The sequence below is a fragment of the Lynx rufus genome, unplaced genomic scaffold (genome assembly GCF_022079265.1).
Source record: "Lynx rufus isolate CCGP_SWC_20201006 ecotype Redwood Valley unplaced genomic scaffold, mLynRuf1.p SCAF_3, whole genome shotgun sequence".
Taxonomy (NCBI): domain Eukaryota; kingdom Metazoa; phylum Chordata; class Mammalia; order Carnivora; family Felidae; genus Lynx; species Lynx rufus.
This window is the reverse complement of record NW_025814845.1, coordinates 82,014,564-82,550,000: the sequence shown is the minus strand read 5'-3', so window position 1 is coordinate 82,550,000 and position 535,437 is coordinate 82,014,564. Positions and strand designations below refer to the sequence as shown.

The window sequence follows — 535,437 nt, the reverse complement described above, 5'->3', positions numbered from 1 at the left end:
TTCTTTCTCTCTCTCAAAATAAATAAATAAAAATTGAAAAAAAAAGTGAAAAGAGAGCCCACAGAATAGGAGAAAATATTCACAAAATATTTGATAATGGATTAATATTGCAACTATATAAAGAACACCTACAACTCAACAACAACAAAAAAATCAATTAGGGGGGCCTGGGTGGCTCAGTTGGTTAAACGTCTGACTTTGGCTCAGGTCATGATCTCACAGTTAGTGGGTTTGAGCCCCGCGTGGGGCTCTGGGCTGACAGCTCAGAGCCTGGAGTTTGCTTTGGATTCTGTGTCTCCCTCTCTATCTGCCCCTACCCCACTTGCACTCTGTTTCTCTCTGTCTCTTGAAAATAAATAAATGTTAAAAAAATAAAAAAAACAATTAAAAAATGGACAAAGGACTTGAATGTTATTCAACCCAATGAAGACATACAAATGGACTATAGGACATGAAGAGGTAGTCAACATCATTAGTCATCAAGGCAATGCAAATCAAAACCACCATGAAGTACCATTTCACACTCACAAGAATGAATATAATCTCTAAAAATGGATAATAAGTTTGGTGATCTTGTGGAGAAATTGGAACTCACACATTGCTGGTGGGATTGTAAAATGCTGCAACCTTTGTGGAAAACAGTTTGCTGTTCTTCAACAAGTTACATATAGATTCACCATAAGATCCAGCATTCAACTTTTAGGTATAGAGCCAAAGAACTAGGGACAAGGGGCTCAGATGCTTATAAGATATCTTAAAATAAAAATAATATATGTCTAAGTCTCATGAAGTGGGCTTTGATATATCGTTCCTCCCCTTCTTACTAACTTTAAATTTCTTTCTTTCTTTTTTTTACATTTCTTTTAATGTTTACAGAGCCCACTGTGGGGCTCAAACTCATGAACTGTGAGATCATGACATGAGCCGAAGTTGGATGCTTAACTGACTGAGCCTCCCAGGCACCCCTAAATTTCAAAAAGATGGTACCAGGCATATAATGGATACTATGGAAAAGATGCAGAAGAATCAGTCGTTCCTGGTGAAAACATGTAGTGTCTATGAAATTACAATGCAGCTATAAGTCTAGGTTTTTTCCCTGAATGCCAGCTATACCTCTCTCTCACAGCTTACTTGAGTCACTGCCCAGAACCAATGGATGAATGGGAAATGCAGCAAGATGTGAAGCAGAGTGTTAATTAGTAGCAATGAATGAAAACTCATGATTTGTGAAGAAATCAGAAGCAGAACTGACTGTAGGAATTCCTGTGATTCATATAAAACATCCTGACTTTCTGAGCTATAAAATCCTTTCTTGGTTAATTTGAGTTTTATTTCTCTTGCCATTAGTAAATTATATATAATATGCCATATGGTCTGGAACTAAAATTAATTCAGCTTCAAGAATTTTGTATCATTCTTTGGTATAAATATCTGAGACCTTGAGTGGAAGGAAAAATTCTTCCTCTATCCTTCAAGGTCTTCCAGCTGGACTAAGAATTAAATTGACATAAGAAAGATTAACAAGAAAAACTCAGAGTTTTATTAAGGGCATACAGAGGCCCAATAATGAAATTGAATAATAAATTGATCAAGGCAGGCAGTTTTTAATACTTTTTAGACAAAGGAGACAAAGACAAAGATAATAAATCTGTGAGGAATTGACAGCACAAAAGAAACTTAACGTTGGAAGCTTCAGTTAGTAAGGAATTGTAAACAAAATTTGGGCTGGGGTATTACACTAGTAAAAAGTAACAAGAGTTGTTTGTTATATATCCTTACATATCCTTATATCCTTCTTGGCTCTAAATTTTCCATCTCTGGTGATTGGGACATCTCTTTTCCTCCTGGTACAGGGAGTGTACCTATCACATGGATTTATTTCCTGCTTTCCAGAGGACAGAGGAGGAACTGAGTGTCCTTCTGCACAGGCTGTCTTTTAAGTAACTTTTATTTAAAATAATCAATATGGGGGTTCCTGGGGGGCTCAGTCAGTTAAGCGTCTGACTCTTGATTTTGGCTCAGGTCATGATCTCAAGGTTGTGAGATTGAACCCTGTGTTGGGTTCTGCCCTGGGCACGGAGCCTGCTTAACATTCTCCTGTTCCCTCTTCCTCTGTCCCCACTGTCTCATTTTCTCTCTCTCTCTCAAAAATAAAATAAAACAAAATAAAATAAATCAGCATGCCAAAGTGGACCATCTTGGAGCATCCTGCCCTTGGCCCGTACAATCTCAAAAGTTCGAGATTGAGAATGTTTTCCTTTGAGTTGCATTTAGCATAGTAATGGTAGGAATAAACTTAGAAAGTATGTCAGCTTAAATCATACCATAGAGACTTTTATACCGTAGAATAAAGGAGGGGGTTGGAAACAGTGAGGTATTTAAAAAAATATATATACCTCACTGTCTTATAAAGGGAAACACCAATATATTCAGCAATTAACTCTCCAAAATTCACATCCAGCAGGCAGGGGTAATAATCATGACTCCGCACTTCTAAGAAAGAATGAGAAATACTCAAACTGACTTTTGTCAAGATTAACTGGAGAAATTTCTTAACTGAGTTGGAAAGCTTTTCATGATGGCTAATTCAGACTTCTTGATTTGACTCTTAAACTCCTGCTTCCCCTGGGTATTTAGGCCACAATGGCTGACTAGTCTCACCTTACAACATCGAGATGCCCCCTGGGGCTGCTGGCAGCCACATCACCATGCTCAAGTCCATTTCCTCCCTGGCTCCTAGACCACACACAGTTCTCAGCCTGTGCCTCTTCGGAAACCTCCAAAACCCTTTATCTTCTTCTAGATGAGCGTGTTTCCTGTTTTCCTGAGAAAAACAGAGAACTTCCATAAGGTGCCACGACCACTTCTATACAGCTGTATGCATCTTCTTTCTCTTCTGATGTTATAGATGTTACCAAAGAAAAAAATTCTAATGCCTCCCCTTGTCTATTCCGACTGCTCAACAATTCTTCCCTCCTGTTCTTTGTAATCAAATTGGTCCTTTCTACCTGAATATTCTAAGACTGTAAATATACCTTTAAAAAAAGTGTATTTATTTTGAGAGAGAGAGAGAGAGGCCAGAAGCAGGGGAGGGGCAGAGAGAGAGAGAGAGAGAGAAACAGATAGCGAGAGAGAGAATCTCAAACAGGCCCCAGTCTGTCAGTGCAGAGTCCAATGTGGGGTTTGAACACACAAACCTCAAGATCATGACCTGAGCCGAAACCAAGAGTGGGCCATTGAACCAACTGAGCCACCCAGGTGCCCCGACTGTAAATTTGCTTAAAATGTCATATATATTAAAAAAAAAAAAAAAAAAAAAGGAAAAAAGAAAAGAAAGGAAGGAAAATAAAGTCACTTCTGATGACCTCTCATTTCCTTCCATTTTCATACCATTTCTCACCTCCTATTTAGAGCTAAGGTTTTGAAATGAAATTTTGATATTGTTTCTCTCCAATTCTTCTTCTATTCTGTCTGGAATTCAATAAAATCGGGATTTTGATCCCACCAGTACATGTAGCTGCCCTTGTGAAGACCATCATTCACCTCCACGTTGCTAAATAAAATTGTCAATTTCCAACTCTCATGCTGCTGACTTTGAAGCATTTGTTATCTTGTTCATTCCCACTCTTTGAAATGTGCTCATCACTTGGCTTTAAGGACACTCCACTTTTCTGTCTTTTCCGATTACCTCCCTGGCCACTCCTCAGTCTCTTTGAAGATTCCTACTCAGACCCTGATCTTTAAATATTGAGGTACTCCAGTATTTAGACATTGAGCTTCTCTTTTCTTTAAAAAAATTTTTTTTAACATTTATTCATTTTTGAGAGACAGAGGGAAATAGTGTGTGAGAGGAGGAGGGACAGAGAAAGAGGGAGACACAGAATCTGAAGCAGGCTCCAGGCTCTGAGCTGTCAGCACAGAACCCAATGCAGGGCCCAAATCCATGGACCACAAGATGATGACCTGAACTGAAGTTGGGTGCTCAACACACTGAGCCACATAGGTGCCCCCCTAGCTTCTCTTTTCTATTTACACTCACTTCTTAGGAAACAGCACCCAGACTGCTGATTCACAGTTTTTTGTCTCCAGACCAGATATCTCTCCTGAATTTCAGACTCATAGACCCAACTGCCTCTACTGGACAATGCTACCTGGGTATCTAACGGATGATTTAATATTAATGTCCCCAAACCTGCTTCTCCTACTCTTCCACATCCATCTTTCCAATTTCTTGGATAAAAAGTCATGAGTCTTCTCTTTCTTGATCCCACATCTGATTCTTCCACAAATTCTTTTGGCTCGGCCTTTAAATTTTTTTCTAGAATCTTACCATTTCTCACAACCATCACAACTGCCAGTCTAATCTTATCCAACATTGTTTCACAATGAAGTACTGGAATACATTCTACCTGGTATCCCTTTTTCTGTTCCTGTGTCTCTGGTAGTCTCAATTCAGATGCTGGAATGATCTTTTTATTTATTAAAAAAATTTTTTATTAAATGTCCATTCATTTTTGAGAGAGAAAATGAGAGCATGTGCAAGCAGGGTAGAGGCAGAGAGAAACAGGGGGACAGAGGATCTGAAGTGGGCTCTGTGCTGACAGCTGAGAGTGTGATGCGGGGCTCGAACTCATGAACTGCAAGATCATGACCTAAGCTGAAGTCGCAGGCTCAACTGACTGAGCCATTCAGGCACGCCCAGAATGGTCCTTTTAGATGTAAGTCAGTTCATGTAATTCTCTGTGCAAAATTTTCTTATAGTTTCTTCCCATCTCATTTGGAATAAAAGTCAAAGGTCATGTTATGTGCCACCCATGCTGGAATTATTATGTGTCACCTCATCTATTTTCTCCCTCATTCACTTCCTTCTAGCACAGTAGACTCAGATGTTCCTCTGACAGGCCAAGTATGTTTCTGCGTCCAGCTTTTGCAGTTGGTGTTTCCCCTGCTTTGAACATTCTTTTCCCCAATATTTGTAAGGCTTGCTCCCTCATCATGTTCAGATTTTTATTTAAATGTCATTTTTAAAGGCCTTCTCATATCAGTTATTAAAAGTTCTGCCACCTCAGGGCACCTGGGTGGCTCAGTTGGTTAAGTGCCCAACTCTTGATTTCGGCTCAGGTCATGATCCCAGGGTCATGGGATCGAGCCTAGCGTTGAGCTCAGCACTGAAGGTGGAGCCTATTTAAGATTCTCTCTCTCTCCCTCTGCCCTTCTCCCGTGCTCGTGCTCTTTCTGTCTCTAAAAACAAAACAAAACAAAACAACCCAAAAACAAAAAAACTGCAACCATCTTATGCCTTGCTTTATATTTTTCCATGGCACTTTTAACCACCTGACCTGGTAACTATTTTACTTAATTGTTTGTTGCCTGTCTCTCTTCTAAAATGTAAGCTCTGTCATGGTAGGGGTTTTGACTTCTTTGAACCCAGCACATAGAGCAGTGCCTGGCACTTAATAGGTGCTTAGTAAATATTTGAATATATGAATGTATGAATAAAATTGGATGGTCATCTAAATGTGACCTGTACAATTTTCCAGGAGATATGAACTAAGTTAGTGTTGTAGAGCATTAGGTTTCTGTTCTTTAACATAGGAATTCTATCTTATAAAAGTAAAAGGTATTCTTCACATTGATTAGATAGACATTATTATAACTGGTGAGCCAATATAGGGAATTAAATAAAATTAGTCAAGCCAAAGGTTACAGTTTTCATTGTTCATTTATAACTCTTTTTCCAAAATAGATTTTTGTTCCCTGTCACTTCAGTGGTTTTGAATGCTTCCCTATATTTTTTGGCTCAAAAATGGATTATCTCTGTAGGTCATCTGTAGAAAAGTGCAATTTGTCACATTTATAAATGATCTTTTGAATGCCAACACAGATAGCAGAGTAGAGGAAAGTTAGCTAAAGTTAGGTTTTTGAGTAATTCTCCAGGTCTGAGTGGTTTCAAACTGTAGGGTGCATAGGAACCCCCTGGGGCTGGTCGTTCAATACAACTTCCCTGGCTCCACTCCAGACTTGCTCTTCTAGAATTTCTGACAACCGGCCCTGGGAATCTGCACAATGCCCCCAGGGATTCTGATGTAGGAGCTCCTGGACTTGGCTTTGAGATATGCAGCTTTGATCATTCAAAAGATGTCTAGTGTCTTTCCTAGAAATCAAGCAAAGGTTCATGGTAAGAAGAAAAGTATCATAAATTTCATACCTGTGGAGACCAATTATCTTGCTATGAATGGTGGCTTGTCTGCAAACTGTCCCCAATCCCCAGGGTGCCATCTTACATATGTGCTGTGGTGTACAAGGGGAAAGCAGTAATTTCAACTAAGCTCTGCTTGATCAATAGTAACCTATCACCTTTACTGAAAAAATAATTCTGAGGAAATGTCACATAACTGTAGGTGGTTAGAATCACCTCCTGGCCGTGTTTGCTGACTTATCATGATCTACTCCACAAATGACTGCATTTTTTTGGTCCTAGGGTTTTGTCTCCTTGCTCTTTCTTTGTCCTAAGGGAATCAGGTGATGAAAGGGGTCAGAGTATGACACACTGTTACCATGGAGACCAGAAGCTACTCAGCTCCTGTGTGGGTTGTTTCACCACCCACCCCCCCCTTTCCAACCAGCTGTTATTTCACCAGAGTAAAAGGTTTTTACCAAGTAGATATACGAGCCTTTGAAACCTTTTCCTTTAGCTGTAGCTTGAGCGAGAGAGGAACGCCATAGATCACTTTTCATTATTTTGAGACAAAGTGCCAAGAAAATGTTGGGTTTGGGGTGGTGAAATTTCCTGTCATCATGGTGTTTGGTTTCTGGACTTGTAGTTATTTTGTTTTAAGCTTTTGGTTAGCATATTATAATCATGAGTGGGAAGACGTGGAGTGCTTTTAAGCACTCACCTCCTGCTATGAGAGAAGGAAATGGCTATGTTCATAATTGCAAATTATTTGATAAAATTCTATCACCCCTTTGAGGACTTACTATATCCAGGCACCCTTCTAAGTACTTAACATGTATTATTTCATTTAACCCTACCTCAGACTATGAGGTGAATTTTATTATGTCCATTTTATAGGTGAGGAAGCTGAAACACATGGAGTTTAAGGGACTTGTGCATGCAGACTTTCTAGTGAGGAAACCAGGAGAAGAGTAAGGGACACAGAGGATCCACACGTGGATGAGGATCACTGCTCCGGAGAAGCTACTGCTGAATCCATTGTGTGTATTGTGATAGTGCTGCTCTATAACTGTAACCAAGGTCATGTTCGTGTTAGATATGAATGTGTAAGTCACAAGGCTAAATCAATCGTTATTCCAGCAAGTTGTGAAATATCCTGGACTTCTGGTATAGCTGACACCCTGGTGCCTGGACCACAGCCTCTGGGCCCAGCTCTCATTTCAGTGGTAGTTGTGGTGGGCAGGTCTGCTGTAGCTTAGTCTCACCTCAACCCAGCCAACCACCACCTGGAACCCAGTTATGGGTCTTTCTGTGCTTTATCCTATGTTCTTCTCTGACTCTAGGGGCTTCTTTTTTTTTTTTTAATTTTTTTTCCAACGTTTTTATTTATTTTTGGGACAGAGAGAGACAGAGCATGAACGGGCGAGGGGCAGAGAGAGAGGGAGACACAGAATCGGAAACAGGCTCCAGGCTCTGAGCCATCAGCCCAGAGCCCGACGCGGGGCTCGAACTCCTGGACCGCGAGATCGTGACCTGGCTGAAGTTGGACGCTTAACCGACTGCGCCACCCAGGCGCCCCTAGGGGCTTCTTATGTTGTGCACAAGAGCATCCAGATATTGCAGGAGAGTTCATGTGCTTAGGAACAACTCTTAGACAATGGGGGTGGAGGTGGGAGATTAGTGCATAAATGCTCCAGCCTCCTATTGACAGCTGGGTAATTCCACAAGGCATTTTATATGCTTCTCCAAGGTCCTGGTAGAGACAAGAATCCATCCTTGAGGACTCCATCTGTGACCTTGAAAAGACAACTTACAATAATTTTTCTATCTCCTGTCTCACTCTCTCCACTTATTTGCTCCTGTTTCCTGGGATCAGTTCCTAAATCAACTATGTACAGCCAAGTCTTTGTCTCCGGTTCTGATTTCTGGAAGGAACCCAAACAAAGAAACAGAGTCATTTATCAGTGTTCAAAATTGTGATGATTATGCTATAGGGAGAGTATAGAACCAAAGTATGATCAAGTCCATGTGCTCAAGTCACACTTGTATGTGTGTTTGGATTCTTGCTCTGTCACTATATACTTCATAACACTGTCAATCAGATATTTTGAGCCTCAGTAACCTCAAATGAAAAACTGGGAAAAAAACTACTACCTTGTAGAATTGTTGTGAGCTTGCTCAGAACCCTGACAGACCAGTCTTGGTGTGGCTGTTACCCTGTCCCACCTGTGGACTCCCACCCCTCATGACCAGGTATTAGGTGATGCTAAGCTGGGAAGGAGGGAGAGCGTGAGATAGTCATGAAGATGTGCGTGTGACAAATAAGCACTCAGAACATGCATTTTGTTTTTTTGGGAGAATAAGGAGAACTAAATGCTGGCTAGTGATCTCTGTTTATAAAATATGGCAGAGGATTTGTGAGTCTATGTTGTCTCAACATTCTTATAAGGAATTTTATAAAAAGTATCTGCTTTCTTCCATTCTTCTTAGACAAAAGATCTCTGAGTCTACTGTAACATACAGAGAACTCTAGAGACTCCCAAAATGCCAAGAGCTTCTATGTAAATTACACCTCCATTTATTAAAATGCTTCTACTTTATTAAACTTTCTGTCTCTTGCTGTTAAAGAGATGTTACAGTGAATGGGAACAAAAGTGGGTGAGTGTGAAATGGATCTAAAGTTGCCATGGAAACAGGTGGTAAAACCAATCAGTGAAGAGATATGTGTTCATCCAGGAAGTCTTCAAATTGCCCCCAAAGGCCATCTGACTATAAGTGAGCTGCATAACCATAGCTGATGCCCTGTGCCCACTGTGCAGCCCTAAATCTAGGTAAGGGTAAGAGAAAGCTTATCTTTCACAGACAGCTATATGACTGTGAAGATAATAGAAGTCATCTATGCATCGATTCCCTCCTCTGCCTTTGCAAATAACAGGAGACGTAGTGAGGAAGGCAATAATAATGACTTACATGTGAATTGCTCTTTCCGTATTTCCAAGGGGTTTTGTGTTCACTGACCCATTTGATTCTATAAGACAGGTGGTCTTGGCCATACGACACCAGTATCACAAAGAGCACAGAGGCACAGACAAATTTGTTTAAGGTCATACAAATAGTAAGCAATTAAAATGGAACTAGATTCCTGAACTCTTGTTTGTGCAACTTGTTTTTTTTTTTTTTTCTGCTAAGACATAGCCCAGAGATATATTGGAAGAGAATAGAAGACTTGGGTGTCAGTTCCTCTGCCACTGGGAAGAAATCCTAATGGTGCTGTTGGGAGCTCAGGTTGGAGTGCTAAACATGGGTCCTCTTCCTCTCCTTTCTGTCCTCCATTTCTACCCTTATCCAAACCTCAATGTTTTTTTCCCCCTGCAGCAGTTTTTCCTCCATAAAAGTTTTCTGAAGTTAAATTATAGCCACATATATATCCTTCTCAGAGTAACTCAGATGGTAGTGAAATATTGTGATTTATAAGAAATATATATTTGTCATTCAGATGACCAAATCATCCAAAGTTCCTGGCTTAAAAGTTCCCCAAACTCTTGGAATTTCTTGAGTGATACAAATAACAGAAACATAGTATTAGGTCTCGGGCCCTCAGTTTCTGAAAGTGCATAGAGCCATAAAGGTGAAATGGGTATTAAAGGAGTTAAAACCAAAGCAAACCACCACCACTTTATACAGGTAAAGGTCATACACACTGCAATATGCTTTCTTACTCTAGTCCTTCTCTATACTTAGGGTAGGTGAACTGCTATCACAAATACACTCTCAAATGAGTAATGGCTTAAGCACAATAAAAGAATATTCCTGACTCATGCCATAGGCCTCAAAGGGTCGATAGGTCAGAGATGCTGTTCTCCACTTATCCTTAGGCTTGAGGCTAATGGAAATCCTACCTTCTTCAAGGAGTGGCTTCCAAGTTCATCCTGAGGGTGTTTCTATTTCAGTAAGCCAGAAGAGGAGAGGCTTAGCTTGTCTTTATGGGCCAGGCTTGGATCACGGGCATTCATATTCAGTGGCTTCACCTAATTGGAGGGGAGTGGGAAATCCAGTCTGGGTGCCTAGGAAGAAGAAGAGACTATGGACTCTGGAGCATAGCTTCCAATCTGGGATAACTTTCCCCTTCATCACCCCAATAACCTATGTTTCACTGTAAATAGAGTGTTACATGGAGATACCAATAAAAGCAAAGAAAAGCAAACTTATGAATGCTTTCTTTATTCCCAAACAGTTTATCTTTGGAGGTATCAACCAGTAATCTTGTGGTCTCTTTACTCCCCTCCTCCCTTCAGCTGCAAAATGTTCTTGGGGGAAAAATAAACTGTCACAGAGACTCTGCCTAAAGACAAACAAAAGAAGGGGGAGATACTGGCTCACCAAGGAAGGTTTGTAATATTCAAGATTTTCAGACTTGGGTGGACAGTACATCTCATCTCAAGTTTGTTTGCATATTCATTTCCCCGGTGACTGGTTCTAAGGGAGAAAGCCTGAGGCTTTTGCAATTGAAGGGGAGGAGGACCAGAACAGTTAAGGGGCTCTGGGAAAGGAGACATTCTCAGGGCTTGGTTTGGAGTGGGGACTTATGAATCGTCCCGTAAGGGGTGTGACTTGTCAGGTTCCTTTGAAATCACTGATGCCACATAGTCCAACACTTCTTTGTACTTCCTTATTAGGTTGATGGCACCACTGCATCTTTTGCCCACCATGCTGGGTTTTATTTTAATTTTTACTTCTGTCTCACAAATGAACTCCCTTCCTTCCTTCCGTCCTTCCTTCCTTCCTTCCTTCTTTCCTCTTCTTTCTTTCTTTCTTTCTTTCTTTCTTTCTTTCTTTCTTTCTTCTTTCTTTCCTTATTTGTTGTTACATAAATTAACCCATTTATTGTAGGCTAGCAATGTTTCAAATGGTGGAGCTTCTACTGCCCTTTCAATTCCTTCAGCCTTCAGATGGCAGATTTTCCTGTGACAGCAGAAGTGATGTTATAGGCTCAGGCACCACCAGCTATACCCTAGTGTCAGACCCCCACAGCTCATATTTTCATTTTGGTTTTGCCACAGAAGGAGAAAGTGTGCTCTGTATGCTGGGTTATTTCAGTTTTCTTCACCATTTTTTTTCTGAAGGAGGAACCATAGTGGGTCCTGTATTTGCCTACAATTCCTAGTTTCTTGGTGCATTTAGCCATGTCACTGGAAACCAGTTCTGAGCCCAGAGAGACAAATGAACTCCTTTAAAAGCAGCTCTTGGTTTCCTCTTCTCATTACGTGTCTTTCAGAAATGCCTCTTACAACTTTCTGCAGAGTGTCGTGTGTATAATTTCCTTATATTAGGAAACCATAAACTGGAAGGTAAATAACAAATATAACCAGTATAAGACCACAAACACAGGTAATGTGTAAAAATTGTGATAAAATATATGTGCTTGGAGAAATGTTAACAAATCATTAGCTGTAAATCAGGGATGAGATTACACATATTATTTCTTTTATATTTACAACAAGGTATGAAGCAGATCCTATCCCATTTTTTAATACTTTTTTAATACAAGGGAAAATTGGGACATAGAAATTATTTAGTCATCTTTCCAAGGTCAAATGGCTAGGTTATATAAAGGATTTGAACTCAGCTTTCACTCCAAATCCTGTGGATTTAATCATTATACAAGATTATTTCAACCTGGGGATTCATACACTAAAATATTTTCCATTTGCTTTTAGCTACTACTTGAAAGTATAAAATAGGGAGTTGGGTACTTGATGGAAATGATTGAAAATGATTATCTTCAAAGTAACTTCTTAAGTTCACATCTGTGCATCGTATTGGACAAGGTGTTAGGAAAAAATCCTGCCTCTAGAAGCTTATGCTTGAAAACACCAATACTTGTCAGAGCTGTGTTTTAATTGTATGTCAGTGTTAACATTTGATTGCTGGCTTATCCTTTGAGATTCACTTTGGATACTACCACTTGCAAGAATCTTTTCCTAGGTATTCTCAGAAGAAAATTTCTTCCTTTTTTTATACTCTAAATATTTTGTCAATATTTTACGTATGCCATGGAGTTCTTACACACGACTCTTTCTCTCACACAAGGGTTTTTGGGAAGCAGGGCCATATATTGTACATATTTTTACCCTTCATGGTGCCCTTGCCTGGAGTTTTATACATGATAATTGTACTATAAACGTTTGTTGAAATGAGACTGAATATCTTCCTTTAGCTGAAATATGACCCCTTTTTTAGTTTTACCTTTTAATGGAGAAAATTATATCCTGAATTTAGGTTTTCTTCAACCTATCTTTCTCCAAGGAGTCTTAGGAAAGAAACACTTGAACATAAAAGTGGTATATAGGAGAAAATTTGATTGATTGGATAATTTAATCTTTCCAGGTTTTTCCAATTTGTGTCATCAAATTTTTTTGGCTTTGATAGTAGATCGGACTGGATATTTATTAAAGTCATAACTTCTAATGCTTAGATTTTACTCGTGTAGGAGATACACAGCTATGTAGACACTGATTCTAGTGTCATTAAAAGCAGTGCATTATCACATTGTAAAAATTGAATTATGTTTTGTGAAAAATAAGTAGACTCCCAGGCCCAGAAGAGAGAGTGTTAATTCACTGGATTCATGTATTTGTTTCTCTAAGACCATTTTAGAAAGAAGATGATCGGATTCCATTTCAAAGAATTTGAGGGTTAAAGATTTTACATCTTGTAAGCAATGACAAGAATATTGATCTTCTTAATACTAGTGTGCTAAAAATAAGGAAAAACTTCTCCTTGCTCTAGAATTAGAATTAATGTTTCTTTGTTCATTCATTCATTAAATTTTTTCTTTTTTTTTTTTAAATTTTTTTTCAACGTTTATTTATTTTTTTTGGGACAGAGAGAGACAGAGCATGAACGGGGGAGGGGCAGAGAGAGAGGGAGACACAGAATCGGAAACAGGCTCCAGGCTCTGAGCCATCAGCCCAGAGCCTGACGCGGGGCTCGAACTCACGGACCGCGAGATCGTGACCTGGCTGAAGTCGGACGCTTAACCGACTGCGCCACCCAGGCGCCCCAAATTTTTTTTTTCTTTATTTATTCCCTGACTTTTGCTTCAAGGGAGCTTTGAATTTCTAAGGTAGTTTCTCTTCCAAATTGGTTAGAATCAATTCAATGCTTTAAGAAATAATTGGTCTCTATTACATGGATCTTTTGATTATTTCCCCAAAGTCTTTCTTTTGGAGAGGGAATGACAATGATATTCCTTCCACACAAAGAAATCATATTCATTGGTGTGCAGTTACATGGGTGAGTAACTGTAATGACATACACTCTCCATAAAACTATAATAAATGTCTCACTCAAGTTATCACATTATAAGTAGGACAAATGTAAATTTGGAGAATTTATAAAAATGTGAATATTTATTATTTTGTAATTAAAGTGTTTATTTATTTTTGAGACAGAGAAAGACAGAGCATGAACAGGGGAGGGTCAGAGAGAGAGGGAGACACAGAATCTGAAACAGACTCCAGGCTCTGAGCTGTCAGCACAGAGCCTGACATGGGGCTCAGACTCACAGACCATGAGATCATGACCTGAGCCGAAGTCAGACACCCAACCAACTGAACCACCCAGGCACCCCAATATTTTGTAATTAAAATGGATAATAATGTGGTATGTTTTCTAAAAAGTGCTTGTGCCCATCTTAGAGGAATCTTGAATCCTTTAAGTTTCCATGTTTCTAAGATGCCTTTTACATTTCAAATATAAGGCTTCATTTTGTTGACCTATCGATTGGTCATCCTCATTACTGGGCGTGTTGGCAGAGTTAGAGGTGCTCTGCACTGTGATGATGCACTGTTGTTTGCTGTCTTCTGGCAAACACCAAAAAAGAAGGAAACATAAAGTGGATCAAAGTATCTTTGATAGAAGCTTCTAGCAGGGCCAATTGGGGATGAGACAGTATGTCATTTTTCTGAGTATGTACAACTTCAAGTGACTTATTGAAAATTACATACTTATACCTAAGTTCTTACAAGGGAGTGTGGGGAGAGGTTTTTAACAGTAGGTCAAGGAGAGAAAAGGATTTTATGGGTCTCTGGGAGAACTAGACAGGAATAAGAAATCACTTAATTAGCATTTAATCCACATGTATTCTGACGCCTGAAAGCAGTGTTCTGTTTTAGAATGAAATGTGTCCCCGTTTACCTTCCACAAGTTTGAAAAGATAAAGAATTACATTTTTAGAGAATAGGTTGATTGATTTCCTGTTGGCTTCCCCTCCCTCATCTTCCATGTCCCTGGGGTGGCCCTCTCCTTAGGGTGATAGGAAAGCCTGGGAAGGGAGCACAAGTTCAGCAGTGAACTTACTTACTGATTGCTCTGAATCCCTGCTCAAAGTGCCTCTGGGCTTCCCGAGCATCTGGTAATTCCTTCCAAGAAGTCTGGATTAGACCAGACGTGACATTGAAAGTGTGAATTTACATGACTTAACCCCACTGATTCTTTGTTTCTTTGTTTATTTTTGAGAGAGAGAGAGAGAGAGAGAGCATGCACACATGAGAGAAAGCAGGGGAGGGAGGGGCAGAGAGAGAGAGAGAGAGAGAGAGAAAGAATCACAAGCAGGCTCAGCTGTCAGCACAAAGCCTAATGTGGGGCTTGAACTCACAAACTGTGAGATCATGACCTGAGCCGAAACCGAGTTGGATGTTCAACCGACTGGGCCTCCCAGGCGCCCCAACCCCACTGATTCTGATGGCAGTCAGCATGAGAGGCTAGAGGACCAAAGAGCTTCTTTCTCTTTATTTTTTTATTGAAAAATTAAAAAAATATATATTTACTTTTGAGACAGAGACAGAGCATGAGCAGAGAAGAGGCAAAGAGAGAGGGAAACACAGCATCAGAAGCAGGCTCCAAGCTCTGAGTTGTCAGGACAGAGCCTGACGTGGGGCTTGAACTCACAAACCATGAGATCATGACCTGAGCTGAAGTCACACACTTAACCAACTGAGCCACCAAGGCACCCCTAGCTTCTTCCTCTTTAATTGACAGGCTCAAGTTGTCACTTGTAAGTACAGTGAGTCATGAGACCATGACCTGAGCTGAGATCAAGAGTTGGATGCTTGGGGCGCCTGGGTGGCGCAGTCGGTTAAGCGTCCGACTTCAACCAGGTCACGATCTCACGGTCCGTGAGTTCGAGCCCCGCGTCGGGCTCTGGGCTGATGGCTCAGAGCCTGGAGCCTGTTTCCGATTCTGTGTCTCCCTCTCTCTCTGCCCCTCCCCCGTTCATGCTCTGTCTCTCTCTGTCCCAAAAATAAATAAACGTTGAAAAAAAAAAAAAAAAAAGAGTTGGATGCTTAACTAACTGAGCCACCCAGGTGTCCCAAAACTCCATACTTTTTAGAATGAAGGTAAAGAATTTTTGTTTCATATTTTTGTTTGTACTCCAGTAATTTTATTTGTTTATTTATTTTCTTTTCGAATTTTTATTTAAATTCTAGTTAGTTAACATACAGTGTAATATAAGTTTCAGGATCAGAATTCAGTGATTCATCACTTATATGCAATACCCAGTGCTCATCATAACAAGTGTCCTCCTTAATACCTATCACCCATCTAGCTCACCCCCCACTCACTTCCCTTTGTCAACTGTCAGTTGGTAAAACGTTTTTAAAAATGCATTTCATGTCTACCATATTAAGTATTTAGAATATTTAAAAAATTATTATTATTATTATTTTTGAGAGAGGGAGAGAGAGAATGAATGGGGGGGAGAGGGGCAGAGGGAGATAGAGAGAGAGAATCCTAAGCAGTCTCCATGCTTAGTACAAAGACCCCCCCAGGGTTTGATCTCACAAACCGTGAGATCATGACCTGACCCAAAATCAAGAGTTGGAAGCTTCACCAAACACCCCACCCAGGTGCCCATTAAGTATTTAGAATCTAATTCAGCTATTCCCTGCTCTTCAAAAGTTTGCATTATGCCACTACGCTTTTATGAAAGACCTACATTAGTACCTGTTTTCACTGAAAAAAATCCAAAGAGGATTTCTCCTTTTACAAAGAAAGGTGAAAAGTGAAAAATAGCCTTCAGTGTTATATTTGCAGCGAGCGGTTATAGAGGCAGCCCTCACCCAGAGCAGCAAGAGTGGCCCCACCTAGCCCCTTCCCCAGGAACTGCACTCAGTATCTCAGCTTTAAGCTGCCATAGCTTTGAACTGTGTCGTGAGCATCTGTGCTTTATTTCAATTTATTTTGTGCATCCTTTAGCAAAACGTGTCCTATCAGAAAATCCTAAGATAATTTATTTTTGGGGTCTGAGGATGCTTGAATATTTTTTTCATATAAATTAATGGTAATTGCTTCTGTGCCTAATGCCATTTCAGCTTATGAAAATTTTCATAGGAATTCTCTCCTTTCAGATAGTGGGGGAAACTTGTATGAAATATGTTTTTGCCTCAAAGATGTAATAATTTTGAATAGAATCTGAATAATTCTAAAATGACTTGCACACTAGTAAAAGCAAATTGAAAGGGTCTAAGAAAATGAAAATCAAAAGATGGCTATTATACTCTATATTATGTATTGACTCATGTAGTTTTTCTTGTTTTCCTTTTATGTCTACTATTGAATATAGGTAAATCACTTTATTTTGTTTTACTATTTTCAAATCACAAAGCTAATACTATTTGACATGGAGAAGAATAGGTTATGATATATTATTTCTATCTTGGTGACACTTACATTTATTTTTATATAAAGTTATTCTTAAAATGATGTAGTAAGAAGCACTTCCAGAAAATTGGACCAAAAATGGATCTCCAAAAATGCATTCCTCCGTAAAAGCAACAAGAGCAAACTCTTTCTTTGCCTGATAAACAAGAGCAGTGCAAAAATTATCAAGATCTACTTTTTCAGAACTCTGAAAATTAACTAAAAGCTTGCCACAATCTAAAGAGGATTTATTCAAGTATTTTTTCAATAGAAGCTTGGTAAGAACCGTGAACTTGGTGGATTTAAAATTTTCCCTGTCCCATCACTGTCTAACTTTCTCTAAGATTGGAATGTTGCTGGTTTTCAACAACTCCAGAGAGTTAACTATGTAACGTGTCTTTAGCTTGCTTGCTGCTAATGACAGCATTACCAATGGATAGGTGAAGAACACCAAGCTGGGGTGGAAAGAAACAGATGCAGACACCCTCTAAGGAATCCTCCCAATTTTCTCTTTTCTAAGAAGAAGGTGACACGATTTTGACTGGGAGAAACCACTATTGCAAAGGAACAGTGTCAGGACAGAAATGTAGTCCTTAACACCAGAGGCTTTCCATTCTGAGGGGGTATCTTTCCCCTCTCCATTAAGTAAAGACCCTGGGCTCACACCCTCCTTGGAGGAATCCATCATTAGCTGAGCTCTCCAACACTGCTCCCTTCCAGGCAGAAAATAAGACACTTTAAGTCTGACATTGTTTAAAAACACCATGAAGTTAAAAAAAAAAAGTATACTAGATAAACAGATACATGAACCAAAGAATTTAGAATAAGCAAATAAAATCTCAGAGAAATGAGGATTGTGGCAGACAGTGAAGGTTGGCTCATTCAATGTTCTTGCCAACCAGCTTTTGCTTTGTCTTCATCTACTATAAGAGTGTGGGAATTCAAAACCTACCATCAAGATGGCCTTGCAGAACTTTGGTTGGATATGTGACACAATGGTAGATCATGAGATATAAGAAGTCTGTTAAGGATTTCTGGGAAACTCTTTGTTTGCCTATAAATGTATTGCTTCTTTTCTTCTTCCTTGTTTTTGCCCTCCCTTCTTCTTACTACCAGCTGCAAGATGGCTGGAGGGCATTCACCACATACCTTCCATAAGGGAAAGATAAGGGGAGGAGAGACTTTGCCCCTAACACTTTGAACTGCCAGTAACCACTTCTGAATCTTTTGCTGTTTGAGAAAGGTGAGCAGTTTAATTTGTTTAAGACACTATTACTTAGATTTTCTGTTACTTAAATGTATAAGTAATGCAGATAGGAAATTGGACATAAGAAAAAAATTAGTCGTGAGATAATTCATTGGTAATATTTAGTATGAAAAATACAGCTTAAATAAAGAACTTAATGGATACAATGGAAATAAACTAAAGAGCTAGAAGAGGAGGTCCAAGAACTTTCTCAAGAAGCATCAGAAAGAGATAAAGATATGGACCATATGACAAAAATTTAAGAATTATGGAAAATAAGGTATTTCAGATGGCAAGACAAGCAATAAATAGAGAGAAAAAATAATTGAAAACATAATGAGTAAGATTATTTAATCTAACAAAACATGTTCCTGCAATGAATTGACAGATTTCATGTGGTGTGAAAAAAAATAGGTAAATGATAACTTATACATCTGCATATTATGATGCCATGTAAGAACATCTAAGTGTAAAAGAAAAATTCCAATAGCTTCCAGAGATTAAAAGCTGATTGCCTCAATCTAACAGGAATTTCATTGTTATCAGTTTGTGCAATTGCAATGTTGGATAATGGAACACTATTTTTAGAATACTGAATAAAAAGATATTTGAATCTAGAATTTTTTCCAGCTGTATTATCATTTAAATGTGTGGAAAAAAAAAAGCCTCATGTGCACAATGCTTCAAAAGACTCACCACATAATGACCCTTTTTGAAAACACTCTAGGACAAGAGTCAGAAACCATGGACCATAGGCCCAAACTGGTCCACCACATATTTTTGTAAATAATGTTTTATTGGAACACAGTTCTGCTCCTTCTTGTATGTAGTATCTGTGGCTTCTTTTCAGCTATGATGGCAGAGTTGAGTGGTTGCAAGAGTCTGTATAATCCGCAAACCAAAGCTATTTGCTTTCTGGTCCTTTGCTGAAAAAGGTTTGTCAACTCTTGCTCTAGGACAAAGTACTCAAGCAAGGAGAGAAACAAATCTAGGCTGCTTCAAAATAGAGAAGTTAGGATGAGTAATTAACTTGGTTGGGTTCACTGTTTAAATAACAAAGGATGGAAGCAAGCCAAAATAGATCCCAAACAATCCAGAACTGAAGTGTTTTATCTGATGATCACACTGTTGTGGAAAGGCCAGAGAAGGCAAGTTGATGTTAAAGTATTTGGCTTGTTCAGGCAGCACTGTAGCAAAAGGGTCCTCAGGTTTGTGTTCCACGATGGCATCACACCTAAGGAGGCATCATTTACATTATAGGTACATCTAGAGAGATCATTAAGACTTGAATTCCGGCCCTCACATTCCTACCTTTCTTGCTGAAGGGTGGAGTGGGGGTGAGGCCAGAAGTATATGAGTTGCCAAACTGTGATGCCTGAGATATTGAGAGGGCAGCACCTGTGGGCATACAGCTAGTGGGGCTGCTTCCTGGAAGGCTCTAGAAAATCCTCCTGACTAATTAAAAATGATTTTTTTCTTTGAGGAAGTGTTGTCTTTCCTTAACTCATACAAATTTGCCTCTGAGCTAACAGTTGGTGTTTTAAAAGGGAAAAATCTAGCTATGAATAGGCTTAAAAATAATAGGAGAAAGTAAATGGATATATGCTATAAATAAATTAGTGATACCCACCAGAAGCATGGAAATAGACCAGCAGAAGAATAGTCTATCCATCCAATGGAAGATAGAAAATGAGGGGGAACCAGAAAGTATGGTAAATAGAAATGCAAAATAGTCTGTAAGAAATACATCCAAATGTAACTATAATTACAATAAATATAAATGCAAAAAACTGATCCAAAGACACAGATACTCAGATCAGATTTTAAAATGGCAATTGTTAGGCAAGAGAATCAAATGACTGTATCTCCATGGAAACACAGACATGACATGGTAGTTGTCAAGTGATCATTATTACTGTGCTTTTTCTGTATTGAGTTAATTATTCAGAATCAAAGCAATATCTGATATCCTGGAGTCAAAGGTAGACATCCTAAGGTTTTACTTTCCAATTAATTATCTGTTCCAGCAGTGACTCTGCTTAGTAAAGTCTTAACATGACTTAGTGATCAGAAAGAAAACTTTTAGGATAATTCTCAAGAGAACCTTTTACATGGAAAAACTTCTGCCTTACTAAAAATAAAACTTAATGAAACAATACTAAATATCATAATTTTGACAATTTTGGTTAACTTACTCGGAACCAAATTTGTCAGAAAAGAACGGTCAGCTGTGATAAAAAGGGTGATTAAAATGTGTACAGCGTCACAAAGAAATTCACAGTCTCACATATTTTGCATAAAAGTTTACTAGGTCATTATGAAGAACAGAAAAACTATAATTCAATGAGCTTTTTTATTACACGACTACTTGTTTAAAGTACTGGTGGATTTCTTCTGTAAACTTGACTGTTTTGTTTAACTTTGGGTCATTAAGTTGCAAACTACTGAATATGATGTAGTTTTGTTCCAGATGGTAGGAAGTGAAATTTTCTCCTGTTTCTATGATTAAAAATCACACAAAAGAAGTGAAACCCACAATGGGTAATATGAGACTGGAGAAGAATTACTAATTTTCACAAACAATAAGCACCTACTCCAAAAATGCATCTTAGTGACAAAACGTAAAGTCATACACATGGTACATTCTATTTTTTTGGAGTTGGTGAAACAAAAATCATTCTAAACAATATTACTGAGATTGATCACCACTGTGGTCCTTCACAATGTTGTTTAATATCTAAGAATGTTTACACTGCAGAATTGCAAAATTTCCAATGCTTTGCTGCACCTCGACTGGTAATGGGAGAGAATGATAACATTCAGGGAATAGTCGTATTGTAATAGTAACCATTTCAGTATCTTGTTCACCTACAAATGTTTTCTACAACAAAATTGTTAAACCTCCAAATATTCCAATGTCATGAAAATTTATAGCTAGAGAAATGGGAGGAAATTAGTTGTGGTGGCTTTACAAAGGACATTAAACTAGAAGCTGGATAGAGCTATTCCTTTTGGCTAATGCACTAAAAATGCCAGAAGAAAGACATACTATCTGTGTCTGCTTAGAAGAATTTGGAAGCCAAATATGTTAGATTCAGCTATATAGTCAATATCTTGTGTCCAATAGTGAGTTAGAACCCAGGGCAATGGGAAGGACTGAAGAGAGGAAACAGATTGGCTGGTGAAGGCAGAGCATCTAGTGAGTTAAACCTTAAGGAAAATAGGAAGGAGGAGAGCAATAATGAGGTCCTCTTTGTTCTACTACTGGCATTTTAGCATTGTTTACCCAGGACACAGCAGGAAACCTTGTGATTACTGGTAATATTGCTGAGACTTATTTGAAAAATGGTAGCTTTAAGTGCAGCACACTTACTTGACATTAGGCTGCTCATAAGTAACTACAAAATTTCTAACAGCTCTGGCTTCCTAATTAGGCTAAATTTTGGTTGCCTCTTTCTAGTAAACAATATCATCGTTAAATCAGAGATGAAAACAATTAGAGCAAGTTCTATATCTTCTTTCTTTACATACATATGTAATATATTTTTTGTCATTTAAGAAGTATTTATTAAAAACCTAGTATATGTCAGGCATTTTGCTTGGTGCATTAGTTAACTCTGGTTAGAATAAAGTCCAGTCATTCAAGGAGTTAACATTTTAGTGTGAAGACAGGGAAATGAATAAGATATTACAATACGGCATATGGTTCTAAGATGTTTTGGGAGCCCATAGGAGTGTCACTTGACCCAATTGCAGCTACCAAGGATGGCTGCTTGGAAAAGTGCAATTGTTAGCTGAAATCCAAAGCATGCAAAGATTAGCCAAAGCATCCAAAGCATGAAGGCTGGTGGGGGTAGGTAGCAGGTGTGGAAGTGTATTCCAGGCAGAGAAAACAGCCTGTGCAAGGTTCAGTTGCTAGAAACACTGTGGTTCATCCAAGCAACTATAAGGAATTCATTATAATTCAGGAATAGAGCAGCAGGTTGGAGGAAGGGGAGAAAAGAGATATCATTAAGAACTACTCTGTAATCCAAGGTAGGGAGTTTGAACTTCATGAAAAAGGCTCCAGAAGCCAGTGGAGGGGTTAACAAGGGATATAAGGTTATTTGCACTTTAAGAAGGTCATTTTGGAAGAAGTTTGAAGAATGGCCTGGAAAGGAGGAACCTGGGGGGCCAGACCAGAAATTGGGATACTATAGTGTAAACCAGGTAAGAAATAGAGGTGGTTCAATTCATAGAAGTAGATGAGTGAATGGAGACATAGAGGGAGAAGGGATGATTGGAGTTGATGACTGGTCAGACATAAGGGAAGAAAGAGAAGTTAAAGCTGATTGCCAGAATTTGTGATTTGGGCAACTGGTGGTTGATGATATTCTTGGAGACAGAGAAAATCAAAAAGAGCCTTTCATCTCACGAGAGGTTTTAAACAGCATTGTATGCTTGCTGTTGTGCCTGAGCTGCCTTCTATTTCAGGGATTCTTACTGTTCCTCCTTCACATTCCACAGTTTAGTTCTCATTACAAGACTTCCCCCATTATTTTGTCTATTTTCCCTGTCTCTCATTGGGATATGTTTTCACTTGCATTGCTGCAATGTAATGTAATGTAATGTAATTCAATTTAGTTTAATTTTAGAAGGGGGGAGGGGAAGAGAGACAGAGAGAGAGAGAGAGAAAGAGAGAGAGAGAATCCTAAGCAGGCTCTACGCTCAGTGTGGAGCCCCATATGGGGCTCGATCCCACAACCCTGGGATCATGATCTAAGCCGAAATCAAGAATTGGATGCTCAACAGATTGAGCCACCCAGGTGACTCTTATTGGGATATGTTTTGTTTTTACTTCATTAAAGGATATTGCTGGTCAAAATTTTTGTTGTCAGCCCCAACTCTGTAAGTTTTCAGATGCCCCAGGAGCATGAGAAAACTGTTACCAACGGCTCCCTCAGTGCTCTCTCTCAGATCTCTACTTTAAATTTGCATTTCTAATCCATTTAGGACTTTGAGGTACTTAGCAATAATTGTCTTCTTATTGAGCTCTTTATTGCCATGATGCATCAGTTGCTTGAAAATTTGTTTTTAGATTGATTGTGAAAGATTAGCATCAGCTACACTCAACCACAAATACTCTTGTCATTTACTTGTGACAACATTGAGGCCTTAAAGGTTGAAAACTGAGTGAAAGCCTTGACACAATTACCAATTTATTGTGTTAGTTTCCTATTGCTACTTTAACAAATCACCACAAATTTAGAGGCTTAAAACAACGTAAGTTTATTGTTTTATAGTTTTTTTTCCTTTTCAAGCTTCTAGAAACTACCTTTCTTTCTTTCTTTCTTTCTTTCTTTCTTTCTTTCTTTCTTTTTCTTTCTTCTATTTTTCTAATGTTCATTTATTTTTGAAAGAGAAGGAGAGCATGAGCAGGAGAGGGGCAGAGAGAGAGGGAGACAGAGAATCTGAAGCAGGCTCCACGCTGTCAGCACAAAGCCCAACGTGGGGTTCAAACCCATGAACCGTGAGTTCATGACCTGGGCCTAGATCAAGAGTTGGACACTCAACCAACTGAGACACCTGTATTTCTTGACTCAGGTCCCCTTCTTCTATCTTCAAAGCCATCAGTTGTGGGCCAAGTCCACTGTATAACTCTGACCTCTTCTACTTTCTCCTCTTCCCATTTTTGCAGACTCTTGTGATTACATCGGGCCTAGTTGAATAGTCTATGATAACCTCTCTATTTTAAGGTCAGATTAAGTATTAGTAACCTTAATTCCATTTGCAACCTTAATTCCCATTTGCCACTTACATAACACACTCAGATTCCAGGGATTAGGGCATGGGTGTCTTGGGTGTGTGGGTGGATCATTATTCTGAATACCAGGCTTATGAAATCCCATTAAGCAGCATTTTAATTGTCAAGGTTTTTCTTCTGTTTTTTTTTTTTAATTTTTAACGTTTTTAAAAAATTTTTTTAATGTTTATATTTGAGAGAAAGAGAAAGAATGTGAATTGTGGGAAGGACAGAGAGAGAGGGACACACAGAATCCAAAGCAGGCTCCAGGTTCTGAGCGGTCAGCACTGAGCCTGACATGGGGCTTGAACTCACAAACTGTGAGATTATGACCTGAGCCCAAGTCCGATGCTTAACCGACTGAGCCACCCAGGTGCTCCTCTTACATTTTCAAATGTAATTGCATCAAGGTAATTAATAACTTTCATGAGGCAAAGTACAATGGAGAGTTCTCAGTTTGCAACTTAACCTTTGATTCATGAATGATTTACTTCTCTCTAATGCCCATTCTTCACCTGGCTTCCAGGGCATTACACCCTCACAGCTGTCCCTCTGTCTCATGGACTACTTCTAAGTCTCCCTTGCTGGGTGTCCCCATTTTCTCTGAGCACATAATGATAGAGTGCCCCAAAGAGTTCTTTGTCCACTGCTTTTCAGTATTTATACTCACTTCCTTGGCAACCTCACGGACTCTTAAGGCTTTAATATCACTCATAAGCTGACAATTTTCATACTTTTATCGCTATATTTAGACCTCTCAAATTCCAGACTTCTGTATTCAGCTACTTCTTCTACATCTTTATGTGAAAGTCTAACAAACATTTCAAAGCCAACATACTCATAACTGAATTCCTGGTCTTCCCATTGAAACCTGTCCCATTTGTGATTTGCTTTATCTCAGCTGATGTCAACTGTATCATCCCAGGATCTTAGAATAAAAATCTTATAGTTTTCCTTGAGTTCTTCTTTTCTTCATACCCCATATCCCTTCTGTTGGAAAATCTTGTGGCTGTGCCTTTAAAATATATTCAGAATTCATCACTTCTCAATACCTTAACTGCTATCACTTTGGTCTATAAACTATTTTCAGGACCTCAAGACCTACATAACACTGGTGGAGGTTGTCTTGTAATAAGGAACACTGTACTCAGAAGCATGGTGTACAAAATTGAAGAATCTGCTATTTTACATGCAGGCAAAATCTTCATACTTTTATCATATGCTTTATATACCTTATAGATTCCTGGATACATGCACTATCAAGTACAAACTTTCTTCAATCCTAGTTTCTAAGCTGTTTCATTTTTTTTTTTTAAATTTTTTTTTTTCAACGTTTATTTATTTTTGGGACAGAGAGAGACAGAGCATGAACGGGGGAGGGGCAGAGAGAGAGGGAGACACAGAATCGGAAACAGGCTCCAGGCTCTGAGCCATCAGCCCAGAGCCTGACGGGGCTCGAACTCACGGACCGCGAGATCGTGACCTGGCTGAAGTCGGACGCTTAACCGACTGCGCCACCCAGGCGCCCCAGATGTTTCATTTTTTAAGAAGAAAGGAAAAGTCATCTGGCTTTAAAAATTATAGCAGCATTTCAAATTGCTTTCCATGACTGGCCAAATACAAAAATGTTCTGAATATGTTTCTGGTCAAGGTAGATGCAGATATACTTGGATTTAGATTATACTCACTTTATCAAACTGTATTAACACTTACTTTTAGTGGTTTGAATAAGAGCCTGGGAGCACTACATCTTGATTATGTAGGCAGGCAGACATCAACCCACAAATATTTTATGCATTCCTTTATATACATCCCAAATACCTGATAGTTCCTGACCAGAGTAATAGCACTAGGCTAAATTTGATACACTAAAATAATTTTTAATTACAGAGAAGACTGCTTTTGATTAAATTGTCAATTTGATCTCCAATAAAAATGAAGGAGAAAAGTAAAATTTGTAGCCTGGGTAGAGATAACGTCAAACTTCCTGCATCAACTGATATGGTGATTTTGCATTAGTATCTTGAATGCTTCTTTATTACTAAAAAAGTTTGTGTTTCTAGTTGCTGGTTCTGATTAATTTCTTCCTCCTTGTTGCACCCTGTTGGGGATGTTTGTTTGAGATAAATATTCTAGAAAAAATTTCCTTGCTATTCTTTAGCTATCTTTGCAAAGTTTTCTTCATGGTGTTCGTTTTTTTTTTTTAACAGAAATATTCAAAATGAATTGGTATGGCAGCTTGCACTCTGGAACTTCCCAAATCAATCATAATGTTTCTTAGAATATTGATGAGAACACACTGTCTGCCCCCAATGATGGCCCTTAACTATTTTTTATCTCTTCTCCAAAGAGATCTATCAAAGGAGAGAAAGAAGATGACGTGGGCCCTCTGAAATAAAACACCACTGAGAAAACCTTCAGGAATAGAAACAATAATAAACAAACAAACAAACAAACAAACAAACAAAGGCAAAGTACAGAAGATCCTAAAATTTAGGAAATGAATTTGAAGGAACAGTTAGGAGGGAGAGAGAAAAAGGACTCCTATTAGGCACATCAGTTACTCTTCCTCCATTTTAGAAGACTTTCTACATTAAGCATATAGGCCCGAAGGACTCACAGAAAAGGCAGGAATTATGACCTCTGCTCTTACATTTATGCATCCCAGTGGCTATCTTGCTGACTTAGCACAGGCTGCAACATTCTCTTTTCATTTGGGGTCTGATTCTCCAGCTCAAGAGCATCTTTGGAGACCTACCTGGCATTAAAGACAGAGCAATTGCTTAGCCAGATTTAGCGTCTCCATAAAACAAGTGACAATAATTTTCTCGATACTTACGTAAAGTGGCAGGTAGCATTTCCCAAAGATGATTTCCATAGCTGCTCTCAGCCCATCTTTTAAAATACTAAAGGTATAGGTCCTAATTGGCCTCTGGTGCACATTTCTCCTGTGAGTGATGCTAGGGTGAACGTAGACATTAAGTGTGACATCTCTGGGGCTAAACTATCTGGGTTTAGCTGTAAGTCACCGGTCACTGGTTGTACAACCTTGGACACATTAGATAATTTATGCTTCTCAGTTTTATTATTTATACTATGGGAATGGTGATAGTAATAATACCTGCCTCATAAGATTGTTGACAGGATTAGATTAACGCTTTCAAATGCTGGTCAATATCATTGGGATGAGTGGTTCAAATTTTAGCAATGAGAATTTTTCTTAAAGGTTTAAGCCAGATTATTTAGTCTAAAATAAGAAGGAGACATTCTGAGGGAAGTGGACTCTTTTAACCCCCAGAGTTCTGAAGAATACAGGATTGAAAATTTTTACCAATATTGAAATAAATTGTATTGTAAGAAGGTACCCTGATGATCAGAAATAGATGCCTGAGACTTTAGTAAGGTAATCACAGTATTTTTACCTGGAAGAGTAAGTTCTAAATCTCAAAACACTAGAGTTGGTTTTGTATAAGTCTATCAAACAATACTGATACCCAAGAGCTTGGCGTTCTTAATTGCCAGGAACTATCTAAAAATTAGATAATGTTATTTTGAATCTGTCCTCCTATTACTAATAAGAAATTGGGATAGTTTAACATACTACATATGTGTTTGTTTATATATAAACTATAATATTGTTGATGAACAAAAACAAACAACCAAACAATTATCTGCCTTTTTAATTCTTCCGGCTATTAAAAACTGCAAGCCTTTGCTTGGATTCCCATGAGTTTCCCTAGAAACTCAATTTCCAGGTTGCCCTCACCTCACTATCCAGGGACTATGTGCCCAAGGAAAGGAAACTGTAGGTAAGCTTGTTTCAACTGAATTCAATTCAAAAGGTTATTAAGTGGCTACTATGTGCAAAGTTACTGTCAAGGAGTGAGAAGAAATATCAAGGGAAGACAAATACAGAGGCAAATAAATTCATTAACAAATATTTGTTCAGAGCTGCAAGAAACTTAGTCTATGCAGTGCATAATATGATAATATGGCACACTTAATATTATAGCAATATGTTATACCTGATGGTCAATGATGCTAGTGAATCTGAGATATTCTGTTGTTTTTTAAGTACTATCACGTGGAGACTGTTTTACTGTTCTTGGCCCTCTCCTCCAACCTAAAATTCTCTGAAATCCAAAAGCAATTTACTTTTTCCTCACTTAACTCATCAAAGCCTACGATTTTTTTAGTTACTTATTTTACAAGATTAAATTGTATTTAATGTAGTTATTAATTGTATTTAATGTGGTAATTAATTAACTAATGCATTGATGTGGTTATTGCTACATCAATATCTGATATCAGATATCAGAATTACTAGAAACATTCTCAGCTAAAACACTTACTGTGTAACCTTGAGCAAATCCTCTAACCATTTTGCGTGTGAGTTTCCTTCTGTTTAAAATGGAAGGTAATAACAGCACTTATCTCACAGGACTATAAGGATTTAAGTTATTAATAACATGTAAGTATACTCAGGAAAGTGCCCTTATCTTGTAATCATTCATTATACAGGTTGAATTAGACCTGAAAAGTGTTTTTGTTACTCTTTTTTGAATCACACTGAAAACTAAAAATAATCGTACATTTAACTGACACAAACTGACATAAACCATGTCACTAAATAACGCACATAACATTATCTTGAAAAGCTGGAAATGAAACGATATTGGAGAAGACTGTAAGGGAGATTCTTATAATTTGCTAACGTTGCATGTATGACCATTGATTTTATTTTCAACTTGATTTTCATAAAGTGTAACTTGCAAACTTGCCTACAAGAAAACAATTAGAAATTATGATTAAGGTATAATTGACAGGGGTGCCTGGGTGGTTCAGTTGGTTGAATGTTTGACTCTTGGTTTTGGCTCAGGTCATGATCCCAGTGTCGTGGGATAGAGCACCATGTCAGGCTCCATGCTGAGTGTGGAGCCTGCATGAGATTCTTTCTTTCTCTGTCTCTCTTTCCTTCTGCCCCTCCCACCTTTGCGTGTTCTCTCTCTCTCTCTCTAAAATAAATAAAAATTAAAAAAAAAACAGTGAGGGTACAATAAACATTCTTTTGAATGTATAGCTGAATTTATAGGAAATTTAGTGATACCCACATGACCAAAACAAAGAATGAACTAATATACAGCTAATTTCGTGGTGCCAAAGCGACTAAAAGAGCCGGACTCAATGGTCACATGAGGCAGGGAATTAGACTTGGACCTTACCAGCACAGAGAGTAGGAACTGAGACCTCTCTACTGCATCCCTACTCAAGTATGAACAAGAAAAAAAAAAAGCTGCTTACAAAGGGTGGAGGTAATGAGGATGTTTATTTCTATTTAGTTCCTTTTTTTTTAATATATGAAATTTATTGTGAAATTTGTTTCCATACAACACCCAGAGCTCATCCCAAAAGATGCCCTCTTTAATACACATCATCTACCCTCCCCTCCCTCCCACCCCCCATCAACCCTCAGTTCGTTCTCAGTTTTTAAGAGTCTCTTATGCTTTGGCTCTCTCTCCCACTCTAACCTCTTTTTTTTTCCCTTCCCCTCCCCCATGGGTTTCTGTTAAGTTTCTCAGGATCCACATAAGAGTGAAAACATATGGTATCTGTCTTTCTCTGTATGGCTTATTTCACTTAGCATCACACTCTCCAGTTCCATCCACGTTGCTACAAAGGGCCATATTTCATTCTTTCTCATTGCCATGTAGTACTTCATTGTGTATATAAACCACAATTTCTTTATCCATTCATCAGTTGATGGACATTTAGGCTCTTTCCATAATTTGGCTATTGTTGAGAGTGCTGCTATAAACATTGGGGTACAAGTGTCCCTATGCATCAGTACTCCTATATCTCTTGGGTAAATTCCTAGCAGTGCTACTGCTGGGTCATAGGGTAGGTCTATTTTTAATTTTTTGAGGAACCTCCACACTGCTTTCCAGAGTGGCTGCACCAGTTTGCATTCCCACCAACAGTGCAAGAGGATTCCCATTTCTCCACATCCTCTCCAGCGTCTATAGTCTCTTGATTTGTTCATTTTGGCCACTCTGACTGGAGTGAGGGGATATCTGAATGTGGTTTTGATTTCTATTTCCCTGATGAGGAGCGATGTTGAGCATCTTTTCATGTGCCTGTTGGCCATCTGGATGTCTTCTTTAGAGAAGTGTCTATTCATGTTTTCTGTCCATTTCTTCACTGGATTATTTGTTTTTTGGGTGTGGAGTTTGGTGAGCTCTTTATAGATTTTGGATACTAGCCCTTTATCCGATATGTCTATTTAGTTCCTTGAGTGGAAAAAACTCTCTTAATAACTTGTAATCATGTTTCCGCCACTTATGTGTGAGGTTTGCGTTTATACAAACTGCATTATGTATAAAACCAAGCTGAGAAGTTTTGCATAAAAAAATGCTCAGCTAGTCTGAGAGTGGCTGGCAGAAGTAAATGTGTACTCTTTCGAATAGCTGAACCCTAAACTTAGTCTGCACAAGATGGTCACAGATAGAGCCCCTCACAATCCAAAACTCAAAATAAACAAGGAAAATCTACTTGTGGTTAGTATCAACAGACAGACAAACAGTAGGATCAGATGCTTAAGGGCTTTACATATAAGAATTATTAGCAGACACTATGAGCTATAGTTTCAGCATATAAAGATGAATTAAAATCAGAACAAAAGAGAGCATTATGAATAAAAAGTATGTTTAAAAGGAAAATAATGAAATTGCAGAAATGAAAAGAAAAAAACTATTAAAAGTACAATGGAGACGCTAAATAGATATAGCTGAAGAGTGAACTAGAAAATAGAAACATAGATCTGAGGAAATTAGCCAGAGGCAAAACAAGGGTTAAAGCGACAGAAGATATGAAAGATAAGTTGAGCAATATGCCAGATATTACAAAAATATCAAAAATACTTTAATAGGACCTTAGAAAATTGAGAGAATGAGTGAGAAGGGTTAAACAAATACTGAAAGCCTCCTCTGTACAAGTATTATTCTAGGTACTTGGGATACATCAGTGAAGAAAGCAAATAAGGATACTTACACTCATGTTGTTCACATTCTAGCACAGATGACAGAAAATTAAATATATATCTATGGGTATAATACATACATACATACATACATACATACATCATAGAATACAGTAAATAGCAAATGTGCTACAGAAGGAATAAAGAATAAAATAGGATAGGGGTGCCTGGGTGGCGCAGTCGGTTAAGCGTCCGACCTCAGCCAGGTCACGATCTCGCGGTCCGTGAGTTTGAGCCCCGCGTCAGGCTCTGGGCTGATGGCTCAGAGCCTGGAGCCTGTTTCCGATTCTGTGTCTCCCTCTCTCTCTGCCCCTCCCCCGTTCATGCTCTGTCTCTCTCTGTCCCCAAAATAAATAAACGTTGAAAAAAAAAATTAAAAAAAAAAAAGAATAAAATAGGATAAGGTATAAGGAGTATGTATGTGTGTGGGAGGGGGATAAGGTTGCAATTTACAATAGTGTGGAAAAAGTAGACTTTGTTGACAAAATGACATTTGAGCCAAGATTTGAAGGAGATGAGGAATTAGCCATTCAGATTCCCCTGGGGACTTTTCCATTTAAATAGTTTAAAAGCCCTAAGATAAGAGTCCATCTGGGGTGTTAAAGGTTTTTTTGTTTATTGTTGTTTCCCCAGCACAATGAATATTAACTGAGATATAATAGCAGATCAATAAATATTTTTTGAATCAGTGAATGCGGTATATATATCCTTGTTTATTTCTATTGTAGAGTGTCTCTTATCCTTTACTTGACTTCCCTATTTTCTTCCTGAACTTTGTCTCAATAATCTGTATAGACTTGTCTTTTATGACATAATAGACTTTGTCTATTATGATTTTGATGCCGCACTATCAATGTGGTACATGTAGACAAGGTACAGGTACATGGGGATTTTGTGGTGGAAGTTTGTGGAAATTCTTTTTCTCATGGTTTCCAATTTTTTTTAATTAAATGGGAAACACAGCCATTACCAGAGAGTGAAGAAAATGGAAATGGTGGTAGAGTTTGAGGAGAATAGAAAGTATAAAATAGTTACCTGGGAGACTAGAAGACTGAGTTAGAAAGAGAAATATGATTGGATTCTAGAAAGTTCTAAGAAATATTTGTGGTTAGTATTCAAGTGGTATAGTGAGTCCAGTCATAACACCAAGTCTAGCATGTCTAGCATACCAGGTACAGGGCGTGCAGGGAATTGTATTTATCCTGTGCTGGGTCATGGTCAGTCATAAACAAGGGAATGTGAGAAGAACAAGAAAGTTATGGCTTATGCAGAAGAGTTAGTATAATGATGGGCACGGAGTTCCAGGTAAAAATGGAGGCAAGTGAGGATATGAGGAGGTGAGTTTAAGTTAAAGGTGGCCAGGGGAGAGGGAATTAAGATAGTGGAAGAGCATGGAGACTCTCAGGTTGTCTTGTCCCTTAAACATAACTAGATCAGGACCAAACCATTTTGCATACCTAGGAAATTGATCTGAGGATTAACACAACAATCTACATAACTTGAACAACAGAACTCAAGAGGTATGCAGTACAGAGAGTGAACTTGGGGAGAAAAAAGCTACACAGGGTAGGGAGGTATTTTTGCGGAGAGAGGTCGGAGAAATGGGAGAGTGTGACAAATTGGGAGAGTGAAGGAAAAACACACCCCCAAAAGTTGCTGGAGAGAAAGAATGAAAACACTCACAGGGGACTGAACAAGAAATTTGTTCCCCAAAACCACTGATGGGAAGAAAGGAGAGGGTTTTCAATACTACCAGGATTCTATAAACAGTGGAGTACAGAGTCTGAAGTTCTGGAGCTCAGTGCCTGGAAGTGCTCTGGTGAGGAAGTAGGTGAGTCCCTGAGAGCAGGCAGAGGGGTCTGAGGGGTCTTTGTACCACACAGGGAGAAGCAGTTCCCCTGCATGGAGTGCATTAGGTAGAGGCCATACAGCCTTCCCACAGCAAAGGTCCCAGTGGAACCCAGGAGCAGCCACGTTTGCTGGTATTGGTACAAAGGCACCAAAGGGCTTTGAAACCTGGCTCTGGCTGTGTGTTGTGACTTGCCATAATCTCTGAACCTCTGCCACTGCATGATTGCATGAATGTTTTCTGGGGTAAGTTGGTGTGAGAAATAAGCCCACTGACCCAATCAAAGGAGAGACGTGAAGACTTGGAACATGGTGAAGCAAGGCTTTAATCAATGTTCTTGCAAGAGCAGGTGTCTGATGGACAGGCACACTCGAGACTGTTACAGCAGACAATTTATCTCCTAGAGTGGAAGTCTCTCTCTGATTCCTCATTGGCTGAGTACTACAGAGGTTACAGCCTTACCTGGAAAGTCACCTATGCCGATGTAAGGCAAAAAGTAGTCTGATTAGAAAAAATATACATTCCTTGAGGTGATGCAGAGAATTAGTTCTTTGATGCATGCTTATTGCAAAGCTTGCAAAAAATAAGCCTGAGAAATGGAGAGAGATAGAAGAACCAGGAAGTGAAGTGTCTAAGGGTTTGGGACTCCATTGTGGGAAGTGAGGGGTGTCGAACATATTTTCAATCGGTTGTAAAACTATTGTTAACTAAACAGCACAGCTTTTTTTTTTTTTAATTTTTTTTTCAACGTTTATTTATTTTTGGGACAGACAGAGACAGAGCATGAACGGGGGAGGGGCAGAGAGAGAGGGAGACACAGAATCGGAAACAGGCTCCAGGCTCTGAGCCATCAGCCCAGAGCCGGACGCGGGGCTCGAACCCACGGACCGTGAGATCGTGACCTGGCTGAAGTCGGACACTTAACCGACTGCGCCACCTAGGCGCCCCTAGACAGCACAGCTTTTATTTGGTATTTCTGAAAATGAATCATCTTACTCTCACAGCCAGCATATGGCCATTGCCCAGCAAGACCCTCTCCCAAAGAGTCTGCATGGGTTTAAGCTGCAGGGGTCTCTGAAGTTTGGGGTTTGAAACACAACCCCATCTGAGATAAAATTTTAGAAAGAGGTGCCGCCTGGCAAGCGGTCAGCTTGGACATGGAGAGGGTAGAGGTGGAGAGTGGATGGAGACCTGAGACGAAGGAGGGTTTCTTGATCACTGGTCGGTGAGAGTGCGAAGTTCCTGTGCCAGAGACTAGGGAGCTGGGTGAAGCCATTTCCATCTCTCAGGCACACGCACACCACATTGATCCATCCCAGTGGCTAACAGACACATGAAAAAATGCTCAACATCACTCATTAGCAGGAAAACACAGATCAAAACCACAATGAGATACCACCTCACACCTGTCAGGATTGCTAACATTAACAACTCAGGCAACAACAGATTTTGGTGAGGACGTGGAGAAAGAGGAACTCTTTTGCACTGCTGGTGGGAATGCAAACTGGTGTAGCCACTCTGGAAAACAATATGGAGGTTCCTCAAAAAATCAAAAATAGAACTACCCTATAACCCAGCAATTGTACTACTAGGTATTTATCCAAAGGATACAGGAGTGCTGATTCAAAGGGGCACAAGCATCACCATGTTTAAGGCAGCACTACCGACAATAGCCAAAGTATGGAAAGACCCCAAATGTCCATCCACCGATGAATGGATAAAGAGGATGTGTGTATATATATATAATGGAATACTACTTGGTGATCAAAAAGAATGAAATCTTGCCATTTGCAACAACATGGATGGAACTAGAGTGTATTATGCTAAGCCAAAGAAGTCAGTCAGAGAAAGACAAATACCACATGATTTCACTCATATGTGGAATTTAAGATACAAGACAGACGAACATAAAGGAAAGGAAGCAAAAATAATATAAAAACAGGGAGGGAGACAAACCATAATAGACTCTTCAAATACAAAGAACAAACTGAGGGATGTCGGAGGGATGTCAGGTTGGGGGATGGGCTACATGGGCAAGGGGCATTAAGAAGGACACTTGCTGGGATGAGCACTGGGTGTTATATGTAAGTGATGAATCACTAAATTCTATTCCTGAAATCATTATAACTTGGATTTAAATTAAAAAAAGAAAGAAAAAAAAAGGTGGCCAGTGGGTGAAGCTAAAGGGAGATGAGAGAATATTTGGAAAAGGAATAGCAGAAGGAGTTGCATGCTTAAAATTGACACTATGGAGGACTGAAGGTATCGGTAAATTTTATTGTATAACCATGGGAGTGGGTGGCTGGAGTGAACTGGGGGACATGATATCTGGAGGAGGGCAGATTAGGAACAGGGAGTTCAGAGTAGAGGGGATGGTCAACTTCAGTGATTCTCAATCCTGGGTGCTCACTAAAATCACCTGAATAATTAAAAAAAAAGTATGAAATCTAGGTTCCATATCAAACCAATAACACCAGAATTTCTGGGAGTAGAATTTTTCAAAGTTCCTTGCGAGGGATGCCTGGGTGGCTCAGTAGGTGAAGCGTCCTACTCTTGATTTTGGCTCAGGTCATGACCTCAGGGTCATGAAATCAAGCACCCTGTCGAGCTCCCTGCTGCACGTTGAGTCTGCTTAAGATTTTCTCTCTTTCTGCCCCTCTCCACCTTGCCCCCTCTCTAAAATAATAATTAAAAAAAGTTAAAGGTTTCTCATGAGATTTGGTTTGTAGCCAGAATTGAGAATCACTGGTAGCATGGAGAGAAAAGAATGATGGAGAAAGAGAAAATGCGTCAGAAGGTAAAACCCTCAAAGAATGGAGTAAGGGAGGTGGTGACCAACTGCTACATACATTTGTGCAACAGTAGTAGTGCCTAGATGTGAAACATCTTGATTCAGTCTATAAGAATGCTTGAGGAATGTTTGGATTGCCAAGCCCCTAGAAATAGCCCAGTTTTGGAAATGATGAAAGAACCCCCTCCTTTGGTTCTGTCTTTAGAGAATCCTTCTGGTATTTTGATTCTTTTTTAGCAACCCTAGTTGCACTTAATTCTGCAACTGTGGTATGTAGAATAAAACTGACTTTCAAAATCAAAATTTTCTATACAATGCAGAATGGAGAAAAGAATGGTGAAAAATGAATTAAATACATATTTCTAATGCAGGATATAAATGATCTGGAAATCTGCAGCTCCCCAAACAAACTAGATTAATTTACATTAAAAAAAACACAAATCTAATAGTTAATGCTCACCTTGAATACTCTGCTTTAATTATTCAGGAAGCTTTGCTGGTGTTCTGATCTGCTGAGGTAAAGTCTCCCACAAGTTTTATGTTAAAAGATGTGAAATCAGCCCTTACTGGGTTGAAATTTAAATTTCCTTTTGTCCTTGCAATTTCTCTTGATTCAATTTTGCAATTCTCAGCAAAGCTGGCTGGGCCGCCAGACCTTTTCACAAATTATCATCGTGGGTACTTCTCCCAGTAATGACTTGGTCTTCTATTATATGTTGAAAAGATAGAGCATAAACCTATCTCTGTGCTCTTCATGGTTATGCATTGTTGTTATCATACGAACACGTTTAAGGATATTGATCTAAATCATGCATCTTTTAAAAAGATAATGGAAGTAGACTTTTGATATTTATATGTAAAACTGTAGTTGGCAGGGATTATTGCATTTGAGAGAGTAGAGAAGGAGGTAATAGCCCTATTTTTCCTTTATACTCTGAGAAAATTGTGTACTGGATATGCCGTTGTGTTCTCCCATTCCTCTAGCCACAATAAGAAGAGTCATCTTTATGAGTAGATGGGAAGGCAGCACTTGTGTACCTGTAATTTAAAGCCCTGTGATGTTTTTGTCACATGGCCTGAGAGCCAAATGTATTTGGAGGTCTAATACTTTTCAGTTCTGAATTTGATTATTCCTTAAGAGCTCACAATTCAAATGTCAGTAACACTAGGAATCTATATCATATAACTTCAGAAGGCTGAAGACTTCATTTAGCTGAGCACAGAGACGTACATAAAGAAGATATAGTGTTTTTTTGGTAGGAAGTCAGAACGAGTGTGTGAGGCAGGCAGGGAAGGTGGGAGAAAATCAAGTAGGGGTACAGACAAGGAGTGGTGGGAGCTCGATAATTATACTGGGGTTTTGCTTTTTGCCAGGCTTGTCTCCAATGGGGGTATGCAGAGTGGAGGGTTAAAGAGACCATATTTATTTGTGAATTAAAAAAATTTTTTTGCATGTGTTCGGGTGTGTGGGGACATGAGTTCATATTATAAACAAATTCCTACAAAGGAATGTTTGATGTGAGGAGATCAGTGAATCATCAAGAAGAGAAATTGGTTTCTCCTTAATAAAGTGTCAATTGCAGGTGAAATTACCAAAGATGGGAAGTTATAAGAATATGAAACCTTTTTTAAAATCAGTCTTTAATAAAATAGAAGCCAGGTAATGAATAAGGGTTTCACATTAGAAGCTATTTAACAAAGAGACATCAGAAGAGGCTGATAAAAATCTTTCCTGGCAGTCATCATCTTGGAATTCTACTTCATATAATTAAACTGAGTCAGGGAAAAGAAAGAAAAATAACATATAATATGGAATCTTTTGACCTCGGTTCTAATTTGATTGATTCATACTGGCAGAAATGCATCCTAATGTCTACGTTATTGTAATGGAACAACCTTTTATTATTTTTATGTTAATTCAAGATTATGGTATCAGTTTATTCATTTCTTCAAAAACTTTATCATAGAAATATAAATGTACTATTTCAAAGTAAAAAGCAAGGGCCTTGATTTTACACATATATACACACGTGTGCTCCTACACACTATATATATATATTTGCATACACATACCATACATACATATCTATACATACACACTTAAACATATACAAATACCTACAGGCACACACGTACACATGTATACTGTATACGTATTTGTGCATGCATAATACACATTTATGTCTGTGCGTACACACACACACACACACACACACACACACACACTAGGGTGACCTGGATGAGCTTAAGGCTTCAGGGGAGATTAGACATGTGAGATCCTGTATCCCCTTGCCCCCACCCCCAAGATAATCATTTGAGTAAGTTGAATGCATACAGACGTTTGTATATTTGGCTGAAGGAGAAAGGATGCTGATAGAAGGGCAACTGGGACAGAGAAAAGACAGAAGGAACAAATATTGGAGGGATAATATGGTGGCTTGGTACTATGTCAATTTAGCTAAGCTGGAACTCTATTCCCTAGAATTCCTCTCCTGTATAACTCAGAGTTAGGGCTGGTGGCAAGAGAAACTTGAGAGGGATATGTTAGAAACGTTGGTATAGGAAAACAGATGATGTTCACACACCTTGTGGCTCATCTAGTCACCCATTTGGGGGCATCGGCGGGGAGTCTGACTCCTGAGGTGCTCCTCCTTCAGCTTCTCCAAGTCCTGGGCCAAGTGCCTGTACATCTCAAGGGTGAAGGATACCAACTTTTCCTGCAGACTACCAAGGCCATCAAGGATAGAGACAGTGACAGACACAGAATTCTGTTTATCCTGTGTGTTCTTGTGGGGTCTGGTTTGTCATTAATCTTTTCCCCATAATGTCTAGCTTTTCTTCTGGGAGCTGAGTTTTCTGAAAATCAGGCCCAAAATCTAATTATAAGGGTGGCTGTACTATATCATTTTATCATATTATGTATTGTATATTATGTATATATGCACATTGAATTTCTAACCTTAAAGTTTCTCTTGTGTAAAAGTTGGAGCATTGTTTGGGAAAGAGTAGAATCCTGAAAATTGGGATGGAGAAATATGGACAGGTTCTGATGAAGCCATATATTTCAACAAGCCTGCTTTTCAGTAGAAGCAACCTTTCTTCTCCTCTCCTTTCCTGCCTCCATGGAGATAGCTGCATTGTAAGAGATTGCTGATACTCCTCAAGACCTACTTTTAACATCTGTTACTGCTTCTAGAACCATAATCATTAAGTTCAAGAATATCCAAGAGGGTGAGGGACAGAGAGTTTTCCATGAGGAGTTATACACTAAAATAATGGTAGAATTTTGCCAATTCATAATGATAGAAACCTGAGAATATCAGAATAGAGCCTCAGGAAACAGATCAGACTGAATTCACTGATATGGATACATTGAGCAGAGATTCTCAATTCAATATATTAACATGAGCAGCTAAGAGTAGCTCTAAGATTTTTTTTTTAATTAGTTGACTAAAACCTGAATCCAAGATGCCCTACATGAAATTGAAGTTAACATGTCAGAACTTCCATGAAATACTGATGAGAAAGCCTTTGGATAAAGGCTCAACCGGGTTAAAATGTTAGAGTGGATTTATCCTGTAGAATATGCTCATTCACTCCCTAATTAGTTTCCTAAGACAGTGTAGAGGACACTTGTTTCACCAGATTTGTGAGAAATGTATTTATGAGGAATACCTCAGTAGCGTCACAGAGGAACTCTGTGGTATCTGTTCTCTCTAGGCCAAGAATGACAGTGGTGATTCTGCCATTGGAATGAGCTCCCTCAAGTCAATGGGAAATGGAGTTCTGAGGTGGCAGGGAGTTAATGATGGCATTTAATTGGCAGAGGCAATATGGGAATGATTACTATAAAGGACAAAGGAGCCAAAACAGTTACCAGAATAGTCTGATTTACAGATATCTTTGTCATGGATAATTGATCATGGTGCCATTAATCTCCTTCATCTCCTTCACTTTTCCATAAACCACTGTGGTCCTTTGACCTTTAACTGACCCTCTGGGAACTTAGTACAGTTATGAACTCCACTAGGCCTGGAAAATGGGCAGTAAAGAACAGAGCAAAGCTATTTTACACCTGGCACACTGACACGCTCCTCTTAAGGAGGCTCTCTCAATCACATGTAGGGCAATAGACCCCTGGGATCATATCAAACTTTTATCATTAGAACTAATATAGGTTCTCCGATAGTGTTATCTTCAGTCTTTGATGTTAAGAGTGTATTCTCTTATTGAGTATTTTTGCGTCCCAAAATAATTTCTCCTCTGCTGTTTATAACAATCACCTGAAAGGCCAAATGCATAACAGAAGGCACTTGATGAGAGAGGAAATGGTGTAGACGTGAATAAAAGTCTTCATTCAGTCAATTTCCATCAGTTGATTCCAGTTCATGGTTTTTGGATGGTAAAATTATCTCTCAGGGCAACATATTCATGGGTCCTAGGTGTTAGGATATGAATAACTTTGAGGGACATTAATTTAGCTTACTACTCAATGCTTTTGACTTTAAGGCAGCATGACAGAGATTCTTCAGTAGTAAGAGAGGTGACACATGTTGTTGACTAGGATTTTTCCTGCCGTCTTAGACTTTCAACTGAGGTCAGGAACCTGAGAAAGGTAACTGCACTCGCATTTTAAAGAGATGCCAAACACATCCATAACTAAATTACTAAATGATAACAGAACCTCTATGGGAACAATCAGCTAAGCTGCCAATTGACATAAAAGAACACAAACTTTAAAGAGTGATTGGAGACAGTAGTTAAAATAGGTGTGCAACCAAATTAATTAAGAGTACTAAGGGATTCTCTGATCCCTCATAAGTAAATAAATAAGAATAGAATTCTGGCACTTACCATAAAACACATGATGGGTCTCCAAGAGACTGAGCATACCGGGAATTTGGAGAGTGTAGACTCTTATTTCCTGGCTGGATTACTTATGTAGCTTCAGAAACTTAATAAGCTTGCCTAGTGTTCCCACCAGAGTGAAGTCTGGCAGGAAAATTCTTCAGAGATCTTGACAGGTCCCCTAGAACAGAGACACATACATAAACAGAGAAACTGGTCCTTGCTTCCTCTCTGCTTCCAGCCTAGAGAATTCTCAACCCATGAAGCTGGCTGGACCAGCTTGCTGTGGCAAGAAAAGTAGAGAAGACAAAGCCCTAACCAATGGTATTCTACCATTGGTGGGTTAAGAATACACAACCTCCCATGGTTCAAGTAGCTGCCATGGAAGGCCACCTGTCTCAATGAACTCTTAGGCAAGAAAGAAACCTTCTGGGGAGAGGGGAACTCCTGGTAAGAGGCCAAGAGGTACATTAAAGAGGGCAAGAAACTGAGGACAGTTGGAACAAGTCAACTGGATATGCATCACTCTTACATGGGAAACTTATAGGCTGGAGATCCCTTAGTGGGGCTCCCAAAGAGAGCACAAATGTGCTGTATGAATCACAGTTACTTAGATGAAAATTGTTTTTGATACTGGAAGAGACTGGAAAGGTATGGAATATGCCTGGGATATTTTCTTGGAGCAGAGAAGGTAGTTTGCAGCAGACAGTACTGGTTGGCAGTGGTTGGAGAAAAAAAGTAAAGAAGTTTACTCCTTTTGACAAACTGTTGTATAGGTAAGAATGTGTCAAGAAATAAAGAATTAAAATGTGACTCTGGCAGCCATATGGAGTAGTAGATCCACTACTAAGAATATTTTGAAGTTAAGAGAACACTCAACATTAGGATAAATCTCTAGGTCTCTTAAAAACAAAACAAGTAATAAACAAAACCAAAAATGATCAATCTAACCAAATGCTATTTTTCATTGAAAATTTGGATAACTTGGTTATTCATTGATAGTTTGCAACTTTAAACTTTACTAAAATGGTTTTGCAATTTTAAAAAGACTTTTTTTTTTTTTGCAATAAGTCATTAAGTATAGGATGACATTTCTGAATTAGGGGGAAAATCATATTCCACGCTTTTTTTCTTACCCCAAGACATGACTCAAATGAAGAGGAGGCATTCATAGAAGGAAGAGCAAGAATACTGAATGCGTAGTGTCCATGGCATTTTCCTGTTCGTTTTATCTAACACAAATGTTAAAATAAGTCTTTCATGTGACAGATTAGGTAACAGCGACCTAGAAGATCTTTTTTCACAGCTGGCTTTTACTGTGCCATTTACTTTCATTTCCCATAAATGTGTTTGGCCCACAGACCTCCCATTAGTTTTAAAGAGATTCAGTGTCTAAATATACACTAGAACATGAAAATGTGTCCTACTAAGGAAAAAGCTCTGTTGCCTCATGTAATAGTGCTTCGGGGGAATCCTGAAAGATTAGCCATTAATTCCACTTCCTGTCCCAGTCACTGATTAGATAAGGAAATAATGTAGCTTTAAAATGAATCAACTACATGGAGGACATTAATTGAACCACTAACTTTAGAAAATAATGAAAGATTTTTTTTCTTCCTAAATCTAAGTGTAAAGAGTCAAAGTGAAGGAGGAGGCTTTGTTGAAATGCAAAGGTAAAGCAGAATTGGTGTATTAAATGATGAAGACTGTGTATCTATTAAAAACATGAATGTGTACATTAATTCATTCAACTCATGATTTTTTGGCTACTGCTAGGGACTGTTGTAGGTGCTGGGAATATGAAGAAAATGTACAAAAAAGTCTGTATTCATGTAGTTTACATTCTAAAGTGCTGAGATAGATAATACATATAATAAATTATATGCATATGTGAATTTTTTGTAGACACACAGTGATGAGTTCTATGGAGTACATATAACCAGGAAATGGAGGGCAGGAAAAAGAAAGCTATTTTCAATAGGATAGTCCTGGAATTCCTCATCAACTAGGTAACTGAATAAATATCTGCAGGAAGTGAAGGTGCTAGACATGGCAATAACTGGTAGAAGAGGTTTCTACACAGAAGGAGAAGCAAGTGCATGTTTTGGTCGGTAGTTATTAAAGAGACCAGTATGGCTAGAGGAGACAAAGAAAGAAAGTGGTAATAAATGAGGACAGAAAGGTTGCAAGGATGCAGATTACATAAGACCTTAAGGGCCATGGCAATGAATGAGGCTTTTACTCTGAGTAGAATGAAAACCACTGGAAGATACTGAGTAGTTGCATGATGTGAACTTCACTCTAGTTTTGAAGGGATCACTCTGGTTTCTGGATTGAGGCCAGACTACCTATGAGATAAAAGAAGACCAGTTAGGGGTCCATGGCAATCAATAATCCTGATAAAAGATGATGATGGCTCTGAGCACAGTGGTAGTGGTTAGGGTAATGTGAGTGGATATATTTTAAAGATGGATCCAATAAGATTTCCAAATGCATTGGACATGGAATCAGAAAAAGAGGACTTAAGGATGACTCTAAGGGTTTTGGTCTGAAGAACAGGAAGGATGGAAGTGCCCTTTACTGAAATTGGGCAGGCAGTGGGAGGGGCAGGTTAAAAGGAAGTTCTGCTTTGGATGTGTTAAGTACGAGCAGCCTATCAGACATTCAGGTGGATCTGTCCAGCACGAAGTTGATGTGTGAATCTGGAGTTCTGGAGACAGATTTTGGCTATTAATACAAATTTGGGGACCAGAAACATATGTATATGTATATATATCCTGGAAGTGAACAGGGATCATAAGGGACTCTAACATTTAGATTTGGGGGCTATGCCTGAACCAGAAAAGATAAGAAGTGAACAGTGAAGCTGGAGAAAAATCAGGAGAGTGTGTTATTCCAGAAACCAAGGATGGACGTTTTCCAAGGGAGCATGGCTGACTGGTCAAGTTGTTGACTAGTGATTTGGTTGGTGACTTTAATAAGAGGAGTTTTGAGTGGAGTGGTGGGAGAGGGTAAAAGCCTTATATTTTAGTGGGTTCCAAAAAAATGGGAATGTATTGAAGATAGCAGGTATAAGCAAATTTTAAAGGGGTTTTGTAGGAATATAGATGCAGATACATGAGAAATAATTGGAAGGAGATGTGAGGTCAAGGAGAGATTTTTTTTTCATGGTTTTTAGATGGTAGAAATTATAGCCATTTTTGTTTGTACACTGGCAGGAATGTCACAGTGGAAAGTAGAAAATTAATGATGGAAGAAAAAAAGATGGAGGCATTGCTGAACTGATGAGTTTGTGTAGGCGAGAGGCAATGGGATCCAGTGCACAAGAGGGATTGCCTTTAGACAGGAGCAGGGATAATCCATCTGAAGTAATGGGTGCGAAGGCAGACCATGTGGGGGCAGAAGCCGGTACAGGAATAAATGTGGTGTGGGCGCATCTGGAAATTCTTTTCTGGTTAATTTTCTCAGTGAAATAGGAAACACATTCTTCAGCTGAGAGTGAGGAGTGGGGAGGAGGTATTGGAGGCTTGAGAGAGAGGAGACGGTGGCATGTAGTTTTCCAGGAGGCTGCAAGAGTGAGTGGGCTACAGAAATATGGGAAGCTAACTAGTCTGCACTAAGGGCTGACCACTTGCTTGCTGTTTTCTAATCTGTCACATGGAGTTTTATCATTTTTTTTTTTTTAGATAATTTAAAGTGAAGCAAGTCAGCATTTTAAAAATGTTTTTTATTTATTCACTGTCTGTGTGAGAGAGACAGAAAGAGAGAGAATACCAAGCAAGTTTCATGCTCAGCAGGGGAGAGGCAGAGAGAATGGGAGAGAGAGAATCCCAAGTTGGTTCCACACTCAGTGCAGAGTCCAACATGGGGCTCGATCTCACAATCATGAAATCATTACCTGAGCCAAAATCAAGAGTCAGTCCACTCAATCCACTAAGATGCCCAGGTGCCCCAAGTTAGCATTTTTAAAATACATTTCCCCAATATATATTAAGTACATGGGGCAGGCACAGTATGAAGAAAATATGGCTGTTGTGAGGTTTGGGGTTTTGCCAGTTGAGTATGATAAAGTGAGACATGAGTGAGAGAGAAACAGATCTAAGCAAGGGAGGCTATAATGATAATGATAGTTTATAAGCAGGTAAGGAAGTAGACATGAAGGAGAAGGACAGTATATGATGGGTTTGATTCATGACTTTTAGATCTTGGTGAAGTCAGGAAGTGTTGGATATAGGTGTGATGGCCGGAAAGCGTGATACTTGGTACTGGTCAGGACAAGTTGTACTCTAAGGCATGATAGTGGGAGAGAGCCTTCCTAACACCGGGCTAGGAAGATGTGGTCATTGGAAGAGAGGAGGAGCGAGGCAGGGTGTTGGAAGGTTCATACACATTGATACTGGCATCTCCAAAACTTATGACTGAATTGTGCTGGAGAAACAGAAGCTAAAAACTTCAAGGACTCAGTGAGAGTAATAGAATGATTCATTAAGATGAAACAAAACAATGATATGAATGTATATTCCAGAACATCCAGTGAAGTCTTGTCTCGAAGAGCAAAAAAGAAGAGCCAATCTAAACATCCTTCAATAAGTGAATGATTAAATAAATTATGGCATATCCATTCAATGGAATGCTATGCAGCCTTAAAAAATTAGGTTAATAAACATATACTAACCAGGAAATACATTTAAGATGTATTATTTTTTAATGAAGAGATTGTCACATATTAATAGTAAGTGAAGAGATTATCATGTATTAGCATGAATAGTAAAATTTATTTTAAAAGTTAAAAAGCTGTGATGTACACAGAGATACGTGTATGTACATGCATAGGAAGAGAAGTACCCAACACAAGTTCTTAGGGGTTGGAATTGGCAAGGTTGAACTTTCATTTCTCTAGGTAAAAAGAAAGTTGCATTTCTTTTCATAGCTATATAAGTTTCTTGAACCTTTTTCTTGTAAAATATAATCTATAAATAAAAGTGAACAAACCTTGAAGTAGAGATTGATCAGATCCCAAACCAGCATGAGACCAACTCTTGGATCAGGAAGTACAAAGGGCATCTAGTGGATTAAGCTCTGACTTTGGCTCAGGTCATGAACTCACTGCTCGTGAGTTCGAACCCCACGTTGGGCTCTGTGCTGACAGCTCAGAGCCTGGAGCCTGTTCTGATTCTGTGTCTCCCTCTCTCTGCCTCTCCCCGTGCTCATGTTCTTTCTCTCAAAAATAAATAGACGTAAAAAAGAAAAGAAATACAAAATTGTCAGTAGCCTAGGCGGATACCGGGGCGAGGGTGCACTCCTACCTCCTACTTCCCTCCTACTTCCTATTTTAACTGATCCAAAGTTAAAAACTGTTCTGACTTTTGTGGTCACTGCATTCTTGCTTTTCTGTCAAGTTTACAAACAGAGCCTGCATTTTTACACACTGTAGTATAGTCCTGCCCGTTTGGGAACATCATATAAATTGAATTATCCAATATAAATTGTGTTGTGTTGACTTCTTTGCTTCACTATTACGTATAAAAAAATCCATCCATATTGCAGGGTGCACAGCTTATATTATCCCTCTCTATCCCTGCCTTTGTGTGTGTGTGTGTGTGTGTGTGTGTGTGTGTGAGAGAGAGAGAGAGAGAGAGAACATTTAAGTTCTACTCCCTTAGCAATTTCAATTATATAACACATATAATGTAGTTAATTATATAATTAACTGTACTCACCATGTTATGCGTTAGATCCTCAGATCTTACTTATCTTGTACACCATCAAACTGTAAGGTAGCAATTTATTTTTATATTCTATTCTATGTATGAATGTACCACAATTCATTTTTCCATCCTACTATTAATGGACTTTGGTTTCTTTCCAGTTATGGGCTGTCATGAATAACACTGCTATAAATTCTTGTACATAGTTCTTGGTGCCCACGTGCATGCATTTCTGCTGAGCACACCTCTGGTAGCAGACTTGCTGAGTAATAGGGGTTGGGTAGTTTCAGGTTAAGTAGACGATGAGAAAATGTCTGACTCCCACACACAGTAGAATCCCTTTTGCGGCTCAGTCTTTCCAACACTTGGTATTGTCATTTAAATTTTTTTCCAAGATGTGTTAATGGGAGTGTGGGGATATCACTTTGTGCTTTAAAAAAATTTTTTTTAAATGTTTATTTATTTTCAAGAGAAAGAGACACAGTGTGAGCAAGGGCAGAGGAGGGGGGGAGAGAGAGATTGAGGGAGAGACACAGAACTCGAAGTGGGCTCCAGGCTCTATGCTGTCAGCACAGAGCCTGACGTGGGGCTTGAACTCATGAACTGTGAGATCATGACTGTGGAAATAATTTTTATTTCCATCATTATCCGTGATGTTGTTTATTTGCAATTTGAATAACCTCTGGTTCAGCCTGCCTATTCAAACTCAAGAGCATTTTTTTTCCATTGGATTGTTTGCTTTTCTCTTCTGATTCTTAGAATTTTTTTTAAAATATAAATTCAATTAAAAAACGTTGAAAAAAAATTAAAAAAAAATAAAATATAAATTCAAGATGTGAATCTTCTTCTGGCTCAGTGTGTTGCAAATACTTTTTTCTCATTCTGCAGTTTGCTTTTTTACTCTGTTAGCAGTTCGTTTGACAGCAAACTTTAATATAGTCAGATCCATCAATATTTTCTGGTGGTTGAAACTTTTTATGTCCTGTTTAAGAAGTCTTGTCCTCCTTTAAGGGCATAAAGATATTCTCCTTTATTACTTTGTAGAAAATTTCCTGTCTTTTGTCCTTTGCATTTGGCTAAGTAATCTACCTGTGGTTGATTTTCGTGTTTGGTAAGAGGTTCATTTTTGTCCCTATCGGTATCCATATAGCTATCTGATTGTTCCAGACCATTTTTTGAAAAAAAGTATTCTTTCTCTACTGCTCTGCAGTGCTATATTTGCAGTAAGTCGTGTGTTCATCTCTGCATGAGTTTATTTCTTGTATTTCTCTTACATTCTTTTGAGCTATTTCTATTCTTGTGCCAGCACTTTACTGTTTTAATTACTGTACCTTTATAACAACAACCAATATTCAGTGGAGCAAATTCTTCCATCCATTTCTTTTTCTTAGCCCTTCACATTTGTACCTTTCCATATATATTTTAGTACTGGCTTGTCAAGTCCTATTTACACACATATACAACATTTGAATTGTTATTAGGATTATATCAAATCTATAGATCAAACTGGGGCGATCTGATGTCTTTGTAACATCCGGCCTCAATTGATATTTATGGTATATTTTCTCATTTATTGTTTTCTTTCAGTAACATTGTATAGCTTTCTGCATTGAGAGCTTTCACATGTTTTGTTAGACTTATGATGTTAATGGCACATACCTTGGGTAGTGGGTGCCACGGTACACCCCCAGCTCCTTCTTCTGGGACTAGAGAGAGCACTTGCTCCCTTATCTTCTGGGAGTGTCGAAGTTCACGGTGCTCCGCTGAGTCTCCATGGAACCTGCCCTACATTCCAGGATTGTGCGGTATAAGAGATTAAATGCCTGGTAGCCCCCCAAACAAAATTGCACATGTTTCTCTCTGTGTTAGTTATCTATTGCTGTGTAACAAGTAAGTCCCAAACATAGTATTTTAAAACAACCACATTTATTTTCTCACAGTTTCTGTGGATCAACAAAGGCTTAGCTGGGTCCTCTGGCTTTCAGACTGTCATAGGTCTGCCATCATGTAAGATTTGGCTGGGAAAGATCCGCTTTAGGTTCACTCACAAATTGTTGGCAAGATTCAGTGCCTTGCTGGTTGTTGGATTAAGGCTTCATTTTCTCATAAGCTGCTGGCCCAAGACCACTCTCAATTCCTTGTTATGGGAGCCTCTCCATAGGGCAACTCACAATGAAACAGCTGGCTTCATCCAAGTGAATAAGGAAGGAGAGAGTGCCAGACAGAGAAAGACTGCTGGCAAAACAGAAGCCACAGTTTTTGGTGAGTAATCTTGGAATTGATAGCCCATCATTTTACTATATTTTGCTCATTAGAAGCAAGTCACTTGGTTCAATACATACTCAAGGGAAGGGGATTACACAAAGCAAGGATTCCAGGAGGGAGGGATTGTTGCGAATCATTTCAGAAGCTTCCTAAAACACCATCCATTTCTATTCTTTGGAAAATTGTGTAAGATTTCTGTTATTTTTTCCCCTGTATTTCAAGTTATTTGGTACAATAGAGTTTAATGTTAATGTTTTTAAATTGTGGGGCAATTTGGATTCAGCATCTTTAATAGTTAATTAATAGTTAAGGGAATATAACTTCTTTTTTGGAGGGGGGAATGTTGGTAAGTTATGTTTTCAAGAAACTTGACCTATGTACATTTTGAATTTATTAGCCTAAAGTTGTTTACAGTATCCTCCCTTGATATTGATTGCAAGATCTCTAGTGATGTCTACTTTTTCATTGTGTTCTTTTCGGTGTTTGCATCATATATCTTGTTTTTCATCCTTTTCATTTTGAACCTCCTGTAGATTATGTTTTAGATATATCTTTCATAAACCTCATATAACAAAGAATTTTACAAAAAAATTTGGGTTTAATCTACAACATATTTTTTCCTTTCTCTTTTCCTTCTTTTACTTGCCTTTGTTAACTTCAAGATTTTTTTTTTTAAGTAAGGTTTGTAGAGACAAAAGTTATATAAGGCAAAACTGTACAATTTTAAATGCAGAGTTTGGTGTCTTTTGATGAATGAATACATTCATATAACTGCCACAATTCACATATAAGACATTTCCATCATAGTTAAAAGATGCTTTGTTGTGTCTCACTGCGGTCAATCTCTTCTCCAGCCCTTTAGACTCTGGTAACTACTTACCTGATTTATGACTTTGCATTTTTCTGAATGTCGTGTAACTTTGCATTTTTCTGAATGTCGTGTACATGGAATCATATAGAATGTAGCCTTTTGTTTCTGGCTCCCCTCATTTACCATAATGCTTTCAAGATTCACCCATATTGTTACATATATCAAGAATTAGTTCTTTTTTATCACTGAGTAGTATTGCTTTGTATGGATATATCACAATGTTTTTATCTTTTCTTCAATTGATGGGCATTTGGGGTTTTGTCAGTTCTGGGCTATATGAATAAAGTGGCTATAAACATTAGCACACAGGTCATTTGTTGGCATATTCTTTTAGTAATCTTAGAGAAATACCCATAAATAGAATTTGCACATCAAACAGTAAGTGTAAATTTAGTTCGGTAAGATATTGCCAAACTGTTTTCCAAAAGCAATACCATTTATAACCCCACCAGCAGTGTAGGAGAATTCCAGTTGTTCTGCATTCTTGGTATCATTTGATATTGTCATTTTTTCAAAAAAAATTTTTTTTTACCAATCTAGAAGATGTGAAGTATCTGTCTCATTGTGGTTTCAATTTGCGTTTCCCCAGTGACTAAGAAGCCCTTTACGGCTAAGTCCCCGGAAGAGAGATTGGAGCCCAGTCAGTGTCCCTAGTGTCCTCTGTTCTATCGGCAAGCTGTACCATGAGACATATGCCACAGGCTTCCCCTGGAGGATCAAATCGGACTCCATATGTCTAGCAGCACACTGAGAAATGCTCCCCAAGCTGGGATAATGGGGGCATGGACCATGCTGTTACACGTACATTATTTTACTTAATTCTCTGACAAGATCAGTATTCCCGTTTTACAGATGAGGAAGTTGGGGCTCCTCAACTTTACACAATTTGCTCAAACCCATAGAGCTGGTAAGCAGAGGTGCCAGAATTGAGCTCAGGTTTTTGTGGCTCTAAAGCTCATTCTCGAAATTACCCTCAAATTTACAGCTGATAAATATCCCTTCAGGGTCCTTTTTTCCAGACTGAATAACATCTCCTTTTAAATCCTTATTTTTTAAAACTTTCATCAAATTCAAGGTTTTACTGGATCTTTTTTTCTCCCCAAACTCCCTATGTCACTCTGGTTTCTACACTACGGTGTTGAATAAATAAATCCAAATCTGCTCCTTGGGTGACAATTACTGTCACCATTCTGTCGAGCTATTCTGATTGAGTCTATTGACTCTGGGTAAATGGAACATGGCACTGTTGGCAGGGGTTGGCACAGGCTGTTATGATGTGGCTTAATGCACCCCGAGGGTTCATGGATGGATAAGCTGCCCCTAAGCAAGCCAACCACACTTTATGGCCTGTCCTTTCTAAAAGAGATACTGAACATGTTTATTTCGATAATGCACTTTCTGTAATAATTTAACATTTAGCACCCACGAGTTGCTGTTTGACCTTCAGTGTTCTAAACAACATGATTTGATTTAGAGTGCTGCTGTTATAGATGGTCAATCCATACTCTTGCAAATTAATAGTTGTGGTCAATATGTGGTTATGGTCACTGCCCACCACAATTCACTCCTGAGTTTTCAGTTATATTAAAAATATGGGGATTCATGGGGCGCCTCGGTGGCTCAGTCAGTTAAGTGTCCAACTTCGTCTCAGGCCATGATTCATGGTCCGTGAGTTCGAGCCCCATATCGGGCTCTGTGTTGACGGCTCAGAGCTTGGATCCTGCTTCAGATTCTGTGTCTCCCTCTCTCTCTGCCCCTCCCCTGCTCATGCTCTGTCTGTCTCTCTCTCTCAAAAATAAACACTGATTTTTTTTTAAATATAGGGATTCTTTACTGTTCCCTTTCTATTTCATACCACAAGTAATTATCCTTACTGCTTTTAGCAAAAGTTAAATCGTCATATTATAGGCTACCTGTTGAGGTATTTTGCTATCCTATGACAATTTGTCCAGAATAGATCACTTCTAATGAACTTTATTTAATCATACAGAGACAATATCTTGGGGGGAAAAGTAAGAGATAGTTTGTAACATATGCATGTTTTGGCATGTATTACTGGCAACAGATGAAGTTGTATTTTATACAAATATATATATATATATATATATATATATATATATATATATATATATAAATTTTATACAAATGCCCAAATGGGTAGGGCAGAGAAATTGAACATAATTCTGATTATTTGGTTAGCTCTTCCAGTAGAGAAGGCAAGGCTGGGAATATAAATAAAAGGGAATAACATTTAAAATTTTTACTGTGCTATTCTTTTTTGCCTTCCAAGACCTCTGATCTAATTTGCGTGGGCATCTAACTGGAGGGTGGGAGTGGGGAGGTGGGCAGAGATTATAATTTGTTAGGGAAGGAATACCAGGAAGAGACCAAGAAAATGTTCAGCCTTTATCATTCTATCACTCGATCATGTAGCAGGGTCACAGTGCTAGCCTTCTGCCTTGAGAGAGACTTTTCCAATTTTCTTGATCTCCTTCCTCAGTAGACCCACAACCAAGTATGGAGGGTTCAGCTAATGGAGCTTTTCTGTGGGAGAGTGGAGATGTAGCAGCCTGACATTAAAAATTGGCTGGAGTTGCGAAGGAGATATTAGTAAGGAAGGGAATAAAAACATTCCTCTTTTTCTATCCCAAGAAGCTTGTAAGAAGGAAAAGTATTAACTTATTGAATACCTTCTATGCATTTGGCTGCTGTAGGTGCTTATAGGTATATAAATATGTATTAACTCGTTTTATCCTCACGACGACACTACGAGGTAAATTCTTATTTTCTGCAGTTCTGGGAATTGGGGCACAGGGCCAGTAAAAACTCATCTGAGATCATGTGTCTACTGAGTAGCAGAGCAGCACTGGGCTGTTTTGCTCCACTTGCTCCAGAAGAGATGAGTTAGTGAGGGTAATGTGGAAAGCAAAGAGGGCAGGCACTTTTTGTTGCTGCTACTTATTTAGGACTAGGAAATCGCCTCTGAGCCTCATCTTGCACCACCTTCAGGCACCGCCAAGGCAATGTAGCTATCCAGTGTGGTCAGAAGAGGGGGCTCTTACAGTCTGGCCTTCCTGAGCTGCTTTCAGGGCCCTACATGAGAAGCTAAATAGAGCCAGTGACCCATCAGGTGCATACAGAGTCCACACACACCAGGCTCATGGACTGGAAGGAGGTTCTGGCTATCACTCAGTGATCTGTGGCCAGTAGGCACAGAAGACAGATCGACAGGGTCAACTGGGATATAGTACTAGATGACAACAGAGCCAGGAGACTGAAACCCAAGTCCCACTGACATAGAGTGAAACTGTGCAGCACAACAGCAGGACAAACAGTACCCAGGAGCCAGGGGTGTTGCCATGGAGACCTGGGGAAGCAGAGTACATTGCATGAAAGACTCTGACTCTTTATTTCTCCAGGAGGACTCAAAAGCCTTATTCCCCACTCCAACTGCCATGCACCGTATGTCATGATGGGGAGAAGGGCCAGCTCGGGGACCTCCATAGGGGAAGTTAGCACTATGGGATGAGACTAAGTTAACTTCATTAGGTTGATTTGTTAATGAGTGGGCAAGAGTCTAAACAGAGGACCAGATTAAGTAGAGAACCATAAAGTACTTTCATTCTCTCCTCTTCACATCTGAGTTAAAGTGGGAGTTAAATTTTATGAACCTGCTACAAAATATGGCTAGTCAGAAAAAAATAAAACAAATATATTTTATCAACCATATGGACAACCGGAAATTCACAAGTGAAATAAAAAAAAATCAACGGAGGAAGTGGAATTACAGAAAGAGGACAATGAGATAATGACAGCTTTATTGATGGCAGCCAGTTATATTAGAACCTAATTTAATAAAGAAGAATTTGCAATGCATTCAATGTCAATTCTTGCTTTCTGTAACAGAAATGTATATGGTTGTAAGAAAAAGACAAAAACAAAAACAAATACCTAAATACTGTGAGTAGGATGGAAAAAATATAAATTATAGGGAGAGACTAACCATTCCAGTTTCAATAGGTAGCTCCAAGGCCACCCACACCTTTATTTGTCAGACTGTACTGTTTTTCCTCCCCATTGCGCTTCTGGGTCTGGGCCAGAGGGTGGTGGGCGGAGAGAGAACAGTAGCTTTGCACCATCCTCCGTAGCTTATAACCACCTCGTCTCATTTCACCCTTGTCTGTCTGCACCCACTGCTCCATGTTGTTCACGCCCTCATTTGCTTTTACTTGGGCCACTGTGAAGGCTTCATAATAGAATTTACCTCCTATAGTCTCTCTTCCTTTAATCCATCCTATATGACTTTGCCAGATTCATTTTACTGAAGTATGGGTTTTACTGCATCACTCTCCACAACATCTACAGAAATCCTTTCAAATAGTTTTCATTTGGAGACTAAATTGGATAAAAACTCCTCTCACCAGACTGCAAGATGCTTCACAAGACCATGAAACTTTGCTACTGAAGGTCCCAGTATTCCTATTCCCGGAAGTGTTACAGTCACTACAGGGCTTGGTGCTTTGGGTCCAGAGGTTCTGTAGTTTTGATCATTCAGTAATTCTAAGCACACAGATGATGAAACAAACAGGTGGAGGAAGAAAAAGAATTGCAGAATTAACCATGTGATCAGGTTAGTTGGAAGAAAGTGGGACCTCAGAAGAAGAATCAGAATAGAGAAGAGGTCTCTTAGGGTTAATAGAAGAGACCCAGCTGAGACTCTAGCTCTTCACAGGATTTCCTGAAATGGAGGGTATGCTATTCAGGCTCCACCTCTGGTAATACAAATGGGACTATTGGGTTGTGAGTACATTTTTGCAAACTCCCACTTCTCCCACTTCTGGTATCCTTGGCCACTTTTTTGTTTGTTTGTTTTGGTTCTATAAGAGGTCTATCTCTATCTATCTCTATCTATCTATCTCTCTATCTATCTATCGTCTATCTATCCATCATAATCTGTCATCTCTTTGTATCTGGCTATTTCTTTTCAGTTTTATTGAAATATAACTTATATACAATAACATTTTTCAGTACTAGTTGTATAGTTTAATTTTAATGTTCATAAATGAACTCAATTGGGTAATTACCGGCACAATCATGACAGAACATTTACACCTCCAAAACGGCCCTCCTGCCTCTTTGCAGATAACCCCGTCTCTGATCCCTCTCTCCATGATCACTATCTGCATGCTATCACTCTAGTTTTACTTTTCCTTGACTTTTATATATGTAGAGTCATATTATGTACTTTCTTTTATGTCGGGCCTCTTTAACTTAGCATAATGCCTTTGAGACCAGAGAACCTATTTTTATACAAATCAATAGCATCTGGGACAAGGACTGTGAAAAAACAAGAGCTCTGGACTCAGAAGGCAATGATTTGATTCCTACATTTGATACTTACTATCTGTGTGGCTGTGGGCAAGTTAACCAACTTCTTGGAACACTGATCTCTTAACCATTAAATGAGGCAAAATATTGACTTCATACAGGTGTTTTGAGAATTAATGTTATAAAGATATTTAATACATTAATAAGCAAAAAGCCAAGAGAATACTACATGGCTGACACATTTTTGGTTTTCAAACATGTTAGCCAGTATTATTAACAGTAGCAGAGACTACTTGCTGTGCCTTAATATCTGATCTCCCTAGGGTGACCATATGTCCCCGTCTTTACGTGTTGTCCTGACATACTTATTAATGTGTGCCTGCAGCTCAATAGAGTTTCAGTGTGGAAGATAATTTCATGGTCACCCGAGATCTCCTCTTCTTTCTCAGTGATGAAATTCCCAAATTTTGATTGGCATGTGGCGAACCAGAATGAAGATTATTTTTATGGTTTCTTTTGTAGCCCAGTGGTCATTTGACTAAATTTTGGCCAACGACACATAAGTGAGACTGCTGGGAAAATTTTGGGAAGTTTCTTTCTTTCTTTTTGTTTTTAAAGTCGTAGTATTTTATTTATTTATTTACTTTCACTTCTGTTTTTTGATATAATTTTAAATTTCAAGAAAGTTTGTAAGAACAGTACAAAGAACTCCTGTATATTCTACGCAGAATCCTACTCAAATGTTAACACTGTACCACATTCTTTCTCTCATTCTCACTCTCCAATACTCATTTACTGTCCATTGTTTTGCTTGTAGCTATCTAAGTGTGTGTGATGTGGTATTGCATAGTGGTTTTGATCGCATTTCTCTGATGGCTAATGATGTTGCTCATCTTTTCTCCTGTTTATTGATAAGAAACTGTTTGCTGTATCAAAAGATTTGGATTCAAATCTCTTCTCAGTTTTTAGTTGTATTATTTGCTTCTTGATAGTTGGATTGTAAGATTTCTTTATATGTTCTGGATACTAGACCACTATCATATATCTGATTTGAAAGTATTTTCTCCCATTCTATGGGTTATGTTTTCACTTTTTTGATAGTTTATTTTGAAGCATGAAAGCTTTTTAAAAAATTTTTTTAAAGAATTATTTTTTTTAATGTTTATTTTTGAGAGGGAGACAGAGCATGAATGGGGGAGGGGCAGAGAGCGAGGAAGACAGAATCCGAAGCAGGCTTCAGGCTCTGAGCTGTCAGCACAGAGCCTGATGCAGGGCTCAAACCCATGAATTATGAGATCGTGACCTGTGCCAAAGTTGGACTAAGCCACCCAGGCTTTTAAAACACAAAAGCTTTTAATTTTAAGGAAGTATAGACCCATATTTCTTTCTTTTTCTTTCTTTTTAAATTTAGGCATAATGGACATATACCATTATACTATTTTCAGCTGTACAACATAATGATTTGATATTTGTATATATTGTGAAATATTCACCACAAGAAGTCCTAGTTAATATACATCACCATATATAGTTATAAAAAGGTTTTTTTTCTTGTGATAAAAAATTTTAAGTGTTCTTGTGGGTGAAGGTATGGCTTTCTCTTTCTTTTTTCTTACCAGTCTTTACTGGAAAAGTAGGGAGGGGGAGACATGGCGGCTGGGGCTGGAGTAGCCATTTTGGACATGAGGTGAATTTGACAATGGAAACTATGCCAAGTAGGCCACAAAAGAGAAGGATCTTATTGTATTTTATTTGAGGGATAAATAAACTTCTCTTTGTTTTTAATACTATTCTAACAGCTAATACTATCCTACATTTTTTGTTATTCACAGACAAACCTATTTCTAATTAATACATTAATCCTTTCTCACATGCTACTCTCAAACCTTGAAACCCTAACTGGGCAAAGTGCCTCAAAACTAAGTGCTACTAGAAGGTAATCTCTCCTTTTGTTGTCCGTGAAATATGGCAAAAGATAAATATCCTTCATCAGATTTCTGTTCTTCAACTAACTTATTTGCCAGTTGTGGCAATTTTATTTAGTTCAACCACTTGGTTGAATTAATATTCGTGTAGACTCCAAATTCCCCTCTATTTTTCTTATCATTGTGTGGAGCAACACTCAGAGAAATCATCTAATTAAGACATTAGGATTGAATAATGAGGGTTTTCCACAAAGGAAGCCCCAGAGCTTCCTTATTTGTCTTTTATTTGTACATGTGCTCTTTCTTATCTTTCAGCTGACCAGTCATTCAGTTTTGTGGCCAACATTATTGTCTCTCAAACATATTACTTACTCTTTATGCCAGTTGCCAAAGGCTATATTGTAAAAATCAATGTTTATTTAGATATCACTGGGCCTTAGACTTTTAGAGCTGGAAGGTATGTTAGCAATCATCTGGTTCAAAGACTTATTGCATATGTGTTTTAATTGTTTTTCTTCTTTTACTCTTTATTACAAACAAAGATTCTTCTATCTTTGTAATACCTAGTCAGCTTGGCACAAGTTAACTGCAAGAGAAAAATTTTAAGTTGTCAAAGTATAATTCATAAGAAGTAAATAGTAAGCAGAAAATATAATTAAGAGCACTGAGGAAGTGAGATCTTAATTCAGAAGACACTTTATCAATATGCTCATCTAAAGCTGGTGATGAGTTAAGTATGGACTGATAATTGGGGAGGTACAGTGATTGAATACTTGGCTTGTACTTAATTATAGAGGGGACATTAATCTCCATCAAAATAAGTATTTAAGCTTCATAAAAATTCAGAGAAAGAAACTCCTTCCCAATGGCCCATGACTATTATCTTAAATATGGATGCCTATATTCTTGTATGCAGGCAGGCTCTCACTCTGTAAAATGGAAGCAATATAACAGAGACACAATGGCTTCTTTGGCATTTAAGTGTGCACAGAGAAGTATGACTATCCAATTCCTTCCTTCCTTCCTTCCTTGCTTCCTTCCTTCCTTCAAATGATGAACCAAAATAGGACCAAATAAAGATCCTCTCCTCTTTTTCTCAGCTGTTGGAGACTGATGTGGGGAATGAATCATGACTAGAATTTTAAACCAGTTGGAATTTCATAGTCGAAGAACATGTTTTTGTGTAATTTTGAGAGAGCCCATTAAGTAATGGCCTTTTTATTAGTTTCAACTAGTTCTGAGAGGTTGACAAAACAGAGTAGGGGATGAAGGAAAGGAATAAACACTCTTATGCATATTAACATGAAGTACTAAAGTACTGATTCTGTTGTTACAATTTGTGTCTTTCCAAATTAGAGGGGATTCTGAAAAACATTTCTATTGTCTTCATGGGTTTATTTATTCTGTCTCTCAGAGTTATTTCTTTAGAAGGGGTGTGTGTGTGTGTGTGTGTGTGTGTACTTGTATATATTCTGAGTTCAGAATTTCTTGATGGGTAATCAAGAGAATAAGCAGCCCCACATCTTGTGCTGCTGGAATATCTGGGAGGAGAATAGATTTAGAAGGTCTATGCCCAGACTGGACCACCATTTTGCAGGATTTTGAATGTCAGCGGGCAAAATTTTCCATCCTACTGACCCGTCCTGCTCCCCTTCTCTTGTTGTTAATTTAGGCCTGTGGTTCTTAAACCTACACATGCATCAGAATCACCTGGAAATCTTGTTAAGACACAGGTTGCTGGATTCTACTCTGGGTAAGTTCCTAGGTAATGCTGATGTTTCTTGTCTGGTGATCACATTTTGAGAACTGATCTAGACTAATTTAGACATGTGAAATTACTTTTTGGAGAGAGAAGCCTGGATCCTAGGAAAAAATAATCTCTCTTGGTATGGGGGATGGAAAGGCTAGAAGATAACTGGTGTTTTATAGATATTACATCATTTAAGCAATGGTTTAATTCTACAGGTGAGGTTTTAGAGGGATGGCATGACTTTGTGGGTCACTCAAAATAAACCTACAGAAGAAGCTGTTCTTTCTTGAAGGGCAGATCTTGAGAAGAATGTTTTTTATGTGATTCTAGACATAATGACAGAGGTCATGCAGTGTGGATGTGTTGCTCTGCTGCTGGAGACCCGAGCACTGATTTGACCAGTACCATCAGATATATCCTGGTAAGATTATTTTTTTAATAGAGACCTCCCAGATTTTACTCCCAGTTATGTAACCTAATATGCTTGGAATGGGGCCAAGAGTATATTTGTATATATTTTAAAGGATCCCCAAATAATTTTGTTGAATAGACCTATCAAGTACTGAATTGGTGTAACCTCCCACCCAGTGTATGCAGGCTCATTCAAATATCTGCACGGGGAGGAAATGCATTCTTTCTAGGACCACCAACTTATTGGAATAACCATAATGCTCAAAAACTCATAAGTTGTGTTGAGTCAGATTTAAACCTTTTTAAATTTGACACTTTTATAACCAAGTTTTGGTTCTAGTTCTGCTTTTTATATAGTAACTAGTAAAACAAATCCATAGATTTTTCCTCACAACAATTTTTTGCAGTTTTTACTACATTGTTTTCCTAAAAGTTAGCTATCCATGATTTGGTTAAATGTTTATTTAAAACATGATTTATAGACTTTCTATATCCATATCATACTCATATTTGTCAAAGTTAAATTTTAATTTCTGGAATTCAGAATTGAAGATTATGGTTTATTCCAGTTTAGAAATCTGGCTATTGAACATTTCTTCGTGGAAACTGAGAGTTTATTGACTTTTTTTTTTAAAGAACATACCACATTGTTGGATCATATAAAACTTTTTTTAAAAGATTTTTTAAATATTTACTTATTTTTGAGAGAGCGAGAGAGAGTGTTCAGGGGAGGGGCACAGAGAAAGAGACACAGAATCCAAAGCAGGCTTCAGGCTCTGAGCTGTCAGCACGGAGCCTGACACAGGACTTGAACTCATGAATCACGAGATCATGACCTGAGCCCAAGTCAGATGCTTAACAGACTGAGCCACCCAGACACCCCATAAAACTTTTAATTAGCTAATTTCCCCAAACCTTGTGCATGTGTGTGTGTGTGTGTGTGTGTGTATACGTGTATACAGTTTTAAAACAGGAACACAAGGAAGTTGGTAATTCCAAGATAGGAATCACAACTTCATATAGCTACACGAGGCTAGCAGGTGAAAGATAAATGTGTGAATTAGGCAGTTGTAAACAATTGGTAGTGGTAGAGTCCATTGCAGGCTGCAGAGATCATATTGTATCTGAGGGCTTTAAAATTCAAAAACTGTAGGGACACCTGGGTAGCTCAGTCTGTTAAGCATCTGACTTCGACCCAGGTCATGATCTTATGGGTTCGTAGGTTCCAGCTCTGCATCAGGCTCTCTGCTGTCAGTGTGGATCCCGCCTCAGATCCTCTGCCTCCCCCCCCTTCTCTGCCCCTCTTCTGTTCTCTCTCTCAAAAACAAATAAGCATTAAATAAATAAATAAACAAATAAATAAATACAATAAAAAAATTAAAAACAGCACTCTACCAAAATTGAACACAAACTTCCATATCAGAACCTTACCAATGGGCCAAATGTAGTCAAAATGAAGTGATTTCAACTCCTTTTCTTGGGTCAAAGAATTAAGAGTCTTGGATATGTTTGCATAGATTCTTATGTTGTTGATTTAAATAGAGATCTTTAGGAATAAGAAAGTGCTGTTTTACCATATGTCCTTTCAGATCTCCAACTTTTGAAGACATGTTAATGACTTGAGTTTGTCGTCTATAGTCAGAATATGTCATACGAACACATCATTATGACACTCATCTTCCTCTCAGTTATACAAATAAGGTTGCTACATAAAACCAAGAGTGAAAAAGACAGCTTCCACTGTAAAGGATTTCTCCAGTAGGCATCAACCTAGAGTCTAATTGAAAATGTTAGAACAAACTGAGAGTTGATGGAGGGAGGTGAGTGGGAAATGGGTTAGTTGGGTGATTGGTTTTAAGAAGGGCAATTGTTGTGATGAGCACTGGATGCTGCATGTGAGTGATGAATCACCAAATTCTACTCCTGAAAAAAAAATTGTAAATGCGAAAGAAAAAAAGAAAATGTTTACATGTTTCCAGCACTTGTGGGCTTGTGTTTATTTTTATATGTATTCTTCCCTTATTTCCCAACCCATAAACTGAAATTTCTTTTAGGCAAGTGACCTTTTTTATTACTTTGTAGTCTTCCCATAATATATCACAAGCTGTTACATTACAGTGAGCAATGTTCTTTGCTTTACTGAGTTCTAAATAGATTTGTGAAATCTATGATAATGGGCTTTACAGCCCCATCTTTCCATTAGAATAAAAGTATTCCAACCCTAGAACTTTGCTTCAGCCATACATCTGCTTTAATCTGCTCCTTCCTGTACATCGTGTGCATGTCATACTTGGGATGGATTACAGAACGTTGAAAGACTTCTTTCAGGCTGCTTGTTGAAGTGTTCCTAACTGCACCTGTCTTCTTGTTTAATGCCACCATTTCTCACCTAACTGGCCATTTCCAGTGTTGAATTTAGCCTTAAAAAGATTTCTGAGGGGCGCCTGGGTGGCGCAGTCGGTTAAGCGTCCGACTTCAGCCAGGTCACGATCTCACGGTCCGTGAGTTCGAGCCCCGCGTCGGGCTCTGGGCTGATGGCTCAGAGCCTGGAGCCTGTTTCCGATTCTGTGTCTCCCTCTCTCTCTGCCCCTCTCCCGTTCATGCTCTGTCTCTCTCTGTCCCAAAAATAAATAAACGTTGAAAAAAAAAAATTTTAAAAAAGATTTCTGAGTAAATTGTGATTAAGGCCCTCACCATTATTTACTTTTATACCCTTTGACCTTAACTTTTAGCTTTAGGGTCTAAAGGTGAGTTTTGAGCTTGTTAAATTATTATATCCTTCTACTAGAAAGGAAACCTTGTTGGATTAGTTGTTATAGTAACCATGGCTTTCTAAATTGTTTTTTCTTTTACAAAGCCATTGTCTTTGGCCAAAGAAGCCAAGAGGAGAAATAAGACAAGAGTGTTACCAGCCAGAGGAAGCACACAGCTTATATTAGCAGAGTGGTTGATGCACTTTCTCATCTTAGCTGTGGCAGTAATTACAGCAAGACTGCCTTTGATTTAAGACAAAGCTTTAATTCAAACCTTTCTCTTCTTGGGCTGTGGGTAACTGCAGGAGTTTATTTATGTTGGTATCTGTTGCAGAGGATTTGGGACTACATAGAGCTTGATGAAATCTGCTTTTAAAACCTTAGAAAAACAAGGTGAAAGCAACCTGATGATTTTGTGTGTGAGAAGCCAGAAGAATAGCTCCATACTGGGCCTTTTTACTCCACTCATCAGTATAGTAACAGGAGCATGATAAGTAACTTTCAAAACTCTCCTCTAAACTCTCTTTGCATGCTTCAAAAAAAAAAAAAGACACAATTGTCTCAATTACTTTTTTTTTTTTGCTGCAGTCAAGGACTAATTGTAATCATTTGGATTTTGGGGGGAGCATCTTTTATCCTGGAATATCAAATCATGAAGTCAAAACTAAAAGAGAGGCTTGTGGGTGGTTGTCTACAAAACATCTACAATTTATTTTTATTAAAATTGGAAAAGGGGACCAGAATATTCATTTTTCTTCATATCAATTCATCTAAGTGAGTATCTGTGATTAATATCTCTTGAGAAAGCTGCTATGATTTCTAATGTAAGTGAGTTTCAAGAACCCCCAAGGGTGGGAATTTAACTAGCAGCTTTAACATATAAGCTCTTTGATTTGGGCAGGTTTCTTGGGCTGGCTCTGTACAATGGAGGGCCAGTCTGAATTGGAGGCAGCAGTGAGAAAGGGAAGTGATTAGTTGTAACATAGTCCCAATTATATCACTGTCCATCTATGTGATCTTGGGCAAATCACATAGCTCTATGGGTTTCATGGTTTGGAATGATGAGATAATGAGTGTAGAATTAGATTATACCTAAACTAAGTTTCTTTATAGAGATAGTGTTATCAAATGCAGATGCCCTACTGAAATTAAGAGCTTAATATTATGAGAGGCATTAAAGAGCATTTCAGAAAACTCAGAAGTATCACTCACTCTTTACACTAACAAAGAGACACTCCTCTCACTGACTGGAAAAAAACTCCAAACTAGTTATGGTATGAGAGAGATAGCTAGTTATGATGTAAGGGTTGATTGGACAAGATGATTTATTCCACCAATAGTTTTCCAGCTACTAATAGCCATTGTGAAAGAGGTATGCTTTAACTGTCAAATTCATCAATTAAAAAGAAAGCTGTGACTTCTCAGCCAGCATTTGCAATTTATTGGAATTGTGGATGGAAAGATCAGACCGTAGAGACATCATAAATTGGAGAGTCTATAGTATGTTTATTCAACTACAGTTGTTCGTTAACTGATTTCTTACTGAGACTAAATCAACCCATCCACTGACTCATTCAACAAAAAACATGGGCACCTACTATGAGTCAGGCACTTATGTTGCTCTGGTTTTTAAGCCAAAGCACACTTCTCTATTTCATATCTTCTTGCAACTGGTTACACATTTTCATTGGTGAATGTGTTTGTTTTTTTCCAAGCCTCCACTTTAATTATAAAATGTTGAATCTCTTTTTCTACTGAGTGGTGGGTTTTTTATTGGCATCTTGGAATGTAATTCTTTAGTTATTTTTAGTTATTGACACTCAGTCCACCCACATATCTTGATGCAAACTTCTGTCCTTCTGCTTCTTCTCGGCTTCCTTCACTGTGCTAGAGTGGGAAGAAGGAAGAAGTAACAGGGCAAGCATCTCATTACTTAACTTTCTCCATTTTGTGGCTCTCTCCTAGTTGGTTGTCATTGCTTCTGCGATTAACACTACCCAACATTAGTGCCCTCGGTGGAGTAAAGGTTCAAAGCCTGCCTCAGTCACGGGGCACAGTCATGGAGCTTTTCCCTGTGTACAATTCTTGGCATGGGGAATCCAGGTCTGGCCAACCTCTTCCACCCTCTCCATAAATGGTCTCCCTCACAGCTTCCTGCTGCTGAGATCACCACAGTTGGGCCTCCTTGGATGAAGCCCCAGTAAGACTTTTAAAGCCCAGCTATCCTTTCCAGAACTCAAGGGGAGGTACAAGCTGCTCTGTGGCTGCCTCTCTTTCTGACTCTTTCCCTTTGGGTAGATTCAGGGGTAAATCAGTGAGTCATACTGCCTTAGCAGACAGCCAACAGAGGAATGAGGTGACAATTTTACTCTGATGGAATCACTCAGAGTCTTTGCAGTTTCAGCCTTAGGGAGGAGGAGGAAGCTCCTGGGGAAGAAAGGAATTTTTTTCTCACCTGGCAACAGAACCTTCAGGCCTCTGAGGACCCCAAGGCATGCTTCTCCTTTTCCGGGCCTTCTAATTTTATTGATTTAGTGGTGGAGGGTTGAAGTGTTAGGTGACTATACTTGGTTGCACTATCTCTTAGAAAATCCTGAGGGGAGCTCTCTGGCCTCAGTTTTGGTGGTTCTCTTCAGAAAATGTAGTGTACTGCACCCTATTTTCAGTTCTAGGACTTAGTTACAATTCAAGGACAGAATAGAGATATCCTGTCATGATCCCACTACATCTCTTATATTAAAACCATCTGTCTACATAAGGAGTGAGTTTCTTCAGATTTTTTTTGTTAATCCAGAGAGAAACTCAGATGATAGTTTTAGCTATCAAAGTACTTAATGGTGAAAATTCCTTGAGCAGGTAAAGTTAATGGGAAGTCTGAAAATTCTCCCAAAGCTTAAACCCAGTTGGTTCATCCCTTGCAAATTTACCTGTGACTTTGACAGATTATTTCCTGGTAGAATCCAGGGACCAAGTGAGTAGGAAAAAAAATTTTTTTTCCAATAGTCTCATAATTCTTCAGCATTTTGGAGCATGTGACTTTCTGCTTATAAACTTAAGGTTTATAAATTTAGAGTTATTTTGCACCTTTGATCTGTCCGAGACTTCAAAGTTTCCCACAGCACATGTCATGGAGAGAGAAAGAATACACGGCCAGGTTGTTACAGGATGTTTCTAAATGAATATTATGCTATAAATTTACGTGATTAATGACTGTTGGGAAGAAAACACTCCTATTTCATTAAAAAAAATTTTTTTTAACATTTATTTATTTTTGAGACAGAGAGAGACAGAGCATGAACGGGGGAGGGGCAGAGAGAGAGGGAGACACAGAATCGGAAGCAGGCTCCAGGCTCTGAGCCATCAGCCCAGAGCCTGATGTGGGGCTCGAACTCACGGACCACGAGATCGTGACCTGAGCCGAAGTCGGACGCTCAACCGACTGAGCCACCCAGGTGCCCCAAAACACTCCTATTTCAAATCACTCCCTCCAATACACCATATCTCTTTCTCTTTTACTTTTTTCCTTAGGAATTATACTCATCTAGCATACTGTGTTTTTTGCTTATTTATCTTATTATTTTCTGTCTTTCCCCATTAGAATGTACACTTCATGAAGCCAAAGAATTAGTTTTATCCACTGTGGTACCATACCCCTAGAGCAGTGTCTGGCACTTAGAAGGGATTAAGAATTAATGAATGAATAAATGAATGAATGAATAACACATCTTTTATAGCCCACATTTCCAAATGTCCACAAAACACACATATGTTCTTACTGCCAAGTATAAGAAGCACATCAGAGCATTTTAGCCAAGTTATCACAATCTGTGTCAGATTGCTTTTAATATAGACTATTTTGATATCAGAAAAAAAAGTTTTTAAATTAAGTGTTTATCATTATTTTCACCTGATTTTAATCAAGGTCTTCAACTCCTCCCTGACTTTTATGGAAGCTAAGCAAGAATTAGAATATCTTAATTTTCAGTTTTTAATGATGTCAGTAGTAAAAAAAAGAGTATGAAACTATCTTATTTTTTAAAAATATTTATTTATTTATTTCTGAGAGTGAGTGTGAGTGGGGAGGGGCAGAGATAGGGAGAGAGAATCCCAAGCAGCCTGTGAGCTCAGTGAGGGGCTTGATCCCACGACCATGAGATCATAATCTGAGCCGAAACCAAGAGTTGGCCACTCAACCAACTGAGCCACCCAGGTGCCCCAAAACTGTCTTATTTTAAAAAAAGTATTAATTAAAAAAATATGTATATATTTTGACATTTCCAGAGGACAGAGGCTCAGCATACAGGGTTGGGGGTGTGGTGTTCACTCCTTACTTTTCTGTCATTCAGAAATCTGAGCTAAGAGACATGCTAGAGACTCAAAGTTAATGGGGTTGCTGACCTTGAAAGGCCAGCGTGGCTGTGATGAGGGGTGCAGCCATGAGGAGGTGTCAACCAACTGGTCCAGGAGTCAACCAATTAAGTGGGCTGAGGAAGCTAACCACTAGAGAGACACCAGGACTGAAATGCAATCTGAAAATATCTCCCCAGTACTATATTAGGATGAGAGTCCATACCTTGGACCCAACAACACCTTCATTTTAAAATGCAAGAGTAAAAAGATTGGTCATGTCTAGTGATCTTTATTGGGCATTAATCTTATTTGTTTTAATAATTGCTTGATCATTCCTGAATCTGAGCATTCCTGATTCAATTCCTGAATCCGTTGGTAAAGGAAATTTTCAACATTTAACGCTTTGGGGCCTGATCCTGGGCTCCCAGGGAGGCTATACTTGTATCAGGGTCAGAATGACTTCACCAAACTTCAGAGCATGGGCTCTATTTCTGCCTGAACACACAATGTACATCTGCTTCATTACCAAATAAGCTAAAAGAAACATTTCAAACTAGACATAAGAGTAAAAATCCCCGTAAGTTCTGATCCCATACCTCTGAAGTCTGCACCCTTGCACATACTAACAGCATAAGATAGAGTTTATAATTTTCTGAAATGTCCTTCATCATGATTTGTAACCCTTGATTTTACAAAAAATCTCATATCTAACATTCCTCCTCAGGAGCACGATCTTCTTTGTGCAGATTGTGTGTCCAGGCAGCGCTCCTCAATTGGGCTCGAATAAAACTCTCTTCCTTTTTTTATTTTATTTATTTTATTTTATTATTTTATTTATTTATTTTTGAAAGACAGAGCACAGTGGGGGAGGAGCAGAGAGAGAATGAGACACAGGATCTGAAGCAGGCTCCAGGCTGAGATGTCAGCACAGAGCCTGATGCGGGGCTTGAACCCACAAACCGTGAGATCATGACCTGAGCCAAAGTCAGACGCTTAACCGACTGAGCCACCCAGGTGCCCCCCTCCCACCTTTTTTTCAAGAAATTCTAAAAAGTTTGTTCATTTTGCATTGACAACAATAGGCAACAGTGAAAATGTTGGTAGCTATGGCACACATTTCTTTTCTGGATGGTGTTGGCATTTCTGCTCTTGTGAATAGTTCTTGACAGGCTCAGGCTCAGCTAGGAAAGGGATAGAGCTGAATTAATGTGGATTTCTACACTCACAACATATGATTAACAAAATTCAGATGTGACTACCCGTGGTTATACTGTTAGTTTATTGATTATGAAAATGAAATTTTGGCAGAACTACAGATTGCGCAGTCAAGAAATGAAAGCTGGGGGGTGTCCGAATGTTCTAGTGACCAGGCACATAGAGGAAGGATTTAGTTGGGTAGAAACTTGGCCTCACTTGTTAAAAGAATAATGCACTTTCCTTTATATTGCAGCTTTGATGAAAACACTTCTGAATAAGAAAATTATACATCAGGGTACTGTTATGTGGGAACCTGTTCAATTTACCTAAATAACCCTTCTTCCTCTAATTCGGTCCCTTTCTGCTTGCTTACTTCTAGTTTGGTCTGTAGCTTTCACTTATTGTCAGACTCTGCTGCCTGGCGTTTACTTGTGTTTGAGAGGCAGAGTTGAAAAAGCCCTTAATCATTTTCCATTCTCTATACCAAAGGTAAAATAATAGAGCCATGAAGGTTTCCACTGAGCCTCTTTCCTTCATCCTCTGCTCAGCTTGCCCTATCCCTTTTGTTAAAGAAAACAATTGTGTTTATTTTATTTCTTGAAACTGTTTATTATTTTTTTTCATTTCTTTTTATTGTTGTAAGCACACTTAATTGGCTCAAGGCATAGAGAAAGCCACTTAGGGTTTGGCCTCCAGCTGATAAAAGTTTTATGAACTGGGAGAGTTTCTGCTACTTGTTTTATATCTGATCAGTTGTAGAAGTAAGTTTAATCAGAAAAAAAATCCAATATAAGGGTTTTATATTTCCATCCTCTTTTAACCGTAGTATAACTTAATACAATTAAATACTTAAACAACTTTCGTTTTGGTGGTTGGCAGTGTGGAGCAGTGCACCGGATACTGGTCTTGGAGGGCAGCAGTCCTGAGTTTCAATTCTGAGCACACTTCTCAGTAGTTCTCTAGGATATGTCACTGTTCCAAGCCTCAGGGTCCTCATCAGAAAAATAGTCCTGTGGGGTGTTTGGGAGTGTGGACTCTGATCTTGGATTGCCTGCAATCACAACCCAGGGTTGTCACTTAACTGAGCCATCTTGGGCAAATTAGTTAGTTGTTTCGTGACTCAGTGTTATCAGCCATAAATGGGATAGTAATAGAACTACTGCACAGAGGCGTGCCTGGGTGGCTCAGTCAGTTAAGTGTCCAGCTTCAGGTCAGGTCATGATCTCATGGTTCATGAGTTTGAACCCCACATCGGGTTCTCCGCTGTCCATGAAGAGCCCACTTCAGATCTCTGTCCCCTTCTCTCTCTGCCCTTCCCCGCTTGTGCACATGCTTTCTCTCTCTCTCAAAAAATAAATAAACTTAAAAAAAAAGAACTATTGCACAGAGTTGTGGAAACCAAGTGACTGCCTTTTAAAAGACTTAATGATAATAAAGCACTTAATATAGCCATCTGGCACACAGTAAACTGTCGGTAAGTGTTAACTATTACTACACATGGGACTGATGCAATGATTACGTGAGATACTTTACATGAAAATCCTGAAGGCATTCAACAACCACCAGTTCCTTTTCTTAATTCCTTCAATCTTTACCAAATTATTTTTTATTTTATTTAATTCTTTTATTTGTTTGCTTAAGTCCAGATCTTTGCTAACCTGGCTTCTATATCATAAACTGTTGGCATCTGTGTTGCAGCCTGTATCCTACTTGTAATCATTGTTATTAGCATCATAACAGTCTTGCTATGATATTCCAGAGTCGGATGGTTGGCTTTTTGTGAAAAGCATAATTTTCCTTCAGTGCCTACTAAATGGCACACACTGTACCAAACTCACAGACATCTAAAGCATCTGTGCCCTTGGGAGCTTAGTTACCTGACTTACCATTTGAGGGGCAGCAAAACTCAGAAAGAGAAAGAAGCTAAAGAATGAATTAATCTGGAGACAAACAGGCAAGGGGAAATGCTAGCTTAGGGTTAGCTTAGGGACAGCAAACGTGTGCCCTGTGCTTCCTGCAGCCCCTGGTAGTCATTGCTGGGCTCAGACACAGCCCTATTCTCTCTTTATGAGTCTGCAGCCATCAAGGGCATCCTAGTTATTAGCCATTTGTCAGAGATAAAATAGTGTGGTCAGTTTTGCTTGTCTGGATTGGAGGAATGTCACCGTTTGGAACACTAATTCGTTCTTTAAGTATCTCCAGTCCTTTCTGAACATTGAAACAACTGTTATTTCTTTCTTTTTTTTTTTTTTTAAATTCCCAAATTCCAAAGATGGTCCTTTTGAGCTAGATGTTTATTTTCCTTAGGAATATTTTAAAGGTTTTATGGGCAAAGGAATGATTTAGGCAAACAACATGTAAATATCAGTCAATGAATTCATTATTTTTGGATGTTCCCCTGACATATAAACCTGCCAAACTATCTTATTTTTGTGAGAAATGAAGAATCCTTCCTTTTATGCTAACACTAGTTTTTAATTAGTAATTTTGGGTATGTCTGTACTTCTTCATATGGTGGAGTTTTAATAAGGGTCATATGTAGTGAGGCCCATAAAACCTTGGTACAAATAAATTAGAAATAAATTATTTTATCACTCTTTTCAGATAATGTTGTGCTTTAGAAACTTGGATCAGATAGACTAGTAACTCACAAGAAGGAATTAATTTCTGCTTTATAATGCATCTCACTATTTTTACCAGAACTTGGTGGGACAAAAGTCACTTACAATGACTGAACCCTATTTAAATACTTTTTATTTTATTTTTTACCTTTCTCCTAAGAAATATTTCATGGCTTACTGTCACTGCTGTGTCAGTGTTTCATAGGCCACTGGAAAGTAAAAGGACAGATCACTCTTACCACCAAATACACACAGACCATCAATAGCTCTAGAGGGTCTCTTCACTTGGATGACTTTGTTTTGTCATTTGCTTTCATTTTCAACAATAATTTAGGTGGTGATGGCCAGAGGATGAGCTTTATTGTAATGGGAAGCCCCGATGCCAATGCAGGAACAGACGGGTAGAGGCTTAAGTGTGAGGAATGCCGTAGAAGAGATATATCATGCAAGATTCAAAGAGTTGAGCAACAAACATTCTGTCTGTGCTCCTCAACCATGGGGCCACCAACCTTCACTTTCTAACAGCCACCACAGATGATCTAGTGTCCATGTTGCTTGTCTACAATTCATTTCCCCTTTGCTTATTGTCCAACTTCTGCCCATCTTTCATCTCAGCTCACAGCATTTCCTTTAAGAAGTCATTCATGGACTTCCCATCATTTTCCAGGAGAAATAAATTCTACGGTTTTGACTCCTATAGCACCTTGCACATGATGCCACTATCTTGTGGTAGACAAAGATCTGTCTCCATCATTAGGATTTGAAGTCATCTTTGTAACCCTAGGGCTAGTGATGTTTAGTACACAGTCCTTCCACAATAAAGTTTGTGAGTGGAGATTACATACTTCATTGTCAACTCTACATAAAAATGCAGGAGTTTTTCTAGAGACATGAGTGAGGTAGGGAGGTGAGGTTGTGGACCTGTGCACACAACTATTGTAGACTTGTGTACTGTAATTACTAATAAACTTGCCTTGGAAAACAACCATTCTGCTCCATTCCAGTAACACATTCTCTGTGATTTGTCCTTCTTTTCCTAGCACAGCACTCTTGGCAACAACAATGGCGTAATGCAGATACCGTGGCTTTAGGAGGTGTGGTTGGTAATGGATGGACTTGGATTTGGAACTGTCTCAAAGATTTACTTTGGGTCCTCTGTGATGTTTCAAGCCCTTCGTTTTGGCAAGCCTGTCATTTGCCAGTTGTCAAATAGGTTGAGTCATTAGTCTGGCCTTGTCATCTGGGAGCCTCCAAATGATTGATATGGTTCTGCTACACTTCCCAACGGGATAATTAAGTGTCCACTCAGCTCTGTCTACCTGTTTTTATGAAAAGTAAAATGAAATAAAAAATTACGTTATTTTTTTTTCTACCTGTGAAAGCAGCAAGCTGGGAAAATGCATTTGAACAAGCTGTTTATTCTAATATTTAGTCCCTGAAGGACAAATTTCTTATTGGAAAAACCAAACCTTGCAAATCTTTTTAGGGTAACAAAATAATCCTCTCCATTTGTCTACCTTGCATAGTGATTTTGTGTACATTTTCCTTTCTTCTTTGCAACAACCCTATGTAGTAGAAAGAACAAACATTATTATCTTCATATTGTCGATAAATATCTTGAAACTCAGAAATCATTTTAACATCATATTTGGTTCCTCTGACTATTGCATTAATCTCCTGCCATACTGTGCTATCAACATCTTCTTGTATAAAAGGGATGTCTGAATATTGCATATCTGTGTTATTCTCCCATTCAGGATCTTTCTTTTTTTCTTTCTTTCTTTCTTCCTTTCTTTTTAAATTTTATTTATTTTTAGAGAGACAGAGACAGTGTGAGTGGGGGAAGGGCAGAGAGAGAGGGAGAGACAGAATCCTAAGCAGGCCCCACACTTTTAGGACAGAGACTAATGTGGGGCTTGAAACCAGGAACTGCAAGATCATGACCTGAGCTGAAACCAGGAGTCGGACGCTTAACTGACTGAGCCACCCAGTGCCCCCCATTCCACCAGGATCTCTTTCTAAAGTGTATAGGTTTTGACAAATTTGTTTGCCAAGATACTGGGATTGCTTAGGTGAACATGTGGGGGAGGAGAGCAAGCAAGATAGGGTCATCCCATCCCAGAGTAGAGGATTTGTCCCCAAGGTACTACAACCAACAGTCCAAATGGCAGTGTGTGATGGAAAGTGATAGCTCAATCCCAGAACTAAAGAGAAATCTGTGAGACATTCCCTTCTTGCCTACACAGATGATTCCTTTCAAAGACCAGGTGCTTATTATCTCCAGTATAATGTGGCTTTTGGATACTCTCCAGTCAGCAAAGTAGAAACTCCTATTTGGCAAGGTGAACCCAGCCATGGTTTCCTAGTGTGCTGAATCAATAGGAAATGACTTTGGAAAAATACAGCAATGGCAGCAACAAATGGTTTTGAACGTTTTCAGCCAAACACTGTATAAAGTGAACTGCCAAGAGTTTCCCTTGTGATATCCCTTTTTGGATGATAACATATGACTTCGAACTTTTGCTCCTTACATACTATGTGACTTCACTCTTCAGACATGATTAAACCCAAATTCTTTCTACAGCTGAACATTTGTTCCTCTAAGGACCTTAAGTTTTCTTCATTCTTGCCTAGTGAGGTCCCATCTCCTGATGATATGCTCAGCTTCTTGGCTCCCATTCTCATTACTATATATTTTATATACTTCTGTTTTCTTTCTGTTTTGAATGTCAAGTAAAAAAAAAAAAAGGCCCTGTGATTCCTCACTGATCTGGGCAGCCGGTCTGTGAGAGAGGAGGAGTGGGTGGGATGGAGGAGGAGGAAAGTCTGATTGAACAAAGTCTGAGCAGGACTCCAGGTTGGTGGAGAGGAGCTCTGGGGGCTGGAATGTCATTCTGTGGAAATTGGTGATGTGGGGTGGGGGTGGGGTGCAGTGAGCAGGGGTCAGTTTATTGTTCATGGTGGTTTCCTTTTCCATTTGTTTTGCCGTTTTGAAAGTGCCATTGTTAAGTGGTAATATTTTGATTTTGTGATAATTTTATAATGGAAAACATTTTGAGTATGAAAATATAGACCATTCTTAGCAATATGTGGGATTGGCTTCTTGTGTACATGCAAACTGATATGTCTAAGGACTAGCTTTCTTTTTGTTGCTTTGATACTTCTGGACAATTCTGGGGACGATTTCTAAGGCACAGGAAAACTTCTGATGGACTTTGCTCCATTTGGGGTTATAAAGGTTAAGATGTCAGACAAAACTAAGCTGAATACATCAAGATCAAGACATTCTCACCCTTTCTCTCCTTTTTTTTTTTTTTTTTGGTCTCTCTCTTTTTTTTAACCAGTTATATGAATATGAGTCTTTTAAAACTTCATCCAGACTCTGTTAGAAACAAGTAATACTGAAGTGTCTTGCCAATCAAGATTTCATACTTCCTCAATGCTGAAGACGATGAAGACGGAAAATATTTATTAAGCAATAAAATATTTATTGAGCACTTACTATCTGGCAGGCAGAAAGGGCAATCTGTTACATAAATGTACTGCATACATTATTTCATTTGCTGCTGTCAACAATCTGGGTGTAACAATTACTCCCAATTTAAAAATGAAAGACTTGAGTTTTAGGAAGAGTAACTTGCCTAATAGTATCCTGCGCTATTTAGCAGTAGAGCTAGGATTGAACTCTGGTCGGTTATTTCAAAGCTCATGATCTCAGTCTGTATGCAATGTTACACCGGAAGTGTTTTTTGTTATTGTTGTTTTTCTTTTTCCTGAAGGATGTCACCAGTAAAACAATGTTCCACAAAAAGTAGAGTTATCCATGTATTAGGCAGCTTTATCCAAACTCTGAGGTGACTGCTCATGAGCAAAGTAGGACTTCAAGAGTTGGGGTCAGAACCCATTTCTACACAAGCTGCGGACAGGTCCTCCAATTCTCAAATATAATGCAGGCTGACCACTGTATTTCTTATTTTATTCCAAGATTATCCATCCATCTTGGCTGATTGAGGTGGTCATAATTGCCTGTCTACCACTATTAATATGTTTCATTTGCCTACTATGGTTTGAAAACAAGGTCCAAAGGGCTCCATGAGTAATTCTTGATGTTTGAAAGAATCAAAATAAAGATAGCATCACACACTGAGTGCCTAGTGCACCAGACCCTCCACTAAGGGCTTTATATGCCTTCTCATTGTAATCCTCACTAAGATTATGTAGAGCATTTGGTATTATTTTAACATTACCCATAGAGAAACTGAGGCTCAGAGAAGTTAAATAACTTGGACAAGACCTTTTAGCAAGTTGTGCAGGTAGACTTAAAACCTGCTCAACACAACCCATTTGACAAATTCCATAAATGTTTATTAAACATCAGTTCTGTGCCAGGCACAGAGCTGTGAACAGGGATTTAGCAGGGGCACAAGACCAACGTGGCTTTGTTATCTAATGAGCCAAGACGGTTGGACTCTGCTGTGTGTTGCATGCCTGTAGCAATGACAGATCACTGTCTATGTATGTAATTGTATTTCTATCCTTTGAGCATATCATTTATAATCCCTGTAATGGAAAAAGCACACCTATTAAGTAGTACTTTGATCATGTTACTGCACTGACCTCAACATGGTATTCTTGATATAATTATGGGCTTTCTGATAGAACATAACTTACTGTGGACAAGACAGGATAGAGGTAGATGGCTTTTCCTTACAACAACATCAACAACAACAACAACAACAAAATAAAAAAGCAAACATAACAACAACAAAACAGAACAAATGCCAGAGTGAATGTAAGCAAAACTTTCCTTAAACATGTTTTCAACTGCAAGTCCTGACATAAAATATTTTATTTTTTTGAAGGGCATGATAGTTTATTTAAAAAAATTGTGCCACACTCATCATAATGACCAGCATACACATCATGATGGCTTTTTTCTTGGGTAGTAACTTTGCAGTATTTTTATATACTGAAATGTTTCGATAGGACCAAGAATGTTAGGGAAACAAAGATCTTAGATGAAAATGAACACAAATAATTCTGGTGTCCCACCCCAAAGAATTCATTTAAACCCCTCATGAATCAGTGGCATGATAATGTTATGTATTTATGAAGAACCTAACTTCTCTCTTTTTTTTTTTTTAAGTTTATTTATTTGGAGAGAGAGAGAGCGAACACAAGCAAGGCAGGGGCAGAGAGAGAGGGAAGGAGAGAATCCCAGACGGGTCCCACACTGTCAACATGGAGCCTGATGCAGGGTTTGATCTCAGGAACCGTGAGATCATGACCTGAGCTGAAATCAAGAGTCAGACACTTAACCGACTGAGCCACCCAGGGGCCCCTAACTTCTCTAAGGAGGCAGCGCGAACTTACACTTCCTTGTACTTTAATCTTATTTTTTTGTCATTTAAGCTATGTGCACCCTGGCTAAAGCACAACCATGCAAGACAGCTCAGATAATTTCCATGCCAGTATCGTACAAGTTTAGTGATTGTACTTAGGAAAAAAAAAAATCAAACCCCCATCAAAATAAAGGGACAAATAAAACTGATTTTCAAATCATTTGAAAAGCATAGTGCTTCTCTGTCTAATATAGATTCAAATTGAAATTGAATTCTATAATTTTAATCTCCAAACTTCTTCACTGAAATTAACATACATATGTGGTGTGTGTGTGTGTGTGTGTGTGTGTATGTGTATATGTATATATATACACATATATATCTCCAACATAACATTTTAAACAACCGATCAGTAAGCTGATCCTTAGAAAGTGCATTTCTGTTCCTTGAATATTGATAGAAAAAAAGATGTTATGTCAGGGGTAAATCCTCCAACTTGGCAGAAAATGCCAAAAGGAATTTCACTTTGACCTTCCTTGAGGCTGTCATTTTAAATTGCTGTCTTTGTTATATGCTTCTTCCCATTTCTAAATTTAAGCTTAAATTCTATGTTAAGAAGCTACCATTTTTATCACATGATAAAAAATTGTCTCTTTAAATCTTGAAAAAGGAGCTTGAAGATTTCCGGAACTGTGAGCATGGACATACACTTCAAAATCTGCATTTCTTTGGATTTCTCTCCCCATGGAGAATTCTATTTCTCTGTTCACCCTACTTTTACCTTCCATTTTGTACGTTTTTGTTTTAACCAAGACTCCATGTAACTTGTTGCTGTTGGTTGAAACCAGAGAATAGATACTGTTATGAAATTAAAAAGCATAAACCTGCCAAATGACCTTCCTTGAGGAAAATTTAAAGCAGGTCCAGGCATTTATAGTAACCCTTAAAATTTAGGACTTAAATGAACACTGCTTACAAAGAAATACATTTAAGTCCAACTTTAGTTCTTTTTTAATGATATTGCTATCAAAATAACTACCACTTACTCTAGCGTATGTCAGCTACCCTGCTAAATGCTTTCCATATATTACCTTCTAATGCTCACCTGTGCATCAACTCTGTGTGTTATCTTATAGGAGAGGGGACTAATCGCGGTCAAGGTCACACAATTTTTAAGTGTCAGAGGGGACAAAGACAGATTTGCCCAGCCTTCTTCTCCTATTAACACTGAATGTTCCAGTTATTTATTGAGCACTTGCTATGTGTAAGGCTGAAAAACGGGGCTTGACCTTCGAGCTCTTAGAGCATTCAGGTCATCTGGGGGAAACTGTATGAATAGGCGGTAAAAAGTACCCTATGGAGGTGTTTAGTTGAGACCAAAGGGACAAGTTGGGCAGAGCCGGGAGGTTGGGGAGTGGAGACGGCAACTGCAGGCAGACGTAAGAGCAAGCATGGACACCCACACACAAGAGAGCCTGTGTCATAAGAAGCGCAGGTGGCTCCGTGGGGTGTTGAGGGGCGAGAAGGACTGCAGATGCTCTGCTGGGAGCCGGGATTGTCTTGATGTCAGGGAGGGTTTCTCTGGCTGTAAAGCAGTCATTGCGGCCGTAACTGATGGGATCTTTTGCGTCACTGCATCTCCTCACTCTCCCCACAGGGACAGTTAGAACTGCCTGAACAGGGGGACAGAGCTCCATCCTCCACCGAAAGCATTTATTCTCCCTCGCTGCCCTTTCATTCTGTCTGTTGCTTGCGCTCCTCTTTGTAAACACATGCTTCTCTTTGGTATCACCTCATTCACAAGAGTGAAATGGGGAACACTTGGCCCTGGGGACCCTGAATGCCTAAGGGTCGTGTTTTTTGAATGTCAGTGTGGGTGTAATAATGTTGTGAAGTCTTGGCACAGCCCTCCTGCACACTTTTCAGTGCCTGCTTCCACTCCCTCTGGCACCCCTCTCCAACTACACATTTTACAAAAACCCAGGAAACATCATAAATACAGGCTGTTGGGAAAATCACTAAACGAGATCAAGCTGGATTATGTTGCTTAATTTCCATGATGCCTGGTGGCTATTCAAATAAGTACAGTTTTTTTCCCCCATGATATGTACTGTTTAGCAAATGGATACATTTGTGTCAATATAATTTCTTTTTTTTTATTGCTTATTTATTTTTGAGAGAGAGAGAGAGAGAGAGCAGGGGAGGGGCAGAGAGAGAGGGAGACACAGAATCTGAAGCAGGCTCCAGGCTCTGAGCTGTCAGCACAGAGCCTGACTTGGGGCTCAAAGTCACAAACTGAGATCATGACTGAGATCATGACCTCTTCCTTTTATACATTAAAAAAACCCCCAAAAAACAAAAAAACAAAAAAGAAACAAACCTGAAGTTGGCTGCTTAACTGACTGAGCCAATCAGGTGTCCCATGTTTCAATACAATTTCTTCTTCTTCTTTTTTTTAATGTTTATTCATTTTTTGAGAGACACAGAGAGACAGGGCATGAGCAGGGGAGGGGCAGAGAGAGACACACACAGAATCCCAAGCAGGTTCTAGACTCTGAGGTGTCAGCACAGAGCCTGACATGGGGCTCGAACTCACAGACCACGAGATCATGACCTGTGGCGAAGTCGGACGCTTAACTGACTGAGCCACCCAGACACCTCTCAATATAATTTCTAAGAGTCTTACTCTATTTTCTCCTGGGTGAATCCCCAAGGATGGAAAGGCTATCACCCAAGACATTAGCAGCTGATGGCTACAAGTAGGAATGATCAAATTGACCCATGAGAGAAGAACAAAAAATCCATGATTTTTGATGTTATTTGCTGGTGGAGCTACTCAGATGATAACTTTTCAATATGCAATCCTTTTGACCTGAGAGTGCACCGGGAATTCTGCCAAACCCCTGTTCCACCACAATTTGTCTCTTAAAACAAGCATTTGTACAGCACCGTCATCTTCATTAATCCCTTCAGGAGTTGTGCTGGGAAACGAGAATTGTTATTCCCATTTTACAGATACTGAAAGCGAGAGACGAGAAGGGAAGTAACTTGTTATAAATATTTTAGCACATTATTAGGCCTTAAAGTTTCCGGTTTGTCATTAAGCTTATTGAATTTTCCTATTGACCGGGTTGTGCTGTCTCTTTCTAAATGAGCATAGCAAATTCTAATGGGGGCAGGGTATTTAGAATTTTGGGTTACCATTTCTGCTATCCGTTAACCCCAGCAAAGCCCTCTCCTTGCGTATTTGGTGTTCTTTTGTCTTTTTGGTTTTGGAGATTATATTCTCAAGGCTAAAAAAGAATAGAATATTTCTGACTCCAGTTCCTTTGTTAAGTAAAGAAGAAACAGTTCTCCTTTCCCCCACCTCTTCCTTTTATACATGAACAAAACAAAACAAAACAAGACAAAAAACCAAACCAGACTCATACGTAAGGACAATTCCCTACGTGGGAAAAATGAATAGTAGCTAGTGCTCATGCTAAAGGATTCTGGAGTTGCAAGGAAGCTGCAATGCACAAATAGCTATACATTAAGATAATATTAACAATTGCCTGAATTTATTGAGTGCTCACTGCTTTTCAGGCACTTTACATACATGATTTCATTTAATCTTTACATTAGACCATTGAGGGAGGTGGTATTATTAACCTTATCATGTGTATGAGAAAGCCAAGGCTTAAGGAGTTTGAACAATTTTCCTGAAGACATACAACCAGGAAAACAGAGCCAGGTTTCAAAATCCTATGCTCTGATTCCTGAACCAATGAATCCTCCTCTCTTTCTTTTCAAAATTGTTTAGCTATTCACCGGCCAGTAAGTTTTAGAACCAATTGGTCAATCTGTATAAAACATCTGCTTATGTTTTATTTACAATGCAATGTCTTTAAAGATTAATTGGGGGAAATAAGACATCTTCACAGTAATAAGTTTTTTCATCCAAGACCGATGGAGTGGCTGTCCATTTGTTCTTCTATGTTGCTTAATATTTGCAACAAAATATAGTTGCTTTTTCTTCATAACAACCTTGTGCATTCTTTGTTAGGTAACTTCTGGTCACTTTATAAGCTTTGTTGCTATTTAAATGGTTTTTTACTCCGGTTTTGTTCCCTGTTTTGTTATTGCTGGTAAAAAGAAATGTTTTCTAAGTTGACCTTGAACCTAACAACCTTGTTTATCAATTTTAAACTACCTCTAGCAGTTTTGGCTTTTGTTTGCTTTTCTTTATAGATGGTCAAATCATCTTCAAATAGTGACAGTTTTTCTCTCCTTTCCAATTCTAATGCTTCTTTTTACTTTTTCTCCAAGCTAATGTTGAACAGTAGAGATAAGAGTGAGAATTCTTGTTTTCTGAACTTAAAAGAAATAAATATCAAATAAATATTTTACCTGATTTTTTTTGGACAGGACTAATCGAGTTCAGGATCAATTCCTAGTTTTATATCTTTGTTGTTATTGTTGTTTTTAATCATAGAACATTTCTGGGTGCCTCTGTGGCTCAGTCGGTTAAGCATCCAACTCAGGTTGTGATCTCATGATACCTGAGATCAAGCCCCATGACAGGCTCCCTATGGACAGCGACCTTGAGATTTCTCCCTCCCTCCCTGCCCCTCCCCTGCTCACTCTCTCTCTCTCTCTCTCAAAATAAATAAATAAACATTAAAAAAAATCATACAACATTTCTGATCATTTGTTAATTATGTGATTTTTCTCCTTTTGGAGATGTGATGACTCTACTGATGGATTTTCTGTTGTTAAATTATATTTACATATGATTTAAATATGCAGATGAAAATAGAACAGTTTGGGATAAGCCTTATTTGTTTACAGTTCTTTCCATTTTATTAGAATCCATTTGACATTTCTATCTACCAATTTTGTATCAATATTAATAAGCAATTTAGATGCATATTACTTTTTTCATATAGATTCTCATTTGGTTCTGGAATCAAAGTTGAATTAGCCTTTTAATTTTTTTTAAATGTGTATTTATTTTTGATAGAGAGAGAGAGAGAGAGAGAGAGAGCAGGGAAGGGGCAGAGAGCGAGGGAGACACAGAATCTGAAGCAGGCTCCAGGCTCTGAGCTGTCAGCACAGAGCCCAACGCAGGACTTGAACTCACTAATGGTGAGATCATGACCTGAGCCGAAGTCAGATACTTAACACACAGAGCCACCCAGGAGCCCCACTGAATTGGCCTTTTAAATGGATGGGCAGCTTTCCTTCTTTTTCTGCTTGGTGGAGCAACTTGAATGGGATAAGAATTTTTTTTAATTTTATTTATTTATTTTGAGTGAGAGAGAGAGAGAGAGAGAGAGACAGAGAGACAGAGAGAAAGTGGGGGAGGGGCAGAGAGAGAGAGAGAGAGAATCCCAAGCAGGCTCTGTATTTCCAGCATAGAGCCCAATGTGGAGCTTGAACTCACAAACCATGAGATCATCATCTGAGCCAAAATCAAGAGTAGGATGCTTAACTGACTGAACCACCCAGGAGCCCTGGGATAAGAATTTTGGGGTTCTGTTTTGAATTTCCAAAATATTACCAGACAGCCTGTCATAAAAAACAAAAAACAACAAAAACAACAAAAAACCCCCCTAAGGTTATCTGAACTTGCTGTGGTAAGGGAGAAAATGCCATTTTGACAGAGTCTTGGTGTTTCATAGGTGAAGTCAGGGGTGGGATATTTATAGGGTTTAGGGGTCTGGGCTGAAGCAGTTTAAGATGGGTCTTTCAAAGAGGGAGACTGGTTGAGATTGGACAAAGTTTGTTATGTGATTTAGGTTTGATGAACACAGTGAGGCAAAGGTCTTGAAGTGAATATTGATAAGGAAACTGTGGTTTGAGGAGTAAGGAATTCACTCTGGTGAGTGCAGTGTTTTCTTCAATAAATTGATCTGTAAGAATTCCCTGAGGCAAAATGGCTCACTGGAGGATGACATTTGGGCAAAGACCAGAAGAACACAAAGATATATGGGTACCTAATGGAAAGTCATTCCAGGCAAAGGGAACAGCAAATGCAGAGGTCCTGAACCACGAGGGATGTGTTCAGAAGAACAAAAAAGCCAGTGTGGTAATAGTCAAAATCAGAGCAAGAAATAAGAGAATTGAATTCCAGAGAACATTGTAAGGACATTGAGGTTTACTTTCAGAGATATAGGAAACTATTGGGGATTTTTGAGGGGGAAGAGTAACATGATCTAACTTAGATTTTAAAAGGATTTCTGTGGCCATTATGGTGAGAGTAGATTTTAGGGGAGTAAGTTAGAGTGCTATTACAATACTTGAGGTGAGAGATGATGTGATGGCTTCTTTTTTTTTCAATGTTTATTTATTTTTGAGAGACACAGAGAGACAGAGCATGAGTAGGGAAGGGGCAGAGAGAGAGGGGGACACAGAATTCAAAGCAGGCTCCAGTCTCTGCGCTGTCAGCATGGAGCCCGACTTGGGGCTCAAACCCACAAACCGTGAGATCATGACCTGGGCCGAAGTCGGACCCCAACCGACTGAGCCACCCAGGTGCCCCAATGTGATGGTTTCTTAGATGAGAACAGGAGTGAGTGGAATCAGGATCTGTTGTGAAGGTGAGGCAAACAGATTGTGCAGGTATAAGGAGAGTGTGTTGGGAGAGGAAGAGAAGAGTAAAGGAAGCGGCAAGAGTTTGGGCCTGAGCTACTGGAAGAATATAGAAGTTGACATTGATGGGGAAGGGGAAAGCTCTTGGAGGAGCAGGTTTTGCAGCTGTAGATAAGGAATTTAATTTGGGCCAAGTTGATGAGATGCAAGTGGAGATTCCATGGAGGCAGTCAGATGTAGAAGTCTGGAGCTCCAGGGAGAGGTCTGCGGTAGAAATAGGAATCTGAAGTTCTTAGCAAACACTGGTACTTATAGTCAGGAGACCAGATGAAATCACCTCAGGAACTAGGGTAGAAAAGAAAGCCAAGGCAGTGAGCCCTAGGCTTTCCAATGTTTAGCTAATAGAGGGAAGAAGAGGAACCAGCAAAGGATACTGAGAAAAGACCACTCAGGGCAGTGGAAAGAAAACTAGGAGAAAGAGCAGTGCCCTGGAAGCCAAGGGACATAACTGTTATAAGGAGGAAAGAGTGACCAACTTTGGCCAAATATGAGGGTGGATCCTATTTGGATCACCTGACATGTCACTAGGAAGGTAATTGGGGACCTGGGAAAGGACTGTTTGGCTGAGAGTTGAGGGTAAATTCGATTGGAGAAGGCTCAAGAGTGATTCAAAGAAAGAGTTGGGAGGCAGGGAGTGTGGAACCCCTTTTTGCTGTAAATGGGAGAAGAGAGAAGCTAAAGAGGAAAGTGGCATCAAGAGGTTTTGTAACGTGGGCGCCTGGGTGGCTCAGTCGGTTAAGCATCTGACTTCAGCTCGGGTCATGATCTCACGGTTCCTGAGTTTGAGCCCTATGTCAGGCTCTGTGCTGACAACTCTGAGCCTGGAGCCTGCTTCGGACTCTGAGTCTCTCTCTGTGTCTCTTTCTCTGCCCCTCCCCCACTTGCACTCTCTTTCAAAATAAATAAATAACTTAAAAAAAAAAAGAGATTTTGTAACATAATGGGGATGATTCAGTAGACAGAGAATAAATTATGGTGTTAGACAGAAAGAAGAGGATTGTGTAAGTGATAATTAGCCTATTTCTCCCCATAATTGTATCTGCTGTTGCTGGCCTGTTTCTAACACACATACATATATGTCTAGAACTATTATAAATATATTATCAGTATAATATAGAATTATAAGTATATAGTACATAACAATATAGTATAGAGTATGTATTATATAATATATATAAAATTTTAAATTTCCTTTTCCAGTATATTATAATTTTTGTGGTGCTGTTTGCTTTTCATGTCTTCTGTTTTTTGTTTTGTTTTTTAATTTTGGAGAAAGAGAGAGGACGCAAGGGGAGCCTGATGTGAGGCTCGATCCCATGACCCTGGGATCATGACCTGAACTGAAAATGAGTGGGATGCTCAACCGATGGAGCCACCCAGCCAGTCCATATGTCTTGTTTTTAATATTCCTACCACAGCTGTCTTTTGGTTCAAATTTGGTTCAAATTTGCTTAGATATCTTCATTAATCCCTTAATTTTAAACCTTTCTGTATTCTTCTACATTTAAATTTGTATCATATAGATAATACATTGCTGCTTCTTACTTTTTTAGCCTACTTTGAGTGTCACAATTTTAAGTGGTAAATTTAGTTCACTTATATTAATTTTACATTAGTTCTTATTTCTGACATCTTATTTGATAATTGTTTATTTGTCATATATATTTTTTCTCAACATTTCCTTGAATAGGTGAATTTTTCTTTTTTTTTAAAAATTTTTTTTTTCAACATTTATTTATTTTTGCGACAGAGAGAGACAGAGCATGAACGGGGGAGGGGCAGAGAGAGAGGGAGACACAGAATCGGAAACAGGCTCCAGGCTCTGAGCCATCAGCCCAGAGCCCGACGCGGGGCTCGAACTCACGGACCGCGAGATCGTGACCTGGCTGAAGTCGGACGCTTAACCGACTGCGCCACCCAGGCGCCCCTAGGTGAATTTTTCTTATGTAAGTTGAAAGTTGCATACTCTGTGTTTATTCTTTGACTGGTTTTCTCTAAGTTAGTAAGGACAATACACAAGCTTATTTTTTCCCCCCAAAGAAGGCATATCATTGCATGTCCTTACTGCCTTTGTTCTGTTTCCATACTCAGGTACATTTTTTTGATGCTGTTATCCTTTAGACTTTGATTTGCTGGATTTTATGGCTATTTCCTCTACTTTTAAAATCTATCTTTTGGTCTTCTGCTTCTTGTTTGCTAATTGCTTATTTACATTACACTCCAAAAAGGTATTACATTGTTTTTTCATCCTTCTCTTATCTCATGAAAGTATTTTTATGTTGATTTCTCTTTTTTCCTGAGTACTTCCTTCAAGAACATTTGAAAAGTGAACTCACTGTGGAGCGTGCTTGGGATTCTCTCTCTCCCCCTCTCTTTTCCCCTTTCCTGCTTATGCTCTCTCTCAAAAATAAATAAATAAACATTAAAAAAGTAAAAATTGATATTTTAGCAGAATATATTCTAAGTTCAAATACCTACTCTTTTCACAGTGTGAATATATTACTTCCTTGTCTTGCATCCAGGGCCCCTGACACGTGATATCAATTTATTATTGTTCTTTTTTAGGTTGTCTGTTCTTTCGCTCTAGGACATAGCTTATAGAATTTTCACTATGTTTTTGATGCCCTTGTAATTTATGATAATGTACTTGGATATGGATTTTTTTATTATTGATTTTCTTTGGCACACTTTATTTTAGATATTGGGGAAATAATACAAGATATGGTTTGGCTGCATAAACATAATACCAAATATATTAACCTGCATGAATGATTTTTCATATCTGCCTATTTACCATGCAGGAAATAATGATTACATATAATTAACAATGATATCTACCCATTTATTGGTTGTTATTATGTTAGACTCTGTGCAAAGGTTTGTTTTTTTTTTATGTCTTGAGTTTTTATTTAAATTCTGGTTAGTTAACATATAGTGTAATATTGGTTTCAGGAGTAGAATTTGTGATTCATCACTTACATATAACACCCAGTGCTCATCACAAGTGTCCAACTGTATGCAGAAGAATGAAACCGGACCACTTTCTTACACCATACACAAAAATAAATTCAAAATGGATGGAAGACCTTAATGTGAGACAGGAGGAAACCGTCAAAATCCTAGAGGAGAACACAGGCAGCAACCTCTGTGCAAAGAATTTTACATGCATTATATTTTAGGCATTTCAACGGCTTTATGAAATAGATAATATTGTTGTTTCCATTTTTAGGAGATGAAGGAATTGAAGTTTAAGACACTTATATGACTAACCCAAGATCACTTAGCTAACAAACAATGAAACCAAGGCAGGATCTAATTCCAGTTGTTTTTTTTTTAACTCAAGATCTTTCTCATATCACTTTGTTACCCTGCACCTCTAGTTGCATATACATTGTGACAACTTCTTTGTATTTAATTGATCAGTAGTCTAAACATGTATGCTTTAGTTTAGTTTTTGTTGTTGTTGTTGTTGTTGTTGTTGTTCAAGGGGGAATCTTATTTACCTACAACTTAAAAAATTACATACATGTATTCATAAGTGTGTGTGGAGACAGAGAGACACGGAGGGGGCCAACAGAGGGAGTTTCATGCAAACTGCTTTGAGAATAAGATAATAACGTGGTACAATTGTGAAGATAAGGCAATGTCTGGAGAACGGCTGTGCAGAAGAAGTAGTTCAGAGGTACTATGTGCTCATTACTCTTTCCCTGCAAACTGTCATTTCCTGGTTCCTGCTGAAATACTCTCTATTAGTAAAACAAATGTAAGATCCACATTTGAAACAAGGAAGATTGCTAACTAAGAGCTGTGGGCAGGGTTATAGGTCTCCCTGTCTTTATCAATAGGAAGATGCATCTGTCACCCGTGTGTCCTGTTAACAGCTTTCCAGTCCTGCTCCTCAATGTCTGGGTCTGGCGACAGGCTAGTGTCAGAATCAAAAGGGTAAAAATGGTGGGAACACATTAAATGTTAATCTGAGCATTACTTTCTTTCTAGATAATTTCTCTGAGGTCAGATGATACTCTCCAAAAAATGCATATGATTTGGATTTCAAATAAAAACAAGTGTTCTTTGATTAGCCAGTCACTTTTCCCATTACTTTCTTTAACTTCTTATAATTCTGTATTGAGTTTGAGAGAGTTTTAATGCTGGGAAAAGGAATTTTGATGATAACAAATAAAACTCGTGGATGGGGGATTTTATTTACAGATGCTCATTTATTGGAAAGAGGTTCTTGAGTCCTAAACTTAAAAGTGACTTGATGGGATTCAAATGGCACTGGCTGTTGGGACTATAAGTCTTCAGGTTACGTCTGTCATAATAATATTAAATACTGTTTATTGAGATGCACCAAGAATTTGGAACACATTATTTATTGTCCTCTCAGCAATGTGTGAGGTAGATTCTATATACTCACTTTACAGATGAGCAAACTAAAGGAAATCTCCCAAGGGCACCTAGCTATAAACGTCAGAGCAAGGATTCAAATTGAGACCTACCTTAAATGGCTATACCCCTGTTACATCCTTGCCTGTTAATCCATCACCTCACCCCCAAAATAACGCGTTTTTACCTATCTCTCCTGTGCTGATTCATTGCCTTTATTGAGGTCCCTTTGGTCTTTTTCTTTTGGTACCATGTCAGTCAGTGCCTTGGTTATGAGTAGTTTACATGTTGAAATCCTGGGCCGATGACCTGCGTTTCTATTTTCAGAGAACATTTAACATTCAGCAGCTCCCTAAATAAAACATTTTTTTGCTCAATAACTTCGAGTGAGTACAGACTTGCGTCAATTTACTATTATATTGGAGGTGGGACGGCAGGAATTATGTGCAAAATAAAGACTATTTACTTTTGTATATTCTAGGTTCTTTTTCCTTAACATAGCTGAATCCAGGAAAGGAATTATGCCTTCAATACTATATAACCCAATGATGGATTGATGGATTGAGACCAGAAGACATCTATAGATTCTATCCAGATAGGAGGCTGCCTTTGATCCTGGTGAATCATCTGATGCATTTTCTTCCCTGGTATTACACAGTACCTATAATGATTAGTTCCCTGGGATTTCTACAGTTCAAAGGCTAATTTTTAACTAAATCAGGTAATATGATTATAGCACCAAGGATGTCTTTTGATTCATGCACTGTCTAATGTGGTGGTCGCATGCCACAGGAGTCTATTTAAATTAAAATTAAAATTTGTTAAAATGAAATTAAGTTAAAAATTAATTTTTCAGGGCGCCTGGGTGGTTCAGTTGGCTTCGTGTCTAACATTGGCTCAAGTCGTGATCTCATGGTTCGGTTCATGACTTCGAGCTTCGCGCATCTGGCTGTCTGCTGTCAGCTCAGAGCCTGCCCCTCCCAGCTCTCACTTGCTCTCTTGCTCTCTCAAAAATAAATAAACATTAAAAAAGTTAATTTTTCTGTCACTTAAGCCACACTTCAAGTGCTTAGTAGACACAAGTGGCTAGTGGCTACTGTATTGGACAGTGAAACTATAGGTTATGTCCATCATCACAGAAATTTCGACTGGACAATGCTAACTATAAAGAAGACAGAAATGAGCTTAAGAATAATTACTTCACAGAATGTGCTGGTCAGCATCACCTGAGTTATAGAATGAAATGAAAATTGCTGCATTTGCAATTCCCTCTCTATTTGTCTTCCTAGATATCTATTGGGAGGAAGGGATTCAGTCTTGTACATACAGTATCTCTGTCATATAGCGTAGTTGCTGACCCCTAGGGACTCAGTAAATATTGCTCGATGTTGCATGAGTGAGAATCAAAAAACCCAAGATGAATAGAGGAGAATTCTTGCACGTTTATAGAACAGAGCGGATATTTGGGCGGTATAAGCAAAACAGCTGTTTTCTTTCCAACCTGAATTACGTCAGGCTTCAAAATGGAATGGTTGATCAAAGTGTTTCAATGTAGAAGAGACGACAGTTGTCCAGACTTCAAGGCCTAAAGCCACTTGTCACCAGAAAAGAAAAAAGAAGCCAGAGCTTAATAGGATTGTCAAGTTTAGTTGACTCTGATTTGGAGAGGGAGGCTGTCAAGTCATGGTGAACATTTTGCTTCTGCAAGTGGAGTGAGACTCTGAAAAGGAAAATCATCTTTTTATTCCCCTTAATTTATTTCCCCTTCTAGAGCTAAGTCAAAAATAAGATTGGAGAAGTTATTGGAAAGTCAGTTACAGGAGGTTTTATTTTTGGGGTGATGAGAAAACCATGATAAGGGATCACTTATGCCTTTGAAAAATAAAGCTGTTTTATTTATTTTTTATTTTTATTTATTTTTTTATTTTTTTAAAGCTATTTTAGATTACAGCAAAATATGGTGTTGCTCTGTTTTTGTTTTCATATCTTGCATGTTTAGTAAGCATATTATATGTAAATAAAAAGAGAGTTACAATTGTGGTTGCTATAACAGAACAAAATTATTATTATCATATATTTTGTGTGTGGTTGGCACAGCTGCTGAGGTCTGGGAGATGGAATCACAACACTCCTTTTAGCACTGTAGAAGAAGCTGGAACTTGGGATTTAGTCGACATTTATTTGCCTATGACTCACAAAATATTTTGTGGCAGGCCATGTTTCATATGGTCACTTATAAAAACATAACTAAAACATAAATAAAAATGAACCTCACAACGTAATTGTGTGATTTTTGTGTTCTCTGGGTTGTATTCTTCTCAGGGGCTAAGTCATTCTGTGGTTGTCACAACACACTTGCCTCTTTGCCAAGAGCTGCATCTTCTTTTTTTATTTTTTAAAAAAAAATTTTTTTTCAACGTTTATTTATTTTTGGGACAGAGAGAGACAGAGCATGAACGGGGGAGGGGCAGAGAGAGAGGGAGACACAGGATCGGAAACAGGCTCCAGGCTCTGAGCCATCAGCCCAGAGCCTGACGCGGGGCTCGAACTCACGGACCGCGAGATCGTGACCTGGCTGAAGTCGGACGCTTAACCGACTGCGCCACCCAGGCGCCCCATGCATCTTCTTTTTTTAAAGATTTTTAGTGTTTATTTATTTTTGGGAGAGAGAGACAGACTGTGAGTGGGGGAGGGGCAGAGAGAAAGGGAGACACAGAATCCGAAGCAGGCTCCAGGCTCTGAACTGTCAGCACAGAGCCCAACACAGGGCTCGAATCCATGGACTGCGAGATCATGACCTGAGCTGAAGTCAGACGCTTAACCGACTGAGCCACTCAGTTTTTTTTTAATTTTTTAAATGTTTATTTATTTTTGAGAGAGAGAGAGAGAGAGAGACAGGCTGTGAGTGGGGGAGGGGCAGAGAGAGAAGGAGAAGAGCTGCATCTTTTGACCCAAGTCTTTGGGCACGCCCTGAAGTTGTTTTTCCACTGAGAGTGGACGACCTTTGTGCATCCACCCAGATCCTCTCATCTGGTCCTCACTTTGCCTGGACAAGCACTTTTGAGTTAGCAACCTACAGTTATAGTACAGAACAGGGACACCTGATCTCAACATGGATTGGACTTGACTTCCAATCTTCATTTCATTCACTGGATGCTCTCAACAACTGAAACATGGGGGGAATAAAGTCACGTCCTCGGGCTTTGATAATATGACTTTTGCTTGTGAGTGTGGCCTGGGAAGATGGCCCAAGATGAGAACGTAGTCATATTGTTTTGGTATGATCTCCAGCAATCCTAAAGATGGATTTAGAAACTAGGGAAGCATTGGCTCCAGATTTCCTCAAATTCTCCTCCTCCAAATATAGTGCCACACAAGAAAGGAAAATGGAAAACTTGGGGAAATGAATCGGCCAATTACTTTCAAAAATAATTTATGATTGTAGTTTTTACTTATCTAAGTACCTTATCTAGGAATTTGGGGGAAAAGTAAATCTTTTGATACAGTAGGAACACTGTTTAATGTCAAGCTGAGTGGAAGGAAATGGTTGGATATTCATCTGAATACATACATTAGAATAGTGACAAAGTGCTTTTTACCATTTCGTTCTCCCTTATTCCTTTACATGCTTTCCTCCCCTTTCTTTTACTACAACAAATAAGATTTCTCCTTACAACTGTGCCCCACCATTCATATAAAATAAGAGACTCCAGGGGTGCCTGAGTGGCTCAGTCGGGTGACTATCTAACTCTTGGTTTAGGCTCAAGTCATGATCTCATGGTTCATGGATTCGAGCTCTACATCCATGCTAATGGCGTGGAGTCTGTTTGGGATTCTCTTTCTCCCTCTCTTTCCCTCTCCTTTTGTTCTCTTTGCTCCTTCCCCACTCATGCTCTCTCTCTCTCTCAAAAATAAATAAATAAACTTAAAAAAAAAAAGACTCTAAAGCAGATTCAGTTCTGTGGCAGTTGGCAAAAATAGCGAACTGGAAAACAGCCTGTCCTGCCATCCTACACAAGGTAGGGAAAATTCTGAGTTAGCATCTGTGGGAACTCACACAAAATCAAAAGATGTATTTTCCCTTTGTCTTAAGAGGAAATAGGTATTAATCTGTGAGTGGGAGGGAATACGTCAAGCTGTTGAGTTATAAAAAATTCTAAGGAATAACTTTAGATTATTGAATCCAATTTAGGAAAGCTTTGGCCGCATGCCTGACTAGGTATGTCAGAGATGGGCAAGAGAACAGTTTCTCTCCTGAACTTCTGGCAATGCACCATACATTCTCTTCCCATGGAGGCTACATCATTAAGAGATCCAAGTGAGTCCTGAGGATGTTAGCTGAGATTGACTCTGGCAGGCAGCCCCAGAAAACTTAGCTTGAAAGCTCTTTTTCAGAAAGGACCTTAAAGTGTTTGTGACATGGCTGGAATATGTTAAACTCCACCATAGACATGGAGGTCTGGCAGTAGTGACTATTTAAACTTCACTGTCACACTCAGAGAGATGCCTTTCTAGACAAGGTAATTCGCTTCTCCTGACAGGTGTGAAGAGGAACTTGCTACTCTCAGAACAGCACTAACCCCCCATTTTAAACCAGGTAGCCATTTATGGACTCTGTAGTGATTACTTTCTTTCTAATATATTTAAATCTATACATTCTGATAGCAAAAGAGTTCAAGGGGCATGTGAAGAGATGCATGAGTACAACAGGTCAATGATGTCAGCTCTGAGATATAAAATCAGCTGCTGTCAGAAAGCATGAGTCTCTACACCTTTGGGTCTTCCCTTCAGTCAACAATACAGGACACTGTAAGCTGTTTCAGGTAAAGTCAATTATTTCTTCAATTGCCAAAAGGAGTTTTCAGGGATCTTGATAAATTTGATGCTCTCCATAGGATGCTAAAACTATTTTGAAAGAAAAATGTAAATAGGAAAAAAAAATGAAAGAGATTTGTCCCGTTGGAGAAATACTCTCAGAGCTACGACAATAGCTGAGAGATTTCCTTAGTGCAGTTATAAACAATTTTCACAAGTATGTTTCGGAACCAATTCACTTTGAGCCCTTCTCTTTAGTCTTGACAGTTGTCTGCAGTCACAGGTCTGTTAAAAATTGAGGTACCTTAGGGTTTGATTTTTCACTGCTTCTAGAACCAGCCATGTTAAAGAACCTCCTTCCCCCATCCCCTACCTTGAAAGAAGCTGCATTTCTCAACTCTGAACTCATAATGTTTAGATGCCAGCTGAGTGGTTGCTGAAAGGATCCTGCACCCTGATAATATTGTTAATCTAGTTATTCTTGCCCACGGATGATTTTACTCCTTAGGAAGAATTTTAGCAATATCCAGAAATATTTTTGATTATCAGAACGAGGGCGAGGGGTGCTACTGACATCTAGTAGATAGAGGCCAGCTAAGGATGATGCTAAATCTCTGAAAATGCACAGTACAGCCCCCACCACAAAGAATTACCTAGCTCATAATGTCAGTGGTGCTGAGGTTGAGAAACCTTGGGCTACTCTGTATGATGAAAGGCCCTTTGGTCAATTCCTCTGCCCAGATAATCCATTCACATGGAAACCAGAAGCACAAAGACCCATTCACTGCAGAAACTCAGCCAATGAGGGAAGTGAGCACTTGAAAGATCAGCTATCCTGTGAAGAGTCTTCCTGAGTCTTGCCTCATGGTCTAGAATGTTTCAACCTTGGGAGAATGTGCTCAAGAAGAGCTATATCTCTCTCCCCACACACTATCAATTAACACATGAGTGGCTATCCAGTATGCCTCCCTTTACTGCAAGGATAATTTACTATGCACTTTCTATTTTATATTAGCTACAATTATTTAATTTGTTTAAAAAAATTTTTTTTTAACATTTATTTATTTTTGAGACAGAGAGAGACAGAGCATGAACGGGGGAGGGTCAGAGAGAGAGAGGGAGACACAGAATCTGAAACAGGCTCCAGGCTCTGAGCTGTCAGCACAGAGCCCGACGTGGGGCTTGAACTCATGGACCGCGAGATCATGACCTGAGCCGAAGTCGGCCGCTTAACCGACTGAGCCATCCAGGCACCCCTACAATTGTTTAATTTGTATCCGGCACATGCTAAGTGCTTTACAGAGGTTAATTTATTTCAATTTTCCAGAATAAATTGATATTGTCATTATGACCCTCATTTGTGTAGATGAGGAAATGGAGACATAGAGAACAGGTCACAGTGTTTGTAAATATTGAACTAGGATGTGAAGTTGGGTGGAGTTTGACAATAAAACATATGCCAACTTAAGCCAACTGCTAAATTAGTGGGTATCCAACTAGGTACTACAGAGAACATTAAGACACGCGTAGCTGCTTGATGATATTTTGCCACGTATGAGTTGTTGATATTTGGGCATAAACACCAGGAAAAAAAGAACCAGACTTTGATATAGTCATCTGGACCAAAAGTCAGGAAGAGAGCTACTGTGCAAGTATGCTAGAACATAAGCTCTAAGAAAGCTTGTAATTGTTTTGTCTGGTTTTCCTCTCTATCTTCAGTACTTGAAATAGTGTTTGGTACACACTAGGTGCTAGATTCACATTGTTGAATCAATGAGCGATATTACCAGAGCCAAAGATTTCCATGGCTTTTCCATGTTGACATTATCTGCCAACGTTTTGTTGCTTCGAATCACAAGAATTCCTTTCAGAATTACTTCAGTAAACACAAATTAAATTAAAACAAGAATTCTATAGTATTTGATGAAATACAAAGAAATATTAAAGTATAAGGCCACAGGAAGAATTCGGCATAGTTCTGGGAGGCTCTTTCACTTTCATTCTAATACTGGGCCTATCTCCCAGCTCTGCCTGGGTCTCAGTTCAATGATCTGAAGAGGTTCCAACTGGCTTTTGTTGAGTCAATAATTAATTTCTCTTGGGTCAGGTGATACTTTGGTCCAATAAATTTTAGACAGAGATGGAACAGGGTCATGCAGTGCAAACATAACCAATGTAAGCATTCACTGTCTGTGGGAGAGCCACTTTCAGAGCAGAAATATATGTCCAGGATGGGCACCTCCCAAAATGTTTGAAATGCTGACATTGCTGGCTTGAGAATGTGCCTATGATCCACATGGCCTGATGTTATTATCTCCTGACTTAGCATAATCACAACAGAGTAGATTTCATTAGCTCTTACAATTATTTGTGCATTTGGAACTTGGTTTAGGGAGAGTACTCTCCAAAGAAAGTGCATTATTAAAGGGGTTAGATATTTATACTTGATCACTGGTAAACATCTGTTGCTGGCCAACGAACATTGGTTTCAGCTGATGTACTAGCTTTCTCAATCATCTGGGCAAATCAGTGGTCTTAGGCTTCTTTTTCAATTTAATATATGTAATGGACCAGGTATGGAACAAATTCTTATTTTCCATTAGCAAAAGCCCATATTTTAAGTACTTTGTAGATGACATTTCTCGGTCACTGGTGAAGTGTGTGTTATTGTAGTTCATGTGCATTTAATGTTGTCACTGAGGTTTTCCACGGTAGATTTATGAGGAAGATGATTTTGTGATCCAAATTAGATTGAGAAGCAGTGGTCACCTGCAGAAGAAAGGACCAGAGCCTGAGAAGTATTGTAGAGTAAGGAACCACATTTTCTTCTCCCTCATTCAGCCTGGATTCTAAATCATTATCTGAACTCATCATGTAAGAAGGGGATTTCACTGCACTTGTTACTTTAACCAATGGCATATTTCTGGCACCATTATGACGTGGTTGTCTGTAGTATGCAGAAATGAAATACTGATTAGGAATACAGAACTGGTGATTTCAACCTGTGCTGAGTAGATTTGTAAAATTCTGTTGAGAGAGAGGACCAGTTTGCTAGCTTAGTAGAAAAAGCCCCAGAGGACTGAACTCAGTAAGACAAGATTCCAGCATGTAGGGAAAATGTGTCAGCCTCTCCCAATAATGAGGTAAACACACCTTTCCTAATAATGAAAGCAGTTACTTGTCACAGCAGTGAGGAAGATGTATTCTACCATGAGTCCAAACATGTTCCTTCTCCTGACCTTTCCCTTCCCTTGAAGTACTCTTGAAGTACATGGACCATTGATCACCATAGCAGCCAAAGGTGCCAATGGACATTTGCTTTGTGTGGCCTTCTTCTAAAACATATAGCCTTAATTATTATGTTATTCCTCATATCATGGCTTCTAGGATTCTTGCTAATTTGCTTTTTGGATGTGTCTCTGACAACTTTTCTACACTCAACCCCTCACTCACATCACTTCAAGCATACTTGATGTTCTTACATACATAGCTCTTACATCCATTTGGCATAAAGTTTTTAAGTAGGTATTCTTTTATTATCTGTCTCCTCCTAGGAGAATGTAAAGATTGGTAAAGGCAAGGGATTTGTCAGTTTGTTCCACTACTGTGTACAAAATCCTAGAATAGTGCCTGGCACACAGTAGCTTCTCAATAAACACATATTGAATACATAAATAAATAGGCAAAATAAAATTCTAGACATATTTCACACTTGCATCAGGAAATGCACTACATTTGCTTTACCTGAGTAGCATATTTTATGCACAAATGTAGGATATTAGACTAGTAGTCAATTCCAATTGAATTACTTAATGAATAGAATAATTTAAAGTTGACTTCTATCAGGTATCTATTTAACAAACCTGCCAATATTGTTTTTTGTAATTTATCACCTTGAGTTTATAGTAAGGATTCTGGACTCAATATATCAACCTGTCTTATGAATGTGTCACAATTCCTATTTTGTTTTCAGGTCACCAATTATGAAAACATAGGAGGAAGAGGAAAAGTACATTCTATTCTCATATTCAAAGTTTCAGCTCCATTAAAATCAAGAATAAAACCTTTTTACTTTTCAGTCTAGAGACTCCTTAAACAAAAGGTCGAAAGTACAAAGTGGTTCTAGAACAGCAGGTCTTGGAAAAATATACTTGAAGCACTTGACTTTTGACTTTACTCCCTTCCTTCCTTCCTCCCTCCCTCCCTTCCTTCCTTCCTTTCTTTTTTTTGAAACACTTGACTTTATAACAAGTGATGAACATGGAAGATTCTCCAGGGAACAAGAGTGAAGCAGAAATGTGAAGTGGACATGGCTTGTCTTTAAGATTCTTTCTGTACTTAGGTTTTGTTCATGCATCAAATGTCCCAATTTTGGTGATCTGTTTCTCAAGGTGCATGGTTGTGTATCATTCTTGTCCCCACCATTCTTGATACTTCTTTGCTGAAACCTCTTTCGTTTGGAATATAGAGAATTGGGGATGATAAATTACAACTGCTAATAATGTTGTTAATGATTATCAAATAATTCAGGTAATTATTAGTTAATAATTGTTTGGATAATTCAAATGATTAACAATTACTTTGACAAATCAATTTTTGCTCTTGGGCCATGGTAATTTGGAAAAGGGTCCGAGGTCTGCAATCTAGTTAACATAAATGTGTCCTTCCAGTCTTCTGTTGATGGTTGGTATATTTGGCATCACTGGTGCTTAAAATTATTTATTGAATGCTTGATAATGACTCTTGTGGTACTCGCAAATTCAGATCTCTTTAAGGATGTAACCACAACTTACATCAAAGGAGAATTTGACCAGGTTATAGGTAGTAAGAGTTAGGGCTTAATGAAGAAGGTGGGAAGATCCCATATGACTGACCAAACTATGCCTTTAATTCTCCCCAGTGGAAAATGATTGTTCACCATCTTATCCTGCATTATTTTCCTAGAAAGCAGCCCATTTTATTGTCAACAAGCATAGAGTCAAGTTTGGTGAACAGGATAGTTTTTACCTTTGATATGCTTATATTTAGAAAAAAACAAACAATGGCAACAATGATTCCTATAGGACTCTTAGCTTTGCATCAATATTCATCTCTGTACTTAGGTTACAGAGATCTTAGCTGGAAACTAACTGTATCCACTGCTGATGTCCAAATAGAGCTAATGAATAGGAGGGACAGCTACCAGGAGCCAATTTGCATGAAGGGTTGAGGCAATACACTGGGCAAAACTGCTCTATTAACAAAGTAGCTTATGATTGTCACTAATGTTTGTCTCTCTATTCAGTCATCCTATTGCTATGTTCGAGTCTAACAAGAGGTAGTTCTGAGTCCTTCTTGGCAGATCTGCTGTTGACTCAGAATAAGGACTTAACACACTGACTTTATTTCTGGATCTTCCCCACTGCCCCCAAGATGAAGATACTACCTTTCTGGTATATGTTTTAACAATCTCCTGAAGAAATAAAAACTAGGTCACATAATGATCAAAATAAAGGTAGGTAGTTTAAAATTTTCAAATCACAGATAAATATGTTATAGATTGTTAGAATGGCAGATTCATTTCATAAGTAATGTAGTTACTCCACATGGTCTAAATGTGTTTTTATGTCATTCTGGCAGTAGAAAACAAGTGTGGATTTTACTTACACAAATTTTCCATTCCTATATCCTTTCTTCCTCTTCCCACCCCCACTTTCTTCTATCCATTTCCTTCAGGCTTTTCATTTACCTGCTAGTGATGCCCTGCCCACTTTAGAGTCAGAAAAAGTGGGATTTCTCATCTCAACTCCAGACAGTGTCTTGCCTTTTCTCCTCTTTTCCAGGGTAAAGAAGGTGACTTGCCTTCTTGCATCTAATTTAAGGTGTTGATTTTGCAAAGAAACTCGAAAGCAGTAATTTCTACTTCTGATGCTGAGTTTCAGAGGTTGATTGCGTATCTATTTTTGTTAGTTTGTAAAGGGAGGTAAGTCTCTGAACAGATTGGGAATTAGAGATTATATGGGCTTTAAAAAAGAAAAACTCTCTCATTTTTGCTAGAGGAGTTAGTAGCTGATTTTAAAACTTAAAATGAGCCTCATATTTCTGTTCCTATGGGGCTTATTCTGCATCTTCTAATGACCAATATGTGCAGTCTTAAAGTGAGTTCCATGTTTTTCTCAGTTTTAGTATTTCTTCCTCACACAGCTGTCAGTGGTGCAGTGTGTGGGCTCATCTGTGGGCAGAAGTGCTCTCCGGGTGGGCACTGTCTGTGCCCTCGAATGCAGATGGCACTCAGGGGATGGAGCAGGCACTTTCTTTTCTCTCTCTTCTCCCACTCTGCCCTCTAATAAAAATCCATTCGCAGTTTCTACAGCATCATGGGGAGATTGATTAGCTTACAGGTTCCATTCTCTCTGTTTACAAAGAAAATAAGAGTTTGTATGAAAGTGATGCAAATGGATAATTTAGAGTCATGAACCATACAGGAAAGGGAGGTTGGTGATGTAGACAAACCTGGAATGAATGGAAACTTGAAAAATCATTCCTAAAGAACTATGGAACTGTCTCCAGAAGTTCTTTCCTGTAGCAAATTTACAATCTTGGGTGAGTCTTAATGCTGATTTTATTTGATAGTTGTGATCAAATGAATTGTAAGCTTTGGGGCATTACATACTCCTGAAACCAAGGCTATTTAGGTTAAATTGGCTTTAAAATGTGCACTTACCTCACTTACCAGGTACTGAAAAACAGAAAGCATGACAGTTTAGACTTATGAGTATCTAGTGTGAATAGCTATTCTTGAGGAATACCTATTCTTGGACAATGCCAAAGTCCATTAGAAAAAGCCTATTTGCTCCCTATCCATGTAACTTCTGTATCAATATCAATAGAACATATTTTACTTTGAACTAGACAGAAATATGGGGCAATGGATACTATAGGAAAAGCAGGAAAAGTAAAGATTCTATTTGAAATAGTTATGGAAAAAAGCAACACTACAAAAGAAGTTAGACTTTGGAAATGGTATGCTTCAGTAGAGGAGAGAGGAGGTGATTTGTTCTCTCCATGGTTAGCATTCTGTTACATTTTCATCTCCCAGCAAGATAAACCAGAACTGTACTAATTTGCATAGTTGTTGGCCTCAGTTCAGGTCTCTGGTAAGTGGATGGTGTGAAATTTAATAAAAGGAAGCCTTACTTAAAATAGAGTTGAGAGGCCAGCAGGGAGAACTCTCACACCCTACCCCTCATTGTCAGCAGCAGATCCCAACAAGAAGAGACCACCCCAGCAGTTTTTCTCCTCTCTCAGCAACAGTCCAGCCAATGAGAGACTGTCACAACTCAGCCAATGAAAAGTCACCATACTTTGAACTTCCAGTTTACTCCAATGGACTTTGTGTTTATAACAGCTCCTCCCGGCCTTCCCTTTTCCTCTATAAAATAGCTATCCTCTCATTTGTTCCCTAGGGTGCCTTTCGTTTTGCCCTAGCTTGCTTGTCCTGCATTGCAATTCCCTGCTATTCCCAAATAACCCCCCCCCCTTTTTTTTGCTGCTAAAATAGCTGACAGTTTTATTTTTACGGTTAACAATACTGTGATAAAATTAGAAATGCAAGAGATTTACCGGTGCTGGGGGAGGGTGCTATGAAAGATAAAGAGGTAGGAGAGGATTTAGAATGTACTGCATACCCCACCCAGGTGGAAAGAGAGGAAGAAGGAAGAATGAGTAGGTTGGGAAGAGTCAAAGACTGCAGTGTCACTCCCAGAAAGTCTCAGTGAGGTTGATGGGCCACCCAAAGCAGAAGTTGTCCTTTACAGCAGTCCTGCGTTGGGCAGAAATCGCTGGTCCAGTTTGCCCGCCAGGCTCAGCAATTGGCTGGGAGCAGCCAGGAGGGGCGGGGCCTACGAGTGCGGAAGTGGCTCCTGCAGAGGGCAGATCTGATGTTGTCAGCTCATCAGCTCTTTGCAGCCGGTTCTCTTGAAGGGCCACCTGAGCAGTGCACCTCTGTGCCTGTCACACTGTCACTATGTTTTATATGTCCTGCGTTTTGGCTAGATGTCCTGCGTTTTGGCTAGTTTTAGACTAAGTTCTTCCACTGAGGCCTGAGAGTTTTAGCAAATATTTCATTAAACCTCATCCATTTATTTTTCTGAAATTGGCATCTGTACCCAAATCGCTCTGCTCATTTGGGCTGTCTGTTTCCATAAGATGTGTGACTTAAGCAAAATGTGTCTGAGAGTCGTGACTGATCTCCGCCCCACAGCTGAGGCTGTGCAAAATAAGTGCTATTTCTGACATATATATATATATATATATATATATATATTTTTTTTTTTTTTTGCTAGCATATTTCCTAAATCTTTTCCTCACAGTGTGTCACACACTGTTTACCAAGTAAGTCCATCCTTTTCTCTAAGATCAAGAAGAGTTTTTTAGGAAGTGCACCCCCCCCCCCCCAACCTCCAGCCTATTTGAAAGGACAGAAGGGTGTGAAAGCTGGCTCTGGGTAGGAAGAAGATAGATAGCTTTTCTCTCCATAAGCCTGGTTCTCCTTCCCAAGATGGTAATAGCAACATTCCAATTCTAATATATTCCCATCAGGAGGAAGCATCTGAGATCTCTGACTCAGCTCTAAACCCAAGCACACCATAGGGCCAGCATGTCTGAGAGGGATGCTCAGCCTGCAGACACCTGCAGCATTTCGTCTGCTTCTAAAAAGTGGTGAATTGGTAAACCAATTGGCAAGGCAGAAATAAATTGCCCTGAAGTGACTCCTGGGTTTTGCTCACTTCTTCCTCTCAGCGCTCATCAGGACAGAATATTTTCATTTTGAGAGGGAAGAACTGTGAAGAGGTATCAGGAAAACAGCTTTTAGCATTGAAATGACACCTTTCTAGATTAAAAAAAAAAGATGCATATTATAGGTGGTTTGAAGACTAGAGATTAAAAAGCTGACTTTGAGGTGGCTGCTTTGAAAATGGCTCCCATCCAATGCAGTTCCTCTAGAGTTTCATCTCGTGTCCACAAAAGCCAGGCCTTCCATCCTTTATCCTGGAATCAAATCTGGATGTGCTTGTGTGCACCCTTGGCTAAGGGGTTCTTTCAAATGACCTGGCCTGTCCCTTCCACAGAGGTAAAGCTGCTTTCCAAAGGTGAAAATTTTGGGGTTAAAATAAATTATTGTGAATGTTTAAGATGATTAGTGGCCTTACAATTCGTATAAGAGAGAGTACAGCTAATAAAATTTCTTGAGAGTCAGTTCTAAAAAGCAGTTGGTTATTCTATTTTGGGGTACAGATCAGAAAATTAGTTGTGGCTACTACTAATTTTTGTTCATATTGTTCCAGTTAGGCTATCACTAAGCCTATTAGACACAAATCATACCTATCTGTTCTCTACACAGCTCCAGTGAAACTCTTGCCAAAGAATTGTGTCAAGATGGTGCCCAGGGCAAATGTTTACCATTGTAACAATTCTACAAGAGCAAGTTTTGGGACCAGCACATTGCCTGAAAAATCACTGATGGACATCTGCTCAATATAGGACTGTGAGTCTGGGTCTCTGTGCTAGGGTTTACTCAGATACTTGGCTAATAGGAAGAAACCTGATACGGTGCTATTTCCCTATGGGGCAGTACTTGAGTCCTTGTTCTGATTAGGACCTCAGGCAGCCACTTATCAGGTTTCTTAGTTGGCCATCTGGCCTTAAAAATATGCTATTTCTATTACAAAAAAGGGGAGATTCTGCAGTGGAAAAGTTTGAATATTTCTGGAACTCAGTAGATTTAATACTGGAAGTATTACCATTGAGTTAATTGCCCAATAGTTTTAGGTGAACCTAAGTTTTTCATTTGAAATTGCACTCCCTAATGGAGTTAATGAAATTATAATGCTGGAGAAAGTAAGTTGATCCTTTATAACAGCAGGTATAAAACTAGGTCTTCATTTTAGTTCCTTACCAAATCTTTAAATTGAGGCCATATTTTGCTCTATTTAGTTTGCTATTCTTCTTTTGGCACTTTGGTGAAATAGTACATATTTAAAGATTGGTATTTTGGAACTCTGCAAACCACATAAGTGTTTTTGCTGGGAGAAGTTATTTCTGTTAGTTGCCTTCTTTACTTACAAGTTGACTGTAAAACATCATGAAGTTTATGCCCTATATAAATTGCTTTAATTATGTTGGGTTTATGTAACTTCTTGTTTGTATAGGGTAAATGGGCGGATGAATTTTGTTCTAAAGAACTGGAGAAGCTTGTTCAATGTTACAGTAAATAAATACAACCACATTTAAATGAAAGTATTTAGTTTTACTGGTTGTACTTGAGTCTCGATCACCAAGATCATTGTCTTTGCATGACAATACTTCATTTTGGTAATTAAGTGGAAAGAACAGGCCAGTATTCTCATCAAAGCAGTCCCAGATGGCAAGTGTAATTCTTAGACTTCCAGTTTACCAACATAAGAATTCTTCCTACCCTCTCCTGTGTCCTACAGAAACAAACATGGCCCAGATGCTGTGATAAATGTGTGGGATTCATCCTATATTCTTGTAGGAACATTTGTCATGGCCAACTCTAATTTAAGACCAAAAAATGCTTTCAGCTGCTTTTATCCGGTTTCTAAATCAAATAACAGTATCAGAAAGAAATTCGAGGAATTTTGAAATGACCAAGGAGCTAATATATAATGAAAATCCTGGTATCAAAAACGCCAACATAATACCTATAACACTCACTTTTGTTTGCTTAGTATTCTGCAGGCAAATTGGACGTTGTCAAATAAAGTATAACAAAGCTTCAAAAAAGTTTGAAAATCTAGTCATTGCCCACTTTAATTATAGTATTGTCTGGTCAACTGGTAAGATAGTTGCACTTAGTATTTAAGCTCCTTCTGGACATCCTCATTTTAGCAATTATCCCTATGTCCTTTCTGTTGTAATATGCTTCCATTTTACTGGTCTTAATCATTCACAGTATGCTGAATACGAATAGTAATGAAGAAATGTCAAACCTGCTTTCCTTATTTATATATGTTTCAGGGTTGGTGATAGTGTTGTCGTGATGACAATCTAGATCTCCTAAAACTCCTGTGTTACTATATGGTATCTAACTCTTGGCTTGTCAAGGACTTGAGTTATTTTCTTTTGGTAAATATGTATAAAGTATTCAGAAAGTGTCCCGGTTTATGATATGCGTCCCACATTTTATTTGTGAGTAGGTAACAAGATGAGAAAAGTGTTGAGGAGAGGAGGATAAAACAGAAGATACTTAAGTTCTTAGGGTAATCCTGCTCTTCCTAATGCCTTCTGTTCATTTGCATGTAGTATATTAATTGGATTCTTCTTTTATATGCTTATTATCTGCAAAATTTGGGGTTGGGTAAGTGAAAAACATTATATGACCAGTTATCCAGGAAAGGACTTCTGTGTCACAGATAGACAATGAGTTTCTTGAGCAAACAGTATAACTAATGGTGTATAATTGTCATTAGTAAGAATTTAAATTATGCATTTTCTAGGCCTGCTGTAACAAAGTACCACAAACTGGGGGCTTAAAAAAGACAGAAATGTACTGTATCATAATTCTGAAGCCAAGAAGTATGAAATCAGGATGTTTCCAGGGCCATGCTCCCTCTGAAATCTCGAGGGGAGACCCTTCCTTGGCTCTGCCTATCCTAGGCGTCCCTCGGTTTGCAGCCACAGCACTTCAGTGACACTCTTCTCTCATGTGTCTGTGTCTTTCCATGGTTTTCTCTCCTTGTGTGTGTCTCTCTCCTTTTCTATAAGGACACAATGCATATTGGACTAAGGGCCTGCCCTACTCCAGTATGACTTCATCTTGTCTTGATGACTCCAAAGACCCTTTTCAAATAAAGTCACATTCACAGGTACTAGGAGTTAGGACTTCATACCTTTTAGGGGGATACATTCAATCCAGAAACCTCAGTGTTTTGATTTCTCCAATCTAGAGTATTAGTTAAAATACAGAAACAACCCTGGGAATTTATTGTGAAGATATTGGGGAGTGACATAATAAATGGGAAACTGGCGGACTGAGCTAGGAGAATGGACGGGAATCAGCGGTCTTCTGGGGGAGGATCAGGCAGAATTGCAGCCAAGGTCATGCCACAGGAAGGTCTGACCTCTAGTCTGCCCCACACCATGATTAATTGGACTTCAACCATTGAATCAGCATCGCAGGAATGAATGTCTGATGATTGAGTTTAGAAAACTGTGCCAGAATGAAGTGAGGAAGAATCTGCCACCCTCAGCTTAGGACGTGGGAGGCTGCGGTGGGAGTAAGTTGGAATCGCTTTCTTGTTAAAACTATAGTCAACTGGGAATTTTCTCAAAAGAATGATGGCAGTGCCAATAGGAAGAGGGAAGGGGGATTCAGATACTGGCACCAAATATGACAAATGTTTGCTGCAGGAAGGTACAGTCTATGGCACCAAATTAAAATAATCAACTTCTCAGGGATTAAAAAGAGGCTCAAACTCATAAAAAAGCAAGATTGGGCTTTGTCTTCTAAGTTACCCATCAGCTTATCAGTACTAGAAGGAATACCAGTGACAAACACATGTAAGCTTAAAACAAGGAATTAGAAGATACAGATTTTGAGAGGAAAAAATGGTAACAGGGCATCCACCTACGTGAGGACGATGGAAGGAAAAGGGTGGTATCTGACTCCCTAAGGGACTTGGTTTTTCATAGCAGTTGAAGTTACCATGTTTATAAAAATCATGGGAAAACCTTACATAAAAATAGAGAATCTTCTGGTTTCAGGTGATCAAAAGCTACATGAAATTGGAGCAAGGGCATCTTCTTATATCCCCATGAAATTCTGGCTGAGAATCAAGTGGGTCACCTGTGGGTGGCAGTCATCTTAGGAGGAGCAGTGTCTTCACAAAGCCACTAGCAGCAGGCACAGCAGAAGCACATGCAATATATTATCATGAGTGTCCCCCAAATAACTAGAGAGATGCTTTAGGAGGGGTGAATGCTATCATGAAGATGGGATTGCCGGCTAAGGAAGAAGAATGAACACATTTTAAAGGTGAAAGTTCAGTGTATTTCTAATAAAGGATGCTGAACACACGGCCCAATATAATCCTTCCCCTGTCTGTGGAAAGCAAAGATGTAAAAATGTTGTACCAAATGATTCGTGTCTACTTTTCTTGTAACCCTTTCCTCGGGGGGTAACCCATGCCCTTTCCTCAGGGGACATCAAGCCATGGTGCTCAGCCACTGCCAGGTAACTAGCATCATTTCAAGAAGAGCTTATTCTCAGCTGTCTATTGTTTCTTCAGCAAACCTATAATGGCCCTTGGTCTTAAGAAAACTTTAGTGTCTAATTCCAAGATGAACAGAATAGGTCAGAAGGCTGTCTTGAGCTTCCTCCGGGGGCCACCACATCCAATAGACAAGACTCTGTCCTAAGGGCTGGTGTCAGGCTGGTGCTTTATTCTGCTCAGCCTCACAATCTAGGAAGGAAATAGATCTGAGCAAATGATACTGGTACGCAAACTAACTGGGTTGCCCATCAGTAGTGTTCAATTCATCAACTCCTCCCATTTGTTTCCTTCTGTGTATCCACTATATTTCAAAACTGAGAAAGCTACAGATCTGATAAATGTTTCACATGGTACCAGTGTTCTAAAGTTTGTTTTTCTGCAATCTGGACCTTTAAAGTATGGTTAAGTCAGATTATAAGATTATTAACAATGAGGGTGGAACATATTTAAAGAGGAAATAATCATATTCAACATAATTTAAAATTTTTATTTGAAGAAGAGAACTAACAAAAGAAGAATTAATGAATAATTTAATGCTGGTGCCTTGATTATAGATGTAAGTGAAAGTCTTCCTGAATTTGTAATTTGGTATTTTTAGGTTTTGATGAAAAATGAGTTTAATGAGGGTCATTTTATTTAACTAAATATTGTTGAAGAACAACTTAAAGAGAATCTAAATTCTCTAAGTAGGTACTCCATGAATAAAGCTTTGGTTGCACCTGTGGTAATACTGACATTTAAGTTACCTAAAATAATGCTGTGTTATTATGTCTATGCTTAGATCATAATAAGCTCAAAAGGATTTTATATTGATTATAGATCTATGAGGAATTTGATGAATCTTGTATTAGATTGGCTGGAAAGTTGGACTTTTGCCAGGAGGAATGTTATTATTTTATGAATCGGGTAACCCAGAAGGTGACCTGATAACATTTATTCATTTAAAAACATTAAATAAGCACGTGAAGTGTGAACTGGGTGTTTGAAATTAGAATTGAGAAGCTAGGTAAATAGATTAAAATATTTTGGTTAAGAAAGACGTTATCAGATAAACTTCTTATTAGAAAAAAACTGAGTTAAAGTAGATTCTTGATAAGACTCAATGTACCAGTCAGAGATGCATAATGGTTCCAGTCAGGAACCATTCTAGATAGTTCAGTCAAAAAGAAATTTAATACAGGGAATTAAAAGTTCATAAGATCTTTCAGAGAGCTAAGAGAAGTTGGTTCTGGTTAACATGACTGTAGCTAAAATCTGGTGGTCAGGAAGCAGCTTGTGCCCAGTACCATCACTGATGCCACTATACCTGCCTCAGGCTCCCGGAGCTGGTGACCAGAGCCTCAGATGAGGATCCTGCTGGCCACAGACACCAACATGAATCTACTCTACCAGCCAGCCTCCACAGCAGGAGGAGGAGCACTCTCTCTCACCTCCATCTTCCAGATCTCGCAAGACACCATCTCATTGGTGGAATGTATATCACACGTAGCCCCTTCTTGCTGGGGAGCCTGATAAATGCGTGGTTTGCCTTCCAGCTCCCTTAATATAGGGGTATTCATAGAAGGGGATGAAAAGGGATGCTAAGTCCACATCTAGCACACTTAGTCTATTTTGAAGATTCATGATAGCCTCCTTTAGTTTTTTAGGAAGGTAACAAAAACCTTCTTCAAACTATTCTACATTCACAGGCAACTTCACAAGTGTCTAAAGTTTAACTTCGTCAGAATATGACACAGGTCCCCATGGATTAAAGGGCTTTAGACATATAATCTGAAATTTATTTTTAAATAAAATATTATCTTCTGTATATATTACCACCTCGATTATAATGTCCTTGGTGACACTGAATCCAATTTTTCCTAATTGCTTGTTGCATTTCAAGATAACTGACTAAGGATGCTGCTAGTGCTGCTAATTCAATGTTTATCGAGTATTTACTAAGTTTTAGGTGTTCCATAAGCATAATTTTTTAATTTTCACAACTACCCAATGAAACAGCATTACTATTTGCTCCATATTACCCATGAGAAACTCAGAATTAGGTTAATTACCTTGTCCAATGTCATACAACCCATCAAATCTATCCTTCTGTCTTCTCCATCGTGGCAAATACTTTCCTCTACCAAATTGTTCAAGCCAAAAATTCAGGCATTCCCCATAGGGGTAATTTGATGTAGGGGTAAGATAATGTACCCCTACATCAAACCCATCTGCAAGTGTTGTTGACTCTATCACCAAAATATGTCTAAAATCTGCCTCCTCTCTCACCTCAGTTATCGCTCTAGTCCAAGCCACCATCATCTTGTGAATCCCTCACAACCCCCCTGCCTGGTCACCTTGTCAATACTCTTGCCTCTCTGCAACCCATTGTCTGTTTTGCAGAGTGAATTTTTCTGCTTAAAACATTTGAATGGCTTCTCAGTGTACTTAGAATAAAATTCAAACTTCTTTCATGATGTTTCTCCTACTTACCTCTACAAACTCATTCTCTCACCCTTATCCACTACACCCCGACCACACTGACTCTATTAATTTGCCAGGGCTTCCATAACAAAGTGTACAGATTGGATGGCTTAAATGATAGAAATGTATTTTCTCACAGTTATGGAGGCTACAAATTGGAGATTAAGTTGCCCAGCAAGGTTGGTTTCTTCCGAATGCCTTCAGGAAAAGATCTGTTCCAGGCCTCTCTCCTTGGCTTGTTAGATGGTCATCATCTCCCCACGTCTTCACATCATTTTTCATCTGTACATGTCTGTGTCCGAATTTCGTCTTCTTAAAAGAACACTAGTCATATTGGTTTAGGACCTCATTTTAACCTAAATACTTCTACAAAGACACTATCTTCAAATGTGGTCACATTCTGAAGTACTGGGGATTAAGATGTCGACATGAATTTTTGGGGGAACACAATTCAGAACATAGAAGTGATATTTCCATTTTCAGAAAATGTGCGGTTCATTCTGATCTTGGGGTCTTTGCATGAGGTATGTTCTTTATCTTGAATGCTATTCTTGCTTCTCATGTTAAGTGTTCTTACCAAAATAAAATAAAATAAAATAAAATAAAATAAAATAAAAACATCATAGTCAAGGTACCACAGTAGCTAGAAGCCAGGGTGAGGAGAACATATGGTGATCGTGAGTAAGATTCCTATGTCCTTCAATGTCAATGTTAGCGACAGGTTATCTGCTGGGATTTCCCAAATCTGCTGACACAGAGGACCTGTGAAGTACTGGGCATGACTTGCCATGTCTGAATTATAAAAGGCCTCATTGTTCAACATTGTGACAAATTGTCAATGTTTTGTGAGGATCCTTAAGGCTCCTTAGTGTAACTGTAGGTGCTTTCAGTAAGTGCCAGGCATGAATGCGAAAGCAGCATCGGTTCATACTTCCTGGAATCTCTGTGTCTGTTTTGCTCAAATAAAGAAAAGAGAAAGTGCTGGGGGCAAAAGTTTATCACCTTTATCATAGTTGGTATAGCATGTCCATCCACACCCCGAGAAATGAAGGAGACCATCCATAAGAGATTGTTGGTTCATTTGCTGAGAGCTAATTTCTCTCTCTCAGGGTCACTTATTGCTAAACAGGGCAAAAAGGCTCTCTGAGCAAAACTATCCCACTAGTTTCCATGGACACAGATATTGCTTCAGTGTTTGCTACATTTAAATGCACAACATCTCCAAATGGCCTTGCGCCAATTCTTTGTGGAACCAAGCTTGATGTTGATTTGAAGACATGCAAAGAATTATGCAGCAATTACAGTGTTCTACTCAGAGACATGTCTACTAACTCATTCCTTTAAAGACAAGTGATCTTCATTCTGACTGAAATTGACTTTTGTCACTTGAAGATGTCAGAATGTAATATTTTGCTTTATGCTATCCAAATGCAAATCCTGAATGCCAAGGAAGTATCACACATGCCACCACTCTCCTCACCACCCCCCTCCAATACCATTATCCATGGCAAACATCATTAATTGATCTTGATCTTTCCCATTAAACCCAAGTTTCAGGCTCCATCTAAACACATCATTGTAGGCATCTGTCAGCCAGTTTTTCTTTCCCATTATGTGGAAAATGAGGCCAGCTTACATCTACATAAAATGTAAGTCAGTATTTTTCAAACTATATAGATTTTATTGCAGGATTACTTAGTCTTCAGTACTTGGATGTCTAATAGTCTAATATGCTATTCTAAAAAGGACTAAAATACACAGAACTTTCTAATGTCACTTGGTCACAGAGCCCCTTTTTAATGCAGTATCCCTGAGTTCTTTTTAATACAACTTGGGAAACACTGCTGTAGTATTTTACAGGATTTTGAAGGATTTTTCCACCTCAAGGCTTTTGATCTTTCTGGGTGATCCAGGTGGTCATTCCACACTTTGTAGTCACTGGTTTTTTAAATAATGATATAGATTTTAGTCATATGCTGGAAGAATATGCTTAATAACAAGCCAGCCTAGTGTATCACACAGTATTCACATTTCACAGAGGATTATTTTCTTGCAAGCCATTTTCACTGATTATTTACTCCTAGCCAAAATGTTCTAAACATTTACATCTCATTTAAGTAGACTGCCCACATATTCCAGTGTATGCTTGGAGTAGACCCAGTTTATACCTGCTTTTCTATCGTAATCATTAATGCCACTCCATTTTGCCATCAAAACTGCCCTCTTGGATGATAAATTAATTAAATGATCTCCTTCCATTTAATTTTCAGACAATCTGTGCTAACATTGGTATTATAACCTCCACTTACCAATGATTAAATGGGTCTCAAGAGACTGAAAACTGGCTTGGTTTTGCATAGGTAGGACATAGCTCAGCCAATATTCAAACTAGGTCAGTCTTCCCTCAAAGCCCATGCTCTTGAATGAAGTACTGCACTGCTTATATAAATATCTGATGTCATTTAATAACCAGGAAATTATATTAGAAGCATTGTCTGCATTTTGAAGATAAAAATGTTGAGAAAATCATATGCTGCAATTTATAAATTTGAGGTCAATTATATTGAGAATCTTACCTTTTTATATGGTAGTCCCTGCCTTTAAAGGTCAGCCCCACAAAATAAGGTAGGCCAACAAGATGGCTGGCAAGTACAGCTACACAAAGAGCTACAAGTAAGGCCTTATACCAGCTCTGAGCCAATCAGCTGGGACCTAGTAGATCAGGTCATGGTGCTGACCTCTCTCCTAAATATTTACCCATTTAGAAAAGCAAGAGGCAGTAAAATTCAGGTAGGTCCAAATTGTTAAACTCAGACCCCATAGCATTATAGGAAACAAGAAGGAATTCAGATGAGCAAATACTTAGTGTACAAATAGGATATAATAATGACTCAAATTACAAGGTTATACTTACTAGAACAATACCGAGAATAGTCTCATTTTCTAAAAATTGGAGTCTCTATTATTTAATTGAATGTTTGATTTATGAAATTATATTAGAGTCATCCATTCTTTAGAGTATTTAATTATCCATTTAAGCTTAAGGCATATGCACTTCAAAACAAAGACATTCATTTGTACTATCGTAGGGGCTTCTAATTTCAGAATTTTCAGAAAATTCTGTATAAAGCTAAATTTTTATTTTAACAACACTCTTTTAAGTGTTAATCCTATTTTACTGTCTAGTCTAGATCAGGGATCCTCAACCTTGGTGCTACTGATATTTTGGACTGGATATTCTTTGCCTCGGGTATTATAGGATGTTAATTAGCATCACTTGTCTCTATACACCAGATGCCAGAAGCACCTTCTCCATAGCCATGACAATAAAAAATGTTGCCAGATTTGCCAAAAGTCTGGGGCAAGGGAAGCAAAATTGCCCAGTTAAGAACCATTGTTCTACATGCTTCCTCTTTGTTATCCTAGAGATTGACTAGGTAGAAAATAAGGGAATTAATATTAAACATAAAACTCTGATTATATTCAGTGCCAGTTCAAATTTCTTTAGAAGACAGAGTTCTGGTAAATTTAAGAACCTGAGGAAGGGACTGGGTTTTGGCAAAAGTTAGGAGTAATGGCTTGGAAACCAACCCGATGTAAGAAAGGGATGATGGGAAAGATAAGGTATATTAGCTACTGGCTGCTCAGGCTTCCAGAATCAGCACACAATCTTCAAAAGATCTCTCCTGTAGGTCTTCCCCTTCTAGCAGTGGTTAGGGCTCTCTGAGAAATGCCCCCAAATCTCCAAGGAAAGTTCACATCTTCCTAGTCTATTCCCCTGCTCCTTTGTCTTGTCCTCTGATCTCTTCTATCATGAATGCAAAGCTTCTATTGTGCGGCTCATAGTGAATGGACACTATTCTACATATTAGGGATGGAGTCCAGAGATGAAAAAACACTGCTTCCATGGGGCATTTTCGGTTGGGGGCTTTCCTAAATTTGGATTAGTCTTCCTCCACCCTTGAATTCTACTTTTCATCTCTTCCTCCAGTGTGACAGGTAATGATATGGATTCCTCCAGATCCCCCAACTCCAACCTTCTCTAACCATCTTCCAAATCAGTCAAGGATGGAAGGAGCCATGGTAGAGGCAACATGAGGAAGCCCTCAGTTATTTTTAGGGTTCTATTTTCCATGTCTGTTTGTGATGACAAAGTGGTAAGATTTCAAGGGCAGAGTTTCTTGGGAAAGAGGTTATTAAGGGGGCTTTTTGCATGGTTTTATTCTAAGTTAGTCCAGTTCATAAGGGTAGTATTTGGAGGCCCTGATTTTAGATTTCTGTCTATGTTAAAGACCTGAATAATATTCAAGCCTCGTCTTCCTCTTACACCCTTAACTGGCTGTCAGGTAAGAGACAATCTAATTGTTTTATAATTAGAAAAGTTGACATTTTACCTGTCACTGGATTTTACATTTTAATAACAATAAAGCCAATGGTGAAACTATTAGGTATCAGTCACAGGCCTATATAGATGTTCTTACTTTAGAGATAATACGTATATTTGAATTTAGAGATGGGGAAAATTATATAAAAGCAGTCAGTTTTCCTACTGCTTTCCTTAACTCTTTGGGTGGGACAGTCCACACAAATGGGAGCTCAGTGTGTGGAACACCATGCCATTTCTTGAAAGCTTGCACGTGAAACTATGGACTAGATTTCAAAATGTCATGATGAAAGCATCTTCTATTAGGGATGAATCAAATGTATGTATTATTTTTTAAACCTTGAGCTTATTTGAGAATGTTAATAGTCATGAGAAACCTGTGATCAATATTTTGCAGAATCATTTAAAATAGATATTCCCAGGGGCGCCTGGGTGGCGCAGTCAGTTAAGTGTCCTACTTCAGCCAGGTCACGATCTCACGGTCCGTGAGTTCGAGCCCCGCGTCAGGCTCTGGGCTGATGGCTCGGAGCCTGGAGCCTGTTTCCGATTCTGTGTCTCCCTCTCTCTCTGCCCCTCCCCCGTTCATGCTCTGTCTCTCTCTGTCCCAAAAATAAATAAAAAACGTTGAAAAAAAATTAAAAAAAATAAAATAGATATTCCCATCAATGTTGAGAAGCTAGACAAAATCGTTTGTGTGTTTACTTTATGGGGACTACACAGTGAAATTAAATGAGTTTAAAAATTTTTTTCAGAAGGCTTCCTTCTGAAAACTGGTAAGCAGAAGAATTTAGGGGTTAATTATTATGCATTTATTTTGGAAAGTCAGACACAGTTTTAAACATTCATTTTATTTGCAGGAATCGTGCATGGGAATCACAGAATGGTAACACTGCATTCTATTCTACACTAGTAAGTTGTTTTTAAGAAATAGGTTGCTGAAATTGTAAGCCTTTTAAAGAATGTAGGTTGTGGAAATGTATATTAATTTGAGTTATAGAATGTTAAGAAATAATATTCTCAAGGTTACATGCAAATAGGCACTAAGTAAGAGAAGGTTTCTCAAAACATAGCAATAATAATTAGAGATTTGAATGTCAGAAATTCAGAAAATGGACCAGCAACTTAAAAAGCATATATATCTATGACAAATGTGTATTTTCATGGTCATTCTAAAGACAGTAGGTAAGGAGTAAGGAGTAAACTGTTCAGGTGAGTGCTTCAAACAGGCACAATATCTTTGCTACAGAGAAGTTTTCACCTCTCTGTTTTTGTTTTCCCTTAATTTTCAAAATGGGGAACAGCTGCTTCAGTGGCAAAATGCATTGTAAAATGCAAGAACTGTCAAAGAATGCAATCACTCTATGGCATTCAATTTGAATCTTGATGTACCTATCTGAAGCAGGTTAATGCCAATAAATCGTGGCAATGACAAATTCTGAAATCCAGAGGTTTGCCTCTGCTTTTGTAGTATAGTATTTTCCCTGAAGACAGCAGGCAATCCAAATGCAAGCATGCTTCACCCAGAAAGCACAGTGTCTGCAGATTTTTGGGTTTCATTATAATAACCTGAAAGTGAGATCACAGGAAATGTATTAGTGAATAATGGGTCCTCAATTGAAATTGATTAGCTAGCATAAAATCACCCCTATACATAAATCTTTCTAAGGAACAATCACCTTTAGCTTGAAAAATACACATGTTTATCCTTTCAGGAGAAGACAATGAAATATTTAAAGTATTCTGTTTGCTAGACAAATGATTCCTTCAAGTCCCTAATAAGCCTGCCTTAAGCTTTCTGAAAAATATAGCTGAAAAAAAATATATAGCTGATATTTTACCTTCTTTAGTAATCTTTCCTGCAACAGAAACCAAATTCCTTTTCAGCTTGGAGTCGAGTAGGAAGCTAAGAAAAAAAAGACAAAAAAAGATACAGAGCTAGCATTTCTCCATTTTAAGGCCAAAGGAACATGATAAAGTCATGGTTGCCTTTCACAGGAAAATAGCTTTATAGAGGCAACTGGGGAAACAGTCCTCTATCTTAAAAGGAAAGAACTGTAAAACTCAACTACAGCAAAGTCCTTGAGTTCAAGTTGTATTTTATTTGGAGGGAGAATAGCCTAAGGGCTAGGAATTTGTATTCTTTTCCTCTTACCCCAAATATTGTTCTAAAAAATATGCCATGGTTGCATAGTCCTTCAGATGTTGTAGAAGGATCTTTGTTTGACAGGTATATTTTCATAAACTCAGAGGCCTAGGTAGTATCCCATGATTCTGCTACAGCCCAGTGAGTCTACTGAGTCTGTACCCTGGAGACTCATTAGATGTGCAGCTCACTGGTGGGCCACAGGATGATCCAGAAATGCAAACACTCGATCAGTTCTTAAGGGTAAATGACTTTGGTGATTCCTTATGATTTATTTAAAACATAGGAGAGCTTAAAGGGTTATTGAGATTTGGTCAACTAAAATTGGTTCATTGTGAGAAATGACCAAGGGTTCTAATTCTGGAGTGTAACAAGGACTCCAGCAGCCACATGACCCTGGGTAACAATGAACATTTCCGACATCACATATGTAGATAGTTAGAAGACACGCTTTATTTTTGAAGAAAAATTGGTGGTCAGGATGTTATCATTATTGTCTTGAACTAGTTTTTCAATTGCTGCTCTCTTTGCTTAGCGTTATTTTTAGCAATTCATTTTCAGTTAACTCTACATGTGAAGTGATGCATATTTACAGGAATGATGTTTTGGGTTTGCATTTTTTCCTACAGCTAGACTTTAAGGACTGTATACATTGTGGTTCAAATAGACTTACCATATTATTATTGCTAAAAAAGATGTATCCGTGATTCCTCTAAGATTTATTTGGTCTGTACATGTTGAATTCAGCCATACTTTGGCTTTGGTGCCTTTTTCCTTTGAGTTCCTTCTTTGCTTTTTTCTAAATAGTTAATTCTTTTAAATTACTGTTCATACAGTAATTTGCACACAAACGCTTATGTAACCTATTTTGTTCATATTTGTTGAAACGTTTCAAAGCATAGTCAGGATAGAAGGCTCATATTCTTTCTCAACAAAGAAGTTATTTTTTTTTTTTGCATTTTATAGAAATTAACATAAATACAACCTACCTTATTGCGGAAAGGTGTGTTATATAACATATTTTCATTGCGGGCACTCTCGTTACCTAGAAATATAAACTCTGTTACTATTTCTTCAGCTGTTCACATATTTAATGATTCATTTATTCGGTACTTTAAAAAATAATATATGCTATGAGTAGCATATATTGGGTAAGGAGAAGCCACTGAAGAGATAAAAAGGGAATATTGAAAAGGCACCCTTGGCAAGGATGCTATTAATTTCTCCTGCCCAGATAGTTGACTACAGGACACAGAGAGGAGTTGCTTCAGCTCAGAAACAATCCAACACCTTTGAATAACAACCCTCACTAAATGATGCCTTCTTCTTTTTTGTTTTTCTCCATTGACCACGATCAGTCAATCACCAGGTATGCCATCTTATGAAAACTTGTTCCTACTACTCCCCATTGGCCACAGCTCCTCCTGCCTTTACCACAGGCTTTCCAGTTTCCACCCGTCAGCCACGTGGCTCAGTTCTATTGCTCTTCTCCATTCCCACAGTCACTGCTCTGGTTCAGAATGTAGACAATTGCTTCTAGATTAGTCAGAGCTCCCCAGTTGGCCTCTGGCTCTTCTTGATCTTGCCAACCTTCTGCATACATTCCTACTTACCACACTGACATGAATCACCCTTTGAAGTGTTACTCCAATTCCATTTACTCTGTCAATAACTCCCGCTTATCAAGCATCAGCTCCCATTTGCACATATTATCATCTGCCTTTATAGAAACTCCCCATGGCAGATTTCTTACATGGGGAAACTGAGGCCTAAAGAGCTTAAGTGATTTCCCAAAGGCCATAATGGTAAGTTGTGAAGGGCCAGGTCAATCAGAGTTCAAAGCACATGGCTTCTTGTATTGTCTAACAATGCCTCTACATTGCTCTTCTAGAATCATCTCAAATTTATTTTGGATGTCAAGTGGTTTTGTATATACATATAAAATCTATATGAGTTTTTGCACTGGCCTGCCTAATTATTTTAGGTTTACATTAACACTGAAACTCATTTACCATGTGCTTTGTTGTAGTCTGAAATTCTTCAGTAAATGCCAAAAACTTACCATTTGGATGGTGCACAATGGTGAGTTTATCTAGAAGACAGAAAAAGCACATTCTACTGAGTTTTGCTCAATATTTATCTTAAACTTTTTTCTTTCTATTGTTTGACAACTTCTTGTCTTTGAGATAACTATGAAATCTCACAGTTTGATTAAACAAATACTGATCTCCAACTACAAAGTGTGAAACCACGTCTCTGACTACGTTTGTCTATTTTCCTTTTGATGTCTGGTATTATGATTTTAGGTATGTTAGACACTTAATAAAAGTGTTGCTACTATGCTTTGATAGTTTTTTTGCCTGAGCTACTCCACTCTTTTTTCAGATTAACAATATTCAGTATATATAGTACAAATTACTTTTTTTGATGACTTTTGACAAATCTATACACCCATGTACCCATCACCTGGTTAGGATAGAGAACATTTCATCTCTACAGAAAATCCCCTTGTGCCTCCAACATCAATCCTCATCCCACCATTATCTCTAGTGACCCTGATCTGATTTCTATTGATATAGATTAGTTTTATCTATAATTTCAGATTAATGGAATCTTATACAATGTATTCCTTTGTGTTTCATTATCTTTCATTTAGCATAGCATCCGTGAGATTCATTCATGATGTTGTGTGTAATACTAGGTATTTCTTTCTATTGTTGAGTAATATTCCACTGTATGAATATACTAGAGTATAATTATGTCTTCTTCCCTCAGACATTAGGATTGTTTATGATTTAGCTATTATAAACTGCTATAAATTTTGTGAATAAGTCTGGATACACATAATGTTTTCAATTTTTTTTTTTTTTTGGAAAAATACCTAAGAGTGGCTTGTCTAGGCCATAAGGTAGGTGCACATTTAACTGTTCCAAAGTCATCACACCACATTCTACTTCCATTAACAATGTATGAAATGCATATCCAGTTTTGCCATGTCCTAATCACTTTATTGTAACAATATCTAAAAATTGTTGTGTATTGATACTTGTTGTGTATTGATATTTAGTTTAATTTGCATTTTCCTAACTAATGGTGTTGAGCATATTTTCACATGTTTACTGGCCATTTGCTTTTGTAAACTAGGATCTAGATGCTACAGGTGCTCATTGGTGCTGGGCTGTCATCGCTTCTAGGCCTTTTCAGCAGATAGGGCTAAAGAAATGTATATGTTCATATATACAACTATATTTCTATATCTATTTGTAATATATCTATTCGTAACCAGGAGTTATTTTTACCTCCAATTCCAATTTAGAAGCATAGAATTCATTCCAACCTTCCTTTTTTCTTTAGTAGTTACCCCTTTCTTTGATAATAGGAAATCTGATTCTTACTATCCATAGTACATTTATTTACTCAGTCTTAGAATATACAACTGGCAGTTTTGAAATTGCTACCCTATACTCCTATAGAGAAATAAGCCTACTTACTAGAGTACAGAATACATTTTTATGTATTGATTTTTTTCTTTTATTTTTATCCTTGGAATATACTATTTTCTATATTTATGTTAGTTTTTCTTCTGTCTCCTTTCAGTGTGGATGTTTTTTATTTGGAATATGTGTAGGTTCATTTTCTTCTGCTCTTATTCCATTTTGCCCCCTTTCCAGAATCATTTTTGTTGAATATGTAAAATATTAACAAAGTTCTGAAAGTACGTTCTGAAAGATATGTTCAGAGAAGTGTAATTCTTTTTAGTTTTGTAAGTGTTGTTTTTTAATTAATTTGTTCTTTTTGCCTAAGTTGTTAAATGTATTGGCATTTAAAAAGTTAATTAGGGGCGCCTGGGTGGCTTGGTCGGTTAAGCGTCCGACTTCGGCTCAGGTCATGATCTCACGGTCCGTGAGTTCGAGCCCTGCGTCGGGCTCTGTGCTGACCACTCAGAGCCTGGAGCCTGTTTCAGATTCTGTGTCTCCCTCTCTCTCTGCCCCTCCCCTGTTCATGCTCTGTCTCTCTCTGTCTCAAAAATAAATAAAGGTTAAAAAAAAATTAAAAAAATTAAAAAAAATAAAAAGTTAATTATATTTCATTAGTATCTTTTTAATGTCTGTAGGATCTGTTGTGATAGCCGCATTTCACTTTCCCAATATGGTTACTCTCGCGTTCCCTTTTTTCCAGTTCATTTTTGTCACAGTTTTATCAATTTTAGTTATGTTTTCAAATAACTAATTTTTGGTTTTGTTAATTTTTTTCTATCGTTCAACTCCTTCATTTTTTATTGATTTTTGATCTGAGCTTTACAGTTTTTCCTCTTACCTCTGCTTTCCACTTTCCAGTTTCCTGAAGTGGAAACCCATGTCACTGATCTTCAGCTTTTCTTCTTTTCTACTGTTATATTTATAGCCATAAATTTACCTCTAAGTACTATTTTAGCTACATTGCACACATTTTGATATGTTGTATTTTCATAATTCATTCAGGTTGAAATATTTTCTTGTGATTTCTTATTTGACCTATGGGTTATTTTGAAATGTACTTAATTCCTAACTATTTTGAGAGGTATTTTTAATTTCTTAAATTCTAATTTCTTTTTGTTGTAGTAAGAGAATATAAGATTTCAAAAGGCTGAAATTGTTCAGAGAACATACTCTGAAGATTTCAAATGTTTTGAAACTTATTGAAACTTTTAAAATAGCCCAACATATGTTCTATTTTGGTATACCTTCCATGTACACCTTAAACAAACATGTACTCTAATTTTTTTCCATGTCATGTCCTATAAATGTCAATAGATTCCCTATTTATTCACTCCTTAACAACATATTTTTTTTTATTAATTTAACTATGTTTATAAGAGTTGCTTCGAAGTCTTTGTTTGTTAAGATCAACAATAGGACCATTTCAGTTTTTATTGAGAGTTTTCTTTTTCTATGAATAACATTTTCTTAATCTTTGTATGTCTTCCATTTTTTTTTAAGGAAAAGTATTTTTAGGAAACACTGAATACTGGAAATTATAGACAATCAGCTGTATATTCTGGATTCTGTAATATTCCTTTAATAAGTAAGAAGTGTAAGTTCTTATTTTAGCAGGCAGTTTGATTATTGGCATGAACTTGTATGGGCCTGGTTTTATGCTGTTTTCAGTGTTGTCCTATAGACAGCCCAAGGTGTTTTCTAAAGCCTGCAGTGGGCCTGAGCCTACAAACTACCTTCCATGTGTATCTTGTAGGGGTTTGGTTTTAGGTTTGTTAGTGCAGGTCTAGAGGAGATCTCACTCTAAGTCATGGTCTTTAACCATTATATCTCTTGGATGTCACAGCAGGATACCAGGTGTTTTAACAAAGTTGTTAGGGAGATTTTTCCACTCTGGCGGGGCAAAATCTCCAACATCCCCAGTCTGGCTTTTCCCTGGTTCTGCTCAAACTCTAGTGTCTCTGTTCTGCTTTCAGTGTCCAGAAGCTGTTATCTTGTATGCATGAGTGGTCTTGCTCATCTCTTGGCCGCAGACTTGTGGAGTCCCTCACTCCCTCTGAAGCTACTTCTCTACAGAGTTACCTCCTCTTCAGTGACCCACACAGACATTCCAGAAGCTTTGGTTGCCCTGGATTCTGCTCATGTCTCCTCACTTCAACAGGATTGCCTTGCTTTGTACGACCGTGTAAATTTTGTCACTAGAATTACAGTCTTAGACTGCTAACTGCCCACTCCCTGAAAATCAACTGCCTCATATTTTTGCCTAGCATTAGTGCTGTGTATGGTGGGAGGGTTTGTCTGGTACTACTTATCCCATTTTGGTTAGAAGGGGAACTAGCTGATTCCTAATTAAGACACCAGTGTTTAAAAGCATTGACTTTGGATTAAAAAAGAATTAGGCTGTAGTTTCTAATCTGTGCATTTTGGGGCTTTTAGGTCTTTCTTTCTTTCTTTCTTTCTTTCTTTCTTTCTTTCTTTCTTTTTTCAGAGAGGGCACAAGTGAGTGAGAAGCAGAGAGAGAGAATCCTAGGAGGGAGAGAGGGAATGAGAGAGGGAGAGAGAGACAGAGAGAGAGAGAGAGAGAGAGAGAGAAAGTGGGGCTTGTGTTCTCCCAAAGCATTGCTGGTGCTCACCTGATGTAGGACTCGAACTCATGAACTGTGAGATCATGACCTGATTTGAAGTCAGATGCTTAATGACTGAGCCACCCAGGCACCCAGGGCTTCTTAGTTTCTTACAGTCTCAGTTTCCTTATTTATAAATTGGTAATAATGTCTACCTCAAAGGGTTATTATAAGAAATTAAAAAGATAATACTCAATGTATGGTAGATAGTCAAATATTAGCTGCTGCTACTACTACTTAATATTCCTTAGTCAAAGTATGTATACATATTTTTTACTATATAATTTTTTACATTGTTAAAATTTTAACCTTTTTCCACATTACAACAGAGATCTGTAGATCTCAGTTATCTGTAAATTAGCCCTGTGTTTATAAGCTTAATTATTTTAGAACGTGTATTTCTGTTTTTAGAAACCATTTATAAGATAGCTTAAAGAATTTTCTAGGAAAGAGTAGAAAACAATTTAATAATATGAAAATAATTTTTTTCTGGTAAGTTTCAACATGAAGCACTAGCTAAAATCTACGCAATCTTATTGAAAATGGAAAAGATGGAAATTTCAAGCTTTGCTAGTGGTTGTTAGTTTTTAATTATCTGTGCAGGGGTAAGGACTTGGGGAAGGAGTGGTCTGCTAGTGACAACATAATTTATTTTCAATTTTGGAATGTGATATTTATCTTTGGAGAAGATTTACCATCTTAATAATGTTTGGTTTGTGTTAGCATTAAAACGAGTGTTTTTTCCCCTCCAGTGAGAGTGACTGTAAATTATTAGCAAGGGGAATCTGCATTGCCAAGAAGCATGCTAGCTGCAGGGGAAAGCAACCTGAGATTTACAATTTAAAATGATCCACATGTGCACAATTGTGTGAACTGACTATATTGAGAATGTTCAACCTTATTAAAAAAGTATGACTCCTTAATAATTCAGTAATCTGTATAATGGTGTGTGTGTGTGTGTGTATATATATATATATATATACACACATATATATGTAAACTGGAATGGAATTATTTGCAATTTTCATAGAAATCAAAGGAAAGAACGTAGCATTTATGGAAGGTTCATTCTGGGTCAATGAAAACGTTCTACATGTTAACTTACACAACCCCTTCCAGATATATCTATAATCACTCCTGTTTTGCAGACAGGAACCTGAGTACCAGGCATTAAGACGCTCTCCAGTCCTGCAGCTGGGAAGTGATGGCGTGCAGATTTGACTTCAGGCCTGGTTGACTCCACTCTATCATTTTTGAATAACAAAGCTTACTTACCAGAGACATTTTCTTCTTCTGGCCTTTTCCCAATGATGCAATCTCGTAGCTGGCGTAGTTTTTCCTTGATGAGGGAATGACCAGAAAATAGAAGTGAAGAGTCACGAGTTTGTCATAGATGAAGATGAAAAACATCAACTACCGTTACCAGAACCATCATGACTATGTTGCACTAATTTGGTACTCAGAGCATCCCGATCAGCCATCTTGGGTACTTTAAATGCGTTATGTTACTTAATTTTCACAACTTCATGAAGTATATATGCCATCATCTCAGTTTACATAAATAGAAGCTGAGATTCGGAGAGGTTAAGTAACTTTTCCAAATCACAGAGTTGTTAAGTGGTAGAGTCAGCCCCGGGACCCAAAGCCCAATTCTTATGGGAGCCGCTTTCCCAATCTAACACCAGAGGGCGCTACATTGGCTATGCTGTGTGCAAAAGCAAATGACACAATGGTGATTTGCTACCGCCTGAGCCCATCTCTAGCCTCTGTGGGGCACAACCTTTCTTACATATTTCTCTTAAGGACCAGGCACTTGGAAGCAAATGAGACATAACTGGATTCCCTTTCTTAGCTCGTCTGTGATCTTTCCTTGCTTTCCAAAACATTCTAGGTTGAACATTTATTATCATTTTATCTAAAATGTAAAACAACATTAAAAAAAATCTTTTAGAAGAGAATCTAAGAATAGCCCTTTCTCCTAAGGGTTTCCTTTGAAACCTAGAAACCATGTTTCCTAAAAAGAGAGTTATTTTCATTGCCTTAAAGATCTTCTTCTATGAGTGGAGTAAATATTCTTCTTTAGGCATTCACTGGTTATAACAGGAGTGAGGAGAGTAAAAGGCAGTTTTTACCTTCTCACCCAGCTCACCTTCAACTCCAGGGGTTCTACATGGGTCTTAATTATTCTAGAAACTCTTCTGTTATTAACTCTATGGTTGTGCCACTTTTCCTCTTATTTTCTTAGGATAATACCTCTATCAATAATAATGACATAACATTACAGTTACCCCTGACAGATTTATGTTCAGCGTACAAATGAATGTTTTTGCAAGCTACAGGAGTAATATTTAAAAGTGTGTGAAGGGGCACCTGGGTGGCTCAGTCAGTTGAGCATCTGACTTCAGTTCAGGTCGTGATCTCGAGGTTTGTGATTTCAAGCCCCACTGGGCTTGCTGCTGTCAGCGCAGAGCCCGCTTTGGATCCCTACCCCCGCTTGCACTCTCCCAAAAATAAATAATTTTTTTAAAAGAAAAGTGTGTGAAAATGAGTGTGTACGTATATTGGGAAAATGAGGAGAACATCTATTTTTTTGTTATTCCGACTGTTGTCCAGCCCCTTATGTTAAGGACTAAGAAAACATAGGGAAAAAAACTCCTTGCAGTTGGTCTTGGCAATAGTTTTTTGGATATGACACCCCAAAACACAAGCAAAAGAAGCAAAATTGGGCAAGTAGGACTACATCAACCTGAAAAGTGTCTACACAGGAAAAGAAATGATCAAGAAAATGAAAAGGCTACCTACAGAATGGGAGAAAATATTTGCAAATCATATATCTGATAAGGGGTTAATATCCAAAATACATTAAGAATTCAAATAACTCAATAGTGAGGCGCCTGTGTGACTCAGGCTGTTAGGTGTCTGACTTCGGCTCAGGTCACAGTCTTAACGGTTCATGGGTTTGAGTCCCGTGGAGGGCTCTGTGCTGATAGCTTGGAGGCAAGAGCCCGCTTTGGATTCTGTGCCTCCTGTCTCTGTCCCTCCCCTGCTCCTTCTCTGTCTCTGTCTCTCAAAAATAAAAAAAAAATGTTAAAAATTAAAAAAAAAATAACCCCCACCGCCCCAAATAACTTAGTAGCAAAAATCAAATAACCCAGTTAACAAATGGCCAGAGAAAAAAAATGAGCAGAGGGACTAAATAAAGCATTTTTCAAAAATGACATACAAATGGTCAACAGGTATATGAGAAGGTGTTCAATATCACTAATCAATAGGAAAATGCAAATGAAAACCACATTGAGGTATCATCACCTGACACCTGTTAGAATGGTTATCATCAAAAAGACAAGCAATAACAAGTGTTGGCAGGATGTGGAGAAAAGGGAAACCTTGTTCATTGTTGGTGGGAATGTAAATTGGTGCAGCCACTATGGAAAACAGTATGTAGGTTTCTTAAAAAATTAAAAATAGAGCTACATATGATCCAGTAATTCTGCTCTTCGGTGTATATCTGAAGAAAATGAAAATAGGATATTGAAGACATAACTGCACCCTCATGTTCACTGCAGGATTATTCGCAGTAGCCAAGATACAGAAACAACCTAAGCTTCTGTCAATGGATGAATGGACAAAGAGGATGTGATTACATACATAAGCCATGAAAAAGAAGGAAATTCTGCAATTTGCAACATGAATAGACCCTGAGGGCATTATGCTAGGTAAAAAAAGTCCGAGAGAGAAAGAAAAACATGGTATGATACTGTTTATATGCAGAAGCTAAAAAAGCTGCACTCAGTGAGTAAAGTGGTGGTTACCAGTGACCTGGAAGTGGAGGGAAAGAGGTTGATTAAAGGGTAGATACTTCCAGTTGTAAGATAAATACGTTCTGGCGATTCAATGCACAACACAGTGATTATACTAAACAATACTGTATTATGTACTTGAAGTTGATAAGAGGGTAGATATTCAATGTTCTCACCCAAAAGAAGAAATGATAATTTTTTGATATGATGGAGATGTTAGGTAACACTCCGGTGGTAATCATTTTGCAATATGTAAGTGTGTGAAATCGACAAGGCGGTACACCTTAAGTTTATCCAATGATATCTCATTAAAGCTGGAAACATAAAAAAAAGAAAAGGACTGATTCACTAAACAGTATTCAGTCAAAGTTACTGAACTTTTGGCTTTTATGGAAAGCAGGCTGAGTGCTTGTTCCTTGGCTTTACAGGTTAAATTTTGTTTTGTTTTGCGTAAACAGTAACTATATTCATTATCCCATTCTCCCTATATATTGGATAAGTCAGATCAGTCTAAAAGTAGTTAACAGACCGCCTTAACTTCTTTCTAAAAGAATATTAAATATAAACACACACACAAATTAAAAACAACCAAGCCTTTCATAAAACAACTAGTGAGATAATTTTCAAGAAGGTATTTCAGTTGGATTCCTCTAAATTGTAAGCTTTATTATGATCTGAGGAGGGTGAAGTACAACGGGCTTATTTTCAGCAGAACTTGCAAGCTAACAAGGCTAGGAGAGTGGGTGTGTAGGTTGGCACTAAGGCACATTTTATCTGTTTCAGGCTAAGAGAGCTGTTTGACGGCGATGGCATTGGCCCAGACTGAGAAGCAGCACTGTCATTCTGATCATGAACTAAGATCAGTTGCAGAACTGCACAATCAGCATGTTTTTGCATCTGTTTGGTGAAACAGGCCCAGGTGCAGCCACCACCCACACAACCAGAGCTGCCCTTCGAGATCGGTGGCTTCTGAGAAGAAGTGATCTCAGATGAGCTGGGAAAGTCCCTTGCCTAAACTACCTTCTGCCTAGATGCCACATTTGTTTGGAGTTTCATCATTGGGATTCATTTTGCTGTTCTTTAAAAATGTTTTCCTACGCATTGTTTTTCAACAAAAATGATCCCTTGGGAAAGGTAGCATATTAAGCTATTAATGATTATTTGTACTTCGGCCTAAACTAGCTAATTAAATGTGTTTTATCAAACAGTTCCTGAGAACTGGTTTCTATGGCACTGGGGTTTTCTGTGATGAGAAGGAAAAACTGTTGGACTATTTAGGGAGTAGGAAAGCCTGTGGGATAAAACAGAATACAGTCCTCATACCCCTCACCGAGGAATGTCATGGGATGTGTATGGTATATTTTGTTTTCAGTCTCATCTCAGAACCACCTACTCTAAAACCCTCTCAAGATATACATTCTATTTATAGAAGACAAGCTTATCTGAAGTTAATATGCTTGGCAGCTATCTCTATAAATCCTGACTTTATATGGGCTTTTCCCCCCCAAAAGTTAAGGGGAAGAGGAGAGAAAACTTGTTATATTTTGTTGAGGAATATTGCCTGACATGATTTAAATCATTTTCTTCTTCCCTTTAAGTCTGGTCCACATAACACACTCTTCAGAATGTTGAGCACGTGTTAATGTAAAGATGCTTCACCTTAATATCAGCAACGAGATTCATAAAATATTCACTATACTAAGAACAGCCTAATAAGGTGATTAGGTGTTAGCTCTGATATAGTGGGTCCCAGCATTGAGTTCACCAATGGTTTGTAAACATGGAATATGGATGTTTGCAGCCATTTAATTGGTAGTTTGAAAACATTTTTTTTTTTTGTGGGTAGTTAAAATCAAACAAATAGTTACCTGTGTTTCTTGTAAAAAGACTATGTATTTACAGACAGGCGCTGCCAGTGAGGTGAATGTTCCAGAAAGGACTGGGGTTATTATTACCTGCTGAATCATTTCCAGTTCAGTCTTTCCCATCTGCCAATGTTTAAATTTCTCTAGGGCTTCATCCACAGATAGTTTCCCATTCTTGACTTTCTCTTGAAGAAGGATGAGCTCTTCCTGCCCAGCAGCAAGGCAGTTCACAGTGGAAAAGGCCTGACTCTCCAGCCGAGCTCTGTCTACAATATGAGGGGAAGATGTTTTAACAAGAAGATTATATATGTCAATTGGGGGAAAAAACACTCTAAAAACAAATCAGTTGAGTTTCTTATTCCTGCCAGTCTACAAGCAGTCACTGAATAAATCAGTACAAAATTTTTAATGCATTTCGAAGGATTGTTGTGTCTGTCACCTAGGGTTATGGTAAAAAGAATGTGTGTCATCACTAGGAAACAGAAAAAGGGACAGGTAGAGAAAGAACAGTAGCAAAGTTCTGCATTTTACTAGCTGTGGGCAGTACCAATTTCACTTTCTTTTTGTGAGGATTATTTTTTTAAGGTTATTTATTTATTTTGAGAAATAGAGAGAGTGGGGGAGGGGAAGACAGAGAAAGGGAGGGAAAGAGAGAATCCCAATCAGGCTCTGTGCTGTCAGCACAGAGCCTGACATGGGGCTTGAACTCACAAACAGTGAGATCATGACCTGAGCCGGAATCAGGAGTCAGATGCTTAACTGACTGAGCTGCCCAGACACACCAGTGAGGATTATTTTTAATAATGTGCACAAAGTTCTTAGCATAGTTCCTGTCAAATGGTAAGCTAAATAAATATTAGCATTATTATCAATAATAAATATTTGTGGAATAAATGTGGAATAAACATAATCTCTAGCTTTTGGAAAAGAGATCTCAACCAACATCCAAGTGTTATAAAGTTTTAGGAGCATTTGCGACTTTATTCCTGAAAGATTTAAAATAGGCAATTGCCGCTCTTTTTGTAATGAACTGCTTTCTTTCCAAAAGAGTTTATTTTGCTCAGAACAGTCAGAACATTGGGTGGTCCAACTTTCCATGTGTGGCTGCTAATGCCACACCATACATCAGCCTGAGCCACAGACCATGGGTGAAGTCAGTGCTTTATTTGTCCCACATGATGTTTAAAGACATAAGAGAAGCTACATGCCTTTAAGGATGCTATGTGCTCTCCAGACTATCCCAATCCTTATCCCTCTTTATGGTCACTGGGTGGCATCACACTTGTGTTATCTGCATGTCTGCAGAACTTAGTTGAGCTTGTACCTTCTTATTTATACATTTCTAATAAGTCCGACCTATTTCTTGTATTGTCTCAAGAAGGACCGGGTAACTCCTTAGCAGTCTATGTCTCATGCACTATCAAATCGAAATATGTTCACAGAGTCTAGGAGAGAATAGACAATCTAGCTGTGTACTGGTGAACTGTCCCTGAAGAATCACTCATTCCCCGGAGCCCATCTTCAAGAAAGAAATAGGTTAACTAGACTGTCACTAGACCAGACAGACAAGGACTTAGAAATGGAAGGGCATTCAAATCCTATAGTACTAAGGATTTGGTGATAGTGTTTGGATTGGTTAGTCTGGAAAACAGACTTTTCAAGTACTTGAGAGCAGGTTTTAAGTATTTCAAGGGAACTTGAACCTTGGGGTTGTCCTGGAATGACCTTTAGTAGCATCCTCAGTTTTGAGAAGGATTCTAGCAGGAAATCTTGAAATGGGGACACAGAGACTGTTCCTTTCTGAAAAGATTCGCATACACATAAAACTGCTCCACGGCCAATCATTTTGATTCCTACGGGGGCTTTCTTGGCTGTCTTTTCTTTCAGAAGTCCTCTTCCCCCAGAACTAACAAGATGTCAACAGATTCTACACTCTAACTCTTTTCCTTCAGGGATGACGGAGCATGAAATCCCAGGAGAATTGGAGAAGCACAAGTCAGCCAGAGGGCTCACTGGTTCAGTAGCCAAAAGCACAGAAAACAATTGAGATCTTGCTTCTTATACCATTTGCTTTTGATAGGCCTCTGCAATCCACTCCAATTCATAAGGTACAGTTTGCAAACGAATTCTATGTGCCATTCCTGCCAGAGTATGGGCGTTTAGAGCCATCATTTAATAGCTAAGACATTTAACTAGCACCTCACTCCTGTCATCCCTTTGACTAAGTGTGAATGCATTTTTTTCTCAAGTAACCCATGCAGCTGGATTTTCTCTTTTGTTGAAGTTATCTCAAGGAAAGTCTTCCTGGAAAACTGTACCAGCTTGTTTTGCTATATGTGCAGGTATAACTAAATTCAAAAACTACTGAATCGTCTTAACAATATTCATTTCAGGGGCGCCTGGGTGGCTCAGTTGGTTAAGCGTCCGACTTGCGCTCAGGTCACGATCTCGCGGTTTGTGTGTTCGAGCCCCACATCGGGCTCTGTGCTGACAGCTTGGAGCCTGGAGCCTGCTTCAGATTCTGTGTCTCCCTCTCTCTCTGCCCCTCCCCTACTTGTGCTCTGTCTCTATCAAAAATAAATAAAAAATAAACAACAACAACAACCAATATTCATTTCAATTACCCTTCACCTTTCAAATTTTCACTAACTAAAAAATAAGTAAGATGACTTTTGGGGGGGCAGAGTTCAGTCTTGTGTGGTTGTGCAGAGAGAACAAAAGAATGAAAGTTAAGAGTGTCAGTTCTAGACAGATGAAGTTCTGGAAGTGAGCTGTTTATAATTAGACCAAGTTTACATACTTCAGCTTTTACTTACTACCCTCCCCCTTCTCCCCCCCCCCCGCCATTAGCTATGACAAGTTGCAAAACAAAATGATTTAGGCACTTAAATCATCTTTCTTCCCAAGGGCAGACTAGTTAAACCAAAATGTGCAACCTGTAATTTTTAGTAGGGTGTGCAAAATTGCTTTAATGCACTTAGATCACTGTTTTATGGGGGATGGAAGGTTTTTTTCTTTCCTCCTCCATTTTATATTTATTATTAGTTTATCTTCAGAAAAGTTAGTATGAGGTTAATGTAATTTTTGTTGAAACGTGTTTGCCAGATTGCTAACTGTACATATTGCAGACTTTTGGTCTCGTAGTGTAAAAACTTCAAGATAAACTACAGTTTCTAGAGTTTTAGTTCCTCTTGGATCAGTTCCTCTTTACAAGATTTTCTATTTAATCAAGTATCACTCATATAAACATCAAATAACACCGTTCTGGTGAGTGTATGAATCTTCAGATTAGGTAAGAGAGTAAATTGAGCTTTTCATTAACATTATTTCTATTACTGAGTGACTGGCTAGAAGAACATTTTTTTACTGAAAATTTGAAAGGAAACAACTTGATTGCCCAACAACAAAGAATTTAAAGTATGAAATATTTACTTAACAAATACTAAGTAATCATTAAAATAATAACAATAATTAAAAAGATCATGTGGCAATATAGAAAGTGCTTATCCTATCACAGTAAGTACAAAAGCAGGATATTAATTTGTATATACAGTAAAATGTTAATGATATAAATGTTTTTCATAAGATAAAGCATGGAAGGAAATTATCTTAAGATGAGACAAGTTGTTCTATTGTGATGGTATCAGAGATTACTTTTTTCTGGAATTTCTGTGATTCTTAACTTCCAGCTTTCTGCGATGATACATGATATGGTTTTTGCAGTAAGAAACTCTCTCCCATTCTGCTAATAGGCTTTCCCATGGGATACATACCATTCCAAGCCATGGCAGATACACTATACCAATGCCATAGCATACTGTACCATCTTGCCATATTATTTTGTGAGTAATTGGAAAGAATCTGTCGGTAATGAAACTGAGACACCCAGCGACCAAGATTTAAATCTGAAGTTATTTTTTGTTCTACAGCTAGGGGACTGGCAAGTAAATTAACTCTGGGGCACATGGGTAAATTAGGAGAGACCTGGAGTGTTGAATTATTTGTAAGTTCCAAGCAAAGTATCCACATCTCTTGAAATTAGGGCTGCATATTGACAGAGCTCCTCCCTTGACTTAACTTGAGTTAGGCTCCTCTGAGACCTCTTTCCAATGAGGCTTCACCTTTTGTACTTGCCTGTCTGTCTTCCTATTGCTCAATTTTCATAAGAATCTGCTAAGTTTGTTTAGTCAGGGTCCCCCACCCTTGATACCGGATTACCTTCAGTATCTGATTGGGTTCCTTGACCTTCCATCGCCCCCTGGGTGATATCTGATCACCTTGCCCTGCCTTCAGCAAGAGCCCTGTTAGGCCAACTTAGCCAGAATTCCTCTTACCCCTGTGTTTCCTCTTAATAATTTTCCACATACTAAAAATACTTGTTTCTGACTTTCGTTACAAAGACTACAGATACATATGTGTGTCTATCTATCTATCTATCTATATCTGTATATATACACATATATCTATACACACACATGTAATATTAAGTGATTTGGAAAGTACATATTTTCTTTTAAAATAAATTTCAGAGATATAATTTATCTTATATATTTTTGGTTACTAAGTCATGAAGAAAAGGGCATGATTTTAGTTTTGTATTTTCTTCTAGTTCCTAGACCATTTTATATTATTTGAGCATCGAATTCAGGTTATGATTTGTTGCATTACATATTTTTTATCACCAACATTTTACATTCACATTTTTTAAGTATATTTACAGGAATTATTTAAATTTTTATTTATTTTTGAGAGAGAGAGAGAGAGAGCACGTGTGTGAGAGAGAGTGGGGATGGAGCAGAGAGTGAGGGAAACAGGATCCCAAGCGGTTCTGCGTTGAAAGCAGAGAGCCTGATGAGGGCCTCGAACTCATGAACAGTGAGATCATGACCTGAGCCGAAGTCAGATGCTCACCTGACTGAGCCACCCAGGCAACCCTACAGTAATTATTTAAATGCAATTCCATGTTTTATTGAATTCATTATTCACCACAAATTCTTTAATACCATAAATTCTCTTTAAGCTTTTTATTTTGCTTAGTCCCTTATTTATTCATAACATATTTCGGGTAATACTTTCATGACATAGAAATTCTAATTTTTCTAAAACCTTGGTTATCCAAAAGCTGCATTTGTTTTCTCCTTACAGGCATGAAATACCACACTAAAGATAAACTTCTTAAGCTGCAATATTTTCCTAATAAACTGTGTAATCCGTTATCTCATATTTTTGTTACACAGATTCTCTGTTTTTTAAAACTGATTTTGATTTAAAAAAGTTTTTTTAATGTTTATACTTATTTTTGAGACAGAGAGAGACAGAGCATGAGTGGGGGGAGTGGCAGAGAGAGAGGGAGACACAGAATCCGAAGCAGGCTCCAGGCTCTGAGCTGTCAGCACAGAGTCTGATGCTGGGCCCAAACTGGTCAACCATGAGATCATGACCTGGGCCGAAGTTGGACGCTCAACTGACTGAGCCACCCAGGCGCCCCTGATTTTGATTCTTTTTAAATAGAAAATCTAAGTTAACATATCTTCTCAATACTTTAGGATTGTTTCTTCATCTTTATAATTAAAAAGATTTGCGAGGGTGCTTTTAAATTTCCTTATTGTTTTCTGGGTCACAGTTAACCTATATTGAGCCCCACATTCCTGTTCTATAAAGCTTTGTTTAGCTATGTCATTGACTGCATTCTGTATTCTATTTAAAACAAGCAAATCTATTATACGTGAGTTGGATCTCTCTTCTCCATTTCTTCTGATTGTTTCTAGTCTATCTATGTATTGAGAACAAACCCTTCTCCAATTATGTTCTCAACTTCAATAACTTGATTTTTATCCACCATCAGGTCTTTTTGTTGTGACCAATGTGGATTTTAACTTGCTGCTGAAATTTTAGCTTCTAAGCTTATTTTATTTTTACCATACTTCCTTTTGTCACTAGATCCCTTTTCTGCATGTCATATATTTCATATCATCCTGCCCTCTCACCTAAAATGTCTTTCATATATTTTGCTTTCGTCTTAGCCTGGCCTTCATCCCAGACTTTCTACTGCTGTTTCTTCTCTATATTTTCAATTTGTGTGTGAGTTCACACTTTTCTGAAAAATTCTTTATTGACAGGTGTCAGGTACTGAACCTGAAAGTTGAATAGTTTAGCTTAAATTTAATAAATGAAAATTCAAAATAATCCATACTTCTTTACAGTTACTACCTTAAAGCAATTTTCTACACAGTTAAAATATTTGTAAAAACTTCAGATTAAAAGAATTACAAATTGTGAGTTGAAATGTTCTGTGTGTGTGTGTGTGTGTGTGTGTGTGTGTGTGTGTATTTCCCATTATCTACGTTTTGATGGCATGGTGCTTTGTGAGAAGATATATGACAATCTTACTAATGAAACAAATCACTTACAGAAGTATAATTATCCTGAGTCTTCCATGAATAAATTATCTTGCCTTTTCCTTGGAGTGGTTTTTGAAGTTCTCATATTATTTGTTCTCTTCCTCAGTCCTTCTTGAAAGAGAACATATCTATAGAATCATGTTCACCAGGAGATTTAGTGTTTATTTATCCTTTGCTTCTATTCCTTGTGTTCACTCAGATTTTGTTCTCTGCTCTAGGTTGCAGAGGACATTGGTAACTGCAGTTCACAACTCAGGATCCCAGGGTTTAGCACATTTGTTAGGGCAGCTTTGTCACACACAGGTGAAACATAATTCCTTAGCGCTGTGTACTGATAGGTCTGTAAGCAACTAACTCCCGGCATCAACTACCATAAGAATTCTTCTTGCCCATGCCATCCTTCCATCACAGAACTTTATTTGGTGGTCTCAGGATGCAAAGTGTAACATTAAATCCCTCCTCCTCACTCTTTACTGTGGGCTATTGACACATCACCAAAAGCAGGCAAGAACTCAGCTATTATACAAGTTTTTCCAGGTCTGACTTCAACAACAACAACAAAATTTTTATGAAAATGGAAATGTAAGTTATACTGAAAAAGATAACTGAGGCCATTATTCTTTTACGGAGTACAAATGACCACATTTTGATAATCCTCTGTCTTTCCTTTTTACTATGTTCAATGCTAGCAAAAACAGCCTGATGAAAATTCCTCAGAGACCAGCATTCTCGTTTCCCCCACGTTAAGGGCAATATCACCATTTCTCCAGGTCTCCTACTTACAGAAAGTTTGGGTATTTCATACTTATCAGACTGTTTCAGCACTGGGCATTTGGAGAACACAAACAAGATGTGTTCCCTGACTATATCTTTCCCATGAGCATCACACTCCCTGAAAAGGCCAGCCAATAATGACTTTTCAGTCTGTATTGAAGAATCAGTGGGCAGACAGAGACTATACCAGGGGCTAGGCAGATAGTTACTGAGCAGAGAAGATTTAGTGCCTGAGTATTAAACACATGTGAATAGTTTTCATTATGAAAAATAAATATGCTTTCTTCCATGTTTTTATTGACATGATTCTCTTGATATACCTTTTATTTTTTCACTTTTTATAGAATTATGAGTCTACAGGGATGTGTCTCAAATATAAGAAAACATGGAAAGCATGATAATAAATGGTAACAGCAAAAGTCGTCTTGTAGCAAATGATACAGGAATATACTAGGGAGTGGTTGGAGTTTTTACCTGAAACTTGAATTTAAGCATGGTTTAAACATGGCAAAAATTAAAATTATATTGTGCAGATGATTTCTGAAATATAACACACTTAGTGGCCAAATTTGACCACAATGTGGCCTTCAGAAAAGTTTCTTTTGGTTATATTTTCTCTTTGGCATGTTGGTTTTAAGATTATTGCTCATTACTATTCTCATGTGTTCCATTTTTAGCCATGTCTAAAGTAGGACTTAGGCAACCAAATTTTAGAAGCTCCACAAATGATTCTTAGGCTCATCAAGGGTTGGGAGTCACTGAAAATAGGCAGGTGGTTAGCATGGACATGTTCCCCCTACCTCCCATCTGACCCCATCTTCCAAAGAAATGGTTTGCCTTCCCAGAGTGACAGCAATAGCACACTCTTGATGAGATTCATTATTTAACTGTGTGACTGAGGAGATCTGTGTATGTGACCCACAGTCACAGGAAGGCAGTTCAGAATGTTAGGAGTGCTAAACCTCATTAGCTGCTACGTATCATATTTGAGGTAGGACTACACTAATGATATGCGGATGATTCTGGTGAGGATAGAAAAGGCCCCTTGGCATAGTCCAAGAAAAAGATATAACAGAGGTAAAAGAAAGGGTGTAACAGATCTGGGAGATGTGAGCATCCTAGACTATTATATGATTTTTAAGGCCGGGAAAATTAACCAGATATTTCCATGTCTTTGAAGAAGCAGCCCTTACATTCCTCCAGCCCTCTTTGACTTGATCGCGTTCCCTAGTGGTCTTCTAATTACTAATACTATTTCATAGAAACTTTACTCTTTGGTAGAGGCCTAATGAATCCAAGCATTCCAGTCACTGGGAAGGAAACTTCCCCTAGTATAGATTTAATAAATTGAAAGTAAGGGTTATCAATCAGTCCTCTATGAGTGTCATTAACATGACACAGCCTTCAAAACTCTGATCAACTTCAAACCCACTGACAAAATTCAGTTCTCTGGCTTGCATGTTTTTTTTTTTAATTTTTTAAAATGTTTATTCAGTTTTGAGAGAGAGAGAGAGAGAGAGACTGCATGAGTGGGGGAGGGGCAGAGAGAGAGATAGACACAGAATCTGAAGCAGGCTCCAGGCTCTGAGCTGTTAGCACAGAGCTCAACGCAGGGCTCGAACCCACGAACTGTGAGATCATGACCTGAGCTGAAGTTGACCTAAGCTGAGCTTAAACTAATGAGCCACCCAGGTGCCTCTCTGAAAAAACCCTTGACCACTCTGAGAAGTTCAGTTTTGAGAGAGGGGGAATGTGCTAGCAGCATATTCTGTGATACCACTCTGGCATTTTTCTAATTTCAAAACCAACACAGGAATATGGATTTTAAGACTGTATTTTGATGGAAACTTTTATCTGTGATCCAAAATCCTCACCATTTTCCTTATATTTTTTCAGGATGTGAAAATTGAGTTGAAGAAATCTGTTAAGTTTCCATGGAAATGGTGCCAATTAATTTTTTCTGTTCCTCAGGAAAATTCCTTGACTTAGCAATAATGTAACTTCCTGGCAATCCCTTGGCAGTGTTGAATGTAGGGCATCTGAAACACTTATAATTTCAGAGGGAAAATAGTTGGCTCTTGTAATCCCTTTTTCTTCCAGCATATAGTGAAAGAATTAAATAATTTCTTTATCCTTCCTTAGAGAACCTGTTTAGTCCCTTTAGAAAATCTTGATTCTGACAAACATTTCAGAAAAGGGCCTTTTGTTTTTTGTTTTGTTTTGTTCTGTTTGGCGAAGCAGGTACTGCTCTTCTTATTATACCATGAAATCCCAGGATAGTTAAAGAGTAATCACTAATTCACTAACTAGCAGTTTTGATCACCTAGTATGTCCCATGGCCTGGATGGTCATAAATATCTGAAACGGTTTAGAGAAAAATGGTTGGACAGAGTAAACCCTTTGGGGTACTTAATTCTTTAATTTTAAAATCTTCCCAATTATTCTTAATTATCTCTTCTCCTACTAGATTCTGATTTCCCTGAAGACTGCAGTAATCAGGGAGGTTTTCCAACATTCTATGAGGTTTAATGTTCCTCTTCTCCTTGCAATAGAACAATATTCTTTTCTGTTCTGCAGAATTACTGATGTCCTCGGTTGGAGGGATCTAGGGAAACTGGTCTCAGGTGACTAATCTCAAATATTATCAATAAGTTGGATTTAAATATCTAGAGAGAAAAAATTCATACCAAATTTCATTAAAATTTCAGCATCCTCGCCCTAAAATCATTTAAAAAAAATCTAGTGATTGTTGACCTTGATGAAACCAATTAGGTAACAAGAGATGGGCAGAATTTGATCCAATAAAATATTTTACAATTAGGTTCTTGTTTCCTTTCACTGTCCCCTTTTTTTCTGGTACAGAAGAGACTAGTTTTCTGTTCATACAATAGAAGAATGATTGGTCTCTTTTAGGCTTCATGGACACTACAGCTTTTCCTTAGGCTGCTCTCTGGGGGAAAGCCAGAGGACAACTGGTAAGAGCAGGAATTCCAAGGATCTTTTATTATTTTTGCTATTTGTCAGCTTCCTTCATCTCTGGTGGCCTTCTTCACGTTTCCCCCTTCATTCCAACAGCGTTTAATTAAAACATGAAAATGGAATAATTTATTTAAAAATGCTTCAGGGAAATATTCTCCTAAAGAGCTCAAAGCACCCTTTCTCTTTATTCTTTCCCAAATGCTGTGAGGTATGTGGGGGAGTCCTGATAGGAATAATCTCTACTTTGTTAATCCTGCAGGAACTGTTTGATTCTCCTTGTACAATGATCTCATATGGAGTTCTGCACTTATTTCTTGAGACAGGTATAAAGGTCCAGTGGAAGGATAATGGTAACCTTAAAAAGAATAATCTTTTCCCTCATATTAGTGAATCACTAGAAATGGAAAGTGTCAAATAGAGGGGTTTTTTTGGCATATAAATTTGTTAGCAGTATATCTATGGGTTCAGGGAGGACCAGAAATTCTGCTTTATTATGTGCTGCATTCAAGCATCATGTACTTAATTGGGAGAATGATCTAAGTACAACCTTGCTGCCATTGGAAATGCCACTTGAAGTGATGGATGAAGATCTCTCATTTAAGGACACACCTTTGTTTGGAAGACAATCCATGGCTGTCTTAGAAGCAGGTCCACTGAGGTTGTGTATTTTTTTTTTAATGTTTATTAAATGTTTAAAGTTTATTAAAGTTTATTAAATTTTAATGTTTATTTATTTTTAATGTTTATTTAGTTTTGAGACATGGGGGAGAGGGGGCAGAGACAGAGGGAGCCAGAGGATCTGAAACGGGCTCTGTGTTGACAGCCCAGAGCCCAATGCGGAGCCTGAACTCATGAGCCATGAGATCATGACCTGAGCAGAGGTAACAACACACTTAACCGACTGAGCCACCCAGACAGTCCAAGGTGGTGTATTTACCAGCTTGGTGGTGTTAGAAGTTGGTGCAGTCATTGCCTAGCCATCTCTATGATGGCACAAAAGGAAACTGGCTAGGGGGGTGTTTAGTGGCTGCTGTGAGATAACCTCTTGATTTTATTTTAATGTCTCTCTCAATAATTCACTGGTAGCAATTTCAAGGCAATGCTATTTGGACTGAAGTTATTTTCAGATATTTATGACCATCCAGTCCATGGGACATACTAGCTGATCAAAACTGCTTATTACTGAATTAGTGATTACTCTTTAACTGGGATTTCATGGTATAATAAGAAAATATCTGAAAAGGTTTAGAGAAAAATGGTTGGACAGAGGGTAAAAGCATCAGCACGTGCTCACTGGTGATCAGAGCCAGCCCCCTACATCTGTCACCTTTTACATTTCTCACTTTTGAACTTTAACCAAGCCCTTATTATCGGGGGGTGGGGGGGGAGAGGATCACAATAAATAACCCACTAGAGTTTCTCTTTTCAATAGGAACCACGGATGTCAGGGTAAACCGGAGGCAGCTGCCTCTTTGTAGAGCAAGAGGAAAATTTTTCCACTGTGTGTGATGTCTCTATAGCTTCAGTATTCAGCTCTTTTCTGCATGACAAGTACGTGTTCTCCAAAATGCTGGATCAAGTACTGAAGGCAAGAGAATAGTGAGAAAAGGGCACAGTCTTTGAATGGAGTTCAGTGCAGAGTACAGACATCCCACGCTGGTTCCCTTCATTGCGGAATCAATCATCTGTCCGCCACTGCCCCCAATTTACGTTCCAGAGGCTACTCTCTCTAAAGGCCTATAAAAGCATGGTCTCCACGCATGTTAGAGGATTTGTCTTACTTGACCTTCCTAGAGCCCTGCTAACAACATCATCAACATCGCCACAAACATTCTCACAAGGCTGTTTCTTGCCTGTATAAATTACAATAATTTTCTTGTATTAATCTTATTATGGCAAAATTATATTTGGGCAAGACACTAATTTAAGAGTAAAACTCATCAGGCACACAGTTATTATTATTATTGTTTGTTTTACAATTATTTACTTCTATCCTCGGAGACTTTATTCAATATTCATAAGGCTTCTTTAGATCTTATTTAGAGATTATTAAATAAACTGAAGCTCATGTGAATACCTTGTCTCTTAGGACCGTGGAACCTGTCGCCATCAGATTGTTTTCTGGCTGTCTTTTGTTGAAACACTGTAAAAAAAAAATAGCACATAATATTTATAGAACATAAACATAAAAAAGAACACGTGGAATTCTCCAGGAAACCAGAACACGATACATCATTTTCCTTAGCAGCAATTCTTGGATTGTATTATTTTGAGTAGGAGGATTATTAAATTTACAATTTTCTCATTTGTGCAGCTTATCAGTCATTTCAGAAAGCATTTTCTTTAGGCAGAATAGTGCAATGCTGATGGAACACCTCGTTAAACTACTTAAATCAAGACATGATTCCATTTTGATATCAGGTAAAGATAAAAGGTGCGGTGTGCTAAAAATGATAAATGTTAAAATCACATGAGAAATCCCATTTGCACAGAAATTACTCATGCTGACTTTTGGTGATAAGCAAGGATAATGACTGTTTCTTCTTAAACAGATGAAAAGACTGCTGTATCTCACAGATGTAATAATAAAAAAAGACACTTTATTCTTGCATCACCTAGCTAGACCTCAGATATTAAAGCGGCTTATTCGAATTACTTCATTTTCTGAAAAGTGCTTTGTTCTCGTTTATTATTTCTCACACGAAATTCCATGAGACAAGTCAGCATTACTCACCTCATTTTGCAGAGAAAGATAAAATTGATTGTTTAATATTTATTGAGCACCCACAAAGTTCCGTATAACTCTGGCATTTGTTAGTGAAAAAGCCTATACCCTTTACAACTTGACTTTAGAAAATTGAACATCCCAGGGTTCGTTCCATTTATTTTTTATGGGGAGTCTGAATTACAGGGTCTGGGAACTGCAAGAGGACTTGGAAATTTACACCAACCTCATATGTTTAAAGATGAGGGAAGGGGAAGTTTTACTAACTCGTAAAAGGGCTAAGTAATTTTACAATAATCCCAGAACTGTTGTTAGTAGAAATGTGATTTAGAGCCTCAAGCCTTTAACTGCAATCTATTGCTTGGTTCTCCATAGCACTGCTGTCTCTTCTCTTCCATAACTATTTCCCTTTAAAGATAAAGAAGGAGCTGGAGGGAGGGGATTCAAAGGAACCTTTGAGCATTTCCAGCACACTGTGTCTCTCATTCTTATTAGCAGCTCATCAGGATTTCCTGGGACAATGGAGCTGAGGCAAGTGACAGTGGGAGTGGTCCAGCTGGACAGTGCTTGACCACTCTGGTTGGAAGATGCATCCCAGGAGTTGTTTTATATCCTTATCTTTTTTTTAAATTTTTAATGTTTATTTTTGAGAGAGAGACACACACAGAGTGCGAGTGGGGGTGGGGCACAGAGAGAGAGGGAGACACAGAATCTGAAGCAGGTTCCAGGCTCTGAGCTGTCAGCACAGAGCTGGATGCAGGGCTCGAACCCATGAACTGTGAGATCATGACATAAGCGGAAGTTGGCGCTTAACCAACTGAGCCACCCAGGTGCCCCGGTTTTAATATTCTTTAAGCCAATCTATTCTCAAGGTCATACCTACATTTAATCCACACCAAAATTCATACCACACCAAAAAGCATTTTTTAAGCATATATCGTTTGTCAGCTATTGTCAAGAAAAAGACTATTTGGCTCTACTATCCTCTTTCAAAGAGGAAAAGCAAATATATTTTCAAAGCATGATGTGTTTAAGAAAAATTATACACATATAATAACATTTCTGGTTGAAAACCAATTTTCTGCCTTGTTAGGATTTGGAAAACATGCTAAGTATAACTTAATGGCAAGTTCTGGGTTTGTGGTTTATATTTTTCCTTAAATATAATGATGGATATATGGTGTGTGAATATATTTTAGGATATTAGAAAGATTTTTACAAGTGATGCTTGATTTTTTTCCCATTGGCTAGTTCTAAAAAGTCTTGCAAAAATGAAACACTTTTGAAATTTTAATAACAGGCAGAGTCTTTGTGATTTTTTTAGCCAATATTGTGAAGATAACTAAAACTGTCTAAGACAAAGGAGCTGTAGTATGGCATCATTAATATGGAAAATAATCTGAATCCAAGGATAAGTTCAGACAACAAATTCTTCAAATAAAAAGTACATTAATTGATCAGTTTTAACAATTCTGCTGAATTTTAGAGCTACAGAGTACTTGGACATGGAATTCGTTTTTCCAGAGTTTTGGCATTAATTGTTACATCCTCTATGTTGTTCTGCTGACAACAGATGCCTGGCATTTGTGAACTATCATAAACGTTACACTCTCCCTGAGTTTCTAGTCTAAGAATTATAAAGAGCATATTTATTTATTGTTGAGATTTCACCAGGGCTTACAGTTGGGAGAGCCAGGGATCTGAGGGAAGATTGGAAGGGGAGTAGGGTGTCTGAGCAGGATGGTTATCAAAGTGCTGATAACAGAACTTTTTAAAAGCAGGGTATATGTCACACCCCACAGTACAAAGGCTCTTTCTACCTGGATAATCTCCTTTGCAATTCCCTTTTAAGTCACCTCCAGCTGCACCCATTTCAACTGGTCCCTTCCTACCACCTACAGACAAGCCTCAGTTCCTTACAGAGACTCACTTAGCAATTAGCACTTTGCCAAACACACCATTTTCTCATTGCTGTGGAAGATAGGAGGTGTTTTTGAATATGAGGTCATCTTGGAAAAAGGCCTACATTAACTCGTTTCTTGAAGAGAGAGCTAGTCCGTCAAAACGATCACTGACTCAAACATGCATCACAAGGAAACATACTCTGTTAGTTTAAGGACAAGAATTCGTGAACCTTTCTTTTTTTACAGTTAATATTAGCTAAAACATTCTAAATTTACCAGTAAAGCCTTTGTTCTAAAAAGCTTTACACGTTTTTTGTTTACCATGTTCACTCACGCAAACCTTTATTTATAAGAGGTAAATACACAATCCGTGGTATCGTGAGAATTGAACATTGGGTCATGGGTCACTCAGCGTTCTATATGAAAGTACATATTTTTGTACAAGATTTGTGGTGAATAACACGAGAGTCTGTCGTAAATATACAGAAACTGAAAAACAAAAAACAAAAACAACATCCCGTATGCCAGAATGTTAACCAATTTGACACAGTGAAAGGGGCATAGTTTTGTCTTAATGCTAATAATATGTGTGACATGGGGAAATGGCTTTCTCCTCCTGAGCCTTTATTTCATTGCTGATAAAGGCAGAGTTCAGACAGATGATCTCTGATGTCTCACTCAACTCTGACATTCTAAGATGCTACCAATTCTTCTTTCCCAAATCATTCTAGGCCCATTCGTCCTGAATAAATTCTTAAGTATGAATTTAAATAGGAGGCTCTGTTTTGAGGAAGAGATTATGTGTCTCAAGGGCTTAGAGTAATAGAAAACCTAGACAGTTAAATCACAGACCAAGGCTATTTTTTAAATAATATATGGAGGTGATCCTGTCCTTATGTGTTTGAATGCTTAGAGGGTACATTTTTTTTTACCATATCTTACTGCATCAATGTTCAAAAAAATGCTATTAAGGCAATTATGACATACATCAACTTTGATGACTCTACTCCAGTGAAATCTTATTTTTCTTTCCTACCTAAAATTGGAACTTGAGAAGAAAGGAAAATGACTACATTATTAGTAGTTGTCACCACCTTTAAACATTAAAAAAAGTTCATAGAGAAAGAAAAACAATTTTTGAGGTTCAAAATAATCTCAAACAATGCAAATGTCCCAAATACCACCTCCATTTATTTTAAATATTGGAGGAACAACTTCTATAAAATTTTCTCAAGAATAGAAATGACACTAAATGGAGAAAATTAGCATAGTATTAAATATTCAAAACATTAAGCAAAGTAGAACTATCAGAAGAACAGAGGAGGAGGAGAAGGTGAAATATAACGAATTCATTGGCACTATTTGTCTTCCCAGGTTGCTTCTGTAAGAACATTCTTCATGTCAACTTCATTTGTGGCCTGTTTCAAACAAAGGGACCCTTCCAAAGCCACTCTCCTAAAACATCTGACAAAACTTATTTGGAATTACTTTGTAAGTGGCTAAGGTAATGCAAAGTCTGTGCAATAGCCAAACGCGTTCATAAAGATGTGACTTACGAACAACAAACCCCTTGATATTCCATGCCTGTTAGTGCAACATAAAATGTTTAGAGCTATCACTGAAGATTATTCCTGAAACTAGAGACTTGATATAAAAAAATATGCAGACTTGTATTGTGCTCTGGGTTCTCAGGGAATGTCACTACACAGGTAGCAGCAGTGTGTTTATTATTCATTCAACAACGTTTCAACAGGTTGCTACTGTGTAATCAACTACAGTGCTAGGTCCTGAAGATGCAAAGGCAAATAAGATCCAGTCATAGTTTCTATACTGTCCTCCATTTTGATGTATTCATTTAAGCAAAGGTCAAAGGTGTCATCAGTACCTACTGAGGAGAGGGGATAGAAATGAGAATCAAGGAGGTCAGTGAGGGTGGTCATTTGACCCCCTTAGCCTTACTCTTCCCACCTTGTTACCTCAACTTTACACCCTGGGAAAGTTAATCACAAAAAGGTAGAATGACTATAAACAACCCCCTTGTCTAACCAGCAAAAACAAGTTAGCAGAACGTTCTAATCCAATAAGTAGTCACGTTGGCTAATCAAACTGAAGCTCAGACGAGAGATATAGCTTCTTTGCAAATTGATCAAGATGGATTGAGCACTCCAATTGGCTTAAAACCACCATTTCATTCAGCTAGCAATAGCTACAGGTTATTAATTTGAACAAATTTATCAAACACAGGTCACTACATTTGACTAGGCACATTAGGGTGGGAATGGCTACAGAGAGTCACATCAGCCACATACTATGAAGGTCTTCCACACAAAAGCAGTTTATGGCCTGGGAGATGTATATAGTCAGGAGTTGTGACCTGTTTTAACAGGAGAATCTGCAAATGGTCAACCAGCACACAGGAGGTCACTGAGGTCAACCAGCACACAGGAGGCTTACTTCTGAGATTGGTAGAGAAGGAAAGTTGGAAATCACATAACTATCAGATGGAAGATGGCATAAATATTCTAATTCAATGGCAATATCAATTTTCTCCTAAGGAGAAAGCATGAATTGTCTTTCCAATTTGTAATGGAAACTAAGTCTAATAGGCATGTTCCCATAAAAATCTTCTCCCAAACTAGGAAATATTACTATAAATTATTTTTTTTCTATTTCTAAGGAATTTAATTTTTACTAGAGTTGAAGGCAAACTGTTTTTATTTGCATATTTATTCCTTTTGATGCAAATCAGATAATTTCTATTCTAGAAATGTTTCTTATCCAGGAAGTTGAGACATTCAGAGGAAGAGAGAGCAGTTGGTTTGTGGAATTCTGTGTAATTAGAGCTTGAGGCCATTGCAATGAGTTTATTAGCAAGATCTCCAACCCACCACCGAGCAAGCAGATCCTTCTTCCTCCTGTTACCAGGCTGCTTGCATAGCACTAATCTGGGGGTTTGTCTCCTCCCATATGATTTCATTTGGGTTCACTGCCTAATTTTTTTTTTGACCATTTGTATTCAATAATGATACAAGTGAAGACATTACTCTAGTAACATCCTTAGTAATTTATCTTTGTTTTGCAGAGAAGTGCTTTGGGTTGTTGAGAAGCCACTGTAATACTTTAGAAATTATGATGAGTTCACCTTTTGGTTCAAGCTTGGTGATTGCCAGAAATAACTTCTCTGGCCTCTCTTTTTATACCTATATGAGGAAATGTTGCTATCTTAGGAGGTAACCAATAGGATCTGGTCACACTCACTTTGAACAGGCATTAAATGCTAATTCCGCTCTTAAGACTCAGACTAGAGAAATGCAGACTGAAAATTCTAAGAGGATGGGGCTGTCCCATTTGTGCAATGTGGTGTTCATTATGGATAGTTAATAAATAACTTGGAAAAGTCATGCAAGATGAGATATTGGCATATGAAACCCAAGGTAAAAAGCCAAAGGTATATTCTCAGTTTTTAACAGTCTCTTATGCTTTGGCTCTCTCCCACTCTAACGTCCTTTTTTTTTTTTTTTTTTTTTTTTTTACCTTCCCCTCCCCCATGGGTATTGAGGAGGGCACCTTTTGGGATGAGCACTGGGTGTTGTATGGAAACCAATTTGTCAATAAACTTCATATAAAAAAAAAAGAAAAAAGAAAAAAGAAAAAAAAATAAATAAACGTTAAAAAAAAATTAAAAAAAAAAAAAGAAAAAAAAAAAAAAAGCCAAAGGTATATCACCTGCAAAGAGCTGACCCTGTCTCACCTCTGTGTCTACAGAATACCCTTCATCACAGCGATTACCATTTTTGCATCCTACTTTGTGCTGGCTACTATACATGTGTCGTTTCAATTCCCATGAAAACTCTATGAAGGAGGTTTTAGCATTCTTTTTTTTTTTTTTTCACCAAATGAAACAAGGTGATGTAACTTGCACAAAGTCACACAGCTTTTAAGTGGCTAAGTCCTGATTCTACTTCTGTTTCATCTAGTTTCACAATCTTCATGAATTTCACTCTACCATGCTTCTGGTCCCTCAGAGGATGCTCTTCTCAGTGTGCCAATTTTCTCATTTTTTCTCCACCTACTACACATTTAGAGGGAAAAAGATGCACACACTCAAAATGCTGATGAAAAATATTGTGCATTTATGAAATCTAAAGTAAGAAAAAAAGACAATTTGTGTGGATAGCTATTCGGCATCTATGATTTTATGTTCAAACGGCCCTTCCCTGAAGTATTCCGATGTTTACTTTGTCTCAACAATGGAAACAATCCATTACATGGTTTCTCAACCTTGGCACCGTGGACATTTTGGACTAATTCTTTGTGATGGGGCCTTTCCTGTGTTCTATAAGTATTAGGTATAGTGGCATCTCTGGCCTTTACCCACTAGTCATTAGTACTGTCCCAGGGGTGACAACTGAAAATGTACCTAAACACTGCCAAATGTCTTCTGGGAGGCAAATCGCCACCAGTTACAAACTACTCTTCTAGGTCAATTAAACTTCTTACTAAAGAGATATTTAACAGAGTCTCTATAAGCATCAAAAGTAAGGGGAAAAAGGCCAGATTTCATCCTGCTGTTGAATGAAAATCTAAGTGCTTGACAATATTTGCATTTTTTTTCACATGTAATATAAACCTTTTCATGTCAATTCACACCGTAGTTGATTTCTGCCTCTTTCTCCATTCACTAACATACAGGAATTGAATTTCTGAAGAGGAGGCTGGAAGAGCGCCTCATTATTATGCCAACACTCTTAGATGTTTAGCAAAGCCCTTCTTAGGTTTCATTCAATGTTTCTGTGATGCGTCACTGTGAGAAGGATGGAAAGAACAAATCAAAACACCTGGGTTACACAGGCAGGCTCAATTCCCTCTGAAGGACAGTGTGAGCACAGGTTTGAACAACTGTTCCTTTGCAGAGCTCTATCAGCACCCTGTCAAGGAAAGGGGAGAGGCAGAGAATCACAGGGGCATACAGGGGCACTGGGCTTACAAACAGAATGATAAATATGTCCCCACAGAGTGCCTGTGATATACATATGAAGTCCTGGAGCTAAATGGCTTGGACAAGGTCACCAAGCCAGTGAGTAGGATCCAAGGCACTTTACGTAAGGCCTACTTTAATCCACTTGACCACATTTCTTCACTGATGAGAACAGAGACCATTCTGTTCTCTCACATACACAATGAATGATATGGATTAATTTTCCTAAGAGAGTCTACAAGGTCTTTTTTTCTGTTTGCATTTCAATTACATTGTATGTGATCAATTTCAAGTACAAATGAATTGCAAGTGGAAAATTTCTGAGAGCAACTGAGTTGCACTTGACATTTTGGGGTCCCAGTAGCTGAGTAGCTCTCAAAAAGGTCATATACAACTTTGTTGCTCTGCAAAATGCCAAGGGCAACTCAGTGGCAATTGAAAACTGAAAGGGAAATTACATTCTACCCCAAATCAGCAGCATAGACTCTGAAGAAGGATCTTGGTTCTATGAACTGTGTGATGGGAAAATGGGAAATTGTCCATTGATGTTGAAAAATTTTCCCCAAAAGGCAGTCATCTCTTTGCATGATTTATAGATATAGTTTTACTACCAATCTATATACACTATGCACAGCGTTCATTTTATTTCCTTGATTAGTCTTAAATCAAGAATTCTGTCATTAAGGAGGACTGTGAATCCATATTAATTCCTCCATATTCTCGAAGCTTAATGAACCTGATCCTCTGCCATATTATGTGGAGAAAAAGATGGAGAGAATGCAGATCTGAGCACACAGATTTCAAAAACTTCTCATTTAAGAAAAATGAGTTAGTCTTTTTGTGGTTGTTCACACAAAGTAGGTTTAGTATAACAGTCATGGAATGGAAAAAATCAGAAACATATCTCTTAATAAAATGAACCACGGGTTCGGTTTTGCATTAATAAGTTACATTTCCAGGGGCAGGAGACGGTGGTGATGGTTGAAATAGAGCTTCTCTCTGACACGTTATGCTGTGTGAAGCGGTTAGAATGCTTAGTTCTAAATAGGAGAACTTCACAGCCGTAGTATTTCAAACATAGGATGGTTCAACTGTCAAGACAAATATAGTATGATTTCATTCATATGTGGAATCTAAAAAAAAATGAATAAACAAACAAACAAAAAGCAGAATCAGACCTATAAACACAGAGAACAAACTGATGGTTGCCAGAGGGAGGAGGTGTGTGGGGAGGGGCAAAATGGGTGAAGGGGAGAGGGAGACACCAGCTTCCAGTTATGGATGAATAAGTCATGGGGACGAAAGACACAGCATGGGGAATACGGTCAATGGTATTGTAATAGCACTGCATCGTGACAAATGGTGAACACAACATAATGTATAAAGAAGCTGAATCACTATGTTGTACACCTGAAACTAACATAGCCTTGAGTGTCCACTACACTAAAGCAAACAAAACAAAACAAAAACAAACCATAAGATGGTTTAAAACAAGAGAAATTCTGGAATTAGTAGATTGATATATTATGCTGACCATCCTCCAGAGTGTTAATAAAGTGTCCTAATGAACCACACTGATGTGGTTTTGGTCACTTTTATCATTTATTCATCTTTGTTTTTATTCAATTAATATTCATCAATTATTCATAGTTTCTACTATGAATTCAGCACTAAGCTTGGCACCAAAGATACAAGGATGGGCAAAACCAGAAAAGATTGGTCTTTCTTCATGGATCTTATGGGTCAGAAGGAGGAAATAAATATTAACAAATAATCCAGAAATAAATCGATCAGTAAAGGAAATTTGTGGTGTCCTGTGAACAGGCATGGGGACCAGGCTGATTTGGGTCCAAATCCTACATCTTCTTCTTCCTAATTTTATTATCATGGGCAAGACACTGGAACTCACCAAACATCAGTTTCGTCATCTATAAAATGAGGCTATTAATGCCAACCATGTAGGATTGTCCCGTGAATTAGAAATTATCATGAAGGTTGTCTAATAATAATTGTTACAATGAGTAGACTGAGCCAATTTATCCCTTTAGAGGACAGGATAACTCCCCTCAGCCCCCCTTCTCTGTCTCTAATAGATTTCTTACCCTCTGATTCTACCAGAATCCAGGAAGCACACACTTTTCCTATAATTTAAAGTTAGTTTATCAAAGTCATTGTCTGCCCAGAAAGAAACTGAGGGAAGACAAAGTAGAATTGCTTTTAATTATGATCTATTGAGTGTATGTCACATACCAAATATTGTGTTGGGTAATTATTGTTAATTTTATCTCCCTTAAAGATTACAACAATCTTTGAGGTAGATATTATTTTTACCCCAAACTTACAATGAGGAAATTGAATCTCAGATATATGACATTATTTGTTTAGATAATATCGGCTGAATCTCAATACTTTCTGCAAAGGTGTAATGGGGAAACTCAGTTTTCCTCCTGTGTCTTTTATGTGTGTCTTCTTTTCTTTCACACTTCTGCCACACTCATAACACTCAACTTCATTTATGGTCACCAAACATGTGGAGTTTTTCCCCCATCAAGGAATTTATGACACCAGTTGAGTGTCCTACAATTTAACTCAATTCTGATACTATCCACCTGGTGATAGTGTCAGATCTCACAGTATGAGGGCTCAGTTCCACAAGACTGCTTCTACTCTACTTCAGATGCCAATCATTAGTAGTAGATTCCTAGGTTATCCATAGCTTCTGTCTAATTTGGCTACAAATTGGAGATTCCCATGATTCCCTCTTCAGGTTCAATTAATTTGTTAGGGTGGCTCACAGACTTCATAAAAACATTTACTTACATTTTCCAATATATTAAAGGATATGATAAAGGGTACAGGTGAATAGCTAGATGAAAAAATCCATAGGGAAAAGTCTGGGAGGGTCCCAAGTATAGGAGCTTCTGTTCCCATCAAGTAGGGATGTATCACCCTTCCTGTGTGGATTTGTTTGCCAACATGGAGTCTCTGGGAATCTCCTACTAGTAGGATTTTATGGAGACTTCCTCACATAGGCACAATTGATCAAGAAGTCGATTTTCAGCCCTTCGCCCTTCTCCAGAAAATGGGGGACTGGGGCTGAAGATTCCTTGCTGCTAATCATGACTTGGTGTATTTAATGCCTAGCCCTCATCCAGGAGCCCATTCAGGGTTTCCTCTGTAGAGCAAAAAACACTCCTGCCATCCAGGAAATAACTTGAGGAAATTACAAGGTTTCAGGAGTCCTGTGCCAGGAATTGGAGGGTGGACATAAACATACATATTTTCTATTATCTCACAAAAGCCAACATAATTTTACTGTATCTCTCTGGTTTATCTGCCTAGTTTCCTTGCTAGTACTTTCTTGAATTTCTGAAATAGTAAGTTGGGATTGTGCATCCTGAATTCTTCTTCCATCTCCTATTCTACACCCTTCTCTTTGGCTATGTTAACACACTCTGTATGTGCCAACATTCTGCTACTACTTCTGTGCTCTGGCAAGAATTGGGGTAAATTAATGTTCTTCTAATTGAATGGGTGGCTTTCTGAGAAATGATGGCAATTTTATTTAATAGAGCTGCCTGAGCTATGGAAAAAAAAAAGCAAAGATGTGATTAAAGACTCTTACCCTGTGAAATGCAAAGAACATCAAGAAAGAATTAGCTGATGAGGCAATGTTTTCCTAACGTGGGAACAGAATGATCAACAATCAATAGCATAAAAGGAAGAGGCAAGCAAGTGTGTCTCAGTGAAAAAGGAAAGGAAGAAATAATGGAAAGGAACTGTGGTGATCTCATTTACAGTTCATATTTTGCTACTGATTTGGGATATGGGGTAAAAACCATATATGCTTTTATATACTTAAGTGCAAAAAAATATGAAAACCAAAACCCCACATATTGTAAGCCTGGTACCTGTCTTCATAAAACTCAAATAGAGTGACAACAAACCACATTGTATAATTGAAGTAGAGAGATTTCTTATAAAGATTGAAGGGTGTCAAACTTGCAATAGGTGAGATAAATAGTTTCAAAAATTTCTTAGAAACTCAAGATGTCTAAGATTCTTTAAAGTTTCTGTGTGTGTGTGTGTGTGGGTATGTGTGTGTGTGTATGACAAATTGTACCATTGTCTTGTAGGGAATTAATTAATACACAAAGATTTTATCATCTGGTACTCAATACATCTTTATGTAATTAATGAATAAATGAACCAGGAGAAAAATCATCTCAGTTCTCTTATTTAATGTGGGATAAACTAAAGGTTTAAGCAATCATAGCTCCAAAGTCCTTCTCCAATGAACTGAGGCAATCATCCATGATGGAAGGTTTATTCTTTGGAGAAACCGAACAAAAGTAGTTCTGGCCATGGACACGAGGCACAGTGGGTCACAAGAGTTACACACTGGGCTGAACACAGGGAGAACAAGTTGAATTATGCATTATAAATAGTGAAATTTCCCAGTTTCCTTCCCACACTTCATCTCAGACTTCTGGCAACCAGACATATAAAGTAGGTTGGAGTTTTGGACTTTATTCTAGGAAAACTGAAAAGGATAGAAAAAATAGATCTATATAAACTAACATTGTGGGGTAGGTAATTCAATGAAAAAGTTGTTTATCTCCCCTTCTAATGCAGTCCACAAATTAATAAGTAGAGTTTCCATTTAGGTTTTTGGAGCTTCATAAAAGCACAGTTAAGATATTTGATGGATGTATCAAGCATTCCAGATAGCACAAAAAGCAAACAAAGGTAATAGAGATAATATGAAAACTACAGAACAATTAAAATCACAAAAATTTTAAAAATCAAATCAGAACAAAATAAAAGAAAACAATAACAAAGGTATTGAATTCCACTGCCCTCACCACTTCCAAAGAAAGAGAAAATAAATATACAAAAATAACAAATTGAGAACAAGAAATGCATGTTCATACGAGGTACTGATACACAGAGGTCATCTCTCAGACACTATGGAGTTGTGCAGTACACCCAACCAAACAGAAAATGAGAATATGACAGCCAAGAAAAGAATGGGAAGATAAAATGCAAAAAGTAGAACATCGCAACATGGGAGTCTCTACCTGTGGTCCTGAGAACACCCCAAGGAATGGGATATAGAAGACGATGTACCTCTTCAGAAACTTCTAGAATAAAACTAAATTCTTGTGTTGACCTGTATCTATTTTCTTTCTTTAAAAAAATATTTAGTGGTGGGGCACCTGGGAGGCTCAGTCAGTTGGGCATCCGACTTCGGCTCAGGTCATGATCTCACAGCTTGTGAGTTCACAGCTCAGAGCCTGGAGCCTGCTTCAGATTCTGTGTCTCCCTCTCTCTCTGCCCCTCCCCCACTCGTGCTCTGTCTCTCTCTCCCCTTCAAAAAAAAAATAAACATTAAAAAAAATTTTTTTTTAAATTTTTATTGGGAGGTAGTGTCCTTGTCTAAGGCCTAGTAATATTCTAGAGATCACTATATTCGACAATCTAAGAATTTCTAATTGCACCTACTCCCTGACATAATAATTTAGATGATTGTTCCAGCTGACATTTTATTTTAGCTGACACATTTATTAATTTGTTATTTTCTAATTTGTAATAGTTTCTTGAACATTGTCAGCAGATCACTGTTGAGTAAGTACATTGTACACTCGTAATTAACTTTACACGTACTTGATAAATTTTCTTATACAAATTATATATTTCCCAATACATAATGCATAAGCAATGGAGTGGTTTTTTTGGAACATATTAAGCATAGATGAGTAACTTGTGCTTCTTTTCTGTAGGTTTGCGGTATATATATATTTATTTTTTTTTTTAATTTTTTTTCAACGTTTATTTATTTTTGGGACAGAGAGAGACAGAGCATGAACGGGGGAGGGGCAGAGAGAGAGGGAGACACAGAATCGGAAACAGGCTCCAGGCTTGAGCCATCAGCCCAGAGCCTGACGCGGGGCTCGAACTCCCGGACCGCGAGATCGTGACCTGGCTGAAATCGGACGCTTAACCGACTGCGCCACCCAGGCGCCCCTGCGGTATATATTTAAATGTTCTGTTGGAGTACTTGGTTCGAATTGTTTGAATATATAATCTATTGCTTCTCAGCTTTAGTTATCCCTCAAACATTTTGTTTGTGTTCCATTCTGTTCAAAAATCTGTAATAAAGTGTCACATTGTACTCTAGGTATGTATTTGCATATCTGCCACTTAGGGACTCTTCAAGGATGAAGAAATTGTTTTATGCCATTTTCTCAGTCCCTAGGATGGTATTTTAGCCCAAAAAGGCACTCCAATCCATGTGCATACAATGAGCTGATAAATAAAAGTCATCTTGCAGACACTATGGATTCATGGAGTACATCCAACCAAACAGTATAGAAGAGTGCTGGAAAATAACAATAGAGTATACTTTGCTGAGCCTATAGATATACAAAAGCTCAACAATTTTTTAGTTTTTTTTTTTTTTAATTTAGATTCAACTCAGTAGAAAATGAGGAAGAAGAATTGGAGTCTAAAATGCAGTAGAAATTCTACAGCAGATAGTTGGGGTAAAAAATTAAGAGAGTAATTGGAGTTGCATATCTGAGATTCTAGTATTCACAACTTTTTCAGTTTTTAAAGTTGTTTTCAGTGGAATTAGGAGCAAAAAGTAAAGTTGTGGTAAGAAGTACTTCCCTCTTTTTCGTGTATTGCACATTATTCATAGGAGGTGAGCTTTCCTCTTGTAGAATTATAGAAAAAGTTTCAAATAGAATTTCTGCACATAAGCTGTGGTTTCATGTCTTTGGGTAATCTGTCAAAACTACTCTTCTTAATGAAGAACTAGAAACCAGAACCCTATCGTTATTCTTATTCTCTTTATTCATTGTGTTTCTATATTTAAAAATGTGCCAGTAAAATTCACCTATGACTTGAAAAGAATATTTCATCCATGGGGTTTTTGACTCCACCAAAAAATAGGACAACTCCTCCCACCCTCAAAGCATTCACACACACACACAAACAACAAAAAACATTACCTTGAGCTATGTAAGGTGTGGTTTCCTCTTTTGGAGGGATATTTGTGGGTCGAGGTGTAGGGGCAGGAGGTCTGTTTATTATAAAAGACCAACTCCCATTTTTTTTCTTTGTACTCATATTGGCCAATATCATGTCATAATCACTGTCTTCAATCTCAGCAAATGTATATGGGTCTTCCTCTTTCTCCTCTTCATTTTCTCTCCTTTCTTCTTTGGTCTCACCTCCTGTTTCCTGTCTTGCTCCGAGATCATACCAGTTTTGACTTCTTTCCATTTGGCCTTCCACCATTTTCCCTGCTTATGAAATATTTAGGTGGTGGTTACTCTTCTCTTACATGCAATATTACTGATGTCCTTCTGTCACTTTCTTGAAACTTCCCCCCTGAATAATTTGTATATTATCCTACAGATCTCTTTTCTTTTTTTTTTTTAATGTTTATTTATTTTTGAGACAGAGAGAGACAGAGCATGAACAGGGGAGGGGCAGAGAGAGAGGGAGACACAGAATCCGAAACAGGCTCCAGGCTCTGAGCTGTCAGCACAGAGCCCGACGTGGGGCTCGAACTCATGGACCGTGAGATCATGACCTGAGCCGAAGTCGGACACTTAACTGACCAAGCCACCCAAGCGCCCCTATCCTATAGATGTCAAAAAGAAGAGTGTCAAAAAGAAGTGTCAAAAAGAAGAGTATAATTTACTACCATTCTCCTGCAGTTTGTAATTGTTACCTTTGTTTAAAAAAAAAAAGTTTGTTAGAGGTGCCTGGCTGGCTCAGTCAGTAGAGCATGTGACTCTTGGTATCAGGGCTGTAAGGTCGAGCCCCACACTGGGTGTAGAGATTACTTAAAAATAAAATCTTACACCGTGTGAACTAATTGGAAGTAAAATAACAACTTAAAAAAATAAAACATTTCACAACTAGAAAAAAAATCTTAAAAAAAGTGTTTAAAACACATATTTCTTTGAAAACATATAAATAAGCATATAAATATATGCTAAATATAAGCACATAGTTTACAAGGGATTTAATACCAGAAAATTGAAGGACAAAACTAAGCCTCCAGTTCCAAATGCTTTGAAAACTTATTTTTCAAGCAGAATATGCTAAGATTTTTTTTTTTCCATTTGAAGTCATTTTACCATTCATAGGGCTTGCACTGGGTATTTTGCCTAACATTCAATTTCTCTGAAAATGACAGGGGGGAATAGCCAAACGTGCCATTACTCGCTTTCTTACAGTAAGTCTCACAGTGGTTTGACAAACTGAGTTTCAAAAACGTAACTCTTGATTTCTATAAACCAGCATGAACCTCATTCTTAGATAAAGGACATTGAAAGTAGGGTTTGTGACATGATGGCATGGATAATCAAAGGCTTAAAGATTAATTCATATGAAAAGACTAATCTTTTATGGTTTTAAAACTCAGCAAAATCTTTACATATATTTTAAAGAATGTATTAAAATATTTTAGTAGCAGTTATTTACAAGACAAAGTATCACATTCTTTGGTTAATGAGTATGAAAATTTTTATTAAAATACTTAAAATTTTTTAATGTTTATTTTTGAGAGAAAGAGAGAGAGAAAGAGAGAGAGAGAGAAAATGGAGGAGGGGCAGAGACAGAGGGACACAGAATCTGAAGCAGGCTCCAGGCTCTGAGCTGTCAGCACAGAGCCTGACATGGGTCTTGAACTCACGGACTGCGAGATCATAATTTGAGCCGAGATGCTCAACTGACTGAGCCACCCAGGTGCCCCAAACATTAGACTATTGACAAATGTTTTGCTTAAAGCATTAATGAAAACAATAAAATGGAAAGAATTAAAGTTATTGACTTAAAAATCATTGCTTTTCTGGGTTGTTCTGAGAGATCATGCATGTGACCTAAGGGAGAACTACTCTCCTTCCTCTTTGGTGACAATCTGACCAAATGATTTCTGGGTTACTTATGGCTATTTTAGTGGAAAGATGTGGAAGCTAAGGAGAATGACAAGTTATAGAACAAATAAAAATATATTATTTTCAGTAGTTCAGCAATTGTATGGGTAGGCTCATGAGGAGAGGCCAAGATCCTTCCCCAACCAGTCTTAGATCCGATTGTTTCAATTAGTTTAAGCCAAGAAGTAATGCCTAATTGCCTACCACCAACTTCCAAATCTGCATGATTTTCCTTTCTCCTTATGAATAATATGGTACTGAGATTTTGACTTCATGACTTCTGTTTCACTGACAGCATAACAGGTGAAACCAGATTAAGTGTGTGGGAAACATTTTTACAGTGTTTCATTTTTAGCGGAATGTGTCAACTATCTTACTTTTATCAACCCATTTCCTGAGCTGTTAAACTCTTTGTTTCTCCACCCACCCTCCTTCCCAACTCTTTCTAAAGTTGGGCTTGTAGCAGAAATAATACATTTTTCTTTTTTATTTCCCAATGTATCCGATTCTACTTTTCATGTCAGAGCGGGGCCGTAGCATTCTCAATTCAAGTTGTGCATCAGGAAATAAAGATGAAACAAAATCACTCCTATCATTCTAATTTTTGAAAAAAAACAATAGTAGCAGACTGTGTAACAAAGAGAAGAATCTTAAAAGCTGAGGAAACTGGTTTATAGAAGTATTTGATACAGTTTAATTACAGGCTTTATGGTCTTGGGTCTGAGTCAAAGAGGAATAATAGCGATTGTTGCCTTGCAAGTGTGTTCTGGAGAGAAAGAGGGACAATGTGTTCTTCATAAACTGACAAGTGTTCTATAGTGTTTTATATTATTTTTTTTTCCTCCAGCGAATATGTCCATAAATCCATCCTGGGGAATCTGATGCTTAGGATATGGAGAGGTGGCCCTTCCTCTTTCGGTAATTTGAGGGCATAAGGAAACTCATCCCAGAAAACAATTCTGAAGGTATCACTAGCTAAAATCAAAGACTCCACACAAATTCCCTGGCAGAAAGAAAGAAAGAAAGAAAGAAAGAAAGAAAGAAAGAAAGAAAGAAAAAAAGAAAAAGTGGTAGCTTCCAGTATTATTTTCAAAGGCTGTAATCAAAGAACTTTAAGAAAAAATATTGACATGTTATTTTCCATTACTTCCAATATTAGCCCGATGAAAACATGTGGTTAAAACTAACACTGCATATCAAATGTAAAAGTATAAGGTTTTAAAATAAAAAGTTGTGGATTTTGTTTTTTTGCTTCTTGTATTTGGTACTTTTCAGAAGATATACTTGCCAACATTACACTTCTGGTATTAGAAATCTGGTGATTGCTCTCTGTAGTTTTAGGCCTTCTAACCAACATACAGCATATAAAAATTTACATTAGGGAAAACACAATTTATTATTAGCTCCTTTAAGAGATTTAACTTGATGGAAGACAAGTTTGTCTTCTTTACAATTTATGTTAATAATTACATAAAATTATTCATATCTGTAAAAAGTGAGAAAATATACAAGAATTTTATTGACAGGGTACTGCTTACTTATGTCTCTCTCCCCACCCCCAGTATTGATACACCTACCTCCCTGATCTATCACAACGGTCTCTCAGAGACCATTGGCACGTAGTAGGTAATCAACACATATTTGTTGAATGAATGAAAGAATCAGAGGAGTGCCCATTAGGTTTTCCATACTTTCCATTAAGCAGGACTTTTCATCTCTGAGTACAGTGCATGACCTTAGTAAAGGTTTATGTTCATCAACTTGAACCTTTAGAGAGACAGGACCTTCAAGGATATAAATGCTAAATTTCATGGCTTCCAATTCACTTTTTGAAACAGTGTTTATTATACTTTATAGCCCTCTAGGATTCAACAGCTAAAGTACAATGGCAAACAGAGTTTTAATAATAGATATTTCTTTCACCTTATTAAAAGTTCATTGTAAGAACATTGTTTGAATTTGGAAAGTACGTGTAAAATAGTAATCAATAATGTCGGTGATCATTAGTGACTGTAAGAGTGAGCCTGGAGATAGAAGTCTGTTAGGCTGTTGAACATTCCAGCCAGAAAGCCCGATATGGAAGCTCCTGTCGATACTACCCACACCACCCCCGTCCGCCCCCTGACTCCTGCCCCCATTACACGTGGTAAATCTTGTATCTGGGAACAAATGCAATCACAGCCATTTAACTGTTCTTCCACGTTAGCAATATATTTAGTGTTCTTACGCTTTGGTCTCAGTGCAGTGTGAGAAACCCTTTACCACTTGCTTCCCCTGCAGCTACCAACTGAGTGACATGCCCAAGGTCATTTTCAAATCTGTAAAACGTTAGCCTTTTCCTTTGCCAGATGACTTTTTTTTTTTAAAGGAAAGTTGTCATTTAGTTTTCCACATGATGCTTGAGGTTCATGTTACATGAAGGAGTACAGACTCCTTCCAAGTTTTATTTCTCTACTTGAAGCTTTGTAATGAGACTGCTCTGAAAGAAAGGAAGGGAGGGAAGGAGGAAGGAAAGGTGGTAGGAAAGGGAAAGAAAGGGAGGATAGAGAGAGAGAAAGAAAGAAAGAAAGAAAGAAAGAAAGAAAAAGAGACAGAGGGACAGAGGAAGGAAGGAAGAAAAGAAAAGAAGGAAAGAAGGAAGGAAGAAAAGAAAAGAAGGAAAGAAGAAGAAAGAAAGAAAGAGAGAGAGAGGGAGGGAGGGAGGGAGGGGGGAGGAAGAAAGGGAAAATGAATGAATGGCAGGTATCTATCGCCTAATTTCTGAGGCGTTAAAGGAACAGCAAGAAAGTTGTTCTTGGGTTTAAAAGCTGATCTTCCCTGTACAGATTTGCCACTGCACTATATGCTATGGAAGCCCGTCAAACTTTTGTTGTTGTTGTTTTAACCCTTAAACTTACCCTGCAATGTGCAGTGAGGTTTTTCCAGTGGGAAGGCAGCAGCTACAGGTCGTGGAGGGGGGGAAGGTGGTCTGTTGCTGACGAGTGGCTCTCGTGAAGTATGTTCTGGATTGTCTCCAGGAAGGAACACATAGAAGTCATCATCATACTGGTTCGCAGAAGTGCCAACCCCAACCTCTGCTAGGCTGTGCTCAGCCTCTGTGCTCGATTCACCCTCTTTATCTTCCTTTGCCAGTTCATCTGCCTCAGCTCCTTCTGCCCACTGCCTGTATGTCTGTCCACCTTCAGGATGAAATGCTGGGGTCTGTATGGCTGTTTATGACGAAGACAGTAGATTTCATTTAAACACACCATCTGGAGGCATTTCATATTTTCTAATTTCATACAGAAGTGATCGTACTGCTAATAAAACTTTTATGATCTGATACAGTGGAAAGCTGACAAATGCATAATTTTAGCGAACAGTCATTCTTGGGCTTTTAAAATACCAAACGAACAGTTAAAGCTTCCTTATATCTTGCTACCTCACAATACGACGCACTCATACATACAATCACACTTGGATTCTCTAGAGTTATTGTTTGAGCAGATTCATATATGACTGCATGACCGCATTTTTATTAGAAAACAGCATAACTGACCTAAGAAGTGATAAGTGAGTTATGGAAAAGCTAAATTCAAGGAAAAATGATAAACCTTAATTGGCTTGTAAATAATGCAATAAAAGTGACTCTGTCCTCTTACTTAGTGACTATTTTAATATATAATTATCACCAGATTGTATCTTAACTCTTGAAAACATTACTTGAGGAAAGTGTTATTTTTTGGTGGAGAAGCATCCAAATCACCAATGGTAGGTAAATCTTTCTAAGATTCAGTTCCATCATCTATGAAATGCATCCTATCCTGAAACTTAACCAAATAATCCAAATTCCCTCCATCCTAAGAATCATGATTCCGTCATTTGTTTTTATAATGTACACAATAAATACCCAGGAAGAAAACTGAAAAAAGATACTATGATGCAGTAACTTCAAATCTTAAGATTTTGTTGTTTAAATTTTCATAAAAATTCCGCTTTAAATAAAGGATTCACAAAACTTTAAAACAACCTTGGTGGGGCGCCTGGGTGGCGCAGTCGGTTAAGCGTCCGACTTCAGCCAGGTCACGATCTCGTGGTCCGTGAGTTCGAGCCCCGCATCGGGCTCTGGGCTGATGGCTCAGAGCCTGGAGCCTGCTTCCCATTCTGTGTCTCCCTTTCTCTCTGCCCCTCCCCCGTTCATGCTCTGTCTCTCTCTGTCCCAAAAATGAATAAACGTTGAAAAAAAAATAAAAAAAAAATAAAACAACCTTGGAATCTCTAGATTGGAAGGAATATGTGAATTACTGTCATTGTCAGTGCAATAGACAAGCAAATGACTGTTGTTTTAGTATTGCTAAGCTGAAATACAGCTAAAGAAGCCAATTGGCAGAGTATGGAGAAAAAGGCCTTTTTTTTTTTTTTTTAAACAACAAAGAGTTATGCTGTAGAAACTTTTCAGTTATGGGAGAAAATCAGTCACGAAGAAAAATCGTGCCCATGATGGTACCCCATATTTCTATGTGGAATTTTATTTTTTATTGTTCTTTCTTTCTACATGAGAAAGAAGAAAGATACAGCTTCCGTATTAGAACTACAGACCAAGACTCTTTAATTAGTAGGTTGGGCAGAGCAACCAGCCATTCATTCTTGCACAGATCTCATTCATCTTTCTACCTCTAACACCAAACACCGAGCCCAAAATAAAGTAGTTTCTAGAAATACTGATGGAGTAGACAATGCAGTGACTGGAAAGAAATTACTGCTCAGGCTAGCAAAGGGACTTCACTATTTCCATCTGGGCAAATCGATCATCAACTATAGGAAATTACTTGTAGCCACCCTCATGTTTATGTATTCAGTATTTATGTTTTATGTTTACACTGTCTAAGCAACAGAGTCTCCTTGGTCCCTGTCAAAAATGCCCAAACCTGGGGGCGCCTGGGTGGCTCAGTCGGTTGGGCGGCCGACTTCAGCTCAGGTCATGATCTCGCGGTCCGTGGGTTCAAGCCCCACGTCGGGCTCTGTACTGACAGCTCAGAGCCCGGAGCCTGTTTCGGATTCTGTGTCTCCCTCTCTCTCTCTGACCCTCCCCCATTCATGCTCTGTTTCTCTCTGTCTCAAAAATAAATAAACGTTAAAAAAAAAAAATGCCCAAACCTGGAATCCAGCCCTGGGCGGGGGGTTGGATGTAGCAGGTCAGTGAGTTTTGGCAACTTCACAGTGATCGTGATACTAATGGAAATCTGCTTAGGTGTGCCATGCTCCCTGAATCCAGTCACACAGAATTTCCTAAACAAGAAAATTCCAGGTCCAAACGGTCTTTACAAATGAGGTTGTTCTCTATAAATAATTGAAATCATGTTTTTCTCTTTATAGGAAGTTCTTCTGAGGATTAAATTTCATAATAAATAAATGGTCATTATCAATGATGGCCTTTATCATCCGTTTTATTACTGTCAAAAATAAAAATAAAATGTATGGCTTTAAAACTCAGTGCATTAATTCATCACTTTAGCATTATTTTGTGTTATGCCATAACCCTTGAGGTTGTTTCCTGATTTGCCAAAGTATGCTAGTTAGGACATTATATTTAATTTTATCTGATTTGCAGATCAGCCTACCATTTGAAAAACTAGTGGTCAATAATGGTTACTGAGCATCAACTGTGCAGTGTTCAAAGGGCAATGCCCCAGGGTAAGAGCATGCTTGATATGTGAGATGTCACTGTGGCTGTGAACAAACAAGACAGGGGTCAGAGATGGGACCAAAAAGGTTATCCAGGGATAATCTTCAGATGATGATAAAGATTATAAGCATGATGAGAAAGTAAAGAGAAATTTGGAACAGAAAAGTGATTAGTTCCTTCACGAAGCATAGAGTATTAGGAGTAGCAAATGTGGAAGCTGCTATTTCAGGGTTTCTTAACAGCAGTGCTGCTGAGATTTCGGACTAGATAATCCTGTGTTGCGTGTGGTCTGCGTCCTATGCATCATGGGTCATTTAGCAGAATGGCTGGTGTCCACCCCCTAAATGCCAGTTTGGGAAGCTCCCTTCTCAAATCATGATAATAAAACAGCTTCTGTCCATTGACAAATATCGCCGGTTTTGAGTGGAAAATAGTCCTTCATTGACAACCACTGTGCCACTGCAATAATCCAAGGAAGAGCTGATGGCAGCATAGACTAGGGTAAATAATGAAAGATTGAGGAACCGCTGAATGCTGGCTACGCTGTGAAGGTGGAGTCAACATTATTATTATCCGACAGACTGGATGTGGGGTGAGAGAGGAAGTAAAAAAGCCAAAGGACTTCCAGGTTTTTGGACGGAATGAAACAAGGAAAGAATCTGCACTTACTGAAATGGGAAAGTCAGCAGGTGGTGTAGGTTTGAAAGCACCAAGCATTAGGGATTTTGGATTTGGAAATGCTGCGTGAGGGATGCCTTTCAGATGTGCTGGTGAAGGAAGTTATTGTATACCAGCGGAATCTGGCATAATGGGTAGTTATATACACGTAGGGAGACTGAATTAGCCCTCAGACATTAGAATATAGAACCACATCCTATGACAGCCAGGAAGGACCTTAGAGAGAGACCTAGTCCAAGCTTCTCATTTCCTAGCAGAGAAAACTAAGGTCTGAAAAGAATGTGACTTTGTTTTAAAAAATACTGAAAAAGCAGAGTTGTCAAATAGTCAAAATATTTGCATCAATCTGACTTGTGTATTCTCTCTGGGTAGGAAAAACTGGGGTTTGATTATTCAACACTGAACTTAATAGAAGTATTTCAATTGGCAAGATAATGTAGTAACATCTCTACTGTATTATAAATGAGAGGACATTTAGTTAATTAAATGCCTTTCCATGCTCTCCATGCACTCTTCAGTCTTACTTGACCAGTTACAGGTACCTTAATATAAATGTTACATATATACATGTATTCATAACATACAGGAATACTTACTAGAAGAATATGCAAATAATGAAGTAAAATCATCTTCATAGTCATTTTCTTGATCATTTCTGCTAACTTCTGGGATCTGAAAAAAAATGAATGTTTTTAATAATACCCATTCATCTTAAAAAAATTTTTTTTAATGTTTATTTTTTTGAAAGAGAGAGAGAGCATGAGTGGGGAGGGGCAGAGTGAGAGGGAGACAGACAGAATCTGAAGCAGGCTCCAGGCTCTGAGCTGTCAGCACAGAGTCGAATGTGGGGCTCAAACCCACAAACCATGAGATCATGACCTGAGCTGAAGTTGGACGCTTAACTGACTGAGCCACCCAGGGGCCCCTATCCATTCATCTTAATGCATCTGTATCATTACATATATCAAATGGAAAGTTAATATCTGTGGAAATAAGAAATCGTCTTAGTATTTCTTTAAGTACTTTGTTTATACTACATATCTCAGCTATTATATTCGTGCCAGCTACAATACAATTGTTCAATGACATAAAGTATTAAAAGTATACTGCGGCAATTAGACATTTCCAATAAATAATAAGTTGATTGAAAATGAAGCTTACTGCAATTACTTTAAGATTCAAAGCAATGGTCATGAAATTTAGGTGCAATAAATAAGATCTGAAAATTGAACACAACTATTTCTCTTAAAAACCACGCTCTTTCCTTTCTTTTAACATTTCTGGGGTGCCTGGATGGCTCAGTTGGTTGACAGCCTGACACTTGGTTTTGGTTCAGGACATGATCTCATGGTTAATGGGTTCCAGGCCTGTTTTGAGACTCGACAGCACAGAGCCTGTTTGGGATTCTCTCTGTCCCTCTCTCTCTGTTCCTCCCCTGCTCAGGCTCTCTCTTTCTTTATCTCAAAATAAATAAGTAAACTTAAAAAAATATTTCTGTATCTTTTACCAGTTCAAAAGACTTCTTAATTACATCAAGTATAATAATACAGTGAAAGCCAGTGAAACTGCAAAATGGCTTATTTTCCATCTTTTAAAAAGAAAAAAAGAAACAGACTAAGGGGATTTACGTTTGTTTTTCTGAAGTCCGTTCCACTACACTTAGAAGGGGGAATTACTGAGAAAAGACAGAAACCTGTTATCTCTGAATTGCTAGTCTTTGTTTATAATCTCTGAAGGAGACATGGGATGTACAGTAGTGGAACATATTGGTGCTCCTAGAGAAAGGTAAGTAATACTAGTGACAGTTGTATTTGTGCAAAAGCATCGAGAGAAAAAGATGGAGGTTGGATGCATCAATATAGGTCACATTTTGTTACCATGAACCTCAGGTGATTATTCAAATGATTTATGCTTTTGTTCTTACTACAACTTAAATGATTAGTCCATTTGCTCTGCATTTTAAATGTCCCTTTGTTTGTTTGTTTATTTGTTTATCTATTTAAATTGTTTTATTTTTGCGAGGGGAGGGCAGAGAGAGAGGAGGACAGGATCCGAAGTGGGCTCTGCGCTGACAGCAGGGAGTCTGATATGGGGCTCCAATTCACGAACTGTGAGATCATGACCTGAGCCGAAGGTCAATGCTCAACCGACTGAGCCACTCAGGGGCCTCTAGAACGTTCCTTTAAAAATTAGAAACATCCAGGGGCGCCTGGGTGGCGCAGTCGGTTAAGCGTCCGACTTCAGCCAGGTCATGATCTCGCGGTCCGTGAGTTCGAGCCCCGCATCAGGCTCTGGACTGATGGCTCGGAGCCTGGAGCCTGTTTCCAATTCTGTGTCTCCCTCTCTCTCTGCCCCTCCCCCGTTCATGCTCTGTCTCTCTCTGTCCCAAAAATAAAATAAACGTTGAAAAAATTTAAAAAAAAAATTAGAAACATCCATATTGAAACATTATTAAATTTTTAATAGCCTTGGTATGCAAGGGTATTTGAGCTATATATGGATGTCATCAATTTGATTGGTCAGTCACACTGGCCAATGGGAGCCCAATGGAATTTATTCTTCCTTCCTTCCTTCCTTCCTCTTTCTCTCTCCCTCCTTTTCTTTTCTTTTCTTTTCTTTTCTTTTCTTTTCTTTCTTTCTCTTTCTTTCTTTCTTTGTTTCTTTCTTTGTTTCTTTCTTTCTCTTTCTTCCTCTTTCTTTCTTTCTTTCTTTCTTTCCTTCCTTCTTTCCTTCCTTCCTTCCTTCCTTCTATTAATGCTATCCAGAGAAGCAACATGGTCTTTGATTTCCAGTGGAACCTTGAAAGTAAAAGTGTCTTTATTATTATTATTATTATTATTATTATTAGTTAACCTGGTGCAGAAGCTCATTTCATATTTAAATCATATTTTCCCCTTGGTGGACTCAATAAAATGCTAATATGAAAAGTCATATAACTTTGACATGTTGATTGATACTTGTATGCTTTGCTATTAAATGCATTGTTTAATACAGACATTCTTTGTTTCCAATTAGCCTCACCTCTTTATTTCATAAGATAGATCAAGAATATGTTTAAAAATCCATAATACTTTTAAAATCATATCCAGGAAGCTTTTACTAGAATAACAGGGATTGTTTTCAAAGATTTCAGAAATTATGTAAAAATTTTCTACATACTATATTCACAAGCCTAGACATTATGAGCACAAAATCTGTGAACGAATAATGAGACTGTGGGCAAGCATGTAGATGTATGTGTATGTACTGAGGTTAAAATCTAATGGAATCATTTTTATGTTATAAGCTATATGACATTTGTATTAGTAAACAAGCAAGCCCAAAAATGTACTGAAGGAAGAAGCTTTCCAAATTTAAAAAGGAGCTAAGTTTGACAGGTTTTGAGCACTTTTATAACTATCATGCAAAATTGACATTTTGTATATTGGGCTATGCAGAGATTAGTCGTTTTCTCAGGAATGAAAGATCTTTAGAAATGTTTAAATGACAAAATAGTTGTTTCTTACCTGAATTCCTTATGCTTATAATCATATTTATTTTCAAAAATATGTTAGATTGGTGACATATTAATAACTGTTGAAGGAAATTGATGATGGTTTGAAAGACAAGTGTGCTGGCCATCTGACTTTAGTATTTGGCTGTGTGGTACAGTGGGCAGAGCATGGCTTGTGAAGTCAAACTAAGAACAAACCACAGCTCTAGGATTTATTAGCTGTGTTATATTGGGCAACTCTATATCTCAATATTCTATGCTGCCAAATGTGAATAGTATTATCTATGCCATCAGTTTGCTGAGAGGGCTAAATGAGAATAATGTAAGCAAAACACATAGTACCTGTAACCACATAGTAATTGCTCAATGAATGTAACCTGCACATGTTAGATTTTCCTTCATCCTACAAAATGTAATTCTACATTTAATAAAGTACAGTAATCACATCGATTTGATGGGGGAAATCATCAGGAATGAACCAATAGTTATTTAGCTTATTTCTTCTCAGTTGTGTGCCTCTAGAAGTTTTGCTGACAGAAAAAGAACTAGAATATAAACTTCGTATCTGATTGAAGTGTGGCAGTATGATTTTGTTATTAAAAATACTTTGATAATTTATAAGATAATAGAGACAGGCATGAAAAAGCAGTAATTCTTTAATAAGTTCCTTTTTCTAAAGCTAAAGTCTGACTTTATTCATTAATTTGTTAAATAAATATGCAGGCCTACTATGTGCTAACTACTCTGTTAGCAATTAAGGAAAATAAGTTAAAAATAAGAGACATAATTCCCATTCTCACAACTCTCATATTTTTTATAGAAGAGAAGACAAAATAATAAAATGATCAGAATACAATATTTTACTTACTTCACTACACAAATTCAGTCCTTAGAGGTGAAAAGGAGAATTAAGGAAGAATCAGATAATCAGCGCCAAATTTTATTAAGTTGCTTTCTGTATGAGGAGTTTGGATGAAAAAATTATCTTGATGCTTGCCATGAGTCCTACTTCTCTAAATGAAAAATTCAGCTTAAATAATGTAATCTATTAGCTGAATATGCTCAGTGTAATATTCCAGCCCACAGACAATGTTTAATGAAATTAAAATCATTCATTATCAAAGATAAACTAAGAAGAGAACGTGTTGACTAAGGTTTATAAAGCTCCACATGGCTTGGCATCCAGCACTGTACAAATTGATCATAATATTCTGATTTTGAGGGAGTGAATAAAAACAATCTTCACATGGCAGTTGGTTTCCAAATCTTGTTATGAGACTCTGAAGATATTATAATTAGCTTAACTCTTGCCCAACTTTCCACAGTGTTGACTTTAAACGATTTTGCCAGCTGTAAAGCACATGGCAGTCTGTGGAATGAGAGTAAGAAGACATATATGTTCGAAGAATAACAAATTGGCCTGTAACATTTTATATTTTACCCAAAATGTATGTACTAAGCTGCAGAATCCGAGATAATATTCCAATGGAAATAATAAAGAGTATACTTACTAAATGTTAAGAATAATGAACAATGTTTTACTAAAGCCATGAATAAGAGTCTCAAAAAAGTTTTTTTGAAGATGAATTGTAGGAGTATGCTATCTTAGCTCTCACTACATCTTTTAAGAGGATTTGTTTCTCCTTAGGCCATCTAGGAATATGGTCTAAAAGCAGAATCTTCTAATTTCTTATGAAAATTCTCTCTTTTTTGTTTAAAGTTTATTTATTTTGAGAGAGAGAGAGAGAGAGAGAGAGAGAGAGAGAGAGAAGAGAGCATGTGCATGCATGTGGGAAGGGGAAGAGAGAGAGGGAGAGAAGGAATCCCAAGCAGGATCCGCTCTGTCACCACGGAGCCCGACACGAGACTCAATCCTACGAACCATGAGATCATGACATGAGCTGAAATCAAGAGTCAGATGCTTAACCTACTGAGCCACCCAAGTGCCCCACAAAGTTCTCTTTATATAATAGGAATTGGAATCCGGAGTGTAAAAATTAAATAGGAAGTCCACCCATGATTGGGAGAAGAAAAAGGAGAATAAAATAGATGCAGAGCTGTGAGGGGGGAAAAGTGGACATTTTCCTTAGTACGGACCAAAATTTCGTTAGAATAGCCTGAGGAAATATGTTTCAGGTTTAGACAAGTTTTGACCTTAATCTCTGCCCATGATGCAGCTCTGACAACTGCCATAAACTTTAGGCTTGGCTCCTGACCCTGTCACCACATTCTCGCTCTATTTTGGTAGTGTTTGTTTCAAACCCACCGCAGTTGTGGCTTCATCGATCAGGCACTTGCACTGTTATTGGACCATATACTTGGTTTGACTTCAGCCATCTCTGTCACTAAAGTGGGAATGGTAAAATTAAAACTCATTCCTTTGTTAGGATTGTAGTTGTAAATGTAAAAAATAGTTAATCTTCATTTAAAATTATAGGATCCAAAGTCTGAAAGGAGCTTGTGGATAATTGGTTTATTCTCTTGTTCACACACTGATATAATATTAAAACAATGTGTCACAATGAAAATGTAAGGATTTAGATATTTTTCCGACTAAAAGTTGTTTTTCTATGTAGTCTATAGTCTGCACTGCCCCACCCTCTTTACAAGTTGGCTTTTCCTGGGTTCCATGCTTGTCTGTTCTCACAGAATGCATTTTCTTTAGGTGATCTTATTCACTCTGCTGTCTTTACTTTATATCTATATCATGATGATTCTTGGATATATCATTTGCTTCAAACTATTCTAAGGTCTGTTGTCTACGATTCAGTCAAGGATATTAGAATGAACAGTCATAAAAGCAAAGGGGAAAACCTAGAGGGAGAGATACCAGAAAAATCAGGAGAGAGAATGGTTGTGTCTACCCCAAAATTCATATGTTGAAATTCTCTCAAAGAAAATTTGTATGTTGAAATTCTCTCAAAGTGATGGCGTTAGGCATGGGGGCCTCTGGGAGGTGATTAGGTCACAAGGAAGGGTCCTCATGAATGGGATTAGTGCATTATAAAAGTAACCCTACAGAAATCCTTTATCCATTCTACTGTATGAGGCTACAGTGAAAAGGTGGCTATCTATGAACCAGGAAGAGTGCCCTCATCAGATATTGAATCTGCTGGGACCATGTTCTGGGAATTCTCAGTTTCCAGAAGTGTGAGAAACGAGAGTTATTTATAAGAACAACTTATACAGTTTTTGTTATGGCAACCTGAATGGACTAAGAGGATTTCAAGTAAATCTCAATATTACACGATTCAGAAGAGTGAAAAAGAACAACTATGAAAACAGTTCATAATATTTTTCAGTCAAGGTCACTGGTGAGGGAATTATAATGGAACTGGGTAAATTCATACTGGATTGAAGAATCTTAAAGAGTAAAGTGGAAGTGAAGAATGGAAGGCAACATGTATAGAGTTTCAAGAACAATGATGTGCATAGGGAAACTCTGCTTAAAATTTTTCAAAAAATGAATTAGACATGTCAGCAAACATGTTTTATTTCAGGCAAGGGCTATGAAGATAGTAGGTAATAACACCCAAAGCACACATGCACAAAACATGGTACTTGCAAGAGTGGGATATGCAAATATGAAAATTGCATGATCCAAAACCTCAAGCATTTTACAACTGTGGGTAAGAGAAGGAATATAGATAAGGCAAAACAAAATAAGCTTTTAAAATATACGTATATGTGAAAAATGCAACAAGACACAGAGAAACAGAATCATTTTGATTAAGAGGATGGAACAGCGAATATTTCAGGGTAGGTGGTGTTGAAAAGTATTGAAACTGAGTTTTAAAGGGTAAGTATGGTTTTAATCTGTAAAGAAAGGGAGGAAGCAAATTCTTGGCTGGCTGGCAAAAGTGACTGAAACAGCAGGACGACTTGGTGAATGGTTCCTAGTTGGTTTGATTAAGTTGCAAGGAAGGATATATTTGAAATGCCAAGATGTGTTGGTACATTAAGATTTTATTTTATAAGCTTTTAAAAGTTCTTGAGTAAGTAATTATTTCCCAAGAAGTGGGAAGTAGCATATTCCTGCCTATATTTGAGAAAAATAATTCTTATGACAGTGGGTAAGAGGAAAGGGTACTATTTTAATAACCAAGGTGAAGAATATTGAGGACTAAAGAAAATACTTAATGAAGAAGGCAGATCTAATAAATATCAAGGAGATGAGACGAACAAGATTTTTTACAGTTTTGATGCCAAAGCCCAGTTGAAAAGGGGTCAAATATGGCAATGTAAATTTCTGTTCAGCTCAATGCTATCTGGTACCCTCTAGAGAACTCTTGTCATTTAGAGATGAAGGCACTGATAAAAAAACATCTTTTCTATGAAATATGAGGTCAGAGTCTAAGGTCAAGATATTTACCAACACCTTAGATAAGCTTTGCATTATTTCATGCAACATATAAAAATATATCTGGAATGGGTACATGGCCATTAAATGATGATTCTTCCCATTTCTTTATGAAGTTAAGAAGCTTACCAATTTGGGAAAACAGAAAGCACAAATATGGTGGTCAAATAAACTTTCAATTTGGTCAGCAAGACTCTTTTTTATTTTTTATTTATTTTTTTATTTAAATTTTTTTAATGTTTATTTATTTTTGAGAGAGAGAGAGAGAGAGAGAGAGAGAGAGAGAGATGGAGCATGAGCGGGGGAGGGGCAGAGAGAGAGGGAGACACAGAATCCAAAACAGGCTCCAGGCTCTGAACTGTCATCACATAGCCCGACACGGGGCTTGAACTCATAGACCACGAGATCATGACCTGAGCCGAAGTCGGACACTCAACCGACTGAGCCACCCAGGCGCTCCAAGACTCTTAACTATGAAACAGGCTGACAGAACTTAACTGAAGAATAAGTACAAAATCCAAATTAAGTTATAAAGATACCAAAAGAAGTGCTTAGATACAAAAATTGAACAACAAACTATAAATTATACTCAATCAAATCTTACTATATTTTTTTCTTGGAAATGAAAAAAATTAAAGACTTGCCATGAAATTATATGGGTTGATTGGGTATTGGGGGCTTCTGAACAATACACTGAAAACAAGAACCATGTAGTTGCACCCCTCATTCAGAAACGAAGTTAAATGCAACAGAGACATCCAGAAAGAAAGGGTTTAGTAATAAAAGAGAGAAGAACACAGAGAGAAAAATGTCAGAGACAGTCAGAAGGAGGACGTAATCACAGAAGTCAATGGTCAAATCTAAGAGAATCATTCTTAATGAAAATTTCTTGATTTCAGAATGGTATTCAGAACTCAACTAAAGCATCTTGAAGAAGAATGACTTTTTGGTACAGGAAATTTGATCAAAACATGCGAAATGCAGGGAAATTCATAGTATGTGTCTATACATTCCATCTAACATTTTCAAGCATTACAATTGACACCAACCTTGGTTAATCAGCCAACAGATATTTACTGAATATTTGCTATGTGCATAATACTGCAACACTATGAAAATTTTCCAGGGAGTATACAAAATTTGTTACACATAATATGTCGCCAGGATGCTGAACATTTAGCTAGGAAAATGAAAGTGAAATGTATAAAACAATTGCAGTCTCTGAAGTGTTTGGTTTTACTAAAGAGTGCAATAGAAGGTAAGAAGAATCAAATCATTCTAGGTTGGGATAACTAGAGCTGGAATTTGAAAAATGGGTAGAATTTGAGAGTTAAATCTTGAATCTAGTCCCAAGAGCTAATGGATGAATAAACTATAGATGAATTGGTGGAATAAGAAAGAATGTGGGTATTCTTGGTAAGGAGAATGGTGTAAGTGAAGAACCTGTGAATTTTGATACAGTGAGTGGAGTTCACATTTGTTTATTATGTCTGAATTGTGGAATATTGGAAATATTTGTGGATTATGGTGATGATGGTGATTGATATTGCTATTAAACATCCCATCTATAAATACATGTTATACAGGTTAAGAGTTTGAGTCCAGAAGTAATGTCAGACAAATCTGGATTCAAATCTGACACCTCTATTTAGTACCTATGTCAGCTTCAGCATATTCCTCACTCTTAGCTTCTCTGGGTGTAAAAAACAGCATAAATATACCTCATGTCACAGGATTATTGCAAATTTTAAATAAGAAAGTATTTATTAAGCATTCAGCATAGAACTTGCCACATAGCACTAAACGACTGTTATCTCTATTATCTTCATTAAGATCATTATTTTATTACAGAATGACCTTTTATTCATATTTTCATATTTATGAAAATAAATGTGCCCTGTTTTTTCATATTTAAGCTGTGTTTATGTCAAAATTTATATTCATTTATAAGATTGAGTAAAGATCAGTTCTACTCAAGTTGGAATATAGAGAAAAAAAAATAAAGACCTCCAAATAGTAGGGATTTTTTTTGTAGTTTACAATTAAACAAAGTGCTTATTTTGGAGTGTGAGGAATTATAAAAGATGTGATGGTGATCAATATTGGACCAATTAAATGAATGGAAATTAAGCAGGGGTCCTTGGTATGATCATGTAGGCTATACATGGAATTTCTCCTGGGGTACTTTTCCCATGGACTATGATATATAGAGCACCCTAAGAACCGGATGTTAGCAGACTTGAGGAAAGGGCCTCTCCAGTGATTCTTACAGTATGGAATTCACAAATAAGTTATATTTGATTTTATGATGTTGATACCACAGCAAGGACTTGTATAGTCCTAGAATATCTTCTAGCTTAAATGACTGATGTAAGGGAACACAGGTGGTAGCTCAGAAGGGTATTTCTTAATGGGTTTGCCAAGAGCATGGAAGAGTAAATTGGACATGGATGAGGCTCAAAGCACACAGATGAGTAGTTAAGAAGAGACTAAAGAATTTGGTTTTAATAAACCATGAGCCTGTAATTGCTGCATTCATTACCTTAACTCTGTTTTTCTATTCCTATAAGAAGAACAAAAGCACATATGTGACAGCAGCAGGAAGCTTTGCTATTCACAATTCTAAAATCTTGAAATAAGTTTTAGTTTCAAAAGCCTAAGCTAAAAAAAAAGGTAAAGTTCTGTAGAGGAAATGCAAAATACCGTGAGGTCAAAAGTATAAGTCATTATAGGTTGTTTTGAATGCTCCAATAAACTCAAATTAAAAAAAAAACATGCTTTTGTTTTGAGGAAAACTAGATAGACACTAAATAATGGATGGGTTTACATGTTTCCAAGCTGCGTTTAGGTTGGTCATTACTACAAGTCACTTTTTCTTTTTTTTCTAAGGCTTGGATAATCTGAGTGAGGGTCGGGGAGAACCAATGGAAAAAACCAAGCTGAATTTAACAAAAGGCTAGCATTGTCATCTCCACAGTTGCTGGACATATCATTTATCTGAAAACAGAGGAGCAGGTGGTTTCTGAAATCCAAGCCAGAAACAAACACTAAATATCACTTAGAGGCCCAGCAGTTTCCAACAAAGATTATACTCTTCAGTTGTTAAATAATAAGTATTATTGGACATGTGAAACAAAAGATCCTTTAAGTTTACATTATTACTATCAGAAAATAAGTGTTTTTGACAAATTAAACAGAACGATTCTTAAAGCTTATATTGTTGCAAATTTATTCGAAGTAGGTGTTTATGTGGCTGGAATAGTCCCTTGCTTCCAAACACAGAATTAGAAGAGTCAATTCTTATTGATCAGAGCATTTAAAACATGGAAGATAAACAGAAAAGGTGAATCATAAATTAATGAAGACATGGTGGGAATGTAAATACAATTTCTAGCCTCCAGCTTCAATTTGAAGGCAGGTGACAATTCAGAAGAGGCTGTTCCCACAGAAAAAGTCACTACAATAAAAATACACAAAAAATACACATTTTATATATGTGGATTCAATTTTTTCTATATACTGAAACGCACCATAGTACTCTGCATTTCCTCTCACTTTACAATGTTATATTTAAATTGTGGAGTTTAACTAGTTACACTCTCAAAACCATTCAGTAGCAAAGCACTGTCTCATAATCAGAAAAACCTCAACGAATAATTCACTTTATTAAAAGCCACCATTTTCGGGGCGCCTGGGTGGCGCAGTCGGCTAAAGCGTCCGACTTCAGCCAGGTCACGATCTCGCGGTCCGTGAGTTCGAGCCCCGCGTCGGGCTCTGGGCTGATGGCTCAGAGCCTGGAGCCTGTTTCCGATTCTGTGTCTCCCTCTCTCTCTGCCCCTCCCCCGTTCATGCTCTGTCTCTCTCTGTCCCCAAAATAAATAAACGTTGAAAAAAAAAATTAAAAAAAAAAAAAAGCCACCATTTTCACCCCATCTCAATTTCCCAGGTTCCCTTCAAATCAGTTATCGGAAGACCTTTCCCATTCTCATTAACTTTGTTGAGTACATTGGCAGGACGTTAGATGTTACCTAAATAGGAATCTATTTAAGGAACATTACAAAAATGCATTTTATGTCTTCCAAACAACTAAAAATGGTAGTAGAATAAATTTGGTAAGTTGATAACAAAACTTGTTGAAAGAAATTTTCAGTCCATTTAAGGTAAAATAAAATGGAAAACCTTTGTGGCAGAAGAAACAGCATTGTCATATGTTAAAGAAATATACTTCCCATATACCCACACGTAAAATCAAAATAGAAGAGAATCAATAAAACCAATAAGCTCTCTTTGGAAGAAAAATGCCATTTTCTTTAGCTCAGAAATCTGAAAGCTTTTAACTTGTAACAATGAAATAAATTTTATCTTGTGGGGGCCCCAATCAAGACACTCAGGGTACTGTTCACAGTCTATCATTATGGTCAAATGAGCCTCATCCCACTTCCTTCCATCACTGAGAATTGCAAACAGTCTTGTTGTGAGAGGGTAGCTTAGCATTTTTAAACTGCAGGTGATTTATTTACCAGATTTCACTTGTGAAAATAATTCCTAATTTTCACATTCATAACCTAAAAGAAATCAGGACTGGCGCTCCTGGGGGGCTCAACTGGTTGAGCGTCCGACTTCAGCTCAGGTTCTTAACTCTCTCGGTTTTGTGAGTTCGGGCCCCACGTCAGGTCCTGCACTGACAGTGCTGGGGAGGCTGCTTGGGATTCTCTTTCTCCCTCTCTCTCTGCCCCTCCCCCACTCATGCTGTTTCTGTTTCTCTCAAAATAAATAAATTTAGAAATTTTTTAAAAAGAGAAAGAAATCAGGACTAGTGTAATGGAAATCAAGGTGTATCTTAATATGCATTTTCATCTGGAAGTAACTCCATGAGTGTGTAACCTAACATGAAGTTTAAATAAATTTACCTAATGCGGTTCACCTTTGGTTTTCCTTTTACATATCCTCTGAGCGGGATTTCTGGTTTTAAATGTAGACAGCTATTTTTTTCCAAATAGCTAACCATGGCAGTTGACTGAAAAATTGCTTCACAATAAGATATATATATAGTTTAAAATAGTCTGTTGAAATTTTCTTTAATGTTTATGTATTTTTGAAGGAGAGAGACAGAGCGTGAGCAGGGGAGGGGTGGAGAGAGAGGGAGACACAGCATCCGAAGCAGGCTCCAGGCTCTGAACTGTCAGCACAGAGCCCAATGTGGGGCTCAAACTCATGAACCGTGAGATCATGACCTGAGCCAAAGTCAGATGCCCAACTGACTGAGCCACCAAGGCGTCCCTAAAATAGTCTTTTTAAATTAAAAATAATTTCCTCTATAAATATGGCCAATTCATCTTTGACATAGCAACAAAGACAATACAATGGTGGACAGTCTCTTCAACAAATGGTTCTGGAAGAACCGGGCATCCACATGCAAAAAATGAATCTAGACACAGACCTGACACCCTTCACAAAAGTTAACTCAATAGGGATCATAGACATAGATATAAGATGCAAAACTATAAAACTCCTAGAGGATAGCCTAGGAAAAGCCAAGATGACCTTGGGTATGGTAATGCTTTTTTGGATGAGAACCAAAACAGTCCATGAAAGAAATAATTACTAAGCTGGACTTCATTAAAATTAAAAACTTCTGCTTTGTAGAAGACAACATCAAGAAAGTTAGAAGATAAGCCACAGACTGAAGGAATATATTTGAAAAAGATACACCTGATAATGGATTATTATCCAAAATACACAAAGAACTCTTAAAACTCAACAATAAGAAAACAAGTGACAGTTTAAAAAATGAACTAAAGACCTTGACAGATATGTCGCCAAAGAAGATAATACATACAGATGGCAAATAAACATCATAGGCCATCAGGGAAATGCAAATTAAAACAACAAAATATCACTATATACCTATTAGGATGGCCAAAAATCAGGACATTGACAACACCAAATGCTGGTGAGGATATGGAGTGATAGGAACTCTCATCCATTGCTGGTGGGAATGCAAAATGGTATACCTATTTTGGAAGACAAGTTGGAAGTTTCTTACAAAATTAAACTACGCTGTTGCCATACAGCATAACAATCTCACTCTGTGGTATTTACCCAAAGGAGTTGAAAACAGGTATACACATGCACATGGATATTTATAGCAGCTTTATTCACAACTGCAAAAACTTAGAAGCAACCAAGATGTCCTGTAGTGCATGAATGGATAAGTTGTGGTACCTCTAAATACTGGGATATTATGCAGTGCTAAAAAATCACGAGATATTAAGCTATAAAAAACATGGAGGAATCATAAATGGCTACTACTAAGTGATAAAAGCTAATGTGAAAAGGCTACATACTGTATGATTCTGACTATATGACATTCTGGAAAAGGCAAAACTCTGCAGACAGTAGAAAGATCAGTGGTTCCCAGGGGTTGGGGTCGGGGGGCGGGGAGAGATGAACAGGCAGAGCACAGAGGATTTTTAGGGCAATGAAATATTCTGTATGCTATTATAATGTTGGATATATAGCATTATACTGTTGTCCAAACCCACAGAATGTACAACACCAGGAGTGAATGCTAAGGTTAACTATGGACTTTGGGGGATTATGATGTGTCAATGTAGGTTCATCCTTGGTAAAAAATGTACCATTCTGGTGAGTGATACTGATGGTGGGGGAGGCTGCTATGTATGTGTAGAAATATGGGAAATCCCTTTACCTTCCTTTCAATTTTGCTGCCAGTCTAAAATTTCTTTAACAAAATAAAATCTATAAAAATTTAAAAGAAATTCCTATGCCACTAGACAGTAAATTTAATGTTATTCATTTTGTCTGGATGTGTCTCTGAAACTTTATACGGTAAAACTCTATAGAAATCAACAATGGCTTAGCATATATAAATATGATTACTAAATCACTAGGTCATCTAACTTTCTAGATTAATATTAACATTCTGTCTAGATATTTGAACCACTTTGCATTGTTATAGATCATGAAATTGAAACAGTAAGATAAGGACTGAACTACTTTACCTGGGATTTGCATTTATTAACAGTTGAATTAAGTGAATGAATAAAAATTTAAATATTATGCCCTATGTTTGAGGACATTTTGAAATTTACAAAGATATGTGCCTTACTAAATAGTTGAGTTGCTCATCATACTAAAGGTTGTCTCTAAAGAACTACAACAATGGCGGGGCACCTGGGTGGCGCAGTCGGTTAAGCGTCTGACTTCAGCCAGGTCACGATCTCGCGGTCCGTGAGTTCGAGCCCTGCGTCAGGCTCTGGGCTGATGGCTCAGAGCCTGGAGCCTGTTTCCGATTCTGTGTCTCCTTCTCTCTCTGCCCCTCCCCCGTTCATGCTCTGTCTCTCTCTGTCCCAAAAATAAATAAATGTTGAAAAAAAATTTAAAAAGAATTACAACAATGGCAAAGAAACTTCACTTTTTAAATTTACTTATTTAAAAACAGTTATTAATAACCTAACAAATAGCAGAAAATATACCAGGAGATAAAATTGTAAGAAAGCATAAATTTCTCTTAAAAACACAGACATCCAGGGGTGCCTGGGTGGCTCAGTCGGTTAAGCGTCCGACTTCGGCTCAGGTCACGATCTCACAGTTCGTGAGTTCGAGCCCCGCATCGGGCTCTGTGCTGACAGCTCAGAGCCTGGAGCCTGTTTCAGATTCTGTGTCTCCCTCTCTCTCTGACCCTCCCCCGTTCATGCTCTGTCTCTCTCTGTCTCAAAAATAAATAAACGTTTAAAAAAAAAAAACACAGACATCCACATAGATGCTTATAATACATATGAGAGGTGTAACAATGTGATTACAAAAAATAGTAACTTACATAACTATGTACCAGACACAGGTCTAAGTTCTGTACTTACATTAACTTATTTAATCCTCAAAACAATTTTATGAAGTAAGTTTGATATTGCAAGCCTCACTTAATGAATGAAAAAATAGGCACAGTGGGGTTAAATGACTTGTCCAAGTTTACACAGGTAATGCCTCTTATTAGAGGGCCTGAACAATAATGAAAATAAGTAAATAAGCATACACAAGGAAGAACATGAAAAGTCATCTAAAGGTGCTATGAATCAAGAGTTGCAGGGATTCACAGGAGAAAGAGCTGACAAAAATTTGCAAGAAACCCACAAGTCTCAGGGCGATAGCTGGCATTTGACCCATCTCTGAGAGCGTTTAAAAGCAGGGATAGAGGCAGGGGTTGGGCATCCTGGGCTGTCAAAGCAACATAATCAAATGTGGACATGGAAGACCAGAGGTTGTGTTCACACAGTGGGTTGTCCAGCTTGACTAAAGGGTAGGGCAACTGACGTCTGTCTGTGTATGGGGTGCAGGCAAACCCTAGTGGCACAGTCCTTCCTGTCTCCTCTGTGCTTCCAGCCTTCAGGTCGGGTACCTGGGAGTCAGCTGTGTGTCAGTGCAGGCTGTAGGGCACAGGCTAAGAGGAGTACTGTCTTAGCTATTATCTGAGTTAGAAGGAAACAGAGGTGCGCTCTTAGTCCCCAAAGAAGAGATGGGCGGAACAGCAATAATGACATTTGAAAGCACAAGCAAGACATCACAAAACCTTATCTGAGCTTTGCAGATGCCAATGGAGGAGAACTAATGGAGGCACTGGGTCCAGAGGCCAAAGCGAAGAGGACTCCAGACTTCCCTGTTTATTTTCCTCTGCTACCCCTGCTTGCAAAGGAGCTAGGTGCTTTTTGAGAAGCAGGAGTCAGCTACGTTTTTACATTTGGCTTGGTACAAATACAGGAAAAAAAAATCTCTCATAAATGTTTCTTGTGTTCTGAGAAATAAAAAATGGGATGAATGGACATATGTTATAATCAGAGAATCTTGCTTTGGGCCCAATTTTTCAGGAAGAAAAACTGTTGTAAGATGAAAATGTTACAAGTAAGAACATATGGGTTTCACAGTAATATCAGTTGATAACTTAATGGGCTGTGTCTCCTTGGCAGCACAGAACTAAAGTGTGTGTGGCTCTTATTCCTTCTAAATCTACCGCAAGCAACATACACAATTACCTGTTACTATACTCATATCGCAAATGGGATAACAGAGGCAGAGTTTTTTTTTTAATGATTTGTTCATGGTCACTAGGGGAAGTGAGTTTCTCCTCATCAGGATTTTATCCACACTTCCTTTCTGAAACATATGTGATATGGGGCTACAGGCACTCCCTTTTGTCTCGCTGTCAAACAATGAGGGGAGCAGATTCCATGATTTAGAAAGGTTTGATTACTGTTCTCTACATTTATAAAGCAATTAATGGTTTTCAAGGCAGTTTCACATACACCGCCATCCTCCGGTCAGTCCTGCCACACAGGAGTGTGTGTCCAACAGAAGATAAATGTAGAGATGGGGGCTTGTCCACGGCTCTTGGTATTTAAAGCAGAGATTCAAATCCCGGACAACCCAGGGTTTTGGGGTTAGTATCTGTGGGTCCAAGTGCAATGCTCTTTACAATGTAAGATGGCACTTTCTATCTAAAAATCTGTACCATATATAGATAAAACTAAAAGAGACCAGTGAAAATAATAGATATTAGGAAGTGAAACTTTTTACTCAATGAAAAAATCATGTCTCATCAGAGTTCTATTCTATAAACGACAATGAGGGTTTAAAAATTGATGTTGGTGGTAAAAATGAGTTTGTAATTCATAGTCTCTATCTTTGATTAATGTACTTTCTAGAGAATGTGAATAAGAGAAAATTGTGGAGTTAATCCAACAAAATCTAGTAATCAATTAAAATCCTGTGATATGGTTCAGGAAGAAAGATGACCTAAAAGTCATTAAAAGATGAATCTGAATATTCCTGATGATAGAAAAGTCCCTCTATGTTTTTTGTCTATTTATTTACCAGTAGTTAACTCTTTCAGAAAGTGTTACCCTTTGCAGATGAGAAACGTTTTTAAAAAAAGTTTATTTATTCTGAGAAAGAGACAGAGGGAGAAAGACAGTCAGTGTGATTGGAGAAGGGGTAGAAAGAGAGGGAGAAAGAGAGAATCCCAAGCAGGCTCTGCACTTGTTAGCTCGGAGACCAACTAGGGGCTCAAACTCATGAACTGTGAGATCACGCCCTCAGCCAAAATCAAGAGTTGGATGCTTAACCGACTGAGCCACCCAGGCACCCCCAGAGGAGAAACGTTTTGATCAGGTAGACTTTATCTGTCTCTTGATAGATGTAATAAAAGGAAAAGGAAAAGGAAAAATCCACATATTAATATTTGTTTAAGCTTTGTGACAAGAAGATTAAAATTAAATTTACATTTTTTTAAATGTTTGTTTTTTAGAGAGAGAGAGGCAGACTGCAAGCGGGGTAGGGGCAGAGAGAGAGGGAGAGACAGAATCAGAAGCAGGCTCCAGGCTTGAGCTGTCGGCACAGAGCCCAATGCGGGGCTTGAACCCACGAACTGTAAGATCATGGCCTGAGCCAAAGTCGGACGCTTAACCGACTGAGCCACCCAGGCGCCCCTAAAATTAAATTTAAATTGCGGTTTCAGATGATCTTGTTTCCATGGCCCCTATTACCACAGCAAATTTTACACCCATGCTTTCTTTCTTATTTCTTGAATCTTTAGTTAACATTTCAAAGAGAGGCCAAAGCACTTTGCATTTCAGCACTGATTTGTCTCTGGAACACAATGCCCACTTCCGTTTGACAGCCTCTGTAATCATTATCAGCATTTTCAGCTCAAAGCCTATAGACAGGTCATTTGCTAAAAGAGAGGTGTTGAAGTTGTGCTTTTTTTCTAATTATTTTTCATCTGGCCAAATAACAGCTGTACAGATACGCATTTCCAGTTTGTCAAATATTTAACACATGATCATCCGGGTAGTAGGTATTACATTTTAGGGACTATTTTTCTTTACCCTTAAATTAACTTATTCTTTTTCAGACTTGCCCATTAGCTCAATGTTTTATTTTTTTTTTCACTTTTAAAAGGAAATAAACACAAGCCACAGAAAGATGGGCTTTTATATAATGAGTTAACAAATCTTTACTGCCATTTTCAACTGTAGTTTAATGAGACTCTCAGCATGACCCTTATATTATCCTTTTGTGAATCAGAGCTGCACTAGCTAAAAAAATGTGTGGGCCAGGTATACTAAAGATAAAAATACAGCAAGGAGACAATTTAAATAGATCATATGTTTTGGAAAGATTATCTGTCAGAAAGATCAGAAAAAATTAAATTTAAAATTATAACATCCTACTCAGAACTATCTATTATTTGTTACTGGATAAGGAAATCCATTTCACATATAATGTCCATGTTTTATATAATAAAATCCATATTAGAAAGCATTGGAGATTACAAATTACTTAAGTTTCCTGTTCATACCTTATCGTACCCTGGAAAGAATAATGCAGATTCTTGAGTTACAGGGGGCTAAGACCAAAGATAATTTTAAGATGAGGAACAGTACAAGATAGTGTAGTGATCTTGGCCTTGGATGCACATTAAATTCAAATGGGGAAGTTTTATAAACTATCATTCCCAGGCCTCACCAACTGCATAAGAATCTCTAGAAGTGACACCCAGCCATTTACATTTTTTAATGGGTCTGCTGAGGATTCTATTATTCATTCATGAGGGGAACCACATAGACAGTGATTATAAGCACAGATCTGTGGTAAGATGATCTAAATTCTAAGTGGCTCCTGGTTATTAACTATGAACAAATTATTTAATTTTCCTTGGTACTAGTTTTCATCTGTAAATCAAGTACCCATTTCTTTGGGTTATTTCAAGAATTAGATGAGCTAATTCTTGGCATAAACTAAGTACTATTACTATTATGCAGTGGGAAGAAGCCATTTCATGTGCAGGTCAAGTGTGACAGCATGTGTCAAGTTCTGAAGTTTTAGTGCCTGCACCCCAATACCTGATGGCATTCCAGGTTTTCATTATCGTATCACTTTCTGAATTAGGGCTTTAAATTTTTCTTTAGAGGTACTTTTGTGCCTTCTTGAAGCAATAAAACAGCACGGTTAAGAGCATAAATTCAGGAGCCAATAGACAAGTTTGAATCTTAACTGTGCCCTGTATTAGCTCTGTGACATTGACCAAGCATTCAACACTTCTGTCCCCCAGTTTACTCATCTGTAAAATTGGCTAATGGTACCTGCCTCAGAGAGATGTTGTGATGAGTAAATGCATTAACGAATATAATATATAAAGAGCTGGTGTGTTTCCAGAACATTATAAAGTACTAAATAAGTGTAATTTATCATGATTATGATAATGATAATGATGATGGTAATAAGTGAAGTCCTTTATTGATGTTTCCAACAAAGGGGTCTATCTTCCATGAGTGAAAAAATCTAATATTGTGCCAAATAGACCTTTCCATTCTTCTTAGCTGTTCCCCCACACAGGATCCACTGGAATGCCATACCGTATTTATGAGAACCATGTATGAAGAGTAAAGTTTCCAAGGACAAGATTCACATCTTTCTTATTTATCTATCAGTTCACAGAATTTTTAGAAGTAATGATTCAAATCTATCTCCACTTCTTGCAAATGGTATGGACATGTTCTGTTGGTGGTTAACAAGTAGCATCTTCTTTATACATACATTTGTTTCATAAATATGTCTTGGTCATATGTCATATGTGATCACATATTGATATTGATATTAAGGGAAAAATACAGAGAACCTAAAAATTATATTGCTATAATATATTGCAGTTCTCATATGAAAGCTTTCTTTGGGGGGTTCTTAATATAAATATTCTTTAAAAAAATTTTTTTTTCAACGTTTATTTATTTTTGGGACAGAGAGAGACAGAGCATGAACAGGGGAGGGGCAGAGAGAGAGGGAGACACAGAATCGGAAGCAGGCTCCAGGCTCTGAGCCATCAGCCCAGAGCCCGACGCGGGGCTCGAACTCACGGACCGCGAGATCGTGACCTGGCTGAAGTCGGACGCTTAACCGACTGCGCCACCCAGGCGCCCCTATAAATATTCTTAATGACATCTTCAGAGATCTTGAGTAAAGAGATATTTGATTTTCCCCAAATAGTGTTGAATATCATATTTTAGAATTTCATATTATTCTTTTTGTATATTTTATCAAAATTTAGTATTCCAAAAATGCTTTACCAGAGAAACATTATGTAATTCATGAATTTATTGTTTGTTTTATCCTCACTGTAGCTACTAGTGTTTTTCATTACAACGAAAATGTCTATGGAGGAGGCTACTTATAGTGTCAAGGATCATATTAGATATCACAATTAGCAGCTGATATAAGTGTTTACAACTAAAGCTGTAAAGGTACTTGTCATAAGGGATTCATTATAATGCATCTCATATCTGACAAAAGGCACATAATAATCTTTTATTGCTTTCCATGCTTTTAGGGCTTTAATTTTTCTAAAGCCAAACAAGGTCATTTCACATCATTTTTACTTGACCCTTAATGTGACAGAAAATATACTTTCTGAAATAAATACTATTATGAGCTACTGAAAACACCTTAAGGGAATGTGGGCAACTTATTAACTACAGCTTTATGAGGCATCTTGTGGAAGGCAAATAAAATCCTTGTATCTGTCACTGCTTTTCTAATACTTCACAGCTACCATCCAAAAAAAAAATCCCTGTGCTGAAGCTTCTAGCAATGGCTGGTCTATGAAAGAGAAATAAAATGCAGAGGAAGAAGAGGTTATAGAGTTATAATTTCCATGGAATTGCAAATGCAAATATCAGGACCTTCAATAACATTTTGTTATGTATCAAGCTTGTTATATATAGAAGACAGTGCCACAAACCTTTCTTTTAACTGATGTCTCAGAGTCCAGCCTGAGAGCCAGCATCTATGGTGGTGAATTTATGGCCCTATATATTGGAGGCAGTATTCATTTATTCATGCATAAATTTTTTATTTATTCATTCATTCAACAAAAAAATTGAGCACCTACTATATGCCAGGCAGTGTTCTGGGTAACAAAGATATAGCAATAAATAAAATATGATAAAGTTTCTGTCTCTGTGGCACTTCATTCTAGTGGAGGGCAGACAGATAATAAACAAATAAATATACGATATGCCAGGTATTATAATTATTATAGAAAAAATAAAGGGATATAGGTAGTGCCAGAGTAGGACTGATATTTTATATAGCTCAAATAGTTCATACAGATGACTACAAGTATGTACATTTGAATATGAAATATACACACATATGCTTTTTATGTAGAAGTAGATGCATGTATATATTTCCCACCTCTTATATTTCCTGCTCCACATGATCTTCCAGAATCTTGCCAATCCCCACTAAGATTAAGTATGAATGTTCTCTTTCCTTGAAAAGGGGCGGGTCTTTGTGATTGCCTTGAATAAAGAATAGGGCAGAAATGCCTCTCCATGACTTCTGAAGTTGGTCATGAAAGTGATACAACTCTCTCAGGATATTTACTCCTGAAACCCAGCCACCAGGCGATGAGGTAGTCCAGGAAGCATGGAGATCTTCATCTACATGGAGAGAAACAGAGGTTTCCAGCTCCCAGCCTTAGTTGAGCTCTCAGTCCAGAGCTCCGATTCCCAGACATCTGAATGATCCATTTTTTGAAAGTATATACTCCAATCCTAGTTTTAACTGTCCCAACTGAAATCATTTCAAGTAAAGATGAACTTCCCTTACTGAACCCTGCCCAAATTGCACATTTATGAACAAATCAATCATCCTCATGGTCTTAATCTACTGTTCTGGGGTGGCATGTTATACAACAATATATAGCCAGGACAATACACCCACATATGCATAACTGATTCAGTTAAAGCTGGACTGACTGTATCCTTCCAATCTTAAGGATTAGATGGCAAATAAAACAACGTAAGTGACTTAAGAAAGGGACCACTGTGCTACCCACCGTAGCTACTAAAAGCAACAGGATGGCCTATTTTAGTAGGGTTACACCCTTGCTTGGTTCTGTAGAGTCTTGACAGAAGGTCTAGATATTTTTCCTGGAATTGCTCTAAACTATGTCCAAGTTTATCTAATAAGGCTCTGTGTCTGAGGTCTAAAGTTGTGTCCTGAAACTCTGTAAGTTGGGAGATGTATAACTTTGAAATAGTCATTTAATTTTTAAGACTTTCTTTGGACGTATGTGTGTGTGTGTACTTGTATTATTAAAACTACATATTTGTATTCATGTTGTCTGCCATATAAGGTTTCAAGGTTAACAACAGTAATAATTGCTAATATTTTTGAGCGAGTATTATGTGGTAGGCAATGTACTGCGTGCTTTTCATATATTATCATAACTCTTAAAACCATTCAATTTCTTAGGTTACCTCCTTTTTCACGGAAGAAGAAACCCAGTTACTGAGAGATTAAGTCATCTGTCCAAGATTGGATGTTAAGTACCAGAGTGGGGTTTAAAAAAAAGTCTTTTTGCTAGTAGAGTCAGGTCTCTTAATCACTATGTGACATATCAAGTGAGATCATATGCATGAAAGATGTAACGTGCTGAAAACAGGTAAGTGAACAAAGAGAGTAGAATAGAATTCCATCTACGTAAGGAAGGAGCAGGAATGCTACAGCAAATGAGTTGAGAGAGAACTCTGGAAAGGCTGGATGCTGCTGACACTGCCCACACTACCCCTTTATGGTAGAAAGCCAAAAGAATGGTGATGTTGATGGACAGGCAGCCTAAATGTGGTGTTCCTGCTCTGAAAAGTAGGGCTTCAGAGAGACGGGCTGTAGAACAGACAAGGGAATGAAGCAACGGGCTTCTCTCTTGGTTTTGCTGCCCTGTATTGATTGCTCAGTTAATGTGGTTGAACTTCTAAATCTTGTTTCTAGGGCTTTGTGCTGGACTCAGCCTGTGGCACCCTGTTACTTAGTCTGACTTCATGATGAATGCTGCCCAATTTTCATCTGGTCTGTGTTCTGCTTTCCCCTCCCAGGCCCTGGCTTCTGAGCCTCTCTGGCCACAGTATTCTGTTTATGTTCCACCCCAACCTTCCTAGAGACTCACAAGGATCATCTATAATTGATGGCCATCCATATTCTGATCTTTAATTCTTTCTTGTTCCTACCATATCCTGAACCTGCTCTCTCATCCTGTACCTCTATAAAATCAGAACCCTTCAAGAGAAGAAGAAGTGACAAAAGAAAAAACCCTCAGGTGTTCTTAAAGGACTTCACTACACACTGTGCAAGATCGTACTCAGATGGTGTGACCTCTCATTTGTCCATGCCTGGGAACGGAAAGGCTGCCTTTATTCACAGGACTTTAGTGTTGCCCCTTTGACATTCAAGAAATCAGTATGTGATCACACACTCCTTTGCTCCTGCATGCCTTTGCTTTGGTGTTCTTCATGGGCTTTTGTATTCTACCCACTTCATGGGCTTTGTATTCTACTCACTGGTCTTTGTATTTCTGTTCCAGCATCAACTACAATCATTCACTGGTACAGCTCAGATCATTTAGGGCTTAGTCCAACACTTTAGAACAACAACAACAACAACCCCCCAACTACCGTGGTCCACAAAAAATTCATTCAAAATTCATTTATAAGTGCAGGTCCTTATAAACAACATCTTCAGTGGCTGTTCCCTTGTGTGTTGGATCCTTTAGCTCAATCGGTTTGCAGAGGGCAGAAACGTGAATACTGAACTTGGTGTTTCCAGCTTCCTCCTTCACTACTAAGTCTTTTGAACACTCAATCAGCAAATCTTGATGACTTAATTTCCTAAATTTCTACAGAATTTATCAACTTTTTACCATATCCATTACTTCTACACTGCTAGTCAAGACACAACCCCATTGTCAACCTGAATTACTGCAACACATGTATCTGTTTCCTTTTCTCTATTTCTCTTCTTTTTATATATCTTTGCTTCCCTAACCCATAAGTCGTCCAACCTACAGCAAAAGCAATCTTTGTCAAATGAATATCTAAATATGTTACCTTCTTACCCTCTTACTTAAGACCTATCAAAGGTTGCTCATAGCATCATAGTAAAGAGGAGAATTTCACATCGCTTATAAGCAAGGTCACATATCTTGGCTTGCCTGGGATTGTTCTAATTTGTTGTGATTTCCAGTTTATTTATGCAATAATTATTAGTATCATCTTTTTCACTTTCAAAAAACTCCAACACATTTTATGATTACTCAACTTATAGGCTCATTCATGATTTGACTCTCCAGACTCATCTTTGTTTCTATTTGTCTAAGCCTCAGATTATAGGAATCTTTTTCCTGAATATAGTATTCCTTCTTTCACTTCCAGGTCTTTGCACATTCTATTACCTCTATATAAATGTTTTTTTCCCACTTTTTGTCTAGGTGAGTCCTACTTATACTTTAGGTGTCCAAGGAAAATTTAAAAAAAACAAAGCAAACAAAACAAACAAAGCTTTTCTCCTTTCCCAAGGCTAAGATACTGAGTCTCCTTCAGGTTCCCGTAGCATTCCACATTCAATTCTACAATAGCACGTGTTCTACATGGTAATTGTTTATATATTTGTTTGTTTCATCTACAGAACTGTAAACTGCTTAAAGTATTGATAAAATCATGTTCACTGTTGTATCTCAGTGCCTATGAAGTCCCTAATACATAGTAGATTCTTGAAAAATATTTCCTAAATGACTAAGTGATGCATACATGAATTAATCTACACTCCAGTAAAGAAGAGGCACTTGGGAAGAGTAGATATATATCCAAAGAGTTTAAAAATTGTTCGCTAAAACATTCATGTGTTAGCAACACTGATCCTCTCTGAATGAGGCAGAGCTCACTTGAATTAGATAAGATTGTGTCCCTTTCTACATCTGGAATACAATATATTCACAGTATTTTGTGTTAGCTTCATGAGCTCGGGAAACTTCAGTCTTGGCAGGCTACTTCTGTGGATATTCTAAATGGGAACCAAAGAATTCCAAGACTCTTTCATGATGCAGCTCTTTTTAGTTGGTAAATGGAATAAGGATATTATTGGAAATTGTTATTTTCTATTGTCAGTGGTAGGCACAGTTAACCAATCCATTTCGAAACTCACTTTAGGGAGAATATTTAGTGAGTGACTGATATAAATTCTTAGAAACTGTGATTTAAAACAAAATTATATAAACTTCAAGATACATGTGTAACTAAGATATCAAGAGCCTAGGTATTTTGTAGAAAGAGCTTTTTACCAGCAGGTGAATTTATTTATCAAAATGTAAATATTTGCTTCTATATCTCAAATGAATTTAATGATAAAAGAAACACTATTGCTTAGCAAATCAGGAATAAAAAGAAATGGTTATTAACTGATTAAAAATATCTACATGGGCGCCTGGGTGGCTCAGTCGGTTGAGCGTCCGACTTCAGCTCAGGTCACGATCTCACGGTTTGTGAGTTCGAGCCCCGCGTCAGGCTCTGGGCTGATGGCTCAGAGCCTGGAGCCTGCTTCCGATCCTGTGTCTCCCTCTCTCTCTGCCCCTCCCTCATTCATGCTCTGTCTCTCTCTGTCTCAAAAATAAATAAACATTAAAAAAAAAGATATCTACAGTAACAAAAACCCTATAGCAAACATTATAATTAATGTTGAAATGCAATGGCACAAAAGAAGGCTTCTTGCTGTCACTACTTCTACTCAAGATTGTTCTGGTGATCTCAGCAAAATAAGACAAACCAACCAACCAACCAACCAACCACTGAGATTTAAGGGAATACTTGGAAAATTACTGGATACAGAACTGATATAAAAACCAATTACATGTCTATATGTCATTAATAAAGAATTAGAAAGTGAAAAAAATTAAATATATCATTTAAATACCATCAAAATATTGAATATTAGGGATACATCTAACAAAAAATGTAGAAGAACTTTATGGTGAAAATTACAAATCTTTATTTAAGTATATTTTAAAAGATCTAAATAAAATATACACGATCCACATACACCATTGACGAATTACACTAGTGGCCTCATTCCTTTATTCCATGCTGTATTAGTGCCCTTTGCCATTTTATTCTGAAGTTTCTCTCACCATAGAGGTGATGTCTATTTCACCACCTGTTGATACTGAGTTTAGGGATGTGATTTGTTATAGCCAATGGTGTGTACAGTAAGCTGATCAATGGCTTCCCAATGAGCTCCATGTCCTGAGCCCTAGAATTTGTGAATATGTTACCTTTTATAACAAAAAGGAGTTGGCAGATGTGATTAAATTAAGGATCCAGAGATGGGCAGATCATCCTAGGTTTCTGGGTAGACCTGATATAATGACAAAGGTCCCTACAGGAGGGAAGGTAGTATGAAGTTGAAAGCAGAAAGAGATTTGAAAATGCTCCACTACTGCTGGCTTAAAGACAGAGAAAGGGAAAGTTAATGAATGCAAGAGTGGAGGCAGCCTCTAGAAGCTGGAAAAGGCAAGGAAACAGATTCTCTTCTGGAGCCTATAAAAAAATCCCAGCCATGCCATAATCATGGCTTTAGCCCCGTAAAACTTATTTCATACTTCCCGACCTCCAGAACTGTAAGAAAATAAATCTGTATTGTTTTAAACTCTCAAGATTGTGGTAAGCTGTTACAGCATCCATAGGAAATTCACAGTGTATAAGCAGACTGATATATGCAGAGGCTTGAAAAAGCACATATCTGCCAGCACTGTGAGATCAAACTCTGGTTAGTGAGTTAGAGGACTTTTCAAAAAATAATTTAAATCAAAATATCTATAAACTGGACTCCAAGAGTTTTGATAGTGAGAGTGTTCCACTAAGTGTCAAGTGAAAGTGATGAATAAAGATCCAAATCATGGCATATCACAATGAAATTTGGAACAATACTGGAAGCTGGAAGAAAAGGGGGGAATGCCTCAAACTTGCAAGGAGAAAATGGTTTCCAAAGTAGATTTTTATATCCAGACAAATCACTAAGCAAAGGTGAGAGCAGAATGTGGACTTTTAGCCCTATGATTGTGAAAATATTTTATGTTCCATGAACTCTTTCTCAGGATGTTATGGAAGAATGTCCTCTTCAAAATACGGAAGTGATGAAACAAGAAGATGCGAGATCAAGGAAAGGGAATTCAAATGTGAAAGAGGTAATGAGTGACCAAAGGATAGTGAAGGCAGGAGATGGTAGCAGGCTTGGAAGGCCATCAGTGTATATTACAACAGAATGGCTCAGGAAAACATAAAACTGATGGGCATCTGATGACTTTGAATGTACTGAATTGAAATTTACACTTGTGTTGGAGGGCTTGGGTGTGAATTACTGATAGTAATGCAGGATATTAAGTGAGCAAGCAAACAATAGCAATAAAAACTAGGTCATACCAATTCCAGGGAGAGAAAAGTTGAACAAGGTGGGAAATGTAAAAATTGTTCTCTGAATAGCGTCACTGTGAATGTTCTGTAAATCATTTTAAGATGTAAACACTGAATATAATCTAACCAAAATGAATGTCATAACTGTATTTCGAAGATGGGGTGGTGAAGTGGAAAGAAGGATATGTTTTGATGGAGGTGTGCATGAAAAAGGTTAATCTCATGCTCTATAGTAGCAAGTCAATAGTTAATATCTAAAAGTAATAATCAAGAGCTAATAGTATAAAATATTTGTTTAGAAACGTAAAGCAGATATAAAAAAGAACAGCTCAATGAAATGAATGTGATCCCTTTGGGACATCAAAATTGCGCACAGAAAGAGTAGAATAGACAATATCTATTTTTTTTTTGTTATAAACCTTGTAGATATATTGGACTTTTCAGCTGTGTCCATGTAACACTTTCATTCAATAAAATAATTTAAAAAATTAGTTTAACTCTTATTATAAACTCAAAAGAATTTTAAAAATCAGAAGACATGTACTACTGGGAATGAGAAAGATGTGATTTGCTGATGATATAATGGAAAAAAAAAGGGAATCGAGTGATACAGGTTCTCTGCTTTGCCAACAATGAGCTGGATGTGTTTCTCATCTACAAAATGAGTGAGTTGGACTAACTGATCTCTAAGACCTCACTCAGCTCTAACATGCTATTCCATTTTCACGTACCGTGCACAACAGTATGTAGCTCCCAGCCTTCTGCTTTTTTAAAGTTGACATGAAGCATTTAAAAATATCACAGATTCTACCAATTAATTAAGGAAACAAATAATTGCTAACAGATGGTGAAGCTCTCACAAAGTACAAAGTAGAGCAGGTGGGATGACGTACAACCCGTCCAAAAGCAAAGGGGCTTTTATGAGTGAATCCCAGCTTTTACAGAAATCCCCCAGATGCTTCCTTCCGTCAAGCATAGTACACAAACTGCAATAATCATTTCTGAAGCATACATGACAACAGCCCCTAGGCTCTACAGGCTCTACATGGCAAACTAAAATCAAATAACTCAATCTTTAACTGGAATTTAACAAAAGTTAAATATATTATTTTTTTAATATATATTTTAAAGTTTATTTATGTATTTGAGAGAGAGAGAGAAAGAGAGAATCCCAAGCAGGGCTCCTCACTATCAGCACTGAGCCCGACACAGGGCTTGAACCCACGAACTGTGAGAGCACAACCTTGACTGAGCCACCCAGCCACCTCTAAAGGTATTATTTTTTGAAAGAAATTTTCTTTCATACTTATTCATCCCCAACTTTTAATTAAAACATGAACTATAAAATATTAAAGCTGGAAGAGACTTTACTCCAACCTTTCCATCTCACAGATAAAGAAGCCAGGGCCTAGGGTGATTTAGTGCTGTGCCCAAGGTCACACACACAGTGATCAGTAGCACTGCCAGGATCAGAGTCTAGGTCTCTGACTCCATGGCACCATGTTGGTAACGACACAAGTACCTAATATCGCCAGTGTGAGTTTGTTATTAAAGTACACACAAATTCGGAAAAACCAAGTTTATATAAAAATGGTAGGAAAAGCTTAAGTTTAAGCGAGTTCTTGGTGGCTCTATTAGAAAACAGAATCCAGAAGGCCTTAACCAAAAGATTTACATCATCCACTGGGTTGCACCAGCTTTTTAATTTGGCAGAAATAAAGAATATTCCCTGTAATCAAACACCCTGCCTAGGATTCTGGGCTATAATAAATTAATGAAGTGAGCTTCTCCTCTCTATTAGATTATCAGTGGCTACCATTTTTCCAAGACAGAGATAATAAAACACCATACCATAAAATGTTCTATCAGCAAGTGTTTCTTTAGTGCCAAGTAATTATTAATGCTGGGAAGGAAATATGCTGGATCAGCTTTGGCAATGCATTTATAAACCTCAGGCCCTAAAAATCTCTAGAGCCCCATGCCCCAATTTACCATACTTATTCCCTCAGCTGCACTTCTCTCTTCCCATTGCTTTCTGTGATCGAGAATTCTAGAATTGGAAAACTGGAAAGGATTTGCTAGGCTAGTATTTAAGGAGAGAATAAAGTAAATTAGCTGAAAGAAACCATGATTGCTACTGCTGGTGAAACACTAACAAGAAAGTATTAGAAGACAGTAAAAAACTTTTCCCAATTGTTTTAGGGCTCCTGTCTGCCCTGTTTAATAGTTGCTTTCACATTCTTTCAAACCCAGAGCATACAGACATGCATAATCATAGCCACTTATTTGGGCAAGTCCTTTGCAGAATCAATGACTACATTCGCATATAGCAGATTCCACAAAAACTGTGATCTAGAAAGATGGAAAATAATCTATAGACTCCACAAGAACTGATTGTGCCTCTTTGAGTGGTCCAAATTAGCTGTCTGGGGGATAAACACTTCCTGAGAGGACTGTGGACCCATGCCTCCATACAGATTTTGGTGGACTGTATGGTAATCAAACGATCAGACTGTTCAGATTTTAGCACTGAAAATCCTAAATCCCAGGAAACTCCTCATTTCTGAGCAAACCAGGACAGTTGGTCTCCCATCGTGCAAAGTGTTGTTATTTTCTTAAATACCATTTTTTAGATCTCCAAGTATTTGGGGGAAGTCGTAGGATTGTATTTTTGTCATAATATTAAAACACGTGCTTACCTCAGTAATAGGCATTTACATCCATAACTTTTTCCTTTATATGATTTTAATCACAAAAAATTTCAAGACACCTTTTCTCATTCCAAAAGTAATATATGCTCATTTAAAAAGTAGAAAATACAGAGAATTATAAGGAAGACAATAAGTCTGTAATCTTACTAAGCAGAGAAAAGTCATTGATTATCTACGTATAGGCTTCCAGACTATATTTTTTCTTTTCTTTTCCCCCCACAGGTCCAGAACTTTTTGATGTCTAGCATATCATGCATATGTTTTGAACTTTGGGAAATGTATCATTTGCTCTTTATCTATTTGCAGTTTAAATGTTTCACCAGAAGCCAGGTGGAGAGGAGTGATACGTAGAATGAGCCATCTTCAAAAAACATGTATAAAAAGAAAAAATCCTCGATAATGCTGCTATGCTCTAGTCTAATACAGTTTTTATGAACTGCTATGCCCCTTACATTCAGTCTTTAAACACAAAGTCTATAAAAAGACTGACAAAGTAATGGTTAAATTTAAAATTTAAAATCATGGAATCTAAGATATTCTCGATTGTACAAAGAAGAAACACTGGTGCCCACATTTTCTATGCTCTCATTTTGTGATTTTGGTGGAGGGAGGATTTACTAACAAGTATCTGCATTATTTTGTTGTCCTTCTTTTTCAGTTATAGTTGGTTTGTTTTGCAAGAGCCCACTGCATGTGGTCAACAACAATACATGGTTATCACCAATATGTGATTCCAAAAACTTTCCTGTTCCCTTGTGATTTTTTTTGTCATTGTTGTTTATTTTTCCCCCTTGAACTAAAAAGGCAATATGGTTCAGTAAGAAAAGCATATGATTGTAATAAGACCTGAGTTCAATTCCTCACACTATCATCTGGTAAACATATAATTTTTAAATTTTTTTTTCTCAACGTTTTTATTTATTTTTGGGACAGAGAGAGACAGAGCGTGAATGGGGGAGGGGCAGAGAGAGAGGGAGACACAGAATCGGAAACAGGCTCCAGGTGAGCCTGACACGGGGCTCAAACTCACGGACCGCGAGATCGTGACCTGGCTGAAGTCGGACGCTTAACCAACTGCGCCACCCAGGCACCCCGTGGTAAACATATAATTTTTAACAAGCCCTTAACCATCCTCCAGTTTTGCAGCTGTAAAAGTGAAGGATTTCAAATTTGTGGGTTGAAAGCATTGCTTATATCCTACAGGCTTACGTGAACCAAGAAGCAGTACGAAAGCGCTTCATTCATTTGCTTTCAGACTTCAGAAAGAATTTTGCACATTCATAGATGTTGGTGAGAGTTTTATGGCAACCTCTTCTCTCTTAAGCCATTAAAGACTGAGTCTGCTAAAAAGAAAGCAATGGCCAAACCAGACGCACACACTCAAATGCAAAGTCTTTGTTCATCTTCAAAAAGTCCTACTTGGTGTTTGTTTGTCGCTCTGTTTTCTTTCTTCTAGATATACATGGAACTGGTTTGTGTAAAGTATAGGTGGAATGTTTGGAAAGTCTCATGAAGCCTTCTAGTGTGGTAGAACTTGTATGAATTGGAGTTCTACATGGTCACTTGTGCATGGGCCAAAGAGCCATTTCCTGAGCTCATTTTTTTTTTAACATTTATTTATTTTTGAGACAGAGAGAGACAGAGCATGAACGGGGGAGGAGCAGAGAGAGAGGGAGACACAGAATCGGAAGCAGGCTCCAGGCTCCGGGCCATCAGCCCAGAGCCCGACGCGGGGCTCGAACTCACGGACCGTGAGATTGTGACCTGAGCTGAAGTCGGACGCTTAACCGACTGAGCCACCCAGGTGCCCCCTGAGCTCATTTTTAAAGACAAGTGTGTCAACAACATGATACTCCTATGGGATATAGTAGGAGACGTTTTTAGCTTCTCTCTATTCTCACTTTAACCTTTAGACAATGATGTCTACAGATGTACAAAAGTAAAAAACAGAAGACAAAACAGTAACAACAAACAATTTACCCATCAAGGAAATAAAGAGCTCATTTGGGACACTGTATGTGGTCATGCCTGCTATTGGTCTTGGAAGTCATTAGTGTTTTCAACTGTAAGTGACTACAGTTGCAAAAACTATTGTAATCACTCTAGATTTGTTTTCTTTCAAAGGATAAATGAGAATATTCTCACAGGTACAAACCTAAAGAGACTGGGATAGCAAAGGATTTAATGAGATGGGCTCTGGAGCCTATGCAGCAGGGTTCAAATCCCAGCTCAGACCCTCACCAGCTGGTAGGCTTTGGCCACACCCAGGTACCCCTGGAAGCCATTATTAAGAAAGCATTTTTTTTGTCAATTTTATTGAACACTTACTACCTGCCAGGTGTTCAAAACACTTTACATGATTTACATTATCCCCACAAGAACCTTCTGAGTTAAATACCATTATCATCTCAGTTTTACACATGAGAAAACGGGGGGAAAGATAAATTAAACATCTTGCCTAAATTTTCTTGCATAAAGAATTTGTATCTTGAAGATTTTCAGTATTTCAAAATATATTGCATTCTGTGGTCTATTTTGTAAAAGCTAACAGGGGTGTAACTACACTTTGTAAGTAGTGAAGCTGGGATTCAAGCATGGGACTTTTGGATGTAGATATTCTTTGCTTAATGAGTTTCTGGAGATCCTATGATTCTCCTAAAGATTTGGATGGAAAATGTATTCCATCTTTTACATGTCAAAACAGTTTGCAAATGACAGTGCTTTTTCTGGAAAGCTGGCAAATAACAATGCTTGTTCTATGAAAATACCATAGCAGTAAATGTTAACATAAACATGGTGAAAATTAAGGGAAGAGTCTCAGAACTCACAGGGAAAGGCTACATAATTATTAGATTTTGCAGAGTATCCATAGAATGTAATATATTTTGAAGCATTTAAGGACATTAAATTAGAAATTTTATGTGAGAAAATTTTGTAATTGTTAAGTCATTCATGGTAATTCTCAAAGCCAAAGAATCTCTCTTTTGTCTGTTGTTTTGCTTGCTTTTTTTTTTTTTAATGAGCTGAGCAAGAAAAATTGAATTTCTCTTGTAAGTCCAAACCATGCCTAGGATGCTCTCTGATTATATGCCAAGATCCTCTAAACTCACAGTCAAATATTTTGCTTTTTCACTAATGTGGTTATTAATTATTATAGTCCAGGGCTAAAGAGTATATGGATCTGCTTCTGGAAGCTTTCCCAAGGATGTGTAATCAGATAATCATATAGATAGAACCCCAGTAAAGTGGTAGAGAGTGGTGTCATGTTTTTGGATGCTCTGCTGTTTTTGCCATTTAAAGCAATCACTCTGCAGATAGGATTAGGTTGGAAGTGGCAGGATGGGGATGGGCTGCTCAATCAATAACCACATTATCTTAAAATTCTGATAATAATTTGGTTAACCACGTCCGTTCTGCCCATCTCTGCCTATGTTCTCCATTCTTATTCTTCATCTTAAACTCTGGAATCCCATTTTCAAGCCACATCCTCCTACCCTCTCTTAACTGTCTTTTTAAAAAAAAAATAGACTGTATTTTAGAGCACTTGTAGGTTCACAGCAATATTGAGAAGGTATAAGGTTTCCCATATAACTCTCTGTCCCCATACATTCAGAGCCTGCTCCATTATCAACATTCCCGACCAGAATGGTACGTTTGTTACAATTTGATGAACCTACACTGCCACGTCATTATCATGCAAAGTCCATAATTTACATTAAGGTTCACTTTTGGGGTTGTACATTCCATGGAGTTGGAGAAACGCATGATGACATGTATCCACTGTTATTGTAGCCTACAGAATAGTTTCACTGCCCTAAAAATCCCCTGTGCTCTACCTGTTCCACTGTCCCTCCCTCTTAACCCCTGGTAACCTGGTATTTTTACCGTCTCCATAGTTACGAACACTTTGTTTCTGTCTTGCCTCCATTTTAATCTCATTTAAACATCTAATCCCTCAACTTCCTTTTCCTTCATCCATTTTATTAATCTTACGATGGTTTAAGTTGCAATCATCAAATGATCCAGACACTATGGTCATTACTTTGCTGGCTTTTCTTGGCACCCTCAAAACCAGGCTTCCTGTCTTTCCTTGTGCTTGTTCAATTACTAAGCAATTTATTAGTGCCAATCTGATCATTTACCTATCTTTGTCATTATCAGAGGGCCATGCCTTTACTATTCATGGAGGTGGACCTCCAGGTATAAGCCTAAAGATGGAGCTCTTTCTTCCCAAACAGGTTATGTTCTGGTGAAGTCATCTGGATAGGCTGTGTACTTGCCTCAGTTTCCAAAGTTGGCCTATCAATATCAAACTCGGATTGTTTGTCTTAACTCTATCTGAAATGCTTATACAGATTAGAAAGAAAGATTAGCCTAGTGCCTTACCAACCACACATACTCTTAACCCTATTTTGGTTTTCCAGGTTAGATTTTTGTATCATACCCGTGGTCGATCTCAGAAGCTGATCTTAGCCTACCTATGATTTTGGTTTCGTTCTCATCTCGATACACAGCTTAAAGTCATCTTGCCCCATGAAATTAAAATAGGATAGCCTTGCACAGATTTATCAGCACTCAAAGGAAAATCGCATGATCCTGAGAATTGGGGAGATGAATTGTGAGATGACTAGCCTATGGAGCTTAGTATTTCCAACCTCCATTGAGTTATATTAAAAAAAAAAAAAAAACCTTCACTGATAAAATATATGAACAACATCCTGCTAATTTTAATTTTTCCTGACACCAATTATTTTTTGGTTATGTCATCTGATGCAAGCTGGTTAATTCTCTTCAAGATTCAGCTTTTTCAACTTTAAAATGGGGCAGGGACTTAACTCATATGGGGGCTAGGAGGATCAAGCAAGATATTGAATATGAAAGCACCATGTAAAACATTAAGCATGACTAAATTTATTGCCGTTTTAAAAGATGTAAATTAAAATTCTTAGATGTTAACACTTTTTTTTAGCTCAAATAATACACTAAGATATAACTCACTTAAATAGAATTATTTATAGGAAACAAGGGAATTACCTTTTAGTCACTGTGCTCAAAATCTACTGACTGGTTTTTCTCCTTATTAATTAGGAGAGGGAGCTCCAGGCTCATCATCTCATGTGCTATCTGACAGTCTGTGACCCTGCTATCCATGTCCGGCTTCTTGACCATGATGCTGACTGCAAGAGAGTGTTCCAGCCCATTCTGGTCCCTGTAGGCATTCTTCGACATCTTGCTCATAGCTGCAAAGCATGTAGCTTTATCTCTTGTCAGGCTGTATTCTGGTTGCAGTCAGCCTAAGTGCCATTAATTGCCCATTTTCTGAAAGGTGTGAGATCACTGCTCTGGCCTCTGTGAACCTTGGATTGAGCTCAGTCATATTCAAGTTATCCAAGTAGAAAGTCTGGATTCTTCATCTGCACTGCCAAATGTATATTGGATTCTAAGTGATTCCGCTTTCAAGGCACTTTCTTTAAATCATTCACAAATTGTAGAATGGGTTGAGACCAAGCATGTGTGGCTTTAGTAGAAAAAGAAAACCTGGGGAAGGATTATTTAAGTAAACACAGGGAATTTATAATGAATTTCTATGCAGCACAGCATGTAATTTTCTTTCTTTCTTTTTTGTTTTGTTAATAAAATAGCTAGAAAGACATATAATTCTAGTTTTATTTTGAAAGCTTTAAGTTCTAGAATGGAGCAGAATGCAGTTTGTTTTTTTCTTTCTCTCTACCATATGGCTGGTGCTGGGGCTGAAGTATGTCTAGGACAAATTTTTAAGAAGGTACTATTGGCCAAATTACCTAGGACAACTTATAGAAGACCATGTTCCTACAAAATTGAGTCTTCTATTCAGAATAATTCACTATTCTAAAATATATAGAATAGGCAGGGAAATAATACTGGGAACACAGCAGCTTAATTGGTGGCTCTCAAAATTTTCCACTATCATCATTTCATATCATATTTGGGAAGAGAAAAAAGGAGGGAGAGAGAGCATGTACAATCATTTAAAAATGATTTTTTAATCATTTGTTGAAAAAATAACAACTTCATACTGGAGAAATCTGGCAGACATCACTTTGTCCAACTGATCAAAGAAAGTTAATATCAACACTAATGAGAATAAGGAACATCATGTCTCTTGATATGATGCCCCGAAAAAGGCACAATGTCACTGGTTTGGCATTCTTACCAAACAATAAGTAACCTAATTTTAATCATGAGGGGGGAAACAAAAAACTAGACAAAGCCAAATGGAAAGATTTTTTTTTTACAAAATAACTATAATTTTCAAAAGTGTCAGTCATGAAAGAAAAAGAAAAACTGAGATTAAAAGAGCCTTAAAGGACATGACAGTTAAATACATTCTGTGAGTCCAGATTGGAGCCTGGCTGAGAAAAAGTATATCAGTAACAATTGACAAGAATGGAATATGTTCCTTAGATGAATTAATAGTATTGTATCAGTATTACTTCCCTGGTTTTGAAAACTCTAATGTTGTTATGTAAAATGGTAACATTTGGGGAAGCTGGGTGAGGGTATATGGAATTTCTTTGCACTATTTTTTGTAACATTTTACACGTCTGAAATGACTTCAGATTGGAATTTTTAAAAATAAATACTTCAAATTTAAAACCATAGGTAATTCAATGTGTCCTAGATAAACACAGCGGTGAGTGGTATCCCATCAGGGTTCCACCCCACTACTTTTATTCCAAAGCCATGCTGCTAAGAACACTGAAAAATGCAACTGTAATGTGTTTGAAACTCAGCTTTTTATACTATATTGCTACGCTTGAACGCCAGATTTATCATTTTATAGAGAAGGTAGTCAGTAAGAAATGGATACTAAGCACTTATTTAAATACTCTTAAACCCAGCCCCATGATTTTATGTGTAGGGATACAGACTATATTGCCCATTCTGAATTTCCAAAACAAACGAACAAACAAAAACATAAGACTTGAAATCATTACTTAGTATTTCTTTCTTTTAAATATACACTATTTCTTTGCAATGTGGGGTAAATTAGGAGGAAAACCATTCCCAGTGAGTCACAACCCCCTTGACATTTTTCTGTGATTTTCATGAAGACTGCAACTCCCAACCTTTGATGGCCTCCAGAATTGATCTGTATCAGCACCCAAGTCAGAAATTAAAGGTGGCTTACCTTGCTGGGTTTTGTGTTTTTGAGTCAAACAATGAGAACAGTGTTTTGTTTGGTATCAATGAGTAAGAGTAAAAACTTTATTAAACAGATTTTGCATGGCTTATATAGTTTTCTTTCAACCTGGAATATGTAATATATCGATTTGTGGCCATGGATAGCTAAGCATTACTCTATTAAAGATGGAAAACCATTTTTCCCCATGAGTCTTGCAATGTAAAAAAGTTCTGCTGCACAGTAGATGTGCTGTGATGGAAAACTAAAGCATTAAAATTCACAACCTCAAAAATGATAAATTGTACCAAATCAGAACCATCAGGTCCATCATCAACTACCAAAACTCAAATGCTTTTAACACCAGTTCATCCAAATGTTTATGTCCCAAGATAAGACTATTGACAAACTGATCTAACTGTAACTCCTCATAAACTTTTGTGTCCCAAAATTAAGACCACTGACTGTTCCAGCAAATTCCTAATTTTCACATTCTAATCAATACCTGCCAAGTCTGTTGCCCAAGCCTACAAGTGTCTTTATCCTATGTTATCCCTTCTGAGACACCTTCTCCACCATTACCTATGGGCTGCAGTCTCTCTTGCTGCAGCAAGTAAGAAACCTAACTTTGTTGTCCACAAATGTGTTCCTGGAGGTCTTTGGCTGAAGGGAACTGGCAAATGTATAGGCAATCTTAATTAGTAGAACTTTATAATTTTAGGAGCCTTAAGCAGTGATTTTCTCAGAACTGCTTCAATGACTTTGGAACAATTAAGCACAGAAGTGAGAGGAAAATGAGGACCTATATCACACAAGAAATAGAATAAAAAATCCCCATATGGGAAGCTGTGATGATCCAAAACACATCAAAAAACACTTTATAAGTGTGAGGAATGAAGTGTAATTCTCTGTGACTCTAAGCAGTGGATCTTAACCTTGGCTGCATATAAAATTATCTAAGGGGCTTTAAAAACTACGGATTTTCCAGGGACCACTTTAGACCAACTTGATTAGAATCTCTGAAAATGGAGCACAAGAATTAAAAGCTTCCACATGATTCAAATATTTTGCCAGACTCGACAATTACTTCTTTAAAGTGTTCACATAACATTCTACTATATTTACTATAATGTTTATTAAAGACTAATCCATTCAACACTCATCTGTTTTAAAAAAAGAAAAACCTGCTGTGGACTTGGTGTGAAACACAGTAGTTTCAAAAAAGAGAAAGAGAGTTGGACATTTAAGAAGCTGCATGACTCAGGAAAAAATTGACAGAAATACAATAAAACCTGAGAGCAAAATCTGAATTAAAAATGGCTTTTTCCTGGCACACAGGATGTTTTTCAGAACTAGAAAGTCTGATTTTTTCAAGCATACTCAGCTTCTGGATAGATGTATAGAGAGCAGAGAAAGAGTAATCAGATACCTACTTAATAAACATATCAACTCTGGAGATAAAATGAGGTGGTAAATGTCAGGGGCAGATGGCCTTTCCCTCCTCCAGGACACTGCTGGGTTCCACCTCCATGCTCATTTAATATATGTCCAGGGAGGGCCAAGGGCTGCAAAACTGGGGTGATAAAGATGCTGCTTTCATAAAATGTTATATAATGATCTCCAGAGCCAAACATTAATATCTTTTGGATCAGTTCTGGTTTTAAATTTATGTATAGTGCTGTTTCCTTCCATGAGTTTGAATAATCAAGGGTTGACCATTAGAAAAATGAAGGTCCAGAATTATCCAAGCTGGAATGAGTCAACCACTGTTGCTGTCCCTGGGGGGCTCCCTAAAGATTTATCAAAATCAGTTCTTGGAGGCCATGATGAGCACACACACACACACACACACACACACACACACACACTATGTGCTGCAGCTAGAGTCAACAGCTAGTGTAAGAGTGGGAAGGAAATGTTGTAATTGAAAACTTAATCAAGCTGTATTAAAACAATCTGAAAATGTTTTGTTGGAGCACCCTATGCCCAGAAGTCTGCAGATAAGAAAGAAGAGTGAGCAAAACATTCATAGCAACTCAAAAATAACAATAAAAACAAAAACTGCACATTCATGGCACTATCATATGTGTAATTATGAACAACTTCATATCCCACGGACCATCCCTGGAAGTGCAAGCATAGACTATTTCAGTGCTGATTAGGCCTTTAAAAGCTGTCTTAACACCTAGGAAATGTTTTAATGGTTTACATTTATAGAATACATATGCTGTGAAAACTCACAGTGTAAAATTTGAGTCAAAGGATGCCATGTAGTTTGCTAACTATTCTAAAATCAAACTGCTTTGGATAAATATATAAATCATATGAAGTATTTCTAATGATACTTACACCTCAAAAGAATCAGGAAAAGCTGGTTTTGGTAGTAGCCATAAATATCTCAGGAGTTAACTTAAGAAATGTTTGTTGTTCAGTCTATGTGCTCATTATGAATTGCCGGGGGACCTCTGTTCTGCATGGCTATTCTGGGACTCAGGTTTTATCTTAAGCCTTGTCTCTATGATGACCTTCACATTGGGAAGAGGGTGTAGAAATCTTCCACCAGCTCTTCATGCTTTCTTCCACAGGCAATACACATCACTGCACCTCAAATTTCATTGACCAACCAAGCCTAGGGTCCATACCTAATTTCAAGAGGGCAGACTAACAACAATGACAACAACGCAAAACACAAACAACCAAAAACACCCCCCAAAATGCACACAACCATATGTCCAGGAGGAGAACTAGAAATATTTGGAAAAGAGGTCTAACAACTCTCCCAAACCTGTATCAGATTGAAGTTAAAGTAAGGGCAATTGGGGTGAAATATAATTTCTGCTCTGTTTTTAATATTTATAGTGAACAGAAAGGCTTCTTTGCACTTAGAAAGTTCTGAGAATGACTTGGAAAAGTAACAGGGACTAATCAAACAAAGTCCCCAGGGTCACTGAGAGAGAATAATTCACCAGAGATAAATTTTATTGGTATGAAGTATTTTAGTAATTGTATACTTTTAAATGAGTGTGTAAGATAAAGTGAAAAATGAGTCAGTATACCGACTAGTTATAAGACCACGGAAGCTGGGTTTGAATCCTGACTCTGCCACTCACCAGCAGCATGACCTTGAGGAAGTAACTTATCCTCTCTGTGACTTAGTTTCCTCATTTATAAGTTGGGGAATGATGCTGAGCTGCTGACAGCTCAGAGCCGGGAGCGCGCTTCAGATTCCGTATCTCCCTCTCTCCCTGCCACTCCCCTGCTCACACTCTGTCTCTCTCTCTCTCTCTCTCTTAAAAAATGAATAAACATTCAAAAAAGAAGAAGCATGAGTAAATTAAAAGTAAGTTTTACATGAAATATAGAGCTTTAGAGTCAGAAATAATTTTAGCAGGGTGGATGTGATAGAGTATTCAGTACAGAGAGCAGAGCATGACATCTTAATAACAGTAACTGTCACTTATTAAATGCTTACAAAATATCAAAAACACTTTTATTATTCCTTATCATCAAAAAACTCTGAGAGGTGAATTTATCATCTCTATTTTAAGAATAAAGAAACTGAGGCTCAATGAGAACCATGTAACTTGAATCCTGGTCTGTCCTAACCCTAGAAAGCCACTGATTTTTTCATTGATGTTATTCTATGAGAAGGGGAGAAAGTAAGAGTAGGGTGGGAGAATAGCGAGCAATCTTGTTTGCCTGGGCCATTTTGTTTATTTATAGAGTTAGCAGGAATGTAACTTAAAAAAGACTATTCCATGTATTAAAATAATTATTAAGATATTATTTATAGAAATATAAATTAATATTATTAAAATACTATTAAAACAATTTGCTTCAGGGCCCCTGGGTGGCACCTTGGTTGGGCATCTGAGTTTTGATTTAGGCTCAGGTGGTGATCCCAGAGTTGTGGGATCAAGCCCTGCATCAGACTCCGCTGAGCGTGAATCCTGCTTGAGATTCTCTATCTCTCTCCCTCTCCCCAGCTTGCACTCTCTCTGAAATTAAAAAAATAATGTTTCTATTGTCTAAAACTTAAGCTAAATTATAATATATGCAGCTTGAATGAAAAATCTGCCTCACGGGTCTCTTGGCACTTTGTACATACATTTATTGAGCCCATCTCCCATACCTTAGCATTGCTACATTTATGCCTTTGTTGGAACATTTAAGTGATTTGTTTATGGGTCTGTAAAACAGGGTTTTAAGTTTCTTGAAGGGAAGCACCAACCATGTTATTCACCTTCATATCTCTAAACTCCCATCTCAGTGACTGGTTGACAACAAATAAATATTTGTTGAAGGAATAAGTGAATGAAGGAATAAATGAATTCATGCTTTTAGATATACTCATTGATGCTGGGATGTTTCCTTGACTCTTAGCAAGTTGTCTCAAGTCCTTTGACACCAAGATATAGCAACATGTAAATCTTGAATAAATGCATAAAATATACAAAGAATTATTTTGTCAGAGGTAAATTTTATTTATACCTAATTATAGGACCTTTGGATCTTCTTTTATTTGTTGAATACAGTCTTCTACTTTTAAAAATTACCTCATTTCATTTTTGTATTGGAAGATACTTTGTATTGATAATAAACAATAATGGTGGGGCCCCTGGGTGGCTCAGTTGGTGAAGCATCTGACTTCGGCTCAGGTCATGATCTCGTGATTCGTGAGTTTGAGCCCCGCATAGGGCTCTGTGCTGACAGTTCACAGCCTGGAGCCTGCTTCAGATTCTGTGTCTCCGTCTCTATCTGCCCCTCCCCTGCTAGAACTCTGTCTGTCTCTCTCTCAAAAATAAATAAACATTAAAAAAATTTAAAAAAAAAGAAATGGTAACACATGATTGAATGTGTATTTTGCATTCACCAGTTTAAAAAATGTTTCTGAGGTACAAAGCAGAATCCACTAACACTTGCAGTGATGAAAACAGTAACCTTCACAAGTAACATTCATTTTTAGCTCACAAATTAAAACTTAACATCCTTTCCCCAATATTACGAATTTCTGCTATGGGAATTCAAGAATATCAAGTGGTCGGGGTGCCTGGGCGGCTCAGTTGGTTGAGCGTCTGACTTCAGCCTAGGTCATGATCTGGTTGTTCCCGGGTTTGGGCCCCGCATCGAGCTCTGTGCTGACAGCTCAGAGCCTGGAGCCTGTTTCGGATTCTGTGTGTCTCCCTTTCTCTCTGACCCTCCCCCACTCATGCTCTGCCTCTCTTTCTCTCAAAAATAAACAAAACATTAAAAAAAAAAGAATAGCAAGTGGTAATACACTTGGAACATGAAAGAATCATATATGCGGGTCATATATGTGGGTAAAGTTGCTTTTCCCCTCACGACCGGGTCAATGTTGGGCATAGGCAGGCATCTTTGCCAGCAGGATGTCACCGCAGGACACATTCATGAGCAGATAATCCCAGATCTCTTAAAATACTCAAAGGATCTTGCTCCACTCTCCCACTTCTTATGCCAGTAGACAATTAAACGAACCTGGGTAACCTAGTAGGATAGTCTTCTTTCTGTTTTTAAAGGGCCTGAGAATGGAATGGCATTTATTCCTCCCCAAAGAATCTCATTTCATATTTATCACAGTGATAATCAGCAAGTTTATTCTTAGTTCTAACTGAAGTTCTGTTTTCAATTAATCTGGTTTCTGAAGAATTATGGTTATTTTATAAAACTATCAATGGAAGTAATAACATATAGTACTTTTACTTTAATTTGCATGCTATGTGTATACAGTTCTGAGAGGTCAGTGGTAAACTAAATATTATCCTTCTTTTCTGTGTAGGGAAATTTCATCAAAGAGTTTCTTGGTAAGCAAGTGTGGTCTTGAGGCTGGACAGAGCTATGTTTTATACACAGAGAACAATTGCTTAGGTCACTTTAATAAAAATCCATCACATTCTTTTTTTTTAATTTTTTTTTAACATTTATTCATTTTTTGATAGAGACAGAGTGTGAGGGGGGTGGGCAGAGAGAGAGGGAGACACAGAATCCTGAGACAGCACAGAGAGACAGCACAGAGCCTGACGCAAGGCTTGAACTCACGGACCGTGAGATCATGACCTGAGATGAAGTCAGACGCCCCACCGACTGAGCCATCCAGGAGCCCCAAAATCCATTACATTCTTAAAGGGAAGATAAGGTTGATTTTGACTTCTACTTTGTAGGCTAGTGACCATAATTTGTAACTTTCTTCCTAGTACTTCTTTTCCAAAGATTTTTTTTTAATTCCTCTTTTTCAAGTTAGCTTAGGTCTTTTACATCCTTTTGGAAGTCTGGCACTTTAAAATTTTTTTTTTCCAACGTTTATTTATTTTTGGGACAGAGAGAGACAGAGCATGAACGGGGGAGGGGCAGAGAGAGAGGGAGACACAGAATCGGAAACAGGCTCCAGGCTCTGAGCCATCAGCCCAGAGCCCGACGCGGGGCTCTAACTCCCAGACCGTGAGATCATGACCTGGCTGAAGTCGGACGCTTAACCAACTGCGCCACCCAGGCGCCCCTGAAGTTTGGCACTTTAAACTGACACCATATTTCAGTAAAATTATGACTAATAAATATTTAGGTTTCTTGTAATATAACATAAATGAAATTCTCTGCTCACCCAGGCTGGATGTGCTTCATATCTGATATCAGGATGTCTTGACATAGTTATATATGGCCCTCTCTTATCTTAACTGTGTTTTAATACACTGAAAACATATTATGATTGATTATGGAATTTTATTTCTCACATACTACAGGCTTTCATAGTATCCTCTGCGTACTTTCCTCCTCTATTGTGCCTATGCAAAAGTGATAACATTGTTCTATATGATATTTAGGTTACCTTTTGCCAAGCGAATTAAAATAATCTTGAAAATGATAAGATAATTTGGGGGAGACTTTTAAGTACTAACAAAGTACTAGGTGATTTCCTTTTGCATTAAATATTTGGAGCCTTTGTTTTCCCTTCCTCCAAAAATTCCTTTGTGGTGGGAAGTCTTTACTCAGATCCATCCATTTTCTTCAGTCTCACAGTCAGCTTTTAAGTATCTGTGAGGACTGTGTTATGCCTCAGATAGATCATTTACTCAAAATCTGGTCTTGCAACAATAGGACGCTTCCTATGGTAATAGCTGCCACTCTGTGCTGGGCATTGTTTTGAGTACTTTACACATATTAACTCACTTCGTCCTCCCAGCAGTTTGTTTCAGAACAAATTAGGGAAAGGAGTATTTAATGGATAAGGAAATTAAGCTACCAAGATCGAATTATTTGCCTGAAGTCACAATAGCTCCTAATTGGTAAAGACCCAAATCCAGGTAGTATGGCCACCAAGTCTGATCTTTTGAACACTACACTAAGTTGCCAATGACTTCTAAAAGATTTCCACTCACTTTATGTAGTTTCCCCCTAATGTATAATATGGTTACTTGTAAATGCCATGTTTGGGAGTAAGGGGTAAATGGGTATTTTAAAATAAAAAATTCAGTTCTAACTTCAGATTATCCATAAACTTGGCTTCGCACCTGATGTGGAGAAAAATTTAAAGACAAATCAGTGATTTTTCCGTTACTCGTTACTTCCATATCACATTTTATTGCAGAATATTTACAGTGTGCCTTGGAAGAAAATAAAGCGAAATCTTAAAAATCTGCCGTCGAAACTATCCAATCACGTCTTCATTATTTAAGGAGATCAATTTGGGGGGAAATGATGAAATTTCTTGATGAAATTCCCTGCATATAATGTATGTATAATCTCAGAATAAGATTATTGAATATATAAAGTCATTTTATTTATTTTTAAAAATTTTTTTAATTTTTAAAATTTTTTTAAAGTTTATTTTTGAGACAGAGAGAGACAGAGTGGGGGAGGGGCAGAGAGAGAGGGAGACACAGAATCTGAAACAGGCTCCAGGCTCTGAGCTGTCAGCACAGAGTGCAATGTGGGGCTCAAACTTGTGAACCACGACATCATGACCTGAGCCGAAGTTGGACGCTCAACCAACTGAGCCACCCAGGCGCCCCCATATAAAATCATTTTAATTTGTTGCATTGATTGGGTGGTATTTGAAAGTCATACTTCCTGGTTATTTTTGTTAAAAATACTTGTCAACTGAATACAATATGATACAAAAAGCTTCACTCTTTACACAGTAATGATGTATTCTTGAAACATTATAAGTAAACCAGGCATTGTGAAACATGATAATCCAAATGTCCGATAGTAGTTCTATATTTTATGAATATTGTAAGTACTTTTGTTTAATAAAGGATTGCTTTACAAAATTATTGAGCACTCACAATATGTGTTAAAGAGAATCTAGTATTTAAATAAGTCATATCTGTTTATCACAAAGTAAATGTGTACCTGTTTGGCTGAAGTGTTCCAAACTGTGATACATAGCACAATAAAGAGAAAAGCAATTCTTTGCTAGACTTCACAATGGTAGGAATTTCAAGTAACCAAGAGACCAAATAATTTTTATTTGTGAAAGAAGATGGACTAATACCAGAGCCACAGGCCATCAATACCAATTTGCATGGGTTTTTCAAGTCTTTTCTTTAAAAATACTCTTAGGTGTTTAGATTCATGGCTATGTAACTCATCATTTTCCCTGTCTCCTCTGGAAGTCATGCAAAACTAACAAGAAAGGGAAACAAAAATAGTAAACTCTATTGTTAATGAAACTAGAAGGAAGAAAGCAAAAATATAAATGTAGCTAAAAGCTATTGAGCTCTTATAGCAGTCGTCAAAAGGAAGATGAAGGAGGTGAAGAGATCCTTTGGAGCGACTCCAGGTCCAACAGACCCCAGGGAGAAATGGCACAAGTACACTTCCTCAAGGTGAGGGGCCCACCTGGAGGGACAAAAGCCTCCCCTGTAATAGGAGGTGCACTGGAGAATTGACTGGTAGTAGAACCACATTCCCCATCTTCACCCTATAATTTTACCTAGTTGAGCTCAGAGAAACAGAAGGGTGGGGAGGGCAGCAGTGGTACATCAAGAACTATACCAAACAGCCAAGAGCTTCTTCTTCTGGAAAATGTTTTATTTTGGGGCAGCTGAAACTTGGCTAGCCTCTAAAACCACTGTGGCCCTTTTGCAAGTAGGTAAATGTCTTACAGGAAAATCTGACTATTGATTGTCAAGTAATTATAAAAAAGTAGTATGATGATAACTAAGAAAAGACAGCAGAAAAAAACATGGTGCAGAAAGCAGACCGTTTAAATGGATAAAGTTACTCTTATCAGAAACCCCTGCCATAGATCAGGATAAATATTTAAAATTATAATCCCAGGGGTGCCTGGGTGGCTCAGTCGGTTGAGCATCCGACTTCGGCTCAGGTCATGATCTAGCGGTCTGTGAGTTCCAGCCCGCATCGGGCTCTGTGCTGACAGCTCAGAGCCTGGAGCTTGTTTCAGATTCTGTGTCTCCCTCTCTCTCTGCCCCTCCCCCGCTCATTCTTTGTCTCTCTCTCTCTCTCTCTCCGTCAAAAATAAATAAACATTAAAAAAGAATTAAAATTATAATCCCAGTGTTACTAAAATGTTCTGGACCATATGAAAAAAATAAAGAATTTCCAAAATCTATTTAAACCATGAACACTCAAACTCAACAACAATTACACAAAAAATATACTATAGAATATTTATACTAAGTATTTCAATATTAAATAATACAATTTATCAAATAGAATCCATCAGCACCGTATAAGAAAATATATCATGATCAAGGGGGATTTTTCCAGGAATACAGAATTAGTTCAATGTTATTAAATTCATTCACTTATTTTAGACTAATTAGTTCAAACAGAACAAGATAATTTTCCTCATTGATACTAAAAAGGTATTTGACAACGTAGAAACTCAGAATTCATAGAAACAGAATGTAGAATGGTGGTTTCTAGGAGGTGGTGGATGGAGGGAAATGGGTAGAAGTTGGTAAAAAGGTACAAATGTTCAGTTATAAGACGAATAAGATCTGAAGGTCTAACATATAACATGGTGACTATAGTTGGTAATACTGTGTCGTACAACTGAAATTTGCTAAGAGAGGAGACCTTAAGCACTCTCTCTCACACACAAAAGGTAAATATGTGAAGTGACAAATCTGTTAATTAACTTTATTGGGGGAATCCTTTCACAATGCTTGTGTGGTACACTTTGAATATATTATAATTTTATTTGTCAAAGACACCTCAATAAAGATAAAAAGTAATAATTTAGTAAGGTACTAGTATAATCCACATTAATCAATAGCCTCCATAGGTATAAATGATAACTTGTTACAAGGTACAAAGACCTTATTCATATCGCAACAAACAACTTCTGAGGAATGAATGTAAAAAGAAGAAGCAAAACAAAGAAAAATATAAAACTATCCTTAAAGACATGAAAGAAAACATGAGGATAAATGGAATGACATGCTGTGTTTCGAAGAGGAAGATAAATACAAGGTTGTCAATTGTCTCTCAGATTAGTTTACAAATAAAAGCAATTCCAATAATATTTTATTTTTCAGAACTACACAAGGTTTTTCTAAAGTTTAGAAGAAAAAATAAATGACACTATGCAACAATATTCTGAAAAAGAAAACTCAGTGGAATGAGAGGGACCAGCCTTACCAGGTTAAAACACATTATAATGACTTATTTATGAGTAGAAAGACAGAGCAAGAGACAAAACAACAAAAGATGCAGAAATCAACCCAAATACACATGGATATTTATTCTGTGACTATTATGGAATAGCAATTAGTGGGGAAAATAAACCAGGAATTGTTAGGACAATTATATACCTATTTAGAAAAAAAAAAAGTGGATCCAAGTTTCACCAAGATAAATTCCAAATGGAGAAATGATTTAAATTTAAAGAAAGTTATGAAAGAAACATAACAGAATTCTTTTTACTCTCTTCAATAATCTGTCATTGACAAAAAAAGTCTATAAACCATAAAAAGAAATAATTGATGAACTTGGCAACACAAAAATACTAACTTTCTTCGTAGAAAAAAAAAATAATGTATGTAAAGTCAAATGACAAAGGAGAAACTGGAAAAACTTTTACAATTTATATTACAGAACAGTGTTAGTCTCCCCCAAATCTAGACAACTCATCAAAATGTAAAGGGAAAAGACTAACAGTCCGGCAATAATAACAACAAAAATAGGAAAAGAATATTAACAGAATGTTCACAGAAAATGTCATGCAAACTGTTTGAAAATATATGAAAAGATGTTTAATCTCATTTCATAATAAGAGAAGTGAGATATTCTTCTCTTCTGAGAATGGCAAAATTCCAAAAGTCTGATAATTCATAGCAAAGAAATTGGACACTCTTCTACATTGGTTTGGAAAGGCATAAAAAATGGTTCACCACCATGGAGGGCAATTTGGCAGTCCCTGTCAAAATACATATGTTTATTTACATATTTACAAAAGTGTATATTTATTATATATGCACACATATGTAAATATATAAATTAGAAGCCCCTAAGAATGTGGCAATCAAAATCATATAGATAGGCAAGACTTTGTTTTGATGACCTAACGGAAATAGCAAATTTCACATCGTGTATTAAACTTCTGTGATGTGCTTTCAGTTTATATGTTTTTCTGAAAACAGCTTATTACTTAAAAATGCTGATAATTGACTTTATGAGAAGGAAACATTTAATAGCAGTGTCATTTGGAGCATTCCCGTAAGAGCCAGGTAGTTTTCCTACTCAGAATAATAAAGGGTTGTTTACTGTTCTTTCTCTTTCTGGATTATATCCATAGCTTTATTGGTTTCCTTTGAAACCATTTATACAAATTAATTTTACATGGTCAAAAACCAATGCTATACAAATTTAAATGCTACCAGAGGCAGTCTTTTTTTTTTTTCCTTAAAAAAGGCTTTGCTGCAGAGACATATAACAATGCTACCATTCTTCTCAAAGGATAATTTTTTACATTGGCTATTCTCTTGCAAACATTCACTTAAGTTGATTTCTTCTTGTCTTACATTTCACAGGTATTTGGGGTCTCCATATTATAAAACTGTGCCTAATACTTAATGAATGCTTTGTTTTGCTTGTCCTATAGTCTTCAATAATTCATCAAGAAGATAATTAGATGAAAAAGCCATGTGTTATTCCAAACATAATCATCCCCCAGCCAACTTGCCAAATGACATCTACCAAGTTTACATTTAAGTAGGAAGGCTAAGCCTTAAAGAAACAATGAATGACTCATCACCCTGAAAAAAACGAAAGTCACAGTATCTCAATTTTTGAAATTTGGTGTTTTCAGTTAGATGTGACAAAAATTTTAGTGTTTCCAATGAATATACTGCATCTAAGTCTATATTTCTATAGTAAAAAACATTTTAAGCAGAATTCTGTGTATATAAGAAAATTAACCAAATACAATGACATTATTATTGTGGTCAAGCCATTATACTTTTTTTTTTTTTGTAACTGGGAAGACATAGAATAAACTGTGACAGCTTATGGTCACGAATATCTAAGTTCTTTCAACACATTTCAGAAATATAACCAAGAAAGCTTTCTAATTGCCTTGAAAACTCTATAGATCTGGAGGTGTTTAATCAGGAGCTAAATGTTTATATGTCAGGTGTACTTGGGAATAAAATATTAGAAGAAAAGTTGGAATAAATGACTACCTCTAAGGAGTAACAATAATACTGAGCACTTACTATATTGCAGACACATTGTTACATATTTATAATTAATCTGTTGTAGAATTCATGTTTGATATCTTCTGCTATTGAATTTAATATTAGTAAGGCAGGGATTTGGTCTATGCTATTCACCAGAATATTTCTTGGGTCTCAGTTTCTTCCTTTATTAAATGATTGGGCTGAGGTTATGGTCTTAGAGGAATTCCTTGCTCTTCTTTTTTTTTTCCGCTGCTTTGGTTCTAGGGGTGCCTAACTGGCTAAGTAGGTAGAGCATGTGACTCTTGATCTTGGGGTCATGATTTGACCCCCACATTAGGTGTGGAGGCTACTTAAAAAATGTTGTGATTCTAAAACAATACCATGATTTTTGGACCTGGAATTATAAGGCTGGGTAAATGGAATCACTAGACTTTCATTGTTTTCCTTTTCTTCAAAAGTAACTTATTTTTTCTATGATAATTTTCAGAACTGTTTTAGAAATAGTTCTTTAAAATTGAATTTTAATATGCTGTATTTTTCATTGGGACTTGATGAAATTCAAGAAAGAAATATTTGATTTTTAGAAAGTGCATATTCATCTTTATGCATATTAAATAGATTCATCTATTTTTAAAATAGCAATTCTTATAATAGTTCTCATTTTTCTTTAAGAACAATGGAGAAACAATAGAAGTGACTCATTTTTTTTTTTTTTTTTTTTTTTTTTTTTTGCCAAGGATAAAATTGTTGGCTGGAATGACCATGGGTCCGACTCAGTATGGGAATTCATGTGATCCTGTTGATACAAGGTCAGAAAATACATGAAAGAAAGAAATAGAACTCAGCTATTTCACTGGTCATAAAATCACTGAATTCTCAAGAATTGCCACCTTGCTCCTCAAATTAACCAAATAATCAGTAAGACAGAATGGGTCATACAAAATTATCTTGATTTAGGGCCTGGGTGGCTCAGTCAGTTAAGCATCTGACTCTTGGTTTTGGCTCAGGTCATGATCTCACGGACTGTGAGTTCCAGCCCTGTGTTGGGCTCTGCAGTGTGTCAGTGTGGAGCCTACTTGGGATTCTGTCTCCCTCTCTCTCTGCTCCTCCCCTGCTCATGAGCTCTCTCTCTCTCTCTCTTTCTCACAAATAAACATTTTAAAAAGTAAAAAAAAAAAAAATAAGATGGTAAATTAAGAAGAAAAAAAAGGAATATCTTGATTTGATAAGTAAAATGGAGTGTATGGCAAAAAGGATGCAAATTGTAGCACCTAATGACCACAGTGACAAGAACAGTTTTAGGGTTAATTTGTGTCCTAGGTATTTTGATGCTCCTCCTTTCGGGCACATCATAAAGTAAGCTTATACTTCTCTGCCCTCTTTGAGTTAGGTTAGACATGTGTCTTGCTTTGTCAGGAAGCTTTAAGAATCAGAATGTGATTCACCACACTTCCTTTCTCCTGAGGCAGGAAGCTTGGAAATGTGAGCTGTGCTGGAGTCCGCCAGCCTGGGTCCCTTAGTGACTTTGGTAAGCAGAGGCCCACAGGCTGCACTGCATTTTAACATGAAGAGGGTGTGCGCATGGTTCTAAGCCATTGAGAATTTGATGGTGTCTCACTGCAGCTAGCCTATCCTGACTAAAACAGCAGTTCTTAAAATTCAAGGACTCTCTCCCCCTTTGACTCTATGCATCACTCTTGACTAACGGCACAAAATCCTGATGATTTCCATGACACTAAGTAATTTGACTTTCTGATTCACAATATTTTTTAATTTGTAATACGATTGATTTTTTTGCTATAGTAGAAATCAGTTGAATATTGCATTCTATAAAATAATCCTACCATGAATATTACAATGTGCAAGATTCAGGCTGCATATAAAAACTCTGCTACTACTAAACCTTTAAAAAAACCGAAGCCGTGAAAAATGCCTCTTTTGACTAAGCTTGCAGATAATTTATTTTGTTAACGCCATTATTCTACAGAATAAGCATTGCAAAAGTATTAGTTATAAAACTGAGTAAAACTCAAGAGATAAAATTGTATGATATTCTTATGAAGCATATGGCACTCCTGTGCGAATCCAATGAAATCTATAATTGACAATTAAAATATGATGTTTATTTGGCATGTGAAGGGAACAAACCCGGATTCTTTCTCACCCAAATTTTCCATTTTAGAAATATTAACACTCAAAGGAGAAAATTGCCAAATCAACACTTTACTTTGGCTAGAAAATAAAGAAAATGTTAGGACGCCAAATCTAGCACTAACCCCATTAAATATTCCATTAAGATGACTAAAATAAAATATCTTTTTGCATTTTATTTTTGTATATTCTTTGCCAGCATTTACCCAAGTTCTGGAGAGTTCAATATTTTCCCAGTTCACAGGAAAATCTCAAACTAGAAGACTAGTTTAGAAAATGGAGAAACCTATACCCTACTCTCAGCATCTCATGTTATTACTATCGATTTTCCCTGTGGCATTGAAGTATAGATCCAGAGACAGCCAAGCTGTGCTTAGAAAACTGAAAAGAGGCAGCAAAGAGCAATACCTCTAATTCACTGCTTATGACCAGATACTTTAGATCTCTAGACACTGAGTACCTGAGATGTTTCTTTAAATGCTTTTCAGTGCCAGTTTATACACATAGCAGGTGCTGAAAATTATTTACTGAATGAATTAATGTCTAAGAAGATTCTATCCCTTGTTTGGGGAGGATACATTGTGTAAAAATATCTTTGAGAAAAGGCCTTGGGAAAAGGTCTACAATAAAGAATAGCATATCTGAATAAGGAAACTGGCAGAGAAAAATGAGAGAAGTTCCCAAACATCATCAGGGCTTATATTCAGTCATTGGTTCCACTCTCATTATAGCAAGGCTTGCACATTCATTTATTCATTTAACAAACAGTGACCAACCATTCACCACATCTAGCCATGTGCTCACTGTTAAGGATAAAGGGCAGAAAGAGAAATGGTCTTTATGGAACTGATAGCTTATCAGAAAAGCCAAATAAAACAAATGATAACCATTATATCTGACATGTGAGTGTCACTGGCAGCTACTAGTAACACTGGTAACTAGTGTTAACTCGCTGAGTCCTCACAATAATCTTTATGAAGGAGGCTCTATTTTTGGCACTGGCATTTTATAGATGAGAAAACTGAGATGGAGGAGACCTGCCTGAGGGCAAATAACTAGTAAGAAGCAGATCAAAGTTTTGAATAACAGCATCTGCCTGCGCATCTCATGCGCCAATGTCTCACTAATGAGCCGTAATGACCATAATACCAAAGGAAACACAGGGATCGGTATGCTTTCATGGCAACTGTAACTTAGTCCAGACATTCATGAAGAACCTGTCTTTGATCTGGAACCTGAATGAATTAGCCAGATAAATATTTTATATCATTCGCTCCCAATTTGATAAAAGGGAACAATAGTTAGGTAAACATATTTAATGACCATCTAAATGTTATCTACAAAACCAACCACTTACATAATTTACTGAAAAATAATCTTAGGTGGATTTCACATCATTATTAATTTTTTTTAATGTTTATTTATTTTTGAGATAGATAGAGAGAGAGAGCACAAGCCGGGCAGGGGCAGAGAGACAGGGAGACACAGAATCTGAAGCAGGCTCTAGGCTCTGAGCTGTCAGCACAGAGCCCAACGCAGGGCTCGAACTCATGAGCCATGAGATTATGACCCTAGCTAAAGTCAGACGCTTAACTGACTGAGCCACCCAGGTGCCCCTCACATCATTATAGAAGTAGCTGCTTGTGAGGTTAGCATTTCCTTATATGTATTTTAGAGAATTTTCCATTGGCATCCCCGACAACGGGTTTAGAATGAAGCAGTATCCCTCGCCTACCACCATTCCTGCCCACCCAGTACCGCTCTCTTATGTTAAACAATTAGAAGGTCATGTTTATTCCTTCAGACTTCTAGGCTACCATGAGCATATATACCTAAAGGTTTCAGCTTATTAGAGAAATATATCATCAAGATGAAGCCCTCATAATGAAAAAGTCAAGACTACCAGGGGCTGACTAGAATCTTAATATAACAGAAGAGCTACAGTTTAAAGTATGTCAGATTCAGGGTCACGTAACATTATTGGCAAAATCCTTTATCGTACAGCAAACTCTGCGACCACAGAATTCTTCATTGCAGCGGAGGTTTGCTACCATCAGTCCACTGCTGGCAATCTTACTTTCAAGCTTTGAATTTGGTGGTGAAATGAGATAAACTTGCGCAGTCTCTAGCGACCAAGCTGATGAAAAAGTAGGAGATATTACGGATGCCATAACTCATCCCCCCTGGTTGCTATCCAGTATGTGAGAAATTTGTTGTTGTTTGAGTGGGCAGTTTAGAAACATTTGTACTTTTAGGAGAGGAATGTTTAGAGAAGAGTAAAGGAAGCCAACAGCTAATTCTGCTCCTGTGACAGAGAAATGGAAGAGTAAACCAAGTGGGTTTCAGTTAAATTCTCCCCATTCAGGCAGATCTTTTGACATAAACCAAGATTATTACATTGAAAGAAAGAAGACAAAGCATCTACGTTCTTATAAATAGGAATATTTGCTATTTAAATTCATTGAATATATATTCTTTCTCAAAGACAATAAGGATTTATTGAGCACTCACCCTACACCAGGTACAAGGTTCAAATAGCAAGCAATATTCACTAATATGAAAGAGCTATGTTGTTAGCACCCTTCATTGTTAAATAACTTATAATAACTGAAATATACATCTTTTACAGAACAGTGAGCTTAGGCTAAATAGTAAATTAAAATTAGGGAAATGAATTAGCTTCCCTGTGACTTAGTTTTGCCATCCCTTAGACCTAATATATTATCTTTTCCAACCTACAATATGAAAGCATTTTAGACACAGAAGATAATATTAATTTTGTTCTCATTTGTGAATATCAATGATATTCAAAATATCAATTGCCAAAAAATAAACTAGGTTGTAGATAATTCTAGGGATTTTTGCATAATATGAAAAAGAGCAAGTGAACACAAAATCTTTCAAAAGTAATGCATAATGACTGTTTCCCAACACTAGAGGAGAACCCAGCATTTCCTGGATTTCCAGCATTTCCACACCATGAAATAGTCTATTTACTGATCATCTACTCCCATGAAAAATATCTCAGGCAGCGGAGTTTAGAGACATAAGGCAGTAGATTTTAGTAGGTAAGCAAGCTCTGGATTTAGCCAGGTCTATATTTCAACCATGCAACTTACTAACTTTAAGCAAGTCACTTAATATACACTGAGGTTTCTTATTCTATAAAATGGAGATCATGAGATCTGCCCTGTTAATTTTTTTGAAGATGAATTATTTTCATAAATAATTAAGATAAACATCTAAGAGAGCTTGAGATGAGAAGATACTAGCCAAGTTGGTCTTATTGTTTTTTGTTTGTTTATCCATTTTGAGAGAGAGAGAGAACTAGAGCAGTAGAGGTGCAGAGAGAGAGAGAGGGAAAGAGAGAATCCCAAGCAGGCTCTGCATCAGCACAGGGCCTAATGCGGGACTCGAATTTACAAACCATGAGACATGACCTGAGCTGAAACCAAGAGTCAGATGCTCAACTGACTGAGTCACTCAGGTGTCTCAGTCTTATTGTTTTTAACAAACTGATTTTGGCTGGTTCATGACTTTTATCATATGTCTGTGTTGCTACATCAGAATTTCTACGAGAAAGATCAGTGATTCGCAATTTATTTTCTGTTTCTGACACATTTTGCTTAATAAAAAATCTGGAGGCACAACTGCATCTTTTTTTTCCTTTTGTTTTTCTTTTCTTTCTTTTTTTCTTTTTTTTTTTTACAATTGCACCTTTTGTAAAAGATACAAAATATTTCAGTGTCCCACGGAGTTTGAATTTACTTGATCATCCTTCAGTATTATTTGTTGCCCTACGAGTGATCCCCTGTATACTGAGAAAGCTCAAGGTTTCTTGGGTAACACTTTGGAGTTATTCTGTGTTTCTTGTCACTTCCTTTTTATAACGCATAGCACAATCTACACCATGTTGCATGGACAGCCCCAAAGTGTCATCTGGTTGTCCATCTTTTGGCAGCTTCACCACACATCTGTGTGCTGGGGCACACGTGGGACAAACTGTGGACCAGCTACTTGGGGCTGAATGTTCAGAATCTCATTACAAAAAATATCTTAAAATAACCACGGAGAAAACAAAAGCTTAAGAAAACCATATTGCATTCTCCTATCTCACTCTGGGTTGAATCTGGATTTTTCTCTTACCAGCTATTTGGTTTTCTCTTAGTCAATATTATGTATCTGGGGAATATGGTGGGGTCATGAGGGATTTCCCAAGTAAGGACCGTGGAGATCGGCTGGAAGGCTAAGTGAACATATTCGGTGGAAATTAAATACAATGAATGAGCTGATATCCACCTCTGCCTTTCCCATTTTCTAATTAATTAAAAATGCCAAGTTGCACAGGCCAAGGTGACTTTATCAAAGTGAATATTCACCCAAAGTGAGGCAAATGGGGTTTTACATCTAGGCTTGTTTGTTTATTTGTTACGGTTTTCCCACACTTCCAAGACTGTGGTGGCCACAGGACAATGATAAAATAAAATGATAATAGTGGGGACGGTTACTTCTGAAGCTTTCCCACAGCTAGCTCATTTTAATTTTCCCACTCCTGACTCTTATAGGTAATTTCTGAATTTTCTAAACATTTTTCAATACACAACTGCCAACATTCCTTTCCTCAGCTATTCTAGAACTGTCTCCATTACCCTGAAACTCCAGTTTCTCTAACTTCACTATAACAATATCAACACCAGGTACAAGGTGGTTGTAGCTACTTATTGAATTCCTAATGTGTGCCAGCTCCTCTAATCCTCACAACGGTCCTGTGGGATAGCTGTGCCCAACCACAGCAGGGATTCAATACAAAGTGCAGTCAGGTGGAAAAGAAGGGACTAAGAGGAGGAAACAGAGGCTTAGAGAGATGAAATATTTTCCCCAAGGTCACACAGCTAGTAAAATCCTTTAAAACCGGACATTCTCCGACTTAAAAGACCGGGCTCACTACTCTTCCTCAGTAATGTGACAATAGATTCTTCTACAATATTACTTAAAATCACCCTTATTTGTTCCTCTTTCCAGACCTACAGTTAATACAAGAGCAAGAGGCACCTTACTGAAGTTATTTTGGTATCTGGACCCATTCTATACAAATAACTGTCCCTAAATACACTCCTTACACAATGCCTTACATGGAGAAATGATGAATTTTGCTGACTTATGATCATATATTATTTTATCTGAAAATCATCATGATAGGAGGAAGTCCAAAATGGTCCCTACCTACAGTTTTCCTGATGTGCAGGGGGCAAACACCACCTCTCTCTTTCTCTTTACTCTAGCTGCCAAGGAAGATTGTTTTCAGTCCATCCATAGAAACAATAGGGTGTTTATTTCATTGACTACCATAATTCCCCAGAATCTACCTACACTTGTGTGCTTAGCCCAGATAAATTTGGACACCAGATTTAATGATAGGGTTTCTTTTATTTTCTTTTTTTTTAATGTTTTATTTATTTGAGACAGAGAGAGACAGAGAGAGACAGAGCATGAACGGGGGAGGGTCAGAGAGAGAGGGAGACACAGAATCCGAAGCAGGCTCCAGGCCCTGAGCTGTCAGCACAGAGCCCGACGCGGGGCTCGAACTCACAGACCGCGAGATCATGACCTGAGCCGAAGTCGGACGCTCAACTGGCTAAGCCACCCAGGCGCCCCAATAGGGTTTGTTTTCTATTCAAGTGGTTATTTACCTTAGTAAAATGTTATTAAGAAGAAAACGTTTTGGAATTTGGAAATATATTACAGTATCTGGAATTGAAGGTAGTGTATTGTGACAAAACTGCTAACTTTTAATAACCTACTGGAATTTTCTTAGTTTGTGTAACATTTGTTAAGATATTTTTAGATATGTACATTAGCCAAATAATATCTGAAACTTCACTTTTATCAATATGCTTCTCATGATGCCAGCTTTTAAGTTAATTTATAATTAGTCATCTAGGCATTATCAATAGCCAAAGAAACTATTTAATTCCAATTTCACTTATATTAGCAAATGATAACATATAAACTCCATATTTTCGATGGCTTAACTGTCTAGTTTGACTTTTTCAGATTTTTGCATTTCCATTTCTTCAAGGTTAAGTGTAGAGAAGGTTATAGTTTAGGACCCTGGGCTGACCCTATTCTCTGTATTTTGATCCAATTCCCAAGGAGACAGAACATCCAATCTTCATCAAGTACAAGAAGCTTTAAGTCATACCTAAGTTTGATGAGAACAGTCTGGTAAAGGTGGCTCTCCTTCTGATGAGCTCAAATCTCAGACATTATCTCACAACATCTTTCTTTGTTTTCAGAAACCTTCAATAGTCACAAACGTCTGGGAAAGGGGCACAGTTTCTCATCTGTTCTGTATTGCCACCATCATTTTTGGGTGTTCCCATTCTTGAAATTTTAGCATCCCATCATTTGCAAAATATTCATTCATTATTTTACAGTCCATTTTTCTCTTGCTTTATCATGAGTAAGAGTTTTGTCTATTTGGATTTTCCTCTCTCTGCTTCCTACATAAGAAATTTTCTGGCATTTGCATGCTATGTGAGGGAAGAATCCTTCCTGATTTTTATTTCTTTTCTCTGTTATCCCCTGCAATTTTAAAACTTTCCATTTCACATTCAAATTGGTCTCATTTTCTTCTTCGTCAGTGCCCTGCACTTTTGTCTCTAGAAGCACAGACCCCACCCATCTCCTTGTTACTTCTACTGGTTCTCTTGCTGCAGTCAACGGAACATCTTGTCACTTACCGGTGACAACTGCTAAATGCAACTGGCACAGAGCCCCCAGCAGTGAGCCTGAAAGCTCATTTCTGTCTATTGGTACAGTCTGCAGTCTGCTTTTGAAACTATATTTTGGTCTTAAAAAAAAAAAAAGCGACTTTTCTGCACAACTCTCCTGCACACCTGACTTTTCCACGTAAAGCCCAATCTATCTGAAACCTCGCTGGGAGAGTCCACAACATGAGAGTGCTATTTGTGCAGTCACACTGCGGTGTTCTTTACATTTTGTGCCTAAATGGAATACACTGTTTTCATCCTGTGGTGTTGAATAGTTTCTCTGTAAATGCCTCCCAGCGATTTTGTGGCTTCTCTGTATATGGATTTTAACATGTGTCAGGTATCATTCCACCCCAAAAGTTTAAATCAAATTATTCCTTGCAGGTAGTTTGAATTGCAGTAAATATACCTTTTGATGGAATTTTCAATGAATTATTGATGTTCCCACCCCTCCCCCACATAGCCTGTTATGTGGGCATTTCTCCTTATCCTCTGCTGCACCTTACACTGACATGGAATTGTTGTTTCAAAGGTTGTGTCGATTTGTTTTTTCTCTCTCAGAGGTTCACATGCTTGCCTTGCTCTCCAGCATTCCCCTGCCTTCTCCCTTTTTTAATGTCTATTTATGTTGGGGGGGGGAGAGGGAGAGAGAGAGAGAGGGAGAGGGAGAGAGAGAGAGCACGGGCAAGGGCAGAGCAGAGAGAGAGGGAGACAGAGAATTCCGATCAGGCTCCATGCTGCCAGTGCAGAGCCCAACGTGGGGCTCCAACTCACCAACCATGAGATCTTGACCTGAGTCGAAATCAAGAGTCAGATGTTCAACCTACTGAGCCACCCAGGTGCCCCTCCCCTGCCTTCTATGCCAGGCCACCTCCAGCTTTATTCCAGCTCTTGCTTTCTCTAATGCTACATCTCTGCAGTTGGTTGCTTGCAAACAGCTAAATTCTATACTTCTGTATCTTATTCCCAATCACCCTACAAATCCCTTGTTTCTACACGGCTGCTTCATTGTAACTTCACCTCTTCCCCAAATCCTCTTCTTATTCCCCCGGTTACTTTTTGTGTTTCCTACTCCCACTACTTTCAAGCTTCATACTTGGGCCTGTCCCTCATGAACAACAATTGAGTAAAGAAGTAGCACATATGAGTGGAAATTAGATAGTTTGGGATATGAAGCTTGATCCTATTATATGTAAGCTGTGTGACCTTAAAACTTTCAGAGCAACGACACCTTTTTCATTTCAGTAAGACAACAAAATTAGGATAATTATAAAGATCTTGTGGGTTTACTGAATTTAATGTTATTTTCTCTGAATACTCACTCCCCCGCTTGTTTGATTAAATCTGCCACTCTCTCCTTGGTGCTGCTCTGTGACTCTTAAGTTTTCTAAAACCACACTGACACCATCTCATTGTAACTATTTCTCTAGAGACAGTGGAGTGATTGTGATTGGGAATTCTGGAGCTCTAAGAGTGGGCATAAATCCTGGTTCTAAATTGCTGAATACCCTGTGTCATTTCCTTGGGCTCTGTCTCTCGGTTTTCTTATCTATAAAATGAGGAATATAATAGCATCCACATCACACAACTGTGGTAAGAATAAATAATTTAATGCATGTAAAGGACTTAACATGGTGTCTGGAACACAGTCACTGCTTAGTAAACATTATGACTCTCATTCAACTGTAACCTCTCCAATGGCAACATTTGGGTCCCACTCATTTATTTCTCCTTAGCAGCAAGCACATTACCTAGAATACAGTAAATGCTTAATTAATGCTTAATGAATTTGAATAAATTGAGGGAAAGCACCTAGAATGCTTTGTAGTTCAGGTAAGGTACTTGACACATGTTTTTCTTGTGACAAGTTTTATTAACTTCGCTGTAGGAAAACAGAACATTGTTATGCTGATCGGAAGAAAGTTTGTCACAGAAAAGCTGTGTTTCAATAGCCTAATAATTGGAAGTCTGGTGTGCTGAAGCCCAGGTGTTCTCAATGTCAGGCTAAGATATGCTGTTTCAGGAGCTGATTATGGGTCTTGTGTCTACACCTTCCAAGTCTCAAATCCTGGCTAACAATTAACACTTCTTATCTTTGAAGATGTTTTCCTATGATTTATTCTGGCTTTGTTAGCCAAGGCTCAAGGGGTGTGTACGTGTCTGTCACCTGAAGTTCTAACCTATTTCTAAATTAAAGACTAATGAAATATCATCGAATTATATATATAATATGTATTATATAATATATATAACAATATATAATGTTAATATATAATATATTATATATTAATATTATATTAATTATAATATTAATATATTATAAGAATATTGTATATAATTAATGTTATATTAATTATAACATTAATTATATATATATATATTATATATATATCTCCTTGATATACAAAGGGCAAGCTGCTTGCTTTTCCTTCATGCACCCTTTTCGAAGCTTGGGAAAACTCAAGGAATTCCTTTTATCAAATTCCATATTAACCGCTTTCCACGATGTCTGTTAAAGCCAGCTTAAATAGTTTAGTAGTAGTAGTAGTTAAATTACGCACTCCTGGCCCAACTATTACTTTACTAGATACCAAACTCTTGTCTTGCTTCCTTGCACTAAAAGGAAATTTAATAAACGTTTCTTAAAATCAAAACCAAGTACTCATTTCAAATTCTTCCTTATTTCATGACCTCTTGACCTCTGTTTTATAAAAAAAAAAAAAGGAGAAGAAGGAAGAGAAAAAGATTCTTAGAGGAAGGAAAAGTAAAATAAACCATTCAGTGAATGGTTAAAGGTGCTAAGTTTGAACAGCCCCCTTGAAGAGGTTGACTAAAAATAAAATTGCTTCTTGACTGGTATCATAATTTTCAGGATATGTGAATTTTAATCTTATTGATATTCTACTAGAAGAACAAATGGTAAGAAAAATAAACTTCTGTTAGAAAAAACCTTGGAAAATGAATCATCTCTTGGTATGTTTTACTTACGACTTCACTTGGGTTTCAGCAGCAAACCACCAAACAGATGGATGCTGACCTTTGGGCTAAGAGGGCTGCCAAGCCTTCCCAAAGATCACAAGCCTATAAATTAGTTCAAAATTATTGCAATAATTTGATATTGCAATATTGAATAATATTGCAAATTAGTGCATTATTCCAGCATGTCTTATATTATTATAAAATAAAAAAAAATCTGAAGAAAGGTTATGTCAGTGTAGCAATTAGAAATCACTGGAACTTATATGGCAGAGAATCAGAAAGCTCAGTGGGTACTCAACTGTTTGTATCTGTCTCAGTGAGTCTCCAAACCCTCTGATGAGTGCAGTTTTTGCAGAGAAGTTCCACAAGCTATTATATTTTAATATATTTAATTATATTATATAATTATTATATAATATATAACATATTATATTATATATAATATAATAATTATATAATTATATAATATATAATATATTATAATTAGTATATAATTAAATATATTTTATTATATTTTAATATATTTAATAATATATTATTATATATATATTTCCTATATTATATTATAGGAACCACTTGCTGATACCTAGGGTTCATGGACCATAAGGGCTATATCGCTCCACAGGCACTCTGCGGCTTCATAGAGAAATACGCCTGGATTTTTCAGTATCTTAGCTATGAGACTGTTTTATTTTTTTTATTATTTTTAAAAATTTAAATCCAAGTTAGTTAACATAGTGTAATAATGATTTCAGGACTAGAATTTAGGGATCCATCACTTACATATAACACCCAGGGCTCATGCCAACAAGTGCCCTCCTTAATGCCCATCCCCCCACCCAACATCCCACCAGCAACCCTAGGAGACTGTTTTAAATGAAGAATAGCTTGGCATATAAAACCAATCTGAAATTCTCCTTACAGCTCAAAGAAACCGTACAATTTAATTAAGAAGAAACAGGCTTTACCATTACCAGGCTTATAACACTACTTGTCACATTTGCTTAACTCCAGACCTAGTTGTTTGTATACTTTGTGGCACTGCTTTTTATTTAGGTGGTTATACAATGTAGAAACATTGCAGTGAAGAGTGGCAAAAGCTGTTTAGTTTCTTCTGGATTTCAAAGAGCCTGTTGTTTTAGACTGAAAATGTTTTTGAGTAAAAAGAACAGATTAAAAGGCAGATGGCTTTCACATATTATAAATAAAAATAGGTCAGTATTTTGTCTATTTATATCCTTCTTTAGAATACTTCTCTTGTATTTATTTTAACTTAATCTCATCTCTAATGAAAAAAATAGCTGAGCTTCTCCACCCCTAAGGAAGAGGGAAAAATTGTGTCAATAAAGAAGTCATTAAATTCAGGGCCTTTGTGAAAAATGATAACCTGTTATAGCTTTTAATATAAAAGGATTTTGTAAGTTTCATAATTGAACTCCAAGGTACATGCTAGTTAAGACTGCAATATAAAATAACATTATGTACCTATAGGATATAAAATTAAATTATAAAAATAAAATGGACATTTTTTTTCTGAAGTAAAACATTTTAACAGCCAGAAGACAAAGCAATTACAACTCCAGTGCTATAGATAGGTTAAGATTTTTCAGACTCTTTTGTTTCTATGGGGCTGTGTGATGGTGCATTTTTTAAAGGTAAAGTGGAAGGGCTATTCATCAGGAAGAAATCAAATAGCATTTTTTATGAGTATATAAGAAGCCTGTGTTCTGTTGACCTCATCATCTAATTACCCTATCGGTGATGGATGGCCAACCAAACTTTTGTCCACCCATGATTAATGGTACATCAATGGGCTGAATAGAAAATGGACACCCCCCCGCTCTGGCTCCGATTCTAGATTCCAGATACTTGATGTATTAGAGTGAATACAAACATGTATATTGAGCTCTCTAACAACATAGAACAAGGTACCGGTGGATGCTGTAGATGAAATGAAGATGACAAAAGATAGCCCCTGCCTCCAACTCGTACACAGACTTACAGTTGATGTCAAATGACTTGCACAAAAAGAAGTGCGATGGGAGCTATCAATCAGAGAAAGCCTGAAGTGATGTTAAAAATATCAGGCAAGGATTAATGGAAGCAAAAGAACTTGACGCATGGATAGATTTTTGGCGGACTGAAATGGAGAAACGAGGGCAAGAGCATTACAGGTGGATGGAAGGCTTGAATGTGGGACAGTTAATTCTGTACAGAGTATGAGAACAGACCTCGGATAAATGGTTTGGTTGAGGATTTATTTTTTCCAAAAGGAAAATCATAGGTGGTGGTATGTTTATGGTCTGAGAAGTACTATGTCTCATACTAAGATAAATTAAAATAACAGAATTTTTTGATGACAAGTATGGAAGCCTCAGAAAATTAGTAAATAAACAAAATAGGTTGAGTGGAAAAACCCAAATTAAACTAATGACATCAAAAGCCACCATATTGGTCAACAGTATCCTGTTAGTAAATATAATAGAAAATGCATTTGCGTAAACAACAATGTCCTAAATAGGAGACTAATAATAAGCGTCCAAGGCCTAAGTGGAGAAAATCATAAAACATTAATAAAGGATGTTAAGAAAAATCAAATATCTATATCTATATCTATATCTATATCTATATCTATATCTATATCTAGTGAATTAAAAGATTCACTATTATAAAGATCCTCAAATGTATGAATTTAATACAGGTAAGTCAAACTATCAATTAATAGTTGTAAGTGCAGGATGCCTTATAAATTCTTACAAATGCTGAGCTTTTACTGGGAGAACAGCCATGAAGATTTTGAAAAGAAAAACTAATATGTGAAGACTTGCCTAAGTAGATATGAAAGTATTATAAAATTAAAGTAAATAAAATTGTATAGTACTGGCAAAAGTCTCAGTGAAGATCAATGGAAATACAGTCTAAGCCCCAAAACAAAAGCAAACAAACAAACAAACAAAATATATATACATATATATTAAGCTCAATATATATACATATATATACACATATATATAAACATTTAAAAACTAACATATACACACACATACATACAAACACACATACATAGGAATACAAAATGGCATTTCAGATCACTAGAGAAAGTACAAGTGCACTGTTGGAACAGGGTAAATTTGTACATTTTGAGGAGAAATTTGACAGCATTTCTCATAATTTAACTGTCCATACATTTAAATGCAGCAATTCCACATATATATCAGTATTGATTTCATTATAGTATTACTTATAATAACAAAAAAGAATTGGGAACAATATAAACAAATACCAACAAGCGATTAAGGAAATTACCATATACAAATACTTTGGAATACTATATATCCACTAGAAAGAAAATATTGGCAAGGAAAATGTTGACATTATATTCAAATTGAAAAAGGCAAGTTATAGAATACTCTTTATAGTATGGTTTTAATTGGTTGAGATTGGTGGTAAGAAAAGCAAGAATCAAAAACAGTTCGGGGCACCGGGGTGGCTCAGTCGGTTAAGCGTCCAACTTTGGCCCAGGTCATGAGTCTCACAGTTCATGAGTTTGAGCTCCATTTCAGGCTCTGTGCTGACAGCTTGGAGCCTGGAGCCTGCTTTGGGTTCTATGTCTCCCTCTCTCTCTGCCCCTGCTCCACTTGATCTCTGTCTCTCTCTTTCAAAAATAAAAATAAACATTAAAAAAAAAAAGAATCAGACAGTTCAACAGTATCCATTCTACTTCAGATGACTGGGAAAATGATGGTGTCATTAAAAGAAAGAGGGCAGGAGGAGCCAAGATGGCGGAACAGCATGGAAGTTTTTGTTTGTCTCCCAACTACAAAATACAGCCAGACCAACACTAAACCATCCTACACACCTAGAAAACTGATTGGAGGATTAACACAACAATCTGCACAACCTGAACCACAGAATTCAGCAGGTACTTGGCGTGGAGGGGTGAATTTGGGGAGCAAGAAGCCCCGGAAGGTAGGGAACCACTTTTGTGGGCAGAGAGAGGACGGAAACTGGGGAGCAGGTGGGAATACGGGAAAAGCACCCCTCCCCAAAAGCAGCTGGAGAGAAAGTGGAAAATTGGAAACAGCCACAGGGACGAAACTAAAAAAGGAGAAAGGTGAAAGGAGAGGGTTTACATTCCATTAAGACTGTAAACAATGGGAGCACAAAGGCTGCAACTCCTCAGCTGGATACCTGGCCGTGGTCTGGTGGGAGGAGCAAATCCCCAGGAACAGAGTGGGGTCTGGGAGGTTCTCGGGCCACACCGGGAAAAGCAGTTCCACTGCTGGAAGGACATTTGGTAGAGGCTGTTAAAGCCACCTGGTCCCAGCAGACCCCAGGAAACGGCCACATTCGCTGGTGCTGGAACAAGGTCCTTAAGGGTGAAGCCCGGTGCCAGATGTGTGTTGTGATTTTCCATAATCCCTGACATGTTGCTGATACACTATCTCGCAAACTTTTCCTGAGGTGGCCTGGCACCCGGTTGCGGTCTCAGGGCACCGGCAGCAGCAGCGTCCAGCAAGCGTTTCTGGGTGCAGCTGACGTTTGGCCACCGCTCATTAGGCCATTGCTCAGTGAGACCCTCGTACAGAGGAGCAAAACGGGTCAAAGCTGCAGTCCTTCAGAAGTAAGGGGACAGGGAAAACAGCCACATCTGAGACAAAACTCGGGAGAGAGGTACCACCTGGGGCCTGGTCATGGAGAGTGAAGAAGCAGGGAGCAGAAGAAAGCTGAAGACAGCGGACGGGTAAGCGATTGCTGATCCAGGAGAACAGACTGGGTAGCTGGGTGGCGCCATTTTCACCGCTCCCACGCATACACACAAGGGAAGACAGATCAGGTTTGCAGCAGACCTATCCACAGAAACTTGGCAGGCCAGAAAGGAGTGGCAGGATATATTCAGCGTGCTGAATCAGAAAAATATGCAGCCAAGAATTCTTTATCCAGCAAGGCTGTCATTCAAAATAGGAGAGATAAAAAGTTTCCCAAACAAAAATTAAAGGAGTTTGGTACTAGCACAAGAACAGACACTCAGATCAATGGAACAGAATAGAGAACCCAGAAATGGACCCACAAACGTATGGCCTACTAATCTTTGACAAAGCAGGAAAGAATATCCAATGGAATAAAGACAATCTCTTCAAGTGGCGCCGGGAAAACTGGACAGCGACATGCAGAAGAATGAACCTGGACCACTTTCTTACACCATACACAAAAATAAACTCAAAATGGATGAAAGACCTCAATGTAAGACAGGAAGCCATCAAAATCCTCAAGGAGAAAACAGGCAAAAACCTCTTTGATCTTGGCCACAGCAACTTCTTACTCAATACATCTCCAGAGGCAAGGGAAACAAAAGCAAGAATGAACTCCTGGGACTTCATCAAAATAAAAAGCTTCTGTACAGTGAAGGAAACAATCAGCAAAACGAAAAGGCAACCAACAGAATGGGAGAAGATATTTGCAAATGACATATCAGATAAAGGGTTAGTATCCAAAATCTATAAAGAACTCATCAAACTCCACACCCAAAAAAACAAATGATCCAGTGAAGAAATGGGCAAAAGACATGAATAGACACTTCTCCAAAGAAGACATCCGATGGCCAACTGACACATGAAAAAATGCTCAAAATCACTCATCATCAGGGAAATACAAATCAAAACCACAATGAGATACCACCTTACACCTGTCAGAATGGCTAACATTAACATCTCAGGCAATAATAGATGTTGGCGAGGATGTGGAGAAAGAGGATCTCTTTTGCATTGCTGGTGGGAATGCAAGCTGGTGCAACCACTCTGGAAAACAGTATGGAGGTTTCTCAAAAAACTAAAAATAGAACTACCTATGACTTAGCAATGGTACACGGGATACACGTGTGCTGTTTTGAAGGAACAAATGCACCCCCATGTTTATAGCAGCACTATCCACAATAGCCAAAGTATGGAAAGATCCCAAATGTCCATCGATGGAAGAATGGATAAAGAAAATGTATATATATACAATGGAGTATTACTCAGCAATCAAAAAGAATGAAATCTTGCCATTTGCAACTACATGGATGGAACTGGAGGGTAATATGCTAAGTGAAATTAGTAAGTCAGAGAAAGGCAAAAATCATATGACTTCACTCATATGAGGACTTTAAGAGACAAAACAGATGAACATAAGGGAAGGGAAACAAAAATAATATAAAAACAGGGAGGGGAACAAAAGAGAAGAGACTCTTAAATACGGAGAACAAACTGAGGGTTACTGGAGGGGTTGTGGGGGGGGGATGGGCTAAATGGGTAAGGGGCACTAAGGAATCTACTGAAATCATTGTTGCACTATATGCTAATTTGGATGTGAATTTAAAAAAAATAAAATTAAAAAAAGAAAGAGGGCAATAGGAGCAAGGAGTTGGTTTGGTGGTGATGGTGAGCTTGTTTTTATTTAAAAAAAATCTTAATGTTTATTTATTTTTGAGAAAGAGAGAGACAGAGACAGAGCAGAAGCCGGGGCAAGGGCAGAGAGAGACATCTGAAGCAGGCTCCAGGCTCTGAGCTGTCAGCACAGAGCCCAACACAGGGCTCGAACCCACAAACCATGAGATCATGACCTGAGTTGAAGTCAGACGCTTAACCAACAGAGCCACCCAGGTGCCCTTATTTTCAAAATTTTTTAAGTGATTTTCTGAGAGACAGAGAGTGCACTAGTGAAGGAGGGGCAGAGAGAGAGGGAAAGAGAGAGAATCCTAAGCAGTCTCTGCACTGCCAGCAGGGAGTCTCATGTGGAGCTCGAACTCACATGAGATCATGACCTGAGTCAAAACCAAGTTGGACACAGCCCATTGAAACACATAGGCACCCTGGTGAACCAGTGTTTAAAATGTCAATAGCTCTGGCTGATGAATTCATTAAGCAGGAGACTGGAAAAGAAGTTGAGTGGAGAGTTTGAGAGAGACAAATATTTGGGGTCATCTACATAAAGATGAGAATTACATCATGGTGGATGGGCTTCCTGTGGTAACAGAGAAAGTGAAAAAAATATCATCAAATACAAAATATTGGCAACACCTGTGTTTAAGCAATAAAAAAAAAAAAAGGAGCAGGAAAGAGCACAGAGTAAGAGAACCAGAGACCACGGAGGAAAACTTGGTTTGCATGATGCCATTGACATAAGAGAGTCTAAGGAGAGTGAACCATGTCACGTGCTACAGAGGGAAGTCCACCAGCGGCAAACCTGAGCAAACGTGATTGGGCACTGAGTTACTGATAACCTTTGAGAGAACAATCCAGGGGAATGAATGATGACAGAAGACAGATTGTAAGGGAGTGGGTGATAGCACCTCAATTATATATTTGATTTATATCTCCACTTGCTTTGTAATTTTTCTAATTGTTTCATCAGTGAGGTATCAGAAATGAGTAAGAGCTAAAAGAATGAAACATCAATGACAGTAAAATTATTCCTGGTGACTGAACTTACATAAAGAGGCACCTGTAGGCCTTCCGATAAAATTTTCCAGTTTTCTCACTCGACACTTCAATATTCCACTCAGCAGGGTAAACTGCTTCCCATTCTTAAGGGACCCAGATGGATGGAGCCAAGAGGTGGAGGGGAAGGCCGGGGATGACAATATTTGAAATTGCACTGCAGGGACTATATTTACTTTCTCTCTCTGGTAAAGAATATCAATGAAATGAGACACATTTCTCTAATCTATCTGAAACCTTTGGTTTCCCTTTTCGCCTAAAGCAAACTGACTTTTTAAAGAACCATTTATTTGCTGTAGATTTTCCTGAAAATAATCTATTTCAAAAGAATAGTTTGACGGTGAAATCAGTGTGATCACAAAAAGGCAGGGAGACTGTGACCAGAAAGAAGATGAAGGAGATTCTAAGCAGAGGAGAAATTTTTTTAGTTGAATAAAAGAAGAGTGACTAAAACAAATATGATTTAACCCACCAGGGAAATGACACTTCCAGTCCTCCCGGAGCTGGTAGCTTAATGCTTTAATGTGTGTGTGTTGGCGGAGGGGGAGTGATTCCCCTGATTGGTAAACAAGCTAATGAGAAGGCCCTCATCATTACAGAGTGATCTGGCAACATGAAAGTCCAGACATGGCAATGCTAACTTTGTGGTGTGACAATAGCAATGGCACTGTCACCATTTTATTAAACACGTGCGTCCACCCAAACTTCATTAGTAAAATATTGTATATTGACTACAGAATGCATAATGTGCTAAAGTCAGTAATAAAAGACTACAACATCATCTCTGGATTATCTCTCACTCAATACTTTTATTGACATTTTTACATTAACTGGCAAATAATTTTCTCCCATGTAATCCAAGCAAGTGATGAAAAACTGGGGAAAGAGATTTAAGGAGTATCACTATTTCCCCTCCACATATTTTCAGCATTTGACCAATATTATCTCCTTTTTTAAAAAAAATATTTATTTAGTTTTGAGAGAGAGAGAGAGAGACAGAGTGCAAGCAGGGAGGGGCAGAGAGAGAGGAAGACACAGAATCTGAAGCAGGCTCCAGGCTCCGAGCTGTCAGCACAGAGCCCGACGCGGGGCTCGAACTCACGACCCGTGAGATCGTGACCTGAGCCGAAGACGGATGCTTAACCCACTGAGCCACCCCGGTGCCCCATCTTTTCTTCATTTTCAAGTCAGAAAGATAGTGATAAGACAGTAAAATCTCTTCACTAATCATCCAGTTAAATCTGTCCATCTTACAGATGAAGAAACTGAATCTCTGAGAGGCGCCTTGTCTGGGGTCTAAGAGCTTGTTAGCGGAGGCGGCAGAGCTAAACCTCCTGTCACTTTGCGCTCAGTCCTTGCTCCCTACACATACAATACATCACTTAGCTTGTTGGTGGTTAATGGCACATAGCTTTGCTTTAGAGTTGCTCATTGATTATTTATTCATGAAGGTTTGGTACGTTTGAGCAAAGCTGGCTAGAGCAATAAAAGGAAAACTTAGAGTGTGAAGACAGACTCTCCTGGTCACCTCTGTTTTCTTGCACCACAGGTGGAAATCGTCTCTCTCTTCCCCTGCTTGGCCCTATCAATTTCTTCACTGCATGCTGTCTCAGTCTGTGGCCTCCTCAGACCTCTTCCAGTTCTCCACTGCCCACTAAATAATCGTCTGCATAGTCATACCACACTGGTGACTTGTAAACGTGCATAGACATGGAATTCAATGCGACTGTCAGCATTCTTAACTAAAGGACACGACGTTCTCAATGACCAAAGCTTCTTATTGTTTTTGGCTGTCAATCCCACCATATGGATTTACACTTGCTTGTGTATAATTACCTACATGTGTTCTTGAGTAGAAAATAAGATCTTCAAGAAGGACCGTGACGACCCAACTTTCTTTCATCCATTTCTCTTACAAGACAGCACAGTGCAGTATGTGTTAAGGGACTCAGAAGCCCCTTAATAAGTTCCACTGGCACTTTTAGACTATGATGATTTGGTGATTTCCAGTAAAAACGCCCTCCTACTTTCCCTTATAAAAGAAACAATGAATGAGAATTAGAGGTTTTACTGCTTGATATGCCCATAATCATTCATCTGGACTCCATGCTTTTCATTTATAAAGTGTGGGAATGCAACCCATTTCTGATGTCCTTTCCTCTTCTAACATATAACAAGTCAGTGTCAGGATCCTGACTCTTGATGATGACATCAGGGAAGGTAATGACCGCATTTTCTAAAAATGACACTGTGTGCTACTAAGGGAGGGAGGATACTGAATTTTAAAATCTCTGACTACTTACACCATCATTTATGTGTTGTTTTTTTAAAAGTGTGCAGCATTTAGTCATATAACTTTTTTTTTGTCAACCTAGCTCATGATGGATGGATTTCTGCTCCTGTATGCTTGATCAAAGAAGCTGTGTGGAAACAAGCATCACTTCCATTCCAGTAGACTGAACACATTTCATTAACTAGCCAACAAGACTGCCTTTCCTGTTAATGGTGAAGGTGCTTGCAGATAACATGGGTGAATATATTGGAGAAACCCCTTGTGATACTGTTTTGCTGTTTTCATAGATAATGCTATTAGTCTTATACTTTTAGTCTTATATTGACATTGTGGGCATTTTCATGTTATCGTTGATTTTTCAAATTCCAAAAAAGATGTCTTGTCTCAAATTTCCTTGTCTGTATAAATTAGAACATCAAAACACACACACACACACACACACACACACACATATGTGTATATATATATAATGGAATATTATTCAGCCATAAAATAGAATGAAATCTTACCATTTGCAAGGCCATGGATGGAGCTAGACACATAATGTTAAGTGAAATAAATCAGCCATAGAAAGACAAATACCTATGTGATTTCACTATTTTGTGGAATTTAGGAAACAAAACAGATGAGCAAAGGTGGAAAAGGGAGATAGAGACAAACCAAGAAACAGACTCTTAACTATAGAGAACAAACTGATGGTTACCAGAGGGGAGGGTTGGTGGAGGGGGGAGATGGGTGAAATAAGTTATGAGGATTAAGGAGTGCATTTGTCATGATGAGCACTGGGTGATGTATAGAATTGTTGAATCACTACATTGTACACCTTAAACTAATATAACACCGTGTGTTAAAAAAATTAAAACATCAGGGGCACCTGGGTGGCTCAGTTCGTTAAGTGTCTGACTCTTGGTTTTGGCTCAGGTTATGATCTCATGGTTCCTGAGTTCGAGCCCCTTTTCAGGCTCTGCGCTGATAGGTTGGAGCCTGCTAGGGATTCTCTCTTTCCCTTTCTACCCCTCCCTCACTCGCTCTCTCTGGCTCTCTCTCAAAATAAATAAATCAACTTAAAAAAATAAAAAAATCAAAACATCAGAAATTTATTCTCTAAGGAAGTAAAATAATAATAGCTTTTAGTATCGAAAGTACACATCTCTGGCTGGACATAGGTTTCTCTGTTGTATACTGTGTGCCTTCAACTTTCTGTGCCCGATCATGAGACCATAGGAGAATGATGATTTTATAAGATGATCCGGGAAGTTTTTGTACCTCACAGTGAAATTATCAACATGTCACACAGCCCTCTCAAAAACTCTTGATCACATACATTCTTAGCTAGTTGAGGTGTAAGAGTTTCTCAAAATACCTGCACCACCATTCAGTTTACCACTAGAGTTCTGGAATGCAGCCATTGTGCCAGCGGCAAACTGCTCTTTGCTGCATCAGAACTCTGCCGAGCTGAGCATGTGTAGAGGATGGGTGTCAGTATCCATTATCTACACAATTGCTTGGGATCCTGCTGACATCCTCAGGCCCACATGCTTAGGTCATCAAGATTCAGTTTGCAGCAAGGTGACGATGCTAGGGTGACCATTGCAAGGTGAGCATAAGCAGTGGTTTAAGGAAATTTTAAAGTATATCTTTGAGCAGAAAGGCAGTCCTGTAAAATTCTGGGAAAATAGCACCAGATGGGCCACGCTGGCATATAACTATCAGAAACATCAAGAAATATTTTAAGCAAAAAAAGCATTGGGGCAGTCTGCAAAGCAAAAAGGAAAAGACAGTGAGTGTTTTTAACATCACTTAGGAAAAAGGGTATGGGTTTTCATCTCAGGCTCGTTTTTATTTATTTTTTAATTTTTTAATTTTTTAAATTCAGAGTTGCTTTTAAATCCCAGCTATTTAGGGGCGCCTGGGTGGCGCAGTCGGTTAAGCGTCCGACTTCAGCCAGGTCACGATCTCGCGGTCCGTGAGTTCGAGCCCCGCGTCAGGCTCTGGGCTGATGGCTCAGAGCCTGGAGCCTGTTTCCGATTCTGTGTCTCCCTCTCTCTCTGCCCCTCCCCCGTTCATGCTGTGTCTCTCTCTGTCCCAAAAATAAATAAACGTTGAAAAAAAAAAATTTAAAAAAAAAAAAAAAAAAATAAATCCCAGCTATTTAACTCACTCTATTAATCTATTTTAGGAAACTATGTAGCAAATCCGAGTCTTAATTTTAAAGAATGCATAAAAAATGGGGAGGTAGTGTTTTTCTTGCAGAGTTATTGTGAAGATTCAGTAAGTCAACTACATAACCCAGTAACCAGCACACACACCAGAGAGTAAAGAAATGGTAAGTATAAACAAACATTGATGCCTATATGGAAACCTTAAGGGTAGTTTTCATGTGCACAAAATGGAAAAAAGAAGGTTTGACTTCCAAGTCTATGTTTCCAGTTACACTTATAACACCAAGATCTTCCAACACAAGATTAATAAATTAAGTCAAATGCCAAAAAATGCTTCTCATTTTAAGTGGAAAATGGAAACACTTTAAAATTTTCCACATAATCTTAAAGTGTTCAGAAACTGGAAGGACGATGTCCCAATAGTTTCCCTTCTAAGTTTCCAGAGTGGGTTTAGCCAATAATTCCTTTATGGTGTGTAAACTGTCCCTAAGCCAGTGAGTCATGGTAGGCTCATAGACCACAACTCGATAGAAGAAAGGGCTGTTCACTGCCTGAATGGTGGGTTCTTTGGAGAAAGGTCACCTTTCTGTGTCTGTCAGGCCCCGAATACTCACGTAAGTGTGGCTTACTTCTTAGTACTTGTTAGAAGAATAACACTGCTTTAATGGCAAGTAACAGGACTCACGGTCCACAGGAATACAGCTCATGTTAATGCAACAGTAATGAAAACCTGTCAATGAAACCCTGAAAGATACTAGGGTTGGGGGTTGGGGGTGGGGCGGGGGCGGGCAGAGAAACAGAATAGACCAAGGCAGTCATACTGCTTAACTAAAGAAAAATGAAATGCAGACATACAGCTGAAAAAGTTAAGATCATCAAAGGCATTTCCGGCTTTCAGCAAAATGATACAGAGCTAAAGGAGATTCTGTATTTGTCTTCTCGTTAGTAGATATGGTTTCTGGTGAAATTGAGCTTATAACTGATGGGAAGGAATGGACTCACTAGCTATATCATTATAGGGGAAAAATTGGCCATGGACCTTTGGAAGGAGGTAATGGGCAATGTTCTTTCCATATTCAGCAGCAATGGAGCCTGGGCAAGAGCAAGATAGCAGGAGAACTCAATTCTTGCAAGGACACTGCTGTAAAGTTATCTGACCTTGAGCAACTCATGTGCACTCCCTATAATTCTCAACTTTCCATCTGTACTGTGAGGACTCTGAAGTTTCTCCTTTCTACATAATTCTTCAAGGGGAAAATATATATATATTGGGCAATTTCTCTGAAAATTTCAAGTGGGCAGATTTCATTATTTTCTTTGTTTTACATTGGCACTAAGACAGAGAGAGGCGGGGACTGAGCAGGAGTGATGAATGTTGGAATGGCTTTTGGTTTGCTCTCCAGATAAGCAGAGAGCTGAAGCTTCTGAGTTGGCCTGGCACTACTCCAGGTCTTATTATTTTCAAGTGCTACATTCAAGGTTGTGACCAACTTGATGCGCTTTCAGCGGCTGGGGTATCACCAAGGGGATGGTCCAAACTGCCAGAAATAGATGTCTAGGATCTTTAGGTGATTGAGGATCATGTGTTTTAGCCCTTCACTCTGGGTTTTTAAACTACAATAAAAAAAAAAAAGAATAAAAACAAAACAGTAAATAAAGGCAAAGATGATGATAGGAAACAAGATGATAGGCCTGGTTTCCCTGGAATACAGGACAGTCATGAAGGGAAGCATGGCTAGGTAGCCCTGCCTTCTGCGCACACTAGCCCTTCCACTTTTGCTTGAACATTCTGGTGACAAGGCACACAGTCGTTGCAAGGAAGCCCATTCGGGTTTTAACAGTTTGATTGTTAGAACAGTCTTACTTATTTTGAGCTTCCAAATTATACTTTCTTGTATTCCCCACATATCATGTGAAAAAAATGTATTTTTAAATTTTTAATATTATTTTTAATTAAATGGTAGCATTAAAAAATCCCATAAAATTATTTTGAATGTTTATTTTGGAAATACTTTAGTTTTCTTTTTGGTTTAACAGTTATCAAGCACTTGGTATACAGACACTGTGGAACATGTTTACATCAATGACCTCATTTATTCCCACAACAAGATGTGACATAGACACTGTTATGCCTAGTTTACAGATTAAGATACTTGAATGCTTTGTCTCAAGAAACACCTATAGTTAATTCATGGAACTGTGATGTAAACACAGACTCTTAAGCATAAAGCTATTATTAAAGAGTTTTCTAGCTTATTTTGCTTTAAATATAGGTTCTTTTTTTTTTTTTGGATGTTAACTAGATTTTTTGTGGTGATCATTCGCAATATACATATAAATATCAAATTATTGCGTCGTACACACAAGAAAAAATAATGAAGGGCTGATTTACTTCCTCTTCCTCACCATAATCAGGTAATTCATCTGCAAAAAATTGGCACCAAAGCTAATACACATAAAAATAGATTCTTACATGTCACTTCCAAGGAGAGAAATTTTATAATTCAGAACTGTGAAAAATCTTATATAACCTTAACCAAGGAAAGGGCCAGGAGACACTTTTCTCTCAACAAGAAACCAAGTATCAAATTCCTGTTACATAACTATGCTGCATTATCTTTCAAGAGGTGGAGGGTAGAATAACACATAGGGCACCATTTTTCTTGCTTTGTAAAATGGAATAACAACTTAACTGGCAAAATACATGACATGAAAGGAAAAGAAACAATGGCTCTAGCTATGTGGTGGGATTATAGATAGAAAGGATATCTGAACTGCACTAGGAAATGAAAATACAGCAGTTTATGTCAGTAACACTGAGAAACAAGAAGAAACAGCCCTAGACCTGCTAATTGTTTGTCCTATCTAAATCCAGAATGGACCTTTTGAACAACCTATTTAAATGTGTGGTTCATCAGTAAATACAATGGCTGTGCCAGAAAGATGTATTCCCATGTTAACCATAGTCTCCGTCAGTAATGACTTCATTGATGTTTCTGGCTGCTCATTTGGTCTAACGTGCTCTCCCTTGCTGCACCGTTACCTGCACGTGCAATAGCTCATCTGTCATCTTCTCTTCTAGAGCACCTGTCACTGTAGCGTTTATGAGCTATAAATGAGGACTGCGCGGCTTATACCCACGGAGCCAACATATTAACACAATCCCTCATTAAGAAAGATTTCTTTTTTCTTTTCATTAATTCACCCGGCTCACGTCTACCCATCACCGAACTTTACATTTCTAATGTTTAGCTCTAGAAACCATACATTGCTCGTCATGAAAACCAAAAACTTAGAAAATATTCTGTGTAGTGCTCAAAACTGCTGTCTCATCTAGCAGTGGGAGAGTCCTTTTTGGTAAAATGCAAGATTCTCTCCCTTTGTGATTTGAATGTGTGTGCCATTAAATAAAATGTTTCTATTAAATTTCAAGTAATTGTGTGTAGTTTTTAAAAATTCTTCTCAGAAAACTGACTGCATATTTGGTGAACTGTGATGACAATCAACTCAGAAAAATTCACAGAACTCAATGGATTTAGGTCCATGGGTCTTTTTCCATAGTATTATCTTGGTATTCCCTTTGTCAACATGCCAGGCCTCCAAGCCCTTGTTCAGTCTCTTCCCACTGTCAGTCTGGTCATCTTACTGGTTGGCTGCCTGACAAAACAAAGTTCTTGGACATTGGAGTTTACTGCCACCTTTTCCAGGCATAATGATGTTGAGGAAGTTTTGTCTGAACTTGATATTCTCACTGTGTGTCTGGAGGTCAAGAGAATAGCCAGCCGCTACAAATGAGCCCTAAATTGGCAAGAATGTAAAAAATATCCTTCACTATTTCCTCAAAGGGAGGCTTCATGAGGAGGGTGTTGTGAGTTGAACTGTATCCAAAAGATATGCTGCAGTCTTAACTCCTGGTACCTGTGAATGAGACTTGTTTGGAAATGGGATCTCTGCAGATACAATCAAGTTAAGATGAGTTCACAGATGAGTTGAGGATGTGTCTTAGATTTAATGACATATGTCCTTTTAAGAGGGCCATGTAAAGACAAAGGCACACAGATACACACAAGGAGAATGCCATGTGATGCCAAGGAACATCAAGAATTGCCAGCAACACAAGAAGCGCAGAGAGAGGCATGGAACAGATTCTCCTACAAAGCTTTGAGAAGGAAATCAACCTTGCTGACAAGCGGATTTCATACATCGAACCTTCAGGACTGTGAGAGAAGAAATTCCTGTTGTTTGCAGGAATTTGTTACCAAAGCCCTAGGAAATACAGAAGGCAAGAGGTAGAAGATAGCAAAGAAGTATTCGACTCAACATATGTACCATCTTGTTCGCAAAATACAAGGCAACCTCTCCACTTTTCAAAAGTTACAACTTACAAATTCATATCAAAACGAACTACCAGATATCCAGTATCTGCAATCAAGGAGGGAAAGAGGGAAGTGTAGGAGGAGAAAGGCAGTTGGCAGTATACTGCATCCACTCTACTTGGAACACTTGGCTTTTCTGCTAGATGGATCCAGAAAACAAGTAATGCAGGAGAAGTCTGCTGCGAAATTTCAATGTGCTATGATCATTTGTTCTACATGTGTTCTATACATCTCTTCTAATCAGTCTGTTCTCTCCATACCATCCTGCCACACTGGGATCTTGATATTTACTGAGCAAGAACAGAGATGCCATAATTGTGGGCAGATTTCTCATTGTTCACTCTTTTCAAGAGTAAGTGTTCTGCACAGGGTATTTTCTATAAATATGACAAGAGATGGGAAAAACAGATGGGAACATTTCAATCCCAACTTACCTATTATTTATGCTACCTTTGCTTTCATCCAAATAACATCAACTTTATGGCTGAAAGAGCACTACTGTATACCTCGAGGGTTCTTAGGCACAGTAAAGCTTCAGGTAACAAAATTTCTTGTTTATTCCGTTTCTGTCATCTAAGCCTTGGTGTAAGAATTAAACTTGACTTGACTCCAACCTATCCACTTCACCTGTTTAAACAGGTGTAGAGTGCCCTCTATTGGTGCAGATATGGGCGAAAGACCTTGCCTACCTAGTGATCATTAACCAGTAATTTAAGAATTTTTGTTCTTCTTCTTTGGTTGTCAGTTCATTAAAAAAAAAAAAGTGGGGCGCCTGGGTGGCTCAGTCGGTTGAGCGTCCGACTTCAGCTCAGGTCATGATCTCGTGGTCCGTGGGTTCGAGCCCCGCGTCGAGCTCTGGGCTGATGGCTCAGAGCCTGGAGCCTGCTTCCGATTCTGTGTCTCCCTCTCTCTCTGACCCTCCCCCGTTCATGCTCTGTCTTTCTCTGTCTCAAAAATAAATAAACGTTAAAAAAATTAAAAAAAAGTAACTAGGAAGATCAAAAGTACTGATTTGATTTTAATTCTACGTAAAACTTACCTGGCATGAATGAAACATGGTGATGTAGCAACACGGGAGGAGCAAATACTCGACATCAAGTTCTAGATTTGAAAATGTGCTTTCACTGAAAGAGTTTATTAATAGTCCTCATCCCACTTTTGCTAACATGTCCAACACCAAGCTCCTGGCTCACTGATTTGCTATACCCAAGGCCTGGCATTCACTTATCTGACAAATATTAACTGAATACCTATTATCCGCCATTGTTTTAGATGCGGCAGACACAATGGTGACTCAAACAAATTTCTGTTTTCTGATTTGTAATAGAATGGATATTTGACCACATAATAAGCATATACTAGTTGTTAATTTACCAATTAGTATATTTAGTATAATATACTTAAGTAACAGTATAGTTAATACTAGTTATTATTACATATACTAATAGTTATTTCTACTGTTATTACTATTTTCATTGTAACTACTACAGAATTACTAAATATAAATATTCTTTTTGTTAAAATTGTATTTTCTAATCAGAGCAGTTCATAGGAATCTATTGTGTACACAGAACAATTCTTGTCCTCAGGAAACTTCACTGTGAAGGTAAACACAGGTAATCACAGTAATCAGAATATTATTAGTGCACATACAAAGGCCTGCATTCTTAGATATAATGTACTCTAGAACATTCACCTATTTCTGTAATAGTTAAAGCCACTGGTATATGGCCTCCCAACTAGACAGTTATGAGAAAGCATCCATCAGGTATCCACTTTGTTCTAGAGGGAAATATACAAAAACAGCATGTGGCCATTCACTTGGTACAGCTGAGCTCTGAAATAATCACAAGTTTCATATTTTCCCATTTATGAACATGAATTTATGATTATTTTGTTTTATAAATATGAATGGGCTCTGAGTATAAAAACTAAACATTAAAATTTTAAAAATCACTTGTATAGACAATTATTTAATTTTAGCTAGACTATTGAAGGAAAATCCCACCAAATATTTATAGGTTTGTTTCTGCTGCTTACTATGACATTTCATAATTATTCTTATTTCCTACATTGGCAGAGTAGGATAGCAATTAGAGGTATCCTCTTGGACTTGAATTTATTATAGCAAAACAATATCTTTAAAATGCCAAAACCAGCATTTTTGTTTTCTTTGATTTATCCTTATAGCCCAATAAATGTCTGTATAAGTGAGTACATCTAAGGTCTCGTTCTTACAAAGGGATACTCTAAGCTAAGAGCTTTTGAATTACAAATGGTAAAAATGAAAATGTTTTAGATTTTGTTTAAGGAACTGTAGAATAACAATGCAGTTATAAAATACTTCAACTTGAGATGTGAATTACTGAAGCAACTGCTTTTAGTTATCACCAACTTTTCCCTATAAATTGATGTTTAGGCTACAGTTTCTTAAAACAGTCTTTAGGGTGCCTGGGAGGCTCAGTTGGTTAAGCGTCCAACTCTTGGTTTCAGCTCAGGTCATGATCTTATGGTTTGTGAGTTAGTTCTGCGCTGACAATGAGGAGCCTGCTAAGGATTCTCTCTCTTTTTGTCCCTCCCTGTCTGTCTCAAAATAAATAAATAAACTTAAAAAATATAAAATAAAATAGTCTTTGGTAAATAGAAAAAACAATATGATTATTTAATAAAAATTACTCACATTTTTATAAAAACACATTTTTTATGTTTTGTTTAAAATTCTGAGTTCTTAACCAATTAGTAAGTTAGAATCAGTATTTTAAAGTAATCTTCTCATTATATGTGGAATCTAAAAGACAAAACAAACAAATAAACAAACAAAAAACCAGACTCTTAAAAACAGAACAAACTGGTGGTTTTCAGAGGGCAGGTGGGTGGCAAGATGGAAGAAATAGATGAAGAGGATTAAGAGATACAAACTTGCAATTATAAAATAAGTAAGTCATAGAGGTGAAAAGCACAGCATAGGGAGTATTGCCAATAGTATTGTAATAACATTGTATGATGACTACACTTTCATAGTGAGTATTGAGTAATGTAGAATTGTTGAATCAATGTGATGTACACCTGAAACTAATATAACATTGCATGTCAATTATACTTCAATAATAAAAAAAAATAATATGACTTCTCAGTGTTAAAAATCACTGGTTAGGTGATTTGGAGAAAGCTCCTTAAGAGGGGCTTGTTTGTCTCATGATTAAACAGGGGTTATGGGTTTGACAGGGAAAGAGGTGGGGAGCCAGTTTCATCACATGACATGACATGACATGACATGACATCGCCAGTACAAACTGTCAGCACGACTCATCACTGTTGATGTAATCCCTGATCACCTGGCTGGGCTAATGTGTGCCAGTTTTCTCTGCTGTAAATGTACTTCATACTGCAGTTTCGGAAGGAAGTCACTATGTGAAGCCTACACTTTAGGGGTGAAGATTCAGCGTATTTTAAGCTTTAAATTTGATTGATTTTTTTCTGAATATGAAGTAGTAATTAAGTATATTTGGAAATATTTGGTTTCTAAGGAAAAAATAAGAACATTTTAATAGGACAACAGTCTCTTCCCTTACTGAAGCACACAGCTGGGAGGGATATTCTAAATGGTGACAGGACTCATTGGACAATTCCTCACCTAGAGAATTTTATTGGTTTAGGTTCCAATTTCTTTTTAAATTTGCAGAATTCCAAGAATTCACAGAGTTTTATATGTATCTAATATCTCTCATTCTGCTCTTCAAGCATTTAGCCACCGTGCATATTATAACAGTCATCTTCCTTAAATTTTCTAGTCATTGCCTTTCTTTTTTATTTTTTTATAATTTTTTTTTTAATTTTTTTTTTCAACGTTTATTTATTTTTGGGACAGAGAGAGACAGAGCATGAACGGGGGAGGGGCAGAGAGAGAGGGAGACACAGAATCGGAAACGGGCTCCAGGCTCTGAGCCATCAGCCCAGAGCCTGACGCGGGGCTCGAACTCACGGACCGCGAGATCGTGACCTGGCTGAAGTCGGACGCTTAACCGACTGCGCCACCCAGGCGCCCCTATTTTTTTATAATTTTTTAAATGCTTATTTATTTTTAAGAGAGAGAGAGAGAATGAATGAGTTGGGTAGGGGCAAAGAGAGAGGGAGACACAGAATCTGAAGCAGGCTCCAGGCTCTGAGCTGTCAGCACAGAGCCTGACATGGGGCTTGAACCCATAAGCTGTGAGATCATGACCTGAGCTGAAGTTCAACACTTAACTGACTGAGCCACCCAGGTGCCCCAGGGGTGGTCAGATTTTGTACTGTTAAGACTTTCAACTGATTGAATGAGGTCCACCCTCATATGGAGGGTAATCTGCTTTTCTTATAGTCTATTAAATGTTAATCTCATCCAAAAAAAATACCTTCACAGAAATATCCAGAATCATGTTTGACCAAATATCTATACACTGTGGTCCAGCCAAGTTGACACCATCACTCTAGCCATTACATAAAATTTCCTCTTTTTTTTCTTCATAAGTTATTTCTACATTATCTGAGCATGTAATACCAACACTATTCTCCACCTATACTTATGCCAATAATTGCTTTAGACATTTATATTTAGTGTTAAATACCAAAGAGAGGGAGAGAGAATTCCAAGCAGGCTCTGCTGATATAGTGCAGAGCCTGACACAGGGCTCAAAGTCATGAACCGTGAGATCATGACCTAAACTGAAGTTGCATGCTCAACCGACTGAGCCACCCAGGCACCTGTCTGGTCATTGCCTTTCTTGCGTGGCTTATATATTTTGTAGTTATTACTAAAAGAAACTGAGAATAGCATATTGATGGAAAATTTCCACCAGCTCCAAACAGTCACATCTTCTACCCCCTTCCTTCATCAGTGAGCCCCTCAAGAGGCAAGAAGACTGACAATCCCAGAAATGCTGGGAATATGATTTCTTAGGGTCTCACCTGTGTAGGCACACACACATGCACACACACACACACACACACACACACACACACACACACTCCTATTACCTCCTTAAACTGAATTTAGTTTATAGATGCCTCCTATGGTTAAATTAATAAGATGCTAGAGAGACAATCTGATCCTAGAAAAGTCAAGGCTTCTCTCATGTGGCCTATGTTTGCTGTTTATTTGTCTCCAGAATTTCACTTTGTTAGACCACATGTACTTCCTGATAAAGAAATTCAGGCTGAATTTCAAATACCATAAAGTGTTTGCATATGAGAGGCACTTTGATAGACATTTTCATACATGATGTATTTAAAAACCTACATACTGATCGTGTGTGTTTACTGCTTCTACTATCTAGATAAGAAAATGGAACATGGATCCTTGCTCCCATACCAAAGGATAGTCCACATCTCTGTTGTTTAAAATGGTAGTTCAGAATGTAACATACATTCAAATACATAATAAAATAATAGCTGTTACCGAAAGCTTAACACATGCCAGGAACTATGTTGAGAGCTTTACTTGAAATGTGTCATTCAGTGCCCTCGACAATGTTATGCAGTGGGTCTGGGTTTGAATTCAAGTTTTCAATCTACCAGATATGTCATTTTGGAAAATTTCTAATTTAGTATCCTCAGTATTCTAACTTCGGTTCCACAGTATTTCTACTTTACATTTGAGGAACCCTAGATGTAAGAGTATGTTATATTGATTAAATTGTGGTTCTAATTAATGGCCTTCCTGAATTCAGGTCCTTTGCCTTGTAACTTGCAACTTCATAGTCCCATCCTGCACTGACTCTGCCCTTGTGACTTGATTTGGCCACAGGCCAGTGGCAAACCTAATGGAAGCAGAGACTTGAAAAAGAACTTGCATGCCTTTGCTTTCTGACTCAGTTCTCTGTGTTTATCCAGAGAACACACCCACATCAGCCTGAGAATATGGCTGGTCTAGGCTTCTGGGAAGATACAAGAGATATATGCATGTGAGATTACACAGAGCAACACCAAGCCATCCTAGTCAGGAGTATCCTAAATAAACTGTTTCCCTGGCCACCAGTCAGCTGACCACAGACACATGAGTAATCCCAAGACTCAGTGACAGAACCAAGACCAGAATGAGTTAACTGAGGCATCTGCAGTATGTGCAAAATTTAAGGGAGCGGCAAAGAACTCAGAAGTAAAAATAAATAATATTTTAATGGAGTAGTTCAAAAAATGAAAAATGATGTAAAAAAATCCATGATGGACAAAGTGCCAACATTTTAAATAAAGACAGCATCAATATTACTGATTTTTCCTTTTGCTTCAGGCCCCAGTACAGTATGACACAACACTGTTTATCCGTATCACCTACCAAACCCAAGAAATCATGAAAAATAACAAATTATTATTGCTTTAAGCTACTACATTTTGGGATTTTTTCTTACACATCAATAACACTCTGATAAGGGTAGTTTTAAGGCCACATAGATGATACTTAGGGAACTTATATTCAATAAAAGCAATTTTACCACAAAGTTCACGTCCTCACCCTTTTATTAACCAGATATAGATTACATTATATATAAATTTCATGGAAAAAACCTGATCCTGAGAGACGTGACAATGAATGTTATTGTGGTTAATAGTATAAACTCTAAAGGCAGATGGGTCTAGGTTTGAATCCAAGCTTTCACCCTACCAGCTATGTTATTTTGGAAAGTTTCTAACTTAGTATATCCCTTTTTCGAAAATGTGACTAGTAAATTTTATGCCATAATTTTTATTATATGAGAATATTCATATTACAAGGCTTAATACAGTTTAGAATCTGATATGTAGAAAGTGCTCAATAAATGTTATTTTATTTTGAATATACTGAAACCATGTATTTCCACTGTCTATTTAAATTACGCTCCTTAATACCCTCTACTTTGAAGCCTAACCTGCACTGAAGCTTACCCTAACAGGGAAAGTAAAGGCAAGGGCAGAACAAGATTACCGTTCAGCCTTCATTTTCAGAGACGTATTTTATTGAAATAGAAAAAAAAAATTGTCTAAAATTCATTGGCTCCTATTATATCTGAAATAGGACTGGTCTTTTTATCATGGAGTGTTACACAAATAAAATACCATTTAGACCTAAATAAATATAGGAAAGCATTATCTTCTAGACTTGGTAGATTATGGGAGGAAGGAAGATAGCTATGGAGTGTATGGGTGAGATGCCACCATCCCTGCTCCTCTTGGAGCCACAACCCTTTGGAGTGTTGAATGTCGCATCCTGGTAAGGAGGAGCCCAAGAACATCAAGACCCCTGGGATAGCCCCAACCGTATTTCTAGCACCATGATCACTGTATCTTGGGAACAGAGCTGCATTGGTGGTGGTGAGGATTCTTGATAGAAGAGTCTGACATAGTCAGACCGAGGCCATTTTAGACAGAAGTAAGGGGCTGGGGGGAAAGTAATGAAAAACAGACATCCAACAGAGACTGAGTTTCCTAAAACGACTGCTCTGGGATGAGGACACTGGGAAGAAGATAAAATCTAAATCAAATGTTTTGTTTGCACATCTGAGTTCTAACTGTGAAACTCTGCAACTTGTTGCATGATTTAAAAACCTCTGGTGAAAAGAAGTTCCAATTCATAGGGCAATTCTGCTGTGGCTGGTGCACAGGCCAGGGAAAGAGTATATGGGTGGTGTACCAATAGTATCCATTAGGTGTCAATCTAGTGGCTGTCCCCCAAATTACTGCAATTTAAATTTTTTTGTCATCTCCCCCTTGTGTAGGGCTATGGTCATACTCTACTCTTTTCCTTGCAAAACACCAGTAACAGGAGTGCTTAAAAAGTTGGTATTTAAAATAAGCAACACATATGTATTGTTTTACATCACGTACCACTGCAGTGTCAAAGTCATAAAATTACAACAGTAATGACTATTTCTTGTGTCTAGCATATAGAAAGTATGTATTAATGTTTAAAAATGAATGAAAAATCCTAAGAAGGAAAGAACTGTCGCCCTGGAAGAACAATTGACTATGAACTTACATCAGTCCCAGGAGATTTTCAATGAGAGAGAGGAAGGGAGAAATAAATTCGTCACAAATACTTCACGTCATTGATTGTTTTGATATAATGGAAGAGAATGATAATCCAATGGGAGAAGACTTGAAATGCTTACAGCAATACGTTATTTGGGAGGGGTGAAAGAAAACGATTTGTGAGACCAAAGTTCAGTGGAATTATTCAGATGCACAGATGTTAAGCATGGTCATGTGTATTTCCTTGTGTATGCATGGATTTAATTTTATAATTTACATTTCCATGGTTTATGGGTGGAATTAATGAATCGTAAGGAACAAATCTGCAAACACAAAATGTAAAATGTACATGGAAAGGTAATGTAAAATAATGCCACCGGGAGCTTTCGTGAATCAGACTTGTAGCATCTGTGGTTCTTGAACCTGGCAGACATCTGTAATGAATTCAATTAAAGGTACCCTTCAGTTAAGTTTTCTATTTCCGGACCCTCATGGACACCCAAAGTTTCACATATTGAGTCATCTCCTATGAAATAGAGGGTATCACTCCTGAATCTGTTGAGGAATAGAATACATAATACGTATTTACAGTGTCTTTAACCACAAACCTCACTCATACTCTCCTGGAACCAGCTTTTAGATTTGTAGGTTTCATATTGTTTATGTTTGGCCTTATTGGTCTGGTCGCCTCTCCTTTAATATGCTTTATTTATTTATAAATTATTTTATTTATTTATTTATTTATTTACTTATTTATTTATATTTTTTAAAGTAGGCTCCATGCCCAGTGTAGAGCCCATCGTGGGGCCTGAACTCATGATCCTGAGATGAAGACCTGAGCTGAGATCAAGAGTCAGACACCTTAACTGACTGAGGCACCCAGGAGCCCCCATGCTCTTTTAAAATACGAACTCATCAGAGAACTTGTTGTAACGCTTAATTTATGTCTTTATAAAATTTCTTCTTTTCCTCTCCGTGTTTTCTTATTGTGACTGGAAAGTTAAAATTTCATTCGTTTGTGTTTATTACTGGCTTAAATTTATTATTTGCTTGTTACTATTTGATATCCAAAATTGAGCTTGCTTATTATTGTTGTTAGTTCAGCTGAGAGAGAAATTTTTCTGCAGGGTAAGGAAAGAATGTATCTTGTGTTACTTTTAAAAGAGCAGGCTCCCATGACATCTAGACAAATGAAGTCCCCTTTCACTAATATATACTGTGTTTTTACCAGCTTTATATACTCAGTAGGAAAGCATATTCCAAACTCTTCTCGTGGGGCAGTATGGAGTCTATGTGCTGATGTTCTCATATCTCTATCTTCTTTTACACTGGCCCAAATAAGTTCTAAAAGGCTGCCACTCACATCTTTTTTATTCTCATTCATTCATTCATTCATTCAACAAATATATACTGAGAATCTCCTTTGTGCCAGGCACCATTCTAAATACTTGGGATATAACACTGAATAAAATATAGCAAAATTTCTATACTTAGGCCTTGGAGGATAATGGCGCAAAACAATCAATTATAAATAAGAAAATTGTCTAGTATGTTCATAAGTGATAAGCACAGAAAAGAAAACCCCCCAGCAGAGTAAGAGGTATCAGAATTACAACTGTAGTAGAGAAGATAATGAAATTTAAATGTTCTATTTAGGGGAGATGCCTGGGTGGCTCAGTCAGTTAAGCATCCGACTTCAGCTCAGCTCCTGATCTCATGGTTTGCGGGTTTGAGCCCCGCATTGGGCCCTGTACTGACAGCTTGGAGCCTGGAGCCTGCTTCAGATTCTGTGTCTCCTTCTCTCTCTCTCTCTGCCCCTCCCTTGTGCTCTGTCTCTCTCTCTCTCAAAAATAAATAAACATTAAAAACATTTAAAAAATAAATGTTCCACATAGGAATAGCATTTCTATATCCTTCTTCGCACCTGCCTTTCTTCCACTGCTGTATTCTATTCATGCATCTTATCCAGTAAAATCTTTTCCATTGTTTTTCATCAGAATGTGCAGAAATTTACACACACATATATCTCCTTTATATTATTACAATCTCTGCTTTATCAATGCTAGTAACAGCCACTGGACTCTATCTTGCTTTCTCCTGAAAATCGCTGGGGGCCTCTTCTACCAGCGCTACTTGGTATGATAAGCCTCACACCTGATGTTCATCAAGTTACACCTGGATGGAAGAGTCTGGCAGACTGTGGGAGGTAGCCAAATACAAAAGTACCAACCAAGAGTGGGAAGCTATGGGAACAGGGGTAAAGGGGACAAAAACAGGGAAGCGGTCACAATTTGACTAGATCGCTGTACTCTTGCCCAGCATATTCTTGTCCTGAAATATTCAAAATGCCCTGGTTTCTAAAACCTCAAGCACTCTGTTTTTCTGTTTCATCTTTCTATTTTTTCCTTCCCCTACAAATATCAGATTATAGTAGTTTTAATTTGCACTGGGTGTATCCGTTGGAAATATCTTTTCCTTAGTCTTCGTAAGATACCTCATGCCTCCACTGCAAATGGGCATTATGTTACCATGCAGCAAGCCCAGGATGCTCAAGTCTGTTCTTTGAAGGCTTCAGTGTACTTATCTAGTCACTTCTCATATATGAGAAGTTTCCAAAGTCACAAACTTCAACTAGGGGAGGAGACAGAAATAACACATGGGCTTCCAAATGCTCCTGCTTCCTAGTTAGAATAAAGAATTACATGCAGGAAACAAAATAATGTTCTGCTTATCTCTGAATGAGGGGCTATCAAATGAGGAAAAGCTTATAAAAGTAGGAGGTACTGTACAAGTACAACATATTTGTTCCCTTATTATTTCTATGTGATATTTCTTATAAAACCCAGTACAATGTTAGTGCGTAGGAGGAATGCAGGAATGCAGGGGACGTCATGGCATTGGAGGCGCCAAGGAAGTCTAACGTGGATGAAGCTGAGGGACAGAGGGGAGAATAGAGAAAATGTAGCATTATCCACTGTTGTTTTACTCTGTTTTAACCCTTGTAAATCGTGAATTTCTTGGGAAGTGCCATGTTTTATGCTTCTCAGATAGTTTTAACCAATATGCCATCTGCTAAAATTTGTTGACTTACACAATGACTGACTATAAAGAAAACCAGTATGTTAAGAAGTCTCAAGTTAAGGACTATGCACATATGCATGTGGATCACACACACACACACACACACACACACACACACACACACACTTATTGGTTATCTACAAATACCAGGCGCTATTTAAAGCAAATCACACATACTAGTTTATGTAATCCTCTTATCTACTATCCTCATTTTACAGAGGACAGTAAGGCCCAAAGAAATGAAATAACTTTCTCAAAAATAACAACCACTAAATGGCAATCAAAACCGGAAAACTAGGTAGTATAGCTTCAGAGCTTGAGCATTTAATCACTATGCTGTGGAATATTGTATGTTTTCTCTAATTACTATTACTTTTTAAAAAGTGTGCTCTGGTAAGTTTGCTTTTCCCATTCCCACTGTCTCTACTACACCACTATCTGCAGTCTGGACCTTTTTCCTGAAAGCTAGGTCTAGGTGTCAGATTTCCTTCTGGCATCTAAATTTGATCACAGGACAAGCACTGTGGCACAACCTGAACCCGCCCTCCCTTTGGGCTCTGTCTCCCTCTAGGATCTCCTCTTTCCCCTTTATTTCCTGTACCAGTTAAAAGCCCCACCACTTACTCAGGAATTTAGTCCAGAAACCTCCTGCCCGCTCAATCTCCATACACATGCAGCCAGCACGGCCTGGTGTCCTGTCACCTCAGTGCTTCCCTGAACACCTGCCACCTTCCCCTGTGTCACTCTCTCCATTTGGCTCCCCATCACCATTCCTCTGATTGGTCCCTTTGCGTCTGATGTTGCCTTACAACACATTCTCCAACCTGTGGCCAGATTGTTCTTTCTAAATCTTGATTACTATCCTATCACTCTCCTTTCCAAACCCCTTTAATAGTCTCCATTGTCCCATAGGACTAAGTATTAATTGGTTAATCTGACTTACTTCAAGCTCACCTTTCTAGTTGGTTTCTTGCAAATTCTCCTGTCACATGCCACATATTTATTTCAATGTTATTACAGGTACTTGAAGTTTTTCAAATAAATCATATTCTCTCTCACTTCTAGTCTCTGCTCATCCCACTCCTTATGCCTATAATGCTTGTTCTTTACTTCTTCTCTTGGCTAATAGTGAGAGAAATTTTATGGAATGCCTTTGGGTGATGCAGCTGCAGAATCAATTAAGGCTGAATAAGTCCCTGGTTGCCAATCTTAGTAACAGCAGAAAAATGAAGATGCTGAGGCCGGTAGTCACCCAGATGTTTCAGCCCTGCTGACTAGCACATCAGTGTTCCTTCTTCCTGATTTCTCTTTTGGTTCTTGGGTTTACCCCCTGATATAAATAAGTATTGCTCTCACTCTCGGTGAAGTACAGTTACTGGAGAGGCTCAACATGGTACAGTAAAAACCATATTCCACTGTTCCATTTCATGCTTAGGAGTCTCAGCCACCCTCTACAAGTGGATATCAGAAGAGTCAGCAGCGATAACACAAAAATATAAGGAGCAAAAACAACTCCAAAGAAATATGGGGGAAATAACAGCAGTACTAATTCAGTTGTTAAAATGAAAAATTTGGAATAAATTCAAACCTCCCTACTTCTATTCAAAAGTAAACTTCAAACTATCAGTTTTATGAAATATATATGTATATGGTATATGGTATAGATATACACGGTTATCAAACTTTTCTCGCTTTTTTTTTTTTTAGTTTTTTCATTTTTTTTTTAGGAGAGAGCACACACGTGCACATGCATGCAAGCAGGGGAGGGATGCAGAGAGAGAGAGAGAGAGAGAGAGAGAGAGATTGGAATCCAAAGCAGGCTCCATGCTTAGGGTGGAGCCTGATGCAGGGCTTGATCGCATCACCCGGGATCATGACCTGAGCTGGAATCAAGAGTCAGATGCTTAAACAACTGAGCCACTCAGGCACCCCAATACTTTTCTCACATTGAATACTGGCTTTATACATAGTCCCACCTTACACTTCTGATAAATGAAGGATATTGTCCTCTAGGACAAGACCCTCACATTCACTTTTCAGAACTGATAGTTCTTTATCTTCTTGCAGATTTCCACAACTGTCAAGGTAACTCAGGTAAGAAGGAAAAGTCTTTTATTCTAGACTAGGATTGGTGGGAATCCCAGTAAACCTGAGGATGACCCCAGTCAAAACGGAATGAAAAACTCCCATCTTTCTTTGCTTTGTCAGTTGAGAGGGCCTAGAAGGAATGCTAACCAAGGAGCAATGAGCTCTTCTCAAATCTTGATTTCTAGTATCATTCTCCAACAAAAGGAACCAGAGCTCCTTGAGAAATGGCTGATACCAGGGCAGGGGTGGGAAATATAGAAGACAGTATACAAACTATAGCACCAGAAAGTAAAGAAGTATTTAAAAAAAAAAACCCATAATGATGGGTATATCAAAGGGACAAAGAAACAAACTGAAATTGCTCCTAATGGCCAAAGCTAGAACATTTGGGCAACAAAATAACATAGGATTGTATTATAACTCAAAATATAAACATCTGAGTCCATGCTGATATAAATAAATGATTGCATAAACATAAGTAAATGGAGGTAGAGTAGACAATTATCCTGTGCAGAATTCGGCACACTTTATGTAAATATTTTTTTAAATATTTTTATTGATTTTTGAGACAGAGAGAGACAGAGCATGAGCAGGGGAGGGGCAGAGAGAGGGAGACACAGAATCTGAAGCAGGCTCCAGGCTCTGAGCTGTCAGCACAGAGCCCGACATGGGGCTCGAACTCACAGACTGTGCGATCATGACCTGAGCTGAAGTCAGACGCTTAACTGACTGAGCCCCCCAGGTGCCCCTTTATGTAAATATTTTGACCTCAGGGAAGTGGAGCATAGAAACCTGGCCATACCTCTGAGGTGAGCCACCACACTATGACTGGGGTGGGAGGTTTTGGCCAGGACTGGGGTTTGAAATAAGAGGTGAAGCACAAATTCCCACTCCTTAAGTGGAGGTTGTGCATAGTGACTTTCTTTTTTTTTTTAATTTTTTCTTTCACATTTATTTATTAATGAGAGACAGAGAGACATAGAGCGTGAGCAGGGGAGGGGTAGAGAGAGGGGGAGACACAGAATCTGAAGTAGACTCCAGGCTCTGAGCTGTCAGCCCAGAGCCTGATGCAGGGCTCGAACTCACAAACTGCGAGATCATGACCTGAACCAAAGTCAGTTGCTTAACCAACTGAGCCACCCAGGTGCCCCATAGTGACTTCCTTTCAAGGAGGAAAGAATGAAGTGGGGGTGGGGAAACACCTTTACACTGGAGAAACCTAAGGAATACCAGTCCAGCTAGGAGGTCAAGGATAACAACAGTGGTGAGTCCTGTTGACAGCCTGTTCAATTGACTTGGTGTGATGTCAGAAGACTGGCACTCCACCTCTGCGGGCCTCCTCTCCCAAACCCATAACCTCAGTCTAACAATGAGAGAAACACTTGATAAGTCCTTTTTGAGGGACATTCTATAAGATACCTGACCAGTACTCTTTAGCACAGAGAAGTAATCAAAAACAAGGAAAGTTTGAGAAACTGTCATGGCCCAAGAGGAACCTAAGGAGATGTGACAACTAAATGCAATATGGTATCCTGCATGGGATTCTGGAACAGAAATGAAAATTAGGTAAAAATGAAGGAAATCTGAAAGTCTGAATAAAGTATGTACTTTAGTTAATGGTAATATATCAATATTGGTTTGTTAATTGGGACAAATATACTATAACAATGTAGGATGTTAACAATAGAGAATACAACTGGTGGAGGAGTATAGGGGAACTCTGTACTATCTTCACAACTTGTCTTTACATCTAGAAGTATTCTTAAATATAAAGTTTATTTTTAAACAGTTTTTTTAATGTTTTATTTATTTTTAAGACACAGAGAGACAGAGCATGAGCAGGGGAGGGGCAGAGAGAGAGGGGGAGACTCAGAATCCAAAGCAGGCTCCAGGCTCTGAGCTGTTAGCACAGAGCCCGACGTGGGGCTTGAACCCACAAACTGTGAGATCATGACCTGAGCTGAAGTTGGATGCTTAACCAACTGAAACATCCAGGTGCCCCTAAAGTTTTTATTTTTTTTTAAAACTAAATAAAATAACTTTATATATCATTTTTTTTCCTACCTGGAAAAGCGCAAAGTCCTTACCATTGCAATATTTAATATACAGAACATTACATACAGAACATTAATCATTCTAATTACATTCATTTATCTAGAGAAATACATGAATGCTTCCTAATGATGTGCAGGGGAGGAAAACTGAAAGAACACACCTCTTAGGGCCAATCATCAACGAAACAAATTGAAGCAAATTGACAGGAGATGAATGAGCCCTATGTAGCTTGGTTTATGGATTTATCCAATGTTCATTAAGGAAAGTAAAAGTTGAATTCGCTCTTACTCAAGTTTAGAGGATATATGAGTAATGTCAGGGAAGCTAACTTGTCAAAGGAGATCAATTTGTGACTTTAGCGCTATTTTTGAAAATTACTTTGTTATTGTATTATATTTTATCTTTTCTTATGCCTTCAGAACATCTGGACACATTAAAATGCATTTTTATTAAAATTACATGGTTTGAAATTTGATCTATTCTAAGTTAGTGCCTATGGCTGATGTGCCAACCATGCGTGGCAAAGATAGGTCTTACCAAAAATAATCCATGCATTCCACTACATTTCTCAAAATTCCTCGTCGTTGGGTTGGGGCCATGTGACTGTTTTGGCCAATGATTTGTGAGAGGAAATGATGCTAGTCACTTCTAGCAGAAGCAGTTAAGAGACCAGGTCTCTAAACCTCCATCTCTCTGTTCTTCTGAGATCGTGACTTCAGAAGTCATGTTCTAGGTGCTGCTGGTAATGATGGTGTATTATCCATTAGCCTACGTTTCTGAGTTATTGTGTAGCACAGATACCTCTCTCCAAACCTTGCCAGCCTATGTTGAATATGTGAGATGTTCTACATATTGTATTATGCCATAAGACACTGGAGTTTGTCTGTTGCTATATTCAATGGCAATTACGACAACATTTAACAAAAAAATGAAGAAGTTAATATTTAATAATTTAAGAAGTTGATATTACATTTTAGGCTATCTTATAATAGGTAGTCAGAAGTAGCTTTTAAGATTGCTATAAAGTTTACTTGCCACAGAACCCAAATCATAATGCTTTATCCCACAAAAGAATATTGTAAAATTTAGAAGGCAGCAGGTATAGGAATTTTGGGTAGGGACAGAGGCCCTTGTAAAACCCATTTGGTAAGGAAAGTTACTCTTGTCAAACCAAGAAAAATGAGATAAATTAAAAATATTAAAAGAATGGGGAGTTCAGCAAAAGATTAAGATTTCAGTGCATAATGTTTCAGGTATGGATACATCTCAGGTAGACATAGTGGCTAATTCATATTTACCGCTTGTGATTTTAGGAACATGGGATTCAGAAACTCATGGGGCGCCTGGGTGGCGCAGTCGGTTAAGCGTCCGACTTCAGCCAGGTCATGATCTCGCGGTCCGTGAGTTCGAGCCCCGCGTCGGGCTCTGGGCTGATGGCTCAGAGCCTGGAGCCTGTTTCCGATTCTGTGTCTCCCTCTCTCTCTGCCCCTCCCCCGTTCATGCTCTGTCTCTCTCTGTCCCAAAAATAAATAAACGTTGAAAGAAAAAAATCTTTAAAAAAAAAAAAGAAACTCAGGCTATGCTATTCCTGGAAGTAGAGAGAAATGGGTTTGATTGAATACAGTTTAAAGTATATTGAGGACTATCTATAAGATGCTGTGTATAATTTTTAAAAACATGGGGGTATGAACAGAGAACACGTATTCATACCATGCACGCAAAGGTCATACAGATCAGCTTTGGAATAGTGTCATTAGTCAGGGCAGGAAATGGGTGTTATGGACTGAGGTTCCCCAAGAGCTATCTACCATTCTCTTAATTATTCCTGATACATGTGTTGTCACATTTTTTTTCCTAGTGATTAAACTTTTTAATATGACTATAGTGACAGGGTTTGTTCCATGTTTCATACATTCCCTAGGGGCCTCCTTAAACTAATTACTTGAGGGAAATATGGCAGGTTCTATAAATTATGATATTATGCATGTACAGTATTTTCAATGGCATTTAATGATAAATTGAATAAATGCGTTGAATTCAGGGAAGATATCTTTTTCCTCCCCCTTTTTATCTCGATAAATTAAAAAATATTAAAATAGATAACTTCTCAAAAAAGTAGATTATGGGCATTAGGTTAAGGTATTGATGGTATATTTCTCTCTACTCCACTAATTAGTCCCTGTGCCCCACTAATGAACCAAATGTATTTTCCAGAAAAATAACAGTCCATAGCAAAAATTATATTTTAATTTATATCCACAAGGCAATTTTTTGACACAGATGTTTTCCTGATTGATTCCTTAAGAACTTTTCTTATAAGTTTTTCATTGCTTTGCTTTTAGAATTGCAGCGTGGGTGTTCAATTTTACTATGTTAATTTAGATAATCTGCTTTCTTCAACTCTAGAAAGATTTTTAATGCAATGAGAACAGAACAGAGAAACCTGTCCTCATAATACTTATTTTCTCAGGTAGGGTGGCAGCAGATAATGCTATGTAGTATTTCAGAAAGTGGTAAGTGCTGTGGGAAAAAAAAAAAAAGTTGAGCAACATAAAGGTGAATTGGAATGCCAAGTGAAGGGGGGTTTGAGGTTGGCAATTTAAGCAGAGGTCAGAGGACACCTCATTGAGAAGACATTTCAGCAGGTCCCCGAAAAAGAAGAGGGAATTAGCCATGGTGCTGATTATGAAAAATGTAGGCAAACACTGCCCCCCAAATTAGAGTACAATGAAGAATAGGAGTATTGGCGAATATGTATGTAACTTGGAAAAGGTTACCTAGCAACGTTGTTTGAACATGACATTATAATATCAGTACAGCACGACAGAGACTGTTATGGTGCCACATATGGAATCTTTAACTCATTGATGAATGGTTCTAAGAGTTTGGAGGTCAGCTAGTGGTTTTGTTGTAGTTTGGTTTGATTTTAGTTATTTATAAGCTATGGCCATGAGGCCATTGGCTACACCAATCAGGAAGGCTTACCAACCTTTGATTGTCTTGTTTTGACAGAAACAACATCTAGAAATCTTGTCATAAACATAAAACAAAGGAGAGCTGTGATTTCTAGAATTCACTTGGGATGCCTGTGGTGGGGGCTCTCATTCCTTAACATTTTCATTTCCTTCAAAGATAACAGCCACTGGGGAGCCTGGATGGCTCAATTGGTTAAGTGTCCGACTTCAGCTCAGGTCATGATCTCACAGTTCGTGAGTTCAAGCCCCATGTCAGGCTCTGTGCTAATAGCACAGAGCCTGGAGCCCACTTAGAGTTCTGTGTCTCTCCCTCTCTCTCTGCCCCTCTCCTGCCTCTGCTCACACTGTGTCTCTCCCTCACTCTCAAAAACAACTATTAAAAAAAAACCATAATAGCCAGTAAATCATTCTCCCTTTATTCCTCCCTATTGCAGCCTATTAACATATCACATACACAACTGAGTCTACTCATCTAGTTATAACTGGGTAGTGATAGCAAAAGACCCATTTTTAAATAAGTAAGCTGTAGGGCCACAGTCTCATTTGTTGAACATAAAATCGTTTCAAAAGACTCATCATACCCTTTAAACTGCTAACGACGCAATTTTATAATTCAGTCTGGAAGCTTCACGATAGCAAATGCTAACACATGCTCAGTCCTCTTTGGGCAATAAGAGATCCTATGCCCTGTGCTCACTCCTTTGCTTTTGGCTCTTGGCTTCACATTTACACTGGGAGCTTGCTGATGGCACCCAGGCCCTAAAGCGGGGTTCACAATATTTATGCGGCTGAAGTGAGACACACTATGAGATGCCAGCTTTTTGGCAGCCAACCGGAATGGATGAGAAGACTCAAATCACCGTAAACAAGCCAGCAATAATGATAGGAGAATCCTGACTGCTGAGTGGCAGGGTCTCACAGAGTTTATAAAAGTGTCCACAGTCACGACACTATCCATTTGGCAGCCTTTCAGCACTGTTACGAGGTCTGGGTAGAATTGTTTTCTGTCCTGGACACTTTCCACTAAACTTGGAAGGCAGAGCTGTCACTCTTTCAATAAAGATTTGACCTTCAATTGCTATGTACTTGATGTTGCTTTATTTTTGCAATAATTTGTTTCCGTCTCCATGTTACATTGTGCTACCTAGCTCAATATTCTTTTTGACAGTCATCACTGTAACATTATATACGCTAAATTATTTTGAAAATACATGTGGGTCTAAATTTGATGATATATTTGTGAAGAGACTGCAACATAGCAGTGAGAACAGCTGGGAAAACACTGGGAAACACTCACTTTTTTTTTTTTTATTAGGGTACAGATACAATAGCCTTTTGTATTAGGACCAAACATACTGATGCACCAACCATGTAAAACCTTGTCCCTCTGTAATATGCTTTTCTTCCAATGACTGGTTTTCTCTGAAAAAGAAACTACTCCTCGTGGCTGCTCACGTGCTTAACTTTTTTTTTTCTTACCTGATTCTCTTCTGATCATTGAATATGCTATAGTTACTCCAACATAAATAAAATTCTTAATCTTGCTTCCATGAGTTTCTCCAAATAATCTCCCTTCCTATAGCCCTAGTCCCACCATGGACCATTATTTATGATAAATTTTGCAACAGCCACTTGCCAATAATTCATGACATTTGTATGTCTAGAACTGGTGCTTACATTTGAAGAGGAGCAGAGTTTTTGGTGTAACTGATTTACACCATAAATTGTGGAGGGAAGAATATTTTTCAGGGTACATTCTCCAGATGATATTATGGTATCTCCATAGCACAGGCCATTTCAAAATCACAGGAAAAGGAGTACAATAATACCATACATCCCTATGTAAACACCTTTACCAGATACATTTTAATGATTACTCTTATCGCAAAGCTTTATATTTAGTCTTAGGCTATCATTTTTGCCCATCCACAAAATCTATTGTTTTGCTTCTTATCTACATTTGAGGGATAGGCTTAACTCTATGTTTTATCTCCTCTAGTACATGTATATAGTTCCCAGAAGAATGGGTGGTCTCATCTTGTTTCTTCTTTCAGAAATGCAAAATATGTTATTGACACAGAGGAAAGACACCTCATTAAAGTAGGACATAGCCACTTAGGGGATGATACGTACTACGACATAAGCTATAATTTCATCTTCAGTTTTATTTTCAGAAGCTGTTCAAGCTGAGCTCTATGGCAATGATGGTGGTGACAGTTGTGTCTTGAAAAATGGGAGCCCTCCACCTTCTGACATACTACAACTTACTAAAATATTTAATTTATAAATACTTAAGAAAATGGAATTACAATAGAGCAACTAATCTGAAACCATAAAAAGGTCCCCTTAGAAAAGTCCAAATTCTGACTTCATAGTCAGTGGAACTGGGAGAAATTTTATGAACACATTCAGACTGTTAAATTAATTACACAAGGGTGCCATTAGACTGAGGTGGCTCCAATGTCACAGTGGCCTACTTTTGGCAAACTAAAATCTACATCTGCAAAAGTTTCAAAGATGCAAAATTAAAACCTATGGACAACCAATAACAAACAGCCAACTAAGCTTTAGGCTATAGCCAATCAATAACTTCCTTGCTTGGCTTCCACCTTTCCTCTATATAAGTCTCTCTCCTAGCTCCTGTCAGTGGAATGCTCCTAACCACTTCCAGTTTTCCTGATTCCAAACAAATGTTGCTCAAAAAAACTATGAACATTTTTAATATGCCTCAGTTTATCTTTTATCAAGACACATATACGGATCTTCCTTGACTTGAAATGGGATTATGCTCCAATAAACCCATCACAAGTTGCAAAGATCGTAGGTCAGAAATGTATTTAATACACCTACCACACATCCTAGATTAGCCTAGCCTACCTTGCATATGCTCAGAACACTGATATTAGTCTACAATTGGAAAAAGTCATCTAACATGAAGCCGACTTCATAATAAAGCCCTGAGTATCTCATGCAACTTATTGAATATTGTACTAAAAGTGAAAAACAGAATGGTTGCATGGGTACAGAATAGTTGTAAGTGGATTGGCTGTTCACCCTCGTGATGAGATGGCTGATTGGGAGCTGCAGTTTCCTGTCGCTGCCCGGTGAAGGGGTTTGGGACATTCCCCCCAGAATGTACCACTTTGGCATATGGATTATTTTGAACCAGAGGCAACTGAAACCCTGGGGGCTGGAGAGAAACTTTTGCTTCTCCCTTGATTATATAGAAGAAGCTAAATTGGGTGTCTTTCCCAGAATAAGGGTTTTTAACAGAGATAAATTTTATCTGAATGATCCATCTGTATGGCAGGGCAAACACCTAATTGCCAAACATCTCTTCTTATTTTCCTGTGAAGTGCATTCCTTTCCTCTGAAATCCCAGACTGCTAACCCCTCTTCCTTAGTTCAGAAGGACATATATACCTCATTTTGCCTGAATATCTTTGGAGTTTCCATGTCTGTGCGGATTCTCCATATGTGTGCTATTAAGTCTGATCTTCTCCAGTTAATCTGTCTCACGTCAATTGGATTCTTAGTCCAGCTAGAAGGACCCCCGAAGGGGGCAGGAATTCTTGCTCCCTGACATTAGCATTGTACTGCATATCGCTAGCCTGGGAAAAGATCCAAATTCAAAATTTGAAGTATGGTTTCTACGGAATACATATCACATTCACACCATTGTAAAGTTGAAAAAGCATTAAGTTGAATCACTGTAAGTCAAACCATTATAAGTCAGAGACCCTCTATACAGACAAATTCACATCGTTATATATAGAAGCATATATAACATGGCCACTGTTTAAATTCTGTTTAACATATCCACTTGCCAAAGGAAATCAGAGAGAATATGGAAAAAAGTTGATTCCATGTTTACTGAGATTACAGTGTGATTAGCTGAAAATCTTTTGCCAGTATTTCTTAAAGGGCAGTTCTACTAGCATTTTGGACAGGCCCATTCTTCACTCATCTACTGACAGTCAGTAAGACTCTTCAGGTATCAAAATAGGTTGCCCACTTTCCCACACACCTTTTAGGAGTTATGTAGAAACCACTACAAAGCTCTTAAACAAACTGCATTTTCTTTTAAGGAAACATTTTAACCAATTCTCATATTTTCCTAGAACAATTTTAGTAAGCTATTCCTGAATTGTTATGGATTTTTATTGCTTGTCTGTGGCCCATTTGTCTGCTCCTCCCTTTCTGCCTTCTGGGGCTCTGCCTGGCTCTCGCTTCCTTTCTCATACTCCAGCTCCCTCTCCCCTCATGAGAAGAACTCAACACGTGGTCACAGCCCCAACAGCAAACAGCAACATGACAGGATTAATCTAGCACTCAAAGTATTTCTCATCTTGATTTGTACCATTGAGTGATTGAGAAAAAAAAAAAATCATAGAAAGAAATTTAAAATAAAATGAACACTTGTATTAGTCAGGGTTTTCTAGAGAAACAGAACCAACATGATGTATGTGTGTGTGTAATATATATATATATATATATATGGCATATATATATATATATATATTGCATATATATATATATTGCATATATATATACATATATATTGCACACACATTATGGGACTCTAGTGCATATATATATATATATATATATATACACATAACACATTATTATAAGGAACTGGCTCACACAGTTACAGCCAGAAAGCCCCAAGATCTGCAGGACTTGTCAGCAAATTGGAAAAGAGCTGATGGTGTAGCTCCAGTGCAAAGGCCAGCAGGCTTAAGACCCAGAAAGAACTTCTGTTTCAGTCTGAGTTCAAAGGCACGAAAAAGCCAAAGTCCCAGTCCAAAGCGGATTCAGTGTTTTTGTTCTGTTCAGGCCCTCAACGGATTGGGTGAGGTCCACACTCATTAAAAAGAGCAATATGCTTTACTCAGTCTGTCAATTCAAATGTTAATCTCACCCCAAAACACCCCTGCAGACACACCCACTTGACTTTTGATCAAACATCTAGGCAAAACCCACTGTCCAGGCAGGTTGACATAAAAGTAGCCATCACAATACTCTTGAGAATCAATAAAACTACAGTGATAGAGTAGTTCAGAAAAACAGCAAAGTCATTAGCTCTTTTAATTTGACCTACTAAAACTAGATCTGGTCTTTTCTTTTTCTATATTTTTGAAGGTGCTTTAGTCCGTCTGCATAGAACACAGGTGAAACTGAATTTGGACCCAGATTTCCATTTGAATTGAATCCTGTGTGATGTACTACAATAACTTTATGAAGATCTGTCAGATTTATAGTGGGATAAACTATTAGAAGACACACTAAAAAAAAAGGTTAAGTGTACCTTCCCTAAGTATTGAGAGATAGTCTAGTACAGTGTTAAAGAATGCAAGCTAGAGTTATACTGCCTGCGTTCAAGCCTCAACTCTACCTCTTACTCGCTGTGTGACTTTGGGCAGTCACTTAACCACTCTATGCTACATTCCTTTATCTGTGAAATAGGAGTAATAAAACATAGCTGTTATCATAAAGCAATGAAAGAGCTATCAGTACATAGCAAATTCTGTATAACTTTTTGCTAATTTTTTTTTTGATTCTTACACTGACATGTTCTTTTTCCAAAGTACTCAACTGCTTATTGGAGATTGCATATGGGGGTAAAATTATGGCAGAATGTGAAGGACAGATAATAAAGAAGACTTTACTGTCTATCCCTCCATTTAAATGTGAGCTCACGGAGGAGTGACTTGTCTGGCTTTATTATTGCAAATATAGTAATATGCAACATAGCGTTCATGCTTAGCATTTATAGAACTAATTCTTTTTCACGTTGTAAATACATATACTACACATATATGTATACGTGTGTGTGTGTGAAAGACAGCATCTACTGAGATAGCCACCATGATGCGTATGGCAGATACAGTGGTGAATAAGTGTATACTTCTGTGGAATTTACAGTTCTGTGGGACAGATGTTAAACACATATCCACATACATTAATAAGATGTACTGTCATCAAATTTATAGTGTGATAAAGGAAATAGATTCTAGGCTTGAATTTATTAATATGTTAATTGTATCAACACTGATTATGTGATGAAAACACCATGAAATCTAATATTAAGTGGAAGTCTATATTTATAATATATGATACTAAGCACAATGTGACAAATTTCCATTTTTTTTAACTAGATTTCAATTGAATTTTATTTTTTAATTAAAAACGTTCATGGCATTTATCACGTTCTGAAATTACCTTGTTTATTCATTTACTATCTCTTCAAACCAACTAGAATATAAGCACCAGGAAGGCCTACCAACATTAGCTTAAAGTTGCTAAATGCCAATCTCTACTATTCAAATTATGGCCACTCAAGTTTTTCTTGGAACTGAAAACCTCTATTGACTTAATAAGTAGAAAACAGGCTAAAATAAAACATAACAAACATTAATTCCCTGTTTGAGGAAATGTTACAGTATAACCTGTTTAACAGAAAATTTGATGAATATTATTTGCTAAATTCAGGAGTGATATCCAAAAATAGGAAAGAAAAAAACTCATAATTGGACTATTCATGTGTCATATATGTAATTTTTAAAATAAAATACTCAGTGTTAAAATAGCACAAACCGATTGAAACATTAAAATATGGTCATGGTGGGGTGCCTGGGTGCTCAGTCGGTTAAGCGTCTGACTTTGGGTCAGGTCATGATTTCATGGTTCGTGGGTTCAAGCCCCATGTCAGGTTCTGTACTGACAGCTCAGAGCCTGGAGCCTGTTTCAGGTTCTGTGTCTCCCTCTCTTTCTATGCCCCTCCCCAACTTGTACTCTTTCTCTCTCAAAAATAAATAAACATTAAAAAATATTTTAAAAATATGGTCGTGGTGAAGTTTAAAAAGAATGATAAGCAGTATAATTCCAAAGGCCTTTTGTATACATAATTTGAACCTTACAATATTCTGACATTCAACAAAGTAGATTTCAGAGAAAAATAAAAGTACAGGGTTTTCTCTGTTCTCCTTCCCTCCTCTAACAATCCTGTTATATCAGGTGCAGAATGAGTGCTCAATAAATAGGGGGAAATGATTATAATGGTAATAATATGATGATGAGGTAGACATTCTATTTGGAAGCATTATATGGACATAATTTTTAGAATGCCAAGGAAAGAGCACATAAGGAGATTGGAGGTGATGAACTGGTTCACTCAGTGAGTACTTATTATTAAAATCTAGATCACTTATGGCTCCCTTTGTGCCCATCCCCTTTCTCTTCCACTTTTATAGTCCAGGCTAAAATTGAGAAGAATGATTCTAATCATTATAAAATTCATGTAGTGATACCCTAAAGTTAGTAGGTTCTTATTATTTTTATGGCTAGTCATCTCTTTTGGAAGCCATCTGATGAGGACTCTGGCTCCAAATTTCACCACCTCTCCAATTTATGAACCTCCATTTCCCAAAATGTAAAATAAGCATCCGTCCCTCAGAGAGTAGTGGAGAACACGGAACAGGGAAATGTGGATAAAGTCTCTAGCCCAACCCAATACATAACAATAATCAACTCCAAGCCTTCCCCACTCCCATAGTGCAGTTGTAATCAAGCTGCAGGCGTGTTCAGCAATGCGGTCCAATACTGCGGTAATGAACCAGATTGCTCGGATAACTGGCATTCTCCCACCAAATGCAAGATCGATTGATTCAATATAAATCTATGCAGTAACCCATTCTTGTAATAGAGAGTTCTCATTAAGAAAATGGATTAATTGGCTTACTGATATTTTAGCGAGAGCCAGATTTGAATAAGTGGACTCGGCAGTACTGAGAAAAGCAAATTAAACACTAATAAAGGGAGAAATGTGCCTGTTTAGGCTGAAGTCTCAGCCACAGGCTCAAATTGAGGATTTGGGTTTAAGATTTGTCAATGTGAGTGGACATTAATGTCTGACAGATGAAAACACTCTAATTTTTACCCCTGGCAGCTCACTTTCTCTCCAAGACACCCATCCCAGCTGGAGGCTGCATGTGCGTCTCCTCCCCTGGAAGATTTCTGCCAGAGATTCCGAACCACTAGTCACGGAATGTGTGTCTGATATAGAATATGCTTCACACTTGTTTCCACACACAGCTAATAAGACATATTTGGGACAAACTAAGAGCAAAATATTCACTAGAACCATTCCCAAAGTATCATGGAGCTCATGTGTCATTAGAAATTTTATGTTAATCTCTCGTCTCCTAGTGAATCGCTGTTCCATCTTTTCAATACTTGGAAAGACTTTTTATTATGATTAATTTTAAGGAGAAATAGATACATATACATACATAAATGTACATACACACATATCATTCATATCATCATCTTTCTTGTCCTGTTTAAGAGATTTGGGCAGTGCTTTCTCACCTCTTCAGAACCATTAATTTTTCTCTCTCTCTTGGTCATTCCCATTAACTTCCAAGCATGTAACTTCTTCAGTCTTTACAAAAATGAAAAACAAATACGTCTGTTGACCTACAAGCTACAATACTTTTTCTCTGCTTACCTTCACAGTAAAACACCCTGAAGAACTGCTATATACTCATGATCCCCCAGTTTCACTCTTTCTTTCCTTGCTTGACTCTCTGTAGTCATGTCAAGGGTTTGTAACCTCTCCCATACCTCTGACCGCATCTCCCTCCCTCAGAAGACACCCCACAAACTGCTCTTGATGGCCACAGTGCTAAACCCAAAGGTTGATTCTCTGTCCTTATCTCAATTAACCTGTCAGTAGCATTTCACAGTTGACTACTCTACCCCTTCTGTGAAATTTTCTTTCCCCCTTTGGCTTCAATGTCACTAGGCTTCCTCGTATCTCTTTCTACCTCAAGGGCTAGTGCTCATTGTTTTCTGCTGGTACCCCCTATCACCTCAACTTCTAAACTTTGCAATATCTAATAGGTATTTAAATTTTAACACATCCAAAACCAAACTGCGGATCTTCCCTAGCACTTCACACAATCTTCATCTCGGTACATAGCAAGCAATTCATTCCTCCTACCAAAATCCTTGGAGACATCAGTGACTACCAACTTCTTTTCTATATTGTTGCCAAATATCAGTAAACCTGTTGGCTTTCCTGTAAAGTGCCAGAATATTTCATATCTGACCACTTTTGACAGTCTCTGCTACTGTTACCCTAGTCTAAACTACTCTCATTTTGTCATGTATCCTCTGTATTACTGGGATGGTCTCTAATCCGTGCTTATCCCTCCTGCTCTTGCCCTGTAGAGTCTGTTGTCAAAGCAGCAGCTAGACAGTTAAATCAGAACATGCCATACCTCTCTTCAGAACTCCTTAATGGCTTTCATTCTCCAAAATTCATTCTCCTCACCATTGCTTATACCACTCTACAGATACTGGCCTTTGTTACCTTTCTGAGCCAATGACTATTCTCTATCTCGCTTACTCTGCTTCGGTAACATTTGCCAACTTGTTCTTTTATGGACATGCCAGGCACATGCATCTCTGCGTCTTGGCATTTGCTGTCCTGGTTTTCTCTTATTGGAACATTTCCCCTCCAGATATCTGCATGACTTCCATAGGTTTCAAGTGGTCACCAAAAGGCTACCTTTTCAGCGAGGACTTCTCCAACTACTCATTTCAAAATCGCTGCCCCAAACTCCCCCAACATACCACCCAAAACAAGGTGGTCCTTCCTATTTCTTCTCGTTCTTAAACACTAATGTCCATCTGACACGTTATATGTTCTAATTATTTATTTGTTTATGGTCTGTCTTTTTTCCCATTAAAGTTTAAATTTCATGATTACAGGAGTTTTGGTCTGTTTTGGATTCCCAGTGTTTAGAACAATACCTGACACCTAATAGGTACTCAATAAATATTTGTTGAATCAATCAGTGAACTGACTTGCCAAACTAAAATCAAAGAGGCTATTGATCTCCTGGCTCAAGTGAAAGTTGATTAATTTATTTAAAACAAACCCAAGAATTTAGCCTTCAACTGGTACCATCTATTTTCCTTTTACGTTATATTTTTGGAGGCAAAATAAGTCAGACATAATCTTTAATTTCTCACATCCACATATATCACAAGGAAGGTGTTGCTACATAAGGAGAAATGAAGAAATCATATTGCTTGGCTCAGAGCTATGATATTTGATGAATATTCTTTTTAAAAAATACATGTAGTTATGCACTTTTCTCATATGTAATCTGACCTTGGAGAAGGCTTTATATAATGTAGAAAGAAGCCACACCACAACACCGGTAGAGAAGTATATATTCTGCCTACATTGAATTACATCAAACACCTTTTTTATCATCAAGCATCAAGAATGACTGAAATTCAAAGCCTACTTATGGTGGCTAAATGGTCTTTAAAGTCCCTTGCAACCCTGTGTGTTTATAATCATTTATCTTCTAATTTCTCAGAAACCTTCTAAACTTGAGTCCTTTTGTTTTTCTCTGGCTTCTTTAAAACCAATTAGCTTGTATAGAAGAGACTAGTCTAGAGATGTCACTTACATGCCTGCTGGTCAAAAGGAAATGCAATTTCAGTGAGTGTAAACTTCATCACACATGTTAATTAGAGCAATCAGTATTGACACCATAGCTTTAGAGAGTAGACCTCATGAAATAAACACAATGACATTATGCTTTCAGGATGAAATTCTACAAAAGCAAACGAATTGAAATTTCATTGGGAAAATATGAGTCTTGGCAATTCTTCTCTATTAGCCACCATAAGTATGGGTGTGACCCTTGTTAGGATTCTGGAGACTGCCAGTGTCTGAAGTAAATACATCAAAGATAACGATGCTTGCAAAATTGAACTGGAGTCTTAAGTCAGGAGAAAGACCCAGGTTAAAGACAACGACTGAGTTATTAGACACAGGAAAAGCTTGTGTAGGAAGAACTTTAGCTGTTGGGGTAAGAGAAGAAACTCAGAAGGAGTCAGTGGACATTTAGAAAGATGGCATGGTCATGGAAACCCATGCGAAGACCTGAGCCAAAGGACACGTATGAGGAATCCAACGGATCAGATCCATGATAGATTATTCACGGCATTTGACAAAAGAGCTTCAGAGTGAAGTTAAGAGATATTTATTTCAGTTAACTCTGATACTGAAAAACAGACTGAAGAGAAAGCAGAGCTTTTGGGAGTGTGTACCTGTGTGTGCATGCACACACATGTGTGCATATCTATATTTGAACATGTTTGTTCAGGGAAGAGTCAATATAATGGGAGAGATTAAAGATGCAAAAGAAAGAGAGGGTATGATTGATGCGGAGAACTAAAGTTGATATAAACAACAATAAATCGAAGGAAATGGGTGAATAAAATATCATTTATTGTGGATCTACTATATATTTAATACTTTCACATTTATTTCATTAAGTCCTAAAAACACCCTGTAAGGAATTTTCCGTTTGCAGATAAAGAAACTGAAGCTGAGAGAAAGCAAAGAGATTGTCCAAGGTTGCAAACTTGGTATTTGATGAAGTTAGAATTCAAATCCAGAGCTGGCTGAATCCTGAGGCCCGAAGTGTAGAGAAAAATGGAAAATTTGGCAAACAAGTGAGGGGAGTTCAGGGAGTTTAACAGGATGTTTAGAGCTGCAGAGTTAGGGTATTAAAACTGGGTTTGTGGACTTGCAAAAGGGTAAAACTCTGTAATAGCCACTATGGTGCATTTAATGGGATTTTAGAAAGAGGTTGATAAGTAGCTCCAAAAGCATAACAGAGAAATGAATTTGTAATGCATGCAGTTGAGTGCAGTTATGTGACTTGTTCCAGGTTCTTTAGTTCTAACAGAACATCAATACTGAACAAAGGCCAGAATTCAAAAATGTACTGTAGGCTGGCCTATTAAAAATATATACTGAAGATAGCAGTTGGGATAATTTAGAATTCTCTAAAACTAAACTTAAAAAAAATCCTGAATGGAGAGAGAATCTGACCAATTATTTTATTTACATCACGGGACCTAGTTAAGGATATTATTGGTTAAGTGAGATCAAACAAGCCCTTAAAGTTGACACTTACCTTCTGCCCCATCATTGAGTAAATAGATGCTGAGCACCTCCAGTGCCCATAACAGTGGGAGAGGAAGGGAGCCCATTACCCATTATCAGCTTCTAGACTTGTAAGAAAGAAGAACTACATTGGCAAAGCAGGGTGTGCAGCTACTTAGAATAAGTATACACTAATATATACTAAATTAAATGAACACTCTACCAGAGAACAAATAGTATATAAAGCACCAAGTGAGCAATACTAAGACTGAGGGAGATAGTCAAGAAGAGTGATGTTCACTGGCCTAAACATAAAGTCTAACTTCTGAGTGATAGGTTCTCCACAGCAGTCAGTCCATCATTGATTAATACAGGGATTCTCAAAGTGGTTTAACACCTACCTTTCTGTACCTTCATTCCAAATCCTGGACCATTTGAAAAAGTTCAGGGTCATTGTTGGTCAGCCAGACACTAGAGGCCAACAGCCCCCTCCCCCCCCCACACACACACACAAGCCCACTGTCCACAGAGGCAAACAGCAGTGTTAGATTAAGTCAATGAGAGCAAGATGTTATAGGAATCTCATCACAGATGAAAACAATAGAAAGATTCCCAGTGAAGAGTCTGTCTGAAATTGCCAGCTAGAAAAAGTGCATGGAAAGCTGATTTTGTAATTCCTAAATTTTAATGAAATGATTTATGATTAAGATCTTATTAACATATACATAAAACTACATAAGTGAACACTGTGGTGGAAGAAAAAAGATAATCAGTCTGAATGCTGTTCCTAAGAGAAATAAACATATGTTCTCCAATTCCATGCCAGCCAATAGAGGAGGATATATCTCCCTGTCCATTTACATAATGATGTCATCATTTTGTTAAGTGTTTTAAACTGATGGAGATGGGTGGGGTGACATATTCAAGATAATATAAGGAAGTACGTGTTTAAAAGAAATTCTAATTTTTGCTGCATACTTTATATTGAATCAGAGACTATGTCTTTATCTGTGGCCAAAGTTTCAGCTTATTTTCAATTTTTCAGGTATTTTTTATTTAAAAGAAACATTTCAGAGGACTGAATTAATTGTCAATATTGCTATTTCTTATTTGAAATAATCTGGGATCTCCTCTAGAACTTTGTTAAGTAAATCGTGGCTCACTCAATTGTAGATTTAAGCACCAACCCTTATCCTCTTGGTCCATCCACCTTTCATAGTAATTTTCTGAGGAGACGTTGTCAGAAACTGAAAATAGAGTAGTTTATTTGAAAGACCTTATGGATTTTAGAAATATATAGTATTATTATCTATAATAGTACTGAAAACATGAAAAAAAAAGTAGAGGTATTAATTAGATAACATTCTCAAAACATGAAAGCTATCTGTTCACAATAAATTCCACTTATAGATTGTGTATAAATTATTAACTTCTCAAAGGAAAAATGTCATGAAGAAATTAAGAGATGTTATTTGAGCCTTCTTCTCCTTTTTTTTCTTTTCTCTTATTCTTCAAATAGTTTACATTAAGATATGGAGGGCATTTTGTTTGTGAATGCTTGCCAATGGTTCTTTTTCTTCCCTGTGTTTTAAAAAATCACAATTGGCTTTTTCCTTCTACCCATTTTATTCAAACATATCATGTTGTAATTCTCTGTGAAATCCTAAAATTAACAGTGTTTCACTGATGGGCGATGAGGAAGAATTGAACATATCAGTCAGTTAGTTGGGGGCAAAATATGTTTGAAATTAAAAATATGTATTTCTTCTGCACAGAAGTATGGTTCATTGGATTGTAAACCTCAAATCTGAAAGAATATCAACTTCTTTCAACCATTCTGAAACAATAGTTAATGGAAAGTGGTTTTTTTTAAAGGAAAGTTTGAACATGTATGTGACAATCTAGATTTATCAGTGTGATTATAACATTAAAGCTATGTAAATATTATTAATGAAACAATAAAGTACTGTAGCAGCTTAATGAGATTGTATATTTTTTTCTCTATCAGGTTCAGATATACTCTTGAGAGACTTAGTTACCATAATTTGAATATAAAATTTCAACATGTGTTTCTCTGGCTTTCATTAAGGAGATAAGATATTTGGATTTATTTTAAATAAAATTGATGATTAGAAGAATAGTCAGAAAAGTAAATCAACAGGAAACACACTTTTTGATGTGTGTCACAACCTAACAGATATATTCCCATTTTCTTTACCACACATTTGCAAAAAGGTCTTTGGTAGCTTGAAAAATTATTGTACCTAATTATCCATAACCATAATATATCTTTATAAAACTGCTGTCCCTTGCAACAGTTATAGTCACTTCCTTACTGACATCAGAACACTCACAAAGTAACTGATCTAACCTGTTTATAATGGCAATGTCCACTACGGACATTCTGACAAAATGTAATAGCTCACGAAGAAACAAAATATATAGCATCATTTAATAAGTTTCATAGCATAATTATCAAGTATAACTGCAAAATTAGAATGCAGCCATTATAAAAGAGTGAAGAGTCACCTACAGGCAGTGATTATTAGCTATGTTATCCACACTAATCTATGAACAGAATCTCTTCATTACAAATGAGTACCTCTCATGTTTTGAGAATGTTATCTAATTAACACCTATACTTCTTTCATGTTTTCAGTCCTATTATGGATAATAAAACCATAATGCCATCAACTTGAATCAGTGCTATTACTTGCAAGAGCAGAGATCAAATGTCCATGGGATGTGAGAGAAAAAGAAAATTATTTCCCATATCCATCACATCCTACCTTTGAACTTAACATTCCTATCTACTGCCATTATTATCTAGTATCATGTTATTTATGGGGCACATGCAGTTTGCATGAGGCTGCATCCGTTAAAAGGTGAGTCTTCACTGGAGAATGAGAAGTGGAAGCCTTACTCTTTGAAAAAAAAAAATCAGAGCTTATGTTAGAAAGTAACCCTGGATGCTAAAGACTTTCACAGGCTTTCTTTTTTCTTTTTCTTTTCTTTTCTTTTCTTTTCTTTTCTTTTCTTTTCTTTTCTTTTCTTGAGAGAGAGAGAGAGAGAGAGAGAGAGAGAGAGTGAGTGCATGCACGAGCATGAGCAGGGGAGGGGTAAAGAGGGAGAGTATCTTAAGCAGGCTTCACGCCCAGCACAGAGCCTTATGTGGGACTCAATCTCATGACTGTGAGATCACGACCTGAGCTGAAATCAAGAGTCAGATGCTTAACTGACTAAGCCACCCAGGCGCCCCTTCCACAGGGAAATTTTAACTTAAGTCCACCAGTGGTTAAAAATTTGAGAATAAGGTTGTAGAGAATTGAGACAGGCAACCAAGATGTGCTGCACAACAGTACTGTAGGCAATTACGCAAAGCTGAATTGATTCATTAGCTTACCTGAGACAGATACCATACCATTGGTCAATGGCTATACAGAGTGGATAATTACTAAAGTGAATGCACTCATCAGATATGTGAGAATCACTATCTAAAATCTTTTCAGGAATAAAAATAATTCTTTTTCACGATTTGAAGGACATAGAATAATAATAACTACTTTTAAAAATTTTGTTACAAACCCTTATTTATGTATTTATTTATTTTTGTTTCTGTATTTATTTTAAATAAAAGCAAAAGATATCCTATTGTAATTCATTGTGAATGATATCCATGCTATTCTGGTAACTACTTTGTTATTTCTTAAAAGTGGGGAAAAAGTTAGATTGGTTGTCATTTGACTCTCTGGAATCCACAAATATGATTAGTTTATGGAAGTCCAGTATTACATTGACTTAACCTAATAATCAGAATGAATGGTAAAATGACCAGAAGCTACTCATTGTATTTCAGTGTTCTTTATTAACTGTTCATTGGCAATAAAATTATTTATTTTATGAGAGTCAAAAGACAAATTTTGACATATTCGCCAGACAATTATTGTCTTATGTTTTCCAAAGAGCCATCAGAAGCATAATTCACTTTCCCAAGCAAAATGTACATAACATTTCTCTTGTTACAAGAGAAAATAACTGCTCTTCTAAAGCTGATCATGAAAACACAAAATGTGTTCTATGTATTAAGGTAGTATCCCCTCCTTCAAAATCGTCCCTTGGTTGTATTCTTGCTAAAATCTAGACTAATATGCTTCTGAAATTTGAGGCTTTAACCTACATAATTAGGATGAGGGACTTAACAGCGTGAGAAAAGGAAGCCCATGTGAGAAACACATTTAAGTAACATGAATTAACTTTTTATTAAATAGACTTTTTGAATGATTTTAAAAATGTATTCTTTTAACCTATCAATTATTCATCTAATTTCATATGCCTAACAGTGTCTTACTTAGACTCCTGAATGAAAGAATAAATGTAACAGGGTTTCATTTCCTTCTCACCATCTCCCCTCCAATATGGAACAGGCTGTATAGAAACCAGAAAGACAAGCTTTTTAAAAGCTTTTTAGGGGAGGGAGGGTGGAGTCAGAGCTGGTTTATGGCGATGCTAAAACAAGCTGACCTATCTTGCAAAATGCTTTTTCAGGACCAAAAGACACTACAAACTAGCTGAGAAGCAGCATCATTCCTGAAAGAGCAATGTGCATACAGGCACACGCACACACACACACACACACACACGCACGCGCGTGCAAACACACTTACTTTATAAAAAGCGTCCTAGAGATAAAATGGAAAAAAAAAAACTTACTGAGAAGTCTTCAAAGATTTTCTTGAGTTCTTTGTGACCATGCCTTTCAGCGATATGTGCTGGATCTGAACCCTCCAAATTTTTCACCTTAGATGCCCAGGTTGCTCCTGAACATTGAAGCAAATGGATAGCTAAGTTCTTTAAACCAAATTTTGCTGCACAGTGGAGAAGGGTTGGAAGTTCCTTGAAATGAGTATCTGTAAGGATGAGAGGTAATAGGATTAATATGTTTTTATCGTACCTGGAACTCCATAAGAAAAAGTCGAACACAATCTACTCCTAAAAGTAATTCTCACAAAGCAGAACAGATTTTTGTGTGATTTTTCATCGGTGGTTTTAACAATGTAGCATCTCTTCCTTTCTATTTCTCATCTTACAATGAATATAAACTAATATTCTCATTAGCATTAATGCCTCACTCTTACTTGTGGGATAATTTTAATTTGAAAAGACACACCAACCTCTTAAATATAAAACAGAACAAAAATATCATATTGTAATAACTCCTTTTGAAGATACTTGGACATGAGGCAAATACTAAATAACAATATTAAATAGGTTCATCTATAAAACCTTTTTGTGTTTTCTACTGTCACGCCTGGTTTGCTTCCTTCTGAAGTTGAAATGGACACATAATTCCTGGAGGGGTTATATTAGATTCTTTCAAAAAGGAACTGCAACAGAAAATACAGGCGGGCACTTTTATGAACATCTTCAGTACGGAAATTTCCATCAGGATTTTACAGCTTTCGTATCAATGTTTTGGAGTTTGAATTTCATAATTAGTTATTAGCTATCAGTTAGAAGTATTAATTATGCATCACTATAAAACGGTGAATGTAAACAGCTACCTCAGTGACAAAACACACACAGATGACTGATGGTTTGTTATTAGTCTTTATTTTCACAACTAGCTAGAAAAAATGTGGTATAGAAACTACACATCAGCTTGCTTTAATAGCTGTGGCATTATCAGAAGCAAGCAGTGTGAAGACGTATGGCAACAGAAAGAAAGGTGTCAAAGCAAAAGTCAATTCTCTTCCATAGTGTTTTGGAAAACTGAATCTGGCCTCATTTTCCTCTTTGCTATATTGTAGGCTAAAGGGAAACAAAAGGAAAAGAGAGCAGAATTAGACTTTGAGTTTTCAATTCACCTGAGTGTCTTGGGGCACAGTAAATTAGTTTGTTGGTTTGCATGTTTTAACAGAAGACAAAACAAAAGAAAAACCTCCAGGATACATTAAGAACTTACTGTAAGGCAATATTTTACCCTTCAAAATGTGTTAGAACTAAACAGCTCTATGTAAATCTGTGGTTATATTTCAATGATAAGTGCACTGGTCACTTCTTATATTGTGTGCAGTGGGTCAAAATTTATCAAATATTTTATGAAGATGAGCTTGTGAAAGCTGAAACTGTCTAAGGTGGGTACCATTTTCAAAATGAAAAATCATGTATTTTCTTAAAAAGGTATTAAGGTAGAATTTTTTATTTATTTTCATTAAAGGTCATTATAAAATATAATTTTCTGCTGTAATTAAACCAGGGCAAAATTAGGAAGAAAAATATTTACATGACAACATGAGATTTTTACATGCCCTGGGTCATCTCTCTCACTGCCCCATCATACAATGAACAAAAAACATCATCACCTCCCAATCAATGCTTTACGCATTATTCCTGCACATTGCTATTCTGGTGAACTTTTACATCACTGTCAATACAGCTTATAATGTTATTTTCATTAAATAAATGTTTAATCATTATAGGAATACAGTCACCTACCTCCTTTCAGTAAATTCCTCAAGTTTAAGATAATATAATATTAAAAACAACAAACTTCATTAAGAATCTCTCTTGTGCATCAAAAAGAGCAACAAACAGTCATGGTTTTCCAGGGTACCTTTCCTAACAGCTGTGCTGAACCATGTTTTCTGATACACAAATTAAGATTGTAGTGATCATGCTAAAGATACTAGAGGTCTGAAGCTTGGCTTCTTTATTTTTCTTTACTTCATTGTTAGTGGTAGCTTAAAATCCATTAATCTACTAGAATGCTTTTTGAAGTTACAGACATGACAGAGCCTTAGAGGGTATCTTTCCAGTTTCCTACCCAGTAATAGAATTGTATTCCCAGAGGCCATGAGATGATCTAGGTACTGCCTGCATACCACTAATGACAGAGTGTTCTTTACTTCCTAAGGCAGCCTGTGTTTTGGTTAGACAACACTGATTATTGGATAATTACGACTTCTGTTGGGGTGAAATGTATTTCCTCTAAATTCTCATGTATTCTAATCCTTTGGGCAATATAGAATACGATAGCTACAAAGGCACAGGTATTTACTACGTGAACTTCAACAAGCTACTAATTATCTGAGCCTAGCCTTCTCTTCCAAGTCATAGGGCTATTGAGATAATTAAGTGACTTAACAGAAAAGTGCCCAGGAAAGTGGCTGAAACACAGTAGGCATTCAATAAATATTTGTTTCCTCCCTTTATCTCTACTGCATCAAATAGTTTAAGGCATCCTTGTCCTAATTTATCTTTGTTCCAACATTAAAATCTCTGATTCTTTCCATTATTCCCAAGTACTAACCATCCTGAGAGCTTGACTCCAGAATAGTTGGTCCTTTACAAAACGATGAATCAGTTTTAAACCTGCTTAAACAATCGTTTACAGCAATATTTTTCATTATCTTGGATCGGGTTATTTTGCCTGCTTATTTTCACTAAGTAGGAAATGCTCAGCCTGCTAATATACATGGTCAATAACTAAAAATTTATAATTTAAGTTTTTTTTTTAATTAAAGCATGACAGAGTTAACCTTTCACAGAATTTGAAATGATGCAGAGGAGCTATGTTAGTTATTTTAATGTTAATTGAATCATGATCTTTAGCTTTTTTTTGTAGAACATCAAATTAAATATACTCAGTATGTGCATATATTATATTTATATATATGTGAATAAAGGTATTCATGTCAATAAAGGTACCATTATGCTAAGAATTAGTTCCGGCTTTTAGGTGTACTTTTCATAAAATCATACTTTTTCTATCTTCACCTTGCTTTGATTATTACGGGAATTTAAGACATGAATGGATTCCTCTGTATCTGAAATAGGCCTGTCTGTAATCACATAATCACTAATGTTTTTGTGTAAAGATATTTATGTTCATAGTTTATTTTTTTAAGTATAATTTAAATTTGCACTGATGAGTTTGATGAATTTTGACAATTCTATACACCATGTAACCACAGCCCAAAATAAGCTAAAGAAAGTTTCTATTACCACAGAAAATCCTCTCATGTTCCCTTCTAGTCAATTCTCCACTTCAGAAGCAACTACCTGCTAATTTTTATCAACATAGGTAAGTTTTATTTCTTCTTGGATTTCATAGAAGTGGAGTCATAGATACTTGTGTACTGCATTGCCTTCTGGCCTCTATTTCTGATGAGAAGTCAGATATCATTTTTGTAATTGTTTTCCTGTATGGAATGTGCTTTCTCCAGCACAATCTCCCCACCCTCGCCCCCTTCCTCCTTCAACTACTTTTAAGATTTTATCTTTATTTTTGATTTTCAGCTGTTTAACTATGGTGTGTAGGTATGACATTTTTGTATTCATTCTTTTAAAATGATTTAAAAAATTTTTTTAAATCTTTATTTATTTTTGAGAGAGAGAGAGAGAGCAAGAGCAAGCGGGGGAGCAACAGAGAAAGAAGGAAACCCAGGATCTGAAGCAGGCTCCAGGCTCTGAGCTGTTAGCACAGAACCCGATGCAGGGCTTTAACTCACAATCCGTGAGTTCATGACCTGAGGCAAGTTGGACGCTCAACTGACTGAGCCACCCAGGCGCCCCTAAAACAATTTTTTTAAATGTTTATTTTTTGAGAGAGAGAGAGAGAGAGAGAGAGCGAGCATGAGTCAGGGAGGGCAGACAGAGAGGGAGACACAGAATCCAAAGCAGGCTCCAGGCTCCGAGCTGCCAGCACAGAGCCCGACGCAAAGCATGAATCCATGAACCCTGACATCATGACCTGAGTCGACGTTGGACACTTAACTGACTGAACCTCTCAGGTGCCCCAACATTTTTGCATTTATTCTGCTCGTGGGGTGACAGGGCTTACTGAATCTGTGGATGGATGTCATTCATCAATTTTGGGTCATTCTTGGCAATTATTTCTTCAAATACTTTGTTGCCCCATTCTCTGTCACCGTTACTAAAGAAATACAATTATACATGTATTAGATTATCTAATATTATCCTATATAGTCTGGATCAGAATTAAGTCAAATTAATGTATAGATGAACTGAGCTTGTTCTTTTTTTTATGGCTTTATTTTGAATCTGGAGTTTTCGTCTCTTTTTCAGTTTGAATAATTTACTTTGTCTTCTGATATCTTTACTGATTCACTTTGTTGTTTCCATAATGAAGCCCGTCTAATTTTTAAATTTTTTCAGATATTGTCTATCTCTAGGATTTCCTTTTTTGTTATAATTTCCATTTCTCTGATAAAATTGTTCTCATTTTACTCATGTTGCCCGACTTTGACAATACATTCTGTAACATATTTATCATAGTTACTTTAATGTCCCATCTGATAATTTCAACAACTGAAACACTTCTGTCTGCATCTAATCATTGTCTCTTTTCTTGACCAAGGGTCACCTTTTATTCCTTATTCATATTTCTTGTAATATTTTATTGTATGCTGAGCATTGTATTAAAGAACCGAAATAAGTATCTATCCCCAGAATAAGGCACACTATTTCTTCAATCAGACAACTGACTCAAATTTATCTGTAGACGAGCTGAGCTTGGCCAATTTTGTGTCTTTACCTAGCTTCAGTTACCAACTGGCCTCAAATATTTTGAGGGCAGGATCATAACTTTCTTCAGAACAGCTTGGGATCTGAGCCCTGGTGAGAATCAAGAAATCTCAGTTGCTGTACAGACTGGCTATCAGCTTTTGGGTCACCATATAATTCTCTCTTCTCTCTAGTTATACCTCCAGACTTCTTCACATCAGAGTACCTTGGATTTTATGGGACCTCCGTAGTACACTCAGTTAAGGAAGACTCCTTACCATCCCAATAGCTTGGAGGGATTTCTTCCAGCTTTTATGCCTCTCTGTATTTAGAACTTTCTTTCCATACGGTAAGAGCTTTGGTGGGATTTGTCTCAACAAACCTGTCCCCCTTTCACTCTTCAGCAGCCACTAAGCAGGTCTTCAGGGAAGATTCAGACATGTTTTCCAAGGACTTCTCTCAGTTTTTCTGCCCTCCAGCTATTGGTATACTAGCTCTGTGCAGTTACAACAGCCTCCAAAAGAGAGGTAGTGGGTGATGCAGACCCACCCTGTAATTGGGGCTCTTTCGGATTTTTGTCCATCACACTAGCCTAAATATAGCCATTAAAAGTCTGCTAAATGTTCAGCTGCTTTCTCTTCATTCCTCATCAATACTGAGTTGTTTTTTTTTTTTTTTTACAAAATACAATTTATGGTCAAATTGGTTTCCATACAACACCCAGTGCTCATCCCAACAAGTGCCCTCCTCCATGCCCATCACCCACTTTCCCCTCTCCCCCACCCCCCATCAACCCTCAGTTTGTTCTCAGTCCTTAAGAGTCTCTTATGGAGTTCTTATTGCTCTGTAAGGAACGAAGGAAGTCATAAATTTCTTCTTTCTTGTGAAAGCCTTGTCTCTTTCTGGAATTTAGTTCATTTAGATTTCTTTTGTCATTCACTTTCTGCTGAACTGATTTTGAAAATCATCTTGCTTGTTGTTGTTACAATGGGAGCAAAAGACTCTTGTGATGTTGCACATGGTAATGAGAAACAGAAGTCCTATTAATCTTAGCTCATACACCATTTAGCAATTTTGTTAAACTTAACAGTATTTATTTTATAAATAGTTTATAATCTTACTTATTGAATTAAAATAATGGATTCCTTAACAATATATAAAAGGCTTTTTAAAGTTTGCTTAATCTGCAGTGTACCTCTGCTTCATTTCATGGAAATTTTCATTGAATTAATCAAGATTCATTGGTCTGTTTTTATTATCAGGTATAAATAAGAAGCCACAATTCACACTAAAGAGTGGTCAATTTGATTTTGACTTTTTTTTTTTTTTTCGGAGAAAATAAATTTTCAGGTTTCAGTTGTTTCAACCCATGTCTGTTGAATGGTAATTTCAGAAGAGCAGAATTAAATGGTTTGGGGGTATTTTTCAAGGAAAATTCAATTTCACCAGTTTTGCAAATAAAAATTAATAGGTGAGTTGGCACACAGTAAAGAAATTGAGTCATATATTTATTTGTGTTGAGCCATTTCTAACAGTTCAAGATAATCCCTATAAAAGATGATGGCCAATAATTAGATTAAAGTAATCAAACCAAAGCTTTCAAAAGATTAACCTAGCTCACCAGAATAACAGAATGGGAATATATACCCAAGGTTAGAATATAAGCTTTAAAAATTTAAAAGATGACTATGCAAACTGGAAGCTCATGACCATGTAATCCATTTGTTCTCATAAATCACTATCTGGAATCATAAATATTTATTCACTCAAAGTGAATTCAAAGTAGAATGACCAGGTGGCCACCATAGGACAAAACAATGAGACACAAAACAAAGAGAAGATAAAAAGTCAGGAGATCTGCCTTCTAATCCCAGCTCAGCCACAAAATCTATAAAGCTTAAGAAAGTTCCTTCATCTTCCTGGACCTTTGTTTCTTCATTTACAAAATTAGAGGACTGGGGATTTCTGATTTTCTTCTTGGTTAGAGGCCATGTCACAGATGGTTTTAGGGTCACTTTCCCTGGATGTTAATCGGATGCCAATTAAAGGAGTAAGGATGACATTTGTGAAAGTTGAAGAAAGGTAATAATTTTCATTCCTTTCATCACAGGATTTGGAGTCTGATAAAATATTAGTATTTCTATGGGCTGTAAAGTGGAGCATTGCTGGGTGTTGGAATCTGATTGCTCTGTGACAGGAGAAACACCCGTGTGACATGTGAGGTGCCATTCTTCACATCCTGTCTTAATAGTAGACATATAATCCTATTTACAATTTCAAGCAACAAAAAATACTGCCAGGGTTATTACATTTCTAAAGCCTTGACAATGTAAATTGAATGCACAAGGGAAATAATGGTCTATCAAATCTCTTTGCTGCAGTTTTGTTATTATCTTTTGAATTACATAAAATAAGAGTGGGAAGTGCATAGATACACATTTTAGTATGAACCTCAATTTTGTATTCACCTCCTTAATTATTCCCATTGCATTCTTGTCACTAAAATAGTCTCTTAAATATTTAAGAGAAAATATTGAAAGCTGTATCCATTTTGTATGTCCCTTGTTAATTATCTCAAGAAACCTCATGTAAGATCTTCTTCTTTTTCTCTTCTTTTGTTTTTGTTTTTTACAAATGTTTTAGTTAAAATGGTTAAATTCCTAATCGACATTATATCCAAAGCAATCCTGATTTCATTTTAATATATAAAGTTCAAAATCATACCTTTTATTATTATAGACCTTAAAATTCTAAAACTTAATATTTATTTTGAGAGGCAATATTGTGCAGTTAAAGCTTAAACATTGGGGCTTTTGACGAGATCAACCAGGTGCGTTCAGGGTGGTATGGCCGTAGACAAACATTGGGGCTTTTGAACCAGACTGTATGGATCCTAACTCTAACATTTACTAATGGTGTAATTTGGGCAAGTAACTTGAACTTTCTTTGTCTCAATTTTCTCAACCTTTAAATGAGGATAATAATGTCTATCAATAAGCTATTAAACCTAGGTCCAATGTATTCTTTCATACAAACATTTATAGTTGATCCTCATTATTTGGGAATTCCATATTTGCATTTTCTTACTTATAAAAATTTACGTATACCCCCAAATCAAAACTTGTGGCCCTTTTGTGGTCATCTGAAGAAATGTACAGAGCTGTGAAAAATCTGAGTCATTCAAAGTGCATATTGCCAACAGGTCAGACAAGGCAACAACCTGCCTTAATTTAACTCTTATACTTGAAACAAATGTCTTTTTTGTGGTCTATGTAGTGCCACATGTTTCCCATTTTTGTGGGTTTGTTGGTGGTGGTGATGGTGATTCAGCTGTTGAAAGTGCCCCTCTGGCATAGGACAGAGGTGCTGCCTGGTGATCCTAAGCACAAGAAGGATGTGATGTACTTTATGAAGAAAAAATGTCAGATAGGCTTTGTTCAGGCATGAATTATAGTGATATTTTTGTTGAGTTTAATGTTAGTGAATCAAAAATATATATTAAGTGCTGTGTTTTTAAACAGAAACATGCCTAAAATGAGGTTACGTATTGATGGATTGACAGAAATGTGACCACAGGTTTGCAGGAGGCTAACCCTGTATTTCTCCTAGAGCAATGGTTCAGTATTCTCTACTCAGTGACTTTATAGTATGTAACTACTGTGAATAGTGAGAATCAACTATATTTTAACACAATCTAAAGGTCCCTTTTCCTTTTTAGAGAGAGAGAGCTCAGAATTTGTTTCCCATCATGGCCAGGCATTTTCAAAAGCATGGCGCCTTCTCTTCTCTCTTCCACACAGTTAAGGAGGCTCTGAGTTCAATCCTGTGCACTGCTCCTCAGGGGAAAGCCAGGAAAGGCATGGGGCTAGAGGAGGAAGCTGTGAACATTCTAGCCCATGGTTTCTGAGGCATTCACCTTGGCTGTCTCTGTGTTTAGGGCTTACAAAGTTAAAATCCAAACTGAGCATGGTTAGAGCCCACATTGGCAACCACCCTGGAGGCAGAAAGAACAATTCTAGGGTCTTGACGGTGTGTTGTTTATTTTCCTACTTTCCAGGCTTAGGCAAAACAACAGGAAAAACTAGATGAAGGTGAATCCTTATTCTGTTATTCTCACATAATATAAATTCCTTTGAGTGATTGTACACCTTTTAAATTTTGGTGAAATCTGTATATTTTGTTGTAACTAAATGCTTAAGACTTGGGAGTTTTGTAAAACTAAAAACAGAGTTCTGAAAGACTGATATTCTAGCATGCAAAACATCTGGATGATGAAGTGACAAGAAGCATGAAAAATGAATGGAGCATGTAACCTTAAATCCAGAAAGAGTTCACTGCTCACTGAATACCCTAATAGATAGAATCCACCATGAAATGAGCCACAGTGGTAATAAGATGAGGAGAAAGAGGAAAAGAGGAAGAAGGAAGAAGAAGGGAAGGAAACATGATAGCTAATGAATGGAGCTGAAAAGTAGGAATTTCAGGGGCATAGTTTCAGAATGAATGTTAGCAGAGCAGCAGAACATTTAAGTGACAGGTTGATGCAAGATGGTCTGATCCCAGTGAAGGAGTGTCTGGGGATGCACTGTAAAACACCTTATCCAGGGCAGTGGGTCAGGAATGGCCAGGGGAAATAAGGCTACATACAAACAAGTTTGAAGCCATCCATGAGGTGACAATAAACAGTCTGGGAGTTTGGACTCTATTCCTGGAGGTGATGTTGGAAGCAAAAGAAGATGTAGTGTCTTTATTAGCAGTTCTTAGAATGGTACCAATTAAAATTAAATCTCACAACATTTCAATAGGTTTATTATCCATTCCTCACTATCAGACAGTGATAGGTAATAAAAGGAGTGGGGTTGCTCCAAGTTCAACCAATCCAGTCAATCTATGGCTAACCTCTGTTTAAAATAGAATATATATATATATATATATATATATATATATATATAATAAGAAATCTCTAGAAACTTTATTTCTATACATGTGTGACTGTATTCTGTTTCTCTGCATTCATCTAAAAATGACTTATTAAAATTACCAACTTTATCTCTGCTGAATTTTGATAGTAAAAAACAAAAAATAAAAAACAAGAACCTAGAAAGAAGCCTAGGAAAGAGCCTAGAAAGAGTCAGGAAACCTAGAACAACATAAACGTGGAAACTAGATGGGCTAAGTTGAGATCAGAGAGCTGGCCCCTCTCCAATGAGGCCATGACTTACATGTAGAAAGCTACCCAGTGGCCTTGGTGTGGGTCTTATGTGGAAATTCAAAGGATGTACAGCAGTAAACCAACATATCAGGCAAGGATGCTTGATTTCACTAGTAAGGAATATTCAGCATTTTTGAGGACTTATTATGGTCTTGAGCAACTGGTTTATTTTTTAAATATGTTAAGTAATTTTGACAGTAAAAATGAACGAAAGCAAAGAGGAAAATCTGGGCAGTATGGGGGCAATAAAGGGACTGGTTAGGGCTTAGGTACCTTTGGGAACCATCATATGTAATATAGGGACAGGATAAAAATGGAATAAAAGAATGTTTAGAGGAGCATCTAAGTGTAAGATAGAAAATGAAACATGTTGGAAAAGACTGTTAGAAGATTTTTTCAGGAGCAAGGAGAAATAACTGATGGTCTGAATTAGAGTGGAGGCAGACAGGAATGGACAGGGAAGGCCAGAAATGTCAGATACTTCAAAAGAAAAGTTAATAGGACTTGATGTTTGAGTCTGCTGCTCTGAAAGAAAGAGGTGGATTAAGATAACATTCAGGTTCATGGCTACAAAGTTACAAGGTAACAGAAAGAGAAATTCATCAGGGAAGGTGACAATGATGGCCATGGAGAAGTATAGGTGTGGGTGCTGATGGGGTAGCTACCACAATAAATTATAAAGCAGTAAGTCAAATTAGACATATGTGTCTTTGAGTAGAAAATATTGGTTATAAACTTAGCTCCCAAGTCACCACAGAAAGCTTGTCCTGTGGAAGAGAAAATATTCTGAAATAAGGCAAAGTCCTTTTTGCCATAGAAAGTAACATAATCACAGATCCAGGAATTAAGACATGGATTTCTTTAGGAATAATTTAGTTTACTATGCTAAACAGGTGATGTTAATCCAAAAGGCCTGCTCATGAAACAGGAAAGTAGTAATAGCTCTATAATTCAGCATGTCTTAATATTCTAAGCAATATCTGTTTTGCCTTGATCTGATAAATTCAGAATATATCTCTTAACTGCACAATCAACACATCTTCAGTTTACTAACTAGAATAAGATATTTTAGGAGATTTTTTTTTACCTAGTAAGTTACAGTTACTTTACAAATCTATTGACCCAGCATTCTTCAAACGGATTGCTAGGAATCCCCAAAGGTGTGTAGTAAATTTGTTTAGAGCTGGTGACCTCTAAACAACAGAATGTTGGTAAGTGTGACTGTTATTTGTATGCATCACCTGGCTTGGTTATGGTGCCCAATTGTTTGGTCAAACACTAGTCTAGTTGTAACTATGACAGTATATTACAGATGTGATTAACCTTTAAATCAGTAGACTCTGAGTAAAGCAGATTATCCTCCATCATGTGAGCGGGCCTCATCCAATCAGTTGAAGGCCCTGGGGAAAAATACGGAAGATACCCAAAGAGGAAGAAATTTGGTCTCCAGACTGCCTTTGGACTCAACACTGCAAAATCAACTTGTGCTGGAATTTCCAGCCTCTGGCCTGCCCTGTACATTTCAGAATTGCCAGCTCCACAATCATGTGAGGCAGTTCCTTAAAATAAACCTCCTCCTGTCTCTCTGTCTCTCTGAATACATCCTATTGGTTCTGTTTCTCTGGAGCATCCTAATTTGGTGAGGAAAATGACTGTGGTAGTTTTGATAAACCATCACTTAAAGAAACAAGACATAATAACAAGTTCTTTGACTTCCTATCCTTCTAAAATAATACAATGAGTCTTTACACCTGCAGTGATGCTACAAAGATCTTCTGTAACTATTTGGTAATGGCAGAATCCAGAGAGCAGATGAGTCCCTTTCAGAAGCAAAAGGAGATATTTGGGGGTAGCTTAGTAATAGGGTACTGTTGGGGGTTTCCTCTAGACCTGTCAAGAATTTCAGAGGACAGAAACCCTGGGTTTGAAGACCATTATTACACAACAGCTGCAAAAGTAAGAGGAAGTTCCTTAAATAATGACTTACTCAATTTATAATAAAAAAAATCCTAGTGTGTGTGTGTGTGTGTGTGTGTGTGTGTGTAACTGAGGCTAACCCATGTACGCATAGTTCTTAATAAAATGGATGTTACAGAGCCTCTTTCCTGTTACCAGTTACTAATGGACAGTATGTGTATGTTTTTTCCCTAACCCTATGATAAACTTATAGATTTAACTTATTACTTTTGACCCTGAAAACCCTATATTTTTTGTGTTGGCCCACAGAAGATAAACATAGGTGTCTTGGTTATCTAAGCACAGACAATTCAAGCAGTATATTCAGAAAGCTCATATGCCATTTTTTTTTTCATTCTACTAATGGCAGATGCCACAGGTCGGGGGTAGAAAAGAATAGAAAAGACAAAATAATGACTGCCTTATTTTAATAATGACTGCAAGTAGCTGCCTTACATTTCTACAAAGAAGAGCTCCTTTATATATTACTGGTCTCAGATATTATTAGTCTCAAATATTATTAGTCTATATATATTGGTGACCGAGGTCTTACTGATGTTATTCTTGTAGTTAACTTGGTTGCCATTAACAACTTAACTAATATAGTAAATACTTATCAAGTGCTAGAAACTCTCATAGGCACTGGACATAAATCTATGAACAAAGTAAAGAGATCCCTCCTAAAGGATAGTATTTTCACATGGAGGCAAAATGGGTGATTGGAAGGAAATCATGCACTACAAAACAAAAATCATCATATTTGTAGGATTGCAAAAAAACAACATACAGAGGGCATCAAGATAATTTCAAACTTGCTTCTACAAATTATTTATTAAAGTGGTAATTTTAAATAATTTAGCAAAAATAATTCATCACCTTTCCTCTAAATTTAAGATCGTCTCCCTAGGAAGCTTCCTCTGACTGCCCTTCTTCCTCTGGGCTCCCACACTTCCCTGGAGCTACAGTTCATTACAGCATGTAGGGCTGTCATTGTTGAGTGGCTAATACCATGACCATGGCCTCTGGGCTGTTTGGATCCAAGTCCCAGCTCTTCCACTAGTTGGGCAAGTGAGACAATGTCTCATGTGTAAAGCAGAGATGAAAAACAGTACTTTCTTCAGGATTCCTGGGAGGAATTAAATGCATTAAAGTAAGGAAAGTGCTTAGAATCAATTGTTCCTCACACAGAGCGCACAAAATGCGAGTGCTAGCTCTTATTAGCAGAGCATATGCTGTATTAATGGCACTTATTTTTGTGATGTTTTCTCTTCCTTTGTCTTTGGGGCCCTCTGCATATATGGGTTGTATTTTATTTATCTCATATTCCTCTACCTTCCCTCAGTACCTGGAAGAAAACCTAGTACAAAGCAGAGTCCATTAAACTTCTAAGAATTCATGAGGGTTTTTTTTTAAAGATACACACATAAAAATAATTTTTTTAGATAAGTACTCTAAGATTACTTCATTCTGCAACCACACTTTAAATCCCAGGACATGGAGTGATAAACTAAAAATAAATCTGATATCTTGACTTGAATTTTATTCATGTCAATTTTATTTATGTATAGGGCAGTACCACGCATTACTGTTGTTTTCACTCAGTGGTTTTCATTGGTAACTCACAGACCAGTAGCATCAGCATCATCTATGAATTTGTGAGAAATGCAAAATTCTTGGGCCCATCCCACACCTACTGTATCAGAAATTCTGAGTAGAGCCCGCAAATCTGGATTTTAACAAACTTTTCAAGTAATTCTGATATCCACTGAAGTTTAAGCAAAATGCTAAATACAAGAAAGAATGGGGGCTTGGATCAAATAAATGAGAGTGGGTAGCTGGGAAAACTGAAGTGAACCTCACAGAAAGCTATACAAAGAATGTCTGGGGCAGACATTTTCTCTGTTCCATTCTCGGTTTCTCAAAGAGATTTCCTAGATTCCCTCTTTTGTCATGGTTTACATATTTTAAAGTATCTTTTCATGTTGTCAAGGGTAAAATAAATTTATTTTTATTTCTTAGAAAAATATACAATCTTACAGCAACCTGAGAAATAAACATTGTTAGAAATAATATTTCCACCAACCACCACACATTATATTCTTACAGAGGTAATCTCCATTCAGATTGTGTGGGTAATGAGCACAGAGGATTTAATTTCTTTTTTTTTTTAATTTTTTTTTTAGTGTTTATTTATTCTTGAGAGATAGAGACAGCGTAAGCAGGAGAGGGACAGAGAGAGAGGGAGACACAGAATTGGAAGCAGGCTCCAGGCTCTGAACTGTCAGCAGAGAGCCCGACTCGGGGCTCAAACCCACAAACTGTGAGATCATGACCTGAGCTGAAGCCGGATACTCAACCGACTGAGCCACCAGGTGCCCCGAGGATTTAATTTCTTATAGCCAGTCAGATATCATGGGTAGAGGTCATGCTTATTTCCAAGATTTCCATTATTGTCAACAATGTCTTCCATAAGGATACAAATTTGCCTTTCCAGCTCACCTTTCTGGCTTCCAGAATGAGCCAAGTCAGGAACTGGTTCTTGGGATTAGAATGCTGTGAAAATAGCTGTAGACAATGCAGCCTACTGCTTTAGCCTTCAAGCCTCACCTGTTTTTTATTATGTGCTGTTAACTCTGCTCTTGCAGATTCTTGGATTCTCAGCCTAATCTGTTACTTATTTTTTTACTTACCTGCTCTCCTGTCCCTTGTAAATTACACTGCCCTGTTCATAATTTGTCCTGTAAGCTTCCAGTCATTCCTTATTGCCATGTGGATATATCTCAACACAACTTTCAACTTTAGAGATGCTTCAAATGGGGGAAGAGAATATAACAAATTTAATTCAAGTCTACTACAATGGAAAATGAACCTGAGAGGCAGTTAATTAAAACTTTACATAATCCTCTTCTCTGTTTCTTCTGGGTAGTTCTTTATTTGACTCATTAACAACTTGCATTCTCTGAATCAGTGTGTGTTTCCAATTACTTTTAGATGTTTTTGCAGAATTTTGGAGGCCTTGGGGAATTAATAAAAACTATAGTTCTTAATCTAGCCAGTATTTGTTCTACAGATACTATCTATTGATACAGACTTTCAGGAGAAACGGATAGGCCAAGTGATACTTTTGATGCAAAGATTTGGGGAATGCCTGGATCCACTGGGGACATTTTGGCATTGAAGAATGATTTTGTAACTTACAAATTATTTTGTGGCATTTTCTCATTCTTACTCTCTGAAGTAGGATAAGTCATGGTTGATCACTTCCTTTTCTCAGAAACATTTTCTTTACTTGCTCTCAAGACATCACACTCCTACTTCAACAAGGGCTCCTTCTCTGTCTCTTGTTATGGAAATTTCTCTCCCAGACCTCTAAATATTGCATTGCCCAGGACTCGACCTTTGCTCTGAACTACCCTGTCTACAGAATGGTCTCGTCTGTGCTATGACTGTGAATACCATGATGACCTGGTAGCAGGGCTTCTGGTCATCTGTCAGCAGTATTCTTTATCTGCAAATACCTAAGTAAGGGCACATGTCATTACTTCCACTGCCACCACCAGGCCATCATCACATCTCCCCCGAGACTATCAGAATGGCCTCCTATCCAGTGTCCCTGCTTCCATTCTTACACACCTATAATCCGTTCTCTACATAGCAGCAAAATACTATTTTTTAAGTGTTTTTATTTATTTTTGAGAGAAAGAGAGATACAGCATGAGCAGGGGAGGGGCAGAGAGAGAGGAAAACACAGAATCTGAAGCAAGCTCCAAGCTCTGAGCTGTCAGTACAGAGCCTGACATGGGGCTCAACCTTGTGAACCGTGAGGTGATGATCTGAGCCAAAGGTCTATGCTTAACCGACTGAGCCACCAGGGTGCCCTGCAAAATACTATTTTTTAACATGTAAATTAGATGATACTAAACCATATTATAATCTTTGCATGGCATCTCATCACCTCTCATCTCTCTACCATCTCCCTTTATTTTTCTCATAACCAATATTACTATTTGAAGCAATATTTTATTTTGTTGTGATGATTTAATTGCTTATTCTATTGCCCTCATTAAGAGTTTCATGAAGACAGACTTTTCTAGAGTGGCCACCTAGGAGTACCTAGGAGAGTGTCTGGTACTTTGTTTATACTTGTAATATGAATGAATTAATAAGATTGCTTCATAGAATTTTATAGATCCAAATTCTCCTGATTGGGAGACAATATTGCATTCTCAAGCCCATCGTTTTCATCTATAATCACAGATTTCTCAATGATCACAGAATATATGTTGTTATGGTAATCGTAATGGGCATAATGAGAAAGAATTATGAATGTTGTTGAAATGTGAAGGGCTGACCATTCATAAATGGTTGCTGGACTCAGGATCTCACATTGCTTATCTTCATAGTGTTAGGATACATCCTGAGGCCAGGGATGTTTCTTTGACTCTGTAGGACATACTGTTCTTTCTTACCTATGCTCTCAGTGGACTCAAGGCCAGAGGTGCTTCTTGTCTGGGGATAATTCAAGTGCAGGGAAGGCCAAATTTTGCCCTGGTATCAACCTTAATTTCTTTTTGCTTCCTTCCTTCCTACATTGCTTCTTTCTTTTCCTTCCTTCCTTCCAAAAAAAATTTACACCCTCCAATAACAGTTATGATGCTTATTAGCATAACTGTTGAAACTTTACATCTGGAGAAATATAGAATCTTTTAAAAAATACTGTAAAAGTGAATAACAGTAGTATAATACTAAAAGAATAGCTTTTTTTTGGTTATTCAAGTGAAAAACATTTTAAAGGATTCAAAGTGGTTGTTTTATTTATTATTACTTAATACAAACTTTACCATTAGTTCATGAAATTAACTTGAGAGTATGCTACAAAATGTCCTTAGTAGGAGATATGAAAATCTATACATGTAGGTTAGTTATCAAGAAAATGAAATGGGAAAATTTGTAATTTTACAGTTAATTTACATACCAAATCTCCAATTTACCAATCACTACAAGTTTTGATAGTGTGTTATAAGTAAATCTTTCCCTAATTTAGTGAATTTATTGAACAGTGATGTGCTTGTAACTAATTTAAAGTGAGTTTACGTGACTATATATTTTTTCTGTCACCTATTACTTCTTATCTCAGAATAAGGAATAATCTTGATCATTTATTTTCCTTTTAGATTGCTTATTTCATTGCTTCTGATTCTCTTCTTAAGTGATTTAAACTGAAAACACATACCAGCTTTCAGTTATGGAATGAATAGGCACAGCATAAGGAATATAGACAATGATATTGTAATAGCAATGTATCCAGACAGAGGGTACCTACACTTGTGGTAACCACAGCATAATGTAGAAACTTGTTGCATCATTATGTTGTACACCTGAAACTAATGCAACATTGTGTGTCAACTATACTGAAAAGAATTTTAAAAAGAACACTAGAAAGGTCCATACAGCTTCATGTTTTGCAAAATTCATATTTTGGGAAGACAGTGAATTAAAAATTATTTTTGTAAAAATATCCCTAATGTTGATTCTATCTGTTCCTAATTTTCTTTTCAGGGAGTAAGAACAGTAATTCCTCATTGTGAAAACTCCTTTTCCATATAGAACACATTATACATTATAAGATACATTATAAGGTACATGGCTCAATACCATAGGTATCAAGGAAAAGAACAGTCAAAAATAGTTAAAAATCATAATTTTAATGTAGTATTTTTGGTGTTAACAAGACCATAAAATAATCAGAAATAAATCTGATAAAAGTTTTCAAGAATTTATAAAAATACAATTTTTTTGAAAGCTATAATAAAAAAGACTCAAATAAATAGAGTATCATGTTTATGGTCAGAAAGAGTTAAGTATGACAAAAGTGGCAATTTTAATCAAATTAATATATAATTTTACTTCAATTTTATTAGGGGTTTTGATGGAATTTGACCAGTGGATCCTAAATATCAAGGATAAATAAAGGAAAAAGAAGAGCAAAGTTAATTTTAAGTGGAGGTGGAGATCAGCTCTAATAGATATCAAGTTTTATAATGAATTTAATTATATGCTTACATAAAATACCATATAAACTGAAAAACAAGGAACAAATTAAGTGGATATGTGCAATGTATAAAACTGGCAAATAGTTAGTATCCAGCATATACATACTGAAAACGAAAAAAGAAATCCCAAATTCAATAAGAAAAAGATAGCAGTCATTAGAAATACATGAAGTCTATGAAATGGAAATTCACTGGAGAAAAATAAAACTTCAAATAGAATAAAAGATGCACAGCTATATTAGTAATAACAATATTAATTAAAGATATCATTTCACACCTGTCAGACTGGCAGGCAGGAGTCAAAATGACCAAGGCATAATGGCACAGATAGCATTTTACTTATTATAAATGAAGTGACAGGGAACTAAACCCAGAATTTACTAAGCTCAACTTGAAAAGAAAAGAGGATGGTGCACCAATATAACAGTTTTGATTAATACAGCGTTATGGCCATACTTTCAAAGAACCATAGATATCTGTGTGTAATTTCCATGGCTCACCATTAGGGTAAGTCAATACCAAGTGTACCCTATCAGTTCCTTATGACTATCTTCTCCACTGTGTCCTAACCTCCAATTTTTTTCAGCTAAAATATGGAGTAATAAATAATAAATTTTTAATAAATAAAAAAAAACTTCAGCAAGTAATTGTAGAATCGCCCTCAGGGACAGATATCTGGAATAATACCTGATTGTTAAATTTACCTCTCAGTGCATCTCTAGAAGTGTTTCTATGGAAGTTCTTAGCAACCTAACATTTCTTTCCCAAACTCTCTTGTTCAATTAATTCCACATTAGATATAAACGCCTCTCAAATCTTGTCATGAATTTAATGTCAACACTATAAAAATATGGTGCAAGAGACACAGGAGTCAACATGGCGGAGAAGTAGGGGGACTCGAAATTCCCTCGTCCCTCAAACCCAGCAGTATTGAGGCCAGAAGACTTGGAATTACAGGAATCCAGGCTACAGAGTGGCAGAAACATCTCCAGGGGCCCACAGAGCCACTTGGTGGGTCATAGGTGCATGACTGAAAACTGGGAGAGATAAAATAGGCAGCATAGGAATGGAGGGAAGGGATACCCTTCTGTGGGGAGACAAAAGGAAGAGAAAGAGAGGATGTGGAAGTGTAGGATTGTATTTGGACAGGAGAAAAACCACAGATCAGGGACTGGAAAAACGGAGAAAGAACCAATTTCTAACCGCAGGGCTTTCTCTGATCTGGGGCCTGCAGCTCTGTGTGTGCACCTGGGGAGGAAGAGAGGCAGCCCCGGGCTGGTACCCAGCTCAGAGGCGCAGTCAAAGAGAGCAATCCCCTTCCTTGAGTGCTGTGGGAAGAAGGCAAATAGCTGCTCCAAGGACAAAAGACCCTGCAGGTGCCTGTCGGCCAGACGCCCTTTGTTAGCTGGGTGGAGTGGCACTCCCCGGAATCGGGGTACGCAGAGCAGGATCCTTTAAGACATCCAGGTTTGAATCCAGCCGAGCACTTAGGAGGTGCAGGAGACTAGAGTGGGACAAACCGGCCTGCTCATACCTGCGTGGTGCTGTGAGAATGGCCTGAACAGAGTGGTTTAGGACACCCCGTCCGGGGAGGAGAGACGGGGGTGTCACCATTTTTCTCCCCATCACCAACAAGGTGGGGTTTAAGGAACAGACAGCAGGCCCTTTCTACACCAAACTATGCCTCTCTGTGCCTGATAACTGCGTATCTAACAGAGCAAGATTGAAACTGACTGAACCAGACAGCCTCTCTTCTGGCAGCCACTGGTTCCAAGGCACCATCAGATATCAGTCCAGTGGTGGTACATTTTCTGATTTGATTCTTGGTCTCTCTCTCTCTCTCTCTCTCTCTCTCTCTCTATATATATATATATATATATATATTCCGCCCCCCCCCCCCATTCTTTTTCTTCCTCTTATTTCTTCCCTTCTCTAGTCTGGTTGTTCCGCTTGTTGGTTTGTTTAAGCAGAGATTTGTTTAAGCAGAGATTTTTAATCTATTCTTTTTATACCTCTTCTACATCTTCTTCTTCTTTATTTTCCTCTCTCTCTCTCTCAATCTCTCTCTCTCTCTCTCTGGATTAAGCTGTATAGTTTCTCCGATTCTCTGCCTGGTCAATTTTTTTTCTTTTCCCCCACCCCTGACATTTCTCTCTTTGCATGGGATAAGGTCTCTTCCACCACCCCAGCCTTTTTAAGATTTTTTCCAGGGTTACTTCAAAGAACAAATCAAAGCACACCTGGTGGAAGGTCCAAACCACCGTTACCAGTAGGAAGATAAAGCAACCAGAGTCACAACAACAGAGAGCATGCAACACACTCCAAAAATACCTCCTGAAAGGCCAGGCCCTGGACAGCATATGGCCCTTCATAATACAGTAGTGCTCACAGATGCAGAACACATAGCAAGCTATTAAAACACCTAAGAGACAGGAAACTACCCAAAATGACAAAATGGAAGAATTCTCCTCAGAAGAAATTCCAGGAAAAATGAAAGCTAGAGAATTGCTCAAAGCAGATATAAAGGATATATCTGAGCAAGAATTTAGAATAATAGTATAAGATTAATAGCTGGGCTTGAAAAAAGCATAGAAGACAGCAGAGAATCTACTGCTGCAGAGAACAAGGAATTAAGAAATAGTCATGACAAATTAAGAAATGCTGAAATAGAGACGTAAAACAAACTAGATGCAGTGACAGCAAGGATGGAAGAGGCTGAGGAGAGTGTAGTGAAATAGAAGATAAAATTATGGAAAATGATGAAGCTGAGAAAAAGGGGTATAAGAAAATACTAGACCATGAGGGGAAAATTAGAGAACTAAGTGATTCAATGAAACATAATAACATCCATATCATAGGAGTTCCAGAAGAGGAAGAGAGAGAAAGGGGCAGAAGGTTTACATGAACAAATGATAGCTGAAAATTTCCCTAATCTGGGCAAGGAAGCAGACATCCAACTCCAGAAGGCACAGAGAACTCCCTTCAGATTTAACAGTAATAGGTCAACTCCACTGCATATCATAGTGAGATTGGCAAAATACAAAGATAAAGAGAGAATTCTGAAAGCAGCTAGGGACAAATGGCCTTAACCTACAAAGGTGGACACGTAAGGGTAGCAGATCTATCCACTGAAACTCGGCAGGCCTGAAGGGAGTGGCAGGAAATATTTAATGTGCTGAACAGGAAAAATATGCAGCCAAGAATCTTTTATTCAACAATGATGTCATTCAGAATAGAAGGAGAAATATAGGCTTTTCCAGACAAACAAGAACTGATGGAGTTCATGACCACTAAACCAGCCCTGCAAGAGATCCTAAGGGGGACTCTGTGAGTGGAATGCTGCAAAGACTACAAAGGACCACAGACATCACCACAAGCATGAAACCTACAGATAACACAATGACACTAAATCCATATCTTCTGATAGTAAGTTTGAATGTAAACAGACTAAATGCTCCAATCAAAATGCATAGGGTATCAGAATGGATAAAAAAAATAAGATCCATCTATATGCTGTCTATAAGAGACCCATTTTAGATCTTAGGACACATTCAAATTGAAAGTGAGTGGATGCAGAACCATCTATCATGCTACTGGGAGTCAAAAGAAAGGTGGAGTAGCCATACTTATATCATACAAACTAGATTTTGAACAAAAGGCTGTAACAAGAGATGAAGAAGGGCATTATACCATAATCACAGGGTCTATCCATCAAGAAGAGTTAACAGTTGTAAATGTGTATGCTCCCAACTTGAGAGTACCCAAATATATAAATCAATCACAAACATAAGCAATCTTATTGATAAGAATATGGTAACCGAAGGGGACTTTAATACTCCACATACAACAATGGACAGATCATTTAAGCAGAAAATCAATCAAGAAACAATGGTCTTGAATGATACACTGGACCAGATAGACTTGACAGATATATTTAGAACTTTTCATCCAAAAGAAGTGGAATACACATTATTCTTGAGTGCACATGGAACATTCTTCAAGATAGATCACATACTGGGTCACAAAACAGCCCTCAATAAATATAAGAGATCATACCATGCATATTTTCAGAACACAATGTTATGAAACTTAAAATCAACCACAAGAAAAAATTAGGAAAGCCTCCAAATGCATGGATGTTAAAGAACATCCTACTAAAGAATGAATGGGTCAGCCAGGCAATTAAAGACAAAATTTAAAAATACATGAAAGCAAATGAAAATGAACACATGACAGTCCAAAATCTTTGGGATGCAGCAAAGGCCGTCTTAAGAGGAAAATACACTGCAATCCATGCCTATCTCAACAGACAATAAAAAATCCCAAATACAAAACCTAATAGCACGCCTAAAGGAACTAGCAGCAGAACGGCAAAGAAACCCCAAAGCCAGCAGAAGAAGAGAATAATAAAGGTTAGAGCAGGAGTAAACAGTATAGAATCCAAAAACAACAACAACAACAACAAAAATAAAAACAGTAGAACAGATCAATAAATCTAAGACCTGGTATTTTGAAAAGATAAACAAAATTGATAAACCCCTAGCCAGACTTCTCAAAAAGAAAAGGGAGAGGACCCAAATGGATAAAATCACAACTGAAAGGAACAGATCACAATGAACATCACAGAAATACAAACAATTATTAGAGAATACTATGAGAAATTATATGCCAACCAACTAGACAACCTGGAAGAAATGGACAAATTCCAAGACACCCACACACTACCAAAACTCAAACAGGAAGAAATAGAAAATTTGAACAGACCCATAACCAGTGAAGAAATTGCATCAGTTATCAAAAATCTCCCACCAAATGAGTCCTGGGCCAGATGGCTTCCCAGGGGAATTCAACCAGACATCTAAAACAGAGCTAATACCTATCCTTCTTAAGCTGTTCTGAAAAATAGAAATGGAAGGAAAACTTCTGGACTCATTCTGTGAAGCCAGCATTACCTTGATTCCCAAACCAGATAGAAACCCCACTAAAAAGGAGAATTACAGGCCTGTATCCCTGATGAACATCGATGTAAAAATTCTCAACAAGATAATAGCAAATTGAGTTCAACAGTGTATTAAAAGAATTATTCACCATGATCAAATGGGATTCATTCCTGGGCTGCAGGGCTGGTTCAATATTTGCAAATCAATCGATGTGATACATCACATCAATAAAAGGAAGGACAAGAACCGCATGATCCTGTCAATAGATGCGGAAAAGGCATTTGACAAAATACAGCATCCTTTCTTAATAAGAACCCTCAAGAAAATCTAGATAGAAGGAACATACCTTAACATCATAAACACCATATATGAAAAGCCTGCAGCTAATATCATCCTCAAACTGAGAGCTTTCCCCCTGAGATCAGGAACATAATAGGGATGTCCACTCTCACCACTGTTGTTTAACATAGTGTTGGAAGTCTCAGCCTCAGCAATCAGACAACAAAATGAAATAAAAGGTTTTCAAATTGACAAAGAAGAAGTCAAACTTTCACTTTTTGCAGATGACATGATACTTTACATGGAAAATCCAAGACTCCCCCAAAAAGCTGCTAGAACTGACGAATTCAGCAAAGTCACAGGATACAAAATCAATGTATAGAAATTGTTTGCATTTCTATACATCTATAATGAAGCAACAGGAAGAGAAATCAAGAATCAATCCAATTTACAATTGCACTGAGAACCATAAAATACCCAGGAATAAACCTAACCAAAGATGTGAAAGATATTATGCTGAAAACTATAGAAAACTTATGAAGGAAATTGAAGAAGACACAAAGAAACGGAAAAACATTCCCTGCTCGTGGACTGGAAGAACAAATATTGTTAAAATATCAATATTACCCAAAGCAATCTACACATTCAATGCAATCCCAATTGAAATTGCACTGGCATTCATCTCAAAGCTAGAACAAACAATCCTAAAATTTGTATGGAACCACAGAAGACCCTGAGTAGCCAAAGTAATGTTGAAAAAGAAAACCAAAGAGGGAGGCATCACAATCCTGGACTTTAGCTTCTACTACAAAGCTATAATCTTTGAGACAGTATGGTATTGGCACAAAAACAGACACACAAAACACTGGAACAGAATAGAGGACCCAGAACTAGACCCACAAATGCATGGCCAGCTAATCTTTGACAAAGCAGGGAAGAGTATAGCATGGAAATAGATAGTCTCTTTAGTAAATGATGCTGGGAGAACTGGACAGCAACATGCAGAAGAATGAAACTAGACTACTTCCTTACACCATTCACAAAAACAAACTCAAAATGGATGAGGGACCTGAATGTGAGACAGGAAACCATCAAACCCCTAGAGGAGAAAGCAGGAAAAAACCTCTCTGATCTCAGCCACAGAAATTTCTTACTTGACACATCTCCAAAGGCAAGGGAATTAAAAACAAAAATGAACTACTGGGACCTCATCAAGATAAAAATCTTCTACACTGCAAAGAAAACAATCAACAAAACTAAAAGGCAACTGACAGAATGGGAGAAGATATTTGCAAATGACATATCATATAAAAAGTTAATATCCAAAATCTATAAAGAATTTAACAAATTCAATCTCTGAAAAGCAAATAATCCAGTGAAGAAATGGGCAGAAGACATGAATAGACACTTTTCCAAAGAAGACATCTAGGTGGCCAGCAGACATATGAAAAGATGCTCAACATCACTCGTCATCAGGGAAACACAAATCAAAGCCACGCTGAGATACTACCTCACACCAGTCAGAGAGGCTAAAATTAACAACTCAGGAAACAACAGATGTTGGTGAGGATATGGAGAAATGGGAACCCTCTTGCACTGCTGGTGGGAATTCAAATTGGTGCAGCCGCTCTGGAAAACAGTGTGGAGGTTCCTCAAAAAATTAGAAATAGAACTTCGCTATGACTGAGCAATAATAGCACTACTAGGAATTTATCCAAAGCATACAGGAGTGTTGATTCATAGGGGCACATGTGCCCCAATGTTTATAGCAGTGCTTTCAACAATAGCCAGATTATGGAAAGAGCCAAAGTGTTCATCAACTGACGAATGGATAAAGAAGATGTGGTTTATATATACAATGGAATACTACTTGGCAATAAGAAAGAAAAATCCAGCCATTTGCAACAATGTGGATGGAACTGGAGGGTGTTATGCTAAGTGAAATCAGTCAGTCAGCGAAAGACAAATATCATATGTTTTCACTTATATGTACAACTTGAGAAACTTAAAAGAAGACCATGGAGGAAGGGAAGGGGAAAAAATAGTTTCAAACAGAGAGGGAGGCAAACCATAAGAGATTCATAAATACAGAGAACAAACCAAGAGAGTCATGGGGGAGGCGGGGGAGAGGGGAAAATGGGTGATGGCCACTGAGAAGGGCACTTGTTGGGATGAGCACTGGGTTTGTATACGAGTAATGAATCCTGGGAATCTACCCCCAGAACCAAGAGCACACTGTATACACTGTACATTAGCTAACTTGAGGAGAAATTATATAAAAAAATAAAAATAAATCAATAAAAATATGGTGCAAGGTATTAAGGACCAGAAATATATATTTTTAAGTTTATTTATCTATTTTGAGAGTGAGAGAGCACGAGCAGGGGAGAGACAGAGAGAGAGAGAGAGAGAGAGAGAGAGAGAGAGAGAGAGAAAGAATCTGTCTGTGCAGAGCCTAACACGTCTTGAACTCACCAACCATGAGATCATGACCTGAGCCAAAATCAAGGGTCAGACAGTTAACTGACTGAGCCACGCAGGTGCCCCTTAAACTCCAAATATTTTGAAGCTGACACTAATGCAAGCTTATGAGGCCAAGGAGGCAAGAAATACATGAGTTCAGTCATATTCATGTCCATTTTGCATATTTTTGTTCTGTGATTTGCATTTTGTTATTCTGTACTTCTACTAGGAATGAAAGCTTGATGTTATTAAGGTTTTTTGCTTCCATTATAGGTTTAATAGCATCTATCATCTAGCAATACTCAGTAATGAGGGATCTGAACGAATCACCTAGATTATATTGAACTTTCCCCTTGTAGCTTCTTTTCAAAAATGCAATTGTTCTATAAAAACATTTTTCAAATACAGGTTCATCATTAAATTTTAATAATGGTTTAGAACTTTTACATGCTACTAACTTTCCAACCTCTGTAAAGAGAGAGTAATATTTTCTTTACGCCAAAGATCCCATCCCAGATTTTTCATTAATGGGGAGGTATGGTTTAGGCATCAAAGGTTCTAAAAGCTCCTCAGCTAATTATAATACGCACCAAGTTCGAGAACCACTGCTCTAAACCCTTAACACTCTGTGAAAGGTCTAGCAGCATCAGCATCTGCTTTACCTGGAAGTTTATCAGAAAAACAGAAGCTGGACTTCTTCCACATTACCAGGAACTCTGATTTAACCCATCCAGAATTCTTTTTCTATGAAAATAAGGGATGAGAACTCTTCCATCCTTTCTAACTCTAAAATTCACATTGTATAATCTAAGCTACATATTGAGAGGCAGTTTTAAACTTAACTAGAATTCTTAACCCATAAAAATGAAGGACCACACCATCCTCTCCAATCTCACAATTCTTATTCCACAAACCTAAAGAAACACAACGCTGAAGGAACTTGTTAAAACTGTGTCATAATCCCATCCTCATACCTTTCCATGCACTTTCTTCAGCCTAGAATTTTTCTGTTCCCTTTTTTCCTCATTGGAACACATCATTCAAGACCCATGTAAAATCCTACCTCCTTTATGGAGCATGTCCTGAAAAATAATACAGCTTTTCTCTAAAATTCTATTGTTGATGTAATCAATTCCATAGAGTTTAGTACATTGTTTCTATTATGACTTACAAAGGGATTCTCTCATTTTCCCAATTAAATGATGAGCGTCTTAAGTGAGAAATCATGCTATGTTTCTTTTCTAACCTAACTTCAGGTCTAACCTTTGTGAGTTATATATTGTTCAAATGTATGTGGAAATATTAAAGTAAGTTTTCACCACTCTCACAAGATTACTTATTCAAAACTAGTGCATTATTACCCCTTCCGCATAATGCAAACTCATAATGTAAACATCTTACAGGTTCTTGCACATGGAGGTAAAACACAACTGGCTGTGCCTTAAGACTTCTATTCTTTTCTTCCTGCTTCCCTGAGGCTTGCCAGCCTGATGAAAAAATTGCCTCAAACAGCACAGAAAGTACAGAAAAAGCCTCTGCTAAATAGTCCTACAGTATACCTGCACTAGACCTCTCATATTCTTTAGCTCCATGCCTGTCTTATGCATCATTACATCCCTATCACAGTGTTTGGCACATACTGGGCATATAAGCGAATTATAAACAGCATGTCAACAAACTATGTAGGAGCAGGCAATTTTGAAAATATACTGCTGAGTTCATGATAAAATGTAGAAGTATGATTTTTCTCATAGTAGCTCCTTTATATACTTTTCTCAATATGTATATGTATATTTCTTCTTATGACACAAATAATACAGTCATTGTAGAAAACACAGATAAAGAAAGTAAAATGAAAAAAAAAAGATGTACTACCTGAAATTGCACAACTAAACATAACTATTGTTAACAGGTGCCTGTCTGCCCAGACTCTCTCTCTCTCTCTCTCTCTCTCTCTCTCCATATACATATAATATACATATATAAACATACATACTACTGTTTTAAATTATTTTTTAATGTTTATTTATTTTTGAGAGAGAGGCAAGTGCGAGCAGGGGAGAGGCAGAGAGAGAGGGGACACAGAATCTGAAGTAGGCTCCAGGCTCTGAGCTGTCAGCACGGAGCCCGACATGGGGCTTGAACCCACCAACCCTGAGATCATGACCTGAGCCAATGCTTAACCTACTTAGCCACTCAGGTGCCCCAAACATATGTACTATTTTAAGCAGCAAATCATACTCTATCTACTGCTATGTACCCTGCTTTTATTCAATTAAGTATATATCAAAGCGTCATTCCAGCCAGCAAATCAATTCATAATAAAAGTTGTTTATGATGGTTACATTAATGGATGTGCCAAAATTTATTTAATCAATTACCAATGTTTGGAAGATTAAGTTATTTTTACCTTTGGTAATTACAAATAATGCTGATGAATAATCTCCATTACCAATTATCTAAACATTTCCTTAGAATAAAAATCAGGAAGTAGGTTCGCTGATTTTAAAAATTATGCACATTTTTAGGGCTTGAGATAAAAAAAAGTAAAAATTTACCAAATGGACCCTTAGAAGTTTGTTATAAATGTGCTCTCTCGCCAGGGGATAGGAATTGGCTAAAGTCAACAGTGTAGCTACCTATATTCTTAGAGATAATATTTAAATAGTTGCACAGAGTAAATAATTGATGCAGTTGGAAAATACTCACATTCTTTTTGAGGGTTGATGTTAGGTTGGAACGACTGAAATTCATAATATGGTATTTCATGCTTGAATACGGATGTGAGAATATCATCAAGTTCCTCAATGTCTTTCTGTTTTCAAATGAAAAGGAGAATTTTTCTTAGTTAAATTATTTACACACAAACTCATCTTAGTGCAACATAATAAAAAGTATTAGCTAGAGTAAATACTGGTTAATCTTTCTAATAATACTGATAACCCCTTTTGAAAGAATAATACAAGAGAATGTTAAAAACTGAGAACAAACTGAGGGTTGATGGGGGGTGGGAGGGAGGGGCGGGTGGGTGATGGGTATTGAGGAGGGCACCTTTTGGGATGAGCACTGGGTGTTGTATGGAAACCAATTTGACAATAAACTTCATAAAAAAAAAAAAGAATAATACAAAACATTAGAGGTTTGCCTAAAAGTCAGTTATTAAAATAGTAGAAAAATAGATTGGCTTTGTGTCTGCATGAATATCTTTACTTAAATAGTTACTAATTAAAAAAAAAGTACTATTGCAGGCCAATGGCAACACTGAAATTTGTTTCAAAAATAAACTTCTGTTAAAATACATGTTACATTTTAACAAATGAAGTAATAAAGTGATGAGTCTCATTCTTCAATTTAAAGGTCAGATATTCTACTTCCCCAAACTGAGCATTTGGGGATGAGCCATGTAGAATCCTACTACTGATGACAAATCTATTACAGAGGCCACCTTTCTCCTAAAACTGTGTTTTGTAAAACTACAGCTGGGACCAAGTGGATGTGAGACATAGATAACTGTATCTGAAGACATGTACCAATCAACAAGGCCATGGAGTGGAGAGAGGATTGTAAAACAAACGTTCATACTTTTGACATGACTTCCAAATAAAATTAGACTTATTGTCAATACATAGTCACAGAAATTAAATGACTAGATTGAGAAAAAAGACATTTTTATTACTCTGTATCTTTATTTTTCAATAAATCTAGGTGCCTTAAATAATAAAGTGTTTCAGCCTTCTCTGGATTTTTTAAAAGTCCTCCTTAGAAGTGGGGAGAAAGGGTGAAGTCTTCTCAACTTACAGCTATAGAATGCTAAATAAAACCAATATGAATATACTTAATGCTATGGACTATGTGAAACCATTAGCTGTGGGCCATTTTTTTTTTTTTGTAAAGGAAGGGGAGATTTGACAACAAGCTTTGCTTTCAAGAAAGTCATAGTCATCCAATTACACACGGGCAGTGAACTGAATTCTAGGTACTATGATAGAAAGTCTTTCTGGGTCAAGTACAGTGCAGGCAAGAGGGAGGCGGCTCAATCCCACACAGGATGAAATGGTCAGAAAAGGCTTTATAGAGGAGATGAGCTACACTGAGATTGCCATGCATATAAAGAGCATTTTGGACTAAAGCAACAAATTGCATATAGTCATGGAGGTATCATAAAGCATGATCTGGTTCATGATTTTAGGAGTTTGCAGAAGGAGAGAGAAGGAAGTGGACATTTCAAAAAAAGTGGACATTTTTATATGTAATAAAAAGTTTGTAATTAATCCTGTAAGCAAGAAGGAGTTATTTAAGGCCTATAATACTTAACACGGAAATGTTTATTATGTGTATAAAATTAAGCTTATTTAAGTTTAAGGATGACTATGAATGCTTATGTGGCTGGATACTGATATTGAATGGAACCTATCCTATAAATATCAATGTGACAATTTTATATCAGTAATTACTTAGCCTTTTCAGGAAGCCTTTGATACGAGTGGTGGGGCAAAACATTACTGGCAATAAATTTACACTTTCTTTATATTAAAGCTCAAAAAGAACATGTCTTAGCCTTAGGAACTGATGAAAGGGATTATGAAAATATTAAAATCATAAAATCAGTTTGTAAATTTTCTTTAAAAATTGTGTCATTGGCCACGGATTCTCCACAGGCTATGATCTAGTCAGTGATACTTCTGTAGGAGGAGATAAACTTACTATTTCTTCCCTAAAGTATACAAGATTTAATATGGAAAGATTGGCGTGTCATTGAGTTACTATACTCATGTATAAGTTAGGCATACGATAACCTCTGAGATTCCTTCCAGCTCTGAGATTGTGAGACACAGATGAGAATTCAAAAGAGCAGGCGTTCCCAGTAGGAATCTGAGAAGTACCATTTCTTCCCCTGAGGTACTGTGACACTTTAATGTGAAAAAGGCTACAGCTTATCCACTGAATTTTAAAAAAATGAAGTAGCAGTGTTTTTAAAATCAGAAGAAGAAAAAAACCCTCACCATGTAGACATGTATTTAACTAGGAGAGACTACAGACACCTTTCACATTCCAGCTTACCATAAATCGTTGAATCACTTCTATTTTCAAATTCATAATTGTATTACTAGTATTATGCCCCCCCCCACACTAAATGGTATAGGACATAAGATTTCACATTCTGTGAAAATCACAGAAATGGATATTAAAAATAATTCCTAAAGGATTTCTCCTTGGAAGGTATTCTAACTAGAAAAATCTGATACAAATAGTTATGCTTATTTTTAAATTTTAAGGACACAAATAGTCATCCTTTCTAATAAACACTGGCATTGAAATTTGAAAATGCCATAGATTTTCCTCTCCTTAAAATAAATTGTGCAACACAAAACATACTTAATGAAATTGATGCAATTGTTCAAATAGAGATTAAAATAGAGTAGCTTAATATTTATTCAGCAATATTCACAACATCCTAAAATTTTAGTTATTAATGAGGAATCTTATGTGAAAATAAGAGTAGAATAAAATGATAAAATCATGTTGATGCTAGTATTTGGTTATAGGAAAAATTACACATATAAGTAATATATATACATATGCATTTTTGCGTAGATCTATACCTATCAAGAATATTAGAAAAAGAAATCAGAAAAAACTAAGATATGAAATAGAAAGATATTACAAAATAATAAAAACTTTGTACATATGAAATTAATACATGACTTTTTCCAGAATTCTTTCAGTGTCCTGTGATGAAATACAGGATTGATTAATGTACTTTTAAAAAAATTATTAACATACATATTTATAAATCACAACTCCATCGGAATCTGAATCACTCAATATTATATATATATCTGCATATATCTGAATCTGAATCACTCAATATTATATATACATGCATTATATGTGTGCATTATACATATATGCATATGTATAATATGCATACATATACATATATAAAGTTATCTCTAATAAACAACTTTCTTATAAGTATTCCTTCCTAAAAGAGAAAAATATATAAAATATCTGTTTTAAAAAATAGTTAGAATTACAGAAATCCAAATCTGAGAAGATGGAGTAGTTGTATTTTCTCCTTTTCTTCTCCTTAAATACAACTAAAATGTCCACATTTCAATAGAAAATCAGTTGTTATACAAAGAACCAGAAAGGAGTGCCTGGGTGGCTCAGTCGGTTGAGTCTCTGACTTTGGCTCAGGTCATGGTCTCACGTTCATGGGTTCAGGCCCCACATTGGGTTCTGTGCTGACAGCTCAGAGCCTGGAGCCTGCTTTGGATTCTGTGTCTCCCTCTCTTTCTGTACCTCCCCTGCTTGAACTCTGTCTCTCAAAAAATAAAATAAAACATCAAAGAACCAGGAAGATCTCTAAGTGAATAAAAAGAGACAATCAATAAATGCCAATACCAAGCGGACAAAGATTTTAGAATTATCTTAAAAAGAGTTAAAAAAAGACATGAAAAAATGTTTCAACAAGCAATTACGATAATTCTTGAAATAAATTAAAAGAAAAAAAAAGCCTCAGTTGGGATGTGTAGGTGGTTCAGTCAGTTAGGTGTCTTGATTTTGGCTCAGGTCTTGATCTCATGGTCCTGAAATCAAGCCCAGCATTGGGCTCTGCGATGAGTGCAGAGATCCTCTCTAGGCTTAAAATTCTCCCTCTCCCTCTGCCCCTCCTCATGTGCACACTTTCTCTCTCTCTCTCTCTCTCTCTCTCTCTCTCTCTCTCTCTCGAAGGAGAAGAAGAAGAAAAAGAAGAAGGAGAAGGAGAAGAAGATGAAGGAGAAGGAGAAGGAGAGGAGAAGGAGAAGGAGAAGAAAGCCTCAGCAAGACAATACAAAGTTTCAGTAAAAAATATAGAAGATATAAACAAGGATCAATTGGAATTTTTAGAACTGAGAAATACAACAATCCAAAAAGCTCAGTGAATGGGCTCAGCAGCAGAATGAAAAGGGCAAAGGAAAGAAACTTGGAAATAGGACAATGAAAAATACTCAATCTGAACAACAGAGACAAAACAGAGTGAAAACAAACAAACAAACAAAAGGTCAGGGACCTGTGAGATTATAACAAAAGGTTTAACATTGCTGTGATCAGAATCCCAGGAGGAGAGGAGAGAGAGGATGCGAATGAAAAAGTACACAAAGAAATAATGGCTGATAACTTCCTGGATTTAGCAAGAGACAAACACTACAGACTGAAGAAACTGAGCAAACCACAAACAGGTTAAAGCCAAAGAATTCCATGCCAAGAAACATCATAATTATATTTCTGAAAATTAAAGACAAAGAAAGAGAAATTTTTGGAAGAAGCTAAAGAGAAACAAAGCCTTACCCTATAGGGTAAAAACAATTAGAAACACGGTAGTAGTAGTAGTCTAAAAGAAGTGGCACAATATTTGTCAAAAGTTAAAAGAAAAGAACTATTAACAAAGAATCTTATGCCCAGCAAAAGCATCCTTTAGGAATGAGGTGAAAACCATGACATTCTCAAATGAAGGAAAAGAGGAAATTTATTGTCAGCAGATGCACCCTACAATAATGGAGAGAGGAAGCTCTCTAAAAGTAAGAATATGATAAAAGAAAGAATCTTGGAACATGAAGAAGGGAGAAAGAATATAGTAAGTAAAAAATATAAGTAAAGAAAATAGGCTTCCACTCCTAAAAAAAAGATTAGAACAAACTCAAAGCAAACAGAAAGAAGAAAAGCATAAATACAATATAGAAATCAATGAAATTGAAAACATAAAAATAGAAAAAAGTCAATGTAGCAAAGAGATGATTCTTTTAAAAAATCAGTAAAATTGACAAGCCTCTAGCAAGACTGAAGAAAAAAGAGATACGAATGACAAATGTCATGAATGAAACATGAACTATCACTATAGACCTTGCAGACATGAAAAAGGATAATAAGGAAGTACTGTGAATAATTTTACACAAATAAATTTGACAAGTTAGATGAAATGGACCAGGTCCCTGAAAAACACAAACCAAACACATGATCTCTATTATTTCTTACAAATACCTAAGAATCTACATTTTCTAATAATTAAAAGTTTAGATAAAAACAAACCAATCAGGAAAAATAATGAACCAGAAAAATAAATAAAAACAACACAGGAAATATTTATTTACACAAACCTGAATTCCTTGAGATAATTATCTATTTACATAGGAGCACCCTTTCAAAGTCTGGTTTGCTCCTTTTATGAATAAGGGTTGTGAACATTGCTTGAGCATGATGTCATTGAGAGACTATCCTTAACAGGATTTTAGGACAATATCATATCATATCATATCATATCATATCATATCATACCATATCATAAGCAGTTAGGAGATGCTTCAGATGACTGGATTGGTAGGAAAGGCTATATGTAGGTGTAGGCTAAGTCTATACAATGAAACAGACTCAATAGGTTGTAATAATAACTACATGTTGGGCACCTAGAATTCCATAGGCTTTACATAATTTGCCTCAAAACTTTTATAACATTCCTGCGAGGCAGATTTTTTTAAATGCCTTTTTTTTAATAGATATGATAACTATGGTGAAAAAAATTAGTTAAAAAACCCTTAGCTAACACCTAGAAGTGCAAAGCTAGTAAGTATTTTAACTTAATGTCTTTCTTTACATTCTAAACACCCTACATTTAATACTACATTCCAGCTACAGAGAAAGGAATAAAATCATTTTGAAATAGTATTTGAGTAAAGAATAAATTATGGTCCCATAGTTTCGTGATGGCCACTGCAGTTCCAAACATCATGTGTTAATCCAGAAACTAGAAGGAAAGGGACATATGTGGAAGGGGGACAGTAAAGGTGTCTACTGCCAACCACATCTTTTTTTAACCATGAAAGTAAAAGCTCCAAAGATGTCCCCTTGTGTCTCATCATCTAAAATTGTCTTACATGACAGCCTCTAGCTAAATGGGTGGTTACAAAGGTGAGAATCTATCTTTCCCATCTTCCATAGTAGAGGCAGACGAAGAAGAGGGGTTTTAAGCAATGACGGTGGGTGAAGAAATCTGTAAGGTTGGCCACAAAATATTAATGTTTCAGATCTGATAGAGAAAGACAGTAATAATTAAGTACCTTGGTTAGCAAGACAAACAATTTCGGTGAAATAACCATGGGAAGGTTATAAAATGTTACAGGGCCAAGCCCATTAAATAGTTACAACATTTTACTCTTTACCTTCAGATATCTAAAAGGAAAGTCAATGGTTGAGCTGAAAACATGTTCTTCTTATTGTAACAAATTTTTATGCTTGTTTAAGTTTAACTAGTAAAAGAAAGGTCATTGTTTGTTCCACTGTTCATAATGTGTGCTGTGAAAGTGAGCCAAAATAGCCATTTAAAGGAATTTGATAACCAGTTTATATAACATATCTTAACCAAAATTTCCTACCGCAGCTTGTAAAGAAAATAATAGGTAAAGGAACAAAGCAAACACTTGTCGGGGTTATGCAAAGCCTTTTTTCCCCCTTTTTTTGAACTTTATGAGTATTTGACTCCAAGCAGTTAAAGGAATAATCTAAATAAGTGAATGGGGTAAGATAAAGGAGATATTTTTCTTTGTTAAATTATTTTTTCTAATTTTGGGTGAGTCAGTTCTTAGAATTTCAACATATCTGTGACTACATATGCAAAAGTAAATATGAAAATATAAAACTGCGGTTTAAGACTCCCTTCAAATACTTTACATTTATTACTGAGTCAGTATCCATAGAATTGTGGAATATCTTTTTTTTTAATGTTAATTATTTATTCTTGAGATAGAGAGACAGAGAGTGAGAGGAGGAGGGGCAGAGAGAGAAGGACACACAATCTGAGAGCAGGCTCCAGGCTCTGAGCTGTCAGCACAGAGCCTGACGCGGGGCTCAAACTCACGAACCATAAGACCATGACCTAAGCTGAAGTCGGACGCTTAACCGACTGAGCCACCCAGGCGCGTCTCGAATATCTTTAAATAACATGAAAATAATATTATAACAAGAAAAAAATTTGTTTTGAGATCTGAGTAATTTGTGTTGAAATTCCTGCTCCAGGACTCATTAGTTATGGACCTTAAAAATACTTAACTGACAAAATTATGTAAGGATTTAAATGAGTAAATATGTAAAATATTCAGTACATATTAATTCTCTTTTCTGTAAATACTATAATGTGAGCTACTCGTAAAATATAGTCGCTGTGATTTAGAAAAGGGCACAAATCCGTAATGAGGAGCCTGCTCCCCAAAGTGGCTTTTTCAGCAACTGAACAAAATAATTTGTTCTTTCCTTCTAATTTTTTAAATTAAATAACACATATCTTTTAAATTAATTAGAACATAGGTTTTGCTACTGTAGTACTGAGACCCAAAATGCCAGTGGCTTTAAACAAGATGGAAGCCTATTTCTCTAACACGAAAGCCTGGAATTAGGTGGTCTAGGACTGATGTGGTGACTCCCCGAATAAGGGATCCAGGCTCTATTTTATTTTGCTGTGATACTTCATCTTCATGGTCCTAGATGGTTCATCCATCACTCCCTTGTTCTCACTGTAGCCAGTCTGGGAAAGAAACCAGCAAAGGAGAGACTCTACCATTCTTTGAAGGACGTGATCAGGAATGTGCACGTTATCACTTCCACCAATGCGCCACTGGCCATTAGTTAGTTAGATGGCTGCGCCTGAGCTCCAAGGGAATAAGGAAGTGCAAGCCTGTGCCCACATAAAAGTTATATTATCACATAATTGAGGAAAATGAAATTCTGGGGAACAAGTAGCATTTTGTGCCATTTCCATCAGTCGTGCATAAACATAAAAATTTATGTAAAGGCAATCGGATAAAGTTAAAAAAAAAAACTTTTCTAGAAGTTTTATAGAAGCTTGATTATGCTGAATTTCTCAGTGTGACTCCCCTGTACAAACAGCCAAAAAGTCTCAAAGCTTTAATTTGATCAAACCTTTACAGATTAATAATAGACATTATTAATTAATTAATATATACATTTAATGATATTAGACATATTTAAGGACATTAATAGATTCATCAATAGGCATACTTAAGATTAAGACCATAAGATTAAGCAAACAAAAAACCGAAGTTTACCTATCGTAGGCATTTAGAAAGCACAGTCATAAGAACCGTGACTTTTCTCACACTTCCCTCCTTTTAGCAACCATTTTGTAACAGCTTAATGTTAATTAGGTAATAAGATAGAAATTAAAAAACAAATAGAGCACTAACATAGTCAAAGAAATGTCTTTCAAAAAAGCCTCTAAACAATGACATGATTTCCTACATTTTTGAAACTATTTTTTGCATTGTTTTTGGTGCTAGTTCCCAACGTAGACAATTAGAACTGGTCTTATTGTCTTATCTTCACTTGATTTCTTCCTTTGTTGTCTTTCCCTTCTTTCCCATGCTCTTTCTGCTTCAGTCAGAAACACCCCCACTTCAGCCAACAGTCCACTACCCAGAGCTCTGCAAAAGGGTTGTGCCTGCGCTATGCGAAGCAGGTGGCTGTTGGAACAAGGGGCTCTGAGAGCTGCATCGCTTGAGGTTGGGTGGGAGCTTAGTGTACAAAAATGCTTTCACCCTCTCATTCTTTCATTGGACCAACTAGGTATTCAGCAGCCATATGTCTGGTAGCATATTTAGCTTTGGAGATGAAACAGGGGAACCAAACAGACAATTTCTCTGCCCTGTTGACTTTGGAGTCTAATGAGAGGCAGATATTAATTTGACAAAGTGTCACACACATAGATGTCAAATTAGAATGTGGTCTGTGTTATCAAGGGATACATAGGGAGATGTACAAGGTCAAGGGAGGCTTCACTGAGGGAGAGATGCTGGAATTAAAATCTGGGGGATGAATTAGAATTAACTAGGGGAAGACAGTGAGGGGAAAGGAGACTGGAAGTGTGTCAATTAGAAAATGGAGCTTATATAAAGGCCTTGTGGTAGGAGATTAGGAACTTATAAGTCCAGGAACCGAAAGCTGGCCAGGAATGGGGAGTGAGATTAAGCTGGAGAAAAACAGAGGGGACGGTGTCTATAGAGACATATTGTCCACGTTAAAGATTTTATTTTTTTAATCTATACTATAATTGGAATCTATTGAAGAGTTTGAGTAGGAACATCACCTGCTGAGATCTTAAAAAAAAAAACCTTCACAGTATGGACTTGAGATAAGAAGGTCATGTGTGAGAACACGTGGTGGGGGATGAGTTAGGAGCCCACTGTAGTTTAGGCACAAGGGAAAGCAGACAACTGAAGTTTTAGAACTGAAGGGATGTGGAGAGGGATGAGAAATATTTAGGAAGTAAAACTGATAACAGCTTAGTCATGGATTAAACTTGTTGGGAGAGACAATAGAAGGTATTAGGGAGACTCTGATGTATCTGGCTTTTCAACGGGATTGAGGATGACGTCTATCCGGAGGTAGAAAGACTGGGCCTTAAAGGAAAACCGTATTTGGATTTGATGTTATAAGTTAATGAGATAACCTTCCAAGGGAATATTTATAAAGAAAGAAAGACAGTTGGGTACCTGGGTGGCTCAGTCGGTTAAGTGTCTGATCAGGTCATGATCTCATGGTTCATGAGTTTCAGCCCAGCGTCAGGCTGTATGCTAACCGCTCAGAGCCTGGAGCCTGCTTCAGATTCTGTGTCTCCATCTCTCTCTGCCCCTCTCCAGCTCATGCTCTTTTTTGTCTCTTTCTTTCTCAAAAATAAATAAATAAAACATTAAAAAATTTAAAAAAAAAGGAAGACAGACTATGAATTGAAATATTGAAAGTGAAACTTTATTTTCCAGATCACAGAAAGAAGAGATGGCAAAAGATATTGAGAAGGAAAGAGTAAGGAAGTAGGAGGAAAGCCAGATAGATATGGCTTCATGAAAACTAAGGGGGGAAAAACATCAAGAAAGTGAATTTGGTCAATAGTGTCATTTGCTACTGAAAGTAATGTTAAGTTGAACAAGAAAAATATCCACTGGATTTGTTGTGTGGGACTTTAGCAAAACTGATGTACCATATCAATGTGTGTGCTGCTACTTAAGGAAATAAGATTGATGGGGTGGGGGGGTGGAGGGAGAGGAAGAAGTGGGACAGGGTGCAGGATTCTTAGAAGTTGAATTTTCCTTGCCAGATATTTCTTTTACTTCATCTCCTGTGTCTTGATGCTGTTTACTGTAGAAGCATAGTTCATAAATGCTAAACACAATTTAGAGTTCCCAGATTACATATTTACTTTATTTCTTTATCTTACTGTCGATACTATTAACTATTATTAGTTAAGAGGCCCACCGAATGCATAATGACTTTTAAAAAATGCAAACAAACACATTTTTGCTGCAAGGATTTTTCAGTCTTCTAATTTCCAGAGGGTTATTGATGATTTGGGATTCATTCCAGAGGCAGATTCTCTAATTTTCTCTAATTATCTTGCTATGAATAATAGCTATGGAGGAACATTGTTAACTGTGTTTGACTTGTGCTTTGTTTTCTGACTTGTGGAATGTTTGGAAACATTCCTTATGGTTGAAGATCTGAAACCTCTGAAGAACTAAGCAGTAAAGCAGGAGGCTGCACATGAATGGGGTTGGTAACAGGCAGCACTCACACTGACACACAGACATCCTCTGCAAAGGGCAGTCAAAGCCACCCCAGTGACAAGAGGAGAGGGAAATGTAAGAAGTGAGAGACATACTTAGTTTGGGAGAAATAAAAAAATGGAGGGAGTATTTCTTTCCACTGAGTGAGCAGAAACCATAAATTAAAATGTCATTAATAAACTATATTCTAAACAGTAAACATAAGCAAAAATGAATGGAGCCAATATAGACTGAGATGGCTTATAAGATAGAGAATTACAGGAAGATGGTGGCATAGGAGGACACTGGGCTCACCTCGTCCTGCTGATCACTTAGATTCCACCCACACCTGTCTAAATAACCCAGAAAACCATCAGAAGACTAGCAGAATGGACTCTCCAGACCCAAGTGTAGACAAGAGGCCCATGGAAGAGGGTAGGAAGGGTGGAGAGGCAGTGAGCACTAAACGGACTGGCGGGAGGCAGCCGGGGCAGTGGAGGGGCAGCCCACCCAGCAAGGCAGAGCCTGAGTCTCATTTGCCAAAGTGGAGGGGCCGGATGGAGTGAGTTCTAACAGCCAGTGGGACTTAACATCTGGAATGTTAAAAGTAAGCAGCTCTGCTTGGAGAGCGGGAAGGAGAGAAGACACCGGGAGGGAGAGGTGTTGAGTCCTGGAAGACAGAGCTCAGCTCTGCGGGGAACAAGGCGCTGGGAACTGCCATCTCCCTCACCCATCCCCCAGCCGAAACCCCAAAAGGAACCAGTTAACCAAACTTGCTTGCACCGTGCAAACACCCAACACTGTGCTTCTGTGGATCTATCCCTCTGATGGTTCAGCCTCCCTCCTGGTGCTGCAGGGCCCCTCCTGCAGGGGACCACCGATGGCAAAGTGAGCTGAGCCTGCCCCTCCCGCCCCTGTGCACCTTGTGGACCCAACCCCGCTAATAGGCCAGATCCCATCAAAGCAGCACCACAAGCCTGGCAGGGTGCAAGTAGCCCAGACAGGGGCCACACCACTCCATAGTGAGTCCCGCCCCTGGGAGAGGGGAAGATAAGGTACACACCAGTCTGACTGTGGCCCCAGTGGTGGGCTGGAGATAGACATTAGGTCTGACTGCGGCCCTGCCCACCAACACAAGTTACTCCAGACAGCACAGGGGAAGTGCCCTGCAGTTTGGCCACCCCAGGGACTATCCAAAATGATGAAATGGAAGAATTCTCCTCAAAAGAAACTCCAGGAAGTAGTGACAGCTAACGAATTGATCAAAAACTATTTAAGCAATATAACGGAACAAGAATTTAGAATAATAGTCATAAAATTAATGGCTGGGCTTGAAAAAAGTATACAGGAAAGCAGAGAATCTATTGCTACAGAGATCAAGGGACTAAGAAATAGTCATGAGGAGCTAAAAATGCTATAAATGAGGTGCAAAATAAAATGGAGGCGACCACAGCTCGGATTGAAGAGGAAGAGGAGAGAATAGGTGAATTAGAAGATAAAATTATGGAAAAAGAGGAAGCTGAGAAAAAGAGAGATAAAGAAATCCAGGAGTATGAGGGGAAAATTACAGACCTAAGTGATGCAATCAAATGGAACAATATCTGTATAATAGAAATTCCAGAGAGGAAGAGAGAGAGAAAGGGGCTGAAGGTGTACTGGAACAAATCTGAGAACTTCCCTGATCTGGGACAGAAAAAAGGCATTGAAATCCAAGAGGCACAGAGAACTCCCTTCAGACATAACTTGAATCGATCTTCTGCATGACATATCATAGTGAAACTAGCAAAATACAAGGATAAAGAGACAATTCTGAAAGCAGGTAAGGATAAACACACTCTAACATATAAAGGGAGACCGATAAGACTAGTGACAGACCTATCTACTGAAACTTGGCAGGCCAGAAAGGAATGGCAGGAAATCTTCAATGTGATGAACAGAAAAAATATGCAGCCAAGAATCCTTTATCCAGCAAGTCTGTCATTCAGCATAGAAGGAGAGATAAAGGTTTTCCCAAACAAACAAAAAAAAAAAACTGAAGGAATTCATCACCACTAAACCAGCCCTACAAAAGATCCTAAGGGGGATTCTGTGAGTGAAATGTTAAAAGGACGACAAAGTACCAGAAACATCACTACAAGCATGAAACCTACAGACATCACAATGACTCTAAACCCATATGTTTCTATAATAACACTGAATGTCAATGGAGTAGAATGCTCCAACCAAAAGACATAGGGAATCAGAATGGATACAAAAACAAGACCCATCTATTTGCTGTCTACAAGAGACTCATTTTAGACCTGAGGACACCTTCAGATTGAAAATGAGGGAATGGAGAACTATCCATCATGCTACTGGAAGTCAAAAGAAAGCTGGAGTAGCCATACTTATATCAGACAAACCAGACTTTAAATTAAAGGCTATAACAAGAGATGAAGAAGGGCATTATATAATAATTACAGGGTCTATCCATCAGGAAGAGCTAACAATTATAAATGTCTATGCGCCGAATATGGGAGCCCCAAATATATAAAACAATTAATCACAGACATAAGCAACCTTATTGATAAGAATGTGGTAATTGCAGGGACTTTAATACTTCACTTACAGTAATGGATAGATCATCTAGACACACAGTCAATAAAGAAACAAGGGCCCTGAATGATACATTGGATCAGATGGACTTGACAGATATATTTAGAACTCTGCATCCCAAAGCAACAGAATATGCTTTCTTCTCGAGTGCACATGGAAGATTCTCCAAGACAGATCACATACTGGGTCACAAAACAGTCCTTCATAAGTACACAAGAATTGAGATCATACCATGCACACTTTCAGACCACAATGCTATGAAGTTTGAAATCAACCACAGGAAAAAGTCTGGAAAACTTCCAAAAGCATGGAGGTTAAAGAACACCCTACTAAAGAATGAATGGGTCAACCAGGCAATTAGAGAAGAAATTTAAAAATATATGGAAAAAAATGAAAATGAAAATGCAACAATCCAAACGCTTTGGGATGCAGCGAAGGCAGTCCTAGGAGGAAAATACATTGCAATCCAGGCCTATCTCAAGAAACAAGAAAAATCCCAAATACAAAATCTAACAGCACACCTAAAGGAAATAGAAGCAGAACAGCAAAGACACCCCAAACCCAGCAGAAGAAGAGAAATAATAAAGATCAGAGCAGAAATAAACAATATAGAATCTAAAAAAAAAATCTGTAGAGCAGATCAATGAAACCAAGAGTTGGTTTTTTGAAAAGATAAACAAAATTGATAAACCTCTAGCCAGGCTTCTCAAAAAGAAAAGGGAGATGACCCAAATAGAAAAACTCATGAATGAAAATGGAATTATGACAACCAATCCCTCATAAATACAAGCAATTATCAGGGAATACTATGAAAAATTATATGCCAACAAACTGGATGACCTGGAAGAAATGGACAAATTCCCAAGCACCCACACACTTCCAAAACTCAAATGGGAAGAAATAGAAAACTTGAACAGACCCATAACCTGCAAAGAAATTGAATCAGTTATCAAAAATCTCCCAACAAATAAGAGTCCAGGACCAGATGGCTTCCCAGGGGAGTTCTACCAGACATTTAAAGCAGAGATAATACCTATCCTTCTCAAGCTGTTCCAAAAAATAGAAAGGGAAGGAAAACTTCCACACTCATTCTATGAAGCCAGCATTATTTTTATTCCTAAACCAGACAGAGACCCAGTAAAAAAAGAACTACAGGCCAATATCCCTGATGAATATGGATGCAAAATTTCTCAATAAGATACTAGCAAATCAAATTCAACAGCATATAAAAAGAATTATTCACCGTGATCAAGTGGGATGCACTCCTGGGCTGCAGGGCTGCTTCAACATTAGCAAATCAATCAATGTGATACATCACATCAATAAAAGAAAAGGTAAGAACCATATGATCCTGACAATCGATGCAGAAAAAGCATTTGACAAAATTCAGCATCCTTTCTTAATAAAAACCCTCGGGAAAGTAGGAATAGAAGGAACATACTTAAACATCATAAAAGCCATTTACGAAAAGCCCACAGCTAATATCATCCTCAATGGGGAAAAGTAAGAGCTTTCCCCCTGAGATCAGGAACACAACAGGGATGTCCACTCTCACTGCTGTTGTTTAACATAGTGTTGGAAGTGCTAGCATCAGCAATCAGACAGCAAAAGGAAATCAAAGGCATCAAAATTGGCAAAGATGAAGTCAAGCTTTCACGTTTTGCAGATGACATGATATTATACATGGAAAACCCGACAGACTCCACCAAAAGTCTGCTAGAACTGATACATGAATTCAGCAAAGTCGCAGGATACAAAATCAATGTACAGAAATCAGTGCATTCTTATACACTAATAACGAAGCAACAGAGAGACAAATAAAGAAACTGATCCCATTCACAACTGCACCAAGAAGCATAAAATACCTAGGAATAAATCTAACCAAAGATGTAAAAGATCTGTATGCTGAAAACTATAGAAAGCTTATGAACGTAATTGAAGAAGATATAAAGAAATGGAAAAACATTCCATGCTCATGGGTTGGAAGAATAAATATTGTCAAAATGTCAATACTACCCAAAGCTAGCTACACATTCAATGCAATCCCAATCAAAATTGCACCAGCATTCTTCTCGAAACGAGAACAAGCAATCCTAAAATTTGTATGGAACCACAAAAGACCCCAAATAGCCAATGTAATTTTGAAGAAGACCAAAGTGGGAGGCATCACAATCCCAGACTTTAGCCTCTACTACAAAGCTATAATCACCAAGACAGCATGGTATTGGCACAAAAACAGACACATAGACCAATGGAATAGAATAGAAACCCCAGAATTAGACCCACAGATGCATGGCCAACTAATCTTTGACAAAGCAGGAAAGAATATCCAATGGAAAAAAGACAGTCTCTTTAACATATGGTGCTGGGAGGACTGGACAGCAACATGCAGAAGAATGAAACTAGACCACTTTCTGACACCATTCACAAAAATAAACTCAAAATGGATAAAGGACCTGAATGTGAGACAGGAAACCATCAAAACACTAGAGGAGAAAGCAGGAAAAGACCTCTCTGACCTCAGCCGCAGCAATTTCTTACTTGACACATCCCCCAAAGCAAGGGAATTAAAAACAAAAATGAACTATTGGGACCTCACGAAGATAAAAAGCTTCTGCACAGCAAAGGAAACAATCAACAAAACTAAAAGGCAACCAACGGAATGGGAAAAGATATTTGCAAATGACATATCAGACAAAGGGCTAGTATCCAAAATCTATAAAGAGCTCGCCAAACTCCACACCCAAAAAACAAATAATCCGGAGAAGAAATGGGCAGAAAAGATGAATAGACACTTCTCTAAAGAAGACATCCAGATGGCCAACAGGCACATGAAAAGATGCTCAATGTCGCTCCTCATCAGGGAAATACAAATCAAAACCACACTCAGATACCACCTCACGCCAGTCACAGTGGCCAAAATGAAGAAATCAGGAGACTATAGATGCTGGTGAGGATGTGGAGAAACAGGGAACCCTCTTGCACTGTTGGTGGGAATGCAAACTGGTGCAGCCATTCTGGAAAACAGTGTGGAGGTTCCTCAGAAAATTAAAAATAGACCTACCCTATGACCCAGCAATAGCACTGCTAGGAATTTACCCAAGGGATACAGGAGTACTGATGCATAGGGGCACTTGTACCCCAATGTTTATAGCAGCACTTTCAACAATAGCCAAACTATGGAAAGAGCCTAAATGTCCATCAACTGATGAATGGATAAAGAAATTGTGGCTTAAATACACAATATACACAATGGAATACTACTTGGCAATGAGAAAGAATGAAATATGGCCTTTTGTAGCAACGCGGATGGAACTGGAGAGTGTTATGCTAAGTGAAATAAGTCATAGAGAGAAAGACAGATACCATGTTTTCACTCTTACGTGGATCCTGAGAAACTTAACAGAAGACCATGGGGGAGGGGAAGAAAAAAAAAGTTAGAGAGGGAGGGAGCCAAACCATTAGAGACTCTTAAAAACTGAGAACAAACTGAGGGTGGATACAGGGTGGGAAGATGGGGAGGGTGGGTGATGGGTATTAAGGAGGGCACCTGTTGGGATGAGCACTGGGTGTTGTATGGAAACCAGTCTGACAATAAATTTCATATTGAAAAATAAATAAATAAAATAAATAAAAATTAATAGATAAAAAAAAGACAATTACAGAGAACTAAAATTATGTTGTATTACTGGCTAAGTACCTGCACCCAGAAATATTTATTTTTTCCCCTACATCAGCTTCTATGTCTGCTGTTAAAGTTAACCAATTTGTTTTTTTCCTAAATAAGTGGAAGAGGGTACTAAGTGGTATGTTCCTGTTTGACTCAATGGTACCTGGGGTGACTATTACTGTTTATGTCTGAACTACTCTAATAAGGCATCATTAACCACTGCTTATTCGTTACCACAAGTGGAGACATGGCACAAAGGAAATGTCACTTTTTTTTATCAGTAAAATACCAAGCTTCAATAGATATGACTTATTTTTACTGATCCATTCTAATTAAGGGTATAAACAATATGAAAAATGAATCTAGAAATAAGTGTCCAAATTGCATTTTATTTTTTCTTTCCATATTCATTTCAAATATCCCATCAGAAATATGAAACAAGTAATAAAGGTGAAAAGAGATAGATGAAATACAAATCGCTTCCTTCTTGGCAGGGAAAATTAGGAAAAAGTACAAATAAAAGTGAAATAAAGGCTACATGGAGAATACACATATTTGCAAGTCAATTCTCTGATAAGAGTGGTCATAATTCCTAATTTAAGTATTTTTTTTTCTTGGCATAAGATTATGGAATACGTGAGTCTGAAGTGGCCTTGAAGATCATATATTCTAGCTTCCTCTATTGTACACAGGAGGAAATTTCTTTCACACCAAGGAAAATGAGCTCTCATGAAGTGATTGCTGATTCAGTTAAAGAATCTAACTCCTGCTCCTGCCCCATCTAGAACTCATTCTCCTATGCTATGATGCCACGTTCCGGGAAAGGAAAAGAAACAATAACATGCAGCTTTTTGAAAGAGAGATAAAATCTTGGGCATTTTTTGAGTAGCAAACATTTCCTTAATATCCAAGAGAAAGGAAGCCTGGAATCTGGAATCCTATAGCTGTTAAAAGTCTGTAAGGAACGGCATTAGCAACATAGACTTGACACTGAGGTAGAACATGAAGACAAGCTTACAGCACACATTCTTCATTTTTCTAGTATCATGGGCCTCTGAGAGTTCTTCACTTTGGTAGGTATCAGATTCATTTATTCAATTTGAGAAATAAATAACAGTGTATTTCAAGAGGACAGTTGTCATTCCCCATCTCATCGTTTATAGTCCTATCCTATAGTTCTCCACTTATTTCTTCAAAGAGCACCAGAAGGAGAAGCAAATACTTGTGTTTTCCCATTTTTGCCTCATGGTGTCTCATGTCAGGAACTAATTGTGCGAAAGTAACGGGGTATGCAAAGATGAAAAACACAATGTCCATGCCTTAAAGAAGGAGGAGAGGAGGAATAGCAGAATACGTGCTAAGAGCGAGCAATCCTGAGGGGCTAAAATGGTAGGAGTCATGGAGAGAATTAAGAAGACATGGAGGGTATGCTGTGGTAAGAGGCGATGGGCAGTAAGATTTGTGACTCTGCAGCCTTTCAGGCCATTCAGGGGAGTGTGGTCCTTATCCAGTGAGTCACTGAAAGTCTGAAGCAAAGGAGGTCTTAGAGACCACTGGCACTGTGGTGAAGTATACTTTGGAGACCAGATGCATTTGCACCTCTTATCAACAGGAGCTGATGAAAAGAGGAAGGAAGGTGTCCACTAGTCTTTCCAGGGAGACAAGGACTGAGAAATAATTACTGAAAGGCCCTGGGAAGAATCTCCCAGAGAATTCTTTAAGGGAGAGTCCTGCTAACACTTGAACTTAACCTTGTGAAAAAACTAACCTTTAAGAGAACTATTCATAACTAGGAAATTCCTCATTATATGAGAGTTTTCTATGTCTTCCCTGTGTGTCCCTCATCCTACTGTAGCTGGCTTCATATTGTATTAAATATTTGCAGGCAGCAAACCAAAGATTGAATCATATATACAATTTAATAAAAACTCGAAATGAAGTGTACCTAACATGAAGACGAAAATAAGATTTCAATAAATATAAAGCAACCCATGCAAAGTGATCAACACATGAAACACAAGGATATTTTACCAACAAGAAGTACAACTAAGGAGAGTTATGTGGTATCATTTCAAAACCTCTTTTAATGAATACGATGCTAACGCTTTGATCAATAATTGCTATGTTCTTTCAGCATTTTGACCTAATTTGGTTTCTTATATTGTATCTAGTTGTTCCTATGCGAAGTTAACTTTATGGTTGTCCCCAGACAGTTCTGTAAATAGGATGAACATCTCAAAGGTTTTAATTATCTCAGTTAAATAGGAGTTACTAGTATTTCTAACATTAGCACTTGAATTCTAATTATCTTCCCAAGGTGGGCTTTGGATTTTCTCATTTTTTCATTCGATCTCTCTTCAACTTGTTATTTTGGGTAATGCTCTGGAAATTGCACCTTTTATGAGGCTACGTGCTGGGATTTAATATCTATCCAAAAAAGATAAATGATTTAGGAAGCAGTTAGATAACTAAGCTGATTTAGGTATTCAAAATTTAATGGACATCATTAAAAATAAACTAAATCAAATTCCTTATCATTTCTTTTCTCAAATTCACAGAATGGTCATTTTGCTATATGCCCAACAGCTCTTAAATGATAATATAAAGTCTCCTATTATAAATTCTAGGATTACTGAAAAATAAAACTCACAGACTTCTTCTTCTTATTTCTTTCTTGAAATTCACAGAGTGTTCACATTATTATATGCCTAATAGCTTTTAAATGATTATAGGAAGTATCTCACTACTAATTTTTAAGATTACTTAAATCACATCTGCCATTAAAATTTATAGGAAAACTCAGGATGTTTCTTACAACATTCCACTTCGGCTAAGTAGATAAGATACTGAAAAAACTGAAATCTGCTGGTATATGTTCTTACAAATACACAATAACTACAGTGAATAAAATTACAATGTATGTTGTTCTTTGAATAGAGATGTTCAGTAGACTATTCGCAAAATATTCAAATTTCCTAATTTAGTGACAGAGTAGTGAGCATATGAAAGAAACAATTACTGTAATGTTCTATGCTGGATTGGAAAAGCAAAGCTTTTGTACAATTAAAAAAATATGATCTACTTGGGAACAAAGCCAAATGTCAAAAGGGAAATCCAAATGCCTGCAAAGCACAGGGTGGGCTAGGCCACCTCTTTTGAGGCCAAACAATCCTAAAACACACCAAGGAAATGACCCTGTATTTCCTTCTTCTTCATTAAGGGTGGAGTCTGCCTTTCACTATCTCTGAATTCATAAAAGGGATAACTCAGGTTATCAGTGGACTGGAGAATTCCATGCCATATTTAGTCTAAGATTTGATGGAGGCTAACTGAATTGCAGCCTTGTCCTTCCTTCAGGCCTGGGATAGTACACTTCAGTCCAGTCCGAAATCTCTAACTCAGAATTTGTTTGATCCAAATTCCACAACAGGTCTAGGTCCCCTGATGACAGTAGCAAAACTCGTAAGGCGGTCTTAAGTTGTATAGATTAAACTTAGTCTTTCAGCGTCTCTTCTTACCATGCTGTGGTCTGCTGTCACCAAGATAGAATAATTCTTCCTTTCAGTACTCACTTAGGTTCAAAGTGGCTCTCTTCTGATAGGAAAAGCCTGAATCAAGCTGTGGCTGTCTAGCATCCTTCCTTTCACTAAGCTACCAGGAATAGGTAAAGAGGAGAATCCTAAAATGTAACCATAATCTTTTCTCACCTCTCATTTCGGATGCTGAGGGTTAAAAGGAAATAGTATTTTCCAGTTATCTGAAAACTATGCAAAACAGTTTTTATTCACTCAAAGCTGTAGAACAATCTATGACTTGGCATATTAGAGCATCCTGAAAAACTATCCTAGTCATAAATCATATTTAATTTTCTTGTGTACAAAATGTTTTCTCCTCCCCCAACGGCAAAACCAACATAAAAATGTGTTTGGAGAGTTCCTTTGCTTCTATGCTGACTGAAATATTAATAATGAAATGTATCACTTTTATTAATCCTTTTGTAATGAATGGATGTTTTAAAGTGGAAGACAGGGAGACTTTTCACAATAAAATGAAACAATCCATATTTCAAGCTATTACTTTTGTTCTTGCTTTGCAATGACAACATAGACATTTTATCAAATGTCCTCAGACTCGCCAGTTTGACAAATGGTATTTTACTCCCTGTCCTTCTCTAAGACATTTTACCTTTGCCATTGTTCTAACAGAAAAATGTGTCACAAGTAAATAACAAAGCCTCCCATTGCAAACTAGTTTAAACATATAATAAGGCTTCATGACAATCTGCCAACCACACTATCATTGATGGTTTTGTTATAGAGTGTTCCGCGGTAACTTTGAAGATCTCGCTGTTCAGTTACCCCTTTTTCCACCTTCACTCTCTCCATTCACTGCCAAAATCCCAAGGTGATAAATATGGTTATAATCTAATTATCAGGTACTATAAAAATGACATTTATTTCACTCTGAAAATTTGATGGGATAAGCACATAAAGGATAAATGTTCCACATTAAACACGCTTTCTCTCTATTGAAAGTGGGTCAAGTAACAAAAACCAAACAAAAAAAAATACAGAAATTAAACCAATGGCTTAAGACGAATCAAAATGCAATTGTTCCATTCCACATCCATGGGGACATTGGCAGCATCTACATTCACTGGAGAATGTCTCAAACCAGGGCCTTTTGAGACTAGAAACTCCTCACCAAATCCTCATTGTTCAGTAATGCTTTGTCACACTGGAGAAAGAACCTGGGGCTTGACAATGACTCTTTGCATACTTCCCTGAAAATTTTAGCAGTTCTGGAATTCCTAATAGACACTGTCAATTTAAAGCAGTAATTTTCGGGGTGCCTGAGTGGCTCAGTCGGTTAAGCTTCCGACTTCAGCTCAGGTCACAATCTCACAGTCTGTGAGTTTGAGCCCCGTGTCGGGCTCTGTGCTGACAGCTTAAAGCCTGGAGCCTGCTTCAGATTCTGTGTCTCCCTCTCTCTCTGCCCCTTCCCCGCTCATGCTCTGTCTCTCTCTGTCTCAAAAATTAATAAAAACATTAAAAAAATAAAGCAGTAATTTTCACTATCAGGTAACAGTAATAAATGAAACTAAGAAAAATATACACCGGGCTTGGAAGTTTCCACGTGAAAATAACAATTCTTAGATTAATGCCATATGCTCTCCTTCTTGGTTTGTCTTACTCCTTAACCTCAAAGCATCAGATGATCGTACTTTTGTACTGTCTTGATCTGGATCGAGAGGTTATTCATTTCTTAATAGTTTGCTCTAACCCTTCTGTCTTTCTTTATCTGCTCTGTGACAGCTTTAAAGTGAGCCCATCACAAAAGCGAGTTTGTAATGGACAACCTGTCTCCCAGTGACATTATCTAGAATGACTTGAGTTAAGCAAACTAATTCATCTGCATCTCTGCACCACAGAAGTCTGTTTCTTCCCTTCCTATCAAGCCATAATTCATTCGTATTCAACCAATATTCAGACTTTATACCAAAGCATGCATACTGTTATCCAGCATTGGCCCTTCAGCTTATTAGCAATTTCATGCAAAGATCAACTTACCTGGCGCACACCATCTCCTGGTCTTGCCACTCCCAATAGGTATTCCACAGCCTTTGCACTTGTAGAGTACTTAATCTCTGTTGTGGCCTTAATGACTCCATCACAGTAGACATGGACATTGACAGACCCAGCAGGAAAATCTTATAAATGCAAACAAGAGTTAGGAGCTGAGTATATAATGCATGTATCATAGTATTACATCTTGCAGAGAATATGAAGGAATCTTTAAGAATTCATAACAATTTAGGGCGCCTGGGTGGCTTAGCCAGTTGAGAGTCCGACTTTGGCTCAGGTCATGATCTTGCGGTCTGTGAGTTCAAGCCCCGCGTCGGGCTCTGTGCTGACAGCTCAGAGCCTGAAGCCTGCTTTGGATTCTGTGTCTCCTCTCTCTCTGCCCCTCCCCCGCTCATGCTCTGTCTCTCTCTCTGTCAAAAATAAACATTAAAAAAAAGAATTCATAACAATTTTACTAACTTCTGACACTAAATGTTTTCTTTTTATCCTTAGTACCCACAGAATATAATGTACAATTTTAGACTTAATTAAATAAAACCTTATAGAATCTGAACACATGCTAAAATTATGGTAAAAGCAAAACCCTAAATCTTTTCTCTCTACTACTAACACTCTCTTTTGGAGTAATCTGTAATTATGTTTACATAATACTTTAGAATTTAGGATGGTACAACAATTCATTAAAAGTTGTGTATCTGTTAATAATCTCATGAAGAAAATTCTCATTAATTATAGACAAATTTCTCAAAATTGTATTTGGAAGGAGAAAGGGTAGAATCAATTGAAACTATAGAACTTTTATGCAAGTGGTTACAGTAAAAAAAAAAAAAAACCTTTGGGAAGGCAACAAGGTTTAATATCCTGCTATTTAAGTACTATTTATACTACACATTCATCAAAACGCTTTTTGTGGACAAGTTGTTAAAGTGACTGATATACTGCCTTGTGAATTCTGCATTAACATACCAACACAGCTAAAGTTTCCTAAGAATGTTGGGCTCACTAGGAAAGAGTACCAATAAATAATCATTTCAGTAAATAAAGTTATTTTATTATAACAAAAGTAAACAAAATTAAGCCTTTAATCTATTTATAGAACATACTTTAAAAACTCTGACTACCTGTCATGGAGATATTTCCCAAATAGTCCTGGAAAATTGTCACCCAGACATTTGGGGTTTGGAAAATAAGCTATTAAGTACAAGACCAAAAATGCCTATTCTCTAACTTTAGCCACCTGATGAGGTTTTGAATATTTAAAAGTTTCTAAGGTTTAAGCATTAATTTTACTTTATCTCCTGAAGAGATTAAAGGGCCTCTTACAATTTTGCTCAGAGAGATTTAAAGCCAACAAAAGCAATCTTAAACTTAACTAGATCAAGAGGCTGTAATATTCTCTTCCCATATTGCTTGACTAGACACCTCACTTGTATTATAAAGAAACTATGTGTATAAAAGTCCTCTCTTCCCAAAGTAAGTATCCATCCAGTAGATAATGTAAGAGAAAATGCAACAAAACCTGAAAGTGATAACATATATCTCATCAGCTGAAGTTGCCCACATCTGGTAAAGAGGGTTCTGGAGTTACTGAAGTCGAATGAAATCAATTTTGGTAGATTTCAGGAAGATGATTTGGAAAGAAGATACGGATTTTGTCACTCAGAAAAAAGATTAGAGTTTACAATGGGGTGTTAACCTTCTGAAAGAAAGTCAAGTGATGAATCATGAGAAATACATGATAAGAAGATTTGCTTGGTAGTCCTTTGATATAGGATACTTAAAATATTCTAATTTCTTTAAACTCTAACATGAAAGCAAATGAACTGATTTATTCTTGATATCTTGTACCATTAGTTCTATTGATTTTAGAATAATCTTCCCGAGAGATAGATGTCCTTTGAAGTACTGTCTTTGCTTATCTATTTTCTTATCTATTGAACGTCAGTTATTAAATCAAGACCTTGGAGGATTCCTATGGATTCATCTGATTGGGAGGCCTTCCCTAAATATGTGTTATTGAATTGGCCTTTCGTCAATAGCACCCTGTACCACCTGAGCATTATTTTACTTTGACTCTAGTCATTATGATATCTACATTTTATAGCTCTTTAATAAAAATACAGGCAATTAATTTAAGGACTCAGAAGAGAAGGAAAGTGAATCCTGCTGTTTGCTATCTAGGCTAACGTAGGGAAGAAACATTTAATACATTTAATGTAGGTCATAGATCACCAAACTAAGTGAGGGTACTGGAGTCAGCTGTGAAGAGGAGAAAAAGGCTTATAGTGGAAGAAGATGGAACTCCTTGCTCATATCAAACATAGATAAACAAGAAAGCAAACTTACAAAGGAGCAATGGTAAAAAAAAGGAATTCTATTCAAATTTCACATCTTGTCATTCAAGAGTCTTTGTCAACCTGCACTGTCTCTTTGATTTAAGTGGCCTGTCCTTCCAGATGAGGGACTGAAGCAATTTATGGAAAATATAAAGTATTTTTGAATAGTCAGAACTACATTCACTAATTCCATAAAAATACATATTTCACAAAATCAACAATTTAAGAGATTTTCTTTCTGTATTTCCATTGCCTAAGAAGCTGTGTTCCTTTATGAACCAATTTTTGCCTTTTATCACATGGTAAACCTTAAATAAACCTACCTAATGTTTCTATGGGAACTGAGATCAATATGGATTTCTTTTGATTAGAACACTATTTAATTTTTTTATTTTTTCATTAAAAAAATTTTTTTTAACATTTATTCATTTTTGAGAGGCAGAGCACAAGCGAGGGAGGGGCAGAGAGAGAGGGAGACAGAATCTGAAGCAGGCTCCAGGCTCTGAGATGTCAGCACAGAGCCCGACGTGGGGCTGGAACCTCTGAACCGTGAGATGGTGACCTGAGCCAGAGTCGGATGCTCAACCGACTGAACCACCCAGGTGCCCCAGAACACTACTCGTAAATAAATATCGGTGGCTTTAAAACTTTGGTCTGCCTAAATATTGGTATATTTAATATATGTTAAAATTGTCCCCCTCAATTATGATACTTAGAAAAATTTCTTATCGTTATTATTTTTCTAAGCAGGTTCAGTGTAATATTTGGCACATCTTAAAGTATTTTTCATGCTCTTTTAATGAATTATGAAGTTATAATTTACGTTAACCAGAATAGTTTCTTAATTAATAAAGACATTCAGTATCTTTGTAGATATTTTTACATTCCTCTCAACTTTTAATTGGTTGTCCCCCTGCTGTGTAAAATATTTTTCTGGCTGACCTGCAGGTACCAGAGGAATACCTCTTCCTTCTGAGTAAACATTAGTTAATATTTCTAGTTTAAAGACGTCGCATGTATTTTTATAACTTCTGGCATAAGCTGAGACTAATTCAAGTTCCTGAGTAACTTCAAATTCCTTTAGCACAAAACAGTTCCTGTCAGTGACAAACCTGTGGATACCATTAGAAAGGTGTGTCTTTTAGAAAATGAAGTAATTAGAAGTGTATGAAGTTATTAAGCTGAAAGGAAAAAGAACACAAAATTAGAGGATATTTTCTCAAATAAAAAAATCAGGTTAAGATGTGCAAGTGTGTCTGAAGGGAAAGATGCCATTTAGAAAAAGAGCACTTAAGATTTCTTCACTGGTTAGCATATTTGTACTTTAACATAATTTTCTTTTTTCTGAATTGCTACCAAGTTAGAAAGAAATATACATATAAAAAGAACATTAATAAGGCAAAGGGTTGGGTTGGGTGGTGAAAGATCTGAGAGTTCTGAGCACTGCAGGTAGGTCTCAGAGTATGTGACATGCCTTAGTGTTCAGAGTATTATTTCTCTCTCTCTCTCTCTCTCTCTCTCTCTCTCTCTCACACACACACACACACACACACACACCCTTAAAATGACTAAGAGGAAGTATCCAAAGGAAGGATAATCGTTGGTTTTAAGAGGTACCATTCTCTAAAAGAGAATTCTAGTTGCCTATCACAAAATCTATTTATTCTCTTCCTTTTAGAAACAGAATCCTGATTTTTTTTTTCTTGCTGGGCACATTGCTATCCAACTAAAAAGACTAGATTTTCTATTTTTCCTTTCAGCTAGATGTGACTTTGGGATTAACTTCTGAATAATGTGATATAAGCATATGTGTCTTACAGAAAGCTCCTTTATTTAATGAGGTCTTCTTTATCCCAGTGCTGTGTTGATACACTGACTCTCCAAAAAGAAAATTAAAAAACCCTGATTTATGGTTTTTGCCAATTTCTGTGGTGTATATACTTCCACCATGGCTGAGTTCAAGTAACCAAAGTGTGATGGACTGAATTGTGTCCCCCAATCCCTCAATTCATATGTTGAAGCCCTAACTCCCAAGGTATTTAGAAATAAGGCCTTTAATAAGATAATTAAGGTTAAATTGAGGTCATAAGGGTATGGCCCTTATCTGATAGTGCTGGTCTCCTTATAAGAAGAGGAAGAGACACCAGAAGTGCTTGTGCACAGAGGAAAGGCCATATGAGGACAGAGCAAGAAGGTAGCCAACTACAAGCTAAGAAAAGAGGTCTTGCCAGAAACCCAAATTTTTGCCCCTTGAGCTTAGGTTTCCAGCCTCCAGAAATAAATTTCTGTTGTTTAAGCCACCCAGTCTGTGGTAGTTTACCATGGCAGCCAGGGAAGACTAATAGTCAAGATAATGTCACCGAATATGAAGTAGAGAAGAGATGCACAGAATTGGCTTTTGAATCCAATATGAGATGGTGTTAGCACACCACTGCTTTATCAGATTGCTCAAAATTTGAGAGTGACAGTAAGGGCCGTAGAAGTCATCTTACTTCATGATGATTATGGCTATATTCTAGGGACTATGGAATGTTGACTAGAAATAAGTCTGCTCTGGGACAATATTGTCAAGCTGCCATACCAGCCCTCAATACCAGCCAGATTCAGTACATGAAGCTCTGGGTATTACACAAGAGAATATTTATGGAGAACAAACCACATTTTGAGCCACACGACTGATTGAATCATGAACCAGGGGATCAGAAATCAAATCACATGAGTCATTTTTCTACACTGGAAAGAGACTGGAAAGATGGACACCATCTCTGAACTTAATACATCAATAATGGGGAAGGATCCCTGGTGTGTTTCCACTTTACTTTTAGATCCTTCCATCTTAACTTGGTATTCAAAGAAGTACAGGAAAAGAAATTTTAGAGACTTAAATCTGTATAGACTCTTATTAGATGGTGTGGGATACTGATTGAGATCTTTCCTGCCTCTGGAAATCACCAATAGTTCAGGGATTATATATATGAGATGATATAGAATTAGGAGCTCCCTTGAACATGATTCCTCAAGGGTGAGGGGGAAACAAACAGATCTGGTGGCTTTCATATCAAGGGATATAAACAGAGGACTAGGAGAAGAGTATAATATGAAGAATACAATACTTAGAGAGAAAGACGGTTCCCTTAAATTTTCAAATGTTTTATCACACTCTGTCCAGAAGCTGAGGGTGAGTTATTCCAGAAAAGCCACTCCCTATGTTTAAGGGAATTGCTAGAGGAAGAGATTGACACCTTATTCCTCAGTTGGATGTGTGTTTAAGTGTTTGTTGTCTTACATCTTATCTCCCTTATTTCCAAATGTACTATAAGTGAGTATTTGGAATGTAATTAGAGCAGTTATTTTATCAACAAGGAAACTGAGGCACAACTGAGAATTGTCTAAAGTTACCCAGTAAATGGCTCAACACAAAATAAAAACAGCTCCTTGGCCACTGAAGATTCTGGACAAATCACTAGCCTTTAAGAGCATGCTGGACACTTTCTCTTATAATTGGTGTAGGGAAAAAAGAACTCAATTGTACTGTGCTGTTCAGTGCTGTTCAATGGAACTTTCTAAGAGGATGGATATGTTCTAATGAAGCACTTGAACTATGGGTAGTGCAACTGAGGGAATTCATTTTAGATTTCATTTAATTGTAATAAAGTTTATATAACTAGTTGTGGCTAGTGGCTACCATATTGGCCAGCACAGCTACAAAGCATAGTTTCTCCACCTGTGGCCTGTGACCCACTTTATGAATGGTGACTTACCATTTAATTCACGACGTCAATTAATTTGGTTTTGACTAGCAATGAAGTAAACGAAAAGAAATAGAATTTCTATCTCTCTATTTACATTATCCCTATGCTCTTGCATGTTGTTCACTTTTGCAATATAAACCTTAACATATTAATCATAGTTATTTAAAATTCTCTGTCTGATTACTCCAAAATCCATCATCCATGTCACATCTAAGCCTGGCCTAATATTTGCTTTATTTCTTTAGACTATGTTTTTTTCTTACTTTTTGGCATGTCTTGTAATTTCTTCTTGAAACCCAGACATGGTGTGTTGGGTATAAGAACTGAGGAGGTGAGCATGCAGTGAAGACTTTATAAGAACATGGCTGGAAGGTGGGTTATATTTCATGTCTATTATAGCTGTCGATGCCAGAGGCTTCAAAGTCCTCTATTATCCTGGTTGTTGTCTTTCTTCTTGACCTTGTGCTTCCCTAACTACTCCTCCTCAGAAAGATCCTGCATCTTGCAGTACTTCCAACTGGAACCATCTCCATTATACTGAAACCCCTTTGTGGTGGTGGTCAGGTTGGGGGCAGTTGGAAGCATTCTAATCTTGCGATGAAGTCTTGGTCTTTAAGTGGGCTGGTGTCTCTAGGCTGTGACCTTCACAAGTATTTCTGCTGTGGCAGAGTTTTCCTTCCCCACCCTAAGTGAGATAGAAAAGCTACAGGGGGTACAATGGGATAGATGTCCTTCCTCAGTGGGGATAAGACACTGGTAAAGTGGTTTCCCCTAGAGAGTAGGCCTTTGTTATGGAGAATATACTGGAGTGGTTCACCATGATTATTCTCCTTCAGAGCTGTCAGAGCCTCTAGAAGATCTTCCCCAGGTCTTCCTATGTGAACCTGGTGGTGGGGGGGTTCCTGGAAGGGAATCCCACACAATTACGGGTGCTTCTTAAGACTGTAGCCACCAGGAGTTTCATACTCTTGAGCTAGTCCACACTCCACCCCCAGTAATTCATCAAAATTACGATTTAAATGTGCCAACCAGTTTATGGCTCCAGTGACTTTTGCTCCAGCCAAGCAGATCTTGGGTGTCACTCTCTTGATTTACTTTCTCCTTCAGATTTTGGGAAAGTTGTTCCCCCTGCAACCTTAGTTCTCTGACAAGTTCAAGAAAAGTCACTGATTTTCAGTTTGTTTAGCTTTTTCTTACGGTAGGAAAAGGAGTGACAATTTCCAAGTTCTTCATATGTCAGGGCTGAAACCATTACTCTAATGACCACTTTAATTTATTTATTTAAAAAAATTTTTTTTAATGTTCATTTATTATTGAAAGTCAGAGAGTCAGAGCGTGAGCAGGGGAGGGGCAGAGGGAGAGGGAGACACAGAATCCAAAGCAGGCTCCAGGCTCTGAACTGTCAGCACAGAGCCTGACATAGGGCTTGAACTCACAGACCGTGAGGTCACGACCTGAGCTGAAGTCAGACGCTTAACTGACTGAGTCACCCAGGCGCCCATCTAATGACAACTTTTAAAACCTCTGTTTTAAGTATGTATTTCTGAATATGTACTGAGTTATGATGTAAAATGTAGTTCTTGCTAGGGTTAAAAAAATGTTAAGAAACAGTGGCATGAGGCAGAAAAAAAATAAGACTCTGGGCCATTTCTGCTGAGGTATGTCCCATCCATATTTCCATACACATTCATGGAATCATCCTATTTATTGCTACATTTGGTAAAAGAAAGAAAATCCTATTAATTTATAAAACATACTAATTGAAAATAAGAATTGGAGAGGTTAAATAGCGTAACTGGTAAATAGTGTTTTATTTGTTTTTTACTACAAATTTGCTGTTCAACTACATGGACAGTATTATGGCCTGGTATCTTGGAAGATATAGACTATTAGGTTTCTGCTTTTCTGAAAAACATTTGAATTTTGACATAATTTATTCTTTGCACTGCTCTTAGTGCTAGGTAAACTGAATATATAATCTTAATGTGAATAATTTTATATGACACTTTGATTTGCTATTTGGGAAATATTATCTAAGTACTTCTTAATTTGCAATATTGATTTTTCTGTAGCAATTTTAGTCTAACTAGATTTAAACTCAAAAACTAATTAGTTAGAAATTAATGTTAATTAAATCATTTTAAATGTGGCATAAGGAAGTAGGGGGCTTTGGAAGAGAAAGAGAAGAGACAAAGTTCTTTCTCATCTCACTTCTGCATACCTTCATCCATCACAGGAACCAGTGTCTGAAACATTTATAAATGGTTGGTGTATAGGCCTTCCTTTCTATAATTCAACTCTCACCTAGGCTGTGCAAGGAAATCCATAGAGGGGACACATGCTTTGCATAGCACAATAGAAAAGGTTTGTAAGTGCTCTATAAATGGGCTTCATAATAACTACATTCCAAAAGGAAAAAAAAAAGTTCAGGATGTATTTGACACAGTATTTAATTTTAAATATTTTTACTACATTTCCAGATTCATAATAAGATTGTATATACTTTTATACTTTAAAATATTTTACAAAGTTCATATTTATGAAGCTTTATAAGGTAATTTTATTCTCTGACTGTAAAAAGATATCATAAATTCAAAAACAAAGTAGTCCTACATTTGTATCAAAACATTCAGAAATTAATCTATTAAACTTTGATTTCAGTACAATATTGTGGCAGGTGTGGCTACTCCATCTGGAATTTTAAATCTGATACAATTTATCATGCTGCAAGCAAAGGTGGATAATAAAATGGTAAACCTCATAAATTAAATAAGGAAAATATGGAGGATTGTATATAGAAATGGAACCATGATGATAAATGGTGAAAAAGAATGGCAAAAAAAAAAAAAGTAAAAAGTTCATGAACGACAGTCCAAGGGTTCATTAATCCTATTATAATAAAGCAAACAATTTTAGTTCCATATTTAATGGCTGATGTATATTAAAGTGCTCTCTGCTGACATATTTAAAAATATGTGATATTGCTGACGGTCGTTTCACCACATGGTACACAAGCTAATTTCTCATAATTTACACATTCATACTTTTGGGAATCCAGATTAATAATAACAACCTCGGGTATGTGAAAGTTAAACACAGGAAACACCTGCAGAACAATATTAGTTTCTGTAAGGAAGTGAAACCATTTATCATTAATTTATTGAAAGAAACTCAGGATGATGTTCTATATTTATTAATGCATAAAAAAATTTCTTACCTAAAGCTTCCATACACCAGACTGTCTTATTCCAACGGGTTGGCTGTGTTCTAACACATTTGCTATTTGATGTAAATTCAACCTCCACAGTATCACCAATGACTTCATCTCTCAAAATAATAAATATTTCACCAGGATTCTATAAGATAAAACATGTAACCCAATGAGGACCTTGAAAAAGTTTACATTAACCAAAGAACCCACTATATTTAATAACAACAAAGTCTGCACAGGATAATTATGTCTTCTATCATGTCCTATCTTTTCAAACATAGTCAGAAATAAAACATGTAAATGTGATTCTCACCACATTTTAATTTTATCAACTTGGTGTCTATTGAATTCTCAACTTTTTCCCCAACCCCATCTTTTGCAACTGAAAAAAGTGAGGACACAGTTGCTTCCTTTTGGCCTTGACTCTTCCCTGTCCAAGAGGATCCCTATCTCAGAGGTAGGAGCATCACCTACAGACCTCCAGGGAGCCGTCATTTGCTAACCAAAGCTTTTTTTCCCCCCTGAATCCTTTTCCTTTGCCTTTCCAAAACTTAGTATATTCACCTATAAATGACAGGACTGAATAGGTATAGCTGTAAGATCTCTTAACATTTTAAATATGAGTTTTAATGTCCAATGTTTTAAATATCCAATAGTTTTAAATCTTACCTAATAGAGATTCTCTGGTTACTCTTTATGTGTGATGAGTATCTATGAAGGTTACTGAAATGACTGAAGGTTATAAATCTAAAAGTTTCAAGATTTTATTAACGTCGAAAGCTAAATCTATGGATGTAAGTCAAAAGGAGTTATTGAAAACCGTTCTGGGGAAAAAGCCAGAAAAAATAATTAGGGATAAAAAGATTGACATTAATACAGAGAAAAAGAAGGAATAAATATTTGCTGAATATCTATTTTATGCTGGGAATTATGTTAAGCACTTTTAATATAAAGATATTTCCTTTAATCCTAACCAAAACATACATACACACATATACACACTGAAACCAAAATGGAAGGCTATTAGTTTTCTTTTAAGAACAGGGTAGCTAATACAGAGAGTTACATTCTGAAGATTAATCAGAACTATCTAAATCACAATCTGTACTCTCCTTTACACTGTGCTCTTTGACCCTTCAGAATAACTAAAATGAAATATCATTTTTATGTTTATCTCAGGTATCACCTTCCAAATGCTTTCCTCAAAGTCAAACTAAATTTCAGTCCCTCGCAAAATAAACAGAAACCTCATTTATATACTCTTATAAAATTGTGTTTACCCAAAAGTCATTAGCTTCAAAGTTCTCTTATTTAAAAGTTATCTGTATATGCATAAATCACCTGCTGATAAAACTTACAACTTTTAACGCTCTGTACCAAAGACTTTCTACAAATATATTAATGTGGGGCGCCTGGATGGCTCAGCTGGTGAAGTGCCCTACCCTTCATTTCGCTCACTTCAGGATCTTATGGTTTCAGAGTTCGAGCCCCATATCGGGCTCTATGTTGACAGTGTGGAGCTTGGGATTCTCTCTCTCTCTCTGTCTCTGTCTCTCTCTCTCTGTCTCTGTCTCTCTCTCTCTGCCCCTCCCCCCCTCAAAATAAATAAACAAACTTAAAAAAAAGTTGATGCCACAGTATTGGTTCAGCCTACATACTTCCACTGAGGCCATTTTTTCACCGGAGTCCGGTGCTCCCCAATATTTGTCTGCAGGATATTTTAAACTAAATTTCTCCTCATCGATTGCATTGCAAATGGAGAAAAGATGCCACTATTCCACAGGACACACATTCTTGGCCTCACACATCCCGCATGTCAAGAATGCCTCCCGGGGCGCCTGGGCGACGCAGTCGGTTAAGCGTCCGACTTCAGCCAGGTCACGATCTCGCGGTCCGTGAGTTCGAGCCCCGCGTCGGGCTCTGGGCTGATGGCTCAGAGCCTGGAGACTGTTTCCGATTCTGTGTCTCCCTCTCTCTCTGCCCCTCGCCCGTTCATGCTCTGTCTCTCTCTGTCCCAAAAATAAATAAACGTTGAAAAAAAAAATTAAAAAAAAAAAAAAAAAAGAATGCCTCCCTGTATTCTTCCCATGCCACACCAAAGCACTGCCTCATGTGACCCCCGAGGTCAGGAATGTGAGCTCCTCCTGTTCTTTTCATCTACCACCTCCTCTTCACGGGGCCTCCTGTCTAGCTCAGTTTTTTAGTTCCTCTGTCGCTCACACCTGTCACCAAACCTTTCATGACTTCCTATTTATTTTGGCCCCGATCCCCATGATCCTCTGCATCAAAGTTCTTCAGAGCTCCCTCTCGAGTTTCCACTGTGGCTTATTCAACTTTGGCCTCTCCCCTTCCAAAGTTAGTTTGCCTCAGCATCTTCTCCCAGTGTATTATTCTCATTCTCATTCTAATGAGTGCTCACACCCATTCTCATTCATGAGTGCTCACACAGGCTGCTTCTTAATGCATCAGATTCCCTCCTTAATAGAGGGCAGGACTCCACCTTTCAACCTTTTCCAGAGAAAAGTTCTAAAGGAAAGACAAGCATACTGACCACCCCAAATGAGGGACTCACATCTTCATTTGTACCCAAGGCCAGCTTCACAGGTGTATGACCTGGACTGTTGCACTGGCCGTGCACTTAGAAGGCCCTGCACTTGCTTTAATGTTCTGCTGTCACTGCCTTAAAGCGCTTACTAATTTGAACAAGGGCCCCTACACTTTCATTTTGCACCAGGCCTGTTTGTACCAAAGGTTGGCGTGCCATTTCGTTCCTACTCTCCCTCCATCTCCCCACTTCTCCTCTCCTCTCCCACAAGGCCTGACTCGGGGTTTCACAAGCTCCATAAACCCTCCCTACAACTGCAGCCCACAGCAACTTCTAAGGGAATCATGGAGCGTTTCACATTCACACTCCTCATTCGACCTTCTCGAAGTCACGCCCCCTGCTCTTCATTAGTTCTTCCTGTCTGTGTGTTGGCTTCCCTGCTAGAGTTTCAATATCCTGAAGGTATTTTTATTTTTTCATATCATTGTGGCATCTTGCAAAAGTTATGTACATAAGAGACAATCTGTACATATTTTTAAAATGAAGATGGAATAAGTCTGTTAAAATGTGACATTTTAAAATTGAACACACCCAGCTCCGTTCCTTACATCCCTCAGGACTCCCAGTTTCAGCTGTTTGCTGCCTGTCCACGGAGAAAGTGGCCTGCTCTAGGAGGGAAGGCCTGCATTGTCCAGCCTTGTCCTTAACTATTATGAACATCTTAACTAAAAATCTAATTATGTGGGTACACTTAATTCAACGGAGAAAATACTCAAAGGATCGTAAATTTGGCTTTATCAGTTATAAAGCTGCTGTTTTGCTTTCAATCTTTCTGACTCATCTGTTTATCCCCTGTTTGGCGCTGAACATTCAGGGACAGAGAGAATTATGATAATGATCCCTTCCAAAGCCTAAAGTTTTGTGGCATTGGTCACAAAACCTTGAGACCTAAACAAAGGGGCTAAAACTTGGTCTATAACAGAACACATAAAGGGTGAAGTTTCCGGGTCTCCTAGGGTTGGTGTCTTTAGGCTTATATGATATATCACGCACAGGCAACAAAGGATTTTTACCCTAGTGGATCATCATATCAGCTTACCATGACTTTTTTACACAGACCAGTGGTTCTTTTCATATGTTCACGACTACTTTCATAGGCACCAGTTTAATGAGCATAGTTGCATGTGTTTTATTAAGCCAGGACTGTGCAGGCTCCTGTAGCTGACCTCTACCTGACCCATGACAGCACAGCCAGGATTAGGTTATGGCAATGGTTCCAAATTTGGCTGTTAATTCTCACCTTCAGCATCACCTGGGCAGCTTTTAAAACTGTCAGTGTCCAGGCCATAAACCAGACCATTTATATCCAAATCTCTGGGGGTAGGATTTAGGCACGGTTTTTTTTTTTTTTTAAACCTCCCCCAGTAACCGCCGTCCGCAGCTTAGTTTGAGAGCCACTTGGTTAAAGGTAAAGACCTCTTTCGGTCACTGTAAAACCTTACCACCAAAAGGGGTGGCACCTTACAACATAAACCTTTCGGCATTGATACACACAATAGTCTTTTGCAACTTTTCCTGTACTTTTCAGTGAAGTCACAGGATCAGACTTTAAGTTAAGGTTGATTACCAAGAACTAGTGTGTGATTTGGTATGAGAAATTAAGTGGGAAGTGCCATTAGCTTGTGTATATTATTTTAAACCCTATCTTGGGCCAAGGAATGAATGCATAGGAGGTCATCTCTGAGATCCTTGTGGCTTTCCCATGGGCCCCTCAGAATCACACCTCTCCATATAGTCTAAGGATTTCTCTAGATTCATTGGCTACATAATCAGGTCTGCACTGTGGGTTTGGAGACTCACATTACAGTGGTAGCTACAGAGCTATGTCAAGGAACAGGTCAAATAAAATGAAGGTCTTTTTGAGGGAATGTGCCACGTTCTAGGATTTGGATACAAAGACACTTCAATGAAATTAATATAGGTCCAAATGTTGATTTAAAGCCACTTAAAAGGCCTTTCAATGTTATACTATAACTTGAAGAATTATATTTGCTCCTGAGATCAACAAGTGACTGGACTGGTTTTAAAACAATTTCAGTCTTATCATTAGAAAAGCAGCAGTGGGAGAATAACATAAAAATTAAGAAATATCAGCTAATTACACTCAAGGAAGTAAGAGATTCTGGGGGGAGAAAAGCTGAGATTGCAGTAGACAAATTCTACCAAAAGGAAGGGAAAACAGATTGAAGGCCTGTCTATGCAGATAAAACAAGATAAAGAAGATAAGCTCATTCCGAACCGCTTTTTAGGATAGAGCTCGTGAAGGGGAAATAACGAAGCCATTGCTGAACCTATGACTGAGGCTTGCGGAGGTAACTGAAGAGGCAGGAGGCATCAGAGGGCAAGTGACAGTACTTTCCAAGAGGGCCCACCGAGGAAAACATTTAGAGGCTCCCTCTTAAGGCTTCAGGTAAAATCCATAAAAAGAGGGACAAGAGTCACTGCTTACGGATTGTGCAGCTCTAACGAGTGATTACAGAACAACTGAGCAGATTGCAGAAAAGCCTCTGAAGGGGAGCACTAATTCTTGATGCCATTATTAGGTGATGTGAAGGCAGTTTATTACTGTAAGGGCCATAAATGTATCTCCTGTCCTTGGAGACAGGATTTAACGTTGGCACTATTGACGGTTTGGGACCAGAGAAGTCATTGTTGTGGGGACCACCCCTAGATGCCAGTAGCAATCCCCCCAGGATGACAACCAAAATTGTCTGCAGGCTTTGTCAAATCCCTTCTGGGGGCAAGGGGAGCAAAATCATTCCCAGATGAGAACCACCGCTCTGAGGTAGTTTGTCTGAGGAATTAATGAAATTTGGACTTTGTAGTAATACACAGCATAGGGCGGAGAAGCTAACAAATAATAGGCCAGGTCCAGTTCTAGTTTATATGTTATTCCAGTGGAAGAATGCCTCCCAGGTGGATTTCTCACTGGGGACATAAAGTTAGATAAGACTCTTTTATACAATGAATGTGTCTGACAGGCTTAGAACTTGGACATCGTATCTCTCACGATCAATTACTCCACAAGATAAAATCAAGAGGAATATGCTAGAAAAACAAATGCGCTGGCTCATAACAAAATAAATAAATAAATAAATAAATAAATAAATAAACTAAAATATAGCACAGAATGCTAATCCTAGAAAGGCTAAAAGAAGAAGCCAAATTAAATAGATTCGCACCTTTAAGACCTACCAAGGTATTTCTCAAAGAGACAGGGAATAACTTACATAAACAGAACACTGGAGGCCTATCTTCACTACCACATGAAAAACAATGTGAAGAAAATGTATTTTCTGCTGTTTTTAGAGTGGCACAAGATTTTCAAGGCTTAGGAAATCTAAAATCCATAGAAAGGAACAATGCTTGGAATGACGAATAGGCAGAGGGATCAACACTCCCATTCTGCTGGGGTCAAAAGTAGCAGCAAAATTACCTACTGCCTCAGTTGAACAATCTACTAAAGCTGATTCTCCAGCACAGGTGAGGGAACAGGGAGGGAACCTCTACGAGGCAAGTCCACTGACCCAATTAATTTTACAGCAAGAAGCAGCAGCAGGAGGGACCTTACCCCCTACCCCCACCCCCCGCTTAGTCAAAGAGAATGAAGATTATGCCACTACATAGAATTACTCAACTCAGCGCTGGCATACTGGAAACACAAAACCAGAGGGCACTTTGTAGATTTCAAAGGTGCTGGGTGTGAAAGAGGCATGTTTCCAAAAAGACCTGGTGACTGGCAATTTAGCACTGTAAATTTCTAGCTTTTGTAATGTTTATTTTATTTCTGAGAGGGAGAGAGCGTACAAGTGGGGAGGGGCAGAGAGAGAGCGTGATAGAGGATCCAAAGCAGGTTGTGCGTTGACAGCAGTGGGCCCAATGTGGGGCTCGAACTCACGATCTGGGAAATCATGACCTGAGCCAACCGAAGTCCGATGCTCAATCAAGTGAGCCACGCAGGCACCCCCTAACTTTTGTAAGATGGTGGCAAAGTCTCAAGTATCACTTACTGGGAGGAGGCCATATATTCAGTTGTCTCCACTCACCCACCGACTGGAAGATGTCTCAGAAATGAGTAAGTTCACAGGTTGTGCTTTCAGACAACCAGCATTGACTGAAAGTTACCCTGGCAAATCTGAAACATGATTTTCACTCATTTGGATACAAATGATCTTTCCTTTGGTACTTGGCCATTGTTACATGGACTCAGATTGTACTAAGATCTAGGTTCCGAGAGCACAAGATTTTGGCTGGGAAAACTGTTTTTTGTCTGGGAATTAGTTTATTTTTAATTCTTTAGTGTGTGGGGCTGGTGCTAAAGTAATCTCGTATGACCTTTCAATTCTTAAGATTCCTTAAAATGTGGGGTACCTAAGTGAGCTTTGAAATAATTTAACTTCAGAAGGTCTGAAAGAATTGTATCCATGTCAATAAAAGACAGCTCATGATCCTGCTTTTGAAAGTACCCTGATTCTACCCAACCATCTACCTGAGCTATTGCAGCCTGGAGGGCAGTGGGGTTTAATTTTTAGATTTCAATTTCTCTGCAAATTTAATAATGGGGACGGTTTCATATTATTCAAAATTTACTTGGGGCACCTGGGTGTCGGTTAAGTGTCTGACCTCAACTCAGATCATGATCTCGCGGTTTGGGAGTTGGAGCCCTGCATTAGGCCCTGTGCTGACAGCTCAGAGCCTGAAGCCTGTTTCAGATTCTGTGTCTCCCTCTCTCTGCTCCTCCCCCCCTCACACTCTGTCTTTCTCTCTCTCAAAAATAAACAAACATTAAAAAAATTAAAACAAATTTACTGTTGTATTTTTCAAAGCAGCTATTAAGACACACTGCACAATTCTCAGTGAGCAATGTTTAGTTCCAGAGGGTTTTTTTTTCTTTTTTGTGTTGATTTTACCTCCTTGAGAATAATTCTCATTTCTGTTTATTACAGTTTTTTATATTTATTTCTGTCTCTTCCACTGTTTCTGACTCACTCGGAGCCACAGGTTCTGTGGTTCCTCCCTCAAGTTCCTGAGTCCTTTAAGCGAGTTGTAATTTTTCTTTGCCTGGCTACATGTGTTGGTTCCCTCAAACTTGAACGATTCAGTTCCTGGAGTGTCTAAGGTAGTGTCAAAGAAGTTGTTGTTTCTCTGGAATGAACAGCATAATCGCTTAAAACAATGATTCTTCTGCTTAAGTAACGGGTCTAGGGGTGAAGGGATTAAACTTTGCCCAACTGCACAGAAAATTCAGCTGCCCCCAAGACTGCTAATACCAGCAAGATTGGGGGTTCTCTTCCTAAAGACACTCCTAGCAGACAGACAATCGCAACCCCTGTCATTGAGTGGCATACATCTACTGGCTTCTACCAGAAGGATCCTTTCATGCAACTCCTAAGGCTCAGGAGTGTCTTTGGCTTGTCCCACTGAAGGACAACACAGACACTGAGGGTCACTGTCTGGAGATTATGGGGATACAGATTCAGGCCAAGCTCTACCAGTGTGCTTATTTTAGTAGTCCATTTCAATGAAGACTTAGCAGGAAGACATGTATCATATAGTGACCTTCTCAGAAGTCCACACTACATTCCTTGCTCCATTATACTTCTGTTCCTGAAAGGACCAACTCTTCCAACTCTTATGATATTTCCACTTAATAACGCAGGCCTTTAATATATGTTTAATAATTGACAAACTGGGGATATTAGAAAATAAGTGTTTTCAAATTCTATTCAAGAATATGTTTTCACTTATAGGAATAAAATCCTTGATCTGGTTAAAATGAAATCAAAAATTCTTAAGTAGCTTTATATATATAGCAATTATATATCTTTTTGCAATGTGCCAAATAACATTTGATAAAATGAAGCTTTCATATATTCTCTAATATTTAACTATTCAACAAATATTTACCAAATACCTACTAATGGCCAGAGAGTGTTTTGGATTCTGAGGACACAGCCATGAACAAAGTATCCAACTATCTTAGAGCCCACATGCTGTTATGAAAACAAGAGAGCCACTTAAACAACAACGTTTCTTACTGACCTCACATGGAATTTCAGCAGGAAGCACAATTGCCTGTGGTATGGTATCTCTTGAAGCTTTTGATAATTCTTCAATTTCCTGTCTCTTACTTATTTCCCCAGAATGTTCCACTTTTAGGTCTGTTGGAATATTGACCTCAAGGTAGTCATCAGAACCTGGAGAAAAGTACATGAATGTGAACTACATCACAATTATAATATAGTTAAGGTCATATTATTCCCTCCATTGTCTTAAAGACTAATTGTTAAACAATCAATTGGATTAATATATGGGACAACAGAACTGAGTTGAAAATAACTGAACCAATGTTAATAATTAAAATAACACTTCACAATTTAACTAGTATTATTATAACCTTAGTGACTAATCTAAACCAACTATATATGTTCACCTACTAGTTTCAGGTTCCCCCCGAAAAAAAAATCCAACCACCATGTAATATTTTTTCTTAATATTAAATTAACACACCTGAAAAAGATGGAACTATCTCTTTTCAATGACTGTAAGTAAGGAAATTTATTTTATTTTAAATGAGAACAATTATTTGTACTTCAAAAAGATTTCTAATTTTTTTTTAATATATGAAATTTATTGTCAAATTGGTTTCCATACAACACCCAGTGCTCATCCCAAAAGGTGCCCTCCTCAATACCCATCACCCGCCCTCGCCTCCCTCCCACCCCCCATCAACCCTCAGTTTGTTCTCAGTTTTTAAGAGTCTCTTATGCTTTGGCTCTCTCCCACTCTAACCTCTTTTTTTTTTTTTCTTCCCCTCCCCGATGGGTTTCTGTTAAGCTTCTCAGGATCCACCTAAGAGTAAAAAAGATTTCTAATTTTAAGAACAAAAAAGCAAAATTGGGAAATGTCACTTTATAAACTAGTATTTCTGCACAACACTGGTTTAAGAGTGAAATATCAGTATTCATCCAAATGTTGATATGTTCTGTGAAAAGTGTGTTCTATACGAAAAAACTGGCTTTCTTTATGGCAGCATTACTAGAACAGTGAAATATGTTAATGTGAGTTTCAATCTTAAGGGGAAAGGATATTTGATTTTTTTGTTTTAACATTTAGTAATTTAGCATTTGGTCTTAGTCATTAAAACATGTTTTTCTATTGAAGAAGAACACGTTGTGTTAAGAGTGAAGGATAATTTTTTTATTACTCAATATTTCAAAGCCCAAACGCCTCTCATTAGAGTACAGACCAATGTGGCTGAAACCGAGTCTCTAACAACTGGATCACATCTGTAAGCTCTTAAGTCAACCCCAAAAGTATTCCTAAATCCACAAAGAAGATAATTGGGGAAAAAAAGAAACTAGCCCCTGATAGCTAGAAACCACCCCAAGACTGTGTAAAAACCTTGGTGTTGGCTGGGAGCTGGCCCAGTGTCCTAGTGAAATCAACAATTTCACAGAAATCAGACATGGCCACTCTGCCTCCATGGTGGGTCAAGTCGGGGGTGAGAGCACTTTGTAGTCAAGTCTGAATCCAAGCGAAAACATGAGCACTGCCCAAATCACAAAGAATGACCAAACATCCCAAATCCTAGCTCCTGTCACTAGCTATCACTTCTTTACCAATTTCAGCCTTCGTCTCTTTTTCTCTTGCCCTCTAGTTAGGGTCACCTACTCCTCTCAGTTTTCCTGGGAACTTTCCTGGTTTGGGCACTGACGTGTTGTATCCTAAGAACCCCTTCAGTCTCAAGCATACTGGTATAGTTGGTCACCTTATTTTGGATAAAGATCACTAATATGCCAAATCATAACATTACAATTGCTTTTTGACAGCAAGCAAACTACAGCAAACCCCTGCTTTCTTGAAACCTCCCTCAAATCACTTAACAACAAGCCTAAATCCTACAGTAAGTCTTTTCTAATAGTCATATTGAGATGGCCCATGGTTCTCCATGGTGTGCCTTCTCTTCATTGCAACTAACAAAAAGTCCAAATAGTTCAAGTGCAGGTGTGTTCCTAGTGGTTTGTGGCTAAAGGACACTGACAGGATAAAAAGGAAGAAGAGTCAAAGGCAGTATAGATGGAAGTGGTTAGAATTTGGTTATTTTACCCCAAAAAAAGTGAAGTTGCCAGTTTCACATAGGTAATTCTGTCAGTGAAACAGAATAACAAAAAGACATGCCCTCTAGAGAGGAACATCCGCATGCCACATCTAAGAAAGAGAGTGGTTTTTCTGGTGTTGTTCTGTCTTATGAAAGTTGCAGAATAAAACCAAAAAAAATCTGGGATTTCCAGATTTTTCTTAGTACTAAGGCTATAAATAGCCTTTATTTCTTTAACAATTTCATAAACGGTTTCATTTTCTTTCTGTCTCTGTCTGTGTCTCTCTCTGTCTCTCTCTCTTTCTCACACACGCGCGTGCACACACACACACACACACACACACTCTCACACACTCACATCCCAGAACAGTGAAAGGTTGTTTTGAACTGGCTCGATCATTTTGTGAATTGATGAAAGAGCGAGGAAACCATTTTATTTAACACACTTTAGAAGAAGGGGGTGTATGGGGCGCCTGGGTGGCGCAGTCGGTTAAGCGTCCGACTTCAGCCAGGTCACGATCTCGCGGTCTGTGAGTTCGAGCCCCGCGTCGGGCTCTGGGCTGACGGCTCGGAGCCTGGAGCCTGTTTCTGATTCTGTGTCTCCCTCTCTCTCTGCCCCTCGCCCGTTCATGCTCTGTCTCTCTCTGTCCCAAAAATAAATAAACGTTGAAAAAAAAAATTTAGAAGAAGGGGGTGTAAATTATTCTAGCACAGCAGCATCTAGATGTTTTCTGCTAATTCCTCTGTGGTATTAGGTTAAGAAGAGCTATTTTATTTACCCTGAGGACATAATCATGACTATACAAAAAGATTTATCTCCATGAACCTTCACAGAATCACTGTTTGTACTGCAGAAAATTGGAAGCAGTTTAAGCAATAAGGGACTAGATAAAAATCTGCACTGTGAAAAAGATACTGTCGCCAATAAAAACTCTATCAGAGTATTTACTGATAAGAAACAGGTCCGTAACATAACTGAAAAAGTTTCAAGTTATGAAATTATCAATTTAGTAGGTTCTTATTTTAGTAAAATAAGTATAGGACTTCTGGTTTCAGGTTCCACATGTAAGGAGCTTTGGAAATCAACACTCCTCCTAACAAAAAGCTGAACTGACTGAAAAATCACCAGTCTTCATTGATGCTTAAGAAAGGGGTGGACTTAGAACAAACTGCTGTCCCCCAAATTGGAGAGACAGTCAGGGAGGTACAGGGAGTCTCAACTTACAGAGTAGACTTAGGACTGCAAACCACCCAGGAACCAGTGCCGGGGTAGGAAAACCACAACTGTAATTGATGCTCAGTGTGGACAAGTCTGAGAGTTAAAAACTGCAAAGGAATCCAGCTGAAGGAGGGCCTCCACATTATTTTGAGATTTACCTCCAGGAGCTTGACTAGATTCCCACAGAAAATATTAGAGAAAATTCCCCTCCTGCTGCTGGCAGGGGGAGGGGAAAAGAAATCATTTTGAAATACTCCATAGCACTCTGTTCTTCTAAGAAAGGTTTGTCCCCAGGGCAGACTGGTTAATGACAGCCTAATCTACTGGGGTATTCTCAGAGTCTAAGTGACCTGGGGATGAGAAATACCCAACAGCAGCCCTCTGTAGCCATGCTCTCCCACATAAAAGGGGCGGAAACTAAGGCAGTCTCATGAAGTTCATGGTTCAGAGCTATCGGTTCACTAAATGACTAAAACCTAACTAAGCATAGGACTCTAGAAAGCTTCCCCTCCCCCACATCTCAGAACCACATTACCAAAAGCCTATTTATAGCAGTTCCTTTTACCTAGTACATCGTATCTATTGAGAAAAATGACAAGGCATATCAAAAGGCCAAAAACCAACTTTGATTAGACAGAGTAAGCATCAAAACCAGACAATGGCAAGGATGTGGGAATTATCGGACTGGGAATTTAAAACAGCTCTGATTTAATATGCTAAGGGCTCTAATGTATGAAGTAGACAGTATGCAAAGCAGATGGGTAATGTAAACAGAGTAATGGAACTCCTACAAAAGAATCAAAAAGAAATGCTAGAGATTGAAAATACTGTAGCAGAAATGAAGAATGCCTTTGATGGGTTTATTGGTAGACTGGACATGATTGAGGAAAGAATCTCTGAGTTAGAGAATACATCAAAGCAAACAAACAAAAAAACCTTAAAAAAAAAAACTGAAAAGAATATCCAAGGACTGTGAGACAACTACAAAGGTGTAACATACATGTAATGGGAATACTAGAAGTAGAAGAAAAAAAAGGAACAGAAGAAATATTAAAAAGAATAATGACTGAGAATTTCTCCAAACTAATGTTAGATATCAAATAAAAATACACCTAAGGATACTGCCTTCAAACTGCAGAAAATAGGGCACCTGGGTGGCTCAGTGGGTTAAGCGTTTGAAGTTGGCTCAGGTCATGATCTCACAGTTCTGATGTCGGGCTCTGTGCTGACAGCTCAGAGCCTGGAGAATATATTCAAATTCTGGGTCTCCCTCTCTCTCTGCTCCTACCCTGCTCTCTCTCTCTCTCTCTCTTTCTCTCTCTCTCTTTCTCACGCATGTGTGTAAAAATAAATAAACTTTAAAAAAATTTTAAACTGCAGAAAATCAAAGATAAAGAAAAAATCCTAAATGACCTAGAGGAAAAAAAACTTACGTGTAGAAAAACAAAAACAAGAATATTTTGACTTCTCCTTAGAAACTACGTAAGCAAGAAGAGAGTAGAGTGAAATCTTTAAAGTGTAAAAGAAATAAACCACAAAAAAAAATTCTGCATCCTATGAAATTATCCTTTAAAAGTGAAAAAGAAATAAAAACTCTCTGGGATAGCCAAACATTAGGATAATCCGTTGCTAGTAATTGCTGCCACCTTCAAGAGAAGATAAAAGAAGATTTTTAGAAAGAAGGAAACAATATAGGTCAGAATCTCTGATCTGCATAAAGAAAAGAATCAAAGAAGAAATAACTGAAGGTAAAATAAAAACATTTATTTTTCTTAATGGTGATTGATCTAACAAATAACAATTTGTCCAAAATAACAATAACAACGGTGTATTTGAGTATGTATGCTTGTGTGTATGTGTGTGTGTGTGTGTGTGTGTATAACTTAAGGTATATTATATATATTACAGATAAATGAAATGAATGACAGCAGTGATAAAAAGGATGGAAGGGAGGAATTAGGATTATTTTCTTATTATAAGGTTATTATACTATCTGTGAAGTGTTATAGTGTAATTTGAAAGAGGACTTCAGGGGCGCCTGGGTGGCGCAGTCGGTTAAGCGTCCGACTTCAGCCAGGTCACGATCTCGCGGTCCGTGAGTTCGAGCCCTGCGTCAGGCTCTGGGCTGATGGCTCGGAGCCTGGAGCCTGTTTCCGATTCTGTGTCTCCCTCTCTCTCTGCCCCTCCCCCGTTCATGCTCTGTCTCTCTCTGTCCCAAAAAAAATAAATAAACGTTGAAAAAAAAATTAAAAAAAAATAATAAAATAAAAAAAAAAGAAAGTGGACTTCAATTAGTTGTATATTGCAAACTCTAGGAAAACCACTTAAAAAAGTGACAAAAAAGAATAACTGATATATTAAAAAGACAGAGGAAATGGAATCAAATAAAATGTTTAATTAAAATCACAAAAGATAGATGAAGAGTGGAAGACAAAAATAGGAACAAAGAACAAGGGCCAAAAAAAAAAAATATATACCAGTAACGAATATGGCATCAATCCAACTATATCAGTAATCACTTTGAATGTCAATAATCTACATGCACCAATAAAAAGACAGAGATTGCAGAGCAGATCAGAAAATGAGACATAACTATATTTTGTATACTGGAAATCCACTTTAAATATAAAGATATATAATGCTTAATATTAAATGGATAGAGAAAAATATGCCATGCTAATACTAATCAAAGGAAAAGAGGAGTAGCTATATTAATTTCAGACAGAGCAGACATAAAAGTAAGGAAAGTTATCAGGGATAAAAAAGACATTATGTAATGATAAAGGGGTCAATTCTCTAAGAATACTTAACAATTCTTAATGTGCCCATGCCTAACAACAGAGCATCAAGCTGTGTGAGGCAAAAACTAAAAGAACTGCAAATGAATCCACTCTCATGGTTAGAAAATTCAATACATCTGTCTCAGAAACAGATCCAGCGGGCAGAAAATCAGTAAGGGTATAACTGAACTCAATAATACCACCAACAAACTGCATATAATTAATATCTATAGATTAATTCATTCAACAACAAAGGCATACGTATTTTTCTCACACTCACATGGAACATGAACCAAGATAGACCACATTTTGGGCCACAAAACACATTTTAACAACAACAACAACAAAAGCATACAATGTCTGCTCTCAGACTACAAAGGATTAAACTATAAATAAATAACTGAAAGATAACTGGAAAATCCCCAAATATATGGAGATTAAACATACTTCTAAATAACACAGAGGTCAAAGAATAAATTTGAAAAAAGAAATTGCAAAAATATTTTTAATCAGAATGAAAATGAAAGTACAACTTATCAAAATGTGTGAAATGCAGCGGAAACAGCACTTAGAGGGAAATTTACAGTATTGAGTGCATGTATTAGAAGAGAAGAAAGTTCTAAAACCAAATCCAAGTTTCTGTCTTTAGAAACTAAAAAAATGAAGATGAAATTGAATACTAAGTAAGCAGATAAAAAGAACCAATTAGAGCAGAATTAGAGTAGAAATCAATGAAACTGAAAACAGGAAATCGATGGGAAAAAATTAAGAAACTAAAAGTTGGTTCTTTGCAAAAACCGGTAAAATTGATAAGCTGCTAGCCACACTTACTAAAGAGAGAAAAAGAGACAGAGAGAGAGAAGACACAAATTACTAACATGAGAAATAAAATAAGGGGAGGGGACAGCACTGTAAATCCCATGGATATTATAAGGATAATAAAAGAATACTAAAATAACTCTATGTCCACAAATTTGGTAACATAGATGAAATGGACTAATTCCTGGAAAGACATAATCTCCCTAATCTCACACAAAAAGACATAGATAATAGGAATAGGTCTATAGCTTCTTTGTATTAAAGAAATTGAATCAATAATTAATAAATAATCTTCCAAAGCAGAAACCACCAGGCCCTGATAGGTTAACTAGTGAATTCTACAAAACATTTAAGGAAAAAAATATACCAATTCTCTACAACTGCTTTCAGAGGTTAAAAGCAGAGGTACTATGTCCTAACTCATTCTACGAGGCCAGATTTACCCTAATACCAAAATATTACAAGAAAGAAAGAATATTGAAAGACATTATAGAAAAGACATTACAAGAAACCATAGACCAATCTCTCATGAACATAGACACAAACATCCTCAACAAAATATTAGCAAGTTGAATCCAATGAAGAATGAAGAGAATTATACACCATGACCAAGTGAAATTTATCCCAGTTATTCAAAGTTGTTAAACATGCAAAAATCAATTAACAACCATCACATCAATACACTAAACAGTAAAAACAATCACATGATCAAATCAATAGATGCAGAAAAAGTATTTGACAAAATCTAATACCAAGCATTAATAAAAACTCTCAGTAAACCAGGAATAGAGGGAAACTTTTCCAATTTGATAAGGATTATCTACAGGAACCCTACAGCTAACATCATGTTTAATGTGAGAAACTCCAAGCTTTCCCATTAACATTATTTAGAAGGCAAGAATGTCCCTCTCACTATTACTCTTCATCATTTTACTGGAAGTTCTTGCTAATGCAATTAAGGCAAGAAAAGGAAACAAAACACAGATTTAGAAGGAAGACATAAACTGTCTTTGTTGGGAGAAATACGATTGTCTACATTGTAAATCCAAAAGCACTGACAAATTCCTGAAACTACTAAGCGATTATACAAGGTTGCAAGATATATAGTTCATATGCAAAAAAGTAATTGCTTTTCTATATACTAACAAATGAAATTTGAAAAAAAAATCAATACCATTTGCAGTAGCACCCCTCAAAATTAAATACTTAAGTATATATTTAACAAAATACGTACAAGTGCTATATGATGAAAACTACAAAACTCTGATGAACAAAATCAAATAAGAACTAAAAAATGGAGAGATAGTCTATGTTCATGGATAGGAAGACTCAGTAGTGTCAAGATGTCAGTTTTTCTCAACTTAATCTATAGATTCAATGCAATTCCAATCAGAATCTCAGCAAGTTATTTTATAGATATGGACAGATTGATTGTAAAGTTTATATGGAGAGACAAGAGACCCAGAATAGTCAACTCAATATGGAAGGAGAGCAAAGTTGGAAGACTGACACTATGCAACCTCAACATTTACAACAATCAAGATAGTGTGGTCTTGGGGTGCCTGGGTGGTTCAGTTGGTTGGGTGTCCAACTTCGGCTCAGGTCATGATCTTGTGGTTCATGAGTTCGAGCCCTGCGTCAGATTCCATGCTCCATGCTGACAGCCCAAGCCTGGAGCCTGCTTCGGATTCTGTGTCTCCCTCTCTCTTTCTGCCCCTCCTCAATTTGCGTTCTGTGTCTCTCTCTCAAAAGTAAATAAACATTAAAAAAATTAAAAAAAAAGAAAAGATAGTGTTGTCTTGGCAAAAGAACATATAAACAGAAGATTAGAACAGAATAGAGAGCTGTTCAGAATAGAGAGCTGAGCTGAGAAACAGAGCTACATAAAAATGGTGTTTGGATCTTTGACTAAGGAGCAAAGGCAATACAGTGGAGCAAAGGCAGTCTATTCAAAAAGTGGTGCTGGAACAACTGGAAATCTACATGCAAAAAAAAATGCATCTACATATAAACATTACACCCTTCACAAACACTAACTCAGAATGGATTATAGACCAAAATTTATGATGCAAGACTATAAAACCCGAGTATGGTGGTGCCTGTTTAGATATAACACCAAAGACATGATCTATGAAATAAGTAATTAATAAGCAAGACTTCATTAAAATGGAAAAAAAAAACTACAAAAGACAATAATATCTAGAGAATTATAAGATAAGCCATACACTGGGAGAAAATATTTGCAAAAGACATATACAATAAAGGACTATTCTGCAAAATATACAAAAAAACTCTTAAACTCAACAATAAGAAAATGACCAAACACATTAGAAAATAAGCCAAAAAACTTAACAAATACCTCACCAAAGAAGATATACGGGTAGCAAATGGGCATATGAAAAGATGCTCTGCATCATATGTAATCAGGTAAATGAGAAATTAAAAAAAAATACAATGAGCACTACATATCTAATAGAACAGCCAAAATCTGAACACTAAAAATATCAAATATTAGTGAGGATTTGGAGCAACATGAACTCTCATACATTGCTGATGAGAATGCAAAATGGTACAGCCATTTTTGAAAACAGTTTGGTGGTTTCTGGCAAAATTAAACATAGTCTTACCATGTAATTCATCAATCATGCTGTTTGGCATTTACCCAAATCATTTACACAAAAACCTGAACATGGATTTATATAGCACAGCTTTATATGAATATATATATATAATGTGAATTTATATGAATTGCCAAAACTTGGGAGCAACCAATATGTCCTTAAGTAGGTGAATGGATAAACCGTGGTACATGCAAACAATGAAATATTATTTAGAGCTAAAATGAAATGAGGTATCAAACAATGAAAGGACATAGAAGAAACTTAAATGCATATTACTCAGTGAATGAAGTCAGCCTGAAAAGATTACATACTGTATTATACCACCTATATGGCATTCTGGAAAAGGCAAAACTATAGAGGCAGTAAAAAGATAAGTGGTTGCCAGGAATCTTGGGTAGGGTGGGGAGAGGAATAGGGAGAGCACAGAAGATTTTTGGGACAGTGAAAATACTTTGTATGCTATCATAATGATAGGTACTTGTCATTATACATTTGTCCAAACACATAGATCATACAACACCAAGAGTATATCCTAAAGTAAACTATGGACTTCAGGTAATTATGATGTGTCAATGTAGGTCCATCCTTAAATGGTAAAAGCTGTACCATTCTGGTGAGTGATGTTGATAATGAAGGTAGCTATGCATGTTGCAGGGGTGAGGTGCAGGCAGTATATCATCTCTGTATCTCCCTCTCAATTTTGATGTGAACATAAAACTGCTCTAAAAAAATAGTCTTTTAAAGAAACGATACATATACAGAACTATGTGGTACAGATTCAAAATATATTCTTTTTTTTTTTTTTTTTTTTTTTTTTTTTTTTTTTTATGAAGTTTATTGACAAATTGGTTTCCATACAACACCCAGTGCTCATCCCAAAAGGTGCCCTCCTCAATACCCATCACCCACCCGCCCCTCCCTCCCACCCCCCATCAACCCTCAGTTTGTTCTCAGTTTTTAACAGTCTCTTATGCTTTGGCTCTCTCCCACTCTAACGTCTTTTTTTTTTCTCCCTTCCCCTCCCCCATGGGTTCCTGTTGAGTTTCTCAGGATCCACATAAGAGTGAAACCATATGGTATCTGTCTTTCTCTGTATGGCTTATTTCACTTAGCATCACACTCTCCAGTTCCATCCACGTTGCTACAAAAGGCCATATTTCATTTTTTCTCATTGCCACGTAGTATTCCATTGTGTATATAAACCACAATTTCTTTATCCATTCATCAGTTGATGGACATTTAGGCTCTTTCCATAATTTGGCTATTGTTGAGAGTGCTGCTATGAACATTGGGGTACAAGTGCCCCTATGCATCAGTACTCCTGTATCCCTTGGGTAGATTCCTAGCAGTGCTATTGCTGGGTCATAGGGTAGGTCTATTTTTAATTTTCTGAGGAACCTCCACACTGTTTTCCAGAGCGGCTGCACCAATTTGCATTCCCACCAACAGTGCAAGAGGGTTCCCGTTTCTCCACATCCTCTCCAGCATCTATAGTCTCCTGATTTGTTCATTTTGGCCACTCTGACTGGCGTGAGGTGATACCTGAGTGTGGTTTTGATTTGTATTTCCCTGATGAGGAGCGACGCTGAACATCTTTTCATGTGCCTGTTGGCCATCTGGATGTCTTCTTTAGAGAAGTGTCTATTCATGTTTTCTGCCCATTTCTTCACTGGGTTATTTGTTTTTTGGGTGTGGAGTTTGGTGAGCTCTTTATAGATTTTAGATACTAGCCCTTTGTCCGATATGTCATTTGCAAATATCTTTTCCCATTCCGTTGGTTGTCTTTTAGTTTTGTTGGTTGTTTCCTTTGCTGTGCAGAAGCTTTTTATCTTCATAAGGTCCCAGTAATTCACTTTTGCTTTTAATTCCCTTGCCTTTGGGGATGTGTCGAGTAAGAGATTGCTACGGCTGAGGTCAGAGAGGTCTTTTCCTGCTTTCTCCTCTAAGGTTCTGATGGTTTCCTGTCTCACATTTAGGTCCTTTATCCATTTTGAGTTTATTTTTGTAAATGGTGTGAGAAAGTGGTCTAGTTTCAACCTTCTGCATGTTGCTGTCCAGTTCTCCCAGCACCATTTGTTAAAGAGGCTGTCTTTTTTCCATTGGATGTTCTTTCCTGCTTTGTCAAAGATGAGTTGGCCATATGTTTGTGGGTCTAGATCTGGGGTTTCTATTCTATTCCATTGGTCTGTGTGTCTGTTTTTGTGCCAATACCATGCTGTCTTGATGATGACAGCTTTGTAGTAGAGGCTGAAGTCTGGGATTGTGATGCCTCCTGCTTTGGTCTTCTTCTTCAAAATTCCTTTGGCTATTCGGGGCCTTTTGTGGTTCCATATGAATTTTAGGATTGCTTGTTCTAGTTTCGAGAAGAATGCTGGTGCAATTTTGATTGGGATTGCATTGAATGTGTAGATAGCTTTGGGTAGTATTGACATTTTGACAATATTTATTTTTCCAATCCATGAGCAGGGAATGTCTTTCCATTTCTTTAATTCTTCTTCAATTACCTTCATAAGCTTTCTATAATTTTCAGCATACAGATCCTTTACATCTTTGGTTAGATTTATTCCTAGGTATTTTATGCTTTTTGGTGCAATTGTGAATGGGATCAGTTTCTTTATTTGTCTTTCTGTTGCTTCATTGTTAGTGTATAAGAATGCAACTGATTTCTGTACATTGATTTTGTATCCTGCAACTTTGCTGAATTCATGTATCAGTTCTAGCAGACTTTTGGTGGAGTCTATCGGATTTTCCATGTATAATATCATGTCATCTGCAAAAAGCGAAAGCTTGACTTCATCTTTGCCAATTTTGATGCCTTTGATTTCCTTTTGTTGTCTGATTGCTGATGCTAGAACTTCCAGCACTATGTTAAATAACAACGGTGAGAGTGGGCATCCCTGTCGTGTTCCTGATCTCAGGGAAAAAGCTCTCAGTTTTTCCCCGTTGAGGATGATGTTAGCTGTGGGCTTTTCATAAATGGCTTTTATGATCTTTAAGTATGTTCCTTCTATCCCGACTTTCTCAAGGGTTTTTATTAAGAAAGGGTGCTGGATTTTATCAAAGGCCTTTTCTGCATCGATTGACAGGATCATATGGTTCTTCTCTTTTTTTTTGTTAATGTGATGTATCACGTTGATTGATTTGCGAATGTTGAACCAGCCCTGCATCCCAGGAATGAATCCCACTTGATCATGGTGAATAATTCTTTTTATATGCTGTTGAATTCGATTTGCTAGTATCTTATTGAGAATTTTGGCATCCATATTCATCAGGGATATTGGCCTGTAGTTCTCTTTTTTTACTGGGTCTCTGTCTGGTTTAGGAATCAAAGTAATACTGGCTTCATAGAATGAGTCTGGAAGTTTTCCTTCCCTTTCTATTTCTTGGAATAGCTTGAGAAGGATAGGTATTATCTCTGCTTTAAACGTCTGGTAGAACTCCCCTGGGAAGCCATCTGGTCCTGGACTCTTATTTGTTGGGAGATTTTTGATAACCGATTCAATTTCTTCGCTGGTTATGGGTCTGTTCAAGCTTTCTATTTCCTCCTGATTGAGTTTTGGAAGAGTGTGGGTGTTCAGGAATTTGTCCATTTCTTCCAGGTTGTCCAATTTGTTGGCATATAATTTTTCATAGTATTCCCTGATAATTGTTTGTATCTCTGAGGGATTGGTTGTAATCATTCCATTTTCATTCATGATTTTATCTATTTGGGTCATCTCCCTTTTCTTTTTGAGAAGCCTGGCTAGAGGTTTGTCAATTTTGTTTATTTTTTCAAAAAACCAACTCTTGGTTTCGTTGATCTGCTCTACAGTTTTTTTAGATTCTATATTGTTTATTTCTGCTCTGATCTTTATTATTTCTCTTCTTCTGCTGGGTTTAGGCTGCCTTTGCTGTTCTGCTTCTATTTCCTTTAGGTGTGCTGTTAGATTTTGTATTTGGGATTTTTCTTGTTTCTTGAGATAGGCCTGGATTGCGATGTATTTTCCTCTCAGGACTGCCTTCGCTGCGTCCCAAAGCGTTTGGATTGTTGTATTTTCATTTTCGTTTGTTTCCATATATTTTTTGATTTCTTCTCTAATTGCCTGGTTGACCCACTCATTCGTGAGTAGGGTGTTCTTTAACCTCCATGCTTTTGGAGGTTTTCCAGACTTTTTCCTGTGGTTGACTTCAAGCTTCATAGCATTGTGGTCTGAAAGTATGCATGGTATAATTTCAATTCTTGTAAACTTATGAAGGGCTGATTTGTGACCCAGTATATGATCTATCTTGGAGAATGTTCCATGTGCACTCGAGAAGAAAGTGTATTCTGTTGCTTTGGGATGCAGAGTTCTAAATATATCTGTCAAGTCCATCTGATCCAGTGTCTCATTCAGGGCCCTTGTTTCTTTATTGACCGTGTGTCTAGATGATCTATCCATTTCTGTAAGTGGGGTGTTAAAGTCCCCAGCAATTACCACATTCTTATCAATAAGGTTGCTTCTGTTTATGAGTAATTGTTTTATATATTTGGGGGCTCCGGTATTCGGCGCATAGACATTTATAATTGTTAGCTCTTCCTGATGGATAGACCCTGTAACTATTATATAATGTCCTTCTTCATCTCTTGTTACAGCCTTTAATTTAAAGTCTAGTTTGTCTGATATAAGTATGGCTACTCCAGCTTTCTTCTGGCTTCCAGTAGCATGATAAATAGTTCTCCATCCCCTCACTCTCAATCTAAAGGTGTCCTCAGGTCTAAAATGAGTCTCTTGTAGACAGCAAATAGATGGGTCTTGTTTTTTTATCCATTCTGATACCCTATGTCTTTTGGTTGGCGCATTTAATCCATTTACATTCAGTGTTATTATAGAAAGATACGGGTTTAGAGTCATTGTGATGTCTGTATGTTTTATGCTTGTAGTGATGTCTCTGGTACTTTGTCTCACAGGGTCCCCCTTAGGATCTCTTGTAGGGCTGGTTTAGTGGTGACAAATTCCTTCAGTTTTTGTTTGTTTGGGAAGACCTTTATCTCTCCTTCTATTCTAAATGACAGACTTGCTGGATAAAGGATTCTTGGCTGCATATTTTTGCTGTCTAGCACCCTGAAAATCTCGTGCCAATTCTTTCTGGCCTGCCAAGTTTCAAAAGAGAGATCAGTCACGAGTCTTATAGGTCTCCCTTTATATGTGAGGGCACGTTTACCCCTTGCTGCTTTCAGAATTTTCTCTTTATCCTTGTATTTTGCCAGTTTCACTATGATATGTCGTGCAGAAGATCGATTCAAGTTACGTCTGAAGGGAGTTCTCTGTGCCTCTTGGATTTCAATGCCTTTTTCCTTCCCCAGTTCAGGGAAGTTCTCAGCTATGATTTCTTCAAGTACCCCTTCAGCACCTTTCCCTCTCTCTTCCTCCTCTGGGATACCAATTATGCGTAAATTATTTCTTTTTAGTGTATCACTTAGTTCTCTAATTTTCCCCTCATACTCCTGGATTTTTTTATCTCTCTTTTTCTCAGCTTCCTCTTTTTCCATAACTTTATCTTCTAGTTCACCTATTCTCTCCTCTGCCTCTTCCATCCGAGCTGTGGCGGTTTGCATTTTGTTTTCCATTTCCTTTAAAGCGTTTTTCAGCTCCTCGTGACTGTTCATTAGTCCCCTGATGTCTGTAGCAAGAGATTCTCTGCTGTCCTGTATGCTGTTTTCCAGCCCAGCGATTAATTTTATGACTATTATTCTAAATTCACTTTCTGTTATATTATTTAAATCCTTTTTGATCAGCTCATTAGCTGTTGTTATTTCCTGGAGATTCTTCTGGGGGGAATTCTTCCGCTTGGTCATTTTGGATAGTCCCTGGTGTGGTGAGGGCCTGCAGGGCACTTCCCCTGTGCTGTGGTGTATAACTGGAGTTGGTGGGCGGGGCCGCAGTCCGACCTGATGTCTGCCCCCAGCCCACCGCTGGGGCCACAGTCAGACTGGTGTGTGCCTTCTCTTCCCCTCTCCTAGGGGCGGGATTCACTGTGGGGTGGCGTGGCCCGTCTGGGCTACTTGCACACTGCCAGGCTTGTGATGCTGGGGATCTGGCGTATTAGCTGGGGTGGGAAGGCAAGGTGCACGGCGGCAGGGGGGGCAGGCTTAGCTCGCTTCTCCTTAGGTGATCCACTTCAGGAGGGGCCCTGTGCAGCCGGAGGGAGTCAGATCGCTGCCGGAGGTTTGGCTCCGCAGAAGCACAGAGTTGGGTGTTCGCGCGGAGCGAGCAATTTCCCTGGCCGGAGCCGGTTCCCTTTGGGATTTTGGCTGGGGGATGGGCGGGGGAGATGGCGCTGGAGAGCGCCTTTGTTCCCCGCCAAACTGAGCTCTGTCGTCCGGGGGCTCCGCAGCTCACCCTCCCTTTGTCCTCCAGCCTTCCCGCTTTCTGAGCAGAGCTGTTAACTTATGACCTCCCAGACGCTAAGTCGCGCTTGCTGTCGGAACACAGTCCGTCAGGCCCCTCCGCTTTTGCAAGCCGGACTCGGGGGCTCTGCTTGGCCGGCGAGCCGCCCCTCCGCCCCGGCTCCCTCCCGCCAGTCCGTGGAGCGCGCACCGCCTCGCCGCCCTTCCTACCCTCTTCCGTGGGCCTCTCGTCTGCACTTGGGTCCGGTGACTCTGTTCTGCTAATCCTCTGGCGGTTTTCTGGGTTATTTAGGCAGGTGTAGGTGGAATCTAAGTGATCAGCAGGACGCGCGGTGAGCCCAGCGTCCTCCTACGCCGCCATCTTCCTCCTGAAGCCCTCAAAATATATTCTTGAATGCATAAGAATACACTGGCATATATATATATGTATATACATATATATACATACAAATATATGTATATTATATTTGTATATGTATATATTACATATGTAATATATACATATATACATATATATATACATATTCCACAAATATCAAGAGTAGTTATTTATGAATGGAGGGGTTATTGGTAATTTTATTATATATATTAATAATAATATTAACTAAAAATATCTCATACATAATATGTATTTTTCTATAATGAAAATGTATTTGTTTTATAGACCGAACTATATAAACATTCCTCAAATAATTGAATTATTTAAATTATCAAGAATAATTGATGAATAGGGGTGCCTGGGTGGCGCAGTCGGTTAAGCGTCCGACTTCAGCCAGGTCACGATATCGCGGTCAGTGAGTTCGAGCCCCGCGTCAGGCTCTGGGCTGATGGCTCGGAGCCTGGAGCCTGTTTCCGATTCTGTGTCTCCCTCTCTCTCTGCCCCTCCCCCGTTCATGCTCTGTCTCTCTCTGTCCCAAAAATAAATAAAAACGTTGAAAAAAAAAAAAGAATAATTGATGAATAAAATGAACTGATCAAGATTACATACTGAGCACATGGTCCTCTACCCCTCCTCTGCACATGTAAATGAAATAATAGAAAAGATTATTTTCTTTATGGGTCATGACATAAAAATGGATAGAAAAACACTGCTCTGCAATTAGTATGTGAAATACTATACTACACTATACAGATTTTCACAAATCACCTTTATGTTAAAGTGATCTAAGCAATTCCCAAAGATATTGTCAAGAAGAATGACTCTTCCCTTTCAAAATGAATTTAATATTAGGCAAAAATAATAACAGATAGCTTAAGGCAAGATAACTTTGTATTTTTTTTAACAACTAGTAAAATTGCATTGCAGACAGTAAATAGTAAAACATCATAAAATAGTAAAGCACTAGAAAATAAACTTTCCTTTATGAATTAAGTCACAAAAACTGGTATATATGTAATTTTTAAAACTTCTCATGTGCTTTCAAAACAGACACCCTTTGGGGCGCCTGGGTGGTGCAGTCGGTTAAGCGTCCGACTTCAGCCAGGTCACCATCTCGCGGTCTGTGGGTTCGAGCCCCGCGTCGGGCTCTGGGCTGATGGCTCAGAGCCTGGAGCCTGTTTCCGATTCTGTGTCTCCCTCTCTCTCTGCCCCTCCCCCGTTCATGCTCTGTCTCTCTCTGTCCCAAAAATAAAAATAAAAAACGTTGAAAAAAAAATTTAAAAAAAAAACAACAAAAAAAAGACACCCTTTAATAATATCTTTTTTTCAAAGAAAAATCTTTAGCATAGACTTTTAAAATTTTGTTTCTATGTATCTGTCAATTGATTAAATCCTCATGTGGCATGAGGACAGGTTTTTGAATAATCAACAAAACTAAGGATTGAAAAAAAAAGTGGAATCTTTTTAAAAAAAATTTTTTTTTAATGTTTTATTTATTTTTGAGACAGAGAGAGACAGAGCATGAGCAGGGGAGGGGCAGAGAAAGAGGGAGACACAGAATCTGAAGCAGGTTCCAGGCTCTGAGCTGTTAGCACAGAGCCCAAGGCGGGGCTCAAACTCGCGAATGGGGAGATCATGACCTGAGCCAAACTCGGACGCCCAACTGACTGGGCTACCCAGGCTCCCCAAAAAGTGAAATCTTTTATTTCTATCGTGTTTGAATTGCTTTTGTTACACTGATTTGAAAAAAATAAAAAAAAAGTTATTCCTAAATGCCCAAAGACTCTTCAAATCTAACAATCATTCATAGACAAACCAAAGATTCACTTTTCATCACAAATGATTTGGAAACAACAACAGAAACTAATCTAGAAGAAATATACCTACTGCAAATAAAACCCTCTTGTCCTTCCATGTAACCTTGGGAAAAGTAATATGTACTATGAGCTTCAATGTCCTCAATTATTTAACAGGGTAAATAGTGCCTTTCTTGTTGGACTATTTTCAATACATTTAGTAATATGTATGATGTGCCAGGCCTAAAATAGACATTCAATATTAGTTTACTTCTCTTTTTTTCTGATTTCTTGTATCAAAATGAATAAAACCAATGTTTTATATTTTCAAAATATTCTAAATCAATCTTTCTCAATATATAATCCAACTATTATTAGAAAGGACTGCATCATTTCCCTGAAATTTCAACAAGTGAACATCATTGTTTTTGTCAGATTTATAATCTTGGTAAATGATTCTATGATCACAATGCTGCTGATTTTATTAAGTATGCTTAAGACAGTATAGAATCTAGCATGCTTCTCTGGAGTTTTAATTATCATACCCAAGACTACAGTACTCTCCACCATTCAGGTAAGTAAACACATATTTCTCCAAGAAATTAAAAAAACAAATGTACTGTACAAAGAGATGTAATTTTCACCAACATATTAGTCTAGTCAGTAGCATTCTTTTTTTTTTTTAAATTTTTTTTTCAATGTTTTTATTTATTTTTGGGACAGAGAGAGACAGAGCATGAACGGGGGAGGGGCAGAGAGAGAGGGAGACACAGAATCAGAAGCAGGCTCCAGGCTCTGAGCCATCAGCCCAGAGCCTGATGCGGGGCTCGAACTCACGGACCGCGAGATCGTGACCTGGCTGAAGTCAGACGCTTAACCGACTGCGCCACCCAGGCGCCCCTAGTCAGTAGCATTCTTAAACAATCTTTGTTGTATATTGTACATTATAATGGACACTAAATAAGAAATATTTTGGGGCGCTTGGGTGGCTCAGTCGGTTAAGCATCTGACTTTGGCTCAGGTCATGATCTCGTGGTCTGTAAGTTTGAGCCCCATATCAGATTCTGTGCTGACAGCTCAGAGCCTGGTGCCTGCTTCAGATTCTGTGTCTCCCTCTCTCTCTCTCTGCCCCTCCCCTGCTCACACTCTTTCTCTGTCTCTCTCTCTCAAAAATAAATAAACATTAAAAAATAAATTAAAAAAATTTTTTTAAAAAGGTACCTCTGTGCTTCAGTCAGTAAAACTCTAAAAACAGGAGCAGAACAAAGCTAGAGAAAATCACCATAGCATAGAAAGCACTAAGCTTGCCTCTTTTCCTACACATTTTCATTATTTATGTTTTCTGAGAGTTGCTAAGGCAGTTTTAGTTTTTAGTTATGTTATCAACATTGTCTCCTACAACTGGATATATGAAGCACTGAGATAAAGGAACTGAAAGGCCAGATAATGAAACAAACTCTAATTATATCCTCTCTGAAGAGCTTCAACATGTATTAAGATAATCCCTTTAAGTAGACTGTCCAGAATGAAATAAAGTCAAGATATGTTGAATAAGACTGCAAACAAAACTGACCATCAGATTTTCATTCATTATCTTTACGGAATAACATTGTAAAGTTTTTAATCTATTTGATTGCTATATTTTCAAAATCTAGGCTACAAGAAAATTTTGTGTATGAACTGATCATTCTAACTTCAAGTGTTAAATTATATGTGGGACATATAATTCATGAGTAGAGAGATGGTTGGGTTTTTTTTTTTTTTGTCTTATGAAATATCCCATTGAAATACCTAGGATATGGTAATGCACGATCAAACGTGACATATTCAGCAATTTGCCAGTTTGTTATCCTTTTCTTACAATAAAAAAGAAAAAAGCATAGACAATTTGAATAGAGATTCATAGAATATATAGTCAGAGCAGTGCTCTATATGAAGTTGCAATAGCACGAGACAATTTTTGTTATGTTACCTGAATAAAAAAAGTGTATGTATATGTATACACACATGCACATATATAGATATGCATACATATATGTAAGTGTATATTTATGTACAAATATACTATTTGCATTTGTACAAATATACTATTTGTACATATATATAACATGACAAGAAAAATCACTATTATCTTAACTGATTATTTCTGAGAAGTGGGAATAAAAGTCACTATGAAAATTTTCTTTTTTGTTCTTTATAATATACTTTCAACAACCCATAAATATTAATTTGCTAGTCACCAGATAAAAATGAACATCAAAAAATTATTAATCATTTTTATTGGATAAGAGGACAGCAGCAATCTTATTTTTCATAATCAAATTTATGTATGTTTTACAAAAGTAATAAATATTCATTATATGTAATTTAGAATACACAAAAAGAAGAAAGTGAAATCATCTATACTTTCATTTCCTAGAGATTCAACTCCAGCTACCTTTTTGATGCATATTCTTTTAGCCTTCGTTTGAAGAACGCAAATGCGTATTTTTAAAAAAGTAAAATGAGACAATCTTGTATGTATTCTATTAGGTATAATAATAATGCTTTATATGGGCATACCTTGGAGATACTGTGGGTTCAGTTCCAGACCACTGCAAAGCGAATATTGCAAAAAGGCAAGTCAAATAATTTTTGGTTTACTAGTGCATATAAAACATATTTATACTATACAGTAGTCTGTAAAGTGTGTAATAGCATTATGTCTTTAAAAAAGTACATACCTTAATTTAAAAAAATACTTTATTGCTAAAAAATATTGACCATTATATGTGCTTTCAATGAGTCATAATCTTTTGCTGGTAGAGGGTCTTGCCTTGATGTTGATGGCTGCTGACTGATCAGGGGTGGGGTTGCTGAAGGCTGGTATGACTGTGGCAATTTCTTTCTCTCTCTTTTTTTTTATTTTAGAGAGAGAGAGAGAGAGAGCACGCGTGAGTGGAAGAGAGGTACAAAGGAAGGGAGAGTAAATCTCAAGCAGTAAATCTCATGCTCCGTGCGGAGCCCAACATGGGGCCCAATCCCATGACCCTGGAATCATGACTTGAGTTGAAATCAAGAGTTGGATGCTCAACCAACTGAGCCACCCAGGTGCCCTTGTGGCAATTTCTTAAAATAATACAACAATGTAGTTTACCATGTCGATTTGTTCTTCCTTTCACAAATGCTTTCCCTCTAGCATGTGATGCTGTTTGATAGCATTTTACCCATAACAAAACTTTTTCCAAATTGGATTTAATCCTCTTAAACCCTGCTGCTACTTCATCACTTAAGTTTAGGTGATATTCTAAATTCTTTGTTGTCATTTCAACAACCTTCACAGCCATATTCATCAAGAGTAGGTACCATCTCAAGAAACCACTTTCATGGGGCGCCTGGGTGGCTCGGTCAGTTAAGCGTCCGACTTCAGCTCAGGTCATGATCTCACAGTTCGTGAGTTCGAGCCCCGCGTCGGGCTCTGTGCTGACAGCTTGGAGCCTGTTTTGGATTCTGTGTCTCCCTCTCTCTCTGCCCCTCCCTTGTTCATGCTCTGTCTCTCTCTGTCTCAAAAATAAATAAACGTTAAAAAAAATTAAAAAAAAAAAAGAAACCACTTTCTTTGCTCATCCATAAGAAGTGACTCCTCATCCATTCAAGTTTTATCATGAGATTGCAGCAATTCAGTCACACCTTCAGGCTCCACTTCTAATTCTGTTTGTCTTGCTGTTTGCATCACAACTGTAGTTACTTCCTCCACTGAAGTCTTGAACTTCTCAAAGTCATCCATGAGGGTTGGAATCAACTTCTTCTAAACTCCTGTTAATGTTGATGTGATATTCCAATGAATTACAGATGTTCTTAATGGCATATAGAATGATGAACCCTTTCCAGAAGGTTTTTAATTTACTTTGCCCAGATCCATCTACAGCCTTAAGAAATGTATTTGTTAAATCAGAGGGCTTGAAAGCCAAAATTTCTACTTGATCTATGGGCTATATAATGGATGTTGTGTTAACAGGCATGAAAACATTAATCTCATTGCATAACTCCATCAGAAATCTTGGGTGACCAAATTCATCATCAATGAGCAGTAATATTTTGAAAGGAATCTTTTATTCTGAGTCGTAGGTATCAACACTGGGCTTAAAATATTCAGTAAACCACGTATAGACAGATGTGCTGTCATCGAGGCTTTGCTGTTCCATTTATAGAGTACAGATAGAGTATATTTCACATAATGCTTAAGGACCAGAGACTTTTTGGAATGGTAAATGAGCATTGGTTTTAACTTAAAGTCACTACATTACCTCCTTAACAAGAGAGTCATCCTGTCCTTTGAAGCTTTGAAACCAGGCACTGACTTCTCTTCTCTAGCTATGAAAGTCCTAAATGGCATTTTCTTTTAATAAAAGGTTGTTTCCGGGTGTCTGGGTGGCTCAGTTGGTTGAGCTTCTGACTCTTGATTTCAGCTCAGGTCATGATCTCACAGTTCTTGAGTTTGAGCCCTGCATTGGGCTCTGCACTATGTCAGTGTGGAGCCTGCTTGGAAGTCTCTCTCGCTCTCTCTGCCTGTATCCCACATGCGTGCATTCTCTCTCTCTCAAAATAAATCAACCGTAAAATTAAAAAAAATAATAAAAGGTCATTTCATCTACATTGAAATTGTGTAGTGTAGCCACCTTTATTCACAATCTTCACTACGTTTTCTGGAGAACTTGCTGAGGCTTCTACATCAGCATTTGCTGCTTCATCTTGCATTTTGATGTTACGGAGATGGCTTCTTTTCTTAAACCTCATGAACCAACCTCTGCTAGCTTCTGACTTTTCTTCTGCAGCCACCTCACCTCTTTCAGCCTTCATAGAATTGAAGAGGCCTTGCTCTAGGTTAGGTTTTGGCTTCAGGGAATGTTATGGCTGGTTTGACCTTCCACACAGAATACTAAAAATTTCTCCATATCAGCAATAAGGCTGTCTCACTGTCTTATCATTTGTGTGTTCACTGGAGTAGCACTTTAAATTTCCTTCAAGAACTTTTCCTTTGCATACACAACTTCACTAACTGGCACCAGGGCCCTACCTTTCAACCAACCTATCTGGGTTTTCTCACTAAGCTTAATCATGTATAGCTTTTAAATTTAAGTGACAGACATGTACCTCTTCCCTTTATTTGAACACTTAGAGGTCACTGTAGGGTTACTAGTAGGCCTAATTTCAATAGGGTTTTGTCTCAGGGAATGGGGAGGCTCAAGGAGAGGAAGAGGACAGGGAAGGCAGGGTGGGTGGAGCAGACAGTACCCACACAACATTTATCCATTAAGTCCATCATTTTATATGGGTGTGGTTCATGGTGCCCCCAAAGTATTTCCAACAGTAACTTCAAAGATCACTGATCACAGATCACCAAAATAAATACAATAATAATGAAAAAGTTTGAAATGTTGAAAGAATTACCAAAATGTGACACTGAGATACAAAGTCAGCAAGTGTTGGAAAAATGGTGCTGATAAGCTTGCTTGATTCAGGGCGGCCCTAAGCCTTCAATTTGAAAAACAAAACAAAACAAAACAAAAAACCTCACACTAACTGTGAAGCACAATAAAGCAAAGCACAGTAAAACAGGGGTATGGCTGTATTTCAATGGCTATTTGAAATCAAGATTTTCACGTACATTGTATTTTATTTTAAACACACACATAAAGCTATGATCCCTGTTCAATGCTGGATTACTGAATTTATGTCAACCATTTGAAACTATTTGCAGAGAATTTTTAAGTTCTGTATCAGAAACTTTTCATCACCCATAAATTTTTCAGCCAAACAGAATCTTTTATTCCTCTTATATTACATCTCAAAAAATGTGAAGACAATACAGTACCTTGTATCAAAAAGAGTTTAAAAAAATGAAAACTAGATAAAATTAACTCAGGAAGAAAGTACTAGGGCCATAAGTAGTAAATTCAACAGCAAAATCTTAAATTTTACAAATTAAATGATGAAGATCCTCTGATCCTTGTGTAGGAAATAAAATTTCCATAGCGTTTATACATGATTTGAGATTACTCCTCCTCAAGCTTTAACTAGTTTAACTAGCGAGAAATAACTGTGTGTCCATGTGTGTCTGTGTGTCTGTGTGTCTGTGTCCTAAGAACACTAATGCTCCACTTGTTGGCTGTTAAGATAAAGGCCACTGTGAGGATCAAGCATTCAGACTGGCCTTCTCAGAGTGGGCCTTAAATATAAAAGTGCTGAGTGGAGAACATTCTAGTCATTGGAACCATGCTCCTATCACTCTTTCCTTCAGTCTCCACGAGTCTGAGGAAATACCTTATTCATTGTTGAGCACATGACAAATGCTCAACAGTAATTTGTAAAATGGATGAGTTAATATATTTCAATTGGAAATGCCTGAAGAAGATGAGGCTAGGGGAAGTGGATTAAGAGCAGAGAAGTGCCAGCCGCTCTGAAGGATTTGTACGTAATTGTCTTCCTTTTGAAACTAGGGGAACCGCCCACTTTAATGGCAATTCTAATGTTTTTAACTTTGGTATTGCCTTTGGTACAGGTATTTACACATAGGTACAGATTCGAATGTGGTAGATTTCGGGAGACTACAAAGAAAGGGCCAAGTGCAGGGAAGCAAGAGCAAGGCAAGTGTGTCTAATCTGATTTCCTCAGTGCCTGGGCAGAGAAGGGTATCAGCCTATGGAATAGCTACACTTGGAGAATGATTCAATGGCTGAAAGAAAATGAGAGAAGCTACTAGATGGACAAGAACAGGATCCTAGCAAGACAGAGTAGAAAGGCACACCCTTCTACAATGCCTAAAAGTTGGAGAGAGTTCTGCCCTTGGAAAGAGTTAGAAAAAAGAGGTTGTATGTTTGAATTACCTAAGTTTAAGTCACGAGAATTGTTTTTTTTTTTAACATCCATGAATGAATAATTAGATTAAATTAAATAATAGAGCATGAAAAAATATATAAGAATATCACCATTCACTTCAAATTCCACGCCCTTGCCACTGGACTTGAGTTTCTCTTGTATCAATAGTGAGCAAATATATTGTCTTCACAAGTAGATTTAATTCCTGACTTTTCTTCTCCCAATGTAGCAAGGTCAGCCATAAATTACTGTCAGAAAGCTGGAATTTCAGTGATGGTGTTTAGCAAATGAAAAGGAAGCTATAATCAATTCACTGCCTGAAAGGAAGAGAATTTTAAATAGAGATTTGATCTAAATGTTTATAAACGAACTTCCTCAGGATTATTAACAACACCTAACAACTACTGAACATTTACTATGTGTTAGGTAGTGTTCTCAGTGCTTTGCATATATTAACACACTTAAAAAAATTTTTTTAATGTTTATTTTTGAGAGAGAGACACACACACAGAGTATGAACAGGGGAAGGGCAGAGAGAGAGGGAGATACAGAATCCAAAGCAGGCTCAGGGCTCTGTGCCAACGTGGGGCTCGAACCCACGATCTGTTAGATCATGACCTGAGCCAAAGTCAGATGCTCAACCAACTGAGCCACCCAGGCACCCCATATATTAACACACTTACTACCAACTCCTTGAAGTAGGTGATTGTGGGGAATAAGCTTAGGAATTTCCTGAGCTTGCACTGATGGGTTAACAAAGGCATAAACAATAGGAAAGCCATAGGATGCATACACCCAAATCTGGGTAAACAAGACTAGGTAAATAAGACTAGGTAAAGGGGGCAAAGGCCCCTGGTATAGGACAAAGGTAGAGGAATAGGAAATCTCAGGATGATAAACATCCAAGATTCAGTAAACAAGATTAGGTATTCAGGATGGAAGCATCCCCCCACCCCCAATTTACTACAATAGCAGAAAGGCGCTTTCACTGGAAGGAAGGACAAAAAAAAACAGGAAAAGAGGACTTTGGACATAGCAGGATGAAGTTGCCCAGAGGGGAGCTAATTAGCAAAAGAAAGGTGCCTTGTTGACCCTGAGGTAGTATGCACAGTCCTTCTTGTCCCCCAGGCCAGTTCAGGTAAACAGAGGTGGCCCTCATGTCTGCTGTAAACAACCTTCTGCCCAGCACCAGAAGTTTGTTTTGTATTGACCCAAACCCCTAACACCGCATATCTTCAAAACCCCCTTCCCCCCATGCCCATGAGTTAATGTTCACGGTTTCATTATCTCTTTGTGCACGCCCATCACACTTGTAAGCCTTCTGATCTTAATAAAAATGGAGCAAGGACCCTTACTCTGGGCTGTTGCCTCTTCCAGGACATTAGCCTCTCTCGCATTTCAATCCTGCATCTGCTCTCTGCCGGACAGAACTCCAGACCCACAGTCTCCAACAGGTGAAAATATCATCCTCATTTTATAAATTCATTTGTTCTTTGAACAAATATTTATGAAGCCCTAACTATGTGCCAGGTGTTGTGCAGGATACTGAGGTAAGCCTTCCTTCCCAGCCTTGAAATCTAATGTGGATGGAGGCAAACAATACCTGAGTCAAAAGCTGAGAGCAGCAGATGTTGAGAAATGCTGGTGAGTGAATTAAAGCCAGGAAGCCTAAAGGTACTTTAAGGAGATGGAGTAGGCGTTGCTGTTTTAAATGAGGAAAATAAGGGTCTGGGCAGTGAATTAAGTCTTCTAAGGCCACATTGCTAGTTACTGCTGAAGACAAAGAGGAAACTAGCTAGTCAGACTTCAGAGACCCCTAATCACTATACTCTACCGTCTCTCCACCCACAGTGAAATCATACATATGGCAATTTATCACAGGGATGATCTGATAGAATCAAAGACACAAAATTTTAAGAGCTGTTAAAAACAACATATGGTCCAAAACTCCAGTGAAAATGTCTAAGCATTAATTCTTGCGATAGCATAAGAGTGTACTCCATTTGACATTAAATCGATGTTCCAATTAGGATCGCTAATTTACATAGAAATGGCAGTTCATGTGTGAGTGTGTGTTTATCAGTCTTGATGCTCACTGAATGATCTCACAAGAATGTTTTATTTTACAAAGAATTCCCAGGAGCAGTTTAGGTGTTGTTGGATTGACTCTTGCTGCCAGAGAAAATGACTCTTTTTATAATGCCAAACATGTGGAATCATTATCAACAGGTAATGACGATTCTTCTCCATCTAAATTGGATTTGAAGGAGAAAGAAACATTTCTGACTTTTTTTCTTTGAAGTATCTTCAAATTCTTTACAAATATCTAAGAGCCGGGCTTGAACTATGTTAGCAAACTTTCCTTGCTGTTTTTTAAAAATGTCTCCCAGCATTTAACATATTTTAAATAGCAATTGACATCTTAACCTGATATAGCTAAGACTATTTCCATAAAGCAGCAGAGACTCTGTACCTGAGGATTTTATTTTAACTTACAAATTAAGTAAAAAAAATTCTAGTGCTATAGGTAAATAATTTTAGGATGTGTTATAGCTTTTAGTTTCATGTTTTCTTGTGAATAGACAAAATGACCTTGATATTGCCTGCTTTCATATAAAAACAATGATACTTTCAGTGATACTGTCATTTTCTCAGAAATATTATATACAAGCATGACTTTTCCTCACCTTGAATAAAAATCATAGAAATTGAATCTACCCACCTTTGATGCAAAAATAGGTTTTACTTTTTCCCTCATTTATTCAGTGAGATACATTAAAATGAGAAATAAATGTTTGCAGTTAGGCCTAAAAGTTTCTTTTTGAGGGAAGGCTTACCTTGTTGACAGATACGCCCTAAAAAGAAGTCTTTTTGGGTTGAGGTAAAAATAAGAGGTAACATGTTGAGTTCGGACTAAGTCTGAAATATCCTAGGTAGAGATTTATATACATAATTTCCTTTTATCCTCACAATTATCCTAAGAGATGCATACTATTATTTTCTGATTTTACTGATGAAGAATTGAGTTTTTAAAGGTCACAGGTCACAGACCTGGGGTCAAAACTTTGACTCCAAACACTGCACTCTTGGCCACAGGGTTCTACTTTGCACTAAAGAGAAAACACTCTTTGCTGATTCACATACATCGTTCCCATCCCCAGCTTCACACACAAGAAGTCTAGCAAGCGGGCCTCATCAGCTGACTTGATTCTGTTAAGAGCTAAGAAAAGCGTCACGACCCACTTTGTTTGCTCCATCTGTGACAATGCTCTACTCCCTTGCAGCCGTTTCAATCTTCTCCCCAGTTCCTGAATATAACCATAATCTTTCATTCTTTCAGGTATGCTCTTTCCTTTTTGCCTGTTGTACCTAGTCCTGTTTTTCCTCCTAATTAATTTTCAACTCTTTTATCAATGGTTACTCCCAGTGGAAGACTTTTCCCAACTTCCCCATAAGCATAGCTCTTGGGATGTACTGTATATCATTAGAAAGTGTCACATGGATCATATTATTTACATATTATTTATTTTCCTCTCTCTTTCAAGTGAGCTCTTGATAGTAGAAACTGATAATCTCTGTTCCTACCTCAACTTCAGGTGACTACCAAAGACTGGCCACATAGTAGAAACTCAACAAACATCAGTTGGCTAAAACCATCATTTAGTAGAAAATCAACCAAGCTAAAGGGGAAAACATGTTTTGAAAAAGAAGGATCCTTATAGCCAATACATATATTTCAAAGGAAAATCATGTAAAATTGAGTAATGAAGAAAAAGAAATAAGACAGGTGTCTCACAAATGATCATAGAAAGTGAGGACAGATATCAGACATAGAAAATATGACTTTTCTGGGCTATGGAATAAGCATTCTTTATATCTAAATGACTTCAGAACTATGAAAAAATTCTTAATATCTAAATGTAACAATAAAGGAGAAAACGAATGCTTGATTCTAATGTTTCAATTAGCAATGTGGGAATACATTCTGAAAATCAAAAGGCTAATACAAAGAAATTGTCTAAGTGCATGATGATCAGAGAAATTTGGTATGATTAATATGCATATAAAGAAGGCATTATGTGTACCATTTTATGTTGTTGAATCTGTTAATATGATAGAATATTTATCATAGAAAGTACAAAATAGGGAAGTAATAGTGATAAGGAAACATGAAAACAGTTCTTATTATAATAAAATGAGATCAATGAGGGAGGTACACATACTTAGAAGATAGTAGGTCAGAAAAAGTGAGTAATATTTTTTTTATCGGCGATTTTGAAATATGATACCTAACATGAAAAAGCATACATTTTGGATAAAAAAAGGAAATGTTTCGAATGGAAAATTCAGAAACGTATTTACTTTCAAAGTTTTAATTTTTAAAAGTATTGCTATACGGTTTCAGACAGGAAAATGTTCTAAAGCTCGCTTAGCGTGAGAAAGATAACTGGAATTGAAGAATTACGTAAATCAAGATGCAGGGCCTAAGACACAACTATGTCACATCCTAACACTCCTATTAAATTTAGAATTTGGAAGTGCTTTATGAAACTTTAGCCTCTCCCCACAAATGAAGATAGAGATGATGGGGAAGGAGAAGATTCACCGTCTGTGACAGGATAGCCTCAGCAAAGCTCATTCTAGTTACTGCTTTTTACAATAGTTAGTAGTGTAGAGTAGTACTCTAGTTACAGAGTTTTCATCCCAAACTCTGAAATGTAAAGACCTAGACATTTTAAGAATATTCTGATTAGAGCTGAGTATGCATACATCTAAAAAGTTAAAAATGGTCTGACATTCCCAAAGTACCCTAAAAGTTATTTTTTAAAAATCAACCCAGATTTCTTCACTAGTGGAGATTTATTGGAAATGCGGGGGCTGGAAGTATCTGGTCCACCAGTTCTGTCATTTTCTTACCCTCCTGTTTGTATTTTTACCTGAAAATCAGAATGGTACAAGTGTCTGGACCTCACTGGTTTTGTGACAATTAAATATTTACATTGTTATCATAATAGAGCTTGACTCATAGAAATTCATCAGTGAACATCAGAAAATATTTTGTCGAAAGTGTAAGGAATAATGGATCAGTCATGAACATAAAATGAAAGACAAGTAATAAGCTTTCTCATGCAAGCACTGGTGCCATTCGAGAATGGAACTTCAGAAGGAAGGAGCCAACGTTCTGACTCATCGTGGATTTTCCCAGATTCCTCCCCAGTGTGACAGCAGGGGATCAGCGCAGATAATGTAATGTCTTCAGGTCTAATTATATTATCTGTCAGTAACAATGTTGGAGAAGATATTACTTGAGGTGACTTTTAACTCTGAAACTTTTAACTCTATGATTTATAAAAAGTTTTTAAAAAATAATTCCTCATATGAAGTACTAGAAAAATCTTCATTGTAATTTTATAACGTCTTCCATTTTTCATAATAGTCCGTCCGTTTGTAGCTCATCTCTGAAACGCTTACTTTTGCTTCTCCCTACATCAGTATTTTGCACAATTCTGTGTAATTATCGTTGCCATTTAAATCTATGTTTCCATAGATTAATATTTTGTTATATTATTTTGAACTATTTGTTCCAAACTGGAATCTTTCGCTAAAGTGCGTCATTGGTTTGGGGGGAGATTTTCATTTTCTCATGGAACAGTACTTAATATATCATTCCCAAGCCAAAGGCAAAATTTGACATCCTGGCCTATCATTGCAGATGTGCTCAAACTTAAAGAAAATTTTTATTCCCATATTAATTTAGCAATATAGTCCCATACTTACTATGTGTTGTCTTTTCTTTGAACATAAAATTATGATTCTGTGTTAAAATGATTCTATGTACATATTTGGCAAATACTCTCTCAACTTTTAACTTTCTTATATTCTACATATAAGAATTTATCTTTGAAATGAAAAATGCCAAAATGTTAACAGTGATTGCCTCTAGGTATTGTCATTCTGAGTGACATTTTTGTCTGTGTGTGCTTCTTTTATATTTTCTGTAGTATTCAGATTTTTTACAATAAGCATATATTATTTTTATAATTAGAAAGAATCAAACCTTTAAATACTTTTTTAATTTAAATTTTTTACTTTAAAATTTAATATTTACCCATCATTCAAAGTCAATGTCATATATTTTTTGAGACAAAAAAAACTATAAAATTAAATATTTGAAATTATATAGTTTTTTTGTCTCAAAAAATATTCCTTCTTAAGAAGGAAAGTAGAAAAAAACCAATTGTATAGTCCCTTTTTCTTAACTTCTAAACAGCTTTGAAAGATGAAGAAACAATTACAAATTAGACATAAACCTTACTTTCTCATATGTTTAAAGAACTTAAAGGAATTATAAAGAAATTGGTCAGTTGAATAACAAAATTATAGTGTATGGTTCTACTCTTGTGAATAATAGAACAATAATGAGGTACCTGAATAAAAGGAAATGTTGAATAAAAGCTAAGCTTCTTCATATGGGAAGCTATTAAAGAGACTGATGAGCATTACTTACATCCCTATAAATACACTTTATAGCATTATGATACTATTAACACTCAAAAAAAAAATACAGATACAGGATAAACTTAAGAGGAGGACTTGTGTTGATTTCCATCTGCCTAAACATTCCCATTACAATTCAAAAGGAAATCCTAATTGCCTAGTAAAGAGTACAACCATAAAAATTTAATAGATAAATATAGTTCCTGGGAAGACCCGTAATTCCAATTCTGCTATTATGCAACTGCAAATGGTGTTTAAAATGTTTTTGGTTCTCCCCATATACAGGAGTATTAACACACTAGTAAAAGTAATTTGAAATATCTCATGCAAACCTAAGGTGAAAAATATATATCCTTAATATATGAAGGTAAGTGAATTCCCATTTGGCGATATCATAAAATGTCTGACTTTTTAAATCCTTTTTTTATTTCTCAACATAATTTAAAACTGCATGTTGTGTTTCCCAGTGAAGAATTAAGTTAAAATATAAGGACCTCTCATTTTATTCCATATGTGAGATATAAAAATATGCTAAATCAGTGTTAGATACATCATTTTGTTTCAAGCTGTTAGTTAATCTGATATGATCTTATGTTTTATCTTCTAGCATAAACCTATGTGTGGATGGGAAAATGTTACTGTTGTTAAAAAAATAAAGTTTAAAGTGTCTGCCTAGGAAAATAATTACCAAGACTAGCAAGTGGTTAGTTACCAGCTGGAACAAGGCATGTGTAAGTAAAATGCAGTTTATGTGTAAAATTTCCCTTTAAAGGCTCAATCTTCAGTTAAGAGTGAAGTTCTGTGGATCTCAGATTCCAATTCCGTAGGCTTCAGGATACTGACTATCTTGACATAGATTTCCAAGACAGATATTCTGCAATAAGAGATGGCAATATTTTGCATTCTTGTTCGATACATAGTTTATTTCCTTTAACACTAGAGTTAACGTTCAGAGAAACCTTTGATTGGCGCTGTTAATGCAGCAGAGGAGCATTTCCACGTGTAACTGAAACATGAAAAGGACTGTTTTCAGCAAAAAATGAAGACAGCAGGATTTTTGGAGTAGCAAGGAATGACACAAAATAGCTATTATGTAGTTAATGATTCTGAGTAATATGCAACACTATATCTTAGCTTTGGTTCAAAGAATGGAGTTGGTAGAAATCTGGAATAGAGGGCAATACACTTATAATATGAATATGGTGAAAAGCTACCTGGCATGGTGTCTAAAATGCCATTGCCAACACAACTGAAAATATTCTGACCCAATGCCTTTATTTTATTTGCAATAAATAACTTGCAATTACACTCTGGTGTCCAGGACTAAAAAGCTTCTGTTCACAATTCTGGTGTTTGAATTTCATTCTTCTGTATATAAAATAATGATGACCCAAAAAATGGCATTAGGACACAAAATAAAATAAAGAAAAACAGAATTCAAAAAAGATAAACTGATTAAAGTCTAAGGAGATAAACTTTAAAGAGAGGTTGGATATATATCATGAAGTGAGAACACCTTGAAACGTTTGTGTATGCAGCCTTGGAAATAATTCGAGCTACTTTGTTAAATCATCTAAGCCAGAGAAGCTTACTGGGACAAACTAAAACCCTGTGTAGAGCACCACATACCTGAACTCACATTTATAATTCAGACTTTTTGAGTAATATACTTTTCAAATAATCCATCATTTTAATTGGAATTCTGAAGTTATAATGAACTATTAGTTTCTTAGAGACAGAAAAAAAGCAGATATTCAATCCTTGAATCTAAAAGTTGGCAGCTAATAATTTCTGAAACCTTAATACATTCTAGAAGTACAAAAACAGTTCTACCAGCCTTTGTCCTAAATATACAAAGTGATCATTATGCATTTACTGTTAGAATTAATTAATTATTGTCTAAATTAGTGAACAATCAATGTATGTGTTTTAAACCATACTGCAAATTTTAAAATATATTTTACATAATATTTGATGATGAGCAAGTTGCTGCTGCTCTAAGGCTCTTTGACTTTATTTTGCTGGTAATGTAGACCCCATAATCGAGTGTGTGTTTCAGAAAAAGACGAAAGAGGCCGCCAGCAGACAATTGTAAAGAGAAAGATGATGCTATAGGTCAATGGGGATGGAGAATGGGAAAGCAGAGACATTTAAGGCACAGAAATTAGTTGAATGTGGGAGAGAGGATTCTGGGATAGCACTGGGGTGATGAGGGAGTAGGAATGCCTTTAAAATATAGAATGCCTTTAAAATATGAATAGGGCTATTTTTTTTTATGAGGGGGCAGAAGAAATAATGATTTTAGCAAACCTGAATGTGGGACACTGATAAACGACATGAAGACTAGGTGAAAAGTTCAGACCAGAACAGTGATTCAAGGAGTCCATGAGGTCAAAACAATTTTCATGATAATACTAAGATGCAATTTACCTACAATGGCGCAAAAGTAATGGACAGTAAAACAACTGTCACCTCGACAGTACTTTCTAGAAGTACTGTATAATCCAAGACATTAATAATAAGGGCAGTCACACCAAATTGTGGTATTAACCGCTATGCACTTGTGGTTAAAATACATGTTGATTTTGTATAAAAAGAAAAACCAGTAAGATACAACTACACAACCATGAGCATGACTGAAATTGAAAAGACTGACCAAGAGTTGACAAGGGTGTTGAGCAACTGGAACTCTTACCATGCTGGTGAGAATGTAAAATGGTGCAACTACTTTGGAAAACAGTTTTATAGTTGGTGCTGCAATGACTAGTAACATTGAGCATCTTTCATTGAGCATGTGCTTTCTTGCAATCTGGGTATCTTTTTTTAAAGTACCCTTTGCCCGGATTTTTCACTGGATGTTTACTTTTTTATTATCGTGTTTTCAGAGTTCTCTATTCTAGATCCAAGCCCTTTAAGATTGAATTTTCTACTTATACTTAAAATTTTCCTGCTTCTCTGCATACTGGATAATTTTTGATCTGCTGGTGGGTATTATGAACTTTATCTGCTTGCGTGCTATATTCCTACAGATATTCCTGAGCTTTGCTCTGGGATGCAGTTATGTTACTGGAAACCAGTTTCAGATTTTTAAGGCTTGCTTTTACATTTGTTATGAGTGGCCAGAATAGCCTTTCATCTATGGCTAATTTTGCCTCCACTACCGAGGCAATACTTTTCTAAGTTATCCTCCTCAGTGTTTCTTGGATTATATGGTTTTTCCACTCTTGCTGGTGGCCACAAAACTATTTCCAGCTCTGAGTGAGCTCCTGAGATGTTCCTCTGTGCCCTCGGGATGTTTCTTCGGTAGGTCTTGAGTGGCTTCCTGGCAGGCATGTCCTGATGAGCATTCAGGTGAGGATTCAAGGCGAATCGTCTGCACCTCTCCAGAGTTTCCTCTCTGTGCAGCGTTCACTGCTCCAGAACTCCGCGTGCTAACTTGAGATGCCCCCATCTCTCCCCCCTCCATCTCTGAACACTGGGATGCCACGACTCCACCTTGGTTACCCCTTCCTGTGTTTTGGCCTAGAATTTCTCTCCAGGTAGTAAGCAGGGGCAATTACAGGACTCACCTTACTGCTTCCTCGCTCTGAGATAATATCCCTGAACTGTCTGATGGCCAATATCTGCAAACAGTTATTTCATATATGTTCTTCATTTTGTTTATCTGTATTGAATCCTAATTACTTTATTTGGCAATAAGGAACAGTCCAGTACATGTCTTTTTAATATTCCATGTGGCAAAATGCGTATTGCACTTCTGCTACGTATTAAAGTTCACTAGTTATTAAACAACAACAACAACAACAAAAAAAACAGCACCTGTGCAATTCTTTAAAAAAGTCATTAGGCTCCTAAAAAAGTCATTAGGCTCCCCCTCACTTAATCCTGCCAACATGAAACAAATTTTGTACTAGAAAGAACAACTAATAGGCAAACAATGGCTATTCAAATTTGAATACCAGCAGACATCTTGAAATTTTCAAGGAAAATTGACAATATTTGCTGGCAATGGGAAAATTTATTCTTTAAGCAAAAAAACAGAACTTTGGAAATCTTATATGCATACCATAAGCTTGACAACCCCGGTACTTAATACTTTTCTGATTAGAAATCAATGGTGATATTAACAAACCTGATTTTATAGTGATATTTATCAATACTTAAAATATTTGCATTTCATTAAGCCAATATTTTCCCCAATGCCCAGTAGGAGGTGATACAATTCATGTGTGGGTAAGGGTCATTTGAAGTGCAAGACAGGCCAAAGATCTGTAATTTAATGGAGTACAAAAAGTTCATGGATAGGATTTTGAGATTCCCACTGCAAGTAAGCTTTAAGAAGCTATCACTTACGAAGTTTGAGTGTAGTATTACAAAAGAATACTGCTCTCTTTTCTAACTACGTATTAGGGTGAGGAAAGGGTTTACTTACATAAAACATGTTGCCAAAGCCAGTATGAGAATTTGACTTCTATTAAACCAGATATTAAAGAGTTTCACAGAAATGTAAAGCAATGCCAGTTTTCTCACTAATTGATTTTTGTTTTTGAAAAACAGCCCTTTTACATAGAAATATGTTATTTATGTTAACATGTATTGAGTTTATTATTTTTAAATGAATTGATTTTTAAAGTTCTATATTTTAATTTCTGACATAATAAAAATCCATAGATTTAACTGACATGAGAAAGCTTGTTGAGGTTCTCAAAAATTTTTAAGAATATAAAGTTGTTTTGAGAACAAAAAGTTTAAGAATTGCTAGCCTAAGATTACAGATATGAAAACATTCAGTTTAAAGAAAATCTTTTAAACCACATTTAGGAAGCACTACTTGGAATAAAAGGGCCAAGGACAGAAATCTGAGAGAGATATTCACCTTTTTACGGTCGATCAACCTCTATACATCTAATCTGTCCTTGGGACTTGTTTATTTTATCCTAGAAACATCTTTCCAATTTGTTCTCTAGAATCCTGTTAATTCCTTAATTCAGGCTCTCAATCGTTTCTCTTCAGTATCACTGCAGTATCTTCCCTGTCCACTCATTATAGCCATTATCTGTCAGAGAAACCCTTCTCAAACTATTGTCTACTTATATTTTATCATTTAAGACAGGTCTGAAACTGGTGCCTTTAAGTTAAAATTCAAACTCCATAAAACTATGAAAAAAATCCCTTCAGATTGCATCTAGCTCAGGCTAGCTCTCCAGTCTCTTTATACAAGAACACCTAGGGGCGCCTGGGTGGCTCATTTGGTTAAGCTTCTGACTTCAGGTCAGGTCATAAGCTCGCAGTTCCTGAGTTCAAGCCCTGCGACGGGCTCTATGCTGAGAGCTCAGAGCCTGAAGCCTGCTTCAGATTCTGAGTCTCCCTCTCCCGCTCATGCTCTGTCTCTGTCTCTCTCTCTCTCTCTCAAAAATAAGCAAACATTAAAAAAAATTTAAAAAAGAATGCCTACACATGAATTATTGTCATTTAAAGCTGCACAGTTTTCTCAGCGAAAGATTTGCCTTAGCATCAGAGTATTTGTCCATGTTGTCACATAAACCCAGAATGAAAGAGTTTAAATAAATAAAAGCAAGTAATTAAGCCTTCCTTGAGTCATTTTTTATTACTTTGTATTTATGAGTAATAGATATTTCTATAAATAGGTGACCAGACAATTGTTTACCAGATTAGAAAGAAAACCACTGAGTATCACTGATACTCAGTGGTTATCAATTGATACTCCATGGTTTTCTTTCTAATCTGGTAAACAATTGTGCAAGAGCAGAACTGACCAGAAATAATCTGAATCGGATTTTTACATAGCTGAAAAATAATCACCCAAGTAAGATTTACACTGTCTGATCATTGCAATTGACTGGAGATTTAAAGAAAGTTGTAATGGACTGAAGTAATGAACTTCATTGTTACTATTCACGTAATCTAGTCTAAGAGTTTATGAATTTATCTACAACATTCTTTTTTAACTATACTTTCCTTTCATCATACATCCTCCCATGCCCCAACCCCCTCATAACTCACTAAATTGGAGGAGAGTGCATTAGGACGAAGAACACGCAGGGCACCTAAGTGGCTCAGTCAGTTGAGCGTCCGACTTTGGCTTAGGTCATAATCTCGCAGTTTGTTGAGTCTGAGCCTCACATTGGGCTTGCTGCTGTCAGCCTATCATCGCAGAGCCCACTTCAGATCCTCTGTCCCCCTCTCTCTGCCCCTGCCCTGCTTGCGCTCTCTCAAAAATAAATATTAAATAAATAAATTGGTAGAAAGAACAACTCAATAAAGCCAAAGGTAGGTTTTACGCCACATTTCCCTAAACACATCTGACCAAAGGTCAGCACACAGAAAATGCATAGTTACTGGACATCTTTTCTTCTATAAAACTCCATGGTTTCTCACACAGTAAGGTCCCCCAAAGGTATCCCCAGGGTAGAAATTTGCAAAAGAACCATAATACAAATGTTTCCGCTTAATTAATGTACCATACCACACTTCTTTCCAATTTGCTATTATTGTAAATCAGTAAGTTTTCTTCCACTCTAAAGTCCACTATGGAAAAACCAGTATCTTCTTTGATTTGAGTCTATATTCAACTTCCTATTGCAGTGTCATGAATGCCCACAAAACATGAAAATTAATTAAATCACATCTTTCCTACAATGAAATTATATCTTTTATGACTAATAGATGATGGGAAAAGCAGAAAATTGTCATTATTTATAAAATATTTTTCTCTCCAGTTAAAGAACCATAATTGGCTTATTTTGAAGTATTGATTAAATCTCAGAATTATTTCTAAGAAATCCCTTCCTTATATATGTTTAAGTATAACTTCCTATTTCATTGGAAGTTTTTAAAATAATTTTTATTTCTGGCATTTTAGATTCCCTTAAAAACATTTTCCCTCTCAAACTGGAATGTCTACAAATTTTACGCCAACAATCTACTGAGGCTTTATGGATTTTTAATTCGTGAGTGGACTGTGACAATGAAAATAAAACATCTAGAGGTAAAACAGAGAAAAGGCCATTTTGGCTACTTGGTTCAAAGTCTCCTGGAGGCCACTTCTCAAGATGCATGTCAGAAATGTTATATTAGCTAAAATTTCTAATTGTTCACAGTCCTGGTTATACTCGTAAGTGATAACAATTCTTGTTTCAAAATATAATAAGTATTTCTAGTAAGCTGTTTACAGAAATGTAACAAACTAGAAATTCACAAGTACCCATCTCTATACATCAAACCTAAAACACCCCAAAATAATATTAATAACAACAATAATCTTTCATTCATGAATGACTGAAGGTAAAGTAAGAAAATATCTCAGGGGCCAAATAGTAAAGAGATAAAAATTCATGGTGCTAAAGGAATACATTGGAACCCATATTTGCTCTGAGTTTTTCTGCTGATCCCTAGTACTACTGGGTTTTAAGGAGCTCCATACTCACTGAAGGGGAGAAAAAGTCAGGGCATGAACAGAGTGAGAAATCAGACCAGAAATCTCTTTATAAGCTGGGGCACGAAAACCTGCAAAACGAAATTTTCTTTCTCAGCCTTGGCTCAGGGTGGAATTAAAATGCAGAAAGACTGCTTCTTAAGATTTCCCAAGCTATAAGCATTCACATAGGTTTAGGATCTGGATAGATTCTACCCAAAAAACTGCCAAAAAACCTGCAAGCCAAAAATTTGGTTTAAAGTGGTCCCAGGTGGAAATTCAAGTTCCTGGCAGAAAGAGACCTAAATCCTTTCTTTAGCAAAATACATTAAAATCAGGCCTCAAAGGATTTCCATAGATAATGTTCCATGTTACATCAATTACAATGAAAAAAAAATTACTTAAATGGTATTAGAGAACCAGGCCAGCAATCCACATGTTACTATTTCCAGGAAAAGAATATAAATAAGTGTTAACATAGTGGAAGAAATAAAAAAAGAAAATGAGGCTGTGGTGAAACCAAAGATTATTAGGATGGGCTAGGCTTTGATAAAACACCCAAATGGAACTCTTAGAGATAAAATATGTAATGGCATGTAATAACTGAATTTAGAAAATTATGAGAAATTTCAAAGGCAGATGAGACATGGCTGAGATATCTGATATCCAAAAGACATATCTGAAGAAACTAAGTAAAATGAAGCAAGATGGACAGAGGGAAGACAGATGTGGCTGGGTGGTTAAGAGACACACAGCACGAGAAAGCTGCACATGTGCTTCATTAGGGTCCCAGGAGACAATGAAAGAATGGAGACAGGAACGATCTTAAAAACTCTTAACGGCTGAACATTTTCCAGATTATGGAAAGACATGGAATTTCAGATCTAAGAAGCCAGTTACATACAGGATAAATACAATTATTAAATATCTAGGACACATCATTATAAACTAAGAAACTCAGATACAATGAGAAGATGTTAATAGTTGTTAATGAAAAAAAATAGACTGCCTACAGAAGAATGAAGAATGGATATGATATAACCAACTTCTCAACAACAACACAGATGTGAGAAGAGAAGAATGTTTTTAAGAACTGAGAAAAAACAACTCTTATATCCACTGAGGCTATCTTCAATTATGATGCAAATAATGATATTTTGCACAAAATGAAAAGGATACTTATTTAATTTATTTATTACCAAAAGAGCTCGCCAAAGAAAATCTTTAAAGATATACTTCCTGAGGGAAAAAAATGATCCCAGGAAGAGAGTTTGAGATGCAAGAAACAACAGTATTCAAAGAGAACTGTAAATATGTGGCTTAAGTTAAACAAGCATTGATTCTATAAATATAAAATGTGGAAAAAACTAAGAATAATTATCCTGTAAAGGTGAAAAAGAGATGATTAAAGCATTACTAAAGGCCTTTTAATTTTTCAGTACGAAGGAAATATAACAATTAAAGATAATAGTTAATAATTAAAGATAATTATTAATAATAATTTAAATCTAGTTTAAGTATACATCTTAAAATTTCTAAGATATCACTAAAAGACTAAAGTAGCACGCCAATGGAATGGGGAAGGACTCAAGCTAAAAGAAGGCAAAAAAAAAAAGATTAAGGAAAAGAGAAACATTAAAAACTGGAACAAATAAAAAACAATAAATGACAGAATTAAATTCACATACATCAGGTATCATAATATATATAAATTAAATTATACATTAAAAGATTAAGAAGCTAAGACTGAATTTAAAAAATCCAGCTATGTACTATTTATAAAATATACACCTAATCTATAAAGACAGAGCAAAGATATAAAGACAGCTCAAAATAAAAGAATGTAAAAAGACATACTGTACAAATAACAAGCTTAATCCAACGGCCAGAAATTACCTTGCATACCAAATATAGAGATAAGTGTTCTTTTCAAGCACATGTGGCATATTTTAAAAATCAGTCAAAAAGTAGGCCATAAATAGAACTTAATAAATTTCAAACTACCTGACTAATATAGACTGCATTCTCTGACCATACAACAAAATTTAGAAATCAACACCAAAAAGATAAATTAAAGCCTATACTTTCTGAAGAAGAAATCAAAATAGAATTAGAAAATAGGTAGAACTGAATAATATTGAAAAGAGTTGTAAGAACCTGTTGGAGAAATTATAGCCTGAAATGTTTATTGTAAAAAGGAAAAGCAGAAAGGTTCCATGCCATGAGCTAAGCATTTATAAAATTCAAAAAAAAGCAGAAGAAAATAAATATCAAATGGAATACGAAAATAACAAAAATAGAAAAATATACAATAGAAAAATAACTTAATGTAAAGGTTGTCTTTTGAAAGGACAAAAGACACTGAAAAACTGATAAGCTCCATTGATATTTAAAAAATAAGACAAGGGGCGCCTGGGTGGCGCAGTCGGTTAAGCTTCCGACTTCAGCCAGGTCACGATCTTGCGGTCCGGGAGTTCCAGCCCCGCGTCAGGCTCTGGGCTGATGGCTCAGAGCCTGGAGCCTGTTTCGGATTCCGTGTCTCCCTCTCTCTCTGCCCCTCCCCCGTTCATGCTCTGTCTCTCTCTGTCCCAAAAATAAATAAAAAACATTGAAAAAAAAATTTAAAAAATAAGACAAATGATCTTAAAAATTAAAAAAAAAACATGCAATTTCCTATAGAGTAGATATAAAAAATAAAGGAATGGTATAAGCAATTTTAAACAGAGAAATGTGAAAACAAATGAAATCAGCAAATTCCTAGAGAAATAAAACAACAAAAGTGACTCAAATAGAAAACCTGAGTGGATCCAAAACTCTTAAATATATTCAGCTGAAACATTCAAAGAACAGGTAATTCACAATGGAAAACATAATTTGGAGGCCAGCCTTATACTACATACAGAATTAATTCCAGATGGATGTTAGACTTTAACGAGAAAGTCAAAAGGTTCAAATTTTTAGAAGATATTTCTATGACCTAAGAGAAGCAAAGATTTCTTAGACAGGATATAATAAAAAGTAAGCTAAAAAAAATATTGACACACTTAACTATATTAAGAGCATGTTTATCACAACTGTTAAAAACTAAGTTAAAAATTGAAGCCCCGAACTCAAACTTTGAGAAGATATATGTAAAATATAACAAATGTGTCTTAAAGTATCATATAAAGCATTTTTACAAAGAAAAAAAAAAGGTGGGTAAAAAGACACAAGGAAGCCCCTCATAAAACAAAATTGGACACTGATTATATGAAAAACATAAATATGTAAATATAAGAAAAAATGCCCGTTAATAATCAAGAAAGTATAAATTAAATATATAATAAAATATACTTTCACACTCACTATATTGCAAAAATAAAAATTCAGGAAGTACCAAGTATTGGAAAGAATGGAAGCACTGGGAGCTCTTATATTTCTATCAAGTAAACTGGTACAATAGTCCTGGAAAGACAATTTACATTAACTATTATATGCACAGATCCTGTGACCCAGCAATTCTCTTCCCAGACAGATGTCCCCAAACTAACACAGTGCACCAGGATTGCAACTGCATCAATTAAAGACAAAACCAAAAAGCTCTGTAAATAGTTACAATTTTTTTTAAGTTTATTTATTTTGAGAGACAGAGCGTGCACATGGGGACAGAGAGAAAGAGAATCCCAAGCAGGCTCTGAATTGTCAGCACAGAGCCCGATGAGGGGCTTGATCTCACAGATCTGTGAAACCACGACCTGAACCGAAATCAAGAGTTGGATGCTTAAACGACTAAAGCACTCAGGTGCCCCAACTAGTTAGCATTTACATGAATAGTAAGGCTGATAGATAAAATGGGGTGCATTCTAATTATGGGGCAATGGAAATAACTGAACTGTATATACATCAACATGGATAGGTCTCAAAAACATAATATTGAGTCAGAAAAGAGTTAATATAATATGTTTTCATTAATATAAAGTAAAAACCCAAAACAATACAGATAATATACTTCACAGATAAATACACATGCGGTAAAATTATAAACTAACCAAAACAAAAACTATAAAAGGAAAGTACAGAATGGTGGTTATCTATGAAAATGGGGAAAGAGAAAAGATGATAGGGGAGGGGTCTCCAGAGAGTTCAAGGGAGTTGGTAACATTCTATATCTTCAGATGAAGGGGAGCCTGCAGGTGTGTGATTTTTAAATTTCTCTATAAAATGCTTATACATATGTACTCTGCTATGTATGCACATTAGAGTACAAGAAAAGAATTTCAAAAATAATTTTTTCATACCAGTAAAAATGATCAGGAGTCGTGATTCAAAGCAAACATTACTTTCTAGAGTAATGAGGTAAATCATAATTGTGTACACATTTATAAAATCAACATAAATGAGTTCCTTTTCTAAAAGGAAATTTGGAAACTTTCAAACAACAAAGGAGAGATAGCGATTTAAAACGCACAATGCCACTATTTCTAACTCTTTAAGCAGTGCCTTGTTATCCATCAACCAAGATTATATTCATGAGAAAATTGGTCCAGATCAGTGGTACTTAAAGTTCAGGGTGCACCAGCCACAGAAGAACTCATTTGATATTTATTCCCAAAACCTCTGCTCTCTGTTTTCACAACACACTCCCAGAGCTGTAATTCATTCAGTAGGACTAGCATTGTGCCAGGTATTAGAAATTCTGGCAAGCCCCCTTCCCACTCCTTGAATAGTCTGATTGAGATGGATAGAGACTCACACAGGGAATAATGATTTGTGTTCATTCTTCTTGCTATTATACAAAGTTGGAACAGTGTAGGAAGGCTTCCTATACTTACTTCGTGTAACAATACAGGAAGACTTCCATTACTTCATAAAACCAGCAAATTTAATTTACCATTCGTGAGTCCCCTTTACTCTTAAAAAATATTTCAACTTTGAAAATTACAAACATTTAATAAACTAAGAGTAGGGGCGCCTGGGTGGCTCAGTCGGTTAAGCGACCGACTTCAGCTCAGGTCATGATCTCGCGGTCCGTGAGTTCGAGCCCCGCGTCGGGCTCTGTGCTGACGGCTCAGAGCCTGGAGCCTGCTTCAGATTCTGTGTCTCCCTCTCTCTCTGACCCTCCCCCACTCATGCTCTGTCTCTCTCTGTCTCAAAAATAAATAAAACATTAACAAAAATAAAAAATAATAAACTAAGAGTGGTTTTATTTCATTCACTTTATTAGAGAAAGCCCAAACCCATCAAATTATAAAAACGAACAACTAGAACCACCAGAAAACGGGATTTCTATTTGTTTTTAACATGTAAATACTTTCCTTCATATTTACCACATCTAGCTAGTGAGAAAAACAAACCCAATTATCTAAATGGGAAGTTACCAGAAAGAGAAATGTCACGTCTCTCCGGACTTCTCCTTCCCACTCCATGCTGGTGTTTTTTTTTCTGAGATTAGTCTCAGGCTTCACCTGCTGATCATCCTGGGCCCTCTAAAGGAGTAGGTGCAAATCCTGAGGTACACGAAGCTGTTCTTTGTTATTAGCCTTGGTGACTTAAATCAGTGCTCCTCTTCCTAGTTCAACCCACTTCCTCAATTTCCACTTGTTTTCTGTTTCCTGAACTTTAACCCCTCCTAGATCGTTTACTATTTACCTGGTATCTGACCCACTTCTTTCCTTGCCATTCTTTTTAACCTTGGGTTTTCTATTCACTACTCTGATCTCTGCTTCTTGCCCAATCATGAACACCTTGCCCTTTATGTATCATCCTAGAGCACTCCTGTCTGTCCCAACCTCCTTCTCTCCCCCACTCTCAGCCTCCCTTCCCTCTCCTCCTTCTCCCACATTTCACCTCTACCCTTCCTCCCACCTTTCCTCCCTCCCTCTCATTTTATATAGAGAAAAAAAAGTAATAAAATCAGCTTACATTTATTGAGCACTGATTCTTTGGCAGAGACTCTTTAAAGCTCTTTTTGTGTATTAAATAATTTAATCCACATAATAATATCAGATGAAAGTATTATTCCTTAACTCAGCTCTCTGCTACACCTATTATTCTGGGCTCAGAGGCAGGGAGTAGGATTTCTGTGTGAAATATATTTATTTAAAATTTGTTTAACAGAAAAAAAATAAATTTCTCTTTTGAACTTTAGCTTATACAGGACATTTTGGGGAGAAACTCATTGTAAATTGATGATTCCTAATCATCACCTAATGTTTTTGAACCACGCAATTTTTCTAAGAAGGAAACACAATATACAACAAACCAGAGTATAAGACACAAGGCATGGTACTTGACATAAGGGATAAAGTAGGGGGAAAAATAAGACTAATAAACAATACAGAGTGAACATGACTTCTCATGCCTCATGCCAGATGATTCCTCCTTTCCCACAGTTAAGAATGGCAGGAGAATGCTGTATCATTACATATGACATAGACATTTAGAGTCTCCGTGGATGCCAACCACAGGATAATTAGGTCTAAATTCACAGTCCATGCACTCAACTATGTCTTCCAAAAAGCATCGCTTCTCAAAGCTGCACAAGTGTCCGCACATAGAACAAGAATGTGCTTACTCCGCTTTTTGTTCATCTCTTAGAACTATAGATACGCATAGTAAATAACTCAGGGTAATTAACCGATGATCATACACACATACACATACACAGATACATGTCTGTGTAAACAGACGCATACATCTATACATGTGTGTGTATATCTGTACGTATATGTACGTATATATCTGTGTGTGTATATATGCCGATTGACATCCTGCCATATTACCCCTACTTCAATGTGTTCTTCCTTAAAAAGGAGATATTCTTTTATGTAACCACAACATAATTTCAACATCTGAGAAATGAACATCCTAAACACTACTAATACACAGTCGATAATCACATTTCATCAATTGTCCCAGTAATTTCCTGTAGAATCATATTTCCTAGTCCAGCATCCAATTCAAAATTATTCATTGTGTGTAGTTTTCATATAACTTTAGATTACTTTAATTTGGAGCAATAATTCATCTTCTCTATTAATTTCTTGACCTTAGCATTTTTGAAGAGTACAAAAAAATTATTCTGTGGAATCTTTTAGTTTGAGTTTGTCTGACATTTTCGTCATGATTAGATTCAGGTTATGTATTCTTGGCAAGAATACTGCAGTAAACCTTTTCATAATTATCAAAGAGAAAAGCCCAACTGTACCAATAAACAGTTATAAACCTGCACTTAAAAAGCAAAATTTGTACTCTTCTGTTGTTGTTGTTGTTGTTGTTGTTGTTGTTGTTTTTGCTGTTTAGAAAGCTGAAATGTTTTAAAAACAAAGTTACCAGCCTTACATTTTTAAACTTGAAGGAGACGAAAAGGAATTGTCAAAAATAATTACGAAGAATTGAGAGTCATAAGTAAACGATAAATTTTTAATAGAATTAGAGATGAGGAAAATATTTTTCAAGCAGAAGGGATCTGAGATGAATTCACTGATAAAGCAGCTTTTCAGTTGACCTTGAAGAAAGGCTGGGCTTTCAACTGAAAATACGGGGGTGGGGAGGTGAGCCAGATAAAGAAGGCAGCATAAGAACAATGGGAGGGAGGTGGGACTAGGAGGTGATGCATCAACAGGAGGTGACGCAATTACCCTAGTGTACAGCATGTGTCTACACCAACAGTAAGGGCAGAAATGGTCTGGATGTCTATGCTGGAGCCACACCCTCAGAGAGCTGAAAGATCAGCAAAAAAGGATGGACTTCGTTTGAAGGCCCGTGAGACCTCACTGACCAGCGAACCAGAGCTCTTACAGGAGGACATGGCTCAAACGGGAGGAAAGAAAAACAAATGCTTCTGCATAGTTTGTTTCTAGTGGGTTGCCCTTGTTCTCATTTTGTTTTTCCAGTAACCCCACTGTTAACACTGCTATTCTTAATTTTAGGCTTCTTCTTCAGGTTTAATGAAGCCAGACATCAGAATCCTTGGTTTGGGAATATGATAACAAAATTAAAATGTGAAGGTTCGTCATGAAAGAATTAGCAGGTTTCCCACTGCTATTACATCTACCATTTGACAATGAAGAAAGTGAGATAAACATGAAATATTGAAATAGGAAATGTTAGGCAGGAAGCTAGGCCTGAGCGACCTAAGGTGGATGGACCTTAGATGTCCCCAACCGAGGACTGCCCAGGGAACACCCCACTGCACCCATCTAGCAGTCCCTTTGCAGTTACAGCATCCCAGCAGAAGAGTTAAGTTCCTTGTGCTTGTTGCACTTGTGCAGAAAGCAGCCCCTGGTCCTTACTCGACCGACCGGGGTCTCTAGAATAGAAATAATGTTGCTGTTGCCTATCCTGTGCAGGCATTTTGAATACATCTTGCAAAAAAGACATGCTTAGTTGGCTAATTATATAATCCAGGCCTGTCACTCCAGTGTTATGACCCTAGGACCCACCCGAAAGAAAAAGTTAGTATAAGCTCATACCCCAGAGTTTCCAGGGTCTTTGTCTCTCTTGATTGGCCTTCTCCCTTAGAATATACTTTAATAAACCTTTGCTTTACTTTCGTTTCACTGTTCTGTAATTCTTTACCGTGGCAGCAAAAAGAACAGAGGCTTCTTTCCTTTTCCATCTCACTCTCAGTAACAAAACAAGTAGGAAACATACATTTTCATATGTATATGAAAATATGATAAAAATAAAGCTTGGAGAACACTGACTCAACTATCAGAACAAACTGCAGGGCGTGGAAGAGTCCAAAGGCAAAAGATGTCACGATAATAAAGAGCAAGGGAGGAAAGAGACCCAATAAGTGTGCCATGATCACAGAAATTACTAATGATTTTTTAAGGGAAAGATCTATAAATAATAAAGTACATGATTGTACACCAAAACACTTTCTTTTTTAAGAGAGAGAGAGAGAGTAGGGAAGAAGCAGAGAGAGAGAGAGACAGAGAGAGAGAGTATCCCAAGCAGGCTCTGTGCTGTCAGCACATAGCCCAATGCAGGGCTCGATCTCATGAACCCTGAGATCATGACCTGAGCTAAAATCAAGAGTCGGAATCTTGACTGTCTGAGCCACCCAGGCCACCCTCAAAAATGTTAGTTTTTCTTATGTAAATTTGAGATTACATAATTTATATTCTATATAAACGATGCTATATGAAACCTATATATGTAGAAAGACTAGATGGAGAAAATGAGGCAAAGATCAAAAAATTAAAAAAGAAATAGAAGACCTATAAAGGAAGAAATATGGTCAAAGTGGTTGTATCACACACAAAAATGTAGAAAACACATACTGGTTTGTATTACTTGCAATCTGGGAATTAAGAAGACAGGAAATTTAACTTTCTTAATTCCTAAAAGGAAATAAAATACTCAGATTAACCATAAATTACTGTATCTTTTTTTCGTCTTTTTTAATATTAAAAACTTTTCTCTGGAGCCCTGATTAATTATAAAATACCTTTCTTTTTCAATCAGTTTTATAAAATCTCCTCTGGTTTTTCCTTATGTGAATATATTAGAACATTTAATTATTTCCACGACTTTCTGGCTTTTTTATTATTCTCTTTATCATGTTTCTGAATAGTAAATTTCCTTTTGTCTTTGTATTATTTCTCTACGGGACAGAGAGTTGTAGGAAAAGGACAATAAAAATTGAAATCCACACCTTTATCTTATTTCACCTATTTTTTGAAACTAGACTATATGAAAATATGATAAAATAAATCTTTGAGAGCACGGACTCAACTATCGGAACAAACCGCAGGGCCTGGAAGAGTCTAAAGGCAAAAGGTAATCACAACAAAGAACAAAGAGCAACATTCAACACCAACAGCAATATGGAACAAAATAGTTTAGCAGTTAAACTGTGTATGAAAACAAATTTATTACTGCCTAAACCGTAGCATTTATCACCAGTTTTGTCAAAGGACACAACCTACACATAAAAGTTCTTTTATGCATGGTTTGCAATTGTTTATGGATCTACATTCTGGTTGCATGCTTGTAGTTCAGACAAATTTATCATCTTGGAATGTATTTTCCCACACAAGTTTTTGTGTTTTCCATTTGGTAGGTGCATCTAAGTTACTTTAAGAAATCAGAGTCTAAAACTTGAATATGGGGAAACGAGAGCTTCAAAATGAGTGTCTTCAAAACAGTCCTGCGTTGTCCATAAAGTGTAAGCTTTTCCCCTATCAGATATCAATAGAAATATAATTTTTTTTTTTTTAAATTTTTTTTTCAACGTTTATTTATTTTTGGGACAGAGAGAGACAGAGCATGAACAGGGGAGGGCCAGAGAGAGAGGGAGACACAGAATGGGAAACAGGCTCCAGGCTCTGAGCCATCAGCCCAGAGCCCGACGCGGGGCTCGAACTCACGGACTGCGAGATCGTGACCTGGCTGAAGTCGGACGCTTAACCGACTGCGCCACCCAGGCGCCCCTAGAAATATAATTTGAAGATAGAGCAGAACACCATTGACATAGCCACCCAAAGGTACTCACCATAAAATAAAATAAGTAAAACGGCAAAAAGATACTCTTCAATATTTTTACCTACCAGTAACATCGTAATTTAAGTGGTCAAAACAACCTGAGTTCTTCCAGGAAATGGAAACTATGGCTGTGCAGAACCACACAAAATTTTTGCCACCAATTTTTAGTGCTCCTCTGTCTCAGGGCATAAAATCACTTGCACTTTATGTGCATCGTTGTCATTGTTTCCATAATTTCCAACTGTAACATTTTCCCTTTACAACCAAAAAAAAAAAAAAAAACAAAAACAAAACCTACCACAATGTACCTGGGGAGTACTAAAAAAAGAAGAAAAAAAAAAACAGAGATCATAAGAGAGTTGAGGACTGCCAATTTGAAAATTGTCGTGCTGAGTCAACATTTCCCCCTTTTTAGTCCTGGAAATCATTCCAAAACATAGAGAATGAAAAACAATTACGCAAATACCCTATTTATTAAAAATGGGAAACAGTGAAATCCTAGACCTCCAGATTAATGGGATGGTTCCCAAATCAGTGGTGACTGAGCAAAAGGGTGTGCAGGAGGAAATAAGGAAAAGAAGCCTTGAAGAAATAATCCAGAAGCTGCAGGTTTCAAAAAGAGCTAACGAACACAACCTTCCTTAAGGCCACAGGAGCCATGCCTCTTTATATTGTAGACACCATGCAGCAGTTTCAGGTGGAAGCATCTGTGGAAGCAGTACAATGCCAAAAAAGCAGAGAAAGTGAGGCTAAATGAGGAATTGTACAGAAAAGACAGATTCATAAAAGCAGTCTGTGTCTGTGGAAACAGAGAAGTGAAGTCTTTCATCGTATGTGGGAGAAACAGAACAAAACAAACAACAAGACCACACTGCCTGTCTCCTTTGACTAGACCAAGTAAAACTCACTCAGTTCGGTGATGCAGAAGTGAAAGTGGACCCCACTGGATGTATGTAAAGATACCACAAGAACAAGAGAGAGGGGTGGGGAGTGGGGGAGTGCGGGTGGGTGGGGCAGAAAACCAGTGGCACACAGGGAAGCACACACTAAAAATATGTCACCATAAAAGAAGCTAAAAATTGTGGCCAAATACCTTGCCATGAATTTTTTTTTAATGCACAGCAATGCATAGTAATGCATAGCAAGCACCTTTTTCAAGCAATTATCTCAGGCAAAAATGCAAGGTGGCAAGGTGAGGTTAGCAGTACAAGAACAAGGGATGAATTATAAGCCTCCAGTCCTCAACCAAATGGCATAATGGAAACAAGTAAAAGCACCATAAAAATGAAGGAGAAATTGGAGGAATATAGGGGAAGAGAGAGTCCTGAAAGCATAAGAAGGTAGCAAAGACTGAAGTGGGAGACACAAACTAAGTAAATATATATTAATAATAAATGAAAAAGAATTAGAGAAAAATTGTAGAGTGCAACACAGATAACGTAAACCCAACATACATATAAAAGGAATCCCCCAAAAAGAAAATAATGATAAAATAGTGCAAATAATATAATAATAGTGCAAAGATTTAAAGATGTAAGTCAAGATGGGCGCCTGGATGGCTCAGTCGGTTGGGTGTCTGCCTTCGGCTCAGGTCATGACCTCATGGTTCCTGGATTTGAACCCTGCATCTGGCTCTGTGCTGACAGTTCATAGCCTGCAGCCTGCTTCAGATTCTGTCTCCAGCACTCTTCGCCCCTCTCCCGCTTGGGCTCTGTCTCTCTGTCTCTAAAATACATACTTTAAAAAAATTTTTTTAAAAAGGCATAAGTCAAGACCACTTGAATCTCCATCTTGGGTGAAAGACCAAAACAAAACAAAACAAAACAAAACAAAAACAAAAACAAAAATAACCATATCCCTGGGTAAAATAGTTCTGAACAGTCAGCACTAGGATAAAATTCTAGTGAAAATCTCTAGGCTTCAGATATAAATTAATAATTACTTATTCAGTCAGGTAAATAAGAATTCTCTAAACTCTGCAATGCTAAAAAAAAAAAAAAAAAAGATGAGCGACATGGTCCTCAGCCAAACAACACTCCAAGAAACAAACATGCAAGAATTCTGAACATGCAAGATTGCAGAAACGTTGCTCCAAGGGCCCTTCCTCAGGAATCTCTGAGCGGTGACTTTCGTACAACAAGATGATTTAAAAAATAATAACAAATGAGCCAGCAATGTAAGCTCCTGTTGAAAACAAATCTTCCCCCATGGACAGTGGAACCATCAGATGACTGTAGCTCCGGGTGGACTGCAACCTTACAGGATACCCCAATCCACAACCTCCCCACTAAGCAGCATCTAGATTCCTTAACTGTAGAAACTGTGACACAATCATCATTTGCTGTTTTAGGTTGCTGAATCTTAGGGTAATTTATCACGCAACAATAGCTAACTATAAAACAAGGCTTAGAAACTACTGATTTGAAGAGGATGGAATGTAAAAAATAGGAAGAGGATTTTTTTTTTCTTAAATTAATGTTTATTTTGAGGGAGAGAGAGAGAGAGACAGCACAAGCAGGGGAGGGGCAGAGAGAGCGGGAGAGGTAGAAAAGGCCAGCGAGGGGACATCAGTGATTTCATCAAAAGTGACAATGAGGGAGCCATAGATATCGACAGCAAGAAACCACAGCGGGCAGACCACCACAAGTAGGAGCTTGAAGAGAGGACACATTGGTCTCAGTAAGGAGCAGCAGGTGACACGTCCCAGTGAATGAGGGGAACTCCAAACAACCCGGAAATGTGCCCCAAGAAGAGGCAACACTTAATATTTGATATGATCAATAGAAAATAAGAACCCCACCTCTTCCCTGTGCAAGAGAGAACCAGTGCTACAACACTGGGGACAAAGGCGAAACACACCTTGAGAAAACCAGGAATGAAGTTGACCCAGCACCGCGTCCAGCTGTCACCCAGGCTGGGACAGAAGAGACAGGGGGGAGGGACAAACTTTAACATTAGACAGCTTCACAGTTTTGACTATTACATGGAATAGTAATTAATCATGTAATTAATGTAATTAATTAATGGAGGGGAACCTTGTGTTCTGCTTTTTAACATGTGGCTATGTGATGAAAACTAAATTTTTAATTTAAAACTAACAAAAGAAATAGTATTTCATACCATAGTAGTAGATATCATACAGTTATCAGCACAACAGGAGATCTGTAATTCTAAAGCAGACCTTCAAGGCCTGGACGGCTACTTACTGGTAACAGTACTAGGGTAGATATTAACTCAAGCCTCAGCAGTTAAATAAGAAACCAGCTTCTAGAACCAAACTGACATATAGCATAGCATACCATATTTATTCTACCAACTATGATCGCATACAGGCTACCCTAAGGAATATATTTATAAACCATTTTAGAACAACTGATAAGACTTGATTGGAATATAGCTAAAAAAAAAAAAAAAAAAAAAGGTGGGAAGAGACGCCTGGGTGGCTCAGTTGGTGAAGCGTCCGACTTCAGATCATCAGGTCATGATCTTCCAGTTCATGGGTTCGAGCCCCGCGTCAGGCTCGGTGCTGACAGCCCAGAGCCTGGAGCCTGCTTTGGATTCTGTGTCTCCCTCTCTCTCTCTGCCCTTCTCCGCTCACACTCTGTCTCTCTCTGTCTCTCAAAAAATAAAATGTGAAAAAAATATGGAATGCCGCTAAAAATTAAGAACCTTCATGCATTTGAGGAAAGTGTAACAGACATACAACATAAATAAAGTTAACGTTCATTTTTCTTTTTCTTTTGTATCCTAATATCGGATTTCCATTGGTTCAAAAAAAACCCTTTAAATTTCTTAATTATAAAAAAATATAAAGATTTGGCGACACTACCTCTGAATATGATACTCTCGATTACAGCGATGTAATCTTCGGGCTCCTGCTCGGTAGACATTTCCCATCTGCCTCTGACGATATTTAATAATTTGTAGAGCTGATCTGAACTCTTCACCCCACACAACAGAGTAACCACACTTTCTGGTGAATGAAGTATCTTTTCAAGAAACTGACATTTCTTTGGAGTTAGGTCTTTAAGGAGGCTATTTGATAAGATCAAAAGTTTACATTTGTAAGAGTTTAAACTCAGCAATTCCAAATCCCAAAAAGAGTAATTCTCCAAGCGATATAACAGGACCGCTTCCCTTTTCACAACATGCAAAAAAACTTCCCTCAAGTACAGAGCCCATTCCTCAGCATCTTCTCCATGTATCAGTAGGATGTCTTTTGTATTTTCTGGAAAAAGAGAAAATAATGTATTAATTTTCTTATGTTTGAAATGCTAACAGCAGATTATATTATTAACCTCAAATTTTTGTACGTGCTCTTTAGGGAACATATTACAGGACCAATAACATAATTCCTGTTATCCCCATCATAATCATACAGGATTAAATTAATCCTTTATGTAAACACAGTTCATGCTTTGTGCAAGTCTTCGCTGTACTCATTGTCCCAAAGTGAACCAGGATGCTCAACTGAAATAAAAGAGAAATCTCATGGAGGGATGAAAATAATGTTCTGTAGGATTACAGGGAGCTGGGCTACGAGACACGGCTCTGCCAGTAACCACAAAATTTACCTAGATCACAGTATTTAACTCCTTTGAACTACCGTTTCTTCGTCTCCTAAATGAAGGCAAAAAATAAATAAGCCCTGCCCAAGGAATTAGATTGTTCTGTGAAGATATGAGGGAATTTACACTCAATGTTTAAATTTTTTTTTCAGGCAGAGATGAGTGCATAAAGATAGGTGACAGAATTTCCATGCCCAGAATACCAACAAAATAAAAATTTTAAAAAAGAAATAAATTCAATAGCAGAAACCAAATAAGAGGGTACCGTATCGCATGTCATAAGTTAAATTTCATGCTGGTGAAATAATTAGAAGGTTCTGACGGGACAGCAGTAATCCTAAACCTCTCCCTGATCCTATAATCAATACTGATAAAGAAACTTGAGTCATCACCAAAACCAGCAGGGTGCTTATGAATCTCTTCCCCATCTGGAAACAATTCAAGAGAGTGTCTGCAGAGGTAGGAAAGGCCGCTCTACAAGGGCCCTCTACCCGTGGGTAGCAGGGCCCACGGGTGAGTCAGAAAAGCCAGTCAAATCCCACAAGAACCCAAGTGCATCCTTGGGCAGAAGAGACGGGCCTTGCAGACACCATTCAACAGGTCTCATTAGAGACTATAACCCAGAACCTCTAGTGAAGGACACTTTGCTTCTCCTCTGCTTTTCTTTCAGGCCATAAAATACTGGAATGTCAATTTTATCACCCCAACTGTAGCTTGGAAGGAAAAATAAAAGTAGCAAAAAAAAATAAGGAGGGGAATTTCAAGAACAATTTGCCCACACAATATTAAGCAAACAGTAAGCCTAAACAGAGCTAAGGGAAACATGAGCAAGACGAAAAGATGAGCAATACAAATTTTTAGTTATGGGAAGAGATTATGGCAAATAGTGTTAACAGTGAAAATATGATCATAAAAATAATAAAAGTAACACAGCCTGCAAAGACTAGCAGATATCATAAACGGGGGGGAAAAGGCTTCATAAAAGTTATCTATAGTATAAAAAGACCATAGATTAAATAAGACCATAGTTCAAAGACAAGTTGATTTAACTTCTTAAAAAAAAGTATCATTTAAAAGTGTGTAAGAGATAAACAGACAAGTTGAGAGCCAAAACAGTACTTCTATTCAGATAATATATAAATTAGAAAAAGCAATAACCATAGATAATATTTTAATTTCCAAACTAAAAGAAAAGCTTGATATGTTTGCAGTAAATGCAAAAAAGAGAACAAGGCTAAAACAGCTGGTGAAAATATGATATATCTGGGTAAGAGACAAAAAAGGAAAAGTTTCAATATCAATATAAAGACAATCTAAAAGCTAAAGTAAAAGAGAACAAAAGACACATTAAAATATGTTAAAACATAATTTAAAAAATCCCTAAAATATAAAGAAAAAGGAACCAGTTCCATGTATCAGCAGGGAATAATCATGTTCTAAGAAAAATTGTTAAGAAAAAAACCTATCTTGATTAAACTGCCCTTAGGTTTAATGATTATTATAAAATGTCTTCACGTATTCAGGAAGGAAGACCAAGTTACCCAGGAGGAGGAAAATATTAAAATGATCATAGATTTCATCAGAGCAATTTCAAGCCAAGAATCATAAGAAAATTCTTGCAAAAATAATTTTTTAGTAATTCATACTACAGAATATGATATTGTACAGTGATGAAAATGAACAATGCTACATGCAACATGGATGTATCCAAAGACTTAATATGGAGTGAGAGAAGAAAAAGAGTTTATACTATATGATTGCATTTATATGAAGTTCAAAGACAGAAAAACAAAAAGATCCATGATGATACAGATAGAATATCTGGACATAGGATAAACGAATGAAAACAGGCATGGGGGGGGGGCCTGCCAGGATTCTGAAAATGTTCTTGTCTTGGTCTGAATGGCTGTCACACAAAGTGTACATATATAAAAACTTATTCATCCATGTACCTTAGATTATGTATGTAAGTTATTCTGCCATAAAAAAAGGTCAAGTATCAAAAGAAGAAATTTCCATGATGACAGCTGTTCAAGAGGCCTACAGACCAGTTAGGACTTATCACAGGTGAATGGAGCATTTTGGGAGGGAGATCCAGAGGAAATAAAGCAACTGTAAGATTATCTCATATATTTGAAAATTTGAGGAGAAAATACTAAGAATAGGGGTTTGACAGTTCTTTTTTTTTTTTTTTTTTTTTCAACGTTTATTTATTTTTGGGACAGAGAGAGACAGAGCATGAACGGGGGAGGGGCAGAGAGAGAGGGAGACACAGAATCAGAAACAGGCTCCAGGCTCTGAGCCATCAGCCCAGAGCCCGACGCGGGGCTCGAACTCCCAGACCGCGAGATCGTGACCTGGCTGAAGTCGGACGCTTAACCGACTGCGCCACCCAGGCGCCCCTAGGGGTTTGACAGTTCTGATAGAACTTTTCGACAAACAATTCAGGATTGATATATTACAATCTTTTGCACGTAAAATACAAAATTAGGTAAAATTAGTTGCAGCAAAATGAAACAAACAAAATGCCTAAAAATTATAAAAGAAAGTAGAATCATTATACACTATTTGGATATAGTGTAAATGTGTATATAATCATTGTCATGGGCAAAGTATCTATGTCTTCCCCCAAATTCATATGTTGAAATCTTAACCCCCAATGTGGTGGTATTTGGAGGTGATGCCTTAGGGGGTGACTAGGTCATGAGGGTGGAGCCCTCATGAATGGGATTAGTGCCCCTGTAAAAGAGGCTCCAGAGATCCCTCACCCCTCCTGCTGCATGGGGACACAGAGAGAAGTCAGCAATCAGCAACCTGGAAGAGGGCTATCACCAGAATTCTATCTGCTGACACCCTGATCTCAGATTTGCAGCCTCCGGAACTGTGAGACATAACACGTTTGTTGCTTAGGCCACCCTGTCTATGGTATCCTACTAGAGCAGCCTAAATGGACTGACAATCATAATAATGTGAAAAATGACTGATGATTTAACTAGAAATTGAGATTTAAATATCAGATAGACTTAAGAGTAAAATCCTTGCGCTGCCTGGCTGGCTCAGTCAGTTAGGGGTCTGACTCTTGATCTTGGCTCAGGTCATGACCTCACAGTTCATGGGTTCAAGCCCCACATCAGGCTCTGCACTGACAGTACAGAGCCTGCTTGGGATTCTCTCTCTCTTCCTCTCTCTCTGCCCCTCCCCCGGTCGGGGATGGCTCTCTCTCTATCTCTCAAAAATAAAATAAACATTAAGGGGCGCCTGGGTGGCGCAGTCGGTTAAGCGGCCGACTTCAGCCAGGTCACGATCTCGCGGTCCGTGAGTTCGAGCCCCGCGTCAGGCTCTGGGCTGATGGCTCAGAGCCTGGAGCCTGTTTCTGATTCTGTGTCTCCCTCTCTCTCTGCCCCTCCCCCGTTCATGCTCTGTCTCTCTCTGTCCCCAAAATAAATAAAAACGTTGAAAAAAAAATTTTTTAAAAATAAAATAAACATTAAAAAAAAAAGATTAGGGGCACTTGGGTGACTTAGTTGGTTAAGCATCCGACTTCGGCTCAGGTCATGATCTCACGGTTCACGAATTCAAGCCCGGTGTTGGACTCTGTGCTGACAGCTCAGAGCCTGGAACCTGCTCAGATTCTGTGTCTCCCTCTCTCTGTCCCTCCCCCGCTCGTGCTCTGTCTCTCTCTCTCTCTCCCTCAAACATAAACTTCAAAAAACATAAAAAAAATTATTAAAAAATATTAAAATCCTTATCTAGCACACAACAGGAAACAGATACTAGTTAGAATTGGTAAATCAAGAAGTAGTATATAGATGTATCTTTTAGAAAGATAGACTGCAATAACAAAAAAGGAAGATGTGAAAGATCTGTGGTTCCTGAGGTTCTGTGGGGAATGGAATTTTGATTGGGGAGGGAGAGAGCAGCTGACCACGGTTTACATTACAAATGTTTTATCATCGTTCAATATGCAAGTGAAACCAAAATCAGAATTTAAATAACAGAAAAATCCAGGCAACAAACAGAAGAACCAAAGTGAACAAAATGGAAATGTAAAAGTTTAAAAAAAGAAGATACGGTAAGTTGAATACAAGTGCAGACAGAACAAAATCAAAATACCAAGGGGACTGTGACTGCACTACAAAATGCATGTGTTAAATATCTTGAAATAAAAGTTATCATGGAATGGGAAAGCTGAGCATTTGGGGAAAAGATAGTACAAAATATTAACTTCATCTTTCATAGTATTTAGTTATTTAATACCTCTTAAAATCAAAATATGAAGCTAAAAAATGATTCCATACACTATTTTTGTATCACCATTTTCCCTAAACAATAATGAATAATTTAGAGAGTATTCCAAGTAAAGATTTTTCTCTGAAAATTAATATGTCCTTCAATTTTACATTATTTTATTTAAAAATAGCATATAGAATATGATCTCATTTTTAAACAATGACACCCTGAGCATCTACTTAAAATAATTCTATAAATTGTTAGCAAGTTATTCATGGAAGATACTATCATGGGAGATATATTGCTTTCTTTTTTAAAATCTCTTCCATATTACTTATATTTTTGTAGTAAACTTGTATTATTTCATAAAACAAAATAATCATCCTTAAAAGCCAGTTGTAAGTCATTATCATCAATACAAAGAGTAAAACACCAAAACTCGTAATCCACAATTATCTTTTTTCCTCAGGATATAAAGGTTGTATTTTCTACAACACTCATGTGCTGATTAATACTACAACAATTTGAGAGCTACTGTATTTTTATTGAATTATCTATGACTTGTCTCATGATATAAATGTTCTCAAAGACAGATGCTTTCTCTTTCAACTCTTTGAATTCTAAACAATGCCTAGCACAATTTCTTGAATAGATAATCAATAGATTTTTAAATATATTCATGTATACAGAATGAAAAAAGACATCTGGTAGAAAACATATGGGAATCATACCCAAGTTGTATATGAGTCATCAGTATAGTTCGGTCATTTTCTGTATAGTGTCTCACCCCGCCTGGATGTTAAATACTTGCTGGACAAACACAAACATGGTGTCATAATTCAGTATTTTTATGTTTGAGGAACAGTAGAGAAAGAGTTTTCTATTATATATAGCCAGAGTAAGGTACTATATAGTCATAAAATAATGGGAGTAAAGATAAAACTAATGATATAAATTATCAAGTGCTTCAAATAAACTAGGGCTCTACATCTTTTACATATATCATTTTACTTTATTCTCAAAATTACCCTAGTGAGTAGGTACAAATACTATTCTCATTTTACAGATGAGAAAATTGAAATGGTACTGGGATTAGGATTCCAATGCAGGCAGTCTCACCCTACAGCCTATACTTTTAATTTCTAACATCTAAGGACACAATAACATTATTTAAAAATAGATTCCTTGTAGTGATATGAGTTAGGTTAGTCAATATTTAGCAGTGTGTGAGTTAATCTCAAGTATGTAAAGTGTGTGAAAGCTTACTAAGACTGGTTTCCTACCGAGGAAAAAGAGGAAATAGAACATGCAATGTACTCCAAGAATATGGTTATTTATGAAGAACTTACAGAACTTTCTTCTTGACTCTAAAACTTACATCAATACAATTACAGAACAAGTTATGAGGATATTTAAAGTACAGGATGAACATTCTCATGTTATGTGATTGGGTATCACACTATCATAAAAAAAAATCAATTCTAGAGACATTCATAACCTATCTTTCAAAACTTCCCAAGAAAAAATAGACAGGTAGTTTTTCTTAATACTCTGTGACCATTTTATTTTTAGGTTGAAATTGAGCCTTCCTTTTAAATTTATATTTGACTTACAGTTAGTCAATAACTTCTGTATGATAATTTTCAAGCTTGAATATTAGCATTAAATGCCATTCCTTTCCTTTCTATACATAAAATCATTTCTACCTTTTAATCTTTAATTTTCTCAATTATGATTTACTGAGAATTTCCAGGTACCAGGCATGTTGCTAAGCCTGCAACATGTATTGTTTCATTTAATATTAATAAAACTATATGGAGTTAGCCTGTTATTCTTATTTTATTGGTGATCACACCGAGTCTCAGAGAGGTTAAGTAACTTGTCAGGACCACAAAAACAGTAATTGGTCCTTGCGCTGCCTTCCAGTCTTTTTGTTTTGAAATGATGAGTCAAAGTGCAAAAGTTAATCAAAGGCCTTTTCATAGACACCGTTTTCTTTTTCCTTATCAAGATTGTCCTTGAGTAACATCTGGAGCAACAATAGTTCTCTGTTGATTCTCACGAGGAACCTACTGGCCTTTGTTTTACACACTTGAAATAATCAAACCTAAATCATTATTTGCCAACTTAAGGAGGGTTATTGTCATTAAGATTGGCCGACTTTTATAGGCTGTGAAATGAAACAATAAATGATGGATCCGAAATACAGAAACACAAAATTTTCTTTCCTGGAAAGCTTCATCAAAATAAAAGGAAATTGCTTTTGAAGATTCAATTAAGGTCTGTAAATAAATTATTTAAAATGTAAATCTCCAGTCTAGCAACATAAGGTAAATGACAGCATTATACAATGTAGGAATAGGGTAGAGTCATATTAATTTTTATAAATTTATTCTAAAGTGTTCTTTCAGATTCCATGACACTTTTTATTTATCCTACCTACAAAGTGCTATAACAATTTTTTTAACTTGAAGGAAATTTGTATCGATAACTGATATCAATACTTGCTTTTGCACTGAGAGCAGATTATTCTATGTCTTCCCAAAAGAATGAGACTGATTGATCATCAATCAAAGTCCTTCCTAGTACATCTGCATAATTTCAAATGGCAAGTTTTCTTCTTTTTGAGTAAGATCCCATCTCTTATCCATGTCTGTGCATAATGCAGAAAGATTTTCTACCTGGTGACCGAAGTGCAGGAAAAAAAGAGCAGAAAATTACAAAGAAATGACTTATAGTCACAATGGAATCATTGTGCTAACATGAACATTAATCTTGATATGATCACACACAAATATACTCAAAATTTATAGCAGTGTAACCTAATTTATCTTATGCTCTAACTTTGTATTCTAGTACAACTGGAAACAAAACTGGGGATGGGGATTTTTCAAAGGCATTACTGTAGTAAAATGCCCTCTAACTCATGTTTCTCCTCTAGGAAAGTTGGTTAATTTCACTTATTCATAGTGGCAAAAAATATCGGGTGTTTTCTGTATATATCTGTGTAGCAGATGCTGCTAATGTGCATCCCATATCTTCTTGGCCCAAAGGCTGCACTTTGAGGTCAGCTGTTAAGCACACTGACCATTTCCAGCCTGTTTTGCTGCCTGAGGACTTTCTCTGCTCAGAGGGAGCTTCTGCAGCCCATGTGTCTGGCTGGCAGCGCAGAGGTGCTGGGGATTTAGGGCAGGGAGGGCTGGGAGGCAACCCTCAGTCAGTGAGGGACAGAAACCAGTGTGTACATAACAGCTTTCCCACCCTTCAGTGGGACAATGCTGAGGCTTGTTCTACACAGTAGTTACAGGATCCCCAGTGATGCTGAACTGTAATTGTCTACTGTGTTATTCCGCTTATTAATAAGCACATTATTGGCTTTTCACACCTTGTCTCACATGCCCTATTTTCCCGCTAGTGCTTCCTGGGCTCATCCTCTAAATCAACTACTTCCATTCATGTCCATTTCTCAGAGTTTTCTTCAGGGGAAATTGCTCTTTCTCTCTCTCTCCCCATATATGTGTATTTATAGGTTTATGTATATAGTTTATAAACACATAAACATAGCTCTTCCTTTCAAATACAGGAAGCTACCAACACATCACTTTAAGATTATGCTTTTCAGCTATGATAAAGAACCATCAGGAAAAGTTATTTTTATACAAATGCAGAACCTTCCTCTTTCTTCTTCCTTTTAAGATGCAAACAAATGCTTTTGTGCTTCACAAAACAACCTTGTAAGAGAGGTTCTTTTCCTTTGTTGTAAAAAAATGCACGGTGTTAACTGTTACAGGATTATTTTGCAAAGACTTCCCACCCTTCATATATAAACTGCAAATGTTCAACTCCTCCACCTCTATCAATTTTAATCTCTGACACAAATTGTTAATAGTTTATTTTTAAAAATATAAACATAAAAGATTCTGCATCTGTGAGCAGATTTTAAAATATTTCTAACTTACTTCGTGCAAATTTGTGGAATTCTATTTCTGCAATGTCCGTGTCTTTTCCTTCCTTTTATTGCCATTACTCTATAGATGATTGAATCTAAGACAACATTGACCGTAAGACAAGCTATTATTTGATATTCCTCTGGGGAAAAAAAAAATACTGTGATCAAATGAACCATAATATACTATAAATTGTAAGATGAATTCTGATATCAGGGAATCTGACTAGCCCAGACAAACAAACAAACAAACAAAAAAAACATTGTCAGAATTAATTAAATATGGTAATAGTATCATCTTACACAGTCTCTTAAGTGCTTCTCATTTCTCCAATTCCCCCTCAAGAATAATCTCCTTAGGACCTGGATATTGTTTATGATCTGTACAGACTGATTCCTCCCCTATGTATTACATCACCCAGGCTCCCATGCCCACTCCAATGGAAAGCACCATCAGAACGTTAGAAGGTGAGAGAAAAGAATGGTACAGTTAAGAATTGGGGGGGGGGGCTCTCACTCACTTCCACATTCTAGCTTTGACAGGAGCTGCTTTCTTTGGTGTCCCTCATTTCTGTGGCTTTTCTTCCTTGGCTCCAGTTTTCACACACCTCTAGCAACCATCCTCCCTCCCGTTTCTCACAGCAGTGTTAAAGGATTCCTGCTGTTATTCTTCCCATACTCAACTATCCCTGCTTGGGTTCTTCAGTCCTGCACATGTTAATAAATAATCCCTCTATTAATTTTTTTCAGTTAAAATCTTTGATGGTGACATCTGTTTCCTGGTAGGATCCTAATAATTACAAGGAGTGGCCATAGGAAATAGATTCTATGAGATGGATTTCAGAACTGTGTTGCTCTCATATTGCAGAGAATACAAGCAACCCCTTGCCAAGGAAAAATAATAGATGGCAATTTATGGCAAGCAGAAGCAACATAATGACTCAATTTTTCACCAGGGATGATTTGGTATGGACTGTCAATGGAGGGAAAAGCTTTTGGAGATCAAGTGTCTCTGGAATTTAGTTAATATGGTGCCAACGGGAATTATGGAGATGGGAAGAGGGGCATATAATGGCTTTTTTGACTGTCCTGGACAGCATGCATATGCACAAAGACAGGGTTACAACTCCAATAGCAGGCACACCCCTACAAGATTCTGAAAGTAATCTGAGGACACTGTTTGAGAAAGTGTGGAATCATAAGACTCAAGAAAGACTGCAGACAGAGATGAAGCTGAGAACTTTAAATTCCCAAGTATGTTTGAATCATTAACTGAGGGAACCTGTGTTCCCTTGTAAAAACAAACAAAACTATAACAAAATCAAAAAGAAAAAGTTTAAGAACTTTACCTGAGGCAACTGCCTTACAAATGTCAACTTTTCTCAGCACTTATGCCAACACCCCTCATTGACTGCCCATAAGACCAATAACTAGAGTTAGATCCCATAAGTAAAAGGAATTCTAGAGAAACTATTTCACACACAAAGTCATTATAGAATCTTGCCAATATGTATCAACTTGGGTCCGGAAAGTACCTATGGAATGGATTTTAAGAGCTACTAGACCAAGAGCAACAAAAGAGAAGACTGAATCTGACTGAATTCATCAATATGGTTGTATTCATACAGGATTCAGAATTTAATGTGCTATTTTAAGTGCTTGGGGTGGCATTAAAAGCCTGTTAGAATAGATACTTAAAGCTTAGACTCCATGACTATGGAGTCAATGTGACTAGATTGTCAGAACTTGCCTTCTATGATGGAGAAAAGGAGTCAGGAGGCAGACCTTTTCTGTAAACAGCTAGATAATAAATACTTTAGGCTTTGAGGGCCACATAGGATATCTTTTTTTTCTTTCTCTCTACCCTCCTGCTCTACCTCCTTTTCTTTCTGTTTTTTTTTTATAACGCTTTAAGGTATAAAAACTAGGGGTGCCTGGGTGGTTCAGTCAGTTAAAGCATCCGACTCTTGGTTTCAGTTCAGATCTTGATCTCACAGTTCCTAAGATCAAGCCTCACATCAGGCTTTCTGCTGACAGCACAGAGCCTGCTTGGGGCTCTCTCTCTCTCCCTCTCTCTCTCTCTCTCTCCACTCCTCCCCTGCATGCTCTCTCTCTAAATAAATAAATAAACTTAAAAAAATAAGAGTATAAAAAGTATTCTCAGCTAACAACCTGTTCACAAATAGGCATTTTGCCTATTGGCTCTAGTTTGCTGACCACTGCTCTATTCTAATATTCTCCTCACTAAACATTAAGAAATTCAATCATGAAAAGCTCTGTGATATCTCTCCTGTATAGCCTGGAAATTATAACAATTGGACCTTTGAATTAAACTTTTTTATGTCAATGAAAAATAATGAAGTCCATATTGGTAGAGAATGGATGGCATCATTTAATCATTAGAGGCAATTTAATCAGCATATTTTTCATTGTAGGGATCTGTTGTGGTAACTAATTGATCCGAAGGTCCTTGTGAATGAAATATACGTATAGCCTATGGAGCTTTAATTTCACCTTTATAATCAAAACAACTCTAGATTTGGGTGCAGAAAATGACTTGTGTTGCAAGAGTGGAGATTCAGAGTCTTCTCTCTGGTTTACAGACTCAGAGCACTTTGACTGAAGGAAGGCCATGTCCCTTTGAGAAAGGATTCTTTTATGCTGCTAAACATGTATACAATGAATCTTCCTCCAGGCATTTCCCCAGAGAACTCCAGCCATGAGTACTGGGATAAAAGAAATACCCATATCTCCCAGTGCTTATTAGTTACTGATCTCTATTGACACAAATTCCTTGAAGACCCAAAATGTCAGCATGGCATCCTGGTAAGAATGGGAACTTAGGAAAGTCAGGTGTAATGACAAATGACATCTTGCCTTACGTATATTTAATAATAGTACCAGTGGGCCCATTGAGATACCCTGTGGGCATTTTTTAAGCCAAGAATGTATAGTGGCAATACATACAGATAGCAAATGGCAGAATCCTTACAGAGAATGAAGGAATGTAGGATAAGAAATACATAAATAAGTCCCTAGAATTGTTCAACTCCATCTATCCACCACCCACTACCAAAATCATAAACTAAAACAAATACTATGTTCCTGGGATAACTGTAAAGACTGGTGCCACCTAGAAAGATGTGAAAGATGTAATAGTAGTTATATCTTCACATCTTCATTTAACTCATCAGTTTGCCAGTACAAAATAACTGCAGATTTTCATAAACATAATTAGGTGTTGATATCAACTGCTATTCTACACATGATAACTTTACTGGAGCAAATCAGCCAGCTTATAGATATTGACCTGGTAAATACTTTCCTTATAATGGCAATCAATAAAGATAATAAGCAGTTTGCATTCATCTGACAGGGGCAGGAGCACCTGTCATTGACTTACTTCAAGGCTATGCTCTCTGTCATAATAAAATCTACAGATATACCTTACAGTATATCATAATACATACGTAATGTATAATTGATGCCATGATTCTAATTAAGTTGACTCATAAAGAAAGAGAAATTGCCCTAGAAGCTTTAATATGACACATATGTAACAGAGTGAGTGCTAAACCATGTTGAAGTTCATTGTCCTGTAACACTGGCAAACTTTCTACACATCCAATGGTTTAAGGAATATCAGAATACCCTTATTTGTTTAAAAATAAGTTGCTGAATCACCACTGAATGGGCCTTTTTGCATTCTGAATGAAGCATATGTACCTAGGCCAGCATCCTGACCACTTATCAGGCAACCAATAAGGATATCAGTTTTGAGTGGGGCCACAATAAGAATGAGTTCTGCTACAAGGCCAGGCTGCAGTGCAAACTTCCCTGTCATTTGGGCTTTATAATAATACTATCTTGTACTTCTGATAACTCTCAATAAAAAATCCATAATTCATACCCCGAAGGTTTTGCAGAAAGACTATGCTTGATTCTTCCAATGATCATTTTCTATTGGAAAATTAACTTGTGAGTTATAAATGGGCCCAGAAAGAGATTAAGGTCTGCCTATAGGACACTAAGTGTTTATGAAGCCTAACTGGTCATTCATAAACTGGGTGATATACGACCCACCAAATTACAAATTTGGTTGTGAGTAACCATATTCAACTGGGAAACCTAAATAATAAATACACAACCAGACCCATGTAGGTATGTATGGGATAAGTTCAATGAGCATGTGGCTAAAACTTCCATGACACCAGATCCCAATGTTTTACCATCTTTCTCTCCATACATACCTATAGCCTCATGGGGAATTATTTAACCCGTCAATAGAAAAAAAGAAGCATGACCACACTGTTTGAGTGGGTCTGAAAATATACTGTCAACAGTCCAGAGTGAATGGTTGCTGGATTATACCCCATTTATAGTTGTCCCGGAAGGAGAGCAATGAAAGGAAATTCTCCCAGTTAACAAAACTTTGGGTTATATCTCTCAAGTGTCTACTTTGCTTTGAAGAAAAGACCTGATCTATAATCTACTTCTAGTAAAAGAAGAGTGGAAAAGAATATGCTCATTTCAGACTTAAAATATACAAATGAGGTTACTAATTAAGAAAACATTAAGAAGACATACAGAGGGCAAACAGACACATGAAATGATCAGGGAAATGCAAATCAAAACTACAATGAGATATCAACTCACATCTGCCAGAACAGAGAAAATCAAAGGCACAAGAAACAACAAGTGCTGATGAGGACGTGAAGAGAAAGTAACCCCTGTGCACTACTGGTGGGAATGCAAAAAGATGGAGCCATGTGGAAAACATGATGTTCCTCAAAAGTTGAAAACAGAACCCATGATCCAAGGTATTTACCCCCAAAAATATAATAACACAAATTCAAAGGGATACATGCACCCCTATGTTTACTGCAGCATTATTCACAACAGCCATATTATGGAAGTAGCTCAAGTGTCCATTGACTGATGAATGGATAAAGAAGATGGGGTATATACACGCAATGGAATATTATTCAGCCATAAAAAAGAATGAAATCTTGTCATTTGCAACATCATGGATGGAGCTAGAGGGCTTAATGCTAAGTGAAATAAGTCAGTCAGAGAAAGACAAATACCATATGATTTCACTCACACTCATAGGTGAAATTGAAGAAACAAAACAAATGAGCAAAGGGAAAGTAAAAAAAGAGAGAGAGAGGCAAACAAAGGAACAGAATCTTAACTATAGAGAACAAACTCTAGGGTACTAGAGGAGAGGTGGGGAGGGATGGGTTAAATAGGTGATGGGGGTTAAGGAGTGCACCTGTCATGATGGGCACTGAGTAATGTACAGAATTGTTGAATCACTACATTGTACACTTGAAACTAATGTAACACTGTATGCTCACAATATTGGAATTAAAATAAAAAACTTAAAACATTATCTGGAAAACATGAGCCTACAAGTTACTTTCTTCCACGCAATGATACCCTTATATTAATTGTGATTTACATGAAGAAAAGATGTATTTGAATTCATGTTTCCTAGTTTTTTTCTAAGTAATTGGAGCAGTATAACAAGTATAACTGGACAATGTAACGACAGGTATCATGAACGCCACAATGGTAATCAACAAATGCTTGCTGAGTATTCGTTAGAGTCACAATAGGTTCAAGGTTATACCAGTTTTTATATGGTTGTAAGAAAATTCATCTTGGAAGTATCTTGCCCTGTGGCAAAGCACTTTCCACAAACATTCAAAGTTCATTTCAAAGAAAAGCATATAATTAAACAAACTTAGGGCAGTAAAGGTAGAGATACTGAAGACACAAACCAGAGATATCCTTGAGGAATTGTCACTAGAACTAAATTTACATAAATACATGGGTTGTCAATTACACAGAAAAGTACACTAAAAATTAATTTCACTTTAGTTTGTACCTCAATATCTATGACTATAAAAGATAAATCTGCTAAGAAATTAGTAAAACTTGAAAAAAAAATATGTCCAGAGTGGTAACTCCCTAAGAGAGTAACTCAGCTATTTATAACATACTTAAACTCTATTGATAACGATATGCCCATATTACCTAACACTAAAAATGTACGAAGACAGAATATGATACAAATCTAAATTAGCCACTAATAATTTCAGTAAATCTCTAATCTAAAAGTTGAATCTTCTTTACGTGACCAGGAAACACTAGTGAGGACCAGGATTCAGGATAAGCTTGCAATTAGTATCCCAGTTCTTACTTATCGTTGTTCTGTTTAGTTTCTGTAGCATATAAGGGCATATGCTCTTGATAGCTCTTGGTCTATGGTCCAAGGTCTTCTGTGTTTGGCGGGTAACTCTGTCTAATTCTGAAATCTCATGTTATAAACTCACAGATACACACCACATTAGCCAGTGCCAACTCCAGGAATAATAAAGGCAATATCTGATTTCCCCTCTGCCTTATTCTTTTGTTTTATTTCTTGATTGTTTAACAACTTAAGGACTGAAGAGGGATATTTTTTGTTCCATCCCCACCACCATCCCTAATACAAGTCTCTGAATTGTCTTTACTGGAAAGTGGCTTAACACTTAATTATAAATGTGACATATTTCAAAGGAACTGAAATTCCATTCAATACTAATAATATACAAAGGGCATTCACATTAATTTTACGGTACATATGTTTTTATTCATAGTGTTACAGTTTTAAGAATAGTTTTTTAGCTGAATTGAAGTCAAAAACAATATTTTACACTTAAAACATAAGCTAGAATGTTTGAGAGACTTGCCCAACATCACACCAACAGTAAGTCACAGAGCTGGGCTTAAATTCACATCGACTCCCAACTCTGGCTTGGGTATCAAACCATAGTACGGGTAATATTCTTGAAAAAATGAATTAAACTGCAGTCCCTTCCTTGACGTCCCCAGTGGATAAGAGCATATGATCCGTTGATCAGATTAAAAAGAGAATTAACTTTAGGTACATTGGCAAATCTAATTTTGCTGTCCTAGTTCTAAGCTAGAGAAAATTGTTTTGATATTCCCTTGTTTCTTTGCTCTATCTCACTTCCCATTTCTACCTCTTTTTTCCAAAACACAAGATGATGGGGGGGGGGGGTGGGAAAGGTACAGCTAATCATGGCTAGAGAACAATGACCAAATAGTTTCTTTTTCTTCATGAATTCTTTTCATGGACGTTAGGGGAGATCCAACTGTGCAAATGAATGCTGTGTAGTCTCTATTACTAAAATATATAAATCAAGGGCATGACAAATATACTCCATGTCCTCGAATTATAAGGAAATTTTGCATTCTCATTACATAGGCTAATATTTGATTATTATTTAGACACTAATGTCTTTCAACAGTTTTGTTAGGTGCAGAATTACATACGATGTCATAATATGAGAATATAACTGAGTCAGAACATACCTTTAGCAAAACCCTCCGTGGGAAGTTTATCTCACAGCCAGCCTACTGTGGGGCTTGTAAAGTGGCTATATAATAGGAATATGTTGATACCAAATTCAAAAACAGGAGAGTTTTCTACTCATTTGTTGAAAGTAACACCAGCAAGCATGTAAAACCCCACCCCTTCCTGATGTTTGCATCCTCTGTAGCCATTTTTGACTAAAAGGGAAATAGCAGACCTAGCAAAGTGTGTCTCTTACCACTCTCAGAAGCAACCCAAGGCCTCCTGAGGCCTATACTCTTGGTAAACATGACTTCTGGGTAGAGCTCACACAGTAGCAAAGGATCAAAACCCTGGGCACCTCGAGAAACGTCCTCCACCATGCTAAGCATGTGATAAGAGCTATACTGCCCTGTTGTGACTCCATTCTCTTCTCATAATGTGGTCCAGGGCTTACTTGTATCAGAACCACTTTGGGAGCTTGATAGAATCAGAATTGGGATTGGGGCGCAGCCCAAAGAACTATCCACCTTGTAACAAAGTATCCAAAGCATCCCAGTAATTCTTAGGTCCACTCAAGTTTGAGAATAACTGTAGTCTTTTTTTATACAGATAGTACTTCTAGTACTGTATTTGATGACTACAGTTACAGTTATTATCTCTGAAATTTTGCTGATGTATAAAAATACAGGATTTTAGTCTTTCCTAATGAGGAAAAAAATCCAAAGGGCTTATGTTGTTTGTTAAAGAATGAATGCATATTTATATTTAATTCACTAAAGTCTCTAACTTGCTCAAAGTCTGCCTTATTTCACCAATATGATTTGTTTATGAGGGCCAAATTCTCTGTTTCCAGACAAAGAACACAATATTTGAAATTATATATCTAAAATTTAGGCTGTAATTCTAAAGTGAATATTGTGTTTATGATGTTTATCCAAAACTAAATAAAGTAATATAAACTGTGATTGGGGGCAGGGGGATTTAAGCCATATGTGGTTAAATAAAGGCAATTTTAAAAGTATTCCATTTCATGCTAACGTTTATAAAAATTGTTTTACTATTATTAATTACCATAGTCTAGGTGCTGTATTAGGAAAATTAACAGCCCAGAAGTCAGGCACTGATCTGGTTACAGAAGCCAAAGTTACAAAAATTAATGTTCAGTTACTTTACCCATGGCTGATATTTTGCACCAGATTAAATACTGAACTCTATTCTGAACTAAAATAACGAAGCACAGGGAATTCCCGATAGGGCTATTTTCATTAATATTTGACATTTGGAAATGTATAATAAAATCTATGCATGAATTCTTTAAAAATGTAAAGTTTCAGACAAAGAAATATGATTTTAGAATATGAAGAACCAGAAAGAATTTTTTACATTTTCTATATTTCTTCTCTCCTATTAAAATGTATAAGGAGAAGCTTTACACCATATAAAGTTTTAAAGATAGAGCTATCAAGAATATATGAAAATAAATGTTTTAAATTTATTCTTAACTTTAGTAATCCATTTTATTTATTGAGTCAGATGGCTTAATTACTTACATTTAAACACAGTGTAGAGAAGAGCTATCCAAATGATGAATTTTCCCCTATATATTTTTTCTGAGTGTGTAAAAATAAGATACTATTAGTAATTAAAAATCTTGCAGCTTGAACTTGAGGAATTCTTATATTTTAACGTAGTTTACAACTGCAGGAAAGTTGAAAATCAGCAACAGATTTAAAAATACAGAGACGAAGGATACCAGCTCATTCACTGGAAATTATTGATACTTCCAGATTAATCAGATTTAACAGATATCATCCCTAACCTTCTTTATCCGGATCTTCACTGCTCTAACATTACCTTTGCTTTAATTTCTTTTTTTAAATATTTTAATTCAAGTTAGTTAACATGCAGTGTTATATATATTAGTTTCAAGTGATTCAGCAATTCCATACATCACCTGCTGTGTATTACCACGAGTGAGCTCCTTAATCCCCACCACCTATTTAAACCATTCTAACCTTTTACAGTCTCATTCATTGCTTGGATTTTCAGATCAAGCATTCTGAAATTTAGCAGGATAATTTACCATAATCATCCAAAAGTATCATAATGATGACAAAAATACCTCAATATCAATTCCCTAATCATTTATATATTTTCATATATTTACTAAATAACCATTTAATGTTCATTATCCAAAACAACTGTTCAGACTTTAAGAGATATAAAGATTACAAAGCACAATTCCTGCCCTTGAAGGAACTTACATATCATAAAAAAAGAAATAGATTTTTAGAAATTACCTTAGCACAAGGTAGTTTATTATAATATTGCATTAAGATCTGTAGTTGAAGAATCTTTATTTATCCTACGGTTACTGTAAAAGTATTATCTTGGAAATAAAGTATCAATAAATCTTGCGGTCTCACAAAATGCAGAATTGAATGGTTTACAAATTTAAAAGATTTAAATTCTACAAAATGTCTCTTTTGACATAAAGAATTGAAAATGTATCATGAATGAATGTGCAAATCATACTGAATATTACAAAACCATATAAACAATGTGAGCTTTTTTATGTATGCACACACACACTCAAATGATTCAAGATGCATATTATCAACACTTATCTTTGAGGGGGAAACTGGTATATTATAATTTTATCCCTATTCTCTATTTTTCAATGTTTTATAATGCACATATATCATGTTTATAAGAAAATATCCTTAAAAATTATCCCATATGGTTCTATGCATGGCTAACCAGCCTGGCTACAACAAACTTTTTATCATTAGGAGAAAATAGTCTCAAAATAATTCCCTACCAGGATTAGAACTGGTTCATGTTCAGATGTTAAACTAAGTGGGATCATAAAATAATATTAGTGACCTTTTGTAAGGAGTGCACATCTAAATCAGTTGTCTCTCAGAGCACTTTTGCCCTTTGAGGGGTCGGGACAGATGTAATGGAGGCAGATACGTATGGCATCTTGCACAAAGCCCAGAAGAAGTTTAGCCAAATATTTCACAACAGTTTTCACTCCTCAGCATGGTTAAGCTGTTTCAGTTTCTTAACCTGAAAAAATCAAGATACTGATCCCTAATTCCGAGAGACAAAATCTGAAGCCTGTATGTCAGACTACATCCTGGCATTCAGCAGTCATTGATAAGTGTAGCGGTGAGTATGACAATGATGATGGTCATTCTAACAAAGGCTACCTAAATGTAGCTAGTACCTAAAATGTGCCAATGGCTGTTCTGGTGTTTCATGAGAATTAACTTCTTTTAACCTCATAACCACCCCATGAACAAGTGCTCTTCTTATCCCATTTTGCACTTACGGTGCCTGAGGCACTGAGAAAGTAAATACCTTGCTGAAGCTCACATCTCTGTCCTAGTAAGAACTGTAATAGCAGCAGCAGCCAGTAGCATTAATGATAAGGATTATTAAACTGGTAAAAACACCAAATGTGAACAAAAGATAACGGGACTTTCTTTTGTATTTCACTGTAGAAACAACAGCGAATTCCAGAGAGATGTTTCAACAATGAATAAGTATAAATCTTGCCAAGGATGACAACCTAAGGGTAATATTGATATGCTCTTTAGACTTTATAAAAGCTTACTTCCTCATGGTTATATCCAGGGTTTTATCTAGACTGATGGTGTATGAACGTCTGATGGATACAGCCCTAACTGTGGTATTCATGCTACTCTTTGTCCTTGTGGTATCCACATGTGTTTAAAAATCTGCATTCATTTCCTGTTGCTGCTGTATAAAATTACCACAAACTTAGTGGCATAAAGCAACACAAATTAATTATCTGACAGTAGAAAAGGTTAGAAGTCTGAAACAGGTCTCACGAGGCCAAAATCAAGACATCGGAAGGACTTTGTTCCTCTGAAGGCCTTAAGAAAGAATCCACTTACTAGCATTTTCCAGTCCCGAGAAGCCATCCACAGCTCCTGGTTAATGGCCCCATTCCTCCATGTTCAAGCCAGCAAAATTGGGCTGAGTCCTTCTCATGTTGTCACCTGTCTGATACCCCCCCCCCCCACACACACACACAACCTCTCTCTTTCACTTGTAAGGGTCTTTGGGATTACACTGGGCTCCCTGGATAATCCATGATAATCTCCCCATCTCAAAGTAAACTGTCTTATTTCCATCTACAACCTTAATTTCTGTTTTCCATGTAATTTAGCATATTCAGAGCTCCGGGGATTAGGATGTAGACACCTTTGGGGAAGCTTTATTCCATCTACCAAACAACAGAATACTACTTTCAGCTCTAGTTCTTTTCTTCCTTTCTTAAAATCTTCTGAAGTAAAACAGATATATGTACAAGTATACTTTCTGCCTCTCCTCACAGAATATTTGCAGGATAACACTGATTAAATAGTTTAAATGATCATTGTTTAGATTTCTCTTTGAGTCCAAGTAAATGATACATTAGAAGAATTTTCTAAGAGTCAATTACGAGGGGTTGAAAATTCCTTTGAGGATGCAAAGCATTAGGCAGATGCAAATTATTAGCCTTGCATCTTTAGAGTACTCTTTATGGCAGGCATTTTCAATATATTTTAATCACATCTGTATTATAGCCTTGATGATTTTAAATGTCCTAATGGCCTTCATTAAAGACTGTTTTTCTAGCATTATGTCGTAGATATTTTACTTCCTATTATTTCACTCACCTCCAAGGACCTTGAGAGCAGCAAAACTTTCTAAATGTTTACAACTGTTAGTTAGAAACAGTTGTGTCTATTTTATCCCTTGCAAAAAATGTTTCCATGTTGACCTACTGATGGTAACATTAGTTGCTTATTTTCTACTAAAATGGCTTTCTATATACATGCTTACTTCACTGACTATAAAAATGGAAATGTCCACATGGGAGGATGCTTTTCTAAAATGGGTGTACACATGCAGTTGTGTGAGAATAAAATGAGTTCATTTCAGAGAGCTATAGAGTGGCTAGTAAGCCAGGCTTTGGAGTCAGGCTGTCTTGGAATCCAAATTCAGCCAGCTTCAAGCAAATAATTAACCTCTCTGAGCTTAGATTTCCCCCATGAAACATACAGATAATAGCACCTACAAAATCAGTTATTGTGAGAATTAAATGAGATAAACTATATAGAGGATTTATCGTCATTCCTGACACCTGTAAGTGCGGATGAAAACTTCATTTCAACACTTTTTTTAAGTTGAAATTGGTCTTTGGAGGACAGCATTTGCCAGTGGGTGGGATCCCAATTCCCAGAGACATAGTAGCAGGGAATCATGGAGCGAGGAAGTCCTTCCCTTTAGAATACTTCTTTAATCCTGACTCGGTCAAGGACAGTGTCTCAGATTGGAGCTCTTGTAACTTCATGAACTCCAATACTATCAAATAGAGGTTGACCTGTGTATCCAGAGCCTGCCCTTACTTAAAATTGTTTCAAGACTACTTTACTTTCAGTCTGTTTATTTGTATGGTCACCTTCTCTTTATGGCAAAGGGTAATGATTTTTTCATTTATGGTACTGATATAAATGTTCCTTTAAAACATATGTAAGCTGAAAAAAAAAAGTTAGTTTAAAGAATTTTTTTTTTCTTAAACAAGAGAGTACTGTAGCCAAAAATTTGAGGAAGGTTTTGTGAGAATGACTGAAATTTGCAAAACTCTGTCCCAAGGGACTGTACTCATGACTGCATTCTGAAATGAGTAGTGACTTTCTGGAACAGAAGTTACGCATCAGGAATCACCCCCAATAGCCACAGTAAACACTCTTAGCTGTAGCTCACCCTGCTAACTAGTTCTCATGATTAAATTATTGAGATCTCAGAAGGCTGAAGGTTTCTGAGTCATCTGATGTTGACTTAGAGTGAAGATAAAAAGAAATAGTGCCATTCAGCTTTTCCATACCTATTTCACTTAAATACAGTCCCTGAAGGCTGGAGCTACCTTTTTATGTATTTCTTGAGCCTAGCACAGATCAGGAATACATGTTTGAAGAGTGAATGATGAAGGATAATTTATCTGGCATAAGATAATGAAGGCATTAGTCCACTCTTTCTTGACGAATATCCTCAATCCTAAATGCCCAGAGAAAGCAATTTTAATTTTGTTGATGTTTATTTATTTTGGGGAGAAAGAGAGAGCAAGGGTGTGAGTGGGGGAGGGGCAGAGAGAGTGGGAGACACAGAATCCAAAGCAGGCTCCAGGTTCTGAGCTGTCAGCACAGAGCCCCGCATGGGTCTCGAACTCACGAACTGTGAGATCATGACCTGAGCCTAAGTTGAACACTTAACTGACTGAGCCACCCAGGTGTCCCAAGAGAAAGCAATTTTAATTTCTGCAGTGTTATTCTCTTAAAATAATAGATACTAATTGAACTATTATTATGAGCCAATCATTCTCATAAATAATTAATATGATCATCAATATACATAATGTCTCCTGGGCAATACAGTGATCACAGCGTTCATTAGTGACAGAGCCATTAGGTGATCATGTGCTTTTTTGGCTTCAAATCCAGTGCAATGGAAAAATATTTCCTATATTATTAAAAACTGTTTAGTCTTTCTTTAGATTAATAATAGTCTTGTATGGATAATGATCTATTCTTTATCCAAAAAATCACTGTGGATTCTCCTTTTGTTTTTAAACATTGTGCAATAATTTATATGAAGAGAGAGCAAAATTGAAATATTTATAAATGACAGGTCACCAAATAGCCAAACAAATGTAACTTTAAAGTGCATACACAAATAGTAAATATATTAACACTAGAAAGCTGAACAAGTAAAACTGTTAAAAGTAAACATAGAAAAATAAAAAGTAGAAGTATATACACTGTGTTTTTTCCTATTTTTAGTCACTCTACATATTTTCAATTACGTGTATGTATTATTCTAGAAAAAGAATAATAAAATTATTTCATCTTCCAGATACAAATGGAGGGTATTAAATTTCATTTACTTTTCTACCCTAATCATAGTTTTTCTATTTGCCCCAGAAGATTTTTTAATACGCTAAGTTATATTAAAAGGTTATAGACATTTTAGTAAAAATAACTAAACTACTTGTTATCAGATTAAAAGTTAATTTAATATTGGAAAATGCCCTAAGTTATCTTTGTGTGACAGGTTTTGTGAATTTTTAATACTTTTTGTCATAATCAAAGAAAGCTCTTCTGCAAACCAATTTGAAAAAGAAACCCAAAGCCAGGGTTGTTATTATCTGAGGCTAGATTTACACCCCAGAAATAGGGGATTCAGAAATGGCAACGACTTCATTTATCCTTTTTTCATAAATTTAACTGGCTACTTTACTGTCACTCCTGTGCTACTAGCTAATCAGCAAACATCTCTTAATGCGCTTACCTCTGCTGAATGGATGCCAGAGGCTACGCCTTCCTTTCAAGAGCATCCGATCTATCAGAATAATAAAAGTCACTGTCATAGCAGTGTTGCTTACCTGAACTGTTAGCCAGTCTCCAAGACTAAAATTGTCAGTTTAAATTATTTGCATTTGTATCAGTTACTGTTTTTTCCATTAGGAAAATATTTCAGCAATAATTTATTTGGGTGACTTCTAATAACCTATACGCTTGCTTCAAACGTGTGTTTCATTGACACACATTTCTAACATGGAAACAATCTGGTTACGTCCAAGTAGTCAAATTGATATTATTTTTGGAATATTCTGATGAATAATATGCCAATTTTTGAACAATGTGAGGTCACTTACATAGCTTACATGATTATTCACACAGTGGCAGGTTTACATAGTCTGACAAATGAAAATACCTGTAAAATCAGTTGAGATGCATACATGCTATTGAAATACCAACTGCGTGAACACACACAGTCCAAAATATTCTTATATTTAGAATGCCTTACACATGTTCCCAGTTTCATTTCATTCCTACTTTACTTTCCCCAACCGATAATCCCCTTCTGATTTTATTCCTATTTTCTCTAACACATCTCACAATCAAAGCTCTCATTTCAATAGTTAGAATTAATCATAAGGGAATTAAAGAAATAGGCATATTGTGTGTGTCTTACTCAACCTGTCAATGCCATTTTCCCTACTGTATACCCTCCTCTGTTTCTATTCTTATTATACGCCCACCTCCCTCTCATTCAAAAGATGGCCAGGCCCAAGAGCTGAGGAAATCGCACACAAAGCAGTGTTACCGATCTCGGGCTTGAAAGAACCATCCTCTCAAGAACTACTTGCCATTTAACAGGGATGAAAACGTGGTGCAAAAAACCCTCTTTCTCTACCAGTGTTCAGATGACAATGCATTCCACGGTTAAATATGTTTGTGAAATATTGGATTAGAGAAAACTGAAGATACATAGTTGCAGAAATTTATCAGACCAGTATGGAATGTCCCAGTATGCACATTCAAAACTTATTTCACAGAACACTTTCTCCAAGGAACACATATGGTACACAATACAGATTGAACAGAACAGTACTAAAAAAAGAAAGCCCTGGAAGCATGAGCTCAGGTTTTCCAGGTATTGGCCATCAGGTAAGAGAAATTATGAACCACCCTTCATAATCTCCCATGTGGCCCACCATTTTCACCTAGCAACAGGCATGACAATTATCAATCACAGAGCACCTACTATGCTGCAAGTATTACCAAATGTTCTTTCCTCTTTTCATCACGAGTACAGAGAGGTCTTGTAACAGAATTACCTAAAGAATGAGGAGCCTAGGTTTTTATATGTACCAGTTGAGAAAATTGTTCTAAGGAGTCATAAAGCAATAAAATATTTTAATGTAATAAAATGAAATATGAGCATACTTTTTAATGAATCTTCTATATTCTTCTAAGCAGAAGCAGGAATGAAATATGTGTTAATAGCTAACTTCACAGTAGACTGGTCCTCACAAACGAAATAGAAAAGCTCTCCCTTTCTTTCTATAATTACACGTGCTTTCTAATTACCCATCGGTTACTCTCAACCAGAAATTTGCTTAGGAGAACCTTCCTATTATTCTTCGGACCCTGAAAGATCTAAGTGAGACATTATATAGATTTATACTCTATTAGGAGTAAACTGCTTAGACATAATTCAAGCAATTCTGAAGATATCACTAAATCTTTACCTATATAACTAAATCAACTGTTATTTTTACTTGTTGATATTAGAAATGCCTTCATCCCAAAAGCTAAGAGACTTTGAATCCACTATTATCCAGTTTTTGTGTGTGTGTTGGTTTTCTTCTTTGCAGGGAGGGGCAGAGAGGATGTATGATAATATACTTTATAGTTGTAGGCTAAATCTTCAAGAATAAAGAAATGAAAATTAATCACGTTTTTATTTTAAAAGAATATGATGTAAAATTCTTGGGGCACCTGGGTGGATCAGTTGGTTAAGCGCCCAACTTTGGCTCAGGTCATGATCTCGTGGTTCGTGAGTTCGAGCTCCACATCAGGCTCTGTGTTGACAGCTCAGAGCCTAGAGCCTGCTTCAGATTCTGTGTCTCCCTCTCTCTCTGCCCCTCCCTTGCTTGCGCTTTGTCTCTCTCTTTCTCTCACTCTCAAAAATAAATAAACATTAATTATTTTAAAAACTGAATTCTCAAAATGGGAGAAAACTGTTCTTTACCCATTAACTAGTTTCCCTGAAGACAAAACACAATTTCACATATAAAATCACATAATTTGTTTTCCTGGCAGACCATAGGTTTCATCCAGTTCAATTTGTAGAGAATAACCAGAGAAACATGTTTGAGATATTATTGTGTTTAATAGAACAATTAGAAAGGTTAAACAGGAGAACAAAAAAGGACATTTACATGAAGCTCTCAATCTTGAGATTCATATGTGACACCAGAAATACAGACAAGGAATCATGTAAACACAGTCCATCTAATAAAAGTGAAATTTGAATACTGAAGGTATTAATATCTGCCATTTGCTAAGTGCCTGCTATAAATGCTCCAGGAGTTTTACATACAGAATTACATTCAATTATATCAAAAATAGATATGTTTCTTATCTCAGATATAAATAAATTGGATTTTAGAATTTTTTTAAGTTATTTATTTGGAGAGAGAGTAAGCATGAGTGGGGGAGGAGCAGGCAGAGAGGGAGAGAGAATCAGAAGCAAGCTCTGTGCACTCTCAGCGTGGAGCTCTAAGTGGGGCTCGATCTCACAAACCATAAGATCATGACATGAGCTGCAATCAAGAGTCCACAGCTTAACTGACTGAGCCAGCCACTCAGGTTCCCCAAGAAATTGGATTTTAGATGAGTAATTTGTTTAAAATCACACAATAAGTGACAGTTTCCATATTTGAGTTGATATGAATAGTTACAGATATTGATATAGAGAATCAATCCACAAACACAGACATATTTAGTTATCTTTAAAATATATTTACGGTGTTAAATTGGAAAAAATGTATAGGAAAACAGGTGAGAGATTAGGAGAATAGGTGACTGCTCTATAATACAATAAAAATCTTGATATATTTTAAACTGCAATTCTATATGTATATCCAAAGATCTATCTTAAATTTCTTTTAAGGGGCACCTGGGTGGCTCAGTCAGTTAAGCTTCCTACTTCAGCTCAAGTCATGATCTCGTGTGCGTGAGTTCAAGCCCCCAGTCTGGCTCTGTACTGACAGCTCAGAGCCTGGAGCCTGCTTGGATTCTGTGTTTCCCTTTCTCACTGCCCCTCTGCCGTTCACACTCTTGTCTCTCTGTCAAAAATAAATAAAACATTAACAAAATTCCTTTAAAAAGGTTGTGCATGCTTTTTTTTCATTGTAACATCTTATACTGTTTAAAACTAATAAAAGATTAGATATTTTCCTTCCTATATTATTAATGCAAAGGTCACAATTAATGATTCAAAGAATAAATTTTGTGAGAAAATTCATTTACCTGGAAAGACATTTTAAATATAGAAAGCAAACTCTTGTTACATTTACTCATAGAACCACAACAGGAAAGTTCAACTTTCATGTGGTTATAACATGAGTGAGTGGAAAGTTTCCAACTTCGTCATGTGGTTTAAATAAACCAAGTTACTATATATTTCTTCTGAAACCTAGGACCTTTTATACACAGAATTTTCTACTCAAATTAATCCAATAGAAGATTTAATAGCATTTAAAGTTGATTCTCCCCAAATAAGTATATAAATATAATACAATTCCAATGCAATGAAAGGCATCTATTTTTATTGGTGCAGATCCAGCAAATAGGAGATGGCTCATGAGCCAGAAATTCTTGGGATCCTGGCACCAGTCTCTTTCAGGTGCCAACAGCTCGTTCTTCCTGATTCCCCAGCTTCCTGATGGTTATAAAATAGCAGATGCCCCTGGCCACTTATGAAAACTGGTTCCCATAGCCTAGTTAGGAAAATTATTCCTGGTGGTCCAGACTAGAGATCGCTCCCAAATACTTTACACCAAATATGTAAAAGCTAATTTCCTATATCAAAGTTCTTTCTGCCTAAAATGGCTAGATTGCTTTCATTAAATGTCTCCAAATCAAGTGTTACACAATATTCCAATTGTTTCATGGAAGGGGGAGAAGTAGATAAAATAATCTCTTAACGTAAGTAATGAAAAACTAATAATAAATAAGAAATTTATGGGATTTCTTAAATAAGAAAATTATGGAAAAGAAGATCCCTCAGGGGGCACCTGGGTGGCTCAGTAGGTTAAATGTCCAACTTTGGCTCAGGTGATGTCACAGTTCATGAGTTTGAGCCCCGTGTTCCGAGCCTGCTTCGGATTCTGTGTCTCCCTCTCTCTCTGCCCCTCCCCCACTCATGCTCTGTCTCTCTCTCTCTCTCTCTCTCTCTCTCTTTCAAAATTAAACATTAAAAAAAATTAAAAAATAAAATCAAATAAAGAAGATCCCTCAGGAGAACTTTCCTTAGCAGATATTGGCTTGGAAATAAACAAATACATGAGTGGAACAGAATAGACAATTCAGAATGCAGATTCCAGGATACATGAGACTTTGTGGTATGGCAAAAATGGAATAGATGACACTTGAACAATGTGGGGGTTAGAGGCATCAACCCCTTATGCAGTCAAAAACCCTCCTATAACTTATGATTCCCCCAAAACTTAACTACCAATAGCCTACTATTGACTGGAGGCCTTTTCAATAGCATAAACAGTCTATTAACACAGATTTTATATGTTATATGTATTATATACTATATTCTTACAATAAAATAAGCTAGAGACAAGAAAATATCAACAAAATCATGCAGAAGAGAAAATACACTTACAGTATTATACTGTATTTATTAAAAAACAAAAAACATGTATAAGTGGACCCTTACAGTTCAAATTCCTGTTGCTTAAGCATCAACTGTATTTCAGTTTACTGGGAAGAGTATGGTTCATTTAATAAATGCTGATTTCTCAGCTGGCTTTAAGTTTGAAAAACTTAATCCCCCAGAGGGACTGCGATACTAACTAGTAAATTATGCTACTTTTATACCTCCTCTTTCTCCTTGACTAAGATTAAATGTCATAAGCATTCTCTCTGTAGGCCTTGATTTAAATACATTTTTAAAATCTGCTAGAAGTAATATGCTATCAATTTTTAAGGAAGTAAAAACATCCTATTAAAACTATTAAAAAACACTATTGTAATTTTATGATTAATACAATTTTATAACTATACAATTCAAAATTCTAAACTTCTTAATAGTGCTTAACTCTTAGAATATTAACCTTTGAGTGAATTATTTCCTCACCAACTCTAGGGACTTTAAGTTTAGAGACAAAAATAACTGCATGGATTTTCTTCAATTTCAGTAATCAAGTGAGATAACTCCAAATATTCTTATCAGGAGAACCACTAGACTTAGAAGGCATCCTATTCTCAGTGCATAAAAGACCTAATTCACAGATTGTTTAACTTGCGATGAAAGATGCAGAATAGACATCATCTTAACAATAACTCTCTAAAAGGGAAGAAGCTTATGGAAACAGAAGAGACAGTATTTGAGAAATACAGGTATTCTAGCCCCAAATGTATTTTTTTCCTCCAAAAGAAGAGAAAGTCATTCAAACGACCTTACCTAAAAAGAATATGAGTGTAAAGATACCACAGTCATCTTATGGAGACCAGATCAGAAAAACAAGTGCAGGTGGCCTGGAAACGGAAAGTCGGAAACTAAGACTACTCCCTCTTTCAGTCCTCCTTAATTCTCTCCATTCATCTTGCTAATGATCCATCGTGGACAAGAGTCAACTGGCTGTCATTCTCTATTGTGTGTCATTAAACATTATCCTTCCCCCTTCCACTGACAACAGTCTTATTATCATTTGTTTGAAAGGAAAGAAAGGCTTTGCTGAGTCCAACAAATCTGTAAAAGCAGACAACACACATCACTGGCCAGTAAGCAAAGGCAGCAAGCTGCCTCTTAAATGCCTATACTTGACCCAAGTGACTATTTCCAGGAATCTGAATGACCCACGGTTTTACCCATTTAACACGAGCACGGATGGATAGGACATGATAAAGGATGGTTCTCAGTCTATAGGTAAGTGCCTGGAGTAGTGAAAGTTTTAAACTTTTATTGACAAGTGATGAGAGAATTAAGGAAATTATCTCATTAACTGAAATAAAGGTAGAATTTTGCCTCAGTTTTATCTCACTGACTTTCTCATTAGTGATGCAGTAGTTCACTAATTGTACTAAAAATGCAGTTGTCTCCTGAAACTTTTAATCAGTCTATTAAATCTAAATAAAATGTGATCAACCAATGAGGAAAATGTGTAAACCTTAGGGATTTTGCACAGTCACAAGAAATACTCTACAAGTTGTCATTCTAGTGACATGATTTTACAGAATCATACCACTTTGATGTGGTATGTTTCTTTCCCACATCTTTGATGTATCTCTCTGCTCTCTAAACTCTTCCTAAAAAGATATGATGACTTGGAAGTTACAACTTTAATAGTTTAGACAAGTTCTTGTAGGAAATGAAATAACACAATGAATTATTAAATATTTTCATATAATTATACTGAACCATATAACTTCTTGTTCAAAGTAGGTGCTAATTTGATGCTCTCACCTATCAAGGTAATGTGATATCCATATCATATGAATTCAAAGTAGTAACACAATTAGTGGCAGCTATTAAAAGAAGGCCAAAACTTCAAGTGGTCTTGACACTATGTTATTTTTCTGACAGTTAGGCATGATCCTTTCTATGGCTATATTAGAACAAAAAAAATGAGTGAAAATATTGATCCTAATCAAAGGATGATGCTTAGTCTTCAGCATGGATCATAACCCCAAAATGAGGCACATGGCAAATGAAATTCCAAGTCAGAAACTATTCTTGTACTTTTTTAGTATGTCTTCTTTATAAAGCAGAACACATAAAAAATGAAGCATGGGAATTACTAATACAGAAAAGCAGAAGAGCTTAAAAGAAAGGAAAAGATGACAAAGTATGATAAAACATAACTTATTTTAATTAATTGGATACAAAGGAAATCTTGTAAAAGACCATACGTAAGGCATTGATAAATCACTTCTTAGGATTATAAAGGGAAGTGGTCTTTCTGGATTATTTCAGTGAGGAGCACTTGAAAACAACAAAGACATTTCTATTCAGTGGTAAATGTCTAAAAAAAATCATTCTTTTTATCTGAGTGAAAAATAAATACAAAGGGGGTATAATTCCATATAATATTTGGTATTTTTACCACCCGGACTATTTCACTGTCTGCAGTGAAACTTGGATACTATTCTTTATATTTAGAATAGGAAAGAATTACAAGGCCATATAACAGCTTATTTTTAAATAATAACTTCTGGAATGTTTGCCCTTCCTATTCTTATTTCATAGCTGTCTCTAAAATTACTGTATGATATTACATAATATATAAAGTAATAAAATAGCAACTGTAACTTAGGTAATCAGGTAACAGCTATTTAAATTCTTAAAACGTGTGACTTATATTTGGCAGGAATGATATTCTTTACATTGGATTTTTTTTAACCAAGCAGTAAATATTTGGGTAGATTCTCCATCTTCTTATAATTCAATGAATGATCCTATAATTTTCAGTTTGATGCTTAATTTTCCACATATATTTATATTTTTTAACTAGATCATAACTGGTACTGTGATATGGGTAAATAAAACATGCTCTCAATTTGTCTTAATCATTCCCATTTTATTCTTTCCTGTAAATGCCCTAGTCTAATGCCCTTTTAATCACTCTATCCTTAGTTCTTCTCATTGTGGGTTTTTTTTTTCTCCTCTCACAACTATTACCCACAATATTTCCCCAAGGATATAGCACTATCTTTCTACAGGAAGCCATATGCCCTAATTTGTTTCATGTTGGAACTTGATGGCTTCATTCAAGTTTTCCCCCAATTTTATTTTATTTTCTCCATAAACAGAGAGTTTGTTTTCTCCAAAAAAACTCTATCTTTTATATGTAAATATTACACTATTGACCAATGACCTAAGAATTAAAATAATAGCTAACATGTACTAAGCAATTACTATTCGCTCTGGTACCCTGAAAATCACTTCACATGTATTTTCTCTTCCAATCCTCAAAAAGACTCTTTTGAATAAGGATTATTATTGTCTCCACTTTTGCTTTTTAAATGGATAAACTGAGGTAACAACAGATTTAGTTATATGTATAAGATTGAACAGCAAATAATCAATAAAGCTGGACTGATGTGAGGCAATCTGAGTCCATAGGCCTTCAAAAGTAGGGCATGATCACCTACAATGTGTTCAGATACATGTGGTGAAAAAGTTCCCCCTGATTCTCCAAGTACACACCACATACACTGCTGTTTAACTCTGGAACCCTAAGCATTAGATAGTACAGAATTATTCCTGTTAAAATGAAAACACCCTAAGAGAGCTACCTCTCTTTTAAAATCTCAGCAAAAGCAACTTTATCTGAACATTTCCAGCTGGTCTGAAGAAGGCAAGTTTCACCAGTTGCCAGAACAAGAACCAAGGTATTTTCTTGGAAGGAGAAATCAAGGTTATTTGCTATGTTAGAAGACTGAAGACAGAATAAAAAGCTTCAAATCTTCAAGAACTTCATGACAGAGAGAGAGACCCAGACAAACCGTGTCTCTCACAAGTTATACATAAGCATCGAGCACATGGTGAATCACGGTAGATGCCTTCTGGGTTTTTTAAAAAATTTTTACTGTTTATTTTTGAGAAAGGTGGGGGGGAGAGAGCACAAGTGCACAGGGCAGGGGAGGCGACCCAGGGAGACACAGAATCCAAAGCACACTCCAGGGTCCGGGCTGTTAGCACAGAGCCCAACGGGGCTCAAACCCAGGAGACTTGAGATCATGACCTGAGCCGAAGTCTGACACTTTACTGACAGAGGCGCCCCAGATGATTTGTTTTTAAGCTAATTATTTATTTAACTCCCTTCATAAAAGGCATCAAATAATATTAATAAAAAATACACAAAAACTACAGGGTGGGGAACAGTCTGTGCTTTAATAAATAAACAGTCCTTATTGAAGGTAGTAGTTAAATTTGTTTCTAAAATCACTAGGTTTGGAATAAAGCAAAGAAAGAATTTCTCATTTGGACATTGGCGGCCAGTATCTAGTTAAACATAAACCAGAAAAATACATTTCCAAATGGAATTTTCATCCACTATGCATATTTTTACATTGTTTTAGTACTGGGTATCATATCCTTCCTGCTTCCATTAAAAGACAAGTTGGATACTCACAGTGTTTACCATTTTATACTCATATAACTACACAACTTTTGTAGGGGGATAAAAGGTTGTTGGCGAAGTGATGAATAGATGATCTTCAAATAATAATTAGTTACGTGACCATGGGAAAATCACTACTTGGGTCTCAGCTTTCTCTTCTCTAAAATGAAGCATTGAAGTGATTTCACCACAACGTGCCACATTAAGCTAAAATCTACCATGCTGTGGTAACATTTGTCCAAAGCAGACAGAAAGGACACACAAAAAAGCTCTCCATATATGAGAAGAATTAATCAGAACTACTCATGGAAGACAACCCATGCCTAGGAATAGGCATGGGTTAATACCAAAAGTCAGCTCCTTATAAGAAAAAAATGTAATTACCTTGGCCAAAGGAGGTAAATGAAGCAAGTGATAAATACCACATTGGGAAGGAGCAAAGGAGATGGGGGAAATCACACAGGAGGCACAGGAATAATCAGAACTAAATACTGGGTCGCATCACTCTAGCATTATTCACAATAGTAAGTACCTCAAAGTATTACCTGACTATCGAAGGGAATAAAAGTCATTTTCTGGCTAAACCGTTCAATCATGAAGTTTGAACAAACCGTAGCCCATTCTATTTAACTAAATTGTTAAGCTGAAATCATAAATGTTAGCACATCAAGATATCGTGGGCTCTAATTTTTTTCTTCTCATTTAAATCGTCACAAACATGCTTCCCATTTTAAGAAACGCAGTCTTTTAAAATGTATTTGTCAAACATGCACACTATCCAAGAGAAGCAGCATGACCTTTAAAAATGCTAGGAAGCTATGAAGAATTCTATTCGGCTAATTACTATTTTCAGATTTTCTTGTTGCATTTCTCACTGTGAACAACTCCAGTAATCTTAATACCCAAGTGAAGGCTTTTTTTTTTTTATTTCAAAACTGGACACTTTATAACCATTAGTTCACAAATCCATTTAAAACACTCAAAAAGAACTGAGTACAACTGCCTTAACATCCATTTATGTATTCAACCACATTGACTGCTTCTCCTTTGACCAAGGTAGCAAAATCTGCGGAGTGAGGGGTCTCTATCCAGAGTAACCCGTCCGCTAAACAGATCCCAGTCCATCCCAGAAATTTACCGGGTTGGATTCTGAAAGGCTGGGCAGGTAAACCGGACAAGCGGTTTTGCAAAAAAAAAAAAAAAAAACAAAAAACAAAAAACAAAAAAACCCCACAAAACATGTTGACACAATTTTTAGGACGCAGAACTTTAAAACACGCGCTTAACTTTAAAACCCATTCCAAGGTGCCTGGAGAAACTAGAGGGCCCTGTCCCACGCTCTCTGGAAAGTTCCAGGCACTCCGAAGTTGCGGACTTTGACGGGACGAACGAGAGGCGCTCCCACTTCATCCCGGACAGACCGCCCTTCCAGAGACCACACTCCCCGCCCCCGCACCCCATTACAGTTGGAGCCCGGTCGCCAACCGAACGGCAGACGCGGCGGGAAGAAAGGGGCAGCTCCGATGCCCCGGTTCCCGACGCGCGCGGGCGTCAGCAGCCCGAGCGCAATGATCGCCGAAGGGTGCGCGCGCAGTCTCCGCCGAGCCCTGGAGCCGCGCGGCCGGCCTCGCCCTCCCGCCGCCCGCACGCGCGAACACCCACCTGGGGGCGCTGGGCTGCCGGGGGCCCGCTCCCGGCTCCCGCCTGCCCGGCCCGACGCTGCAGGCAGCATCGCGGCGGCTGAAGCCAGGCAGCCTGCGGACAGGACTCTGCTGCCCGAGATTCTCGGCGAGATCGTCTCTGTACGCCCCCCTTCGTCAGCCCACCGCGGGCGGGTCTGGCCGCAGGGCCCGGAAACGCAGCCCGTGGGCTCAGGCCACAGGGTCACCACGAGGCCTTGCGAGGGCGCCCTGAGGAAGTGAAACTGCCCAGGGGCTTGCGCTTGCCTGCTTTTTAGGCTGCTCTCGTTTCTCCTAACACTCTCTGGGCCTGTTCACTCCGGAGATCTTAGAGCTGGGATACCTGTGACTCCAGCTTTTGTCCCATTCTAGGTCTTCCACTTTGTCCCCACTTCCGGGAAGAAATAGGGATACCAGATGTAGACACTTGCTGGCAAAGGGGAGCGATAGATACAGATATATGGATCTGGTTATAGAAATAAAGATACAAAGATGTAGATGCAGATACACAGTTGATTTTTTTTTTTATATATTCATTTTGCCCATACTGTGTAGGCTAGATTCATAAATTGCAAAGTGATTTTAAAAACCGTATAAAATTTATTTCCCTCTCCTGCTCCAAGTCAGAACTGGTAAAAAAATAAGACGTGGATTGAAATAGATTCTCCAAGTAAGGGTTTAACTTCGCTTGCTTCGAAGACTGAGAAATACTCAGACTTCGCCCAGATCCTTAATATAAATGTCCCTTCTTCTCTCAAGGTTCTCTAACTTAGTAATTTACTTTTTGAAATTGAAAATATTTTTGAAGATCAAATTGAAGATTTGATAGTAGTTCATGGTTTAAATGTTCCTCTCCCTCTTTTTTAGAAAAGAAATCTAAAAGGGAGAGCTGTGTAGCCACTATTTATCTCATACAGTCTTTTTTAGGAATACCATAAATATCAAAGTATCCAAAATGTTAACTTTTCCCACATAACTCGATTAGTTTTTGTAGTTTATACCACGATGAAGAAAACTTAGAGAAATATGTGAAATGTCAGCAATTTTGAAAACTCTATCACGTACATTTCTCTACTTTCTGGTAGTTCCTTTAATGTCGTTATTAACTTTAAGTTGACTTTCTTTATTGGACTTTTCTTTGACTTTTCTTGGACTTTATTTGACTTTTCTTTATAACAAGAGACTATCTAATTTATCATATTGACAAGTTAAGTGTATAGTCTTCTATAAATACCTGTTTGCTAAGAGAGCTCAGTACAATAAAGACAGAGGGTTTGGTTTTCAGGGAACATACAGACCCTTGCTAAATATTTTCAGAATTCAATTCTAACTAATGTGTAAGTCTTTTTTAAACAAGCCACTGTGGAGACAGGGTCCTAACTGATACATTTGCATGTGTGTGTGTGTGTGTGTATTATATATACATATCTTACATATATGTGTATGTGTGTGTTTATATAAAAATATATTGATTCTTCACAAAAGATACTTCAACGATGACTTTGAGGAGGAAGGAAGAGACATAAGCATTACACCTTATGCTCCCCAATTAAGTGTCCAAATCTTCAAAGGCATTTCAGTTTATTCCATAGAAATACACAATGCTCACTCCCTCCACGCACACAAAGGTTTATTAATAAGGATAGTCTCAGATAGCACATTGTATATGTCCTCTGTATGGAGCAACCTCGTGTGGGGAAAGCCCTGGACTGGAAGTGAGAAGGCTGTCATTGCCATTTTGACTCTCCACCTTGCTATCTGGGCAACGAGGACAATTCTGAATATTTCTGAGCCTTGTACCATCATAGTTAAATGAAGAAATGGAAATAATTACCTTCAAGTCTTTGCCAGCTATGTAATTTTATGACACCGTCCTTCTAATATACATAGAATAAGATTTTAAATACACAGGATAATTAAGTACATTTTCAAATGCTCATTTGGACAATTTACATCAACATAATCCTGGTAAATGAAAAAATGAGAGCAAAAATGTGTTTAAAATTTTGGGCTGATTTTTTCAAACCACTTTATTTAATAAGACTTTGTGTTAGAAAATATTTAAAAACCCTCCACTAAAGTTCAAAAATTATCCCAGCTTTGTTTTTTTTTTAGGTACTTGAATGGGAATATAACTCTTATTCAAAAGTTATGAGGTAACGTTTAGTTTCTTTACTTGTTTATTCTTGTGCATCATTACTGTTGCTGTTAACAGCTACCCTGTTTTGTTTTGTATTCTACGTGCCAACAACTATGTAAGTATTTCAGAATGTTCATGTCCTTTGGTTCTTAAAGCAATGTGGCTTTAACCATAGTTTACAAATGAGGAATCTGGATTTTAAAAGTTTTAAGTAACAGGGGCACCTGGGTGGCTCAGTCAGTTAAGCATCCCACTCTTGGATTTGGCTTAGGTCATGATCTCATGGGTTCAAGGCCCTCATGGGGCTCTGCACTGGCAGTGCAGAACTTGCTTGGGATTCTCTTTCTCTCCCTCTCTCCCTGCCTCTCCCCCACTTGTGCTGTCTCTGTCTCTCTCAAAATAAGCAAACTTAAAAAAAAAGTTTTAAGTAACAGAGGTGGAATTCAATTCTAGATCTGATTCTATAGCTTGCCCTCTTAATTACAATCCTCCCCTTCCTTTTAAGGTGATGTAAAGTCATTGCTAAAGATTACATGGACATCATAGGCAAGGTTATACCTATATTTGTATCGAAAAGGTGCTTTTGTTTTCCTGCAAAAAGTGTCACAGAAATAAACATCTATATCTTTAAGAATAGGCATGAACTGCACTCACAATTCATTATAATATTGGCACTATTTGTTGAGGATATTAGACACTGTTTTCACAAAGATAGGAAAATGTGTAGAGATCTCAGACACACGCAGATGCTGTGGCCTAAGTCTCACAGGTATTCTAACTCCTCATGCATCTAGGAAAAGATATTTTAGAAATGTTTTCACTCATTTCGTCTTGTTTCTTAGTGTCCAGAACATCTTTAGTCACAGTTGACTTTACTTTCCTGTGCTTTCTCCCTTAAGGAAGTGATACTGTCTGAAATACTGGGTTATCTCTTGCTTCACTTTTGTTCTCAGGCAAGAGGCACTTAGTAATTCTCACACTGAGCTGCTTTTTCAGGCAGGATGCCACCAGCAGCATGTAATCACAAAGTTTTGATTTTACCTGTGTTACAGAATAACAAAAAATGCTAGCCACAGTTGGTTTCTTGTTTCTCATATATCAAACTCTTGGATCCATTGACTTCTTCCCTTGTATTCTTTCCCTAGCAGCTTACTGATGGCCTCAGTATCATTACCTCACTTGGTGGAGATTATAAGAGCCTCATACTGACTCTATGTTACAATAAATGGACAGCTAAGCCTATTCGCTCTTGCCCTGTTGCACTTGCCATGGCTGATTCCTTGTACCCTTTGCAGACTGGGTACTTTTGCTAATGCTGTTGGCTTCATTTCTACTTTTAGATTCTGGATACTTTTAAAAAACAAAACTGTTTTTTGTTTGTTTGCTTGCTTACTTGCTTGTTCCGAAAGCAGCAACCTGTAAAAGTGAAGTCGTATTTTGCTTCTTCATGGCTAAATATATTAAGTGGACAGTTTTCCTTCTGAAGAACATATCCAGATCTTTAGAATTATATGTTATTTTCATAGGGTGTTATTACACTTCTCGCTTGCTAGCTCAAAACAAGATGAAACACTCGGAAGTTTCGAAGGAATCTCTTAGCAATAATTCTTTTTTGTTGTTACTGAAAGACTTTCCTCATTTTCTTATCTTTCCTCACATTTAACTTAATTATTTAATACTAATCTAACTGTGTAATGGTCTCCCTAAAGATTCCCACATTTTAATCCCCAGGACCTGTGTATATATTACCTTGCATTACAAAGAAGATGGGCTGAGTTAAGGATCTTGAGATGGGAAGAGCATCCTGGATTATGCAGGTGGGCCCAATATAATCACAAGGGTACTTATAAAATGGAGGCAGAAAAGTCAGAAAAGAGACGTAGTGAGGACACAGAGATTGGAGTAATGAGCTTTGAATATGAGGAAGGAGACACAAACAAACAAATACAGGCAGCCTCCGGAAGATGGAAAAGGCAAGGAAATGGTTTCCCCTGCAGAGCCTTCAGAAGGAACCAGCCCTGCCGAAACTTGACTTTTACCCAAGTAAGACTGGTTTTGAACTTCTGACTTCCAAACTGTACGAATAAATTTGCGTTATTTTAACCCACTAAGCTTGTGGTAACTTGTTATAGCAGCAATAGGAAACTAACATACCAAGTTGTGGTGATAAATTGAGTGGGGAAATTCATTAATAAAATAAAATTTATATTCTTCTAAATAAACATATATTAAAGAATATTCATAGCAGAGTATACATTTGTTTCAACTGCACAGGGAACATTCTCCAGGACAGATCACATGTTATGCCACAAAATAATTCTCAATAAATTTAAGAATATTAAAATCATATTATGCATCTTTTTTAATCACAATGGTATGAAACTAGGAAATCAATTACAAGAAAAAAAACTGGAAAAAACATAAATATGTGGAAGCTAAGCAACATGCTACTAAACAACAATGGGTCAACAAAGAAATTAAAGAGAAAATTAAAAAAATACCTGGAAACAACATGGAAACACAATGGTTCAAAATCTTCAGGATGTATCAAAAGCAATTCTAAGAGGAAATTTTAAAGCATTACAGGCCTACCTACCTCAAGAAATAAGACAAATCTTAAACAATATAACATTACATCTAAAGGAACTAGAAAAAGAAAAACAAAGCTGAAAGTTAGTAGAAGAAAGGAAATCATAAAGAAAAGAGTGGAAATAAAGGAAATAGAGACTAAAACAACAGAAAAGCTCAGTGAAACTAAGACCTGGTTCTTTGAAAAGGTAAACAAAATTTATAAACCTTTAGATAGACTCATCAAGATGGAGAGAAAAAGGACTCAAATAAATGAAATTAAAATGAGAAAGAAGTTAAATGAGACTAAATTTTTTAAAAAGTATGAGATCACTATGAAAAATCATGCCAACAAATTGGACAACCTAGAAGAAATGGATAAATTCCTAGAAACATATAATCTTTCAAGACTGATTCAGGAAGAAATAAAAAATCTAAACAGACTAATTATTCATAACAAAATTGAATTGCTAATTTAAAAACTCTCAACAAACAAAAGTCCAGGACCAAATGGCTTCATAGGTGAATTCTACCAAACATTTAAAGGAGAGTTAATATCTATCCTTATCAAACTATTCTAAAAAGCAGAAGAGGGAGGAAAGCTTACAAATTCCTTCTATGAGGCCAGTTTTAATCTGATAATTAAACCATAGACACTACAAAAAAAAAAAAAAGAGGAAATTTCAGGCCAGTATCACTGATGAACATAGATGCAAACATCCTCAATAAAATATTAGCAAGCTGAAATCAATAATATGTTAAAAAGATCATTCACTGCAATCAAGTAGGATTTATTCTAGGGGTGTAAGGATGGTTCAATATTCACAAATTAATCAACATGATAACAACATTAACAAAATAAAGGATAAAATCACATGATCACCTCAATAGATGCAGAAAAGGTATTTGACAAAATTTGACATCCATTTATTATAAAAATTCTCAACAAAATGGATCTAGAGGTAACATACCTCAACATGACAAAGACCATATATGACAAACCAACAGCTAACATCATACTCAATGGTGAAAAGCTGAAAGGTTTTCTTCTAATATCAAGAATAAGACAAGTATTTCCACTCTCACCACTTGTATTCAACATAGTACTAGAAGTACTAGCCACAGCAGTCAGATAAGAAAAGAAATAAGAGGCATCCATATTGGTAAAGAAGAAGTTAAACTGTCACTATTTGCAGATAATGTAATACTATATACAGAAAACCCTAAAGACACCACCAAAAACTATTAGAACTAATAAAGACATTCAGCAAAGTAATGGGATACAAAAGTAATATACAGAAATATGTTTTATTTCTATATACTAATAATGAAATAACAGAAAGATAAATTAAGAAAGCAATCCCCTTTAAAATTGTATCAAAAAGAATAAAATACTTAGGAATAAACTTAACCAAGGAGATGAAAAACATATTCTAAGTTATAAAAAATTGATGAAAGAAATTGAAGAAGACACAAATAAATGTAAAAACATACCATGCTCATGGATTAGAAGAATATTGTTAAAATATCCATGGTACCTAAAGCAATCTACAGATTTCATGTAATCCCATCAAAATTCCAACAACATTTTTCACAGAACTGGAACAAATAACTCTAAAATTTATATGGAATCTCAAGGGTCAAAATAATCTCAAGAAAGAATAGAGCTGGAGGTATCATAATCCCAGGTTTCAAACTATACTACTGAGCTTTAGTAGTCAAAACAGTGAGGTACTGGCACAAAAATAGACACACAGATCAATGGAAAGGAATAGAAAGCCTAGAAATAAACTCATGCTGGAACCCCTGGGTGGCTCAGTTGATTATCTGACTCTTGGTTTTGGCTCAGGTCATGATCTCATAGTTCAGGAATTTGAGCCCCATGTTGGGTTCTGCATTGACAGTGCAGAGCCTGCTTAGAATTCTCTCCCCCTCTCTCTTCCCCTCCCTTGCGTGTACACTCTCTCTCTCTCTCTCTCTCTCTCTCTCTCTCTCTGTCTCAAAAAATAAAAAATAAAAATAAATAAATAAACAAACTTAAAAAAAAAAGATCATGCTTGTATGGTCAATTACTCCATAATGAAGGAGGCAAGAATACACAATGATGAAAGGAAAGTCTCTTGAATAAATGGTGTTGGGAAAACTTTACAGCTACATGCAAAAGAATGAAATTGGACTACTTTCTTACATACTACTTTCTTACCATACACAAAAGTAAACTCAAAAGGGATTAAAGACCTAAATGTGAGACTTGAAACCATAAATTTCCCTAAAGAAAGCACAGATAGACATTGGACATTGACTTTAGCAATATTTTTCTGGCTAGGTCTCCCCAGTCAAGAAAAACAAAAGCAAAAATGAACTATTGGGACTCTACCAAACTAAATAGCTTTTGTACAGTGAAGGAAATAATCAACAGAAAGGCAACCTACTTAATGGGAGAAAATATTTGCAAATGATATATCTGATAAGGGGCTATTATCCAAAATATATAAAGAATTCATATAACCTAACATTGAAAAAACAAATAATCCAATTAAAACATGGATAGAGGATCTGAATAGGCACTTTTCCAAAGAAGTTATAGAAATGGCCAACAGATATATAAAAAGATGCTCAATATTACTAATTATCAGAGAAATGCAAATCAACCACAATAAGATATCACCTCACCACAGTCAGAATGGCTAATATAAAAAAAAGACAAGAAATATCAAGTGTTGATGAAGATGTGGAGAAAAGGGAACACTTGTGCACTGTTGGTAGGAATGTAAGTTGGTGCAGCCACTACGGGAAACAGTATGGAAGTTCCTCAAAAAATTAAAAATAGAATTACCATATGATTCATTTCTGGGTATATTCCTGAAGAAAACAAAAACACTGATTCAAAAAGATATATGCACCCCTATGTTTATTGCAGCATTGTTGACAATAGCTAAGATATGAAAGCAACCTAAGTGTTCATCGATAGATATACCACATCTTCTTTATCTATCATCTATCTATCTATCTATCTACACAACAGAATATTATTCAGTCATAAAAAGAATGAATTTTTGCCATTTGCAGCGACATAGATGAACCTAAAGAATACTGTGCTAGGTGAACTCAGTCAGACAGAAAATAACAAATACCATGTGATTTCCTTATATGTGGAATCTAAAAAACAAAAACAAACCACCATCACCACCACCAACAGCAACAATAAATACAGAAAACAAACTGGTGATTGCCAGAAGGGTGGGGGATTACCAGAGGTGAAATAGATGAAGGGGATTAAGAGGTTCAAACTTCCAGTTAAAAATTAATATGTCATGGAGCACCTGGGTGGCTTGGTCAGTTCAGTGTCCAACTTCAGCTTGGGTTGTGATCTCACAGTTCCTGAGTTCAAGCCCCACATTGGGCTCTGCACTGACAGTGCAGAACCTGCTTGGGATTCTATCTTTCTCCCTCTCTTTCTGTGACCCTCCCCCATTGGCACATGTGCGATATCTCTCTTTCTCTCTCTCAAAATAAACTTAAAAAATTATTTAAAAAATGAATAAGTCAAAGAGATGAAAAGCATAACATAGGGAATTTAGTAAATAATATTGGTATAGTTTACTTTTGGTGACAGTAACTAAACTTATCTTGATGAACACTTGATAAAATATAATTGTCAAACCACTATGTTATGCACCTGGAACTAATATTGTATGTGAACTATACCTCGATAAAAAATAAATAAAAGGCATGAGATGAACAATAATAAAATGGAATATTTAGTTCCCTTTAGCATTAATTTGCTAGATCCATATGGAACAACATTTCATTGCCAATTCGTGGTTGTGGTAGCTATTTGATATTCCTTCCTGCAGGGCTGTTTGAATTATATACTTGCTTCTGTTCTCTACTGACTGAGTAGATATGCTGAATCTTCTCTTTTCCATTCAGTTGAGGATGACTTGTGGAACTGAGTTTTCTGCTTATACTGTAGCTGACTCTGCTTCCCTTCCATATGCCTGCAGTGTTAACAGGTGAAAGTGAGTTCGCTCTAATGGAGCTTGCTCAGTATATCTAAGGGTTTTTTTTTTTTTTTTAATTTATTTTTGAGAGACAGAGAGAGACAGAGCATGAGTCAGGGAGGGGCAGAGAGAGAAGGAGACACAGAATCTGAAGGCTCTGAGCTGACAGCAGAGAGCCCTACACGGGGCTTGAACTCACAGACCCCGAGATCATGACCTGAGCTGAAGTCAGATGCTTAACTGACTGAGCCACCCAGGCACCCCAGTATAACTAAGTTTTAACACCCAAACTATAAAATATTTGAATGTCGAGAAATCTGAAATTCTGTCTTCGTGAATTCTGATAATTCGCTTCCATTTTTACCGTATAATTATTGATTAGATTCGGGTTTCATCCCCACTCCGAACGTAATGTTTTTTTAATTTTTTTTGAACATTTATTTACTATTGAGAGACAGAGAGAGACAGAGCATGAGAAGGGGAGGGGCCTAGAGACGGGTAGACTCAGAATCCGAGGCAGGCTCCAGGCTCTGAGCTGTCAGCACAGAGCCCAACGCAGGGCTCAAACTCACAAACCGGGAGATCATGACCTGAGCCAAAGTCAGACGCTTGACCGACAGAGCGACCCAGGTGCCCCATCCGAACGTAATTTTTAATGATGTTTTCCTTAGCACCTAACTCACCACGGTTCTCAATATCTGAATCAGTTAGCTTCATTTCTCTACAGGATTGATAAAAGGAGACGTTGCTCCTCATGTTTTCATTATTCATTTATTAATTCCTTCAAAAAGAGTTTAGTAAGTCCCGGTATATGCAAGGCACAGTGCTGGGCACTGAATATACAATGATGAAAGATTCAGCCCTTGCTTCAAAAGTCTGCTTTTTAGATATTCTGCTTCAGTTTATGTGGAGAATTGTGTAAGATAAAGTAATTTTAAATGGCTCTATAGTAATTGAAAAATACCTTTGACTATTAGATGGATCAAGAATATTCTTGTAAGTAATGTAATTGTTGGGGAAGTTTCCATTATAAATAAATCATATTAAAGAAAAACTGACATTGGGAGAGTTTGGAATAAGAAGACAATAACAGAAAGTAGTTGAAGAAAATTTCAACAGAAAGAGAAGCAAAGATGTTTCTTTCGGCCAGTGGTGTAACTAGCTATTACTGTTTTCTGGTCGGGTTCTAAGTATTGCACCCCCTTGGCAGAATCCAAGCATTGGAAGAGAATATAGAAATTATTTTCCACATCTAACACATAATTTCATAGGGTGGTGAGTAGCCTGGTAACCACTTAGGAGAAGAGAAAATGACATTTATTTGAAGCAAGTGAATAAATTTCCTTCTGAAGTCCAGATCATCTTGGACTATGACATGAAAAGCAGGTCTTTGTAGTTAGTGTCTGAAACACTCATTCAGAGAAGAAAAAGTGGCAAAATGAACTCTCTAAAAAGCTAAAACAGGGAATAAGAACAGAAAGTAGCATTTTATGGTGAGAATTCTTACTAAAAATTAAGTCTTAATTCTCCAAAAGCAAATAACAAAAATGTTTGTAACATGAAACCAATGCCAAGAGAACAGTATCTCCTGTAGATATTCTGAGAATTATTTTTACTCCTTTCCTGGGCTAGTTTGGAGATCATTTCCACCTTCTGAGAGACCAGCTGTGTTGTAAGAACTCCTCTTTTTAAGAGGATACCTATGAAGGACTTGTGCTACCTTAGTGAGTCACCTATAAGATTTCAGAATGGGGGTTCTCAATGGCATGACTCTACATTCTTTTGGAAGACTTCATACAGAGGTCATGCATCCTGAACTTTTGAGGAATGCTGGGGGGAATCTCAGGCCATCCTTATTGGGATCTGCCATATTATTATTTATAAGAAATATGTATTTGGTCATTCAGATGACCAAAATATACTTCTCAGATATATTTGGTCTGTGTCCACAATACCAAAATCTCTGGTATTTTCTAAGCCTCAAGAGTGATAAATAATATCTTTTGTTATGTTAATTAGGCCATTTTTGTAAGCACCCAAGGATGCTGCTGTTTTCCAGGAGGATCCACCAAGTGATTAACAGGTTGAACTTTTAGGGAGGGGAGGGAGAGGGGCTGGATACTGAGTTCAGTTGCCAATGGGCAATAATTTAATCAGTCATGCCTACGTAATGAAGCCTCCATAAACACCCAAAAGAACTGGGTTCAAGGGGCTTACAGGTTGGTGAACACTTGGAGGTGCTGGGAGAGTGGTACACCTGGAGATAACTTGGAGGCTCCGTGCCCCTTCCCTCTTACCTTTCCTATCCATCTCTTTCATGTAACTATTCTTGATTTTTATCTTTTTATAATAAACTGGTGATCTAGTAAGTAAAATGTTTCTGAGTTCTGTGAGACATTCTAGCAAATTAATTGAGCCAAAGGAGAGAGGCATGGGAACCTCGGAACCATTTGGTCAGAAGCATAGGTAACAACATGTGTTTGTGACCGCTGTCTGAAGTGAAAGCTCCCGAAGTGAAATCTCATGCTATCTCCAGGTAAGTAGTGTCAGAATTTAGCTGAATTCTCAGACACTCTGCTAGTGTCTGAGAATTGTTTGTTGGTATGGGGAAGCCTCTGCACACACACACACCCTCACACTCACACTCACATGCACACTCACGAACGTGTTGGAATTGGGTCCAAGAAGCCCTAAGGAACAATGAAAAATATTTCTTCAAGATCTCCTGGAATCAAAACCATACGTGCTTTTGAAGAAAAGAATAGGCAGCGGTGCACGTCTAAGTCAAATATACATAGGAGAGGAACATTTTAAACTATATTGAAAATACATAGGAGTTTAAGGCATGAGTATAGCTACCTCTTCGGAGGTAGCCTAAATAGCCAAAAAACAGAAAGTTTAGGGTATAGTGAATTTGTCTAATGGCTAGAGATGTAAGTAGGAGAGCACTTTGAAAAATTGGCCCAGAAATCTAAGAAACATATTTAATCCTGCACCACTGAAAGTATTTTATATAAATTTTCTGACATTTGTTTCCTACTGATAAAAATGTGCTTTTTATTTTGGAAGACTGAAAATAACATTGAAGAGTAACTGAACTAGAGGATGATAAATTTAAAAATATAAGATTAAAAAGAAAAGTTATTTTTCACTCTATAAATATTTACTAAGCATCTTCTATGTGTATAATATTCTCATAATGATATATAATGGATGGACATTTCATGTGCTAAAATGTATTTCATGAAGAGACCTTAATAATACACTAATTAACAGGTTTAACAAAAATTCAACTTAAAAATTAAAGAACTCTGTTTTATAGATGCAATGAATACTTGCCATGAAATTGCATTAAGGAATTTGAAAAAAAAGTGAATATTCAAAACAATATTAATGGATTATTATCTAGTCACTCAGCAATTATGTGTTGAATATCTGCTATGTGTCATGTCCATGATTTCTATCCTTAGAGTGTTTCTCAAGAGACAAATAGTAACAGTAATAGTAATAGTAACAAAATAATTGTAGTGGAGTATTCCAATATTATAATAGAGAAGGAATAATATTATTATAGAGTAGGCACTGAGTCATATGAGATGTTTAACAGATTAGAGAAGGGCATGAGGAAATTGGCCTAGCCTCAGAGTAAGGGAGATGCCCTGAGGTTCAATTATCCCTACACCTGACCAATTTAAAGTAATTAAAATACAATCTCTAAAGAAGTCTTAATTCAGGAAAAGGCAAGTGCCTCTTGGTACATTGAAACTACTTTCACAAGTGAATTCCAACCTACACTAAAACAAAAAAATAAGAAATTACAATAGATCAGTGAAACTAATATAGCATAGAGCTAAATAGTTCACTTTCTTTTCTAAATATTTACCATAACTTATTCATTACTAGAATACCTTTAAAACTGTATTGATAATTTCCTCTTTCATGACATTTCACACTGAGTGAAAAGGGACATGATATCTATGATGATAGATTGCAATGTCTGATAGATTGCAATTTCTATCTGGCCCACCACTTCTTTATTTTTTAAATTAGCAATATAACCTTAAAGAAGAAGAAAGAAGCTACATGTGAGGTAAGTGTGTCATTTTTTTTCACCCTTTGCAGAAGTACTTCTTATGCAAGGGTCTGGATAATCCTCTCCCAAATAAGCATAACTAGTGCAAATGGTCTAATAGTCTGCTAGGATCCTTCCAGTTCCCAGGAGAAAGCTTAGCTATTTAATTCCTACTCAGACTCAGAGGGGAGAAGAGATCCACCATTTGAGATGGGCCCAAATGAACTAGAAATCACAATACGGATTAGTTTGAGACTTGTGGCTCCTTTGTGAATCTGAAATGGGCTAGTTAGTGAACTGACATACAGGACAGATTAACCGTTATTTAACCATTATATACGTTTGTCAGAAACTAAAGGAGATCTCCTCCTTGGGCTTAAGAGTGGATTTGCCTATAAGTCTAAGATTCAATGATCTGAGTAGAATTGGCTACATCTTATGTCCCTGCACTTACTTTTATTTTTACCATCACAGCACTTATTGTAGTTTATTCTTATTCATTTATTTTTTTTAAATTTTTTTAACGTTTATTTATTTTTGAGACAGAGAGAGACAGAGCATGAATGAGGGAGGGTCAGAGAGAGAGGGAGACACAGAATCTGAAACAGGCTCCAGGCTCTGAGCGGTCAGCACAGAGCCCGACGCGGGGCTCGAGCTCACGGACCGCAAGATCATGACCTGAGCTGAAGTCGGACACTTAACCGACTGAGCCACCCAGGCGCCCCTATTCTTATTCATTTAAATATAGCCTTCCCATAATAAAATGTAAGCCCCTTACAAGATCTTATTTTTCTATCCCCAGGCTTATCACAGTTTCTTGTATGGAATAGGTGACTAATGTGTAAAAATTAATCAGTGTTTGTTGATTAAATTTCTGTAAGAACTATTCGAAATGCAAAGTTGAACAAGAAAAATCTCAGGTCTCAAAGAGGGTGCAGTCTGATGAAGAGACAGATGGTAAACTAATGACAATTTAACTCACATAGAAGATAACCCTAAATAAAGGTACAAAACAATTTTTTTAAGCCTAAAATGGACGAGATTATTAAATATCATTAGGGAGCCTTCTGGGCAAAGTCAATTTTGGAGTTTAGTGCTTTAAGATTTGGGATATTTCCACAGGCAGCTCATTTCCATAAGGAGATGAGGCAGGTAGAAAGGGGGAAGCCCTGTGAGTTTTTCTAAACTTTACACTTTTGTTATTTAAATAGCTTCCCTGCTGGTAGTATTATTTAAGATTTTATCAGAAGTCATGAATTGGCCTGAGCTCTTTTGTATGCACATGATAGAAACCCAGCCCAAAGCTGCTTGTGCAAAATGGGATATTCAATTGATCATATTAAGTGATGGGAAGGGCAGTGGTGTATGTACCTGGGCAATGTACATGTGGGAAAATGAAATAAAGGGCTTGTTCTCTCTCCCTTGACTCCTTTTCTCTTATTCTAGAATAGCGTTTTCAAAAGGTTAAAAACATGCCCAGCTCAGGCAAACGGAGTAGGATTGAGAGTTGCTCTTGGTACCAAATTTAGAAAATCGCGGCACACAACTATTCAAAGCAGCATTTTCCATAAAAGTCAGAAAGTGCAAACAACCCAAATGTCCAACAGCTGATGAATGGATTATAAAATGTGGTCCGTGTAATATACAATGGAATAGTATCCTACAATAAAAACCAACGAAGTAGTAACACATGCTTCAACATGGAACATTATGTCAACTTAAAGAGGTCAAAAAAGACCACATATTGTATCATTTTATTTATATGAAACATCCAGAATAGGCAAATCCTTAGAGACAGAAAGTAGATTAGTGATTGCCAAGAGCTGGGGATTAGGGGCAGATGAAGAGTGACCGCTAAAGAGTTCAGATTTTTTGGGGGGTGACGAAAATATTCTAAAATTAGAAAGTAGGATTGACTGTGGAACTTGATGAATATACTAATAATGATTGAATTATCCACTTTTAAAGGGTGGATTTTATGGCATTTGAATTACATCGCAGTAAAACTGTTATAAAAATTCATAAAGAAGGGCTTCAATTGACCTAGATTGATTTAAGAGCTAATCTTTGCAGTTAAGGAGGGAGGTGAGGAGCATGTTAATTCATCTTGCTGAGGTCCGGTGCTTATCTTTGGGACAATCACCAATTGGAGAGGCAGGATATTTATTTAGGAAGATGGCTACACAAGTTCAGAGCACATGATTGGATTAGAAGGAAATAATTTCCTAGGAAAAGGGGAAAGTTATTCCCAAAAGGGAGAAGTGGCATGCATAGATTAAAAAATAGATGTCTATGGGTGCCTGAGTGGCTCTGTCAGTTGAATGTCTGACTTTGGATCAGGTCCTGATCTTGCAGTTTGTGAGGTCAAGCCCTACACTGGGTTTGCTGCTGTCAGCACAAAGCCGGCTCTGGATTCTCTGACCTCCTCTCTTTCTCTGCCCCTCCTCTGCTTTCTCTCTCTCTCTCTCTCTCTCTCTCTCTCTCTCTCTCTCTCTCAGAAATAAACATTTAGAAACTAAAAAATAAGTAAACAATAGACGTCTACTATATGAGATCAGCTTGGAAAGCCTAGATATGGCTTTAGCTGTTGGGCTAAAGTAGTGCCCGCTGTGGTATATATACTGCAGCAGCCACTTCAGTTCTGTGGTAGGTGCCTCCCAGCTACTGGGAGTATTGGCTAAGGACAACTCGTAACTGTGTTCTTTCTAGGAACTGCCCTTGGCAAAAACAAGCTGTCTTGCTCAATGTGGCTCACCTTCACTATAAGGCAACCTGCATCCAGGAGTGGGTGTTTAATGCGACAGTAAAAGGCTGGACCTCTTACCCAAGTGGGACATTTTTGAAGGGTCATCCAGCACAAGAACTCCTGAAAGTATGACTTGAAGTTTCTGTTGCAACTGCTTCTTTGTTCAACTTCTTCCTTTGCCCAGTCCTACTTCCCTTACCCCTGATGTGTGTTGTTGCTAAAATTATCTCTCAACAAACCTCATACATGTAAATATCAAAATGCATCTTCCAGAGAACTTAAGATAGTTGGTACCAGGAGAGGCCTAGGAAGCATACTCTAAAATGAAATTTGAATCTGAGGACATCATCACTGGCACTGATAGCTCCTGGCATGCAGTTTCAGTGTAACTGTTAAAAATCTTTCAGTGCTGAACTCGGATGGGATGTGAGTAGAACATAGTCAATTGATGGCTGCAATATCTCAGACATATGAGAGGTTTGAGGAAGATAGTAGTGTTAAGGACTACGGAATTGGATGGCTGTAGCAAAAGCTATTGGTTCATGGAAAGAAGAAAACAAATGGCAGAGGGTGATTAATCATCAATATAAACAAATTTTGAAAGACAGAGAACCTCCTCCTAGGGAAGCATATAAAGAATAAAGAGATTCTCATCCCCTGTGGCTGGAGGTCAGGAAAGGCTAAGGATCAGGTCCAAGACTTAATTTTATGAGAAGCAGACCTCCAGGGAAGTTCAAATTCTCAACACTGACAAGTCTGCTATGCCAAGATCAGGGCTCTGACTGGGAATGAATGGACCCTGAAACTTGAGACGGTGATATTTGGATTTCTGGATCAATGCACTATAAAAATTTTAATCTCCAGATTAGTCTAAACTCTATTCCCAGGAAATATACCATTTCTCCATGAAAAAGCCTGGCGCTTCCCCCTCGCTTGACAACAATGCACGAGCTTGGGCCTTAGAAAACAAGATATTTCATCTCTCCACATGATGCATCTCCATTTTCTCTCCTGACCACCAGAGTAATAATTAGAGTCCAGTAGCAATACGACCAGGTAAAAAAGAATAGGCCCCCTAAAGGAAGAAAGGGTCAATATATCAAAAGATGGAAGACCGTGTCAACATGTGCCAGCAAGAATCAGGACTGGATCCCGAAGGAGGCGAAGCAAATCAAGTGAGATATAAATTTGAATAATGGAGGGTTTTCAACATGGGTTCGCCTTCCTGTGATATAGTTTTTAACATCCTGGCAAGCCTTGGGAGATGGAAATGGTGCTAATACACTGCTTAGTTAGAACTCTGAAACCCGGGGCAATTGATGGCTCTTACTACATGAAGTAGAACTGCTACGGCAAATGGTAGAGTGAGGGGGATTAAAAGTTCAGATACGCTTGCTAAAGATCATATGTTACAGTGGACAGAAAACTCCTGAGATGACTATTTTATGGAGAGGCCCAGAGAACACTGTTTATCAAAGTGACAAAGAATGTGTTACTGAGAGAGGAACCAGCTTTGTTAAGAAGCTTAGTGGCAGCTGTCATCTAAAGGCTAGGGTTTTTATATAAGGAGGATCCCAGGTGGTAAGGGGATGATAGGATCCCCAAATAAGCAATCCGGCATTTTAACCACCGAAACCAAAATGGGCACAATTATCGTAATTAACAGGAAGGCTGGTATGACAAAAAGGGAGCCTGATCTGCAGAAACCCATGGAGATGATAAATTGAACACGGAGCTCCTGGGACAAAATAACTAGGCAGCTTACAAAGATATTGTTCAATCTATAGATTGTTCAAACTATATTTAAGAAAATTAGCTTTAAAACCTGAGCCATTTCACAGTGTCAGACCCCACTGAATGAGAGATTCCCAGGAAGAAGAACCCTGCATCACCGTATCAAGTGTTCATAGTAATGAACCTAGTCTTTGCCTAAATTGCAGCCATTTATTGTAGCCATGTAAGAATGTATTATATGCTTAAGTGTTCTATTGAATTCACATATGGTGCAGACTAATCCTGATCTAAACATTACATGTGATCATCAGAAGCTAAATGGGATTTCCTCCTTGGAAATGGTAGCTGTTACATTGGTGGTCCACTAATGCACCAGTCCTGGTATTCATGCCCTGGTATAGTTCCTCTCCACATGGATTCAGAGACTGCCCATTTGATTTTGACCAATGGAACACTAACAAACTTAATACAAGCAGAGGCTTAATAAGGGTCCGCACATAGGAGTTGGTATTTTAATGCTTTTTCTTGGAACTCTGAGCCACTCCTTATAGAGATCCAGCCATCCTGTTGGATAAACCATAGGAATAAAGAGAAATATCCAGTTACTAGTTATTCCAGCCACTCCCCCAGGTGAGGAGTGAAACATGCAAGTAAAGAAGCCATTCTGGACATTCAGGCATTAGCAGTCACCACATGAAACAGACCCAGCTCAGATTGTAGAATAGTGGGAAGTAACACATTTTAAGCCACTAAGGTTTGGAGTAGTTTGTTTATGTGGCAACAGATAAGTTAAGCACTTTTATAAAGATATGCAGATAATACAGGCACAGAAAATAGCATAACTGGTTGTTAACGAATTGAAATAATTTAAGCATGGTACCGTATTCACAGTCTAATTTGAAATGCAGCATAGGCTTCCAGGCGATTGAACTATAAAATGGAAGGTTGCCATATATAAGAAGATCAGTCATCATTTACTCAGTGTTCTGGATTAAAACTCCCTTAAAAAAGACGGTAAAAATTATACCGGCCAACCATGTGGCATAAAAAAGGAGAAGTTAAAATGAATAGAGTAAATGTGATTATAGATACCCAAAAAAAGGAATCATAGAAGAAGAAATAATTCATTTATATATTTTAATAATTTAAGTCACATAGGTATTAACAATCACAAAAAAATTACAACATTTGATTTCAGGTCAAAGCAATAGGAAATGTAAGTTTATACTGTAAACCAAAGCAGCTAACGTTTTAAGACATTGAGAGCAGGGACTATAGCAATTATTTTCATCTCTGTGGCTTTAAAAATCTGCTGTAGTGTCTAAAAACCAAAACCAAAACCAAAAAGACACCAATGCCTTCCTATTATAGTGAGAGTAGAGTCCATAGCCCTTCTATGCCTTCAAGGCCCTCTATGATTTGAATTTTGCCAATTACCCAAACCTTATCTTTGAACATTCTGTCTTCCACTTAATATTCCAGCTACACTATCCTCCTTTCTGAGCTTCAAACATGTCGAGACTCTTGTTGTTCCTTTGCTCTACCCTGAGGTCTTTGCAAGCCTTAATTTTCTCATCAGTTATACTTCAATTTAAATATCACCACATAAGGTTCTCTTTTCCATTATACCTAATGTTGTTCCCATCCCTATCACTCTTCTAGTAGCTCATGAGAAGTCTTATTGCTTTGGCACTTCAATCAGACCCAATGGCACAGCAATACATTATGAACTAAAATTCGAAATACGTAACCGCGGGGCAAGATGAAGTCCATGTTATGCTAATAAGATAGACCCCTGTGTGCTGAAATACTGCCCACCTCTAACCTGAAATGGCACGTAGGTGGTGAACCTGCAGTTCTACAATCCTTACACCTATTCCTCTCCAGCCTCCAGAGCTCTTCAAACATGGGTGTGAGTGACAGGAGAGACATGAGGGAACGACATTCACTTACTCCCTTATTTCTTTTTTTAATGGCAACAATCAATTATCTATATTCTGTCTGTCTATCTATCTATCTATCTCTCTATGAACCTAATTATTGTCTGTCTCCCAGAGCAAATGTTAGCTCTATAAGGCAGAGATATTGTCTGGTTTTTTTTTTCATCACTCTCCGCCCAGATGCTTAAAACTGCATCTGCACAAAAGTATACTGCTGAATTAATAAATTAAAAATTGGAATTAGGGAGAAAACTTGTTTTATTCTACATCCAGTGTTGTCCATATGTCCAGAATAAATTCATGGGTATTATGAATGAGAAAAGTCTCAAAAAGCACTTAAGTGCACTTGGTTTTGCTTACCTCAGATAACTCCTGAAAAAGAGTGATTACAGGCAACCCGGAATCATACATTTTCAGCCTGCCAGGCACCATAGTGTTCAATAGCAACATAATCCCACCATGATTTCCAAAAGCTGAGATCGTCACATTAATTAATCCCTGAAACTAAAGTAATATTTAATTTGGATGTATATAAATGTTTTCATTCCAGTAGAAATGTTGGTTAAAAATTATCTCTTGATAATTGAGAAAATTCATCCACACTTCTAATGTTTACAGTTTGCTAACTTACTAATAAGTCACTTACTTTGAGACATATTCCACTAGAAGTTTTGAAGTGGAATAGTTTGCATAGCTGAAATGACATTAGATTGAGAGTCCAGAGATCTGGCACTGATTTCTATTTTGCTACTTATAATAGGTTTGGTATTGGCCTTGTGAATATCATTTTACTTTAGTATGAATTTCACCTTTTGCAAAATAAAATCCTTGGGCCAGACGTTTTCTATACTTCCTTTATGCTCTTAAAATCTAAGGTCAAATGTAGATCAAACATCCAATTTGAAGGTGATGATGAAAAGATAGCAGTTCCCCCTTTTCCATTTTGACACCAAGAAAAGCAAGAAACAGGCAAAATCCAGATTCAAATACATTATATGTCAACAAACCCCAAAACCACAAATTGGTAGAAGTTGTGGAGGATAAAAAAGTACAGAGAAGATATTTACAGCGTTGGTCACCAAAAAAACAGCAGGTATTATTTTTAAGGTAAAGGGTGTACATTGAACACAAACTACTCTTATTTGCAATTTTTGGAAACAGGGGCAAAGGTTGGCAAAGAAAAAAAATTCCCTGACATAAATGTATGAAAAGCACAAAACATACAGCCAAATGAAGAATTATTTAGAGAGGTCCCATTAAGAAGAAATAGTCTGTCCACGTGGTAAATAGGAGGAGGGAAATATGAGACATTTGCATTACAAAAAGATATGCTTAAATACCTCTTACCTATTGGATTGGAAGAAAAAACTTAATTCTGTATCACATATAAAATAATCATAAATCTAGATCAAATCACAGGTCCCTTCCTAAGTGAAATTCCTCAAAAACGTGAATAGGAAACACTACAAATCAAGATGCATACATACAAAAATATTATGGGTAAAAAAAAGGAAGAGGGGTGCCTGGGTGGCTCAGTTGGTTAAACACCCGACTTCAGCCCAGGTCATGATCTCACAGTTCATGGGTTAAAGCCCAGCATCAGGCTCTGTCCCAACAGTTCAGGGTCTGGAGCCTCGTTTGGATTCTGTGTCTCCCAATCTCTCTGCCCCTCCCCCAATCTCTCTCTCTCTCTCTCTCTCTCTCTCTCAAAAATAAATAAACATTAATTTTTTTTTAAAAAAAAAGGAAGAAAGGAATAGAAAGCAAGTCAGATGATAAAAACTCAGAAAAATATTGGCGTGGAAAAATGAAAATTGAAACCAAATACCTTGTCATTAATATTCTAGAATCATAATGTAGCTATTTCCTCTGTATAAAGAGGAAAGAGTATACTCTGTATAAAGAGTATAAAGCATGGATATAAGATCTCAGGAAAGAGATAACATATAAGGAAAAGATAAAATGTAGGTCATCTATGCTAAAAAAAAAGTAGAAGAAAAAAATTAAAAATCTAATCATAACGGAAATAAAAATTTGGAATCCACACAAAAAAATTAGAAACTTCTGAAGTATATAAAGGACATAAAGAATAGGAATAAGTAAAACGAACTGAATAGAATATAAATGAAGAGTTAAAATATGAAAGGTGGGATGCCTGGCTAGCTCAGTCATTAGAACATGCGACTCTTGATCTCAGGGTTATGAGTTCAAGCCCCACATTGGGTGTAGAGATTACTTAAAAAAATATGGAAGGAATGTTTATCTAGGGAAGCCAGAAGAAAAATATTCAATATAGTCATAATTGGAGCCCCAAAACAATAAAATCTGAGTAAATGAACAAATAAATATTTAAGATTTAGTTCAAGGGGTGCTTGGGTGGCTCAGTCAGTTAAGTGTTCAACTCTTGGTTGGCTTGGATCATGATGTCATGGTTTATGAGATCAAGCCCTGTGATGGGCTCTTCCCTGACAATGTGGAGCCTGCTTAGGATTCTCTCTTTCCCTCTCTCTCTGACCCACCCCTGCTCTACTGTGTGTGCTCTCTCTCCCTCTCAAAATAAGTAAATTAACTTAAAAAGAATGAAGATTTTGTTCAAGAAAAATTTTTTGATATTAAAGTATTGCAGCTACACACTGAAATGGCATAACATATTTGAGAATAATAAAATTTGAATAGTATATTGTAATAAAGTGTTTAAACTTCAAGGATAAAAGTTATTCCTGTAAACATTAATACATGTAAAGGGGATTAATATATGTAATTTTCTTTAGCATTATTAAACACAGGGGGACATGGTGCTATACATTTAATTTTGAACTAAGAATGTCATACACAGCCAAGTTGTTCTTTAATATAAATGTAACAAATAAATATTTTTTTCAAAATAAAAGAACTCTGGGACTATCACTCCATTGAGACCTTCTTGAAAAAACTAGTTGTGGATAGAAATTTAGCCAAATAAGAAACAGATTGACATATTGAAGCAGTAAGCACTGATTCTACTTACTGTAGGGCTAAAGAATGATATAACTAATAGAAATTTAGAGATAAAGGAAGATAGAAGTATGTCTTAAATCGGGTTCCCCAAGAAGCAGACTCTGAGATAAAAATTTGAGTACAACTAATTTTTTAAAGAGAGGTGATCCAAGTAAGCACCAGTAGAGAATGAGGAAGTCAAACAGTTAAGGGACATTGCCATTAAAGTTGAAAGCTTTTCCTCTATGGTCAGGAACAAGATAGGAATGTCTACTCTCACCACTGTTATGTAACATTGTACTGGAAGTCCTAGAAATAGCAATCAGACAACAAAAAAGAAAAGACATCCAAATCAGCAAACAAAGAAGTCAAACTTTCACTATTTGCAGATGACATGATTCTATATATAGAAAACCCAAAAATCCAAACACACACACACACACACACACACACACACACACTGCTAGAACAGAAAATTAAATTCAGTAAAGTCACAGGATATAAAATCAATGTATAGAAATCTGTTGCTTTTCTATATACCAATGATGAAGCAGCTGGAAGAGGAATTGGGGAATCAATCCTACTTACAACTGCACCAAAACCAGCAAGATACCTAGGAATAAACCTAACCAAAGAGGTGAAAGACTTGTATTCTGAAAACTATAAAACACTGATGAAAGAAATTGAAGCATGACACAAAGAAATGGAAAGACATTCCATGCTCATGGATCAGAAGAACAAATATTGTTAAAATGTCTGTATTACCTCCAGGTAATACACCTGGAGCACCTGGGTGGCTCAGTTGGTTAAGCACACGACTCTTGATTTCAGCTCAGGTCATGATCCAGTGGTTTGTGAGATCAAGCTCCATGTCAGGCTCTGTGCTGACAGTGTGGAGCCTGCTTGGGATTCTCTGTCTCCCTCTATCTCTGCCCATTCTGTATTCATATTCTCTCTCTCTCAAAATAAATAAATATATATTTTAAAATGTCTATATTACCCGGAGGAATCTACACATTTAATGCAATCCCTATCAAAATACCACCAGTATTTTTCACAGAGCTATAACAAATAATCCTAAAATTTGTATGGAAGCACAAAAGACCCTGGATAGTCAAAGCAACCTTGAAAAAGCAAAGCAAAGCTGAAGGCATCAGATTATGGACTTTGAGTTATATTACAAAATTATAGTGATCAAGACATTATGGTACTTGCAGAAAAATAACACATGGATCAATAGAACAGAATAGAAAACCCAGAAATGAACCCACAATTATATGGTCAATTAATCTTTGATAAAGCAGGAAAGAATGTCCAATGGGAAAAAGAATGTCTCTTCAACAATTAGTGTTGGGAAAACTGGACAGCAACATGGGAAAGAATGAAACTGGCCTACTTTCTTACACTATACACAAAAATAAATTCATAATGGATTTAAGACCTAAATATGAGACCTGAAACCATAAAAATCCTAGAGGAGAACACAGGCAGTAACTTCTTTGCCATCCACCATAGCAACTTATTTCTAGATATGTCTCCTGAGGTAAGGAAAACAAAAGCAATAATAAACTATTGGAACTATATCAAAATAAGTTTTCTGCACAGTGAAGGAAACAATCAAGAAAACTAAAAGGCAACATACAGAATGGGAGAAGATATTAGTAAATGACATATCTGATAAAGGGTTAGTATCCAAAATATATAATGAACTTATAAAACCCAATACCCCCAAAATGAACAGTTCAATTAAAAATGGAAAGAAGACAGAATAGACATTTTTCCAAAGAACACATACAGATGGTTAACAGACACATGAAAAGATACTCAACATCACTGATCATCAGGGAAATGCAAATCAAAATGACAATGAAATATCACCTCACACCTGTCAGAATGGCTAAGATCAATGACACAAGAAACAACAGGTGTTGGGGAGGATGTGAAGAAAGGGCACCTTCTTTCACTGTTTGTGGGAATGCAAACTGGTATAGCCATGCTGGAAAACAGTATGGAGGTTCTGCAAAAATTTAAAGATAGAACTACCCCTCAATCCAGCGCTTGCATTATTAGGTATTTAGCCAGAGAGTACAAAAATGCTAATTCAAAGGGATACATACACACTGATGTTTGTAGCAGCATTATCTACAATAACCCAATTATGGAAACAGCCCAAGTAATCAGCAACTGATGAACAGATAAAGAAGATGTGGTACACACACACACACACACACACACACACACACACACACAGAGGAATATTACTCAGCCATAAAAAAGAATGAAATCTTGGCATTTATAACAACATAAAAGGAGCTAGAGAATATAATGTTAAGCGAAATAAGTGTTCAAAGGACAAATGCCATATGATTTCACTCATATGTGGAATTTAAGAAACAAAACAAGCAAGTGAAGGAAAAAAGAAAGAGAGGGAGGCAAACCAAGAAACAGACTCTTAACTATATAGAACAAACTGATGTATGTAACTGATGTTACCAGAAAAAAGGTTGGTGGAAGGATAGATTAAATAGGTGATAGGGATTAAAGAGTGTGCCTGTGATGAGCACTGAGTATGTATGGAAGTGTTGAATTCACTATATTGTATATTGTATACATAAAACTATTATTACACTGTATATTAACTAACTGGAATTTTTTTTAACGTTTATTTATTTTTGTGACAGAGAGACAGAGCATGAACAGGGGAGGAGCAGAGAGAGAGGGAGAATCTGAAACAGGCCCCAGGCTCTGAGCTGTCAGCACAGAGCCCCACGCGGGGCTGGAACTCACGGACCGTGAGATCATGACCTGAGCCGAAGTCAGACGCTTAACCAACCAAGCCACCCAGGCGCCCCACTAACTAGAATTTAAATTAAAACTTTTTTAAGAATAGGCTGAATGAATGCTTTTCCAAAGAAGGCAGGGATGGCCCACAAACACATGAAAAGTTGTTCAACATCACTAATCATCAAGGAAATGCAAATCAAAACCATAATGAAATGTCACCTTCCACCTGTCAGAATGGCTAAAATAAAAAAAAATGCAAGAAATAACAAGTGTTGACAGGTATGTGGAGAAAAAGGAGTCTTTGTGCAGTGTTGGTGGGAATGTAAATTGGTGCAGCCACTGTGAAAAGCAGCATAGAGGTTCCTCATACATTAAAATAGAATTACCATACAATCCGGTGATTCCATTACTGAATATTTACCAAAAGAACATGAAAGCACTAATTCAAAAAGATATAAACATCATCAGTGCATCATTATTTACTATAGCCAGGATATGGAAGCAACTCAAGTGTCCATCCATGGATGAATGGATAAAGAAGATATGATATATATGCACAAATATTACTCAACTGTGAAAAAGAATGAGATCTTGCCATTGGCAGTAACATGGATGCAACTAGAGGGTATAATGCTTAGTGAAATCAGTCACTATGAGAGAGACAAATGCCATCTGATTTCACTCATAGGTAGAATTTAAGAAAAAAACCACAAGCAATGAAAAAGAAAATAGAAACCAAGAAACAGATTTCTAAATACAGAGAACAAACTGGTGGTTGTCAATGGGGAGGCAGGACAGGGATAGGTAGAACAGATGAAGCAGATTTTTTTAAAAAGTAAAATATGGGAACAAAATGAAAAATAAAATTGCGAGCTATATACAAGAGGCAGAATGAAAAACTGATTTGAAAGGTGAAAAATAAAATATTGAGTAAAGTATAAGTGCAAACAAAATGGAAGTATAAGGATCATAAAAAGGTTGAATTCAGGTCAGAAAACAGTCAATGAGACAGAGAAACAGAGGAGAGGGGGCTCAGTACCCTGAAAACAGAGAATATACTCTGTTTTCAAGCACTACGAAAGCACTCATCAAAATTCATATCTTAAACTGAGAAAAGCTTCCACAAATTCCGAAATATAAATAATGTATTTATGATCTAGAATGCAATAAAATTGTACATTAGTAACAAAACCGGGATATAAAACTTAGCATCCAGAAATTTTAAAACAGTACAATTCTTTCTTACATGCTTTTGGTTTAATACGACATCCAAAGGGAAATTTCAAAACATTCAGGATGGTGAGGTAGGGAAGGGGAATTGGACACAAAGCAAAAGCCACGACCTGTGGAATATATAGCTACAGTGAAACTCAGAAGAAAATACAGAACCTTAAAAAATACACAAGAAAGAATGCAAGCAGATCAAGAAAGCTTTCAAGTTAACAAGTAAGAAAAAGAACAATGAAAGAAACCTCAAGAAAGCAGAAGTGATGAAGTTTAAAATCAAAAGAAAAATCATTAAGGTAGGAATATCATTTCTGGCTATTGTTGCAGTAGCTATCAGACAATGGCTTCTCTACCACACCCACCCCAAGACAATTAGAACTGCAAATCTAAATAAATATTTTAAAGGCTGTTTTTTTCAAAACATTGCAGAACAAGACAAACTAAACATAAGGACCCAAATCCCCAGGAAAATGGAAGTGAAGGAGAGCAGTAAACTTTGTGATTAGATGCCACACAACCTCTTTGGGAATTGCTGATGTCTACCATAAAGTAGAGGTATAGAACAGCAGGGAGTAGGTTAAAGCCTGCAGCAGTCTCACTGAGTTTGAGAAACAGAATTCAAAGTTCAAGATTATCAAGGCTGCTAGAATTGATGGCCAAACTTTCAGAAAAACAAGTCACAGAAAAATGGATCCAGCAGACACATCACAATTTTCCCAAGATATATTTGCAGATTCCTAACTTGTGAAAGCACAGTTTTATGTTCAGAAGCCAACCAGAAAGTGGCTGCTAAGTGGCAAAATATTAAGCAGGGATTCTTGTGGTCTTCAAGTGCTGAGGGGACAAAAATTAGAGTTTAGTGCCTGCCAAAGAGAAAAAGCCAATGGAAGCACCTCAGCCTTTCCACCGACAATCCAGAAAAGCTGTTCCATTTAACTAAATGCAAATTGGGAATAGCCTAGGATCAAAGTTGGCTGATCTTACTCAGTTTGTCTACTAAAAAAAAAATTCTATCCATTGGAAGATATTATAAACCACAGCTTCTACAATCTTTCATTAGCAATGTCCAGCATTAAATTAACTATAACAGTCTTGTCCAGAAATAGGAACAAATGTCCAAAATCAAGAGAAAACACACACACACACACACACACACACACACACACACACACACACAATGCAATAGGAAGACACACATCGTTGATTGAAAGTTTTGAGTTATAGACTTGAACATTAAAGTACTTGTAGTTAATATGCTTAAAAAGATAAAGGAAAATTTCCTTAGAGTAATGGAACCTTTATAAAATAAATTTTTAAAAATCATAATGCTGAAAAAAACTAAGCCCTAAAACTGGAAATTTACCAGAAGTTAATAATTAAATAAATAGATTTAACTACAGATCAAGGTCTTAGCAAATGGGAAGAAGACAGGAAAATTGATTGAAACACAGAAAAAAAGGAGAGGGGACACAGTGATAAAATTCCTAGAAATCCTTGGAGTCCAAGGAAGTGACAAAGGAAAAGATGTAATATTTGAGAAGATAATGATGGTTGAGAATTTTCCAAAACAAGTGAAATACGTACATCAAACTACAAATTGAAGAACTTTGGTAAAGCTGATCATGAAAAACAAAGAGAATATTGCTCAGAGTCACATCATATGAAAATTGCTAGAAGCAAAACACAAAAGCAATTAAAGAAAAAGACACATCATTTTCAAAGGAACAACTATATTTTAACAGCTGATTACACAACAGAAACTATTGAAGTCTTCAGATAATGAAGTATCATTTTATAAATGCTAATAGAAAATTTTTGTCAACACAGAATAATATAATCTGCAAAATCATTATTCAAAATTAAGACAAAGTAAGACATTTTCAGGCCAAAAAATTAAATAAACTAAGAATTTATCATCAGTAGAGACAATAATATAAATGCTAAAGGAAGTTCTTTAGGGATAAGAATAATTGTGTTAGATGAAACCACAGCAATGTAGAAAGGTAAGAAAAGACCAGAAGTGCAATTATTTATGTAAATCTAAATGAGCGATTATGTTAAGTAGTAACATTTTTTAAGCTCCAAATACATATAGAAATAAAACATGATGCAAATAATACAAGAAAAAAGAGAAGGGAAATAGGATGCAAACCTTGCCCTGTCCATTGAATGGTAATACTAATTTAAGACAGACTGTAACAATTCAGGGATTCATGGTCAAGTCTAGAGCAGGGATCAGCAAGCAGGTTCTCTAAACGACCTTAGGTGCCTCATATAATCTTGGTCGTAACTATTTAACTGCTTTTGTAGTATGAGAGCTGTCATAGACAATGAATAAATAAATTTATTATTAAATGAATAGACATAACTTGTTCCAATGAAATATTATTTACAAAAGCAGGTGGCAGGCTAGTCTTGGGCTATGGGTCATAGTTGTTGACCTCTGGCTGAAAGCATTTACTAATAAAAGAGCAAAAATTGTGTAACATGTTAACTGTACATCAAATAAGGAAAGAAATGGAATTTTTATTTTTATTTTTATTTTTATTTTTAAGTAATCTCTACACCCAGTATGGGGCTCTACCTCACAACCCCTAGATCAAGAGTCACGTACTTTTGTAACTGAGCCAGCCAGGCACCCCAGAAATGGAATATTTTTAAAAATTAATAAAAAAAAGATAGGATACAAAGAAAATAAGTAATAAGATTTAGATTTAATACAAATGTTTGTGCTTTAAATGTGCTTGAATGTAAATTGCATAATGTTTCAATGAAATAAAAATTGTTAGACTGAATTTTAGAATAACATAATTTTGGGGTGCCTGGGTGGCTTAGTTCGTTAAGCGACTGACTCTTGATTTCAGCTTAGGTCACGATTGCAGGGTTAGTGAGTTCTAGCCCTATGTCTGGATACCCACAGACAGTGTGGAACCTGCCTGGGATTCTCTTTCTTTTCCATTCTCTCTGCCCTGCCCTTCTCTCTCAAAAAAAAAAAAAAAAAAAAAAAAAAGAAAAAAAGAAAAAAAACTTTAAAAGAAAAGAACCTTTTTTTCCCTATGAAACATCAGAGGCTGACTCACTCTCTGATCATATGGAAAAATAAATAAATAAATAAGAAAATGCATTTGTAGAAAAAAATCTGTATTTTGTTAAGTGTCATTTAGGGCTTCTGCAACATCCCAAATAGTAATTTACCAACTGCTGCATTGAGACCTAAAATAATTAAGGAAACTATAGCTTTTGTATTTGATGTGAATCTGTAAGAAATGTCTGAATAACTGACTGAACGCGTCCATCTTGAATTTGATGCTTGGGATTGCAATGACAGTATTAAAAGAAGAGCTAACTCACTGGAAATGTCTCAATCAAAATAATACTTGCTCTTAATTTTTTTTTTAAATTTTTTTCAACGTTTTTTATTTATTTTTGGGACAGAGAGAGACAGAGCATGAACGGGAGAGGGGCAGAGAGAGAGGGAGACATAGAATCAGAAGCAGGCTCCAGGCTCCGAGCCATCAGCCCAGAGCCTGACGCGGGGCTCGAACTCGCGGACCGCGAGATCGTGACCTGGCTGAAGTCGGACGCTTAACCGACTGCGCCACCCAGGCGCCCCACTTGCTCTTAATTTTGTAGGGGAAATGCAAGGTGTTTTTTTTTAACACTTTCTGGGAAGCTCTGTCCAGTAAGCTTTTAAAAAAATAATTAGGATTACAAATAATATTCAATATTTTCCTACTACCCATATTAGAATTAAAGATTTCTTCAATTTTTGCCATTGTTCTTATTGTTCTTAAAAATTCCAAACATATGGAGACAGAATGGAAGCTCTGAGACAGGTAAACTGTTGCTTGGTTCAAAGATGTATCCTACATTCCTAGAACGGTAACTTACCTGTAGAAGGGTTAAATAAATGTTGAATGAGTGAAGCAGTCTCTAGCATACAAGGATTAGTATTTGGTAAGTTCTTCTCCCTCTCTCTCTCCTTCTCCCTCTCAGCATACTTCCCCCAATTTTTACCTTAGTTTTCAGTCTTATGTTCGCTCTAAATCTAATTTACTTTCTCTAATGTTACTGAGAAATTTGGTAAGAACAGAAATTAATAATAATGCTACATGATGTTGAAAAAAAGTTCTAAGCTATTGAAGAAACTGGCAGATGGTTTGTGTACTGACAAAGTTGGGTGAGGTATTTTGCATTTTTTTTTTTAATTTTTTTTTTCAACGTTTATTTATTTTTGGGACAGAGAGAGACACAGAGCATGAACGGGGGAGGCGCAGAGAGAGAGGGAGACACAGAATCAGAAGCAGGCTCCAGGCTCTGAGCCATCAGCCCAGAGCCCGACGTGGGGCTCGAACTCACAGACCGCGAGATCGTGACCTGGCTGAAGTCGGACGCTTAACCGACTGCGCCACCCAGGCGCCCCGGTATTTTGCATTTTAAGTGCTAGTGAACACAGTTTGAATTGAATTTTTATATAATGCCTTATTAAAATATTTTTACAAGTGCTCAGTGCTTGGGTAATCATATTAGTTTCACTGGGAAAGTACACACTGGGACACAAGTTAGGGAAGTAGTTTTTTTAAATGCTTCATTCTTTCTTAATTTAATTCTCATTTAGAATTATAGCTTTAAACTGACACATGGACCTACCTCTTATCTTTAAATAAAAATATTTAACATTAAGAAAAATCCTCTGTGATAAGTCAGTCTTAACCACTGTTAACCCTCAGTATGCAGGACATGCACATATCTGGGAGAATTGTGAATTTCATTGTACTTATTTTTCTTTGCAGGGTAGATGATAACATCTTAATATATTTTCTACTGAAAACTAACTTCAAATAAAATAAGAGGAATTTTCTGTCTGAATATATAATGCACGAATGACTTTTTGAAAGAGATATATAAATAATAGATTAGCTCTCAGATATTGCTGCTATGTATTATTAATTAAAAATAAAGATCAGATCTACATTGAAAAATACATCATGGTATCTAGCTGTAATGTGTCTTAACAGTGGGATTAAATTTTACGGGCAATGAAGTGGTCTTTTATCACATTCATGATGGCTCAAGGCCTTTGAATATTCTATTCCTCCTTAGTATTACACATGCTTCTTTAGAGACTGGCCTCAAAACTCACCTTTTTTTTCTGGTAATATTCAACTCACTCTTTCTGGTAACCTTCCTGGAGTACAACTCACCCAAATTTGTCCATTGCATGCTTGATAGTACAGTAAACTGGTTCTATTATTTATCTGGACATAGGCAGTGCTTACCCTGTGATTATTTGCCTCCATCACCCTGAGTTTCATGTTGTGCGATGCTCCCTAGACATCTCCAGCCTAAGCAGGAATAAACTCTTCTATTTGGCACATCTGAAAAATTCTGGAACATTCTAAGTAGCTCTATAAACTCTACTAGGGATTACCAAAGGAAAATAAACACAAGCAGTAGAAGTCAGACTTACAAAGCACTGATTGTGATACTAACAAGTTTTAATTAGCCTCCAAGGCTCACATGCCTTCTCCTATTCTACATAAGCTCTGACAAGCTCTCTGTTCCCAACCTCTTGGTAGGACTTCACAAGACCAAATCTATCTTGTTCACTGTTGTATTTTCAGTTGTTATTACTTATTTCTTTTTTGATGTCTCATGAGGCTGAGCTTAAATTCTGGAGACAGACTTACTACTTGTTGCTGCACATTTTAATTTACTGCAATTTCCTGTTTGACATACGGTATGCAAATTACTCTGCAAAGAAAAACCTGACAATAGAGTCTTATGTCTTATGTGCTTACCAAATTAATGAGAAAAAGAAATAACGTTTGGCCTCAGATGAAGATTAATATTTGAGTTCACACAAAGAACTCGGTTGCCGAATCAGACTTACGTGAATCAGAGATCCTACCTGGTGTCTACACATCCACACCAAGCTTTTTTCTTGCCTTCCTCATTCCCTTATCATGTAACATAAGATGTATTAATAGTAGGTAACCTTATATCACAGTGTTAAGTTAAAAGATACTGAGAAGAAGGAATACCACTCAGGGACTTTATATTCTCTTCGAAAAAGTATGTTTTGCTTGTATGCAGGATAGTTATATCATGTGAGGCACGAGTATGACTTTGTTACTCTCTTTATTTGGAGATTGTATTGGTTTAAAGATATGTATATGGGTGCCAAGTTGACAAGAGATGGACTTTGATCGTTTTATGTGCCACTTGGGTAGGCTATAGCACTCAGTTATTTAATCAAATACTAATACAGGTATTGCTGTGAAGATATTCTGTAGATGTGGTCATCTATAATCAGTTGACTTTAAGTAAAGGTAATTACCCTCAACAATGTGGATGGGCCTCACCCAATTAGCTGACAGTCTAATCTTTACAGGCCAAGAAATCTTTTCTTTCCAGAAAAAAAAATTCTGCCTCAAGACTGCATCATCAACCTCTACTCAAGAGCGTCAACTGCCAGCCTGCCCTACAGACTCTAGAGTTACCAGCTCCCATAATTGATTGTATAAGCCAATTCCTTGCAATAAATCAATTTCTTGCAATAAATCAATTTCCCTGCATGTCTGTTTCTGTCTGTTTCTGTATTTATACATATACACATGTGTACATGTGAAATACAATACACATGTGAAATTGGCTGAAAACCATGGTTTTTGGTCACAGTACACTTTGCCATTAGAAATGAAAGCCTACCGCCTACAGGAAGATCCAGAAAAGTGTCATCCTTGAGCTGTTGTGAACAGCGGGATCACTTAGTAGCCCATTCACTTCCATCCATAGGCAGGGCCACAGACAGTCTAAAAAAACTGGGTTTCCTCTGCCAGAAGCTTCAAGGAATCTCTCCTTGCACAAACTTGTGTTTGCCATTTGCTCCAATTCTCTCATCTCATTTGCAAACTCTTCTCTTCATTTCTCTTCTTGACTTTTTGCCTACCTTGGACATGTATTTTTGCTTCAGTTCTCTTTAATTCTGCATCCTGAAGGTACAGAGAAATCCCATGATGCTTCAGAATTCAGCCACATGAAATAGGGTAGGGGTTCCTCCTTCATGGAGGCTTTTCTTGGAAGTGTCTAGAAAATATTCCTTCCCCCCACAAATCAGCATCTTCTTCCTATGTCCTTTAACAAACACACTGCCCAAAATATAATACAATAAGACAATAACTAATACTGAAATTAAAAATTTTTTACATTAAGCACAGTAAATTATATATTTCTTAATTTTGAAAAATTTGAAACAATTATGTATCTACTTGAAATAATGAGTAAAATGTAGTCCTGACTAGTGAACTTAAAAACTGTCTACAATCTCCTGTTTAGAATAAGATGAGAAGTTAGTTGCATGAATTATATTGCATTTTAATGGTGGAGGTATGTAAGCGGATCATGGTACAGTATCCAAAGAACAATAATGAAGATCTACACATAGTGATATTAGAGACAGCTCTCAGATATTGCTGCCATGTATTATTAATTAAAAATAAAGATAAGATCTACACTGGAAAATACATCATGGTATCTAGCCATAATGTGTCTTAACAGTGGGGATTAAATTTTATGGGCAATGAAGCAGTCTTTTATCACATTCATGATGGCTTAAGGCCTTTGAATATCCTTTTCCTCTTCAGTATTACACATACAGAGACTTTGAAAGCTATTCAGGATTTTTCTAGGTGGCGATAGTGGCAACAACATTGCAGATAGACAGAATGTTATGTTTGGAGGTAGAAATGCAAAAGTATATGCTCAGCAGGTGATTGGTTAGAGTGGGATTATGTGTGTGGAACAGGACATGAAGTTTATAATTGAATTGTGAGGAAATTCAACTGCCACAAAATATTTAAACTGTAGGTTTGGAAGGTTTAAATGCAGGGATGTAATATAACAAAAAAAAATGTTGTTTAGAAAGATAACATAAGGTTAGAAGAGGGCAAGAACTAATAGGAAGTCATTGCAACAGGTCAGATGAAAGATGATGAACCAGTGGCCACCCAGTTCCCCAAACCAGAAACCTGAGTCATCCTTAACTTCTCCCTCCCTCTCATTGAAAGAATCACCAAGTTCTGTCAAATGAACCCCTTAAACAGAAGTAGAATTTATTCTTTCTTTTCTCTAGAATAGACATGACCCACTACCATGTCAATGAAATATGATGAAAGTCAGATTCAGTTGTCTGAGAATCTTGAAAATGTTGAAAAACTGAGGTGCTGACTAATTTTGAATCTCCCTTGGGATGGATCCTGGTGTTCTATCAGTCCTGTAGGCTGAATCCAGGGGTGATCTGAACACCCCAACACGTGCTTTAGCAATAATTGGGGATGGTTGCAATACGTCAAGAGATAACAATGAGGAAGGAAGGTGTCTGTGGAGTCCTGGTAGAGTTGATGCTTTCTAAGCAGCCATGGAGGCAGTGACAAAGGAACATGTGACAGAAGAGAAAAGGCTCAGGGGGTGTCTGAAGAAAGCAAGAAAGGACCAAATTTTGAAAATAATAGGCTCCTAGCAGGTTATTAAGATCCAGAATCATGCAGAAGGGGAATAAGGTAGGAACTTAATCCACAGATGAGAGATATTACTTGAGGGGATGGTCACAGAATTAAAGTAGGAACACTACCCTATTAAAGTTAAATTGCAGGGTAAAGTCATAACAAGAAACAGTAATACTGCTTAATATTGAATTACCGGACCTTTGATAAAAGCACTTTAAGGGCCCACCAATGAAGATCAGAGCTGGTATGAGCACTGAATGTTTGAACAAAAGATATAGGGAAAAAAGTAACAGAATTTCCCTCATGTAAGAATTGGTTTTGCTAAAAGACTAATTTAGTGAACAGCATATGTAGACTTCAGGAGAATAGATACTTAAAATTTCTAAGAAAGCAAGAGCTGATAAATGGAAAGTAATTTGCAGTTTTTGTCATCTGGTATGTATAAAATGTCACCAACATTATATTGATTTAATATGTTATTATTTTAATAAATATGAATAATGCTTAACATTCTAAAAGCCTTTCATTTATGATGCCTACTCCCAACTGTTAGTGCTCCCCATAAATTCTTTTATTTCTCAACGATGTACTTTGCTATGGGGTATTATCGGGAATCTGGCCTTTCCAGTTGGGGAAGAAATGACAATAATTTCAACTGGCATCATTGTCATCCAAAGTTTCAAACAGTTTTATTTATCAAAACCAGATAGTTCATTTCTCTATCATAATTCTTTCTTTCAACCCTCCTTTTTCCCATTAAATCTTTTGCTTGCATTTCTCCAAAAATATAATTTTTGACAACAAAGAGACAGGGAGTGAGCCCAGTGAATAATGAGAAGAAAAGCAGCCAAGAAAGGACACTGGCAAGAAATATTCAAGTCTGTACCTGGAAGTTCAATGACCAAAACAAAAGGAAAGTTTCAGAATTTAGGCAAACACAGAGACTGGGCAGAACAATATAGAAAGTAAGAAGCATCCATGTTGTCTATAATGTGAGGACCCAACAGAAAAGGAGAAAGCAAGGAAGAAAATCAGACTGTAGAGAGACAAGAAACAGGAAGCAAAAGGAAGAGTAAATCCAGGCCGAGGCCAGGAGATATCAGAAAGAAGGTACCTAGTCTAAGTGGACAAAAGCAAAAAATCATGGTGGTAAGACTTTAGTGAAGGTCATGAACTCTTTGAGGAGTTAACAACCCAGACTTAATAGATAAGAACAAGTAAGTGGCTTAAAGATCAAAACACATGGCCTAGAAAGACAATGAAATAGTAAGAAAAAGAAAATCCTGAAAAAGAAAATGGATGGATTTGGGTTTCATCTCATTTATATGTTTCTAGACAGAGGTCAGTAAAGAAGAGAGAGGAATTTGAGGGTAGGCTTTTAAGAATCCAGAAATCTAGGGGCGCCTGGGTGGTGCAGTTGGTTAAGCGTCCGACTTCAGCCAGGTCACGATCTCGCGGTCCGGGAGTTCCAGCCCCGCGTCAGGCTCTGGGCTGATGGCTCAGAGCCTGGAGCCTGTTTCCGATTCTGTGTCTCCCTCTCTCTCTGCCCCTCCCCCGTTCATGCTCTGTCTCTCTCTGTCCCAAAAATAAATAAATGTTGAAAAAAAAATTAAAAAAAAAAAAAAGGATCCAGAAATCTAACATTTCCCAAGTGATTAAAATTATATAGATATCATTTGCTTAATTTTTCTGACACTTCATTTATCAGTTTTTCCTACATACTATTTGATATCTCAGCTATCTGAAAATTGTTATCTGACTGAAACTTGAAGGATATCTCTCAGTAAAGGCATGTGGAATACAAAATCCCATTTTAAGCATGACTAGAACCAATCAAAGTTCAGGAAAAGGTTTCATGGGGGAAACGCACCATTTTTTAAATAAAAGTTTGTTTTTTTTTTAATGAAGTACATTCATTATGTCTAAACTGAAAAGTTCATTGAAGTCATTTTTTTTCCAATTAAAAGAGTGTTGCATGTATGTCAAGTTAGAAATCCAATACTAAATTTTATTTTAGTAATCTGATAAAGTTAATTAGTGACATACCTTTGGAGATAAGGCTTCCTCTAGAAGTAGCAAATTAACACTTTATCCATGGACAATTTGGGGGAAATACTGAGTCAAGAACATTAAGAAGGGAAACCAAAAGCAATCCTGAACACAATTTTCCAGAACATTCGATGTGTGATATGAAGTCTATGGTCATTATGTTCCTTGTGTTTCTATATGTAATGTAGCTTTTTTTCCTGGATGCTTTTAATATTTTATTTTTGTCACTCAAAGATAAAGTGATAAAGAATTTGTCAGAAATTTGATTATAATGTGTTTTGCATTATTTTCATTGCTTATGTTTCTTGAAGTTTATTGTAATTTTTGGATCTGTGGATCAAATCACTTGATACTGTCCTAGAGGTCATTGAGACTCTCTTCTTAATTTTTTGTTTTATTTCTCTTTGTGCTTGATATTTGATTGTGTCTATTGCAAAGTGTTCAGAAATCCTATTTTTTTCCACTTTCTCTTGGTAATATCCAGCTATGCACTAATATTTTGCTCTTTTCCATACTTATCTTTTTCTTTTAATTAATAATAATAAAAAAAGAACTCGAGGTTAGATTTAGGAAAGACAAACAGAAGGTAAGGAAAAAATAATTTTTATTACAGAGAAAATTGGATGGAGTTTTTATTCTAATAAGGGAAACATTTACCTATGGATATATGTCTCCGTGCTGCTCTGACTGATTACCTTATGATTTATCATTTGTATCTATTTGTACTATGTTTATTAGTAATAGTGGAAGAAGAAAAATGTTTATTCTACTTCTATTTCTGATACTTTATTTTTACAAGAAAGCTTGTCATTTGTTTCAATAACCGAGTTTTTTCATTTTATATGATTAGAGGAATGCATTATGCTGTCTTCACATAAAGGAATCACAGGATTTTTCTAAGTTGTTTTTAAAGGAAGGTTTAATAATTTTATCCTTTTCACAAATATTAGCACTGTATTTACAAATTTGAGGCATTGAGGCTGTTATCAGTTAAATTATTGTGAACCAAAACATGGGATTTCCTGAAAAAAATATTTCAAAGGTATAAAAAGATAGCCTGTCATATTTTTATATTTATAAATACAATTGTTAGGCTTTAGATTCTATTGTAACTCTTGTAATCACACCAGAGTGGAGAAAAATCCAAAACAACTTTCCTTTAGTAAAGAAGCAAATAATCTGAAAATTAAGATTTCTGATGCTCAAAAAAACATTGAATATTGAATATTTGATAAGATCAGTTCAGTTTAGGGTAAAGAACTATGGCTTTAAAACATGTTTACTTATTTTGCCACTGAATTAATGATTTAGTTAGTGACTTGGGGACACTCAGCATACTTTCTATAAGTAAAGTTGTTGGGGTGCCTGGGGGCTCAGTCAGTTGAAGGGCTGACTTTAGCTCAGGTTAATCTCACACTGTGGATTCAAGCCCCATGCAGGGCTTTGCGCTGACTGCACAGTGCCTGCTTTGGATTCTCTGTCTCCCTCTGTCTCTGCCCCTCCCCAACTCAAAAATAAACATTTAAAAAAAAGTCAAAATCCCTCTTTTTCATATGGCAGTATGAACTGTAAGTAATGGATAAACATACGTCACAGTAGTCCAAAGTTTTCCAGAAAAGGAACAGAAATAAGAAGATATCTCAGTTACTATCCGGTACCAAAAGAGTGGAGGAACTAATTCCTTGTGAAGTTAGAATAATTACTTCTTGGGAAATGTAAACTTCGGCCTTCAGGGCCTGTCCTTGTCCCACTCCCACAGCAGGAAGTACATGAGATTTCAACATAAACAGGCTGCAGTGAATTGCCAGTGGTTACTTGTTCTGCATAGTATACCAGATCAATAACATGTCTCTCATACCATTTGGGAAATCAGATAATGATTTAAGAACAGGCAACATAACACTGTGTAATCTTTATTGAAAGCCATCCCTTCAGCATTTGTATAACTTCTATTAAATAGCATTTCAGGGGCGCCTGGGTGGCTCAGTCGGTTAAGCGTCCGACTTCAGCCCGGGTCACGATCTCGCAGTCCGTGAGTTCGAGCCCCGCGTCGAGCTCTGTGCTGACCGCTCAGAGCCTGGAGCCTGCTTCGGATTCTGTGTCTCCCTCTCTCTCTGACCCTCCCCCGTTCATGCTCTGTCTCTCTCTGTCCCAAAAATAAATAAACGTTAAAAAAAAAATTTAAAAATAGCATTTCAGTATTTTATATTTTTATTTAATCCTTTCTATGATCGTGGGGACCTAAAAGCCACAGGCCATATGTATTTTTGAAGAATTTAAAATCAGTGCATAATTTCTGTCTCTAAGTTGTTCTGCATAAGACAGAGGTATGCAGTCTCAGGGTTAAGGTATGCTGCTAACTGTCCAAAGCTCTGCTAATGGAGAAAGCCACGTTAAGATAATAAACCATTATCTTTGGGGCACCTGTGTGGCTCAGTAGGTTAGGTGTCCGACTTCGGCTCAGGTCATGATCTCATGGTCTGTGGGTTCAAGCCCCGTGTCAGGCTCTGTGCTGACAGCTTGGAGCCTGGAGCCTGTTTCCAATTCTGTGTCTCTCTCTGCCCCTCCCCTGCTCTTTCTCTGTCTATTTCTCAAGAATAAATAAATACTAAGAAAAAATTGACAGTTTTTAAAAAGGTATAATCATGGGCAAAAAATGTCAGGTAATCTTTGATATGGGCAACGTTTAAGATAATTTATCTGAGGAGCATAGAAAAGAACCAAGGTCTCCAGAGCATCTCCTAAGAGCTAAACACTTTCTATATATTGTCATTTAGTCCTTCTAATGGCCTAGAATATAGACATTGCTAATGATATTAATAGGCAAAGAAGTTCAGGTTCAAAGAAGCTACCTCATTCAAGATTACTTGGATGGGAAATAGTAAAGCTGGACCTTAAACCCAGGTATATCTGACCCCAAAGTCAGTGTACTTCTAATTACACTCTTACTTCTCACTAAAGAGAAATGTCATATTATAAGATGATGTGCTCCTAGCTAATATATTTGAGGAAGGGGATTTGGTAGTCATTGCCAATTATTTTAACATTTTCTTAGATATCAGATTAATGCTACACTTATTTCTATTATAATATTTACCCCATTTGTGTTATTCTATCTCTCATTTGTCACCTCCATAAGATTGAATGTTCTTTGAATGCAGAGCCTATATTTTGTCTCTCTAACCATAAGAGACTGCACATTCATTTATTCATTCGTTCATTCACAACATATAAAGCACCTACTATGTGCCAGGAATTATATCAGCACATTGTCTTCAAGAAAAAGCAAGAAATTACTTTCCGATGGGGCAATATACAAGAAGTAGGAGAAATGTATCCTCAAAGTGCAATTATTCTTTCGTGTATTTGTTGGATTTCTGATTGCCTCATTTCAAGAAAGGCAATGATGAATACACATTGAAAACAAAAACCAAAAACTGTCATCAGAAGGCCTAGCACCTAGTTATGATTTTGCCACTTGTACCACAGGCACATCAATTAACCCTGTCAAACACTACTTTCTTGTCCTCTATAAGTCAAAGATGTCATTAAAAAGCAAGAGTAGGGGCGCCTAGGTGGTTCAGTCAGTTCAGTCTCTGACTTTGGTTCAGGTCATGATCTTGTGGTTTACGGGTTCGAGCCCAGGGTTGGGCTGACAGCTCAGAGCCTGAAGCCTGCTTCGGGTTCTGTGTCTCCCTCTCTCTCTGCCCCTCCCCCCTTCTCGCTCTGTCTCCCTCTCCTTCAAAAATAAATAAACATCAAAAAAATTTTTTAAAAAAGCAAGATTTTACTATACCTAAAATATAAAGAGCTTCTGTAACCAATCAGGAAAACAAATGCTGTCCTGAAGGGGGGCAATTCAAAGTCCCATCTAGCCAAATGTTCCGATTTCTTTGTAACCTTTACTGTTCTCAGGTCCAGACTGATGATGATGGAGTATGAAGGGATAGACACGATGAAGATTCCCCAGGCAAGAGTGAATCACACTCATGAGTCACTTCCTATGACGAAGTGAGATTTCTGCTGAGGAATATAGTGAAAACTCCCCACTCTACCTCCACATGGTCATTTGGCAAGAAAGTTGAGATGGAAACCCTGCCATCTGCATTTAATGGCTTTTAAGGCCATTTGGTTATTGGCACCACTGTTGCCAAAGGGAAGAGAGATGATGGAGGAGGGCATATGGAAAGGGTTTCGTAGGCCAGACCTAGAGGTTGTATACATTACATTTGCTCACATCACGGAGGTTAGAACTCAGTCACATGACCACAATTAACCGTGAAGGAGGCTGGGAGTTTTGGCCTAGCTGTGTGTGGAAAAGAAGACAGAAAAAAGGATTCTGGAGTTAAGTAGCATCTCTGCTACAATAACCGTTAGAGAAAAAACAAGAGAAAAAAGTGGAGTCTAACTTCCTTGTGTTTTATTCCTTTTTTGTTTTTTTGTTTTGAGCTTACAGTCCTTCGTTCTTAATCTGTGGCAATCCTTAGAGTTGAAACTGGAGATGCTTCCTCCAAGATCATTTGACTTTGCTCTTACTGACTGCTGTCCTGGGACCACTTTTCTTTCCAGGCGGATCCCAGCCAAGTGGGACTCTCAGGTGAATTTCTCACCTTGCTATCTCTTGTGCTTAACCTGATACCACATTTGCTCTCATTGTCTGTTCTTTCTGTCTCTTTGGTCCACTGGTCAGAGATCATGGCTCTGGTTTTGGCTCACCGGAATATTTTGGGGGCAAGCCTAGAGATCGCCTTTTCGTCTTGTAAGCTGAACAATGCTCTTATAAGTACACTTTATTCAGGATGCGGTGGTTTTATAATGGGAGGGATTTCCAGTTAAGGTAATCCACTATATGTCTGAAAGTATTGCTCCAAGGGAAGAATTTTAAAGATTCTTTTTGACCTACCACGACTTTATCTTCTCTTTATCTTTTGAGATTTTTTTTGTCAGGTGATAAAAAACAAAACATGCCTTCAGCTTTTGAAGGCAAACTATAAATTCTATAGTTTATGATCTTAAGTGTGTTTTTGTAAAACAGTATTTGATAAGGAAATTGTATTCAATGAAGTCAAATTTGAAACCACAAAATATTAAGCTCATCAGTTATCACTAGACTCCTTCCAGATATTCCTGATGACATATGATTCAAAGTCTTTTTAAAATACACTACTTAGGGGCTTCCGGGTGACTCAGTCAGTTAAGTGCCCAATTCTTGATTTCAGCTCAGGTCAAGACTTCACTGTTTGTGAGATAGACCCCTGTGTTGGGTTCTGCGGCATGGAGCCTGCTTGGGAGTCTCTCTCTCGCTCTCTCTCTGTGCCTCCTTGCTCATGCATGCTCTCTTTCTCTCTCAATAATAAATAAACATTTAAAAATAAACAAACAAAAAAACCCCCAAACTGCTTAGAGTTCTATACGTTTTCTGCATGTTATACTTTTTCTTAGTTTACAAATGTTTCAAAATTTTCTAGCCTATTCAAGATGGAAGAGGGTTGTACAAGATATTCACACTACTGAGACTGTTTCAAGACTTTTTCACTTGTTACCAAAACTTAATGGTTTTCAAGCTGTGTCGTGGAGACCATAGTGTCCTGCCAAGGATATTAATACGTATCCCATAGTAAAATAATTCTATGGTTAAATAAATCTGGCTGTCTTTCAGGGATTAACAATGTGCATTAGCATAGTGATATCTCAATATATTTCTATCTCAACATATTTCTTTTTTTTAATCTTAATGGTAATTTATTTTTGAGAGAGAGAGAGAGAGAGAGAGAGAGCATGAACAGGGGAGGGGCAGAGAGAGAGGGAGACACCGAATCTGAAGCAGGCTCCAGGCTCTGAGCCATCAGCACAGAGCCCGATGTGGGGCTCAAACCCACAAACTGTGAGATCATGACCGGAGCCAAAGTCAGATGCTTAACTGACTGAGCCACCCAGGGGCCTCATATCTCAATATATTTCTATATTCTTAGTGAAAATATATGTCTTCAAATCTTCTTGGAGGGAATTGAGCATAATCTCTTGACTCATAAAGTGTTAGGAATTTGGTGAAAAACTATCTCATGGACTTTTTGGCCACAAGTTTAAAATAATGGCATTTAATAAGAAGGCAATCACAATTGAACATGGCTACAATATCAAACAACTGAAACAGAGAAATACATTTGTGCCCCAAACAATGATATAAAGCTGGATAGGTGTCAACATGAACCAATAAAAACTTGCAGTCTGGAGGAGAAAATGGCAGCATGATATAGAACACATGAGTGAAATACCCTAGCTTATCGAATGTTTTTGAAGTGCTCGTTAATTTATTTTGTTTTCTAACCTGATGAAAAAATGTGATTTTTACTCATGAAAAAAACAGAAGTCTGGCTTCTATCACATCATACCTACAGATGAATTCAGTATTTGTAGTTGGCTTCGATAGTTTTAGTGTTAGAGTTACCAATAACCTGGGAAAGGAAGGGAATGGTCACACCATTATTTCATCAGATTTAAGGAAATTAAACTTTTGACTATATTGGGAATGGATCATTTTGAAACACGGAAAAACACAAGTCAGAAAGGCATGTTGGGAGTGCACATTTAAGCAACATGCAAATAATAAGACACCCTGGCCCAAGAAGTCCTCAAACGTGGCCTAAAGGGACTGAAGCCTCATTCTGGAAATGGATGCAGCTCCCATTGCCTTCTACTAGGGCTTCAGAACCCCTGGAATGTTCACATTTTAGACTAGTTAATTCTTTGTTGTTGGGGGGATGTCCTGTGCATTGTAGGGTGTTCAATAGATTTCAGGCCTCTGTGGACTAGATGCCAGTAGAAATGCCCTCTTCTAGATGTGACAACCTAAAATGCCTCCAGATGTTGTCAAATGTCCCCTGGGGCAAAATCTTTCCCAGTTAAGAACAAATCAGGATTGGTTGGTTCCTTACACCAATCACTAAAGAAGGAAATCAGGCATCTAAACATTTATTCTGCTTTGGTGCTTACTAAGCCATCAACTGAGGTGCTCTTGAAGAGTGGGTGACACCAGATCACAACCCAGCTGTACCATCTATTAGCTCTATGGCCAGTTGACTTTCCTGACTTCTCTGTGTTTCAGCCTCCTTATTTCTAAAACAGGAAGAATGATAGCATCAACTTTACAGGATTGTTGAAAAGATTAGATGACAACTTTTTTTTAATATTTATTTATTTTGGGGAGAGAAAGAGAGATCATGAGTGGGGGAGGGGCAGAGAGAGGAGGACACAGAATTCCAAGCAGGCTCCAGACTCTGGGCTATCAGCATAGAGCCCAATGCTGGCCTCAAACTCATGAACCGTGAGATCATGACCTCAGCCGAAGTCGGATGCTTAACAGACTGAGCCACCCAGGTGCCCATAGATGACAACTTTTGTAAAGCATATTAATCAGTGCCTGGTACTTAATGTTTTATTAATAAATTTAGTTAACTACTAATTACCATTATTATTAATTTCACTTATCTCATCCTCTCTAAAAGATCATTGACTCCACCAAGTCAAGATTATGTTTCTTTTTTATTTATTAATACGTTGACATTCAGCTTTCTACTTGAGTCTTCTGTAATTTTAGTAGGTATAAGCCAGAAGCCCTGAATTTAGTCAACTGTTTGACACTTGCATCATTGAGATTCTCCAAGGTTAGAAGAAAACTCTGTATTGTCATAAATTAAAGAAAATATAAGGGCGCCTGGGTGGCTCAATCGGTTGAGCATCCCACTTTGGCTCAGGTCATGATCTCATGGTTCATGAGTTCGGGCCCATGTCAGGCTCTGCGCTGATGGCTCAGAGCCTGGAACCTGCTTTGGATTCTGTGTCTCCCTCTCTCTCTGCCCCTCCCCCACACACACTCTGTCTCTGCCTCTCAAAAATAAAGAAAAATAATTTTTAAAAAAATTAAAAAAAAAGAAAATATAGCAGAGGGATGTCTCTGGGTATCCATATTCATTAAACTTCCCTGATAACAACTCTATTTCACCACCTGCTTTCGTTCATTTTCAACAAGTTATTGCTTCATTGTATGCATGTTATACTAATTATAATGAAAATATCCCATTGTCCTCCCCTCCCGTGTGATAACGTGGGCAGGTGTATACCAATACAACTTCATTGGGAAATGAGACTGTGGAGTTAAAATTCCCTTACAGCGCGAATTAACCATAAATGTAAATATTCACTAGTAATTTTCTTAACAGGTCAACTAGCCTTCTGTAGAGAACAGGGGGGCTTTGGGAATTGGGAAATGACAAAGGTCAGTTTTGACCCGGTGGGGAAATGAGCCTGAATGAGGCTTCGCAGGGGAACACTGGGACACACAGCATTAGGAACATGAGGTAATCATCCTAAAGATAAACTCACAATTCACAATTTTACACAGGACTGACTCTGTGAGTAGACAGCCCTCCCCAGCTCTCTCATAATCAGGCAGGGCAAAGAACGAGAAGAGCCCACGTTATTGACATCACACCTTACTGACTGTTGGAATTTGAAGAAATCACTCTTCCTGAGTGACAGGTGAGAGCTAAGCTTTCATTGTCTAAAGGAGTGTGGAGCGTCTGAGTCACCTCCTGAAGTGACAGCTCAGGTTTTCTGACAATGTTGCATCCGTGCTCCTCCCTCCAACCTGTGAACAGTGCCTGGACTTTGACAGCCCCATCATTCTGCAGAGGTTCAGAACAAGAAGACAGGGAGGGGTCCATACTATTCCATTCCCGGTGTTGTTCTGCCATCACTCAACACATTCCCACCCTATGTGCTCTGATGTCTGTGGTCCAGATTGTGTCACTTCACCCATAGCCCCCCATTACTTGGCTGCAATCTACTCATTTTTTTTTTCCTCGAAGTGGGGGCAGAGGGAGAGGGAGAGAATCTGAAGCAGGCTTCCCTACCAGCATGGAGCCAAACGTGGGGCTCGATCTCATGATAGTGAGACCATGACCTGAGCCCTCATCAAGTGGCTTACTGACTGAGCCACCCAGATGCCCCTGCAATGTACTCTTAATACCAAGCTGCCTCAAAACTCTTCACGGAACAAGGTAGCATGTAAATGAACAATACTGTTGTGAAGAGAAATATTTTCTTTTGCAACTACAAATGCATTCTTTCGTTGAGCAACAAGAATTATGACTCTAGCCTTGGGGGCAAAGGACATTTAAAAATGCGAATAAGAAATACAGAAATTGTTGGAAATGCTGACTAAATCTGAGCATTGTTAAGCTGGGTAAAGCTAGCTTTGAGAATATCTATCTTCTACATATACCCTTCCTTCAGCAAAGTATGGAAATAATCATGAGCCTGCTCTGATGGGTGTTATAAAATCGATTTTAGTTCTTGGACAGGCAGGGCTTATTTGATCTGGGATTAAAGTGGCACTTAAATGATTTGATCTTTTCAATTTTTAACTATAGACAACTCTTAACTTGGTTCCTATGAGCAACTTTAAAATAAAATCTTGGCTTTAAGTTTCTGAAATTCAGTGTTAAGCTCATTTGTGGAGAATAATATATCATATTTTGCTTTTATATCTAAATATAAGTGGGAGGTATAAATTTCCATGGATGCCTACCACTTTACAAAGTCAAGGTATTCATTATAACTGTTAGTCTGTATATATGGAAAGCGTTTCTGTCCTCTAGATTACTACAAATAAGAGCTGTAGTGTCAGAGAGGACTTACTCTCAAATGCCTTTAACATTTAATTATACTCTCCTGGATTTAAAACATATTTAATCATGAAATAAAGTAATGTAGTCCACCTTGCTCTCAAATGGAAAAGAGGTTGTTTTATAAACCCTTAGCACATTCCTGACACATAGTATATGCTCAATGAATGTATGATCAATCATTCATTGAACACCTGAGGTTTCTTCCTTATTAAGTTCTTCTTCATTTTATTTAGAAAGAAAAGCCATGATTCCCACCTCTGACAAGCTAAGTTCAGAACACAATAGTAACCAAAAATAGAAAAATCTCAGTAATCAACAAATAAATAAGGTGTATTATAATTATAATTATTATTTATTATCATAAATAAAATCTGCTTTATAATTACAAAAGAACCTCCTTTGGCTGCTAATTATGTAAATTCTCTCCCCATTGTTTCTCTATGATGGTGCCCCTGCACTCTCTATATAATTTGCCTATAGAAAATCAGTTACACTCTGTGTGTCCTGAAAACACAGGTGAATCAATGGCTTACCTTTCACTGGGGACAACTTCTCTCTGTGTAACTGAGGACGCCAGGCAGCAGGTGCAGGATCACGACTGGGAGGTGTGTCTGAAATGTAGTAAGATTATGAAGTAGGACAGTGGAGTTATGGCTTTTGTCTAACACAATTTACAACTCTGATTAGCTGATGCAGCCCTTAACCCCGAGTCAGACTAAAATCCTAAAACTAATCATATCCCCTAAAAAGACCATATGCACTGAAAAACTCTTGGAGAGAGAGAGAAATCAAGTTTTAACATTATACATGCCTTGGTAAGATCCAAATACTTCTAGTTTGGGGCTTAAAAAAATTGTCCCTAGTATTTTGCTGTCATTAATTTTAAAGAAAAACTTTTTTTAAGAAATGTGAATATCTCCTGTTCTCTTCTTTGTTCAAATTTATTCTTTCCTGAATAAAATGGTTTAATTGAATATTTATTAACAATGCTTTGCAGACCTATGAATGTTTCACTACGCCTGATTCAAAAACTTCATAAGCAAACAGTTCATGAGAATTTTCAAAATTTGTCCAATATCTTGCTTTTTCAGCTTCTGCATTTCGGGTTTCCCTCCAGAAAGTATAAGACATAGAGTTACTCTTATTTTTGTGTTATTTAGAATGCGGTTGGGGGCGCCTGGGTGGCGCAGTCGGTTAAGCGTCCGACTTCAGCCAGGTCACGATCTCGCGGTCCGTGAGTTCGAGCCCCGCGTCGGGCTCTGGGCTGATGGCTCGGAGCCTGGAGCCTGTTTCCGATTCTGTGTCTCCCTCTCTCTCTGCCCCTCCCCCGTTCATGCTCTGTCTCTCTCTGTCCCAAAAAAAATAAATAAACGTTGAAAAAAAAAAATTAGAATGCGGTTGGATTCAAATAACCAAAGACCCAAGAAACGCTTAAACACAAAAACATTAACATAACAAAAAACCCATAGGTAAGGTAATCACAAGATTCGTTAATATAATGATGACACCATATCGTCATCTGACCTCTCTGGTCTGCCATCTTGAAATCAATATCTAAGTTTTTCTTGGTTGCAAAAAGGCTGCAGCAATCTGAGACATTGTTAGTTCCTTGCACAATAATTTCTCAAGTCCAGAAGAAAAGATATATTTTCCTTTAGTTCCTTTTTAAGAGTAGAGAAAACTTCCCAGAAGCCTCTCAACAATTTCTCTTTACATTTCACTGGGCAGAACTGCATTCTATTTACTTTCCTACTCCTAAAGCAGTCACTGAAAAGAGAAAAGGATTCCTGTGGCATTGCTGTGATTGTGAGACCTAATCTAGATCCACATCTGAGGACTGGTCTTTATCCCACCCTCCTCTGAAGGACACAAGCTTGCAATAAAGGAACAAAAATTGGATTCTGTGTGGAAAGTAGAGTCCAAAAGAACAAGGGTTGAGGTTCTGTACACAGCCAAAGTTGGAAAATGAGGAGATAACCATCAGGACATAGTTTACATCAACTGGAGCACTTTCCACAAGTAAGATTCCTATACAGAAATGTGACCAATGCTGACCCTAGAGTTAAGGATCTAAAGTGTGGACTGTTTGAATGAATTTAATATTATATGCTTGTGAGAAGCTTGGGTTTTATACTATTAACTCCCATGTCCCCACCATTTTTTTTTTTTAAATCTGGCTTTCAAGGTGAGTTTTCCTCTATTTCTCCAGCAGTTCAGTGATAGATATATAATACTTCATTTGAGCTCCAAATGTCACTAAAAATACCAGTCTCGCTTTCCTAGAGCCTGAAACTTGAAAAGGGTTCTGTCATTTAAAACAAAAACATGAACAAACACTTGAATGTGATTCCATTTAAAACAAAAATCAATAGTAGTTGCATAAGGCTTTATACATTTTAAGGTACGTTATTATAAATTTCTCTATCTCTCAAAAACACTTAAACTTTTTTTTTTTTAAAAAGCAAAAACTTAGCTACAATCTTATGGAAAGGTAGGAGTACAGGCAATTAGACAATAAAAGCACATTTGGGGGCGTAGTAACACAGAGCATGAATCTGGTGAGTGAAATGATAGTTTAGAGGCCATTGATATTGATAAGCCCCAAGTTTTAAACCAAAGCAATTTTGTAAATCTTTGCTTTCCAAGAAGAGTTCCCCAGGCCATGCAACTGATAAAACTAACTAACTAACTAACTAAATAAATAAATAAACAACCAAGAAACCTTTTTTCCCCCCAGAACTGATTTAGGACCATTCTAAATACTGGAATCTACTGAATGTTGATGTATGTCAATCTCTGGTTACTTTTTAGGCATGGATTTGCCTGACTGGACCCAAAGCATAACTGATTACAAATAATCCTTAGTTATTAATGACCATGCAGATTCCAGTAAGTAATATTTTTATCAATAGTAAGATTTCATAGAAAAAATCTTCAGAGCAATAAACGTTTCTCACAGGAGAGTTAAAGGATTTGATATATCCATAACCAGGAAAAACTTTAAAAGTATACTTTTATAAGTAAATGATGATGTCCTATTACTATTAAATAGGAACATCTTGAATATTCACCAACTGAATGAGCTCATTTGTTACAGTTAGAATGAATAACTAGCAATCAATTATTTTAAAAGCAAAATTATTTTTGTAGTTGCTCCCCAATTTGTAACTGATCTGTAACTTATATAATACTTGCTAAGTGGTATGCACAGATAATGCAGTTTCCACATATTTACTCTTTTTTTTTTTCACAAGTTTCCAAGGTTAGCACTACTATTTTGTTTTTTAAATGAGGGACTGCTGCATGGAGGGTAATTAAATTGCCCAACGTCAAAATGTTAGTAAGTGACAGCCAGGAAAATTCCATAACCAAACGCTGTCATTTATTATTTAAAAAAAATTTTTTTTTCAACGTTTTTATTTATTTTTGGGACAGAGAGAGACAGAGCATGAACGGAGGAGGGGCAGAGAGAGAGGGAGACACAGAATCGGAAACAGGCTCCAGGCTCTGAGCCATCAGCCCAGAGCCCGACGCGGGGCTCGAACTCACGGACCGCGAGATCGTGACCTGGCTGAAGTCGGACGCTTAACGGACTGCGCCACCCAGGCGCCCCCAAACGCTGTCATTTAATTATCTAAATGTTTGTTTCAGAAATAGTTTATCTTGGTGCATACTCCAAAACATAGTCCAAATCTAGTTCTGCTTTATAGAAGTTACTTTTTTCTGAGGTGAATGCACTGTAATGAAGTTTTACCACACTATCAAGCTAAAAGTGTTTTGGCACTTTTTGTTTCAGAGTAGCCTGGACATTCTAAAACTTCTGCCAATATAAAAATGAATACTTTAAAGATTTATTACTGAATAGGCAAAGAATATATTGATGTATTCAGAGGCCATAGTCAAAGTGAGGATTTTTGTTTCTACTAGGACAGAGATGTTATGCTGGACTGACTCTCACAGATAACAATTATAAACTCTGAAATTTATCATATATTAAATATATATAATATATAAATATATAAATAAATAATACATGTTATATATTCATATATTATATTAAAGGTCTTATATATTTAATATAAATAACAATTTAATATACTGAATTTATTTTACATTATATGTATCTTCTTTTTTCAATTTCAATTTCACCAATCATCAGGGAAATGAAAATAAAAGCCACAATGAGATATCACTTGACATCTGTTAAGATGGTTAATATCAAAAAAACAAAATAAAACAAAAGACAATAGGCATTGGCCAGGTTATGGAGAAACTGGAACCCTTGTCCATCCAGACCTTATGGCCAGTTAAATCCAATAAAACAGTCATGACGCTTGTCCAAATATCAAGGTCCACCCTTCAATCTGGGAATTCCTACTGTTTTCCCTCTTTTTTCCTTCATTTCCAGTAGCATGTACTGCCTAAGTTGCTTAACTGGGATATTATTTAACATGTACTTAATAGCATTAGATATGTGGACATGTATGATGACTTCTCACTAAATAAAAAAGGAAAATTGGAAAGGTAAAAAATATATATATTATATATAATATATAAATATATAATACATTTTATATACTAAATATTTTATATTATATATATTTAATTATACTATATTATATTTAAATATATTATATTATATATGGTTTATATAATTATATAAATTAATATATAATTATATTAATTATATAATATATTAATATATTATACATAATTATATTAATATATATTAATATTATATATTTATACTATATTAATATTATATATTAATTATATATGTTTATGATATATAATTATAATTATAATATATAATTTAATTATACAAATTATATAAATATAATCTAGTATATATATGCTTTTCTTGTATGGATGCATCAGTATGTATGCTACGGGGTAGTTAGAATACAAGAGCAGAGACCTCATAGCTTTATCATTTCAAGGAGTCAGAGGATGGGATTCAGCATTACATTAGTTAATGGAAAGTGACAGAAAGAGACTGGAAATGAATAAGGCACAGAGAGAATGAATAAGGAAACAGAGAGAATCCAGGGATCGTAGGAAAAGCTTAGAAGACTAAAAGAACAGAGAAAGAAATTCCTTCTGCTACCCTCTACAGGAGAGACAATTAAGGTATTTGTCTGCTAGAGCAAAATAGACATTCTTCAGAGAAAGATAACAAAATCCAGTGTCTGTATAGCATATCATCCTCAATTTCTAGAATGTAAATTGAAAAATTTTCAGAATAATGTGAACAAAATAGGAAAATAAGATGGATAATTAAAGTAAAAACTGTCATTAGTAAACAAGCTACAGATTATCCAGGTGTTGGAATTAGCAGCCATTGTATTTTCAAGGAAATATCCTCATAATAAAAAGAACAAATAAGGAATATTGGCAAAAAATGGCAATTACAGAAAAGAACTAAATGAAAATCACAAAATTAAAATATACAACATTGAAATAAGAAATATAATGTATGACTCATTGGCAGATTGAAGATGGCATAATAGATCATCAGAAGAATGATCTATAGGAAATATCCAATCTAAAGAACTGAGAGAAAAATAATAAAAGCAAACTTAACAGAGCCTCAGTGCCATATAGGTAATATCAAATGTTTAAATGGAATCATATCTAAGGGGGTCAAATTTTTTCAATGTTTATTTATTTATTATTTTTTTTAACGTTTATTTATTTTTGAGACACAGAGAGACAGAGCATGAACGGGGGAGGGCCAGAGAGAGAGGGAGACACAGAATCTGAAACAGGCTCCAGTCTCTGAGAGCCCGACGCGGGGCTCGAACTCACGGACCGTGAGTTCATGACCTGAGCCGAAGTCGGACGCTCAACCGACTGAGCCACCCAGGCGCCCCAAATGTTTATTTATTTTTGAGGGAGAGAGCATAATCAAGGGAGGTGCAGAGAGTGAGGGGGACAGAGTTTCTGAAGCAGGCTCTGCGCTGACAGCAATGAGCCTGATGTATGGCTCGAGCTCACAAACCCTGAGTACTTGACTTAAGGCAAAATCGGACGCTCAACCAACTGAACCACCCAGGAGCCCTTAAGGGGATCAATTTTTATTGTCATTTAAAGAGATAAACCTCACTAGAAAATCACTTCTTAGAATACCACATGTATACCTTATTTTCAACAAAGGAATTACCATTCTAGAATGGTGGGGGATACATTTTGGTAATAATACATGGAAAGGGCAAAATAATCATCTCTCTTCTCTGCACCAGATATAATGGTCTTCCATGCATGTGCCGTATTGTCAAACTATCTACATGCCCTTAAAAAGATGATAGCGCATTCTTCAGATTGATTATCATAGATTTATGAGATGAGCTGCCATTGCTTCTTCTCTGTATCAAAATCAATGATGACGCACACAAACACCTGATGTCTGTGGGTATCTGTATGTGGGGGGAGATGTATAAGTGTAGAAATAGATATAGGTATAGATGTAGATGTAGATGTAGAGACGTGGACGTACATGTACACATGCATATACATACACATATCGTCTTTCAGCTACAACACTTTGCTGTATATCTCCATCTCCAGTATGGTACTCGGCTCAAACATATTAAATGAGTGGAACAAGCAACACGAAATAGCTTCTCATATGTGTTTTGCAAGGATTACAATCAAAGTTCACTGCCCTGTTTATTTGTTTAAAACTTCTTTGGGAGAGAAACTGTTCAAGATGACTTACGTGAGGTCACAAGTCCTTCACTCTTACAGATGTCCTAAAATATACTCCTATGTTAAGTCAGTTACCTAGACTGTAATTACTTCTTTAGCTCCTGTATTTCTCGGTAAATAAGCAAGACTGAACAGACGTGTCCTCACCTTTCTAGCCACAGAAGTATGTTTACTGAGTTACTCCGTGGGATAATGCAAGAAACCTATTTAGAAACAGTTCTATAAAGTTGGTGTCACTTCATCTATTTTCAGGATACCACTGAGGATGCCGTTTATTACTTCCAACAATGTACCCTTTTGAAGAACTTCGAGAAATCTTTGCTCACTCTTAGTACCCAGAACAGATACTCAGTACTGTCCATGGGCAAATGTTATGTAACTAACAAGGGCTCTCTTTGTATGTGAGTTCCAGAAAATTAGAGCCAAGTTTGAGGCCTACATTTAAGTTATGTATAGTGCCTTAAGGTTGTCACTGTAGTCTTATGTTGGTTTCTTTCTTTCTCCATTCTGCATTTTTTTTTTTCAATCTCTTTCACTTCAGCTCCACAGTGTGCTCTTTGTCATATGTTATGCATCACTGTAAAGTAGAATCTTGCTTTGGAAGAAAGTTGGTAATAAATAAATATTCCTTTATTTTAAATAATGTTGTTGATAGGCACCCAGTTTGTAGGAAGAATGATATATACTGTCCTATTTTATCCACTAAAATAATGCTGTAAGTTTAGGTATCATATATTTTATAGTGAACAAACGAGTGTCAGAAATGTTAAGTAACTTGCCTGTAGACCAGAGGTGTATCCTCGGTGAACAGAATCTTGAAGTCCAGTGCTCTTGTCACTAAATCCACAGCTGTCTTTGGGATTAATTCAGATTCATTTCACATTTGCACAATAAAATCAGGAATATATTTTACTTACATTTTGAAGATCTTTTAGATTACGGATAATTTAGCCATCATTACTCTCGTGCCTTAGTCACAATGACCACCCCCTGGTACTTGACCAAGTAACGTAGCTAAAATAGCATTTAATCTATGTTTTTAGTTTTCAGTATGTGTTTATGCCCATCCTTCCATATTTTTTTTATGTTTCCTTGTATAAATTCAAGCAGGTGTTATCCCAACAGGTAGCCCTTATGTCAAAAGGATGGTAACTATAAATATCCATGTTTAATCTACATTGACCGTCCCTGGATCACTAGGCTACAAACTAACAACTCATAAAGAACTTGCTAATGTAGTGAATTTGGAATTCAGCCAAGCTTTAATTACTAAACCTGTCACATCTTTATTCATTTATGCCTATTCTGCAGATTAGAAGTAGAAAATAGGGACTTTCTCTAGTTTCATAAATGATAGCATTACTGAACACTATTCATATTTAACACAAACATCAGGTGGCCACTGTCTGTTACTATTTTAAATCAAATTATTTTATTTTGTACACTTGGTGATTTGCCCTTGTTATGTGTACTTTGCATAGAATATTAAATCTTTGTAAATAATGTTAAACATAAAAATGAACTTAATCTCTAAACAACTCTTCCAAATCTGGACATTTTAAATTAGACTTACTGCTTTATGTTCATGTAAAACCACCAAGTCTGAAGAAAGAATTTATGCCAAATTAAACAAGGAACAGTCAATTAGGTATTTTAAAGACTCCATTCAAATGCTAAAATAGGTTCTGAAGGAAGTTCCAAAAGAAGAGTTCCCAAAATGCTTTGAGCAGTAACAGCATCTCAGAAATAAACTTGTAATTTCCTCAGACTTTGCCTGTGATAGACACAGTACTCATTGCACTGTATCAGTTCTGTATGTGTATTAAACCATCCATTTTGTGCACTAATTTTTGAAATCCCGTTAGACAGTGAGATGTTTTACAACAAAGACTATGTCATTATGCACTTTACTCTGTGTCTGACACACAGTAGGCATTCTCATAATGTTTCTATGCTGAATAAATGAATGCCCCAAGTTCTTTTCAAAGCATACTTCTTTTGGGGATTTTTTTAGAGCTGTTTTAAGTTCGCAGCAAAATTAAGAGGGATGTGCAGAGATTTCCCATAATCACCTGCCCTCATATATGCATAGACTCTCCCATTATCAACACTCCCCATGAAAGTGGTACCTTTGTTACACTTGATAAGTGCACGTTGACACATCATAAGCACCCAAGTCCATAGTTAACATTAGGGCTCCATTTTGGTATTGTACATTCTATGGGTTTGGACAGGTACAAGATGAGATGTACCTGTCATTATGGTATCATACAGGGCATTCTCCTGCTCTAAAAACCCTTTGTGACTTGCCTATTTATCCCTTCCCCAACTTCTGGCAATCACTGATCTTTCTATGGTCTCTATAGTTTTGCCTTTTTCTGGAATGTCACATAGTTGGAATCATACAGTATGTAGTCTTTTCAGATTGACTTCCTTCACTTACTGATAGGCATTTCAGTTTCCTCCATGTCTTTTCTGACTTAATAGCTCATTTCTTGTTAGCAATACATAATAGTCCATTGTCTGGTTGTTGTACAGTTTACTTATCCATTTACCCACTGAAGGACATCTTGATTACTTCTAAGTTTTGGCAATTATGAATAAAGCTCCTATACACATCCATGTGTAAGTTTTTGTGTAGATACAAGTTTTCATCTCTTTTTTTTAAAATTTTTTTTAATGTTTATTTATTTTGGAGACAGAGAGAGACAGAGCATGAATGGGGGAAGGGCAGAGAGAGAGGGAGACACAGAATCGGAAGCAGGCTCCAGGCTCCGAGCCATCAGCCCAGAGCCTGACGCGGGGCTCGAACTCACGGACCGCGAGATCGTGACCTGAGCTGAAGGACGCTTAACCGACTGAGCCACCCAGGCGCCCCAGTTTTCATCTCTTTTGGCTAAGTGCCAAGAAATGCAGTTGCTTGATTGTCTGCTAAGGGTATCTTTAGTGTTGTAAGAATCTGCCAAACTGTCTTCCAAACGCTCAATTTTGCATTCCCCCCAGCAATGAGAGCTCCTGTTTCTCCACATTCTCTTTAGCATTTGGTGTTGTAAGTGTTTGGTGTTTTGGCCATTCTATGCAGTGGTATCTCATTGTTTTCATTTGCATTTCCCTGATGACAGAAGCTGTGGAGCATCTTTTCATATGCATGTTTGTCATGTATGTATTTTCTTTGGTGAGGTATCTGTCCAAGTCTCTTGCTTACTTTTTAATTGGGTTGTTTATATCCTTATGGTTGAGTCTTAAGTGTTCTTAGTATATTTTGAACACTAGTCTTTTATCAGATGTGTGTATTACAGATAATTTTTTCCAGCCTGTGGCTTGTCTCCTCGTTGTCTTGACATTGTCTTTTGCAGAGCAAAACATTTTAATTTTAATTCAGTCCAGCTTATTGATGAATTTTTCATGGATCATACTTTGATGTGTGTATCTAAGAAGTCATTGTCACGCCTAAAGTCATCTAGATTTTCTCCTATGTTATCATCTAAGAGTTTTATAGTTTTACACTTTACTTTTAGGTCTGTGATCCATTTTGAGTTAATTTTTATGAAGGGGGTCAGGTCTATGTCTAGATTCATTTGTTCATTGTGAATGTCCAGTCGTTCCAATACCACCGTTGAAAACTTCTGGTGTTTTAAAAACTAAATCCTTGCACCATCTAAAAACTAAATTCCAGAGGGATTAAAATCTAAATGAAAAACTAAAACTAAATATTTTTCGAATAACATCGTGAGTAGAAGTGACCTTCCTAAACAAAACATGGATGTCTGTATGCCGTAAATACAGAAAAAAACAGACAGATTTGATTGTGAGTCACATGAAAGTACCTGTGAAGAGCACAAAGAATGTCAAGAGGCAATGGAAAATCTCTGGTAATTTTATTTTATGAAAGATGGAAAAGGGTTGATATTTGTACTTTACAGTATGATCCTACAAACTAATAAGAAAAATAAATGAAAGGGGGCTTCCTGGAGAAGAAACCAGAAATTCAAGAAGGAGGAGGCAGAAAAAATAAGAGTAGGAGCAGAAAAACAGAAAATATAGTCTGCCTGAGGAGTAATCAGAATAATGCAAATATCAGTAAGAATGACACATCTTCCATTTATCAGACTGGCAAGAGATAAAAAGTTTCATAACATGGAGTTCTGGCAAGGTGCTAGGACCTCTAGCACACCGATTTGTGAAAATGCTAATTTATACAAGCTTTTGAAATGTAATCTTAAATTAACATTTAATTAACATTTAAAATTCAAGTCTCTCTGACTAAGCAGTTTTACCTTTATAAATCTCTCATCAGTTGCAGATGTATGCTCCAGGGTGTTTATCGTTTATTTTGTTCACCTGTGGGAGAAGAATAAAATAAATCATGTCACATCTGCAGTATTGAAATGCTGTGGAGTCATTAAAAAGAATTGAATAGATCTGTTGGTGCTAAGCTAGAAAGATGATCATAGTAGAATATCAAATCAAAAAGTTAAATAGCAAAGTTGTATGTTTTCATTTTCATAAATATATATATATATGATTATATATATTGCATAGGCATATATTATATGGGAAAATAAAATGTTACACCTAAACCCTTATAATAATTACTTTGGTGGCTAGCACTGGATAGTGGGGGAGGTTTGTGGCCTTTAAAACAAATTAACAAATTAACTCATTAATTTGTTAAAACATTGTAGTATTAAGGATGGTTCTCCCATTATGTTTGGGGAGAGAGATCACTCATTTTCAAATATAAAAATTTTCTGAAAAGAAAGTCGAAGAGTTTCTGAGATAGACATTTGGATAAAGCTGTAACATGCTAGTGGGAAAGAGAAAGCGGTGGCAGCTTTAGAACAGTAAATGCCGCAGGTCCAAGATCCATCATCCAGGATCCTCCAGGCCGGATATGCTTTAGAACTCAGATTTGTTTTCAGATTTTATAAAGGTAATACAAAGGGGAGCAAAGCAGTGGGGTGGGGTGGGGGGCTAGGGGGAGGTTGGGCAGGGGACAGGAAAGGATAGGAAGAATGAACAGGGGGAAAGGAAAGTAGAGTGAACGGGGAGGAGGAGAAGGGGGATTCGACACGAGGAAAAGCCCTTGCGTGCAATGGCATCTACATTCTTTGGAAATGAACTATGGCCCTGAGTTGTGGAACAGTTCTCAGAACTGTTGAATAATCTGGTAGAACCTTGCTATATAAACCAGCTATATCAGCAACTGCAGTTAGGCACCGCCACTAGAATGTCTGTAGTGACGGACATACGAAATTATCAGAAACTAAGGTGGTAGCATTGGAAGTTGAGAGAAAATTGTGAATTTGCAGACTTTCGTCATTTGCTTCAAGACATTACTGTATTAAAGTGATATTGCCATGTTCCATAACAATTCGGATTTATGATGAAGATAATAATATTTTCTGGTCTTGCAAAGGCTTTATCTCAAAATTACATGGCAGTTCCTCATCTTTATTTAGCCTCTGAGCTGAGGACAGCTTGGCAGAAATTTGCCCAGGAGGCTCCTGTGCAACCCACTCACACCTACGCCTCCCAGCGAGTGCCACTCACAGATGGCCAATTTCCCCCACAAATGTGATTATGTCAATCATCAGTGAATTAAGCCCAGAGATTTTTCTTACGAAACCTTTGTCCTGAAGTGACTTACTCAGGAACACGCTGTAAGTGCAAGATCTGTTGACTGAAGCTTCTGCTCTTGGCTTGGCAGAGCCTCTCCACCAAAGAAGGACAACACTTTTATGCTAAATAAGAATATGAACAAAGAGTAAAGCTCTTTAACATAACTCACCGAGTTCCAAAAGTATTCCATTTTTGGCTTCTATTCCCCTTTTTAATATTTTACTTTGGCTTGGCCTGAAATCTTACTGTTTAGGAGATCTCCTTTGAGTCAACAATAGATAAGTAAGTTCATTCTATGTAGCTATCATTCACCAAGAAGTCACTAGCTAAAGATCTGGACGATTACTGCAAATGGAGACAGGTATTCACTGTACATTAGCGAAACTAAGCATAAATAGAGCTACACATATAAATCTTGTTCAAACAAAGATGAGAGAAAAAGGAAACAACCGACACTTCATTAAAAAGGGTCCCTTGGGGCACCTGGGTGGCTCAGTTGGTTAGGCATCTGATCATGATCTCACATGATCTCAGGTCAAGATCTCACAGTTTGTGACTTTGAGCCCCACATCGGGCCCTGTGCTGACAGCTCAGAGCCTGGAGCCTGCTTCGGATTCTGTGTCTCCCTCTCCCTCTGCCCCTCCCCACTCACACTCTTGTGTCTCTCTCTTTCTCAACAAATAAATAAACATTAAAAAATTTAAAAAAAAAGGTTCCAACTCAGCCTTTGGTTTAGTATTGTTTTGAAAGGTGAGTTGGTATCTAACAGTGTCTCAGAATAGGATTAGAGACTGATTAAACAATTGAAACGGAGGAAGTGGCAATGCAGACAACACTTCATCTATTACTTATTGTTTTATGGTCGAAGTATTTCCAGATTCCTAGACTATTCTGTGATTTTTTTTTCTGCAATTGCAGAAAAACTGAAAAAACTTCACGATAGCATGGTTACAAATAAAGTTTGCATTCAACCATAGTATAGTTTGTTAGTTTAAGGCAGTATTTTAAGAACCTGGCATTGCAGTTTGGTATTTCTCTTTTGTTTCAAGTTTTTGAATAAACAAACGTATTGCTGTAAATAAGAGATGACGAGACAGAAGGCGTTATGCTTTAGATGTGCCTTGAGACAGCTCTCATTCAGATTCCTGCTTTTTCAGTTCCACAGGGGGTCTTGTAAACCTATTCCTACTTGGCATGCTCGGTTTCAAAATCTTATAAAGGTTGAAGTAGTGAAATAATAACCACTTTCCCAAGAATTTAAACTGTGTTGTACTTTGGACTGAAGGCTCAAGGCCTTCTTTCTTTCCTTCTCGTCAACTTTTCCCTACATGTTTGTTAGAAAATGTGATCACAATGCCATATTCAAGTCACGGTAATGAAGGGAACTTGAAGGTCTTCATAAGGAGATAATTAATAACAACTCTGGCTGCAAGTTGCAAAATCAACTTGAGCTTGCTTTCGTTTTAAAGAAAAGTGGGAACTTATAACAATATAGACAGGTCTCATGAAAACTTACTACAGAAATGCCTGGAAATGTGAACAGGAAAACCATCAGACACTCTACTTTTTGTCTCTGTGGTTCTCTTAATATCTTTGTCCTTTCTTCTCTGTGGATCTTTCTTCTGGCTTCTCATTCCACATGACAGAGGATTATCAAGTCTCAGTTCCTGAGATTATAACATTTCTGAAAGCAATACTAAACTAGAGTCTGTTAGAGAAAAATAAAAAATTATGGGGTAGAATTTAATTGGGTTGGCTTGAGTCAGGTATGTACCCATTATCCAATCAGCTATGGTAAAACAGGCATTACTAACAGAAACCCTCCACTATGGATAAAAAGTGAGGGAGGGGCGGCTCTCTTAAGAACATCACAAAATATAAACTCTAGGATGTGTCTACTAAAGCATCCTCCTTAGATTCTCCACAGGCAAACACATGCTTCTTCCCACACATGCAATTCCAATGATGCTTTCACAGAATGTAGGCAGACTTCTAAGATGATCCCCAATAATTCCTACCTCGTGATATTCATGTTCTTCTCCTTGAGTGCTGGGTGAACCTAATGACTGACTTTTAATGAACAGAATGTGGCAAAGGTGATGGCATGTCACTTCCGTGATTAGATGACAAGAGATTCTGACACCTTTATTGCCAGGAAATCATCTTTATTGCCTTTTGATTTGCATGCTTTGATGAAGCAAGCTGCCATATTGGGAAGGCACATGTGGCAAAAAACTGAGGATAATCTCTGGCCAATATCCAGCAAGGGACAGAGAACTTCTGTCCACTGACCCATGAGAAACTGAATCCTGCCAACGACCACATGAATTTGGAAGCAGATCTTTCTCCAGTCAAGCTTTGGGGTGTCTGCAGCCTAGGCAGTACCTTGAGCACAGCCTGTGAGAGGGCCTGAGACAGAGGACCCAGCTAAGCTATGCCCAGATTCCTAACTCACGGAAGTTATGAGACAGTAAATGTGTGTCGTTTTATTTTTATTATTTTTTAATATGAAATTTATTGTCAAATTGGTTTCCATACAACACCCAGTGCTCATCCCAACAGGTGCCCTCCTCAATGCCGTTTTAAATTGCTAAGTTTTAAGGCAACTTGGTATGCAGTGATAACTGACGTATAGAACATGATCTGTTTATCCCGTCTACAGCTGCAAAGGTACTCGTCCCTAACCTTACAAAATGACCATCCAAAGTCGTGAATTGATTCTTAATCCAGAGGCCATATCTTTGGGCTATTTTGCTCCCAGTTTATAATGTTTGGATGACATCTGTTCTTTCTCTGATTTAATTTTTACTTAGTCCAAGATGATTTCTCTCTAAATGATAAACATAAATTGATTAAACAAGCATTTATTGAAAACCTGTTACTTGGCAAGTATTGTTTTAAACACCTGGGGAATATCGGTGAGCAAAACATACAAAGATCTTTGCTGTTGTAGACTTACATCCTGGCATAGGGAGATGGGGAACAAAACTAGATATAATAAATATGCATTTCATTAAGTCTGGGATGGAAATTTTTTCACATTTTAACATCACATTAGGGTATATTTAACAAATGATGGCATATCACAGTTGGACTGGCAGTCTTTCTTCTGTTTTACTTGTGCATGAAATAATAGTACATCTTAAATTGTTGATTCTTAGATTTGCTGTAATACTGTTAAGTAATATATAGCATTATATATACAATGTACATATACAGTATGTTAGAAAGTATATTAGAAAATATATATAGTATGTTAGGAAGCATCAATAGTCTGAGAAAAAGTTGAGTAAGGTAAAGTGGAGGTCAAGGCTGGTATAGATGGGAAGGGGCAGTTGCTAATATTAAATAGGGTGGTGCGGTAGAGCTTGCTTATTAAAAAGGCACCATTGGAGCAAAGTCTTGAAGGTAAGAGAGGGAGGTCGCTAAGCAGATCCCTGGAGAATAGCATTGCAGCTAGAGAGAACAGCTAGAGGAGAGGTCCTATGGTAGGAACATGCCTGGCATTTTCTGACCCACTGGCCCAGGTGGCTAGAGCATGCCTAGCAAAAAGGAGAGAAAGGGAGGAAGGCAGTGAACAAATGGGAGAATGCTCAGCTGGGGCCTTAGAAATAGATGCGAAGCCTGTGGCTTATACTCTGGATAAAGCCAGAAGAGCCACTAAAGGGTTTAAGATGGGTGAAGATCTGACTTCAGTTTGAAAAGAGTCATTCTGGCTACTGTCTTGAGATGAAGGTAGGCTCACTATTATTTTTATCATTTGCATTTAACACTAAAAATGTTATAAGACGGGTTCCTCTTCCTTTTAGTTCATCTCACTCCAGTGTTTGGGGAAATTAAAAAAAAAAAAAGTTACTCTTCATGGTTGATGAAACCAGACCTGTTTTTATCTTGATTATATGTATTTTGTTGAAAAGGAATGAAAGATATGGAGATTTTGTCTTTTTATTCTTTCATTGAAGATTTATTGTGTGTGAAGATAAAAACCCCATATGCTTTCTTTCCTTAGCATATTTTATTGTTAATGAAAATTATGTAACATATTTACATAGCATGAATGACATACTGTAACAAAATTGTCCTTGATTGTATACCATCTGTGTACTATTACCTGTCAATAATTACACCGGAAAGTATAACGTCTAATGAGCTCTTTCTTGTTAAAATGTCATCGTCATCCCTCTTTCTTCACTCCTCTTGATTCTTGCAATGGATCTTACGATTGCTGTATGCTGAACACCCACCGACCGTATGCTGAACACTTGCCAAACAATCTCTTAAATCCAGATTCACGTTTCCACTGTCCATCAGACGTCTCCACCAGCAAGTTTCATAGAAACTACAAACACACTGTGCTTAGAACTAAATTAAACACCTTCCACTCACAAACCTCCTCTACCCTTATCCTCTTTGGGTTAAACTCCTTTCCTTCCCTCGTCCCAACTCACTAGTTTGCTTAAAACATCTGAGTAATGACTGTTACAAGCTATTAAGCTAATATTTTATATATGTACATATATATTATTATATTTGTTATAGGTGAAATACTGTTATATATTATTGTTATATACATTATATGTTATATATATATATACACATTATATGTTTTTTTATATATATGTATACACACACACACACACACACATACACACACACACACACACACTTCTCTCCATACCCGCTGTTATTACTTAGTTTAGGCCATTAATTTTCCTCATGTAGACAAATTTGAGAACTCTATCGAAGAATTCTAAGTTTGATTACAAGCTCTTTTTCTTATTTATTTTTAAAAACAAAACAAAGAAATCTTTGACCTGGTGCCCTGTCTGCAAAACAGAGATAAAATATCAACTTTGTGAAGATTTACTAAAAGTAACTTTCATTGTGCTTTGCATTTAGTAAGAGCTCAATAATAATGGCTATATAATTTTATATATATATACAGATGTAATTATTGCTATCGTAATGTTTTTATTAATTATGTCTTATTTTTAACTTAATAAACTGAACTTGTATCACTCTTTTGGTAAAAATAATAATTTTTAAAATTTAATTAACTCAATCAAAAGTGCTTCCTTCCACATTTGCTAAAATTATAAGTTCTTAATTCCAAGAGAAACAACAGGCCACTAGTAAAATACTTGCTTCCTGAAATAATCATTACATTAAGTTTTCTCTTTTTAATGTTCACATTAATTTTTGCTGTCTTCTGAAAATATAACTACCAACATGTCCATAATGGTCAGCTGCTTGGTAAAATATTAAACAATGAGTGCCATGCAGTCTCTGCTATCCTGTATGGATATTATTGAACATATTGTTATTTCCTGTCATTCAAGATAGAATAGTACTGGGCACTAAAGCTGTTGTAAGGAATAGTGGCCCCTCATGATGTCTGTTGTAAATAAGCTAAGGAAACATAGAATGTCCTGGAGAGGACCAGCACAGTGTCATGGCTAAAAGTTCTGACTCCTGACTCTCTAGGTTCAAAATCACAGTTTTATCATTACCAGATGGGTGACTCTAGGCAAGTTAATCAACCTTTATTTGTGCATATATAAAATGGGGATACCACTCCCTGATGACCTGGCTGTTGTGAATATTAAATACATAGTCAATAGGGACACGTGGGTGGCTCAGTCAGTTGAATGACTGACTTCGGCTCAGGTCATGATCTCATGGTTTGTGAGTTCGAGCCCCACCTCGGGCTGTGTGCTGACAGCTCAGAGCCTGGAGCCTGCTTCTGATTCTGTGTCTCCCTCTCTCTCTGTCCCTCCCCCATTCATGATCTGTCTCTCTGTCTCAGATATAAATAAACATTAAAAAAAATTAAAAAAAATAAATACATAGTCAATAAACACTAAATATTTTTTATCACACTTGGGAGAAATACAGAGGGCACCTACATGTTGAAGACTGCGAATCCCTACAATAAAAAGAATATATTCAAATTGTTCACCTCAGTGTTTCCCCAAATTGCTTCATTACCCTTTCAACAATACCTTTAAGTGTGCCAGATAATTAGTGCTCCATGGATTAAAATGTAAAAGTTGTAGGGGTGCCTGGGTGGTTCTGTCGGTTGAGCATCTATCTGACTACTGATTTCAGTTCAGGTCATGATTTCAGGGTTCATGGAATTGAGCCCCATGTGGGACTCTGCACTGACAGTGCAGAGCCTGCTTGGGATTCTCTCTCTCCCTCTCTTTGCGCCTGCCCCACTTGTGCGCTCTCTCTCTCTCTCTGTCTCTCTCAAAATAAATAAATAAACTTTATTTTTTTTTAATTTTTTTTTAACGTTTATTTATTTTTGAGACAGAGAGAGACAGAGCATGAACGGGGGAGGGTCAGAGAGAGGGAGACACAGAATCTGAAACAGGCTCCAGGCTCTGAGCTGTCAGCACAGAGCCTGACGCAGGGCTTGAACTCACGGACCGTGAGATCATGACCTGAGCCGAAGTCAGCCGCTTAACCGACTGAGCCACCCAGGCGCCCCTAAATAAATAAACTTTAAAAAAAAATGTAAAAGTTGCTGTGCCAGAAGGATAAGATTTGGGGTCGGGAAAAACTGGACATCCTAGCCGGACTATTTGTACCCTTCAACAAGTTGTGCTGTTGTTATATATTGAATACAATAACTCACAAACATGATATGTTTTAAATGGTGAAATACGTACAACATTCAACACAGAACATGCTACATAGTAACAGTTAATGTTGTTTTCCTTCCATCTTTCTTGTTTCCATTCAGTCTGCAAGAATTATTCTAGGAGGAACCATAGCCAACCTGCAGGAATGGAGTAAAAAGGGTCCAAGCATTTCATAAATTAGACTGCCTTCAAGAGTTGCTTCCAGGGGCGCCTGGGTGGCTCAGTCGGTTGGGCTTCCGACTTCGGCTCAGGTCATGATCACGCGGTCCGTGGGTTCGAGCCCCGCGTCGGGCTCTGTGCTGACAGCTCAGAGCCTGGAGCCTGTTTCAGATTCTGTGTCTCCCTCTTTCTCTGACCCTCCCCTGTTCATGCTCTCTGTCTCAAAAATAAATAAATGTTTAAAAACAATTTAAAAAAAAGTTGATTGCAACCTTGGCATACTGTGAACCTATGATTCTAATTCCAGAAGCAAGTAAAGAAAGAGTGGTCCGTGGGTCCCCACACCAAAACCTGAGCCACTGCTACGGTTGTTATGCAAACCTACGCATGTCACAGGTTATGATAATCATTGGCCCCTTCTTATCTTGCTGATCTTATCTTATACTCCCTCTTTTGAGGGGGAAACCTCAAGGATTCTGTTTCTTGCCCTCAGGGTAGTTACAGTTGGGGCCAAGAGCACTTTGTTGACCATAGGTTACTAGAGATATAAGCAAGTCTATAGAGGACAATTTTTTTCCTTTCTAGCTCTTGAATGTTCTTTCTTCCAGAACAGTAGAGTCCCATGATTTTGCAAGAAATTAACACTTGAAACAAGTCTTAGCAACTGTCTCCCAGCTCCTGGCACTTCTTTGGGCTTCTCTTTTGCTACTGATTTCATCTTTCTAGGCCAGCTTTTCCTCACAGTTGGGATGTGAAGAGCCAAGATTCGGAATGAGCTTAAGAGAGATACAAAGAAGTCCCTTTGAAAAAATTTGGTTTTACCTAAAAGGCATCTCTACCAAAGCAATTAGAAATTTCCACATGTTAAGCCTAGCTTTTTAGGAAACTAAAACTGGGGTTGGGATTAATTTCCCATCTAGTGATAGAGTATTAAATGTTAACTCTTGTCTTGTTTCATCTTGTGTACATATATTTTGAGTTTGGGACTGCACGTTGTTGTATGTGGCCAAAGACAGGGACTTGACACGCAGGTCAGCTGTATCTCAGGACCTGTGTCCCTGTCTCTAGTTTCCAATATACTTTCACTGAGAAAAAGGAGTTCCAAGAATATGTACCAGTGTTCACTAATGACAATGTATGGGTGTGCTATCTTGCTTCCTCAATTCAGGAAATTAAAATCAGAAATAGAAAAATGGAGAAAATGATTATCAAATTTCAGAATTCTTAGTTTTAATTCTAGTGCTAGATTTGCATTTTCCTGAAACCGTTTGCATGCCAGCTCCTCAGTGAAATATCTGTCTAACACAAGGCTTTAGAGAACAGATGCAAAAGAGATTAGACTTTGCCTTAAAACAACTTGCCATTTGCATTTGGGGATTGAAAGGGGTAGGATTAACTTGTGGTATTGGCCCATATAATTCCCATTTGGTTTCTCCTGAGATTTATTTCCATTTACTCTGCTCTAGTGCAATCCTTACTATTTCAATAAATGGTTAATCTTATTCTCTGTTAGGGGGAGTCCCTTTTGAAGCACGCTGTACTCCATCTGCCAACAGAAATGCTTAAATAATGCAAACACTGGCTTTAATCATCACAAAGTCCTCCAACAGACTGATTAATTTCAGAATTGTATTTTATGGGTTCTCTCTATTCTATACTTGTACCAATTCATTTTGATAACTCACGGTCCAGATTCTCACTGCAAATTTAGTGAAATTATTTCAAATGTGCCAATTCATATCTATAACAATGGAATAGTAGCAACACTAAACAAAATAGGCATGAGAGTTGATCATTGTTTTGTAACCACAGCACTGAAGATTTCAACTAAGGAAAAGGAATAATTAAGGGTGGACAAGTAACTATGTCCCACAAATATCACTTCTTGAAAATAAGCATAAATGTAGAGTTTCTAGTTGTAATAAAATTACACTACAGCTAAGTTAATAGACCATGTTTTCATTAATTTGGCATCCTTGCTCTGCTCCAGCAAGTCAACCTTGAAACTATTACTTAGTACCACTGATCCTCATTTTCCTCATCTGTAAAATGAGGAATTGACTCAAATGGTCCACAAGGTCCCTTTTAGATCTGTAAGTGTGATCCTGAACCTACATATTCTGCTATATAATTTGATACAAAGTATAAAGAGTTATTGCAAGCAGTTATAATTAATATTTCTCTTGTATCACTCCTCGAGATTATCATTTTTTTCTTTAACGTTTACTTTTCCAGCATCTGCAATTACTGTCAACATCAATAATGAATCATCATTATTGCCATCCTCACACTGCTATTCTCTTATGGTGAAGAGTAAACGCCTGGCCACATTGAAGTATCCCCAGGTCTTGCCAATTGGCTCACTGGCTCCCACCTACTCACTCCCGATTCTTGGCCTGTGCTGTTCCCACTTCATGGGTCACTCCTGCTCAGGATCCTCCTGACCAAGCCCTCACTTATTCTGGGTAGGTCTAACTCACGTTCTGTGATTCAAGTCAGCTCCCGTAGCAGTCTGTACTTAGCCCTATTGTTGTACAACACGTTGTAAAGGCCTATTTATGTCTCTGTCCCCTATTATACTGTCAATTTCATGAAAGTGAAGACCAAATTCTTTCTTGTCCTCATACCTGCCAATGGTCAGTGCAGTGCCTAAAACCACGTCCCAGTAAGTGCTGCTAGATGCCTGGCACCAAAAGATGGACAGAAGGGAGTTGGTGCATATCAGGATACAGGGAGGTAAAAAAGAGAACAGAAAGGCAAGGCTGGTTAAAGCACTTAAACACTGGGTGCTCAGATATCTTCTGGTATATCTATCTGCTCTGGAAAATGGGTCATACACAACCACATCCAGGGTTTATCATTCCCTGGGAAGTAGTGAGGGTTAGAAGTGGGGAGGGACTCAGACCACATTACTAACTCCCATGCAGCTTTATTTTTTTTTAATTTTTTTAATGTTTATTTTTGAGACAGAGAGAGACAGAGCATGAGCAGGGAAGGGGCAGAGAGAGAGAGGGAGACTCAGAATCTGAAGAAGGCTCCAGGCTCTGAGCTGTCAGCATAGAGCCCGACACAGCGCTTGAACTCATCAACTGCGAGATCATGACCTGAGCCGAAGTCAGACGCTCAACCGACTGAGCCACCCAGGCGCCCCAAGATTTCACGCAGCTTTAAAGAAAACTAAAGCGAAAATAATTAGAAGCTGTCTTTTCCCACAAACTACTCACTTAAACCTTCAAATTTCAGAGAAGTGGGGAGATGGGGGGGGAACCCAGTTTATTTGGTTGCAATTTGCTAGCCTCTGAAAAAGATTTCAGAAGTGACAGCTTTTTAAAATGGAGATAAATCATTTTTTCATAATCTCACTGTTAATGAATGTGAAAAAATCTGGTACAGAATCAAGTACAAAGCAGCAATCGAAATGTAAGTTTTCTGGAACTGAAAGAGTGATGTGTGAATGGGTGTGAATATATGACAACCAAAGTGTGAATGTTCTTCTTTTATTAGGGGGAAGGAGGTTGACAGCAGGTGTTCTAATGGGGGTGAATGGGGGTGCCACAGATGAGACAGAACAGGACTAAAGTGGACAAATATCAACTTGTTTGCAGTTTTAACAAGGGCCTGCCAGTTTATCTAAATATTCATCTGTGCAAAAACCAAATAGATGCTGTGAGCAGAAATACTGTGCCCCCCTCCCTGCTGAGATTGCAAGCCTATTAACAGGAATAAAGGAGGGTAGGAAGTGTGAAGAAGACGCCAGGATGGGACTTCCGCGTTGCAAGCAGCCACCTGCCTGTAGTGAACAGCTACTCATGCTTACTGATAATAGAAAAAAATCTGATTTCATTGGGTTTTAATCTTGTCTGCCTCTGGCAATTTGAGGCAGATATATTAAAAATCTGGGCTGTTAAAGGCTGAAAATGGTGATTTGTTTCATAAGAAGGAACTGCAATCAACAAATAGATATTCTTTTCAGGTATTAGAAATATCTTCTTAGATTTCTCAAGTATTCTGAGGAATCTGATGGAAAAAGCATTGTCATCTGGTCAGCTAACTGAATTAATTGAAAAGGGAGCATGGTAATTTTTAAATGAATGCATATAGTATGTAAATATAATGATACAAATATACAATTGGATAGCATTTTCATAATTGTCTAACATCTCCTAAATATAGTAATGGCAAGCACGATTTTATGGAGAATATTCTGCTAGCATACCAAAGAATGGACTACGCACTATGAAGAATAATGTGGTCAGATGGGCCATGTTGAAAATGAAACTTAAGTAATATCTCAAAGGTTAAATCTTTAGAGGCTCACTCAGAAATTCTGTGATAAATCTATTCCCCCTGATCTCATTCCAAATATTTTACCAGCAAGTGTTTCAGCCTACCACTGGTTGTTTCATAAACTCTGTGTATTCAGAGTTGATGCTTAGGGCAGTTACTGTTTTCCTCAACTTCTTTCTGAAACGGATGCTTGGTTTTCCGACAGAAAAAGATAGGGAGACAAAAAAAATCTATCAGTGATACTTCAAAATCTAGCCCATAATGGACTCCATGTGCTAAATAAAACTGAGATACAGTGAAAGTGGTTTCCTTGGCAACAATAGCTACAAAAGTAATTTTCAAACTTGGAAAGCTCTTTGTGCATTTTTGCTGTAGATATTCAAGTAGCACACGTAACAAAATCAACAGTAAATGATAAGGGAAATAAGGGATGATTCAGCCTCTAAATGTGGACAGTTTGGTTAAACCAGAGCAAACTGGGAGGAGAATAACAGGTTATATGTTATAAAAAGCTGAAATGGAAGAGAAATGAATTATTTAGCTTGGTTCAAGGGAACAGAGGTAGATATGAAATTCAGAAAAGTCAATTTTGTCTGTCAGGAGAAATATCCCAAAGAGAGAAAAAAATGAATTAGTAGTTTGGTTACATATTCCAGAATAGCCTCTGAAAAGAAGTTAGGCAAAACTCCGTCCTTCAGGATATGGGACAAGTGAATCACTACAAAACATGAAAGGCCATATTAGAGGAAGCCATACTATTCCAAAAGGGGTGTGAGGATTTACACCCTTCTAGATTCTAACTGGTATGATGTTTGGCTCACATGATCTGTAATAGTTATTATTTTTTATTTTTTATTTGTAGAAAAGGAAAAAAAATTAACTGTAACCTAATCCGTAGGATCTCCCTAAAGAGGAAGCAAATATCAGTGAGCTGGTTTTCATTCTTAAAAACAAAATGAGCAGGCTTCTGAAAACTCTTCAAACAGGGCATATTTTCTGAACTTGTGAAAGTGAAGAGGTGAAGAGTCTAACTACCATCCCAGGAGTGTTCCCCCTTAAAGCCCACAGAGCTCTAACATTCTGTTATGTGTTGTAAGGCTGACACCTGCAAGTTAAGCATTTCAACATGTTAAGAGTCCCAAGGACTCTTGCTCCATTGAGAGGGTCTCCATTTACACTAATATCTGGTTCAACAGTAAACACAAGGGGTCCCAAGGCAGGGTCTCTAATGCTCTCACCGGAGGACAAGTCCATTCTCAATGCCCCTTTAGTTCAACTCTTTCTCACTTTTCACTAAATATAGAAATACAATTTCTGATGACAGAGGAACCATCAAGTATAGATGAAATTACAGTAATAGCTTACGTGTGTCAAGTGCCTACAGGGCATTATTGTCAATCTTCTCAACTATGCTATTTGCTCAGTTTTACTAATCAGGAAACTGCCTGTAGCTCAAGAAATTGCATTTCTTTCTGTTTCTCTCTAAGTGGTGGGGTTTGTTTGCCTAAATAGTAAGACCCTAAACCAGGATTCAAACTCACCTATGCATATCTCCAGTGCTCTATTTTACTTTGCTACTCTTCTTTTTTTTTCCCCAATATTTGTTTTGGGGGAGAGTGCAAGCGGGGGAGGGGTAGAGAGAGAGCCACAGATGATCTGAAGAAGGCTCTGTGCTGACAGCCCCTGATGTGGGGCTTCAACTCAGGAACCACAGGATCATGACCTGAGCCGAAGTTGGATGCTCAACTGACTGAGCCACCCAGGTGCCCCTACTTTGCTACACTTTTAAAATTATTCCAAAGTGGGGCGCCTGGGTGGCGCAGTCGGTTAAGCGTCCGACTTCAGCCAGGTCACGATCTCACGGTCCGTGAGTTCGAGCCCCGCGTCAGGCTCTGGGCTGATGGCTCAGAGCCTGGAGCCTGTTTCCGATTCTGTGTCTCCCTCTCTCTCTGCCCCTCCCCCGTTCATGTTCTGTCTCTCTCTGTCCCAAAAATAAATAAACGTTGAAAAAAAAAATTAAAAAAAAAAAAAAGAAAAAAATAAATAAATAAAAATAAAATTATTCCAAAGTATTAAAGGCCTTGGACAATCTGATCCCAATGCATACTTTTACTCTTTTTGTCTTATCGTCCTCTACCATATGCCCTACATATAAGATGAAGTGAACCTCTTACTGTTCTACATGTATTTTCTGTACTTTCCTATATTTATCTCTGTGCATACTAACCATCCCCAAACCATTTCCCTTTGTCAGATCTCAACTGGTTTTTAAAATCTCACTTAAATACTTCTCTTCCATATCATCATCCTTAATTGCTTATCAAGAAACATTTTTTTTCTGGAGAAACATCTTTTCCTCTGTTGTCTTTTTGTTGCATAATATTTCTTCTTGTTTAAATAATATTCATCACTCTTAATCTGGTTTAAGCTATCTGTAGTTCTCTTATCTCTGTTATCAGCCTCTATTTTGGAGTGGTCTCCATGTCTAATTTAATTTACTTTCCTATTGAGTATCTTATACATTGTGTCTGATGAAAACATTTTTATTGAGTGGTTTAATTAATAAATAGACCCCAAATGATTCATTTAGCAGTCAGTCTCAGGTCCTCATTATTGTCAGCATCATTGCAGAGGTGGCATGTATAATATGAACTCCTTGAGTAGTATTTGAAAAATACACTTTGTTGATAGTTATATACGATTTTAGAGAACTTTTATTAAGGATTCCATAGCTTTACATTTTTTTCTCCCCAAAATTTCACACATTCCTTTCCTTTGAAACTGTGTAACATCTTAAGATGGTCAAGAAGTTGGAAACTGTCAGAAACAGTGACATCTTGTGGTCCAATGAAGGGGTTGTTCTGGAAAGGCAGATGGAAAGATACCACAGACGGCATAAGACCATCTCATATTGAAATTCCCTTAATTGAAAGTTAAGTAAACATGAAAAGAATTAAAGTAATATTAAGTTGATGATACAATAATATATAATATTTATTGACTTCATGCTCTATATCAGACTCTGTCTTAATAACTGCATATCTCAGTGCATTAATTTTCATAAAATACTCTAAGTTAGTTACTATTGTTATTATAATTTTCAGATTAGAAAATAGAGATGTGCCCAAAGTCAGTGAGTAATTGGAGGAGTAGTGATCTATGTCCAGGCAGTCTGACTCCCAAGTCACTGTTTTATTCTACATTTGCTGTAACTTCAAGTGAAGACACAGACATTGTAATATTGGCCCGGCATTAAATCATCAATTGTACAAAACCAGGATTCAAAAGTACACATTGTCTTGGTTATTTTAGAATGGTCTAGATTCCTATCTAGAATGTTGTTTATTGATCTTTAGTTGTAAGCACTCTAGAATAGAATTAGACAATCATCTTACATTTAGGATCTAGGAAGACAGTATTTGTTGACTCAGCCAAAAGGCAACTGTTCTTTTGGGTTGTTGTTTACGTTTAGTGGGTTTTTTGATGGTATTATTTGGAATTTCTCATTGGGTAATCTTCAGAAAAAAATAACATGTTTGAGCTGAACAAGGCTTAAGAATATACATATATATTTTTTTCATGCAGCCGCTTAATTCTACAGGTTAGACAACTGAGAAACGGAGTAACTTGCTACAATATATAAGTATGTGCCCCATTTGGAGGTCCATTGTTAGAAAACACATTTAAATTTTAAATGTCTTTTTTAATGTTTATTTGTTTTTGAGAAAGCACAAGCGGGGGAAGGGCAGAGAGAGCAGGACAGAAGATCTGAAGCAGGTTCTGTGCTGACAGGCTGACAGCAGCAAACCTGATGTGGAGCTGGAACTCACCAACCGCAAGATCATGACCTGAGCCGAAGTTGGATGCTCAACCAACTGAGCCACTCAGATGCCCCTAAATGGGTTTTTATTGTCCATTTTTATTCTTTTGATAAACACTCCCTAAAAACTTCCGATATGCTAGATGCTGCACTATTTCTAGACAGGCAATAATAAATAAAATGCAATCTCTGTGCTAAAGAGTCCTTACTGGCTAGTGGGAGAGACAGACGACTATGTTAGTAATCACAATACAATGTGATGAGAGTCACAACAGGCATTCTAGATGCTTATAGCAGAATGACCTCATTCAGAGATTGAGTGAAGCAGGAAAGGCTTTGTAGAGAAAATAACGCCTGAGCTAAAACCTGAAAGATGAGAAGGAATCAACCAAATGAAGGGTGCAACAGGGGAAGAAAATGACTTTCCAAGGAGAGAAAAAAGAATGTACAAAGCCCTGGGCTAAACTGAGAATGGGACATCTTGAGGGAACTTAGGGTCGTTTAAGGAGGTTAGACTGTGGTGATCAAGCAGAAAGTGGTGAGGGATGGATCTGGGGCCAAACTGTGATAAATTCACTGTGATAGTGGATTAAAAGACTCTTTACTGGAGAAAAGGAGACCAATTAGGAGACCATGCAGTCCTGAAATGTCATTGACACAGAGGCTGAAGCAAAGCAGACAGATTTCAGAAATATTGAGGAGATACAGTTGAAAAGTCCAATTATTGACTGAATATGGAGGAGTGTCATTGATGATACCCAGTTTTTGGCGTGGGCTGCTGGCAGGCATTGCCATTCACTGAGCTAGGGAAAACAGAAGTAGTGATTATGCTCAAGGGTCTGGAGATTGGTAGGATTATGGCTTAGGGGTAGAATTGAGAAGAACCAATAAGTAGATGTAGTTGAAGAGATGAAGAGTTGTAGATGAAGTTGTAGGAAAGAGAAGAGAATGCTTATGGCCTATCACTCAAGAAGAGCCCCAAAGAATACTAACTTTTGAAGGACTGGTAAAAGGAGAGGAGCTATAAGGGAGACAGAGAGAGTATCCAAAAAGGAATGAAAATCTTTCTTTAGCTTGTGCCAGAAACCAAGAATAATAGCATTTCTAGAAGAAGGGCAAAGACAACAACAACAACGAGGTAACAATAGTAAATGTCTGGTGAAAGCTAACTGCATATTTGCAGCTCATACTAGCTCTATGAAATCAGCATACTAGCTCTATGAAATCAGTTCTATTATTATCTCCTTGATACAGATGAGGATAATAATGGTACCTAGATCATAGGCTTGTGAGTTTATATCGCAACCGCTTTAATTCTTATAAGAAATGTTCCAGCAGAAGGATTAGGGACAGAAGCCAAGTTGCAGTGGATTGAGAAGTGTCAGGGAGGGGAGCAGTCAGGCAAAGCAGGGGATGAGAGACACAGTGAAGAGATTGGGATATGGGAACAGTGGCTTACCATGACAGGGAGACTCAGGAAAGGATAGTGAAGAGGCTTAAAGGAGAGAGAGAAGAAGGTTGGGATGAAACCAGGAGGGAGAAATTGTAGCACACGAAAGAGCTAAGAGAGGGGAAGTGATGAGTGAATAAGGATGGCCCAAGGGTAGTAGTCATGAGATACAGAGGTTTGAGGTCATAATGGGTCATTAAAACCACTAGTTCTAAGACTGAGAATACAGGACCACCCTGAGTCAAATGTGTTTCTAAGAGAGTCCCAGAACTGGTGAGCTGGTTTACTAAAGGTTCAACTCGCTTCATTGGCAGGACTTTCCTCACTTATTGCAAATAGTGCATGAATGGATTCTGGTTCCTTCATTGTATTATTAGCCAAGAGGTGCAGGCTTGTGATTTTAAGCATGTCCCCTAGATACTTAGGCATCCATTTTCTTACCTTTCAAGAGAAAAGATAGGATCTTGTAATGTGTAAGCAAAAATAACTTCTGGTATTATAGCTTAGATGCTGTGTTGGGGTCCCTTGGCTCCTTCTGGCCTGCTTAAACTTAGCATGGCCTCTTAATGGTTGATCTTCCTTCCATGGGAAAGTATAGAACTCGGCCTCTGATTTCTGTGAGTTCTCAGACACTTACTTCCTTGCAGTTCTCCCTGACTCACATTTGTCCCTGGGACACGATGTCTCAGATCAACCCACATTAGATTAAGCACAAAGTCCAGGCTCAATATCTAATCTTACTCTCAAATAATCACCCCAAGTATTTCATTATTTCATGAAATTAGTAACTTGATTCAATAATATGAGGGAAGCAACAAAGACATCATGTGGAGGCTGCCCTCTTCCTGTCTCACTAGCTCCCTTCCCAATTTTTTCTGCTTTTCCCTTCCTCCTTCCAGTATAGCAAGCAAACCATTCCCCTGGGCTTAAGCAAAAGAGTTCAGTTCATATTAAAACCCTACAGGTTCAGCTTTGACCTTGAGGCAGGCTTCGCAAACCATCTTCTCAATGATATTGTGGTCTCAACAATAATTTCTATACTGAGAAAATACCTTTTCTCTACATATTCACGGCTAGGAAGTTTAACATTAAATATTAAGAATATTAAATTGACTTCAGCTACTTTTTTTTACCTTTAGAAATGCTGTGTCTCTATGCATTCCTCATGACCTTAATCAACTTTGCTAACCCTAACCACATCTACTCTCCTATAGGACTTAAACTTTCTATACCTAATGCTATTCCCTTTTATCCCTAGCCTGAGACATTCAATGGACTAGTTGATTGAAACGGTTCTCAGTTCTCAAAGAGAAAAGTTGATTTTGGTTGGCCTAAGGAGGAAAGAAAAGATGTTGTTTCAGTTAAAGTGCCAGAGTGAAAAACCCTAAGGGTACAAAGTGTACCTAAAAGTATTAGTACTATAGGATAGTCAAGCTAAGAACAGATTGATTGCTCATAAAATGTATCAGTAATACAGAGCTCTTGTGATTGACCTTGTCCATGTAATAAATATAATATCTAGGTTCAGTAAAAATTAAATAAAAATAAGAAATAGAGAAAATGCAAAATGGGTAATAAATCACTCGCTGGGCTTGTCTTTTCAATTCTGATTGGAACAGCATCCTAATCAAACAATAGACAAATCAGGTTTTTTGCTATATTCATTTTATCCTAGCAACATAGGCCAATTCTTATTTTCATAACAAAAATGAACACTTACGTAGTAATTTCTAACTTATAAAGTTCTGACATACATTACTTTGCTTAAGATAATTGTGTGATTTCTAAATACATGAAGAAAGAAAATAAAGTTCAGAGAGGGCTAAGTCTGACCCCAAACCTCTTTTCCATTTGCTGTTAATTAAAAAAAATAGATGATTAAGATGAGGCGTTCCTTCTCAAGGGTAATGTGTCTCTTTTCATTGTCATATGTATTTGCCAACCAAGATCAGGTTTAAATGAATATAAGGTTAAAAGTGGTACAGAAGTATAGACTATGTCTTTGAAAATTAGGCCTTTAAAAGCCATGGAAATGAATCATAGAAAACAGTGTAAAAAAAAAGTGGAAAGATAAAAAAATAATATCCAAAATAGCAGAACCTTATTCCATGGAAATTGAAACTGAGTGAGTCTATTTTTAAACAATGAACCTCCTACTTATGAGCCTTAGGAACTTCATAATCACAGTGTGAAAGTCTGGAAATTTATTTCATGGTGAATTTATCAAATTTTTTGACAAAAATGAATGCCCCTGTTGGTAAATTACATACACAAATTAATCAATAGCATATTAATAACTAAGATAAAGAAGGCAACAAATTAGTTGAATACTTAATATGCATTATAACACCTCTTTTGAATTGGTACCTCATTTGATCCTTATGCTACCCATGGGATGAGGAGTGTTTTTCCCCTTCTGCAGATAAGATAACTGAAGCTCCTAGCAGATGCCCCCAGTAATTTTGCCCTGTCATTGCGTGAGTAATATATTTAAAAAAAATTTTTTTTAACATTTATTTATTTTTGAGACAGAGAGAGACAGAGCATGAACAGGGGAAGGGCAAAGAGAGAGGGAGACACAGAATCGGAAGCAGGCTCCAGGCTCTGAGCCATCAGCCCAGAGCCTGACTCAGGGCTCGAACTCATGGACCGCGAGATCGTGACCTGAGCCGAAGTCGGACGCTTAACCGACTGAGCCACCCAGGCGCCCCGCGTGAGTAATATTTTTAAAAAAGGTCTTCTCACTACTCATTCCGCCACCCAACACTGCCTCCAAGGTACACAATGAAATGAAAAATTCAGCATACATATGGAGAACATTAATGAACTTCAAAACGCCAGGTAAAGTATGTCAATAGGTAAAGGATTTTGGCTATATCCACTAAAAACTCAGCTGCTTCTTTACTAGGAAACCATCGTCTGCACACTCTGAGTCAATTACAAGCTTGCTGATTTGTATCATGGACATTTATGATAGTTAATAAGGTGACAGAAAATATTTAAGATGCCCGACAAAAAAAATCACACTATCAGTACTATATATGCAATGCTTCAATTTAAGAAAGCCTCACAGGTCTAGATGTAAGAACAGCAGTGGTGTGCAGAGATAGGACAAAGAGAAAGAAAATCCCCTGAATAGGCTCTGGGATAGGACCAACTATAATACCTGGAGCCTGAAAGGATCGACACATTCTCGAATGTCTATTTTGTTTCCTTTTTACTCCCAGTAAAATTACGTTTAGCAGACACCACGAATAAATGAATAAGCTAGGAAGTACATGCCTGAAAAAAGAAGCAGCATTTATAGCCAAAGTTTCCTGTGACTACTAAAAAATGAGAGATTGTTTTATTGGTGCCATTGTCATTCCATAGTAAAAGTGTCCAGCAACTAAAGATGTCTCTCTAGATGGGGCATGTCTATGATTGTACTGTCACTTTATATTGTAGATCTCTATGTTCTGTTTCATCATCTAGACTATGTGTTCTGTGAGAGATAGTATCTTTTATTATTTATTTTTGTATTGCCACTAACTAGTACCTGGAACACATAGGGCTCAGGCACTTACTGAGTCGAATAATATACTTTGAGGGCAGAGGTCACTCCTCTTTTGGTTACCTATGGCATTTAGAAAACTGTCTTACATTTAGTAGGTAATCAATAAATATTTGATGAATTAAATTGAAGCTCTTGATTTTACTATAATTACAAATTTCCTACATCTCTTTCTCTTCACGCTGTGGAATCAAAACTCAGGTTACTATAGAGCACCAATGGTTCTATCCTTTCAACAGTATTTTGTCAACATTACCGAGGGACCATGTTCTCCACTCATTTGTAGTATTAGCTTTGACAAATGGACAGATAATTGATCTAAAACTTCTGCTCTCGAGGCCTTAGGACCTTTCCTAATGGTAGCTGTGTTCTTAGAGATTTCTATGAGGTCAAGGATCATTTTCTCACTGTAAACACTGATCATTTGAGAAAGATCTCACCGTATTTTGCTAACATTGAAGGCATTCCATGTAGTGTGTCTCTCTCGTACACAAACATGCACACACAGAACTTTTCTTCAGGTTACCACATGCACGTCCTTCACCCACATTATATTATTATTGTAGTTATATGTTTTGTATAACGTCATATATTATTATATATTATATACATAATATTATATTACAATGTGACATCCTGTGTCCCAACAGATCACTATAATATATGACAAAATGAATGATTAAATAATGGAAACATAATATATATGTGAAATAAGATCCAAAAAGCCAAAGGTTTATGTGTTCTGCACCAAAGTTAAAAAAAAAAAAACAACAACACCTCAGTACTTTGTCAATATAGAAACTAAAAGATAGTGAGTGCTTCTTAGTTTAAAAAGACAGAAATTGACTATCATAAAGAAGAGGAATTTTTTGACAGGACAACTTTCTAAAAATCATTTACATGGCTAGAGAATCAGGCTTGGAAAATATGTGGAAAATGAAGGCTAGGCAGCAAGAGTGGGGAACAAGAGCCAACTTTCTACCACAGGAACAGTCTGGAAGAACACTGCTGTGCCACTGCTGCTCCCTGGAATCTCTGACCAGCACTGTGCTACAGCTGCAAATAAATAGCTCTCAACAAGACCCCAATGCAGACACAGGCCAAGAAGCCAAACAAGCCAATTTTATAAAACAAAACAAGATGAAAATAAAGTCTACTCTACCTCTAATTACGAAATCGTATTGGTCCCCATCACACCCCCTCTAAAATTTCAACTGAGGTTTGTTCCAATGCTAACCCCAGACTGGGAAGAACAAGATACAGAGAAACAGACCAGACTAATTAAATTCAATAAATAATTATTGTGCTTAGCAAAGAATGCTAGCACAAAAAATATTTAAGGTAGACTCATAAACCTTATACCAAAATAAAATAGTCTACAAAAAGCAATTTTAAACTCAAGAAGTTGAGAAAATGGGGTGAAGTAGATTTCAACTAATTTTTATAAGCACTCTACAAATAGTTTTCCCTGATATCTTGGTGTGTTTAAAACATGGCTAATGCTTCTAATATGAAACACTTCATCTCAACTTTTCTCTTTTGCCTGATCTTGTTGTATTCTCTATGTTTTTGTTTATAGTACCTCTATTATATCAGGGGTGGGGGTGGGGGGTTAAGTTCTGTTACAATTACAAATAACTCTTAATCTCAGTGCTATTCTACAATGAAATTTCAGTTTTTCACACACACACACACACACACACACACACACACACACACCTACAGATCTGGAAAACTCCCAAGACAGTTGTGCCACCTTGTTTCAGATTTCTGGGCTGCATTAGACTTGAGGTAGCTGCAAATCATAGTAGGCTTCTAAGAGCCCCAGGACAAGGGAGAAGCTCAAAGACCAGAACACTAGCCATTAAATACCTAGCCATTAAATAGCCTAGAAGTGACACATATCACTCCTGTTCACATTTCACTGGCCAGAGAAAGTCATCCTGTCTTGCATACATTTAAGACGGTTTGAAGTGATGTCTTCTATAGCCAAGAAATAGATCAACATTGGTGAATGTCTAAGACACCATTAAATACTGAGTAGTCAATGTACTAGATTTCTTTAAAAAAATGTGAAAAATGCAGATTTAAAAAATGGGATGTCACTAAACTTGCCTGCACTGAAAATACCTAGTTGTTTTTTTTTTAATTCCTTGATAGTCCTTGATCATATACATTAAAAAACTTGATGAATTTTTAGAAGTAGAGAGTTTCTGCTCATTCACAATTTCATTTACATGAAAACTGTATTGATTACTTCTACTTTAATCAGGGTTAGGGGCTCAGTCAGTTAACCATCAGACTCTTGATTTGGGCTTGGGACATGATGTTAGAGTTTGTGGGATTGAGCCCCACATCGTGCTCTGCACTGACAGCGCAGATCCTGTTTGTAATTTTCTCTCTCCCTCTCTGTCTGCCTCTCTCCTGCTTCTGCTCTCTCTCTCTCAAAGTAAAGAAATAAAAACTTTAAAATAACCATGGTTCCTTCCTACATATCATTTGTGCTGTTGCTTCTATAACAAATATCTACAGAACACCTCCCACACACATTAAATTCTATAAACACCAAACTAATCAAACCAAAAACAATAGGCAAAATATTATATACTTATTTTAAACCATCTACTTAATTTATTTAATTTGTTGGGGGCTTAGGAGTGTTCGAAAACCATTGTTTTTACTGTGTTCAACACACTAAATGTTACTAGTTCTACAGTCCAACACATTTTAGTGAGTACTTAGTACTTAATGTTTTTCAATAAGTATCTAATTTTGCACTAGAGATCTTAGGATATGAAACTTGCATTATTGTGCAATAAAGATGCAAGTCAAAAAGCTGACTGTATGCAGTTCCAGTACTACCAATGCCTTAACTCAAAGAGAAAACAAATAAATACGCCTGTGTGTGTGTTGCAGAAAAGACGTAATCACTTATATAAGTGGGAAATTAATGAAAAGAACATATGAAAACCTCAAAACTATTGTTACAAAGGGAATGACTCAGTTTAAATACCAACTCTATGGCCTTTTTATTTTCTACTGTGAAGAAATACACAATATTAAAATTAAGTTGTCAAGGAGCTTTCTTTTTAAGTTAAATATGTAGCTATATATCCAAAAACAACCCATTACAAATTGGGGTAGAAAATATTTCAAAACTATTTTAGTACACATATGTACTATATATGTGAAAGCAAATGAGGAAAACTCTTTCAAAGGTTAAAAATGAAACAGGCTTATGACTCTAGAGAGGAACTCAAAGAGGCCCTACAGTCAGCAGCTTCCATGAGATATCTACCAATATTCAATGATATAGAGTTATAATTTCAAAACCACATATGAGGTAAAAGACATTTGGATAGCTGTTGTACTGGAAACCCACCCATAAATCTAGGAGCCATAATGTGCTACATCCTCTATGAAATGAACAAGAAACAAACTGGTCCACAAGATAACTCATCAAGGAAAATTTTCCAGAGTAACTTTGTCCCTGGGGGTGTGAGATGAAAAGATGGGATTGGGAGAGTTAAAATATTCTCTGAAAATTTATAAGTATGAATCAGTCACTATATAGCGATTGCAGGTCTGAAATTACAATAACTGCATGATGCAAAAAACACCAAGGAAAGAAGTCAAAGTGGCCCAATTATAGAAGAGATTCTATGTGGCTGGCAGAAATTAAAGCAATTCATCTCTACAGGAATATACCCTCAATCGAAGCCTCACAACTCCTCACAAATAAAGTTTCAATAAACATAGGTTTGCAATGAGAATAAGAAAAAAAAAGAGGCACAAGATGATAAAAATACATGAGCATAGATAAATAGAATAAAGAACTAGAATTAGATCCACAAATATTTCAGATTTTCAGGATGGTTAAATATAGAAAACAAAACAAGTGTGCTTATGATGCAGAAAGATTTGAAAAACGACCTAATAAAAATTCTAGAAATTAAATAAAAACCAACATAAAATGTAAAATTTACTCTTTAGGGAGAGTTGCAGTCTTCTGATTTCTGGACCAGCATGTAAGAAGCTTGGAAGTCACATTCCATCCTAACAACGAGCTGGTTGTTGTTCAGTACTGGTTACTGTACTGGTTACTGGTTACTGGTTACTGAAAAACCAGTAACTCTTCTTAGATCCATCAGAAAAATGATGGCACAGGGCAAATTACTATATCCCAAATTGGACAGACTGACAAGTAAATACCCCAAGCAGAAACTCCCACAGGAACCCTGAATTGTAACTGGTGAATTGGTGGAGTCTCAGTGGAGACAAACTTAAGAAATAAAAACTCCAGGGTGACCCAGACATAAGAAGTCTCCACTGCTTTTGTGTTTTGTCTCCAGGAGCTCAGATTTTCTCAATGAATATCAGAGAGAAATCTCCTCATGATTCCAGCAAGGAAAAGGAACTGGAGAGGAAAAGGAGCTATTTTTCAATACACCAGAGAATTCTGTTTTTCTAAACAAGGACTGCCCTCAAGAAAAAAATCTTACCAGAGCCTGTATTATGGGGATTTTACAAAGACTTAATTATCTTGGGGAAAAGGATAGTTCCTTCATTCCAATCTAGCCATCCTGCCCTACCAAAAGGAAGGAAAACTGAGACACACTTGCAAAGCTCATAATTCAGAGGCACAGACTTACTAAGAAACTGAAACCTAATCATAGACTATAGAATGTCTCCCTCCTTCCCACACCTTACCACCACCTTGCTAAGGGGTTATTTATCACAGTTCCTTTTACCTAGTACATCATGTCCAGCTATCAGGTAAAAAATTTCAAGGCATACTGAAGGCAAAAAATATAGTTTGAATAGAGATGAAGCAATCATCAAAATCAGATTCCAACATGGCGTGGATGTTGAATTCATAAAATAAGGAATTTAAATAACTAATTAATATGCTAAAGGTTATAGTGAATAAAATAGACAGCATGAAAGAAGAGATGGGCAATGTAAGCAAAGAGATGAAAATTATAAGACAGAACCAAAAATAAAAGTTAGAGATAAAAGACACCATACAGAAATGAAGAATACTTTTTATGGGTCATTAGTTTGGGCAAGGATATGGACAGAATCTCTGAACTTGATGATATGTCAATAGAAACTTCTGCAACAAAAAAGAAAAGAGAAAAAAACTGGAAAAAAACAACAGAAAAAAATTCTAAAGACTTTGGGACAATTACAAAAGATAATACATACATGTAAAGGCAATACCAAAAGACAAGAAAGAGAAAGGAACAGAGGAAATATTTGAAGCAATTATAACAGAATTTCCTGAAATTAATGTCAGACATCAAGCAAAACATCCAGGATTCAGAGAATAACACTTAGTATAAATTTTAAAAAATCTAGGCATATCATATTTGAACTGCAGAAAATAAAATATAAAGAAAAAATATTGAAAGAAGCCACAGCAGAAAAAAATCTTACCTATAGAGAAACAAAAAATTACATCTGTTTTTCCCTAAGAAATCATGCACACGAGAAGGTAATGGAGTGAAATACTTAAAGTGTAAGAGAAAAAAAACCACCAGTCCAAAATTGTGTACCCTACAAATTATCCTTCAAAAGTAAAGGAGGAATAAAGAGTTTCTCAGTAAAATTATGTTTAGTAAGATTAGGACAGAAATTAGAATAATTTTTAACAGTAGTCCTGCCTTGAAAAGGAGATGTTAAAAAAAGTTTTTTAGAGAGAAGAAAATTAACACAGATAAGAAATTTGGATATACATAAACAAAAGAAAAGCATCAGAGAAGGAAGAAATGTAGGTAAAATAAAAGCTTTTGTTTTTGTTATTCTTGATCTAAAGGATAACAGTTGTTCAAAATAATAATAGCAACAATGTATTAAATTATAAATGCTTATGTATATATCTCATGTATATATAAGCTTATATATATATAAATATAAGAAAAATGAATGACAGTGATGATACAACAGATGGGAGGAAAGAATTAGGATTACTTTGTTATGAGGTACTAACAATACCTGTGAAGTGGTATAGTGTTATTTGAATATGGACTTGTATTAGTTGTAAATGTATATTGCAAACTCTAGGAAAACCACTAAATACAGAAGAAGAAGGAAGAGAAGGAGAAGGAGAAGGAGAAGAAAAAAGAAGAAGAAGAAGAAAAAGAAGAAGGAGGAGGAGGAGGAGGAAAAGAATGCAAAGAAAGGAGAGAAATCAGAACATAGAAAATGTTCAGTAAAAACTACAGATAGTACAAAAAGAGCAGAAAACAAAAACAGGAACAACAAACAAGGGCAACAAAGAGAATACAGTAACAAATATGGTAAATATTAATCCAACTATATTAATAATCACTTTGAATGTCAGTGGTCTAAATGCACCAATTAAAAGGGAGAGATTGTCAGCCAGGACCAAAACGAAAAGCCAACTATATGCTGTCTACAAGAAACACATTATAAATATAAAGACACATATAAGTTAAAAATAAATGGGAGTGCCTGGGTGACTCAGTTTGTTAAGTGTCCAACTTTGGCTCAGGTCATGATCTCATGGTTCATGAGTTGGAGCCCCACGTCAGACTCTATGATGACTGCTCAGAGCCTGGAGCCTGCTTCGGATTCTGTGTCTCCCTCTTTCTCTGCATTCTCTTCTCCCTCTCTCTCAAGAATTAAACATTTAAAAAATTAAAAAAAATAATAAATGGATGGAGGAAAATATACCATGCTAATATAAATCAAAAGAAAGCAGGAGCAGCTATATTAATTTCAGGCAAAGCAGTCTTCAAAGCAAGAAAAAGTATTCAGGGCTTAAAAAAAGACATTACATTATGATAAAAGAATCAATTTTCCAGGAAGATAGAACAATCCTTAATATCCATGTATCTAACACGAAAGCATCAAGCTATGTCAGGCAAAACTAAGAGACTTACATGGAAAGATAGATAAACCATATACCATACTTGGAGACTTCAACAATCTTCTCCCAGAAACAGATCCAGCAGGCAGAATATCAGTAAGGACATAATTAAACTCAACAACACCATTAATCAACTGGATATTATCTATATCATATAAATGATAATCTATAGATTATTTCATCCAAAAATAGTAAGCTACACATTTTTCTGAAGGTCACACGGACTATTCACCAAGATAGATCACATTTTGAGACATAAAACAAGCCTTAACAAATTAAAAAAATAACAACTGAGCAATGTCTTCTCTCAGACTGCAATGAAACTAAACTAGAAATCAATATCAGAAAGATTGCTTGAAAAATCTCAAGATATATGGAAGTTAAACAATATACTTATAAATAATACATAGGTCATAGAAGAAATCTCAAGAGAAATTTTAAAATATTTTGAACTAAATTAAAATGAAAACACAACTTATTAAAATGTGTGGGATGAAGCTAAAGCAGTGCTTAGAGGAAAATTTATAGCATTGAGTGCATATATTAGAAAAGAAGAAAGATCTAGAATTAATAGTCTAAGTGTTCACCTTATAGAACTGGAAAAAGAAGAGCAGATTAAATTCAAAGTAAGCAGAGGAAATGAAATAATAAAAATTAAAGCAGAAATAAATGAAGTTGGAAACAGAAAGTCAATAGAGAAAATCAATCAAACCAAATCTGGTTCTTTGAAAATATTAATAAAATTGATAAGCCTCTAGCCTGGCTATGAAAGAAAACAGAAAAACGCAAGTCAGAAATGAAAGAAGGAACATCACTACACATCCTATGAAAATTAAAAGGATAATAAAGGAATACTATGAGCAATTCTATGCACACAAGTTTGATACACAGGTTGAAATGAACCAATTCCTTGAAAGATACGATTTGCCAAAACTCATACAAAAAAAAAATGGACCATTTGAAAAGGCCTCTATGCATTAAATAAATTGAACCAGGGAGGGGCCAAGATGGCAGAACAGCATGTCAGTTTTTTTTGCCTCTCTCATCTCTGAAATACAGCCAGATCAACACTAAACCATCCTGCACACCTAGAAAACTGATTTGAGGATTAGCACAACAATCTGCACAACCTGAACCACAGAACTCAGCAGGTGCATGGCACAGATAGGTGAACTGGGGGAGAGGCTGTGGAAGGCAGGGAGCTGTTTTTGCTTGTGAAGAGAGGACAGAGATTGAGGTAGAGTATGGAAAGCATCCCCCCCCACACACACACCTGAAAGCCTCTGGAGAGAAAAGAAAGAGTACACAAGGAACTAAACAAAAAAGGGAGAAAGAAGAAAGGAGAGGGTTTAAATTCCATTAAGGCTCTATAACCAGGGGAGCACAAAGTCTGAAACTCTGCAGATGAATACTTGGAGGTGCTTTGGTGGGAAGAGCAAATCTCCAGGAGCAGAGAACAAAGTCCAAGGGGCCTTTGGGCCAAACAAGGAGAGGCAGTTCCCCTGATGGGAGGACATTTGGTAAAGGCTGTGGGGCCACCTTCCAGGCAAAGGTCCCAGTGGACCCTGGAGAACAACCACATTAGCTGTTGCTGGAACAAGGACGTTAATGGAGAAGCCAGATGGATGTTGTGATTTAGCATAATACATGAAACACTGTTGCTACACGATCCATGAACTTTTTCTGGGGCGGGCTGCACGCAGCTACAATCTCTGGGCATAGACAGCTGCACAGTCTCACAAACATTCCTGGGGGTTGGCGGGCACCTGGCCATTGCTCAGTAAGACCCTTCCCCAGAGGGTCAGAATGGGTCAAAGCCGCAGTCCCTCAGAAGTGAGGGGTTAGGAAACACAGCTGCATCTGATATAAAACTCAGGAGGGAGGTGCCACCTGGCACCTGATGGCTTGGTCACGGACAGTGTAAAAGCAGGGAGTGGATGGAAGCTGGAGACAAAGGAGGGGTGTGCAATTTCTGGTCTGGTAGAAAACAGAGTTCTGATACTAGAGACTAGGTAGCTAGGTGACTTCATTTTCACCCCTCCTATGCATGTGCATATACACCTACATGCACCACTACAATCCACCCCACTAAGCTAAGCAGCGCCATCTAGTGAAGAATGGAGCCATTACATTAAGCCCTGCCCAACCGGGCCAACCTCGCCCTTCAGGAACACAAGTCTCTCCGCCTGCTTAGTTTATGGATTATAAAGTGCTTCACAGTTTGACTTCTAGGGGAAACTGATGTAATTTCAATCATACTTCAGTCTGTTTGCTGGTCCATCTATTCAGTTTTTCTTTTCTTTTCTTATTCTTGAATACAGAAAGAGAAAAAATTTATTATTCTTTTCCTTTTTATTAAAACTATTTTCCTAAATGTTTTCTACTAAATTTTTTACTTTTTTGTAAATTTTTCAAATTCTATATATTTACTTCCATCATTTCATTTTATTCTATTTCATTGTAATCATTTTTCAAATTTTCAAACATTTTCCTTTATTTTTTCTTATCTTTCCCTTTTTTTTTCTCTAATCTATCAAGCTCCTTTCAACAACTGGACCAAAACACACCTAGGATCTAGCATCCTTTATTTTATTTATGTTGTTTATTTATTTGTGTTGTTTATAATTTTTTAATTTAAATTTTTTTTACCTTATTAATTCCTTTTCTTCCTTCAAAATGACAAAATGAAGGAATTCACCCCAAAAGAAACAACAGGAAGAAATGACAGCCAGGGACTTAATCAACACAGACTCAAGCAAGATGTCTTAACCAGAATTTAGAATCACAATAATAATAATACTAGCTGAGGTTGAAAACAGGTTAGAATCCCTTTCTGCAGAGATAAAAACTAGTCAGGATGAAAGAAAAAAATACTATAACTGGGCTGCAATCTCGAATGATTGCCACAGCGGCAAGGATGGATGAGGCAGATCAACAAATCAGCCATATAGTAGACAAACTTATGGAGAACAATGAAGCAGGAAAAAAAAAGGGAGACTAAGGCAAAAGAGCACGATTTAAGAATTAGAAAAATCAGTGACTCATTAAAAAGGAACAACATCAGAATCAAAGTGGTCCCAGAAGATGAAGAGATAGAAAAAGGAGTAGAAGCATTAAGTGAACAAATCATAGCAGAAAACTTTCCTAACCTGGGGAAAGACACAGACATCAAAATCCAGGAAGCACAGAGGACTCCCATTAGATTCAATAAAAACCGACCATTAACAAGGCACATCATAGTCAAATTCACAAAACACTCAGACAAGGAAAGAATCATGAAAGCAGCAAGGAAAAAAAGTCCTTAACTTACAAGAGAAGACAGATCAGGTTTGCAGCAGACCTATCCACAGAAAACTGGCAGGCCAAAAAGAAGTGTCAGGATATATTCAATGTGCTGAATCAGAAAAATATGCAGCCAAGAATTCTTTATCCAGCAAGACTGTCATTCAAAATAGAAGGAGAGATGACAAGTTTCCCAAAGTGTTTGTGACCACTAAACCAGCCCTGTAAGAAATTTTAAGAGGGACTCTGTGAGGGGAGAAAAGATGGGGAAAAAAACACCAAAAGCAACAAAGATTAGAAAGGACCAGAGAACACCACCAGAAACTCCAACTCTACAGGGAATATAATGGCAATAGATTCATTTCTTTCAGTACTCACTCTAAACGTCAATGGACTAAATGCTCCAATAAAAAGACATAAGGTTACAGAATGGATAAGAAAACAAGATCCATCTATATGTTGTTTACAAGAGACCCTCTTTAGACCTAAAGACAACTTCAGATTGAAAGTAAGAGGATAGAGAGCCATCTATCATGCTAATGGTCACTGAAAGAAAGCCTGAGTAGCCATACTTATATCAGACAATCTAGACTTTAAAATAGACTGTAACAAGAGATGAAGAAGGGCATTATATCATAATTAAAGGGTCTATTCACCAAGAAGATCTACAATTGTAAACATTTATGCTCCAAATATGAAGCACCCAAATATGTAAAACAATAAATCACAAATGTAAATAAATTCATTGATAGTAGTATCATAATAGCAGGGGACTTCAACACCCTACTTACAGCAATAGACAGATCATCTAAACAGAAAATCAAGAAGGGAACAATGGCTTTGAATAACACACTGGACCGGATGGACTTAACAGATATATTCAGAACATTTCATCCTAAAGCAGCAGAATTTACATTCTTCTCTAGTGCACATGGAATGTTCTCCAGAATAGATCACATACTGGGACACAAATCAGCCCTCAACAAGTACAAAATGATCGATATCATACCATGCATATTTTCAGACCACAATGTTATGAAACTTGAAATCAACCACAAGAAAAAATGTGGAAAGATAACAAATAGTTGGAGACTAAAGACAATTCTGGTAAAGAATGAATGGGCTAACCAAGAAGTTAAAGAGGAAATTAAAAAGTACATAGAGGCCAATAAAAATGAAAACACCACAGGCCAAAACCTCTGGGATGCAGCAAAGGCAGTCATAAGAGGGAAGTATATAGCAATCCAGGGCTTCCTAAAGAAGAATAAAGGTCACAAATACACAACCTAACCTTACACCTTAAAGAGCTGGAAAAAAACAGCAAATAAAACCAAAAACCAGCAGAAGACAGGAAATAATAAAGATTAGAGCAGAAATTAATGCTATTGAAACCAAAAAAGCAGTAGAACAGATCAATGAAACCAGAAGCTGGTTCTTTCAAAGAATTAACAAAATTGATAAATCCCTAGCCAGTTTGATCAAAAAGAAAAAGGAAAGGACTGAAATAAATAAAATCAAAAATGAAAGAGGAGAGATCACAACTGACACAGCAGAAATACAAACAATAATAAGAGAATATTATGAGCAATTATATGTCAATAAAATGGGCAATCTGGAAGAAATGGACAAACTCCTAGAAACATATACACTAACAACACTGAAACAGGAAGAAATAGAAAATTTGAACAGACTCATAACCAGTAAAGAAATCTAATTACTAATCAAAAATCTCCCAAAAAACAAGAGTCTAGGACCAGATGGCTTTCGAGGGGAATTCTACCAAACATTTAAAGAAGAGTTAACATCTATTCTTTTGAAGCTGTTTCAGAAAATAAGAATGGAGGGAAACTTCCAAACTCTATGAAGACAGCATTTCCTTAATTCCAAACTGAGACAAAGAACCCACTAAAAAGGAGAACTATAGACCAATTTCCCTGATGAACATGGATGCAAAAATTCTCGACAAGATACTACCCAACTGGATCCAACAATACATTGAAAAAATTATTCGCCATGACCAAGTGGGATTTATACCTGGGATGCAGGGCTGATTCAATATCTGCAAAACAATTAATGTGATATATCACATCAATAAATAAAGGACAGGAACCACATGATCCTCTCAATAGATGCAGAGAAAGCATTTGACAAAATACAGCATCCTTTCTTGATAAAAACCCTCAAGAAAGTAGGGATAGAAGGATCATACCTCGAGATCATAAAAGCCATATATGAATGACCCAACGCTAATATCATCCTCAATGGGAAAAAACTGAGAGCTTTCTCCCTAAGGTCAGGAAGAAGACAGGGATGTCCACTCTCACCACTGTTACTCAACATAGTATTGGAAATCTTAGCCTCAGAAATCCAACAATACAAAGAAATAAAAGGCATCCAGTTGGCCAGGAGGAGATCAAACTTTCACTTTTTGCTGATGACATGACACTCTATATGGAAAACCCAAAAGATTCCACCAAAAAACTGCTAGAACTGATCCATTAATTCAGCAAAGTTGCAGGATATAAAATTAACGCACAGAAATCAGTTGCATTACTATACATCAACAATAAAGAAACAGAAAGAAATCAAGGAATCGATCCCATTTACACTTGCACAAAAAACGATAAAATACCTCGGAATAAATCTAACCAAAGAGGTGAAAAATCTATACACTGAAAACTATAGAAACCTTATGAAAGAAATTGAAGAAGACAGAAAAAAATAGAAAAAGATTCCATGCTCCTGGAGAGGAAGAACAAATATTGTTAAAATGTCAATACTACCCAAAGCAATCTACATATTCAATGTAATCCCTATCAAAATAACACCAGCATTCTTCACAGAGCTAGAACAAACAATCCCAAAATTTGTATGTAAACAGAAAAGACCCTGAATAGCCAAAGCAATCTTGAAAAACAAAACTAAAGCTGGAGGCATCACAAACCCAGACTTTAAGATGTATTAGAAAGCTGTAATCATCAAGACAGTATGGTACTGACACAAAAACAGACACTCAGATCGATGGAACAGAATAGAGAACCCAGAAATGGACCCACAAACGTATGGCCAACTTATCTTTGACAAAGCAGGAAAGAATATCCATCAGAATAAAGACAGTCTTTTCAGCAAGTGGTGTTAAGAAAACTGGACAGCGACATGCAGAAAAATGAACCTGGACCACTTTCTTACACCATACACAAAAATAAACTCAAAATGGATGAAAGACCTAAATGTAAGACAGGAAACCATCAAAATCCTAGAGGAGAAAGCAGGCAAAAACCTCTTTGATCTTGGCCACAGCAACTTCTTACTCAACACGTATCTGGAGGCAAGGGAAACCAAAGCAACAATGAACTATTGGGACCTCATCAAAATAAAAACCTTCTGCACAGCAAAGGAAACAATCAACAAAACTAAAAGGCAACTGATGGAATGGGAGAAGATATTTGCAAATGACATATGACATAAAGGGTTAGTATCCAAAATCTATAGAGAACTTATCAAACTCAACACCCAAAAAACAAATGATCCAGTGAAGAAATGGGCAAAAGACATGAATAGACACTTCTCCAAAGAAGACATCCCGATGGCCAACCGACACAAGAAAAAATGCTCCACATCACTCATCATCAGGGAAATACAAATCAAAACCACAATGAGATACCACCTTACACCTGTCAAATGGCTAACATTAACAATTCTGGCAACAACAGGTGGCGAGGATGTGGAGAAAGAGGATCTCTTTTGTACTGCTGGTTGGAATGCAAACTGGTGCAGCCAGTCTGGAAACCAGTATGGAGGTTCCTAAAAAAAAAAAAATAGAACTACCCTATGACCCAGCAATTGCACTACTAGGTATTTATCCAATGGATACAGGCATGCTGTTTCAAAGGAACACATGCACTCCAATGTTTATAGCAGCACTATCGACAATAGCCTAAGTATGGAAAGAGCCTAAATGTACATCAGTGGATGAATGGATAAAGAATATATATATATATATATATATATATAGAGAGAGAGAGAGAGAGAGAGAGTATATTTATATACATATACACACCCACAATGGAGTATTACTCGGCAGCCAAAAAGAATGAAATGTTGCCATTTGCAACTATGTGGATGAAACTAGAGGGTATTAGGCTAAGCAAAATTAGTCAGAGAAACACAAATATGATATGACTTCATTCATATGAGGATGTTAAGATACAAAACAGATGAACATAAGGGAAGGGAAGCAAAAATAATATAAAAACAGGGAGGGGCCAAAATGTAAGAGACTCTTAAATATAGAGAACAAACAGAGGGTTGCTGGAGGAGTTTTTTTTTGGGGGGGGGATGGGCTAAATGGGTAAAAAGCTTAAGGAATCTACCTCTGAAATCATTGTTGCACCTTGTGCTAACTAACTTGGATGTAAATTATAAAAAATAAATAAATTATTAAAGTAAAAAAATAATAAAAAGAAATTGAACCAAGAATTAATAACCTTTCCAAACAGAAAGCACCAGGCTCAGATGGGTTCACTGGTGAAGTCTACCAACCATTTAAAGAAGAAATTATAACAAATTTTATCATTTCTTCTGGAAGACAGAAGAGAGGGAATACTTCCTAATTCATTTTATGAGGCCAGTATTGCTCTCATACCAAAACCAGACAAAATATTACAGGAAGAGAAAACTGCAGATCAATATCTCTCTGGAATATAAATTCAAAATTCCTCAAAAAATATTGGCAAATCAAATCCAGCAATATATAAAAAAATTATACACCATGACCAAGAGAGATTTGCTTTAGGTATGCAAGGCTGATTCAACATTGGAACATCAGTTAATATATCCAATACATCAATAAGCTAAAGAAGAAAAATCACATGATTCTATCAGTAGATGCAGAAAAAAGCATTTCTCAAAATCCAACACTGATTCATAATAAAAACTCTCAGCAAAATAGGAATAGAGTGGAGCTTTCTCAACTTGATAAGCAACATCTACAAAGAGCCACAGCTAACATCAGTACTTAATGGTGAGAAATTTGAAGCTTTCCCCCTAAGATCAGAAACAAGGAAAAGATGTTCCCTCTCACCACTCCTTTTAGATTCACACTGGATGTTCTAGCTAATGTCATAAAACAAAATGAAACAAAAGGAAATAAAAAGTACACAGATTATGAAGGGAGAAATAAAACTGTCCTTGTTCAGAGAAGACATGATCATCTATGTAGAAAATTCAAAATAATCAACAAAACCTCCTGAAAATAATAAGGGATTATACAAGATTATAGGATATGAAGTTAATATAAGAATGTCAATTGCTTTCTTATATACTATAATTAATAAGTAGAATTTAAAATTAAAAACATGAAACCATTATATCAGCATCTCCAAAAATAAATATTTAGGTGTAAATCTAACAAAATATATATAAGATCTATAAATGGAAAACTATAAAACTCAAATGAAAGAACCAAAGAAGTAAATAGATATTCCATGTTCACAGATAGGAAGACTCAATACTTTCAAGATGTCAGTTCCTTCCAACTTGATCTATAGATTCAATGCAATCCCAGTCAAAATCTCAGCAAGTTATTTTATGGATATTTACAAACTGATTCTAAAAGTTTATACAGACAAGGGAAAAATCCAAAATAGCCTGAAGGAGAATAACTGAAGGAGAAAAACAAAGTCAGAGGACTGACATTACCCAATTTCAGAATTTATTATAAAATAATAGGAATAAAGACAGTGTGGTATTGATAAAAGAACAGACAAATAGATCAATGGGATGGAATAGAGAACCTAGAAACAGACACATATAAGTATAGTCAAATGATCTTTGACAAAGGAAAAAAGGAAATACATTGGAGTAAAGATTAACTTTTCAACAAATGGTGCTGCAATAGCTAAATATCCACATGTGAAAAATGAAACGATACAGAATTTATACCCTTCACAAAAATGAACTCAAAATATATCATAGACATAAATGTAAAATCCAAAACTACAAAACTCTGGAAGATAATATATATGAAAATAGAGGGGATTTTGGTTATAGCAATGACGTTTTAAAATAAAACACTAAAGGCATAATTTATGAAAGAAATAACTGATAATTTGGACTCCATTAAAACTTAAAATTTCTACTCTACAAAATATAATGTCAGTAGAATGAGAAGACAAGCCATACCAGGAGAAAATATTTGCAAAAGACATATTTGATAAAGGGCTGTTATTCAAAATATAAAAAGAATTCTTAAAGTCAATAATAAGAAATGAACAAACCAATAAAAAAATGGGCAACAGACCTGAACAGACACTTCACCAAAGAAGACATACAGATGGTAAATAATTATATGAAAAGATTTTTCACATCATATGCCATCAGGGATATGCAAATTAAACAACAATATACTACCACACAGATATTAGAATGGCCTACATCCCCAAAACTGACAATACTAAATGCTGAGGAGGATGTGGACCAGTATGAACTCTCACTCACTGTTAACGGGATACAAAATAGTAAACTACTTTGGAAGATAATTTGGTGGTTTCCAAAAAACTGAACATACTCTTATCATATCATACAACAATCATGCTCCTTGGTATTTACCCAGATAAATTGGAAGCTATGTCAACAGAAAAATCTGTACACGAATACTTATAGCAGCTCTATCTATGATTGCTCAAACTTGAAAGCAACCAAGATGTCCTTCAGTAGGTAAATGGATAAAAAAACAGCAACACATCCAGACAATGGAATGTTATTCGGTGCTTAGAAGAAAGGAGCTATTATGCTGACAGTGCAGAGCCTGCTTGGGATTCTAAATAAACAAATAAATAAACTTTTAAAATGAGCTATTAAAAGTCATGAAAAGACATGGAGAAAATTAAAATACATATTGATAAGTGAAAAAAGCCAACTTGAAATGCTACGCACTGTATGACTCCAACTATATGCTATTCTGATGAAGGAAAAACTGTAAAGACAGCAAAAAAGATCAGTGATTTGCAGGGGTTAGAGAGGAGGGAGGGAAGAAGGGCAGACCATTGAGGATTTTTAGGGCAGTGAAAATACATTGTATGATAGCGTAACATGGGATGCAAATCATTATATATTTGTCCATACCCATAGAATGTACAACACCAAGAGTAAACCCTAATGTGAACGATGGACTTTGGGTGATCGTGATGTGTCAAAGTAGATTCATAGACAGTGACAAATATACCGTTGTGGTGCAGAATGTTAACAATGGGGACAGGTTATGTGTGTGTGAGTGGACAGGGCATATAAGGGAAATCTCTGTACCTTCCACTCAATTCACTGTGAACCTACAACTGCTCTAAAAGATAAAGTCTGTTTTGTTTTGTTTTGTTTTGTTTTGTTTTAATTACTGGATGGGATAATTTATTGAAACAAATATGCATAATTGGTATATTTCCTTGAATATATGTTTTATATCAATAAGACTCTTAAATGTCAGGTTAAATATACCTAAAAATAATAAGGAAACAAGAGATTGAAGTTGAAGAAATAACCCAGAATTTAAAACAGAGAAACAAAGCAATAATGAGTATGAGGGAGGGGCTAGGATATGTGAGGAAAGTGTAGTAAATGGTGTAATAAATCTCTGCCTCTGGTTCTGGAACATGGTGAGGCAGAAAATTTGGAAATGGTAAATTTTGAGAAGAGACTCTCTGATAATTTTCCTTAATTGATTAAATAATAAGTATTTAAGTTTAGAAAATCCACCTAATGCCAAGCAAGATAAATACATTTTAAAGACATTTTCATTTAGACATAATGCAACACCACTGCAGAACACATATGCAAAGAGAAGGTTTTATAAGCAGGTAAAGAGAGAGGCACTTGGGTGGCTCAGTCAGTTAAGTGTCTGACTTCAGCTCAGGTCATAATCTCACGGTTTGTGAGTTTTCCAGCCCCATGTTGGGCTCTGTGCTGACAGCTCAGAGCCTGGAGCCTGCTTAGGATTCTGTGTCTCCCTTGCTCTCTGACCATCTCCTGCTCATGCTCTGTCTGTCTTTCTCTCTCTCTCAAAAATAAATAAAAACATTAAAACAATTTATAAGCAGGTAAAGAGAGAGAAAGATTACTTAAAATCACACGGTTCATGTGGTAGTTGATTTATTAACTTTTTGAAAACAAGAAAACAATCAAAAAATTTCTTTGAAGTGCTGAGAAAAAAACTGTCAACCTAGCATACTATATACAACCAAAGACATTTGTAAACAATACAAAATCTGAGAGTTTATCACCAAAAACTTTTCTAAAGTAACTTATATATTTCAGGAAGAAGGAATATGATCCCAGGACATAGGCTTGTAATTCACATTAGAATGGAGAATTAAGAAAAGTATAGAGGTGGCTAAATCTAATGAAGGGTTCATAATATAAAACAATAATAATAATAATGTAAAATGTGTGGATATTAAAAAAGACAGGCTTGAATTATTATAAATCTGAAGCTTATAAATCTGGGTAAGTTGGGTATAGTGAAATCATTCTAAAGAAGAAGGGTAAATATACTGATTAAATTTGGACTTAATATTGAATAAAGTTTAACATGAGCATCATAAATACTATAACCCATAAAAAATTAAGAAACTGTGCAACTTTCAAACAAAGAGAAAATGAAAAAATGTAACAATGGAGGAAAATATCAGTTAATACAAAATAAACTTTACAAAAAGAAAGTAGAAAAAATAGGGCAAGCAATAAGAATAGGAAGTATAAAATGAGATGATAGAAATAAGCCCAAATATATCAGAGATCACAATTAAATGTGGATGGCTTGAATATTTCAGGTAAGGAAATAAGATTCTCAGATATTTATACCAACTGTAAATATCAGATAAATGATATTTAGAGTAGACATATATGAAACAACTCCTGGGAGATATTAATGAAAGAAAACAAATACAAAATACATAAAATAAAATACAAAATCAAATAAATCAAAAGTTGTTTTGGGGGGACCACTAAAGTTGCTAAAAACAAAATTTGGTGAATAAATTGAGAATATAATTGCAAATGTAGCAGATATTTTTAAAAAATGCTTTAAGTCAATTGATTTGAAAATCAGCATAATATGGACAGATTCCTAAAAAATATGAGTTAATAAAAACAACAGAAAAACCAAATAATACTAAAACCTTCAAAGATATTGAATAAATATTTTAAAATATTTTCATAAAGGAAACAGCAGGTCCAAATGACTTTTGCAAATGTATTCCACCACACATTAAAGAAAAAAATAATTCTGATTTTACACCTATTATTCTTGGAACTAGAAAGAGAGAAAACACCCTACTTATTTGGATAGGTTAACATAACTGTGTTTCAAAAACTGGAGGACAGTATAAAGAAGAAAAAAATACAAGCCAATATTGTAAATAAGACATAAACAAAACAAACTCGGCTCTAAATACCTATAATATAGATAGCTAAAAATCAGTTATACAAAATTCAATTACATTTCTATATAATAGCTACAAATATAGCTACAATAGCTACTATATATCTCTAATCTATCTATCTATCTATCTACCTATCAAGAGACAGACGATGTCACGATCAAACTAAGTTTATTCCAAGAATGGAAGGTTGAGTTAATATTATAAAAATAAAATAAAATAAAATCTATTCTTGGGGCGCCTGGGTGGCTTAGTCGGTTAAGTCTCCGACTTCGGCTCAGGTCATGATCTCACGGTTTGTGGGTTCAAGCCCTGCATTGGGCTCTGTGCTGACAGCTCAGAGTCTGGAGTCAGCTTAGTAGTCTGTATCTCCCTCTCTCTCTGCCCCTCCCCTGCTTGTGCTCTGTCTCTCTGTCTCTCTCAAAAAAAATAAACATTAAAAAAATGAAAAAAAATCTATTCATGTAATTCACCTCATTAACAAATTAAATGAGAAAAAGTATATCATCACCTCAAAAGATTCAGTAAAAGCATTTAACAAATTCATCAACCATGTAGGGAATAGAAGTGAACTTCCCTCATGTGATAGAAATATAAAAACAAGGGGCACCTGGGTGGCTCAGTTGGTTAAGCCACTGACTTTGGCTCAGGTCATGATCTCGCAGTGAGTTCGAGCCCCGCGTCAGGCTCTGTGCTGACAGCTCAGAGCCTGGAGCCTGTTTCAGATTCTGCATCTTCCCCTCTCTCTACCCCTCCCCTGCTCATGCTCTGTGTCTCTGTGTCTCTCTTTCTCTCAATAATAAATAATGTTAAAAAAAAGAAATTTAAAAACAAAAAGCCTACAGCAAACATAGTAAATGGTGAAAAATTAAAACCATCTCTTTTAAATTCATGAATAAGGAAGAAGCCCATTCTTACTGCTGTTCTACATTGTACTTAAGGTCCCCTTGAGGGAAATAAGCTAGGAAAAAGAAAAAAAAGAAATAAACATTATCAATATTGGAAAGGAATAAACAATCTAATCATTAATATTAGATGATATTATTTTCTACCTAGAAAATTCAAAATATTAGGTAGATCAATTATTAGCAGTAATCAGGGATTTAAACATGGGTGTTGGGTTAAAAAATCAATTATACAAAATATAATGGCATTTTTACATAATAGATACAAACATTTTTAAAACGTAGTTTTTAAAAGATACTTTGTAAAACAGTGCCAAAATAAAAAACAACCAAGGATAATGCTTTTTTAAACAATGTGCAAGACCTGATGAAATAGATGATAATAAACTTTACTAAGAGGCATTAAATAAAAAATATGTAAACAAAAAGAAATTTCTGAATGATGAAACAATGTTGCAAAACTGTCCAATATTTCCAAATTTATCTATAAGCACATTATGAATCTGGGTTTTCAAGGAATTTAACAAGGTGATAATTTTAAATGCATACGATAAAAAAGGGATGAAATATAGCTAAAATTTCCTGAAATAATAAGAAAGGAGGACTTATCCTATCAGATAGCAAGGCATACTAAAAAACTACAGGAATTAAGACAATGATATTAGGGTGCCTGGGTGGCTCATATGGCTAAGCGTTGGACTCTTGATTTTGGATCAGGTCATGATCAAATGGTTCATGAGATCAAGCCCCGCATTTGAGTCTGCACTGACAGTACAGAGCCAGCTTGGGATTCTCTCTCTCCTTCTCACTCTGCCCCTCCCCTACTCACACTCTCTGTCTCTCTCAAAATATATAAATAAACTTAAAAAAAAAAGACAGTGATATTGACACAGGTTTACACAACACCATCTGGAAACCAGATAGACTTGTGTATCAGTGGAGAATGGATAAATAAATTGTGTTAACACAATTGTGGAATTTATGAGAAAAAAAGTAAATTTGCACCCTATTCCACACATATGTGGAATCAGTTCCGAGTTATTAATAGGCTTAAATGACTACGTAATAGATTATCTTGATAGCCTTGGGACAGGAAAGATGTTTGAGAATGTGTTTATGCAGAGAGTATGTTTATGACTTTGGAGGAAACTAGATTTAAACAAGACATAAAATGTGCAGACTTTAAAGGAAAAGAATGATAAATTCAACCATATTAAATTATAGGACTTCTGCCCATTAGTTCTGACTTAGCTTTTGTGGTAATAATGTGGTGTGACAAATCATGTCAAACCAAATGTCTTATAACCACAAGCATTATTTTTCTTGCTCATGGGTCTGCGGGTCAGCCGTGAGTCAGTTGGGCTTAGTTCCAGACTTGAGACTGGGTCACAGCTGCTCCAGGTGTCTTCCCTGGACAAGTGATTAAATCAGGACATGATCTTCTTATTGAGAATAGCAGGAGCACAAGAAGGCAAGCTGAACCGTGCAAGCACGTTAATGCCTCTGCTTGCCATCACATCTGCTCATAGCCCGTTGGCCAAGGCAAGACACTGGGCCAGGCCCAACACTAACATGGCAGGTGTCATAGTCACACTTATCTGGAGATGGGACACTATGGCTACATGGCAAAGTGTATGAATATATCACTCTATTACAGAGGAGTGAAAACTTGGCACCAATATTCCTACCAACCACAGATACCTCAAGCCATACAAAAAGCTAAAATTTGGGTGAAAATATTTACCACATATATAATCATCAATTGGTTAGATTTCCAAACAAAAACATATTTCACAAATCCATAAAAGACAGCTGATATAATTTAAGAGCAGCAAAAGATAGAAAGAGGCATTTGGCAGAAAAGAAATCATGGAAGTACAATTGGAAAGAAAGGCTCAAATTTATTGCAAAGAAACCAAAATTAAGAGCATGTCACACCCTCATTTTGTAAAACTTGAAAAGTCTCACTTTTCTAAGGGTTGGTAAGAATGTAGAGCATTTGGAACTTTTATATACCACTGGTGGGGGTAAAGATTAGCATATTCACTTTGGAAAACAATTGACATTATCTTATAGCCACAAACATACTTAAATTCTTTGACCCAGAAGATCTACTGCAAAAACTCTTGCCCAAATGCTACAAAAGACATGTACATTGTGACATTTTTGTGAAAACAAATAGCTAGAAACACCCCAAATGTCCATAGAATGGTGAATAAACAAGAAATAGAAACGTCGTACAATATAACATGTATAGCAATGATAATAAATGAACAAGATTTCTAACATACCCAGATGGATGAATGTCAAAAACGTAATTTTGATTTTTAATAAGAAGTAAGTCTCAGATGGGGCATCTGGGTGGCTCAGTTGGTTAAGCATCTGTGTCTGACTCCTGATTTCGGTTCATGATCTTAAGGTTCACGAATTTGAGTCTCATGTTGGGCTCTGTGTTGACAGTATGGAGCCTGCTTGGGATGCTTTCGCTCTCTCTGTCTCTCTCTTGTATTCCCTTGTATTCCCTATCTCCCTTCTTGTATTCCCTATTTCCCTTCTTGTATTCCTCTTCTCTCTCTCTCTCTCTCTCTCAAAAAAATAAACTTTGTCTTTTAAAAAGCAAGTTTCAGAAAAATATAGAGAGCAGATACTAGCATATGAAGTTCAAATAAAAGTACAATCAAACAATTATGGTGCTTAGGGATTATTAATATATTATAAATTTATAAATAGAAGCAACAGAATGATAAACACAAATTCAGTGAGAGACACACAGGGGTCTTAAACAGCAATATGTGCTTTATTTTTTTAAACTGTATCATGAGTATATTTGTTTTATTAGTCTTTGCATTATATATATATGTGTGTGTGTGTGTGTGTGTGTGTGTGTATTATTTTACATATACAAACTCTTTTACAGTTGAACAATTTCAAAATCCAATTATCAAAATAATCAGGAGAATTTCTTTTTTCTTCCTGAGCTTCTATTACCTCTTCACAAACTGGTATTTACTCATCTGAGTGTCCCCAAATTTAATCATGATCAATTCTGGAACTTCTCAGTGTTTCCTATCTAGACATTTTCACTCCAGTATTGCTTTTCTGCTGTTCTGAATTAGGATGAGAAGCACTAAACATGAGTTCAGTTAGTGGGGAAGGCTGACACCTTAGCAGGTTGAACACAGTGGTTAAATCTAGATAAGTAACAAGATCAGCTGGATAGGAATTTTAAAAACTTAAAGACAGCAACAACAGTTAACCATTTTCTCAAGGCATAGGCTAGCCTGGATGATAGGTAATTTACCCTGAAATAACTTGGAAAATGTTCACGACAGCCCCCTGCACTAGGTTCTATTAGTAGCCACATTTTACAGGACTTGGGGCACAGAGTTGTTCCCTATGTCACATAGCTATTAAGTGCTCTTACCACTATTGCTGTACAGAGTTGAATGTTAAAACAAAATCATGGAGCAATCAAAATAAGCATCAATGCATAAAACATGTAGCAAATTTTCATTTGTAAATATAAATACACCTTTTAAAAAAAGTTTATTTATTATTGTGCTGTCAGCACAGAGCCCCATGCAGGACTTGAACCCATGAACCATGAGATCATGACCTGAGCCCAAACCAAGAGTTGAATGCTTAATCTACTGAGACAGCCAAGCACCACTATGAACACACCATTTAAAAAATCTTTGAATTAACTGAGTGAATTACGTGCAGGATGGCTCTCCTGGTACTTTGTTCTGTATCAGTCCATGCGTCTCCTCTCATTCTTCCCAACTATTCATTTTTTTGCGTGTGTCTCATTTCTTTTTCACCTTTTTTTTCCTCCTCTAGGGATATCTTTTCTTATTTCTATTCCCAAAATGTCTTGCAAATTTTCCATGATTTTGTGCAGTTTAAATTGCTTTCTTGTATCGAAATGAGACATAACATGTAATAAAAAGAGGGAGAGGACCCTAAGCAGTCAGAATTACTTATGTTTGAAGTAACATTCTCTCTAAATAACTGCCTTATTTTAGCTATTAAATTTATCTAATATGGTGACTATTTTTACCTTCATGCTCAAGAAATTTAAACTTTTAAACTCTACCATTTCCAGTTAAGTGTGTTTCAAAGCAGGCGCTTCAGGTCACGCCCCAACGTTGGAGGACGATTTTTAAAGTTCCTTAGTTCAGGTGCACTCCTCCCACAGCATTTAACTATTTACTAGGAGAATTCATCAAGGACTAAGACTGTTATAAGTTAAGCAGGCCAAATTAAATTACATTATAACAACTCACTTTACATTCCCATACGAAGCTATATTTTTTCCCAGTGAAATCATGATGTCAGCCTCTTCCTTTTTTCCTGCTGACCCCTGCATCAGCACTTTCTCTGACTTGACTACTACCTGGAAGATGTCACACACACACAAAAAGGCTCATAGGTCACCAAAGAAAGCTGCAAATCTGTGACCAGAAAGCCCCATACATTAAACAGCAGCCTTCAGGAGGTACACGAGGCATACTTAACTTCACATCACTCATGCACAACCTATCTCAGCATTGATCGGGTTCATAGATCCAGGTCAAGCCTAAAGCCATCATATGATAGCCAACCCGTTGGCAGTTTCCCTCTCTCATGTCTATGCACTACATCAGTGCATCTCAGTAAGAGGTGAATTTGCTTCCTCCTCCTACTTGCCCAAGAATACAACTTGGTTGTCACAACTAGAAGGAGGGGGGGCATCTATTGAGTAGAGGCAAGAGAAACTGCTACAGGTCCTCCTGTACTCAGAATGGCCTCCACAGTAAAGAATTATCTGGCCCTGAACGTCAATAGTGCCAACATAGAGAAACCCTGTGCTGTGTCTCTATACTTCTCTTTGTTAAGCTGAGGAAAATGGAAACTGAATTTACAGCCTACCACCTAAAGAACCCTCTCTTTCTTAAGCATCTGATGAACTTCAGTGGGTTCTGGGCTCTTTGGTTGGTCTATACCAATCAGAATTTCTTTTTCTCTTGCTCTAGTTTAGGACTAGAGGAAAAGTGCAATTCTGTCAAATGAGTTGTGAGATTGTAAATGCTCACAAGCTTCTGGGGAAACCTCCCTCACTCTTACAAACAACAACAAAAGATTCACTGTCTATTCATCTGGCCTGTGGGTATTGTTGTGCAGGAAATGCACCTCAGCTGGTGCGACTGCCTTGAAACCATGAACAAACCTAGATGACATGCTCAATGAGACAACACAAACATGGGGTATGGGGAAACCTGGATCTTCGATATTGTCACTAAGCCGTTGAATTAACCAACATTACAAGTGCCATTCCCCAAAGTTTCCACGTCATAGTAGATTTTCTTTATTGTTTCCTTATCGTTACATGGATTTCCTGCTACTTGCAGCTGACAGTAACCTAATATATTTACTGTGGCCTACTGTGTCTCTCAAGGAAGGAAAGTTGGAACACTTAATATTATTAGTTTTCTTGGGATTGTGGCCTTCGGATGAAATATCTGGTTGAAAGGCAGCTTTGGGCTGAAACTCAGCTAGGATTCCAAGCATCATCATAGCAGACCTCCAACATGTCCCACGAGGAAAAACCTAGGAAACTTTGTCCTTTCCTGGATGGCTTGAATGTGAAGCTGTCTATCTTGGCCAATCTCTTTAAG

General features: G+C 37.3%; 1 protein-coding gene and 1 pseudogene across 3 annotated transcripts; both read right to left on the bottom strand.

Moving 5' to 3' along the window:
* Window positions 1–11,096: 11,096 nt before the first annotated feature.
* LOC124521305 (60S ribosomal protein L37a-like) lies at window positions 11,097–11,363 on the bottom strand (annotated as a pseudogene).
* A 100,376-nt stretch (window positions 11,364–111,739) lies between these two features.
* BANK1 (B cell scaffold protein with ankyrin repeats 1) lies at window positions 111,740–430,704 on the bottom strand. 3 transcript variants are annotated; one of them, XM_047090764.1, is made up of 17 exons: window positions 430,569–430,704; window positions 395,897–396,295; window positions 342,764–342,918; window positions 334,123–334,261; window positions 324,803–324,942; window positions 302,088–302,193; window positions 273,661–273,857; window positions 160,473–160,548; window positions 156,431–156,742; window positions 151,596–151,892; window positions 137,050–137,115; window positions 124,909–125,084; window positions 120,429–120,492; window positions 115,116–115,145; window positions 114,043–114,098; window positions 112,749–112,766; window positions 111,740–112,476 (listed from the first exon to the last, which is right to left on the bottom strand). In XM_047090764.1, exons 1-17 carry the CDS (start codon window positions 430,636–430,638, stop codon window positions 112,300–112,302), a joined length of 2,478 nt encoding a protein of 825 aa, XP_046946720.1. In that variant the 5' UTR covers window positions 430,639–430,704; the 3' UTR covers window positions 111,740–112,299. The 3 variants fall into 3 exon arrangements, with proteins under 3 accessions (XP_046946720.1, XP_046946721.1, XP_046946722.1); XM_047090765.1 differs by having other exon boundaries at window positions 151,596–151,889; window positions 430,569–430,703; XM_047090766.1 differs by having other exon boundaries at window positions 112,384–112,476; window positions 112,749–112,813; window positions 430,569–430,703.
* Window positions 430,705–535,437: the final 104,733 nt, after the last annotated feature.

Bases quoted from the DNA above. Each gene is read 5' to 3' on its own strand.
- BANK1 (XM_047090764.1), bottom strand. From the start codon at position 430,638: ATGCTGCCTGCAGCGTCGGGCCGGGCAGGCGGGAGCCGGGAGCGGGCC. The intron at 125,085-137,049 runs GTATTCACATGA...CTCATATTGTAG, and splicing joins CCACGGTCCTAAGAGACAAG to ACAGAGCTCGGCTGGAGAGT. The intron at 115,146-120,428 runs GTAAGTAAGCTT...TCTGTCTTCTAG, and splicing joins AGAAGAAGAAAATGTCTCTG to ATAAACTCACCATTGTGCAC.